A 576,716-nucleotide genomic window follows, 5' to 3' on the forward strand; every position below is an offset into this window, starting at 1 on the left:
AAGTGTGGACACATCACAAAAGTGAACAACTATGCATTCCATAATGTTTGGGGCACAGAGAAATATTGGTTCTTGGTTGTACGTGAAAGACACATAAGATGACCACTATGATTTCCCCACATTGCGAGTGATGTATAGAATTGCAAGACTATATTCTTTTGGCAGTGATAGATCAAAGTTACGACAATATAGGAGACAAACATGAAATGTTAGTGGCCGAAGTGACATCACATCTAGAGTACACTTACTCGTTACTTGGATTGCTAGGGCGAACTGTTGCGCAAAGTTCGTGCATAAGCACAATCATAATCCTCAACATGGATCTTTTCAGGCAGGCTGCCCTGAAGTCATGCAGCTCGGTAACGCAAAGCGGTGGTGCTTCTTCCGATATGTAGGCCAAGCATCCAGAGTTTTCTCTGCAGCAGCAGCAGTATTTCTCCTCGGTTGGCATGACCTCGCACCGATTGCAGGTACACCAGGTGGAAATGTCTTCCATGCGACTAGGCTCAGGCTCTTGATCCAGTGATTCGTCCTCCCAACTGTCGTCCGAAGCCCCATCGTTTCCGCATCTTTCTCTTTCAACTAATTCTGCCTCGGAATACTCCGGCTCGTACTAGTAGGGCTGTATTATTGCCATTATACGACAACATTAAAATAGATAGTAATGATAGTACTAGTATCTGTTTGCATGGGCTACGAGCAACAAAGATTGCTGAACAGAGCAGAAACGAGCCACAGGATACACACACAAAAAGACAGTGAAACGATTGAAAAAGCAACTCTGATGTTGTCTGATGAGAAGCGGTCTGTTTATACTTCTTGTGGAAAGAGGCACCCTGCCATTTCCATGGAGACATGTCATTAGCTGGCGCACAAAGAACATTGACACGAGATGTACATTCGCATTGAGAAATGGGCTGTAGGCGTCGAGTGATATCAGCTTCAGGGGCAGGGAATATGATTTAGTGCCGCAAGGGCAGTTTACCTTAGGGCGATGCAGCAACGGATAAGATTAGCACAAGATGGCCGCGCCCGATTTCACATGTGGCCGCGCCTGATTTCACATGTGTAAAAGTGAGGAAAACTAAGGTACGGTGCATAGGAAATGTTTTTACAATCAATGAACATATGCTTCAAACCACATGCCCGAATGCTCAGGACAGTAATATTTTTGAGCGCACTATTCCTTTAATACAAAAAGGTATATACATAATACAAGGGATCATACAATATGGTACATATAGAGACTCATTAGAAAGTAAATGGCAGTGGTTACAGCAACGGCGGTCATGTATGAACAGTGGAACATGGCTTAAGCTGTCCTAGGTGTGTCAGTGGTCCTTTGCTAAGAGCCAATTTAGGGTATTTCGCCTAAAGTTGACGAAGGATTGGTCCCCTCTCAGAGAACGAGGGAGGGCATTCCAGTACTGTGCCGCCATAACAGGGAAGCTGCTCCCCCTAGCTTTTTTTTGTTTAAATCTAGGAACTACCAGACAGCAAGAGTTAACTGTTCTGGTAGGACATGATGTGGATTTTTTTTATAATTCTCTCAGAGAGGTAAAGTGGGGCTCCATTGTTGAGACATTTGTGGGTTAACAAGACAATTTTAAGCAGGATTTGGTCGTTGATGGGCAGCCATTTGTTCTGTCGCATCATTTCAGAGATGTGTTCTCTTCTAGGAATGCCCTGTGCTGTTCTAAGTGCATTGTTCTGAAGGATTGGGATTTTATTGCCAATGTACTTACTCGCACCCAAGTACAAGGCATTACAATAGTCCAGCTTAGAGAGGATGAGGGCTCGGGCTAGGATGGTGCAGCTTTCTTTGGAGAGGTAGGGTTTACAGGCTCTGATCAATTTGCAATTATATGCTGTGGCAGAGGCCGTGGCCTTGACTTGTTTACCTAGTGTAAGAGCTGAATCTAAGCAGAAACCTAGAGTATGTACCTCTTTTACCACTTGAATATTATTCCCATCGATGTTGAATGAGGCATATTTGGTACTAAGTTTGTTCAGGTTGGCTACAGTTCCGAGTATCAGGAGCTCAGTTTTATCGTAATTCAAGCAGAAACCGTGGCCGGCCATCAATGCCTGGATGATTAGATGCATTTTATTCACTAGGGCCATGTCCTTGTCATAATCACCGGTAAGCGGTATGAGGATCTGGGCGACATCTGCATAATTAGTGTAAGTGACACCCAGATGGTCCCAGTCGAACAGTGGCTTCATAAATATGTTGTACATTGTTGATGAGACACAGGAACCTGTAGCACACAGCATGTTTTTGGAATAGGGTCTGCAGCCGCTACAGGCGAGAAGATTCATGGTCCTGTTCAGAAATGATTGGATCCATGCTATAGCATCCTGGGAAAAGTGGGCAGCTGAGGCAAGGTGTTTACATAGGACTTTGTGGTCCACCAGATCGAATGCAGCAGACAGATCAAGGAGAAGTAATAGGGCCGTTTTCCCTTTATTCAAGTTCATCAATCTGGGTCTTTAGATCAATCAGTGCCATTCCGGTTATGTGGCCTTAAGCCAGATTGTCTGTCTTCTAGGAGGCGATTGGTCTCTAGATACTCCTGAATCTGAAGGTAAGCTACTTTGTCTAATATCTTGAGTAGGAACTGTACTGTTGTAATCGGCCTATGATTTGTGGGAATGGTGGGGTCCAGAGATAGTTTTTTTTTTACGAGGGGTAAGACCCATGACTCCATTAGATTGATGGGTACAGTGCCAGATGAGAATGACGCATTCATTTTTATTTGAATGGCACCAAGTCTCTAGCAGCATATTTGATAATCTCGGCTGGGCAACTATCGCCCTGGCACCTTGAAGGTTTGAGGGAGGAGATATTATTTTCAAGGATTGAGACATGGGAGAATCTGAAGCGTTGAGGCTGTTTATTTTTTAAAAAAACGTTTATTATTTTAATAGAACCAACACTCAAGTACATGAACAACCCCTATAAACCCCACCACCCTCCCAACATTAGACTCCCAATTTAACCATCACAGTTAATTCCATTGTTAAATTGGTACACATGCCTCCGCCATAACCAAAGCCAAGTCCAGAAGAAAGGAACCATTGCTTGTGATATACTTCAGGGTAATAGAGTAAATTCTCCTCTTCCCCTTATCCATCAGAGGAAGATCCACATAGCCTGCATCCTGTCCATTTTGTAATGCCTGTACGGGGGCCAATAATCGAACGGCCGACTGGTGCTAGGGATTGTTGAAGCAAACAGACTCCCGTCGCTCAGAAAGGTCCATGCAGTCTGACCATCTAAAAAAGTAAGGGGGGGTGGCCTTGCCTCATGTCCTAGCCACCTAGTACCTGGCCAACACCAAAGCCATGCCCAACAATTTTTATTCAGTGCGTGTACCCCCCTCAATCAGTGCCAATAGCCAAAGTCCTGGGGTGTATGTTCACGGTGAAGGCAGCATTTCTGACATGACCTCTTCGATCTTCCCCCAGAAGGATCTAATATTGGGGCAACTCCAGCAGACAGGGAAAAAATCTGCACCACACCTTTTACATGCAGATGGCCGGTCAGAGAAGAATTTACTGAGTGCCAGCAGGGAATGGTATGCCTGGTAAATGCATTTATAATGAATCAGCCTATACCGCAAATTCAGGGAGATATATCGTGTCTGCAAGCAGACGGACTTCCATTGTTCCCCGCTTAGTGTTTTCCCCAATAAAGCCTCCCATGCATTCTTACATGTCAATTCCTGCACCGTCTTCCCAGTTCCACTAGCTTATAGATGGTAGACAACAACTTCCCCCCCAGACACAGGCCGAGCTCTATAGCATAAGGCCGGTGGAGTAGATTGGGGTCGTGGAAATTCCAACCACTTAGCCGTGATAATACCTCGCAGCCTGTAATAGCGTCACAGCATCCGTATCACCTCTAGTGCTCAGTTTGTCCCACTGTATAAAGCGCCCTTCGTGTATCAGATCCCTCAGGGTTTGGCATTCCTAATGCTTGGAACCGGTCCTTAAAAGATCTCTCATGTGTAAGCGGAATCCCCACTACATTATACACTGGTAACTCTGGAAGGAAGTGGGCCGTGGATTGCAATAACTGGTTCAGTCTTTCCCAGGCCCTGCACGTTATCTCCAGAGGTTGAATTTCACCCCTCGGGACAGGATCTCTCTTACCCCACAGCAAACCCATTAGAGCATCCATGTGGGCAAGAGCTTTAGCCAACAAGGTATGCAGGGATTCTGAACTAGGAGGGTTCCACCTAGATATGTATTGTGCCTGTGCAGCAAGATAATACAAATATACATCAGGGTATTCCAGGCCACCCATTTCATATGGCCGGGCGAGCATATCGTAGGCTATCCTGGGTTACTTACCCACCCACACCAGCCTCATTAGCAACTTCCTAACATGAGTCCAGTAACCAGCAGGGGGCCACACCGGGACATTGTTATATATATATACAGAAGTTTAGGAAGTATCACCATTTTCGCCAAGGCCATACGGGCGGCTTGTGAAAGTGGCAGCCATATCCACGTCTCCACCTTCAACTCCAGGTTTGCATTGAGGTGGTTTAGTGGTGTGAGCTGGAGTTCTAAAGTGCGTACCTGAGTTAGGTAGGTCCGCTCTTTTGTCTGCAATCTTATTCTGGAGAAGGGTAATTTTGTTCGGTAAGGCATTCTGGATGTTAGTACACCAGAGTTTATCCTTCAAGCTGTTGTCTGTCGGAGGAATGGGGCTTCCATTTCTCTCAGAATAACAAAGAGTTCCTTGGTGCTTGAACTTGCTTTGGGAATCCTGTCCTAAGCTTTTACTGTTTAGTGCATATTATTTCTTTTTTGTATAAGGCAGAGATATTGATCAGGTTTGTTTTATTTTCCTTGGTGGGTAAATGTCTCCAGAGGAATTCCGGTTTTCTTTTCTTTTTTGGGGAACTGGATTGAGGTATGCCGTGAATAGGAGGCGCTGGGACTACAACAGTACTGTAATGTTTCACTAATGTTGATAGATCAATCAACAATGGCAAGGAGTTGCTGCATGTGGGATGAACTAGTGGTAACCTCAAAACCGGTAAGTTGAGACAATACAACACAGGTAAATGTCACCCCATAATCTGTTGCGCAGCCCTGACATAAGTACAAAAAGTACACAAATCTACTAGCTTAATGCAATTATTAAAGAGCAAGAATCCAATTTAAACTGATCAAAAAAAGTCATCAGTCCAAATGCTGTTTCCAAAGATTTTTTAGTAAACAGAAAAACAGAACTGCCGCCACGTGTTTCGATCCTGAAAAACGGGTCCTTTTCAAGGCAAAACGTGTTTTGGTAATCGGACAAGTTGGCAAATGGCACAAATAGTGCTACGAGTTGGACAATGTCGCAGGATGCAATCAGTTAGATTGCCTCATTGGCAGTGATGACAGTAATGATTGAGTGCCGCAATGGCTGAGCGCAATCTGAGCGTGTGTAGATGAAAAGGAAAATGGACAAGTTGAAAGGTTGGGTCGTTCCCAGTCCCGATCACAACAAATCCGAAATCTGTAATACTGGGGATGAATCCCTGAGGCATGCAGAATAGACCGATAGCAAATGCTAAATGCTTTTTTAGTTGAGGAGTGAACCATGAGTTAAAGTGAGCTCTAGGCTTGCTTTTCCACATTTTAAGTGGGGCAATTATGTCTAAGGCTTTGGTCATAATAGCATTGTAAGTATCTACTAAGATGTCTGGATCAGTGGAATCTGACAGGGAGTTGAGGGTGGGGATTACATGTGGTATGATCTTGTCCACAATGATGTTTCTTTTGTTTCTGGTGAGCAGTGGGGTTGCTATTAAGTTGACTTTAGTGTTGGGTATGTTAACTGAGAGGGTGAAGGACAGAAGGAAGTGATCTGTCCACAATTGAGGAGTAATAGAGGTGATTGATGCCTTGCAGTTGAGGTCTGGCACCCAATCAAAGGTTCTACCTTTGTCATGGATGGGCTGTGACACTCTTTGGATGAAACCAAGTTCAGTAAGCATGTTGGATACTGCTAGAGTTGTTGGTCCTTGGTATCATTGAAACCAAGGTTGAGATCCCCAAGCAGTAGTATTTGAGAGGAAGCTTTAGTATTATCAGATATTATGGAGATATCTTCCTCGAATCAACCAATGGTTCATGGAGGTCTATAGATTAGGAGGGCTATTTAAGGTACGGGAGTCAGAGATGGGTAGTTAGACCGTAAGCAGTTTGCAGGACTTGACTGCTGGTGATGGGGCGAATCTCATAGCAAGATTGCATTTGGCAATGGTGGCAATTCCTCTGGAATCAACACTGATCTTATGATGTTGCAATTGTCAGTTACTGCCAGTAAGAATGCGGGCCAGGAGCTGTGTGTGGCCATGACTCTGTTATTGCTAGGAAGTCGAGGTTCAGCCGTGCTCAGGTCTGCCATCTCAGTAGCAGGTGCCACCAGTGAGTGATCTGGCATTGATTAATGCACCCTTGATGTTTGGGGTATTGGTCTTAGTTGGGGAGGTAATAGGTTTGCCCTGGCTTGCTTTTTTGTTGGTGGTGTTACTGGTTTTGGAGCTTTGATTAGTGACTGTGGCATTATTTTTGTTTCTGGTAATTTTGGCATTCGGTTGTTCCCCATATCACGGGGGCATGATTTGACAAGGGTACTGGACGGTGGCTCAATCTAGATAATCTGTCACCAAGTCTGCTATTTCTTGTTGCAGTAGAGCATGGTATTTTGGAATTGATAGACGTATGGTTGATATTTAGGTCGGTGAGAGGCAGGCGGTATTGGTCCATGCCGCTAGTGTGTTATGATTGGAGGAGTTTAGAATCTAAATTCAGTGTAGGTAAGAATCTAGTGGGTTTGATGGGCAAAAGCCGATGGTCAAACTTGAACGGGGGCAGGAATGATGTGGGGTCGATTCCTGCTATTGGTATAGTTTTATTTGCCATATTCGGCAACTGTAGGTCTATGTGGTTAGTACCTGCAACTTTGGCCCGTTGGCCTATCGCCAATAGGGCGCACAATAGTTTTGGCAACAGGTGGGTGGTGGTGGTGTGCATAGTGAAAATAGGATGCTGCTGTAATTGACTCAGGCACTGTAATTATGCAAGGAGGACATGCAGTGGTGTAGGGTCCCACGACACAGGAGCAGATAATGACATTAGACAGTGGTGAAGCAGTGTGCACAGTGAAAACAGTTCCACTGACAATAGTAAGGCGCTTTGAGTTAGCCTAGAACAAGTACATGAACAAGTGGCAAGTGTCAGGAGCATGGTCCGTGTCGCCTTCAAGCGGAGTTACAGCATTTATATGGTGCAACAGGCTATCATAGTAAAGAGATCTGAATGACTGACAGAGGTCAGGTACCGCACAAAACCACGTATATGGTGCAACAGGCTACTGTATATGAGTGGCTGACAGAGGTCAGGTACAGCACAAATACAATTGTATGGTACAATACATCCGCCTAGTAATGGGGTCATAAGCAATATACAGAGATCGGATGCATGGTTAGTGCCGCATTTGAGCAGAATCACGGCCTTGCAAGGCACACAGCCAATATATTTTGCAGAATGATTTCTTAGTGATAGTTACTTATACAGATTCCAGTGAGGGGTACACATACCGATTAACGGTGTGGGCACTTGTATTATTGACAAAAGTGGCAGGAGTGCACCCGCACACATAGGCAGGGTGATTTTTACAGTGTAATGAGTGGGACTAGTGTGAGGGGAACGCTTAGCCGAAGGCAATACTGGTTTGGACAATACAGTGGGCACGAAGTCCATATGTCAGCGGTGTAGACTAGCAAGCCTACTTTGGATACAGTTGGAAAGTCAGGAATCGGGCCGAGTGGCTGGCTCAGGCACCTGGCAACTATGGACAGGTGCCATAGTACGGTGCATTTGTCAGCAGGCCAGCGTCTCGTGATAGGCTTATCACAAACGTACTGCCAATTCGTGAACAGGCTACTGTAGCCAGGCAACAGGAAAGCACAGCAAGGTGCAGATCATGCTAATACAGTAGTGGCCATCTTAACTGAAGTCGGGCTGCAAATACTAACAGCTCGGATAAAGTACACACAACGTGTGCAATGCACTGAAGCCGTGTTCAGTAATACTTTGAGGATACCTGCATCAGCTTGCAAGGTAGTGCATGGATTACAGGCAGAATCCATTGGGTGGGTCATGGGGTTGTTGGGCAAATCAAACCAGATATTGAAATCTCCCATGAGTGGAAGAGATGGGCGATTTACTTGAATGGTAGCTATCGAGACAGGTTGTTGGCGAAATGTCTGTCATATCCAGGGTGTCTGTAGATGAGTAGGAAGCTGTGGATGAATGTCGATGATAGCGAGAGTTTTACCAGAAGAGACTCACAGGATGTGTTGCATGCCTGGGATTCGACGAGTGAGATGGTGAAATGGGGTTTGTAGAGTATTGCCACTCTGCCACCTCTGGAGGGTCTATTGTGGGTGATAAGTGAGTAGCCAGGGGGGCGGGGGTAAGGCCTTGTGCACGACTGGTTCAAAATCTTCAGAGAACCAGGTTTCGGTGATAATTTATGAGGAAGGCTAAATTGCTGAATAGTGCTATGGGGTAAAGACAGCTTTCTGAACGAGCTGCTGTCTGTGTAATGAGGACCTGTTTTTATTTGGTTTTAAGGTAAAGCACCGATTATGTAATTTTAGTGGAGTAATTATGAGCCAAGCGATTGTGACGATCTAACTAATGTGTTTTAACTTTTCTGTGTACTGCTTTTATGACGATCTTGTTGAAATAACGAAATAAAAGTAAAGTAAAATAAAAATGAGGTCGGGATTGTCAGAGGATAGAAGGTCAAAGATGCTGTGCCTGTTTCTAGCAACAGAGCAGGCATTGAAGATGCATGTGACTGTGATGCGAGGTGGTTCTCGTGACGCTCATCGCAGGGAGTGTTCGGTGAACATGGGTGCCAGTTGAGGAGGGGGATGTGGTGGGATCATTATGGGTGGTAGGGACTTGCTGGGGGGAGGGCGGGCGATAGAGGAGAAGCAAGATGTCAGCAGATTTTGAGTGTTGGGTGAGAGGGTGATGTCGATGGGGGCAGGAAGAGTAGGCAGGCGGAGGTAGGTATGTATGTGAGACAAGGAGGGAGGGGATCAGGGGCTGATGGGAGGGTGGTGAGTGGATAACTTGAGGTTGAGGTGGGTTGTTTCTAGTTCTGGGGAGCCTGGGTGTATCGGGTGAGAAGTCAAGAGCAAAGGGGTAGAGACTGGGAGAAGGGGGAGGGGAGGGTCTTGAGGTAGAGGTGGAAAGGCTGGGAGGTTGGACCGATGGAGAAGTGGTGAGGTATGGCAGGGCGAGGGAGAGGACCAGACACTCTTTCAGCTTTTTGTGGGTCTTGGTGCCACAGGATTATGGGAGAGGGTAGGAGTGTCAGAGGGGGGAAGGGGTTGAAGCTGCCATTCTAGAGGGCAGCGTGGCTTTCATAGAAGGGAAGGGATATGAAGGGTCAGGTCTGTGGGTGAGGGTCGAGTAGGGGCTGAGGGGGAGGGAGAGGGTGGCAAGGGAGGTAGGTTGAGAAGGTGGGGAGTTCCTCAGTGGGCACAAGGGTGGCGTGATAGAGGAGGGGGGACTCAAGATGTATGGAGCGCCAGAGAGCTCTTCTGGCTTGTGAGTTTGATATTGGGCGGGTTGTCTAGACAGGGAGAGTGGGATTGTTCTCAATAGATGCTAGAGCGAAGGTGGATGTTGATGAGTTTGGGTGGGTTGCGGAGTGGGGAATGAGCGTTTGAGGAGGCCTGCTTTTGATGCGCCAGAGGACTCCTCTGCTCTTAGAGCTGGAGAGGGGATGGTGGTGTGAGGGTGGGCAGGCGGCGTCTTGGTGTAATGATGTTTGGGTGCAGGGGTCGTGGGTTGCGACCAGATGCAGAATAAGGGGGGGCTCATTAAGTTAGGTGCTAGAGTGTGGGAAATGCACCAGGAGCGGTGAGTTAAGGGGGGAGGGTATGGTGCAGGGAGGCTGGGAATGAGGATGGGTCAAAGAGATGGTCTTTGTTGAAGTGGGACCAGATGCAGGATAAAAAGGGGGGGGTCATTAAGTTAGGTGCTAGAGCGTGGGAAATGCACCAGGAGTGGTGAGTTAAGGGGGGAGGGTATGGTGCAGGGAGGCTGGGAATGAGGACCGGTCAAAGAGGTGGTCTTTGTTGAAGTGGGACCAGATGCGGGATAAAGGGGGTGGGGGGCTCATGAAGTTAGGTGCCCGAGCGTGGGCTATGTGCCGGGGGGTGTGAGGTAAGGGAGGGAGGGGGGACAGTATGGTGCAGGGAAATTGCGAATGAGGGTGGGTCGGAGAGGTGGTCTTTGTTGAAGTGGGATCTCCATCCTGGGGGGAGGTTTAACGGGTTATGCTTAGAGATTGATTTACTTGTAACAATAGATGTAGCGACTCTAGAATGAAGAACCGGCGTCTAGATTCTGGAGACCAGGGTGGTCAGAGATGGTAAAACAGGGATCAGCAGTAGAACGCAGCAACTCTGCATGTAATAGCGGGGACTAGATTTGAGACACCTACGGCAGAGGGAGAAAGGCCTAACACCTGACAACAGCAAATACAGTAACCTAGATGTAACACCTGCGTCTAGGTTCTGGACAACGGCAGTGGGAGAGGTTTAAACGGGGGGGCAACAGTAGAATGAGGCAACTCTTACAAGTAATAGCAGCGCCTAGGATTGGGACATTTGGGAGGGAAAGAGGCCCAACACGGGACACTACCAAATGCAGTAACAGAGGATTGAAGAACCTTGGATGTAATAGCAGCGCCTAAGTGAACGGTATCAGGATTGAGAGAGAGAGCAACTATGACAAAAATAAATGCAGTCACAAGTAATATGGACTCACCCTAGTTGTAAACAGCAGCGCCTAGACTTGGGACATCTGGATAGAGGGGAACAAGGGTACAACACAGGGGGCAGTTCTACAGTGGCACTCAATAGATGTGACACAATGGGAGTAATAACAGTTTTCGATCTAACATGGCAATACCAGCTAATGCGGTAGCAAGTAATATACTCTCACCCTAGATGTAACAGCAGGGCTTAGACTCGGGAGACCAGGAGAGAGGGCCAAATACAGGGGCAGTTCTATAAAGGCACTCAATTCACAGTACTATATCAGTGTGGGACTTTCTAGGTGTGAATCACACCTGGCAGAGGATAGAGGCCTCTCAATGCAGTTTGAGTACAAGACAAAAACACCCCTAGATTTGAAAGACCTGTATAGTGAGAGAGAGGTCTAGGTTTCACAATTCGTTTTAAGTACAAGAGAAAAACACCGAGATTTAGGCCCAGGTTTCACAATGCGGTTTACAAATGGCTTAAAAACCACAGTGTTCTCTTTGTGTTGTGCTCTCTAGAAATGGCTTACGACCCAGTTAACAAGTGTCTGAGGATATGATGTTGGCTAACGTTCACAGTGTTATTCCTGTGTGGTACTTTCTAGATGTGATTCAAAATAATATGAACAAATCTCTAAGGGTGTGGCGTAGGCTGATAATCACAGTACTATCCAGAGAGGGACAGGGTAATAATCACAGTACTATTCCAATGTGATGCTTTCTAAGTGCAATTCAATTCAATATGAACAAATTTGTAAGGGTGCAGCGCAGGCTAATAATCACAGTACGATCCCAGAGAGGGACAGGGTAATCACAGTACTATCCCAGAGAGGGACGGGGTAACCACAGTACTATCCGAGAGGGGGACAGGGTAATCACAGCATTATCCCAGAGACGGACAGGGTAATCACAATATTATCCTAGAGAGGGACAGGGTAATCACAGTACTAGTCCAGAGAGGGAGAGGGTAATAAACAGTACTATCCAGATGTAGGCAAGTTCGCTATGTGGCAGGGCTTCCTGTGTAGAGTGATTGCTTTACTCCCCACCCAGTCCACTCCTACCTTAGTAATAGCTGCTGGTTGACGGCTGCCCACTGGCTTCCAATGCTGACGCGATCTGGAGCTGCCTCTGTGGGAGCCACCCTTTGCCTAGGGGCCCTTAGCCGCAGGGCTGTACAGGCAGAGGGCTGCCCTGGGAAGGTCAGTTAAGAGCAGCAGTCTGACCTATCGGGGCTGGTGCAGGCCACTAGGCCAGACACGGTAGTTGTTAATAGCCTATCAGGGGGTGGGCGGGCTGGGAGGAGGTAGCGGAAGGGAGGGGATCGGAGCAGCAAGGGTGCACGCAGGGCGTTAGCAAAGGATTTCAATACAAATTACAAGGCCCAGGAGGGTCGGGACACAAGCGCACTCACCTAGAAACACCTGGGACCAAAGAGACAATCAAGTGCAGCAGACCACTAGGCCAGGCACGGTAGATGTTAATAGCCTATCAGTGGATGGTGGGAGAGCTGGGAGGAGGTAGCCAAAGCGAAACTGAGGGGATTGGAGCAGCAAGGGTGCATGCAGGGGCAAGGGGGCCACAGCTAAGGATTTCAATACAAATAACAAGGCCCAGGAGGGTCAGGACACAAGCGCACTCACCTAAAAATGCTTGGGACCAAACAGCTAGAACATTGTGATGGTATTGTCTGTGAAGATCCTCACCACCTTGCCCTTCAGAGAAGGAAGGAATGACTTGCTGGCCCAGAACACTGCCCGTAGCTCCAGGATGTTGATATGGAGATCCTTCTCCTCCGGCAGCCACAGGCCTCTGGCATGCAGATGCTCGGTGTGGGCTCGCCAGCCTTCCAGGGAAGTGTCCGTGGTGACCGTCTCCTGGATTGGAAGGTTCTGAAACCCTGTGCCCCAGGCGATGTTACAGCAGATGCCCCACCACCGTATCGCCCAACAGAACTAGTCATCCAGCGTGATCTTGTCCGCAAAATTTCCGGACACTTGTATCCAGCGAGTATCCAGATACTCCCTAAGAGGTTGCATCTGTAACATGCAGAGCCCAATGAGGTAGATACAGGACATCATGCCGAGCAATGACTTGATGGTCAGCACTGTGGCCGTCTTAATCGACAACAGCCGCTGCACCGTCCTTCGAATGGCCGCTACCCTCTTCTCTGAAGGTGACACCAGGCAGGACACTGTATTGAGTCTGGCTCCCAGGAACAGCGTGTTCTGCAATGGTGTCAAGCAGGACTTTGGATAGTTAATAGAGCATCCTGGATCTGTCAGCAGCCTCCGTGTGTCCAACGGCCAACTCTCGTGAGCGGGCCTGGATGAGTACGTTGTTGAGGTACGGGTAAACTTGTATCCCCGTAGACTATCCCCCGTGGACGCAGGTGGGCTGCCACCGCTGCCAGGCATTTCATGAACACTCTGGGGGCCGACTTCAAGCCCCAGGGTAGGGGCCTTGAACTGGTAGTGCTGACCCTGCACTATGAAACGCAGAACCTTTCGATCTTTCTTGTCAATGAGGATTTCTCACCAGAAAGTTTCTAGAATATAGACTGGAGCCCCAGAGTCACTGGGTAACCAGCTCCATCGACCCTTTTTGCAGCATGGCCCATACCTCCTCCAAGAGCTGAGGGATGTGCTGCTCCTAATGGGTAACCAGAGGGATCCGCGGACACTTGTGCTGAAACTCCAGGGTATGTCCTTGGGTGAGAGCGTCCAGCACCCATCTATCGTTGGTGATCATTCCCCACCCGCTGACTAGCCTTGTCAGCCGGCCTCCCACCAGGATGCACGGGTGGGGGCCCCAACGTCCAGGTTGGTTCAGGCTCATTTCCGTGCCCGCCCCCTGCCTTGTGGGCAACAGTGACGCTGTCCTCCGTCACTGTAGGCCTGGGAACGACCTCTGTAGGCTTCCGGAGTCGTGTATCTGGAAGGCTGATGGTACGAAGAGGAGAAACCTTTTGAAGACATGCCTGACTTTCCTCTGGAGGAGCGAAAAGAAGCGCAGTGTTGTTGGAGGGTGCCCAGGGAATGGGTTGTCTCTGTATCCGCTTTGATGGCCTGTAGTGACTAGTCTACGACCTCCCCGAAAAGGTAATCTCTGTCAAAAGGCATGTCCAGAACACTCGCTTGGACCTCCTGGTGGAAATTCTTGTCCTTCATCCAGCCTTGGTGACAAAGACAGACACCGTTCCACATCTGCTGGTACCCTGTGTCAGCAATGTCCAGCGCCACTGATGGCGTGATACAACGCCATCCCCCCCATCCTGGTAGAGAGCGATTGCCTCCTTCCCCTTGTCATCGGACTCTGCTTATACCAGATCCCCGTCATACCAGGCTAGGATCGCCAGTGCATTGGCCACCTTGATGGTGGACGCTGCAGTGTAAATCATCTTCCTTCCCATGGCGTACATCTTCTTACCCTTGCTGTCCGTAGGGACAGAAGACGAGGACGGGTTAGCGGACTGTTTCCTCACGGCTGCCAAAAAGACTGAATCCGGCAACTGTTGCAACCTCAGGCACTTGGGCGTGGATTCCAGCATCCGGTACTTCTTCTCCAGCATATCCATTTGGCTGAGACCATGCAAAGGTTCTTCAAGTGGGCCAGGCCCTCCTCCCACATGTTGTCCAGGAGGGGCACCACCATGATCATCTTCCTCTTGGGCTCGATCGTCATAGTCATCCATCATCGCCGTGGCTGTATCCGTCACTGTACCCATATCTGGGTCTAATGGGGGAGAGCGTGCCCAACGCAGATGTGGAGGCTGAAATGGGGGCGTCAGATGACACTTCCTCTTCGCTGGCGGCTGATAGGGTGCCTGGTGGACCATTGGAACCGGCCGTTGTGGCATCCTCTTCTGGATTTCCGACACAAAGGTGTGGAGGGTAGACATGATGTCCAGAGACAAGTCACTCAGCTGGCACGATCAGAACACTAGGGCCCCACGCCGCCAACTTCTTCCATATCCTCATGGACCATTTGTAAGGACTCCAGGTTCTCATCATCCGTGGGAGATACTTCCATGGCTTGGGCTACGGCTTTGGACTGATCCAGGGCCTCTTTGCCTTCCACCTTTTTTCCACCCTGAGGGGCTGGAGCCAGGTTCTGCAATTGTGTCCTTCTCCGGCGTGCCCGCAGACCTTGACACGTTCACTGCGGTGGCTTCGTGCCTAGGAAGGAGGGAAACCTTCTGCACTGTGGGGGCTACCTTCTCCGGGTCAGTGTCCTTAGCCTTCCTGAGAGCAGACGCCACTAGCTCAATCGTCAACAAAGACTTATCCTGTGCTGCCTCAGCCTTCTCGGGCAGTTCGGCCTTCTCCTCTGCAGCTTCTCCTGTAGTTTAGCCAGGGTGGACGGTTTTCTCTTCGAGAAGCGTGATTCTCGGCAGGCAATGGAGGCGGAGGGTGATGTCGATCACACCCTGTCTGCCGTGGGACCCGCTTCCGCAGTGACCCCGGTGGACCCAGATTTGCAGTTCACGGCCTTGTCTTGGGCCCCCACAGATGAGGCGCCCTCAAAGGACTTAGAAGACCACTCGTCGGACCGGAAGATCCTGGGGGAGGCATGAACCTGCTCGGAGCACGGTTCAGAGGCCTTGGCGTTCAGCCACATCGCCAGTCTACTGTGCCTATCCTTTGTGGTCTTCATGGGAAGCCTTGGCATATCTTGCATTCTCCTCCCTTGTGTTCTGGATGTAGGCAGTAGAGGCATTGCAGGTGCTCGTCCACCACAAACACATTCCGTAGCCGCACTTGGTGCAGGACTTTAAGGAGGGACCTTCCTTCCTTCTCCGTCGTGGTCTGAGGGTGCGAAGTAGGCCAGCGTGTGTGTGTACACAGAAGGTGGGCACATAAGGGCCAAGGCACGGTGGCAACTATGCTGCCAAGCAGAAGAGGAGAAAGGAGAGCCGCATCAGGGGAATGGTGAAAGTGATAAGGGGGCAGTGGGGGAGGGCTGGTGAACCCCCCCTCCTTCAATGGAGCTGGAGGCAGGGGGTAAATGGAGGACCTCCCCCTTCTGAAGAGGCGGGTCAGGGTGGGAGCAGACAGGAAGGGAAGTGTTCCAATACATCAGTAAAGACATGGAGCCGGTTTCATTATACAAGTGTCGTTCCTGGTGATTATTGGGAATAATTGTCCCTGCCTGCTACCATTCATCCCCTCCTGGAGTCATGCCCGACTGCTCTGCTACACCTACATTGGAAAGTTTGGTCATTTTCTTGGGTGACTTAGTTCTACCATTAGGTTAGATGGTTACACAGCCAACAGAGTTGTGCAAAATGTGTTTATCCATTGTGTCCTCGAAACCTTGTCTAGTCCAGGACCCGGTTTTAGGGGTCTCAGGCAGAGGGAGCACAATAGCTTCAGGATCTTCCCTTGGACTCTTCTTTAGGAGACTGTGACAGTGGGTGCATCTATGCTGTTCTCCTGTGACTTCAGTGAATTTTTCTTTACTAGAATGAGTTGTGAGGTTGACCTATGTTTCGGCGACCGCAAAACACCAGTCGAGGGACTTTGATGCACGTCAAGTGGTGCCGGTTTTGTTTTACCTCCTTGCGCTACACAGGTGCTGAAGAGCAGCTGGCTTGTGGCATGCGTTAGGGTGAATTTTCATTTTAGTGCTACATTCCTCCAACCTTAGAGACCCCCAGCTCTTTTTCATTTTAACTCCTGGGTGAGTGGGACCTTTTTCTCCCGCTCGGTGTTCTTACCAGATGTGGATTTTGTGTTTTCACTGTTTTTGAAGTTTGACAAACTCCCTAGGCCTGTGCTTTTTGTATGGTGACACACAGCACCTTCAGTGCAGCGTCACTAAGAAATCCTTTGAATTTCTCATAAGGTTTAAATACCTTTTCTTGGATGAACTACCATTCCCAAGAACAGTAAAGTAAAATTAACTTTACTTACCTTTTCTCTTTGTAGGTCCAGCTCACACCATCTTATGTGGAGTGCTTTGAGGAGGAGGGGGGGATTACCAAGTAGCACCTTATCCTACTTTCTCATGTAACATGTTTTGTTACCCTCACTACTTTAAATGGCTGGTGGCTGTGGTTTTACTACAAATGCTTTTTTACTGCAGGCTGAACCCTCAGCTGCAGTACAGCACCCATGGGTGTCCATTTTGTCAAAATGGCCCATTCTTCTTTTTTCACTATTTTTGTTTGTGAGGTCTTTCTTGGCTTTTACTCTGTGCGTTGAGCCAGGTTTGAGCCCTTTGTTTGTCTTGCCTTTGGCGGGCTTCTGCCCTGAAGCCAGCCCCTGACTCCAGGGTGTCTGGAAGGACAGGATGGAGGGAGGGTCTTGAAACCCCCCTGTCCTTTGTCTCTAGGAATGCCTGAACAAAACCGTGAAGAGAAGCCTGCTGCATCCTCCTAGATCTTGAATTGCCCGGTGAAGCCCTGCTGCTGTGCGGACCTCCTTTTTCACCTCGACAGAAGGACAACTTCTCCCATTGGGTTAGTGGGACCAACTAACAAGAGACAAGCTCCACTTGGCGCCATCCCAGACTTGCTGTGCCTGTCTGTTGCTGCAGAAGCCCAATGCCAGGGGTCGAGTGTCCATAGTGAAGTGCAACATCTGCCGTGGAACGAAACAGGCGAAAAGCTTCAGGAGCCTCCGAAGGACCATACAGAAGCAGGAAATCCTGATCTAGAGTCCCCTCACCAGAGTGCAAGACTGAGGGAGCATGGAAAGTCCAACCGGTGTCCAGCGTTCTGCATCAGTGCCGTTTACAAAGCACTGAAACCGCAAAGTGCTGCTAAAACAAAGAGCCCATAGCTGCCAACGACCTTCATGAGTACTGCCGCAGGAGCCCTCCTGACGTCCTCCCTCTTGTCCCCACGAATGAGGCTCAGGAACCAAGGTCTGCTTAGCTGTAGCAAAACGGAATACAGCTTTACCACCTTTTCTTCTAACCAGAGGTACTGTTTGGGATTGGGGGGACTTCTTGAGCTGTCTCATTTGAGATTTGCACCCATTTACTTTCTGAGTTGATTTCAATTCCCTTTACACAGGTGTTGGGAAGGAACCAGGGTCCTCCCGGACCCCCCCCAAGCGCTTTAGAGAGCTAGGCAAGACCTCTTTGAGGCGCTGTAATGGACTAGCGGGGGAGCCGGGGCACTGGGAAGGCTCTCTCATGCAAACAATCACATTCACAGACAAGCACTGAAGAAGGTAGTCATTGTCTAAATATAAGGCACAATTAACTATTAGTTGGATCGATTTGCAATGTCCGATCCCAGGCATTTTAAAATCTTAACTAGTGCTGTAGATGGGTCAAACTCCCCCTCCTTCCCAGAAGGAAGGTGGCCTGTGGGATTCATAATAGACCAGTGTCCGACACCATGGTCAGCACTAACTGACTTATCAGGTGTACACTGTCCATCAAGGGTCCATGCGCGTTAAATATAGGACTATATGCTGCAAAATGGGATACATTATAAGTACTAAGTTTGGAGGAAACTACAGGACCCAGATAACGTTAGCAGGAGGAGTGAAATATGGATAGAATGAATGAAAATTAATTGCACATAAAATATTTTTTCCTTGAGCTAGGGCTCAGGTTTGTAAAAATCTGCAGAGCTACAGTGTGTGTTTGCATAGCTAGCAAAATGTAGAACAGCATGCTCTGACAAAAACGCTGACAATGAAGAAAGGTGGCTTTGGAGCATCCCTATTCTGGAAAAAGGACAGATTGGGATAAAGCCATGATCCAGCCCCAGTGACACCACCACAGCAAGCCAGGCCTATATAAATCCCTGCCCGATACCACTTGGCAGGAAGGAACGGGGAGAGGGACTGAAGACATCCATTCAGGCAGCAGAGATCTTTGCTACCTCATTTCTGAAGATTAAACTTGTTATCCTTACAAGATCACATTTTTCTCCCTAGTGGAGTGTATTCATTTGGTGTGAGCATAATTAGGGACACCCTTACACAGGCTTAACCGCTTCTGCCCCTACCAGTGATTTTTCTGAACTAACTTTGTGCAAGACTTTTATCCAAGAAGTGCATCAGAACTATAGGCTGTGTCCATATGACTTTAGCTGTCCTGGCTCCCTAAAAGAACTCTTCTAAATACATTGACTTTGATATTGCTTATCCCCTCATAGGATGTGGCTTGTTAATACTGATACTGCTGGGAAAGGCTTATCTAGTCTTCATTGGAGGATTCAGTAGTCCTCCCATTTTCTGAGAAACTGTTCTAACCTTTTTACTTCCTGATACTTTTCCTTTCTGCAACCCAGAATCTACAAAGTATATTCGTGTGATATAGAAATGAAAATACTATCCTTGTTATTGAAGACACCTCCGGGTGTAGGAGATATGTATTAAGCATATCCAAAGATTATTCACTGGCTTTATTGATTCTGAAGTAACAAGTTACTTACCTGCAACTGTTCTCCAGCATGGGTCTGGCATGGATTCACATGCTCATGAATATTCCTCGTCATCGAGCTGGGAATCCTCGGTAAAACAAAAAAGTTTCACTTTCATTTATAAACAGTCTTTCTCCTGTAAACCAATCACTGAGCTCTGGGTCATACTGCCCCCAGCCAATGACTGCCCTCTCCCTAAGCCCCTCCTCTGGTAGCCATCTTCAGATTTGGTAGCACGTAAAGTGGCAGTAGGACCAAGAGAAGAGACGCAGAGGGGCAGGCGGGAAGATTTCACATGTGAATCCATGCCACACCCATGCTGGAGAACAACAGTTACAGGTAAGTAACTTGTTCCTTCTCCAGCATGGGGTCTGGCATGGATTCACATGCTCATGAATGAAGAATACACAGCAGTATATCATTAGACAACCACAGGAGGTGGCATGGCTCAACAAAAGCAATACCTCTTACCTCCTCACCAGGCTCACCTTCAAGCAAACAGGTTGCACAGCACTGCTTGGCTGACTCTGGACTCCTCCCTGGAATCCCTGTCGACGCAGTAGAATTTCGTGAATGTGTGTGTCGACCTCCACATAGCAGCCCTGCAAATGTCCAGCAGGGGCACACCAGACGGGAACGCTGTAGTCGCAACAATCGCTCTGGTAGAATAGGCTCTCAGACGGCCAGGTAGTGGTCGGTTTGCCAACCGGTGACAATGAGTGATGCAGCCAGAGAGCCACCTGGAAATGAAGCCTTGGACAAGGCCTTCCCATGGTTCACAGGGCCAAAGTTCACAAAAAGCTAAGAAGTCTACCAGAACCTCTTCGTGCAGGCGACAAAACTTCAGCACTCGAGACACATCCAGCGAGTGCAAAGTCCTTTCAGCCGGCGATGAAGTCATCCGAAAAAACACAGGCAAGACCAAGGGTTTATTGAGATCAAATTCCGACGGAACCTTGGGCATGAAGGAGGGGTGCATCCCCAGCATGACCCTCGTCTCATGTAAAGCCAAATAAGGCTGCTTGCAGTACAGGGGATGGATCTCACCTACTCCTGGCAGAGGTGATGGCTACAAGGAAAGCAGTCTTCCAAGACAGACACTTGAGCGGAGCTTGATGGATAGGCTCAAATGGGGCCCACATGAGCCTAGTCAGTACCACATTGAGTTCCCACTCCCGGGCCGGAGCATTCACAGGCGGGAACCAACAGAACAGTCCCTTGATTAACTCTTACTAGACCGTGCGACCAAAGGGAAGACCGCCCTGGAGATCGGGTGTAGCAGGAGATAGCCGCCAGATGCACCTTCAGGGAGCTGTGCGCCAGCCCCGATTTAGCCAATGACAACAAGTACGGAAGGAATGGGGGGAATGATCCTCAGAGGGTTAATCTTCTGCGCTCGTCACCAAGTCTCAAAACGCTTCCATTTGTGTCCATAGCATTTCAAAGTAGACAACGCTCTGGCAAGGACCCCACTGCAGTCCACTGACAGCCAATAACCTCCAAACTGCAGGATCCAGGCCTTCAGGTTCAGCGACCCTGGGTCATGGTGCTGAATTGCACATCCCTGGCGAGAAGATCCGCGACCACTGGGTGCTTGACTGGAGGGGATGCTGACATGCTGAGTAGGTCCGGGTACCAGATCCGCCTCGGCCACCCTGGTGCAACGAGGATCATTCTGCACCGGTACCATCTGAGTTGACTGATCACTCGTAGCAGTAATGTTGAAGGATATTTGTACTGCACACTATCAGCACCTGGTGCCCTGAAAATGGAAGGGGGCTTGGAGTGATTTAGTGGGACTAAGTGGGAACAGTGCAACAGAGCAGTGATGTGTCGTTGGCAGCCTCAACCCGGTTAGCACCGTTCGCTGGGCTTGGGGTGTTTTCCAGTCGGTAGCCATCATGTGCTGTTGTGCGAGTCTGTGTTTTTTTTCTTTTGCAGTGTAGTGAAGTTTGTGCGGATTATTGTGTTATAGGTTGTGGTTCGTTAGAGTTTGAGAGGTGTATGCTGAGGGGTGAAATGGTTAGTGGATTGGTTAATTGGCATTGTTGCCTGGGAGCAAAGAGCTAAACTTCCATATTCCCTCCAGGTGGGGCACGTGAACATCTCTGCATCTCCATCAAGATCTGGCACCAGGCGACACCCACAGTCCCTTCCACATATGACGCCCACGTACATTCATAACTGTGTCCAAGTTGGGAACCCGCCCGCCTCCATCAGACCTATCTGTATGCGGGGCGAACAAGCGTTCATGAGTCCATCCAAATCAGGCCCTGATAGCATTTCCAATCCAGTGCATACGTGGCAGCGGTCAACCAATGCTACTCCATTCAGCTGTAGCAGTGGTCGGCATTCACAGTTTTATCCAGTTGCTCACACAGGCTATCGCTCACAGCCCCTTTGAAGCATGGCACATGCCAACAGTTGCAGCTGCGTCCAGGCACTGCACCTGCCATCATTCACAACTCTGTCCAGCCCGGCACATGCCAATGCCACAACTCAGTTCAAGTGTGGCAACTGCTAACATTCACAAAACTCTATCCAAGTATGATGCCTGGTAGTTTTCATGGAGTGGGTGAGGTTGTTGGATGGAGTTGGGCAGGGATGCTAATTCCGTCCTTATGGGATGTGGCTTGTGTCCTATTCAACCTAGCGTTGTCTCTCGTTAATGTAGGAGTTCCCCTTAGTCGGTTCTGGGTGTTGTCAGTGTCATCCTGATCTTTCCGGTTTGATTGTTTCAATTTGAATCTACGGTTTTGAAGAGCCAGGTTTTTAGTAGTTTCCGGAATTGCAGGTGGTCTTTGGTGTTTTATTTCTTTCAGGATGTTCTTCCAGGTTTTTGCGGCTAGCTGGGAAAAGGCACGTTTTTTCTTGAGGTATGGTTTTTGGTTACAGGTGGATTACGTTGTTTGATCTTAAGAGTCTGGTTGGCTTGTAGATTGTCTTTTCTCATGGAGGAATTCAGCTCCCTGTCCGCTGAGCTCTGTGTGTTATGCACATTGTTTTGAAGGTGATCGATGTTTGACTGGGAGCCAATATAGTATTTTTAGTGAAAACGAGGTTATGGCAGGTGAAGTCACAGGTACACAGCGCTTGTATAACAATTAAAGAGATCAAACACCAAGGCTGCAGGTGTCTGGGTGGTGTGGGTATACTGCCAGTTTAAATCCACGAGGTAAGTTATGAAGAACAAAGGAGGTCCCAGTCTCTCTGCGCCAAGGAATTGGAATTTATTAGAGGTGTGGAAAATTGCCTGACACGTGTTTCAAGCTGCGTACAGCTCTTCATCAGAGGCTACAGTTATACAAAAATGACAAGCAAATTATAAATAAATTACAATATATACAGTTGGTGCAATGTATCAAAACAACCAAAGGTACAAGGGAAGGCAAAGGAACCAGGGCAAGGTGCATCCACAATTTACACATGTGCAGTACATGTAAAAAACCAAATAATAAATGAGGGTGAATTACCGCAAGTTGTCAATTTCATTTGTAGCAGCATGTGTGCATGGGAACAATTGCAAAGGAAAATTAAAGCACAATTTTAGAAACAGAGGTTGACCATAGCAGCGCAATCAAGTACCAAACAAATCAATCAGATAAGTCTTGAAATAAAAGACTAATATGTGCCCCATAATTGTGAAGTAAACGGATTACCTTGAATTACAGCAATTAGTCGTCACAATTAAACGTAGGACAAGGCCAGGATAAATTCTGAAAAAACCCCAATATGCAATTAATATAATCAACCAAAATTGAGGCAAAAACATTTATAACCAAGATACCAGAATCATTAAAGATTGAAACATACCTCCAACTGCCCCGCAATTGCGGAAGGCTAAAATTCAACAAAAACAAAAGAAGAAAAACCGAGTCTCAATTAGTGTTGCATAAAGGCCAACAAGAACCCTTTTCAACCACTAATTGGCTCCTGATAAACAAGGAATTAAATACATCAGCCGTAATTGTGCCATAATATACAAGAAATGCGAAGATAATTGTACCAGGAAACAACCAATTAGGTCCTTGACCATCCATAATTAGGGGGAGCGTATTAGCACGTCTTACCGCGGCGATCGTAAGTTTGTGTCTGCTCAGAATTCCATCGCGCGATTCGCGAAATAGTAGGAGGACTACATATACTTGAGTCTGAAGGCAGTGAAATGTATAGTCATGCAACCATGGTGTAGCAAGTTGGGGAAACAAGCCACCATGTTGGATGAACGGAAAGAGCCTTACAGGGAGCCTCACTGCATTAAAGGAGGTCCGTAGGCCCAGTGCGAATAATGCATTACAGAGCTGAATAATTAACCAAGAGGAAGGACTGAAAAAGACTGATATATTAGTAACCAAGTCAATTAAATTAATAATGATGCATTAAAGAAAGAATTGATGAATAAAACCACAAACATGAATAGAATTGAATAATGAGAAAAAAAAGTTTGTAAGCCACATGTTAGCGGCTAAAATAACAGGACGCGAGTGCGCTGCTACAGGTCAGCATTAGGCATTATGGCAATACATAAACCAAAAAGTGCAATAAAGGGGACACAGCCCCATGGACAAGAAATAATGATACCAAATTTCACAAAAGATAGATTAGAGGCACTTGTCAATCTCAGTCAATAATGTGCATCCTGAATTATAAAAAGGTGGCAAACTCATGGTCCGAATTGAGTCCAGAAGTGACAGTACGATATTTACAAATTAATTTTGCCTCCAATTGACGTAATTTTAATGTGAGGTTGCCACCGCGTGGGGGCAATGTAACTTTACACAGCCCCACAAAGCGAATATCATCCTTGCAGTCCATTTGGTGTGATTGTTGCCAATGGTGTGCAAGGGGATATTTGGCTTCCTGGCTACCAATTGTAGCCAGATGTTCACAGATTCTGATTTTAAGTGGGCGAATAGTGATCCCTATATTAGATATATTATTAGGCCACAGGTACAGATAATGCAATACACAACAAACTTAGAATTACAATTAATAAAGGACTTAATTTCATGATCACCATGTATACCAAATGTGACTAATGATGTTTCAAATGTAAATTGGCACATATTGCAACCACCACATTTGTGAAAACCTTGGACTCTGGCGGAATGAAGCCAAGTCTTAGGTGTGGGTAACGGACTCATAAATGAAGGGCACAATTTGTTTTTAAGAGATTTGCCTTTGCTGTAAGTCACACTTGCATTAGTGTCCAACCAATTTGCGATATCTTTGTCGAGATGTAACAAGTGCCAATGCTTCTTCAAAATATTATGGATTTTGTAACTGTCAGAATTATATCTGGTAATTAGCCTGATATTTTGAGAGGATGATGATTTGACCCGAATTTTTGTCACTAGTAGATCAGCTCTCTTAAACTGTCGTACTGTAGCTGATGCCCGTTCAACACATTTTATTGTACCCTCTATTCACCCTCTATTATTGTACCCTCTATTCAGAAACTGAGATTTTATGAGGGCACTTTCTTGATCATAATCCACTGATTGGATTGTGTTGTGCCTTATGGTCGTATCTAGACCACACTACTGTGTTGTGCCCTACGGTCGCATAGTGACCACGCTACTGTGTTGTGCCTTATGGTCGCATAGTGACCACGCTATTGTGTTGTGCCTTATGGTCGCATAGTGACCACGCTACTGTGTTGTGCCTTATGGTCGCATAGTGACCACGCTATTGTGTTGTGCCTTATGGTCGCATAGTGACCACGCTATTGCGTTGTGCCTTATGGTCGTATCTAGACCACACTACTGTGTTGTGCCCTATGGTCGCATACTGTGCCCTATTTTGCTGCCCACATTGCATTCTGATTCTAGCTGTGCCATGTTGAACGATACCATCGCCATGCCTCAACAATCCACCAGCTCACCAGCTGCCCCACTGGCATTCCTCTCCAACATTCCTCCCACCTACTTCCTACCATCATTCTTCACTGAAAGCATCCCCACAGCACGTCATCCTCCACCCAGCATAACTTCCTACACTAGACCCATCCACACCAGGAACCAACTCCTAGGTCTCCGTTCTAGATACCCTAGACTCACCCACCAAGCACCTCCCACCACTCTTAACACGACTAACACGCCACCCCCTACAGTCAAAACACCCTTACCTAAACCCACCATGCCGCACCCCATCCCGGCAACACCACTCAACACCACCCCTACCTCGGCCCAACGCACACACAACCTACAGTGTGCCCTCATAAACGCCAGATCCATCCCTGCCCATGCCATTGAAATTCACGAACTCCTAACTAGCTTGGACCTCGACATCCTAGCCATCACTGAGACATGGCTGCACAGCGCTGCAGGGCCAGCCCTCAACCTTACTATCCCACAGGGGTACGCCATTATCCGGCAAGACCGCCTCTCCTCAGTAGGTGGTGGGGTAGCATTCATCCTGAAAGATCACCTCGAGGCCAGACAAATCACCTCCAATCTAGGTGACAACATAGACTCTCTAGCTATAAAAATTGCCCTCTCCCCTAACTCCACCATCACTTTCAACCTAGTCTACCGCCCGCCCGGCCCACTAACAGAGTTCCATGAGAACCTTGTACACCGCCTAACAGAAAACCTAAAACCCACCTCCAAAAGCATCTTTCTAGGTGACCTTAACCTGGGGTATAACGACAAAAAGGACAAGCCTGCTAAATCTCTTGCACTAGCCCTAAAAGAACTAGGCTTCGACCAAAAAATAACCTCACCCACACACAACAAAGGCCGTATCCTGGACTGGATAGCTGACCACAACTGTCACGTCGACATTAGCTCCATCACCCCGACTCCTTGGTCAGATCACCACCTCATTCACTTCTTTATTCCCGCTGTATCTAACACAAACAAACCTAACCCCATTCCCCCAGCACTGGCAAGATGTGTAAAAAATCTCACTAAAGATAAAATTACTCCCCACCTTCACATCCTCTCCACAGACCTCAAGTCATCTGACCCGTCAGAATTAGCAGATATCTACAAGAGCACCATAAGCACCGCCATTGACGCCATTGCCCCCTTGCAGACCAAAAAAGCCAAAGCTATCAAACACTCAAACACCTGGTTCTCCACTGAACTCAAAGAACTCCGCTCACAGAAAAGAAAAGCTCTAAACTCCTGGCAGAAATCGCCTTCCCCAGCCACCCTATCCTCCTACAAAAAAATCACTGCCCAATACAAAAAAGCCATAATCACAGCTAAATCAGTCTCTTATAATGATAGAATTGCTAATGCAAGCTCCGAATCCAAAGAACTCTTCGCCATTTTCAACGAACTCACCACACCGGCCACCAAATCACAAGACATTGTTAAAGACCAAATCTGGTGCAATTCCATACAATCTGCCTTGTTAAATAAAATTGAACTCCTACAAACAAAAATTAAGGAGCACCACAAAAACCTATCACTGCACCTCAAATCTCACACCACCACGAGCCACATGCCCACCCCTAGCTCGGGAACCACATCCACCAAAGCCCCCACTACCCCGTTCAAATTCAGGGAAGTCACAGAACACGAAGTTATTGAGATAATGAACAAGATCAAACCATCCAATTGTAAAGGAGACCCCTGCCCCGCCAGCCTGATCAAAGACTGCACTGAAACACTCGCCCCTTTCCTTAAATCATTCATCAATGCCTCTTTCAAAGCCAACACTGTCCCTGACAGTCTAAAAGAAGCCTGGGTGCGCCCGCTTCTAAAAAAAACCACCCTCGACCCTGAAGTAGCTACCAACTACAGGCCCATCACCACTGTGCCTTTCCTGCTCAAGATTCTGGATAAAATGGCCTACACACAAATCCAGGATTATCTCGAAACCAACCATATCCTAGGAAAAAGACAGTCAGGCTTCCGACCAGGTCACGGAACAGAGTCAGCCCTACTTGATCTGAAAATACAGCTTGCAGACACTATGGATAAAGGCAAACCGGCACTCCTTCTCCTACTGGATCTATCTGCCGCCTTTGACCTTGTCAACCACGATATCCTAGGCATGCACCTAAAAAATGAAGCACACTTCTCCCCGGAAGCCATTGCATGGGTTGCCTCATTCCTAAATGGCAGACTCATGAAAGTCTTCTCAGACACTGCCTCGGCAACCCCTACCACCATCCACTGCGGCGTCCCACAAGGCTCCTGCACCGCCCCCACTCTCTACAATATATTCACCCTTCCTCTCTTCAAGGACCTCGACTGTCGTAACATAGCGTACACCAACTACGCAGACGATACGCAGGTACTACTCCCTCTAACTGGGACCTACGAAGAAGATGCTACTGCATTAACCAAAATCTACACAGCCATCCAAACCTGGATGGCGGCCAACGGCCTCTGCCTAAACGGGGACAAAACCGAAATCCTCATAGTAGGGACCAATGAAATTCTCAACAAACTCCCCCCCCAATACAAATCCTTCAACATTGACAACTCCACCATCTCAGTCTCCAAGTCTGTTAAAACCTTAGGCGTTCACCTAGATGCCTCACTATCTATGTCTCGCCAAGTCAACGCCATTGCCTCTTCCTCAGCACTTACCACCAAGATGATAAATGCTGTCAAGCCGTTTCTCTCCGCCAAAAACTGCCTGTCCATCGCCAGAGCCACTATAGGTACAAAACTAGACTACTGCAATGCACTGTTCCTAGGCACCTCCGCCCACAACCTAAAAAAACTCCAAATCACGCAAAACAATGCGCTCCGGGCAGCACTGTCCATTCCAAAAAGAGAACACATCTCGCAAGCAAGGAGAGATGCCCACTGGCTACCTGTGAAGGAACGCATACTGTTCAAAGCCATGACCATCACACACAGATGCCTATCCCTGGATGCCCCACCCTATCTCGCAGAAAGAATCACACCGAAAGCCTCCATCAGACCCACCAGAGCTCACCGCACCAACATGATTGATGTCCCCACGTTTCAAAGATCCAGGGCGGGAGGAACCAGCTTCCAACACCTCGCACCAAAAAACTGGAACTCCCTACCTACCTCACTAAGGAACGAAAAATCATACCATACCTTCCGTAAAAACCTCAAAACCCTCCTATTCCGCTAAAGTCTGCCACATTCACTCTCATGCTTGCATTGTATCCACAGCATAGCATAACCTTTAAGCTCAATGTTTATTACCAATGTGAAATGTACTATGTAACTCGGTTACATCTGTAAACACATTCCTATGCTTGTGTTCATGACTAAGTCTGCTGTAACAGCGCCACGATGCCCCAGGGCAGTTCTGTGCGCTTTATAAATGCAAATAAATAAAATAAATAAATAAAGATTGGGAACAATTTCTCTTAGCACGTATAAATTCACCTTTGGGAATATTGGCTATGACATGTTTTTATGGCAGGATTCTGCATGTAGAGTAGCATTCACAGAGGTAGACTTACGAAAGGTGTTTGTGATAAGACCATCTTTGGAACCGTGTGGGCTAGGGACGAGATTTAACTTGCATTCGAAAGCTAAGATTTCTAAGCTTTCCAACAAGCCTAAAACCGACTTTCCTTATAGTTTTGCCGCAAATTGAAAAATTAGCTCCTGTCAAAATAGCTGCTTTTGCTTGAACTGCTAAAATTTGTTTTCAACCTACTAATCCCTCATTGAGTATTGTTAGTGTGGACCTGAAAAGATTTAAAGTATCTTTCACTCATCCTTTAGTGAATTAAAATCATTTTTAGCATATTTTCACTTCTTTGCAAACCACATTTAAAGTATTTTGCCTGTGTTTTAAAATGATCCCTGTGATCTAAGCTTGCTAGGGGGGAACTGAACTACATTTGTTTGCATTCCTGAGAACTGTGTGCTCTTCTTTCCATCTTTTTATATTGCATAAGGGGGGGATGAATTGCCAAAAGGGGAAAAGTGATTACATTGTCTTTTGTTGAACCCATATCAGTTTATTCCTGTGCTGCATTTTTCCATCACTGCATTCCTTGAAATCATAAAAATATTCTCAGCTACCTTGTTCTTTCCATACCAACTCCTAAGTAATAAAATAAGTGTGCTAGTATAACATTATCCATTGTTGATCGACATTATACTCATAAGTGTGATATCAAATATTAATTTATTATAAAAGTGTGATAATATATATATGTATTGTTTAATTTTTCCAATAAATCTTTTAAATTGCCAAACAAACATAATTCTTAGCTCAGTGAGGTCAGCGGGATTCAAAGAGAGGGGTGTTATACAAGGGTTCATCATCCAGATTATAACTTGTCATAAAAATGTATTAATAAGGGCTTCCCTTGAGCAATCCCAGACAAGGCACTGACTTAATAGGAATGCTTGATTGGAGTCATTAACAGAGTGGGGGCTCGTAGCCGGGGATTCTGGATTAGATCCACCACTTGTACAGCTTAATACAGTGTACCAACTGATAGGATACATAAATTCTGTTGGATCACCACGCCGTGGTATACTGTAAAAACGCCCCTCAAAGGAACGCTCTAAGGAAACGGTCTGTTTTGCAAAATAAAATACAAACTTCTGTAAGTCAGGAAGGAAATCAAATTCCAGAATGACGACCTTGGTAGATATCAAAATAGCCAGAGAACACCTCTTACATGAGCTATTTGTGAGAGGTGAGTGGGCTCATCAGGACCAGGCGGTCTGGTTGCAGGCAATCGCACCCCAGATCACTGAAACAGGGTCAGATATATGGAGAGATCAGGGTCCCTTATATTTGGCAGAGTTTGATCAAGAACGCCAGAAAGCTGGTGCCTTTCAAAGGCAGAGGGATGACCTGGCGGCACAGATGCAGGCTCTTAGTCAGGAAAGGGACACCTTAGGCCAGGAAGTCTGCCAATTAAAAGAAAAAATTGAAGAAAATCACCTGGCCCTCCAGGGGCTGGGTGATCTCCAAAAAGAGCATCAGAACTTGTTAAAGCACACCAGGAGGGTGGAAGATGCTCTGGCAAGAAAGGAACAGGCCAGTAGGGATGGGACTCAGGAGGTAACCCTCCTGCAGCAGACTGGCCCAGTATTCCAGGACCAATCAGGAGGCGCAGAGTGAAAATGAGGCTCTGTCAGCACAATGATAGGCTCCAGCAACAGGTAGCCATGCAGGAGAGACTGATAGAGTCTAGTAAGGCCTTAACTGAGGAACTGAAAGCGCAGGCTCTTGCATTGCAACAGGGAGCAGGGGCTGACAGAGATGAAGTTCGCTGGGAAAGGGAAACACCTGAGCATAACCTAGGAGCCCTAGTACCAGAGGCCTTCATCTCTCCCAGTCCTTGGACTCTGCCACCCCCATGTCCCCTGGCGCGCATGAGCACAGGGCCACAGGGAAGGCAGATTACCATCCAGCCAAAAGTATGGGGTTCATAGGCCAGTACCTCCCAGGAATGGATGGGCGTGCATCCGGGTATGGGCACCCAAGCAGAGTGCAATTTAGTGGGGAACCCCAGGAAAGTAGGCCCAATAAGGGCATCATAAAAAACCTCTGCCCAGTTAGGTGAGTGGGGGGGGGGCACCCATCAAATCCTGGCAGCAAGGAGGGATCTGAAGACTGCTCTGAGCGGCCCCGGACACAGGAGACTAGGTCCCCACATTCTGCCAGCCATTCCCAGGAGTGCAGAATCCGGGAAAACCTGGAAGATCAGACGGGCACCTCTGGGAGCAGTGCCTCTGAGTCAGAGGATGAGCGGACCAGGGTTACCCGAACCAAAAAGGCCAATAAGGCAAAAAGGGCCTTGCTTAAGGACCCCTTAAAGCAGATCAAGGCAATAAGGAGTGTCATCACCCCTTATCACAAGAACGCCAAGAATTCTGTTTGGGAACACTTGCAGCTTTATGAACAAATGATGGAGACTTTCCATTTGTAAGACAGCAGTAGCTGCATTCAGTATGTAAAATGGACATTCTCCCCAAAATACTCCAGTTTCTTTGCAGGGCTGGAGGACGAAAATCATTCAAGATGGTCCACCTACAGGGCGGCCATCTTGAAACATTTTTCTGTTCACAAAAATCCCCAAGAGGCTCGCAAGGCAGCCTACAATTTGCAATGTGGGGAGGATCAGGCCCCACAAGAATTTGTGCAGGAGTTAAAGCGTGCTTTTGCGCAGACTACAAAAGGGTACGCACGGACAGTAAAGAATTTGTTAATACGTTTTTCCATGCCTTACCCAAATACATAATGACCCAGCTCGTGAGAGATTTTCACGAGAAAAGATCTTTAGACTGGGTCATTGAGCAAGCCACCCGCATCTATGTGGTGCAGAAACCGGTGGAAAATAAGAATCAGCCCAAAAAAACCCAAAACCAACAGCACCCCTGCTGCTGCCAAGGTGGCAGAGGTAAAGGTTGCGCCCGTTTTAGATTTGGAGATGAGGGCCTAAAAACCTGCCTGCACCGAATAATTGTAAGCCCAGAAGCCCCTCGGGCCAGTCACAGACAGGGAGTCAAGGAGGTGGTCCCACAAATGGGGTCCCTCGCTCCCCTGACTATGTAAATCCCAGCTATAAGGGAAAGAGTCCAATCCTGGGTTATGTGTGGACTCCTCTGGCCCAAGGGGGGGGGGGATCCAACCAAGCGCCCAACCCAGGGAACTTCCCTCTGCACTTCCCCCAGGAGGGCAGAAATTCACCAAATCCTGGGCAGAACTTGTTCCCCAGGTATCCACCCAACTTCCAGCCCCAAAATCATCCATCCTTCTTTCCCCAATTCCCTGAGCCCAGACAACTGAATCCGGGAGAGGGGAGGCCAAGGGTGGAGGGATACCCAAATCTTCCCAACCCAGGGTACTACCAGAGAAGGGATAGCTACCCTTCCCGGTATCAGCCCCGGGGAGAAAATAGAACCCTGTATCAGCCTGAGCGGGTTTCACAGTTAGAGCGCCAGGTCCAAAATATGGCACGAGATCTGGGTCACATGCTGAGGGCTCAACAGAACCCTCAGATGAGCATGCCACCGCAGAATGCCCCAAACTCTGGGCCTGGTGCTCCAGAACAATGACAGGGGCAGCACCCCGATAACCCACCGGTTCCCAGGGAGGAGGCACAAGTGGAAGGGGGTTGTAAAGCCTTGGAGGAAGCTTCCTTCCCCACTTGTAAACAGCCCATGGAAACCCAGGAACCGGAACCAAAATCTCCTACCCCTGAAAGTCTGCCACCCAAGGAGCAGAGAGGAGGTAGGAGAAACAAAGGACCCAAACAGGCCCATTTTGTGGAGGAGGTACAGGTCTTCCAATTTGAGGGAGAGGGATCCTCAGATGATCCTGGGAAAAGGATCTTCTCCTTCAGAGATGGGGGAACTCCTCCCAAGGAAAAATGGGTCCCAAGGAATTCCAACCCAGACTGGGCAGATGTGGGGATTGAGCTGTCGCCGCCCATCGTTCTATCCCAGAACCAACAAGACCGAAAACCCCTAGTTGAAACCCATCCTGGTGACTGCCTCCAAAAAGGGGGGGGGGGGGCGGCCCAGAACCCGGAACCAGGGGAACCCAAAACCGCATCAATAGACTGGGTAGATGAGGGGATTGAGCGGTCACCGCCCATCATTCTATCCCAGAACCAACAGCATCAAAATCCCCGGGTTCAAACCCATTCTGGTGACTGCCTCCAAAAAGGGGGGCCGGCCCAGGACCAGAACCAGGGGAACTCGAATATCCTCTTTCAAGTTGCCAACTTTTTCTTGCAGATTCCCATGACTCTCCACAGAATTCTGGCCAAATCGCTTCTCTCGCAATGTCCAAAACCAGAACATTAGCCCACCAGTTGTCCAAAAATGTGCATTATCTGTGCCCCCTTGAAGAGAAGGAGGGAAGATACTATGCCCCGGTACAGGTACAGGGGCAGGGTACAATTTTGGCACTGGTGGACACTGGATCCCAAGCTACCCTTCTGTCCAAAAGGGCCTTTGATGAACTAAATGCAGGAAGGGTGGAGAATTACCCTATTCCTCTCACCTCTCTTCCTGGACAACTCCAGAACTTTGACCAGAAGGAAATTCCCGTCCAGGGGACTGCAGATTTGGATATCAAAATTGGGCGACACAAGGTGAAACACCCGGTCATAGTAGTGACTCCAGAGGGCACCCCTTGTTTACTAGGGAATGACCCCCTGAGAAGGTTGTCACCCCTAATAGATTCTGTAAACAAGGTCCTCTGGACCCAGACTAGCCGACCAATAAAATTAAAACAGAGTGTCAACCATATTAGTTTAAACGGCACCTGCCACATGGTTGAACAAAAATCTGACCAAGTAGAATTTCACTTCCAGAACAAACAAATTCCAGATGTGACAGTAATAGCAGTAGGACAACAGACTGGTGATGGGGGGTCCTCTCTATTTCTGAAAATCAACCTTCCTTCCAGTTTAAGGTGGTATTCCACACTGGAAGGAAACCCTCTGAAATTCTTTACTAATCCACAATCAGACATTCCCACTCCGATAGTCCAGAAAGATGTGAAACCAGCTCAGAGCCTGGCTGATATTCAGCAAATTGGAGAGCAGTTGTTCATCCCTATTCAGTTAAATGATGGGAAGGACTCTGTTATCGCCCAAGTGTGTGTGAACAACAGTAAGAGCTTCATCTGTGAAGCCATGTTCCGCCAACTCCCAAAAGATCCAGCCATTCCCACATTCAAACTGATAGACAAATGGGAAATGGATCTGGAAACACCCAATTCCAAACATCTGCTGCCAAGCAGGTGTATGCTCAAAATCTCCATTGGCAACAAGAGCATAGTCCATAATTGTTGGGTCGTGCAAGACGTCACTGCCGCCTTTTACCTAGGCAGTGACATTCTCAATCGCTTTGCCATTAGTTTGGACCTAATAAACTTCAAAGCTTGGTCCCGATTAGCGGATAATCCCATGGGCTTTGATGATCCAGAAAAAGCATTTAGGTCAGCTCAGTTGCTACCTTATGCAGTTGAAATTCAGGTTAAAGAGGACGTCACCATCCCAGAAAGGATCCGACAATTCTCCCTGGGAGTGAAAGTTAAAAGAGGACAAAAATTGAAAACCCCTGATGCTTATATTCACCTAAATGCTTTTCTCCAACAGCAAGGGTTAGGGGTAAACCCAACACCATTAGTCAACATAGAACATGACACCATTCCAATAGAGGTGGATAACAGTGACTTAAAGAGTATTACTCTAGCCGCAGGCGCCCTTATTGGAATGGCAGTTGATGACCGACATTTCTCCATTGATTTAGGAAATGAACTGTTAGGACCAATCCACAATGACTGTTTTGACAGTGACAGTGATGACAATACAACACCAGACAGGATCTTTACCCGGCATGGGGGGAACCTCCTGGTGTACACTTCTTGCCCTTACGGTAAGGAAGATGCGACTTGTGACTTCAGAAGGGATGAGGTGATTTTCCAGGTCCATGAGGGCTGCCTTAGCCACCTGAAGCCTCCAGTCCAAATCAGCACTCTGACCAGGGACTTCTCCACCCAGCTGGAAGAGGCCGCTGAGATAGCAAAACCAGAAGTCTTTCCAGGCTTCAGGCAGATGGTGGAAGAGAGAGTCAACCTAGCTGATGCCTGCGTGACTCTGGAACAGAAGCAAAAGTTGAAACAAGTTTTCTTGGATTTCCAAGATCTCTTTGCAGTAGACTCATATGACTGTGGTCGCACCGACATCCACACAATTCCCACGGACCCTGGCATGACTCCAGTGTTTGTGAAGCAATATCGCTTGCCTCTCTCATCAATGGAGTCCCTTACTGAAATAATTAAGAACCTTGAGTCCCGGGGAATAATCCTTCCAGTACACAGCACCTTCAATAATCCAGTGCTGGAAATATTGAAGCCAAACGGCCAGTGGAGACTCTGCGTCGACCTTAGGGAGCTCAACAAACTGGTCCATACTTCCCGATGGCCTCTTCTCTACATTGACCAATGGCTGGCCCAGATTCAGGGGTCAGAGGTATTCACTGCAATAGACCTGACCAATGGATACTGGACTGTGCCTGTCAGTAGGGAGGACCAATACAAGCTGGCTTTTCCCCTTGGGGGCCAGCAGTACGCATGGACCCGGACTCCCTTCAGATACCTCAACTTCGGAAATGAATTCAACATTTTCCTACACAAGGCCATGCCCGACCTGGGTGCGAGGGGTAACCTGGCTTATGTAGATGATGTCCTCATCAAAAGTTCAACTGTGGAGGAACACACAGCGGAAATCCATTATGTCCTGACCCAGTTGAGGGCCGCCGGATCAAAACTTTCCCTTCAGAAATCACATTGGTGTAGAACCCGTGTTAAATTCTTGGGGCATGAGATTACTCCTCAGGAGCTCTGTCCCCAGGAAAAGAAAGTGGAAGCACTTCAGAAACTGAAAGAGCCCACAACTCTGCGGGAACGAAGGAGCCTCCTTGGACTGACTAATTACAGCAGAAAGTTCTTTGAGGGCTACGCAGAGATCACCAGACCCCTGATTCATCTCTTGAAGGGTGGGGTAAAGTGGGAATGGGGTCCAGAACAATCCGAGGCAGGAAGACAACTCAAAAGAAGCCTCTCACAAGCGCCTTGCCTAGCTTACCCTGTCAGAAAAAAGGAGTTCTTCCTGGAGACAGGGTTCTCTAATACGTGCTTGACCAAAAGCATGACAAGGTCAATAAAGTAATCTCCTATGCGAGCAAAACTTTATCCTCTGTGGAGGAAAAATTCAACGATTGTGAGAAGGCACTCCTGGCAACGGTGTGGGCATTGAAGAATTACCGCCCGTTCATCCAGGGGGAACACATCATAGTGCAGACTCCACACCAGCCTCTGCAATATCTCCAAAGTGACCGAATCCGGGCCGGAAATGTGAGTAATTCCCGAATCACTTCCTGGATCCTGTCAATGCAAGGCTTTCCTGTGGAGGTCAGATATGGCCAAAACAAGAAGAGTCCCCTCGCGCAAGGTCTGGCCGACTTGCATGATTGTGCCAGAGAAAACTGTCTCGAGGACGAAAGTCTAAAAATCAAGGACAACATGGAGGCATACCTTAATTCCCCACACAAAGTCTTTGAAGAAGACAAGTGTGAGGGAATGCCCACTGTCTATGTGGATGGATGCTCTTACCATGTTGACAACAATGGGGAGAAAGAACTGGTGGCCGGCGTAGGGAATGCATGGGTGAATGAGTCCCCAGAACCCTCCGCTGGGTACAAAATTGGTCCCCGAAGTAGTCAGGTGGCAGAATTGATGGCTGTGCATCAGGCCATCCTCACTGCTGTCCAACATCAACTCCACGTACTGGTCATAATCACAGATTCAGATAATGTATGGAACGGGTTTGTGGAGCACCTGGTTAATTGGAAAACCAGAGGCATGTTATGTGCTAATAATAAACCCCTGAAACATGGGACGTTAATTCAAAACATTGATGACCTGGTCACCTCGAATGGGATGACCATCTACTGGAAGAAGATCAAGGGTCATTCCAAAGTAGAGGGACCAGACAAAACTGGAAATGACTTAGCTGATCAGCTGGCCAAAACCGGGGCCATCCAGGGGAATCTAATAGAGATTGAGTCCCTGTTGGGGGAAATCCAGGTCACTGCTATCACTAGGTCCCAGACAAATGCTCACAATGATCTTTCAACTGCACAATGGAGTAAGCAGACCCCAGACGCTGATTTGATCACGGCTCAGAAGGGGGATCCAATAATTGGTAAGTTTTACCAACACATTGAGGATCCTGAAAACTTTCCCCTGACGGATACCGACTACATTGGGAAAGAGGACCTTAGAGTGTTGATGAAATGTCCAAAAATGTTCCGAATCCAAGACGGTTTGTTGGTAAGGAAATCCCAAGCTGGCCATGATCAGTGGGTGGTCCCTACCTCATTCCGAAGCCTGATGTTAAGTCACGCCCATGATGCGGTCACCGCCGGTCATAGGGGGTTTCATAAAACACTTGAGATCTTAAGAGATGTTGCATACTGGCCACACATGGGGCAGGACCTCGACCAATACTTGAAGGGGTGTCTTGTGTGTGCACAATTTCAGCCAACATCCCTCACCCACCGGGCGCCTCTCAAAAAGAGGGGGATGACACTGCCATGGTCAGATTTGCGAATCGACTTCATAGGCCCCGTGATTCGCTCCTCTAGGGGAAACAAGTACATGTTGACGGTCACATGCTTGTTTACCAAGTGGGTGGAATGTCTCCCGGCCCCAAACTGCAAGGCAGAAACAGCAGCTGCCCTCATAATCAACCACATCTTTTTGCATTTTGGTCTACCCCAAAGGATTGAGTCAGACAGCGGTAGCCATTTTACCAGCAAAGTAATGACTATGATGTGGGAGATACTGGGGATCAAAAGGAAGCTACATATTGCTTACCGGCCAGCTTCTTCTGGGGCAGTAGAATGCTACAACCGGACCATTGTGAGCATATTAAAAGATGTTGTGGCAGATTCTGGGCCAAGTTGGGATATCCGATTACCTCTGGTCCTAATGGCCATCTGATCTACCCCTTCGTCTGCAACTAAAATGTCACCATTTGAGCTGATGACTGGACGCAAGATGGTGCTTCCCCAGCATTTGCTCTACAGGACCCAAGAGCAGACATTGATAAATGCCTCCACAACTCATAAGTATGTGGAGAATTTAAGGAAACACCTCGAATATGCTTTTGCCTATGCTCAGCGAAATCTAGAAAGATCAGCTGATAGCATGAAGACCCATTACGATTTGAAAACTTCCAGGAAAGTATATAATGTGGGAGACCGGGTCTATCTATACAATTTCCAAAGAAACCAGGCCAAACAGCGAAAATGTTTGCCTACATGGAAGGGACCTTTTGAAATTATAGACGAGATCTCCCCAGTTGCCTACAAGATCCACATCCCCAAAGGTAGTGTGGCAGAAGGGGAAGACCAGTGGGTCCATATAAATCAGTTAAAGTGTTGCCATCCCAGGCACACTCTGCAGCAACTGGAGGAGTTCTCTGCAATACCAGAGGGGGCCGCTCCAGAGTAATTCAGTTCCAACCCTAAAATATCCCACATATAGTCTCTAAAATATGATTCTTGAATGAAAATAATTCTTGATTATATCTTGTTTTTTTAAAAAATAAGAATGTAAATGTCTATTGATTTATAAAATGTATATGCTGCCCCACTATATCAATAGTGGGAGAGAAATGTCTACGAATAGGTATTGCCACTTTGCTTTGTCATCCTAGGAGAGAGAAAACCTGGAGACTGACCACGGAAGATGACCTGGGGACCGGGAGCAAAGATCCGAGGGGCCCGGGGTACCGCCCAATACTCCCATCAGGACCGGCAAGGAGAACTGATCGATCGACTCTGATGAAGGAAAAATGTTGAACTGTGCCATCTGCGGAATCGGAAGAAGATGATGCGGACATCCCAGCGCGTGGATCAAAACATCCTTTGTACCCGATTCCCCCTTGACTCGAAATCAAAGCGCAGTCAAGCGGGGGGCGCTTGTTGGGTGTCTTGACCCACGTTCAAGTTATTATGCTGCAACATTTGGGGCTGTGGGCTCAGAAAATACAAGATGGCCGAAAAAGCCCACATTACGCCAGAATCCAGGAAAACCGTGCAGTTTTTGCGCACACCAAAATGGTCACCTAACCTGCCACCCACCAGTGCGAGCGTGGTGGGCCAGAAGCGCCATGAGTGAAACGTGGTGCCAAAAGGAAAAACAGCCGTGCCCGTTAGCTCAAAAAGCGCTTTGAAATCACCTTTGTTTCTCTGAAATGCAAGCTAAAAATGCCTATTTTAAACATTGCAAGATATTCAAATATCTCAATGAACACCAGCAGACATTTGGCAGAATGTAGTCTTGTGTGCATACAAAATCTGGAAAGATGAAGAGTCCAAAACAATGTTTATAACAAAACTGGCTGAGCTGTGGATGTCAGCAGCTTAAGTTAAATTGGACTGAAAGCCACTAAAATCTAAATGTTTAAAATAAATGAGTGACCTACTGTTGAGTGTCACATAGTTTGCAACTGTTAAATGTCATAGTTTTGAACTTAGAATCAGCATTCTAGCTGCATGTGTAAACATGTTAAGTTTGATTTGGATGAAGAAAAACTGGGAACAAAAGTGACATTTAGCTGAAGCCTGGTTTAAAGAGATTGAATTCTGCCCGGCAACTACCCCTGACAGGAGTTGAAACTTGCTCAGCCACTCTTCCCAGGCCTGACTGCATTCTGCTGCCCCCACCAAAAGGAGATGACACCTCCCTGATTGAATCAGGGGAGGAGCACCTAGGACTGGAGGGAAACAGAACAATGAGCCTTCCTTGGCTCAGGCAAATGTTAAATTAGGGGGGGTCGTAAATGGCTTCCTCTTGAGAGAAATGGGGAGGGGCAGTGCCTCTGTGAGCAACTTGAGTTGGAGGAAGTGGACAAACCAGAAATTCCACCATGTGCTTTGGGAAACTACACCCCTCTGGGCCAGAGCATAATTTTAGTACGGACTTGTACTAAAAATTATATAATTAATATCATTATTCTTGTGATTTTTCTGTGCACATTTTAAGAGGTGTTAGGACTCTGTACCATGTTCTGAGGCAAAACCCCATGAATTATGGAGATCGCAGACACGGGGTTCACGCTAGAAAAATGAAAATTTACTGGAATATGTGTAGAGAGATGTTGTACATCTGTGTAATTTTTGGTAAAAATCCAATATTGGTAAACCAACTAAAAACGAAAATAAGTTTCCATTTTTTAACCCTGGTTCTTAGAAACATCAGAGTTGGAACAGAGACCTACCCGAAGTAATATATGATATGTACATGTAATGTCAACCACTTGTGTATTTGGGAAATATGTTTAGTTATGAAAATGATTTTCTAAGGTAAAAGCAAAGGGGAGTGTTCTTTCTTTGTAGCCATAAACATGACACCTGATGACATAGGATGACTCACTGCTCCCTTCTCAAATCAGGTCAAAGAGAAATCCTTGACCTATCAAATCATGAGTGGGTTGGGCATAGAAAGTTAGCATCCACACCATTTTCAAAACACATAAAAAGGACCACTGAAATCCAGGTAGGGACATTCATTTTCTAACCTTCAACTGAATTCCTGCGCAGCACGCTGATGTAGAACTCCAGATCCAGAAATCCAGAGATCCAGACTAACTCCAGAACAAAAACTCCAAAGAGCTGAACTCTTCAGCAGGCCTCAAAATCTTTTGCAAACTATTCAACCGCCGGGTGTGCGGTTTGCTGCTTGCTAAGAGTCCTGTGTATCCAGAACAGAACCAGTACCCAGAAAGCAGTGCGGTATCCAGAATCCACTTGATCCAAACCAGCAGAACCAGAGACCCAGTCCAGACCACTGTGAACAGAACCGGTGCCCGATTGACCCACTGAGCAGAGAAAACTGCAGCTAAACCTGTTGACCAGATCTGTGACGAGGCCATTCCTTTCAAATTTATAGTGCGAGTACCCAGCCAGAACTGTGCAACCCATCTCTTATCTTAAAATAATCCAATTCAAACCATTTCCACCTATCTAGAACTGCATCATAGAATTGTGTGTCCATCCTGTTGATCCAAAACCTTCCACAGCGCATCTGTCATTCTGAAACTTTAATTTAATTTCTGAAAATCTATCTCCACAAAATCTTCTGTATCTTTGGAACCGTGTGGGCTAGGGACCAGATTTAACTCGAAAGCTAGGATTCTAAGCTTTCCAACACCGTCTTTCTACTGCTTATAGTTTTTCTGTAATCGCGCTCGACGCATTCGGAAAAATTGCCGCAAATTGAAAAATTAGCTCCTGTCAAAATAGCTGCTTTTGCTTGAACTGCTAAAATTCGTTTTCAACCTACTAATCCCTCATTGAGTATTGTTAGTGTGGACCTGAACTGATATAAAGTATCTCTCACTCACCCTGAATCTCCTATAGGGAATTAAAATCATTTTCGCATATTTTCACTTTCTTGCAAACCACATTTAAAGTATTTTGCCTGTGTTTTAAAATCATCCCTGTGATCTAAGCTTGCTAGGGGGGAACTGAACTACATTTCATTGTATTCCTGAGAACTGTGTGCTCTCCTTTCCATCTTTTTATATTGCGTAAGAGGGGGGGGTGAATTGCCAAAAGGGGAAAAGTGATTACATTGTCTTTTGTTGAACCCATATCAGTTTATTCCTGTGCTGCATTTTTCCATCACTGCATTCCTTGAAATCATAAAAGTATTCTCAGCTACCTTGTTCTTTCCATACCAACTCCAACATTATACATTGTTGATCAACATTATACTCATAAGTCTGATATCAAATATTAGTTTATTATAAAAGTGTGATATATATATATATATATATATGCTTTAATTTTTCCAATAAATCGTTTAAATTGCCAAACAAACCTACTTCTTGGCTCAGTGAGGTCAGGGGGATTCAAAGAGAGGGGTGTTATACAAGGGTTAATCATCCAGATTATAACTTGTCATAAAAATATATTAATAAGGGCTTCCCTTGAGCAATCCCAGACAAGGCACTGACAGTGGGAATGCTTCATTGGAGTCATTAACAAGGTCCTCGGGGACGGCGCATCGACGTCATCGATGCAGGACGTAGACGCCGACGATTTTCCGAAGCAGCACAGCTGTGGACATTATCTGTCATAGATATGGAATACATCGGAGGACCCAATCCCCTCGAAGAAGCATTTCTTGATTATTGCATTTGTGGTTCTAAGGTTAGGCTGTTGACCATCAGGACTCCCAGATGTTTTACTACCTTAGATGGTGTTGGCGTGGTTCCCATTTCCATTGGCCAGGGAATGTAGGCGCTGTTCTCTTGGTTTTTGGATATAATCATGAGTTCTGTATTTCCTGGGTTGATTTTCAAGTTGTTGGCGTTCATCGAGTAAAAGGCTTATTTTAGACACTCAATTAGGGTTGAGTGATCGGCTTGAGTGTCTTTGATTTGAATGATTTGAGTGTCGTCTGCGTAGTTGTAGCATGTAATTTTGTATTTTTTGAATATTCTGGTTACTTGAGTCTGGTAGATGTTGAAGTACAGTGGTGATAGTGAGGATCCCTGTAGTACTCCAGTCTTTAACTCATGGAGTAGATGTTAAGGGTTATATCCATACAGTTTCTGTTTTGTCTGCTAGGAATGATTTAATCCAGGCGTAGTGCCATGCCCGTTATACCTAGGTCTTCCAATCTTTTGGTTAGGATGTCATGGCTAACTGTGTCGAAGTCTGTGGATTCATCAGATGTCGTTGATTCTGTTCTTGAAAAGGTCTGCCAAATCGTTGCAAAGTTTCTTTTTTGGGGTTGGAGTGTTGTCACAACCAGGTGGGTTTCTCATTTCTTTAATGATGTTATACATTCCTTTTTGTGTTGGTGGCATTGGTGATTTTGTCATCATAATGCCTTCTCTTCACCTTTTGTATTTCCTTCTTGTAGGCGCACATTTGTTTCTGGAACAGTATTTTCTTGTCTTGGTTGTATTCTTTCCTCCATTTCAATTCCATCATCTTGTCCTTTTTCATGGAGCTTAGTAGCAGAGTGAACCATTTTGCCATTGCCCTTTTTTTTTGTTTTTTTAGGGGGTAAATGGTTTTTCCAGGGCGATGTTTTCAGTTGTATCAGCAATCCATTTGTGGAGTAGCTCCGCGTTCCCGTCTAGGTCAGCTAGCTCTAGTTCTGTAGTTCAGGGTTTGGTCATCTCCAGTTCCATTAGGTTGCTTGCTTTGACGGTTTTCCAGTTTCTTTTTGTGATGGTTGTGAGCTTGGGGGGCTAGACGCAGACTTGAGTCAGTAGTGTGATCACGAATGGGATGATGAGATGGTCGCTCCACAGTATTTGTACTCGGTGGTGCCGTGGTGATAAGTTTTTCCTTGGCGAAGATTGCGTCAATGGTGTGTCCTCTCTTTGACCTTGTAGTTTCATGGTTGTTAGCTGCCCAATTAGTGAGTTTTGAGAGTTGGCGTGTTTTTCTTATAACCAAATGTTGACGTCCCCCAGGATTATTAGAGGTTTGTGCTTGAGGGCTATGTTGGTGATGGCTTCTATGAAGTTGTCAACCAAGGTTGCATTGTATGTCGGTGGTCTGCAAACCAGAATGAATGTGATGTTAGTTTTTGGATTCGCTGATAGGTGTAGGACCATGGTTTCGCAGTTGCTGATGTTGAGAGGTTCATCTGTTTTTATTTTCAGGTGTCCTATGAATGCTATTGCAAGGCCTCCTTTTTTATTTTTCCTGTTTACCTGAAGGCATTTTAAGTTGGCCGGGAGGCAGCTTTGGAGTGTGATTTTGTAGTAGTCATCCAACCATGTTAGTGATGAATAGGAAGTCAATGCTGTTGTCGCAGAGAAGGTCAAAGATCTCTGTTGAGTGTTTTGACATGGATCATGTGTTTAATTAGGTTGCAGTGGATTTTAAAGGTTTAGTTTGGTTTGTGTTTTATTGTCGGCCTTGTTTTCTGAGTGGCGTTGTGATTTCCTGTTAAGGAAAAATTGTAGGTGCACTCCTAGGGTTAATTGCCTGAGTATTTAGCCAAATTAGAGATGAGTATATATAATTTGTAATGTGCAGGGGAGGAAATATGGCCCTGGCACAGAGCCACCATAACAAACAAGCACAAAGAAAAGAGGATCCAAATCGGAACAACCCTGTCCCCTGCACACCTTCAGATCCCATCACTAGACGGTTAAGTAATTAATCCATAGAATTTCAAAAACATTTGCATGAGTAAACTAGTTAAAGCAAAACACACTTTGTTTCATAAAAGATGCTCAGAGATTTAAATCAGTAAAACACATTTAACAGAGAAAGTAAAGTTGAGTGCGAGTGGCTGATGCATTTCGAGATTTTCCTCTCTTCTTCATGAGCCAAAAAAGAAAATGAACTGTAGACAGATAATATAGGAGAGAAAAGAAAACATTCTGTAAGCATTGTGCATGGACAGCCGGTGTCAAATATTTACACAGAAAGAGGTGGTTTCAGGGGAATTGGAGACAATATATACATATTGTATACATACACTTCAGAACCACTACGATGCACGGATATGGTTATCTCAATAACAGGTCATTCGGATATCTTACTTATATATCCGGCTCACCCTGGGCGAGACTGAGTTACCCAATGGAGCTCTAAAGAGCTGGTAGTACATTAAATGCATCTCTCAAATGCTAAACGCTGTACTATGATGAAGTAAAATACTAATCGTGTGGGGTAACAAATAGGGAGAGTGTATGCGTACCATCAGGTCTAGACTTTGGCACGTGTATCAGAGTGAGTCCTTAGGGAGTGGAGGGATTACGTTCAGGCTGGAGTGTTGCAATTTATTTTCAGGTCGGTCTCTTGTTGAGGTGTTGGTAAAGGTGTGTCTGTGTCGTCGAAAAGTTCTTCTAGGTTCAGTCTTGGGTTTTTGTTTTCATCAGGTTCCTCTTCAAAATGTTGTGGCTGTTGAGTGAAAGTTCCTCTTGTTTCGGTGATGTAGGGTGTTAGCGCATGAATTATGTTCTTGTTATTTCTAGCGTTGTCCGGTCTTCTGTGTGGTTGTGTTTGGTTCTCTGCTGTTGATTTGTACATTGGGTTGGCTCGTTCTGGTGACTGGTTATTTGCGAGGTATGGCGTTAGGTAGAGGGATCTCTCTCTCTCTGTTGTCGTTCCTGTCTGTGAGAGTGCGTTCTGCAGTAGTGAGTCTTTGGTGATGTTCGGTTGCGTTTGTTCTTTCTGCACTTGGTCTTTCCTTTGGTCTAGTTCATTTGAGCTTTTTTTCTTTTGGTCTTTATTTCTTTTTGTTGATGCAGAGTTGGTTTTTGCTTTGGTCCGGCTGTCTTGTGGTGTTGTACTGAGTGTAGAGGATTGTCTGGTACAAGTTTGGGCTCAGTCTGTTGGTGGTCTTGTCAGCTGATATTGATGGCTTGGTCAGTCGATGTCTTGAGTAAGGTAGGGGAGGTTTGCTAGGGTTATATTGTTGGGTTAATTCCAGTGGCTGTCCTTAATGTGGGTCTCCCTGGAAGAGGTTTACTGCAGTAAACAAACTATGTGATGTGAAGAAGGTTATATCCATCTAGTGACTAATGGGCATAACTGACAATCACTTTGTTATCTCTTAAGGCACGACCCAATAATCGCAGTATCACTCCATAGTGATGCTCTCTAGGTGTGAATCGGTCAGTGTGTGCCAATCTTCAAGGTTAGTGCTCAGTCTAACGATCAGTTACAGTATTATCCTGGGGGACAAGGCAATAATCTCTACTATCTATCCGGGGGGGGGGGGGGGGGGAGTAAGCTAGTCGTCACACTACCATTGTAGAGGGAACCAGCTAGTAAATACAGTGCTATTCTGTAATGGAGGTTTCTAGATGTGAATTAGGTCAAAGTGTGCTAATCTCTAAAGGTAGTATAAAAGTATGGCCACAGCTAGATTTGAGAGTCCTGCACAGTAGGAGAGAGGCACACAGCCAACAATGCAGCTTGAATACCATACAATGCAATTTGAAATAGGCTACAGCTAGATTCTAAGAGTCCTGCAAGCAGAATGAGGGGCCCATAGCCAACAATGCAATTTGAATAGCAGGCAATGCAGTTTGAAATAGGGCTTAGCTAGACTTGAGACCTGTGTATGGGGAGAGAAGTCGACGCCTAGAAGAGCAAATGGGTGCAGTACCAAACAGTTAAATTTAGACACTTGAGCAATTGATTGCAACAATAAGCACAGCTATGTTTGAGAGTCCTGTATAGTGGGAGAAAGGCCTACACTTAACAGAACAATTGAGTGAAGTACTAAACACAGCTAGATTTGAGGGTCCTGTATAATGAGAAGCCGGGGAGGGGGAATGAGGGAGGTTGCTACTTAAGTGCATGGGCCTAGGAGCACTCTGAAACAGGCCGTATTAAATAAATGTAGGCCCAGAGGGGTCTGGGGCAATACCACTCACCGGGTCAAAAGCTGCAGGATGGACACCACGTGGGCAGTGGGGGGTCTGTAGGCCCAGCAGCAACTGCAGAAAGCACAAATAAGGAGCGGGGGAGGGATGGGAGGTGAGAGGTCGGGCAAATGCAAAAATGGGAAGCGAGATGAAGGAGGCTGCTACCTGTGCGCACAGGCCTGGGGGCACTCCGAAACAGGCGGTATTAACAAATACAAAAAAGAAATTGTATTGGCAACGTGGGGTGGGGCTGGGGCGAACATGTATAGAAGAACAAGTTACTTACCAACTGTAACATTCTTTCGACTGGATGTTTCTCCCACGTATTCCTCATCTTAGATAATCTGCTAGCTTGCTGCTTCTTTCTTCGGAAAGATTTTTCACCAGAGGGCCCTGTGCTCGAGGCTGCATAGTTTTAGTCCCTCGCGGGCCGCCGTCGAGTGTCGACGTCATCCGTTGTATAACGGGCTCAAGCCGCACCCATTGGTCTCAGTTCTGTTTTTCGGTGTTAATGGTTGCATTAGTTGTATCAGGCATCGAAGGATGTCAGGCTCTTAAGCACAAGTGCAAAAAGCATAAAAACTGTACAGAGTGGTAGGTTGGGAGGGTCGATGAGGAATACGTGGGAGGAACATCCAGTCGAAAGAACGTTACAGTTGGTAAGTATCTTCGAATGGATTGTGTCCTCCCACGTATTCCTCATCTTAGAGAGACTCCCACAGCAGTAGTAATTTGGAGGAGGGAGTACCAGAGCTTTTCATTATGTACTGAATGAAGGACGGCTTTTGCAAAAAGGTCTCCTCGATAAGAAGTGGAGTCTAAACAATGTTTTACAAAGGTGTACATGGATGACCAGGTGGCCGCTGCACAAACGTCCTGCACAGGCACACCCCTCTGAAGAGCCAGGGAAGTTGCTATGCCCCTGTTTGAATGAGCCCTTAATCCATCTCGAGTCTCTTTCCCAGCCAACCTGTAACATTCAGATATTGCTAGGATTATCCATCTGGATAAGGTTTGTTTGGACACACCAAGGCCCAATTTGTGTCCAGTGTAACCGACAAACAACTGATCAGTTTGTCTAAATCTTTCAAGTATAGAGATATAGAAGCAGAGAGCCCTTTTTGGGTCTAGCCTGTGGAACCTTTCCTCCTCTTTACTAGCGTACAGAAGAGGGTAAAAGGAAGGCAAAGTATTTTTTTGTGACCGATGGAAATCTGAAACTATTTTAGGTAAGAAAAAAGGCTTGACCTTCAAAATAACTTTATCCTTGTGGCAGATAGTGTGAGGAGGCTTAAAAGAGAGTGCCTGCAACTCACTCCCCCTGCGGGCTGAAGTTAAAGACACTAATAAAACAGTTTTAAAAGTTAGGAGCCTTAAAGGGCAAAAATGTAAAGGCTCAAGGGGCACACATAAGAAACTTTAAAACTAAATTTAAGCCCCAAATGGGAACTTGAAAAGGTGTAGGAGGGAACACATTTGTTAACCCTTTAAGAAATTGGACAACTAAAGGCATCTTAAAATATTAAACTTTTTCTGAGGAGCACTTGAAGATAGATAGCGCTGCTAAATATCCTTTAATAGTACCAACTTGGAGCCCCGAGTTGGCCAAATGTAAAAGAAAGGAAAGCACCATGGGAGTGCTACATTGAAAAGGATCCACATTCTTATCCCTGCAGCAGTTACTGAATTTCTTCCAACGACGCCGGTACAAGGATTTTGTTGCTGGCCTTCTAGCCAAAAGCAAAATTTCCATAACGTCATCCGGAAGGTCCCAATCCCTATATCTCAGCCTCTCAGAAGCCAAGCGTGAAGGTCGAGAGCTTTGACCTCTGGATGGAGAACTTGACCTTCCCTTTGCGAGAGGAGATCCTCTCTTTGTGGAACATTTATTGGAGGGCAGATGGACATGTCCAGATGGTCCGGGTACCACGTTCTCTTGCCCCAATACGGGGCAATTAGGATCATGGTTTTCCTGAACTTTCTCAACCTCCTGAGTACTTGAGGAATCAGGGAACACATATAGGAGTGGAAATATCCAGTCCACCACGAACGTGTCCCCTAGATCTCCTCTTGGGGGGTAATTCCCTTGAGCAGTACAGTTCGCACTTTCGGTTGGTACCGGTCGCAAACAGATCCACTTGAGGGGTTCCCCAAAGGGCAAAGATCTCTTGAAAGACTTCCTGAGCTAGTTCCCATTAGGGGGGAGACTGCTCTGCCTGCTCATTGCATATGCTGCCGTGTATTTCTCTCCGGGTAGATGAATTGCTGATAGAGAGATTCCTTCTTGCATTGCCCAGAACCAGAGCTGCATTGCTTCTCTGCACAGTGGGAGTGATCCTACGCCTCTTGTTAAGGTAATACATGGCAACTGTGTTGTCCGTCATTATTGGGACATTCTTTCCCTGTACAGAGGGCAGTAAGGCCTTCAGTGCTAGTCTGATTGTCCTCAGCTCAAAAAGGTTGATATGTAGTTTGGACTCCGATGGAGACCAATGACCGCTGATTGTCAGATTGTTGGTGTGGGTTTCCCCACCCCGTGAGTGAGGCGTCCGTCACTACCGTTAACTCCGGCCATGGTTGCCAAAACTGATCCCCCTTGAAGATATTTTCCTTGCAAGCCCACCATAGAAGATCTTGAGCTACTTTGGCCGGGACTTGCAGAAGATCTGACATCTCACCCGAAAACTGGGACCATCAATTCCTGAGGGCCCATTGAAGGGATCTCCTCCTCAGTCAAGCCTCTGGCACCAGAAAAATGCAGGATGCCATGAGGCCTAGCAACCTTAGAAAGTCGAAAGCCGGTAGATGTGGGGCATTTTGAAACTTACCATCTGCAGAATGTGGTGAGCTCTCTCCTCGGGAGGCGAGGCTTTCCCTGAGGTAGTATCCAGGACAGCTCTGATGAATTGGAGTCTTTGGCTTGGAATCATTTGTGACTTCTTGTAATTGAGGGAGAAGCCCAGTTTGTGTAAGAAGTGGCAGGTCATGGTCAAGTGTTTCTGGGCTCTTTCTGGTGAACTCGCCCTGATTAGCCAATCGTCCAGGTAAGGGTAGACATGAATCCCTCTCCTGAGACTCGCTGCCACTACAGCCATCAGCTTGGTGAAAACCCTCGGGTGGAGGTCAGCCCAAATGGCAGAACTTGAAACTGATAGTGAGATCCGCCAATTACAAACCTCAGGTACTTTCTGTGCTCGAGATGGATTGGCACATGAAAGTAAGCATCCTGAAGGTCCAATGAAACCAGCCAGTCCTGAAGCTGAAGAGCCTGAAGGATTTGAGAAAGGGTCACCATCTTGAATGTGTCCTTCCTGAGGTACTTGTTCAAGTTTATTAAGTCCAAGATGGGTCTCAACCCTCCGTCTTTTTTTTTTGGGATGAGAAAATAAGTGGAGTACCAACCCTTGTTCCTCTCCGCTACAGGGACATGTTCCATTGCACCTTTCTCTAGCAGGGTTAAAATCTCCTGCACAAGGAGCGGGTCTGGAATTTTTACATAATTGACTCCCGGTGGATGATCTTGAGGTCTTTGATGAAAAGGAAGGCAGTAACCATGGGTCACTATCTCGAGTGCCCAGGCATCTGACATAATGCCCCGCCATTCATCCAGATACAGAGTGATTCTGCCTCCCACCAGGGTTTTGTGGGTTAAGACCTCAAAGTGGCTTTGAAGCAGCTGCAGCAGTGGCTGAAGAGGTAGTAGCAGCTGTTATGGCTGACCTAGCACCTCTCACTCTTCTACCACAAAAGGGTTTTCTCCGTTGGCCCCCTCCCTTTTCCAAAAGAGGAATAGAAGCGAAAAGGGCACCTCTTCCAGGAGGATGAGCCTGTTTAAGAGTTTTGTTGAGGCTGTTTTACAGCGGCGCTGAGTGATTTTGCTGCCGCTTTTGAGGTCTGCAGCTTCTCCAAGCCCTCATCCGCCTTGCTGCCAAACAGCCTCAAGCCGTCAAAAGGGCATATTGAGTAACCTGGAGGTGCAAGTAAATCTAGCTAATGTACAAGTCACTATCGTAGATTTAAGGGCCATACTGCCCAAAGTGAACACTTTCCTCGCCCAAGCATCAATCTTTTTATCATCCCTGTCAGGGGGCATGGAGGGATAAGCTGATTGCTTATTTGCAGTCGCAGCTTGAATCACCAAGCTCTCAGGATGCTTAGACACAGATTTTTTTATTGACCACTGGAAAAGATTCTGGGATTTCCCAATTTGCCATAACTCTTTTGTAGAGCTTTGTAGAAAGGAAGGATCAGATCCTTCTGAGGTCCTTCATCAATAATATATGTCCTGTCATCCTGGTCGTAACTCGGGGACACTGTCTTCCTCCCCATGAAGTCGATGACTCTTCCCCATGAGGTTCCTATATCCAGATTCTGCGTGGTCAGTAGGGTCTGGTCTTTCAAATTCTACCTCAGCTGAGGTATCTAGGCCACTGGCTGATTGTAGGCAGTCATAAAGGTCAGCCATTTTGGTACTTGGGTCTATTAATTCTTCAGCAACTACTCTTGTCCCAAATCTAACACCAGCTGATGTAATTTCTTCAGAGGATTGTTCTTCAAAAATAGAAGACATAGATTTTAAAAATTCCTGCCTAGGCTGAGGATGGAAGATTTTATCTGGTAAAGGTGGCGGCATTGACCTAGGTTTAGCCATAAATGTCGTTTTAGGTATCGTATTAAAGATTTCCCCAACAAAGGAGTCAATGCAATAGACGCTGGCTTCAATATGCTCGAAGGAATCCTCAATGTCATTGAGAAAGGCTTAGATGTCGTCGAGAGAGGCTTCGACACTGGTCGAAGGTATCGACGCCATCTTTGGCTTCGACGTAGTCATCGAAGGACGTGTTGAGTCAATGCTTGACATCGAGGACGCCATTTTGTCCTCTGTTAACCTCAATTTGTGCACCAAAGGTTTTTCTCTTGTTTCATGAGGCACTGGAGAATCATCCTCCAAGGACGCCCTCGACTGTCAGATTTTGCGTGTACAGCTTTAGATTTCGCTCCATCACTCTTGGAGTGGACAGGGGTATGCTCTTCACGCGACTTTTTGAGGGGGTCTGGCCGCCTTCTCAAAAATCTTTAGCATTGAAGCCCTAAAGGCCTCCCATTTTTTGGGGGAATCATGCTTAGAAGGACATGAAATGAACCTTCTGTCTGGCAAGGAGGAAGCAGAGGAAGATTTGTGACATCGCTTCTTTGGTTTTTTTAGATGAAGAGGAAGATTTCCTCAAGTGACTCTTCGACCTCGACCACCCGTGACGAGATTTTCTACTCGACTCTCCAGAGTCTTTTTGTAGACTTAAAAGACTCCTCTCCCACCGCTAGCTTACCTTGGCGTTCCTTAGGAGCCTTATTCGACATTGCCTGACACGAATCACATTCGTCGACCCGATGGTCTTGGCTGAGGCACCAAAGGCAATTGCAGTGATTATCCGTAATGGACAACTTCCTTCCGCAATTTAGACACTTTTTAAAACCCGTCTTGGCTGTGGTAGGAGTTGAAGATGAAGACAATTTCAATGAAAGAACTGACGCGCCGTTTCGAAACACGAAGCAGAAGCTCGGAAAAATGGAACGGAGACAAACGGGCGCGGCACAAGCCCTTTACACGACGGATGATGTCAACACTTGACGGCGGCCCTCTAGGGACTAAAATTACGTGGCCGCGAGCACAGCGCCCTCTGGCGAAAAAAGTTTCTGAAGAAAGAAGCACCAAGTTGGCAGATTATCTAAGATGAGGAATACATGGGAGGACACAATCCATTTGAAACAGGCCTTCCCAAGGGAATGAGAATGTGTCCTCCATACTCCCCGACTGTGGAAACCTGCTGGCGAACCTCTGGTACTTGTTGTTAGTCGCTGTCGCAAACAGATCGATTTGGGGTTTGCCCGATCTGCAGAACAGGTGGTTCACTTGGTCCTGCTGAAGCTCCCACTCATGGCAAGAGCGTAGCTCCCTGCTGAGAGAGTCAGCGACCGTGTTCTTTACTCCTTCAAGATGAAACAGAATGAGGAACATCCCCTGGGTGACAGCCCAATGCCATAGTTCCTGCGCCTCTTTGGAGAGCGCTGCAGATCTGGTGCCCCTCCTCTGCTTCCTGATGTAAAACTATCGTGGTGGTATTGTCGGAAGACCTGCACCACCTTGCCCTTGAGGGACGGAAGGAAAGACTTGAGGGCCCAAAACACTGCCCGTAGCTCCAGCATGTTGATGTGCAACGTCTTCTCCTCCAACAGCCACAGGCCTCTGGCGTGAAGACTTCTGGTGTGAGCTCCCCAAGTGTCCATTGTGATGTGGTGGGGTGTGGAAATCCGCACCTCCGGACAGAAGAGAGCGCACTCCCCACCACCTTATCGCTGGACATAAGTTCTCGTTGAGCGTGATCTTGTCCTGGAAGCTTCCCGACACTTGTATCCAGCGGTCGTCGAGGAACTCCTGTAGTGGGCGCATCCATAGCCCGCAGAGCCGGATGAGATAGATGCATGATGACATCATGCCGAGCAGAGACTTGATGGTCCTCACTGTGGCGATCTTCAGTGCCAACAACTGCTGCACCTTGGCCAAGATGGCCGATAACCTTTCTTCTGACGGTAGGCACGACACTGTGTTGAGTTGGGATCCTAGTAACAGTGCGTCCTGCGATGGAGTCAAGCAGGACTTTGCATAGTTCACCGAGAACCCCAGATTGGTCAGCAGGCAAACGGTCCTCACCGTGTGGTTGACGGCAACTTCCCTCAATCTGGCCCGGATGAGCCAGTCATCCAGGTAGGGGTAGACACGAATCCCTTGTAGTCGCAGTTGTGCCGGCGCCAGGCTATTCGTGAAGATTCTGGGTGCCGACTTCAGCCCGAAAGGAAGGGCCTTGAACTGGTAGTGTACCCCTTGAACGATGAAGCGTAGGAACTTGCGGTGACCCTTGTGAATGGTCCAGTGACGACAAAGTCTCCCTCTTCCAGTTGTCCAAGTACGTGCTGAAGAGTGAACATGCAGAACTTCTTATGAATTTGTTTAGTCGTCGCAGGTCAAGAATGGGCCCTCCAACCCCTGACCTCTTTCGAACGATGAAGTACTTTGAGTATATTCCAGAGCCACTGTGGGACTAACTATCGCCCCTTGCTTTAACATGGCCCAGCCATCGGGCAGCAGCTGAGGTATGTGGTTTTCCTGCCGGGCCATTAAATGGTATCCGCAGGCACTTCCAATGGAATTCTAGAGTGTCTATGGGTGAAAGCGTCCAACACCCATCGGTAGTGGAGATGTACTTCCACGAGCAATTCAGTTCGCCACCCGGCCTCCCACCAGGGAGCACGGGTGTGGGCCCAACATTACGGCCGGTTCATTCCTGCTTGGAGGTAGACCGGCCACCTTGCGGTCCCCGACAACGACGGCGTCCTGCTCTGAAGTTCTTGGAGCGGCCCCTTTTCTCCTGGGCTGAGGAACAGGAAGGTTGACGGTAGGCAGAGGAACCTCCATCGAAGCTCTTTGAGGTGCGGGTAGACTTGCCTCCTGAGGATCGAATGGACGCCGTCGTTGCTGTAGCGTGCGTAGGTTACGTGCTGTCTACGAGTCTGCTTTGATGGCCTGTAGGGACTCATCCACAGCTTTCCCAAAGAGGTTGTCACCAACTAAGGTCAAAGGTGATGTCCAAAACCCTGGTCTGGACCTCCTGACGAAAACGCTGTTGCCCATCTGGCGGAATCCTGCGTCCACGATGTCCGTGGCCACTGTGATGGCATGGTCCGACGCCACTTCCCCTTCCTGAAGAATCTCCAATGCCTCTTCCCTCTTGTCGGGGAGAAACATCCAGCAGAGGGGCGAGCTTGAACCACACCTCCCAGTCGTAATGCGCCATGATAGCGAGGGCGTTGGAGGCCTCGATAGTCGTTGCAGCAGAGTAGATCACTCGCCTACCCATCGCATCCAACTTCTTCCCCTCGTTGTCAGGAGGGGTGGATGCAGCCGAAGACGTAGAGGCCGAAGACTTCTTCCTGGCCGCTGCAGAGACCACTGAGTCCGGTGACGGTTGTGCCTGCAAGCACTTGGGTGCAGAGTTCGGCACCCTGTACTGTTTCTCCAGGCGGTCCCTCTTCGCTTGGGCCGTAGATAGGTTCTTCTTAATCGGCAATCCTTCATCCCAAATGTCATCCAAGAGGGGGACTGAAAGGATGGCCTTCCTCTTCACTTTATAAGAAACCCTACTTCTCCTCTGGCGCGAGTTGAAACAGCTCTGACGCCCTGGAGATCATAGCATGAGAAAGATCCAATCTCGTCTGTCATCCGTGCCCGTAGTCGCAGTGTCGGGCTCTGTCTCATCTCGGAGAGGGTGGTGAAGGATGACAAGGAGGCAAAAGGTGCCTCTTCCTATTAGCCGGCGGTCCCCCTCACCCCCACATATCCAGCAGTTCAGCCACCACCAGAACTGCAGGTGGGGCCGAAGGGGGGTTTGGGGGTAACCGACATACTCCTCTGCATCTCAGATACCAGAGTGTACAGAGATTGTCCAACGCAAGGTCTCTAGGGGTAGTTGAGGCAGGGAGCCAGGGTGTAGGAGGCCAGGGTGTAGGGAAAGGGCCAAGGCCCTCAGTCTTCCTGGGGCTCTCAGTCACCCTACTCAATGGTATCTTCGTCGCCCCCCTGGTTGGAGCCCTCGTCATAGGGCGCAACTCTGTTTCCCTAATCATGGACCGCCTGGATGGTCTGAAGGTAGACGAGCTGCAACTCTGAGGAGATATCTGTAGCCTGGAGAACCTCTGCATCTCCTTCCCCTTTCTTCGCGTCCAGAGGGTACGGTCTCAGGGAGATGACCAGCATCATCTTCTACAGGGTATTCTCGATGGGCTGGAACGCAGCCTCCCTCCTGGGAGAAAGGGATACTCTAGCCTTCGGCAGTGCGCCCTGTGGGTCGGCCTTCGAAAGGGACGCCAACATCAACTCGATGGAAGGAGGAGCCCTCATTGTGTGTAACTGGGCCTTGACTGTCAGGACTGGTTCCTTGTCCTGCTTGGCCTTCGTAGCCGATCCGGATGAATTTTCATGTTTGGCATTCTCCTTAGAGGGCTGGTCAGAGCCTCGGTCCCCTTTTGCCTTCTCCTTGGCAGTCTCCGGAGCCACCTTGAGTTTGCCCAGATGGTCAGACTTCCTCTTGGACGAAGATGCTGAGCGTTGACTGAAATCGCTGGAAATTTCAGACGCACCCTAGCCGCCGAGGAGCCCGCAACGGCACTCCCGATGGCAGTGGACTAGCGTTGCTTAGCCTTTTGTTGGACCCCAGCGGGAGGGGCACCCTCAAAGGTCTTAAAAGCCTGCTCAGCTTTCTTGGACCTAGGAGTGGCGTGCTCCTGGGACCCACCCAGAGCAGGGGCCTTGGCCTGTAGCCACTGTTTCCGCCTCCTATGCCGATCCTTCAGCGTGCAAGCCGTCATCTGGCAAAAAGCACAATCTTCCTCCTTGTGCGTCGGCTACAGGAGGTAAGGCACTGGGACTGCTGGTCGTCCGAGAAGACATTTCGTAAGTCGCAGTCAGAGCAAAGCTTGAAAAGGGGGGGGGGCTGAATCCTTCTCTGACATGGTCCATGCGGCGTAGGCCTAAAGAATCTTATGGAAGCCTCCACGAAGAAACTAGATGAAATCTGCCCTTGAGGTGCGCTGAAGAATCTGAAAAATGGGTCCCCATTAGTCGGAAGGATGATCGATGGAGCAAAAGGCCTGATTGACCAAAAAAATAGAGTAAAACTCTTCCAAAAAACAAAATAAATGCAGTAAAAGCTTGAGCTAAGCACGGACTCCCAACACTTGAACGTGTGGAAAATATCTGAAGATGTCTGCCAGAGGAGGTGCTTAGGTTGAGGGCAGTCATTGGCTAGGGGCAGTATATGACCCAGAGCTCAGTGATTGGTTGTTAGGAAACAGTTCAGAAACAAAACACACTGATTTTTTCTGTTACCAAGGATTCCCAGCCTGACTGAAAATATTCATGAGCATGTGAATCCATACCAGACCCCAAGGTTGAGCAGGTGACTAACCTCTTGTTTTGTAGCCTTGCTAGTTCTCAGTTGAGACGTTTCTTGGTTGCTTTTGCAGAGTTGCTTGCAGCTTTGTCCCTCACAAGCCTCCCAGCGTGTGGCCCTACAGTGGTTTCCTTTTCTACAAAGACTAAGACATTGTGCAAGACTTGCTTACCTGCAAGAAGTGCTTCAGCTCACCTGGACTAACATTGGCTGTCCTGGCTCCCTGAAAGACTCTTACCTCGGACATTGTGCTTCAACTATCCCTCAACAAAAGTCACTCATTCTATAACTTGTGGGGCTGGGAAAGGGTTAATTTACTTTGCACTGGGGGTTCAAAAGTACTTATCTTCTCTAGAATATTTGTTAAACATTGTTTTATTCCCTAAATCTTTTCCTTTGACACCAAACTCAGTATTGCTCTAAATGTGCCAGTGATATATCAATGTCCACAGTGTCCTAGTTATTTAAGTCACCCCAGGGTGTAGGAAGTGTATGTGCCATCCCGAACGGGCACCTTCTTATGTACAGAAACAGTGTATTTTGAAGTATATTTTAGTTACATATATTTGCTCCCTTCTAAAGGCAGCTTATTCAACGGACTTTAATAATAATTGTTTAATCAAGAAACCTTGTGTGTAAAGTTTTATTTGGATACCTGTTCACTCTACCAACTTGTGTAGTACATGCTTGTACCAAGGGTTGTGTTAACTGTTGCCAAGAGGACAAGGCTGGTGAAGTCTCCCACATGGTACTGCATACAATCTTGCCTAATAATGATGTCGCTCTTGAGGGGCGATGAAAGATGCCGAAAAATGGATCCCCGTTAATCGGATGAATAGACCATGGGGCACACAGCCTTGATTGAACAAAAATAGGGGTTTCCTAGCAAATAAAAGTGCAAAATCCACACAGCTCGAAGAGCAAAACACGAGGACTCCCAAAACTTGAACGTGCTGTAAAAATCTGAAGATGGCTGCAGGAGGGGCTTAGGGCAGTCATCGGCTGCGGGCACTATGACCACAAGCTCAGTGATTGGGTTACAGGAGATAGACAGTTTATAAACTAAAGTAAAACTTTTTTTACCAAGGATTCCCAGCCTGACGACACGGTTATATCCATGTCAGACCTCATGCTGGAGAAGACATGCATTACTTACCGTAATAGCATTTCTGATGATTGTATCTGCTTAGATTCACATGCTGTGCATCTAGTCCGACATCCAGTGGTAAAGGCAGAGTATTGCATCTCATCTTTCGGGGAACGAAAGGGGACATCGGCATAGGCGTGTCTAACACTATCCCTATCGTGACGTGTAGTGTACCCAAAATCCCTCACGCGCTGAGGTCCCTCTGTATTATTTCTGCCATGAGGGAGCCCAAGGCTAAAGTCAGGGAGTACATGAAGAGAGAAAGTAGTAAGACTTCTATGTTCCTTCCACCCCGAGCGGGGAGGTAGGGAGGGCGCATGTGAATCTAAGCAGATACAATCATCAGAAAAGCTATTACGTTAAGTAATGTATGTCTTCTGAGGTTTGTTAATCAGATTAGAATCACAAGCTGTGCATAGACTAGCAAGCAGTACCTGGAGTTGGAGGTGGGTTGTGAGAAGGAACAGTAAAGAAAAGATGTCTCAGTAGTGCTTGTCCCACCTGAGAATCAGACCTAGAATGAGTGTCTAGGCAATAGTGTTTTGTAAAGGTGTGTACAGAAGTCCAGGTTGTCGCTTTGCAAATGGACTCAAGGGGAACATTTGCAGTGAATGCTATGGATGACCCAGTGCAGTGCCCAGAGTAGAATGTGCTCTAAGCTTGAAGGGCAGTTCTCTCTTAGCAAGAGTGTAACAGCGTGATGCCTTTGACAATACACCTTGAGATAGCTGATAGAGACAGGATCCCCTTCTCCACCAGCTGCCACTGAAACGAAGAATTGTTTTGTTTTCCTCAGTGGTTTAGTTCTTTCCAGGTAGAACATGACTGTCCTGCGCACATCGAACGTGTGTAGGCTTCTTTCGGCCATGCTAGTAGGGTTCTGGAAGAAAGTGGGTAGTTCGATTGATTAGTTCACATGGAACTTTGAGATAAATTTAGGCGCAAATCTGGGATGTGTGCGCAGAACTACCTTATGTTTGTGGACTGTAACAAGGGTCTAGAACAGAGTGCCTGTAGTTCGCTAACCCTTCTGATAGAAGTGATAGCTACTAGGAAGGCCGTTTTAGAAGTCAGGTCTTCCAGACTTGCTTTATGCATAGGCTCAAAGGGAGCTCCCATGAGCCTGGTCAAAACCACATTTAGGTCCCATCCAGGGGCCGGGTGAGAAATGGGAGGATAAATCCTCTTAGCCCCTTCCATAAAGGCTTTAACCACCGGTATTTTCCACCACAACACTTTTTGTTGTGATGTGGTGTAGGCTGACAGAGCAGCCAGATGAACCTTTAGGGAATTGAAGACTAACCCAGTGTCCAACAGATGAGTTAGGTACAGCACATTGTGTGTGGCTGAGCCATCGATGAGATTGACACCCTTGGAATTGCACCAGATGACAAAACGTTTGCATTTGCTGGCATAGCAATAACGTGTGTTCGGTTTCCTAGCTTCCCTCAGTATGTCCATGCACCTCTGAGGGAGTTGCAAGTGTCCAAACTCTCAGGAGCCAGGCTGCTAAATTCAGAGTTTGTGGGCATGGGTGTAGGGTCTCCGCCCTGTCCTGAGACATGTTGTACGGGTAGGGTAGTTTCACTGGTGGGGAGAGGGACATTTCCATCAGGTGAGCGAACCAGGGTTGGCGGGCCCACATGGGGGCCACCAGTATCATGGTAACTGGTTCCTCGTGCATCTTGTGCACTATCTTGTTGAGAAGGGGAGTCGGGGGGGGGGGGGCATAGACACATTTCCCTGACCATGTTATCCAGAGACCGTTCCCCTTGAATCGGTTCTGGGGGTTACCTGGAGGCGTAGTCTTGGCATTGGGCCTTCTCCCAAGTAGCGAACAGGTCAATTTCTGGGAAACCCCATTCTGCGAAGACGTTGGACACAATGTCTTCGTGTAGCCGCCATTCGTATCCTTCAGGCAGAGGGAAATCCCTGCTGAGCACGTCTGCCAGAAGATCGAGTTCCCCTGAAACATGTTGGGACAACAGAAACATCGTGTGATTGAGAGCCCATATCCAAATGTTTTAGGACTGCTTGGATAGCCCTAGAGAGTGAGTGCCCCCCTGTTTTGTTCAGGTAATACATGGCTGTAGTGCTGTCCGTTAGAATCAGCTCTGTCTTCCCTTGTAGTTGCACCTGAAAAGCCTTGAACACCGCTAATAGCTCCAGTAAGTTTATATGGTTGGACGCTACTTGAGGGGACCAAACTCTGTGCACGGTCTGCTGAAGCAGGTGAGCCCCCCCCCCCCCACTCTGCGAGAGATGCATCCGTAGTGAGAGTGGCTTCCAGTGCAGGGGTGAAGAGCGAAAATGGGAGAATCCCTTCCCCCTCCCCATTCTCATTCTCATCCAAACCAAACCATGGCCTAGGACGTCACAGCCCAAGCACCCCCGCAAGAAGAATTCAACCCGCTCACCTCCACACCAGAAAGCAAGATCCACTGTAGCCACGCCCCACACGGCCAGGAAGCCTGTCCGTTACTGAAACCATGTGCGGGAACCTCAGGTGGAACGGACAGCGACTTTATGGACCAATTCGATTAGAAAAGTAACCACAAAACACCATCATCGTTAGAGATGCCATGACGACATAGCCAACAGAAAAGAACACGTGCCACCATGCACATCGGTCACTCACACACCAACCTACATGAAGAACATACTCAGTGCTATGACACGGAGGACCGCACAGACATGCATCATTGTTATTTTCCACATAGGCCACCTACAGCACCGCAGAAACGCAAGATGCCTGTGTATGAAGCCGCCACCCTACATATCTACTAATGCATATGACACTGTCGCCTCTCGCGATCCCCATATTATGGGTCATGTACCACCACCAAGAAGCTAGGCTGCAAAGCAAGAGTCCCCAAGCAGAAGCCTCTCAGACAAAACTGCAAAGCGCTGATAACGCAGAACGAGCCCCAACGAGAGCCCACAGCCAAGGCCGCGATGTTGCCATATACATGCCGCGCTCCCCGCGCCAAGGTTACACCTGCCACTGCTAAACACTCCTCAGAGCCGAAATACAAATCAAATGCTCATAATTCTGCTCCAGCCATGGTCTCACCACACATGACCAAGCCGACCTGATACGATGCCAAGCCTACGGGACAGAAAAGCGCTGGGGTCTCACGTCTGGACACAGTCTGCAATAAAGTGACAAATTGGACACCTACAGCGATGGGAAAGACATGCACACTAGCCATTAGTCAGACCTGTCCATTGTCTGTCACTGACACATAGTCACACATTGTTGCCAGCACCAGGTACACCACGAGCTGGGAACGATGGTCCCAGGCTTGGGGGCTCGCAGATAAACCAATCAGAATACGAGGGGCGCATCATGACACCAAGATAGTCCAGCCAATCACCAAGTGTCCCCTTGTAACAAATTTGTTGCAGCAATTGTTAGGGACAGCCCAAGCGTACCACCTGACCCTTCCTCACCCAATAACACTCTTCCCTATAGGTAACTATACTGATCTTACCACTCGGGGAGCCAACCCGAAGCAGCGCTAGGTTTTGGTGATAGTTTTCCCAGGTGACGCACGTAGCGCGTCATACAACGGTAAAAAGGGCCTGCGAGCCCACTAATGAGAGCCTCCCGGATGCACACGGGCTGAGAGTTCGTCCCCGCTTGTTCTGTAATAAACAGCAGTACAAACCTTGCTATTGTGTGTGCCTCATACTCCTTTTGGGACGCGGGAGGAGTTGGGGCCTCCCCAGCCCCAGAGGTGCGCAGACAGCCCGGCCAGCCCGCGGGAAATCACACCGACAAGTTGGAGGCACTGCTGAGATCTGTTTGAGACAAGACTGTTTGCGTCAAGGTGGCCCAGCAGCGTGGCCCCCTCTGCCATTGCCCCCTTTTGAGGACTACAGGACAATCGCGGAACTGCGAGACGACCAGACAGCACAATCCAGAGATTGTCCATCGGGAGCCGACTTGAGAAGTATCCCGCCAGCGGTTGGCAAATGTCCAGACGTGGTCCAGATGAGGAGAGGCAGCAAGCCGATTGGGAGGGGTGCCCGCAGTCGAGCAGCACTGGCAAGCAAGGGCTTGATGTGAGTATGGCACACACAACCGGCAATGTAATGTGCGGGAAGGGGGAGGAATTGTAAAGAAGGCGGCGGGTGGTTGTTACAGTGTGTTGAAAAAGATTTTGATTAATAAGCGGCGATAGTTGTGTGAGGTGTAGCGGGACAGGCAAGAGGGCCATCCCCTATAATGCCAGAGCGGATTGGGTGGGGCTTCGAGCAACCACATATGACTGACGGGTCACGCTGATTGGTCTAGATCGCAGACATCTGTATAAGGGAGGTGAGGCTTTCCTATGAATTGACATTGTAGATCAATGAATAGATGAGGATTCCTACCAGTTGAGTGTTTTAGCTCGGTGGGTAGATTACGTTTTCCTGTAGGAGGTAGCTAGATGGTTTCCCAAGTGCGGAAGATAATTGGCTGATTAAGCTCCCCTAGAGAGGGGGCGTATCACAGGCGAGGCGACTCAGCGTGCACAGACCGATAATTGTTTTTTGATTGTTGAATACTCCAGACATGGTGGGAAGACAGCTGTGGGGTTAACGGGGAATAAGAGTGTCAAAGATATTGCACGTTCATTAGTTGTGTAATTGTACATACAGGTTATATGTTGTAGAGGTTGGTGACATCACCCATAGGGCTTGTATAGGACACGACAATCATCTTGTTTTGATCCGGGGGTGATTGAGACCAGGAAACGCATCAAGGGAGGGACGAAGGGGGAGAGGCAGCCGTGCACGGAGAACGCCGGCCCGCGCTCGACAAGGGGAATTGCACCAAAGGGCGGTGCGACAAACGGGAGGGGATAAGGAAGTACAAAACTACACAGGCAATGAGGACAGGGGAGGAGGAGCTAAGTTGAAGGTGTGGCAAGTATAGGCGGCACAGGAAGGTGGGGCGGTTCATAAGCACGCCAAACAGGACACGCAGCCACACGGGGCTTTGTGTACCACAGCCAAAGGGGGCCATAATTGAAAATCGGGAAAGGAGGACAGTAAAAATATTGTAATAAAAAGATTGCTTTGCTTTACAGCGGACAGTCGGAAGTGCCCAATTTACGGGGCCAGGTAAAAGGGTGATATTGAAAAGAGCACAATTGTAACATGTCCACATGCTATGGGATTGGGGCGGGAGCGGGATTAGGGCTCAGAGCAAGAGCTTTAACCACACCACTTCAACACATCTGTGCGACATTAACACTGCACAGAGAGAAAATAGTAAGGTATAGCATTGAGTGGACACAAGGAACGGACAACAAGCTAAAGGTAACCCTGGCCGCCCAACAGCAGCTTTGATATGTGTACACAACACTCTCTGCTGTCATATCTACACAATACATACAAGGGGAAGAAGCTAGCAAGTCATTTAGAAATTTTCGATCTCTGGAAGATGTTCCAGGGGTGTGCACCAGGGATGTTCACAATGCAGGGGGTAAAGAAGGAGAAAAAGGTAAAGGAGGAGAATGAGGTAAAGAAGGTGAAAGGAGGGGGCGGAGGTACAGTGCCAAAAAACACACCCAGTACTGAAGAAAGTGAGGAAAAGTCAGAAGGATTGTTCGCAGTGTCAGAGATAGACGGAAGGTGCAGGGGAAACACTGATAGCTAAAGAAGTGAAGGAGGAAAGGGGTTGTATCCAGTAACAGAGCTGAGTGAAGCCGCCTGGTCACAACTAACAGCCGCTGAGGGATATTCCAACCCTGCATACAGCCCACCATCATACGCGCCAACGGATAGCTACCAAAAGTGGGTGGGGGTGAAGAGCACAGCAGAAACAAAACCAAAGCAGGCAAGCCCTGGGGGCGGACAACGGGTCATGGGAGATTTAACAAAGGTAGGGCCAGATGAATGGATAGCAGCACATGTGCTACTGAAGCTCTGGGGGGACGCCAACAGTGGAAGAGGAGGAAGCAGTCAGACAGGTAAGTAAGGAAGAGATGGACTACCTACAGACAGTAATTATCACAAAAGGGCACCTGGTTGATGCCTTACTCTGCCTAGGTGGGTAATATCTTGAGTAGAACAGAATTGATAAGGTCATGAGAGTCTGACTGCTGAGAGACGGATGAACACACTCCTTCGTATCAACCACCTTTCCGTGGTGGATGCAAACTAATATGAATAGTTCATGACAAATATATGTGATAGGACAATTCTGTAGGCTGCAATAGGATTTTAATTAAATTGCAGTGGGTGTTTCAATGCACATAATATGGTGCAAAAGATACATCAGCCAGTGTACATTTTTTAGATTTAGTACCCAGTTTGTAGGGAACAAATGCTGAATATTTGTGGTATCGATCTATTGCTTCTGCGTCCACTAAGGAGTCCTTGGGAAGGAGACTAGCGGACTTAGTGAGGTGATAGCACATTTAGCGGCGGACAATTCGTCAAAACAATGTAGGGTTGAACAACAACACATGCAATACATTAAGTCAACACGACAGTGTTTCGGCCAGGTGGTGAGCTAAGTGAGCTCTAGTGGTGTGGCCTTCATCAGGACGGGATATTCCAAGGGTAGAACTATCTTTTGAAGTCTGTTGGAGTAAACGGACAGGAGTATTTTTAGGAGTGAGTTAAAACAACAAGATCTAGCAGTAAGTACGTGACAGAGTCCACAAAAAAGAATCTGTGCTTACCGGATCTTGGGAGTGCAGTGGCTCACGGAGTCACAGTGTCCAAGGACACTGGAAGGATTTCGAGGTCCTTGGTGTGCCCTTTCCTGCAAGAGTAGGTAGGACAATAGGCATTAGTTGCCAGGGTGTGCTAATTTCAGATAGATGAAGCTTAATAGGTAGAGGCTTACCTATGGGTGGCCTGAAGCCAGGGAACACATCTTGGGTCAGCAGGCGTCTAGTTACACTGTTATAAATCCGCTGAGGTGGATGGCTGGGGATGACATACAAATGTTGCTCAGAACCTGTGCGCCAGGGCATCACGGGTGCCTAGGTGTATGTGTGAGACGGTGTAAGGTTCACGGTCAAATAAGGGGAGGTGTAATATCGCCTGTGTTGTTCCATGCAGGCCCTATAGTGATTAAAAAATACTTTAAAATTCTGATCGGTTTGTCTAGCAATTTAGAGGAATGCTAACAGCAGTGGAGGGGTGCTCGTAGGTGCCTATGCAGGTAAACATTGGGTTAGCATCCAGGTGAGTAAAATACCAACAAGGGTAGTCTGTCAGTGTGTGTGGCAAAAGGGGTCAATTTCCAGTGCGTATTATGCGATTACATGGTGGAGATATCCTGCGCACGTGTAATACACAGTGCAGGAGCTGCGCTTGGTCGTGAAAGCAGCAGTGCGATTTAAAGAGCTGGGACTGGTTGTGAAAGCGGCAGTGCGATTTAAAGAGCTGGGACTGATAATCCCGTCGAATCTGCTTACCTTGTTGGTCGGAAAAGCGGAAGCTGCAGCAGGTAATCTGTCCGCAGTCGCGATACCCACATGTGGCGTACCGTGTAAGCATGGAGGTTCCATGTTTGTTTAAATGCAAGCGGCCATTATGGGGTGTTCCCAATTGGGGTTGCCCATAAAGGTGCCTGCGTGTTTTGGGGGTTTAGTTGGATGTGGAAGCCACTGCGGGGACCCAGGGTGTTACAATGTAAGCACCTATTGTCTGCAAGTGAGCATAAACGAAGAATGTGGAGTAGCTAGCTAATGCCGGCAATTGACTTGGACGCCTGTAAGACGACTGGGAGGTCACATAATGAGTAGATGGGACAGTATAGTTTCAGTAGTGCATATACGTAGTTACATGAAAATTCACATACCGAGGTACATGTAGCTTACAGCATTAGATTAATCACATGTTCATTGCTACAATTTTGTCTGACTTTGTATCTAACACTGTGCCTCTTTTAACCCCGATATTCAACCCTGTGTATGAGCCCCCGCCGCCAGCAATGACATTGCCTGAAATCTACCTACGAGTACACATGTTTAATCTAATGCTGTAAGCTAGATGTACCTCGGTATGTGAATTTTCATGTAACTATGTATATGCACTACTGAAACTATACTGTCCCATCTACTCATTATGTGACCTCCCGGTCGTCTTACAGGTGTGCAAGTCAATTGCCGGCATTAGCTAGTTACTGCACATTCTACATTTATGCCCACTTGCAGACAATAGGTGCTTACATTGTAACACCCTTGGTCCCCGCAGTTGCTTCCACCTCCAACTAGACCCCCAAAACACACAGGCACCTCTGTGAGCAACCCCAATTGGGAACACCCCATAATGGCCGCCTGCATTTAAACAAACATGGAACCTCCATGCTTACACTGTGCGCCACCTGTGGGGATCACGACTGCCGACAGATTACATGCTGCAACTTTCACTTTTCCGACCAACGAGGTAAGCAGATTCGGCGGGTTTATCAGTCCCAGCTCTTTAAAATCACACTGCCGCTCTCACGACCAAGCGCAGCTCCTGCACCGTGTATTACATGCGCGCAGGATATCTCCACCATGTAATCACATAATACGCACTGGAAATTGACCCCCCTTTTGCCACACGCATGGACAGACTCTACCCTTGCTGGTATTTTACTCACCTGGATGCTAACCCAATGTTTACCTGCATAGGCACCTACGAGCATTCCTCCACTGTGCTGTTAGCATTCCTCTAAATTGCTAGACAAACCGATCAGAATTTTAAAGTATTTTTTAATCACTATAGGGCCTGCATGGAACACAGGCGATATTACACCCCTTATTTGACCATGAACCTTACACCGTCTCACACGTGCACCTAGGCACCCGTGATGCCCTGGCGCACAGGTTGAGCAATATTTGTATGTCATCCGCAGCCATCCACCTCAGCAGATTTATAACAGCGCAACTAGACACCTGCCTGACTCAATTTGTGTTCCCTGGCTTCAGGCCACCCATAGGTAAGCCTCTGCCTATTAAGCTACATCTATCTGAAATTAGCACGCACTGGCAACTAATGCCTAGTGTCCTACCTACTTTTGCAGGAATGGCCACACCAAGGACCTCGAAATCCTTCCAGTGTACTTAGACACTGACTCCACGAGCCACTGCGCTCCCAAGATCCAGTAAGCACCGGCTCTTTTTTGTGGACTGTCATCTTACTGCTAGATCTTGCATTTTAACTCACTCCTGTCTGTTTACTCCAATAGACTTCAAAAGATACTTCTACCCATGGAATATCCCATCCTGATGAAGGCCACACCCCTAGAGTTCACTTAGCTCACCTTCTGGCCGAAACACTGTCCTGTTGACTTAATGTATTGTATGTGTTGTTGTTCAACCCTACATTGTTTTGACGAATTATCCGCCGCTAAATGTGCTATCACCTCACTAAGTCCGCTGGTCTCCTTCCCAAGGACTCAGTGGACGCAGAAGCAATAGATCAATACCACAAATATTCAGCATTTGTTCCCTACAAACTGGGTACTAAACCTAAAAAATGTACACTGGCTGATGTATCTTTTGCACCATATTATGTGTATTGAAACACCCACTGCAATTTAATTAAAATCCTATTGCAACCTACAGAATTGTCATATTTGTCACAAACTATTCATATTAGTTTACATCCACCACGGAAAGGTGGTTGATACTAAGGAGTGTGTTCATCCGGCTCTCAGCAGTCAGACTCTCATGACCTTACTCAATTCTGCTCTACTCACGATATTACCCACCTGGACAGTAAGGCATCAACCAGGTGCCCTTTTGTGATAATTACTTCAGAGTACAGCCAGTGGCTGTGGGCTTTTGCAATCGTTCCTCCCCCTTCGAGGAATCTTTGTTCTAAAGAAACTAGTTAATACTACATTGTCTCCACCTCTACCAGCATTACGGAGAACGTCAACATTGTATCCTATACAGACGACTACTTTAAGAAATTGTTGGGGACGACTTCCACTCTTAGCAAATCAGATGGCATCCTCACGCTAGGCCTAGCAAAAGATGAACTAGAAAACATTAACCAAAAGAAGAAGAAACTAATCCGGACAGAAATGCACGGCAAGTTTATGCTGGAATATCTTAAAGCAGGCATAATACCAGAGGGGCTACAAGTAAAAAATATCCCCCGAGTCTTCACCGACAATCCCAAATTCACTAAAAACTTCAGCGGTGTAGGCAATAAATGTAGCCGTGACTGGCTCATCCTAGTCATCGACACAGCCGACGAAGAATGCAAGAAGCAAGGAGCTGAACTTATGTAAATGGAGAAAAAGTGTCAAGAAGATGCCACTATTCAAGATGCCAAATCGAAACTTGAGAAACTGGAGGCAGAAAGTTCAAAGCAATCACCGTCAAAAGAAAGGCACAAAAATTCAAAAAAGGACTTGCAAAATTACGCCGAAGATAAAACTTATCCTCATCTCCGGGAGAACTACTATATCGAAAACCAACAACAAGGCAACTACAACAGAAGAAATCGAGGTGTCAACTTCTCAGGGACCTCATCAAGCAGCAGTGGGAGTGCTAGTGGAGGCCAAGGAAACCAACAGCACCAACAACAACCTTTTTTCCCTGGGGCACGCCGTGAGGGCGTCCGAATAGACCAACGCAACAGGGGCAACAAATGCGCACCCGCCAATGGCACTACAACCAAAGACAACAGAGAGGATACCAATCTTCAACCTATCCGACCACTTGATGACTTCTGCAGAACAAAATCTCTTGGAAAAGGGACTGTCTTTTGTTCCCGCAGCCAAGGCACAAGCATTCAACACTGAAGTTGAATTAAAATGCTTCTTCCGCAATATCCACCTCAAATATTTCTTTGAGATTTATTTACCTGAACACTCTTCAACCAACACTCCCAACAAGGAAAATGACAACACCACAGGACTCAGAGTGAAATCCACATTTATGCCACCTCCACACACCATTCCCTGTGAATTTGAAACCTACGAAAAAATGGTTACTAGTGCCATCCAGAAGGGGCTTACCAAAAGGAATTTTTATCCAGACAATCTCTCCACAGAAGAAAGGAAGTCTCTGTCCTCACTCAAAACCAACCACAACATTACATCAAACCAGCCGACAAAGGGGGCGGGATTGTGATCTCCAACACCGCAGACTACGATCGGGAATGCCTACGCCTGCTCAGTGACCCTGAGGCCTATTTACCTCTATGGAGAGATCCCACGACAGAACTGCAGGAGGAAATTCTCAGCTTAACCAACCACGCTCAACAAGAAATCTTGGATCTGTGACGATGAACATCGTTTTTTTGGACAAAAGCCATGCACGCATCCCAGCATTCTATATACTTCCAAAAAATACAGAAGAATGCCACTAATCCGCCTGGCAGACCCATTGTCTCCGCATGTGACTCAATTTTCGAACCCCTGTCAGTATACACCGAATTTTTCCTCAAACCATTCGTCAACAAAATGGCCTCCTACTTAAAAGACAGCACCTACACCATCTTCATGCCATCACCATGAAACAGGAGTACATCCTAGCCACCCTAGATGTTGATACGTTTTACATATCCATACCCCAACAAGGAGGCCCGGAAGTACTGAAACTTTTCCTGGACACCAGAAACGACACCACAACCGTCCGCACGGACTTCATATTAGAATGTGTTAGGTTGGACATGACCGAAAACTTCTCTCTCTTCAGGGACCAGTTGTACAAACAAATTAAGGGTGTCAGCATGGGCCCAACATTCGCACAGGACATAGCGAACCCATATATGGCCCACTACGAAACAAAACACATCACGTCAGCCATCCATCCCTACAAAGAAAACATTTTATGGAAAAGATACATCAACGATGTCCTTCTCAAATGGCACAGAAATCCAGAATATCTCATGGCCTTCCATCTATGTCTAAACCAGCATAATCAACACATTAAATTCACCATACATTGGGATTTCCACAGGATCGACTTTTTAGATCTCCACGTCTACAGATCCGGAGACCACCTACAAACGGAACTGTTCCACAAACCCACTGACAGCAACACCCTGCTACATTTTGAAAGTTACCACCCCGAGTGTCTGAAATACAATTTACCTTACGGATAGTTCCTCCGGATCAGAAGAAATTGCACAGATCGCATCAATTTCGAGAAACATGCCACTGATCTCCAAACACGGCTGTCAGAGGATACCCAAAGAAAGCCATCAAAAACACGAAAAAAGCGGGCCCCTAACACAGACTGCAGTATGTGTCTTACAAAAACTACCAAAAAACAACTGGACAGACTAGTGCGTCACCACCTACAGCCCACTGAGCAACCTCATCAAGAAAACCATCAAACATTGGCCCCTCATCAAAAACATGGGATCACTCCAGAAAGTCCCACTGCTTGCCTTCAAAAAGAATCGGAACATCAGAGAAACTCTGGTACACACCTTCATTGAACCAGCCAAACTAACCAACACCTTGTGGAATTTACCACCGACACAAGGCCATTACCGATGCAGCATATGTACTGTATGCCAATTCACTGAAAGTATTCCACCACAACGACATCAAATGGATCCTGCAAGATCACACGAACTGTAACAGGAAACAGGTAATCTACATCATAACCTGCCCGTGTGGACTACGTGGGTAAAACCACGAGACCAGTCAAGACTAGAATTTGTGAGCACCGCTCGTGTACAAAAAACAAAGTACCAGACAAACCGCTCATTGACCACTACATCCAAAAAAACCACACCAACATGGACTTCAAGTGGGTAGTGATACAGAAGGTTACCTCCACCAAAAGAGGTAGAGACATCGACAAAACCCTGACCCGCCTTGAACACAAATGGGTACATAAACTGAATACAGTCAAGAAAGGTTTGAATATCACGGTCTAGTGGAAGCATTTCCTGTAACTATTCCACCCTGCACCTGTCCGGGGTATGGGCCTCCCGCAGTGATATCCCATAACTCTGATACCACGACCTGTCACGTGGAACTGTGATGAATCACATGCTCATTGCTACAATTTTGTCTGACTTTGTATCTAACACTGTGCCTCTTTTAACCCTGATATCCAACCCTGTGTATGAGCCCCCGCCGCCAGCAATGACATTGCCTGAAATCTACCTACGAGTACACATGTTCAATCTAATGCTGTAAGCTAGATGTACCTCAGTATGTGAATTTTCATGTAACTACGTATATGCACTACTGAAACTATACTGTCCCATCTACTCATTAGTGACTTCCCGGTCGTCTTACAGGCGTCCAAGTGAATTGCCGGCATTAGCTAGTTACTCCACATTCTACATTTATGCTCACTTGCAGACAATAGGTGCTTACATTGTAACACCCTTGGTCCCCGCAGTGGCTTCCACCTCCAACTAGACCCCCAAAACACACAGGCACCTCTGTGAGCAACCCAATTGGGAACACCCCATAATGGCCACCTGCATTTAAACAAACATGGAACCTCCATGCTTACACTGTGCGCCACCTGTGGGGATCACAACTGCCGACAGATTACATGCTGCAACTTTCACTTTTCCGACCAACGAGGTAAGCAGATTCGGCGGGTTTATCAGTCCCAGCTCTTTAAAATCGCACTGCCGCTCTCACGATCAAGCGCAGCTCCTGCACCGTGTATTACATGCGCGCAGGATATCTCCACCATGTAATCACATAATACGCACTGGAAATTGACCCCTTTTGCCACACGCATGGACAGACTCTACCCTTGTTGGTATTTTACTCACCTGGATGCTAACCCAATGTTTACCTGCATAGGCACCTACAAGCACTCCTCCACTGTGCTGTTAGCATTCCTCTAAATTGCTAGACAAACCGATCAGAATTTTAAAGTATTTTTTAATCACTATAGGGCCTGCATGGGACACAGGCGATATTACACCCCTTATTTGACCATGAACCTTACACCGTCTCACACGTGCACCTAGGCACCCGTGATGCCCTGGCGCACAGGTTCTGAGCAACATTTGTATGTCATCCGCAGCCATCCACCTTGGCGGATTTATAACAGCGTAACTAGACGCCTGCCTGACCCAAGATTTTTTCCCTGATTTCAGGCCACCCATAGGTAAGCCTCTGCCTATTAAGCTACATCTATCTGAAATTAGCATGCACTGGCAACTAATTCCTATTGTCCTACCTACTCTTGCAGGAATGGGCACACCAGGGACGTCGAAATCCTTCCAGTGTACTTGGACACTGACTCCGTGAGCCACTGCACTCCCAAGATCCGAAAAAGCACAGGTTCTTTTTTGTGGACTGTCACATACTTACTGCTAGATCTTGTCGTTTTAACTCACTCCTAAAAATACCCCTGTCTGTTTACTCCAACAGACTTCAAAAGATACTTCTACCCATGGAATACCCCGTCCTGATGAAGGCCACACCACTAGAGCTCACTTAGCTCACCTTCTGACTGAAACACTGTCCTGTTGACATAATGTACTGTGTGTGGTGTTGTTCAACCCTACATTGTTTTGACGAATTGTCCGCCGCTAAATTGTGCTATCACCTCACTAAGTCTGTTAGTCTCCTTCCCAAGGACTACTTAGTGGACACAGAAGCAATAGATCGATACCACAAATATTCAGCATTTGTTCCCTACAAACTGGGTACTAAACCTAAAAAATGTACACTGGCTGATGTATCTTTTGCACCATATTATGTGTATTGAAACACCCACTGCAATTTAATTAAAATCCTATTGCAACCTACAGAATTGTCCTGTCACATATGTGTCACAAACTATTCATATTAGTTTACATCCACCACAGAAAGGTGGTTGATACTAAGGAGTGTGTTCATCCAGCTCTCAGCTGTCAGACTCTAATGGCCTTACTCAATTCGGTTCTACTCACTACCTACAGAGAGGGCACGGGGTAAGTAAAAAGGTGGAAGGACAACTGTCACAGGACGAAGAAGAGATGTTGAAGGAAAGATTGGCAGAATTAAGGGAAGTACAGAGCGCACTGATCAGACAGTTTGAGCAGGAAGAATGGATGAATTTTGCAGAGCACGAGTGGAAATAGATGGTGAGGTAGTAAGGAAAAAGAATGAAGGAAGACGAGAGAGGAGGGAGGAACATGGGGCAAAAAAGTATATGCGTCAGGATAAGGAAGTTGCAACATCAACACAAGGAGCCGCGGAGAAGGGAGGTGGATACATGGACATAGACTTCATAGATCTAATGACAGTTACAATGAGGGGAAACGCACAGACTGGGGATTGACATTTCCAGATGGATTCTGCAGCGAGGAGGAAGGATCGTGCGGAGGGCGAAGTGATGGAAATAGGGAAGGGCTAGGCAAATTATACATAACGCGCACTGACTGCCGGGTCATCTTGGGAATGTGGGAAACTGGGAGAGCAAAACACAGAATGAAAAATAAGCAAATGAACAGAAAAACACCACGGCCACTGACACCACCTGCACTACACACGCCATATGTTAACAGATTTAGGGACATCCCAGGGCGCAGACTGGAAGAGCGAGTTCACACACCCAGGGTGGGGCAGGAAGGTAACAGAAGGGGGGGTACAAGAATATAGGAAGTGATAGAGTAACATTGTAATATTGACAGTATTGAAGAGTTATATAATATGGAAGAAGATGACGAATACACTGAAATAACCCCCCACAGACAGACGCCGGGGGAGGTGAGGGAGTACAATTTAATGCCACTACTAGAGAGAGGGGGATCCAGACCACAATAGGTGCTATGGAAACATGCAGACAAAAAATATTAAATGCAGACTCCCATCTCCGAGTAGAGAAGCTGGGAAGTGGATATATGAAATGGAAAAAACACGCTGCGGGACAAAGGTTAGCAGTGGGTGACATGAAGGGGTTGCTAATTTCAATACTGGGGATGCTGCAGACGACATTTGGAAGAGGGCGGGATTCCCAGGGGTAACAATAAGTGACATCACATGATGGAGCGCCATTTGCTAACTGTAGGCACGTGCTATGGCAGGCATGGGGGGGTCCAATAACCAGACACCTCAGACATAGGAGCAATAACGTCACGCAAGATGCGCGAGAATGAAGATTGTTGATTACATCCAGGAGAAGTGGCGCCTGGAAACGCGGGAACCGTGGGACAAAACACTAGCAATTTTTTTTATCACATATTGGTGCAAGGGCTCCCTGAACAAGTGCAGAGACAGTTAAAGAAACTAGTGGGAATGGAGGCTAAGGCATGGGCAGAGATATAGCTGATAATAGTACACCACTGCAGGATGTGGCAAGAAAAGATGAAACAAAAAGAGGAAGGTAGAAAGGCAGGAGGAGGCAAAGTTGGTTCAAAAGAAACTATCAAATATGCCATGGAGGACACACTAATAACAGCCCCCACCCAGGTCACAGTAACACAAGACAACACCAGACATCACCACTACAGCAAACAAATAACAGCAGATGCCACCACCACCTTCATACACAGCACAGATGGGAGGGTTTATATGCAAATGGGAAATGGGTACTCCAACTACAGGGGAGGGTCCGACAAATGAGCGGGAGAGGATTTGGCCCAGCTGCGCAACAAGGGGGAGGGTTCCAGGGTTACAATCAGTATGGACAGCAGGGATACTCAGACAACACAGGGGGGATAACCATGGCAAGCATGAGAGCCACCAACATGCTGGATATGTGGACTGGTAGGACACGTCACGCACTTGTAGAATGAGACCGGCACAAACAGCTTGGGGAGAACAAGGACAGCAGGGGCATAACGTGGAACAACAATTCTACCAACAACAGCAGCCACAACAGGGGGAGGGAACACTACCACAACAAGCAGCACCACTACAGCTCCAACAACAAGCACCACTGCAGCTCCAACAACAAGCAGCACTGCAGCTCCAACAACAAGCAGCACTGCAGCTCCAACAACAAGCACCACTGTAACAACAGATACAACTTCAAACATACACATCACAACAGGCGGTTATGACACAACAGGTCCAACCAGTGCAGCAGCTTATACAAATACAGGACAACGCAATATAACCCACTGACACACCCATACACCAGACAGCTGGGGAGGGTGACAATATTGGGTCACAACCCTTACACAGGGAACGGACAGTCACTATACCCACGATAAGACAGCCCACAGATGTCTTTGACGTGTCCCATCCCATCAGTAACACCTAACCCTGCGGAGGAACCACACATACAGGTTTGCGATAGGTGACAACATTTTCCTTCCTAGTTGACACAGAGGCCACTACTTTGGCGAGACATGGACCCCCCCAGAAAAACAAAGATAAGCGGGGCAAGACAGCCGTTGATGAAGGATGGGTACACATCCCTGAAACACAAATAATGGAGCTACAGGCAGAAGCACCTATGGCAGAAAAGGAACCATCGGTCAAAAGAGGATGCACAATGTCCCCCCACAAACACATTATGGCAACAGAATACAGGCAAAGTAGTGATGCCCCTGGCCCTATTGAAAACAGATTTGGCCCAACTACACCACCCCACACACACAGGAAAAGAAGTGATTGCAGCACGAATAAAGGAAGTGTGGTTCTGTACTGAGCTAAATTCACACGTAGCAAACTTCATCAGCAATTGTCTCACATGCCAGCAATTCACAGCCGGTCACACGCTGCAAGTGATCAAAGGTACTATACCCCGGCCCAAAGGACCCTTCCTGCACCTACACAACTACGTTGACATGAGCAATGTATGTCAAGGGTACAGATATGTGATTGTAGTAGTATGTCCATATTCTAGGTGGATCGAGGCCGGTCCATGCTCCCATGCAGATGCCTTCAGAGCAGCAAAGTTTCTGGTAAGGGAGGTATTCCCAAGGTGGGGAGTATGCAAAGTGTTGAGGTCTGACAATGGCCCACACTTTGCCAACGAAATGTTCCAACACATAACTGCCCTCTTGGGAATAAAGCATAAGGTTGCATGCGCGTATCACCCACAAGCAAATGGAGTTTGCGAACGCCTCAACGGCATCCTAAAAGAAGATATAGCAACAATTCAAACAACCAAAAAGAGTTGGCTTTACTGCCTCCCCTTGGCCTCGTTTGAATTGAGAAATAGGCCAGGGTCGGACCACCACCTCACACCCCACGAGGTGGTGACTGGACGCCAAATGCTCCTTCCACTCACATAGCCAACAAGAGCAACAGATTGCCATGCTACACACAATGTCTTTGGTGAAGAAATGTATGAATATGTCTCTTCCTTGGCTACTAGTGTCGCTTTTATCTCTCAACAGGTTGAACGGACATGGGGGCGGTCGAAGAACAACCAACAAGGAGAAACAAACTAAGAACAGGAACAAACTGCACAGTGGACTGTAAAAGAGGGGGAACCAGGTCCTTCTAAGGAACTTTAACAGGAGGTAGAGAACAGCCCACGTTTCACAGGGCCCCACCAATTGGAAAGAATAGCTCCTAGAGCTCTCAAAATAAAGGGAAAAACATATGGACTCACCTCTATGACATCAAGCCCTACAAAGCACAGAACCCCCTCACATCAATGAAAGGGCCAACGCATCAGCAACGACAACTGACGACAGTCCAGACACCAAACCCCCCAAAGGACATAAACGACCAGCCACCCATAGCCCACCCTTTGGTCACAAGATCCCAGAATAAAATAAACCCCACCCCAGCCACCACCGATCTACAACATACACCACACTGTAGACATGTGCATGCTCTCTTCCTTTTGTCTGGCACATGCAGGGACCGCGCAGTATTGTTGTATATGTAATGTGAAGAAAAGGGAACATACGCCATCGCCCAGGGGGTAAATGCTGCCCACGGACAACAACAACACAGAAGCATTGTCACACCAATTTGTTTACGTTATAAAAAGACCAAAACACTTAAAGAAAAGAATACGTGTATTATAACATGTTCCTTTTGATTCTAGTTCAATCTTTTCCACACCTCCACACAGCCTTACCCGCCCTAAGAGATAGGACGGTAAGGAGAGTGTGGGAACAGCTTTTTGCCTGGGCATTGACCGATTACTTGATTGGGAGGGCTTGAATAGAAGATACTAACAAAATAACGCATACTTTGAGAGATTTTAGGCGGGCATCTATATCATCTAAAAGTGAAGTGGCTGCAGGACCACAGCAGAGGTAAGAGGTATGCCAGTGGTATTAGCAATTGTATTAAAGATGTTAGGAATATTTTTTACCACTGGTCGGATTACTGACACTGTCTGGCAAGCATAATATGCTTCCTATGTTATGGCATCACCCTCTACTACCACCTCCCCTAGCATGGCTGCAACGAGTATGGCGTCAGGTGGTATAAGTAGTACTAAGTACAGCATAAAGAGATAAACGTAGTGTTCCTATTGAGACACATGGGGTAGATGCATACCTTACAGAATCTTCACACATCTCAAACATGTGGTACCAGCACATGTCCAAAATTGGTAAAGGCACAACTAAGGACAACTGCTGCGTGTGCTCATTGATCCCATACGCCATGAGCGCATCAAGAACATTTGTGGCAACTGAGGTACCTGCAACATCAGTGGAGTGCCTGACATAACTGGCCCTGTTCCAAACACAAGGACGATTTCAAGGAAGAAAAGCAACACTAAGATGGAAATCAAGGTCCATGTACCCCTACGAAGACAATTTTATCAAAACACTACCAATGTATGACAATTACTGGTAGCTGATGCAAGGACTCCAGTACATGACGGATAGACCCGACAAGGGAGACACAAAAGAAGTTACACTGAACTACCTACCATGCGAATGGCATGCAAAAGAAGTTGCTGGTGAACCAGGATGCTGGGAAAGACTGCTAATATTAATATATGGTAAAGTATACACTAAAGAAGGGTGGGTGGAAGTAGTTATAGGAAGTACTTTGGCGAAGTCATCGGCGATGACTGTTCAAGAAGAGAACGACAAATGTTACACTGAACGGACGAGGAGTGCAGCACTGGTCACATAATTGGATAAGGACGAGGCACCAATAACAATACTTCCACTCACAGCGCCAACCCTGTGTTATCAGTATGACTGAGAAGTTGATGTTGGGAGAAATGATGGTTGCAAAAGAATAAAGATTCCTGAGGGGGGTGCTGGAACAGCTGTTCTGATGGATCAATATTGGGCCTGCGGAGCAAAAGCGTACCACAGCTTGCCACCACTGTGGAATGGAGTATGCACCATGGTACACATAAATGTACCGTCCTTGGTAGTACCACAGAAACACGTCAACATGAGGAAATTCCCTAAGATGGACGAAGGGAATAAATGGAAGAAAAGGTCAGTGAAGATAGGAGAAAGCAAGCAACGGGGTGACACGACCAGCCTGTCCAGAGTGAAAAGACAAGGAGAACCACTGACTGGGAACTACCTGTGGGGAAGGTCAGAAATAGCTCTGAGTGACATTCCACCAGAACACAGACTGTTTAGCAGAGCTGCAATGTTCTTTTCCTCCATAATAGATCTAGGGATGCAGGCATATGCAAATGCGAAGTGGCTCCAGATTACAAGATGGGAGCTAATGATGACGATCAACTCCACCGTTAATGGATTCAACGCAATAAAAGAAGAACTGAGGGCAATACGGATGGTAGCACTCCAGAACAGATATGTGCTGGACCTCCTGACAGCAATGGAAGGAGGTGTTTGAGCTAAAATTGGGAGCTCATGTTGCACATTTCCCCCTGCCAACAACGATAACGGGACGTTTTGAGGCGGCATCACAGCAGGCCAAGATGCACGACAAAATGGAAGAAGCGAAGAAGGACGGTAGCTGGTTTTCATACATTTGGTCATAGATGCCATCTTGGCTCTCAGATGGCATTAAGATTGTGACAGGGTGCATAACATTAGGAATGGCCGCCCTGATGGGGATTAAGGTATGGAAGACAAGTTCAAAGCGTACTACTGAAGAAATGATCGGCATGCACGCCCTAATGCCAGCTGAAGACAAAAACAGATTAAAGGAACGCGAACGATTACGCCAGCAGATAATAGAAGCAGATTTGTATCCATCATCTGTAAAGGTAGAGAACCCAAGGAACCCGAAGAGTTATGTTGGAAAATGGGTTCATTGCAAACCCAGTGGAGGATGCGTCTATATGCACTGGTCATTTGAAGATCACGTGAATCAGTACGGACACTTGGCAGGAATAACGAAGGTATGGCGAGTACGCGTAGACAAGAGAGTGGATCATTTTGTGGTCGACAAGTCGACCAGAGGGGGGGGGGGGGGCTGAAGAGGGAAAATGGGAGAATCCCCCCCCCCCATTCTCATCCAAACCATGGCCTAGGACGTCACGGCCCAAGCACCCCCCGCGAGAATAATTCGACACGCTCACCTCTGCACCAGACGGCAAGATCCACTGTGGCCATGCCCCACACGGCCAGGGAGCCTGCGCCTGCCGTTACTGAAACCACGTGCGGGAATCTCAGGTGGAGCTGACAGCGACTTTACGGACCAACTCGATTAGAACAGTAACCACAAAACACCATCATCATTAGAGATGCCATGACAACATAGCCAACAGAAAACACGTGCCACCATGCACATCGGTCACACACACCAACCTACACAAAGAACATACTCAGTGCTATGACAGAGGACCGTATACCCCCACAGATATGCATCGTTATTTTCCACATAGGCCACTTACAGCACCGCAAAAACGCAAGATGCCTGAAGAGCTCGTGTATATGCTTGCAGATGCTTTCTCACCACTAACACCATGAAGACGCCACCCTACATATCTACTAATGCATATGACACTGTCGCCCCTCGCGACCCCCATACTATGGGTCATGTATCGCCACCCAGAAGCTAGGCCCAGGTAGGCCGCGAAGCAAGAGTCCCCAGGCAGAAGCCTCAGACAAAACTGCAAAGCGCTGATCATGCAGAACGAGCCCCGAGAGCCCACAGCCAAGGCCGCGATGTTGTCATCTACAGGCCGCGCTCCCCGTGCCAAGGTTACACCTGCAACTGTTAAACACTCCTCAGAACTGAAATGCATATCAAATGCTCATAATTCAGTTCCAGCCACGGTCTCACCACACGTGACCAAGCCGACCTGATACAATGCCAAGTCTACGGGACAGAAAAGCGCTGGGGTCTCACGTCTGGGACACAGTCTGCAACAATAAAGTGACAAATTGGACATCTACAACGATGGGAGAGACATGCACACTAGCCACTAGTCAGACCTGTCCATTGTCCGTCACTGACAGTCACACATTGTTGCCAGCACCAGGTAAACCGTGAGCTGGGAACGATGGCCCCAGGCGTGGGGGCTCACAGATAAACCAATCAGAATATGAGGGGCGCATCATGACACCAAGATAGTCCAGCCAATCACCAAGTGTCCCCTTTTAACACATTTGTTGTAGCAATTGTTAGGGACGGCCCAAGCGTACCACCAAACCCTTCCTCACCCAATAACACTCTTCCCTATAGGAAACTATACTGATAGTACCACTCGGGGTGCCAACCCAAAGTGACGTGAGGTTTTGGGGATAGTTTTCCCAGGTGACGCACGTAGCGCGTCATACAACGGTAAAAAGGGCCTGCAAGCTCACTAATGAGCCTCCCGGATGCATGTTTGTCCCTGCTTGTTCTGTAATAAATAGTACAAACCTTGCTCTTGTGTGTGCCTCATACTCCTTTTGGGACGCAGGAGGAGTTGGGGCACCGACAAAGGTGCTCCCCTTCAAGAGGTTTTCTCTTGACCACCATTGCAGAGAGAACAAGGGCTGGTGAGACAACTACCAGATCTTCCCATTGTCTGCTGGCCTGACACCACTGGCTGTTGAGCCACTCTTGCATGGGAGGCATGCGCAGCCGTGCGTGGGGAACCAAGTACATGTATGACACCATCATTCCTAGCAAGTGCATGGCCTTGTGCACCGTCACCTCCCGACTGGCTACATATTGAGGGATCTGAAAAAGCATGTTCTGAACCCTCTCGTTGGAGGGGAAGACGAGACTCATTCGTCCGAATTGGAGCTCCCAGAAATTGTTTTGTTTGACTGGGGACTAGACTATTTCTTTTCGTTGATTGAGAAATCCAGACTGAAGGAGATCTACTGTTTTTTGGGTGCTCGAAAAACATGCGCCGAATGAGTCCCCCGTGATGAGCCAGCTGTCGAGCTAGGGGTAAACTGGAACCAACAGTCTGTGCAAGTACGCTGCAGCCACTGCCAGGACTTTGGTAAACACCCTTGGCGCTGAGGCTATGCCTTAGGGGAGTACCTTGAATTGGTAATGTAGTCCTCGACCATGAACCTTAGATATTTACTGTGCACTGGCAACATTGAAATATGAAAGTATGCATCTTGCATGCCCAATGTTGCCATGTAGTCCCCTTGTTTCAGCAATGGGATCACCTCTTGTAGTGTTACCATGCGAAACTTCTGGGGTTTTATAAACTTGTTTGTTAGGCGCAGGTCTAGACCAGGGCGCATGGTGAGATCCTTTTTGGGTACAAGGAAGTACACTGAAGAAATACCCTTGTTTACCTGAAGAATAGGGACGGCCTCTATGGCGTCCTTTCCCAGCAGTGCTTCCACCTCTTGATTCAGGATCTCCAGATGGTCTGGTGAAAGGCGCTGTGAGTGCGGCGGTCTGAATTATGGAGGTCGGGCAAATTCCACGCAGTACCCGTGGGCAACTGTTTTTAGGACCCACTGGTCAGAAGATATCGCCTCCATGCCATGAGGAAAGATGTTAATCGCCCCCCTCCCCCGACCGGTGTGACATGGAAGGGGATCTGGTGGTCATTTCTGACCAGAGGCTGTGGCTCCTCTGGGATTGGGGCCTCTACCTCTGCTGCGTTTCTGACCACTTGAAGGGTAGTATGCGGGGCTTTCAGAAGTTTGTCCTCTGTTGAAGTTCCCTGTGCCGTAGTTTTGACCAGCACGGGCTTGCCCTCGAAAGGACCGCCGAAGGTAATTACCCCTCTGGGGGGAAGGTTTCTGTGTGATCTGTTGCAGAGACTTCAGAGTCTCATGCTCCTTCTTGGCTGTTTCCAAAGCCTCATCCACCGCTTACCGGAAGAGGTTCGATTCCTCAATGGGTTTATCGAGGAGGGAGGCTTGTGTTTCCAGTTTGAAACCTGAGGTACGCAGCTAAGTATGTCTTTTAAGTAGGGTTCCTTGGGCCAGAGACCTACCTGCTGTTTCCGCAGTGTCCAGGGTGTTTTTGATCACATGCTGGTTAACTTGTCTTCCCTCCATTACAATGGAGAGAAGCTTGGATTTGGCAGGTTCAGATACCTCTTGGAGGCCTTCCTGGAGCAAGTTCCACTGAGCGTCAGCTTAGCTTGCCAATAGTGTGCTATTATTAGCAATCCGCGTAGTATATGCGGCAGCCGAAGTGTCTCGTTTGCCTAGAGCATACAGTCTTTTGGATTCCTTGTCCGGCTGCGATTCCCCTGTGGCAAGGGGTACCCCTGCCCTTTTCAGAGTGGTAGTCACTACCAATGAATCTGGGACGGCATGCCCTCTAATGTATAGAGGGTCGGAAGGGGAAGGGTGAAATAATGTTTCCACTCTTGGGTTCACTGCCCGAGTTTGAGCTGGTGATACCAATGAGGGGGCCAACCTTCTCTTAATGTAATTAAGGAGGGGGATGGCATGGCTAAATGGAGGCTTCTCCTTAAGGATATCCTCTACAAAATCTTGCTCAGGCACAGCCTCTTGAGTGGAGATTGGAAAGTGTTCTGCTGCTTTTTCCAACATGGAGTTGAATGCCATTTGGTCATCTACAGGTGAGGCCTGGCGAGCCAGAGTGGACGGAGGAGAATCCAGGCACAAAACAGTGTCCTGATCTTGCTGTGTCCATGGGTCTTGTCCTTCCTGCTGGGTTTCTTCCCAGTTGTCTGTAGTATCCTGCTGTTCCTCCTCATAACTTTGTAGAAATGCAGCTTCTTCCTCTTCATTATAAATGACCCTATATATGTCCATGTGGACAATGTCTTCCTGCTGGACGGGGACAGAAGACTGATCTTCTTGAAAAGGAGATGGAAATTGGAGGTTAGGGTCTACCCGAGACCTTTTTGGGGGAAGGATGATCAGAAAAACTGACTCTTCTCCAGCCGATCCATACACCCTTCGAACTTCTCTTTAGTCAATTTAGTGGACCCAGGCGGGCCTATGGGTGGAAAAACGACGTTCTCCACCCTACGGCGTCGAAAAGAGTCTCTTAGAGTGTCAGAAAGAGGCTCTTGACTATCTTCGTACATATCGTAAGACTCGGGATCCCAAACCGCATCTGAAGCTTTTTCCGCAGCTTGGCTTGTCCCTTTAGGGGAGAACTGTAGGCAGAACCGGGGTAAGACCCACCGCCGCCGTAATTCTTTCGATGCTGCCTTCCATAATCGTAGAATCAGCGTGAGACAGCTGCTCCAATGGTCTATCGGTAGGTGTATTACCTTCCGTGGCGCTAGAGGGCGTAGCGGTTGGTGTTTCAGGGAGAGGCCTAGCTGTAGTTTTCGGGCCTACCGCGGCCTTCGGGACCGTGCAGCGTCGGACTTCCGCGCTTCGACGTGTGAAGTTTTTGGAGTAGTGCCCTTAATTTTTGTTGCCCAGTCGCAAGGCGCTGCTGCGGATGCAGGGAAGGTTTTGGATCTGAGTGATCAGAGGAAACCGTCGAAATTTTCGGCAGCCCGGTTGGCGCCTTCACCTTTTTCAACGAAGACTTCGAAAAAGGTGGATGGGTTGTCTTCTTAGTGTGATGCGTTTGTATGCCCCTGTCGCCGGGTGTTGTCCCTGTAGTGAGAACAGAGTCAGGTCTTAAAGAGTCAGGGACAGCGTGGCGGACCTAGAAGTGTCCGCCTCGAAGTCTATAACATCTGCAACGGATGTTTGGTCATCTGAGGTACCCCCATCACTCTCAGCGGATATGGCGGTGGGGGAAGGGGTTTCCACCCGCATCATACCGTACGCGGCCCACCGCTTTACACGGCGCTCCTTAAGGGTCTTCGGCCGAAGGAGTTTGCAGGCCACACACTGCTTTTCGTCGTGCTCTAGGGGGAGACAGGCGCTGCACGTCCTGTGTTAGTCTTTCCAAGGATATCTGACCCTACACTTAGGGCAGAATCTAAAAGGAGTCCTTTCCATAGCTAAAGGGAAAAATGACTTGAGAATTCTCATCTATGGCTAATTTCCCTCACCTAGTGAGTCCCCCAGCAGCTTTGCTGGACTTGTGGAGTTTAATTTTTTTCAACTTGGTAAGAGTGAGCTTTTCCCCCACTCTTACCTGTGTTTTGCTAGGTGTTTCTGTGAATGTGGACTCTGAAGCACACCACTTCAGCAGCCCCCTCCTTTGTGTGTGTCACACTGCACCTTCAGTGCCATGGCACAGGGTTGTCTTTAAGACTTCCCTCGACTCCATTTCTGAGGTGACTACTGGCCCCCAGAAAAGGGTAAAGTTACCATTAACTTTAGTCAATCTACCACAGATCCAGTGCAACCCATCTTCCATTGAGTACTGGAAAGGGTTAACTCGTATCCTTTATCTCTACCTCCTAGAGCATTGTTTCGCTCTTAACATTTAGACTTGGCTGGTAGCAGTGGTATCTACCCTAACTTTTCTATCGCAATTATATTCGATAAACGTGGTACTGTTCTTGGCTATTACATTAGCCTCGAACATAAACCCGCTTGCCCAAATCGTCTTTCTTCTGGCTCCGGTTGGGTTTATTTGCCATTTCTTTTTGTTAAAGTCCTTCTTGTGTCTTACTTTGCGCGGCAAACTAGGTTTGCCTTCTTTGTTCACTGTCTTTTGGCGGGCTTTCTGTTCAGAAGCCCTCCACCAGGCGACTGGGTGTCTAGGTGGGCTCTGAATGTGAGGTATGGGTGTAGTCACCCCCTGCACAGGGGGTCCTAGGAAACCAAGTAGCACTTTCTCATGATTGGCCAGGGTAGTTGTCCGGGCTGGACAACCCCCTGCTAGGTGATTGACAGCCAGGCTGTGTGAATGGGGGTTTTTCACATAAAAGGCAGGTCTCTTGAGCTAGTAGTCAGAGTCGCCACTGGAACTACAAGGAACCGAAGAGAACGACGGCTGCTGCAACTACCCCGTCCCGTTGAAGCCCTGCGGCAGTCCTGAGATATCCAACGATTTAGAGAAGATCCAGTCCGGAATCTTCTTCCCTTGAGCTTGGTGGGGATAGCCAGCTCATCTTCTACAGCCTGAGGATCCTCTTCCTTGGTCAAAATCGCTGCACACTGTTGTAATGGTCCGGATAGCCACCTGAAGAGCCTCTCCCGTTTAAGGAGCACACCTTTTATTCCTTGTCGCTGCTGCCGGCTTTATCCCTGTGTGGTGCAGACCCCCTTCAGACGTCCTCCTTCACAACGAAGCTCCAGGAATCGTGGCTCTGCGGGAAACCAACAGGAACATCTGCCAGAGCACCAGCTGCACCACTGGAACAAGGTACTGTGTTCTGTTGAGGAAACTGGGTGAAATCCTTTTTTTCTTCATTTCCAAGGCTTGCCCTGTCTTCGCGTGTTTCTTGATTCTGCCTGCCTAACCAAAATATTGCCTGTGATTTTTGCCTCCAACTTCCTCTGGGTATCTCATGTACCAAGTGTGTTTTTGCCCCGGTAGCATTTCATGTCACGGATATGCGTTTGTTTAGTAGACCGAACTGTCAAAAAGTGATTGCAAGTGTATTCACGGTAACATGTTTTGTTCATAACACTGGTTCATTCAAACACAGGGTACTTAACTTGAGATTTATTGTACAAAGTGAATTTGTTAGTTGTATATTTAACGTGTGGTTTTTATTGCAGTTTTATAGAAGTGTTGTGTTTATAACGAATGGTTTAAAAAATAAATGTACTTCTATTTTTATACCTGAAACTTTGAGTCAGTGTTTGCTTGAGTCACAGTAATTGTGGTCCCTTTGGTATAATCTCTGCTACTGCTTATATACTCTTAAGCCTGGCTACTCCGCCACTGCTACCACTCTGACATAGTAGTACAGGCTTTTACCAAAGGCAACATTTGTATTGCCACTTGTAGTCTTAATTGTGTGTAGTGGTCCCTATGGGCACTGCACAGGATTCTGCTTAACACATGCACATGAATATTCCCAGTCAGCTGGGAATCCTCGGTAAAGACAAAAAACAGTTTCATTTCACAACTATCTTTCTCCTAACAACTAATCACTGAGCTCTGGGCCATACTGCCCCCAGCCAATGACTGCTCTCTACCTAAGCCCCTCCTCTGGCAGCCATCTTCAGATTTGGTAGCACAAAGTGGCAGTAGGACCAACAAGAGAAGAGCCGCAGATGGGGAGGGTTTACATGTGAATCCATGCCAGACCATTGCTGGAGAACAGTTATAGGTAAGTAACTTATTCCTTCTCCCGCATGGGGTTTGGCATGGATTAACATGCTCATGAATAAAGAATACATGGCAGGACACACATGCACAACCAAGGTAGGTGGCAAGGCTCAATATAAGCATCTTTTACCTGCTCACCAGGGTCACCTTCAAGCGAACAGGTTGCGCAGCGCTGCCTGCGCGACTCTGGGCTCCTACCTGGAATACCTGTTGACACAGTAGTCTCGTGAAGGTGTGCGTCGACCTCCACATAGGAGCGCTGCAGATGTCCAGCAGGTTCACACCAGACAGGAACGCCGTAGTTGCAGCGATCGCTCTGGTGGAATGGGCTCTGACGGCCAGGCAACGGTCGGTTAGCCAACCAGTGACAATGGGTGATGCAGCCGGAGTGCCACCTGGAAATGGAAGCCTTGCAGAGGGCCTTCCCAATTTTCACAGGGCCAAACGTCACAAAAAGTTGCGACGTCTTCCGGATACTCTACATGCGGTCCACTAACTTCAGAGCTCTAGCCACATCCAGCGAGTGCAAAGCCTGTCAGCCGACGAAGGTGTTGGAAAAAACGCAGGTAACACCAAGGGCTTGTTTAGATGAAAGTCCTACGGCACCTTAGGCATGAAGGAGGGGTGCGTCTTCAGCACCATCCTTGTGTCGTGAAAAGTCAAGTAAGGTGGTTTACAGGACAGGGCTTGAATCTCACCTACCCGTCGTGCAGAGGTGATGGCCCCAAGGTACACTGTCTTCCACGACAAGAATTTCAGCTGCACTGTATGACTAGGTTCGAATGGAGGGCCCATGAGCCTAGTCATCACCACAGAGTTCCCACGCCGGGGCTGGAACCTTCACCAGCGGGAACGAACGGAACAGTCCTTTGACAAATTCCTTAACCAGATGGTGACACCATAACGACCATCCCACAGAGGGTGGATCTGTACACGGCACCAAACGGCGAAACTCTTCCATTTATGTCCATAGCATTTTAGAGTAGACGATGCTCTGGCCTTGGCAAGCACCTCCTTGCAGTCCGCTGGGAGATCGTAGCCCCCGAACTCAAACGCTGCAGGAGCCAGGCCTTCAGGTTCAGCGATCCTTGTTCATGTTGCAGAATTGTGCCTCCTTCCCATGCGAGATCAGCGACCACAGGAAGCTTGACTGGAGGGGGGTGCCGACATGCTGAGATGGTCTTGGTACCATATCTGCCTCGGCCACACCGGTGCGACGAGGATCATCCTGCACCAGGACCGTTTGAGTTGATTGATGAGTCGAAGAAGCAACGGCAGCGGAGGGAATGCATACAGAAGCAGGCTGTCCCAGGGGAATGAGAATGCATCCCCCATGCTCCCTGGCTGGGGAAACCTGTTGGCAAACCTCCAGCACTTGTTAGTCGACATCGCAAATAGATTGATCTGGGGATTGCTCCATCTGTGGAACAGGTGATCCACTTGGTCCTGCCGAAGTTCACACTCGTGGCAAGAGCGCAGCTCCCTGCCGAGAGAGTCAGCGACAGTGTTCTTCAATCCTGCCAGATGAAACGGGATGAGTAACATCTCGTGGGCTAAGGCACAGTGCCATAGGTCCTGGGCCTCTGGAGTGCGCTGGGGATCTGGTGCCCCCTGCTTCCTGATGTAAAACATTGTGGTGGTATTCTCCGTGAAGACCCTCACCACCTTGCCCTTTAGGGACGGAAGGAAGGACCTGAGGGCCCAAAACACTGCTCACAGCTCCAGAACACTGATGTGCAACATCTTCTCTACCATCAGCCACAGGCCTCGTGCGTGAAGACTTCCGGTGTGATCTCCCCAACCTTCCAGAGGTGTCCGTGGTGACTTTTCTGGTGCGGTCAGGTCTGGAGATCGGCGCCTCCGGATAGATGTGCGCCAACTCTCCACCACCGTATTGCTGGACGGAAGCTCTTGTCGAGCGTGATCTTGTTCTGGAAGCTTCCTAACACTTGTATCCAACGGTCGTCAAACTCCTGTAGTGGATGCATTCATAGCCTGCAGTCGGATGAGGTAGATGCATGATGACATCATGCTGAGCAGAGACTTTACGGCCTCACCGTGGCGACCTTCAGTGCCAACAGCTGTTGCACCTCACCCAAGATGTTTGCTATCCTTTCCTCCGACTGAGACGTCAGGCACGACACTGATGAGTCGTGGATCCCAGAAACAGCACAACCTGCGATTGAGTCAAGCAGGACTTTGCATAGTTCACCGAGAACCCCAGCTCCTTCAGAAGTCAGACGGTCCTCGCTGTGTGGTCAACAGCGATGTCCTTTTAGCTGGCCCGAATGTGTCAGTCATCCAAGTAAGGGTAGACGTGGATTCCCTTGTAATCGCAGCTGTGCTGCCACCGGCACCAGGCACTTGCTGAAAACCCTTGGCACCGAATCTTCCAAGTCCAGCAAGTGTAGCTGTCCGAGCACGTGCTGAAGAGTCACCATCCAGAACTTTTGGGACTTGATGCATTTGTTTAGACCGAAATCTAGGATGGGCCTCCATCCGCCAGTCTTTCACGAGGAAGTAACGAGAATACTACACTCAAGAGCCTCTTTGGGACGAGCTCTATAATGCCCTTCTTCAGCATGGCCCGCACCTCCGGCAGCAGCTGAGGGATGTGGTTTTCCTACCGGGCCACCAGTGGTATAGGGGGGACAATTCTGTTGAAATTCGTGACCGTAGGCGAGAGCACCCAGAACCCATCAGTGGAGAGGTCTTCCACATGCTGACGAAGCTCAGAGGAACAGGTGGGGACCTGACGCCACAGCCGGCTCAATCCTGCTTCGATGTCGAAGGGCCACCTTGGGGACACTGGCGAGGACGTCTTCCTCCAGACTTGGCACAGCCCCTGTTTTCCTGGGCCGGAGAGTGGGAGGACCCTTAGTATTTGCTCCCCGAGGTCCGAAAGGATGGCCGTCACTGTTGAAGCGTGCCCAAGGCACAAGCCGGGTCCATCTTTATTTCTTGAAGAGACTCCTCGATGGCATTCCCGAACAAAATGTCCCCGTCAACAGCCTTGACTGAGTGTCTTGATGAAAATTGGTGGCCCCAAGCCAGCCCCACGAAGGCAAACACTGTTGCCCATTTGGTGGAACCCTGTGTCGGCGATGTCTCTGGCCACTGATTGCATGGTCCGACGCCACATCGCCTTCCTGCAGAATATCCAAAGCTTCCAACCTTGTCGTGAAGGAAGTCCAGAATGGGAGCGATCTTGAACCACAGCTGACGGTCTTAATGCGCCATAATGGCAAGAGCGTTGGCGGCCTTGATGGGAGTCACCCAGAGGAGATAACCCGTCGCCCCATGGCAACTAACTTCTTCCCCTCACTGTCGGGGGGGTGGAGGTCGCCAAAGAGTCCAGTGACGGTTGAGTCAGCAAGCACTTGGGCGCACAGTCCGGCACCAAGTACTTCTCATAGCAGTCCCTCTTCGCTGCAGCCGTGCAAGGGTTCAATGTCATCCAGGAGTGGGACCGAAAGGACTGTCTTCCTCTTCGCGCCGATATAGGAAACCCTCTTCTCAGGAACGAGCTGGAAGAGCTATAAAGCCCTGGAGATCATGGTTTGAAACAAGTCTATCTTGTTGGGCGGTTCAGATCTGGGCAGTGGCGACGGGAGGTTACCCAACCCACCGTTGTCCGTGCCCATCATCGCTGTGTCAGGATCGGTCTCATCGCTCAGGGGGATAGGGGTTGGGTCGAAGTGGGTGAGAAGGGAGGGAGGGAGGCGAATAGTATGCAAAGCTGAGAGAATGTCCACTGAGATATCTCCAGGTGGCCGCTGAGGCGGCTGTAGCAACTGAGGTGAAACCGTTCTCTGTGGCATAGGCTGGTCGCCCAGGCCCTCAACGCCCTGCTGTGCCCTAGTCGGTCTCGTTGCAATCAACGGAATCCTCGCTGTGTTTCTCTCCTCCTGGATGGTCTGGAGGCAGGTAAGCTTCTCCTCAGAGGAAATAGCGGTGCCCTGGAGGGCTACTGGGCCTCCTCCCCTTTCTCTGAGACCAGAGGGGACGGTTTCGGGAAATGACCGGCATCTTCTCTGGTGTATTCTCTATGGGTGGAAAAAGAAGACTCTCCTGGCCGGCAGGGATATCCTCGCCTTCAGGGTTGCGTCCTGCAGATCCGCCATGGCGGCCTTCGCGAAGGATGCCACTACCCCTATGAAGGAAGGCTGGGCCTTCGTTGGAAGTATCTCAGCCTTTACGGACAGGACAGGTCCCTGGTCCTGCTTAGCCTTGGTCGACCCTACAGCCTTCTCCTTAGTGAGAGGGTCAGCACCCTGATCCTCCTTGGCCTTCTCCGGCAAGCCGGTCTTGGGCTTCTCCTCGAGTTTACCTGGATTGTCCGACTTCCTCTTTGACAAAGATCCCGAGCGTTGGTTGGTGATCGCAGCCGCTGGAGATGCTTTACTCACCCTGGCCACCGAGGAACCCGTTGTAACGGGGCTCCTGGAGACAGACTTGCAGTGCTTAGCCTTTTGTTGGGCCCCCGTGGGAGGAGCGCCCTCAAAAGGTCTTAGAAGATCGCCCAGCTTTCTTGGAAGCAGGGGCGGCGAGCTGCTGGAACCCACCCAGAGCAGGGGCCTTGGCCTGTAGCCATTCCTTGATCCGCATATGCTGATCCTTCAGCGTGCAGGGAACAATCTGCTGACAAAACGCACAGTCTTCCTCCCTGTGTGTTGGGTTCGGTTACAGGCAGTAGACGCACTGGGAATGCTTGTCATCAGAGAAGACATTCTGCAAGCCACATTCAGAACAAATCTTGAAAAGGAGGGCCGAATCCTCGTCCTCCTACATGTCCACGTGGCGTAGAACTTCAAGCAACGTCTGGAATCCTCCACGAAGGAAACGCGACAAAATTCGCCCTTGAGGGGAGCTAAAGAATCAGAAAAACTGGTCCCCGTTAATCAAAAGGTAGATCGTTGGAGCACAAGGCTCAAATGACCGAATAGAGTAAAACTCTTCCAAAAACCGAAAAACTCAGTAAAAGCTCAAGAGCAAAGGACGAGGAATCCCAACACTTGAACGTTCAGTAAAAATTTGAAGATGGCTGCCAGAGGAGGGGCTTAGGTAGAGGGCAGTCATTGGCTGGGGCAGCATGACCCAGAGCTCAGTGAATGGTTGTTAGGAGAAAGTTCAGAAATGAAACTGAAACAGATTCTCTTTACAGAGGATTCCCAGCCAGATGACAGGGAATATTCACGAGCATGTGAATCCCTGCAAGACCCCATGCTGGAGAACGGGTGCGTTTGTGTGTTCTTGTCGCAAGGAGTCTTCTCAATAGCAGTATGCTACTGCCGTTCGGGGCGGGGTACTGACACGCAGGAGCCGGTAGGTTCCCCTGAAATGTCTTCGACCTCCGAAATTGAGCCGTCACTGCCTTGGCCTTCCAAGTCTGATTAAAAAGCACAGTTAGGGGTTTCAGATTTGGCCATCATAGCATAGGTCGCTGACAGTTGTGTGTCATTCAAGTGTTTTGGGCCTAAACAACTTGCATGACGTACAAAGCCCCTCTGGGCGGTCTCAGGGAAGGCAGTGGTTGTACACGCGATGAGTGTCTTTACACAGGTAATTTGTGTTGCAAGATAGACAATTTAAAACGAGTTTCTCACCATTGTTAAATTGGCAGCTAGCCAAAGTCAGCGAATGAAGGAAGTGCAAGGATGCATTCTTTAAGATAATTAGTCCTCCCCACCCCCCACTGGAAGGACAAAGACTGGTGTAGGCCAAAGCCAGTCGTTCAATTGGAGGAATCGTCATATTCTGCAGGCCTTCAAGATGCTTTTTGAAACATGTGAACAGTGACCTTCAAAAGAAGTTATTTTTTAACTCTGACCACAAACGTGGAAAAAAACAATCTGAGGGACCGCAACGTGTGAGGGATCATGGGTACAGTAGACGTCACAGTAGGGATAATGGAACAAACCTGCCCAGTCGACGTCCCTTTTTAAACTTCAAAATCATGTGCAAACTCTGCACCTACCATAGAGGTCAGCCTATACAAAGCATGTGATTCTAAGCAGAACCACAAGCCTCAGAAACATGTTTATTTTGGTTGTAGAAAGTCTGGTGAGCATGCCCCTTGCACCTTTGCCCTTTAACAAGAATTTTACTGGAACGCACTTATCAATGCCTGATAAGAGCAGACACTCCCTTTCTACAATTCGCCACTCTAACCATAGTGCCACAACATCAGAGAGTAAATATGAAACAGTGAAACAGTAATGATTAAAGTAGTTTAGATAGAAATAAAACTACGCAAGATATGGAAAGATGGAATAAGGGATGGTAAAGTAAAGGACAACTGTCCCGATTGCCGGCCTACCATTTGACGATAAAATCAAGTGACTGAGAATAAAATTGGTGGATTGGTAAGGCAGTAATGAGAGGTTGAACAGGGCCACCCACAGACTATGTGGCCTCCAGCAGAGCATATGCGCTTGCCCAGATGCAAAGGACAGGCCTTGTAGGCTCCCATAGCTGCATCAAAACCCCAGAAAGCCCACAAGGTCTAGCACACTAAATGTTATGTTGATTTATACCACACACTGCTACCACCCAGGGGAAGTCTCTATTCACTCATGCAGACTCCCAGCGCAGCCCTGCCCTTTCCCTATGAAAGCCCAAATCCACTTACCTTTTTAGAGTCATGTGCAGTGAAGCCACCATTATTGGCAAAAGGGAACTATACAAGACTACTTCACCTTACAGGAATGTTAAGTACTCGACATAGTAAAAATTGCACAAACAGCTAAAACAGTTACAACACTGCAGATGTAAAGTAACAAAGTAAACTAAAAGGAAACTTTCACATTTATTCAAATTATGCACTTTTAAACAAAATTATTTGTATTTGTTTCCTCATAAAACAGAACATGATGGTTCATGATGAGAATGTTTAAGTCTCTTCCACGTCTAGTAGAATCCAGTTGACTCGGCAGCCCAGTGTGGTGCCTAAAAAGGGGACAGACAAATCAAAATATTATACATTGGGCAATCGGCAGCCATCAAAATTGAAGATCTAGTGTACTTTCCTGAAAAAGGGTTTCAGCATTTGAGAGATTGCTGTGAGAAAGATTCTATCAATTTTTCTTATAAAAACTTCACAAACCGTATAATAAAATATTTTTTTCATAGTGGTTTTGGTTATGCTATGTAGTAGAAATCGAATTTATTTAATAACATGCAACACAACAAACTCAATTCGATCCAAACACGACACGAACATAGACAATGGATGGAAATCTGAAAAGCAAGCATGGCAAGATTAGCGGAATACAAGTCTTGGCAATAAAATAATGTGGCGTTAAGCCCCCGTTCCAAGGCCTGGAACGGGGGTAACGGCCCGGCAGCCCAAATTAACAGCCCGAGTGAAGCATGGGCCGTTAACAAGGGCTCTGGGCTGTTACCACCCCCATTCCAGTCCTTGTAACGGGGGCTTAATGCCATTACCACCCCTGGTTACCAAAGCGGTAACCCGTGGGGTGCTAAAAAAGAAAAAAAAAGTATTGGTCATACAGAGCCCCCCCTCTTCCCTTTATATAGCGCCCAGAGAAGCTGGGAAGCTCTGGCAGTCTCTGCCCCCGCAACAAAGCGGTATGTGGGTTGGAAATGGTAAAAGAAAAAAAAGGGACAACGGGTGGGGGATGAGATGGCAGTCAGGGGAACTAGCCGGCAGGCAGCTTGGAACGCAGGCTGAGATTGTAGGTATCAACCCGCATTTCTAGCCTCCTGATGGTGCCAATGCTACATTTTCTAAGACCCCGGATTTCAAAGGAAAGTGCAGTCCATGAATAGGGGCCTTACGTCCAGTCTTTGGTTTGCTCATATCTCGCATGGAGTAAATCGGTAACAGGCAATGGCTTGTAGATTACAGGTTTCTGTTGGTTCCATTGTTTGAGTAGATTTCCTTTTTGAGTGTAATTCTCTCCAGTTGCGATGCCCCCAGCACTTTTTCTTTTTATCTGACTGCTAAGTGGGACCCTTTCCCACACTTTTTTTACTCTACCTTTGGGAAGCTGTTGCAACCACTTTTATTGTATATTTTTGAAGTTCTGCTTTCCCCCCAACTTTGACATCTGCAATTTATTATTGCAGCACACAGCATTCTGTGCACTGTTGCTGGGAAACTCCATGACCTTCCTTTTTTACTTCTCTGTAATAGCCTCTTGTTATCAGGGCAGGGGGATACTTTCCATCCAACCTGACCTCTGCTGTGGAATCAACACACCCCAACTTATGTGGAGAGCTGAGGTGACACTATGCATGCTTTTTCCACTTAGCCTGTAACTTTCTAGTTAGAGTAGCAAGTTCATGTGAGTGGCTGGTGGCAGTGGATATTTTCTACCAACATTTTGTGAAGTTATGTTGCAGACTGAAGAAGTTGAGGGCACTAGAAATGGTAGATCACTGATTGATCTTTGACCATGATAAAATACCCATTTGCTGGTGATGGGGTTCCAATGAGGAAGTGCCATTCTTTCTCCAAATGGTATGTCAGGATTGAGCCCTGTTCACCTGAGCACTGGGTTTTTGAATTCTCCAATATGCAGATATTGATGAAGTCAAGGGATTCAAAAAAATTAGTTGGTGCTATATTAGAGAGTCTGCTGCGAAGGGGGACACCATTTCTACAAATTGGTGGCTCTACTTTTTTCTCGCCAACTCTCGATGACTTTATTTGTAACACTTTTAGTTTCTAGCAAATACTATAACGTCAAATAACCACAATAGTCACATAAACCATGGGCATTTACACAGCATCAGCGTCTGAGCCAGTCAGGATTGTCCCTTTCCCGCTGCAAGGGGGTTTTGGGGGGAGTAGTGGGGAGAGGAAGAGCCAGTCTTTACAAGGGGAGGGTACTGAGAGTTCTCCTGGTGTCCTTCGGGAGCTTGGATGCTTCCAGTCTTGAGACATCAATCGTCGACCCATTTCCCCCAGAGTTTCTGGAATTTCTTAGGGCACCCTCTGACCTCGCATATACACCGTTCTAGGGACGCACACCTGTCCATTTCATTGGACCATCTGTTCATACTAAGCTCTTCATCCGAGCCCAAAGTTGCTGCAGTGTGTTGCTTACCTGCACCCATAGCCACAGTCAGAAAAGCCTTCTATCTGTTCAAGTCCACTTAGCCCTGAAAATACCCAACAGCATAATTTTTGCATCTCGTGGGTCCGGTGTCAGAGAACATCCGGGATTCTCCCAATACATCCTGCCTTGAAGTTCTGCAGCACAGTAATCCCCAAATCATACGGAAATAAAGTGACCTCTGACTGTTTACATTGAGACAGACCCTATTGTCAGCCACCCCAACCTAGCCATCACAGTGCGAGAGTAGTATGATCGATGTGGGATCCAGAGCTGAATCAGTCTTAGCCTGGCCTAAAGGCCTATTTCCCTGGGGAACCTGAACACCTCCAGCTATTCCTCTGGTTCCAAAAGGCCCAGATATCTCCCAGTTTTCAGTTTAGTCAGGTCTCGGGCGCTGAAGGAGTTGAAGACCTGATGGAGCGATGTGGCCTTGGATGAATTGCATTCCGGGAGGATGTTTGCTTCTGATGGGGAGCAATTGGGGACCTCCTTCAAATTGGGGAATTGTGTGTTAATGGCATATGACATTTGTATGTGCCTGTAGTATTCATTAGGCTGCAGCCCAAAATCCCCGTTGTTGAATGTTGGTATGAAGTGCAGATTTATCAGATGTGTGATAGTGCAAATATATCAAAAGTGTGATAAGTTACTCACTGTAGTGACTAACTTACTTAGTCCATAGTCCCCTTTCCTCCATACTTTATGGGCTACCCTTCCAAGGGATGGGAGACGGAACCTTTTTCCCCAGAAAAAAACATTCCCCTATAAATTTAGAGGTGCGCTGGGATACGGCCCAGGGAGCATGCGCTACCCTGACTGTGCACTCTGGCGCCACACTTCAGTCCCCCATACACACAGCAACAAATGATTTAACATTGCCTAATGACACCGGTATTAGGGGGGCTGGGGGGTCGGTTGGTTGGACGTATAGAGGAAAAGGGACTATGGACTAAGTGCATTAGTCACTACGGTGAGTAACTTTATGATTACTCTTACATCCCGTCCCCTTTCCTCCATACTGTATGGGTGATTACAACTGATTGTAGCCCCCAGGGTGGACAGCAGACCCTCCTTAAGCAAATAGGTTCCCGAGAACCGCCTGTCCGAAGACCGCATCAGATCTAGAGCCAGCATCCAAACAGTAATGCTTGCAGAAAGCCGAGAGAGAGGCCCATGTGGCGCCCTGCTTACAACTTGCCAAGGGACATGGCGCTGGCATGCGATGGCCGTTGCCTTAGCCCCGACTCCATGGGCATGCATGTTGGCCGGGAGCGGCTTGTGCTGGCCCTCATATGCTTCTTTGATGGCCGAGACCATCCAGTGGGATATGGAAGCCTTAGAGGCCTGATGCCTGGTCTTGAGCCCCCGAAAGTGACAAACAGGGCGTCCAATTTACAGAAGCCCTTGGTCCTGTCCAAGTAGAATTTCAGGGCACGCCCGACATCCAGGCAGTGCAGTACTTACTCTGTGCTTCGTCCCTGGGATCGGGAAAAAATGTAGGAAGGACTATTTCCTCGTTCAAGTGGAAAGCAGACGGAAACTTGGGCAGAAATGCTGGGTGTATCCACAGGACTACCATGTCCTTGTGAAAGGTAGTATATAGTTCCGAGGTGACCAGCGCCTGGATTTTGCTCACTTTACGAGGTGAGGCCGTCTTGATGGTGACCAGCCGGAGTTGGCGGAGTCTGCTGTGGAGCCGGAGGAGGCGGCTGCGCCGGGGCCTGGGCCTGGGGTGCTGACTGAGGTGTCCGGTGCAGGTAGCATGGCAGGAATGACTTCCCTGATGGAATCTTTGAGGATAACGCCCATCCGAGGTGACTTCATGAGGCCGAGGAACCTCTTGAAGAAATCCTCCCTGACCAAAGCAGTGGCAGGGGGTGCGGGCACGGTAGCGGGAGGCTGATGAGGCAGCTGCATACCCTGTCCATACAGACGCAAAGGAAAGCTGCCCTACGCGTAAGAGGGGTAAGGCTGTAGGCCACGTACCTGGTTGAAACCAGTCCCACCTAGACACTAGTTCTTCGCCAAATTCCTGGATTGGCGTTGGATGGGTGCCTCTTTCTGGCGTGGCGGCCATCTTGTCGGGCTGCCTGCCATGTGTTGCTTGGCCCGATGGGCTCGGCCTCCTCCAGGACTCTGGTGTGTGGATCACGAGGCCTACCCTGCTCCTCGGGCCTAATGCCGGTAGGTTTGACACCCTCAACCAGGGGGTCGGCGAGCTGCGTTTAGGCACCCCTCTGACGTATTGCTGGTATTGGGGCGTAGCACCTCGTCCATGGGCCCGTAAACGGGCATAGCCCCTTACAGGTAAGTAACTTGTTCCTTCTCCAGCATGGGGTCTGGCATGGATTCACATGCTCATGAATGACAATGCATTACTTACCGTAAAAGCATTTCTGATGGTTGTATCTGCTTAGATTCACATGCTGTGCATAGGTCCGACATCCAGTGGTCACTGCGGAGTATTGCATTTTGTTTTTCGTAGTCGAAAAGGGACGTCGACAAGGCGTGTCTGAAACACTATCCCTATAGTGACGTGCGTTGTACCCACAATCCCTCACGCGTCGAGGTCCCTCTGTATTTTTCTGCCCTGAGGGAGCCTTCTAGATGTGAGTGAGTACAGAAAAGAGAGATGTAGAAAGATGTCTATGTTCCTTCCATCCGAGAGGGGAGGAAGGGTGGGCGCTTGTGAATCTAAGCAGATACAACCATCAGAAATGCTTTTACGGTAAGTAATGCATTGTCTTCTGTTGTTTGTTAATCTGCTTAGAATCACATGCTGTGCATAGACTAGCGAGCAGTACCCGGAGTTGGCGGTGGGTTATGAGAAGGAACAGTAGAGAAAAGATGTCTTAATACTGCCTGTCCCACCTGGGAGTCAGATCTAGAGTGTGCATCTAGACAGTAGTGTTTTGTAAAGGTGTGCACAGAACTCCAGGTAGCCGCTTTGCAGATGGACTCAAGGGGAACATTTGCAATGAATGCTATGGACGCCCCGTGCCTCGAGTAGAATGTGCTCTTGGTCTAAAGGGCAGTTCTCTCTTAGCAAGAGTATAGCAGAGAGTGATGCATTGAACAATCCATCTAGAAATAGTGGACTTTGAAACTGCATCCCCTTCTCTTCCTGCTGCCACCGAGACGAAGAACTGATTAGTCTTCCTCAGTGGTCTAGTTCTTTCCATGTAGAACATGACCGCTCTGCGCACATCTAGTGAGTCCTTTCTCCCAAGTTGGAAGGATTTTGAAAGAACGCTGGTAGTTCTATAGACTGGTTTACGTGGAATTTTGAGATGAATTTCGGAGCAAACCTTGGGTGAGTGCGTAGAACCACCTTATCTCCGTGAACTGTAACAAAGGGGTCTAGAACAGAAAGAGCCTGAAGTTCACTTACTCTCCTGATGGAGGTGATAGCTATTAAAAAAGCAGTCTTAATAGTGAGGTGTTTAAGAGATGCTTTGTGCATGGGTTCGGATGGTGAGCCCACGAGTCTGGTAAGTACCACATTAAGGTCCCATCCGGGAGCTGGGTCAGCTATCGGGGGTGTATTCTCTTTACTCCCTCCATGAAGGCCTTTATAACAGGGATCTTCCACCACGACACTGAGTTGGGAAGTGGTGTATGTAGAAAGTGCCGCTAGGTGGACTTTAATGGAATTGAACACTAGACCTGAATCCAATAGGTGGGTCAGGTATAGAACAATATGTGTGGGAGAGCAGTCAATCGGGTTGATGCTCTTACCCGTGCACCAGATGACAAACCTCTTCCATTTGCTAGAATAGCAGTGGCGAGTGTTAGGTTTTCTGGCTTCCCTGAGGATGTCCATGCATCTCTGCGGGAGCTGTAGATGTCCGAATTCTATGATCTCAGGAGCCAAGCTGCTAAGTTCATGTTCTGGGGGCATGGATGTAGGGTCCTGCCCTTGTCTTGTGACAGCATGTTGTACGGGCAGGGGAGTTTCACTGGGGGAGATAGAGACATCTCCATCAAGTGAGCGAACCATGGCTGTCGGGCCACATTGGGGCCACCAGTATCATGGTTACTTGTTCCTGGTGCATCTTGTGCACCACCTTGTTGAGAAGGGGAGTCGGGGGGGAAAAGCGTGAACAAATTTCCCTGACCATTGTATCGACAGACCGTTCCCCTTGGATTGGTTCTGGGGGTACCTGGAGGCGTAACTTAGGCATTGTGAGTTCTCCAGGGTTGCGAACAGGTCTATTTCTGGGAATCCCCATTGTGTGAAGACATCGAAGACGATGTTTTCGTGCAGTCGCCATTCATACTCTTCGGGCAGGGGGAAATCTCTGCTGAGTTTGTCTGCCAGCAGATTGAGTTCCCCTGGTACATGTTGTGACAGTAGGAACATGTCTTGTTTGAGAGCCCACTTCCATATATTTTGGGCCAGTTTGGACAGTCCTGGAGAGTCGCCAAGCTCTCAGCGACTCGTTTGTCAGCGGAGGGCTGTGTTTCGACGTTATGGGTGTCGATCGCTCTACGGCGGCATGCGCTTTCTGCTGATGCGCGCCGGCCGATGATTTGGGGGCGGCGCCCTTATTTGCCGAAAGCCCAGTCGCTGGTCGCGGTTGCGAGAGGGGCTTCGAACCCGAATGGTCCGAGGAGGCCGCCGGTGGAACCTGCGTCTCCTTGGGCACTGATGCTCTATTCGCCTTCGACGAAGAAGAGCCATGGGTTGTGTGCTTATGTGTGGTCTTGTGTGCGTTAATGTCGCCGGGGTGTTCATCCCCATAAGCAGGGCGTGAGCCGAGCCCGTCGGGGCCGGGGACAGACGACAAAGCGCGTGTGCGCTCTTTAGGGGGGTTTTCGACTTCCGTAGCGGAGGTCGTGTTATCACGTTCCTCGTCACTGTCGGTGGTAGCAACGGTGGGTGAAGCGTCGGCCTTCGACATAGCGTAGGCCGCCCACCTCTTGACCCTAGAGTCTTTGGCTTAAGAAGCCGACAAGCCGTGCAACCTTCCTCTTTGTGATCGAGGGGCAAGCAGCGGTTACACCGTGAATGCTTGTCCTTCCAAGTAAACTTGCCCTTGCAAAGCGGGCAAAACCTAAAGGGTGTCCTCTCCATAGCCGAGGCAATAAATCGTGATAACCACCCCAAGGGGAAGGAAGGGGAAAAGGAAAGGCATTCTCAGAAAAGAACCAGAGATGTCCCACGACCCCCACTCTCCCTACTGTATATGGCCTGCGAGGCAAGGCCACGTGTTCGGCAACGCCGAAGGATCTCCTCCGCTCGTCCCCTCCGTCGAAGATCTTGCTCGGCGGAGACAGCTTCACAACAGCGTCGAGGGAGGGATCGATATGTTCTATATTAATATAGGAAAACAACCAAAGGTCGAGGAGATGAAATCTGCAATGTCTCTCGAGGAGCTCCGCGTAAAGGCGACCAGTAGCAAGGCGGAAAAAAAACAATCTGAGGGACCTCGACGCGTGAGGGATTGTGGGTACAACGCACGTCACTATAGGGATAGTGTTTCAGACACGCCTTGTCGACGTCCCTTTTCGACTACAAAAAACAAAATGCAATACTCCGCAGTGACCACTGGATGTCGGACCTATGCACAGCATGTGATTCTAAGCAGATTAACAAACATCAGAAATAAGAATACATAGCAGTATACACATGCACAACCACGGGAGGTGGCAAAAGGCTCAATATCAAGCAATGCAACTTAACATTAAGCAACTCTTACCTCCTCATCAGGCTCACCTTAGGCGAACAGGTTGCGCAGCACTGCCTGGCCGACTCTGGACTCCTCCCTGGAATCCCGGTCGACGCAGTAGAATCTCGTGAAGGTGTGCGTCGACCTCCATGTAGCAGCCCTGCAGATGTCGAGCAGGGGCACACCAGACAGGAACGTCGTAGTAGCAGCGACCGCTCTGGTGGAATGGGCCCTCGGACGGCCTGGCAACGGTCGGTTTGCCAAACGGTGACCGTGCATGATGCAGCCGGAGAGCCATCTGGAAATGGAAGACTTCGAGAGAGCCTTCCCTTGATTCACAGGTCCAAAGTTCACAAACAGCTGTGATGTCTTCTGAAACCTCTTTGTGCGGTCCACGTAGAACTTCAGCGCTCTAGCTACATCCAGCGAGTGCAAAGTCCTCTCAGCCGGCGACGGGAAGAAAACTGGCAACACCAAGGGCTCGTTGAGGTGGAAGTCCGACGGCACCTTGGGCATGAAGGAAGGGTGCGTCCTCAGCACCACCCTCGTGTCGTGAAAAGTCAAGTATGGAGGCTTGCAAGACAGGGCCTGGATCTCTCCCACTCGTCGTGCAGAGGTGATGGCCACGAGGAATGCTGTCTTCCACAACAGAAACTTCAACGGCACTGAATGCATAGGCTCTAATGGGGTCCCCCATGAGCCTAGTCAGCACTACGTTGTGCTTGCACACGGGTGCAGGGGCCTTAACCGGCGGGAACGATCGGAACAGTCCTTTCATAAATTCCTTCACCAGTCGATGAGACCACAAGGACGCCCGTCCTGTAGTTCTGGTGTAACGCGAGACGGCAGCCAGATGTACCTTGATGGAAGCGTGAGACAGGCCAGCCTTGGCCAAGGACAATAGGTACGGCAATACTTGAGGGGCTGTAATGCGCAGAGGGTTAATCTTCTGTGCATGGCACCAGACGGAGAACCTCTTCCATTTGTGTCCGTAGCACTTGAGAGTTGAGGATGCCCTGGCCTTCGCGAGAACCTCTCTGCAGTCGGCCAGGATGTCGTATCCTCCAAACTCTAGTGCTGCAGGAGTCAGGCCTGCAAGTTCAGTGACTGGTTCGTGATGAAGAATGGCGCCTCCTTCTCTGGAGAGAAGATCTGCGTCCGTCGGCAGCTTGACTGGTGTGGACGCTGACAAGTCCAGAAGGTCCGGGAAGCAGATCTGCGTTGGCCACGCCGGTGCAACGAGGATCATCCTGCACCGGGACCTCTTGAGCTGGTTGACAAGACGGAGTAGCTATGGCAACGGCGGGAATGCATAAAGGAACAGGCCGTCCCAGGGGAACGAGAAAGCATCGCCCATGCTCCTCGGTTGGGGAAACCTGCTGGCGAACCTCCGGCACTTGGAGTTCGCCGCCGTCGCGAAGAGATCAATCTGGGGTTTGCCCCATCGTCGGAAGTGTCAGTCCACTTGATCCTGGCGCAGTTCCCACTCGTGGCACGAGCGCAGCTCTCTGCTGAGTGAGTCGGTGATGGTGTTTTTTATCCCTGCCAGATGAAAGGGTACCAGAAACATCACTTGGGCGACGGCCCAATGCCACAGATCCTGGGCTTCCTTGGATAGGGCAGGGGGATCTGGTTCCGCCCTGCTTCCGAATGTAAAACATTGTGGTGGTGTTGTCGGTGAAGATCCTCACCACATTGCCCTTGAGGGACCGAAGGAAGGACCCGAGGGCCCAGAACACTGCACGGAGCTCCAAGATGTTGATGTGGAGAGTCTTCTCCTCCGGGAGCCTAAGGCCTCTCGCGTGGAGACCCCCGGTGTGCGCTCCCCAACCTTCCAGGGAGGCATCTGTCGTCACCGTCACCTGGTGGGCCGGGGCTAGGAAACCTGTTCCCGCCGTCAGATGAGAGCGGACACCCCACCATCATATCGCCTGACGGAACGCTTCGAGCGGGATCCTGTCCGTCTGGATCTAGTGGGCGTCGAGGAATTCTTGCAAGGGCCGCATCCGAAGTCTGCAGTGGCGCACCAGATAAATGCAGGAGGACATCATTCCGAGGAGGGACTTGATAGACCTCACTCTGGCCACGTCCGTGGCCAGCAGACGTTGCACCTTTCCTAGGATGGTCCTTATCCTTTCCTCCGACGGTGAGGCCCGCCGTGCCCCTATCGAGCTGTGCTCCCAGAAACAGGGCGACTTGCGACGGGACCAGGTGGGATTTTGGAAAGTTGATGGAGAACCCCAGGTCCGTGAGCAGCTGGACGGTCTTCGCAGTGTGTTCCACGGCGAGCTCCTTTGTCCTTGCCCGTATGAGCCAGTCGTCCAGGTAGGGGTAGACGTGGATCCCCTGCAGGCGCAGCCGTGCCGCCACCGGTGCTAGGCACTTGGTGAACACCCTGGGCGCCTATTTTAATCCGAAAGGGAGGGCCTTGAACTGGTAGTGCCGCCCTTTGACCACGAACCTGAGGAACTTTTGGTGTCTCTTTAGAATAGGGATGTGGAAGTATGCATCCTCCAAGTCCAACGACGACAGGAAATCACCCTCCTCCAGCTGTCCCAGCACGTGCTGGAGGGTGACCATCCGGAAACTTCTGTGCCTTGATGCATCTGTTTAGTCGTCGCAGATCCAGGATGGGACGCCATCCTCCTGTCTTCTTTACGAGGAAGTATCTTGAGTAAACTCCGGAGCTCCGAAGCCTCTTCGGGACGAGCTCTATGGCACCTTTCCTGAGCATCGCCCTTACTTCCAACAGCAGTTGAGGGACGTGATTTTCCTTCCTGGCCACAGGAGGAATGCGGGGGCACCTCTTCTGGAACTCGAGGGTGTGCCCCAGGGCCAGGGCATCCAGCACCCAACGGTCGGTGGAGATGGACCCGACGGTCGGTTCAATCTTGCTTGGAGGCCGCTTTGCCTCCTTGACCACCTTGGCGACGATGGCGGGATTCACCTGACTTGCCGCGTCCCCTGTAGGCCTCCTGCGACGAAGATCTTGCCGCTTGACGGTACGTAGAGGAGCTGCTGCCGGCTCCCTTGGAGGCACCCTGTCTGCCTCCGGAGCTCCGAAAGGACGGCCGTCGCCGTTGGAGCCCACCCAGTGCACGGGTCGTCTCCGTGTCCGTCTTGATCGCCTGAAGGGACTCATCAACCGCCTTGCCATAAAGGTGGTTCCCATCGAAAGGCATGTCCAAAACCTTGGTCGGTACGTCCTGGAAGTCCAACAGAGGGGCGATCTTGAACCACAACTCCGTCATAGCGGGCTACGATGGCCAGGGCGTTGGCCGCCTTGATGGTCGTCGCTGCAGATGAGATGACCCGTCGTCCCATCGCATCCAGCTTCCTACCCTCGCCGTCCGGCGGGGAGGTTGAAGTCGAGGCCGATGCCCCCCCCCCCCGTTTTCATCTTGGCCACTGCCGAAACAACCAAATCCGGGGTAGGTTGCGCCCTAAGGCACAAGGGGGCAGTGTCGGGGACCCGGTACTTCTTCTCGTACCGGTTCCTCTTCGCAGGAGCCGTGGCAGGGTTCTTGAGGAGGGCGAGCCCCTCATCCCAGATGTCATCAAGAAGCGGTACGGCGAGGACTGTCTTCCTTTTAGCCTTGCGCCGTTGGTAAAGGAACCCTTCCTTCTTTTCTTCGGGGCAGAGCTGGAAGAGCTCGGATGCCCTGGAAATCATAGCATGGAAGGATCCAATCTCGTCGGGCGGGGACGCCCGGGCAGGGGGCGACAGGGGACACGTCCTGTCGTCGCCTCCGTCGTCATCCGTACCCGTCGTAGTCGTGTCCATGCCTGTATCATCCCTGTGAGTAGTGGACCAGGGGGGAAGGCAGAGAAGGCCGCAGAGGTGGGAGAGGAGGCTAGGATGCGTCGTCCTCCTCTTAAGTGGTGGGCTCTCCGAAGGTCATGGCTCTGGTTCCCCCGTCGGGGGAAGGGGCAACCTAGTCCTCATCTCCGAGCAGAAGGACTGGATGGATGGCTGACAAAATGGCCGCCGAGGTGTCCTGCGGTGCCGGAAACGACGAGAGCGAGGGCTCTTGATGAGCCTCGTCTGCAACACCGTCGCCCTCGTCGTCACCCTCGTCGGGATCCCTCCCGATGGGCTGGGCCTCCTGCACGACTTGGATGAGCTCCTCTTCAGAGGTCGTGTCCATATCCACGAGGGCCACCAGCCCCTCCACCATCCTTTCCAACGAGGACTTCGTAGGGGTCTTCTCGATGGGCCTAAAAGACGAGTCCCTGCGCGGTGGCAGGGAGACTCTGGTACCTGAGGGCGCCTCCACTGGTGTAGCCTCCACAGGCGGAGCCAGGGCCATGGCGACATCCTCAATCGAGGTCCTAGCAGGGTGATTTAAGGCCAACGTCACCTTCTGTACGCCTGGGGCCTTCACCTTGGAGGGAGGGTCCGAGCCTCGCTCCCCCTCTGCCGGAATCTTCAAGATCGACCGGGGCCTCTCCAGAAGCTTCGCCGGGTTCTTGGACTTCCTCTTACCCGAGCCAGAGCGTTGGCTCGTGGTTGATGGCGCCGGGGAGGATGCGCCCTGCCTGGCAGCCATGGAGCCCGACCATTCGGCGCTCCTGGTGCCCGCGGACTCGCGGTGCTTAGCCTTGTTGGGCCCCCCATCGCCGGGGCACCCTCACAGGACTTAGAAGACCGCTCGGACTTCTTTTTCTTCTTCTCGCCTGGCGGGCTCTTACCTTCCAGCCAGTTGGCGAGAAGGAGGTGGCGATCCTTCATGGTCCGCTCCGACATGTTCCCACAAAACGCGCAGTCCTTTTCCTTGTGCGTCTTGTCCTCATGGAGACAGAGGCCTAACGAATGCTCGTCCTCCTTGAAAACATTCTGAAGCTGGCATCCAGGGGAGGTCCTGAACAGCTTCCCGGGCGTCGAGCTCCCTTTCTCCTGGGCCATGTCTGGGTAGGCCTTGGAACTTCTGGAATCCTCCAAAAGCGTAACTCGACGAAATCTTCACCCTTGAGGGGCGTAGAAACTCCGAAACGGATCCCCGTTGATCGGATGTAGAAACGGTGGAGCTTGAGGCTCCATTTAACCGAAAAAATGAGAAAATCTCCTGAAAAAAGCGCAAAAACGCAGCAAAAGCTCGAGAGCTACAGCACGAGGACTCCCAACACTTGAACGTGCGGTAAAAATCTGAGGATGGCTGCCAGGGGCGGGGCTTAGGGAGAGGGCAGTCATTGGCTCGGGGCAGTATAACCCAGAGACCAGTGATTGGTTACTACTGAGAAAGACAGATCAGAAACAAAACGGATACTGATTTTTTCTATACCGAGGATTCCCGGCCTGACGGGGACTATTCATGAGCATGTGCATCCATGCCAGACCCCATGCTGGAGAAGTACTTGTTATGTATGCATGGAATGCTGATGTGAGGTAGTGGAATGTTTGGTGATGAATGTAGCGTGAAGGTTACAGCTAATGTCAGTTGAGCCTGGGTGATGGGACCCAGTGATTCCCTACGTAAGAGTGTGATGTATTCTTGAAATAAAACTGTTAAGAAGCTACAAATGTGAACAGAAATACCATTATTACAGAAACCAAACCAATTTCTATCTGTTCTGAGCCTAACTGCCAGTGGCTCGATAGCCAGTAGGAACAGCACGGGGGAGAAGGAACCAACCTGTCTGGTACCATGTCCCAAGGGGAACGTTCTGGAGGACCTGCCGTTTCACCCTCACCACTGCCTCGGGGGAACCCTAATAACTAAGCCCAGGAAAGGAAATTCGAGCCAAATCCCATAATCTCCAACAAGGCTTCCACCCACTGAATCTAATGCTTTCTCGGAATTCACAGCCAACAATGCCAGTGGGTCTGAGACTGCCGGGGCATGTTCGATGGAGAGCTGCAAAATGTGCAGATTCATGCTGGTGGCTCTGCCAGGCATAAAGCCACATTGATGCGGGTGGATAAGGGATTCTATTACTCCTAGCAATCTATTAGCCAGGATTAGGGCCAGTACCTACGCCTCCCAGTTAACAAAATAGGCCTGTAGGAGGCACAGAGGTCAAGGGGTTTCATGGGTTTTGGGATCACTACTATGCATGTCCGTTGTAGGTCTGCGGGGAGACTTCCCCATTCTTTGCTTTCTAGGAACATTCAGGTCATATGCCCTGCCGCCTCCCCTCCCATTCTTTTCCAGATTTCAACAGGAAGCCATTGGGGCCAGGGGCTTTCCCTGATTGGAGTTGTGATATTGCTATTTGGACTTCTGAGATTTCCGACTCAAGGTCCCGCCCTTGTCTTTCAGAAAGACAGGGGAGGGTTATGGTATCCAAGAACCCTGTGCCTCCCATCTCGGATGTTCTCTAGAGAAGGGGGGGGGGGGATAGATTTGCTTGTAAAATGTCATGAAGGCCAGAAGGCCTACGTAAATTCTGGATCAGAGTTCAGCAGTTTGGCCCGGACCTGGCCCTTGTGCTCCAGTCTTTCTAGCCAGGCCAATGTCGTCCCCGCCCTGTCCCTGGACTCATGTGGCTGCGGACTGACCAGTGGGCCGTCCAAGCCTCATCTAAGGCTATGTTCCTCAAAGCCACCTGTGTCGTCTCCAACGCCTCCTGGGAGGTTTGGGTCCCTATCTCTAGGTACTGTTCCTCCCTTTTAGACACGTGTTGTTCTGCTGCGGCCATTTCCTTTACATGTTTGTGGGCATACACCAAGGCGGTGGCTTCACCCCCGGGAGTACCATTGTGGGGTACATTTACCAACCGAGTAGAATTCCCCTCCATTACCAAACAAATTCAGCAGTACCAGCAGAATGGCGGCGCTGGCCCAGTTGAGCACCATTGACTTGCATCAAAACTGCATTTTGGAGCTCCAAAAATGATGGCTACGCTGTCTTTGCCAAACACATATGGGGCAAGATGAAACATGGAACACCTTGAGAATTGTTGCCCAGTGTTTTCTTCATTTGCACCAAAGTAAAGTATTAAAAGGCAACGCTGCTATGCTGGCAGTTTAAAATATCCCATTGAAAAAAAAATATTCTGCCATTTAAATTTGACGGCACCCTGATGCTCTTTTTGATCTTTTCAGTATTAGTTTGTGTGGTTCAGTAAGACATCCATGTACACACACATTCAGGGTGTATACTCGCAAATAAGGGCATTCCTCACTGAATGGCATGTGGTGGCAGGCAAAATCTGACAGAACTTCAATCCAAGCCCTACGCAAAAACGCTTTCCTTTTTGCAACAAATGCACAGATAATCCCCTCATAAGAAGCTCTCTCTGTGCTCATGTCCATTTCATTAGACCCTTGCTTTGAACAGATTCCTGTGTAGTAGAAATTGACTACGGCCATGGAAATGCTCCGAATAAAGATACCAGGAAAAGCCACATTTGAAAGAGACATCCCAGCGGAATTAACCACGTGTAAAAGGGTGCTTTTGACAAACAAGAAAAGGCCTTTTAAAAAAAAAAAGGGGCATGGTAAACTAAGGCGCAGTGCTTGCATGGACATGTGATGGGGCTTGCTTTAAAATACATATCTGATATTTTTTCCTAAAAGACTTGCTTTTTGGTTAAGGGAAAGAAAAATAAATACAATTACTGTAAAGCAAGAAACCGGTTTGACAGGTCCTGGCTTCAGAGGGCCCCTGCCTTTCCTGGGAACAGAATCATCTTTCCCCAAGGGGACCATCCCCCCTGGAAACTTTGAATGGACCAAAGTAACACCCTCGTCAGACAGAGTGGCACTGCTCCAGTACAAAACAAAGGATTTCCAGGACACAGCTGTGAAGTCCTAGTAACACCTTTCCTCTGCTGCAACTGGATCAAAGAAATCATCATGACATCCTCTGTGCCAGTGGGCCAGAGACATTTGGCTTGGAGAGTTAGAGGGTTGGAAGACTGACCCTCTTTGGGGGTAAAGCCGGCCCACTTGGTTCTAAAGACATTTCTTATTAAAACTTGTATTTCTGTAAACTGAAAACTTAGTAATGTAAAATGTTGACAGTATGAATGTAAATTTTACGCTTTTAAAACAAGACGATGTAGAGCTTTGACGGGTTGTGGACTCAAATGCCGGGAAAAAAATGACATTTCTGGGAAAAGTACAAAGGACCCAGTTAAGAAAGTTGGATGTAAATAGGACCCACATTAATATGCTTCAGTGCACCCAATTGTAGAATTTTAGGTGAAACGGTTCCCACCAAAAGTTGTCAAAGATTAGGTCTAAACCACCTCGTTCAAATTTGAGAGTGTGAGTGCCATGATCAGTGTAAAATATGGAATTTGCCTATGTGATTTGCAAAAGAGCCCCAACTGTAAAAATGTGCAATTTATGTCTGTTAAGCAAAGTTGGTATGCAGTACCATTTGGGACCACTACACACAACTAGCACTACAGGTGTAAGCAAAACCAACCTTTGGTACAAGTCTGTACTACACAATTTTGGTAGCGGAGTTGAGCAGCCAGGCTGATCTCAAGAGGTAATGTGAGCTGTAATGATGTTACAGAGGTCTACAATCACAAGTGTTCAAATGAACTTACACTCAAGGTTTCTTTGATAAATATTTATCTGTCAGTAATAAAATATTGATAAGAAGGAGGCAATTATATATCACACACAAATACACTTCAACAATATTTCAGAAATAATGTTTGCCTTTTACTCCTCTTGAAAAGTATTAGAACATGAACGGTTACAGTTATTCTTAGGCAATGCAAATATTTAGAGTTCACCAGAAGAATCAATTCAATAGGCTAGGCCAAAGTCAATGGGCTAAAGTCTAGGATAGGATAAAGCAGTTCTGGTAGATAAACAGAAAAGTCTCTGCAAATGTTCTTAGGAATAGTTTGTAGCAATAATCACCATATGTTGGGCCACAAGCTGATTAGGCCTGTAAATTGGGAAAGTTTCAAGCACTTTCACAGCGAGAGGCAAGTACTCCCAGTCTGGTTTTACAGTACCTTTACAAATGAAGAAAAAAAAGATGAAACTGATGACCTCTGTTCCTGGCAGTTCCAGCAGATTTCTCTGTTCCTGGGTCTCAGTCGTGGGGACAAGAGGGAGGACGTCAGGGGGACTAATGCACTGCACTGGGACAGGTCAAAAAGCTGGCAACTGGCAATTCTTCAATACCGGTAGCTGTAGTCAAGCACACAAGCTGGTGTCCCTCTCCCTGGCTATTTGTTTTCCTGCAGCGCTCTGAGGAAAATGCAACCCGCTCTGAGATTGGTAACCAGGTGGCTTAGTGTCCCACCAACTCAAAGGGAGAAGTCATCCTTGCAGGGCTTCTCTGTCGAGATGACCTTAGCGATTCAGACCTGCAGCAGGGCTTCACCCGGCAAACCAACGGTCCAGGAGTTGCAGCAGCCGTCCTCTTCAAGCTCGTCTTCGGTTCTTTCGTTCCAGTGATCGACTGCCTTCCAAGCCAAGAGACTCGCCTTTTATTCAGTTCTCTTCCAATTAATTCCAGCCTAGCTGTCACTCACCCAGCAGGGTGGCTGTCCTTGCCAGACAGTCAGCCAACCAATAACCACAGAGTGCATTTGAGTCTCCTAGGAGACAAGCACAGGAATCGGCACCTCTCTTCCTGCCCACCCCAGACACTCAGGCGCCAGAGAGGGTTCTTCACCCCTGAAGCCTGCCAAAGGTGAATGAATAAAGGAACCAAACTAGGTTTAGCGCGCAGACAGAGCAAAAATCTAGAAGGACCTTTCAACAAAGAAATGGCAAAAAAAGAAGACGGGGACCTGTTTTTACAGAGGGGACTCAGACGCCATCTTGAAAAACATGGCTTGGGAAATATCATGGTAGTTTGTTGTAAAACCACTGCCACCAGCCATTCTGAGAGGAAAGGCTAGCATTTGACTGCTACATGAGTATCTAGACACAGCTGATACTAAGTAACCCCTTGAACATTCTATTGTAAGATGGGGTGTGATGGGTCTAGGAATTTAAAAGACTAGTAAAGTCAATTTCACTTTACTTACTCTGGGAAAGACATGCATTATTTGCCGTAAAAGCATTTTCTGACGATTGTATCTGGTTAGATCCACATGCTGTGCATATGGTTCGACATCCAGTGGTAACCGCAGAGTATTGCATCTAGTCTTTCGGGGACCGAAAGGGGACGTCGGCATAGGCGTGTCTGAAACACTATCCCTATCGTGACGTGTGTAGTACCCAAAATCTCTCACGTGCCGAGGTCCCTCCGATTTTATTTTTTCGGCCATGAGGGAGCCCAAGGCTATAGTGAGTGAGTACATGAAGAGAGAAAGTAGTAAGAAGTCTATGTTCCTTCCACCCCGAGCGGGGAGGCAGGGAGGGTGTCATGATCTCTGCTTCCAAAAGATCAGGACTTGCCCGACTCCCTTGGAAGCAGACCCATAACCCCGGTTCCGAGTGCCAGCCAGTCCCAATTGGGACCTTTTGGACCCTGTCCTGGCGCCAGTGGCACCAGGCTCATAAAGATGCCCAGTCCCAGCGCTGGAAGCGCCGGGCTCATAATGCTTGGGTGGACTTACCTGCAGCAGACCATGCTGCTTACTTACCTGCCAGTTGAACCCCTGATCCTCTTCTGTTTGGGACTACTTTTCCTGTTGGGTGGGGCAGGAGCCACTCCCTAGGTTCAGAACACTGGAACTCTTCTGGAAAGCAGGAACTCTTTTCTTACCTAGGCGTGGCTGTGGAAGGAGACACCTAAGCACTACAGGAGGCTATTTAAACCACACCCGATGGATGAATCTTGCTTTGCGTTATTCTGCATTCTCTGCAGCAGAACGCTCATCGTGTCTTCTGCTTCTGATCCTGGGCCTAAGGGAACAAAGGCTTCCCATCCTGGAATCCAGTCTTCAGCAGCACCTGTAAAGACAAAGAAAGAACAGGTTAGCACTACGGTCTTCAGTGGCAGCACATCTCTTACCTGGTCCATCGGTTGTCACCAACGCCTCGCGCTGCATTCCGGCATCTGAAAGACAAAGGCTTACCTACTCTTCGCATGCTCCGGAGGTCTTCGCACTGCATTCCGGCATCTGAAAGACAAAAGATTACCAGCTCTTCGCACGCTCCGGAGGCCTTCGGCGCTGCATCCCGCATCTGAAAGACAAAAGAAGGTGCGTTTAAAGACATTGGGCAACTTTATTACTCACGTGCCATTACTCCTTCCCACGCCGAATCCAGTGGGTATTCCAGCACCCTTCAGCTTCTCTAAAGCACCGAACTTGTACCTGCAAGATAAAAGGGACAGTTAGTGCGCATCGTGAAGCAGGCTACAAGCGCTTACTTACGTGCTTCCAGGCGCTTCTATTCCTCACGCGGGTTCGATCCTCAACTCTCATCAGCCCGCCATCCGCCATCGCCGGAAATCTGCAAAACAAGAGATATCATTACAAAAGACTTAAGACATTTGAAGTGCCCAGAACTTACCGTTCGTGCAGTTAACGACGGACAGCAGTCCTCTGAGGTCAAGAGGCCTGCACCCTTATCCAGTGAAGAAACTGGTTACGGCACCCTGCCCCGAGGCAGATGGAGAGGTGAGGGTGTTAACCTTTGGGGTTCTACAGGAGAAGAGAAAGGGAAGGAGAGAGGCACCCAATAACCCCAGTTCATTAATCCCATATTTTCTATCTGCAGACATCTTACTCTTCGAGTCAGACATACAGTGCACAGAGGTCCAGCCCAAAGAGCCAACCGTGTGTTACACATCTCCTTTAAAGATACGGCATTCACCCAGTCAAGACCGGCACCTCTGCGGGAATCAGGTGAGCGTTACAGAGGGCGCATGTTAATCTAAGCATATACAATCATCAGAAATGCTTTTACGGTAAGTAACGCATGTCTTCTGATGCTTGTTAATCTGCTTAGAATCACATGCTGTGCATAGACTAGCGAGCAGTATCCGGAGTTGGGTTGTGAGAAGGAACAGTAGAAAAAAAGAGGTCTTTGTACTGCTTGTCCCACATGAGAATCAGCCCTAGAATGAGTGTCTAGGCAATAGTGTTTTGTAAAGGTGTGTACAGAACTCCAGGTTGCCGCTTTGCAAATGGACTCTAGGGGAACATTTGCAATGAATGCCATGGATGCCCCAGTGCCTCTAGTAGAATGTACTCTATGCTTGAAGGGCAGTTCTCCCTTTGCAAGAGAGAAACAGTGCGATGCATTTGACAAACCACCTTGATATTGCTGATTTAGAGACAGGATCCCCTTCTCTACCAGCTGCCACTGGAACAAAGAATTGTTTAGTCTTCCTCAGTGGTTTAGTTCTATCCATGTAGAACATGACTGCCCTGCGCACATCTAGTGTGTGAAGGCTTCTTTCGGCCATGTTAGTAGGTCTCTGGAAGAACGTGGGTAGTTCGATTGACTGGTTCACATGGAACTTCGAAATAAATGTTGGCGCAAATCTGGGATGTGTGCGCAGAACTACCTTATCTTTGTGGACTGTAACAAAGTGGTACAAAACCGAGAGGGCCTGTAGTTCACTAACTCTTCAGATAGAAGTGATAGCTACTAGAAAGGCTGTCTTGTAAGTCAGGTCTTTCAGACTAGCTTTATGCATAGGCTCAAAAGGGGATCCCATGAGCCTAGTTAAAACCACATTTAGATCCCACCCAGGGGCTGGATGAGTGATGGGGGATACATTCTTTTAACCCCTTCCATAAAGGCTTTAATCACAGGTATTTTCCACCACAACACCTTCTGCTGTGACGTGGTGTAGGCTGGCAACGCCGCTAGGTGAACCTGTAAGGAATTGAAGACTAACCCAGAGTCCAACAGATGGGTAAGATATAAAACAATGTGTGAAGGCGAGCAATCAGTGGGATTGACGCCTTTGGAACTGCACCAGATGACAAAACGTTTCCATTTGCTGGCATAGCAATAACGTGTGTTAGGCTTTCTTGCCTCCCTCAGTATGTCCATGCATCTTTGAGGGAGTTGCAGATGTCCAAACTCTAAGACCGCAGGAGCCAGGCTGCTACGTTCAGAGTTTGTGGGGATGGGGGCACCCCTGACACCACTGGCTGTTGAGCTACTCTTGCATGGGACGCAGCTGCGCGTGGGGAACCAAGTATATGCATGACGCCATCATCCCTAGCAAACGCACAGCTTTGCGTACCGTCACCTCTCAACTGGCTACATACTGAGGAACCTGAGAGAGCATGTTATGACCGTCTTCCGTACGAATTAGAGCCCCCAAGAACTGTTTTACTTGGCTGGGGACCAAGCTGGATTTCTTTTCGTTGATAGAAAATCCCAGGCTGAACAGTAGGTCTACTGTCTTTTGGGTGTTCGAGTCCCCCGTGATGAGCCAATCGTCGAGGTAAGGGTAAACGAACAGAAAGTCTGGGCAGGTGTGCCGCTGCCACTGCCAGGACCTTGGTAAACACCCTTGGCGCCGAGGCTATGCCGAATGGGAGAACCTTGAACTGTAGTCTTGAATCACGAACCTTAGGAATTTTCTGTGTGCTGGCAGCATTAAAATATGAAAGTATGCATCTTTCATATCCAATGTTGTCATTAAGTCCCCCTGTTTTAGCAATGGGATCACCTCTTGCAGTGTTACCATGCGAAACCTCTTGGGCTTTATGAACTTGTTCGCTGGGCGCAGGTCTATAACAGGACGCATGGTGAGATCCTTTTTGGGTACAAGGAAGTACACTGAATAGATACCCTCGTTTACCTGAAGAATCGGGACGGCTTCTATGGCATCCTTTTCCAGCAGCGCTTCCACCTCTTGGATCAGGATCTGCAGATGTTCTGGTGAAAGGCGTCTATGTTTTGGCGGTCTGAACTGTGGAGGTCGGGCGAATTCCACGCAGTAACCGTGGGCGACCGTCTTTAAGACCCACTGGTCTGAAGTTATCCCCTCCCATGCCTTGAGGAAAGATGTTAATGGCCCCCCGACCGGGGAGACACGGAAGGGGGACCTTGGCTTGGTGGTCATTTCTGACCCGAAGTTGATGCTCCTCTGGAATTGGAGCCTCTGCCTCTAATCTTTCTGCGCTTCTGACCCCTCTTGGGGTAGTAAGTGGGGCTTGCAGCAGGTTGACTTGAAGTTGCCCGTGCCGAAATTTTGAGCGGTGCGGGCTTATCCTCGAAAGGACCGCCGAGAATTACTGCCCCTCTGTGAAGAGGGTTTTTGGAAAATCTGGTGCAGCGACTTAATAGTCTAGTGCTCCTTCTTGGCTGTCTCCAACGCATCGTCTACCGCCTTCCCGAAGAGGTTGGCCTCTTCTATGGGTTTGTTGATAATGGATGCCTGGGTCTCAGGCCTGAAGCCCGACGTGCGCAGCCACGTGTGTCTCTTTATGAGAGTACCCTGTGCGAGAGACCTGCCTGCTGTCTCTGCGGTGTCCAGGGTATTCTTTACAACATTCTGATTGGCAAGTTTGCCTTCCGAGACAATGGCGAGAAGCTTGGATCTGGTTGGTTCCGGATCCTCCTGAAGGCCTTCCTGGAGTAGGTTCCATTGTGCATCGACGTAGCCTGCCAGTAAGGTTGTGTTATTGGCAATCCGGACAGTATAGGCCACAGCCGACGTAACCAGTTTGCCTAAGGCATTCAACCTTTTGGACTCCTTGTCCGGGGATGACTCTCCCCGGGGATGGCAAGGGGAACCCCTGCTCTCTTGCGAGTGTTGGTCACCACCAGCGAGTCTGGGATTGCGTGTCCTTTGATATAAAGCGGGTCGGTGGGGGAGGGCCGGAAAAGTTTCGACCCTTGGGTTCACAGCCCTAGTCTGAGCGGGTGTGAGTAAGGAAGGGGCCAGCCGTCTCTTTACAGAGCTCAAGAGAGGGATAGACTGGCTTGCCGGAGGCTTTTCATTAATAATGTCCTCTGCGAAATCTTGTTCGGGCAAGGCTTCAAGAGTGGCAATTTTAAAGAATTCTGCAGCTTTTTTCAACATGTTGAAAGCCATTTGATCATCTACCAGGGAAGCTTGTCGAATCGGGGTGGATGGGGGAGAGTCGAGGCAAACGATATCAGAATTGTGATCATCCTGCTGGGTGTCCTCCCAGTTGTCTGTTGCCCCTTGATCTTCCCCATAGTTGTCCAGAAAAGAAGCCTCTTCTGTCCTCCCAGTTGTCTGTTGCCCCTTGATCTTCCCCATTGTTGTCCAGAAAAGAAGCCTCTTCTGTATAGATGTCTCTATACGTGTCCATCTGGACATCTTCTTGATGGTCAACTTGGTGTTGGGCATCTTGTGTTTGAGGGTTAGGGTCTACCTGAGCTCTTTTCGGCGGAGGTTGATCAGAAGCCCTGAAAAACTGCTCCAGCCGATCCATACACCCTCGAATTGCTCCGTGGTCCACTTGGATGACCCAAATGGACCTAGCTGAGTAGGAACCGGGTTCTCCGCCCTAAGGCGTCGAGAGGATCTCCTCATGGTGCTTGAAAGGGGTACCTGGCTTTCTTCGTAAGAGTCTTCGGGATTGTCTTCCAAATCCGTGGAAAACTTTTTGGCGGATTGTCCCAGAACTGTGGCCGGAACCGGTACTAGGCTCGCCGCCGTAGCAATCCTATTGATGCTCTTACGGATAGTCACAGAATCTTCGGGAGACAAAGCCTCCGATGATGTGTCAGCAGTGAAAATGTCTTCCGCGGCTCGAGAAGGGCCAGCTGATGGCTTCTCGGGTAGAGGCCTACTCGCAGTTTTCGGGCCTGTACAGGCCTTGGAACCCGTCAAAGTTTCTAGTTCAGAAACTTTGCGGGTGTAGTTTGGGGAGTAGCGCCCTTGTTAGATTTGTTATGCCCAGTCATGCGCTGCTGCGGATGCGGGGAAGGCTTTGGATCAGAACGATCCGATGGCTTATGCCTTCTTTGACAAAGTCATCGAGGAGGGCGCTTCGGTTGTGTGCTTTGTGCAGTGCGATTGTATGCCCGTCACCGGGTGTGGTCCCTGTAGCAAGGCTGAGTCGAGCCTGGAAGGGTCGGGGACGGGCGTGGCGGCTCTAGAATAGTCCCCCTCAAGGTCTATAACGTCCGCGTTGGACGTTTGGTCATCCGATGTACCCCGTCACTTTCGGCTGGTGTCACGGCAGGGGAGGGCGGTTCCACGCATGACATTCCGTACGCGGCCCACCGCTTCAACCGGCACTCCTTAAGGGTTTAAGGAGTTTACACGCCAAACACTGCTTCTCGTCGTGCTCTAGGGGGAGACAAGCGTTACACGACGTGTGCTCGTCTTTCCACGGATATCTGACCCTACACATAAGGCAGAATCTAAATGGAGTCCTTTCCATAGCAGAAGGGAAGGGAAGGGTGACCGGACCAAAAAGGAAAGCAGTGGAAAAGAGGAAAGACATAGCAGTATGGCAAACCCCGAGCCCACTCTCCCTACTGTGTAGGCCGGCCAGAAGGCCCGACCACGTGGAAGTCCGAACGCCGGATCTTAGGCGCCGGAACCCACAGCCGTAGACGATTCCCCCGTAGTCTTCGTCGAAGATGTTCTTGATGGGCGAAGTGACTTGACTGGGATTAAACCGACAATTCGGTAAGATAAACAATGTCTCATGAAGAGCTCCGCTATAGGGCGACCAGTTATCTGGGCGGAAAAAAACAATCTGAGGGACCTCGGCACGTGAGGGATTTTGGGTACTACACACATCACGATACGGATAGTGTTTCAGACACGCCTATGCCGACGTCCCCTTTCGGTCCCCGAAAGGCAAGATGCAATACTCCGCAGTTACCACTGGATGTCGGACCATATGCACAGCATGCGATTCTAAGCAGATTAACAAGCATCAGAGCAGTAGTTTATCCAAGAGAAGGTATTTAAAAGTTGGGAAAGCCTGAAAAGGTTTCCCTGTGCCACTGCACCGCAGGTGTTGTGTGACAAATGAAAAGATGATGCCTATGGGGTTGGTTAGACTCCATAACCAAAGAAAACACTAGAGTAAAAAAACATTTCACAAACAAGAGTGGGGAAAAAGGAAGGGTCTCACTCTCTCCAGGTAAAAGAATCAAGTCCTAAAAATCCAGCAAAGTTGATTGGGGTCTCTAAGGTGAAGGGAATTAGCACATTTATGAGAATTCTCCCAACACTCGCCCCCCCCCCCCCCCCCAGACTAAGGGACAGGAGGATTTAATCCACTCCTGGATGAATCTCCTTATTCCAGTCGGTCATACATTCTGGAGAGACCATCAGCATTTTGGTGATTACACCCTGACCTGTGTTCATTAGTAAAAGCAAACCCTTGTAGGCCGATTGACCATCTTAACAATTTAGGATTTTCCCCCTTCATCTGCATTAACCATCTCAAGGGTTGGTGGTCTGTCTGAATCACAAAAGTAGATCCATACAAGTAGGGTCTAAACTTCTTCAGAGACCAAAAATGTCAAAACACTCACGTTCTATGGTTGCCCACCTTGTCTCAAGTTCCTTCAGCTTCCTGCTGATGAAGCAGATTGGGTGTTCCCTACCTTTCTCATCCAGCCAACTCAGAACTGCACCTATACCTGTATTGGAAGCATCTGTCTGCACAATGAAGGTTTGTCTGTAGTCAGGAGCTCTTAAGACTGGAGCTTGACACAGGGCTTTCTTAAGACCTTCAAATGCCTTAGAAAACTCCTCATTCCACCTGACCTTTTTGGGGAATTTGGGTGATGAGACCACATTCAAGGGAGAAGCTATGGCGCCATAGTTCTCTATGAAGTTCCTATAATAACCAGTGAGACCTAAAAAGGCTCTCACTTGGGTTTGAGTAGTAGGGGTGGCCCCATTCTTGTACAGCTTGTACTTTTCTAGGCAATGGCCTTATTTCACCACCTCCTACGTCATGTCCAAGGTAGACCACTTTGCTCTGATCAATTTGACATTTACTTCCCTTTATGGTCAGATGGTCCTCTCAAGAGCCTGTAAAACATTTCCTAAGTTATCAACATGTTCTTTCCAAGTAGGGCTGAACACTGCAATGTCATCCAAGTACGCCATGCAGAAGACCATCCCATTCAGAACGTGATTCACCATCCTTTGGAATGTAGCAGATGCACTCTTTAATCCAAAAGGCATTACCGTAAACTGTAAGAGGCCTGCTGGAGTTGAAAATCCAGTTTGTTTTCTCCTTGCATGGTCTGTCAGAGCGATTTGACAATAGCCGGAGGTTAGGTCAAATGTACTGGAGGTACTTGGCTGAACCACGCTTGTCCACCAGTTCATCTGTCCTAGGTAAAGGATGGGCATCAGTCTTTGTGACTGCATCAAGGGCTCTATAGTCCACACAGATTCTCAACTCCTTGGATCCTGCCTTTGATGCTAGCACAACTGGACCAGACCAAGGACTTGTAGATGGCTCTATTACCGCGAGATCAAGCATTTTGTTGGCCTCTTCCTTTATGTGGGTTCTTACATGGTCTGACATCCTGGTCCTCTGCTTTTAACAGGTAAACAGTCACCAGTGAGAATATCATGCTGGCCCCAAAGGGTCAAACCTGGTGATAGTGAAAACAGGGAGGCAAACTGATTTAACAGATTTGCACTCCTCCTGTTCCAATGTCAGATTAATGAGAGATTGACTTATCTTCCCATCTAAAGGTTGGCCCCTGAGGAGGTCAAGTAAAATCTCACTCTCCTCCTCCTACTGAGCAGAGGCTAGAAGCAAAGCTCCCACTTCTGATCTAGAGACATGGGCTTTTAGACGGTTGGTGTGAAAGACCCTGGGGGCCTCCTTAGGATTGCCTAAGTCTACCAAATAATTAACCTCCAAGTTTTCCCACAACCTTGAAGGGTCCAATCCATTTGTCCTGCAAGGCCACCTGCCTTGTAGGTACCATAACTAGAACCTGTTGGTCTTGAGTAAACTCAACCATGTTGGCCTTCTGGTCATGACAATGCTTCACCAGAGCCTGACCTGCTTTCAAGTTATTATAAGCTTCTGTCATCATGTGCGTCATTCTCCTTCGGAGACCAAACACATAGTCAATGACTCTCACTGGCTTGGGGGAAGGAACACTCTCCAACCCCTCCTTAATTAGGGCCAATGGACCTCTAACTGGATGACCATAGAGGAGCTAAAAGAGGCTGAAGCAAACCCCTTCTTGAGGGACTTTTCGATAAGCAAATAGAAGGTAAGGCAGTGGAAGGTCCCACTTTCTTCTAAGGGGTTCCTCTAAAGCACCTATCATGCTCTTCATAGTACGGTTAAACCTCTCTACCAACCCATTCGTCTGGGGATGGTAGGCAGTTGAGAACTTGCAAGTCACTCCACAGTTTTCCACATGGCGTAGTGGGACTTACAATTTGATCCCCTGTCGGAGATAACCTCCTTAGGAAAACCTACTCTTGTAAAAATACCAAGTAGGGCATTAGATTCAGGATACCTGGTAGCATGGTCTACCACAACCAATATAACTGTTGCCTGAAGATGTAGGAGGGTCTAAGGGAGCAACAATGTCTATGACTATCCTCTCAAAAGGAACTCCCACCACTGGGAGGGGCACCAAAAAGGTGCCACATTCGTGGCTCCACTCTTGCCAGAAGTCTGACAAGTGTGACAGCTCCTACAGAATTTATCTACATCAGACCCTAATTTAGGCCAGTAGAAATAGAGATGCATCTTTTCCTTGGTCTTCTTTTAACTTAAGTGACCAGCTAAAGGAATCTCATGGGCTATTCGTGTGAACTGAGATCTCACCTCGTGGGGCACTACAAGTCTCCTGTATCTGCTGGGGTAGACTCAGTAGGTTCACTGTAGAGAAGGCCATCCTGCCAGTATAACCTGTGCTTCCCTAGCTCTTGCCCTTCCACCTGGGAAGCTGACTGTTGGCATAGTCCTTCAAGAGTAAGACACTTTGACCTCTGCTGAAGTCTGCCCTACAGGGGCCACCTTCTGCCAGTAAAGACTGCAGCTCAGAATGGTCTTTAGGATCCAGATCTCCAACAGTGGGAAGGTCTTCCAGCTGTGAATCTTCAGCAGCTGACTCGACCTCTCCTGGGCGGTTCTCACACTCAGCCTCAGCTGGTGGAGTAGTCACAGATGTGACTTTGGACTGTCCTCTCGGGGATGTCCTGGTTAGATGCACAGGAGTGCCATCTTTATTGTTTCTTGAGACCTTGGGTTTCCCCTTTGTCTCCTTCTTGGAAATAGAAATTGGCTTCTCCTGTGGACTGGGTGTTATAGGTTCTTCTGTAACAACCCACTGAGAATCATTTAAAGTGAGCTCTCTGGCCTTCCTTGTCTGCTCCCGCTTCCTTTTACTGGGAGGCCTGGGGTTGCTTGATACAACTCCAAGAGTTTTTAAGTCATTCCCCAACAGGACACTCCCAGGCACCTCACTTTGTACACTAACTGTTATTCTGACAGTCATGTTGTTGCACTGGATGAGAGCCAGTAGTATTGGAACCATCTGGATAGGGCTTCCAGCAAGCTTAGTGGGACCGTTGGGTGCCTTAGTAACATCAGGTTTGAAGAAGTGTTCATCCACCACTGTGATGCTGGCCCCAGTGTCTAATGGCAGGGGTCTGACCATTTACAAGTACAATGCCCTTGTAGTACTCTTTGGTGTTATCTGGTATAGAATTATACACCTATATTTTGCTGTTCCCACAGACCCAGGGACACTAAAGAAGCACTGGCAGAGACTCCAAAGGGGTATTCAGCCAATAGTTGAATGTTTCACTTGCCATATGTACTTCTCCCTCAGGGATGAAGGCAAAGGAGGCAGTGTAGACACCTGGAGGTTTACCCTTGCACCTGGGATCCCCTTTCACATGGTCAGTTGACCCACAAGCATAACAATTCCCAAATGTTTTGACAAATGGGGGCTTCTGCTGACCTTCCTCCGGTTTGGCACCAGAGGTTTCACTAGACTGACCTGGTTTCCCATGTGGCTTACCCTTCTGTTTGTGGCCCTCTTTTGGATTGGCGTTTTTAGAATTCTCCGTCATCTTTCTTGTGCTGATTCCCCTCACCCTTTTTATGAGTGGCCCCAGAATCCTTGTGAGTAGCCCTATTGGCAATCCACAAGTCAGCAGCTTTTGCTAGCCTCTTGGGATCAATCTCTTTAGAGTCAGCCAAATGCTGTCTCAGCTCAGGAGAGCAGGCACCAAAAATAGATTCCAACAAAAACAGATCTCATTCCTTCAAAAGAGTTCACTCTAACTCTTACCTCAACCATCTAAGTTTTTCAAACATTCACACACCTAGGTAGCCCAAGGGGTACCGTCAGTCTTTTTGAGGGTCCTAAACCTCAAAAGGTACTGGGAAGGGGTTTTCCCAAATCAAGCTATCAAAGCTAGCTTTACACTTTCATACTCCTTTCTTAAGTAGCCCCACCTCCATTACAGCATCGGTTGCAACCTGGGGGAGCCTAGACAAAAGCTAAGGAATCAACTGATTACCTGTGAAACCCAGAATCCCATAGTTCTATTCATAAGCACCCACCCTATCCAAAATATCAAGTTTCACCTCATACATACTCACAGCTTCCTTAGGCATACAAGGTCTCTTGGGACTGGAAGACCTAGAACACTCTGGGATAGAAACATTTTCAATAGACAATGTCTTAATTTCAAGAGCACATTGTAATTCAATTTCCCTTAGTTTGAGATGATGTTTGGCTTCAGCATGGATTTGTAATCTTTTAAACTCGAGTCACTTTTTTCAAGAGACTCAAATGCTGGACTCAGTACTGGTCCTGGTAGGGTCCCTGTGGCTAAAGGTTGAGGCCCAAAAGCTGGTTGAGGTAAAGAGGGGTTCTCTTCCTGAGCCTCCTCTAACTCTTCTGACTCTTCAACAATATTAGAGTTAGACTCTGAATCATTATCCTCATTTTCCACATTTTCTGGTATAGTAGGTGTGACAGACCTACTAGCCATCTTGCAATTAGTCAATTCTTCTTTCCTTTAACAGGGAGAGACCTGACTTTACACATTTCTTTCAGTTGATCTGTTAAAATGATCAGGGCTTACGGTCTGAAGTTATCCATATCTAGCATGTTACAATTGCGCATGTTACAGTTGCTTTTCTAGTGGAGTTTAGCATTGTGAAGGTTTTTAGTTCAACAAAAGTAAAGCAAACTCAATGTAAGAACTCTACAATATATCCTCACCGCCTGCCACCAGGTTTAAGCAAAGTTTGAATGCAGTACTCAAGCAACTATGACTAAAGGTATAGGCAACCCAACCTTTGGTATAAGCTTGTACTACACAGTTTTGGTAGAGTGTTGAGCAGCCAGGCTTATCTCAAGAGGGGAAATGTGAGCAGTAGTTGAGTTGCAAAGATTCACAGTTACAGGTATTCAAATAAACTCTTACACTCAAGGTTTCTTGCAGAAACAATTATTAATTTGTCAATTATAAAGCCTTCCTTAGAAGGGAGCAATAGAATAGGAACACAAATCTACTTATATACTGTACACTGAGTTTCTGAATCAGACAAGACCCTTTCGGGATTGTAAGTGATTTCAATCCGGCACTTCAACTAAGTCGACACCTAGTGTGTAATGCACAACTGAAACCCTTATCTATTTGTGTCTAAAAGTTTTTATTCTGAACGATGTACCACTTATATCATGCCCCTCTCTTGGAACACACCCCCCTTCACGCTGAACCAGGAATCAGGCTGGTTTGCAAAGTTAAAATATTTATGTATTCACAATATAATCACACTATGTTTAATGGGTGTACAATAATCACCAATGGGGTGATATAGCACTAAGCAATCTCTTTAACCACGATGAGTAATAATGAGCAAAAACAATTCAGAACAGAAAGAACACTTGTGTGTGTTCAAATCAAATAGCAGTGTGGTTACTATTTCCCCCTGCACACCCCTCAGCCCCACCAATAGGCAATGTCAAGAAATAGGAGGAGAGCCGGTATTCAGGAATGCAGAATTCCAACAAAATGTCAATCACAATTTCCCCCCAGAAAACAAGAGAGAAACAGAATTGATTGTCAAACTGTCAAAATGGTTTTAAAGTTATCTTGAGAATGGATTGGGTAAAACACTTAATATGGTTTAAATTGCTGAAATTGTTTACATTTTATGGGAGCCCAAGAATGGGAAAACAGGGCTACGCTTTTAAGAGACAAATGGGATTTGTTATACTAGATTATGACTATAGAAAAAGAATGGCACATGAATCTGCATCAATCCTGGCCAGGGACCCTGCATGTGGTGGATAATCCATTTTTTTTCTGGGATTCAATTTATTTATTCACAATACTAATGATTTATGATTTTAGAAAACAATTGAGAGAAACTAAGCGCAAGAAAACACTGACAATTCAAAAATACTCCTAACACTACCGGTTCTGAATACAAGAGAGGATGGGTTTAAAACAGGGATTACTATGGACAGTACATATGCTAGTGACAGTTCCATCTATAGATACTCACTATATGGGTTTCAAACAGAACCGTCAGATTCTGGTTCTGGGACAGAATGCTGGGCACACCGGATTGGACTGGTGCTGCAATGGTTCTGGTCACAGCACTGGATCAGGTCTGCAATGGTTCTCTGGTCACAGCAGAGCACAACTGGATTGGATCTTTTGGTTCTGGGTATAATTCTATTAGCTGGAAAGCAGTGACAGCACAGCCCGGCTATTTCTTTTGTTCCCCTTTAGTTTTGGGGAATTCTTTCTGGTTCTGGAAATTCAAGGCCTAGTTGAAAATGGTTCAACTAATGCAATGGGCCTTTCTGCTTGCCAAGTTTCTGGAGTCTGGAGCAAGGAATATGGATGGTTCTCTCGCAGGGTGCTCCGCCAGCAATCGGTTAGTGGGTGAATCTGTGTGTGTTTCTAAGTCCCCAGCTGTCTCTTTTTATGCTTATGATAAAGGGGTTGTGTGTTGGTTTATCCTAAGCTCGCCCCCTTAGGCAGGCAATTGGCTAGAATCTCTCCTCTCCCTGATTGGAGAAGAAAACAGGGTGTCACCATGATGTGGGTTTATGAGTCAGAGAATCCTCCTTGTCCCTTTGAACATAAAATCTACTTTTGGTACAATACATATTTACATGTGTGCAATCTCTATAACAATCATATGGAGCATCTACTCCTCCAATCCTCGTCATTGTAGGATCTTGGGTCTGCTTTTGACAGAATTCTGCCCTTTTTGTCTGGAACACGTCCAGTTTATCCGAAAATTTGTACAAATATGCATGTTGAACATGGGCATAAGGGTATAACGTTTCATACTTCTGCCACAAATCCATTTGGTGTAAAACCACCTTTTCCGCTGTTTCCTTCTAGAACATGTCACAAGATTTGCTGCCTCTTAAAATGTACAGTCAGAATTTAGATACACAAATGCAATTTTTTGTAATTTAAACAATTTTATGTTTGTTTCCGTCTCCTTCTGGCTCTCTGCAGTTAGAAGTAGTCTCCTCTCATTTCCTCCAGAGGCCCAGGCCATTTCACAACTTCACACTTATCCTTCCTTTGACTGGAGGAAGTCCATTGTCTTCTTCCCCTGGCAGACCAAATTCTCCTCCCCTAATCTAATCACCACATAGGTGTGATTTTCTGGTGGAGTGAGCAAAAAGGAGATGTCTGGCCTCCATGGGGAGAAGCTAGCATACTGGTTTGGTGGATTTGAGGCGGTCTTAAATTCAATGTCATTCTGTTAAATTTGATTGGTTTAAAACAAACTTGCAATTTCAAAACAAGCAACTAGAACACTTATTCCAGCTTCTAAACCATGGGATTAAACAGTTACAACCTAGGCTACTCTCAATAAGAGGTCACTTAGTTTTCAGACATTAGATTTCAGTTGTACAAGTTTAAATCCTTATGATGCAATCTACTGACAGCTGTCATACAGGCGGCCACGAGTACTGCGCCCAGATTTTGACAGATTTCACAGGCAGGCACATTTTTGCTGTGAATGTTTTGATGACAAATTCAGCTTTGCAGAACATTGTCTGTTCATAATGATTTCTTGAATTAAATGAATGGTAGTACCCAGCAAGAATATTGGATGTTTGATGGTGTTTTGTACCGGCATTCTGCAGTTTCAGCAACCAAGAAAAAGATTTACAAACAAGATCCTGGATTTCTTTCAGCAAAGTACTGCTTTTCATGCAGTCTCCATGTTTACTTGTGGGGCAGCCCAGTGACATGTTTCAGCAGTGAGGTCTCCGTTCCACTACTGACGACATGCACGGCAGATTTGGCAGCCATCTTTTCGTGTTACAAATGAGATTTCCATGGGTTTTGGCGCGCCCAGGGGTTTTGCAGCCATTTTGATAATTCTGGCGCCACCAGTACACAGGGATGCTGCAGGGCACAGCATAAGTGGGTTAATACATCCCACAGGATGCCCCACAGACACAACCTACTCCCACAGGTGACTTCAGTAACAAGGGTGCTGGGGACATTATCTTACTGTTGGCATTCAGAACGCTCTTAAAAAGTTGGTAAAAGGCAAGGGTTATTAGAACACAAGAAATTATTCATAAGCGGGGCAAATACCTTTAGAGTGCAGTAGCAGAGTCATTCAATTCAATAGGCTAAGCCAAAGTCAATGGGCAAAAGTCTTGGATAGGATAAAGCAGTAATGGAAAAGTCTTTGCACACGTTCTTAGAGGAGTCTTTGAAAAGAAGAATCAAATGTAGGGATACAAGCTGATTAGACTTGTGGAAGTTACAAAGCACTTCTACAGTAAGAGGTAAGTTCTCTTAGACTTGTTTTACAATACCTTGGTAAAGAAGAAAATATGCAGCTGATGACTTCTGCTCCTGTGCTGCTGTGCAGATCTTACTGTTCCTGGGCCTCAGTCATGGGGACAAGAGGGAGGATGTCGAGGGACTCCTGCACTACAGCAGTACTGTCAAAACTGGCAACAGGCAAGCTTTACTTTCAGCATCTGTTTCGCGTTTCAGCTCCTTGCGGTACAGCAAATAGCAATATTAGTGCATTCCTGGCTGTCAAGGTGGACTTTCCTCACATCTGCAGTCCCGCACTCGACTCTGGTGTCCGGCTTCGTCAGTCCTGCTTCATGGGAGTTCAGAGGATATTCAAAAAGCTTTAGGCCAGCTTACAAGCAACGCACACAATCTGGTGTCCCTCTCCCTGGCTCTACGGTTTCCTGCAGCAACTCTGAGGAAATGAAACCAGCTCCAAGATGGGTGTCTAGGTGGCTTACTTGGGAATTGGATGGTCCCACCAACTCAAAGGGAGAAGTCGTCCTTGCAGGGGCTTCTCAGTCGATGCGAACTTGGTAAGTATTGACTGCAGCAGGGCTTCACCGGGCAAACAAACGGTCCAAAAGTTGCTGCAGCCGTCCTCTTAAAGCTCTTCGGTTACTTCTTCTAGTGGTCGCCTCTGCCTTTCAAGCCAAAAGACTTACTTTTATTCATTCCAGCCTAGCTGTCACTCACCCAGCAAGGTGGCTGTCCTTGCCGGACAGTCAGCCAGCCAATCACCATGGAGTGCATTTGGGTCTCCTAGGAGACTAGGCACAGGGGGTTTCGGGCACCTCCCTCACTTCCTGCCTACTCCAGACACTCGGGCGCCAGAGGTGGGTTTCTCTCAGAGCACCTGCCAAAGGCGAAATGTACAAAGACCAAACCTGGTTTGGCACGCAGAGAAACTCTAAAAGGACCTTTCCCGAAAGACCTGGCGAAAAAAGAAGACCAGGCACCATTTTAGCAAAGATGGATGGGCGCAATTTCGAAAAAGATGGCTCCCACGGTTAACGTTACTGGGTCCACGAATGGTTGCAGTAAACGCAAACCTAGGTAGCTCAAAACGAAACCACTGCCACCAGCCAGTCAATTGAGGAACGGGTAACTTGCCATGAGCATCTAGACACAGGGGATACTAAGTAACCCCTCCAGCACTCTATTGTAAGAAAGCATTGTACTTGCTATACCCAGCACACCACAAGTAAAGCCAGTTTCACTTTACTGCTCTGGGAAACAGTTGATCCCAGAGAAGGTATTTAAACCTTGGGAAATCTGGAAGACTTCCCTGTGGCACTGCAATGATTGGGCTTTGTGACAATTGTAAAAGATGATGCCTATGGAGTTGTTTAAACTCCATAACCAAAAAGAAAGTGTATAAAATCACATTAAATTACAGTAGCGATGGTGGAATGGAGGTGTGGATGCCTCCTCTTTGCCGGAGGTTCCTCCGGTGTCAACGGGGTGACTGGTGGCAGTGCCGCAGGCGGTGCCACTGGTGGCTCCGTCGGCATCCTCCTCTGTATCTCTGAATGTCCAGCAAAAGAAATGTCTGTTCCCTGTAGTTCACCGCCCACACTGTTTTTGAGTGGGGTGTAGGCAATACAGGCACTGGGAATGCTTGTCCTTCGTGAACACATTCTGCAAACCCTAGTCGGAGAAAAGCTTGAAGAGGGAAAAACTGTCCTCAGACATGATTTGCGTGGTGTAGGCCTGAAGAACTTCTGGAAGCTTCCAAATAGAATACTAGACAAATTCAGCCCTTGAGGGGCAAGAAAAAAAAAAGCCGGAATATGGGTTCCCGTTAATTGGAAGGTATAATCGATGGAGCACACAGGCTCGTTTGACCGAAAATAGTTCTATCAAAAAGGTGAAAAAACGCATAAAAAGCTCAAAGAGCAAAACGTGAGTGAGGACTCCCAACACTTGTCAGTGCAGTAAAAATCCAAAGATGGCTGCCAGAGGAGGGGCTTAGATAGAGGGCAGTCATTGACTGGGGCAGTATGACCCAGAGCCCAGTGATTGGTTTATAGGAGGTGCCCGAAACTCCCTGTGCTTAGTCTCCTAGGAGACCCAAATGCACTCTGCCGTGATTGGCTGGCCGACTGGCCAGCAAGGACAGCCACCCTGCTGGGTGAGTGACAGCTAGGCTTGAATGAAAGGGAGAGAACTGTTTAAAAGGCGAGTCTCTTGGACTGGAAAGCAGAGTCGACCTCTGGAAAAAAACAACCTTAGACTAGCTGGAAGAGGACGGCTGCTGCAACTCCTGGACTGTTGGTTTGCCCGGTGAAGCCCTGCTGCAGGTCCAAAATTGCCAAGTTAATCTCGACAGAGAAGCCCCTTCAAGGACGACTTCTCCCTTTGAGTTGGTGGGAGCAATTAACTCTTAAGCCACCTGGATACCATTCTCAAGGCTAGTTAGGATTAAGCATGGAGAGGAATACAAGCTTGTGTGCTTGAATCTACAGCTAGTGGAACTGAAGTGACCATCTTGTTTTCTTTATCGACGGTACCGTGCAGGAGTCCCCCGATGTCCTCCCTCTGGTCACCACAACTGAGGCTCAGGAACAGTGAGATCTGCCAGGAACCAACAACATTAGCTGCATTTGTTTCTTCATACTAAGGTACTGTGTCAACCTGATTGAGAACACCACTCTTGCGGTGAAAGTTTGTGAACCGTTCCTAATTTACAGGCCTAATCAGCTTGTGACCCCCACAAATTATCCTTTCAGCTTAACTACTTCTGAGAACTTTTGCAAAGACTTTACCGTTTGGTACCAGATCTGCTCTTTCCTATCCAGAACACTAGCCCATTGACTTTGGCCTGGCCTATTGACTTGAATTGAACTCTTCTGGTGAACTAAAATTATTTGCACTGTCTAACAAGTAGATGTGATCTATTCTACTTACCTTGACCCTTTTGCTCACTTCTAAGTAACTCAACTGCCATTTGGCTCCTATATCAGGGGAGCTCAAACTGTCTCAAAATCAGTTTGTATTGAAGTGTATTGATCTATCATATTAAGTTGCCTCCTTGTGAAATGTTTTCTAAATGATTGTGTAATAAATTAATAAAGTTTTACCAAGAAACCTTGAGTATGAAGGTCTACTTGAACCACTGTGATTGAAAGTCCTCTCTCTAATCACTTGTACTGCTCACACTCACTCTTGAGATAAGTGGCTGCTCAGCTCGCTACCAAAAACTGGTACAGACTTGTACCAAAGGTTGGTTTGGCTAACACCTGTAGTCCTAATTGTGTGTAGTGGCCCCAGAGAGTACTGCATGCAATTCTGCGTAAAAAAGACCCCCACTCTCCCCAAACTTACCTTATTGCAGCTGCAATCGCCACCACTTTCGCGCTTTACCCTCTCCTCAGAATGACCGCCTTCTCTTTCCATGACGGCCATGTTGGTAAATGATTTTCCTTTCAACGGGATGTTGCACGCTTCATTGGAATGAAAAACCCTTTCAGCACCCCGGATTGCCACTTTGGTTACCCGGGGTGCTAATGGCCTTAACACCCGACCGGCGAGCCGGATTGGGTGTGAACGCCACATTCTGACCCTCACACTATAAACTAAACTCCAAGGTGAATGGGAAAACGTCTAACCTTGGAAGGTTTAGAAAAGTGCTGATAAAGGAATAATTAATGGTTCAAACAAAAGTTCAAGGAAGAAAGTCTTGGCTCCAGATGCTAGTTCCCTCCTCCAGGATTCTTCTTTACGCATTGAGGTTTTTATTCGCAATAGTTCTTTGGGTGTCTCCTGGTCAACTACCACACTTGCACACAAAAACAGTCTGGTTTTACAATTTTGTTTTCTTTCTGGACATCTGGTATTTTGTTCTCAAGTGGTGTGGTTTCTTCATTCTTGTGTAACACAATCCTTTTCAATTGTCTGGTATACTCTCTTGCCAGGGCTTCTGTTTTTCACACACTTGTGACTGCCTGGTATACGCTTCTGCCAGTACCTCTCTTCATTCAGGGAATTTGCCTTATCCAAAAGCTGCTTGTATATGTTGGATTATGTAACCCTCTGATCTATTATGCTCTCTCTGCTTCTCAAGTATTTTGAACGGTGTACATTCACATATTATAATCTTGCCCGTTAGTAATTTAAGATCCCTTTTTCCAACGTGTCCATTCTTCATATCTTTCTCAAGTAAGAGGTTCCCAAACATTTGCACTCTGCGTGCCTACAGATACTCCGTGTCCCTGCTGTTTCTGGCTGGACTCACTGGTTTTCTTTGGTGAATATTCTCAGGGTCCGCCTTCTTGCGGTTGCTTTTCCTTAGTTCGACGATACTCGAGGGCTTCCACTGGACACACCTGCTTTCCTCTGGTAAGTAAAATGCAGCTTTCCTTAGTCTGCGAATGGCCAGGCGTCCCTCACATACTCCTGGCTTCCTGCAACGTCTCTTGGTTCAGCAGTTTCTTCTCAGTTGGTGAGCTGCCTGGCTCCACCATGCCCATCCCAGTTCTTCGGTTCTCTGCTTCTTGCAGATGTGCAGCTCCTTCGCCAGTCGCCACAGGAGCAGTCATTGATTATCGGTTTGGGCTGCTTATATCTCCCAGGCACAGGTGTGTGCCAGGAAACTAGAGCGCTCGCTGAGCTTACAGTCCTTTGCTCCACATTGCACGTTCTGCCTTCATCCTAGTATTTCAAGGATTCTGGGAACCGAAGGCCATTATAGACAATTGACTCATGGAATTTGATTAAGTATTTTTAAAAGGTTTTGAGGGCAAGTCAGTTCCGATTGATTAGTGGCGTAGAAAAAGGTGATTTCATCAGATTGGAATGGTCGACCAAAGTTGCTAGGTTGGTTTACCGATTTGTTGAAAGGGGTTTCCCTGCTCTTCATAGGCAAAGGAGTAGATGCATGACAATGGGAAAAGTGAGTTTCAGACATGGGGTGGTTATTTTCATTGGGATAATTGGGGATGCAATGTCTCACCCGAAGGAGCCATGACATCTCCCCGGAGGCTGTCTCCCTCTCATGTCATCCTCCCTCATATAGTCGCCCTCAGGAGCAGGAACAGGAACAAGCTGCCGTCCCCTAGCCACATGGGAAGAGGTTACATTCAGGAGATCAGTGATGACTCCACCGGATTAATCACACTATGCCTAAACCAAGTGCTACCAAAATATGGTCAAGAGACTATGAAGAGAATTATATTAACTAGTGTGTGCTATGGGGTACAAACTAACGGAAAATGTTCATTGAAAATAGTTTTTCATGGAGACAAATCCCTTCAACCTACCCTTAAGTGCCTTGATTCCTGCTCATCTGCTAAGCACAGGGAAACACCAGGGTAACTCAAAACCAGTATGGAATACTGCAGGGAGTGAAGCCGTGGTCCGAGTCCTGAAAGGGGGTGGGGGAGGACTTTATAAGAGGCACTGTCATGTGAAAGGAACGTGAAAGGTTCACCAACATCAATTGTGTTATAGCACACCTCGTTATCCACACAAATGTCAGCCGATTGGCAAGATGGAAGTTAAAGTCAAAGGTCAATTAACTTGGAAGATGATATTGACAAAACATAAGGAAAGGTGGATTGACTATGTCTGCCTCTTACCAACACAGGTTTACATTTTAGTAAATGTAGATCATACAACTATTGTAGCAGTGGAGTAGATCTACCACTCCTATTTGGCCACTATATCTGGTGCTGCAGATTCTTTTAAGAGCAATTTTGCATATGGATGGGGCGAGACATGACTGAAACCTAGCAGAGTATGTAATACAATATACGTTTCAATAAACTTGCATTCAAAGAGGAAGCAACACTCACATCAGCTTTAATGTTTTGGATTGTTTTCTTCTCAATGTTCATAGCCAGCATCTGACTGCGGAAAGACAGGTTTTTGGTCTTCTCAATTACTTGCTGGTACGGAGAGATTGCATTATTTCCCATCACTACGTGGCCCTGAAATGAGAAATATAATTTTAAAAGAATTTACAAATATCGAGAAAGTTTAAGAAAACAGTTTAACCAAAGCAATGAAAATAGAAGCCAACATTTAGAGGACTTATTTTTTAGAACATTGACAATGTGTGATGTGCACAACTATGCCTTATGAAATTCATACAGAACATAAAAATGTACTTTCTAATTCAGTCAATTCTATGAACGGAGAGCAGAAATCAATAAACCCAATTTGCCCGGGGAGGTTCAAGCACTGGGGATACCAATTAGGAAATCGCATGATGGAATAAAGAGTTTCTGCATAATTTCCTTCATAAACACACTCCTGTGATGATTTTGCCCCAACAAACCATTTGCCCATGCAGCAGCAGACCTGTTAAAGGTCTGCTCAACTGTAAAAGCAGTCTACCTTTGCATGGAAGAGGGCAATGCACTTTGACAGCTTGTTAGGTAAAAAGTTGTGCAGTCCAACTGTTGTGTGACTACACAAAAGACTTCTCTTGTGTTAGGGAGAATTCTCAGAAATGTGCTAATTCCCTCCACCTTTGAGACCCCCAGCAACTTTGCTGGATTTTGAGGACTTGATTTTTTTTAACCTGGAGAGAGTGACCCTTTTTTCCCCACTCATGTATTCTTATGTGATTCTTGAACAGTTTCTTTTGGTTATGGAGTCTGACAAACTCCCTAGGCATCATCTTTTACATTGTGTCACAGCACCTTCATTGCAGTGACACAGGTAAGTCTTTCAGATTTCCGACGACGTATTCCACATCTATGACAGTAATCACCAAACGTAAGCTGCAATCGCATAAGAAATTCTGTAGAGGGGCAGGCTGGGAGGGTTCAATGTGGAATACGTCATCGGAAGATTCCCATCGAAAGAACGTTACCAGGTAAGAAACTTGTTCTTCGAGGGGATTGGTTCCTCCAACATATTCCACCTCTATGACAGACTCCCAAAGCAGTACCAACGTATGGAGGTGGGAAAATAATTTAGAATTTTAGAATGCCCAATCAAATTGCAGAATAGAGGACCGCCTTACCAAAGGCTAAATCTTGCCCATGGATAGAATTCAGGGAGTAGTGTTTTAAAAAATTATGGACAGAGGCCCATGTTGCTGCTTCACAAATGTTACGAATGGGAACACCCCTCTGCAGAGCAGTAGGGGCAGACACACACATAGCAGAATGGGCCCGTAAGCTTACCGGAGTGTCCTTACCTGCCAAACAGTAACATTCAGAGATTGTCAAAATAATCCATCTGGACAAGGTCTGCTTAGTAACAGCTTGTCCCAAACGCCTTCCAGCGTATCCTACAAAGAACTGATTGTCCACTCTGACCCGGGACATGCACGAGATGTAGAAACTTAAAGCTCTCCTAGGATCCAACCTATGGAGCCTCTCCTCTTCCTTGCCAGGATGCGGCGGAGGATAGGAAGCCGGAAGAATGACCTTCTGGCTCAAATGAAATTCCGACAACCTTTGGAAGAAAATAAGGACAAACCCCAAGGACAACCCTGTCCTTATGGAACACAGTGAAAGGTGGCTTGAAGGATAGTGCCTGCAACTCACTCACTCTTCGAGCGGAAGTAACCGCAACTAAAAATACAGTCTTGAAAGACAACAGTCTCAATGGACAAGGGCCCCAACGTAGCTCCCATCAGGAACTTTAAAACGAAGTTCAAATCCCAACCGGGCACCTGGAAAGGTGACGGTGGAAACACATTAGTTAGCCCTTTCAGAAACTGAGAAATCAAAGGAATCTTAAAATAACACCCCTCAGACGAGCGCTTAAATATGGACAGCGCAGCCAGGTAACCCTTAAATGGTACCCACTTGCAGGCTCTTGTTGGACAACTAAAGCAAAAGACAGAACCACAGGAATGGCACATGAAAAAGGATCCACATTCTGTACCCTGCACCAGTCGCAGAACTTTCTCCAACGGTACAGTGACTTTGTTGCGGGAATTCTGGCCGAAAGCAACACCTCCATCACGTCTTCACGGAGATCCCAATCCTTATACCTCAACTTTTCAATACCAAGAATGAAGGCTGAGAGACTGGACCTCTGGATGGAGAACCCGACCCCCCTTCCGTGAGAGCAGATCATCTCGTTAGGGAAGACGACGTGGAAGGCAGATGGACATGTCTAGAAGGTCCGGGTATCATGCTCTCCTGGCCCATGCCGGAGCAATGAGGATCATTCGGGAGCCGAACCTCCATAGCACTTGTGGAATGACTGGAGGAAACGCGTACAGCAGTGGGAAGGACCACTCCACTACAAACGCATCCCCCAAGGCTTCTTTTTGAGGAAATTCCCGCAAGCAGAATCTTTCGTACTTCCGGTTGACACTTGTGGCGAAGAGATCCACTTGTGGGGTCCCCCAAAGGGCGAAGATCTCCAAAAGAACTTCCTGAGCCAGCTCCCACTTGTGAGAGACCGTGCTCTGCCTGCTCAGAGCATCCACCGCCTCGTTTTCGTCTCCGGCCAGATGAACTGCCGAGATCGAAATTTCCTGCTGGATGGCCCAGAACCAGAGCTGCATCGCCTCTTCACAGTCGGAGAGACCCTCCTCCCCCGCCCCCCGCCTTTTTGTTGAGGTAGTGCATGTTTTGTCAGTCAGAATCAGGACAGTTTTTCGCCACACAGACGGCAGAAAAGCCTTCAGGGCTAACCTGATGGCCCTCAGCTCCAACAGATTGATAGAGTCTGGACTCCGACGGAGACCAACGACCGCTGACTCAACTCGTTGGCATGAGCTCCCCATCCCGTGATGCGCCCGTCACGATAGTTACCTCCGGCCAGGGTAGCCAAAATGGAGCCCCCCTTCATCAGATTGCCTTCAATCCTGGGCGACCGAGGGCAGCACTTGAACGGGATCAGACATCCTGCCGGACGACTGCTACCACTGCATCTTGAGAGCCCATTGCATAGCTCTCCTTCGCAACCTGGCTTCTGGCACCAGTAGAATGCAGGATGCCATGAGGCCGAGCAACCTCAAGAACTCTAACGCCGGGAGACTCTGGGCATGTTGAAGCTTGTGCACCATCTGCAGAATGTGATGAGAAATCACCTGGGGAGGCAAACACAGCCCCAGGGAAGTGTTGAGCACTGCTCCAATGTATTGGAGCCGCTGGGTAGGTGTCAGGTGGGACTTCTTTAAGTTGAGGCAGAAGCCCAGCCTGTGAAGGGAGTGGCAGGTGACTGACAGATGATCCAGAACTTGCTCGGGAGAGTGCCCTGATCAACCAATCGTCCAGGTAGGGGTAGACGTGAATCCCCCCTTTCCTGAGATACGCTGCCACCACCACCATGACCTTGGTGAAGACCCTCGTGGCGTAGCTCAATCCGAACGGCAGGACCCGAAACTGAAAATGCAAGTCGCGAACCTCATGTACTTCTTGTGCTTCGGGTGAATCGGCACATGAAAGTAAGCATCCTCAAGGTCGAGAGACACCAACAAGTCCTGAAGTTGAAGGGCCTGGAGGACTTGAGAGAGTAACCATCTTGAACTTGTCCTTCCTGAGGAGCTTGTTCAAACCACGCAAGTCCATGATGGGTCTCAATCCACCGTCTTTTTTCAGGATAAAAAAATATGGGGAATACCATCCCTTGTTCCCCTCCGCTACAGGCACCAGTTCTATGGTGACTTTCTCCAGCAGGGATTTGATCTCCTGCGCAAGGAGGGGATCCGGACTCTTCAAAGAGCTTCCCCAGTGGATTGTCGTGAGGCCTCTGCCGAAAAGGAAGACAGTAGCCGTGGGCTATGATCTCCACAACCCACACATCTGAAGTAATGGCACGCCACTCTACAAGATGCTGTGCCAGCCTTCCCCCAACCGGCGAACCATGGGACATGGCCTAATAACTGAGCTGAAGCGGCAGTGCCTGAGGGCAAAGAGGCAAATGCTCGAGCGGCTTTGGCACCTCGAGTACCTGGTTTTCCACCTCTGGTACTCCTGCGTTGGCCCCTGACTGGCAGCCCTCCTTGATCTACCAAAGGACAAGTAGTATCAAAAGGAACCTCCCCTCCATTGCTGTCCTCTAGGGCGAAAAGGCTGAGGTTGACCAACTGCAGCACCCAACGACTTTGCTGCAGCTTTGGAGGTCTGCAACCTCTCAAGGCTCTCGTCAGCCTTGCTGCCAAAAAGATGTTCACCATCAAAGGGCATGTTGAGAAGCCGGGCTTGTACATCAGGAGCAAACCCAGACTTCTGCAACCACACAAACCTGCGCATCATGGTGCCCACCGCCATGGACCGGCTGACGCAATCTGCCATGCCCAGACTGAACGGATTCACACATGGCATCCTTGCCATCCTGAACGAGGGCAAGAAAACCATCCCATTCCTCCCCTTCGGGACTATGTTTAGCTGCCAAAGAAACAATTCCACAAAGTGCGAGTGAATCTTGCCAAGTCACAAACGGAGTTGGCTGCCTTTAAAGCCATACCCCCAGATGAAAATAGTCGAAGCGCTGGTCGTCCCCATCAGGAGAGATGGTAGGGTACAACGCCTGCTTCGCTGGGGCCGTAGCCGCCTGCACCACCAAACTCTCCGGAGTAGGGTGCGATGACAAGTAGCAGGGGTCGCCACTGTCTGGACGGTATTTTTTCGGCAACGACTTACCCACTGCCGGGAGACTCTCCGGAGCAGTCCAAGCCGCCCTACCCGCCGCCCTTCTTTGTTACGCCATATGAAATGGCAGCACCGGGTCAGTTGGTGGACCTTGGTCCAAGATCTCCGTCAGGTCATCCTGCAGAAAGTCCACTGGTGGAGCAGACCACCCCCAAGTACTCGTCACCCTCGACATGACACCGGTATGAAGATTCGGCGTGTGTGCGCCAGGCTCAACCTCCGGAGAGGTGTCCAGACCACTGGCGTCGTGCAAAGACTGACCCAGGTCTTCCATCTGGCTATGACCAGGCAACAGTCAGGAACCTCATGAGGAACAAACCCCACACCATCAGACCCTTCATCCACCTCTGATTATATAGTCCAAAGGCTGGAACAAATCCCTGGATGAGGGCACAGAAAAAGGTTCAAATACAGGCCTCACTGACTTCCTCGGGGCCTTCCTCGGAGTTTCCACCGTTACACGGGTACCTCCGGTAAAGCCTCCACAAAAGGCGTTGACGTCGAGCGAGGCACCGACAGCTTCGACACTGGCTTTGTGGCCGGAGACCCGAGCATGTCCCTCAATGGCCTCGGCACTGATTACTTCCTTTGAGGGGAGCCTCGAGAGTCCCGACGGGCATGGCACTGATGGCGTTGCCGTCTTAGAAGACCTCACAGGCTCCGACAGTCTCGAGGGCGTCGAGGACCGGCAGCGGGCATGGCTAGAGCGATCTACCATGTCCAATCGGGACCTCGACGGCTCCCGATCGTGCCGAACGCCCGAGCTCGAAGGCATGCGAGCGGTGGCCCTAGCGCGTTCCCTGCCGGCTTCTCTCGAAGGTGTGGAAGGAACGGAGCCCTGCGATTCAAAAATCACCATCATCTCCTTACGAAATGCGTCCCATTCCGCAGGAGAGGAATGCTTGTTGGGACAAGCTACCCGCCATCTGGCGGAGTCCTCGGACGAGGAAGGTGACCGGTGACGGCGGTTCCACGAGTACCTAGAAGAGGCAGAGGAATGGCGGGAACCACTCCGGGACAGAGTTACGCCGACGGGGAGAGTCGCCCCTTGAATAGTCGGTCGAAACCCCAGCGGATTTCGACTTTCGGGGTTTGGAAACCCTACCTACAGATCGCTTCTTCCGCAAGGCCTTCGACGGCAAAGACTGGCATTCATTGCAGTCATCGGTGGCGTGGTCCTCGCCGAGGCGCCAGAGGCAGACGTCTTGCGGGTCCCTAAAACACATCTTGGAACCGCATTCCTGACACTTCTTGAAGCCCGACCGCGGGGTAGATGACCTCATACTTCACAAACAACCAAGTTCGAAAAAAACGATAGAAATCAGAAGAACCGAGGCGCGCTGAGATTCCAAAGCGAACACGTTCGCAGAAAAAATGGAACTGAGGCTACGGGCGTCGTGCGTCCTACTTCTAACATCCGGTGACGTCGGCTAGAAGGAGGCCCTTGAGGGACAGAGTATCGACGTCAGTGACGCAGAAAATTTTTCCGAAGGAGCACAGCTGTGGTGATTACCGTCATAGATGTGGAATACGTCGGAGGAACCAATCCCCTCGAACTTGTTTTACTTGCAAACCATCTCCTGGTCTCATTCCCTAGTGGGGTGTGTCCATTATTTTGTCTCAGGTATATGTGCGCTGCAGTGAGTAAACCTTCACTACACACAAAAAGAGAAAAGTACCTCTAGTTACACAGGGTATTACACAAATTGGTCGTTTCAATTTGACTATGGTACAACTGGCCGAATTCGGCTAGTACCATATGGTCGTTTTGAAATGACCAATTTGGGTAATCACTACCAAACACGGGGAGCTGGGGATTGCAGGGGTGTCCCCCACTACCCATAATTGGTAGGGATTGCATTTGAGGGTAGCAAGGGTGTCCCCCGCTTCCGGTGGTATGGAGGCAGGGGACAAAAAAATTAAAATAAAGAAAAGCGGGCTGTGCTGCGTCTGGTCCTACCCCACATACGAGGGCCTGATCCGGGACTGCAGGGGAAAAACATGCACGGACAGCAAAAAGATAAGTAGGGGGTGGGTGGAGGATGTGTGGGGGTGGGCGATTTTTTCTAAAATTAAGGCCGTTTTGGTCGCAGCTAAATTGGCTTTGCTGCCGAATTGGCTATGGTCAATTTGGCCGCAAACAATTGTGCCACGGTCAAAACTTATACATCCGTTACACATTACCTAGAGTCTGAAGAAAGGTTCCAGCCGACTTCTGTTCCTGTTGTAGTTCCTTAGTTCCTGCAGATCCTGTTCCTGCGCCTCAGTTGTGGGGACAAGAGGGAGGCTGTCTGGGGACTCATGCACTGTTTGAAGCTCGGCAGCAGCAATGGGCACACTTTGGATCAGCAGCACTTCGCGGTTTCAGCTACTCGCAAATAGCACCACTGCAGTTCTTGGACACATTGTGGACTTTCTTTGCTTCTGGGTTCCAGCATTCTTGAGGTGGCTCAGGCTTGGTTAGTCCTGCTTCGAGGGAGTCCAGAGGATCTTCCTGGAGCTCGGGTCCGGTATTAAAAGGCGATGCACTCTATTCTGGTGTTCCTGTCCCCTGGCACTCGGTTCCTGCTGCAGCGAAGTAGTACAGCCAGCAGATAGGAGTTCCAGTCGAGTTTGTCTTGGGGCTGATTGGTCCCACCAACCCAAGGGGGGGAGAAGTCCTTTCCGGTATTCTATAGTCTATTAGAAATACAGAGCTTCAGCAATGCAGCAGGGCTTCACCGGGCAAACCAACGGTCCAGGAGGGTGCAGCAATCTGCTATTCCAGTGGTGTACTGACTTCCTTGCAAAAGACCTCGCCTTTTATCCTAGTTTCTCCCATTCATTCGCAGCCTAGCTGTCACTCACACAGCAATGTGGCTGTTCTCCAAAGACAGTCAGCCGGTCAATCACCTTTGGGTGCACACCTGTAACCAAGGAGACTAAGCACAGGGTGTTCAGAAACCTCCCTCGCTTCCTGCTCTGCCAGACACGCTCGGGTCAGAGGCAGGCTTCAGCAGTGAACACCACCAAAGACAAAACGAATGAATGGGACCAAACCTGGTTTGGAGCGCAGAGTAGATCTCCAGAAGGACCTTTCCAAAAAAGAAATGGCAAAAAAAAGACGACACTGGCCATTTTGACAATATGGGCACCCATGGGTGCAACACTGCAGCTGAGGATTCACCCTGCGGTAAAAAAGCACAATGGTAAGAAAAAATAACCACTGCCACCAGCCATTAATTGTAGAAAGGGTAACAAAAATGTTACATGAGAAAGTAGACAAAGTGGATAACATGTAACCCCTCCAGCACTCCACATAAGATGGTGTGTACTGGGTCTACAAAGGTAAGAAGTCAATTTCACTTAACTGCTCTTGGAAACAGTAGTTTATCCAAGAGAAGGTATTTAGACCTTTGGGAAATCCAAAAGACTCCTCTGTGAAACTGCACTGAGGGTGCTGTGAGTCAATACAAAAGATGATGCCTATGAAGTTTGTCAGACAGCAAAACCAAAAGAAACCAGGTTCAAATCAAAGAAAACTAAATTAGAGTGGGAAAAAGGTCTCACTCTCTCCAGGATAAAAATTAAAAGTCCTAAAGTCCAGCAAAAGAGCTTGGGGTGTCGAAGGTAGAAGGGTATTAACACAGAATTGAGAATTCTCGCGAAACACCTGCCTCCCTTTAGGAGGTTGTAATTGTTTTACAAACTGTTGAAAGTAAGTTCTAAATCTTATTCTAACCTTTCCTTTCTCAAACAACTGAATTGGTAATTGAAATGAGTGCAATACTGACATTTACTGACGTCACTCTGGGTGCTGGAACATGTGCTGGCATAAGAAAAGTCTTTAGCAACTTGTATTGTCTTAAAAAAACCGAATCCTAACTTTCATGAATGTTACTAGTAGAGACAGCTTTTTAAAGAAAGCCATTTAAACCATGTGTATATTATGAATAAAAGGAACACGTTACTTACCTGTAAGTGTTCTTTAGCATGGGTCTGACATGGATTGACATGCTCATGAATATTCCCTGTCAGGCTGGGAATCCTCAGTAAAGAAAAAAGAAAATAAATCAGTTTGTTTCATTTCTGAACTGTCTTTCTCCTAACAACCAATCACTGGCCTCTGGGTCATACTGCCCCCAGACATTGATTGCCCTCTACCTAAGCCTCTCTAGCAGACATCTTCAGATTTGGTAGCACGCAAAGTGGCAGTAAAACCAGGAGAAGAGCTGCAGAGGGGTAGGCGGGGGGAATCGCAAGTGAATCCATGCCAGACCCATGCAGGAGAACAACAGTTACAGGTAAGTAACTTGTTCCTTCTCCAGCATGGGGTCTGGCATGTTTTCACATGCTCATGAATAAATATGACATGCATTACTTACCGTAAAAGCATTTCTGATGATTGTATCTGCTTAGATTCACATGCTGTGCATATGGTCCGACATCCAGTGGTAACCGCGGAGTATTGCATCTCGTCTTTCGGGGGACGGAAAGGGGACGTCGGCATAGGCGTGTCTGAAACACTATCCCTATCGTGACGTGTGTAGTACCAAAAATCCCTCACGCGCCGAGGTCCCTCCGATTGTATTTTTTCTGCCATGAGGGAGCCCAAGGCTATAGTGAGTGAGTACATGAAGAGAGAAAGTAGTAAGTAGTCTGTTCCTTCCACCCAATCAGCGGGGAGGCAGGGAGGGCGCATGTGAATCTAAGCAGATACAATCATCAGAAATGCTTTTACGGTAAGTAATGCATGTCTTTTGATGTTTGTTAATCTGCTTAGAATCACATGCTGTGCATAGACTAGCGAGCAGTACCCAGAGTTGGAGGTGGGTAGTGAGAAGGAACAGTAGAAAAAAAGAGGTCTTAGTACTGCTTGTCCCACCTGAGAATCAGACCTAGAATGAGTGTCTAGGCAATAGTGTTTTGTAAAGGTGTGTACAGAACTCCAGGTTGCCGCTTTGCAAATGGACTCTAGGGGAACATTTGCAATGAATGCTATGGATGCCCCAGTGCCTCGAGTAGAATGTGCTCTAGGCTTGAAGGGCAGTTCTCTCTTTGCCAGAGAGAAACATAGTGTGATGCATTTGACAATCCACCTTGATATTGCTGATTTAGAGACAAGGTCCCCTTCTCTACCAGCTGCCACTGAAACAAAGAATTGTTTAGTTTTCCTCAGTGGCTTAGTTCTATCCATGTAGAACATGACTGCCCTGCGCACATCTAGTGTGTGAAGGCTTCTTTCGGCCACGTTAGGTCTCTGGAAGAACGTGGGTAGTTCGATTGACTGGTTCACATGGATCTTCGAAATACATTTCGGCGCAAATCTGGGATGAGTGCGCAGAACTACTTTGTCTTTGTGGACTGTAACAAAGGGGTTGTAAGGATATTTGGCGTGTTACAGCACAGAGTACAGCACTACTGCACAGGTAGCAACCAGCACAGAGTACAGCACTACTGCACAGGTAGCAATTTTTTTTGATGCAGCACCAAATGCCTATGGTGCATTGCTATATGTGTTACCAGATTAACAAGGAAAGACAGGCTATTCAGTCAAAAACGATTTTAACATATAAGATGCAAATCTATTTTTACAGTTAAAAGCACACGTGCACATTCAAAAATGCACACTATATTTTCATCTGAAATGCCTATGGTGCGAGAGACACATTTGAAAAATAATAACTAACATTACTTATAACTAACCTGACTAATGAAACTGAAGTTAACATAATCCACTAATAAAAATGTGTCTCCACTGCAGAATTAGGCCTATTCTGAAAGTGAACTTTTAAACGCACATCCATTTTTTTTTTTGTTTTCTCTGCTTCCCTGTCCACATAACTACAGGAAGCAAAAGAGCTCGAAAGAACAGGAAATCAGTTGGTTACAAAGTATTACTATAAAAATGAGCCATTGTGTAGAGAAGGAGGAGATGGCATGATTGATTCTGATTGGAGCAGCGTCATAGCAAGTATCATGCTAGAGGGAGTGATCAGAGTTTTGCTGGGGGGAGTTTGAGGAGGAAGGAGGAGAGTGGAGATTTGGAGAGCTGGGAGAAGGACCTATTTTTTCCTGGTTGGAGCATTTCTGCTGAAAAAGCTGAGAGTTCCAGGCAATGACCCCGGTTTGAGAAGGAAAGGCGCTCCTTTTCACTGGGGTTAATCTTCAAGGGAGCCACATTCAGAAAGAGAACAGCTGAAGAAAACTCGGCTGAACATATAAGGTAATTACATAAGTGTGGGAGCTGAGTGCGTACGAGAATATTCAGTCAGAGTAGGAAAGGAGATTCCGGTGCCTTAATCACATGTTAATGTTGCAAATTGTGTTCTGTTCTCCGCCACTTTTTTTTTCAGTGTATCACAGACAATGCTGTTACTGTGCTATTTTATTTATTTCTGTAAAGAGTGAGATCGTGTTTAAATGCAACTTTTATAATACAGAAAAATATTTGAAAGCAGACGGGTGGTGTATTTTATATTTACCAATACAGTGCTGATGATGAGGGGAGATTTTTAAACAATGCAATTGTCATTGTGAGTGATTGTTTGTAGCATAGCTCGTTGGAGGTACATGAGCCAACGGGAAGAGGGACTCTCTGAACATAGTTCCCTACCGTATATAAGGTAGTGGAAATTACCACAAAATTACCACATATAGCTCTCTGTCGTAAATAAGTCAGTGAGATCGCCCATGGTGGCACACTAACACTGAAAATGTGGTATTCCTGAAATGTAGGTCCGAGGTCTCTCTAGTGATTACACGAAAAATCTAAGCAAAGATAAGGGATTCTGGACATTGGGGCCACAAATAAAACAAGGGAATTATGCTCACCAAAATACCACCAACCACGCATACCAACCACGCATACCAACCACGCATACCAAATATGCATGTCTGGGTGCTGAAATAATGCATGTCCACTGTATTATTGTTGCACATGGCCCAATCTGAATACAAGGAGTGATTATTGCTAAGTTATTTTTCGGCGGTAATAAAATACCGTCAGGCCCCAAATCTCCACAAAATACCCTACAGGTCCGAGACCGAGAGGGCCTGTAGTTCGCTAACTCTTCTGATAGAATTGATAGCTACTAGAAAGGTTGTCTTGTAAGTCAGGTCTTTCAGACTAGCTTTATGCATAGGCTCAAAAGGAGGTTCCCATGAGCATAGTTAAAACCACATTTAGATCCCACCCAGGGGCTGGGTGAGTGATGGGGGATACATTATTTTAACCCCTTCCATAAAGGCTTTAATCACAGGTATTTTCCACCACAACACCTTCTGCTGTGACGTGGTGCAGGCTGACAACGCCGCTAGGTGAACCTTTAAGGAATTGCTGACTAACCCAGAGTCCAACAGATGGGTTAGATATAACAATGTGTGAAGGCGAACAATCGGTGGGATTGACGCCTTTGGAACTGCACCAAATGACAAAGCATTTCCATTTGCTGGCATAGCAATAACGTGCGTTAGGCTTTCTTGCCTCCCTCAGTATGTCCATGCATCTTTGAGGGAGTTGCAGATGTCCAAACTCTATGACTTCAGGAGCCAGGCTGCTAAGTTCAGAGTTTGTGGGCATGGGTGCAGAGTCTCCCCCCTGTCCTGAGACAACATGTTGTACGGGCAGGGCAGCTTGACTGGTGGTGAGAGGGACATTTCCATCAGGTGCGCGAACCAGGGTTGGCGGGCCCACATGGGAGCCACCAGAATCATGGTGACTGGTACCTGGTGCATCTTGTGCACTATCTTGTTCAGAAGGGGAGTCGGGGGGGGGGGGGGGAGGGGGAAGCGTAAACAAATTTCCCCGAACAAGTTATCCAGAGACCGTTCCCCTTGGATCGGTTCTGGGGGTACCTGGAGGCGTAATCTGGGCATTGGGCGTTCTGAGTAGCGAACAAGTCGATCACTGGAAACCCCCATTCTGCGAAGACGTTGGATACAATGTCTTCGTGTAGACGCCATTCGCATTCTTCTGGCAGAGGAAAATCTCTGCTGAGTACGTCTGCCAGAAGATGGAGTTCCCCTGGAACATGTTGGGATAACAGGAACATCTTGTGTTTGAGAGCCCATATCCAGATGTTTTGGGACAGCTTGGATAGCCCTGGAGAGAGTGCCCCCTCTGCTTGTTCAGATAATACATTGCTGTTGTGCTGTCGGTTAGGACCAGCACTGTCTTCCCTTGCAGTTGCTCCTGAAAGGCCTTCAATGCTTTGAACACTGCCAGTAGCTCCAGTAGGTTTATATGGTTGGACGCTACCTGAGAGGACCACACTCTGTGCGCTGTTTGCTGAAGCAGGTGAGCGCCCCACCCTGTGAGGGATGCGTCTGTCATGAGAATGGCTTCCACTGCAGGGGTGGTGAAGGTTTTCCCCTTCAAGAGGTTCTCCCTCGACCACCACTGCAGAGAGAGAACGAGGGCTGGTGAGACAACTAACAGATCTTCCCATTGTCCGCTGGCCTGACACCACTGGCTGTTGAGCCACTCCTGCATGGGACGCATGCGCAGCCGCGCGTGGGGGACCAAGTATATGCATGACGCCATCATCGCTAGCAAACGCATAGCTTTGCGTACCGTCACCTTCCGACTGACTACATACTGAGGAACTTGAGCGAGCATGTTCTGAACCCTCTCGCTGGAAGGGAAGACTAGACCATCCTCCGTGCGAATTAGAGCCCCCAGGAACTGTTTTACTTGGCTGGGGACCAAGCTGGATTTCTTTTCGTTGATAGAAAATCCTAGGCTGAACAGTAGGTCTACTGTCTTTTGGGTTTTCGAAAAACAAACGTCTAACGAGTCCCCCATGATGAGCCAATCGTCGAGGTAAGGGTAAACTGGAACTGAGTCTGCGCATGTGTGCTGCTGCCACTGCCAGGACCTTGGTAAACACCCGTGGCGCCGAGGCTACGCCGAAGGGGAGTACCTTGAACTGGTAGTGTTTGTCCTGAATCACAAACCTTAGGAATTTTCTGTGCGCTGGCAGCTTTGAAATATGAAAGTATGCATCTTTCATATCCAATGTTGTCATGAAGTCCCCTTGTTTTAACAATGGGATCACCTCTTGAAGTGTTACCATGCGAAACTTCTGGGAGCTTTACTAACTTGTTCGCTGGGCGCAGGTCTAGAACAGGACGCATGGTGAGATCCTTTTTGGATACAAGGAAGTATATTGATTAAATACCCTTGTTTACCTGAAGAATCGGGACGGCTTCTATGGCGTCCTTTCCCAGCAGCGCCTCCACCTCTTGGACCAGGATCTGCAGATGTTCTGGTGAAAGGCGTCGATGTTTCAGCGGTCTGAACTATGGTGGTCGGGCAAATTCCACGCAATAACCGTGGGCAACCGTCTTTAATACCCACTGGTCTGAAGTTATCCCCTCCCATGCCTTGAGGAAAGATGTTAATCGCCCCCCGACCGGGGAGACATAGGAGGGGACCTGAACTTGGGGGTCATTTCTGACCCGAGGTTGACGCACCTCTGGAATTGGAGCCTCTGCCTCTATTCTTTCCGCGCTTCTGACCCCTCTGGGGGTAGTAAGTGGGGCTTGCAGCCGGTTGACTTGCGTTGCCCGTGCCGAAATTATTTTGAGCGGCGCGGGCTTGTCCTCGAAAGGACCGCCGAGAATTGCTGCCCCTCTGAAGAGAGTTTTTGGGAAATTTGGTGCAGCGACTTAATAGTCCCATGCTCCTTCTTGGCTGTCTCCAACGCATCGTCTACCGCCTTCCCGAAGAGGTTGGCCTCTTCTATGGGTTTATTGATGATGGATGCCTGGGTCTCAGGCCTGAAACCCGACGTGCGCAGCCACGCGTGTCTCTTTAGGAGAGTACCCTGTGCGAGAGACCCGCCTGCTGTCTCTGCGGAGTCCAGGGTATTCTTTACAACATTTTGATTGGCAAGTTTACCCTCCGAGACAATGGCGAAAAGCTTGGCTCTGGTTGGTTCCAGAACCTCCTGGAGGCCTTCCTGGAGTAGGTTCAATTGGGCGTCGACGTAGCTTGCCAGTAACATAGTGTTATTGGCAATCCGGACGGTATAAGCAGCCGACGTGACCCGTTTGCCTAAGGCATATAACCTTTTGGACTCCTTGTCCGGGGGTGACTCTCCCGTGGCAAGGGGAACCCCTGCTCTCTTGCGAGTGTTGGTCACCACCAGCGAGTCTGGGATTGCGTGCCCTTTGATGTAAAGCGGGTCGGTGGGGGAGGGCCGGAAGAGTTTTGACCCTTGGGTTCACAGCCCTCGTCTGAGCGGGTGTGAGTAAAGAAGGGGCCAGCCGTCTCTTTACAGAGCTCAAGAGGGGGATAGACTGGCTAGCCGGAGGCTTGTCAATGTTTTCAGCGAAATCCTGTTCAGGCAATGCCTCAAGCGTGGCAATTTTAAAAAATTCTGCTGCTTTTTTCAACGTGTTGTTGAAAGCCATTTGATCATCCACCGGGGGAGCCTGCCTAACCAGTGTGGATGGGGGAGAGCCGAGGCAAACCATATCAGAATTGTGATCGTCCTGCTGGGTGTCCTCCCAGTTGTCCGTTGCGCCTTGATCTTCCCCATAATTGTCCAGAAAATAAGTCTCTTCTTCTGTATAGATGTCTCTATACGTGTCCTTCTGGACATCTTCTTGATAATCAACAGTGTTGAACATCTAGAGAGGTTGATCAGAAACACCAAAAACCTGCTGCAGCCGATCCATATACCCCTCAAATTGCTCTGTGGTCCACTTGGATGACCCAAATGGACCCAGCTGAGCAGGAACCGGGTCCTCCGCCCTAAGGCGTTCAGAGGATCTCCTCAGGGTGCTTGAGAGGGGTACCTGGCTCTCTTCTTAAGAGTCCTCAGGATCGTCTTCCAAAACCGTGGAAAACCTTTCGGCGGATTGGCCCATAACTGTGGGCGAAACCAGTGCTAGGCCCACCGCCGTGGCAATCCTGTTGATGCTCTTGCTGATAGTTACCGAATCTTCGGGGGACAAAACCTCCGATGATGGCTTCCCGGCTAGAGGCCTAGTTAGAGGCCTACTCTTAGTTTTCGGGCCTGCACGAGCCTTAGAAACCTTGAAAGTCGTTGAAGTTTCTTGTTCAGAAACTTCGGCGTGTGTAGTTTGGGAAGTAGCGCCTTAAGTTTATTAAGCCCAGTCATGCGCTGCTGCGGATGCGGGGAAGGCTTTGGATCAGATCGATCCGATGGCGCCTGAGCCTTCTTTGACGTCGTCGAGGAAGGCGCTTGGGTTGTGTGGGCGATTGTACGCCCCGGTCACCGGGTGTGGTCCCTGTAGCAAGACCGGAGTCGAGTCTAGAAGGGTCGGGGACGGGCGTGGCGGCTCTAGAATCGTCCGCCTCAAGGTCTACAATGTCCGCGTTGGACGTTTGGTCATCCGATGTACCCCCCCCCCGTCACTCTCGGCTGGTGTCGCGGGGAGGGAGGCTCCACGCGTGACATACCGTCTGCGGCCCACCGCTTCAACCGGCGCTCCTTAAGGGATTAGGAGTTTATACGCCGAACACCGCTTTAGTGCTCTAGGGGGAGACAAGCGTACACGAAGTGTGCTAGTCTTTCCACGGATATCTGACCCTTCACAGAGGGCAGAATCTAAATGGAGTCCTTTCCATAGCAGAAGGGAAGGGCGACCAGACCAAAAAGGAAAGAAGTGGAAAAGAGGAAAGACAGCTTATGGCAAACCCTGAGCCCACTCTCCCTACTGTGTAGGCCGGCCAGAAGGCCCGACCACGTGGAGGTCCGAACGCCGGATCTTAGGTGCCGGAATCCACAGCCGTAGGCGGTTCCCCCGTAGTCTTCGTCGAAGATGTTCTTGATAAACGAAGTGACTTAACGGGGATTAAACCGACAATTCGGTAAGATAAACAATGTCTCATGAAGAGCTCTGCTATAGGGCAACCAGTTATCTGGGCGGAAAAAAACAATCTGAGGGACCTTGGCGCGTGAGGGATTTTTGGGTACTACACACGTCACGATAGGGATACTGTTTCAGACACGCCTATGCCGACGTCCGCTTTCGGTCCCCCGAAAGACAAGATGCAATACTCCGCGGTTACCACTGGATGTCGGACCATATGCACAGCATGTGATTCTAAGCAGATTAACAAGCATCAGAAATAGCAGTACACACAACCACGGGAGGTGGCAAGGCTCAATATAAGCATCTCTTAACTTCTCACAGGGTTGCTCAGCACTGCTTGGCTGAATCTGGACTCCTTGCTTGAATCCCTGTCGATGCAGCAGAATCTTGTGACGGTGTGCGTCAACCTCCACGTAGCAGCCCTGCAGATGTCCAGCAGGGGCACACCAAACAGGAACGCCGTAGTTGCAGTGATCGCTCTGGTTGAATGGGCTCTTGGACGGCCAGGCAATGGTCAATTTGCCAACCAGTGACAATGGGTGATGCAGCCGGAGAGCTACCTGGAAATGGAAGACTTGGAGAGAGACCTTCCCATGGTTCACAGGACCAAAGTTCACAAAAAGTAGCAATGTCTTCCGTAAACCCTTTGTGTGGTCCATGTAGAACTTAAGCGCTCTAGCCATATCCAGCGAGTGCAAAAAACAGGCGACACACCAAGGGCTTGTTTAGATGAAAGTCCGACGGCACCTTGGGCATGAAGGAGGGGTGCGTCCGCAGCACCACATGTGTCGTGAAAAGTTAAGTACGGTGGTTTACAGGACATCTCACCCACCCGTCGTGCAGAGGTGATGGCCTTGAGGGAGGGCCCATGAGCCTAGTCAGTACCACATTTATGTTACCCTTTCTACAATTAATGGCTGGTGGCAGTGATTTACTTTTCCCTATTCTTGTGTGTTCATACCGCGGGCTGCAATTGCAGCTGCAGTAAAGCACCTATGGGTGCCCATTTTGTCAAAATGGCCCCAGTCTTTTTTTGCCATTTCTTGTTGTAATGGTCCATCTTGAGATTTACTCTGCGTGCCAAACCAGGTTTGGTCCCTTTGCTCGTTTCGTCTTTGCTGGGGTTCAGTGTGTCTGGCCGGGCAGGAAGCAAGGGAGGTTCCCGAAACTCCGCGCTTAGTCTCCTTGGTTACAGGAATGCACCCGAAGGTGATTGGCCGGCTGGCTGTGCTTGCAGAACAGTGTTCGGGAAAATTCTCAAAAATGTACTAATTCCCTCCACCTTAGAGACCCAAAGCAACTTTGCTGGATTTTGAGGAGAGAGTGGGTCCCTTTCTTCTCGGAAGTAGTTCACGGAAGAAAGGTTCACATGTTGGGTCACAGGCTGACTAGGCCTGGAAATTGCCAAAGTTCCACACACTTTCGCGGTGAGAAGTAAGCTCTCTTGGTCGGGTTTTCATAGTACCTTATATTGAAGAAAAAGATGCAGCCGAAGACTTCTGTTCCTAGCAGTTCCTGCAGATCTCGCTGTTCCCAAGCCTCAATCGTGGGGATAAGAGAATACGTCAGGGGGACTTGTCACAAAGATGGCAAACTGGCAATTCTTCGATTCTGGTAGCTGTTCAAGCACAGAAGCTGGTGTCCTTCTCCCTGGATAATCCTACCCAGTTGCGAGAATGGTGTCCAGGTGGCTTACGAGGTGATTGGTCCTACCAACTCAAAGGCATAAGTCGTCCTTGAAGGGCTTCCGTCAAGGTGAACGTGGCGATTCAGACCTGTAGCAGGGCTCCACCGGGCAAACCAATGGTCCAGTAGTTGCAGCAGCCGTACTCTTCCAGCTCGTCTTCGGGTTCTTTCTTCCAGTGGTCGACTCTGCCTTCCAAGCCAAGAGACTAACCTTTTATTCAGTTCTCTCCCATTAATTCCAGCCTAGCTGCCACTCGCAGCAGGGTGGCTGTCCTTGCCGGACAGTCAGCCAATGACGCCAGAGTGCATTTGAGTCTCCTAGGAGACTAAGCACAGGGAGTTTCAGGCACCTCCCTCACTTCCTGCAAAACCCAGACACTCGGGTGCCAGAGGCAGTCTTCAGTCCTGAGGCCCTCCAAAGGCATAGAAACAAAGGGACCAAACATGGTTTGGCACACAGAGAAAAGAACTCTAGCAGGAACCTTTCCACAAAGAAATGGCGGCTGACTGCCAAGGACAGCCACCCTGCTCTGGGTGAGTGACAGCTAGGCTGGAATGAATGGGAGAGAACTTGGCTTGGAAGGCAGTGTCGACCACAGGAACGAAGGAACCGAAGAATAGCTTGAAGAGGATGGCTGCTGCAACTCCTGGACCTTTGGTTTGCCCGGCAAAGCCCTGCTGCGGTGCTGAAACTCCAATTTCGTTTCGATTAGAGAAGGCCTGCAAGCACGACTTCTCCCCTAGGGTTGGTGGGACCAATCAACTCCAAAGTGAGCCACCTGGACATCCTCTCGGAGCTGGTTGAAATTACACTGCAGTTACTGCTGGCCCCCGAAACGCCAGGGAGAGAACTTACCTCTCACTGTGAAAGTGCTTGAAACATTTACAACTCACAGGCCTAATCAGCTTGTGACCCAACATACGATTCTTCTTTTTACAAACTACTCCTAAGAACTTGTGCAGACACTTTTCCGTGTAATTACCAGAACTGCTTTATCCTATCCAAGACTTCAGCCCATTGACTTTGGCCTAGGCTATTGAATTGACTCTTCTGGTGGTCTCAAAATATCTACACTGTCTAAGAATAATTGTAACCTTTTATGTTCTAATAACCTTTGCCTTTTACTCCTCTTGAAAATTATTCAGAAACAGTATTGCAGTATATTCTTGTATTATAGAATTGCCTCCTAATAAAGGTCTTATAACTGACGGATAAACAAATTAAGTATTTATCAAAGAAACCTTAAGTATAAGAGTTTATTTGAACACCTGTGATTGTAGACCTCTAACATTACTGCTCACATTTCCCCTCGAGAGAAGCCTGGCTGCTCAACACGCTACCAAAACTGTGGTACAGATTCATACCAAAAGGTTGGTTTGCTTACACCTGTAGTCATAGCTGTGTGTAGTGTTCCCAGAGGGTACTGCATACAAACTTTGCCTAACACCGCGTTAGGGAGAATTCTAAAGAATGTGTGAATTCCTCTCTACCTGGAGACCCCCAGCTCTTTAGCTGGACTCTAGGACTTTAATTGTTTACCTGGAAAGAGTGAGAATTTTTTTTCCTACTCATGTATTTTTAATGCGATTTGAACTTTCTTCTGGTTATGGAATCTGACAAACTCCATAGGCATCATCTTTTACATTGCGTCACGCAGCACCTTAAGTGCAGTGACACAGGGAAGTCTTGTTAGATTTCACAAGATTTAAATACCTTCTCTTGGATAAAATGTTTTCAAGAGCAGTGAAGTGAAATTGACTTTACTTTCATTTGGAACTTTCTAGACCCAGCACACACCATCTTACAATAGGGGGATGGAGGGGTTACTCGAATGGCTGGTTGCAGTGGTTTGCTATCAATTACTGTGGTGTGCCATTACTGCGGGCTGCATTCGCAGCTGCAGTAAAGCACCCAAGGGTGCCATTTTTGTCAAAATGGCCGTGGTCTTTTTTCACCATTTCATTGTGGAAAGGTCCTTCCTGAGATGTACTCTGCGTCACACCAAGTTTGGTCCCTTTGTTCGTTTTGTCTTTGGCAGGATTCACAAGTGAAGACCGCCTCTGGCTCCAGGGTGTCTGGTGGCGGCAGGAAGCAAGGGTGGTGGCCGAAACGCCCTGTGCTTAGTCTCCTAGGCGACAGGAATGCACTCTTAAGTGATTGGCCGGCTGGCTGTCTGGCAAGGACAGCCACCCTGCTGGGTGATTGACAGGCTGGAATGAATGTGAGAAACCTACATAAAAGGCAAGGCTTTTGGTCTTGGAAGGCTGAGTTGACCAGGAATCCGAAGAAGAGGACGCCTGGGACCAATCAACTCCAAAGTAAGCCACCTGGACATCCTCTCAGAGCTGGTTGAAATTACACTGCAGTTGCTGCTGGCCCCCAAAACGCCAGAGAGAGGAACACCAGATTGTGTGCGTTGCTTTTAAGTTGGCCAAGCGCTCCAGGAAGATCCTCCGGACTCCCAGGAAGCAGGACTGACAGAGCCTGAGCCACAACAGAGTGCTGGACCCCAGATGCAAGGAAAGCCCATCTCGACAGCCAAGACTCTGCGGTGGTGCCTTTGCTTAGAGGCGAGGAGCTGAAACCGCAAAGTGCCACTGAATAGAAGTTGGTCCTTTTCTGTCGCTGATCGTCCCATTGCAGTGCAGGAGTCCTCCAGACGTCCTCCCTCTTGTCACCACAACTGAGGCCCAGGAACACAGGATCTGCAGAGCTGCACAGGAACAGAAGTCAGCCAAAGCCCTTGTTCTTCTAACCAAAGGTAGTGTACAGTCTAAGAGAACTTACCTTTTGTGGTTTAACTGCACTTGTTCTCTGTTGGCGAGACTTGCTGTGGTTGCTCTGTAGAGTTGCTGACAGCTTCTTTACTTCACAAAACTAAACCGCTTGTGGCCCTGCTTGGATGTCTTCTTTTCTACAAAGACTTCTAAAACATTGTGCAAGACTTTTCAGCTCGCCTAGACTTTTGCCCAATTGACTTTGGCCTAGCCTGGCTCCCTGAATGACTCTTCTGCCCTCTGACATTGCGTTTGGTCTTCCTTCTAGGAAGGGGTTAACCAACTTTGCATTGGGGGTTACCAAAGTACTTACCTGCTTCAGAATATTTGAGAGATCTCGTTCTGTTCTAATAACCTTTTTCTTTGCCAAACTCGGAAGTCTGGTTCTAAATGCAACCATTGGTATATTAATGTCCACAGTGTCCTAGTTACTAAAGTCACCTAAGGGTGTAGCAAGTGTGTGTGCCATCCCAAAAGGGTCCTTACTGATTTAGAAATATTAAGCGTATTTTGGAGTGAATTTGTGTTACTATATTGCCCCCTTCTGAAGAAGGCTTACTCTAACTGGCTTATAATAATTGTTTTATCAAGAAACATTGTGTTTAAGAGTTTATTTGAATACTCTTAACTGAATCTCTGCAACTCCCCTACAGCTCACATTGAACCCCCCCCCTCTTGAGATCAGCCTGGCTGCTCAACACACTACCAACCTGTGTAGTACAGACTTATACCAAAGGTTGTGTTCCTATTGCCAGGAGGTCAGGGTGGTTGTAGTGCACCCAAAGAGTACTGCATACAATCTTGCATAAAAGGCCGCAATCAGCTTGATCGTCGAGGATGACTTAAGCCTGGACCACAGGGGCAGGTCGGAAACCTTTCCCTGTGCCTGGGTTAGCAGATTTCCTCTTTGAGGAAGACCTGAAGCGATGACGGAGATGAAGGCAGATGGCAAAGATGAACGTGACCCGCTTGCGCAGGGTCCGCGACAGAAACGGTCTTGCGGTGCTTGGCCTATTCGTGTCCCCACTGATGGAGCGCCCACGCCCGCTCCTCGGACCGCCTGTCCTGGGTGAGGCATGCCCCTGCTCGCCCCACGGGGTAGAGGCCTTGGACGTGAGCAACGCAATCAATGTACTGTGATTATCCTGGACGGTGCGCTTGGAGAAGCCAAGGCAGTTTTCACAATCCACTTCCCTGTGGTCCGAAGGGAGACAGGCACTGGGAGTGTGTCCTCCACAAACAAGTTCCTCAATCCACGCTGGAGCAGAGCTTGAAGAGGGAGCCTCCCTCCTCCTCAGACATGGTCTGGCGTGCTGTGTAGGCCCAATGGCCTTCCGGAACCTTCGATGAAACTCTCTACAAAAGACACCGACAAACTGATCCCTGCTTGCGAAAACGTAGAAAAGCGGAGCAAAACACGAGGACTCCCAACACTTGCAGTAAAAATCTGAATATGGCTGCCAGGAGGGGATTAGGGAGAGGGCTGTCATTGGCTGGGGGCAGTATGACCCCAGAGCTCAGTGATTGGTTTATAGGAGAAAGATTGTTTGTAAGTGAAAGTGAAAGTGAAACTTCTTCTTTTTTTTTTTTACAGAGGATTCCCAGCCTGAATATTCATGAGCATGTGAATCCATGCCAGACCCCATGCTGGAGAAGCTCATTTGCTTAGTCCTGCAACAACATTTGGGAGGATTTGTCAGAAATCCAAATTTGCCACGTTTGTAAAAGCTCAATGACAAGCGAGCAAAACACACATTTTTTAGTTTCTTGCTTTTTGTCACGGTTACCAGTGCACTAGGCATGTGAGCAAATTATTTATGACCAGACAGCCTTCTAAAGTGTCATGGTGAGCCTAGGCATTAAGAAAACCATGCCCAAGAAAACGCAGCGTGCAAAGCGCCTCCACTCACTCCACTAAGACATGAATGGCTGGGTTCTATACATGGTGAAAGCTGGAAGTAAATATGGGCACATTTAATCGAGGATGGAAATCCGGCCACGGCTTCCTTGAGAGCAGAAGCCCAATACAGCCTTCTTGGAGGTTCCAGTCCTGCTAGGGCCTTTAAGGTAATGGTTAGTGGGGTTGGGGGTGGGGGTGTGTGTTCTCCAAATCCTCTTAGGAGGAGGCTGGGCTCTTCTGGGAGTTAATTTACATAATCCAGCCGTTGACTAGTGTTCTTACCATGGGCTGCAGTTACTGTTAATAGAGGGCATCATGCCAATGTTAGGTCAAAACAGGGGTGTATACGGTCTAGTTAATAGATTAGATTTCCAGTTCCAACTTCTGTTTTTGTGTGTGTGTTTAGGGGGTTGCTACCTGGTGTATTACGGATGTTCCAAAATCGTACGATTAATGCATTAACCTATCCAGAATACCGGCTACACTGGTGTTGGTACTTTCCAGAAGAGCGCTCCTGGAGCTTTTCCACTGGTTTCCAGTCAATAAAACAATTATGTGCAAGCCTGGCTATAGGCAAAAAAGCCTTACATGGAACGGGCTTATTTTGTATTGCCAAAGATGTACCAAATTTACATACAGCCTTAGTCTGCCAACATGTTCAGGATTGTATGCAGTACCCTGTGGGAGACTGCACCAGCCCTGTCCTCTTGCCAATTGGTAACCAACCTTTGGTACAAGTCTGTACTACACAGGTTGGTAGTGTGGCTGATCAGACAGCCTCATCTCAAGAGGGATCAATGTGAGCTGTAAGGTAACAGTTTCACAGTGACAGTTATCCAAATACACTCTCAAGGTGTCTGTTAAATTAATAAATAATTGTTTAATCGTCAGTTATATAAGCCTTCCTTAGAAGGGAGCAACACATGTAACACTTCACTATACTTCAAAACACACTTAATTTCTCTAAATCAGATGATACCCTTTGGGAGTGGCACACAGACATTTCCTACACCCTAAGGCATGGGTGCACAACATACGGCCCGCGGGCCAGTTGCGGCCCGCCATGCTGTTTTGTCCGGCCCGCGAGGCACAAACACTTTCCTAATGGAGGGCGGGCCACAAGCAGCATCGGCCGCCCTCCATTAGGAAAGTCTTTGTTGTCTTCGAGGCTGTCAAAACACTGGCCGTCATTGGCTCAGCACACACACACCACGTCGCTCATAGGAGCCACGTAGTGCGTGTGTGCTGCACCAATGAAGGGCCAGCACTACGGCTGGCGTGGCCAGTAAGGCTTGATGCCGGAAGGCATTTCAGCCTTGCTGGCCACACCAGCCGTAATACCATTCCACTTACCTCGCCAGCATTCCAGCTTACCTGCCTTCCAGCACGTCCGGTAAGTGGTCTGTTTGTTTGTGTTTGTGTGTCGAGTCTGTTCTGCTGTATGTTTGTGTTGTGCATGTTGAGATGGGGGGGGTGGGAGGGCGTCGGATGTGCATGAATGTTTGTTTTTGAGTGTGTTGTGCATGTTGAGATAGGGGTGTTGGGGGGGGTGTCGGATGTGTATGAATGTTTGTTTTTGAGTGTTTATGTTGTGTATGTTGAGTTGGGGGGTGGGGGGGTGTCAGATGTGTATGAATGTTTGTTTTTGAGTGTTTGTGTTGTGTATGTTGAGATGGGGGTGGGAGGTTTGGGTCTCTAATGGTGCATGCTTGAGAATGTGAGTGCTGAGTTGGGGGGTGGGGGTGTTCGGGTCTGTATGGGTGCATGCTTGAGAGTGTGTGTGCTGAGTTGGGGGGTGGGGAGTTTGGGTCTGTATGGGTGCTTGCTTGAGAGTGTGTGTGCTGAGTTGGGGGGTGGGGGTTCGGGTCTGTATGGGTGCATGCTTGAGAGTGTGTTTGGGGCATAGTGTTTTGTTGGGGGTGAGGGACAGGGGGCATAGTGTTTGGTTGGGGGTGGGGGCCATGGGGCATAGTGTTTGGTTGGGGGTGAGGGGGCCATGGGGCATAATGTTTGGTTGGGGGTGAGGGGGCCATGGGGCATAGTGTTTGGTTGGGGGTGAGGGGGCCTTGGGGCATAGTGTTTGGTTGGGGGTGGGAGCCATGGGGCATAGTGTTTGGTTGGGGGTGGGGGACATGGACATGGGGCATAGTGTTTGGTTGGGGGTGGGGGACATGGGGCATAGTGTTTGGTTGGGGGTGAGGGGGCCATGGGGCATAGTGTTTGGTTGGGGGTGAGGGGGTCATGGGGCATAGTGTTTGGTTTGGGATGGGAGCCATGGGGCATAGTGTTTGGTTGGGGGTGAGAGCCATGGGGCATAGTGTTTGAGTGGGGGTGAGGGGCCCATGGGGCATAGTGTTTTGTTGGGGATGGGAGCCATGGGGCATAGTGTTTGGTTGGGGTGGGGGACATGGGCATTGGGCATAGTGTTTGGTTGGGGGTGGTAGTCATGCGGCATAGTGTTTGGTTGAGGGTGGGGGACATGGGCATGGGGCATAGTGTTTGGTTTGGGGTGGGAGCCATGGGGCATAGTTTTTGGTTGGGGGACATGGGCATGGGGCATAGTGTTTGGTTGGGGGTGAGGGGGAATGGGGCATAGTGTTTGGTTGGGGGTGGGAGCCATGCGGCATAGTGTTTGGTTGGGGGTGGGGGACATGGGCATGGGGCATAGTGTTTGGTTGGGGGTGGGAGCCATGGGGCATAGTGTTTGGTTGGGGGTGGGGGACATGGGCATAGGGCATAGTGTTTGGTTGGGGGTGAGTGGGGCATGGGGCAGTGTTTGGTTGGGGGTGGGAACCATGGGGCATAGTGTTTGGTTGGGGGTGGGGGACATGAGGATGGGCATAGTGTTTGGTTGGGGGTGGGAGCCATGGGGCATAGTGTTTGGTTGGGGGTGGGGGACATGGGCATGGGGCATAGTGTTTAGTTGGGGGCGTAGGGGGCATGGGCAAAGTGTTTGGTTGGGGGTGGAAGCCATGCAGCATAGTGTTTGGTTGGGGGTGGGGGACATGGGCATGGGGCATAGTGTTTGGTTGGGGGTGGGAGCCATGGGGCATAGTGTTTGGTTGGGGGACATGGGCATGGGGCATAGTGTTTGGTTGGGGGTGAGGGGGGCATGGGGCATAGTGTTTGGCTGGGGGTGGGAGCCATGGGGCATAGTGTTTGGTTGGGGGTGGGGGACATGGGCATGGGGCATAGTGTTTGGTTGGGGGTGGGCCCATGCGGCACAGTGTTTGGTTGGGGGTGGGGGACATGGGCATGGGGCATAGTGTTTGGTTGGGGGTGGGGGACATGGGCATGGGGCATAGTGTTTGGTTGGGGGTGAGGGGGGCATGGGGCATAGTCTTTGGTTGGGGGTGGGAGCCATGCGGCATAGTGTTTGGTTGGGGGTGGGGGACATGGCCATGGGGCATAGTGTTTGGTTGGGGGTGATGGGGCCATGGGGCATAGTGTTTGAGTGGGGGTGAGGGGCCCATGGGGCATAGTGTTTTGTTGGGGATGGGAGCCATGGGGCATAGTATTTGGTTGGGGTGGGGGACATGGGCATTGGGCATAGTGTTTGGTTGGGGGTGGTAGTCATGCGGCATAGTGTTTGGTTGAGGGTGGGGGACATGGGCATGGGGCATAGTGTTTGGTTGGGGGTGAGAGCCATGGGGCATAGTGTTTGAGTGGGGGTGAGGGGCCCATGGGGCATTGTGTTTTGTTGGGGATGGGAGCCATGGGGCATAGTGTTTGGTTGGGGTGGGGGACATGGGCATTGGGCATAGTGTTTGGTTGGGGGTGGTAGTCATGCGGCATAGTGTTTGGTTGAGGGTGGGGGACATGGGCATGGGGCATAGTGTTTGGTTTGGGGTGGGAGCCATGGGGCATAGTGTTTGGTTGGGGGACATGGGCATGGGGCATAGTGTTTGGTTGGGGGTGAGGGGGAATGGGGCATAGTGTTTGGTTGGGGGTGGGAGCCATGCGGCATAGTGTTTGGTTGGGGGTGGGGGACATGGGCATGGGGCATAGTGTTTGGTTGGGGGTGGGAGCCATGGGGCATAGTGTTTGGTTGGGGGTGGGGGACATGGGCATAGGGCATAGTGTTTGGTTGGGGGTGAGTGGGGCATGGGGCATAGTGTTTGGTTGGGGGTGGGAACCATGGGGCATAGTGTTTGGTTGGGGGTGGGGGACATGAGGATGGGCATAGTGTTTGGTTGGGGGTGGGAGCCATGGGGCATAGTGTTTGGTTGGGGGTGGGGGACATGGGCATGGGGCATAGTGTTTAGTTGGGGGCGTAGGGGGCATGGGCAAAGTGTTTGGTTGGGGGTGGAAGCCATGCAGCATAGTGTTTGGTTGGGGGTGGGGGACATGGGCATGGGGCATAGTGTTTGGTTGGGGGTGGGAGCCATGGGGCATAGTGTTTGGTTGGGGGACATGGGCATGGGGCATAGTGTTTGGTTGGGGGTGAGGGGGGCATGGGGCATAGTGTTTGGCTGGGGGTGGGAGCCATGGGGCATAGTGTTTGGTTGGGGGTGGGGGACATGGGCATGGGGCATAGTGTTTGGTTGGGGGTGGGCCCATGCGGCACAGTGTTTGGTTGGGGGTGGGGGACATGGGCATGGGGCATAGTGTTTGGTTGGGGGTGGGGGGCATGGGGCATAGTGTTTGGTTGGGGGTGAGGGGGGCATGGGGCATAGTCTTTGGTTGGGGGTGGGAGCCATGCGGCATAGTGTTTGGTTGGGGGTGGGGGACATGGCCATGGGGCATAGTGTTTGGTTGGGGGTGATGGGGCCATGGGGCATAGTGTTTGAGTGGGGGTGAGGGGCCCATGGGGCATAGTGTTTTGTTGGGGATGGGAGCCATGGGGCATAGTATTTGGTTGGGGTGGGGGACATGGGCATTGGGCATAGTGTTTGGTTGGGGGTGGTAGTCATGCGGCATAGTGTTTGGTTGAGGGTGGGGGACATGGGCATGGGGCATAGTGTTTGGTTGGGGGTGAGAGCCATGGGGCATAGTGTTTGAGTGGGGGTGAGGGGCCCATGGGGCATTGTGTTTTGTTGGGGATGGGAGCCATGGGGCATAGTGTTTGGTTGGGGTGGGGGACATGGGCATTGGGCATAGTGTTTGGTTGGGGGTGGTAGTCATGCGGCATAGTGTTTGGTTGAGGGTGGGGGACATGGGCATGGGGCATAGTGTTTGGTTTGGGGTGGGAGCCATGGGGCATAGTGTTTGGTTGGGGGACATGGGCATGGGGCATAGTGTTTGGTTGGGGGTGAGGGGGAATGGGGCATAGTGTTTGGTTGGGGGTGGGAGCCATGCGGCATAGTGTTTGGTTGGGGGTGGGGGACATGGGCATGGGGCATAGTGTTTGGTTGGGGGTGGGAGCCATGGGGCATAGTGTTTGGTTGGGGGTGGGGGACATGGGCATAGGGCATAGTGTTTGGTTGGGGTGAGTGGGGCATGGGGCATAGTGTTTGGTTGGGGGTGGGAACCATGGGGCATAGTGTTTGGTTGGGGGTGGGGGACATGAGGATGGGCATAGTGTTTGGTTGGGGGTGGAAGCCATGCGGCATAGTGTTTGGTTGGGGGTGGGGGACATGGGCATGGGGCATAGTGTTTGGTTGGGGGTGGGAGCCATGGGGCATAGTGTTTGGTTGGGGGACATGGGCATGGGGCATAGTGTTTGGTTGGGGGTGAGGGGGGCATGGGGCATAGTGTTTGGCTGGGGGTGGGAGCCATGCGGCATAGTGTTTGGTTGGGGGTGGGGGACATGGGCATGGGGCATAGTGTTTGGTTGGGGGTGGGACCCATGCGGCACAGTGTTTGGTTGGGGGTGGGGGACATGGGCATGGGGCATAGTGTTTGGTTGGGGGTGGGGGACATGGGCATGGGGCATAGTGTTTGGTTGGGGGTGAGGGGGGCATGGGGCATAGTCTTTGGTTGGGGGTGGGAGCCATGCGGCATAGTGTTTGGTTGGGGGTGGGGGACATGGGCTCGGGGCATAGTGTTTGGTTGGGGGTGATGGGGCCATGGGGCATAGTGTTTGGTTGGGGGTGAGGGGCCATGGGGCATAGTGTTTGGTTGGAGGTGAGGGGGCCATGGGGCATAGTGTTTGGTTGGGGGTGGGAGCCATGGGGCATAGTGTTGCACTCCAAGAGTGAAACCAATAATAAAGCTAAAACAGGAACAGTTAGGAGATGTACATCCTTTGCTTTTTTGAGGAAACCTGACTCAGCGAAGGCCATACTCCTCTTGGGCAACCCAAACAGCAAAGTATAGCAGTCCAAAATAACGGAATGTCCAATCATAGGTCAATAAAATATATATAATTTAATTAAACAGACGATATACAATAACTAAATCGAAATATATTATAACAATGGAAAATGTGTAGTACAAATGTAAGTTTGAAATGCAATAAAAATCGTTACCCCTCAAAAACATATTCTTTTTCCAGGTGTTTAATACAAATTGGGGGTTGAAAAAGCCTCCTGCCACACCCGCTACCGCCCGCCCACATTTACCTTTCGGCCCACTATAGCCCTCATGTAAGGTACTTTCGGCCCTCTGTCAAAATTAGTTGTGCACCCCTGCCCTAAGGCGACTTAAACAGCTAGGACACTGGACATTGATTTATCACTGGCACTATTACAGCAATACTGAGTTTGGTGCAAAAGGTTTAGATATGGGAAGAAAACAAAGGTTAACAAATACTTCATTAACTGGTAAGTACTCTAACACCCTCCAATGAAAAGTAAATTAACCCTTTATACGTCAGCGGAGTCTTTAAGGGAGCCAGGACAGCCAATGTTAGTTGAGGAAAGTCTTAGAGAGCTGAAGATATTCTGGTAGGTAAGTAAAAGTCTTGCACAACGTTTTTAAAAGAGTTTGTTGATTCACTTCAAGGGCCGCAAGCTGGGAGGCTTGTGAGGGGAAAAGTTGTAAGGAACTGCAAGGTAACCAGGACAGGTCTCAACTGAGAGCAATTCCGGCTCCACAACAAGAGGCAAGTCCTCTTAGGTTTACACTACCTTTGGTTAGAAAACATGATCCAGCTGCATTCCTGTTCCTGTGAGGGTCTGCAGATCCTGTGTTCCTGGGCCTCAGTCGTGGAGACAAGAGGGAGGACGTCTGGGGACTCATGCAAGACGAATGGAAGGTCGGTGGCAGCAACGGGAAACTTCAATTCAGCGGCACTTCACCATTTCAGCTCCTCGCGTCTCAGCAAATAGCACCACTGCGGACTCTTGGATGTTGAAGTGGCCTTTCCTTGCATCTGGGGTCCAGCACTCTGTTGAGGTGGCTCAGGCTCGGTCATTCCTACTTCCTGGGAGTCCGGAGGATCTTCCTGGAGCTCAGGTCCGACTTAAAGTGACGCACTCCAATCTAGTGTTCCTTTCCCTGGCACGTCAGTTCCTGCAGCAGCAATGGAAGTACAGCCAGCTTTGAGAGGATGTCCAGATAATTTCATCTGCGGGTTGATTGGTCCCACCAACAAAAAGGGAGAAGTCATCCTTGCAGGGCTTCTCTAGTCTAGGTGAATTCGGAGCTACAGCACAGTAGCAGGGCTTCACCGGGCAAACCAGTGGTCCAGGAGTTGCAGAAGGCGTCTTACAAGTTCTTCAGATTCCTTTGTTCCAGTAGTCGACTCTGCCTTACAAGCCAAAAGCCGCGCCTTTTATGCAGGTGTCTCCCATTCATTTGCAACCTAGTGGTCAACCACACAGCAGGGTAGCTGTCCTCCAAGAACAGCCAGCTGGCCAATCACCTTTGTGTGCATTCCTGTAACCAAGGGGATTACGCACAGGGAGTTTCGGCCACCTCACTTTCTGCCCTACCACACACGCTGGAGCCAGAGGCAGGTTTCACCAGTGAATCCCGCCAAAGACAAAAACAAACAAAGGGACCACACCTGGTTTGGCACGCAGAGTAAATCTCAAGAAGGATCTTGCCAACAAGAAATGGAAAAAAAGACGACTGGGGCCATTTTGACAAAATGGGCACTGATGGGTGCCTTACTCGGGCTGCAATTGCAGCCCGGGGTAACACGCATTGGTAGTAAAAAGTAAACCACTGCCACCAGCCATTAATTGTACAAAGGGTAACAAAAACGTTACATGAGAAACTAGAAAAAGGGGCTACTAAGTAACCCCTCCAGCACCCTATGGTAAGATAGTGTGTGCTTGGTCTAGAAAGTTACAAAATATAAGTAAAGTCAATTTCACTTCACTGCTCTTGGAAACAGTAGATTTACCAATAGAAGGCATTTAAACCTTTGGGAAATTTAAGAGACTTCCTTGTGGCACTGCACTTAAGGTGCTGTGTATCACAGTGTAATGATGATGCCTATTGAGTTTGCCAGACTCCAAAGTCATAGAAAACAGTGTTCATATTAAAGAATACATGCGAGTGGGAAAAAGTTCTCTCTCTCTCCGGGTAAGAAATTAAAAGTCCCAAAGTCCAGCAAAAAGTGCTGGGGGTCTCTAAGGTAGCAGGGAATTAGCACATTGCTGAGGGTTCTCCCCAACACTTTCGCTCTTGGGACTCAGTGGTAGAATATTCCTGTGTAGGACTATCTACTGAACTCCCTCCCAGTTCATTTTTACTCAATGATCAATGTTACTAAGAATTCTCATTTCTGTATCAATTCCCTTCAACCTTAAGAGACCCCCAGCTCTTTTGGATTTTTGACCTATGCTGGAATGAGAGACCTTTTTCTCACTCATATTTCTGATTTGGACACTTCCTATGATTGTGGAGCCTGCAACTCCATAGGCACCACCTTTTATATTGTGACACACAGCACCCTCAGTGCAGTGTCACAGGAAAGCCCTTTGGATTTCTCTTAAGGTCTAAATACCTTCTCTTGGATAAACTGTTTCCAAGAGTAGTAAGGAACAAGTTACTTACCTGTAACTGTTGTTCTCCAGCATGGGTCTGGCATGGATTCACATGCTCATGAATATTCCCCGTCGTCAGGCCGGGAATCCTCGGTAAAGAAACAATCAGTATCAGTTTTGTTTCTGATCTGTCTTTCTTAGTAGTAACCAGTAACTGATCTCTGGGTCATACTGCCCCCAGACAATGACTGCCCTCCACCTAAGCCCCTCCCCTGGCAGCCATCCTCATTTGGTAGAACGTGAAGTGGAAGTATGACCAAGTGAAGAGCCGCAGAGGGGAAGGAGGGAGGATTCGCATGTGAATGCATGCCAGACCCATGCTGGAGAACAACAGTTACAGGTAAGTAACTTGTTCCTTCTCCAGCATGGGGTCTGGCATGGATTCACATGCTCATGAATATAAGAATACATAGCAGTATACACATGCACAACCACGGGAGGTGGCAACAGGCTCAACATTAAGCAATACAACAACTCAACATTAAGCATCTCTTACCTCCTCACCAGGCTCACCTTAAGCAAATAGGTTGTGCAGCACTCCTTGGCCGACCCTGGAGTCCCGATCGACGCAGTAGAATCTTGTGAAGGTGTGCGTCGACCTCCACGTAGCAGCCCTGCAGATGTCCAGCAGGGGCACACCAGACAGGAACGCCGTGGTAGCAGCGATCGCTCTAGTCGAATGGGCTCTCGGACGGCCGGGCAGCGGTCGGTTTGCCAACCGGTGACAGTGCATGATGCAGCCAGAGAGCCATCTGGAAATGGAAGCCTTCGAGAGAGCCTTCCCCTGATTCACAGGTCCAAAGTTCACAAACAGCTGTGATGTCTTCTGAAAACTCTTTGTGCGGTCCACGTAGAACTTCAGCGCTCTAGCCACATCCAGCAAGTGCAAAGTCCTCCCGGCCGGCGACGAAGGCGACGGGAAGAAAACTGGCAACACCAAGGGCTCGTTGAGGTGGAAGTCCGACAGCACCTTGGGCATAAAGGAGGGGTGCGTCCTCAGCACCACCTTCGTGTCGTGAAAAGTCAAGTATGGAGGCTTGCAGGATAGGGCCTGGATCTCTCCCACTCGTCGTGTGGAGGTGATGGCCACAAGAAACGCTGTCTTCCAAGACAGGAACTTAAACGGCGCTGAATGCATAGGCTCGAATGGGGCACCCATGAGCCTGGTCAGCACCACGTTGAGCTCCCACGCCGGGGCAGGGGCCCTCACCGGCGGGAACGATCGGAATAGTCCCTTCATGAATTCCTTCACCAGTCGATGAGACCACAAGGACGCCCGTCCTGTAGTTCTGGTGTATCGGGAAAAGGCAGCTAGATGCATCTTGAGGGAGGCGTGAGCCAGTCCAGCTTTGGCCAGCAACAGTCGGTACGGCAATACTTGAGGTGCCGTAATCCGCAGAGGGTTAATCTTCTGTGCACGGCACCAGACAGAGAACCTCTTCCACTTATGTCCATAGCATTTGAGAGTTGAGGACACCCTGGCTTTTGCAAGAACCTCTGTAGTCAGCCGGGATATCGTACCCTCCAAACTCTAGTGCTGCAGGAGCCAAGCCCGCAAGTTCAGCGACTCCGGGTCGTGATGAAGAATGGTGCCTCCTTCTCTGGAGAGAAGATCCGCGTCTGTCGCCAGCTTGATAGGTGGGGACGTCGACAAGTCCAGAAGGTCCGGGAACCAGATCGGTCTCCGCCACGCCGGTGCGACGAGGATCATCCTGCACCTGGACCTCTTAAGCTGGCTGATGAGACGGAGCAGCAACGGCAAGAACGCGTACAGGAACAGGCCTTCCCAAGGGAACGAGAAAGCATCGCCCATGCTCCTCGGTTGTGCGAACCTCTGGCACTTGGAGTTCGTCGCTGTCGCGAACAGGTCGATCTGGGGTTTGCCCCACCGTCGAAAGATCCGATCCACCTGGTCCTGGCATAGTTCCCACTCATGGCACGAGCGCAGCTCCCTGCTGAGTGAGTCGGCAATGGTGTTTTTTTATTCCTGCCAGGTGGAAGGGAACCAGAAACATCCCCTGGGCGACGGCCCAGTGCCACAGATCCTGGGCCTCCTGGGATAGGGCTGGGGATCTGGTGCCTCCCTGCTTCCGGATGTAGAACATTGTGGTGGTGTTGTCGGTGAAGATCCTCACCACTTTGTCTTTGAGGGACGGAAGGAACGATTTGAGCGCCCAGAACACGGCTCGTAGCTTCAGGATGTTGATGTGAAGAGACCTCTTGCGTGGAGATCTCTGGTGTGGGCCCCCCATCCCTCCAGAGAGGCGTCTGTCGTAACCGTCTCCTGATACGCCGGGGTCTGAAAGTCCATGCCTGCCGCGAGGTGCGCACAGGCACCCCACCATAGAATCACCCGACGGAACTCCTCGTCGAGCGGGATCCTGTCTTCGAAGCTGCCCGTCGCTTGAATCCAGCGGGTGTCGAGGAACTCTTGTAGCGGACGCATCCGAAGTCTGCAAAGGGGCACAAGGTAGATGCACGAGGACATCATCCCGAGGAGGGACTTGTTGGACCTCACTCTGGCCACATCCATGGCCAACAGGCGCTGCACCTTGCCCAAAATGGCCTTCGTCCTTTCTTCCGACGTAGATGCCAATCGCTTCACTGTATCGAGCTTCGCTCCCAGAAACAGTGCCACCTGCTATGGGACCAGATGGGATTTGGGGTAGTTGATGGTGAATCCCAGCTCCGTGAGCAGGCGGACGGTCCTCGCTGTGTGTTCAACGGCGAGTTCTCTTGACCTTGCACGGATTAGCCAGTCATCCAGGTAGGGGTAGACGTGGATCCCTTGTAGGCGCAGCCGCACCGCTACAGGTGCGAGGCACTTGGTGAACACTCTGGGTGCCGACTTTAATCCGAATATGTTTGGGATATTTCTTCTCTGTGAAAGATAGTGAGCTAAAGACTCTGGGTAAGTCTCTCGTAACCAGGAGTAATGTCTAGCAGAGAGACACCCATGACCCCGCTTGTCAATTTGACTTTAATCCGAACGGCAGGGCTCTGAATGGGTAGCGACGCCCCTTGACTACGAATCTGAAGAACTGTCGTTTTAGAATGGGGATGTGGAAGTAAGCATCATCCAGGTCCAGTGACGATAGGAAGGCGCCCTCCTCCAGCTGTCCCAGCACGTGCTGGAGGGTGACCATCCTGAATTTCTGTGCCTTGATGTACTTGTTCAACAGACGCAGGTCCAGGATGGGGCGCCAACCGCCTGTCTTCTTTCTGACGAGGAAGTATCTTGAGTATACTCCCGAGCCCCAAAGCCTCTTGGGGACGAGCTCGATGGCACCCTTCTTGAGCATCGCCCTTACCTCCAACAGCAGTTGAGGGACGCGATTCTCCTTCCTGGCCATGGGAGGAATGCGAGGACACTTCTTTTGAAATTCCAGCGAGTGTCCGCGGGCCAGGGTGTCCAGCACCCAACGGTCGGTGGAGATGGACTCCCACGCGCTGACGAACTTAGTCAGCCGGCCTCCCACCAGGGTGCTTCGGTGGGGGCCCCGACGCTACGGCCGGTTCAGTCCTGCTTGGAAGAGGCCTTGCTGCCGGCGGCGAGACCCTCCTTGCTTGCCGCGGCCTCTGTAGGCCTCCTGGGACGAGGAGCGGGCCGCCTGGCGGTAAGTAGAAGAGCCGCCGCTGGATCCCTTGGAGGCTCCCCGTCTGCCTCCAGAGCTCCGAAAGGGCCGCCGTTGCTGAAGGACTCGGGCTGTTTCCGTGTGTCTTGATGGCCTGGAGGGACTCATCCACCGTCTTTCCAAACAGGTTGTTGCCGTCGAACGTCATGTCCAACACTCTGGCCTGGACGTCCTGGCGAAAGTCCGTTCCCTTGAGCCACCCTCGTCGTCGGAGGTAAACCCTGTTGCCCAGTTGGCAAAAATCCGGTATCGGCAATGTCTGTTGCCACCGTTATGGCGTGATCCGACACCATCTCTCGTTCCTGCAGAATCTGTAGGGCCTCCGCCCTCTTGTCCAGCAGGAAGTCTAGCAGAGGAGCTATCTTGAACCAAAGTTCCGTCGCAACGGGCCACAATCGCTAAGGCATTGGCCGCCTTAATCATCGTCGCCGCCGACGAGATGACTCATCGTCCCATGGAGTCCAAGTTTCTGCCCTCGCTGTCTGGCGGGGAAGTGGAAGTTGAAGTCGCTGCACCCGCTGCTTTCTTCTTGGCCGCTGCCGAGACGACAGAGTCCGGCGTGGGCTGGGCTTTGAGGCACAAGGGGGCAGCATCGGGGACCCGGTACTTCTTCTCGTACCTTTCCCACTTGGCGGGTGTCGTGGAAGGGTTCTTGAGGATAGCCAGCCCTTCATCCCAGATGTCGTTGAGCAACGGCACCGCGAGGAACGTCTTTCTTTTGGCCTCTCGTCGTTGGTAAAGAAAACCTTCCTTTTTCTGTTCCTCAGGGCAGAGCTGGAAGAGCTTGGATGCCCTGGCTATCATGGCGTGAAAAGAGCCAATATCTTCCGGCGGAAAGACCGGATGGGGGTCGGGGGGATGTGATGACGGGATGTCCATTGTGTGATCGCCGCCGTCGTCCGTCGCCGTATCCTCCCGGGGGTTCGGTGAGGGGGATGATGGGTCCACAGGCCTTGCGGGCACGAAGGGCAGAGCGGGGTGGACTCTCCGGAGGGCTTCCCGACGAGCCTGGTTCTGGATCCTCTGTCAGGGTCCGTGGTAACCTCGTCCTTATCTCAGTACATAAGGATTGGATTGCCAACAAAATGGCCGCCGAGCTATCCTGGGGCTCGGGTAATTGCTGCGACGGACGGGATGGCTGCCCCACTGGGCCCTCATCGTCGCAATCGTCGCTTTCTTCGATCACAACAGCTGGAACCTCCCCCTGGGATCGAACCTTCTCAAACCTTTCGTTTAGGCCTATGAACCTCTCGTTGAGGCCTTTCATGGTTTCCACCGGATCCTCCTCGGAGGCTGCATCAAAGTCTGTAATGGCCACCGCCCCCCCCTCTTTATCCGCCGGGGTCTTCACCGGGGTCTTAATGATGGTCTGGAAAGAGGATTCCCTCTGCGGCGGCAGGGAAACTCTGGTCCCCGAGGCCGCCTCCACTGACGTAGCCTCTGCCGGCTTCGCCAGGGCCACTGCAACAACCTCGATAGAGGCCTTTGCCGGTTGGATCAAGGCCCTCACAACCTTAGGTGCGTCCTGGGCCTTCGCTTTGGGGGGCGGTTCATCGCCTCGCTCCCCCTCGGCTCCCTTCGGGATCGATCAGGGCCTCTCCAGAAGCTTACCCGGGTTCTTGGACTTCCTCTCCCCAGAACCAGAGCGCTGGCTCGTGGTTGATCTTGCCGGGGAAGTCGCGCCCTGCCTGGCAGCCGAGGAGCCCGACCTTTCGGTGCTCCAGGTGCCCGCAGACTTGCGGTGCTTGGCATTCTGTTGGGCCCACAGGGCGCCCTCACTGGACTTAGAAGACCGCTCAGACTTTTTCTTTGCCTTCTCACCTGCTGTGCCCTTCTCCAACCAGGCAGCGAGGCGGGAACGACGATCTTGCTTGGTCCGTTCCGACAGGTTCTTGCAGAACGCAGTCCTTTTCCACGTGAGTCTTGTCCTCATGAAGGCAGTAGAGACATCTCAAATGCTCGTCCTCCTTGAAAACATTTTGCAATCCGCATCCTGGGCAGCTCCTGAACAGCCTGTATCCGGCCGTCGAGCTACCCTTGTCCTAGGCCATGTCCGTTGAGGTAGGCCACAGATCTTCTGGAATCTTCTAAGAAGCGTAACTCGACAAAAACTTCACCCTTGAGGGGCGTACAAGAATTCCGAAACGGGTCCAGTTATCGGAAGTAGAAACGGTGGAGCTTGAGGCTCGATTAACTGAAAAAATTAGAAAATTCTCCTGAAAAAGTGTGAAAACACAGTAAAAGCTCGAGAGCTAAAACACGAGGACTCCCAACACTTGAACGCGCGGTAAAAATCTGAGGATGGCTGCCAGGGAAGGGGCTTAGGTGGAGGGCAGTCATTGGCTGGGGGTAGTATGACCCAGAGATCAGTTACTGGTTACTACTAAGAAAGACAGATCAGAAACGAAACTGATACTGATACTGATTTTTTCTTTACCGAGGATACCCGGCCTGACGACGGGGAATATTCATGAGCATGTGAATCCATGCAAGACCCCATGCTGGAGAAAGTGAAATTGACTTTACTTACCTTTTTCTCTTTGTAGACTCATCACAAACCAATTTAAGTGTAGTGATGGGGGGTTACTTAGTGGCCTCTGTCTACTTACTCATGTAACATTTTTATGTTACCCTCACTACAATTAATGGCTGGTGGCAGGGGTTGAATGTTCCTACCATTATGTGTTTTTACCGCAGACTGAATCTTCAGCTGCGGCATTGCATCCATGGGGCCCATTTTGTAAAAATGGCCCTGGTGGTCTTTTTTTGCAATTTCTTGCGTGTAAGGTCTTTCTTGGGTTTTACTCTGCGCGCCAAACCAGGTTTAACCCTTTTGTTTGTTTTGTCTTTGGTGGGATTCAGTGCTGAAACCCGCCTCTGGCTCCAGCATGTCCACGGCAGGAAACAAGGGAGGTCCCCGCAACCCCTTGTGTTTAGTCTCCTTGGTTACATGAATGAACCCAAAGGTGAATGGCTGGCTGTCCTTGCAGGACAGCAGCCCTACTGTGCGAGTGACAGCTAGGCTGCCAATGAATGGGCGGAACCTGCATAAAAGGTGAGGTCTCATGGACAGAAGGCAGAGTTGACCACTGGAATACAGAGAGAAAGAAACTGGAAGAGAAGCTTGATGCACCCACCTGGACCGTTAGTTTGTCCGGTGAAGCCCTGCTGCAGTGCTGAAGCTCAAAATTTCATATCAACTAGAGAAGCCCGGAACAGACGACGTATTCACTTGGGTTGGTAGGACCAACCGACCCCAAGAGGAACTTGATTGGAACCCCTCTCCCTGCTAGCTGTACTTCCTTGCTGCTGCTGGAACCGAGTGCCAGGGGTCAGAAACACCAGAAACTAGTGCATCGTCTTAAGCCGGAGCCGAGCTCCAGGAAGATCAGGACCCTTTTGAAGCAGGACGACCCAAGCCTGAGACACCTCAACAGAGGGCTAGACCCCAGAAGCAAGGGGAACCCATAAGGTGTCCAAGAACCGCTGTGGTGCTATGGACAGGTAGCTGAAAACGCAAATTGCTGCTGATTTGGAAAGAGCCCATTGCTGCAGCCGACCTTCAAACCACAATGCAGGAGTCCCCATATGTCCTCCCTCTTGTCCTCACGACAAGAAGCCCAGTAACGCAGGATCTGCAGGACTGCAACAGGAACAGAAGCCAACTGGAACCTTTTCTTCCAATCTAAGGTACTGTCAACTAAAGGGGTACTTACCCTTTTGGTTTGTAGCTGGTCTGTCTCACTGGAGACTTCCAGTTGCTGCTTTTTCTTCTGCAGAGTGGCTTGCAGCGTTGCTTTCACAAGCCTTGCAGCTTGTGGCCCAACAGTGATTCTTTTCTACAAACTCTATATAACATTGTGCAAGACTTTTGTGCCATCTACAAGGAGTGCCTCAGCTCCCCTAGACTTTGCTCAATTGACATTGGCTGTCCTGGCTCCATGGACACTCTTCTGCCCCTTTCACTGTGTTTAACTGTCCCTCATTGAGTGGTACATAAGTTACTTGTATTGTTCGGAAAGGGTTAACCTTTACTTCATTGGGTGATTGTAAAGTGCTTACCTGTTTAGAGAACTTGTTAACATTTGTTTTCTTCCCTTACCTTTTCTTATTCAACAAACTCAGTATTTAAGTGTCAAAAGTGATATATCGATGTCCAGTGTTCTAGCAATTGAAGTCACCTAAGGGTGTAGGAAGTGTCTGTGTGCCATCCCAAAAGGGTATCTCAGTCAGTCAAACAAGTTTTTTCGGATTTCAGAGATGCAGCAAACAAAAAATGAAAAACACCACATAAATGCAATTACAGTTCATGGTCTAGAAGGGAGAAAAGAAATGTTCTGTGCTGTTCCATCCTGGATTCTCCCTTTACGGAGGCCTGTCCATCATGACGCTTGACCGAACTCGACCCAAAGGAATGAGGGTTGCGCCAGACGGGGGGGGGGGCAACCTAAAGGCTGCCCTTGTGGGGCACCCAGAGTCTATATGGAAATGTGGGCCGATTAGAATCCCAGTCCTCAGCAACCTTCCAGCTCCCTCAGTATTTCCCATGAGCTCATTTGCTACTCTCCAGTCCCAGAAATCCAATTCCACAATGTCACCAAACTGTTTGCCCACGCTTTGGACTCTGCGGCAACCCACCATGGATCCTCTATACACAGAAGCACAGCCTCTTCTGGATTGTAGCCAATGTAGGTTTTTGTTTAAAAGTGCATCCCTTGATTCCAATGAATCCCTAGCCAATTTGGGTACCCCATGAAGGTACACAGTAACTGGTCTTGGCCTGGATTGAGGGGGAAGCTTAGGTGAACCCCCTCTACACCATGGGGCATATGTGCTCCCCTCCCCCACCCCGGGGTTCTAACATTTTGGACCCTCCCTTCGTTGAACCCAGTCACGCAGGGGCATGTGCCTTGCCGTCGATTTAGGCCCCCCCGTATGGCTCACTGCTCTTACCATCCCTTGCACTGGAGTTAGTTACAATTGCCGGTTCCGGGAACCCTGACGCCCGGCTATGACACAGAATTTTAGTTACAGGGATTGCTGGACTCAGGGTTGCCTTTTTCCATGGGTGATCCTTAGGAATATCAGGATGTCCCTTGAACACAGTTGGATATTTAAATTGCTCCTCCTCCCCCTCCCTGCGTTCCCACCCCCGAGATTCTATAAGGGATGCAAGCATCTTTCATATTGCAGCCAATTCCACCAGCACTTGGTTACACTGACAGTTGCACCCCCTAGGTGTAGGAGCACCCCCTGCTAGATGGTCAGTAGCCGTTTCTGCGACAGTGCCAATTTCACAACTTTGAGGCTTGGTAGCCCTGAATGGAAATAGGCAGAGATGGGAACTAACTGGGGAGCTCAATGGATCCCCTGGCTCACTCCATGAGTTTCGAGAGCTGGAGGGGGGAGGATGCATCCAGAGATAGACCGTCCACAGGGTCTCAGTCTAACGTGGAAATGGGCAGGGGCACAACCATTCCAGAGCCAGCTTCGGATCCAGGTGCCAGACTGCGATCCAGGGCTGGCGGTTATGAGTGAGGGGCTGGATTGTGGGAAACTGTTGGAAAAAGCTTTGGGCCAAACCAGATCACCCTCCATCCCCTCCGCCCTGGGGCTGGATTGGCCAGGTATGGACAGCATGGACGAAGGGCTTGGTATCGGAATCGGGGACCGGTGCTCTGCTGCCACTCTAGTGGGGAGTGGGCACACCAGTGGATCACCCCCACCGGCTGTGCCCTCCCCTCCCCCTGTGAATCATGTAGCCCAGCCGACCCTGCGCACCCGTATTTGGTCTTCTGCAAACCGCACCAACTGCCCCATCATAAGGGCCATCAACGTCAGATTTACTGATCCTTCTGTGTTGAACTTCTGCTCTCAGCACAAAAGGGGCTGGGAGGGATAACTTTCCCAGGTGCGATGCCAGCATGCGCTGAGGCCGGGGTGAGGGCCCTTGCCTTAACTTCCACTCCCAGTTGTCCCCGCCTCTTGACAGTCAGTTTTCGCGCAGGAACATGCTTGGTGGCTCGGGAGGCGGGCTCGGGGCAGGGGAGAGGTGGAATGAAAGACTGGCAGATGATCCCCCTTGGTGCCTTTGGTGCCGTGTGGCTCTTAAATGACCTTAAAGATTTAAGCAAGGACATGACGGACTGCCCAGGACCGAGGAGCAAAATGGCCAACGTATCCCATTCTCCTTAGCCAATTGTCACAAGATGAACAACCCCGAGCACTTACTTGCTCCACATCGGACAAGCCTCCAATAGTCCTCCCTCTGCAGCGCCAACACTCGGGGGTCGCGCTAGGCCTCATGTGACTCACCCCCCAGTCCTCCAGCCCAGTCCAGATGATAAGCAGACTTAGTTTTACAAGCACCCGCTTGGCTGCTAAGACCCTCCGCGGGACTCCAACACCTGTGCCCTTGTCCCCGCAGGCTATCTACTTCACTTAAAACTGAGGAAGTGTATTTGAAGAGTAGGAACAAGTTACTTACCTGTAACTGTTGTTCTCCAGTATGGGTCTGGCATGGATTCACATGCTCATGAATATTCCCCGTCGTCAGGCTGGGAATCCTCGGTAAAGAAAAAACTCAGTATCAGTTTTGTTTCTGATCTGACTTTCGTAGTAGTAACCAATCGCCGATTTCTGCGTCATACTGACCACAGCCAATGACTGTCCTCTCCCTAAGCCCCGCCTCTGGCAGCCATCCTCAGATTTGGTAGCACGTGAAGTGGCAGTATGACCAAGTGAAGAGCCGCAGAGGGGTAGGAGGGAGGGTTCGCATGTGAATCCATGCCAGAGAACAACAGTTACAGGTAACTTGTTCCTTCTCCAGCATGGGGTCTGGCATGGATTCACACGCTCATGAATAAGAGAATACATAGCAGTACACACATGCACAACCGCGGGAGGTGGTAACAGGCTCAACATTAAGCAATACAACAACTCAACATTAAGCGTCTCTTACCTCACCAGGCTCACCTTAGGCGAACAGGTTGCGCAGCACTGCTTGGCCGACCTTGGACTCCTCCCTGGAATCCCGGTCAACGCAGTAGAATTTCGTGAAGGTGCGCGTCGACCTCCACGTAGCAGCCCTGCAGATGTCCAGCAGGGGCACACCAGATAGGAACGCAGTGGTAGCTGCGTTCGCTCTGGTGGAATGGGCTCTCGGACGGCCGGGCAACGGTCGGTTTGCCAACCGATGACAGTACATGATACAGCCGGAGAGCCATCTGGAAATGGAAGCCTTTGAGAGAGCCTTCCCCCGATTGACAGGTCCAAAGTTCACAAAAAGTTGTGACGTCTTCCGAAAGCTCTTCGTGCGGTCCACGTAGAACTTCAGCGCTCTAGCCACATCCAGCAAGTGCAAAGTCCTTTCAGCCGGCGACGAAGGTGACGGGAAGAAAACAGGCAACACCAAGGGTTCGTTGAGGTGGAAGTCCGACGGCACCTTGGGCATGAAGGAGGGGTGTGTCCTGAGCACTACCCTCGTGTCGTGAAAAGTCAAGTACGGGGGCTTACAGGAAAGGGCCTGGATTTCTCCCACTCGTCGTGCGGAGGTGATGGCCACAAGGAACGCTGTTTTCCACGACAAGAACTTCAAAGAAGCTGAGTGCAGAGGCTCGAACGGAGGTCCCATGAGCTTGGTCAGCACCACGTTGAGCTCCCAACGCCGGGGCCGGCGCCTTCACCGGCGGGAACGATCTGAACAGTCCCTTCATGAACTCCTTCACCAGACGATGAGACCACAAAGACGTCCGTCCCGTGGTTCTGGTGTATCGGGAAATCGCAGCAAGATGAATCTTGATGAAAGCGTGCGCTAGTCAAGCCTTGGCCAGCGTCAGTAGGTACGGCAATACTTGCGGAGCCGTAATCCGTAGAGGGTTAATCATCTGTGCGTGGAACCAGACAGAGAACCTCTTCCATTTGTGTCCGTAGCATTTAAGAGTTGAGGACACCCAGGCCTTTGCAAGAACCTCTCTGCAGTCGGCCGGTATTCGTAACCTCCGAACTCTAGCACTGCAGGAGCCAGGCCTGCAAGTTCAGCGACTTCGGGTCGTGATGGAGGATGGCGCCTCCTTCCCTGGAGAGAAGATCCACGTCCCCTGGCAGCTTGATTGACGGGGACGCTGACAAGCCCAGAAGGTCCGGGAACCATATCTGCCTCGGCCACGCCGGTGCGACGAGTATCATCCTGCAACGTGACCTCTTGAGCTGGTTGATGAGCCGGATCAGCAACGGTAAAGGAGGGAACGCGTACAGGAATAGGCCCTCCCAGGGAACGAGCATGCATCGCCCATGCTCCTCGGCTGGGGAAACCTGCTGGCGAACCTCCGGCACTTGGAGTTCGTCGCCGTCGTGAACAGATCGATCTGGGGTATGTCGGAAGAGGCGGTCCACTAGGTCCTGTCGTAGTTCCCACTCGTGGCACGAGCGCAGCTCTCTGCTGAGCGAGTCGGCAATGGTGTTTTTTATTCCTGCCAGATGAAACGGCACCAGGAACATCCCTTGGGCGACAGCCCAATGCCACAGATCCTGCGCCTCCTTGGACAGGGCTGGGGATCTGGTACCGCCCTGCTTCCTGATGTAGAACATGGTGGTGGTGTTGTCGGTGAAGATCCTCACCACCTTGCCCTTGAGGGACGGAAGGAAGGACCTGAGGGCCCAAAACACTGCACGGAGTTCCATGACGTTGATATGGAGGGATTTCTCCTTCGGAAGCCAAAGGCCTCTCGCGTGCAGATTTTCGGTGTGTGCTCCCCACCCTTCCAGGGAGGCATCCGTGGTCACTGTCTTCTGGTGGCCGGGGTCTGGAAGTCCATGCCCGCCGTCAGATGCGCGCGGGTGCCCCACCACCGGATCGCTCATCGGAAACTCTTGTCGAGTGTGATCCTGTCCTTGAAGCTGCCCGTCGTCTGGACCCAGCGAGCATCCAGGAACTCCTGCAATGGGCGCATCCGAAGCCTGCACAGGCGGATGAGAAATGCAAGACGACATTCCGAGGAGGGATTTGATGGACCTCACCTTGGCCGCGCCGCAACCAGCATCCGCTGCACCTTGCCCAAGATGGCCCTCGTTCTTTCCTCCGACGGAGAGGCCAGAAGCGCCACTGTGTCGAGTTTTGCTCCCAGAAACAGTGCGTCTTGCGCGGGCACCAGGTGAGACTTGGCGTAGTTTATGGAGAATCCCAGGTCCGTGAGTAGTTGGACGGTCCTCGCTGTGTGTTCCGCGGCGAGCTCCCTTGTCTTTGCTCGGATGAGCCAGACGTCCAGGTAGGGGTAGAGGTGGATCCCCTCCAGGCGCAGCCGCGCCGCCACCGGTGCTAGTCACTTGGTGAACACACTGGGTGCCGACCTCAATCCGAAGGGAAGGGCTCTGAACTGGTAGTGCCGCCCTTGGACCACGAATCTGAGAAACTTTGGGTGTCCCTTTAGGATGGGGATATGGAAGTAGGCATCCTCCAAGTCCAACGACGACAGCAATCGCCCTCCTCCAGCTGACCCAGGACGTGCTGGAGGGTGACCATCCGGAACTTCTGTGCCTTGATGAATTTGTTCAGTCGTCGTAGGTCCAGGATGGGACGCCATCCTCCTGTCTTCTTCACAAGGAAGAATCTTGAGTAAACTCCAGAGCCCCGAAGCCTCTTTGGGACGAGCTCGATGGTGCCTTTCTTGAGCATCGCCTTTACCTCCAAGAGAAGTTGAGGGACGCGATGTTCCTTCCTGGCCACGGGGGGGACGCGCGGGCTCTTCTTTAGAAACTCGAGCGCGTGACCCTGGGCCAGGGCGTCCAGCACCCAACGGTCGGTGGAGATGGACTCCCACACGCCGACGAAGTTTGCCAGCCAGCCTCCCACCGGGGTGCTTCGGTGGGGGCCCGACCCCCCGGCCGGTTCAGTCCTGCTTCGACGGGGCTTTGCTGCCTTGTCCTCCCTAGCGACGACGGCAGGGTCCGCCCGACTTGCCTCGTCCCCTGTAGGCTTCTTGTGACGACGAACGGGCCGCTTGACGGTAGGTGGAATATCCGCCGCCGGAACCTTTGGAGACACCCTGCTTGCCTCCGGTGCTCCGAAAGGGCGGCTGTCGTTGCTGGAGAACATCAAGAGCCCGGGCCGTCTCCGTGTACGCCTTGATGGCTTGCAGGGAATCGTCCACTGTTTTCCCAAACAGGTTGTTCCCGTCGAACGGCATGTCCAAAACTCTGGTCTGCACGTCCTGCCGGAAGTCCGTTGCCTTGAGCCATCCACGCCGTCTAAGGCACACGCCGTTGCCCAACTGGTGAAAACCAGTATCGGTGATGTCCGTCGCTACCGTAATGGCGTCGTCCGACTCCACTTCCCCTTCCTGCAAGATCTCCAGGGCCTCAGCCCTCTTGTCGTCCAGTAAGGGGCAATCTTGTACCACAACTCCCTGTCGTAGCGCGCTACGATAGCCAAGGCGTTGGCAGCCTTAATAGTCGTCGCTGCCGATGAGATGACTCTGCGTCCCATCGTGCCCAATTTCTTTCCCTCACCGTCCGGGGGGGAAGTTGACGTGGAGGCCGATGCCCCCCCGCTTTCTTCCTGGCCGCCGCGGAGACGACCGAGTCCGGGGTCGGCTGTGCCCGAAGGCACAAGAGGGCCGCGGCCGGGACCCGGTACTTCTCGTACCGATCCTTTCTCGCAGGCATTGTGGATGGGTTCTTGAGGAGGGAGAGACCCTCATCCCAGATATCATCCAGTAGGGGTACAGCGAGGACCGTCTTCCTCTTGGTCTCGCGCTGTTGATAAAGGAAGCCTTCCTTCTTCTCTTCCGGGCAGAGCTGGAAAAGCTCGGATGCCCTGGCGATCATGGCATGAAATGATCCAATCTCGTCGGGCGGGGAAGCCCGGGGAGGAGGTGACGGAGGATCCTTGTCGTCTGTACCCGTCGCGGCCGTGTCCGTCCCTGTGTCATCCCCCCGGGTCGTGGACGGGGAGGAGGGCTGAGACGGGCTCGATGGTTGAAAAGGAGGTGGAGGATGAATCCTTTTTTTAGGAGGAGGGCTCCCAGAAGGGCCCGGCTCCGGGTCCCCCATCGGGAGCGGTTCCTCCGTCGGTGGTAACGGCAATCTCGTCCTTATCTCCGAGCATAAGGACTGTATAGCCAACAAAATGGCCGCCCAGTTGTCTTGCGGCACTGGTTGAGGGGGTTCCGACGGGCGGACAGGAACCTCGTCGGTACCCTCGACGTTCCCGTCGTCCCCCTCGTCGGGGTCCCTCCCGACGGGCTGGTCTTCCTCCACGGCAATGTTGTGGCTTAAGACTTCGATCAGCTCCTCTTCAGAGGTTGAGGCCGAATCCATGATGGCCTCCTGCCCCCCCCCCCTTCTCCTCCGCCGGAGGTTTCACGGGGGTCCTGTCGATGGGGTTGAAAGAGGACTCCCTCCGTGGTGGCAGGGAGACTCTGGGCCAGAGGTCGCCTCCACATGTGTAGCCTCCTCAGGCTGAGCCAGGGCCGCTGCGACTGTCTCGATAGAGGCCTTGGCCGTGTGGATCAAGACTTTCGTCACCTTAGGTGCACTCTTAGTGGGGTGGGGGGGGGGGGGGTCACCGCCTCGCTCCCCCTCCGAATTGGCCTTCAAGCTCGACCAGGGCCTCTCCAGAAGCTTCGCCGGGTGCTCGGACTTCCTCTTACCCGAGCCAGAGCATTGGCTTGTGGTTGATGGCACCGGGGAGGCTGCGCCCTGCCTGGCAACCGTAGAGCCCGACCGTTCGGCGCTCCTGGTGCCAGCGGACTTGCAGTGCTTGGCCTTCTGTTGGGCCCCCGTCGCCGGGGCTCTTTCCTTCCAGCCAGTTGGCGAGACGCAGATGGTGGTCCTTTATGGTCCGCTCCGACATGTTCCCGCAAAACGCACAGTCCTTCTCCACATGCGCCTTGTCCTCATGCAGGCAGTAGAGGCAAAGAGTGTTCGTCCTCCTTGAAGACATTCTGAAGCTGGCATGCAGGGCAGACCCTGAACAGCTTCCCGGGCGTCGGGCTTCCCTTCTCCTGGGCCATGTCCGAGATGGGCATGTCCGAGATGGGCCTGAGAAAGTTCTGGAGTCCTCCAAGCCTGGCTCAACGAAATCTTCACCCTTGAGGGGCGTAGAAGAATCCGACACGGATCCCCGTTGATCGGATATAGAAACGGAGCTTGAGGCTCTTTGACCGAAAAAAGAGAACATTTTCCAATGAAAAAAGCGCGAAAACGCACCAAAGCTAGAGAGCAATAGCACGAGGATCCCAAAACTTCAACGTGCAGTAAAAATCTGAGGTTGGCTGCCAGAGGCGGGGCTTAGGGAGAGGGCAGTCATTGGCTGTGGTCAGTATGACGCAGAAATCAGGGATTGGTTACTACTACGAAAGTCAGATCAGAAAGGAAACTGATACTAGTTTTTTCTTTACCGAGGATTCCCAGCCTGACGGGGAATATTCATGAGCATGTGAATCCATGCCAGACCCCATGCTGGAGAACTTTATTGTTGCAGCTTGCCCTTTCTAAAGAAAGCTCATTAAAACCGACTGTTCAATAAATACTTTTACTAGCTAACCTTGAGTATACGTGTTATTTTTCACTCTACCAGCTTGTGTAATACAGACCTATACCAATTGTTGGATATCTATTGCCAAGAGGACAAGGCTGGTGTAGTCTCCCACAGGGTTACTACATACAATCTTGCATAACAATCAACTTTACAAATGAACACAGCTTCATAAAACTTGTTCCCCCCCAAAATAGATCATATAGTGCTTCATGCCGCTCTTGTTGTCCTGGTCAGTGAGCACCAGGACATCTTTTTGAAGTGGGAGAGCAATCTATAAGGTCTATATATGCACGTAAATAAATGGGCCTCAAATTCCCAGGCCATGGTATGTATTAGTGAAGATGAGAAGGGAAGCATTTAAGAGGTTAGCAGGCTATTAAAAGCTAAATAAGGGGGAAGGGTACAGTGATGTGATGAAGTGTGGGTTTTGGACTACTTGAGTCAATAACAAACACCTTGAAAATACTATTAAAGATGTGTTCAAGCACTTATTTTATTTATTTTTTACTTTTTTTTATTTATGTTTTATTTATTTTTTGGATTTATAAAGCGCACTGCAGCCCTCTAGGCAACGAGGCGCTATAAGTATACTAAAGGAGGCTTGCTTGTGGGTTACAATAAGCAGCCCAATGTGTGAAGCTTAACAGTTATTTATACAGTTGAGTTACTGAGTACAATGTTCTACAATACAGAGTATGTCGAGTTCAAGTTATGGCAGGAGTGGAGACATTATACAAGAAGAATAGCCTCTTTAGACAAAGCCTCATTTTTGGGGCCTTGCGGAAGGCGACATGGGACTCAATAGATCTAATCTGGGAGTTTGTTCCAGAGAGTGGCGGCCATAGTTGGGAAGCTAGATCCTCCAGCACGCACTCTGCGTGAGTGAGGTACTGTGATGCGGTTAGCATATGCAGTTCTTGCAGGTCTGGAGGCGGTTTGTCTGGAGATCCTATGCGTAAGTATCTGGGGGCGAGGCCGTGAATACATTTGTGGGTTAGGGCTAGTGTTTTGAAGACGACCCTTTCCTTAACAGGTAGCCAATGTGCCTGTCTTCTGATTGTGGAGATGTGTTCCCTGCGTGAGAGGCCAGTGGCTGCCCTTTAGGCACTTGGATGGGCTTTATGCGCTGGGTGTGGTGTAGATAATTCAAACAAGCAAGTTGTTACATGAATTACCTTGAGGGAAATCCAGAGGAAAACACACTAGTCAAAACTTTAATACTCAAACAGTACACCTACTTTAACCAGAAGAGTAGAGCAGATCTTTCAAAACATGGGTAAGAAAACATCCAAATCAGTCTCATAACTAATCCTTACCAGTTTTGAATCTATTTTTGCATCCAGCCTTGCATTTCGGATGAGATTGACAATCCATCTTTCAGCATCGTCTGGTGTCATGTTCAATTTATCAGCCAGCATACTTTTAGAAAAGGATACAAAATAAAGTAATCATGTTCCTTCTCTGGTAGAAGACACATTTACTGAAGCACAATTTACTCAACTTTTGACAACTTTCTTTCTGATGGTGATAGTTCCTTCCACACAGTTCACATTTCAGAAATGGACCTGGTACAACTCATAAGAGCAACTCATCACTGCTGTTTTCATGCGTTTTTGTGGCTCAAAAAAAAGAAAAAAAAAAGGCAAGCCCTTTTGCTTCCCCAAACCCCTAAATATCCAAACATACCCCAACCTCGCACGTCCCTAAAAATGTCAGAAAATACAGCAAAATGCTGCAATTAGTATGCCTCTGAGTTGGGAGGGTACCTTTGAAATATGTAAGTCACACAACCAACATGCAAACATCTGCATATAAATATAGATATTTGACTGTTATGGGAGATTGCCTAAAAAGTCTACCTTCAGGTGAGACTCTAAACTATCCCTTGGTATACAGGCTCAAACTCTTAGTAAAAGTCAGTACTAGCCAAAGGTTTGGTAAAATTGCAGAGCAGCCAGGTTGATCTTATGAGGAGTGTGGGATATATTGACCCACATCACTGAGCTGCATTTGCGCAAGAAACAGCAATCAGGACCTCAAAACTGCATTTTGGCAGCAACAGAAAAATGGCTGCACCGTCTTGCCTCCCACATTTCAGGCAAGATGGAACAAGGGGCCACACTGAAAAAGTATGACAGAATATATATATTCAAGTGAACCGGCAGCACCGCTTTGCTGCAAAAGCCAAAAATTGCCCTTCAAAATGAGACCTTTTTCACCCTTTCCAAATGCTGTGTTATGCTAGTTTTCCATCTGTGTATTCTGAAACCACTGATGAAACGGCCCTGTCAGGCCCAGGATAATTCATTGTGCCTCAGAAAAACCGGGCATAATTCCTGAATGAAAGGCCCAGTCAAAGTAGCTTGGAAAGAAATCAACAAGGATCTTTATTTTTACTAACACGGCAACCCACGTTCATTTTCTTTACAATGTAGCAAATATCCGCTGTCTTCAAAAGAACTTCTGAGCCTGGTCAGTTTCATATACCAGTGTTCAGATAAAACTCATGCATTCAAAGAAAAATAACTTTAGCTGCAAGAACATTGTGGAACTCTGAGTGAGCTCAAAACCGAATTAAAGAAAGAAATGTCAGCTTGCAACACGTGTAAAAATAGGCTGCTTACAAAATAAGGAAAAATGAATGCCTGCGTTTTAAACAGTACGCTGGTAAATACAAGTATTGTCTTTAGAAATATAAAGGGGTTTGTTACTGGAGAGAATACATCACGTGTTATTTGATGTAACAGGCTTATTTAATTCTGGATTTAAGATCAAAAGTGAAAGGTGTTAAACCCAGGGTGGCTTGAGTTACAAGTTGAAAAACAGGTTCTCCCAAAAGGGCCATCTCTTCCAGCAGACCCTGCCAACCCACTGATGATAGAGTGGAACAGACTTTTGTCTCTGTTGGAACCCAGGACAATGCAGTTCTCAGGGAAGGAAGCTGGAGGTGTGAAAGACCCTAAAACTTCAATCAGGCTGAAGGAACCCCCCCATCCTGCTTGAAAGGAAATGCCAGTTGATGTCAGCTGGAAAGAAAAAAAAATACAGTGACTCCCATTTGTTCGAAAGACTATTCCATAAGGAAACTTAACTCTGCAACCACAATGCAAAAGTAAATTTGTGGCCTTTAGTTTAAAACTTGGTAGAATGTAGTGGCACCAAGGGGATAGAAATGGCATCCATGTTGCAAATGTAAAATGTTGTACATACCTTCCTTATGACAATCCCCACTCGTGTAAAGTTGTAGAATTTGGAGAAAGTAAATCACAGTGAAAAGTGCGGAAAAACTGGCAGAGGAGCGAAACCAGGCCTCACGGACTGGGGGTTTGGCTTGAAATGTGAGGGAAAAATATGTAACCTGTATCCGATTTACTAAAAGGTTGCAATTGTGTAAATATGTGTTTGTGGCAAAATTAGATTAGTTCCAGTAACTCTGGGTGGTTTCTGGACACTAAATATCACCCCATAAACATAACCTCATTTTTCTGAGATCCAACCAGCGGATAGCTAGGCAGAGACTTCTACCCTTGCCCAATCCTATTGTTAGAGGGGTGTGTAGTAAAGCCTGCCCCTGTCATATACTGCGATGATGTTACCAGGCATTATAAATAAGAGCCCCCGACCACCCACAGGGACACGGATTCCTGATTTCCTACGCTGGCGTCCTGTTGCGTCTGTTCCTGTATTCATCTTGCATTTATCCAACTAAACGCCAGATCCCAACCACTAGGCCAAGTATTGCTGATCCTGCTTCAGCTAGGCCTCAATTCTAAAATAATCCCAATTACCAAGGGAAACGCTGTGGTGTTTTGGGAAGCATCCTAATTAACCTGCCTTGCCACTCACTGCATGCTGCTGCCATCCTGTTACCCTGATGAGCTATAGTATCCAGTAACTAGAATTGCCAGTCCAGAAGAACTATTCTTTGGTATCCAGTCTTTGCCCCGCTGATCCGGTCCTGCTGATTTTGTCCAGATGTCCTTTGTCAGACCAGATCTGTGTGGTGACAAGAACCGCTGATTGTTCAAAATCCAAAAACTAGAAGTGGACTGTGCATCAATAGGAAACATAGAAGGGAGTAGTTAGTTTCTTACCTGTAACTCCATTTCTCCAGCATTGGTATCTTTCATGGATTCACATGCTTAGAATATTCCCCGTCGTCAGACTGGGAACCCTCGGTACACATATATATAGTCATTTCCAATAGGAAAAACTTCTGCCCTATCCCCGTCTGCGTCCTCTACGGGGCCGCCCACGTACGCCCCGTTGGACGTGATGGTATATAAGCCCCGCCCCCGCGGGTCCCTTCAGATTTCGACCCCTCCAAGATAACGGGGGGAAAACTTGCTTACATACCAATCTTCCACATTGCAGTCCGGGGAGGCCGGAGGGCGCATGTGAATCCATGAAAGATACCAATGCTGGAGAAATGGAGTTACAGGTAAGAAACTACTCCCTTCTCCAGCATTGGATCTTTCATGGATTCACATGCTTAGAATAGATTGTAAAGCAGTAACATCAAGAAGGAGGTGAGAGTGCAATGTAACTTACATTCGTAGAGACACCCCCAAACACTACCGTTTACACCATGTATGTAAGCAACAACTTATTATACTGATACGAAACGGATTTTCGCCATACAATGCTATGTCATATGACTCAGTATGCACCCCTTGCGCACATATCTACCCAACCACTTATGTTTAGGTCAATAAACTATGCACATTCATGTATACACTCTGAAAAACCAGCTGAGGCCAAATAATAATAGGCAGCATTCTTCTTGAAACTTTGGCTTACCTCATTGAAAAAGGTGGCGAAGCACTGCCCTTCCCATTTGTACCTCATCCGCGTGCTGCTTTTCCAGGCAGTAGTGGCGCGTAAACGTGTGCGGAACAGACCATGCCGCCGCCTGGCAGATGTCCGTCAGCGGAATTCCTGCCCATAGAGCCACGGAGGAAGATGTCGATCTCGTGGAATGGGCTCTGGGACGATGTAGTAGAGGTCTCCCGGCCTTGGAATGACACAGGGTAATCGCCGAGGAGACCCAGCGAGCCAGACCTTGTTTGGAGATAGCCTTACCCCTAGCCGAGGGGCCGTAGGCGACGAATAGCTGTCTGGTGGCTCTGATATCTTGCGTTTTTTGCAGGTAAAATTTTAGCACCCTTTTGACGTCCAGAGTGTGAAGAGCCTTCTCCGCCGTCGACGAAGGAGATGCAAAGAAAGTAGGGAGTACCAGGGTCGAGTGCTTATGATAGACCGACGGTACTTTTGGGATGAATGAAGGGTTAGTTGATAAAATAACTTTGTCCTTAAAGAACCTCAGATATGGAGGGTCTATGACCAGTGCCTGTAGTTCCGACATTCTTCTAGCCGAAGTGATGGCAACTAGGAACGCGAGTTTCCAAGATAGAAATTGTAGAGATGAAGAGGACATTGGCTCAAAGGGAGGCTTCATTAAGGCAGCTAGAACCGTGTTCAGACTCCACGACGGTGGGAACCGTTTTTCCGGAGGGAAGGTTCTAAACAGACCCTTCATGAAATGCTTCACTAGCCTGTCACTGAATAGTGGAGGGGACTGTCTTCTTCTGGTAAATCTCGAAACAGCCGCCAGGTGTACTTTGATTGACGATGATGACAGTCCGCTCTCCGCAAGATGAAGAAGATACGGGAGGATTTGCTCCGGAGTTACTTCCAAAGGTTGTATATTTTGTTGTGTTTGACACCATATACAGAACCTTTTCCATTTGCTTACATATGATTTGTTAGTGGACGGGGCTCTGGCCGCCTGCAGAATCCTTCGGCAATCAGTCGAGACTTTTAGGTTCCCGAACTCCGAGAAGTCAGGAGCCATGCAGTTAAGTTCAGGCTGTCCGGATTGTGGTGCCACACGGTCCCCTCGTCCCTGGACAGGAGGTTCGGTACTTTCCTGAATGGTATCGGCTGATCCAGCGACAGATGAAGGAGGTCTGAGAACCATGGTTGCCTCGGCCAGCGCGGGGCCACTAGGATGACCCGGCAATTGTACCTGTGGATCCCCTGGATCGTCCTCCGTATGAGGGGAAATGGAGGGAAGGCGTAGAGGAACTTGCCTGTCCACGGAAACGAGAACGCTTCCCCCAGGGAGCCTGTTTGGGGCCATCTGCTCGCGAACTGAGCACATTTTCGGTTTCTTTCCGTGGCGAAGAGATCGATCGACGGGGTCCCCCATCTTTCGAAGATTTCCCCGAGTTGAGTGGAGTCCAGCTCCCACTCGTGTATTTGTGACATAGTCCTGCTCAGGGAATCCGCCTGTAAGTTCTTCGCTCCAGGTAGGTGGTATGCCACTAGGGAGATGTGGTGTTTTAAAGCCCAATGCCAGATCTTTTGAGCTTCCTTCGAGAGGGTCCTGGATCTGGTGCCACCCTGTTTTATCAGGTAGAACATAGCTGTCGTATTGTCCGTGAGCACTCTTACTTTTGACCCCTTGATGTGTGGGAGGAAAGATTTCAGGGCCCATCTCACCGCCCTTAGCTCCAGGACGTTGATATGTAGGCGAGATTCGGTCGACGACCACCTGCCTTGGGTTTGGTGACGTGACATGTGTGCTCCCCAGCCCGACAGAGAGGCGTCTGTAATGATGGTGTTCTGAAATTCCGGCTCCTGCAGGGGGACCCCTCTGTCCAGGTTGCGCGCCACTTTCCACCATCGGATGGCTTTGATAACTCGTTCGTCGTCGACTATTATCTTGTCCGACCAGCGGCCTGTGGCCTGCTTCCATCTGTCTGATAGGAACTCCTGTAGAGGTCTCATGAACAACCGGCAGTTCGCGACTAGGTGGATGCACGATGCCATGGAGCCGAGGAGAGCCGCATATTTTCTTACTGACAACCTTCTCTGTAAACGAAGTTGGCTTGTCAGGTGTTTGATCTTCAACAACCTTTCCAGGGATGGTTTCACTAGTCCCGTGTGGGTGTCGAATTGAGCACCTAGGAACTTCAAGCTCTTCGAGGGCTTTAGTGAAGACTTTTCGTAGTTCACTGCAAATCCCAGACGCTGTAGCAGTCGCAAGGTGGTCAATAGGCTGTCGTTGGTCGACGCTGGGGAGGATCCCCTCACGAGCCAGTCGTCGAGGTACGGGTAAACGTGATGCCCTTCCTTCCGCAGCCAGGCTGCTACGGGTGCTAGGCACTTTGTAAAGGTTCTTGGGGAGGACTTCAGGCCGAAAGGGAGCACAGTAAATTGGTAGTGTGTTTGGCCGACTAGGAACCTCAGGAACCTCCTGTGGTGAGTGCGCACCGGAATGTGAAAATACGCATCTTGGAGGTCCAGAGACGCCAGGAAATCGTTCTTTTGGACCGATCTGATTACCTCCTGTAGAGTAAGCATCTTGAACTTTTGACTCAGCAGGGTGTTGAGGTCCCGTAGGTCGAGGATGGGGCGCCACTTCCCGTTTGGTTTCTTTACTACGAAGCAGCGTGAGTAAACCCCTAAGCCTCTCTGTGAAGCAGGGACTAACTCGATGGCGCCTTTTTTTAGCATGAGCGCAACCTCTCGACGCAAGACGCTTAGGTGTGGTTGAGACAGGCGTATCGGTGGACGTCTTGGAGGTCTGGATTTGAATCTTAGGGAATGTCCCAGTCTCACCGTGTCCAGAACCCACCGATCTGTCGTAATTGACTCCCATTCCTCGACGCAACTTGACACTCTCCCTCCTAGAACGTCATTGTTGATCTTTTTGTTTTCCCGTCGACGACGAGTAAGTGGGACGTCTCTTAGAGGCCTGGAAATTTCTGCGTCGGGTCGAGGACTGTGAGGCGCGTCTATAGCCTTGGGACGGATATGAAGACCTCCCGAATGCTCTATCCCTGGATCCCGCAAATCGTGCGTTTCCCGTAGCTCCTCTAAAGGGGCGAAAGGAACGAAAGGGCTTACCGCTTTGGAGAGAGCCCAGCGAGCGCGCCGTCTCAGAGTCCTCCTTCATTCCTTTCAAGGCCTCATCCACCTTTTCGCCAAACAGGTGGTCACCTTCGAAAGGCATGTCGACGACCTTATATTGCACCTCGGGTCTAAAGTTGGTGCACTTGAGCCAGGCCTGGCGTCGTAGAACCACTCCGTTGTTAATTTGTTTGAACCCCGAGTCTGCCAGGTCCACCGCTATATTGATAGCATGGTTCGAGGCTTCTTCTCCTTCACGAACCAGGGACATAGCTGATTTTCTGTGTTCTTCTGGGAGGTGGTCCAAAATGGGTGCCAGTCTGTGCCACATCTCCCTGTCATACCTGGCCATGATTGCCAGGGAGTTCGCTGCTTTCACTGTTGACGCTCCCACTGACAGGATCTTCTTACCGAAAGCGTCTTGGCGTCTAGCTTCGGAGTCCGGCGGGGTAGAGCATTTATGCTGGGCCTTTGCCTTTCTCGTCGCCGCCGCCGATACCACCGAGTCAGGCGTGGGTTGCGCAGAGAGGCATTTTGGCGTCGAATCTGGAACTTTAAATTTTTTCTCTACGTGGCCTTTGACCGCAGGTTCCGAGAATGGATGCCGCATGGTTTGGACGCCCTCTTTCCATACGTGGTCCAGTATCGGTATCGAAAAAACGGAACGCCTATTCTTGCCCATGTGGTCAAAGAGGAAGCAGTCCTTTTCTTCTTGTTGGGTCAAACCGAACTCCTTGCAGGCCTTTTCCATCATGGAATGGAAGGCCCCTATGTCATCCGGTGGAGATGGGTGAATAGGACTTTTCGGAGGATCCACCTCCACATCCGAAACCCATGACGGGTCTCTCGACGGCGAGAGGGAGATATCAGAAGCTGACCCCTGTTCAGAGAGGGAGTCCGAGAGCTCACCTTCTTCCTGGACTGTTGGAGCAGTTGGGCCCACGACCGATCTAGTCGGGCGGTGTGAAGGTCCGGGCTCGTCGACGAGGGGAGTCGTCGGAACAGGTGGGAGCCTTTCGTCCAGGGACTTCAAGAGCGAGTGTAAGGAGGAAAGTACCTCCATGGAGAGAGTAGCCTGGGCGTTTGGAGGCTGGGTGAAAACTTGAGAGCAGGTTGCACCAGAAGGAAATCTGGGCCGTAGCCCCAGGTCTTCCGGGCTCACTATTCTGAAGCCGTCGTCTTCTTTGGAGGTGATCGAAACTGCCTGTTCTTGTAGCAGTGTGTCGGGTAGCCCCATGTCGAACGCTTCTGGCCTCCAGGCCTGGAACTCCGTCGACGAGGGAATCGTCGTCGACGATGAGCCCGTTTGAAAGGCGGGGGACTGTGACGGAGTGGGCACTTGGATCGTCGCCGTCGTCGTCGTCGACGGAGGGCCTGCAGGTGGCTTAGGCGGTCCCGCCTTCGCGGAGCTCTCCCTGCGTTTATCCGCCTCTCTACTCGTAGCTGATCTTTTCTGATCGCTCGAGGAGGATTTTGGCCTGTCCTTATCTTTCTTCGACGAAGAAGAAGAGGAAGATGATTTCTTCGTCGATTCTTTCGATGAGGCCTTAGAGGAATGACTTCGAGGCACGTCCTTCTCCGTAGGTCGTGATTTTTTGGCCGGAGGTTCCGACGGATGTGAGCGTCGGGAGGCTTCTGATGTTTTCGCTGAGGCGATACTGCGCACCGATCCTACCTCCGACTGAGGGTACGCTCCAGCGCCGTCGTTCAGCCACGAGACCAGTCGCCGATTCCGGTCCTTCAGGGTTTTTTGGGAAAACCCCTTGCAGATATCACATTGGTCCGCCGAGTGGTGGGGGTGAAGGCAGTAGATGCAGTCAAGATGGCCATCCCCTTCATAAACCTTCTTTAGACCGCACGTGGCGGAAAAGAGGCTTACCCGACATTATTGCCAGACCAACTAACAAAACTCGTAGGAGTTAGAAGCGGACCAAACAGACAAACTCGCAGGAGTTAGAAACAATCGATAAGTATTTGAAGAAAATACACGAGGAGATCCCACTATCTTTGGAGACGGTTGAAATCTGAAGGGACCCGCGGGGGCGGGGCTTATATACCATCACGTCCAACGGGGCGTACGTGGGCGGCCCCGTAGAGGACGCAGACGGGGATAGGGCAGAAGTTTTTCCTATTGGAAATGACTATATATATGTGTACCGAGGGTTCCCAGTCTGACGACGGGGAATATTCTAAGCATGTGAATCCATGAAAGATCCAATGCTGGAGAAAACATAGTATACCTTGCCTTGCTTTGTTCCATCCCAATCTCTAAGTCATCCTATACTTATCCGGATAACTTGTAATATTGTCAAAATCATTGCCACCCTGTCTTGGATTCCTTGTGCAAGCGCCAACATCTTTAATAATCTTGTCTTGTAAAATCCTAAACTATTAATCCTGTTTGGCGTGATCGGACTCGGTCTGCCATTGCGGGCGCAGAGGTGCGAGGGTTGAACTCGCGAGTCTACCCCAGAGCTTACTGTGCATCAATCTGGTAGCCTAGCCTGAATGCCCTAGCATAGAGAAACTATCTGGTCAAAACTGATTTGCCTTTTTCGCTCCTTCATTTTCTCAAAAATGCACATCACTAGATCTTGCATAACTCACTCAATTTACCAGCTAGAGACCTAATTTCACTTCCATTATGTACCTATGATCCATAGCTACAGCCCACCACTGCATTGTGATTTACAATATTTCAGCCGTTTTTATTAAAAACCGTTTTGGTAAATCAGGCAGGAATTGCAAAAAGTTTCTAAATTTACAACGTGTCATTTGAGTATCAGATTTCTGTAATCAAATAGCAGGAATAATTGACAACATTATCGTTGAAGATCCACAAACGCACATAATAATTTGTGGTGACAGTGCGTAATGACATTTATAAGGCATTCACACGTAATTGAGGTTCATTAGCTGTAATGTCTTTTTGATGAATGACTAGCGCTGTTATAATGATACCTGAAACTAAGTTTACCTGATTGCAGATTGAGTTTTGGGGATTTAACCCAGTTATCACTCCATTGACATACAGTCTTATGGATTGGTTCTTCGAAATTCAGGTAAGCGCATTTATGGCGTTATCCATACACTTATCATTTTTGACAAACCCCATTCTGCAAAGACGTTGGATACGATGTCTTTGTGCAGACGCCATTCGTATTCTACAGACAGAGGGAAATCTCTGCTGAGCACGTTTGCCAGAAGATTGATTTCCACTGGAACATGTTGGAACAACAGAAACATCTTGTTTTTGAGAGCCCATATCCAAATGTTTTGGGACAGCTTGGATAGCCCTGGAGAGTGAGTGCCCCACTGTTTGTTCAGGTAATACCTGGCTGTAGTGCTCGTTTTACTTGTCTGGGAACTAGACTGATTTTTCTCGATGGCGAATCCCAGACTGAACAGAAGGTCTACGGTCCTTTGGGTGTTCAAAAAACATGTGTCGTACGAGTCCCCTGTTATGAGCCAGTCATCGATGTAAGGGTAAACCGGGAAGGAGAGCCTGCGCAGGTGTGCTTCTGCCACTACCTTGGTAAACACCCTTGGCGCAGAGGTGATGCCGAAGGGGAGCACTTTGAATTGGTAATGCCTGTCCTCAGTCATGAACCTTCGATTTTTCCTGTGCGCTGGCAACATTGAAATATGAAAGTATGCATCTTTCATGTCCAATGTTGCCATGTAGTCCCCCTGTTTCAACAGTGGGATCCCCTCCTGTAGCGTTACCATGTGAAACTTCTGAGGTTTTATGAACTTGTTCGCTGGCCGCATGTCTAGAACAGGGCGCATGGTGAGGTCCGTTTTGGGTACAAGGAAGTACAGTGAATAAATACCCTTTACCTGAATAGGGACGGCTTCTATGGCGTCCTTTCCCAGCAGCGCTTCCACCTCTTGATTCAGGATCTCCAAATGGTCCGGTGAGAGGCAGTGTGAGCGCGGTGGTCTGATTTGTGGAGGTCGGGCGAATTCCACGCAGTACCTGTGGTCGACCGTCTTTATGACCCACTGGTCTGAGGTTTTCCTCTCCCATGCCGTGAGGAGAGATGTTAAGCGCCCCCCGACCGGGGTGACATGGGAGGGGACCTGGATCTGATGGGTCATTTCTGACCAGAGGCTGCGGCTCCTCTAGGATTGGGGCCTCTACCTCTGGCTTTGCTGCATCGCTAACCCCTTGGTGGGTAGTATGCAGGGCTTCCTGAAGTTTGTCCAGCATTAAAGTTTCCTGTGCCACAGCTCCGACTTGCACGGGACTGCCATCAAAAGGACTGACAAGCATTGCCTCCTCTCGGGGAGGTGAGGGGGGGGTTGTCTGAGTAATTTGTTGCAGGGACTTGAGTCTCATGCTCTTTTTTGGCTGTTTCTAGGGCCTCATCGACCGCCTTTCCGAAGAGGTTAATATCTTCAATGGGTTTATTGATTAGTGGCCTGTGTTTCAGGCTTAAACCCTGAGGTACGAAGCCAAGTGTGCCTTTTAAGTAGGGTTCCCTGTGCCAGAGACCTGCCTGCTGTTTCAGCCGTGTCCAGAATGTTCATCACATTCTGGTTCACTTGCCTACCTTCGGCCACAATAGGGAGAAGTTTGGACCTGATGGGCTCTGGGAGCTCCTGGAAACCTTCCTGTAGTAGGTTATGGTATGATATGGCATTTATAACGCGCCTATACAAAAGTGTTTCAAGGTGCAATGAGGCAGGGGTGGGGGGAACAAAGGGAGGACAGACAACGATCCAACTAGGCCAGGTGTCACTCAGATCGCACAAGTGCATGGGAAAGGGGGGGGTGGAAAAGTGTGCGGGGGAAGGGAAGAGGGGAAAGTGCAGTACATGGGAAAGTGGAATAAATAAGATAAATAAAACACATTAAACAGCCAGCTGGTGGCAAGTGCAAGGCAGTGCAGACATAAGTGCTGGAAGGGTGATTGAAGGGATACAGAAAAAACGGTGCCCAAGTGCAGGGGTTACCAGGGAGGCAATACAGGTGGGCAGTTGACGGGGCCTGGGCCAGAGATCAGAAAAGGGTGGCCAGGTAACTAGTGTAATTTCAGTCAGGAATTTAGCAAGGGAGGGGAGGAGAGAAAGCAGAAGCAAAGAGGAAGGTTTTGAGGTGTTTCCGGAACCGGAGACGGTTCTCCTCGAGTTTCAGGGAGGCAGGAAGGCTGTTCCAGAGAGAGGCCCCTGCCGAAGAGAGTGAACTGCCACCAACTGGTTGCTTGGAGAAGTGACTGACCATGAGGGAGTTGGAGGCAGATTAGCGAAGAGCTCGAGAAGGAAGATCTTTAGAGTCAGTATACCTCGCCAGCAGCGTAGTGTTATTCGCTATGCGTGTGGTATATGCGGCAGCCGAGGTAACCTGCTTACCCAAGGCATATAACCTCCTGGATTCTCTGTCTGGAGGTGCCTCCCCCGTAGCAAGGGGTACTCCTGCCCATTTCCAGGTGGCAGTCACTACCAGGGAATCGGGGGTGGCATGCCCTTTAATGTATTGAGGGGTCCGAAGGAGCTGGCCGAAATAACTTCTACTCTTGGGTTCACTGCCCAGGTTTGAGCTGGCGACACCAGGGAGGGGCCAATCTTCTCTTATTAGAATTAAGGAGGGGAATGGCCTGGCTAGAGGGCGGTATCCCTTAAGAATATCTGCTACAAAGTCCTGCTCAGGCACCACCTCTTTATAGTAGTGATTTGAAAGTGATCTGCTGCCTTCCTTAACATGGTATTGAAGGCCATTTGGTCGTCTACAGGTGAGGCCTGGCGAGCCGGGGTGGCCGGAGGAGGATCCTGTTGGGGGGAGCGTCCATGGGCCCATCCCCACTTCGTGTGTTTCTTCCCAATTGTTCATGGCATCCGCCTGGTCCTCATTGTAGCCCTGCAGGAAGGAAGGTTCTTCATCTTCACTGTAAATGTCCTGATTAGTATCCATTTGAATGTCTTCATGATGGACGGGGACTGAGGGCTGATCCTCTTGTAACTGAAGGATTAGGCTCTCCATGAGATCTTTTCGGGGGAAGGATGTTCAGAAAAAAAATAATAATTCTCAAGCCTATCCATGCACCCTTCAAATTTCTCCCTTGTCCACTTAGAGCACCTATAAGAGCCTACAGGTGGAAAAACATGGTCTTCCACCTCTTGACACTGAAATTTGTCACTCAGGGTGTTAGAACGAGGCTCCCCACTGTCCCAATAGAGAATCGGGGCACCATGGCGTATCTATAGATTTGTCCACGGCCTAACCCATGTTTCTCGACGGAATAGGTTTAAGCCCAACTGCCGAAGTAATTCTAGCGATACTGTGTTTGATTTCCGCCGACTCGGTGTGAGATAGTGGTTCCGAAGGTCTATCGATAGGTTTACGGCCTACAGTGGTGTTAGAGGGCTAGGTTTTTCGCCTTGAGGCCTAGTTCTAGTTTTTGGACCTACCAGGCCTTTCGGGACCGTCCGAGCATCGAAATTCTGCGCTTCGACGTATAAACTTGATTTAGGGATAGCACCCTTGTTTGTTTTAGAATGCCCAGGCGCAAGACGCTGCTGTGGATGCAAGGAAGGCTTTGGATCTGAACGATCCGAGGGATGCGCCGAAATTTGACGGTCCTGCTGGCGCCTTCACCTTGAGACGTACCTGTCGAAATAGGTAGAGGGGTTGTGTGTTTAGTGTAATGTCTTTGTACACCCCTGTCGCCGGGTGTTGTCCCTGAAGCAAGACCAGAGTCAGGTCTTGAAGGGTCGGGGACGGGCGTGGCAGACCTACCTAGAATTGTCTGCCTCGAGGTCTATCACATCCGCAACAGATGTTTGGTTATCAGAGGTGCCCCGTCACTTTCGGCGGGTGTAGGGGTGGGGGAGGTTCCGCCCATGACATACGGTACACGGCCCACCGCTTTACACAGCGCTACTTAAGGGTTTTAGGCCAAAGGAGTTTACAAGCCACACACCGCTTCTCGTCGTGATTCAAGGGGAGACAGGAGTTGCACGTCCTCTGCTCATCCTTCCACAGGTATCTGACCCTACACTTAGGGCAGAACCTAAAAGGAGTTCTTTCCATAGCAAAAGGGAAAGATGACCAGACCTAAAGGGTAAAGAGGGGGAAAGAGAAAAGAACGGAAATATGGCTACCCCGACCCCACTCTCCCAACTGTAAAGGCCGGCCAGAGGGCCCGGCCACGTAGATGCTTCAAGCGCCGGACCTTAGGCGCCGAAATCCGCTGCCGTATACAAGTCCCCTGTAGTGTTCGTCCAAGTTGTTCTTGCCATCGAAAGGACTTAAGGGGAAATAACCGACAAGACGGTTTTGGATAAACAATGTTTCTTATGTAAGAGCAGTGCTATAGGGCGACCAGTTATCTGGGTGGAAAAAAACAATCTTAGGGACCTCGGCACGTGAGGGATTTTGGGTACATTACACATCACAATAGGGATATGGTTACAGATACGCCTGTGCCGACATCCCCCTTTGGTCCCCGAAAGACAAGATGCAATACTCAGCGGTTACCACTGGATGTCGGACCATATGCACAGCATGTGATTCGAAGCAGATTAAGCATCAGAACATAAATTACTCACCTTAGTGACTAACGTACTTTTAGTCCATGGTCCCCTTTCCTCCCTACTGCATGGGCGTCCCTCGCGAGGGACAGGAGATGGAACTTTTCACCAGAAAAATCATCTTCCCCTCTAAATTTAGAGACGCAGCCCTGGGAGCATGCGCTGCACTGACTCCGCCCTCCGGCGCCACACCTCAGTCCCCAAACACACGTCGACAATAGATTCTAGATTCACCATTGCCTAATGACACCAGATTAGAGGGGGTGGGGGGGGATGGTGGTACGTATGGAGGAAAGGGTAACAAGTACGTGAGTCACTACGGTGAGTAACTTATAATTGCTCTTTCCTCCATACTGCATGGGGGATTACAACTGAATGTAGCCCCAGGGTGGAGAGGAGACCCTCCTTAAGCAAACAGGTTCCGGAGAACCACCTGTCCGAAAGCCGCATTTGACCTGGAGCCGACATCCAAACAGTAATGCTTGCAGAAAGCCGATGAGTGGCCCATGTGGCTGCCCTGCTTATGACCTGCCAGTGGACATGGCGTTGAAAGGCGATGGCCGCTGCCTTGGCCCTGACCGCGTGGGCATGCATGTTCACCAGAAGGGGTCTATGCTGGCCCTCGTATGCTTCCTTGATGGCCCAGACCATCCAGCGGGAAATGGAGGCTTTGGAAGCCTGATAGCCTGGCCTGGCGCCTCCAAAAGTGATGAATAGGCATCTGACTTGCGGAAGCCCTTGGCCTTGTCCAGGTAGAACTTCAGGGCATTCCTGACATCTAGGCAATGCAGAACTTGGAGGTGCGTCCTTCGGGTCAGCAAAGAATGTAGGAAAGACAATCTCTTCGTTTAAGTGAAAGGCTGATGGCACTTTAGGTAGTGCACGGCTTGTGGAAGGTAGTGTACGGCTCTGAGGCGACTAGGGTCTGGATCTCGCTGACCCTGCACGCCGAAGTGAGGCCGACTAGCAGGGCCGTCTTGATGGTGACCAGCCTGATTTCAGCAGACGCCATAAGCTCAAACAGATTGTGCGCGAGCGCGCCCAAGACTAGGTTCAAATCCCACACAGGGTGAGGCATCCTGATGGGCCGGTAGAGTATAGCAAGGCTGGCCAAATGTCTCCTGACAATCAGGTTGGAGGCGGAGAAGACCCCTTCCTCCTAATTCCTATAGGCTCCAATGGTTGAGAGGTATGTGCAGCAGGTGTCCACCTGCCGCCAGAGTTGGCAAGGTGCGCTGAGAATGACAGCACATCGTCCAATGAACAAGCAAGCGGGTCGATATCCTTGGAGTGTGCCCAGGGCAGAACCTGGTCCATTTACTTTTATACTGGGCTCTGGTAGCCTTGCTCCTAGCCCCATGTACGATTTCCAGATTGGCTCGATATAGGTTAAGGTGGCTGAGCGTCACTTGCTCAGGAACCACACTGAGGGCCAGCTTCCGAGGGGCAGGGTGGACAATCTTGACCCCCTGCTGTTAGAAGATGTGCTAGGCCCGTCGGGAGGTCGATTGGAGGGACCTGAGAGGATTGAGAGGGAGGTGGATTGGAGAGGCTGAGCAGCTCCGAGAACCATGGCCTGGCTGGCCACCACAGAGTTATCAGAATGACGTTGAGCTGGTGAGACTCCTTGAACTTGCAAAGCACTCTGTGAATCAGTGGCGTGGACGGGAAGTTGTATGCAGGCATGCCGTTCCACTGGATCCATAAGGCATCGCCCCGGGAGCCTAGGCAATGCCTCTTCCAGGAGGCGAACTGGGAGCACTTCTTGTGCCTGGTGGCAAAGAGATCCACCTGGGGGAGGCCACATCTGTGGAAGATCTGTGCAACGAGGTCGTTCAACTGCCACTCGTAGTTGTCGGCTCCCAACCTGCTGAGCCTGTGCGCTTCCAGGTTGGATTCCCCCGGGAGGTGGACTGCCGTGAGGACAATCTCGTTCTCAAAGGCCCATTCCCACATGTTGATTGCCAGTCTGCACAGGGAAGGGGACCTGGTCCCCCCCCGCCACGCCCCCTTGCTTGTTGATGTTGTACATACTGGTCGAGTTGTCTGTCTGGATAAGGACAACCCTTCCCTTGAGTACCCTCTGGGAACACCACATACAATTAGGACTACAGGTGTAAGCAAAACCAACCTTTGGTGTAAGTCTGTACTACACAGTTTTGTGGTAGCGAGCTGAGCAGCCAGGCTCATCTCAAGAGGGAATGTGAGCAGTACGACAATGCATTACTTACCGTAAAAGCATTTCTGATGGTTGTATCTGCTTAGATTCACATGCTGTGCATAGGTCCGACATCCAGTGGTCACTGCGGAGTATTGTTTTTCGTAGTCGAAAAGGCGACGTCGACAAGGCGTGTCTGTAACACTATCCCTATAGTGACGTGCGTTGTACCCACAATCCCTCACGCGTCGTGGTCCCTCTGTTTGTATTTTTTCTGCCCTGAGGGAGCCTTCTATACGTGAGTGAGTGAGTACAGTAAAGAGAGATGTAGAAAGATGTCTATGTTCCTTCCATCCGAGAGGGGAGGAAGGGTGGGCGCTTGTGAATCTAAGCAGATACAACCATCAGAAATGCTTTTACGGTAAGTAATGCATTGTCTTCTGATGTTTGTTAATCTGCTTAGAATCACATGCTGTGCATAGACTAGAGAGCAGTACCCGGAGTTGGCGGTGGGTTATGAGAAGGAACAGTAGAGAAAAGATGTCTTAATACTGCCTGTCCCACCTGGGAGTCAGATCTAGAGTGTGCGTCTAAACAGTAGTGTTTTGTAAAGGTGTGCACCAAACTCCAGGTTGCCGCCTTGCAGATGGACTCAAGGGGAACATTTGCAATGAAAGCTATGGATGCATCCGTGCCTCTAGTAGAATGTGCTCTTGGCTTGAAGGGTAGTTCTCTCTTAGCATGAGAGAAACAGTGATGCATTGAACAATCCATCTAGATATAGTGGACTTTGAAACTATATCTCCTTCCCTTCCTGCTGCCACCGAGATAAAGAACGGATTAGTCTTTCTCAGTGGTCTGGTTCTTTCCATGTAAAACATGACAGCTCTGCGCACATCGAGTGTATGCAGACTTTTTTCTCCCAGATTGGAATGGTTTTGAAAGAACGTTGGTAGTTCTATTGACTGGTTCACATGGAATTTCGAGATGAATTTCGGTGCAAACCTTGGGTGTGTGCGTAGAACCACCTTGTCTTTGAACTGTTACGAAGGGGTCTAGAACTGAAAGAGCCTGTAGTTCAATTACTCTCCTAATGGAGGTGATAGCTATTAGGAAAGCAGTCTTAAGAGTGAGGTGCTTAAGAGTTCCCTTGTGCATGGGATCAAAGGGCGAGCCCATGAGTCTGGGAAGTACCACATTTAGGTCCCATCCGGGAGCTGGGTTAGCTATCGGAGGGTGTATTCTCTTTACCCCCTCCATGAAGGCTTTGATGACTGGGATTTTCCACCACAAAACTTTAAGTTGTGAAGTGGTGTATGCAGAAAGTGCCGCTAGGTGGACTTTAATAGAAATGAACACCAGACCTGAGTCCAATAGGTGGGTCAGGTACAGAACAATTTGTGTGGGTGAGCAGTCAACCGGGTTGATGCTCTTTCCTCTACACCAGATGACAAATCTTTTCCACTTACTAGAATAGCAGTGACGAGTGTTAGGCTTTCTAGCTTCCCTGAGGATGTCCATGCATCTCTGCGGGAGTTCTAGATGTCCAAACTCTATGATCTCAGGAGCCAGGCTGCTAAGTTCCTGTTCTGAGGACATGGATGCAATGTCCTGCCCTTGTTCTGTGACAGCATGTTGTACGGGCAGGGAAGTTTCACTGGGGGAGATGGGGACATCTCCATCAAGTGAGCGAACCATGGCTGCCGGGCCCACATAGGGGCCACTAGTATCATGGTGACTTGTTCCTGGTGCATCTTGTGCACAATCTTGTTGAGAAGGGGAGTCGGAGGAAAAGCGTAAACAAATCTCCCTGACCATGGAATCGACAGACCGTTCCCCTTGGACTGGTTCTGGGGGTATCTGGAGGCGTAACTTTGGCATTATGAGTTCTCCAGAGTTGCGAACAGGTCTATTTCTGGGAATCCCCATTGTGTGAAGACGTCGGAAAGGATGTCTTCTTGCAACCGCCATTCGTACTCTGAGGGCAGAGGGAAGTCTCTGCTGAGTTCGTCTGCTAGCAGATTGAGTTCCCCTGGTACATGTCGTGACAGTAGGAACATGTGTCAGAGCCCACTTCCATATATTCTGGGACAGCTTGGACAGTCCTGGAGAGTGGGTGCCCCCCTGCTTGTTGATGTAGTACATGGCTGTGGTGCTGTCCGTAAGGACCATCACTGTCTTCCCATGTATGTGTTCTTGGAAGGCTTTTAGTGCTTTGAACACGGCCAGTAGCTCCAGTAGATTTATGTGCTTGGATGCTACGGTCGGAGTCCACACTCCGTGAGCAGTCTGATGGGATAGGTGAGCCCCCATCCTGTGAGGGATGCATCTGTGGTTAGAGTGGCTTCCACTGCGGGTGTGGCAAAAGGTTTCCCCATTACCAGGTTTTCCTTTGTCCACCACCGTAGCGAGAGAACCAAGACCTGCAAGACCACCACTAGATCGTCCCATTGTCCGCTGGCCTGACACCACTGGCTGTTGAGCCACTCTTGCATTGGGCGCAGGCGCGCGTGAGGTACCAAATACACGACGCCATCATTCCTAGCAAGCGCATCGCTTTGCGCACCGTCACCTCTCGACCTGCCACATATTGGGGGATCTGAAACAGCATGTTTTGGACCCTCTCGTTGGAGGGGAAGACGAGGACGTCCTTTGTTCCAATTAGAGCCCCTAGGAATTGTTTGACTTGGCTGGGGTCTAAGCTGGACTTCTTCTCGTTGATGGAGAAGTCCAGTTGGAACAAAAGGTCTACAGTCTTTTGGGTGTCGTAAGAATCCCCTGTTATGAGCCAGTCATCGAGGTAAGGGTATATTGGGATGGATAACCTGCGCAGGTGGGCCGCTGCCACTGCCAGTACTTCGTGAATACCCTTGGTGCAGATGCTATGCCGAAGGGTTGAGAATGCTGCAGAGGTGGTGATTCTCTTGGCCAGGGCATAAAGCTTCTTCCCCTCTTTATCTGGGGGTGCCTCGCTGGTAGACAGTGGGACCCCAGCCCTCTTCCTAGTGCTGGTCACCACTATGGAGTCCGGGATTGAATGACCCCTAATATATAGTGGGTCTGACTGAGAGGGTGAGAACAATTTCTCAATTCTCGGATTGACCCCTCTCACCAGTGCCGGAGTGGACAGTGAGGGGGGTAATACGTCTTAACTGAGGCGAGGATGGGAATTGTTTGGCTAGTGGGAGGTTTTTCCTTGATAATCCTTTCCACGAAGTCAGTATCTGGGGTAACCTCCCCAGTTTCGAGCTCGAAATGTGCTGCTGCCTTCTTCAGTAGCGCATTGAAGGTGGGCTGATCATCAACAGGCGAAGGGATCCTGACTGGTGTAGTTTCAGTAGACCCGATGACTATACTGTCTGTGTCTGTAGACCTAGGTGTTGACTGCCAGGGATTTGGGTCACCCTCGCCTGTGTCCTCCCCGTACCCTGCCTCACCTATGTTAGTGTCCTCATGAAACCCTTCTTCTTGTTGGTCTTCATCATTAATGAACTCATCTTCCTGCTGCAAGTGGGTGTCCTCCTCAGTGAGGTCGTAAGAGTCCATGTCTTCCTGTATGGGGTTATAGAACCTTGGGTATTTAACCCTTGGACTCTCCTGGGGTGCCTCCCTTGGTCTCTTGGGTGCCCTATTTTCTGTGATGGCCATGAACCTGTCTATTTTATCCATACAGGACTGGAACTTCTCTAAGGTCCACTGAGGTAGGCCAGAGCGGTCTGGGAATGAAAAAGGACTTTCTTCTCCCTGTAGTTGCCTGGTTCTGTCCCATAACATCGAATTAAGCGACCCATCGACTTCTGAGAAGCCTTCTCGCAGGCTTGGGCTTTCCTTCGACGGCGGGAGCGGTCCTGACCTGTTCTCCTGCGCCTTCGGAGTTTCTTTGGCCTTGTGCGCGGTTTTTGGCGTATCGCTCGCCATCTGTCTTTAGTGGATATACGCGCGAGGCTTTCGACGATCCTTCTCTCTGCCGAGGGATCAGTCGCCGTCGCGCTAGGTAACGTCGAGTCTTTACTGGCAACGTGAGCACTCTTACGAGGCACGTCGCCGGAGGATTTGGTGTTCGCGCCCTTATCTTTAGAATGCCCGGACGCCTGTCGCGGAAGCGGGGAGGGCGGACGACCCTTACGGTCGGCGGAAGACGCCGGTGGACCCGACGCCCCGTTGGCGCTATGGCTGCCTTCGTCTTTGACGAATGCGTGCCGGGGGGTATGTGTTTTTGTGCTTTTTTGTGTGCGTCCTTGTCGCCGGGGTGTTCATCCCCATAAGCTGGGTGTGAGCAGGGCTTGTCGGGGCTGGGGACGGACGAGGAGCGTGAACGCTCCTTTGAGAGGTCTACAACCTCCGTTACGGGGGCTGTGTAATCCCTGTCCTCATCACATTCGGCGGCGGCAGCGGGCGAGGAGTCAGACCTAGACCTGGCGTAGGCCACCCACCTTTTGACCCTGCGGTCCTTTAACGTTTTGGGCTTCAGTAACTTACAGGCCGCACAGCTGTCCTTGTGATCGAGGGGCAAGCAACGGTTGCACCGTTTGTGCTGGTCTTTCCAGGTATATTTACCCTTGCAAAGCGGGCAAAACCTAAAGGGCGTCCTCTCCATAGCTGAGGGCCAGAAGTGTGATTACGACCTCGGAAGAGAGGGAGGGGAAAGAGAAAGGCATTCTCAAAGAGAAAAGAAAGACCACACAACCCCACTCTCCCTACTGTGTAAGGCCGGCAAGGCCCGGCCACGTGTTCGGCAGCGCCGAAGGATCTCCTCCGCTCGTCCTTCCGTCGAAGACCTTGTTCGGCAGAGAAACAGCTCTGCGTCGAGGGAGGGATCTATGTTATTAATATTAATAATAAACGACCAAAGGTCGAAGGAATGATTTGGCAATGTCTCTCAGGAGCTCCCCATAAAGGCTACCAGTAACTGGGTGGAAAAAAACAATCTAAGGGACCTCGACGCGTGAGGGATTGTGGGTACAACACACGTCACTATAGGGATAGTGTTACTGACACGCCTGGTCGACGTCCTCTTTTCGACTACGAAAAACAAAATGCAATACTCTGCAGTGACCACTGGATGTCGGACCTATGCATAGCATGTGATTCTAAGCAGATTAACAAACATCAGAAACCATGTTTCCAAGCAGATACCGTTCAAAAGAGGCACAACCACCATGTCCGATTTCTTCATTCTACCAGGTAGGCCATGAACATCCATACGCCCAATACAATCTTTATCGAATTACCCTGCTCCACCTCAGTATAGCCTTAAGGTTTACATCAATTTGTGCAGAGATTAGGTCAGAGATGACAAAATATTGCTCAAACCAGCATAAAAACGTGGCCATTATTACCTGATGCTAATGCACTGATGAATGCGACAAAATGTTTCAAAAATAAAGAGACGAGCATTTTCAATGAAGTCTTCAAGGCAGGCCACCAAGAAAAAGTCATTCACCAACACCTGAAACAGAAAAGCTAATCAACATTTGTGCACAAAAGACAAAGTAATTAATTGAAGCTATCTTTGTGAAGTTTTTTCAGAGAAAACTCTGCAATTGGAATTTTCACACAAAAGCTAATTTGAAAAAAGGTTACAGGCAATCCACATTCTCATTTCTAGCCTCATCATTATCCTATTCAGACATTTTCCAGAGCTCATGGCACTTTTTAGTGCTCCATTTCAGATGCCTCATTGCTCCTCTTTCCAAAGCACATTTGTGGGAAGCTTATAGAACAGTTTAAACCTTCCATAAATGTGAAGAAATGTAACCCTTACAACAAAAGCCAAAATCATGTTAGAGTCATGGGATCTTCATTAATACCTCCCTTTAAGATTAGTCTCTCATCCCAGTTCAAAGTTTATGTCAAAGATGGGTAACAGGTATACCACAGATTGCAACATCTCTGCACCCTTTCTCTCCTCTAACATAAATAAGTTACTCACCGTAATGACCAACATACTTCCTAGTCCATTGTCTCCTTTCCTCCATACTGTATGGGCGTCCCTCGCTAGGGACGGGAGACGGAACCTTTCACCAGAAACCCCCCCCCCCCCCTTTCAATTTAGATGTGCGCGGCCCTAGGAGCATGAACTCCCCTGAGTACGCCCCACAAGCGCCATCCAGTCCCCTTTGATGCGTCGACAATATTAACATTACCTAATGACACCAGTTCTATTAGGGGGGGGGGGCAGGACAATGGGACATATGGAGGAAAGGGGACTATGGACTAGGAGTAAGTTAGTCACTAGTTGACCAACTTATTACTCCTACATCCCGTCCCCTTTCCTCCACACTATGGGAGATTACAACTGAATGTAGCCCCAGGGTGGAGATTTGCCCCTCTTAAGAGAACAAGTTCCTTAACACTGCCTGACCAAATGCTGCATCCAATCTGGCGCTGGCATCCAAGCAGTAGTGCTTGCAGAAAGCTGAGGAAGTAGTCCACGTAGCTGCCTTGCTGATAACCTGCCACGGAACGTGTCAGGAAAGCTACCACTGGGTCCTTCGCTCCGATTGCGTGGGCATGCATATTTGCTGTTAACGGCTTGTGCTGCCCATCATACGCTTCCTTGATGCCAATAACCATCCACCTTGCTATGGAAGCCTTGGAGGCCCGACAGCCTGGTTTTGATACCCCAAAGGTGACAAAGAGGGTGTCTGATTTGCAGAAGCTCTTGGTTCTATCCAGGTAGAATTTCAGAACACATCTGACATCTAGACAGTGAAGTACCCTCTGAAAGTCATCCTTAGTGTTACCAACTTTCTTCGAAGACCTTATCCCCTCATTTAAGGGAGGAGACGATCTTAGGTAAGAATGCGGGGTGTGTTCTGAGCACCACCTTGTCCTTATGAAATGTATATGGCACTGAAGCCACTAACGCCTGGATCTCACATTGAAGTCCCACACCGGGTGCGGTTTCTTGATAGGTGGGTCTAGTCAGGCCCGCTAAGTGCCTCTTAACCACCGGATTCGAGGATAAGAATACCTCTCCTGAGAGTTCGTGTAAGCTCCAATGGCCACCAGATAAGTGTGGCATGTATCTACTTGCACGCCCGAGTGTGAGGTGTGCCGAGAAGGAGAGCACGTCGTCAAAAGTGCAAGTCAAAGGATCAATTTCCTTTGATTCGGCCCGGTGACAGAACCTGGTCCACTTGCTTTTGGTACTGGCTCCAGGTGGCGTCACTCCTAGCCCCCTGTATAATGGCAAGGTTAGCCAGGGACAGGTGCAGATGCTTCAGGGAGACCTGTTAAGGAACCATGCTGCGGGGGCTAACTTCTGTGGGGAGGGGTGGATGATGGTGCCCCCCAGCTGAGAGAATAGGTGTGCTGGGCCCAGCGGGGAGGTGTATGGGGGCCTGGTCCGCAAGGCTGCGCAGCCCCGAGAACCAGGGACATGCTGACCATCATGGAGCTATCGGGATGATCCGAAGGCCTCTCGACTCCCGGATCCTGCAGATGACCCTGTGCACCTGGGGATTGGGGCGCAGGGGGAAGCGTAAGCGGTCATGTTCCACTGGATCTGCATTGCATCGCCCAGCAAACCCCTGCCTTGCCCGGATGCAAACTAGGTGCACCTCCTGTTGGCACTGGAGCCAAAACCAGACTTCTGCAACCATGCAAATCTGCGTATTACGGTGCTCGTAGCCATGGACCTGCTGACATGGTCTGCAACATCCAACCCAGACTGAAGGGATTCACACATGGCTTCCTTGCCGTCCTTAAGAGCCATGAAGCCCTCTCTTTCTTCCCCTTCAGGAATATGATCAGCCAATATAGATAAGCAAACCCACAGGGTGTATTAAAATCTTGCCAAGGCACAAGAGGAGTTGGCCGCCATCAACGCTATACTCCCAGCTGAAAATACCTTGCACGCCTATCGATCACGTGCTCGTACCTATCCGGAGGGATGGTAGGGTATGCAGCCTTACCCTTACGTCCCATCCCCTTTACTCCATACTGCAGGGGCGTTCCTTCCAAGGGACGGAAGACAACCTTTTTCACCAGAAAAAACATCCTTCCCCTTTAAATTTAGAGGGGTACAGCCATGGGAGCATGTGCTGCCCTGACTCCGACCTCCGGGGCCACACCTCAGTCCCCTTTTCCGCGTCGATGGGAATGTGCCAAATTCACCAGCGCTCCTGGGTTTGGCTTTTTTAGGCATAATTGCATGCAGTACCCTCTGGGACCACTACACACAATAAGGACTACAGGCGTTAGCCAAACAAACCTTTGGTACAAGTCTGTACCACACAGTTTTTGGTAGCGAGCTGAGCAGCCAGGCTCATCTCAGGAGTGAATGTGAGCAGTACAAGGAATTACACAGAGGACTTTCAATCACAGTGGTTCAAGTAGACACTTCTACTCAAGGTTTCTTGGTAAAACACTCATTAATGACAATTATTTAGAAAACATTTCACTAGAAGGAGGCAACTTAAAAATTATATACAAATACACTTCAATACAAAACTATTTTGAGACAGTTTGAGCTCCCTGAAATAGGAGCCAAATGGCAGTTCAGTTCTTTAGAAGTGAGCAAAAGGGACAAGCTAAGTAGAATATATCACATATACTTGTTACAGTGCAAATATTTTTAGTTCACCAGAAGAGTTCAATTCAAGTCAATAGGCCAGGCCAAAGTCAATGGGCTAGTGTTCTGTATAGGAAAGAGCAGTTCTGGTATCAAATGGTAAAGTCTTTGCAAAGGTCTCAGTAGTAGTTCAGGAGAAAAAAGAAGCATGTCGGGTCACAAGCTGATTAGGCCTACAAGTTGGGAAAGTTTCACAAACTTTCACAGCGAGAGTGGCCTTCTCTCAATCGGGTTGGCACAGTACCTTACTATGAAGAAACAAATGCAGATGACGTTGTTGGTTCCTGGCAGTCCCTGCAGATCTCACTGTTCCTGAGCCTCCGTTGTGGGGACAAGAGGGAGGACCTCGGGGGACTCCTGCACTGCACAGGATCATCGAAAAAGCAAACCAGATGGAGTAATTTCAGTTCCAGTAGTTGTAGATCCAAGCCCACAAGCTGGTATCCCTCTCCCTGGTTAATCCTAACCAGCCTTGATAATGGTATCTAGGTGGCTTACGAGTTGATTTGTCCCACCAACTCAACGAAGAAGTTGTCCTTGAAGGGGCTTCTCTGTCGAGATGAACTTGGCAATTCGTACCTGCAGCAAGGCTTCAACAGGCAAACCAACGGTCCAAGAGATGCAGCAGCCGTCTCTTCCAGCTCTTCTTCAGTCCTTTCGTTGCAGTGGTCGACTGCTTGCCAGTCCAAGAGACTCTCCTTTTAAACAGTTCTCTCCCTTTCATTCCAGCGTAGCTCTCACTCACCCAGCAGGGTGGCTGTCCTTGCCGGACAGTCAGCCAGCCAATCACGCCCGAGTGCATTTGGATCTCTTGGATACTAAACGCAGATATCCGACATGGCTCCCCTGTCAGACTCCGAATCTGGCAGCTCACCTTCCTCTTGTGCCAGTGCTGAGATTGGCGTGCGTAGGTGCGTCGGTTGACGGGACGGGCCCAGCTCGTCGACGGGTGACTGTGGCAGGTTTGCCTGAGGTAGTCTCTGGTCCAACGACTGTAACGACGACTGAAGCATGGACAGAATTTCCAACGACAAAACAGATTGAGGATTGAGAAGAGGGGCAGATACCGGTATAACGGATCCCCTCGTCGACAACTTGTCAGCCACTCGTAGCCCTAGGTCTGCTGGGCCAGCTATTCTTTCATTCTCGTCCTCCGAGGACAGCAACACAGCCTGTTCTTGTAGTAAAGTATCCGTGGGGTCGGATCAAAAACTTCAGGCCTCCAGGCCTCCTTTAGAACCCCCGTCGACGAGGCCATCGTCGACGGTGGGACGGTGGATGCCACCTGCGTAAGTGGCAGGGTGGAGGCCGATGACTGGGCCGCCGTCGACGACGGTGACTTAGCAGGTGGTTTTGGCGGTCCCGCCTTTTCCACACTTGACTTGCTTTTACTCGACTCGTGGTTGATCTATGATGATCACCCGAGGAGGATTTCCTTTCCTTTTCATGCTTTTTTGATGAAGATGATTTCTTTGACGAGGAGTCTCTTCCAGACGACTCTTTTTCCGTCGGTCGAGATTTCTTCACCGGTGGTTCCGACGAGGTAGCGAGGCGTGATGTTTTCGCCGATTGTGTTGAGCCTACCTCCGAAGGGGGGTATGCCCCCGCTCCATCATTCAGCCATGCCACCAGTCGTCGACTGCGGTCTTTGAGGGTTTTTTGAGAAAACCCTTTGCATATGTCGCAGTTATCCGCTGAATGATGAGGGTGGAGGCAATATATACAATCCATATGTCCGTCCCCCTCGTAAACTTTTTTCAAGCCGCACGTCGCGCATGGGCGGAACAGCGCTTTTCATGACACGGAGGACCTTTTCTGTACTCAAATTCCAGTAATGCAACCTTGTACAAAATAGTAAGACAACGCGAGGAGATCCCACTACTTTGGAGACGGTTGAAATCTGAAAGGGAACAGCGGGGGCGGGCCTCTTATACGGCGACGGCCTACGGAGCATGCGCAGGCGGGTCCTAAAAGGACGTAGATAGGACACAAAAGTGTCGGAAGTTTTCCTATTGGAAAAGGCTATATATGTGTACCGAGGGGTCCCAGTCTGACGACGGGGAATATTCTAAGCATGTGAATCCATGAAAGATCCAATGCTGGAGAATAAAGGATACACGATGAATCCTGGTATCTCTTCTAAACCTTCAGAGTAGAATCCTCAAGGAAGAATCCTTTCCAATAATTCCACATTCTGCCCGAAGAAATATACAGAGTGAAGAATCACCCGAAAGGATGAATAATTATGCACAGCCTCCAATCCGTTACAAGAAAAACAAATGGTAAATAACTAATCTTCCACTGGGTTTACCTTAATTTCCACTAAGTTCTGCACTAACCTTAAAGGATTAGATGACTTGATGCATGTGAAGAACCGTCAAATCCACCATCAAATGAAAGCAACGACACGGAAGGGAAGGTTAGTAGGAAACTAATCACGAACGGAACGAGGGCCGAACTAGAGTTGGGCTGGTGCACTCTGGATAGCATTTGTTTCAATGCACAAAACAATCCTAATTCTCCCACATGATGTGCTGTTTAAGGTGAATGTTATTCACCCGAGAGTCTTAAGTCCAAACTGAAATTCTCCAAGAAAGGAATGTACTAAAAATATACTGGATTGTAGTGTTGACTCATACCTTGGTAATGGAGAGCAAACTGAAACTGATGGCACTTCGAGAAGTAATGTGGAGGATTCAAATAAAACATTTGCTATCAAAGTTTTGTACCTTAATACAACAGGACCCGTCCGTAGCAGCAATGCAGAGGAGAAATTCTGTGGAAGGCACCGTATCTGGCACTGGAAAGCCACCGCTTAGAATGACCTGAATTCAGAAGGTCAATGCGGAAGCCCGTAGGAGCTGGAGCCGTACGGTTGACGGTGAAATGCAGCCGACGAGGAGAGGCTGTTAAAGGAACCTCTAGGTAACGTGGCCGGCAGGTGATCTGCGGCGTAGAATGAAAGCACGCTTGAAATGCACACGACCAGCGGGATAGCTTTTGCGTGGAACGACATACTCGAAGAGTTGAAGCTGGGAGTTACCGGAGAGAAACGCCTTGTGGACCTTCAGCAATAATAGAGGCGTCTGAAATTGGCTGTAGCAGAATGCTTTAGAAAGCAAAAGGAAGTCTGTTCGGAAGAACAAACTGCCCGCGAGTAACTTCAATCAGAAGCACGGAGCGTTCCGAGTAAAGCACCTAAATACGTGCTATAGACATGCGAGTGATCATGTGACCAAAGGCAGGGATTCAATATCGTTGGCAGGAAGTTTGGAGAACAGTCACCATTTGTTATAAAAATGGTTTGGCTGCCGTTCTAAGAGCGTAAGGATTTCTGATTCCATGCACCATAGGTGAGTGCATGACAGCGCCAGAGGCAATCTTCAGTCCTGAAGCCCGCCAAAGGCACACAAAGGGACCAAACCTGGTTTCGTGCGCAGAGAAACACTAGAAGGACCTTTCCACAAAGAAACGGCGAAAAAAGAAGACCAGGACTCGTTTAAACAAAGGGGCTTAAGGTGCTATCTTGAAAAACATGGCTCCCATGATTTTTATCGACCGGTGATCGTGGTCGGGAAATATCATGTAGCTTGTTGTAAAACCACTGCCACCTGCCTTTTCAATAGGAAAGGGTAGCATTTGACTGCTACATGAGTATTTACATGAAGGGGATACTATGTAACCCCTCCTGCAGTCCATTGTAAGATGGTGTACACTCGGTCTAGGAATTTGGAAAGACTAGTAAAATCAATTTGCCTTTACATTCTCTGGGAAACAGTAGCTTGTGCCAGAGAAGGTATCTGTGGGAAGTCTAAAAAGACATCCCTGTGTCACTGCACTGAGGGTGCTGTGTAACACATGAAAAGATGCCTATGGAGTCCTCTTAAAACCCCATAAGGAACAAGTTACTTACCTGTAACTGTTCGCCAGCATGGAATCTGGCATGGATTCACATGCTCATGAATATTCCCAGTCATCAGGCTGGGAATCCTCGGTAAAGAAAAAATCAGTATCAGTTTTGTTTCTGATCTGTCTTTCTTAGTAGTAACCAATCGCTGGTCTCTGGGTCATACTGCCCCCAGCCAATGATTGCCCTCTCCCTAAGCACCTCCCCTGGCAGCCATCCTCAGATTTGGTAGCACGTAAAGTGGCAGTAGGACCAAGTGAAGAGCCGCAGAGGGGAATGAGGGAGGGTTCGCATGTGAATCCATGCCAGACCCATGCTGGAGAACAACAGTTACAGGTAAGTAACTTGTTCCTTCTCCAGCATGGGGTCTGGCATGGATTCACATGCTCAAGAATACATAGCAGTGCACACATGCACAACCACAGGAGGTGGCAAGGCTCAACATTACACATTACAACAACTCAACATTAAGCAACTCGTACCACCTCACCAGGCCCACCTTCAGGCGAACAGGTTGCCCAGCACTGCTTGGCCGACTCTGAACTCCTCCCTGGAATCCCGGCCGACGCAGTAGAATCTCATGAAGGTGTGCGTCGACCTCCACTTAGCAGCCCTGCAGATGTCCAGCAGGGGCACACCAGATAGGAACGCCGTGGTAGCAGCGATCGCTCTGGTCGAATGGGCTCTCGAACGGCAACGATCAGTTTGCCAACCGGTGACAGTGCATGATGCATCCCGAGAGCCATCTGGAAATAGAAGCCTTCGAGAGGGCCTTCCCTTGGTTCACAGGTCCAAAGTTCACAAACTGATGTCTTCTGGAAACCTCTTTGTGCGGTCCACGTAGAACTTCAGCGCTCTAGCACCACCCTCGTGTCATGAAAAGTCAAGTATGGAGGCTTGCAAGATGGGTCCTGAATCTCTCCCACACGTCGTGCAGAGGTGATAGCCACGAGGAACGCTGTCTTCCATGATAGGAACTTCAAAAGGCGCCAAATGCATATGCTCGAATGCCCCCCCCCCCATGAGCCTGGTCAGCACCACATTAAGCTCCCACGCCGGGGCAGGAGCCTTCACCGGCGGGAATGACCGGAATAGTCCCTCCTTCACCAGGCGATGAGACCACAAGGACGCCCGTCCCGTCCTGGTATATCGGGAGATGGCAGCCAGATGTATTTTTAGGGAGGCATGAGCCAAACCAGCCTTGGCCAGCGACAACAGGTACGGCAGCACTTGAGGGGCCGCAATTTGCAGAGGGTTAATCTTCTGTGCACGGCACCAGACAGAGAGCCTCTTCCATTTATGACCGTAACACGAGAGTTGAGGACGCCCAGGCCTTTGCACGAACCTCTCTGCAATTAGCCGGGATATCGTACCCTCCAAACTTTAGTGCTGCAGGAGCCAGGCCTGCAAGTTCAGTGACTGTGGGTCGTGGTGGAGAATGGCGCCTCCTTCTCTGGAGAGAAGATCCGCATCCGCCGGCAGCCTGACTGGCGGGGACGTTGACAAGTCCAGAAGTTCCGGGAACCAGATCTGCTTCGGCCACGCCGGTGCGACGAGGATCATCCTGCACCTGGACTTCTTGAGCTGGTTGATGAGGCGGAGCAGCAACGGCAACGGAGGGAACACGTAAAGAAACAGGCCGTCCCAAGGGAACGAGAAAGCATAGGCCATGCTCCTCGGCTGTGGGAGCCTGCTGGCGAACCTCTGGCACTTGGAGGTCATCGCCGTTGCGAACAGGTCGATCTGGGGTTTACCCCATCGTTGGAAGAGTCGATCCACTTGATCCTGGCGCAGTTCCCACTCGTGGCACGAGCACAGCTCCCTGCAGAGTGAGTCAGCGATGGTGTTTTTTATTCCTGCCAGGTGGAAGGGAACCAGAAACATCCCCTGGGCGACGGCCCAGTGCCACAGATCCTGGGACTCCTTGGATAGGGCTGGGGATCTGGTGCCCCCGTTTCTGTATGTAGAACATCGTGGTGGTGTTGTCGGTGAAGATCCTCACCACTTTGTCCTTGAGGGACGGGAGGAACGATTTGAGCGCCCAGAACACTGCTCGGAGCTCCAAGATGTTGATGTGAAGAGGCCTCTCCTCCGGTAGTCAACGTCTCCTGAAACGCCAGGGTTTGAAAGTCCGTGCCTGTAGTGGGGTGAGGTGAGCCCGGGTGCCCCACCGTAGGATCGCCCGACGGAACTCCTCGTCGAAAGGGATCCTGCCCTCGAAGCAGCCCTTCGCCTGAAACCAGTGGGCGTTGAGGAACTCCTGTAGCGGACGCATCCGAAGTCTGCAAAGGGGCACAAGATAGATGCATGAGGATATCCCGAGAAGGGACTTGATGGACCTCACCCTGGGCACGTCCGTGGCTAACAGGCGCCGCACCTTGCCCAGGATGGTCTTGGTCCTCTCCTCTGAAGGGGAGGCCAATTGCTCCACCGCATCGAGCTTCGCCCCCCAAAACAGAGCTACTTGCGATGGAACCAGGTGGGATTTGGGGTAGTTGATGGCGAACCCCAGCTCTATGAGCAACCGGACGGTCCTCGCCGTATGATCGACGGCGAGTTCCCTTGGCCTTGCCCGGATTAGCCAGTCGTCCAGGTAGGGGTAGACGTGGATCCCCTGCAGGCGCAGCCGCGCCGCCACTGGTGCCAGGCACTTGGTGAAAACCCTGGGTGCTGACTTTAATCCCAACGGGAGGGCTCTGAATTGGTAGTGGCGTCCCTGAACCACGAACCTGAGGAACTTCCTGTGCCTTTTTAGGATGGGGAAGTAAGCATCCTCCAGGTCCAACGATGATGGGAAGTCGCCTTCCTCCAGCTGTCCCAGCACGTGCTGGAGGGTGACCATCCTGAATTTCTGCGCCTTGATGTATTTAATAAACCTCAGTAAGGCTCTTGTTTATTATTATCTCAGTAAGGCTCTTGTTTCTTGTTTATTATTATCTACGCTGTGATGCAGAAGGGTGGGAAAAACTACACACTTTATGTGCCCTGTCATTTCACTCCCTATACTAGGGGTACAAACGGGGCTCTAATCAGGTTTGGCTCCCTACTGGAGTCAAATGATTTTTCAGGGAGTAAAAAAGTAATTAGCTTTGCCAATAGGGATACTTTCTGCTTATTAAAAGTTCTTTCCCCATAAAATTCCTTTCGAGATAGGGCATTCATATTATTCAAGTTCATTCCTTCCTATGCCACTGCTATACTGGACACCAATTCAAAAAAATATCAGTGGAGCTGTGTGGGTAGAAGCACATTTTCGTTTTTTAGGAAGTAAAAATGCACGGTTCATATGTCTTAGCTCTAAGGTTGGTGTTGTCACTACCCACCGGAGAACACAATGTGGATAGTAATCAGAGGTACAGGCATTTTAGGTCATCATAGTCTAAGGTGCAGTTATTCTGATGCAATTATCATCCTTACACAAATTATTAGAAGCATGTTCCCCTGGCCCCTGAATTAAAGTGGCACTTGAGCTCCTTTCAGCATGTTTTTGACACATTCTTTTAATTGTCATTAATCCATCGGCAAATGTATTCTGTCTGAGTTTGACAGCCACATCAGTGATAAGAGATATTTGAGGGCCACAAACAGCAGGGATGGCGTTCACAGCAGTAACAGGCTGACAAGCCAGTCTATTGAAGGAGTGGAAGCCACCTACCCCAACACACCACCAAGAGCCAACCTACCTAACGGTCAATGAACAATAATGCACCAGCCTTGATAAAGACCCCTTGGGTCTAAACACTTGTCGCCTGACCATGAGATTATAGAATCAAGAATAAAATTCCCTTTTTTTAAAAAATACAAAGAAACATTTAAGAATAAATATTGTTTGCACAAGATATATGGGAACACAACTAAGAGATATTTGTGTTTTGTGATACAAATGAGTGATTTTCCAGTGGCATAAAACAAAGGTCCTCATTAAGATTTGGGGCGGCATCCCGGCGTAACTGCCAGAATACCGCCCAAACAAATTACTGTTATCACCACTTGGTCCCTAGGAATTTCCGCCGGATTACAACTGGTGGTGGCGGTGTAATTCCCCATTCATATTGAGTCCATAGGCCTCAATGTGGATTTTTGGCAGACTTACAACAGCAGAAATTACGATTTCTGCGTTGAGTTGGAGGATTTACCTCCAAGATTTTCCTCGAGGCAAATCTTGCACTCCAGGCCCGAAATCGTAATTTGGCATAGTGGTAAAGTTGGCGGTAATGGATTGACTGACCAACTTTACAACTTACCACCAAACTCGTAATGAGGCCGACATTTTTCTCTGCGCAGAAGTAAGTTTGCAAGGTTCTGTGGCAGAAATCGAAGTCTTGGACTGGTTGGTGAATTTTCTGTATAATCACATGACATTTTATTTTAGCCTATGTGTTTTGAAAAAGTATTATAAGGTTTTTAAAGAATTGCAGTGGCTGGGAAGAGGAAATCGCTTTTCAAACTCTTCTGCAATGGTAGCTTACAACGTGGCTTACCTCATTAGTCAGTTGCGTACATGGAAAATAATGTGCGCACAACAGCCAACTGGTTCCGCACAGAGAAAAATTAGAGGGAACATTGGTCCTTACCCGCCAAACGATAACTCGGAGTAACTGCAACTAAAAATACAGTCTTAAATGACAACAGTCTCAGCTGGCAAGAATGTAAGGGCTCAAACAGAGCTCCCATTAGGAACTTTAAGACCAAATTCAAATCCCATCCCCGGCACCTGGAAAGACGACAGCAGAAACACATTAGTTAGCCCTTTTAGAAACTGAGAAATCAAAGGGATCTTAAAATAAGAACATGCCTCAGACGAGCGCTTAAATATGGACAGTGCCGCAAGGTAACCTTTAATGGTACCCACTTACAGGCCCTTGTGGGCTAAAGAAAGCAAAAAAGACAAAACCAAAGGAATGGAACATTGAAAAGGATCTACATTCTGTACCCTGCACCAGTCACAGAACTTTCTCCAATGGCAATGGTACAGGGATTTCGTTGCAGGCCTTCTGGCCGGAAGCAACACCTCCATCACGTCTTCAGGGAGGTCCCAATACTTATACGTCAACCTTTCAGATATCAAGCATGAAGGCTGAGAGACTTGACCTCTGAATGGAGAACCCGACCCCCCCTCTCCCGTGAGAGCATATCATCTCGGTAGGGAAGACGGCGTGGAGGGCAGATGGTGATGTCTGGAAGGTCCAGGTACCATGCTCTCCTGGCCCATGCTGGAGCAATGAGGATCATTAGGGAACCAAACCTCAGTAACCTCCTCAACACTTGAGGAATGACGGGGACTGGAGGAAACGCGTACAGAAGTGGGAAGGACCACTCAAATACTAAGGGCTGTGCTTGGTGGAAATTCCAGCAAGCAGAATCTTTCGCACTTCCGGTTGACACTGGTGGCGAAGAGATCCACTTATGGGGTTCCCCAAAGGGCGAAGATCTCCAAAAGAACTTCCTGAGCTAGCTCCCACTCGTGAGAGACCGTGCTCTGCCTGCTCAGAGCGTCCACCTCCGCGTTTGTCTCCGGCCAGATGAACTGCCGAGATCGAAATCTCCTGCTGGATGGCCCAGAACCAGAGCTGCATCACCTCCCTGCACAACGGGAGTGACCCTGGCCCCCACCACCCCATTTTTGTTGAGGTAGTGCATGGTCACTGTATTGTCCATCATAATCGGGACATTCTTCCCCTGCACAGACGGCAGAAAAGCCTTCAGGGCTAGCCTGACAGCCCGCAGCTCTAACAGATTGATGTGGAGTCTGGACTCCGAAGACCAACGGCCTCTGCCTGTCAGCTCGTTGGTAGAACTCCCCACACCGTGAGGGATGTGTCCGTCACAATCGTCACCTCTGGCCATGGTTGCCAAAACGGAGCACCCTTCATCAGATTTCCTTCGACGGCCCACCACAGAAGATCCTGGGCAACCAAGGGCAGAATCTGAACATGATCCAACATCCTGCCGGATAACTGACCACAGCATCTGGAGAGTCCACTGCAGAGATCTCATCTGCAGCCTGGCCCCTGGCACCAGAAAAATGCAGGATGCCATGAGGCCGAGCAACCTCAAGAACTCAAACGCCGGGAGACACTGGACACGTTGAAACTTGTCCACCATCTGCAGAATGCGATGAGCCCTCACCTGGGGAGACTAACACTGCCACCAGGGAAGTGTCGAGCACTGCTCCAATGTACTCGAGCCGCTGAGTAGGTGTCAAATGAGACTTCTTTAAAAATTGAGGGGGAAGCCTAGCTTGTGAAGGGAGTGGCTGGTGATCCAGGACTTGCTCGAGAGAGCGCACCATGATCAACCAATCCTCCAGGTAAAGGGCATGTTGAGAAGCCGGGATTGCACATCAGGAGCAAACCCCGACTTCCGCAACCACGCAAACCTGCGCATCACAGTGCTTGCCCCCATGGACCGGCTGAAACACTCTGCCATGTCCAGACCCTACTGAACGGATTCACACATGGCATCCTTGCCATCTTGGATGAGGGCTAGAAAACCATCCCTTCCTCCCCTTCAGGAATATGTTCAGCCGCCAAAGATGCACAATTCCACAGAGTGTGAGTGAATCTTGCCTAGGCACAAATGTAGTTGTCTGCCTTTAAAGCCACACCCCCCAGAAGAAAATACCTTCTTTGCCCAACCATCAAAACGCTTGTCGTCCCCATCAGGAGGGATGGTAGGGTACGCAGCCTGCTTCGCTGGGGCTGTAGCCGCCTGCACCACCAAACTCTCCGGAGTGGGGTGCATTGACAAGTAGTAAGGGTCTCCACTGGCTGTACGGTAGTTTTTCAGAAGCGACTTATTCACTGCCGGGAGAGACTCTGTAGCAGTCCAAACCGCCGCCGCCACCCTTCTTTGCAAAGCCAAATGAAATGGCAACACCGGGTCAGTGGGTGGACCTTGGTCCAGGATTCCGTCAGGTCATCCTGCAGAAAATCAACAGGTGGAGCAGACCACCCCAAGTACTCAGTCACCCTTGACATGAGACGCCGATACGAGGATTCGGCATGTGTACCGGGCTCAGGCCTACCAAACTCAACCTCCGGAGAGGTGTCAAGACCACTGGTATCATGTAAGGAATGATGTAGGTCTTCCATTTGACTGACAACAGGTCATCAGGAACCTCAGGAGACACAACCCCCTCCTTATCCGACCCTTCTTTCACCTCTGAAATGTAGTCCAAAGGCTGGAATAAATCAAGCCTGGGGGGTGGGGGGGTGGGTCACCAGAGAAGGGCTCAGACTTACTGAGAGCCTTTCTCAGTTTCCACAGCCCTCCGGGGCACCTCTGGTAAATTCTCCTCAAAGGGCATAGAGGGCGCTGATGGAATGGATGTCGACCGAAGTGCCGATGACTGACAACGGCTTTGAGGCCGAAGCCCCGAGAGTGTCCGACGGCCTCGGCACCGATGCCTTCTTAGAAGGCCTCACAGGTTCTGACGGTCTCAAGGGCGTCGAGGACCTGGACCTGGCACGGCTATGGCGATCAACCTTGTCCGATCAGGACCTCGACGGCTCCCGATGATTGTGCCGACCGCCCAAGCCCGAAGGTGTGCGAGTGGCGGCTCTAGCCTGTTCCTTGCCGGCTTCTCTCGAAGGCGACGACGGAACGGTGCCCTGCGATTCGAAAATCGCCATCTGCTGGCGGAATGTGTTCCATTAGGCCGGCAATGTCTGGCGACAAGGAAGATGACCGGTGATGGTGCTTCCGAGAATGCCTCGAAGAGGCAGAGGAATGGCGGGACCCACTCCGAGACAGAGACTCCCTGGACTTGCGCCAATGCGGAGAGTCGCCCCTCAAGTAGTCAGTCGAAAGCCCAGTAGATTTCGATTTATGGGTTTTAGATACCCTACCTAGCGATAATTTCTTCTTCTGCTCCCGCAAGGCCTTCGATGTCTAGGACTACAAGTCATCGCAGTTGTCGGTGGCGTGGCTTTCGCCGAGGCACCAGAGGCAGATGTTGTGCGGGTCCGTGATGGACCTTTTGGAACCGCAGTCCCGATACTTTTTGAAGCCCGACTTTGGGGTAGAAGACGAAGACATTTTTCTCAATGCAAAGTATAAGAATCGAGTGCGCCGAGATTCCGAAGCAAACACGTTCGCGGAAAAAAACTGAACTGTGGCTACGGGCGCCGTGCGTATAATATATATATATATATATATATATATATATATATATATATATATATATATATATATATATATATATATATATATATATATATATATATATATATATATAAATAAAACATCCAGTGACGTCGACGGAGGCCCTCAAGGGACAGCGTATCGATGTCATCGATGCAGGATGCCTACGCTGAAACATTTGAGGCACCACAGCTGTGATCATTACTGTCATAGATGTAGAATACGTTGGGAATACAAAAGAAAGTAATTTGTAAATAAAGATGCAAAATCAGCAATTTCCATGTGAAATAAACATAGCAAGCATGAAAAAGGGGTTTTCATTTTCTAGAAGAAAAAACCCAACAAAGGCTACACTTCATCTCTTATAGTACAAGCTACAAGAACAAACGCACATCAGAAAACTTAGGTTGTCATATCAAAAACAATTTAAAATGATAACCGTGCCGACATGTAACACTTACCGATTCACATTCTCGTAGCTTTTTCTGGGCACCATCAAAGTCAAAATTAACATACAAGCATTCCACAAACTCTGTAATAGGGTCTTTGTAGGTATAAGATTCCTAGAAAAAGAAAATGAAATGAACTTTTCAAATTTTGAAAGCTTCCAGCAAATGCTGTATTTAAATTGGTTGTTTACTTCCTGCACACATTATTTGAATAGATTGCTTATAACTGTAGTACGCTCAAACCCATTTAATCCCAAATCAGCAAACCAAAAAAAACATCAAAAATGTCACCCTGTTAGGCAAGATTGTATGTAGTAATCCTGGGGCAGACTACACCAACCTTGTCCTTGGCAATAGGGAACCCAGCCTTTGGTATAGGCCTGTACTAAACATGTTGGTAGTAGGGGTGTAATGGTATAACGGTATACCATTATAGATACTGTAAACAGCTTAATTGAACTAGAACCACCATCACGTTGTTAATAACGGTATACTGTTGTTTTAGGGCCTGCAGCTATTAGGTGAGCTTTTCAATCTGATTTGGAAAGGTTGCAGTAAGCAAGTGCTGCGCATTCTGGATCTTGCACTGTGGAATGTGGCGTTTGGCAGAAAAGAGCATAGGGAAAGTGAGGCCACATTAGTAAATTCAGATTTGATGCTGTGACCACTCTTTCTCTGTGATCAGTAGTCAGGTTAAAGATCAGTCGATTTGTAGTTTTCCCACCATTTTGAAAGATGGGGAACTACACATCCCAGAATTGAAAGGGGGAATGAACTGGGTGCCCTTCTGATGCATGTCCACAAAATACATTAGCTCTGTAGACTGTATGAACACTGGGCTTATCAGTGCTTTGTGCTAGTAGATAAACTGCCTCCCCCCCATCCCTGCTGTCCTCCGTGTAGATTTACACATTGGCACTAGAATGGTTGCTTCGCTTGATCCTTAACCTGCCTTCTGCATACGGCACTGGACTCAAGCATGCAGGACAGGTTGCACATTCAATATGAAGTATCCAGAGCAATGGAGGCGAGATATTTCTCAGGTCTAGCCTCGATTTGTGACACCACCCATGAAAGCATTCCTCCATCTCAGCTCACATGACAAGGCTCCTAATGAACCTCGGACCTGGGGGAAAATGGTAATGATGGGGCTGTGGTGGTCTAGGCCATATTTGTGGCGATATGTATTTTAACTGACATTTTCAAAAAGTTTTTGTGCCACTATCTTTAAGAAGATAAATGACCATGTATTGCAAGAATCAAGAAAGAAATTCAACAGCGCCCACTGAACGCTGTCCTAAGGATTACATGGTAAGTGGCGACTCCATCAGACCTTTATAATACACCAGGCAGATGGTAAACAAGCCATAGCGATTTGATCAATATGCAACCTTTCGGCGAGTGTGTGTTGGCTATGAAATTTTGACAAAGGAAACAATGACATGGGCTTTCAGACCTCACATGAGTGACTTTTATTCCTTTAATGGGATAAAGCGTTATCAAAACAAACTGACTGATCGCAGCAACGGGGTCATGATGCCCATGCCACGTGGTTCCAAAATAATGCAGATCAAGGCAGATTTTCAAAGCAATGACCTGTGACTGAGCAGCAAGCTCATTGCTCTAAATGTGCATTTTAACACTTTCACTAATCACCCTTTCATTCAAGGCGATCGAGTGAGTGCCAAGAAAAATCAAATCTGCAGCCTCCTTAGATTCCTAGAGGATCAGCTAATTTTCCCAGAAGAGTTTCAAAATGCTGACAATTTATGACCTTTAAGAAAATATTTGTTAAGATTAGTTAACTCCACCTGCTATACCGCGATAACCTTCTTGCTATGACGGTATATCATGGTTATCATACCGCCATAAAACCAATACCGTGACACCCCTAGTTGTTAGAGTGACTGAGCAGCCAGGCTAAACTCAAGAGGGGCCAGCATCAGCTGTAGAGATGCAACATAGCACTGTGAATAGCTAAGTAATCAAATAACATTTCTACTCAAGGATTCGTATACAAATGATTAATTTAATAGCTTTTAAGTAAGCTTTCTTTAGAAAGGGAAAGCTGCAACAATTAAATACACTTCAAAAATACACTCCTTCAGTTTCAGTCAAGTAGATAGCCTTTTGGGATGACAGACACTTCCTACACCCTCAGGTGACTTCAATAGCTAGGACACTGCCGAGATGGATATATCACTTAAACACATGTAATACTGGAGTTGTAGCAAAAAGGAAAAAGGGGTTAGGGAAGGAAAGGTGAACAAGTTCTCCTTAACAGGTAAGCACTTTTCACAATTCCCCAATGAAATACAGGTTACCCCTTTCCCAAACAATACAAGTAACTTATGTATGACCTTTTTAGGGACAGATGAACACAAAGTCAAAGGGTCAGGAGAGTCTGCAGGGAGCCAGAACAGCCAATTTCAATTAAACAAAGTCTAGGGGAGCTAAGACATTTCTGGAAGGCGGCACAAAATTCTACACAATTTTTAAACGTGAGGTTGTAAAAACGGGCCACCTGCTGTAAGATTTGTGAAAAGCAAAGCTGCAAGCAACTCTGCAAAGGCAGCAATGCAAACTTCCAGTGAGAACAAGCATGCTACACACCAGAGGTAAGTACCCCTAGTACTTTGAGTCTTAAGAAAAAGGTCCGGCTGGATTCTGTTCCTGTTGTAGTCCTGCAGACCCTGTTGTTCCTGGGCCTCAGTCATGGGGACAAGAGGGAGGACGCCTGGGGACTCATGCACTACTGTTTGAAGGTCAGCAGCATCAATGGGCACACTCCATATCAGCAGCACTTTGCAGTTTCAGCTACTCGCAAATAGCAGCACTGCAGTTCTTGACACCTTATACTCCCCTTGCTTCTGGGGTCGAGCACTCTGTTGAGGTGGCTCAGGCTTGGGAAGTCCTGCTTCGAGGGTGTCCGGAGGGTCTTCCTGGAGCTCGGGTCCGGCTTAAAGGAAATGCACTCGTCCTGGTGTGCCTGTCCCGTGGCACTCGGTTCCTGCAGCAGCAAGGGGTTTCGGGCAAGTTCGTCTGGGTGTTGATTGGTCCCACCAACCAAGGGGAGAAGTCATCCTATCTGTGCTTTTCTAGTCGATTAGAAATTCAGAGATTCAGCACTGCAGCAGGGCTTCACCGGGCAAACCAACGGTCCAGGATGTTGCAGCAAGCTTCTTTGTTTCTTCCTCGGTTCCTAAGTCCAGTGGTCGACTGCCTTCCTTGCAAAACACCTTACCTTTTATACAAGTTTCTCCCATTCATTCCAAGGACAGCAAGATAATGACCTTTAGGTGCATTCCTGTAACTAAGGAGACGAAGCACACAGTTTCGGGAACCTCCTGCCCTGCCAGACACGCTGGAGCCAGAGGCGGGCTTCACCAGTGAACCCAGCCAAAGGCAAAACAAAGGGATCAAACCTGGTTTGGCACGCAGAAGAGTAAAACTTAAGTAGGATCTCACCAGCAAGAAAAGACTGGGCCATTTAGACAAAATGGGCACCCATGGGTGCAATATGCAGCTGAGGAATCAGCCTACGGTAAAAACGCACAATGGTAGGAAAAATAAACCATTGCCACCAGCCATTAATTGTAGTGAGGGTAACAAAAATGTTACAAGAGGGTGTAGACAAAGGTGATACTAAGTAACCCCTCCAGTACTCCACATAAAATGGTGTGTGCTGGGCAGACAAAGATGCAATACTCTGTGGTTACCACTGGATGTCGGACCATATGCACAGCATCTGATTCTAAGCAGATTAACAAGCATCAAAGTCAATTTCACTTCACTGCTCTTTGAACAGTAGTTCATCCAGGAGAAGGTATTTAAACCTTTAGAGAAATGCAAAGTACTTCTCTGTAACACTGCACTGAATCTGAACTGGCCTGGATCTCAACCTTCCTGGCAGAGGCGATGGCCACAAGAAAAGCAGTCTTCCACAAATGGAACTTAAGGGGCCTGATGCATAGGCTCGAAGGGAGCCCCCATGAGCCTCATCAGCACCTTGTTTTTTCGTTTCGGCGCCGAGTGAGGATGAGCTGTCAAACAGCTGGAGAGTACCAGCATGCATCAAGTGCACCCCTGGCCCTAGATGCATGGCCCCCACGGCGGTAAAACCATTCCTAGATCTGGGTTTTACGTTTTTATTTTATGCCATCGGACTGCCTTAATTTACATCTTGGAAATGGCATTTAGTTCATCTGCTGGGATATGCTGCATCCACGTGTTTTCGGCAGCATATTGGCTACACATTAGGCGCTCTGCCCTTCTAACATGGCTGCTCTGTTTTTGCCACAGTCCCCTTGCAGAGGTGCTTGGCTGGCTCCTGCTCCCATTGACTAACCTTACCAACATTGGCCAATCCAATGCACCGGGAGGTGGGAGCCGGCCCGATCTAAGGCCGTATCGAAGGCCCCGTCTGCCCCCTGTCCGCCACCAGAACGCTGCACCCACCCCCTCCCATGTCCCCTGTGATGTTGCTACCCCCTCGTCCCCCTTGATGTTCATTGTTGCTCCCTGCCCCCTTTTCATACTCCTTGTCCCCCCCACCCCCCATCCCTTCTTCCACCCCCACCCCACACCTTTTTCACTGCAGGAGTTGTCTTGATACACTATGGTTTCACCTTCACCGAACCAGACTTTGGTGCTTCACCTTCTCAATACACCTGCTGGACCTTCCCGGGATCTCGTATTCATGGTGACCCTGCATCATGCTGTGCCCTTCGTCGTCTTTTTCCTCGACTACTTTCATGGTTTCCTGCAACACTATTTTTTCTGACCCCCGCAACTGTTTTCACTCTCCCCTCTGCTCTTTCACCGTTTGTTCTCTCCTTTCCCTTCTCCCCCTCTCCTCCCGCCTTCCTTTACTTTTCTATGCGCTTACTGTATCAGAATTGGCTCGGACTTCGTATGATATATCAAATGTTTGTCTCCTCACCCTTCCATTACTTGCCCCCCCCCCACCCCCAAGAGCACTATCTGAAATGTCCCCAGGACTAGTTTGATAGCAGCTTGTTTTGTTGTTCTCCTTCATTTACTCCAACCCCCCCCCCCCCCCTCTCTCTCCTCCCCACTGTTAAATTCCGGCACTACCTCAATTGTCACAATTGTCAGGCATAGTAATGTAGCCGCTTGTCAGTCTCATTCTCCTCCCCACCCCCACCCCTCCTTGTCAATAGCTCGTACTCTTATCACTTACCAACATTTTACTTTTAGGAAGAAGCACAACCTAATCACAGGAGAGTAAAATACCTTCACATCTACTTTCTATTAGGCTGGCAAAACAGCGGACAAGGAAGAAAAGATGGTAACCTGAGTGTCTGGGTGGGCAGGAAGTGAGGGAGGTGGGCAGGAAGTGAGGGAGGTGGCCGAAACTCCCTGTGCTTGGTCTCCTAGGAGACCCAAATGCACTCTGGCGTGACTGGCTGGCTCACTGTCCGGCAAGGACAGTCAACCTACTGGGTGAATGACAGCTAGGCTGGAATGAAAGAAAACTGTTTAAAAGGGGAGTCTCCAGGACTGGAAGGCAGAGTTGACCACTGGAACGAAAGAAACAAAGACCAGCTGGAAGAGGACGGCTGCGGCAACTCCTGGACCGTTGGTTTGCCCGGTGAAGCCCTGCTGCAGGTCCAAATCGCCAAGTTCACCTCGACAGAGAAGCCCCTGCAAGGACGACTTTTCCCTTCGAGTTGGTGGGACCAATCAACTCAACATTAAGCCACCTGGATACCAATCTCGGAGCTGGTTGAATTTCCTCAGAGTGCTGCAGGAAACCTTAGAAGCAGGGAGAGGGACACCAGTTTGTGTGCTTTACTCACAGCCACCGGAAGGAACAAGTTACTTACCTGTAACTGTTGTTCTCCAGCATGGGTCTGGCATGGATTCACATGCTCATGAATAAAGAATACATAGCAGTACACACATGCACAACCACGGGAGGTGGCAAAGGCTCAATATTAAGCATCACATCAAACTCAACATTAAGCATCTTACCTCCTCACCAGGCTCACCTCAGGCGAACAGGTTGCGCAGCACTGCTTGACCGACCCTGGACTCCTCCCTGGAATCCCGGTCGACGCAGTAGAATTTCGTGAAGGTGTGCGTCGACCTCCACGTAGCAGCCCTGCATATGTCCAGCAGGGGCACACCAGATAGGAACGCCGTGGTAGCTGCGATCGCTCTGGTGGAATGGGCTCTCGGACGGCCAGGCAGCGGTCGGTTTGCCAACCGGTGACAGTACATGATACAGCCGGAGAGCCATCTGGAAATGGAAGCCTTCGAGAGAGCCTTCCCCTGATTGACAGGTCCAAAGTTCACAAAGAGTTGTGACGTCTTCCGAAAACACTTTGTGCGGTCCACGTAGAACTTCAGCGCTCTAGCCACATCCAGCGAGTGCAAAGTCCCCTCAGCCGGCGACGAAGGCGACGGGAAGAACACAGGCAACACCAAGGGTTCGTTGAGATGGAAGTCCGACGGTACCTTGGGCATGAAGGAGGGGTGCGTCCTGAGCACTACCCTCGTGTCGTGAAAAGTCAAGTACGGGGCCTTGCAGGAAAGGGCCTGGATCTCTCCCACTCGTCGTGCGGAGGTGATGGCCACAAGAAACGCTGTTTTCCATGACAGAAATTTCAACAGAGCTGAGTGCAGAGGCTCGAACGGAGGTCCCATGAGCTTGGTCAGCACCACGTTGAGCTCCCACGCCGGGGCCGGAGCCTTCACCGGCGGGAACGATCTGAACAGTCCCTTCATGAACTCTTTCACCAGACGATGAGACCACAAGGACGTCCGCCCCGTGGTTCTGGTGTATCGGGAGATCGCAGCAAGATGAATCTTGATGGACGCGTGTGCCAGTCCAGCTTTGGCCAGCGTCAGCAGGTACGGCAGTACTTGGGGGGCCGTAATCCGTAGAGGGTTAATCTTCTGTGCGTGGCACCAGACAGAGAACCTCTTCCATTTGTGTCCGTAGCATTTAAGAGTCGAGGACGCCCTGGCCTTTGCAAGAACCTCTCTGCAGTCGGCCGGTATGTCGTATCCTCCAAACTCTAGCGCTGCAGGAGCCAGGCCTGCAGGTTCAGCGATTTCGGGTCGTGGTGGAGGATGGCGCCTCCTTCTCTGGAGAGTAGATCCGCGTCCACCGGCAGCTTGATTGGCGGGGACGCCGACAAGTCCAGAAGGTCCGGGAACCATATCTGCCTCGGCCATGCAGGTGCGACGAGGATCATCCTGCACCGTGACCTCTTGAGCTGGTTGACGAGCCGGATTAGCAGTGGCAAAGGAGGGAACGCGTAGAGGAACAGGCCCTCCCAGGGGAACGAGAAAGCATTGCCCATGCTCCTCGCCTGGGGAAACCTGCTGGCGAACCTCCGGCACTTGGAGTTCGTCGCGAACAGGTCGATCTGGGGTGTGCCCCACCGTCGGAAGAGGCGATCCACTAGATCCTGCCGTAGCTCCCACTCGTGGTACGAGCGCAGCTCCCTGCTGAGTGAGTCGGCGATGGTGTTTTTTATCCCTGCCAGATGAAACGGCACCAGAAATATCCTTTGGGCGATGGCCCAATGCCACAGGTCCTGCGCCTCCTTGGACAGTGCTGGGGACCTGGTTCCGCCCTGTTTCCTGATGTAAAACATGGTGGTGGTGTTGTCGGTGAAGATCCTCACCACCTTGCCCTTGAGGGACGGAAGGAAGGACCTGAGGGCCCAAAACACTGCACAGAGCTCCAGGACGTTGATATGTAGGGATTTCTCCGTCGGGAGCCAAAGGCCTCTTGCGTGCAGATTTTCGGTGTGCGCTCCCCACCCTTCCAGGGAGGCATCCGTGGTCACTGTCTCCTGGTGGGCTGGGGTCTGGAAGTCCAAGCCCGTCGTCAGATGCGCGCGGGTGCCCCACCACCGGATCGCTCGTCGGAAACTCTCGTCGAGTGTGATCCTTTCCTCGAAGCTGCCCGTCGTTTGGATCCAGCGCGCGTCCAGGAACTCCTGCAACAGGCGCATCCGGAGCCTGCACATGGGAATGAGGTAGATGCAGGAAGACATAATTCCGAGGAGGGACTTGATGGACCTCACCTTGGCCGCGTCGGCCACCAACATCCGCTGCACCTTGCCCAGGATGGTCCTGGTCCTCTCCTCCGACGGAGAGGCCAGAAGGGACACTGTGTTGAGCCTCGCTCCCAGAAACAGAGCGTCCTGCGCGGGTACCAGGTGGGATTTGGCGTAGTTCACAGAGAATCCCAGGTCCGTGAGAAGTTGGACGGTCCTTGCCGTGTGAACCACGGCGAGCTCCCTCGTCTTGGCTCGGATGAGCCAGTCGTCCAGGTAGGGGTGGACGTGGACCCCCTCGCGGCGCAGCTGCGCCGCCACCGGTGCAGCTGCGCCGCCACCGGTGCGAGGCACTTGGTGAATACCCTGGGTGCCGACCGTAGTCCGAAGGGGAGGGCTTTGAACTGGTAATGACGCCCTTGGACCACAAACCTGAGGAATTTTCGGTGCCCCTTTAGGATGGGAATATGGAAGTAGGCATCCTCCAAATCCAACGACGACAGGAAGTCTCCTTCCTCCAGCTGACCCAGGACGTGCTGGAGGGTGACCATCCGGAACTTCTGCGCCTTGATGAACTTGTTCAGACGTCGCAGGTCCAGGATGGGGCGCCATCCCCCCGTCTTCTTCTTCACGAGGAAGTATCTCGAGTAGACTCCGGAGCCCCGAAGCCTCTTTGGGACGAGTTCGATGGCGCCCTTCCTGAGCATCGCTTTTACCTCCAGGAGAAGTTGAGGGACGTGAAGTTCTTTCCTGGCCACGGGGGGGGCGCGCGGGCACCTTCTCTGGAACTCGAGCGCGTGGCCCCGGGCAAAGGCGTCCAGCACCCAACGGTCGGTGGAGATGGACTCCCACACGCTGACGAAGCTCGCCAGCCGGCCTCCCACCGGGGTGCTTCGGTGGGGGCCCAACCCCACGGCCGGTTCAATCCTGCTTCGACGAGGCTTTGCCGCCTTGACCTCCTTGGCGACGACGGCGGGGTCCGCCAGACTTGCCTCGTCCTCTGTAGGCCTCCTGAGACGACGAGCGGGCCGCTTGACGGTAGGTGGAGGAACCGCCGCCGGAACCTTTGGAGGCGCCCTTGCCTCCGCTGCTCCGAAAGGGCGTCCGTCGTTGTTGCAGAACTCCCAGGGCCCGGGCCGTCTCAGTGTCCGCTTTAATGGCCTGAAGGGAATCGTCCACTGTTTTCCCAAACAGGTTGTTCCCATCGAAGGGCATGTCCAGGACTCTGGTCTGAACGTCTTGACGGAAGTCCGTAGCCTTGAGCCATCCACGCCGCCTAAGGCAAACGCCGTTGCCCAACTGGCGGAACCCAGTGTCGGCGATGTCCGTCGCAACGGTAATGGCGTGGTCCGAAGCCACCTCACCTTCCTGCAGGATCTCCAGGGCCAGAGGTCCCTGTCGTAGCGGGCCACGATAGCCAAGGCGTTGGCCGCTTTAATTGTCGTTGCTGCCGACAGATGACTCTGCGTCCCATAGCGTCCAATTTCTTACCCTCACCGTCCGGTGGGGAAGTCGATGTGGAGGCCGCACCCCCCCCCCCCGCTTTCTTCCTGGCTGCCGCAGAGACGACGGAGTCCGGGGTAGGCTGCGCCCGGAGGCACAGGGGGGCCGTGTCCGGGACCCGGTACTTCTTCTCGTACCGGTCTCTTCTAGCTGGCGTCGTGGAAGGGTTCTTGAGGAGGGTGAGGCCCTCATCCCAAATGTCGTCCAATAGAGGCACTGAGAGGACCGTCTTCCTCTTGGCCTCGCGCCGCTGATAAAGGAAACCTTCCTTCTTCTCCTCAGGGCAGAGTTGAAAAAGCTCGGATGCCCTGGTGATCATGGAGTGGAACGATCCAATCTCGTCGGGCGGAGAAGCCCTGGTGGGAGGCGACGACGGTACATCCTCGTCGTATACCTCGTCGTCCGTACCCGTCGCTGCCGTGTCAGTCCCCGTATCATCCCCTCAGGTGGACGGGGAGGAGGGCTGGGCGCGACGGCTGAAAAGGAGGTGGAGGGTGGATCCTTCTTTTCTTAGTAGGGGGAACACCAGAAGGTCCCGGTTCTGGGTCCCCCGACGGGAGAGGTTCCTCCGTCGGCAACGGTAGTCTCGTCCTTATCTCTGAGCATAAGGACTGTATAGCCCACAAAATGGCCGCCGAGTTGTCTTGCGGTGCTGGCAGAGGGGAATCCGACGGGCGATCAGGGGCCCCGTCGGTACCCTCGCCGTCACCTGCGTCGGGATCCCTCCCGACGGGCCGGTCTTCTTCCACGCCGAGGCCGTGGCTTAAGACCTCGACCAGTTCCTCCTCCGAGGTTGAAGCTGAATCTACGACGACGCCCTGCCCCCCCTTTCTCTTCCCCTCGGGGGATTTCACGGGGGTCCTATCGATGGGCACAAAAGAGGACTCCCTCCGAGGTGGCAGGGAGACTGAGCCCCGAGGTCGCCACCACTGGTGTAGCCTGCACAGGCTGAGCCAGGGCCGCCGCGACAGTTTTGATAGAGGGCTTGGCCGGATGGATTAAGGCCTTCACCACCTTAGGTGCGCTCACCGCCTTATCCTTGAGGGGGGGGGACACCGCCTCGCTCCCCCTCCGCCTTCGAGCTCGACCGGGGCCTCTCCAGGAGCTTCGCCGGGTGCTCGGCCTTCCTCTTACCCGACCCAGAGCGTTGGCTCGTGGTTGATGGTGCCGGGGAGGGTGCGCCCTGCCTGGCGCCCGTAGAGCCCGACCGTTCGGCGCTCCCGGTGCCAGCGGACTCGCGGTGCTTGGCCTTATGTTGGACCCCCATCGCCGGGGCGTCCTCAAAGGTCTTAGAAGACCGCTCAGATTTCTTCTTCTCGCCGGACGGGCTCTTCCCTTCTAGCCAGTTGGCGAGACGTTGATGGCGGTCCTTCATGGTCCGCTCCGACATGTTGCCGCAAAACGCACAGTCCTTCTCCACGTGCGTCTTGTCCTCATGTAGGCAGTAGAGACAAAAAGAGTGTTCGTCCTCCTTGAAGACGTTCTGCAGCTGGCATCCAGGGCAGACCCTGAACAGCTTTCCGGGAGTCGAGCTTCCCTTCTCCTGGGCCATGACCGGGCCCGAGAAACTTCTGGAGTCCTCCAAAAGCGTAGCTCGACAAAATCTTCACCCTTGAGGGGCGCAGACGAATCCGACACGGGTCCCTGTTGATCGGATAGAGAGTCGGTGGAGCTTGAGGCTCTTTTGACCGAAAAAACAAAGTTTTTGAGAAAAACGTGAAAAAATAGCACTAACGCTCGAGAGCAATAGCACAAGGATCCCAACACATGAACGTGCGGTAAAAATCTGAAGATGGCTGCCAGAGGTGGGGCTTAGGTAGAGGGCAGTCATTGGCTGTGGTCAGTATGACGCAGAGACCAGTGATTGGTTATTACTACGAAAGTCAGATCAGAAACGAAACTGATACTGGTTTTTTCTTTACCGAGGATTCCCAGCCTGACGACGGGGAATATTCATGAGCATGTGAATCCATGCCAGACCCCATGCTGGAGAATTGAAGTTTGCCAGTTGCAAACCTTTGACTGTTCAAGTGCATTGCAGAATACCTGTCAGTGTACGTGAGGTGCCTGGGAGTCCTGCTGGGGAATGACAAAGACTCTTGGAGTTTTATCAAGCACGCCCAGGCCGCCCAGTAAAAGGAAATCGGAACAGACAAAGAAAGCCCGAGAGCTAACCCTAGAGGACTCTCAAGAGGTTGTTACAGGAGAACCTATAACACCCAGCCCACAGGAAATTCTAGCTTCCATTTCCAGGAAAATGGCGATATAGGGGAAACAAGAAAGCACTCCTGTGCATCAAACCAGGACATCCCTGCAAGGACTGTCCAAAGTCACACCTGTGATTACTCCACAAGCTGAAACCGAGTATGAAAAACAACCATGAGAGGTTGAATCAGCTGCTGACGATTGAGCTGGAAGAAGACCTTCCCCCTGTTGGAGATCTGGATCCTAAAAGACCATCCTGAGCAGCAGTCTTTACTGGCAGAAGGTGGCCCCTGTAGGGCAGACTTCAGCAGAGGTTAAAGATTGTCCTACTCTTGAAGGACTTCGCCAGCAGGCAGCTTTCCAGCTGAATGGGCAAGAACCAGGGAAGCACAGGTTGTACGGGGAGGATGGCCTCTTCTACAGTGAACATACCGAGTCTATACCAGAGGACTACAGAAGACTTGTAGTGCCTCAGGAGATAAGAAACCAGTTTCTACAGTTAAACCACGAGATTCCTTTGGCTGGTCACTTAAGCTTTAAGACAACCAACAAAAGGATTTCTCTGTATTTCTACTGGCCCAAGTTGGGGCCTGATGTAGATACATTCTGTAGAAGCTGTCACACAGACATCTGGCAAGAGTGGAGCCAAGAATGTGGCACCCTTGGTGCCCCTCCCAGTGGTGGGAGTTCCTTTTGAGAGGGTAGGAATCAACATTGTTGGTCCCTTAGATCCTCCAACCTCTTCAGGCAAGCAAATTATATTGGTTGTAGTAGACCATGTTACTAGGTATCCTGAAGCTATACCTATGAGGAATGTTCCTGCTCCGGCAGTTGCTAAGGCCCTACTTGGTATTTTTACCAGGGTAACTTTATGTCCCACTACATGCAGGCCATGTGGAAAATCTGTGGAGTGACTTGCAAGTTCTCAACTGCCTGCCATCCCCAGACAAATTGGTTGGTAGAGAGGTTTAACCGTACTATGAAGAGCCTGATAGGTTCTTTATAGGAACCCCGTAGAAGAAAGTGGGACCTTCTACTGCCATGCCTTCTCTTTGCTTATAGAGAAGTCCCCCAGGAGGGAGTTGGATTTAGTCCCTTTGAGCTCCTCTAGGGTCATCCAGCTAGAGGTCCATTAGCCCTAATTAAGGAGGGGTTGGAGAGTGCTCCTTCCTTCAAGTCAGTGTAGCATGACTAGGTGTTAGGTCTCCAAGGAGAATGACACATGGTGACAGAAGCTTCTGATAACTTGAAAGCAGGTCAGGCTCTGGTGAAGCATTGGCATGACCAGAGGGCCAACATGGTTGAGTTTACTAAAGACCAGCTAGTTCTAGTTAGGTTACCTATAAGGCAGAGGGCCTTACAGGACAAATGGATTGGACCCTTCAAGGGTGTGGGAAAACTTGGAGTTCAATTATTGACTTAGGCAATCCCAAGTAGGCCCCCAGTGTCTTTCACACCAACTGTTTAAAAGCCTATGTCTCAAGACCAGAAAAGGGAGCTTTGCTTCTAGCCTCTGCTCAGGAGGAGAGTGAACCTCTGACTGACCTCCTCGGAGGACAACCTATAGCTGGGAAGATGGGAGATAACCTCTCTTCTAATCTGACACTGGAATAACACGAGGAGAGTTATAATCTATGCTTATGAGCATAGGCTCATAACTAGGCTTGTGGAATGAGGGTATCATCATGTGGAATGTGGAGGTTCAGCAGCTCTACTATTGACGGTTGTGCTTGTCAGTGAGCAAAGGTGTTGATGGGGTGTGGGGCTGTCCCAGTGTTTTCTCCCTTATACTTGTATGTTGTGTTTCCCCTACAATCCTCATGTTTGATGGAAGAGCTGGCCCTGGACATTAAAGACTCATAACTTAACTTGAGTACCTGGGAACCTTCTTTCCTACAGAGTGCAAATCTGTTAAATCAGTTTGCCTCCGCTTTTTCAGTTGACCCCTTGGGGCCAGCATGATATTCTCACTGGTGACCGTTTACCCGTTACAAGCAGGGGTTACAGAAAGTCAGACCATGTAACAACCCACATAAGGAAGAGGCCAACAAGATGCATGATCTCGGGGTAATAGAGCCATCTACAAGTCCTTGGTCTAGTCCAGTTGTGCTAGTACCAAAGGCAGGATCCAAGCAGTTGATTCTGTGTGGACTATAGAGCCCTTAATGCAGTCAAAAAGACTGACGCCAATCCTTTACCTAGGACAGATGAGCTGGTGGACAAACTTGTTTCAGCCAAGTACCTCAGTACATTTAACCTATCAGGCTATTGGCAAATAGCTCCGACATACCATGCCAAGGAGAAAACTGCATTTTCGACCCCAGCATGCCTCTACCAGTTTAAGGTTATGCCTTTTAGATTAAAAAATGCACCTGCTACATTCCACAGGATGGTGAATAAAGTTCTGAATGGGATGAGGACTTCTGCATGGCATACTTGGAAGACATTGCAGTGTTCAGCCCGACTTGGAAAGAACATGTTGACCACTGAAGGTATGTATTGGTCAGAGCAAAGTGGTCTACCTTGGACATGAGGCAGGAGGAGGTGAAATAAGGCTATTGCCTAGCAAAGTACAAGCTGTACAAGAATGGGGCCACCCCTACTGTCAATCTGGAAAAATGAATACCCTTCATTTGAATGATAGATGTAACTTGATGGCCGTGGGCCAACCGTCTTATGCACCGAATTGGAGAAATATGAACTGCTATGCTTGACCGACGAGCGGCCATTTTAAATGTAGTAAGAATCGCCATTTTGCTTGTTAACCATTGCTCATTGCTTTTTGTCTAAAAACTGCTTGCGGATTCTGCTTACTCTGCTCAACTGTTAACATTGTTGTCTGAATATGAAAGGACAAGGTCGCGGGACTGAAGAGTTTGCTGAAACTCCTCATGAGTAGCCCAGAGAGGAATGCCCACGCTCCCTCTCTGTAGCCTTGGGAGGAAGCTGCAGGGCATTTAATCACTTCACAGCTGCCAGCCAGTCTCGTACGATGGTAGAATATGTTAGAATAATACAGTTAAAGGCTTGAATTATGCTTCTCTTACGGCCCCCCTTCGCAAAACCCTTTAGAACGTGGCGGCTCCCAGGACACGAATAGTACCTCATAGATGGCAAAGCTTGGAATGTGGCTCTTCCCCCGTGTACAGATTGCTTCCAAGAACAGAACCACCGTGTTCTAAAGATGCCTCCACATTTTCTAAATTGCACATTGTTACTAGAATAGACATCGAAAGCATTATAATCGTCATACTCGTCGGATATGTCCATCGTCATCCCGAGTTCAAAGGCACTTAATACAGAGGGGTGTTGAACATGACTTTGCTGATTGTATGATATGCATTTTGTATATATGTAACTGATGTACGTAATTCGCTCTCTTGCGTCCCTCGAGGTCTAGGAAACTCACTTCGCGGGGCGTGAGATTAGAATTGGCCAATTGATACCATCTTTTGCTTGCAATAAACACTAGCATTGGGAATTTGAAACCTTGTGCCTGGCGCATCTTTTCGTGTATGGTCATTGCCTTGTTTTCATAGCACGAGTGACCCCCCTAGGGGGCCCCTTTCACTACTACTCAAACCCAAGTGAGAACCTTTTTAGGTCTCACTGGTTATGGGTCCATTGCTTCTCCCTTGAATGTGGTCTCCTCACCCAAATTCCCCAAGACGGTGAGGTGGAATGAGGAGTGCACCAAGGCATTTGAAGGACTTAAAACCCTTTGTCAAGATCCAGTCTTAAGAGCTCCTGACTATAGCCAAACCTTCAGTGTGCAGACAGATGCTTCCAATACAGGTATAGGTGCTGTTCTGAGGCAGCTGGATGAGAAAGGTAGGGAACACCCAATCTGCTTAATCAGCAGGAAGCTGAAGGAACCTGAGACAAGGTGCTCAATCACAGAACGCAAGTGTTTTGCCATTGTTTGGTCTCTGACGAAGTTTAGACCATACTTGTATGGATCTCCTTTTGTGATTCAGACAGACCACCAACCCTTGAGATGGTTAATGCAGATGAAGGGGGGGCAATCCAAAATTGTTAAGATGGTCAGCCTACAAGGGTTTCATTTTACTAATGAACACAGGGTCAGGGTGTAATCACCAAAATGCTGATTGTCTCGCCAGAATGTATTACCGACTGGAGTAAGGAGATTCATCTAGGGGTGGATTAAATCCTCCTGTCCCTTAGTCTGGGGGGGGAAGAGTGTTGGGGAGAATTCTCAAAAGTTTGCTAATTCCCTTCAACTTTGAGACCCCCAGCAACTTTGCTGGATTTTGAGGACTGGAGAGAGTGACCCTTTTTCCCCACTCGCTCATGTGTTTTGAAATGTGTTTTACTCTCGTCTTTTCTTTGGTTATGGAGTCTAACCAACTCCATAGGCATCTTTTCATGCGTGTCACACAGCAACCTCAGTGCAGTGACACAAGGAAGCCTTTCAGGCTTTCCACAAGGTTTAAATACCTTCTCTGGGATAAACTACTGTTTCCCAGAATAAGTAAAGTGAAATTGACTTTACTTGTCCTTGTAAATTCCTAGATCCAGCACACCCTAGATTACAATAGAGTCCTGGAGGGGTTACTTCGTATCCCCTTTGTCTAGATACTTATGTAGCAGTCAAATGCGACCCTTTCTTCTCAGAATGGCTGGTGGCAGTGGTTTTAGAACTAACTACCATGATTTTTACGGTGCTACTATTCCAATTATCCGCTGTTCCTTTATGACCGTTCCCTCCATTCCAGTCTGTTATTTGAACTTGGGAATTTATACCTTTTCTGATGATAATTTTAACTTTGGTACATGACGTGGCATCTTGTCTATATGTGCTTTGTTTGAATTCAATTGTGTCTGCCTTTTCCTTATGGAACTATTTTGCTTTCATATTTTATGATGTTTTTGACTTATATGTTGGACACATGTATATCATTGTTAATATTCACAATGTTAATCTAAATGTATATCACAGCCTTGAGGATAACCAAATGGTATAAACATGTGTCGGCTGTAATAATAAAACCTTCATACACTTACTTGGAGGACTATTATAGTGGTCTCTATTACGCATTCAGGATTCAAACATTTGATATTTGGACATTATAGTACAGATTTCTCTGCACTGCAACACACCCTTTAGAATTATTTATCAAAGAAACCTTGAGTGCAACTGTGATTGTAGACCTCTGTCACATTACAGCTCACATTCCCTCTTGAGATGAGCCTGGCTGCTAAACACGCTACCAAAACCCAAAGGTTGGTTTTGCCTACACTTGTAGTCAGTCTGTGATGGTCCCAGAGGGTACTGAATTCAAACTTTGCCTAACAGCTGGACACACAAAGGAAAGGTAAGTAAGACAGGGGTCATCTTACTATTCTTGGGAACAGTAGTTCACCCAAGAAAGTGTAAACATTAAGAGAAGTACAAAGGACTTCTCAGTAGCACTGCACAAAAGGTGCAAGGTGCTGTGTGTCACAATGCCAAAAAGCAGAGGGGACAAAAATCTTGAGAAAACAATGAGAGTGAGAAAAAAAGTCGCACCCAGGAGCTTAAATTAAAAAGCCCCCCCCCCCATCCCCCCCCCCCCCCCCGAGTCCAGAAAAAGAGCTGGGGGTCTCTACGGTTAAAGAGAATAGGCACAGAAATGAAAATTCTCTGTTAAAAAAAAAAACCCAAATGAAATGAGCCTCACTTGCCTAAAAAATAAAGTCAAGTTCCAGACAAACTGATCTGCTGTGGGACTTCTTTCAAGTTAAAACAGGAAAGTAGGAAAATGAGAAACATGACGTCCATGCAAGAGTTTGTAGCAAATCGGTCAAAAAACAAATGACTGGTTCCCACGAACATGAGGAACCCTTGTCAAAGATCTAGAAACAAGTCAAGAAATACTGCATAAGAAACGCAAACAGCTAGCAAACTGATAGAAACCATGAAAATAAATCTAAACTGCTTAAGTAATTTCTTACCTGCTGAATAACCTTGACCAAATCTTTAAGGACTTGCCTTCGTTTTCTGCCATCTTTGTTTGTAATAACTGCAGTCGTCAAATATCGAAGGATATGTGGGCACATAGTCTGAATTGCATTAAGGTAACTAAAAATAAAAAGGAAAAAGCATATGCTCACATAAAACAAAGCTTTAACAGGAGATATTGAGTAAATGCATTAACCTAGTCTTCCAATGATACATATACAGGAGATTACAATTCGCGAAATGTCATGGTTTGTTAAACAATTAAACTCACAATCAAAAACGCAGCACTTACCTATATATGTATGCCCAACGCCAAGTAGTGCTTGTGTTAGCTTCTCTTCAATTCAGTCAGGCATTGAGATTAAGACGTCACATGTTGCCTTTGTTTAAAAATTACAGAGCACATTCACAACCCCTAGATGAACAACTGTTGGGGAGAAATGTAATTTCTGTGCTAATTCCCTTCAACCTTAGAGACCCCCCCCCCCCAGCTCTTTTGCTGGACTTCGGGGTTGTGATTTCTGACTATTGAGTGAGTGGGACCTTTTTCTCACTCCATGTATTTTTCCTGACTAGGACTTTTTGGTTTTAAAGAGTTTGACAAACTCCATAGGCATTGGCTTTTTGTATAGTGACACAGCACCTTCGGTGCAGTGCCACCAAGAAGTGTCCTGGACTTCTCTTAATTACATTTTCTTGGGTAAACTACCATTCACAATAGTAAGGTGATCCGTGTCTTACTTGCCTTTCTGTGTGACCAGCACACCACCCTATGTGAAGTGATGGGTGGTTACTTAGTGATTCCCTATCCCACTTCTCATGTAACATTTTTTGTTACACTAACCTACTTTAAATGTGTGGTGGCAGTGGTTTAATGTTTACTACTAGTGTGCATTTGTACCGCAGGCTGAATCCTCAGCTGCAGTACAGCACCCCTGGGTGACCATTGTCCCAAAATGGCCCCAGTCTTCCTTTTTCCCCCCATTTTCTGTTTGTTAGTTCCGTCTGGGCTTTCACTGTTAGTTTAAACAGGTTTGAGCCCAAAGCCCGCCCAGGCTCCAGTGCGTCTACAAAGGCAGGAAGTGAGTTACGGTCCAAAACTTGCCTGTCCTTGGTCTCTAGGTGTGCCTGAGTGATGCCAGTTCCAATTGGCCAGCTGGCTGTCCTGCTGTCTCAGCAGCGTCTAAGGTGTTTGTGAGGATGTTATGGGTCACTTGCCTACCCTCCGTTACGACCGCCAGCAGGCGCGATCGTGTGGGTTTTGGGACCTCTTGGTGCAGATCCCATTTCATGTCGCTATAACAAGCGAGAAGGGCAGTATTGTTTGCAATTCTGGTGGAATAGGCTGCGGACATGGAAATGTGCTTGCCAAGGGCATAGAGTTTCTTGCAGTCCTTGTCAGGGGGGATAGGGGAGCCTCTGCAGTAGACTGTGGTACCCCTAGCTCTTTTCCTGGTGGTTGTTACAACAAGAGTCTGTTGTAGCATGGCCTCCAATGTACATAGGGTCAGACAGAGTACCCCAGGGATCTTGTGTCTCACCCATCCTGTACAACATTCACCAAGCCCCATTCGATGATCTGGACCATCTTGGTATCGCCTACACCAACAATGCAGATGATACCCAGATTCTCCTTACACCTACTGGGGATTACGGTAAGGATTTGGCTTTGGTGAATATAGTCTACCTAATCATCCAGTCATGAATGGCTACTCACGGACTATACCTGAATGACAAAACTGAGCTCATTGTGCTGGGGGACCCCTACCAATCTAAAAAAAAAAACTGAGCTCTCATGCCAGGGCTGGAGCCTTCACCGGCGAGAACGAACCTTGACCAGGCGGTGTGACCATAACGACGACTGCCCCGGAGTAGCGGGATATAGCCGCCAGATCATCCTTGATTGCCACATGAGCCAACCCCACCTTGGCCAGCGACAATAAGTACGGCAGCACCTGCGGAGCCGTGAACCATAGAAGGTCGAGTTTCTGTGTGCGGCACCAGACGGTGAACCTCTTCCACTTATGTCCGTAGCATTTCAGTGTAGACGAAGTCCTGGCCTTGGAAATCACTTTCTTGCAGTCCATCGGGAGCTCGTATCCAACAAACTCTAGCGCTGCAGGAGCCAGGCCTGCAATCTCAACGACTCTGGGTCATGGTGCAGAATCGCACCTCCTTCACTGGCGTGCATATCTGTCATGGTGCAGAATCGCACCTCCTTCACTGGCGTGCATATCCGAGTCTGCCGGAAGCTTGATTGGAGGCAATGACGACATGTCCTGAAGGTCCGGGTACCAGATCTGCCTCAGCCACGCCGGTGCAACGAGGATCATCCTGCATCGGGACCGTCTGCGTAGTTAGTCGCCATCGCAACAGATCGATCTGGGGATTGCCCCATCTTCAGAATAGAAGATCCACTTGGTCCTGCCTAAGCTCCCACTCATGGCATGAGCGCAGCTCCCCGCTGACAGTCAGCAACAGTGTTCTTCACGCCTGCCAGATTAAATGAGACGAGGAACATCTCCTGGGTGACGGCCCATCGCCATAGGTCGTGCGCTTCTTTGGAGAGCGCCGGGAATCTGGTGCCCCCCTGTTTCCAGATGTAAAACATTGTGGTAGTGTTGTCTGAAGATCTGCACCACCTTGCCCTTGATGGACGGAAGGAAAGACTTGAGGGCCCAAAACACGGCCCGTAGCTCCAGAACGTTGACCTGCAATGACTTCTACTCTGGTAGCCACAGGCCTGTGGCATTGAGACGACCGGTGTGCACACCCCATCCCTCCAAGGATGCACCTGTCTTGACTGTCTCCTGGTGGGGGAGGTCGGGGGAGAGGGCTCTGGCAATCCGCGCCCACCGACAGATGTGCACGGACCCCCCCACCACCGAATCACTCGACGGACACCCTAGTCGAGGGCAATCTTGTCCTCGAAGCTTCCCGAAACCTGGATCCAACTAGCATCGAGGAACTCCTGCAGCGGTCGCATCTGCAGCCTGCACAGGCGCACGGGGTATATGCATGCAGACATCATGCCGAGGAGGGACTTGATGGACCTCACCCTTGCGATCTTCAGGGTCAACAGCCATTGTACCTTGCCAAGGATGGCCGCTATTCTCTCCTCCAACAGGGACGCCAGGCACGACACTGTTGAACCAGGACCCCAGAAACAGCGCATCCTGCGATGGCACCAAGCAGGACTTCAAAGTTTATCGAGAACCCCAGTTGCGCGAGTAGCCGGACAGTCCCCGCCGTGTGCTCGACGGCGGTCTCTCGACTTTACTCGGATGAGCCACTCTTCTAGGTAAGGGTAGACGTGAATCCCCTGCAGGCGCAACCGTGCCACCACAGGTGCAGACTTCAACCCGAAGGGGAGGCTGTTGAATTGGTAATGCCGTCCTTGGACCACGTTAGGGAGAATTGTGCTAATTGCCTTCACCTTAGAAACACCCAGAAACTTTGGTTGATTTTGAGGACTTGATTTTTTTACCTGGAAAGAGTGAGATTTTTTTCCCCCCACTCTTGTTTTGATGTGTGTTTTACACTTGTGTTCTTTGATTATGGAGTTTTAGATAACTCCATAGGCATCTTTTCATGTGCGTTACACAGAACCCTCAGTGCAGTGACATAGGGATGTCAGACTTCCCAAAGGTTTAAATACCTTCGCTGGGATCAACTACTGTTTGAGAGAATGTAAAGTGAAATTGACTTCACTAGTCTTTCCAAATGTCTAGACCCAACGCACACCATCTTACAATGGAGCGCTGGAGGGGTTACATAGTATCCCCTGTGTGTAAACACTCATGTAGCAGTCAAATGCTACCCTTTCCTATTTTACAACGAACTACCATGTTGTTTCCCCACCGCGAACACCGGTAGCTAAAAATCACAGGGGCCATGTTTTTCAAGATTGCGCCTTAAACCACTTTGTTTCAACTGGTCCCGGTCTTCTTTTTTCACCATTTCTTTTTGGAAAGGTCCTTCTAGCGTTTGTCTCTGCGCGTCAAACCAGGTTTGGTCCCTTTGTTTGTGTGCCATTGGTTGGGCTTCAGGACTGAAGTCCGCTCTTGGCGCCCGAGTGTCTGGGGTGGGCAGGAAGTGATGGAGGTGCCCGAAACACCCGGTGCTTAGTCTCCTAGGAGACCCGAATGCACTCTGGCGCAATTGGCTGACTGTCCGGCAAGGACAGCCACCCCGCTGGGTGAGTGACAGCTAGGCTGGAATGAAAGGAAGAGAACTGTTTAAAAGGCAAGTCTCGTGGACTGGAAAGCAGAGTCGACCCCTGGAACGAAAGAACCGAAGACTAGCTGGAAGAGGACGGCTGCTGCAATTACTGGACCGTTGGCTTGCCCGGTGAAGCCCTGCTGCAGGTCCGAATTGGCAAACGCCATTCGACAGAGAAGCTTCTTTGAGTTGGTGGGACTAATCAACTCCTAAAACACCTGGATACCATTCTCAAAGATTAACCAGGGAGAGGGACACCCGTTTGTGTTCTTGAATCTACAGCTACTGGAACTGAAGTGACTCCATTTGGTTTGCTTTCTTCAATGATCCCATGCAGTGCAGGAGTCCAGACGTCCTCCCTTTTGTCCCCACAACTGAGGCTCATTAACAGCGAGATCTGCAGGAACTCCCAGGAACCACGACTTCAGCAACATTTGTTTCTTCATACAAAGGTACTGTGCCAACCCGATTGAGAGAAGGCCACTCTCGCGGTGAAAGTTTGTGAAACTTGAGCAACTCGCAGGCCTAATCAGATTGTGACCCCACAAATTATTCTTTTTCGCCTATACTTCTGAGAACATTTGCAAAGTCTTTACAGTATGATACCAGATCTGCTCTTTCCGACCCAGAACACTAGCCCATTGCCTTTGGCCTGGCCTATTGACTTCAATTGAACTCTTCTGGGGAACAAACTATTTGCACTGCCTAGAAAGTATATGTAATGTATTCTACTTTTGTCCTTTTTGCTCACTGCTAACTAACTGAACTGCCATTTGGCTCCTATTTCATGGGAGCTCAAACTGTCAAAAGCTTAAGAGTTTTGTATTGTAGTGTATTGGTATATGATATTAAGTTGCCTCCTTTTAGTGAAATGTGTTCTAAATGATTGTGTAATACATTAATGAGTGTATAAGTGTTTACTTGAACCACTGTGATCCAAAGTCCTCTGTGTAACTACTTGTATGGATCACATTCACTCTTGAGATAAGCCTGGCTGCTCAGCTCGCTACCAACAAACTGTGTGGTATAGAGTTATACCAAGGTTTGGTCTTGCTTACACCTATAGTCCTAACTGTGTGTAGTGGTCCCAGAGGGTACTGCATGCAATTCTGTCGAACAGACCACGAAGCGCAAAAACTTGCAGTGTCCCTTGTGAATTGGGATGTGGAAATAGGCATCCTCCAGGTACAGCGACGATAGGAAGTCTCCTTCCAGTTGTCCCAGCACATGCTGAAGGGTGACCATCCGAAACTTCTGGGACCTGATGTACTTGAGGCGGCGGAGGTTTAGTATGGGTCTCCAACTGCCAGTCATCTTTCTGACGAGAAAATACCAGGAGTACACTGGAGTCACAGCTTCTTTGGGACTAGTTCCATCGCACCCTTGTTCAGCATGGCCCAGACCACAAACAGAAGATGAGACAGTTTTCCTTCCTGGCCACCGGTGGAATGCGCCGACACTTCCGTTGAAATTCTAGGGTGCGCCTGTGGGCCAGGGCGTCCAGCACCCAACGGTCGGTGGAGATGGACTTCCACACGATGACTAAGTTCACCAGCCAGCCTCGCACTGGGGTGCGTGGGTGGGTGCCCCAACGTCAAGGCCGGTTCAGTCCTGCTTCGCCATGGGGGCGCCACCTTGGGGACCTTGGCGACGATGGCAACCTCCTCCGGACTTGCTGCGGCCCCTGTAGGCTTCCTGAGGCGAAGAGCAGGACAGTTGACAGGATGATGAGCGACCACTGAAACCTTTGGCGTACCCCTGGGACTTTCCTCCAGAGGTCCAAAAGGACAGCCATCATTGCTGGAGCGTGCCCAACACCCGGGCCATCTCAGTATCTGTGGACGAGTCTTCAGGCCATCAAGGCAGTCTTGCCGGATAAGTTGCCTCTGTCAAAGGGCATGTCCAGCACCCTTGACTGTACATCCTGCCGGAAGCTAGTGGCCCTGAACCAAACCCACCGATGAAGGCAAACTCTGTTGCCCATCTGACGGAATACTGTGTCAATGTCGTCTGTGGCCATCATGATGGCATGGTCCGATGCCACCTCGCCTTCTTGCAGGATCTCCAGCGCTTCCGCTCTCTTGTCGGGCAGAAGTCCAGGAGGGGAAGCGATCTTGAACCACAGCTCCATGTCATAACGGGCCACGGTGGCCAAGGCATTGGCCGCCTTGATCGTCGTGACGGCCGACGAGATGACCCATCGCCGCATGGCGTCCAGCTTATTCGAGTCCGGGGACGGTTTGGATCTGAGACACCTGGGTGCAGAGTTCGGCACTCTCTACTTCTTCTCGTACCTGTCCCTCTTCGCTGAGGACAGGTTCTTCATAAGGGACAACCCCCTCGTCCCAAATGTCGTCGAATAGAGGGATCGACAGCACAGTCTTCCTTTTGGCCTCCCGGCCATGGTACAGGAAGCCTTCCTTCTCCACGGGGGCCAGTTGAAACATTTCCGAAGCACTAGAGATCATGGCATGGAAAGAGCCAGTCGAGCGGCGAGGCCCTGGGCACTGGCGACTGGAGGTCCACCCTGTTAGGCAGAACCCTGTGCAGTGCCCTTAGGGACCACTATACACAATTAAGACTACAGGTGGCAATACAAGTTTTACCTTTGGTACAAGCCCGAACGACTAAGTTATAGTGGTAGCAGTAGCAGAGCAGCCAGGCTCATCTCAGGAGTATATGAGCAGTAGCAGAGATTACACAAAGGGACCACAATTACTGTGACTCAAGCAAACACTCAAAGTTTCAGGTAAAAAATATAAGTACATTTATTCTTAAACCATCAGTTATAAACACAACACCTCTATTAAACTTTAAACAAAACCACACTTTAAATAAACTACAAGGAACAAGTTACTTACCTGTAACTGTTGTTCTCCAGCATGGGTCTGGCATGGATTCACATGCTCATGAATATTCCCCGTCGTCGGGCTGGGAATCCTCGGTAAAGAAAAAATCAATATCAGTTTCGTTTCTGATCTGTCTTTCGTAGTAGTAACCAATCACTGATCTCTGCGTCATACTGACCACAGCCAATGACTGCATCTCCCTAAGCCCCGCCTCTGGCAGCCATCTTCAGATTTGGTAGCATGTGAAGTGGGAGTATGATCAAGTGAAGAGCCGCAGAGGGGTAGGCGGGAGGGTTCGCATGTGAATCCATGCCAGGCCCATGGTGGAGAACAACAGTTACAGGTAAGTAACTTGTTCCTTCTCCAGCATGGGGTCTGGCATGGATTCACATGCTCATTAATAAGAATACATAGCAGTACACACATGCACAACCACGGGAGGTGGCAAAGGCTCAACATTAAGCAATACAACAAATCAACATTAAGCATCTCATACCTCCTCACCAGGCTCACCTTAAGCGAACAGGTTGCGCAGCACTGCTTGGCCGACCCTGGACTCCTCCCTAGAATCCATCGACGCAGTAGAATCTCGTGAAGGTGTGCGTCGACCTCCACGTAGCAGCCCTGCAGATGTCCAGCAGGGGCACACCAGATAGGAACGCCGTAGTAGCAGCGATCGCTCTGGTCTAATGGGCTCTCGGACGGCCTGGCAGCGGTCGGTTAGCCAACCGGTGGCAGTGCATGATGCAGCCGGAGAGCCATCTGGAAATAGAAGACTTCGAGAGAGCCTTCCCTTGATTCACAGGTCCAAAGTTCACAAACAGCTGTGATGTCCTCTGAAAACTCTTTGTGCGGTCCACGTAGAACTTCAGCGCTCTAGCCACATCCAGCGAGTGCAAAGTCCTCTCAGCCGGTGACGAAGGAGACGGGAAGAAAACAGGTAACACCAGGGGCTCGTTAAGATGGAAGTCCGACGGCACCTTGGGCATAAAGGAGGGGTGCGTCCTAAGCACCACCCTCGAGGCATGGAAAGTCAAGTACGGTGCTTTGCAGGATAGGGCCTGGATCTCTCCCACTGGTCGTGCAGAGGTAATGGCCACCAGGAATGCAGTCTTCACGACACTAACTTCATCGGTGCGGAGTGCATCGGCTCGAATGGGGGCCCCCATGAGCCTAGTCAGCACCACGTTAAGTTCCCACGCCGGGGCCGGGCCGGGGCCTTCACCGGCAGGAACGACCGGAACAGTCCTTTCATGAACTCTTTCACCAGTCGATGGGACCACAGGGACGTCCGTCCTGTGGTTCTGGTATATCTGGAGATCGCCGCCAGATGAATCTTAATGGAGGCATGGGCTAGCCCAGCCTTTGCCAGCGATAGCAGGTACGGTAGCACCTGAGGGGCCGTAATCCGTAGGGGGTTGATCTTCTGTGCTCGGCACCAGATAGAGAACCTCTTCCACTTGTGACCGTAGGATTTGAGAGTCGAGGACACCCAGGCCTTTCCAAGAACCTCTCTGCAGTCGGCCGGTATATCGTACCCTACAAACTCTAGCGTTGCAGGAGCCAAGCCTGCAGGTTCAGCGACGCCGGGTCGTGGTGGAAGATGGCGCCTCCTTCTCTGGAGAGAAGATCCGCATCCGACAGCTTGATGGATGGGGACGTCGACAAGTCCAGAAGGTCCGGGAACCAGATCTGCCTCAGCCACGCCGGTGCAGGATGATCCTCGTTGCACCGGGACCTCTTGAGCTGGTTGATGAGTCGAAGCAGCAACGGAGGGAACGCATACAGGTATAGGCCGTCCCAGGAGAACGAGAACGCATCGCCCATGCTTCTCGGCTGGGGAAACCTGCTGGCGAACCTCTGGCACTTCGAGTTCGTCGCTGTTGCGAACAGGTCGATTTGGGGTTTGCCCCATCGTCGGAAGATTAGATCCACCTGATCCTGGCGCAGCTCCCACTCGTGACACGCGCGCAGCTCCCTGCTGAGCGAGTCGGCGATGGTGTTTCTTTCTCCTGCCAGGTGGAAGGGAACCAGGAACATCCCCTGGGCGACCGCCCAGTGCCACAGATCCTGTGCCTCCTTGGATAGGGCTGGGGATCTGGTACCTCCCTGCTTCCGTATGTAAAACATTGTCGTGGTGTTGTCCGTGAAGATCCGCACCACCTTGCCCTTGAGCGACGGGAGGAACGATTTGAGAGCCCAGAACACGGCTCGGAGTTCCAGGATGTTGATGTGCAGGAGCTTCTCCTCCGGGAGCCAGAGGCCTCTTGCGTGGAGATCTCCGGTGTGGGCGCCCCAACCTTCCAGGGAAGCGTCCGTCGTCACCGTCTCCTGGTACGTCGGCGTCTGAAAGTCCTTGCCCGCCGTGAGGTGCGCTCGAACGCCCCACCACTGAATCGCCCGCCGGAACACCTCGTTGCGGGGGACCCTGTCTTCGAAGGTGCCCGTCGCCTGCGTCCAACGGGCGTCGAGAAATTCTTGAAGAGGACGCATCCGTAGTCTGCATAGGCACACCAGGTAGATGCAAGAGGACATCATCCCCAGGAGGGACTTGATGGACCTCACCCTGGCCACGTCCGTGGCTAGCAGCCGCTGCACTTTGGCCAGAATGGTCTTCGTCCGTTCTTCCGACTGTGCCGCCAGGCGCCTCACTGTATCGAGCTTCGCTCCCAGAAACAGGGCCACCTGCGACGGCACCAGGTGGGACTTTGGGTAATTTATGGCGAATCCCAGGTCTGTGAGTAGCTGGACGGTCCTCGCAGTGTGTTCGACGGCGAGTTCTCTCGTCCTTGAGCGGATGAGCCAGTCATCCAGGTAGGGGTAGACATGGATCCCCTGCAGGCGCAGCCGCGCCGCCACAAGTGCTAGGCACTTGGTAAAGACCCTGGGGGCTGACTTCAATCCGAACGGCAGTGCTCTGAATTGGTAGTGGCGTCCCTGGACGACGAACCTGAGGAACTTTCGGTGACTTCTGAGGATGGGAACGTGGAAGTATGCATCCTCCAGGTCCAGCGACGATAGAAAGTCGCCTTCCTCCAGCTGTCCCAGGCCGTGCTGGAGAGTGACCATCCTGAACTTTTGTGACCTGATGTATTTGTTCAAACGACAAAGGTCCAGGATGGGGCGCCAGCTGCCAGTCTTCTTCCTGACGAGGAAGTACCTTGAGTACACCCCGGAGCCCCAGAGCCTCTTCGGGACGGGCTCGATGGCGCCTTTCCTGAGCATCGCCCGTACTTCCAACAGCAGTTGCGGGACACGATTTTCCTTCCTGGCCACAGGTGGAATGTGAGGGCACTTCTTCAGGAATTCGATAGAGTGTCCTCTTGCCAGGGTATCCAGCACCCGATGATCGGTGGAGATGGACTTCCACACGCCGACGAACTTAGTCAGCCGGCCTCCCACCGGGGTGCTTCGGTGGGGGCCCGAGGCCACGGCCGGTTCAGTCCTGCTTGGAGGTGGTGGCCTTGCTGCCCTGGCCACCTTGCCGACGGCGGAGAGGCGCTCCCTGCTTGCCGCGACCCCTGTAGGCCTCCTGAGACGAAGAGCGTGCCGCCTGGCGGTAAGACGACGAGCCACCGCTGGATCCCTTGGAGGCCCCCTGTCTGCCTCCGGAGCTCCGAAAGGGCCGTCGTTGCTGAAGGGCTCCTAGGGCGCGGGCCGTCTCCGTGTCCGTCTTTATGGCTTGGAGGGATTCGTCCACCGCCTTCCCGAACAAGTTGCTGCTGTCGAACGGCATGTCCAACACCCTGGTCTGGACGTCCTGACGGAAGTCGGTCGCCCGGAGCCAACCCCGTCGTCGTAGGCAAACTCCGTTGCCCAGCTGGCGGAACCCGGTTGCCACCGTTATGGCGTGGTCCGACGCCACCTGGCCTTCTTGAAGTATTTCCAGGGCCTCGGACCTCTTGTCGTCCGGTAGGAAGTCCAATATGGGGGCCAGCTTAAACCAGAGCTCCCTGTCGTAACGGGCCACGATCGCCAGGGCGTTGGCCGCTTTGATCGTCGTCGCCGCCGACGAAATGACCCGTCGCCCCATGACGTCCAACTTCTTTCCTTCGCCGTCCGGAGGGGAATTCGACGTTGAGGCTCCTGAACCCGCCGCTGTCTTCTTCGCCGCCACCGAGACGACCGAGTCTGGCGTTGGCTGGGCCCTGAGGCACAGGGGAGCGGTCTTGGGGACCCGGTACTTCTTCTCGTTTCGGTCCCGTTTGGCTGGTGCCGTGGAGGGGTTCTTGAGTACCGACAGGCCCTCCTCCCAGATGTCATCGATTAGAGGCACCGCGATGACAGTCTTCCTCTTGGCCTCCCGGCGCTGATAGAGGAAACCTTCCTTTTTCTGCTCCTCCGGGCAGAGCTGGAACAATTCGGACGCCCTGGCGATCATGGCGTGGAATGAGCCAATCTCGTCGGGCGGAGATGCCCGTGCGACGGGAGACCCGTTCCGTCGTCGTCGCCCTCAGAACCCGTCGTCGAGCCCACCGCACCCTCATCTCCTGACTCGTGGGAGGATGAGGAAGGAACTGCAGGCCTTACGGGGGCGAGCGGAGGAGAGGGTTGGGTCCTCCGTCGTTTGTTCTGAGGACTTCCTGACGGGCCAGGTTGCAGATCCTCCGGCCTGGGCCGTGGTAATCTCGTCCTTATCTCAGAGCATAAGGACTGTATCGCAAACAAAATGGCCGCCGAGCTATCCTGAGGCTTAGGTTCCGGCTGCGCCAGAAGGGAAGGCTGCTCTTCCTCACCATCGTCGTCTTCCTCGGTTATCTCCCGAGGATCTTCCTTGCGGGACCGAACCTTCTCAAAATGTACTTCGAGATTCCTCGCAACCTCGGTCAGTTCCCCCTCCGAGGCTGACTCCGGGCTCGAGGAGGCTACCGTGCCCCTCCCCCCCCCCCCCCCTTGTTCCATCATGGGGGCCATGACGATGGGCTGAAAAGAGGATTCCCTCCTTGGCGGCAGGGAAACTCTAGTCCCGGAGGCAGTCTCCGCTGGCGGGGTCTCTGCCGGCTTGGCCTGCTGGGTAGGGGCCTTCACCACCTTAGGTGCGTCCTGGGCCTTCTCCTTAGGGGGAGGGGCGACGCCTCGCTCCCCCTCTCCCGAGATCGGACGGGGCTTCTCCCGAAGCTTACCCGGGGTCTCGGACTTCCTCTTCCCCCGAACCGGAGCGCTGGCTCGTGGTGGACGGTACCGGGGTAGGTGCGCCCTGCCTGCCGACCGAAGAGCCTGACCTTTCGGCGCTCCCGGAGCCAGCGGACTTGCGGCGCTTGGCCTGGTGTTGGGCCCCCGTGGCCGGGGCGCCCGCACAGGACTTAGAAGCCCGCTCGGACCCTTTCTTCGTCTCACCCGTCGAGCCCTTCTCCAACCAGCTGGCGAGATCGACGGTCCCTCATGGTCCGCTCCGACAAGTTCTTGCAGAACTGGCAGTCCTTCTCTACATGAGTCTTGTCCCCATGAAGACAGTAGAGGCATTGCGAATGTTCGTCCTCCTTAAACACATTCTGCAGCCCGCATCCAGGGCAGCTGCGAAACAGCTTGGGTCCAGGTGACGAACTCGCGTCCTGGGCCATCTCGAAGTAGGCCGCAAATCTTCTGGAATCCTCCAAGAGGTTGATTCGACACCCTTGAGGGGCGCAGGAAAATCCCGCAACGGGTACCCGTTAACGGGAGTAGAAACGGTGGAGATTGAGGCTCGATTAACTGAAAAAATGTGAAAATTCACCTGAAAAAGCGCGAAACACGCAGTAAAAGCTCGAGAGCTAAGCACGAGGACTCCCAACACTTGAACGTGCGGTAAAAATCTGAAGATAGCTGCCAGAGGCGGGGCTTAGGGAGATGGCAGTCATTGGCTGTGGTCAGTATGACGCAGAGATCAGTGATTGGTTACTACTACGAAAGACAGATCAGAAACGAAACTGATACTGATTTTTTCTTTACCGAGGATTCCCAGCCTGACGACGGGGAATATTCATGAGCATGTGAATCCATGCCAGACCCCATGCTGGAGAACTAACCAATTCACTTTGTACAGCAAGTCTCAAGGTAAGTACCCTGTGTTTGAATGAACCGGTGTTATGAACAAAACACGATACCGCGGATACAGTTTCGATCACTTTTTGACAGTTCGGTCTACTAAATAAACGCGTATCCGTGACATGAAATGCTACCGGGGCAAAAACACACTTAGCATCCGAGATACCCAGAGGGAGTTGGAGGCAAAAAATCACAGACAATATTTAGGTTAGGCAGACAGTATCGAGAAACACTCAGACAGGAGTTCAAAAGTCAAAGGGTCAGAGTCAGGTTTAGATGACACGGGAGGCCTGTGCCGAAGATCACACCGTTTAGACAGTTCACGATTCCGTATAGCCCAAGAGTACTTGAATATTGTCAATGTTCGGAAGCAAAAGTTATAAGAAGGACGACGACAGGGACGATCCTTGGAGAAGAAAAGGGGTTCACCCAGTTTCCACGAGTAGAACACAGTACCTTATTTCCACGATGCATCCAAGTTTTTCCACGAAGCAGCTGGAGCCCTGGCAGTTCCTGTTGGGCTTCCCGCAGACCGATTCCTGGAGCTTCGTTGTGGAGGACTTCTGAAGGGGGTCTGCACCACACCGGGATGAAGCCGGCAGCAGCGACGACGAGGTGTGCTCCTTAAAAACAGGAGAGACTCAGCAGGTGGCTATCTGGACCACTAAAGCAGTGTGCAGCGATTTTGACCAAGGCAGAGATCTCTGGCTGAAGAAGATGAGCTGGTTATCCCCACCAGGCTCAAGGGAAGACGACTCCGGACTGGATCTTCTCTTAGTCGAACGGTAGATAGCTCAGGGCTGCAACAGGGCTTCACCGGGATTGGGTAGTTGCAGCAGCTGTCGTTCTCTCCGCTTTTCGTCGGTTCCTTGTATTTCCAGAGGCGACTGACTTCTAGCCCAAGAGACCTGCCTTTTATGCGCAAAAACCCCCATTCACACAGCCTGGCTGTCAATCACGCAGTAGGGGGTTTGTCCAGCCGGGACAACCACCTCAGCCAATCATGGCAAAGAGCGACTTGGGTTTCCTAGGATACCCTGTGCAGGGGGTGACTATACCCTCTCCCTCACATTCAGCCCACCTAGACACCCAGGCGCCTTGAGGACGATGAACAAAGAAGGCAAACCTAGTTTGCCGCGCAAAGTAAAACACAAGGTGGACTTTAACAAAAAGAAATGGCGAATAAACCCAACTGGAGCCAAAAGAAAGACTATTTGGTCAAGCAGGTTTATGTTTGAGGCTAATGTAATAGCCAAGAACAGTACCACGTTTATCTAATATATCGCGGTAGAAAAATTAGGGTAGATACCACTGCCACCAGCCAAGTCTAAATGTTAAGAGCAAAACAATGCTCAGGGAGGTACAGACAGAAAAGGGGTACCGTTTAGCCCTTTCCAGTACTCCATGTAAGATGGGGTGTACTGGGTCTGTGATAAAAATGACTATGTAAAGTAAATGGCAACTTTACCTTTCTCTGGGGGACAGTAGTCAGCCCCAGCGAAATGGAGTCAGAGGGAAGTCCAAAAGACAACCCTGGGTTACTACACTGAGGGTGCGGTGTAACCCATACAAGAACAGGGGCACCTGGAGTGCTGTGCTCCAGTGCCCAAGATCACACAATGAGTAAAACACATAGGCCAAAACACATGTAAGAGTGGAAAAAGATGTACACTTACCAGGTGGAAAAAATAAAACTCCAGAAATCCAGCAGAGCTGCTGGGGGACTTACTAGGTGAGGGAAATTAGCCCTAGAAGGAGAATTCCCCCCAACACACCCCATCGTCCGTACCCATGCCAGTTGTCTCCGTACCTGGTTATGTATTCTCTCTCAGGGGAGGGGATGGCAGACAAGTATTGGCAAGAAGGTGGAGGATGGACTCCTTGACAAGGGGTTCCCCTGATGGTCCAGGTGCCGCGGGATCTCCTGCCAGTGACGGGGGCATACTTGTCCGAATCTGAGCACAAGGTGTGCAGCGCCTGTAGGATGTCCGCTCACGTCTGCTGGTGGCAGTTGCTGAAACCGGAGTGGTGGCAGTGGCGTGATGTCCTCTGGCGCCTCACTGCCCTGCCGCTCCTCAACGGTTTACTCGCTGCTCTCCACATCCGCCTCGGCGGTGTCCTCCCCATAGGACCTGGCTGTTAAGCTCACCTGATCTCTCTGGGGAAGTTGAGGCACAGTTGCAGCCCTCCTTGGAACTGGCTTGTGTTGTGGACTGCGCTGGTTGTTGGCACGGCCCCTGCGACTGCGAGAATAGGAGAGGCCGTGAGAATGATGTGATATGACTATGGTCCCCCTCGAACGCTTCTTCCCAGAATGTGGTGATCATGCGCCGACATAGTCTCACCCGTTTAATTATGATGGCGAGCTCTCCGTCCAGCTTCTCACTGTAGGGGCGCTTTAGATGGTCCATGTGTGTGGCAGCCCACACCAGCTGCGGCTGAACTACTCCAAAGGCAAGTATAATGATTGTCTGAATCTTTTGTAATGTCTTTCCTCCCCCCCCCCCGAATAGGGGATATAAGGCCCAGTGGTAGTTGTAGTGCAAGAAGCGAGCCCCAATGGAAGAAAAGGGAGTTTGCGATGTCCAAATAGGTGGTAAGTTTGGTTTTAAGGTGAAGCGCGAGGATTGGTCCAAGCGCGACCTTAGCGTAATGTCTATCGCTTTTCTAACCTGGTTTTGTCTTTCTCTGGCAGGGATTGCCTGCCGTGTCGGACTGGAATGCTGTTATCCAAACATCTACCGGCGAGTGAAGGATGCCTGGATCCATGATGATGCTGGCCGAAAGTGGACTCCTGAGTAAGTGTTGTGGCTGGGAGCCGTAATCCGGTAAGGATGCGCTCCGACTGCAGTTGCTGCTGGAATCCGGTATGGATGCACTTCAGGTGGCGGTGAGCGATACGCTGCTATAAACAGACTAACGCAAAACACTTGCATGCGTGCGTGGCAGGCTTAAATAGCCTGGACCCTGCCACGTCCATTTGTTCTGACCCGTGGCCCCACACTGCCACTCCTAGAGAATGCTGCACATGCACCAAAATAAAAGTGGGCGGAGCACACTTTCTCATGAGCCTGGCACCAGGACTGGGTCCAAGTGGACCTTTTATGTAGTGGAGCTTAGGTTCTTGCCCAGTGGCCATGACACTGGCCTAGACGACCTTATGTACGGCCTTCAGACCAGAAAGCTCTGCCTCTGAGGAGATGTCCGAGCCCTGCAGGACTAACGCCCCCCCCCACCGCCTCTGCTCGACCAGCGAGGGCCGTCTAGTGGAGATGATCGGCATCGTCTTCACTGGTGTCTTGGGTAGAAAAGACGATTCCCTCCAAGCAGGCAGGGAAACTTGTCTTAGGGGCCGCCTCTTGCGAATCCGCATCTGCGACCTTCGCTAGGGATGCCACCACTCCTTCAAGGCAAGATTTCGCCTGGTGAACCTGGGCCTTCACAACCTTGGGTGCACTTGAGGCCATCACTGTGGGGGGAGGGTCAGCGCCCCGCTGACTTCTCCTGAAGTTTACCCGGATGGTCAGACTTCTTCGCTGACCCAGAGTGCTGGCTCGTGGTCGAGGGTGCCAGAGATGCCGTTCCCGACCTGGCCGCCGAGGAGCCCGTCCCAAAAGCACTCCTAGTGCCTGCGGTGCTTTGCCTTATGCTGGGCCCCCGTCGCCGGAGTGCCCTCAAAGGTCTTAGAAGACCGCTCAGATTTCTTCTTGCTGGGTGAGGCTTGCTGTCACAAGATCTTCGTCTGGAACCACTCAGCCGTTTGCGAAGGTCCTTCATGGTGCGAAGCACCATATCATTGCAGAATGCACAGGTCTCCTGCACGTGCGCTTGGTCAGAATGTAGGCAGTAAAGGCACTGGGAGTGTCCATCGTCCAGGAAAAGGCTCTGTAGTCCACATCCAGGGCAGATACTGAACAGACGTATCGAGTCTCCTTTATCTTCAGCCATGTCCACGTGAAGTAGGCCTCCAAGAATCTTCCGGACACCTACGAAAAGGGAACTCTACGATAAATCGCTCTTGAGGGGCATAGAAAGCTCAGAAAAACAGGTCCCTGTTAGTTGGATGATGGATCGATGGAACTTGAGGTTCGATTGACCGAAAAAATAGAGTAAACTAAGAAGCACAAAACGCAGTAAAATCACGCGGACTCCCACCACTCTAACGTCCCCCCAGGCCCCATTTGGACACTTGCGTTTAAGGGCAGCTAGATCAGAGTCGTACCAAGAGTTGCACTTTTTGGAAGGCTTCAGTCGGTCCCTCAGGGCAGGGGCAAGTCTTTCAAGAGTGTTGCAGGCAGAGGCAGAAATAATACTCTGAGCACCACTGGGTCCCCTGGACCGGGTCAGCCCCTTTCGCCTTTGAGAGGGCAGCCACCACCAGCTCGATCGTTGAGGATGAATTTGCCTGGGCCTTCCAAGGCAGGTCGGACACCTATCCCTGCGCCTTGGTCTTCGCCGGTTTCTCCCGCAGCGTCCCTGGGTTAGCAGACTTCCTCTTCGAGGAGGAGCTAGATCGATGACTTAGATGGAGGCAGACTGGCGATGGAAGCAGACTGTCAAGATGAGCATGCCTTGCCCATTGCGGGACCCCACAATGGGCAGGGCATGCGGAAAATGACTGGCTGTGCTTGGCCTTTTCTTGGGCACCCACCGATGGAGCACCCCCAAAGCCTGCTCCTCGGACCGGGCAGTCCTGGGTGAGGCATGCCCCTCCTTGCTGCACGGGGTAGACCCATGGAGTTGTGCCACGCCGCCAACCTACTGTGACGATCCTTGACAGTTTGCTTGAAAAACCAAGGCAGATTTCACAATCCGCTTCCCTGTGGTCCGGATGGAGAGAGGCAATGGAGGCGTTTTCTACAAACACGTTTCTCAATCCGCAGCTAGAGCAGAGCTTTAAGAGGGATCCTCCCTCCTTTTCCTCCGGCATGGTCCGATGTAAGCCCAAAGGCCTTCTGTAATCCTTGATGAAACTACAACGATTCTTGCCCTTGAGGGGCGTTGAAGACGCCGATAAACGGATCTCCGCTTGCCTGTCAAAGGAGCCAAAGAGCACACTGGCTCAATTGACCAAAAATAGAACTTTTTATTGAACGAAGTGCCAAAATGCAGAAAAGCTCACGGAGCAAAGAGCAAAACACGAGGATTCCCAACACTTGAACGTGCCGTAAAAATCTGAAGATGGCTGTCAGATGAGGGGCTTAGGGAAAGGGCAGTCACTGGCTGGGGGGCAGTATGACCCCGAGCTCAGTGATTGGTTTAAAGGAGAAAGTTTATAAACTAAAGTGAAACTTTTCTTATACCAAGGATTCCCAGCCTGACGGTGAATATTCATGAGCATGTGAATCCATGCTGAAGAAAAGCAGTTTTTGCACGATAGTACCTCGCAGCTCAGGGAGAGGGCTCCTAGCCAGGTCCTCTCTTGGATCAGTCCATGACAGCTCTTTGATTACATCAAAGGAAATTCAGTAGCAATCTTCTACTCCAGCTCCGCTTCAAGGATCAGCTTCAGGTTTCGACTTCAGATTCTGAAGAAATTGGTAAGTGAGAGGTCCCCAGATACACATCTGTCCCTCATTCACTCTGGCGGAGCGAGGCTCAGTCAGCCAATCACATAAGGGCATTCATGCAGGCAGGCAATCAGGCTCATAGGCATTCATGCCATTGACTTCCACCGAGACACCCATAACAAGGAATGTGGATTGGGGCAAGCACCGAGTCTTTAACGTATGGAGGGAAGGGGACTAAAAGTATGTTAGTCACTACGGTGAGGAAATTATAATTACTCTTACGTCCCGTCCCCTTTCCTCCATAGTGCATGGGCGATTACAACTGAATGAAGCCTCAGGGTGGGGAGGAGATCCTCCTTACGCAAATAGGTTGCTGAGAACCGCCTGTCCGAAAGCCGCATCATCTCTAGAGCCGGCATCCAAACAGTAATGCTTGCAGAAAGCTGAGGGAGTTGCCCAAGTGGCTGCCCTGCTTATGACTTGCCAAGGGACATGGTGCTGGAATGCGATGGCTGTTGCTTTGGCCCGACTGCATGGGCATGCATGTTGGCCAGGAGCGGCTTGTGCTGGCCCTTGTACGCCTCCTTGATGGCCGAGACCATCTAGCAGGATATGGAGTTCTGATAGCCTAGTCTTGCACCTCCGAAAGTGACAAACAGGGTGTTCGATTTGCAGAAGCCCTTGGTCCTGCTCAAGTAGAATTTCAGGGTACGCCCGACATCCAGGCAGTGCAGCACTCTCTGTGCTTCGACCTTAGTATTGGCAAAGAACGTAGGAAGGACTGTTTCCTTGTTCAAGTGGAAAGCAGACGGCGCCTTCGACAGAAATGCTGGGTGTGTCCGCAGGACTACTTTGTCCCTGTGAAAGGTAGTATATGGTTCCGAGGCAACCAGAGCCTGATTTCGCTGACTCTACGAGCAGAGGTCGAATAGTAAAGCAGTCTTGTTGTGACCAGCCTGATGTCCGCGGGCGCCATTGGCTCAAACGGTTTGTGCGCCACGGCGCCCAAGACAATGTTGAGGTCCCACGCGGGGTGCGGCCTCTTGACAAGCGGGTAGAGCCTTGCAAGCCCCATCAAATGTTTGACGATAGGATTGGAGGAGAAGGTCCCCTCCTCAGAGTTCCTGTAAGCTCCAATGGCTGTGTGGTATGTACGGCAGGGGTCCAACTGCACACCAGAGTGGGCGAGGTGCACCTAGAAGGAGAGCAAGTCGTCCAAGGTACATGCTGGGGGGCGTGCGGGGGAGCAAGGGGGGGGGGTCGATTTTCTTGGAGTCTGCCCAGTGGCAGAATCTGGTCCATTTACATTTATACTGGGCCCTGGTAGCCTTTCTCCTTGCGCCCTGTATGATTTCCAGATTAGCCTGGGAGAGGTGAGGAGGTGCAGCGTTACCTGCTCAGGTACCATGCTGTGAGGGCTAGTTTCTGTGGTGCGGGGTGGATGACCCTGCCCTCCTGCTGCACCAGAAGATGTGCTGGGCCGTCGGGAAGTGAATCTGAGGCATCTGCGAGAGAATGAGCAGCTCCGAAAACCATGGCCTGGTCGGCCACCATGGAGCTATTCGAATGATGTTGAATTGGCGAGACTCCTTCAAATTGCAAATCACTCTGAATTAGCAGTGTGGGCGGAAAGGCGTAAGCCCTCATGCCGTTCCACTGAAGTCGAAATGCGTCACTCAGGGCCCTGTCCCTGCCAGGAGGCGAACTGAGGGCACTTCTTGTTGTGCCAGGTAGCAAAGAGATCCACCTGGGGATGATCCTCACCTGTTGAAGATCTCCTGAATAACGAGGTAATTTAGCTGACAATCTTAATTGTCTGCTCCCAACCTGCTGAGGCTGTCCGCCACCAGGTTTGATTCCCCCAGGAGGTGGACTGGCATGAGGTAGATGTCATTTTTCAGGGCCCACTCCATCATGCCGATTGTCAGTCTGCACAGAGGAGGGGGATCTGGTGCCTCCCTGCTGGTTGACGTAGTACATGCTGGCCAAGTGGTCTGCCTGGATGGGGACAAACTTGTCTTACTTGTTCTCAGTTGAGACTGGTCTTGGTTGCTTCTGTAGAGTTGGTTGCATCTTCTACCCCTCACAAGCCTCCCAGCTTGGCCCTACATTGATTCTACTTTTTCTACAAAGACATACCTGCAAGAAGTGCTACATCTCACCTAGACTTTTGCCCAAATTGCATTGGCTGGCCTGGCTCCCTGAATGACTTCTTGCCTCCGACATTGTACTTTACCTTTCCTTCCAGGAAGGGGTTAACTGACTTTGCATTGGGGGTTCAAAAGTACTTACCTGCTTCAGAATAATTGTGTGATCTCTTGTCTTATTCTAATAACCCTTTTCTTTGACACCAATCTCAGTACTAATCTGAATGTACCAGTGATATATTATTGTCCAGTGTACTAACTATTGAAGTCACCCGATGAAGTGTGTGTGCCATTCCAAATGGGTACTTGCTGATTTAGAGAAAGAGTTGTGTATTTTGGAGTGCAGTTGTGTGTTACTGTTCTTCTGGAGAAGGCTTATTCAAACTGACTGATGAAACAATTATTAATTTAAATTAACTTTTGAGTACAAGTGTTTATTTGGATACTCTTCACTAAATCTCCAACTACCCTACTGCTCACATTGACCCCTCTTGAGATAAGCCTGGCTGCTCAGCCACACTACCAACCTGCATAGTACAAACCTATACCAAAAGGTATACCAAAGGTGGGGCTCCATTGCCAGGAGGACAAGGTTGTTGTAGTGCACCCAAAGGGTACTGCACCAAATCTTGCCTAAGACCGAAGACAAAAACTCAAGCCAGGACCTCCCCCTCCCAGGATGATAGAAGGACCACGAAATAACCACACAAGAAATGTCCAAAAAAAAGGAAAGGAGCCAACATGTTGGAACAAAGGTGACCCTACTATGCATAGCTGGTGGAAAATAGCACAAGACTCGGTAGAATACGTCCAATCCCACCAACCATAACTATAGGGTTACTGTAGGAGAGGGGATTAAGCTGAACACTGAAACACCTCCCTAACAGCCTGCAAACTGATAGTCACTGAAACTCTCCTTCCACCATCCCAGGATTTGACCTAAAAAGGTCGAAATCTGCATTTCTTCGACTGGGTTTGCAACTTGCAGAAACATGCGACCAGAAGATGCCTCAAAACTGCAACCCCTGGGTACCTCTCGCCCGAACAGGCTGTACCTATCCACCAGCCTCCTGTCCTTCCGCAAGTGAAGCCAAGAAAGTTCTGCTAATAGTATGGAATATATTTGGTTGTTACCCATAAGATAGATTTTCACTCACTAGCTAACATTAATGAAACGGTCTTCACTTGTCCTAGGTGCACTAGCATTTCAATTTGGGATGGATAGCCTCAAGATTTAGTACTATAGTACAGAAAATAAATAGGTTAGCAAAGGAAGCATAAACCGGCACACAGTTCTGCAACAGACATTTTTCATTACAATAAAATACTCAATAAGCAACAAAAACAAAAATGCTTGTTTTGCATGCCACCATTTAGAAGTACTTACTGAGGCTGGTATAAGAAAAGATCAATGATGTTGTCTCTGCCTTTCGGGTGGTTAAAAAACACAAATAATGACCAGTGAATGAGCCATGTTCTTTGCTGAAGAGACTGCAGTGGAGAACTAACAGACTGAAGAGAAAAAAAAGAAGAAAAAAAAACTTAGCTACGCATATACAAGAATTTTTCTAGCTACATGTACCAATACAATTACTGATCAATTGGTAAGAGACATTAGGACCAATGCAAAAGGTCAATCTGATCCTGCATCATCTGTTTTATTGTTAAAGCATTTTATGTACAGTATTCAAAACAAAAAACAGGTTGTGCTTTTCCCTGCCAATATCTCTAATTGACACTTGTTAAATTGGCGTGGAGTAGGATTTATTTATTTATTTATTTATTTTTTAGACAACCTAAACCAAAATACCCTAAAAACTCTCCAGTAAGGTATGCTGTCTGTCACAGACTAACATCTTCCCAGGTGTTAGTCAATACTTAATTTTTGTTAGGTTCTCAGCAGGATAATCTAGATTTAGTTTTGCTGAATGTTAATTACAGATGCGTACAATACATAAGATAGATTTAACGAGTACATAGGTCTCAGTCTATACCACAGGCACATGAGTCAGCAACTAAACAAAATATTAGGAAAAAATATTTTTCACCATTGACACTATACACAGAGCTCACCCCCCCCCACCCCCCCGGTACACCCTACCCGACTTGCATCCTCAACCCTCATTTGTGAACCCACTTCACATCCCAAATAACCTTTGAGCCATCCATTCGAATCCCACACACAACTACCCATCAGCACCACCTCTCACCGCTGACCAGAGGAGCTCCCTGGCCCACCTTGAGTCATCCACTGCATGGCTCTCCAAACTCCAAACCCCCTTTACCTGCCCTCCCTCAATGAGAACCCTCAGCCTCCCACATTCTATCAGCGCCAACCCTCCAACTCTCATACCAGAGGGGCACTCTGGCACGCCCAGAAACAACTGATCCCTGCACCGTTCTCTTCAACTCCAGACCATTGCCTCCCAGTCCCCCCTCCTGCCCTCTCCACTCCAACAGGCAGAAGGCCTTTTCCCTCCAAAAGCATCCCACTGCCCAGCGTCAAACTCTCAGACCGGAGAAGCTCTCTGGCACTCCAAAAACTTGGCCCATCTGCCAGCTGTAGCCTTGCGCCTACTTTCGGAAACACACCATGCACCTCTCTCGCTGCCCGCCACCCTCCCCCTGGTCCCTCGCTCCCTCAGCTGCAAACCCAGACACCGCAACACAGCTGATTCAGCCCATCTCACACGAAGGAAGGCACCCCACAACCCAACTGCACCTCCTGTCCCCAGCACCATCCAAACAGACACCAGCCCTCACACTCCAGACCTGCCCCACACCCACCACAACCAACCCAGAAGAAACCCAGGGGCGCTGTGAAAGTTTACACCCAACCCCTCACCCAGTCAGGTGATGCCTCCACCTCCCAGGCCCCAAACACGCCTCCCTTGGCAAGCATTGCCTACCTACCACCATCTCCATCACACCGACCACCCCTAAATGGCATACCCCGGCAACACCCTTCGATGAGAGTGGTGAGTCTTGCCCTTTACCAAACGATCGCCTCAGCTCCCTTCTCTGCTGACCCTCGCACACTCCCTCCACACCCAAAAGCACAAAACTCAGACAATCATTGCCCCTCAACTCTGCATGCCTCACCTGCCCTACACCAATCGATCCACCTACCCTCTCCTGCCCCAACCCCTACCCCTATCCTTGAAGACAGCATCCCCCCTTCTCTCCTTTAACCTGTATCCCCCCCTTTCTGAGCCCTGTGCACCATCCCGCAACACCTAGCCAGACCTCTGTACTTCCCACCATCTCTCACCACCACGCCTCAAGAGCCTTTTGCTACCACCTGACCATCCCACACTAGTGTTGAGTCAAAGACCTGGGCCAGCACGCACTCTTCCCAGTCCCTAGCCACCCACGGGCCACCCTACACACTACCGTATCCCCCCAACCCCCACTACCTCAGACCGTCCTATTACACAGCCCTTCCCAATCAACTTTCTCCCCATCCCCAACAACCCTCTGGCAACCCCAAACATCCAAGCCCAGCCAACCCCGGACACCAGGGTAAACTCCTCCCCCACAACCTCTCAAAGTCACCTACCTCCTCTTCAATGCCCGCTCTGTAGCCAAGAACAAACAGCATCTATGATCTCCTAACCTCCGAGAACACTGATCTTATCTTCATCACCGAAACCTGGTTCTCAGACCACCCCAAGCCCATCTCTCATGAAGCATTCCCACCCGACTACTCAATCACCACCCACCACAGACCTTCCAGAGGAGGCGGATTAGCCATCCGGCACAAACATCATATCTCTATCGGCTCCACTGAAACACACCAGCATAGCTAACTGCGAGTCCCTCCTAGTCAAACTCTCGTGCCTACTCCCTCACACAGCTCTCTACTCGGCTACAGGCCCCCGGGCTACAACAGACTTCCCCAAAAGCTTATGTGACTCACTAGCAGCCATTCTAGTTAACCACCCAGCACTCACCCAACTAGGAGACTAACATCTGGTTTGACCTCCCCAACAACTCCATGACTCTACCACTGGTCGACAGCCTAGAGGCACTCCACTTCACCCAGCATATTAGAGGACCAACACATACTGCTGGTCACACCCTCAATGCCATTTTCAGATCTTCCGACCTCATCTCCACCCACCACTCATCTGGACAGACCTTTCTCCAGCACCACCACCAAAACCATCCTCTAACCCTACATCTCAGTACAAATGCTGCAACAAGGTCAAGGTACTACCAGACCTGGCTGAGACGTTGACAAGCGCACGCCCGTTGCACCCGACCACAGCTAGGCCCTTGCCCATGAAGCTCTTCAGCTCCTGGCTAGACAAATCCCTCATTCCGCTAAACCCCTCCAAGCCAGCTCCCTCCTGCAAAGGGCCTACCCCCAAATGGTCCACCACCCCTAAGACTCAAAACCCATAACCAATCCCTTGAGCGCAAACGGCAAGCTTCCAGAACCACACAAATCAAATCAGTACTTGACCACCACTACAGAAACTACAAAGCAGACATCCGAAAAGGCAGAAAAAGCATTATAATAGGATCCTGAACTGCTGTAGCTGCAGCAAAGGGCTACACAGGGTCATCACATAATTCCTAAGCCCATCCTGCACCGCAGCGCCGACTGCCTCCTCACAAACGCTCTGTAACAACCTGTATGAACACTTCCACAAATAGACAGGACGGCCACCCTCAACGCTAAACTCTCCTGCTTGTCCACCAGCACTACACTGTCTACTAGAGCCAACCTCCCTCCCTGCCGAGAAACCTCCTTTCTGCTCTTTCAACCCAATCTCGAGCGAGGAGTTTGCGAAACTACTATTCGTCAGCTGCCCCTTTCCGGCTCACCCCTTGACCCTCGTCCCACCTCTCTCCACAAAGAAATCTTCACCTCCATCTGTGCAGGAGAATTGGCGAGGTCCATTCTCAACGGCTTACTCCCTTCTGGCAACTTCCCAGACTCCTTCAAAACTGTGCATGTCAAAGATCTGCTTAAAAAAAGCATCCCTGGACCCTCGACTACTAATCAACTACAGGCCGATCTCCAACACCAGATTCCTGGCAAAACTCGACCACGCCGCTTACTCACAGCTCAATGTTTTCATGGAATATAACAATCTCCTAGACCCCCCGCAATCAGGTTTCCGTCCGCGCCATGGGACACAAACCACACTAATCTTAATCTGAGATGACCAAAAAAAGAAACGGACTGAAGGATGCACAGGTCTTATTCTTCTTGATCCCTTGGCAGTGTTTGACACCATCAACCAAATGATCCTACTTCACAGACTGCACTCTTAGGAATACATGTTCCAGCTCTCTCCTGATCACCTCCTTCCTCTCCAACAGACAACAAATCGCCCATTTTCCCCCCCCTTTTCTCTCTGCTGCACTCACAGAGTACCCCAAGCCACCTGCCTCTCACCTGCTCTTCAACCTTCACTTGACACCCCTCCCCCTGACGCAGGATCATCCGCTCACACAACCTCATTTGCTATAACTATGCAGATGACACAAATCATCCTGAGAATTCCTAAATCGACCGCCTACCCCAGCCCTGACCAAGCAGCATGTCTCAGAAATCGACCACTGGATGGCAGCAAACCATCTCCTCCTGAAAACAGGTAAAACGGAAATCATGGTATGCAGACAATCTGCTCTATTCCCCCCAGCAAGCTACCTGGCAACTCACTGGCTGCCTCGACCCTGCGACAATCACCACAGCCAAAAACATTTGCTGCACAATGGACTCCGACCTTACCGTCTCACCACCAACAATTCATCTCAAGCCTGTCATTTCCACTTTAGGCTCCTGAAGCGCATCTTCCCTTACTGTTCCGTACCTACCCTAACAGACTGGCTGCAATTATGTCCATTGTGATGTCCAGACTTGTTGCCTATGCAAACTCCCTCTACCTGGGTGCACCGGCCTAGCTGCCAGACTAAACTCAGCTGCCAAACTAAACTCAGCTGCCAAACTAAACTCAGCTGCCAAACGGCTACTCACATTGGGACAAAGGGATCACATCTCACCGGCTCTCCGTACCCTACACTGGCTCCCAATTGGACGCAGGGTAACATTAAATTTCCAATGCATTACCCACAGAGAGGTATACAAAGCAGGCCCCAAATTCTTATAAGAACTACCCTCCTCCTAGTGCTCCCCACCTCCAATTCAGCCAGGATCAGAGGATCAGCCTACTCAGCCCTAACCCCAACTTTGTGGAACTCACTACCTCCCTGCATTAGACACCGCAAAAGCTACATGGCTTTCTAGAAAGGCACTCAAAACCGGTCTCTTTGCCTAAAAGCACATAAGGGAATGCAGTGAACCACTCAACCTACCACCACGAGCGACACCTGGCGCAGTACATCGCAAATTACAGACACTGTAATAGACAGTCAGGCCGGACGATATCCAACTTCACTAACTAGAGCCTTTGCCCAGACATGAAACCCGATCGTAGCTGCACCCAGGTACCTTACAAAGTATTTGTCGCCTCATGCGCAGGAATTCAGTATGCTCTGAGGCCTAAAGCTATCCATCGCCATTAATCAGGGACGATTGTGCTACTAGACTCGCAACCCAAGAACTAATAACACTCATGAGCTTGATCAAGGCAATGCAATCATGCACTACGCAATCAGTACAAGGCACAGGCCTTCTAATTCTACGCACCTGGAAATCCAAGAGCAGAACTAGATACCGTCAGCCGTCTAGCAGTTATTCTGCTAAGCACACGTACCAGTGAATGTATATAGCAAAACTACCCATCAGTAATCCATCTAGCAGAACTAGCAACCCTAGCACTAATAGCATTTATGAACTTTATGATTGCCCTGCAAAAATGCACTACGCTACAAGTCCAGGAAATGCACTTGCTTGCTAATCCTACACATCTGGAAATTCCTGTGGAGGATTATATAACAAGGAACGCACTTCTTTTCTAATCCCAACTATCTGGGAATGTCCTAGTAGAACTACTAGCAGAACGGCCGACCGAGGACGTTGCAAGCACATATACAGTAACATGAGTTTTGTGACAGATCTGCCCGTCAGTCTTCGCCAAACAATCTGACCCATCAAGAAACCGCAAGATACCATGCTCTCGACAGGCACTAGAAGCTCAACAGGAACAAGATCCCCCCTGGAAAACACAAGACACTAGAACATACCACTACGCTAACTCTTGCCTCTGCACCAACAATAGAATGCAGTTACACCACTCGATTAATTCAGCCTAACTTAACACATACTTGCACACCTCCACGTTCACCTTAACAGTCTTTAGAAGGCAGCTATATCCCTCAGAAATGGGCCTAGTTGCACGCAACGTCATTCACAAATACAGTGCTGCCAAAATGCAGATTCCCATAGTCCATTGGACTTGCAGCACCCATGTTCTATTGATCTTAAACAATGACTGCATCACACCTAACACTATTATGCAGCTACACACCCCCTATTGCACACTGGCTGCACACATACAGAGTGCACCCAAGCATGTTTTACTACACTACTCTCTACTGATCTCAACTGCGGTCTCCGAGGGTGTTCAACCCACAATGCTTTGGAATCATAACAAGGGTAAAAGGCGCTATACAAATGCCCAATAACATAACAAGTCCGTTTTTTTTGCCTCGCTCAACTCCTACTGATTGGGGTGCACTATGTAGATCTTCAGGTTCCCAGTGCAGGGAGTGCTGCTCCTATTTTCTTTCCACCTTTGTTTTTACATGGCAGCAAAAACCACGTTAAGTGGAATGCTGCAGGGCACTCTCTCTCTGGGTTACCTTTTGTTATTATAATGTGCACTGAAAAGGGTACTTGCAGTGAAGAGATGTTTAATCTTTTGCAGTGCAGTTCTATTTACCATTTTACCACAATAAATCCTGGAGTAACATACTCAATATGGCTGCTCCTTGGGGCATCTTTGTTGCCAGTCTTCCTGACTTCTTGGGTCAGACAACATATTGTGCGGCCATGCACTTTAGCAGGCTTCCTGCAAGTAAGCGGTTAGGGCGGAATTACATTAGTTGAGTTTTGCCATCCCATTTATTTATTTTTATTAACTTATTTGCATTTATAAAGCACGCGCACACAACCCCGGGTCATTAAGGCGCTATTATAAGACGACGTCTCAGTTGTAGAACGTAGGTAGGCGTCTAAGTTACACTGGGACTCCTAAACCTTTTAAGACAAGACCCTGGCCCTGTCCCTGCACTGTGGAAACTCCCATTCATCTGTCAGAAAGGGGATAGAACACTGGATTATTTAGAATTAGCATTTTCATAAACAAACAGGTGTGTCATTGTAGTTAAAGGTGGTCCAACAACTTTTTCCTGTGACCCCAATATAAGCCTCACTTAAGCAGGATTCCTGGAGGGACCTCTGGGTTCAACCACACTAAATCCTGCTTCAGAAGATAGATAACCTTTCCCCAGTCCCTGCTAAAAGACAGTTGGAAGCCTAGAAGGGTGCAAAAGGATCGATGGCCAGGGTCAACCAGGTGGGAATTTGAAATGGACGAAGCTGTACATGCACCCAGGCTTTGCATTTTGGTAAATGCTTTTTGCTGCAAATAAGTGCCAGACAGTCCCCACACATAATATCCCAGGTGCAAGGCGAAATGAGAACTGTGGGCTAGAAGAGCAGTAGTTGCTGCAGTAAGTTGCTATATCAAGTTACTTTCTGGCAGCATTCGTTTCCAGCTGGCAATGCATGGCCACATATAAAATATGCGGATACACACACACTGGGAATCTTCCAAACAAACATCCATTAACCCTCTAACGTCACAGTCCAAAAAATATTTAAAAGTTCAATACACAATTTAATCAACCCATAAATCATCATGTATACTTTAAATAACCTGGAAATATAGCTTACATTATTATCTATAGTTTCTCTTAATCTCGTGAGATCCTCCATAGCCGAATCCCAGTTCTGCATCAAGATTTCTGAAGCCAGCTTCCCCCAAAGTGAACTCAAAGCATTCCGATCTGTTGCTGGAACCTAAGTAAAAGGAATTCAGAACAAAATCAATGCTATGGGTTTAGCAGTAATCGCAGTATATTTATTCATAAACTGCCCCAGAAAGCATTCAAAATTGTGTAAATGAATGATGCAGCTCTCAAATCAAGCACCAAATTTAGGTAGAACAAAATAACACTACCAAAAACAAACACATATCCAATAACTTAATCAGAATTTGGTACAAATCAAACATTAGATAGCCCAGAAGCCATAAATCAGGGAAAGGGTAGGCGGGTCAGGTGGGGTGATGTACCACCACCCTGCATTCTCAGAAAACTTAAATGCCCAAAGTTCACCTTCCCTGCACCGAGCACCTTTGGGGATTCAGAAGACAGCCTGATTGGGACACCTTAAAGAGCCATGGTTTGACCCTGTCCGGACTTGGATGGGCCTCCAACTCCTGGCCGAGGATCTCATCGTCGTCATGCCCCAGTGTTAGGGAGAATTTTTATTCTTGTGTGAATTCCCTTCAACCTTTGAGACCCCAGCTCTTTAAGGACTTTTAATTTTTCTCACTTGTGTTTTTACTGGATTTGGATTTTGTTATTTCACTGTGTTTGGAGTCTGACAAACTCCATAAGCATCTGCTTTTTGTATGGTGACACACAGCACCTTCGTTGCAGTGTCACAAAGAAATCATTTTACATTTCTCACAAGGTTTAAATACCTTTTCTTGTGTGAACTACAATTCCAAGAATAGTAAAGTGGAATGGACTTCACTTACCTTCTCTCTCAGTAGGTCCAACACACCACATATGATGTAGCGTGCTTGTGGGTTACCTAGTAGTCCCTTATCCTATCTCGTAACATTCTTATGTTACCCTCACTACTTTAAATGGCTGGTGGCAGTGGTTTACCTTTTCCTACCATTGTGCTTTTCTACCGCAGCTGAATCCTCAGCTGCAGTATGTTAGGCACAATTGCATGCAGTACCCTCTGGGACCACTACACACAATTAGGACTACAGGTGTTAGCCAAACCAACCTAAGTCGGTACCACAGAGCTTTTGGTAGCGAGCTGAGCAGCCAGGTGTGATCAGTACAAGCAATTACACAGAGGACATTCGATCACAGTGGTTCAAGTAGACACTTATACCCAGGGTTTCTTGGTAAAACACTTATTATAATTTAGAAAACATTCACTAGAAGAGGCAACTTAATATTATATACCAATACACTTCAATACAAAGCTCTAAGATTGTTAGACAGTTGGAGCTCCACTGAAATAGGAGCTAAATGGCAGTTCAGTTACTTAGAAGTGAGCAAAAGGGACAAGGTAAGTAGAATAGATCACATATACTTGTTAGTGCAAATAGTTTCAGTTCACCAGAATCGTTCAATTCAAGTCAACAGGCCCGGACAAAGTCAATGGGCTAGTGTTCTGGATAGGAAAGAGCAGTTCTGGTATCAAACAGTAAAGTCTTTGCAAAAGTTCTCAGAAGTAGTTTAGGCGAAAAAGATTCATGTTGAGTCACAAGCTGATCAGGCCTGCAAGTTGGGCAAGTTTCACAAACTTTCACTGCGAGAGTGACATCCTCTCAATCGGGTTGGCACAGTACCTTAATATGAATAAACCAATGCAGCTGAAGTCGTTGGTTGCTGGCAGTTCCTGCAGATCTCTGTTCCTGAGCCTCAGTCGTGGGGACAAGAGGGAGGACGTCGGGTGACTCCTGCACTGCATGGGATCGTTGAAAAAGCAAACACGATGGGAGTCACTTCAGTTACGGCATCCGTAGATTCAAGCACACAAGCTGGTTTCCCCTCTCCCAGGTTAATCCTAACCAGCCTTGAGAATGGTATCCGGGTGGCTTACGAGTTGATTGGTCCCACCAACTCAAAGGAAGAAGTTGTCCTTGAAGGGGCTTCTCTATCGAGATGAACCTGGAAATTCGGACCTGCAGCAGGGCTTCACCAGGCAAACGAACGGTCCAGGAGTTGCAGCAGCCGTGTTCTTCCAGCTCTTATTCGGTTCTTTTGTTCCATACTGGCCTTTTAAACAGTTCTCTCCCTTTCATTCCAGCCTTACAGTCACTCACCCAGCAGGACAGTCAGCCAATCATGCCAGAGTGCATTTGGGTCTCTCCTAGGAGCACAGGGAGTTTCGGGCACCTCCCTCAATTCCAGCTCATCCTAGACACTCTGGCACCAGAGGCAGTCTTCGGTCCTGAAGCCCGCCAAAGGCACACGAACAAAGGGACCAAACCTGGTTTGGCACGCACAGACACTCTAGAAGGACCTTTCCAAAAAGAAACAAAAAAAGACCGGGACCTGTTTAAACAAAGGGGCTTAAGGCGCCATCTTAAAAAACATGGCTCCCATGATTTTTAGCTACCAGTGTTCGCTGTCATGGTAGTTCATTGTAAAACCACTGCCACCAGCCTTTTCAATAGGAAAGGCTAGCATTTGACTGCTACAGGAGTATTTAGACACAGGGGATACTATATAACCCCTCCAGCACTCCATTGTAAATTGGTGTGTGCTGGGTCTAGGAATTTGGAAAGACTAGTAAAGTCAATTTCACTTTACATTCTCTGGGAAACAGTTTATCGCACAGAAGGTATTTAAACCTTTGTGAAGTCTAAAAGACATCTCTGTCAGTGCACTGAGGGTGCTGTGTAACACATGAAAAGATGATGCCAATGGAGTTATCTAAAACTCCATGATCAAAGAACACACGTGTAAACCACACATCAAAATACATGAAAGAATGGGGGGAAAAAAGCTCACACTTTTTACAGGTAAAAAAAAATTCCAGTAAAGTTGCTGGGGTTCTCTAAGGTGAAGGGAATTCGCATATTTATGAGAATTCTCCCTAACAGTACAGCACCCATGGGTGACCATTTCATCAACATTCCCCCTTTTTTTCTCAACATTTTCTCACCATTTTCTGTTTGTAAGGTTTTTCTTGGGTTTTGCTCTGTGCGTTGAGCCAGGTTTGAGTCCTTTGTCTTGCCTTTGGCGGGCTTCAGCCCTGAAGCCCGCCCCTGGCTCCAGTGTGTCTGGAAGGACAGGATGTGAGGTAGGGTCCCGAAACTCCCTGTTAAGCAAGATTGTATGCAGTACCCATAGGGTGCACTACAACCTTGACGTCCTGGCAGTAGTAACCCAACCTTTGGTAAGTCTGTACTATACAGGTTGTTAGTGTGGGCGAGTAGCCAGGCATATCTCAAGAGGGGGTCAATGTGAGCTGTAGGGGAGTTACGAGGTTCACAGTGACATGTATCCAAGCAAACACTTACACACAGGGTTTCTTGATATAACAATTCATTTATTCACCAGTCAGTTAATGTAAGCCTTCTTCTGAAGGGAGCACTGTTAAACACTGCACAATATACTTCAAAATTACACAATCTTAGTTCAGAATCAGCAAAAGCCCATTTGGGATGGCATACAGCAGAGACCTACATCCTCAGGTGACTTCAATTGCTAGGGTGCGGTTGACAATGTATTACTGTTGACATTCAGAATTAGTTAATAGCAAGTAAAAAGGCAAAGATTAGAGCAAACAAGATACCACAAATATTTCTTAAGCAGGCAAATACTTTCAGATCCCCCAATAAGAGTCATTCAGTTAAAACAGGCTAAGCCAAAGTCAATAGGCAAGAGTCTAGATAGGCTGAAGCAATTATTTGAAGTTAAGTAGGAATGTCTTTGCACAATGTTTTAGAAGTCCTTGAAGAAAAAGATGAATCAATGTAGGGCCACAAGCTGTTGGAAGAAGATGTAAGCAACTACAGCAAGTGGTAAATTCTTAGACTTTGTACAGTACCTTTAAAGTGAAGAAAAGATGCAGATGACTTGTTCCTGTGCAGCTCTGCAGATCTCACTTTTCCTGGGCCCCAGTCGTGCAATCCTCAGCTGTTCAGTGTTTCAGCTCCTCGCGTCTACCGCAAATACCATCACCGCGGTTCCTGGCTGTCGAGATGGACTTTCCTTGCTTCTGGAATCCTGCACTCCGTTGAGGGGGGCTCAGGCTCGGTCAGTCCTGCTTCCTGGGAGTCCCGAGGATCTTCCTGGAGCTCTTGGCCAACTTAAAAGTAACACACACAAACTGGTGTTCCTCTCCCTGGCTCTACGGTTTCTAGCAGCAACTCTGGAAATTCAACCAACTCCGAGATGGATGTGCAGGTGGCTTACTTTGGAGTTGATTGGTCCCACCAAATCAAGGGAGAAGTCGTCCTTGCAGGGGCTTCTGTCGATACAGATTTGGAGTTTCAGCACAGCAGCAGGGCTTCACCGACGAACCAACAGTCCAGGAGTTGCAGCAGGCGTCTTCAAATTTTTCGGTTCCTTCGTCCAGTGGTCGACTCTGCCTTCCAAGCCAAAAGCCTTGCCTTTGCCGGCCAATCACTACAGAGTGCATTTGGTCTCCTAGGATACCAAGCACAGGGAGTTCCACCCTTACTTCCTGCCCACGCCATACACCCTGGAGCCAGAGGCAGGCTTCCCTTGTGAATCCTGCCAAAGGCAAAGCGAACAATTGGATCAAACCTGGTTTGGTGTGCAGAGTAAATCTCAAGGAGGACCTTTCCACAAAGAAACAGCGAAAAAAGAAGACCGGGGCCATTTGACAAAAATGGCACCCTTGGGTGCTTTAATGCAGCTGCGAACGCATCCCGTGGTAAATGCACACCACGGTAGTTAAAACGAAACCACTGCCACCAGCCATTCAATGAGAAAAGGTTAACAAAAATGTTACATGAGAGGCTAGACAAAGGGGATACTAGGTAACCCCTCCAGCACCCTTTTGTAAGATAGTGTGTGCTGGGTCTAGAAAGTTACAAATTTAAGTAAAGTCAATTTCACTTTACTGCGCTTGGAAAAAGTTTATCCAAGAGAAGGTATTTAAACCTTTGGGAAATCTGAAGGACTTCCATGTGCCACTGCACTGAAGGTGCTGTAGGACACAATGTAAAAGATGCCTATGGAGTTTGTCAGACTCCACAAGCAAATGAAAAGTTCAAAATCACATTAGAATATATGGGAGAGTGGGAAACAAAATGTCTTACTCTCTCCAGGGTAAAATAAATCAAGTTCTCAAAATCCAGCAAAGTTGCTGGGGTTCTCTAAGGTGGAGGGAATTGGCAAATTTCTGAGAATTCTCCCTAACAGCTGCTTGGAGATTTTCTGCACAACAGCAGAAATAAACCTTTAATTAAACGATAGTAGCTCAAAAATGCGATCGAGCAAATTAGAATGGCAGAATCTGCGGCCTTTAACATTGCAGACCTCTTGCTCAACACAACAAACTACACTTACAAAACATGTTATACAAAATCAATTAATCTAAACTACATAACCTTATCTAATGTGTGGTGAAAAGAATGCAAAGAAATGCTTTTCTGGGTGTATTTTTCTAAGTAGCACACAGACCAAATGCTCCCTCAAGTACAGCAAAACTACATCTACTCTAAATACAAAGTCACACCAGGGAAAGCATGTGACACCAAAGTCAAAACCAGTTGTCGGATGCTTTGCTAAAAGAGAGTTTACTCATCTTCTATTTTTGTACACCTTTAGGCTATTGGATTTCCATATTTACACTATGTGGCTAGTATCGATCAATTATACAAGCCACATCAAATCGATATCATCCATTAGTCAGCACATTGAGCCCAGATCAGCTGGGGAAGGATTACAAGCAAGAGACTGAACGGCTGGGATTTTCCTTGTGATCCTTTCTAAGGTCTGGTAACGCCTCTCTCCAGCAGGAGCTGTCCTAGGAAACGCAATAAAAGGGCACAACCTTCCCAAAAGGACTAGACTCACACCAGGGTGCTGAATACCAATAGGGCCTTTCATGCTATTGGCAAGAGAAGGGGGTTGGGTTAACGCAGGCAGGGGGGGAGCTCTGAACAGTTACCACCATCTTGGTTCTCAATAGATTTGCTTTCTTCCCGTCTCCTCCACTTCCTGTAACACAAGGAACTTGATCTCAGAAAGACAACTTATGTTTGAAAGGAGTTCACTTCATTAGCTTAAGGGTAACAGGAAAATGGTAATTTGTCAAATCTTCCCTGAAAAGGACTACCAACTAATGTTGGTTATGAAAATGAGACACTTTAATCATTTCCCCCCAAACAACCTTCCTCCCACGCCCCAAGACCAGAAACTTTTAAAATGTGCCTTCATTCCAGAAAAGCTCAATATCAAGTGTTTGCGGCAGAGGTTCGAGGTTTTATCAGAATGGAAAACACACGTGCCTCAAACATTAAAATCTATCCATGTGAGCCTTCACAGCATGCTCACCGACTAACCACTATGGATAGGTGCATGCTACCTCTGACAAACAACCCATTGTCAAGTGCTCAGATCCCCACTTTTAGTTCTGTTCATGTTCCCTGGCAGTACCTGCACTTCACTGGGGAAAAGCATGACTGCTGCAGAAAAGAGATGCATTGAAAATAGCTAGTATCAGACTATGTGGGGGAGCTTTTTAGGGGGAACTTAAAAGAATCAAACTGAAACCACCCTTGCCTGCAAAATTTCACTTTTAAGCATCTGTCTTATGGTTGACGTATACTATGAAAATATACAAGTTTAAATTACTTAAGCAAACCCAAAAGGTGATGGCTGAAGTAGATCTGGGCAGACCAGGCTGAACCGCTGTCACATCCCTTCTGCACAAGACCAGAGGCCTTCCTAGACATGTTTCAGCCTCATTGGGCACAGTCAATCAGGAGTAGCTTGGTCTGTAGGCCCAACAGGCTCAGGACCCACGTCTGGACAAGCCGTCCCCCTGGGGTGGTCTCATGCTGAAGGGATGAGATGTTATTTTGCATTTATATAGTGCCTTATTTAACACTGGTATGGTCTGAAGGCGCTGGTAGGTTGAACGCCCTTGGGAACCGAAGTTCAGATCAGTAGAGCATCTCAAAGGTGCGCGTGAGCACCGGATAGGTGTGCAGCTGGTGCAGTATTCGTGTAATAGCTGCTTCTTAGCGGTAGGTGTGGTGGTTGAGAGATCAGGAGTATGTGTTCGTTCTGGCAGGATTTATCCAGACCGAGTGTGGCTGCGTTAGGCCTGAGGAGAACGCCTGGCTGGGGGGGGGGGGGTATTGGATGGTGGGGTTCGCGGTGTAACCAGCAGTCTTTACTTAGAATGATGTGGAGTATGCGGCGGATGTTGGTATGAGAACAGTTATACCGAATGGTGTCATAGTATCTCTGTTCTAGTTGAGTGGTGGTGTGGAGGGGAGAGTAAGCGTGGTTGGTTTGATATGATGGGTTATATGCTTTTTCAAAACGTTCTCTGCATTCCAAACCATACTAAATACGTCACGCAATTCTATGCGCTCCAGTCCGTTTCATGCACTCCTATCCACTCCATGCATCCCAATCTGCTCCACACATTCCGGTTAGCTCGACGCACGCATGCACTCCTGTCTGCCCCACGCATGCACTCTTGTCCGCCACACGCACTCAAATGCGCTCTATTTACTCCATGTCGTGTATACCAAGTTGTTATATGCACTCCGTCCACACATTTCGCCCGTAAACATCTTCATACTTCATCCTTCCCATCCACCTATTTCACACGTTACATCAACTTGCGTCATCCGTTTCATCCAAATACAGCACCCGATCCAACCACCTACGGCGCCCGATCCATCCATATACGGCACCCATTCTATCACATGTTAACCGTTCCATCTATGTACATCACTCGTTCCATCCACGGCCGGCACTCGTTTGATCCATATATGTGATCAATTCCATTCACATATATCATTTGTTCTATCCATATAGACTCCATCTACATACTTCACTCGTTCCATCCGCACTATGCATTCAGCAGCTCTACATACTCATCCATTCTACGCACTCATCAGTACTGCTTGCAATCTGTGCTCTTTCGTTCTATGTACTGATCCGCTCTACGCAACTCGTCCACTCTACCCGACACGTCCGTTCCACTCTAGGCACTCGTTCTCTCCAGGCACTCGTCCTCTTTATACCCTCACACACACTATGCATTTGCCTGTTTTGCGCACTCTGCCCCCCTCTACGCACCGCACCCCTTTTCCATATGCACTCTTTCGCTCATATGCACTCGTCTGCTCTATATACTTGTCGGCCGTACACACTAGTCTGTTCTATGCAGTCCTCCACTCTACGTTCTTCCGCTCGGCTCATTCATCCCGCTCATCCATCAGCTCTACATGCATTCCGCACTCATCCGTTCTACATGCTTATCCGTTCTGCGCACTCACCCGGTCTATGTAACTCCTCCACTCTAGGCATTTGTCTGCTTTATCCCCTCGTATGCTCCACTCACGCACTCAGGCACTCAACCTGATCATTCTATACACTCATCAATCTACATACTCATTCGATTTACACACTCATTCGAACTATATAGTCATCTGTTCTTCCACTCGTGCATTCTTCCACTCTGCGCATTCATCTGGTCCACACGCTTCATCCATTCTAACTATTTCATCCATGTGATTCACTTCGTTCACTCCTCATGAATTATGTCCATTTCAGGAGTTTAAGTCTCTTTACTGTTTCCGTATGATTTATTGTTATTAACCACTTCATTGCTTTGATCCATTTTAATCTGTGCATTCCGATTGTCCTAGTTTATATTAGGGGTTACAAGCTGTCAATTCCTCGCATCAGGTAGTTTGTTGGATTGGTGTCATGGAGATGCTGTTACCCTGTTTGGGTTAGTTTGGAATGGGTTGGTTTTAGGGGAAGATCCAGGTTTTCAGCTGGAAAGAGGTTAAATCCTCAGTTAGGCGGATGTGGGGTGGGAGTGAGTTCCATAGCGTGGGGGCCAAGGCTGAGAATGATGAACGGCCTAGCCTGGCTGAGTTTGTTTTAGGTATGACTAGGAGGCCGGCTAAGCTTGATCTTAGGGTGCGTGGGGGGTGACAGGGTTTTAGCTTGTCTTGAAGATATTGGAGGTCTGGTTTTATGTAATGCTCGATGGGAGATGCAGGTTTTGAAAGTCACCCATCGGGCTACAGGAAGCCAGTTCAGCGTTTTAAGGGCTGGGGAGACGTGGTCTCTTGGGCCGAGCCAAGCGCAAGTAGCATTTTGGTTGCCGCATTTTGTGCCCTTTGGAGTTTATTCAATTGGTAGGCGTGGATTCCAAGGTATAGGGGTTTTGCGTAGTCAAGTCTTGATATAACGATTGATTGGACCGCGGAGAGTTGAGAAAGGAAAGCTATGGAAAGATGTGCCTAAGGGTTTTAAGGTGGTAGTGGCAGGACTTTGAGACGTTGACTTGGCGCGAGAGTGTTAGGTCAGAGTCAAGGGTGCATCAAGATTTTTCACGGAGTTGGGGGGGGGGGGTCGGTGAGTTGCCCATGGCGGGTGGCCAGGGTAGTGGGTGCGGAAGAAGTTTGGAGTTGCCACAAACCATGATTTCTGTTTTGGAGGGGTTTAACAAGGTGACTTTGGGTCATCCAGAGTTCTAGGTCAAGGAGGCAGGAGGTCAGGTCGGGTGTTGGGTTTTGAGTTCAGGAGTTTTAGAATTAGTCGAGTGTTGTTGGCGTAGTTGTAACACAGGATGTTGTGCGAACGAATTATTGGTGGGAGGGTGATCAAGTAGAGATTGAACAGGAGGGCGGATAGGCATGCTCCTTGTGGGACTCCCGATGCTATTTTTTACACTTCTAAATTCAAGCTGTAAATGTACTTCTAAATTCAACTTTCAATGAGCGGCTATTGGGCAGACTTCGAATTCAACTTTTACAGAGAGGCTATTGGGCACACTTCTAGATCCAACTTTCAAACGGAGGCCGTTAGGCACGTTTCTAAATAGAACTTCTAAATGTACTTCTAAATTCAACTTTTCACAACGTGGCCATTGGGCACACTTCTAAATTCACCGAGAGGCTATTGGACACACTTCTAGATACAATTTTCCATGAGCGGCTATTGGGCGCACTTCTAAATTCACAGAGGCTATTGGGGGCGCTTCTAAATTCACAGAGAGGCTATTGGGCACACTTCTAGATTCACAGAGAGGCTATTGGGCACACTTCTAGATTCACAGAGAGGCTATTGGGCACACTTCTAGATTCACAGAGAGGCTATTGGGCACACTTCTAGATACAATTTTCCATGAGCGACGATTGGGTACGTTTCTAAATTCAACTTTCACAGAGTGGCTATTGGAACACTTCTGAACTTAGAAACAGAGGGATGTGACCAAGTTTGGGGTGGGACCAATCCTGATATGCATATGGTCTTGGTCTGGAGGGTTGCACAGAGCTGTGCCTGTGGTTATGATGGATTCAAAACCTTCCAGCCACCACCTTTTGATTTAATGTACTTTCCACTGAACCTGTGTAGAAAACGGTTTACTCGTTTGGTTTGAATGTTAGAGTTCTGCTAAATAGCATTGTGCACAGCTTGTTTAAACACAATCAAAAACTAGAATAACTGCAAAACACATTGTGTAGAATAGTTATAATATATGTGACAATAGGTCATAAAATGTTTATGTCATTGGAAAATATTGCCGTTCTACATTTCAACAAAACGTATAAAAACAAGGGAAACAAGAAGAGTAGCTTACCAGTACTCTAAAAAAGTAAAGGTATTCTGCAGCTCCTGAATAGTTTCCACATTCATATTGGAATTTGGCATATCTGTATAGTGTGTCCAAATATTCTTGCCTGAACTGTACGGGGAGAAGAAAATACATATTTTACCACCGACAGCGTTTTATTATACAAACATTCCAGTATACAGGATTTTATGTATGCAACATCATACACATACAGTATGGTTTGTGGGCAGGTCCAAGTCTTTCAGAAACTAAATTTATTCTAATGTGATCCAATCACTTTATATTGATCAAATGCAATATGTTTTCTTATAAATGTCAAACTGCAGTTCATTTTAGAGACTGTACAACGGCAGTTCAGGAGCATCCACAATGTGAAACATTTTTCAGAGGATGTACTTTTGGTGAAAGTGTGCTACTTTCATCATAATTACACAACTATTTAAGACTTCCATAGTGACTAAATCTATACATGTTTACACGTGGTTACTCCAGTTAGAAATAAAGGTTACAGGACTTACACCGTGTTTTTCAGCTAGGTAATCAAACAGCATTCGACCATCCCTGCAAAGAGAAAAAAGTTCTAAAAATAGAATATCACAATGCAACTGAAAAAGTATGGCAATCCCAAAGGTGACAAATTCAATTTCTACAGAAGCAGAGCAGCTATTCAGATAGTTACACATTTTAATATAGATGAACACTACATGGTGCGAGGTTGAACTTAAACAATGCCTTCATAATCAGCCAATACTCTTTCAATATGTACATGAAATGCAGCAACTGAAGTGCAACTGTACATAAAGCTTGAGCCTCCTTACAATCTAAAACGGTAGAGTTGCCTGTGTAAGCAACATACTGACATGCTCTTACTAATGTTTTACTAGTATTACCACCACTCCGGTGCCGGGGTCTTTGGCAAACAAAATCTACTGGTGAGAATATGAGACCAGCATGCGTCAGTCGCACATGGTTTAAAGCCCAATTTGGGTGGTGGCATCTGAGTAGCTACTGTTCCTAAACAAATGCAAGATCAGAAGGGAGGGGGCCTGGAAGCAAGAACTTGGGGGCAGAAAGCAAGACCAGGGCGAGGGGTGGAGGGAAGTCAGACCAGGGGGAGAGGGGACCAAAGTGGGTCCTGAAAAAGGGGGTGGGGGACAAAAGTGAGATTAGAGGAAGGCTCTGGGTGTGGACAAATGAGACTGAAGATGGGGAGGTGGAAACAAATAGGAAACCAAACAAAGAGGTCCAGGGGGGTGGGAGGGGAAACAATGGGAGAAAAGAGATAAGAGGGTGCAGGGCACAAAGGAGTTCAGAGGTAGTAGGGGCAAGGAGGCCAGGCAAAGAGGGGAGGGTGACCCATGCAGCTCCCATTTCATGGTTGTATTACATTGATCCTCTACCTTGCAATCAGTCCAAGCTACGACAATTCAGTCATCATGGGAGCCGTAGTCCCAAACATCTGGAGGTTCAGATTGCAGACCCATACATCTTTTAGAATCAAAAATGCCTACTTGTGAAAGACACCACAATTTGGTTTCAAATTAAAAGATTACGAAGTGAATTGCCATTACCTGGTTGACTGCATTTGCCTGGTTGTTTCTGGATCTTCAAACATCTTCACAATAGGCTCCGTTTCAGACTGAAGCTGCTTCAGTTGTGCAACAACAGTTGTCCTCTTCTCTCGTAAAGCTGTAGCAAGATAAATAAAGTGATTCAAAGAGCAACAGAACATTCCAACATCGCATAACTTCAATTATTAGTATACTGTGCTCAGTCACTATTGAATATTTTACTATCATCAGGTTGAAGACCAACACATGCCAATGTATTTGCACAGATCAGGTCCTAGTATGAAATCAGATTAAAAACAGAATGGAGATTTAGAAAACACCAACAGTTCAACACAACTTTGCAAAACTGGAGAAGAATCATATACTAGAGGATTTTAGAGGCCCTAGTGGTGGCGAGGTATTTTAGGAGTCTCTTTAAGGTAAGCTTTGGAAAGTGATTCAAAGAGGTGGGTCAGAGGTAGGCCTGATGATAGTTGGCTGGGTAAATGGAATGAGCAGTCTGCATTTTAATGTCCAATTGAGAACATCAACATAGAAGCAGAAACGTCAGCTGGAATCGTCTAGTGGATCAGTGATGGGGGGTGGGGGCATATCATTTGCGACACAAAGGTGCCAGATAGAGCATGAGGGAAACATATTTCTGGAGGGGTGTGGTAACATGGGAAAGGCTTGCTTTGGAGGTGCTACAAAGTGACTGACTACAGATGGCACCTAATACAACAAACAGCAAGAAAGATACAGTAAAGGTACACATGGTGAAACACTAGGCAATAGTTATTTGCCAAACATCTACTAAAATGCATTAGAGAGAAGAATATAAATAACTAAATGAGTTAACTTGCGAAGGAAAACTGAAAGCCATTGCAGTTGTGTGAATTTGGGAGTAAAAACGTTCAAACTCCATAGTGAATGTATACTGCTTGATGATTAATGCAATGGAAAATAGGTCAGTGCCACACTAGCAGATATTACGAAAGGGTAATGTATGGTGGCAGAACGTAGTCAGGAAGTTTGTGCTTTTTACTGCAGTGAAAAGGTAGGCAGAAGTGTAGGAAGATACCTCTGCTCTTTCTCCCAATGACTACAATTGGGCCCAGGCAAACGCAATATAAAGGAGGAGGACTGGCTGATTTTTGGACTTGGGCGTTGTTGCCTCACTCAACTAATTTTGTTTGGGGTGCGTAAGATACTCACTTCAGGTTCACAGTACAGGAAATAGATTTTTCTGCATTACAACCGTTAGGAAAGATGTCTTTACTGCACCTTTCCTTTCATTTTTATGCACCCCCAAACTTTGATCATGTACTTTGTATAGTAAGCTTCACTACACTATCTTTTGCTCATTTGTTATGGGGAAACGGACATGTCCTTCAGGCTGTCAGTACTGGGAAACTGTTTTCCCCTAGTCTTGCAACTTTGTTACTACATTTAGTAACTTATCAGTAGTGGTAATTTTTGTCATTGTACAATGCAGTACAGTGGGGTACACTTAGTTTTGCCCTAGACTAACAAAGGATTTTTCGTTACTCTAGGTGTGTTAAATGGACAAGCTGGTGTTAGGCAAAGTTTGAATGCACTACCCTCTGGGAACACTACAAACAACTATGACTACAGGTATAGGCAACCCAACCTTTGGTATAAGCTTGTACTACACAGTTTTGTTAGCGCGTTGAGCAGCCAGGCTCATCTCAAGAGGGGAAATGTGAGCAGTAGTGGAGTTACAAAGATTCACAGTTACAGGTATTCAAATAAACGTACACGCAAGGTTTCTTGCATAAATTATTAATTTATCAGTCAGTTATCAAGCCTTCTTCAGAAGGGAGCAATAGAATAGTAACACAAATATACTTCAATACTGTACACTGTTTCTGAATCAGTTGGTAAAAGGCAAAGGTTATTGGAGCACAAGAGACCACAAATATTCTTAAGCAGTGCAGATACGTTTAGAGTTCACTAGAAGAGTCATTCAATTCAATAGGCTAAGCCAAAGTCAATGGGCTAAAGTCTTGGATAGGATAAAGCAAGTAAGTAAATGGAAAAGTCTTTGCACAAGTTCTTAAAAGAAAAGAAAATTCAAATGTAGTGTCACAAGCCGATTAGACTTGTGGAAGTTACAAGCACTTCTACAGTAAGAGGAAAGTTCTTAGACTTGTTTTACAGAACCTTTGTAAAGAAAAGATGCAGCTGGTGACTTCTGTTCCTGTGCAGCTCTGTAGATCTCACTGTTCCTGGACCTCAGTCGTGGGGACAAGAGGGAGGATGTCAGGGACTACTGCAATGCACTGGGAAGGTCAAAACCCACAACCGGCAAACTTCACTTTCAGTGGCAGTTTCGCGTTTCAGCTACCGCAAATACCAACAACGCGGTTCCTGCCTGTCAACGTGGACTGTCCTTGCTTCTGGGGTCCCGCACTCTGCTGAGGGGGCTCAGGCTTGGTCAGTCCTGCTTCGTAGGAGTCCGGAGGATCTTCCAAAAGCTTTAGGCCAGCTTAAATGTAACGCACACAATCTGGTGTCCCTCTCCCTGGCTATCTGTTTTCCTGCAGGAACTCTGAGGAAATTCAACCAGCTCAGAGATGGGTGTCCAGGTGGCTTACTTTGGAGTCGATTGGTCCCACCAACTCAAAGGGAGAAGTCGTCCTTGCAGGGGCTTCTGTGTCGATACGAACTTGGCAAGTTGGCACTGCAGCAGGGCTTCACCGGGCAAACCAACATTTCATGAGTTGCAGCAGCTGTCCTTTCGTTCCAGTGGTCGACTGCCTTCCAAGCCAAGAGACTCGCCTTTTAAACAGTTTTCTCCCATTGATTCCAGCCTAGCTGCCACTCACCCAGCAGGGTGGCTGTCGTTGCCCAACCCAGACACTTGGGCGCCAGAGGCGGTCTTCAGTCCAGAAGCCTGCCAAAGGCATAGGAACAAAGTGACCAAACCTGGTTTGGCATGCAGAGACAATCGCTAGAAGGACCTTTTCAAAAAGTAACGGCAAACAAAGACGGGACCTGTTTTTACAGAGGGGGCTCAGACGCCATCTTGAAAAACATGGCTCCCGTGATTTTTAGCTACCGTTCGGTCGGGAAAAATCATGTTAGTTGTAAAACCACTGCCACCAACCATTTCGATAGGAAAGGGTAGCATTTCACTTCAACATGAGTTTCTAGACACAGGGGATAGTAGGTAATCCCTCCAGCACTCTATTGTAGGATTGTGTGTGCTGTTCTAGGAATTTAAAGACTAGTAAAGTCAATTTAACCTTACTTCTCTGGGAAACAGTAGTTTATCCCAGAGAAGGTATTTAAACCATGGGACAGCCTAAAAGGCTTCCCTGTGTCATTGCACGGAGGGTGCTGTGTGACACATGAAAAGATGATGCCTACAGAGTTATCTAAAACTCCATAATCAAAGAACACAAGAGTAAAAAAACACATCATAATAGTGGGGAAAAAAGGGTCACACTCTCCAGGTCTCCTCCACGTGCGTTTGGTCAGAATGTAGGCAGTAAAGGCACAGGGAGTGCCCATCGTCCAGGAAAATGTTCCGTAGTCCCTATCCAGGGCAGATCCTGAACAGAGGCATTGAATCTCCATCTTTAGACATGTCCACGTGGAGTAGGCCTCAAAAGAATCTTGTGGAATCCTCCAAGAAGGGAACTCTACGATAAATCGCCCTTGAGGGGCATAGAAAGTTCTGAAAAACGGGTCCCCGTTGGTCGGATGATGGAACGATGGAGCTTGAGGCTCGATTGACCGAAAAAAATAGAGTAAATTCTAAGACAAAATGCAGTAAAAAGCCAGAGAGCTAATCATGAGGACTCCCACCACTCTAACGTGTGGTAAAAATCTGGAGATGGCTGCCAGAGGAGGGGTTTAGGTAGAGGGCAGTCATTGGCTGGGGCAGTATGACCCAGAGACCAGTGATTGGTTAGGAGAAAGACAGTTCAGAGGTGAAAGTGATCTTTTCTTTACCAAGGATTCACAGCCTGACTGGGAATATTTGTGAGCATTGAATCCATGCTGGAGAAACATAGTAATATCAACTGGACAATATACTTTAGTGATCTAGTGAAAAATTCTAGGAACAGTATAAACCTATAACTGAGGATAGGTTATTCTAGGGGAGTTGGACCGAGGTGTAATATTCAATTACAGTTGCTTTTCAGTTCACAGACCAAGTGAATCAATAAGTAACTTATTTTAGGATAACAGTTATCCTCAAGGTAAGTAAACCATATACACTTTTACAGGAACTATCAGCAACTTAAGGTTGGAATAAACCTAAGACTGTTTTTAGGTCTGTCGAAAACAGACCAGGGAAAGCAAAACCCAGTGTTACACTTTAATGACTCAAGGTTATTCTAATGCAGACTTATTCAGGACAGGCTAACAGGAAGTCAGGGGAAGCAAGACCCAGTTGGGGACACTCGTACATTTATACTAACAGGGATAGTGAAGTGAAACCAACAGCATTACTTTTGGGAAGAGGCACAACCAAATCACAGGTGAGTAATATGAAACTGTTCCCAAGGAAAGAAAGACATTGCATATATTTTTCAGAATGGCAAAAACATTAACTTGTGTATCTGTTCACTCGGAGTTACAGCTACCAACCAACTTCTTTTCGAAGGCAGTCATTTTTAAACACTTATTCTCTTTTCTAGGGAAAAAGTCCAATCCTCAGAAGTCTTTCCCTTATTCTTGGACCAGGAGTGTTCTCGTGGCAGAATGGGGGGTGGGGGGGGCTTTACTAGGTTCTAGTGTTCAACAGGCAAGTCAGGATAGGTTAAGTAGCAAATGTCAGAGTTCCTAAGGTAGACTTATTAGAACACACAAGTAATTTACTTTAGAGTTAGTTGAGGGTCCATGCGCTTCACAAAAGACACGCTAGGAGGATTCCAGCAGTGGGCCAGGGTGAACTGGACCAGAGGCCTCCCAATCACAGAAAACACTCCAAAACTACACAGGAATCACAAAGGTTAAGGTAGGTAAAATAACCAAGCCAGCACAGTACCTCAACACAGAAGAACTAGTTACTCTTACCTTGTAACGTTCTTTCGATGGGATGTTCCTCCGACGTATTCCTTATCTTAGATAGAAATCCTTCAGCTTTGCTGGCCTCGGAAAATTTTTTCGCCAGAGGGCGCTGCGCGTCGATGATCGCCGAGTCGATGACCCTCGACGGCCTCCGTGCCGACGTCGACGTCATCCTGCCTATAAAGGCCGCGCGCAGCGTCCGTTGCTCAGTTCCGTTTTGTAGTCCCCAGTAATGTTTTTGGATTAGACTAATCACCTTGAAGGAGCATAGGCTGCAAACCCACAGGAAGTCATACTGCGGGGATGGATGGGAGGGTCGATAAGGAATACGTCGGAGGAACATCCCATCGAAAGAACGTTACAAGGTAAGAGTAACTAGTTCTTCGAAGGGATTGTGTCCTCCGACGTATTCCTTATCTTAGATAGACTCCCATAGCAGTGGTATTGTGACTGGAGGCGGGAGTAATAAAAGTTATGTTACCCTTCCAGAATGGACAGAGTGTAACACAGCCTTGCCGAATCTAGTTTCTTGACTAGAGGAGGAATCCAGGCTATAGAATTTGGTAAATGTATGTGCGGACGACCATGTGGCAGCCGCACATATATCTCGAATTGGCACCCCTCTTTGAAGGGCTGAGGATGTTGCGATACCCCTGGTAGAATGAGCCCTTAGATTTTGAGGAGGCTCCTTTCCTGCCAATTTGTAGCACTCCAGAATGGCTAAAATAATCCATCTGGAGATGGTTTGTTTTGTTATTGGAAGGCCCAACTTATGTCCTGCATAACCTACAAAGAGTTGGTCTGCTTGTCTGATCTTAGCCAATCTGCTGATATAGAAGCTCAAGGCTCGCTTAGGGTCCAGCCTGTGCAGTCTCTCTTCCTCCTTCCCCGGATGAGGAGGAGGGTAGAAAGAAGGTAATATAATCTTCTGAGTGATGTGAAACTCCGAGACTACCTTCGGGAGGAAGTTAGGCTTCACCTGAAGAACAACTTTGTCCTTGTAAAAGATTGTATGTGGAGGTTTACACGATAAGGCTTGCAACTCGCTAACCCTTCTAGCAGATGTCAATGCTATTAGCAAAACAGTTTTGAGGGTGAGAAGCTTCAATGAACAAGAGTGTAGTGGTTCAAAAGGGGCACCCTTTAGGAAGTTTAAAATTAGGTTTAAATCCCATAAGGGAACTTGAAAAGGTTTCGGGGGATAAACATTAGTTAATCCTTTTAGGTATTGTATTACCAATGGAATTTTGAAGTATGAAGGCTCCTCTGCAGTGCGCTTAAAGATTGATAGCGCTGCGAGATAGCCCTTAATTGTGCCAACCTGTAGGCCTGAATTAGCCAGGTAAAGTAAGAATGACAACACCATAGGTGTACCACAAGAAAAGGGTTCAATATTCTTTTCTCTGCACCAGCTGCAAAATTTGTTCCAACGGCAGCGGTATAGAGTTTTAGTTGCCGGCCTTCTGGCCGAAAGCAACACCTCCATAACATCATCCGGAAGGTCCCAATCCTTGTACCTCAACCTTTCAGACACCAAGCGTGAAGGTTGAGGGTCTTGATGGCTGGATGGAGAACCTGACCTTCCTTCTGCGAGAGAAGATCCTCTCTGTATGGCAGTCGAATTGGAGGGCAGATGGACATGTCTAGAAGGTCCGGGTACCACGTTCTCCTGGCCCAATCCGGGGCAATTAGGATCATGGTCTTCCGAAACCTTCTCAACCTCCTGATCATTTGAGGAATGACAGGGACCGGAGGGAACGCGTACAGAAGTGGGAACTCCCAGTCCACTACGAACGCATCTCCTAGAGCTCCTCTCGGGGGAAATTCCCTTGAGCAAAATCTGTCGCACTTCCTGTTGATACTGGTGGCGAACAGATCCACTTGAGGGGTTCCCCAAAGGGCGAAGATCTCTTGAAGGACTTCCTGAGCTATCTCCCACTCGTGAGAGACTGTGCTCTGCCTGCTCAGAGCGTCCGCTGTCAAGTTCTTCTCTCCGGCTAGGTGAATTGCCGATAGAGAGATTCCTTCCTGAATTGCCCAAAACCAGAGCTGCATCGCCTCTCTGCACAGTGGTAGTGAGCCTACGCCTCCTCTTTTGTTGAGGTAGTGCATGGCCACTGTATTGTCCGTCATTATTAGGACGTTTCTTCCCCGTACAGACGGCAGAAAAGCCTTCAGCGCTAGTCTGATGGCTCTCAGCTCCAACAGGTTGATATGTAGTCTGGACTCCGATGGAGACCAACGACCGCTGATGGTCAAGTCGTTGGCGTGAGCTCCCCACCCCGTGAGTGAGGCATCCGTGACTACTGTTATCTCCGGCCATGGTTGCCAAAACATTTCTCCTTTCAGGATGTTCTCCCGACAGGCCCACCACTGAAGGTCTCGGGCTACTTTGACCGGGATCCGAAGGAGATCTGTCATCCTTCCTGAGAACTGTGACCACTGAGTTCTCAGTGCCCACTGGAGGGATCTCATTCTCAGGCGAGCCTCCGGCACGAGGAATATGCAGGATGCCATGAGGCCTAGCAACCTCAGAAAGTCGTAGGCTGGGAGATATTGGGCATTCTGAAATCTGATGACCATCTGCAGAATATCTCGAGCCCTCACCTCTGGTGGCAAGGCTTTTCCCAGGGAAGTGTCCAGGACTGCTCCAATGAATTGGAGTCTCTGTGATGGTATCATCTGTGACTTCTTTAAATTGAGGGAGAAGCCCAGCTTGTGAAGGAAGTGGCAAACATAATCTAGTTGTCTCTGAGCCTGTTCCGAAGATACAGCTCTGATCAACCAATCGTCTAGGTAAGGGTAGACATGAATCCCTTCCCTCCTTAGACTTGCAGCCACAACCGACATTAGCTTGGTAAAGACCCTCGGGGCGGAGGTTAGCCCAAATGGCAGAACTCGAAATTGATAATGAGAGCTGCCAATTGCGAACCTCAGGTATCTCCTGTGCCTGGGATGGATCGGCACATGGAAATAAGCGTCCTGGAGGTCTAGAGATACCAACCAGTCCTGAAGCTGGAGGGCCTGAAGGATCTGAGAGAGAGTCACCATCTTGAACTTGTCCTTTCGGAGGAATTTGTTCAATTCCCGTAAGTCTAAGATGGGTCTCAGTCCTCCGTCCTTCTTCGGTATTATGAAGTAGGGGGAGTACCAACCCTTGTTCCTTTCCGCTACAGGTACCAGTTCTATGGCACCTTTCTCTAGCAGGTCTAAAACCTCCTGCAAGAGGAGCGGATCTGGAAGCTTCAAAGGGTTGTTCCCCGGTGGATGACTCTGAGGGATATGTAGGAAGGGCAGGCAGTAACCTTGGGCCACTGTCTCCAGAGCCCAAGCATCTGACGTAATAGCCTGCCATTCCGTCAGATGGTGAGTTAACCTGCCCCCTACTGGTGTTCTGTGAGGGGAGACCTCAGAGTGGTTTTGAAGCGGCTGATGCAGTTGCCGAAGGTAAAGTGGCTCCTGCTCCTGCGGGTGCGGCTTTCTTTCCCCTACCCCGTCCACCACGGGTAAATCTTCCTTGGCCTCTTTGAGCCGGTCGTCCCCTGCCCCTTCCATATGAGGAATAGTAACGAAAGGACCGTCCTCTCCACGATGATCCCGAAGGACGAAAGGTATTCTGACGGATAGCAGCTCCCAATGACTTGGCTGCTGCCTTGGACGTTTGCAGTTTCTCCAAACTGTCATCCGCCTTCTTTCCAAAGAGGGTAGAACCGTCAAAGGGCATATTCAAAAGCCTGGTCTGCACGTCAGAGGCAAAACCAGACTTCCTCAACCACGCATGCCTGCGGATTGTGGTACTTGCCGCCATGGCCCTGCTGATACTGTCAGCAGAATCTAGGCCAGTTTGTAGGGTCTCGCACATCGCATCTTTACCATCCCTGATGATGTTTAAAAATGCGTCCCTTTCCTCTCCTTCTTGGAGGCAGTCAGCCGCTGATGAAGCGCACTCCCAAAGGGTGTGGCTGAACCTAGCGAGCGTACAGGTCGCGTTAATAGACTTTAACGCCATGCTACAGGCAGAAAAAACCTTCTTAGCCATGGCATCATACTTTTTGTCATCCCTATCCTGCGGAGCAGTGGGGTATGCAGATGTGCTGCCTGATGAGGTTGCAGCCTGTACAACCAAGCTCTCAGGAGTAGGGTGTTTTGACAAATATTCAGGGTCAGAACTAGCCACCCTGTATTTTGTTGACAGTTTTTTATTTACTGCCGGGATAATTTCTGGCGTTTCCCAGTTTGTCAAAATCCTTCTCTGTAGAGCAGAGTGAAATGGAACCACAGGATCCTCCTGTGGGCCCTTGTATAGTAGTTATTATATACGTTATCTTGACGAGAACTGAGCAACGGTGTTCCGAGGCACAACGAAGCGCGGAAAAACGGAACTGAGCAACGGACGCTGCGCGCGGCCTTTATAGGCAGGATGACGTCGACGTCGGCACGGAGGCCGTCGAGGGTCATCGACTCGGCGATCATCGACGCGCAGCGCCCTCTGGCGAAAAAATTTTCCGAGGCCAGCAAAGCTGAAGGATTTCTATCTAAGATAAGGAATACGTCGGAGGACACAATCCCTTCGAATAATATTTTGCAGCAGGACGACTTTAGGATTTGCAGTTAATAACCTGGTCATTGAATTAATTCAGTAAGAATTAAGATTACAGGACACTGGAAGGACTTTTGCTGCAAGGATCACGGGGCAGGCTCAAGGCAAGGTTTTCCACACGGTTGGATGCGGTTCTGTGGATTTGGCACCTTTTCAGAAGCACAGAATACAGAATATCGCCAGTCGGTGGCAAGGGGACTTTTCAGACTGGAATGGTGTCTCTGGAGAACCAGCTGGATGCCCACGAAGTTTCAGCGAGATTCGCAAGACTGTGCACCGCACAATGGCGTGAGGTCCCAGGGCATTGCAGCCCCGCAAGTTCGCAGCACGCCATGGCTCAAAATGCAGGTCTTCTTGAGTCTAGTGGGTCTCACCATGATCTGGGTGATCGTTTTCGGAATCCGAAGGTTAATTGGAAGGAAGGGCTACAGTTACATGGCCTGTTCTCTGGTCTCTGGAAATCGTTCAGCCGTGAATTCTTGATCTTCCTCTTTGGCTTTGGTTCCAATGGCCAACTATTAAACATCCTTGCCACTTTCAAACTTGGGGGGGTTGGCAATCCTTCAGGAGAACCAGCATTCCAGTTTGAACTGGAATCGCACTCAGGATGGAAGACAAAAGGGCCGCAGAGATTTGGACTACTCCCTCGCTTCCTGCCTTCAGAGACTCTAGCCTGCGCGGAGTGTCCACAGGACTCCCGCCGAAGATAAAAATATCAAAGGAATTTCCCGCCTTGGATGTCAGGGGAAGGAACAAGAAAGAACAAGGCACATTAAAATGGGGAAGAAAACAGGACTAGGAACATTTTGGTAAAATGAGCACCCATGGGTGCCTTTACTGGGGCTGTGCAAACAGCCCGCGGTAAAGTTGCACCAAATAACAAGGTTCACTGCCACCAGCCAGTAAAGGCAAGTTTGTCCTTGTGACATAAATGTTACATTTAAAATGTGAAAGGGGATGCTCGTATCTCATAAGGTGGGGTGTGCTGGTCTCACCTAATACAATGTAAAGGGGATTCAAAGATCATTTCTACCCTTGGGAAAGTGTCAAAGAGGATAACTTTTAAAAGACTATGGAGAGTCTTAAAGAGGACACCCATAAAAAGAGTAAAAAGATTCAGGGAGTGTGGGAAAAGGTTTAAGGAAAAAATAATGCACCAGTAAAGTTCTGGGGTTGACAAGTCAGGAAGATTTATCATTACTATGAAATTCTTACCCAACACTTTGGTCATCTTGTTCTATAGTCTTGTTCCTGGCCGGTGAGGCCAGGAAAATCCTTATAAGGACTTCCAGTGCCCTGGAAAGCAGTAGCTTTTGGTGGGCTACTGGAGGGCAATGTGTGTTTTCTGGCAGGATGAGGACTGGACTGTCTGGTCCCAATCCTAAAACGTGTGTCATGAGTGTTCCCGCCAGTGATCCTGATTGGACCACTGCTTAGGTGTGTGTGTGTGTGTGGGCTAGTCCTGCTATTGGGAGTTTCAGCTTTTACCTGGCTTTTTGGATGAGAGGACCCCTGCTTCAGAGATACTGGAGTAACCTGAAGGAGCCAAGACTGTTGCGAGACCCATGAAGAGCCCGGAGACGAGACTGCAGGAGGCCTGGCGACCAACTTCTGCTGCTGTCCTGTTGGAGCCCTGTCTTGCTCGTGATCTTCACCAGTCCTGCAAGGGGGCTGAGACCCTTGGAGTGGAAGGAACATCCATTCCTGACATCTGCGCGGTACCCTGTGAATAGACTTCGGAAGTGGCCCGGGACCGTCCTGTGGCTGACCAGCTAGGTGTTTGTTTGGGCTCCTCTGCTGCCGACGTTCCGAGTTTTGACCTGGAACCTGGGGGATCCTCAGAAGACTCACTTCAGCGAAATGTCAGCGTCCTAGCTTCAAGGGGACCCGAGATAGGAGGGCAAGTCTGACTGACAAGTGAGGCCCTTTGTATCGCCGTGCTGCAGTGACCACTGTCCGAAATCGCTTACCTGACCAGAGTCCATTCTTGAGAGGAGTCCTGCAAAAGGTTTTGGTGCATTCTTCCTGCGAGAGTCCTTGAACCAGCAAAGACACCAACCAGAGATCTGTTTAGAAGCTGCAACCCCTGCGAATCGAGGGCTGTGACCAACTGTGGGAAAAGCAACCTCAGACCCTCTTCCGTTGACCTGCCAAGTCTGGGGAAGAATCAGAGTACGAGTAGGTAAGTTACAGTGGTTCTTACCTGCCAATATACTCCCTTTTGCTGAAAGTTGTGGATCAGTTAGAACACATTGTCCTCTAACCCTTGGAAATGTTCACTGGACACCAGAGACCCTACCTTCATTTCCAACTTTCATGAACATTTAGTCATAAGGCCCCAGATACCTAGGGATGAACAATTGAAGTTAGGGTTAACTCTGGACTACTGATGCATAATGTGAGCTGTACTTTCTTTTACAGGGGTTTGATTTGTATTATGCCCTCAACCAGTGACTGTATATATGTGAACTATAATTACTATTGTGTGATATTTTTACTCGTTAGTAGTCATTTTTTCATGTTTGGCCAAAAATAACCATTTTTATACACGCCGTTTAAGTGTAATCTGTGATTCCCATTGTGTGTACTCACTGTGGACCCTTTACAAGCTCACCACCTCTTGAGACTTAGCCTAGACCCTTGTCACTGCTACCATGAACTGATTTCGCTACAGCTCCCTAGAGTTGTCACAGTATAGGTTGGCCTTCTATACATCTGTTCACCGGGCCAGAGTATAGAAACTCAGTCCCAACAACACCACCACTACCACAAGCCACCGCAGGTTGAGTGTAGAGAACAGGCTGGTGGCAGTGAACCCGTGTCTAAGCTTTTTCTGGTGTTCTACCGTGCACCTTTATTTAACACGATAATGCTATTTTGGAGTACCAAATACTTGAAATGACTTTGCATGCTTTTACTTTTTGGTCTTCTTTATAGTCAGTTCAGAAGTGCCATATTTAGCATCCACTTTCACCAGAGACATGCAAAGCAATCCCAGTCAGTGCTGTGTGTGCCTGACCTGGTTGAAATAATCTTGTCCCATCCACATCCTTTCTAGAGCATACTTGTTTGCTATGCAAATGGAAGTGCAGCCAGTTGCCCATGGTTTAACAACTGCTTCCTGTTTGAATGTTGCACATCGTAGCATTGGAGGGCTATGGTCACCAAAAGCCTTTGGTAACAAAAGGAGGGGGTCAGGAGCAATTTCAGATAGTCCACCACAAGATTTATATTTTTTATTTATTTGCATTTGTATAGCACACTTGCATCCCGGGGGCAGAGGCGTTTATGGCAACCACACCACTTTTTTTTATGACTGCTGCTGCAACCTCTATTGGCAAAGCCAACCAACACGCAAAGCCTCTGCATTCATCTTCATTGGGAAGACGTAGATGGCATGTTATGTGACGATTCACCAGGTTGAGTCACTTCTCAGACGAGAGACCTTTGCTATGAGGCTAGGGAGGTGAGGCCTCTACCCCAATAGTCCCCCTAGGGTGGTAATATGCAGGAGGTACTCCTGAGCAAAAGCCTGTCTACAACCCTCTCACAGAACCCCCTACACTCATGGTCACCCTTTTCTCAGACCATGGATAGTGGGACCATGTGTGAAAAGCCAGGACTAAATAAGAACATGGAAGCCATATGCAAAACCAGCCAAGTACTGCAACGAGGTGGCTCACTGGAGGCATGATGAAAGCCAATGAGACTTTTCAAGATGGTGCTGACGTTACGTGAGGGCGAAGTCACCAATATAAACTAGAAACCAAGAAGGGACTAGAGAGCATGGCTCGCAAAAGCAAACGGCATGCACGCTCGGCCCATGAGATTCAAACCGGGAGGACGAGAGACAACAAGAAGCTGTTCCTCAAGGCAGAGGCCACAGACCATGACACTGCTATAACGTCCCAGGAGCCAGCTGGGAGCAGACTCGCCAGAACGAGGGAGCAATCGAAGTGGCACGACTGCAGAAAGGTGGACAGTGAGGTCTGGAACCTGTGCCTAGACCACCAGCTGGAGCCTTCTGCAGAGCCACGTAGGTGTTGGAAATCAGAGAGGAAGGTACCCGTGACCCCAGGAAGATCCAGTCTCATGTCTCAACGGAGAACCAGGTAACGAGAACGTCAGGAAGACCGGAGGGGCCCGGAAGCCAAACCAAGAAGCAAGAGTGGGATCCCTCGTCACAGTGGACAACCAGACATTAATGCCCAAGCAGACTTTGTAACCAATACTGCTTCCCAAGTAGAGCGGGAAGGGAGCACAATCTCCTTCGCCAGAAGGGTAAATGTAAGCCAAATAAGGCTAGGAGTTTAACTACTTCCAGGAAGGGTTTAAGAGACTAATCCAAGTTTTCTGCAGGAGTGCCAAATGAGCACTGTGGAGAACCTTGCTAGAAGGACCAGAAGAGAGTCATTCCCTGGTGAAGGAAACACAAACTTCACTTTAGTTAAAGATATAGTGTTCGAGGTAAACTAGTTGGTTTCTGACCGAGTAAAGAGAACATTTAATTTTGACGGCCATTCTAACACTCACGTTTTCCTAGTTTGAGGCAGGGCAAGCCCCATAGAAGTAGGGAGAGATTGTTTTTTTCTTCTAATTTAATGAACACCTAACCCACACAATGACCCCCTCCTTGTTGGTCTGCTACACCCTCACAGTTCCTACCTTGGACTCGTGAGACCAACTAGTCATAAGTACTGGTCTACAGGCATTGCATCCCAGAAGTCTGAAGAGTCGCTGGTTCTGAATTTGCCCTGCACAACCTCCCCCTCAGAGACTGGACTGAACTACTGCATAAGCACCTTCTGGATTTGTGCATCCATGGCTCATTACTGTAACTGCACCAACATATGACATGACCATCCCACACCATGAGCAAGGGCACACAGTCCATCCACGCTGCTCTAGAGAGCCTGCAAACCAGTACCAGGTCCCCACTGCTCCAGTCTTCTGCTCCCGAGCCTTCAATCTTTGCTGGGGTCTCCACAATAGCCCGGCCTACCAGTCTAATGTCAGAACCTGTAACCAGAGAGCACTACAGCCTAACCACTAGCAAGCCTAGTTCTTCCCAGCAATTGCCCATCACCAGGGGCCCTTCACCTGGATGCTGACTGGGATTGTATTCGTCTCTTGAACCTCCCACCCACCCCAATTGAATGAGTTGGCATTAAAACCTCACCTTCCTTAGTAGCTAGCTTACGGGGTCAAAGACTGAAGCCTGGGTCATGTGTGCTTTCTATTGTCCCCAAGGACACATGGACAGGAAGCCTAACTTTTCCTTCCCTGGAAAACGCTTTCAACACATGCCACTTCAACTCCGCTCTAGGGTACCTGACTTTCAAACTAAGATATTTTTTCAAAACATTGTTGCCTATAGCCGACCCATAGCAGTGGGTGTACTACAATTGCCCCATCAACCTTTTTGACTAGGGTTACTCACCTTAAGAAAATCTAGACAGTGAGAAGAGTAGGGCTGTGCTTCACAAGTATTACTATGGGCATAGTTACTTTTAAATTGTAAGGCCTGTGATCCAAAATGTTGCCTTTCTTTTCCCTGCTCTATAGGATCTATATAGTAAGCATGCCCGATAAGTGTGCAAAAGTTTAAATTGATGTGTAATCCTTCCGGGGTTAGCCAACTATTAATGCGTTTGTTTATTTAACTTTACTTCCTTTAGTAGTGCGTTTAAATTGATGCAAACTATTATTCAATACATTTGTTCTACTTCCCTTTTTTACCATTCTTTGCTACCTCCTGCCAAGTTGGAGCCTACCATTAAGAGTTTGAAGAGTTTGGTTAGACTTAGAGTAAAACTTGTTTACCAGTAAGTTAGCTTGTCAGTACCCCTCACCCAAATGGGAACTGAAAAATCCACTTGACAAGGGTGGACATTGAGAGGATGTAGCAGCAAACCTGGTAGGAAAAATATTGTTTCTACATCTCTACAAAGTTTGAAGATCCAGGAATTCCTCCTGTGAAACTTTGGGCTGACCCAGGGATCAGTACAGTGTACATGGGGGGACGTAGGGGTGGGGGACTAGGGGTGTGTTCTAATGGATAGGATGGGAGGTGAAGGCCCATGGTATGATGTATGGTAAGTGTGTGGGAGCGAGGGGCCAGTGGGCCCCTCTCTACCATCACTTCTCAGTACAAAACTTGGACCAAGTGCCTCTAGTGGTGGGTATGCCCCTAGCCCTTATGCGATGCTAACCGATGATTATATTCGTAGATGGGACCACCGGGCAGGACACGGGGGATCCATTTTTTGTATCCCCTTTCGACTCCTTCTTGGTAGCCAGGCCTCACTGCGATAGTACAAAACGCACCTCTCCCTTTTGCCCGCCACTGTAGCTCAGAGCACATGGCCCCCCACCCTCGTCCCCACTCCAACTGGAAAAAACTCTGCAGCTCCATTCTCACGCTGAGGCCGGAGCTGCTTGCAACAAATAATAAATTCAACACATACCTTTTCCTCCGAGATCACTGTCCCGCATGTGAACCAACATGAGCCAAGCACATAGCTCGTTCATCTCCACAAAAGTGTCCTTGCCCTTTTACCCTCGCCAGTTGAAACTTATTGCCATTCTAACCCTGTGTCCTTGCGAGGCATCCCTTTCATGTGCCAGACTGCCAACCATACTATGAAACCCACCCAGCAGACCCCCAACTAACATTAGACCCCAGTGCAGTATATCGTGCCCAATACTAACAAGTGCCACATATCGGAGATTCTTGTGAGACTAACCCTATAGTTCAATGACAGGATTATAGTGGTCAAGGCCCTTAAACCTGTGACCTGTATAACCCAAATGTGTAGATGGTATAAACCCTTGAGTGATTTGTATAACGACATGATACACTACTAAGAGTCCTTTGATCAGCTATTATTTAGTGCATGCATTACTCAGAATGTATTTTCTTAGCTTAGATAGTGACCACCGTGTTTCACAGCGACCTGACCTTCACCCATCCGGAGCACAAATGTCCGACGTCAATCCTCCCGCCAACCAAGCAACCAACCCGGAGGAAGAGATGATGCCTACACCTAAGTCGCCACCACGGCTGAGCAATCCTGGTCCAACCTAGCATCATATGTTAAAAATGTAGATGTACTATATAAATGTCTTGTAACCTTGATGTGGTCAGAGGGCTTTCAGGGATCTAGATAAACTTTTCCTTGAACTCTCGCAGCCTGCGCTTTTGTGCCTTATTCCCTGCCCAGGGAGTGTCTGTTTTATTCATTTTACACGTGTGAGTCAGGGTGGGCACAAACATTTGGTGACCCCTTGCGACGTGATCGGAGAGGTGCCTCGAGGCCGGTGCCGAGCGGCGAGATCCGGGACGCCCCCAGCGAAACCATCGCCTTTGCGGCCGACCAGCCTGTGCGCACTACGAAGAAGGGTCAAGGGTTCCCGTTGACGAATACCCGACTGAAAAGCTGCTTAGCGAGGTGGGCCATGGCTTGGTTGGGGTGCGAGCCCGACTGGGGTCGGACTGCGAGCGGCGACCCTCGGGTCACCTGACTGAACACGTGAGTGCCGGTTGTGAAGGTTACGAAGGAAAGGTAAGGGGGAAATAAGTGGGACAGGTGTTAACGGGTAGTAGGGAAGAGTAGGGCCTGTGTGAGTGATGAGGCTTTTCTGATCTATCCTTTATATGGCCATTAGGTTTTGGTAGGAAGTGAAGAGAAAAAGAGAAGTGGTATCCTAGCCCGAACGGGGTAGAAGGCGGCGCCGCGTAGCATTGTCTCGTCCAGTGCAGAATAAATAAGTGAAGTTACAGAGAAAATAGTAGGAGTCTCATATTGAGTAGACTCGGAGTAGTTATTTAGAACATTCTTTTTCTGGGTACGAAAGGATTCTTGGAAAAGAAAAGAGTAAGAGGGTGTAAGAGGTGGAGAGTGAATGAGAAGAGTAGGCAAAACGGGAAAGGAGTGGAAAAAAGAGCAACGGGGAGAAAACGCACGCAGGTAGTGCATGTGCATGATAAGTGTTATATGTGCTTTTGTGTTCTGTCCATTTATTTTTTTCCAATGATATCCAAGTACTGTGATTAATTTGTGGTTAAAGTGGCAAAATATGCAACAATGAACTGTTGAATTTGAACACGCAATAACTAAAAGGTTAACGTGAATTTAGCATATATCACTGGAGAATTAGACCGCCAGCTAGCGCATGCACAGATGGAGATAATGCGGCTACGAGCGTTGTGCGACAGGAGCCAAATGCTGCCAGGGGGAGGAGAGGTGCCACCATTATCCATAGCGGATCTAACACCAACATTGAGCACAGCAGGGGAAGTGGCGCAAGCAATCTCAGAGCCAGCACGGTCAGTATCACCACAAGGAACACGCATACCACAAGGGCAAGAGAAAGAGTGGCGGTCAGGGGAATTCCTGTTCCATCTAAATGACAAACCCGTGAGGATTATATGCTCACCCACCGCAGACAGTGAGAGGGGAGAAGGATGTGAAGGGAACAATGAGCAAGAATCCGAACTAGAAGAGGTGTGGAGTAACTTACACGAATATGAAGAGGCAGCTGCCGAGACCGGGTCCCCATTGCCAAACCGCCGGTACCTAGACACACCATCGCCACCACTATGGCAGGGTAGGTGGAGACAGCGAGGGGGAAATATGATAAGTAAAATAAAGAAAGGTGCGGTAAGTAAGGTAGGGAAGAAACACAAGTTACAAATGCCATTGATACATAAAGGAGCAGGTAGGCCACATTACATTCCGTGGGCTCAAATGGATAAAAACTACTTGCTAAAAGGTCCTCCCCCCACTGTCGGGAGGGGCTGGGAAATGGATACACGCCTTTGAGAAAAACACAGCAGGAGTGCCGCTAGCGATAGGGGATTTGAAGAGCTTATTAGTGTCAGCAATTGGTGATCAAGCAGACGCAGTGTGGGAAAAGGCCGGAGTAACGATGAGTTGTGACTGCCACGATGGATCGGCATTCAATAATGTTCGAGCACAAGTATGGGATGCATTGAGGCGCACGTTTCCAGATATTCCAGATTTACATTTGGTGATGCAGTGCACAACAGAGAACAAGGATCCTACGCAATTCATACTACGGGTGCAGGATTTATGGAGAAGCGAAACTGGCACGGCGTGGAACCAGTCCACCGTCTTGTTTTAGCTTATCAAGAAGGGGCTCCCGAAGGAGGTGCAGAAGGCCTTGGACAAAATAGCTGGGATAGAAGCCAAGGGCTGGCCTGAAATACAGAGTATAATTGTGCACCACTGCAGGAGGATCAAAGAGAAAGAAAAGGAGAACACAAAAAAGGCTGGCAGACGAGGCGAAGCTGGTACAGAACAATTAGTGAAGGTCACGGCCATCAACGCCAGCGCAAACACAGACCGAGAAAACGAGGGGGCAAAGGAGCGGGAAACAGACCAGCAACAATAGCAGCACTGCAGGCCGCAGTAGGACAAGGACAGTGGAACGGAGAAGAGCAATACGGTGGGCAACAGTGGCAAGAAAGACCAGCAAGAGGAAGAGGTGGGTACCGTGGCCAGAGAGGGGGGTTTGGAGGTATGGGAAATAGGGGATTTGGCGGCCAAGGAATATGAGGCGGACCACAAGGGTCATGTTGGAACTGTGGGAGATGGGGGCATTACTCTAGAGGTTGTAGAATGCGGCCTTCAGGGTATTTCCACGGGCAACAGCCCATGGAGAACGAACAAGGTTGGGTTGTCCCCACCCAGGTAGCCCCTAAGGACTACCGATGGGAAGTGGGAGACAGCAAGACTACTGCTATAACGAACCCCAGGTACAGCAAGGACAGCAACCACCACCACAACCAATGGCAAGACAAAATGCAGTGGGAAGCACAACCAATAAATGTTATGCAACATATGCAAAGTGTGCGCCCGCACCGTACCACGGTGTGACCGTGATAGGGACAATGTCTTCTCAGTGCCAGGGCAAGAAAGACATTCAGATTAGGACAGCCCACAGGGAATACTTGCGTGTCCAGTCCTATCCACCACCCTATGTGCAGAAGAGGAACCACTAGTGGGGGCAGAGATAGGAAATAAGCAGTTTATCTTTATGGTAGACTCTGGATCAGAGAAATCATGTCTTATGGAAGGGCGGTTTCAGGCAGGAATTTAGAAAGCAGGGGTTCTCTGGGGCCATTTTAAAAGTTCCTTACACTAAAGATCTTGATATAACGGTGGGGGGAAAACCGTGTGCGCACCCTTACTGTACCACGAAGACGCGCCAATAACCCTGCTGGGTAGAGATTTGTTGAGCAAATTGAATAGAACGTTTACAGAACGAGGAATAGTGTGCTCAACACCAGGAGTATGCCCAGTACGAGCAATGTTCATGATCAGCACAGTGATGAAGTTGTGGTGCGAGGGGTATCCATTGATAGAAACATGTTCATATATGGTATCAAGGTGTTAGCACGAGAGGTGCCAGACATAACGAGAAAAGAATGGAGAACACCATCAGATTTCATATTCCGCCCAATTACACACACACAGACATTGTACCAGGCACGATAATGTCCATAGATATTAAGGCAGTTCAAGTATCCAGCAAACGTATTGTGGTCATAGGACGGGACGCGCAGGGGGGCGAGTGGAGGCCTGTGTTATGCATAGACCCAAATAGAATGTTACGAGATATAACAGATGAGGAATTATTCACTGATGGTAAGGATGGAGAAATAAATGGAGATAAGCATACCATGCGACATCATGGTCCAGTACAGAGAGGTACCCAACCCATTGATGGCTAGTATTAGGTCCCCACTGACTATATTTGAGGAAGACATGACAAAAGTAGCACCTGAAATTTGGACCACCGGGCCCCACGATGTAGGGCTGCTGCATGAGGTGACATCAATAAAAATAAAACTCAAACCAGGTGCAATGCTGCCGAGAGTAAAACAATATCCCATATCAAAAGAAGCAGATGAGGGAATTAGAGAGACCATAACTGCACTCCTGAAACAAGGCATCATAGTGCCATCAACCTCCCCATGTAATAAAGCGATTTTCCCGATCAAAAAAGCAAAAGGGAGAGGCGTGGAGGATGAGCCAAGATCTCTGCCCACTCAATGACGTCATTCAAAGAGAGTTCCCATTAGTGCCTAACCCGGCATCAATATTGTGCAGTGTGCCAAAAGAATCAACATGTTTCACTGTAATTGACTTGAACGCTTTCTTCTCCATACCACTCGACCCAGGATCCCAGTACCTGACAGCGTTCACATTAGGGAACAACAGGTATGAACACCGCCGACTCCCGCAAGGGTATTGTGAAAGCCCCAGCATTTTTAACAGGGTTTTACGGGAAGACATTGGAAAAATAGATGTAGAGAGCACCATCATTCAATACGTAGACTATTTGCTCGTCTGTAGCCATACAGAAGAAAAGTGTCGAGAAGACTCGATAGCACTACTGAATGTGCTAGCTGCCAAAAGATACAAGGTAGATAAGGGGAAGTTGCAATACTGTCTCGCCGAAGTTGTATACCTCGGACAGTTAATATCAAAAGATGTGAAGTGAATACTCCCAAACAGAGCAGTGCTATACGCAACATAATACCAAAAACTGCGAAAAACATGCAAAAATGTCTTGCCATTTGTAATTATTGCCGAGCATGGATCCTTGATTACGCGGCATATACACGCCCCCTACTACAAGCATTAAAAGAGGCATCATCACTGACGCCCCAGTCCTCGCGAACCCAGATTATGAGAGGGAATTTCTTGTTTTCACACTGCAACGGGACACGGATGACAGAGGTACCGATACAGAAGACATCACTAGGTCACAAACCATTGGCTTACAATAGTGGGACACTAGATCCAGTAATGCAAGGTCATTTTGCGTGCGAACAGGCCCTCGGAGCTGCAGCCTTTGCGATTGAAAAAAGCGCCACCATTGTCATGGGATGTTCGGTAACACTATATGCAGAGCATTCCCCGTTCGCCATCCTTGAGCGATCAAAATCAATACTAATGACACAAAGAGCAACAGCATATGAAGTAATGATTTCAAGCCCCAACGTACACGTTGTGAGGTGTAAGACAGTGAACCCAGCAACATTTATTACAGAGCCATGCCCGACAGAGGACATACAAGAACACGATTGTGCCACATGAGGGGGAAGGTGATGACATCCCGAAAGCAAGCGAGAATGCCCTACAGGAGGGAGAAATATATTTCATAGATGGGTCGGCATCAATAAACCCATAGACAGGGGAAAAACACGCTGGAATGGCAGTAGTGCGCATGGAAGACGAATATGAGACAATTGTGCAAAAGCGCCTCCTATCCCACTATTCAGCACAGGCAGCAGAATTAACTGCCCCGATTGAAGCCCTGCGCACAGCCAAAGGCTGTGCGGTGACAATATACTCAGACTCAGCCTATGCAACTACCACAGTGGCATAGAAGAGGGTTCAGGAGGGCAGACGGTTCTCCAATAAAGCATGCAACATTGGTGAATGAGCTGATAGATGCATTAGCAGTACCATCAGTAGTGGCAGTGGTGAAATGCCAAGCCCATACCAACAACACAGATGCAATCTCATTCGGAAACGCGGCAGGCGACGTAGCCGCGAAGGAGGCCTCGTATTTGAATGTGACACCAACACTCGAGCGCATCACAAAAGCAACCACCACAGATCCACGAGAGGAGGCATACAATAACACCCCAATAGCGCAAATAGAGCTGCAAAGAAGAGCGCCCCAAGAGGAGCAAGAACTGTGGAGCAAACAGGGATGTAAAAAAAAAAAATCAGCCACAGATCTCATTTGGAGGCAAGAGACAACAGGAAAGGTTGTAATGCCCATAGAATTACTAGAAATAGCATTCCAACAGCTGCATTTCCCCAGCCATGTAGCAAAACGCCACATTGCCGCAGACATCAAGGAACAATGGTTTGTCCCCAATTTGCAAGAGCACCTGTCAATTGTAGAATGTATAACATGCCAAACATATAATTCAGGAATGACATGAACACTGCGTGGTACCTTGCCCCGACCACCAGGACCATTTAGAGAGCTCCAGACTATGCTGATATGAGAGAGCAGTGTAACGGAGCAAGATATTTGATTGTGGTGGTGTGCACCTTTTCAAGGTGGGTGGAAGCAGGCCCATGCCCCCACACAGACACGAAATGTGCGGCCAAGTTCTTCGTGCGGGAGGTGTTTTCACAATGGGTGATATGCGATGTAATTCGATCAGACAACGGTACGCACTTTGTAAATGGAGTGACCTCACTCTTGGGGGTAAAACATAAATTATGCTCAATTTATCACCCAATGGCGAATGGGATGGTAGAAAAGATCAACAGATTATTAAAGAGTATGTTGTCCAAGTTGTGTAACAAAGAATTGGGTGTATTGCTTGCCCCCAGCACTGTTCCAAGTCAGGACACAACTGTGTAAAGACCACCATTTAAGCCCTCACAAAATCGCAACTGGGAGGAGAATACACACGCCAGTATCCCCGATTAGAAGAGCATCGGATGCACACAGGGCTGCCACAGTGCTGGGGGAAGAGTTCAAGGGATACCTAAGTTAACAGGCACAGTACGCAGCATAGCGAGACAAATAGCACCGCCTTTTACTGAAAATGTGATGACTGATACTACTACACCGGCCACAAATAGTTCAAGTGGGCCACTGATGCCGGGGGCACAAGTGTATGTCCGCAGCTTTGTGAGAAGGTGGAATTCACCCAGGTTTCATGGCCCCTATGAGGTCATTTATAGTACACCCACCGCGGTGAAGGGATTCAAGTATTGGGTGCACTTATCCAATGTGAGGATCGCACACAGTAGTACAATCCCCCAGGAGGAGCAAGACAGCGCTACTGGGACAGCAAATGAGGTTGAAAGCAAATAACTAAAGAGTCAGTAAAAGAATATGCAGAAATAAAAATGATATGTATTTTGTTCTGCACAGCTTACTTCCTCTTTTCTGTCTCTTCCCCCTCTCCTCCTCAATTGGCCAGCATATTGTCTATATACCTCACCTCTCTCTCCATCTCCCACATTCATTTCTTGATTGTCTCTACAGCAAAAGTACATGAGCAATAGAGTAACAGAACAAGCCGGAGTGAAAATAATGACATGAAGTTGAACAAAAATGGTATATATTGTGATGACTTAAATTTATATCGCCCCTCCAAGTGAACAATGGCCCAACGACCCACGATCGGAGAGAGCGAATTAATGTTAGATAGTGGGTCGCCGTTAGGGCTAAAACATTCAGTGATGTTGAATGCGTTTTGAAATGTGCTGCAATTTTGCGGTCAGTTATGTTGTTTTTTGCAGCTTAGTACTAAACCCTTTCATCTCTTGTTAATGACATGCAAAGGGGGGGGAAGCGGGGCTAACATGATACGAGAAGGATCGCAAATGATATGGACTGGGGTGAAGAATGTATGGCAGGAGTCACATGAAATGAATGTCAACAAAACAGATGGAATGCAACCCTCAGAATACATCACTGTGGGAACAAGTGTGTCTGTTACATTTTGATGCAAATATGAGTAATGCTTATGGATATAACGAATATGATGGAGATTATTGGACAAATGATTTAATTAACACTAGTATTGATGCACAGACAACCATACACCCTACCTCACAATATTGCTGTTACTGATGACGATACATATGCCATAATGAATAGTAATGATACAACATGGGCTGGGATGTTTCCAATACATTACAAAAGGGTGAAAAAAAATGGAAAGGAGGAGAAAAAGGGTGGCGGAAGGGAAAAGATACAACATCTATCACGACCTGGGGTTAGATGAAATAGAAGATCCCCGCCACGCTGATCAATCAAATAAATGGTATTCTGACATGAGTGCCACGGTGAAGCAAGCAACAAATGAGAGCTGCTACGTCTGTTCACTCATCCCGCATACATCAGGAACACCGAAAATGTTAGTACCACAGGAAGTGCTCTTGTCGGAGGCCCAATGTTTAATTCATCTGGTTTTATGCAGAATAAAGCGCACATTCCAGGCGCACAAAGTCACATTGAAAAAGCTAGAGAACGAGAAAACATGCACAAGCAGACGCCAAGGAGTAATTTGCCTCGAAGAACCATTTCTTGTTATCAAGGGGACATGATATGCAGAAAATAAATGGCACAAAGAAACAATGCAAAGCCGAAGCACTTCGAGGCCTACCAAATGGCACTTTCCAATGGATAAAAGAGGTATGTGACCCCATTTGGTCCCAACATGTCGCAAAGCTAACGTGGGTCACAGCATTAAAAAAACCTATCAAAATACAAAAAGAAGTGCCACATGAACTGTGTTTCCATAGGGAAGGGAAAGTGGACATGGGGGAGACAAGGAGATGTAACAAAACGGTAATAATACCAGACATGAAAAAGGCACAGCTGCACTAATGGACATGTATTAGGTTTGAGGCAAACAAGCTTACCTGCACCTCCCCGCATCGTGGAAAGGAACTCGTGCTTTAGCCACCCTCCACACAGCCCTGATGGGAATACCAGAGAGCCACATCCAAGAGGCAGCATAGCAATCGGCTGGCATATCGGCAACAGGGCAATCGGCTGAACCATCGAAAGCGCCCCAACTAATAAGAACAGAAGCTCCAGCATATGAACTATTGTCAGAATATGAACTAAAGAAAAGATTGACACGAAGCAAAATATGAGATCCCGCAGAAATACAAGCTCTTTTCATCAGCAGAGACATTCTTTGCCTCACTTCTTGCCCCTGGACTGCAAGCACGAGCAAACGCCAAATGGTTGCAGATCGTGCGCTTGGAGCTCATTCAACTGGCCATCAACACTGAAGAAGGGTTCAACGTGATTAAAATAGAGCTCCGTGCGCTGCGCCTAATGACAATGCAGAACAGATATGTCCTAGATCTCCTCACAGCGATGGACGGCGGTGTTTACCGGAAAATTGGGGGGCGTGTTGCACATTCGTGCCAACTGAAGACGCTGATAACGGAACATTCTCCCATGTGATAAACGCAGTGCACAACTTCGGGGAGAGAATGAGAACGGAAGGAGGATCAGAAGTACATGATTCGACAATTTGTTCAGCTGGATACCATCATGGGTAAATGTGGCAATGAAAATACTGATCCCCATCATCGTTTTTGTGCTCCTGTTCTTTTGTGTCCCAACTGGGACTACGGTGTTGAGAAAAGCATGCCAACCTCAGCTATGATGATGGTGACAATGGGCCGACCGACAACAGTAGCTACCATGATAGATGCACAAATGCAAACAGGAGAGTACACCACACCACAATACAGAATGACAGCAATTTACAGGCAGCATGGGGATTTAGTGGATAATTTGCATTACACAACGATAAAGGAACCAAGAGAGTTGCAATGGTACCAAGAAGTATGGGTAGATCTAGATGGGCACGGAGGTATTTACTTAGTGTACCCCAGATGAATGTTCCAGAAGAGGAAACAGCCTTAGAAGCGTTTGCAGAGCTTGGACGCCCATAAAAGGTACCCCCGCGTGGGACGAGGCGGTGGCAGAGGTCGAGTACTACCGAAGGGAGAATGAAAAGAATAAAAAGTAGAAGTATTCGTTACTTTAGATGTAACAAAAGGGGGGAATGTGTGGGAGCGAGGGGCCAATGGGCCCCTCTCTACCATCACTTCTCAGTACAAAACTTGGACCAAGTGCCTCTAGTGGTGGATATGCCCCTCGCCCTTACGCGATGCTAACCGACGGTAGATGGGACCACCGAGCAGGACACAGGGCATCCATTTTTTGTACCCCCTTTCGACTCCATCTTGGTAGCCAGGCCTCACTGCGATAGTACAAAACGCATCTCTCCCTTTTGCCTGCCACTGTAGCTTGGAGCACATGGCCCCCATCCTCGTCCCCACTCCAACTGGAAAACTCTGCAGCTCCATTCTCACGCTGAGGCCAGAGCTGCTTGCAACAAATAAATGTAACATCCCTTTTCCTCTGAGATCACTGTCCCGCATGTGAACCAACATGAGCCAAGCACATAGCTCGTTCATCTCCACAAAAGTGTCCTTGCCCTTTTACCCTCGCCAGTTGAAACGTATTGCCATTCTAAACCTGTGTCCTTGCGAGGCATCCCTTTCAGGTGCCAGACTGCCAACCATACTATGAAACCGACCCAGCAGACCCCCAACTAACATTAGACCCCTGTGCAGTATATCGTGCCCAATACTAACAAGTGCCACGTACCTGAGATTCTTGAGACTAACCCTATAGTTTAATGACAGTATTATAGTGGCCAAGGCCCTTAAACCTGTGACCTGTATAACCCAAATGTGTAGATGGTATAAACACTTGAGTGATTTGTATAACGACATGATACACTACTAAGAGTCCTTTGATCAGCTATTATTTAGTGCATGCATTACTCAGAATATATTTTCTTAGCTTAGATAGTGACCACCGTGTTTCACAGCGACCTGACCTTCACCCATCCGGAGCACAAATGTCTGACTTCAATCCTCCCGCAACCAAGCAACCAACCCGGAGGAAGAGATGATGCCCACACCTAGGTTGCCACCACGGCTGACCAATCCTGGTCCAACGTAGCATCATATGTTAAAAATGTAGATGTACTATATAAACGTGTTGTAACCTTGATGTGTTCAGAGCGCTCTCAGAGATCTAGATAAACATTTCCTTGAACTCTCGCAGCCTGCGCTTTTGTGCCTTATTCCCTGCCCAGGGAGAGTGTGTTTTATTCATTTTACACATGTGAGTCAGGGTGGGCACAAACATTAGCATACCTAGTGGTACAGTTCAGCAATTATATGAACTGGGCAAGAGGGTCAATTGCAAGGGATTAGTAAATTCGAGTACTAGGTGGCAGTGGAGTAACAGTGTCATGGAAGAAGGAACCCAAAGGGAAGAGTGACCAAACAGTGTAGTTTAAGGGAAAGTGTAGGAAAAGGTCCTTTTCATGGAAGACATTTTCTTCCCAAAAAGTTTTCAAATCCAAGATCCACCTCCCTATGTTGGTGTTCAGGTTCAAGAAGAAAACAAAGGGTGTTGCAGTCGAGTTTTAGAAAGGATAAGATTTAGGATAGTAAGTGAATAAAGGCAATTCGTCAAACCGTTTGGTTGTGGTGGGGGGCACCTATGTGATGGCTACCATGTAGCCAAGATCCTGGGTTTGGCTGGGACATCATAAGGTAGTACAGATCAGTAGTACAAACAGAACCATACAATACAAAACCTTACTGAATGGCTGTATTGGCAATAATGCTTCAATACATTACATGTAATGTCCAATTAATTGAATAAAAGCATTAATTACTTGAGTTGTTCGATATTAACCCACCATGATTAATTCAGTAGTTTCTACTCAACACAAAAATGACATTTTTAGTTTAGGCAAGAAAGTACCTTGAATTAAAATTAACATATCAAAGTCACTGGTAAATGTGTTAAGTTGCAATCTACCAGTCAAGCACAAAAAGTCAATTGCTCTCAGTTCTAAACACGCAGAGGGCACACCAAATATTTACTCACAAACACTCATCAATAGGCCATGGCGAGTGCAAATCTTGGGGTCGGTTCTTGTGCATATGACCCAAGTTGCTGTTGATACAATCATGGATTAAACTATCTAAATATGACAAATATGACAAAGCTATCAATGTAACCACCTTTTGAAAAAGATTGCAGTAGTTGACCGAGGAGCATTCATCTTTTTTAGAGACATGCCATCTGACAAAGAACATTTAGACACCATCTGTATCCATGTAAAAGCTAGTCAAGCGATGCATTCAAGAACCACTATAGAAATCTCCCTGGAAACTAGTCAATTTTTGCCCTTCTAATGGTGTAGGAGGACTTCAAAAAACAAATCTTGATGGGCATACTCCTTGCACAATGTTTTGGCCATCCAGTACAATCAGTGCTCCAGATAAGACTTGGAAGTGCAAGTATTTTAACTCCCTTTTTTTTTTTTTAAATGTTGGCAGTGAAATTATTTTTTAGTGAAAAAATGTAAGTCGAAGTCCCAATGAGAATAAAAATACGTTTCAACTAGAAAATGGAAATGTTTAATTAATCATTATTTCTTTGCACCTAGTTATTCAGGCACTTTAAAATCTGCAGTACTGGTCCAAACATATCCATGGAGCTGTGTAGGTGAAAGCAGGGGCACAGGGTTCTGTGTGTCCATTTACGATTTTTGTGTGGGGAACATTTTTACTCGCTATTTTCTTTAGGGAGTATTTACCTATTTTTAGGGAGTAAAAGTGGTTGATGCACCGCTTATCAGTAGGGCACAGAGTACAATGATTTTTTTTAAAAAAAGCTGAAATGAAAGGACATCACCAAATTCGGAATTCATCCTTGTTCATAAACGCTACATTTTTTAAAGGGGTGACAATAGCAAGAGGAAGAATGCCTTGCTTCTAAGGATTAAAAATGTACTTCCAGTTTTTAACCAGAGTTTATGGCGTGTACACATTCCATAAGCACATTATAGAATTAATAAAATGTGCACGTGCTAGTAGTCTGGAAGGCAGCTCCACGTTTGAATACATCACCGATTTAGATTTTTCAATCTACCATACCCAAACCCACATTGCCAAAGCAAAAACACCTATTCAAGCTGAGATTAAATGTTACCCACCAACGTAAGGTTGTGTAGTCAAACACATGCCAAATAGATCTACCAAGAAAGCCTGGTTACTACTAGTCAAGCAAATGCCAGGCATCAAATGAAAGTTTGCTTGGGGGGGCGGAGCATTAAGGAAACTTCTTGCATAACAGCTGCACATTAGAACCTGTAGATCACTCAGTGACCCTGGCAAATCAAATTCAATATGGATTAGTGATGGATTCAGTCATTTTTCTGTTTACATCCTTTTCCTACGAGTTGTATACTTTTTAATCAGCATGATCAAGGAAGCTGATAAAACATGTTTGACACAGCATTTCATGTTGGTTCCAAGCACTATATTAGGTGAGATTTCCCAGTGTACTCAATGTATAGTTCGCTGAAGGAGGAAATTCACACTCTGCCCTACCAAGACTCAAACCTAGGTCTGCTGGTCTCACACAGATCTCCCATGTGAAAACTTAATTTGCTGAGATATCCTGCTGGCATCAAAGGGCAGGTAGGAAGTGCAAAGAATATACTAGAGCTTTACAGGCAGCATTTACTCCTCAAAAGTAAAATTGATCCATCTTACTTACTATGAGGGATTTCTGTATCTGGGTAAAGGTGCTTGTACACATCCATTGCAAAGTCAACCATGTTGGTATCACTAAGGAGTTCCAACTTCCCCTGCAGTAATTCCATTTCATCGTAGATCTGAAATAAAAAATAAAACAATTTAAAGACCAACTGTTGTAAAACCTAGTCTTGTGCAAAAAGCTAGTCACTGAACCCATGTTGTCTTGTTAGGGAAATTAAGATTGTAGGGGACTCAACCATTTACAAAATAATGCAAAGTTTAGAGCGCTATATGTTTTAAAATTAAACTTAACACGATTAAAGTACAGTTGAAGTTGAACAAATTTCAAACTATTTCCATTAGAATCTTTTACGTCTAACAAAATATTGCACACACTTAAACTGTAAGATTGTTAAAATGTAAAAAAGAATTTCATTTAAGATTACACATGTACACAACTCCGAATACACTTAATGAGCAGTTTGTTCAATATGTGCAATACTTCTATATTTCCGAATTCCATATGCATCATTCCACATGAATCCATTACACCCAATTTAAAGTACTGGGGATGCTGTTGCACGAAGTATTGGGTAGCAGCTTCACAGAGTTGCTCTGTCCCGAGTGCCAAGGTAGCATGGCCAAATGGACACTAATCTCTCATTACAAAACGGCCATGGAACAGCAAACCACATCAAGCAGCTGCAGTGACCGTTGCGGGGCGATGGGGCAAGAGGCAAGGCTAGACATCAGGAGGCGTGCAACCAAGATGGCCCCAGCCTAGGTCCCCAATCGAGCGAGAGGGGTAAGCCGGTGCATCCCAGCGGACCGGACGGCAGGGAAAAAGCAGGCATGGTACGAGGATGGGAGAGCCAGGCAACCCCCCCAAGAGCAGACCCTGGAGCGATACCGGGAAGTGAGTCCCGGCGGCCAGCTGGAGGAGCTCGCTCACAGAAGAGCGCAAGAGAACGAGCAGAAGGAAGGGCGAACTGCACACAATGGGGCAGTAAGCGCCTGGAAAGGACAGCAGGAACTAGGTGTGAAGGAACCGCTCCTTCGCTGCTACTTTTAAACAGCCACTCAAACAATGATTCTTTTAGCGTACTTTTGCAAAGTCAACGTTCCTAGACCAACGAGAATCCAAAGCACGTTTTACAGCACATCCACTGCCTTACCTGTTTCCCCTTACTGTGCAGATCCTTGCAAGATAGGTCACCAGCTTTCCACGGGAGAATTTTAGACCCCAATCTAACACCTTCTGGGACAGACGACAGAAGCCAGACAGCAGGCTTTGGAACCTCCCCCACACCCCTAGCTCCATCCATTCGTCTTTTTTGATCCAGGGCCAGTTTAACCTCCTGGTCACTAATAGTGCAAGGTTGTTACAGGGAAAACTAGGTGCAGATTAATTTCTTTTCAGGGTAAAACCAAACTGATTTGGCTCGTCTTCAAGATTGTCTACGTTTTTATATGTATTAACATCCCGGTTCCACACACCTCCTTCCCCTGCTCCATCCATTCAGAAGCAGCAAAAGGGCAAAAAAGCTTCTCTTTGGAGGGACAGTTTTCCATTTGGCCCAGGAGGTTCTGGACTGGATATGAAAGGGTTGATAACGCTGCCCCAGTAAGCTTACTCAGCAGCTTTCTAGTACAAAGAAAATACAAGTTTTAGTCCAGTAATAAATTAGGGGCTTTAAATGGTTTTGTAGTATATAGAGATATGAAAATTGCCTTGAGATATATTTTGAGGCCAGGAGATCAGGTGGTATACCTGGAAGTGAAGGACCCATACCTTACCATCTAGATTTTGCACCACTTCTTCCAGGTTCAATTCTGCAATTCTGTGATTCAGTTAAACTGGGGTTTCATGAATCTTAGCTGTCCAGTGCCAGCCTTCCTGCAGGAAAGAAGATGGGAGCAGATTCTACAGGAAGGAAGCTCTGAGCCATCAACAAATGCTGGTACGCCTTCAAGACCACACATTTGTTAAAAACTAATAAAATATTGATTTTAAAATAAGGTGTTGCCTTGCTCCCCATCTCAAATGATGGAATGTCTAAGGACTGCAAAGCAACCCAGAGATTCTTCTGCGTTTTCCAAAGAGAGTTAAAATATATCAAATAAGTAAAGGAGTGCTCCAACACCCTGAACATCATGGCCAGACTAGAGTCTTCTTCAATTAGGGAAATGTTCATATTGCCCTTCAAATACAGGGTCCTTCAAATGTTGCAATACAAAATCTCCATAGGGTGCTCCGTTACGCCGGATGGATTTCTCCATGTCAGTAATTAAGAGGGTGGGGCTGTGGTCATCTGTGCTAGATTTTATATATGGAGGCTGTATTACAAGCATCATCCTTTCTGCCCAGTTCTACTATTAAAATCAAGTTACAAGCCTTCGGGATGGGGCTGTAGCCTATGCTCCACTGGAGGCCACAGCATGATTCTTTAGCTCATAGCTACTTTTTAAAAATGCTTGTGGGTGAATGAATTTGGAGTTTTGTGGTTCACCTGCGTGGACATCAGAGGTCAAATAAGTCAATGATTTTGTTAAGGGTCTTGTGTATAGCACACATCTGCTAGTGAATAGCATCCTGTGGATTAAGTGTCTTAGGTCAAATTACTAGGTAAGCCCTTATTTGATAAACAGCTAAGTCTTTAGGACCTTAAAATTAGAGCACCCGTCAACAGTGGAAAGAAAACGTCTGCGACAGACTTCCTATTCCAAGATTTGTATTAACATTGGTAGCATTTGTTAGGACAGTTTCTCTAGTCCACCTAAGTAAGACTTTAATAAACTACCTTGAGCAATGCAGAAACTATTAGTACAGTCCTGCATCATCTAGCATTAGGATAGCAATGACGGAACAGCCAGGCTCATCTTTGCAGGGAGAGAGGGCTGTAGGAAGGTACAAAGAGCTAGCATCACGCATATGGTCCAAAGGAACACGTATACACTGATGTACTGTAATAGTTTTAGTTTATTTTATACTTACACAGGCAAAAGCAAATTCTTTAGAAAAGCAATAAACTAATAACCCAAAGTATAAACCACATTTAGAATAGCAGTAGGCAATTCAAAGTTAATACAACCACATTATTAGACTTTTAGAATGGCAGCATGCAAGTCAAGGTAAGCAGACCTTATTGGTAAACAGTTACCCCGATTCTGTTTCAAGCGATACTACTGTTATACTAGCATTACATTCTAGAATAGTGCAGGGCTTGCTAAAACTACTAGTCCACTGGCATTGGCGAGTAGATTTTATAAGCGCTAGTACCGTTTATATGGTACTCTGCCTTGCTGTTAAGAATGGGGATGTAAATTTACTGCAAGCCAACTTTGTTAGTAGCTGGCAAATAAAATCACTGTATATGCTGGCTTTTGGGGTGGCAGCATTGCACCAAATCTGAAGTGTGCTTATGGTGACATGCTCCATTTTATAGAAAACACTGGTAACTATTTTTTCACCCGTCACCATGGGGCAAGTGCATTTCTCTCAGGTCAAGTATGTAAAACTAAGGAACTCGACATGGAGGCCTAGCAGAGTTTTCACAAATGTGCAAGGCCTGTAGTGGAACACAATTCAAAAGCAAATAGCATCAAGCAATTCACAAGTAAGTGCTCCATGGATCGCGTAGCCCCTCAGCCCGAAAGAGAGGAGTCAGTCATCACCATCAGACTAGGCGCTGGTTGGGTGAAGGGGGCTCCCACTGAAGCATTGCAATCAGCCACCAGCAAAGGTCAGGCAGAAGGAACGGCGGTATAGGGATCCTATCCGTGCGACTGCCTACTGATCCCAATCGTCTGCCCGGAGGAGCTGAAGGCGACCTCATCAGACTGTGCTGGAACCACCATGCCGGACACTTTGGCCAGAAAGTGCCTTGCAGAGCGACAGAAGCTTCTTGGGGATAGGAAACGGGTAGTGTTCCAACACACCACTAGGAAGACCAGTTCCTGCGATGTGCACACTTTGACTTTGTCCGCTTGAGGGAAAACCCCAGCTGAAGGATATCTGCCAGTCTCTGGCAGGAGTGCACCACCCCTTTCGGTGACACTGCCCTCAGCAGCCAGTCCAAGTAAGGATATAGATGATGGCCCATCAAGCGGGGAAAACCTGCCACTGAGGACACGAGGGGCCAAGTTCAGGCCAAAGGGCAGCACTTTGTACTGAAAGTGGTACGCCAATTGTGAACCACAGAAACCTCTGATGTGGTTGATAAATTGGTACAATCAGGTAAGCATCCTGGAGGTCCAGGGGACACATCCAGTCCCCTGCACACAGACTCTTGCTATGTGCGCGGGAGTAAAAAGACGAGAGCTAGGGAACCAATCTGACGAAGGAGAGGATGGTAGAGGAAGCTGATGCCAGTGGATACCACATAAAGGAGCCATGTGTTGCTGAAAGGACACATCCAGGTGTCCTGGAACAGAGCCAAATGGCCCCCACAGGCAAGATGTGTTCCTCGACCCCGTCGATCACTGCTTTTTGGCATCAAGAGGCGGACGAGCGAAAAAACCTGCACAAAATCCTCTGCTGCTTCCTTCTGCTGGGTGACCAGTCAGGCCTCCACGTACTGCCATCCCTGAACCCCTTGAAGCCAGAAAACATTTTGCACTCGGTCCTACCATGTTTCTGACCCAGTTTTGTGAGGATGGCCAAGGACTTGGCGGTCTGGGTGGGAGTTTTCCGCTTAGTCATTGGTGGATAAATCAAAAAGGTCCACGCCCTCGAAGGACAGATCAAGGATCCGCTCCTGCACATCGGATGAAATCTTTGCGGCATGCATCCACATCGTCCTGATCGACACCAAGGCACAGCCCGTTGCTGTCTTTGTCGACGTGGAAGACCAAAGACACCATGAGGTCATGTGCAATCGGATGGGCATCTGCCAGACTTGCCTTGGACGCTTGTTTATCCGAGGGGAGCTCGGCAGAAATTCCCCAAGTTCCGACCAAAGCTTCCGATTAGACACAGCTAGGATGGCGTCCGCGTTGGCCTGCTGCTTGGAGTAACAGCGTGTTTCCAAGGACTCAAGGACCTTCTCTTGGAGAGGCAACAGGAGGTGGCTCCCATGGAGAAAGATGGCAAAGACGATGGTTTAGAATAAAGCAAGGCCACAGCCATCACGGAGGCAAGGAGGATTGACTCCCCGTCCGTCAGTGAACCTGCTGTCCAACATCTTGTTCATCCTGGCGTTGGCCCTGGTCTTCTCCCAGACCTTCGGCGCCACCTGCAGCACATCTCTCTGAAGGCCCCTGCGAGCACCACCAGATTCCTGAGGGGCTTCTTCAGGAAGAGGGACCTCCGGGTACTCCAAGTGCTGAAGGCAGTCATGAAAGGCCTTGCCTCGGGAGTATAGCTCAGTGGCAATCCGCTCGCCTTTGAAGAAAGACTATGCAGAGCAACACAGGTTCGATCCACCAGGGGGACCGAAAGAGGAAGCATTAAATGCAGGCCCGGAGATGGATCCAAGATGGCTGCTTGCCTGGAAGGCTCCGCCACGTGTCACTCTGACATTATGAAACCTTGCACCACGCCCTGGAAGGGCGCCAAGGCTCGAGCCAGATGCCGCCTCAGGCACAGGATACAGCTTGGGTCCTGCACCCGGAGCAGAGGCATCGACCTCAGCTTTCTGGTTGGTTCTGATCCTCAGCCGGACAACCGGTAGTCGTAACGCCCTAGTGGACTGCCTCACAGCAGAATCGGGTAGGCTGGGAGCCCTCAGCACCTGTGCTGGTAGCCGTGCTGGATCTAGCTGAAGAACGACTCTTGCAGGTGGCACTGGAGGATCCCTTACAACCTGGGATAGAAGATGACAAGCCCGATTGTCTTACTGTAGACAGCCTGGTAAGGGGGCCCCGCCCCCACACGCACCTCGGCTGGGTGGCTGGCCTACCTGGTCACAAAGTCCTTAAGGTGGAGTCAAGGAGAAGTGTGGAAGATCTCTCTCCACTGCGACAAACTATTCTTCAATGCCCTGTGAACAAGAGTGCTGCAGGCCGCACATTAGTCCCAGCGGTAGTTGGGCCCCAAACAGTAAAACAAAGTGCATGTGGGGTCAGAGGCCGGGAACGAGCCATCGCAAGAAGCACATCTCATGAATCGTCCTGTGGCCAACATGCACCGAAGGGAAGTGAAATAAGAATTAAACGAAAAGGGGAGCACGCAGTAAGATTAATAAGTCTCCACGCTGGCTGTCAGGTCCGACACCGTCCGTGTCGAAAAAGGGACTGAGGTGAGGCGGGGCGTCCCAGAGGCTGTGCTATACTATAGGGTAAGCTCCGTCTTTCGCTGCCAAAGGTTCCAGTACCTTCCCCATGTTGGGGGACGACCACAAGGATGGAGGAAAGGTGAAGTATGTCAAAGTGTTTGGAGTCACCTCATGGGTTGAGCACCGGCTGAACAGATGTATGCAACCAGCAGGTGGGAGAACGAGTGCCCCCCATGCCCCCATCAATAGCATTTGGCCGTGTGATCATGTACATTTTCAAAAGGTGTTTGCTCATTAATATGAAGCACTTTCCCCTCCACAATGAAATGTAGTTGCAACTCACATTAAGATACACTAGCCTAAACTATTCTGAAAATCATGGACAATGCAGGGTTTTACAGTAACAATAATGTAAATATGCATTATGTAACAAATTACATTTTTAGGACTGGAATTGCATTGCACTTACTGGCCAGAAAGAATATAGTTAACTTAATGAAAGTTTCATCCAGAGTACTTAGAGTGGAGTAGACTATCACTGTTGCACTCAGGCAGAATTGCATGCAGTACCCTCGGGGGCCACCACACAATTAGGACTACAGGTGTTATCCAAACCAACCTTTGGTACAAGTCTAACACATTTTTTGGTAGCGAGCTCAGCAGCCAGGCTTATCTCAAGAGTGAATGTGAGCAGTACGAATAGTTACACAGAGGACTTTCATCACAGTGGTTCAAGTAGACACTTATACTCAAGGTTTCTTGGTAAAAACACTCATTTAGAAAACATTTCACTAGAAGAGAACCTATTTACCAAAACACTTCAATACAAAACCTTTGAGACATTTTGAGCTCTCCTGAAATAGGAGCCAAATGGCAGTTCAGTTACTTAGCAGTGAGCAAAAAGGACAAAAGTAAGTGGAATAGATCACATATACTTGTTAGACAGTGCAAATAGTTTCAGTTCACAGAAGAGTTCAAGTCAATAGGCCATGCCAAAGTCAATGGGTTAGTGTTCTGGATAGGAAAGAGCAGTTCTGATATCAAACGGTAAAGTCTTTGCAAAAGTCCTCGGAAGTAGTTTAGGCGAAAAAGAATTTGGGGTGTCAGAAGATGATTAGGCCTGCAATTTGGGAATGTTTCACAAACTTTCACTGCAAGAGTGGCGTTCTCTCAATCGGGTTGCCACAGTACCTTTTATGAAGAAACCAATGTTGCTGAAATTGTGGTTCCTGGCAGTTCCTGCAGATCTTGCTGTTCCTGAGCCTCAGTCGTGGGGACAAGAAGGACATCGGGGGACTCCTGCACTGCACAGGATCGTTGAAGATTGAAGAAAGCAAACAAAATTGAGTCACTTCAGTTCCAGTAGCTGTAGATTCAAGAACACAAACTGGTGTTCCTCTCCCTGGTTAATCCTAACCAGCCTTGAGAATGGTGTCCAGGTGTCTTGTGAGTGGATTGGTTCCACCAACTCAAAATGAAGACGCCGTCCTTGAAGGAGCTTCTCTGTCGAATGGAGTTTGGCAATTCGAACCAGCAGCAGGGCTTCACTGGGCAAACCAACAGTCCAGGAGTTGCAGCATCCGTCCTCTTCCAGCTAGTTTGCGTTCTTTCGTTCCAGTGGTCGGCTGCTTTCCAGTCCAAGAGACTCGCCTTTTAAATAGTTCTCTCCCTTTCATTCCAGCCTAGCGGTCACTCACCCAGCAGGGTGGCTGTCCTTGCTGGACAGTCAGCCAGCCAATCACGCCAGAGTGCATTTGGGTCTCCTAGGAGACTAAGCACAGGGAGTTTCGGGCACCTCCCTCACTTCCAGCCCACCGCAGACACTCACACCAGAGGCAGTCTTCAGTCCTGAAGCCTGCCAAAAGGCACAAGAACAAAGGGACAAAACCTGGTTTGGCGCGCAGAGACAAACACTAGAAGGAACTTTCCAAAAAGAAATGGTGAAAAAAGAACTGGGACCCTTAAGGCGCCATCTTGAAAAACATGTCTCCCGTGATTTTTAGCTACCGGTGTTCGCAGTCGGGAACAATCATGGTTTGTTGTAAAACCTCTGCCACAAGCCTTTTCAATAGGAAAGGGTAGCATTGAACTGCTACATGAGTATTTAGACACAAGGGATACTATTTAACCCCTCCAGCACTCCACTGTAAGATGGTGTGGGCTGGGTCTAGGAATTTGGAAAGACTAGTAAAGTCAATTTCACTTTACATTCTCTGGGAAACAGTAGTTTATCCCAGAGAAGGTATTTAAACTTTTGGGAAGTCTAAAAGACATCCCTGTGTCACTGCACTGAAGGTGCTGTGTAACACATAAAAAGATGATGCCTATGGAATGATCTAAAACTCCATAACCAACAGAAATAAACAGAAAACAAACAGGATTAAAAAGTTCAAAGTCCAGCAAAAGAGCTGAGGGTCTCCAAGGTAGAGAGGAATTATCACATTTTGAGAATTCTCCCTAACACACTGTGTAGATGATCAATGTTGCACCATCTCCATTAGCCCCAAGAGAGAAAAGGGTCGAAAGAGCCCTGATGGCAAGAGGAATGCATATGAGCAATGTTTTCATTGAGCAGGGTAATTTATGTAGCCCCAAGAATCGATTCAATAAAACCTATACTATTAAATAGCAAATTGCTAGGAGACCCTGCTTTCTTTTATGCCTTGCAGCGTCACGTTTTCCTCTAGGTTCCACTTGCACTTAATTCACTGCATTCCTATCCCACCCCGACAGACTTCAAATCTACACACCCCCTTCAAGTCCTCTTGGTCTTTCAGTCCACCTCCACATCACACACTGGCTCTTTATACCAGTGCCTTCCAGTCTTCATTCTTTCCTTTGTCCTCCACAAACTTCATTTATTGCAGGTTTCCACCCCAATCTGAGGCGATCTTATAATATGGGGGTGTTGGCGGCTGGGGAACAATGTCATCCAAATGTGTTCAGCCAGTCAAAAATCATCATCAATACTATTCTGGGGCACACTAAGGGAGAGTTCAGAAATGTGCTTGTTCCCTTCTACCTTTGAGACCCCCAGCACTTTTTGATGGACTTTAGGACTTCATTTCTTACCTGGGGAGAGAGCAACCTTTTTCCCACTCTCTCAAGTATTTTTCTGTGATTTGGACTCTCTTTCTTTTGACTTTGGAGTCAAACAAACTCCATAGGCATCATCTTTACATTATGACACATAGCACCTTCAGTGCCGTGCCACAGGGAAGTCTTCGATTTCCCAAAGGTTTAAATCCATTTGCTTGGTAAAACTACTGTTTCCAAGAGCAGTGAAGTAAAATTGACCACTTACATTTTGTAACTTTCTAGACCCAGTGCACACTATCTTACCACATAGGGTGCTGGAGGGGTTAGTTAGTATCCTCTTTGTCTAGTTTCTCGTAACATTTTTATGTTACCCCTTCTACAATTAATGGCTGGTGGCAGTGGTTTACCTTTTACTACCAATGCAAGTTCACACAGCGGGCTGCAATTGCAGCCCTAGTAACGCATCCATGGGTGCCCATTTTGTCAAAAGCCTCCCCCACCCGCTCCCAGTCTTTTTTTCCCCCTCGCCATTTCTTGTTGTATAGGTCCTTCTTGAGATTTGGTCCCTGAGATTCACTGGTGAAGCCCGCCTCTGGCTCCAGCATGTCTGGCAGGGGCTGGAAGTGAGGTGAGGGAGGTGTCCGAAACTCCTTGTGCTTAATCCCCCCGGTTACAGGAATGCACCCAAAGGTGATTGGCCGGCTGTCCTTGGAGGACAGCCGCCCTGCTGTGCGACTGACAGCTAGGATGGAATGAAGATACCTGCATAAAAGGCAAGGCTTTTAGCTTGGAAGGCAGAGTCGACCACTGGAACAAAGGAATTAGAAGAACTTGGAAGAGACGCCTGCTGCAACGTCTGGAACGTCTGGAACGTCTGGAACGTCCCGGTGAAGCCCCGCTGCTGTGCTGCTCCAAGTTCGCCTCACCTAGAGAAGCCCTGCAAGGACGACTGCTCCCTTTGGTCCCACCAACCCAATCAACCCCAAAGTGAACTCATCTGGAAATCCTCTCGAAGCTGGCTGTACTTCCATTGCTGCTGCAGGAACCGAAGTGCCAGGAAGAGGAACACCAGATTGAAGTGCATCACTTTTATATCAGACCTGAGCTCCAGGAAGATCCTTCAGACTCCCAGGAAGTACGACTGACTGAGCCTGAGCCACCTCAACAGAGTGCTGGATCCCAGAAGCAAAGAAAGTTCTCGACAGCCGAGAACCACAGTGGTGCCATTTGCTGAGACGCGAGAAGCTGAAACCGCAAAGTGCATGTAGTTTGCCCATTGCTGCCACCGACCTTCCATTCATCTTGCAGGAGTCCCCAGACCACCTCCCTCTTGTCCCCACGACTGAGGCCCAGGACAAAGGATCTGCTCACCCTCACAGGAACAGAAGTGCAGCTGCAACCAGTTTTCTTCTAACCAAAGGTACTGTAAACCTAAGAGGACTTATCTCTTGTTGTGTAGCCTTGCTAGCTCAGTTGAGACTTGTCGTGGTTGCCGTTGCTTGCAGCTTTGCCCATCACAATCCTCCCATCTTGTGGCCCTTGAAGTGAATATGGTTTCTACAAACATTTGTAAAAACTGTGTGCAGGGCTTTCTTACCTACCAGAAGATCTTCAGCTCCCCTAGACTTTGCTCAACTAACATTGGCTGTCCTGGCTCCTGACCTCTGACTCTGTGCCTTACCTTTCCCCATGAAAGGGTTAATTTACTTTGCATTGGAGGTTTAAAATTATTTACCAGTTAATGAAGTATTTGTTAACCTGTGTTTTATTCCCATTTCTAAACCTTTTGCACCAAACTCTATTGCTCTAAATGTACCATTGATAAATCAATATCCACAGTGTGCTAGCTATTTAAGTCACCTGAGTGTAGGAAGTGGGTGCCATCCCCAATGGGTATCATCTGATTTAGAGAAACTAAGAGTGGTTTTGAAGTATATTTATGTGTTAGATGTGCGTTGGTCCCTTCAGAAGAAGGCTTATATAACTGACTGGTAAATTAATAATTGTTTAATCAAGAAACCTTGAGTGTTTTTATTTGGATAACTGTCAGTGAAACTCTGTTACAACCTTACAGCTCACATTGACCCCTCCTGAGAAATGCCTGGCTGCTCAGCCACACTACCAACCTGTGTAGTACAGACTTATACCAAAAGTTGGGTTACCCATTGCCAGGACGACAAGGCTGGTGCAGTCTCCCACAGAGTACTGCAGACAATCTTACCTAACATACACTTTCATTTCTGATGTCATCTTTGATGTGCCAAGTGTTACTTTGAGCAGTGAAATGTGGGGGTGAGTTATGGTTTGTTATTAAGAGTTATTTGTAGGCGTTATTTATACAAGTTTTTTGTTAATGTCAAGATTCTCTCTGAATTGCAAGAGCAACCACCAAAACGTCCCTTTTAAAAAGGTTGACTGAATTTAAACTTTGTACGCAAGTTAGTAATAACATACTTTTTACATATATGAAAGAACTACATCTTGTTTAGCAAACATGTTTGCAGCATAAACAGACATGTGTCAACTTCAGCTGCACATGTTCAGATGCAAGTCATGGGTGACTTGCCTATCGCATGAGGTTCAACTATGACCCCACCTGCACCAAGGCCCCCACAATAGCCACTGGACCTAGCGCGCATTTCCCACTATACCATGTTGAGACCCTGTGCCAGAATATGGCTTGTGGCCATGGCCAGTGGACAAACCTTGGGGCACAGGTTTAAGAGATGTTGCCCGGCCTGGCCTGCAGTCCGTTCCAGTGGCTACTACAGCCCAATTGTGGGACTGGTACCTCAGTCCATGGCTTGCGGCCATTACCACACTCCCTGGGGCCATGACATTGTGCCAGGTTGCAGGCCCTTCTAGCCATCCTAGAGTAGACATTGGGCAGTGCTGGAGGCCAGGCCCAGTGCCCACTTGAAATCCATAGCCGATCCCCTTGAGACCATCGCCAGTGGCCAGATTGTCGGGTCATGGCTTTCGGCCACTGGCCATGGCCACATGCAACAAAGTTATATTACTACTTTGCACGTACATTTTGGCACGTTTGAAGTAAACTACAGGACAGATTAATTAGCAAAAACATGCTTTCAGGACCAGACTTAAGCTTGTGCAATTTTGGTGCAAACCAATTCAGCAGTTTGAACTACAGCCACAAGCCACGTTTTCTCCTGTTCAAGTCTATACTGAATATGAAAATGTTTGCACAACCCCCTACAACTTTTACACCCACCCCAACAAAACCGCAGCTAACTTTGGAAAAATATTTAGTCTGGTCCATTTTATTGTGCAAAGCTTCATACGGATTTGAACAGCGCCCCAGTTATAAGCTGTCAAAAAACTGGTTCTAAATTTTTATGTGCAGGAGCTAAAACAAGCTGCTAGGTATCCGACATTACCGAGTTGGCAGGAGCTACCTCTGTGGAGCTAGCACACTGCAATCCAACTACAAGATGAGACACTAACTTTTTGTCCATTATGGACCATCCATAATCATGTCGGAAAATGTCTTATAGACATTTCCAAACAAAGTTAATATCTCATAGCTATAATGGTATAGCACCAGTTAGTCTAAGGAGTCAAAAGTAACCCCTGGTAGCTGTGCACGCCATGCCAACCAGGCTCTCCCAGGCTTAAAGCAGGAGCGAAATAGTGCCCAGCAATGTATAAACCTGTGGAGATGTATGCATCTGCATGAATGTCCTTCATTTGTCAAGTTTACGAACATCACAGCAGTATCCCCAAACATCTGAGATGTTCAGACATCAGAGAAGAAAAAGTTTCTGGACATATTCCACCCCATTGTCAACACTAGAACCTCGCCAGAGGTGGTCTCATTTGTAAGACAAGCGTAATGTGTTTTGAAGATTTCCCCAACGCGATGCTTAGTTCGTAAATCCAACATGGCATCCCTTTGAAGAGTTTGGACCCACCTCATGTTTCTCAATTGTGTAATCAGCGCCTTTACAAAGCTTTGATTGGTCCAGAAGCAGCGTCTGGCACAGAATTCGTAGTCCGAACAGAGATGTCACTCTTTTATACCTACTTTTTGGGCATAAAAAAAAAAAACCTGTACAGTTTAACAGCAAATATGCAAAAGCACGTTTTCGATAGACTGTCGCACCTAGCTCAAGTTTGGTGCAAAAACGTCCAGCGGTTTGGGCTGTATATCGCAGAGTTCGAAACTGAAGAGAGCTGAGAGCCGTTAAGCTCCTGCTTGTAGCCTGGTCAGCTTGACAGTAGGAGCTACTTGTGGTACACCGATCCCAAACAAGCATATATGTTAATTGAGACATTCAAAAAACAAACATTAGAACACACCTAAACACCATTTAAAACAAAAGGGATCCTACATAATGGGCAAAATGCTCGCATTCCCCAAATGTAACTTCCAAATAAGATGCAAACCTATGTACTAGCTCCTCTTCCCCAGTGTTGTGTCCTGGTCACTTAAAATATATTTATTTACTTTGTAGTAATGCGCCTGTAGCCGCAGGCCTCCGGGCCCACATTAACAAAACAGACCATGGGTGCACAACATACGGGCCGCGGGCCAGTTGCGGCCCGCCATGCCGTTTTGTAAGGCCCGTCAGCGACAAAGACTTTCCTAATGGAGGGCGGCCCACAAGCAGCATCGGCCGCCCTCCATTAGGAAAGTCTTTGTTGTCTTCCGGGCCGGACAAAACACTGGCCCTCATTGGTTCAGTGCACATGAACCACGCAGCTCCTACGAGCCACGTAGTGCGTGTGTGCTGCACCAATGGAGTGCCAGCACAACGGCTGGCGTGGCCAGTAAGGCTTGATGCCGGAAGGCATTTCAGCCTTGCTTGCCACACCAGCCGTAGTGCCAGAAGCCTCGCCAGCGTTCCAGCACGTCTGGTAAGTAGTAACCGAAAGTGTGGAGTCACAAACAAAGTACTTGTGCGCTATTTATCACTACTCAATCCGTGAAGAATAGTATCAATCTAAAGGGTGTTAGCAGCAGTCCAATACCCACCAACCCATCCACATAGGCTGGCGTTAAATTAACAGTAGTATATTGAGACGGGTAGGATTGCGCTTCACACCATTAAACTACAAAAAATCAACAATCTAGGTACAGTATTTTAATGAAGATATTTTTGAAGAACAGCCGACACGTGTTTCGACACTTGGGTCGTCTTCAAGGCACACAAAACTACAAATCATCAGTTCAATGACGAAATCCGATTGTCTATGCTGAGTGGTTCCCGTCAATCAGGACATATTACGAGTAAAAGTGAACAAAACAAAATACAGGATGCCACATTGGCCAGCAAAATTATATAGCTCGACAAATCGAGTGAGAATCAGAGACAAATATTTGTCCTGGTATATATGATTCTCACTCGATTTGTCGAGCTATATAATTTTGCATCTTGTATTTTGTTTTGTTCACTTTTACTCGTAATATGTCCTGATTGACGGGAACCACTCAGCATAGACAATCGGATTTCGTCATTGAACTGATGATTTGTAATTTTGTGTGCCTTGAAGACGACCAAAGTGTCGAAACACGTGTCGGCTGTTCAAAAATATCTTCATTAAAATACTGTAACTAGATTGTTGATTTTTTGTAGTTTAATGGTGTGAAGCGCAATCCTACCCGTCTCAATATACTACCGTCGGGGGGGGGGGGTCTGTATGGGTGCATGGTGTATGCTTGTGGGTTTGTGTGCTGATCTGGGGGTGGGGGGGTTCGGGTCTGTATGGGTGCATGGTGTATGCATGTGAGTTTGTATGGTGAGTTGGGGTGGGGTCTGCATGGGTGCATGGTGTATGCTTGTGGGTTTGTGTGCTGAGTTGGGGTGGGGGTTCGGGTCTGTATGGGTGCATGGTGTATGCTTGTGGGTTTGTGTGCTGAGCTGGGGGTGGGAGGGGTTCGGGTCTGTATGGGTGCATGGTGTATGCTTGTGGGTTTGTGTGCTGAGCTGGGGTGGGGGGGTTCGGGTCTGTATGGGTGCATGGTGGATGCTTGTTAGTTTGTATGCAGGGGTGGGGGGTTGGGGTCTGTGTGAGTATGTATGCATGGTGGCACGGGGCATAGTGTTTGCTTGTGGGGGTGGGTGTCTTGGGGCATAGTGTTTGCATGAGGGGTGGGTGTCATGGGGCATAGTGTTTGGTTGGGGAGTGGGGGCCATGGGACAGTGTTTGCATGAGGGGTGGGGGCTATGGGGCATAGTGTAAACTAAAAAGTAGGGATTGAAAAAGCCTCCTGCCACGCCCCACCGCGCCTACCACCCCACCCACATTTACTTTCCGGCCCACCATAGCCATCATGTAGGGTACTTTCGGCCCTCTGTCAAAATCAGTTGTGCACCCCTGACATAGACAAACAGAAACTGGACAGTCAATGATCAAGTGAAGGGAGCAAGATGGGGAGGAAAATCTAATGCTGGATAACCAGGAGCTGCTTTTAGCTCCTGCTTAACCAATCTGAATTTTGAGCCATGAGATGCGAATCAGGTCTATACATAGCAAAGTATATAGTTTTCTGTTGTGTGTTCAAGAAACAACGATTAATTTGTAATAAAATCATGAACTCTAGTAAACGTCCTCAAAAATGAACCTACAAAAGGTTAAATAGGTGTTCCTACAATGATTTAATTATACCTTTTATTGTCAGTGCACCACCTTATGAATAATTAATAAATAAATCCTGCAGCCTCTTTCAGTACAATTAAGTATTTGAAGAGCTTATGAAAGCATTCCTGGAAAACTAAGCCATCATGAACAGTATATTTAGAAGGATATTCTAAAATAAAAATATTCTTAGATCACAAAAAAAATACTAAACTAAAATTGGCACTTCAACAAGAATGGGTGCATCCCAATTCAAAAGTAAAACATTTGTCAATAACAGAATGCCCAACAAGGAAGACCATTTAATACTCAATGACAATGGTTGCTAAAAAGACCAATACACAACATTTTCTGGAACAATAGATTGTAAGGGATCAAATACAGTTGAAAATGCCGAAAGACGGAAGCTTTCAAACAGTATAAAGTTGAGAGCTAAATATTCCACACTAACATTTTTACTACACAGTGAAAGGGGCATGGAAAGAAAATGATTTACATTTTTACCACCTACTAGGATGGAGCCAACAGGGCAGTTACAACCAAGATCAATCACTCTGATAACAGAGTAGATTATCAATCTAGGATGAGTCAAAGCATCACACTGCCCTCCTAAGTGATATTGTGGAGCAGTCCGAAATAAAGAAAACTCGAGGAAGCGACACCCTTTGAGGGCTCCAACATTGGATCCGTTCAGAGAGGAAGACATTTCGCACACTAGAGGATCACCTAGAAGTATTGACTATTACCAACCCTTAGGTTCTAGAAATGGAGGATGACATGACTTTCATCTCTGCCTCCATGGGTGAACAACCTACCCGGGTAAGGTAGGTCTTGATGGCTTCACATTTACGAATGTGGATCCCTTGGCGCCCCAAGCACTCGGCAGCCGCTCAGGCCTGCCTCTCCCTCCCCCCCAATGTCTGCCTCATGGTTTCGGATTGGTCCCCGCTCCTGCACATGACTAGAACTGCACATCTTCAGAGGGTCTCACAGGGCAGTCTTGCCCAGGCAGCAAGCCAAGAGCAGCACCCATTCCCATTTTTCGCTCTTCGGGCGTGGTGCCCCAGCCAAGCACCAAAACTTTCTGCAGCAATCTTCAGGTAAGATACATTTGTTTCTTTTATGTAATGTTAATTACACAGCTGAAGTTGGGCGCTTTGAAGCTCAGCGACTGCTACAAGTATACCCACCGTATTGAAGTTTGGTGTATATTTAGAGGATAGACACTGCTCTGAATTTAGGTGCCCTTTTAGTCCATAGCTAGAGATCGAATTTAATGCATCTTAAAACAGCGACTATTCTTTCTATGCTCCATAGATAGCCATTAATGTTTTACACTTTGAAGTTTTGGGGGACGGCAATATATTGCAGTTAGAACTTGGACAATGTACTGCACTTAGTAGAATTGTGACGGTATCCATCGTGTCGCACTTGGAGGAGTTAGGAGGCTAGCGAATGTGCTACAATTTGTGAAGGTAACCAATGTAGTAGTGCACATTGAAGAATCTGAGGGTAGCAAATGTTTTGCACCTAGACGAATTTGGAAGGTAAGCAATGTAGTGCTCTTAAAAGAATTGTGGGTAGACTATTAATGCATTTAGAAGAGCCTAGGAGGTTAGCCAATGTATTGCACCTAGATTAAGTGTGATGGTAGTCAATATGTGAACTTAGAAGTAGCCAATACACACTGCTTGTTTGTGAAGGTAACCTATATGTTACAATTGGATGAGTCGGGAGGGTAGCCAATGAATTGCACCTAGGAGGCTAGCCAAGGTGTTACACTTAAGACCTTTGAGGGTTGCCAATGTATAATCATTTGGGGATATGTATTGCATCTAGAAGAAATGGAGGGTGAGGGTAGCCAATGTACTAACCATCCCTGATTCCACCCCCGCATACCTCACAAGTACCCCACACACACTCCCCCCCCTTAAAACAACAAACATTCACATACAACAATCACAGACACTGGGCCTTACCCCTTCGGATACAACAAGCCAGTGCACACAATTAAACCCACTTAGAAAGCAGACACAGATGCCAGTTTATGGTTCTGCAAGCATTAAGAGCACAGCCTCCATCCTATCCCTCTTCACCCTAAAACTCACCTACCTTCTTTCTTACAGAGCCACTTGAGCGCCCAAGACCATGCTGTGGTAAAGGCGTTCAGTATTAATCAACTTAACATGCCACTCCCGACTATTGAAGTGGGTCGAGGATACTAAAAGTGACTAGACCGAAAACAAACAAAAGAAACGTGGTGCAACAGACGGCATCATCTAAAGCATCACATGAATTCCTGAGAAGCCCGATACCAAGATAAATTAGTCTTAAAACAGCCTCCCACGGCCACCCCTCCAAGTAAGAAGAGAAAGCATAGTAAGCAAACCGATTGTAATGAAGACAAATTCGATTTTGCCCTACTAAACTCAAGACGGAAAGAAGTTGCTACCTTACTGAGAGGTCCGGTTAGAAATACCCAAAAGGATGGGTTGCATAGTGACGACAATGACAGTTTAATTCGCCAACATCAGTTGTGAAGCAGTGGATGATCCAAGGTCCCCTATGTTAGGCAAGATTGTATGCAGTACACTTTGGGTGCACTACAACAAGCCTGACCTCCTGGCAGTAGAAGCCCAACCTTTGGCATAAGCTTGTACTACACAGGTTGGTAGCGTGTTGAGCAGCCAGGCTCATCTCAAGAGGGGTCAATGTAAGCTGTAGGGAGTTAGAGATTCACAGTGACACGTATTCAAATAAACACTTACACACAGGGTTTCTTGAATAAACCATTATCAATGCATTTATCAGTTAGAATAAGCCTTCAGAAGGGAGCAATATAAAAGCCACACAAATACACTTCAAAACTACACTCCTAGTTTCTAAATCAGTAAAGACCCTTTTGTGATGGCCCACAGTCACAACCTACACCCTCAGGTGAATAGCTAGGGTGCTGGGGACATGATTATCTTACTGTTGCATTTAGAATACTGTTAGAACTTGGTCAAAGAAAAAGGTTATTATAACAAACAAGAGACCACAAATACTCTTAAGCAGGCAAATACTTTTGGATCCCCTAAGCAGAGTCATTCAGTATAAAAGGTTAAGCCAAAGTCAATGGTCATGAGTCTTATATGGGCTGAAGCACTTCTGGTAAAGTATTTGCACAATGTTTTAGAAGTCTTTGAAGAAAAGAAGAATCAAATGTAGGGCCACAAAGTGATTAGACTTGAGTAGTAGAAGATGCAAACAACTCTACAATGATAGGCAAGTTCTCTAAGACTTTACAGTACTTTATTGAAGAAAGTGCATCAGATTACTTCTGTGCCTGTGCAGCTCTGTAGATCTCACTGTTCCCGAGCCTCTGTCATGGGGACAAGAGGGAGGACTTCTGGGGACTTCAGCTCTGCAATGGGACGGTCACCGTTCGCAACCGGCAATCTTTTTAACAAGTGGCACTTCAGTGTTTCAGCTCCTCGGGACTGCCGCAAATAGAAACACAGCGCTTTCTGGCTATCGAGATGGACTTTCCTTGCTTCTGTGGTCATGCACTCTGTTGAGGGGGGCAAAGGCTCGGTCAGTCCTGCTTCCTGGGACTCCGGAGGATCTTCCTGGAGCTAATGGCCAACTTAAAAGCAACGCACACAATCTTGTGTCCCTCTCCCTGGAGTTTCGGTTTCCAGCAGCAACTCTGGAAATGCAACCAGCTCTGAGAGAATATCCAGGTGGCTTACTTTGGAGGGGATTTGTGCCACCAACTCGAGGGGAGAAGTGGTCCTTGCAGGGGTTTCTCTGTCGATACGAATGTGGAGTTTCAGCACAGCAGCAGGGCTTCACCGGGCAAACCAACAGTTCAGGCGTCCTCTTCAAGTTCCTTCAACCAGTGGTCGACTGTGCCTTCCAAGCCAAAAGCTTTGCCTTTTATTCAGTTCTCTCCCATTAATTCCAACCTAGCTGTCAGTCACCAAGCAGGGTGGCTTTCCTTGCCGGACAGTGAGCCGGCCAATCACAGAGTGCATTTGGGTCTCCTGTGAGACTTCGCACATGGAGTTTTGGGCACCTCCCTCACTTTCTGCCCCCTCAGACCCTGGAGTCAGAGGAGGGCTTCACTCATTAATCCAGCCAAAAGTAAAGTGAACAAAGGGACCAAACTGGGTTTGGCACGCAGAGTAAATCTCAAGAAGAACCTTTCCACAAACAAATGGCGAAATAAAGTCGACTGGGGCCACTGACAAAAATGGCACCCTTCGGGTGCTTTACTGCAGCTGCGAACGCAGCCCTCGGTAAAAGGAAACCACTGCCACCAGCCATTCAGTGAGGAAAGGGTAACAAAAATGTTACATGAGAAGCTAGACAAAGGAGATGCTAGGTAACCCCTCCAGCACCCTATTGTAAAATAGGGTGTGCTGGGTCTAGAAAGTTAAGTCAAATTCACTTTACCGCTCTTGGAAACAGTCTAGCAAAGAGAAGGTATTTAAACCTTTGGGAAATCTGAAGTAATTCCCTGTGCCACTGCGCTGAAGGTGCTGTGTGACAATGTAAAAGATGCCTATGGAGCTGGTCAGACTACACAAGCTAAATAAACCATGTTAAACAATCACATTAAAATACATGAGTGGGAAAAAGGGTCTCACTCTAAAAAAAATCAAGTCTTCAAAATGGTTCCATGTGTTAATATCACCGCAAAAATATCACCATACAAAAATATCACCATATTTCTGTGGCGATATTAAGGCATGGAACCTGCAGGGGACACCCCCGCATTATTTTAAAAGGAGCAGGGGACACCCCTGCTCCCAAAAAACCCTAATAGTATCCGCACTAAAAATATCGCCTATAGCCATTCCTGACGACCATATATCCAGCGATATTTTTGGTCGGGATAATATTACCAGATACCCTCAAAATCCAGCAAAGTTGCTGGGGGTCTCTAAGGTGGAGGGAATTAGCACATTTGAGAATTCTCCCCAACACCTTACAACAAAGGTGGTAGTGGTGTATTCCAACAATCCTGTTGCAGAAACAAAGGAGAAATATCAGCCTGCAATAGTAGTCCATTATGATAGGCTTTTTAATTGCACTGATAATATAGTCAAAATAGCCTTTTTTGATCGGATTTGAATATTTTGAGATCAAGGTTAAGTGGTATTGAATAGGTCACCTCTATTCTAACTTTTTAACATGCTACTGTTTATATGCTCAGTCTCAAGAGACATTAATTTCGTTGAATTTGTCAAAAATTGTATTCAACTTAATCATTTGGGAAACTGATGCATTTCTGTCATTTGGAATAGATATGTTGCACTACCAAAACCATGTGCATGAGGCAAGGAAAAAGGAACGGTCAGTTCTCAGTGAAAGGAATTTGATGTAAAGTTATAACCCCCTGATAAAGAGGGAGAGGTTAGAATCGATTGCATGTACACTAAAGCACAAAAGCAGTAGATTAGTACAACTAGTTGGTAACCAACAGAAGAGACCGGATAAGAGATGATTGGTCCTGGCTCCCAGCAATTCTTGCTGATAAACACTTGCGAAAAGGTGACAACTACATGGATAGAAATTAAGAATGGACAAGTAGGAGCTAAAAGCAGCATTAGCCAGTGACCAGTTTGAACCACTGGGGAGCTAGTACATAGCATTCAGCAAATCTTACATCCATATAAAGAGAGTTAAACATTTTGTCCAGAATATGATTTAAGTGGCTTATCAATGTGTCCTAATGCTCATTTAAATATTACCCGAAATCTGCAGAGAAAATTAACATAGGTGTTTGATTCAGCATTAGGTGGCCTCGGGAGCCAAAACTCCCGGTAACGGTTGGTTTCAAGCCAACCAGTTTCTCATAAGATACAAGCACAGGCTCCCCTCAATTTTAAACCCTGCAACTATCTTGAACAATGAGGGGTTTACTATAGTGTGCAATTTGAGGGGATTCAGTTTCCTCTGCAATAACACAGATTAGAAAATATCCTACAATACTCCTTCAGGAAGCGTGGTGAAGGGATATGCCCTCCGTAGAGGAGCAATTATTTTCTTTAAAAATTAAAAGAGCACCTAAAAGGTACTATGCTGGGGGATGGGGGGGGCTATTGATAAGCATTGGCAATACATTAGAGTACGATTGCAAAGAATGGGTTGTGAATTTAGAGGCAGTTAGGAGGAGTTGGGATAATGCCACCTATAAACACGGAGGGCCTCTAAAGGCATTGGTAACCTTTCCGAATGGTAAGGAACCAAAGGGTCGGACTTTGTTTTAGAGGGAGATGTGAATCGCCTATGTCCAGAGTTTGAGTATTGAAAGAATAGTCTCGACAAGGAATTGCTTTTAGCTCAAGAGGCATCTCTTGGGCATGAGTCACATATGTTGGATCTAGTAAAGTTCACAGAAATGTATTGGTGACATTCCAAGTCACCTCAGGTGGCTTGGTGGTTGAGGGGCAACAGTGATTCTACGATTGGGAGACAAAAGTAATCAAATCTGTTTTTAAAATGTCTAAATCTCTTCACATTGCAGACTGCTAACGCGATCATGACTTGCATGAAAGCCATGTCCATCTGATGTAACTTAACTGAAGAGACGGGGAACTAGAATACAACCGAAATCTATCCTGAGAGAAATGATTTTAAGTTGGCTGTATGACGCTTTATTTCAAGGCCTATAGAAAGATTGCCAAATAATACCTTATTATAGTAGTCTAGTTGAATCTTTTCAATTAACTGGTGGTTGTATCTCACAAAATAGTAAGGGAAAGAAAGACTTTCCTTCGAAATCACTGCTATGATATAAATTGATAAGAAGGAACTGAGAAGGGCACTTCGTAGGATTAAAAAACTCAACAGCTGAGTTTGCCAATTAAAACTTGCTTGATTAGCAAACAAACCTATTTGATTAGCAATGATGTACCAATGCTAATGTCACCAGAGGTTATTCGTACCCAAGAGAAAATGAACAATTCAGCATGTTCGCGTTCCGCAGAAGATGCAAGTGAGATGAGGGGCTGTAAAAATAATGTTTAGCTGCATGAATAGACAGATAGGATAAAAAGGCTCTGATAAAAGCTTTCATTGCAAGGCTCTGTGCAGCTGGGTGCGGTGTGCGTTTTACATGGCAGTATCCCATGTACTGCATGCTTGCCCCATCATTTGCTGTGTAAGAAGAGGTTCGAATGTTTCATGAATCAAAAACAAAAATATCAAAGGAAAGTCACAGCCTGAGACGAACGGTGTTGCGGTAGGCAGGGTAAATGTCAATTTTAGGTAGACAAGATGATTTTTGCCTCTTTTATATTTAATATTTTCAATACAGCGTTCAATACCACTTTGGGGGTGAGCAGGGCCACCAACAGCCTTCAAGCCCGAGCCAGGTAGGCCCAAGTGCAGCATTCCAGCCCTCCGTACCCATGACTCACAATCACGTACCCATGCATCACTATCAGTACTTGGAACACCCATCTGGAATGCAGATACTATTTTTTTGTTTTTAAGGGAACCAGGCTTTGTGCAATTCATTTTTTCCTTTAAAAGAAATTACACATTTCTGCAATTGGAAATAACTTTGCTGAAGGTTAACGAGGAGATGTACAGGTAAATGGTTTGGGGGCCCGACGGTGACCGGGTCGAGGTGTGGCAGTCCAGTGGAAATTCAGACTGGGACACCACCTCCAAGAATAGCGTGAAGGCTGGACAGGGGTGCAGCGGGCTGGCATGAAATGCAGGCCGCTGCTTGCAGTTTCTGCTTGCGTTCCCGGATTGGCCAGCTCTCCCACAAACGCTACTATATAATACAATCATAATCTTAGAGCAAAGTGAACTAACTCCATTGTATGGTATTGCAGTAGGTCTGCAGATATACAGACTGGATGGAGCTAGCGATCCCTACTTAAATGGAAACATCATTAGCTTATGTATTCATTATGCAAGAGGAAATAAAGTAAGACTAAGCACAAGGATGTGGTAGCGGGTAGCGAACTGGGCAAACTCAGTGGACTATTGTAGTTTGCAGACATCACACTTTCAGGATAGCTGGTGTACAGCAACAGGATGATGAAATAGACTGTCGAGCTCATGGGTTGAGCACCAGTTGCACAGATGTATTGAACCAGCAGTCATGGAAGTAGGTTTGCCATCAAAAGTATTTGGCCATGTGATGTACATTTCCAAAAGTGTTAATCAATATGAGACATCTGCGCCAACAAAATAAAGTATAGATGGCAGATTTAGATACACTAACCTAAACTTTTCTGAAAATCAAGTAGACATGTTTTACAGTAACAATATTGCAATTATGCTTTCTATAACAATTTTTAGGCATGGAATTGCAGGACTGTCCTATTAAAGAAAATTACACAATGATATTTGCCAAACAGGATTTAGTTAGCTTAATAAAAGTATCACCCCATTTACTACTGCTTTGCAATTATTAGAAAATGACTTTTCTCGCCTCACACTCCCACACAGGCCTTTTGCATTTGTAAGAGTGGAGGAGATGATTACTGCTGCACACTCTCCATTAGCTTCTTTGAACTTGCAGTAAACAGAAAATAGGGCGGCGTGAGCTCTGAGGGCAAGAGTGGAATGCATGGTGAGCTGTGATTTCTTCCAGCAGGGTAATTTAAATAGCTAGCTGTGCTACACAGGTGTGAATTTAATTAGCAAACCCTACAAAATGTCATAGTAAATGCAACACTACTTATTTTATGCCTTTTAGTCTAAAACGTTTCTAATGTTTGAAGATTAGTTATGAGTAAACTTTGTACCAAGCAAAAACAAAAAAAAGGTTTCACAAATCCCAAATGATTACAAGATGGAGATTTCTGGGAAAGGCTTAGCCTAGGTCACGGAGAGAGACATTTACCTATTCTCCACTCAAAGAGGACAATTTGAGAAAATAATGTAATATTATAACTATATAGATCGAGGGAGGTGTCATCCCGTGGAAACGACCCACCGCCAAGTTATGGTTCATAAGCTACGGAATGGTCATTAACCCAAGCAAATTGCTTAGTGAATCTGTTCGATCCATGAACTAGCTAAAAATGAATGCTTTATTAAATGGAAAGATTAATTCCATCTTGTATTCAATATTTAATGCACCCTTTTAGTAGGCCCCAAAAGTTAGCTAGCGATATTGGATTCCTGGTGAGCAAGAAATTGTATGCTGCGTGTGGAGTTGAAGTGGTGGGTATATTTCGGGCCTTGCTAGCAGCTTATTTTATCTGCAATCAAATTCTCTAATGCAGAAAAGTTTGGTACTGGGTGAAAACGTTTAATTTTCAAAATACTTCGACATGAACGCTGAGACTGGTCTTACTAAAATCGGTGTTACCCCACTGCGGCACACAAATGAGCACAGGGGCCGACAGGAGCAGCTCTGCAATGGGAAGTCGCAGTAGTGCAGTGTTTTTGGTTTGGTTGGTGGGTGGAGGGAGGGAGGAAGCAAGGGGGCTGCTGAATGTCTGTATTCTGTGAGTGTAGGAGGTTGAGAGGTAACGTGTCGGATGGTGAAACCTACAGATATCACAGAAATCCCACCAGCGCGATATAGGGTGGGATCTCCTTGAGGGTTAACATCCCCCCCACCCTCAGAATATGATAATTCGGCATTGTCAAGGGCACACAAATTTGCCGAAATAAAATCTATTTTTTGTGTTTGGCCTTCAAAATGCAGACATAGCACACAGAACAGAATACAATGTAATTCAACAAACACTAGATTCATTAAATCCTACTACAGAACAAAGCTGCTGAATTGATGTTTAGAAAACTGGAGAGAGGAATTGGGGAATGGTACAGAGAAACATACAACATGGTTAAACACTGGCTAGACACCAAGACGACATATCCGGGACACCCGTCCATTTAGCAAGAAAGTGCATTTAGACCGTCAGGAAAGGTCCACACGAGCAAGGCAAGTTTATGTTGCGTGCGCCATGTTGACGACTGGGTGCTGCAAACTGAGCACAATGTTGCAACTTCATATGTATCCAAGGCAGTTAATTATGGATATCCAAGGCAGTTAATTATGGATGGGATGTGTTACTGTAGTGTTTTTTGTTTAGGGTACATATTAGCTTGTATGTGCACAGAAAAAAAATACACCAAATGTAACAACTCACATGGGGTGCTCTGAAGTACGTGGAAACAGACCGGGAAGGGTTTTAATATGCAAACAAGGAAGAGATCTGGTTAGAGAACCCAATGTGAAGAAAATATGACGGTTGTTAAACGTGCATGCACACCAATACAAATACACAGGGAATTCATGAAACTAAATGTAGTGGGCTTTTTACAAATGGATTAAAAAACACCGTCAGGGTGGTTTGCAAAGTGAACTTTAAACTGATTCTGCTGAGTCTCAGAGGCCAGAGGAGAGGTAAATAAGTAACTTCGACCTTCGGGCTGGTGAGTTCAGCAAAAGGGAGCCAGACATGAGTTTTATGGTCTGAAGTATTGTAGAAGGCAGATGTAATCTCTTGAACGCAAGGTAGTTTGACAGATGGTTTTCACCATTTGTTCTGACAAGCAATACACCATGGGGTGAATCAATTCTCAAGTCTAAAGTGACTGAAACGCATGAATTTCAATTGTATTTTCAGATGTGCTGTGTGCAATGAAATGGCAGTTTAGATTAGAATGTTCCAATGGAACCTTAGACCTGTGGAATGGGATATTGACACTAATTCAAAGAGCCCGCTTGGGTTGAGTTAATAGGGAGACTGCCCCTACAAACGGCAAACTGGAAAAATTGATACCACCCTACATACAAACAAAAAAAAAGAAAATGCATGGCTACATTTTGGTAGCCATCACCCTAAAAGATTGGAAAGTACTTCTGGTAAGACAGTCTACGATAGGATATGGAGTCCTAACCCCATAGCGGAACAATCAGAAGGAATGGTGCATGACATACTGTACAGAAAGAAAAAATATGTCATCTGAACAAAAAAAATAATTTACACACAGTTAAAATCCTAGAGTGTGAATTAGTAAATCTGTGCCATTTGCTTTTAGAAAAGAAAAAAACCAGAACACTAAAATAGTTGTTAAAAACCACCACGAACAATCTACAGACTAATCATTTTGACAGAAGGTCCACTGGGGTACTAGGGCCATAATACACGTAGCGTCCGTCATGTGCAAACGCAAAAACCTAATTCATATCAGGAACATTTAAATGTGAATACTTGTTTCATAGATCTTTGCGATTTTAAACATGTTCAAGGCACAAGCAGGAGGGTGCTAACTGTCAAATTGAGAGAACAGGTATAATTTCTACTCTTGCATCCCATGACCACATTTGTACAACGTGTTGCCAAACATATGCTCAAATACACTATCTGGAAAGGGGTTTAAGGGGAAAACTCCAATGCCATTCGTTTGTGTTCTGAACCAAAAAGGACAAACCCAAGAAACCGTCAACAAGGACAAAAACATAGGCTCCATTATTACTTAAGCACGCCCTCAAAATAATAAACTGCGATTGTAATTCTTAAGAATAGGGCCTTTTTCACAAACATGTCCAACTATTTTTTCCAACAACTGATGTGGTAGTGTTGGTCAATGGAATTATAATTGAACAGTACAGCAGGCTTCTGTGTCAGGTCCATTGTGCTTGGTAATATCACACCAGGTCATTAGAGGAAAAGAGCTTATAAAAGCCAGGGTGAGCAAAAGTGCTAAAAGCAGCGCCGGGCTATGGTTTAAAAAACAAAACTTGAAAGTATGCGGTCCTACTGGAGAACAAGGATCTAGCATCATGTGCAGCAAATCGAACATACATTTAGGCAATGTTACCTCTCCCCCACCCGCATTAAACATAGCAAGCTATCGAAACAGTTGTTGGGAGTAAATGCTAAATGAATTCAAGTGTAGAAATTGAAATAAAACATTTGAATCCAACAGTAAAAAAAAAAAAACGAATTGCGCCAATGGGCATCTGTTCAGTATTATGCCTATGACCACCATAAATCTGCTATAGTAAATCCCAAAAAGTACACAAGACGACTTGCTAATCGTGATGCATAGCTATACACAGACTAACAGATATCAGAAATATGTATGGAAGCCTCTACTTCCCAGCAGGTGCAAAGTCACATTAGTAAAGTTGCATGACATCAGTTATCTTTGTAGTCGAAAGTAACTTTACCTAGCAGTCTGTTAGTCTAATCGGCCTGTAAGATTCCATCAGCAACCACATAGCTCCCAATCTACTACTTTAATCCTTGAAAACAAGAGAAGGACTTAGTGACGTGCACACTACTGCCAACTTCAAACAGGCAATTCCTGGCTAGTTTAAAGAAGTAGGACAAAAACATAGTGGGCTGCTTTTTCACAATTTTCTAAAATATATCCATCTTTGAATGACCCTCTTCGGTGCAATATATATGTATTCAACATTGGGGGGTGCGTTGGGGGTCCTAGGAGAAAAAAGAATAACGGTCCCACTAGGCCTTGTGACATTCGGATCGTGCAAGTGCAGTATCAAGAAGTGCATTGGGAGGGGGGGAAGGTCAAGGAAAAGGAAAACAGATGGGATAGGGAGAGGTAGCAGGGGAGAAGTGCTGGAAGGAGGGCTCCCAGGGGGCTGGGAAAGTGCTAGGGGGATGCCCAGGTGGGCCAAGGCCAGGGAAAGCATAATAGTGTGAGGGGGGCAGCCTTGTAAGGCCATCAGGGAAGTGAGCCCTGAGGGAAATTGCTGGTAGGAAGCAGTGAGACGGGGAGACTGGATGAAGGATGGCCTGGCCCCAGGGAGACCCATAGGGGACACAAGCATCCAATCGTAGCAGCATGTGACTAGCAGAGGAGGGGACGAGAGCAGGAGGAAGAGAGAAGGAAGGTCTTGATGAGCTTCTGGAACAAAAAGATCCAGCTCAAGACAGGGGGGGGAGGGAGGCAGTTCCAGGGGGAGGGTCCTGCCGAAGAGAGAGATCTACCTCCACACTCTGCTTGGAGAAACGTCTGATCTGCAGAGAGTTGGAGTTAGAAGACAGAATGACTAGCAGGGAGGTATTTAGGGATAGAGAGTTGAATGTAGCAAGGTCCTGGCCCCCAGAAAGCCCTGTGGATGATGCAGAGGGTCTTGAATTTGATCCTTGCAACCACTGGGAGCCATCAGAGATTTTGGGGCTGGAGAGAGATGCAGTCCAAGGCTTGATGCCAAGGACCATGATCAGTGCAATTGTCCTTAATCAGATAAAATTAACGGATTCCACTGAATAATATTTCAAGATAACCACAGAAGAAAATAAAATGCAACTTATTCAGCAATAGGCCTTCCACTCCTCAGCTGACTCCTCTCTGCAAAAAAATAAATACTTTAGCAGTAGCAGACAGGCTACCAAGAAGAAAAACGTACAGACGATCCTAAAAAGCACAAGCATTAAACAAGAGTGTCAAAATACAACGCTGGTCTCCAGCTGCATCTGAATCAATATCATTACTGTATTACAACATTGCGGCCAATAAATGAAGCGAATAAAGGTCAACTCTTCCTAAGAAAGACAATGAGCTGGGCAGGTTTGCTTGCTAAGAAACTGACTCTGCGTTTTTTTATTTAGATCATATCAATTTCCAAAACCATATAATTACTTCTGTATTTGTAATTAAATCTGGAAGCTTATGTGGCTCGTCTGTTCACACAAGATCAGCAAACTCATGATCTGTTCAGGCTATCCAATTTAAATTATTTACAATGAGCTTTTTTCTTCCAAATGTAGTTTTATACACTCGTATCTACAGTCCTTTATGGACCAAACTGACCGAACACATATGGAAACGCAGGACCACATAGAGGACAATGCCAAGGGGAGAATGAAGGAATTTTAAATAGAGACAAATATGATTCTCAGATTGCTCCCTCTATATGGGTCATGAAACATTCCCTTGTCCGTAAAGCCATTCATAAGTGGGATGCCCCACAAGCCATTGCAAATATGAACCATGCCCAAGTGAGTGCCCAGTCCTTTTCCAACAGCTGCCTATTCCAATTTTTTTCAAAAAAGACCACGCTTAATAGCACGGCAAACGACATTCATGCAAATGTTTCCCCCTCTGCTTCCCCTTTGCCCAGAGCCTGCCTGCCTCCCTGCCAATGGGATTGGTGCTTCAAACTTGTGGAAACACAGGCCTAATGACCTGTGGAGCAGATGTCTGTGCCATTGCCGCCGTCCAGCACCGTCCATCACCAACAAAAAGTAAGTGTGGCATGGGTTGGGAGTAGAGCAATTACTCTACTCCAGAAAGCCCAGCCACTCTACATTATCCTACCTCTAAAAACTGTGAATGCTTGTGTATGCCACACTTAGAATTGTAATGTTAGCATGTACCACACAGATGTAATCAATTGCATACCTCCCTCTTAGTCTAACAATTTGAAAGAGTGCACTGCAAGCTTACTAAAATTGTACCCCACCCCATAAAACTGTCAAATAGTGCGATCAAAGATTACTACAAAGTTTCTTAGATGGAGTCACAAACATTATCTTGGGTCGCCTCTAGTTAGAAATGCGTTTGTTAGCATGACCCACACCTAGGTGGAATGTGTGAATGTCAACAGGTCACACACTTAGATGGAATCATGACCATTAGCCTGCGTCACATCTATAGCCTGCGTCACATCTAAATAGAATTGTGCATGTTAGCATATGCCACACTTAGAGATGAAATCATGAATATTAGCCTAAGTCGCATCTAGTTAGAATGGAATTTTCAGCATGTTCCACACGTAGATGGAACTGTGAATGGTAGCATGTGCCACACTTAGATGAAATCATGAGCATTAGCCAGAGTCGCATCCTTATATAAATGTGAATGTTGGCATGTCCCAAACCTAGATGGAATTGTGCAATGATAGCATATTCCATACTTAAATGGAATTGTGAACAGTAGCATGTCCCACAACTAGATGGAACAATGAATGTTAGCATATCCCACACCTAGACGTAATTGTGAACATTGGCCAGCATCACACCTGGATGGGATAGTGAAGGTCAGCATGTGCCACACGTGGATAGAACTGCAATTATTAGCACATGCCACACTTACATGCAATGGTGACTGATAGCATGTGCCAAATCCTGACAATCATTAGCCGGCATCGCCTCTAGACGGAATCATGAACATTAGCCGGCGTCACCTCCAGACAAAAATCATGAACATTAGCCGGCGTCGCATCTAGAAGTGATTGTGAAGGTCAGCATGTGCCAGACTCAGATGGAATTGTGATTATTAGCATATGCCACACTTAGATGGAACTGTGAATGTTAGCATGTGCCACACCTAGACGCAATCGTCAACACTAGCCGGCGTCGCATCTAGATAGGTTAAAATGACACCATGTGCCACACCTAGATAGAATTGTGATTTTTTAGCATTTGCCCAATTAACCAATACACTAACAATTCACCCCTCTGCATATACCTCTCACTCTAACCAAACAACCACAGACCTATAACACAACAACCCGCACACACTTTACTACACTGCAACAACAAAACAATCCACACAGACTCGCATAACAGCACACGACTACCGACCGCAAAACACCCCAAGCCCAGCCAACGGAAATCCGGCCGCCAACAGCAAATCACTGCTCTCTTGCACTTTTCCAGCTTATTCCCACTAACTCATCCCCCCACCCCTCAGATTTTTCAGAGCCGCCAACGCACCAGGTCACTACACCAGTGGTGATCGTGTGCGGTACAAATCTCCTTTAACATTAATAACCACCACCATGTTCAGTACATTACAAAGCAGGTCTTGAAATCAAGATTGGATAAGCAGGAGCTAAAAGCAGCTCCTGGGTATCTAGCATTAACGAGTAACCAGAAGCTACCATTGGAGAACGAGGAGCTAGTGCATAACGTTCTGCAATTTTAACTTCCACATAATATGGAAACATATCATGTTGTCCATTATGTATAACTCCTTATGCTTTAAATGTCGTATAGATGTATCCTAGTGTTATTTTTAAGATTGTTCAAAATGCACAGAGTTAATTTCACATGTGTGTCTGGCATTAGTTGGCGTTGGGGAGCCAAAAGTAGCTCCTGGTAGCGGTTTGTGTCAAGCTAACCAAGCTCTTCTGGGCTACAAGCAGGAGCTAAATAGTGCAGGATGATGGGTTGGAGAGGTCACTGGGTGAAGGCGTAGGAAATAAATGCAGGGCCATCATAATAGGATTTGGAAGGTCAGTAGGGGAACCTTTTCCCTGATATGGTATAGATTGGAGCACTGTTCATCCCAAAAATTATCTTGCTGCTAGAGGTACTAATCTCAGGTCGAGGGTAAAAAGCAGAGAAAATTAAGAGTTGGCGCTAATGAGGGAAGAAGCCATTTTCCAGATGGCATGGAAATATACTGTTATGTCAGGTAGGTTAAGCACAGAGAAAATATTCTACCCCATCAGCCCCAGTGGTAGGGAAGGACAATGACCACCTGACCCAGATTAGCAAATCACAGGGCCCTAGATGGCATAGTGTGAAACCTCCCCATCTCTCTAAGCTAGTGGTGGCAGACTAAACAGCCCCAAGAAAAAAGCAGGTCTTGGAACATACTCTTTCCTGCACGAGCAACCAATGAAGCCACTGCAGGGCTGAGGCGATGGGGTCCCTGTAGCTCAATTGGAGTAGAATATTGGCAAAAGCACTGTGACAAATCTAAATTTGTCTTTATAAATGTTGTGGGGTGACCCAGAAAAAAATCCAATCTGGACAATGTGTTCACTAATTGACTAGGGAACATACCACTATGAGAAATGCTATGCCTGTAATAATGATTAGCCAAAGTAGTGATGGCATTGATTTGTACCTGTTTTTCTAACAGGTTATAAACAAGGACAATCAAATTCCAAGTACGCACACTCCACTGGGGGAATTGAGTGGCCGCAGCGAATAGCGCAGCAACATTCAACATCACGTGCTACATTTCTAAGCACTGTAAGTTTCCCCTCTGGTGGACAGATCGCTACATATGGAACTTGTTTTATAGGTTTATCCCGAACAAGCCCACTTGGTATTGTACATTTGTTTTTGTTTGCGATAAACCCGGACCACAATTCCTGGTCCTGATGAAGGCTGTTTATCGATGGGCATCTGAACCACTATAGGCCGAAACAGTCATGTCAACTTTTTATGTCCGCCACATTAACAATGCACCAAATATTTGATGTTTAATTCAACACCAATTTAAAACCCCTCTCAACATACAAGGGGCTGTATGTGATCACCAGACGGTTAAAAAAATGTACTAAATGTTTGATATTGCTATATATGTTTCTTTGTTGGGAATGTGCTGGGTTCACTTCAGAGAAGTTCAGAGAATTGGAAAATCCAATTGCCCTTACAAGGCCCTCAAGGACATATCCTGGTGCACTAGCATCCAAAATGCCCTAGCAAATAAAATTACAACCATTCAATCTAAAATTGCCAAGAAAAAAGCCTCCTTGAGCCCTAGAGGAACTCATACCACCCCACGGAAAGAAATACCGAGCATACCCACCCAAAGCAACTGTAAACCCTTCAGGTTAACTAATCTCTATATTGCAAACCGAAAAGGTCATTCTATCCCTTAAACCATCGAACTGCCAAGGCGACAGCTGCCCTGCGCAAATCATCAAGGATGCAGCCAGAGATTTAGCACCCTTCATTTCGAAACTTATCAACTCCTCCTTCAATACGAGTACTGTACCTACAAACAGTAAAGAATCTTGGGTACTGCCCCTACTCAAAAAACAGACACTTGACGCAGCAATCCCCACTAACTACAGGCCCATTACTACGGTCCCATTTCTCCTTAAAATCATCGATAGAGTAGCCTACCTCCACATCCAAAACTACTTGGAGACACACCAACTATTAGGTTCACGGCAATCTGGCTTAAGACCACTTCACAGTACTGAAACAGCCCTTATTGACCTCAAGACACAAATCGACAAGTTGAAGGATACAGGTACTACAGCTATGCTCCTCCTCCTTGACCCATCAGCGGCCTTTGACCTGGTGGATTATGCAACCACTTAGTGTCTGCCGCCCATTTCTCAAGTGAAGCTATAGCATGGGTACAATCCTTCCTAGCTAACCGTACGATGAGTGTGTTCTCCCCGGTAGCGGCAGCGGACCCAATCCATATCACTTGTGGTGTCCCACAAGGCTCATGTGTCTCCTCGACAATGTATAATATATTTACTAATCCACTCTTCGACAAACTTGACAGATTAGGGATAACCTACACCAATTATGCGGACGATACGCAGATTCTCATACCACTATCTGTCGACTTTGTCGAAGACACAGCTCTAGTAAACAAAATGTACCTCCTCATTCAGGCATGGATGGCCTCCCACGGCCTCTGTCTAAATGACGACAAGACAAATACTGATCTTGGGTTCCGACTCCAACCTAAAAAAACGTCCCAACTATAGTAACTTCAACATAGATGGTAACATAATCAAGGTGGCAACTGTGGTAAAAACTCGAGGCTTTTACCTAGATTCCACTCTATCCCTCAAAAAACAAGTTAACTCCTTGGCATCTTCCACAGCGTATACTTGTAAATTAATCAGGACCTGTAGACCATACCTTTCCAAAACTGACTGCATCACATTAGCTAACGCATTAGTAATGTCCAAGCTGGACTATTGCAATGCCCTCTATGCAGGGGCCAACAAAACTATCATAAATACATTGCAAATCCTTCAAAATAACGCTCCAAGAGCAGCCCTTGACATACCCCGTAGAGAACACATCTCCAACATCAGGAAAGACCACCACTGGCTTAAAATTAGCGACAGAGTCCTTCTCAAGACACTATCGCTCACCCACAAAGGGCTTGACACCACAGCACCTCCCTACATCTCGGCCAGACTGACCAGAAAATCGTCCAGACACCACACTAGGGCTACCAACCACCTCCTGCTTGAAACCCCTAGATTTAGACGATCCAAAGCGGGCGGAGCTAGCTTCTCCGTCCGAGCTGCCCAGACATGGAACGCATTTCCTACTGCACTAAGGGCTAACCTACCATACACCAACTTCAGATGTAAGGTAAAAAACTGGCTCTGGTCCAACGACAACTAATTTGCGCGGTACCTATGGCCATGATACTCCCGAAACCTAGTCTATGACTATTCTGCTTTTACCCTTTTACCTTTTTGTACACACCTCTAATACTGTAACATGTTAGTTTTTCATTTCCAACTGCTTGTATGGACATGTATGCACTGTATTGTTATGCTTCTTATCCTCTGTATGCAACCTAAGCTTAAGTAACCTTGTACCTACTGCGCCCGGCTACCCTTGGGTTTTGTGCGCATTATCAAATAATAAACTAAACTCATCTGTGGTAATTATTTCACCTGTATGTAATACACAGTATGATATTCATGAAAAATATTTTTCAAGTGGTTGTGTGCGCTTTTGTACAACCGGGGTCGACCTGATCAATTGCCTCTATACAGTTTAACTTACCTGGAGAGATCAGAGACTAGCCAGGTGCCAAACTTTCTACGCTCAAAGCGATCAACCCATAAACATTCACTCGACAGGATTCAATTGAATCCTTGATAAGTTTCCAAACTATTTACAACCTGCCAAAAACCCAACCAGTTTCGATTATTCAGTAGTTTTAACATTGCCTCACCATCATTCTGCAACATACACTGATGGCTAGTCAACCAACCCGTATAATCCCGTTTGGCAGCCAGCCTTTATCTCAGTTACTATTGAGAACCGGCTTGCCCCACGGTTCTCGATAAAGCAAACGGCGTGTAAGACATGCATTACTTACCGTAATAGCATTTCTGATGATTATATCTGCTTAGATTCACATGCTGTGCATATGGTCCGAAATCCAGTGGTAACCGCAGAGTATTGCATCTTGTCTTTTGGGGACCGATAGGGGACGGCATAGGCGTGTCTAACACTACCCCTATCGTGACGTGTAGTGTACCCAAAATCCCTCACGCGCCGAGGTCCCTCCAATTGTATTTTTCTGCCATGAGGGAGCCCAAGGCTATTGTGAGTGAGTACAAGAGGAGAAGTATTAAGAAGTATGTTCCTTCCACCCCGAGCAGGGAGGTAGGGAGGGTGCATGTGAATCTAAGCAGATATAATCATCAGAAATGCTATTACAGTAGGTAATGCATGTCTTCTGATGCTTGTTAATCTGCTTAGAATCATATGCTGTGCATAGACTAGTGAGCAGTACCCGGAGTTGGAGGTTGGTTGTGAGAAGGAACAGTAGAGAAAAGATGTCTTAGTACTGCTCGTCTTACCCGAGAATCAGACCTAGAATGAGTGTCTAGGCAATATAGTGTTTTGTAAAGATGTGTACAGAACTCCAGGTTGCTGCTTTGCAAATGGACGCAAGGGCAACATTTGTAATGAATGCTATGGATGCCCCAGTGCAGAGTACAATGTGCTCTAGGCTGGAAGGGCACTTCTCTCTTAGCTTTCTCAAGGTGGATTGTCAAATGCATCACACTGTCTCTCTTGCTGTTTTAGAGACAGGATCCCCTTCTCTACCAGCTGCCACCGAAAAGAAAAATTGGTTTGTTTTCCTCAGTGGTTTAGTTCTTTCCAGGTAGAACATGACTGCCCTGCACACATCTAGTGTGTGCAGACTTATTTCGGCCACGCTAGTGGGATTCTGGAAAAAGGTAGGTAGTTCAATCGATTGGTTCACATGGAACTTCGAGATTAATTTTGGTGCAAATCTGGGGTGAGTGTACAGAACTACCTTATCCCTGTGGACTGTAACAAAGGGGTCTAGAACAGAATGTGCCTGTAGTTCGCTCGCTAACCTTTGTAATAGAAGTGATAGCCACTAGGAAGGGCGTTTTATAAGTCAGGTCTTCTAGACTTGCTTTATGCACTGGCTTAAAGGGAGATTCCATAAGCCTGGTCAAATCCACATTTAGGTCCCATCCAGGAGCTGGGTGAGAAATGGGAGGATAAACCCTCTTAAGCCCTTCATAAGGGCCTTAATCACCGGTATCTTCTAACACTAAACCTTTTGTTGTGATGTGGTGTAGGCTGAAAGAGCAGCCAGATGTACCTTTAGGGAATCGAAGACCAACCCAGTGTCTAACAGATGGGTTAGGTACAGCACAATGTGTGTGGGTGAGCAATCAATGGGATTGACGCCCTTGGAATTACACCAGATGACAAAATGTTTCCATTTGCTGGCAATGCAATAACATGTGTTGGGTTTTCTAGCTTCCCCGAGTATGTCCATGCACCTCTGAGGGAGCTGTAGGTGTCCGAATTCTATGACCTCAGGAGCCAAGCTACCAAGTTCAGAGTTTGTGGGCATGGGTGTAGGGTCTCCCCCTGTCCTGAGACAACATGTTGTACGGGCAGGGTAGTTTCACTGGCAGGGAGAGGGACATGTCCATGAAATTAGCGAACCATGGTTGGCGGGCCCACATGGGCGCCACCAGTATCATGGTAACTGGTTGTTGAGAAGGGGAGTCAGGGGGTTAAAGCGTTGGCAAATTACCCTGACCATGTTGTCCAGAGACTGTACCCCTTGGAGCGGTTCTGGGGTTACCTGGAGGCGTAGTCTTGGCATTGGGCGTTCTCCTGAGTCGCCAATAGGTCGATCTCTGGAAAGCCCCATTCTGCGAAGACGTTGGACACAATGTCTTTGTGCAGATGCCATTCATATTTCTGGCAGAGGAAAAGCTCTGCTGAGCACATCTGCCAGAAGATGGAGTTCCCCTGGAACATGTTGGGACAACAAACATCTTGTGTCTGAGAGCTCATATCCAAATGTTTAGGGACAGCTTAGATAGCCCGGGACAGTGAGTGCCCCCCTGTTTGTTCCGGTAATACATGGCTGTAGTGCTGTCTGCTAGAATCATGTTACGTGGGGATGTGTTTTGTGATTATTTAGTTAGATACTCTTCTGTTTTTTTTCCCCTTCTTTTCTGGTCTCTTAAATTTTCTTTCTTCTACTTTTTCTTCTTATTTATGTTGTGTTATGAATTACGAGTTGATTTTTTTTCTTCTCTTTTGGACTCAGTCTTGTGACCAGGTTTGTAATAGTATGAAGCTTGTTTATTTGATTGTATTGCAAACTTTATTGGTGAAAATAAAAAAATAATAATCTCAAAGCCCTGTCTTCCCTTATAGTTGCATCTGAAAGGCCTTTAATGCCTTGAACACCGCTAATAGCGCCAGCAAATTTATATGGTTGGACGCTACTTGAGGGGACCACACCATGTGCTGCCTGCTGAAGCAGGTGAGCCCCCTCCACCCCGTGAGAGATGAGTGTCATGAAAGTGGCTTCCACTGCAGGGGTGGTGAAGGTCTTCGCCCTTCAAGAGGTTTTTTCTTGACCACCACTGCAGAGAGAGAACGAGGGCTTGCGAGACAACTACTGGATCTTCCCATTGTCCGCTGGCCTGACACCACTGGCTGTTGAGCCACTCCTGCATGGGACCAAACGCATAGCTTTGCGAATCGTCACCTCCCGACTGGCTACATATTGAGGGATCTGAAAAAGCATGTTCTGAACCCTCTCATTTGGAGGGGAAGACGAGGCAGTCTTGCGACCAGATTAGAGCACCCAGAAATTGTTTTATTTGACTGGGGACTAGACTGGATTTCTTCTCGTTGATAGAGACCCCCAGACTGAACAGAAGGTCTAGGGTCTTTTGGGTGTTCAAAAAACATGTGTCGTGTGAGTCCCCTGTTATGAGCCAGTCGTCAAGGTAAGGGTAAACCGGGACGGATAACCCACGCAGGTGTGCTGCAGCTACTGCCAGGACCTGCCTAAACACCCTTGGCGCTGAGGCAATGCCAAAGAGGAGTACCTTGAATTGGTAATGCCTGTCCTCTATCATGAACCTTAGATACTTCCTGTGCGCTGTAACATTGAAATATGAAAGTATGCATCTTTCACGTCCAATGTTGCCATGTAGTCTCCCGTTTCAACAGTGGGATCACCTGCTGTAGCGTTACCATGCGAAACTCCTAAGGTTTTATGAACTTGTTCACTGGGCGCAGGTCTAGAACAGGGCGCATGGTGAGGTCCTTTTTGGGTACAAGTACGTACACTAGGGATGTAACGGTATACCCTTAAAGATACCGTGAACCACTTAATTGAATAATAACCGTCACATTGTTTATACCGTTAATAACGTTAAGTGTGCTTTTCAATCTGATTTGGAAAGGCTGCAGTAAGCAATTGCTGCACTGTCTTGGTTTTGCACTGTTGGATGTGCCGTCTGCCAAGTAGTTTCAGATGGAGCAGTTTTTAATGCCATTCCATAAACCACACACGCCTTACACAAAATCAATATGTTAGCAATAGGAAGAATAGATACACTGCCAAGAAGGAAAAGGGTTTACTTTGGGGTGGCGGCTTTGGGGTTTATATATTTATAATGGATAATGTTCTCTAAACATAAGGCAATGGGTGATTTCCCTGGTTCTATCATTGAATTTACATATAATAAGTCACACTGCGAAATTCACTCATCTCTGTGGGTATTCCCTGCTGCCATACCAAAGGGTAACATGTCAGTGATTACTGAACACCTGTTGGCCCGCAAGTAAACTAAAGGCTGTAACGTAAAGTGTGTGTGTGTGTGTGTGTGTGTGTGTGTACGTGTACGTGTGTGTGTGTACGTGTGTGTGTGTACGTGTGTGTGTACGTGTGTGTGTACACAAGTGTATACTGCCATCAGCCTCCATTGATCTGTGGCATGCAGGTTATCAAGATGGCAACATGTTCATCTTCACCAGTAGCCAGTGGGGAAGCAAAAAGCCTAAATGACCACTTATGAAAAGCTTTTCAGTTTGCTTTGCCAGTTGCAGCTGGCCTCTACCCCACCCCCTCCTCTCCACACGTGTGTTTGTGTTTGGTGGAAACAAGGCATTTCAGTGGAAAGTATGTTGAAAAGCCCAATTCTGGCCCTGGGTGCCTGGTTTTGTTTGTGATGATAAATCTGTCAATTTATGACCTTTTAGAAAATATTTGTTAAGATCAGTTAACTCCACCTGCTATACCGCGATAACCATGATATACCATCATTTGGCAAGAAGGTTATCGTACCGTCATAAAACGAATACCGTGACACCCCTAACGTACACTGAATAAATACCCTTGTTTACCTGAAGAAAAGGGCCTGTTTCTATGGCGTCTTTTCCCAGCAGCGCTTCCACCTCTTGATTCAGGATCTCCAGATGGTCCGGTGAAAGGCACCGTGAGCGCGATGGTCTGAATTGTGGAGGATGGGCGAATTCCACGCAATACCCGTAGGCGACCGTCTTTATGACCCACTGATCTGAAGTTAACCTCTTTCCTCACGGCATGGGAGAGGTTAAGCGCCCCCCCGACCGGGGGGGCATGGAAGGGGACCTGAATCTGATGGTCATTTCTGACCGGAGGCTGCGGCTCCTCTAGGATTGGGGCCTCTACCTCTGGCTTTGCCACGTCGCTGAACCCTTGGTGGTTAGTATGCGGGGCTTCCAGATGTTTGTCCAGCATTAAAGTTTCCTGTACCATAGTTTTGACTTGCACGGGATTGCCCTCGAAAGGACCGCTGAGAAGTACTTCCTCTCTGGGGGTGGGGGGGGGGGGGTGGGGATTGGTGTCTTTCAGTGATTTGTTGCAGGGACTTTATTCTCATGCTCTTTTTTGGCAGGGCCTCATCGACCGCCTTTCCGAAGAGGTTAACTTCTTCAATTGGTTTATTGATGAGAGAGGCCTGTGTTTCGGGCTTAAACCCTGAGGTACAAAGCCAAGCGTGCCTTTTAAGTAAGGTTCCTTGGGCCAGAGACCTGCCTGCTGTTTCAGCCGTGTCAAGAGTGCTCTTCATTACATTCTGGTTCACTTGCCTGCCTTTCGGCCACAATAGTGAGAAGCTTGGATCCGATTGGCTCTGAGACCTCTTGGAGACCACCTTGTACTAGGCTCCATTGAGCGTCAGCATAACTCGCCAGTAGCGTAGGGTTATTCGCTATGCGCGTGGTATATGCGGAATATGACGTAACCCATTTACTTAGGGCATATAACCTCTTGGATTCTCATCTGGAGGTGCCTCCCCGTAGCAAGGGGTATTCCTGCCCGTTTCCGGGTGGTAGTCACTACCAGAGAATCGGGGTGGCGTGCCCTTTAATGTACTGAGGGTCGAAGGAGCTGGCCAAAATAACTTTTCAACTCTCGGGTTCACTGCCCGGGTTTGAGCTGGTGACACTAGGGAGGGAGCACATCTTCTCTTAATAGAATTAAGGAGGGGAATGGCCTGGCTAAAGGGAGGTTTCTCCTTAAGAATATCTTCTACAAAGTCCTGCTCAGGCACTGCCTCTTGCGTAAAGATTTGAAAATTCTGCGCTGCCTTCTTTAACATGGTATTGAAGGCCATTTGGTCGTCTGCAGGCGAGGACTGGCGAGCCGGGGTGGACGAGGGGAATCCAGGCACAATACATCAGTGTCCTGATCTTGATGTGGAAGCGTCCATGGGTGTGTCTCCACTTGCTGGGTTTCTGCCCAATTGTCCGTGGCATCCACCTGGTCCTAATCGTAATTCTGTAGGAAGGAAGGTTATTCATCCTCACTGTAAATGTCCCTTATAAGTATCCCATCTGGACGAGGTCTTCATGATGGACGGGGACAGAAAGCTGATCTTCTTGGAAATGTGAAGCAGATTGAAGAGTAGGCTCTCCACGAGATCTTTTCAGGGAAGGATCATCAGGAAGGATCGTCAGAAAAATTGATATTTCTCTCAAGACGGTCCATACACCCTTCAAATTTCTCTCTTGTTGATTTAGAGGACCCAGAAGGGCCTACGGGTGGAAAAGCGTAGTCTTCTGCCCTTTGGCGCCGAAACTTGTATCTCAGGGTGTTGGAAAGAGGCTCTTGACTGTCCTTATAGGTATTGTGAGAATCGGGGCACCATGGCGTATCTAAAGATTTGTCTGCGGCCTGCCCCATGTTTCTCGGCGAACAGGAATAAGCCCAACCGTTGAAGTAATTCTTGCGATTTTGTGTTCGATTACTGCCGAATAGGCGTATGTTAGTGGGTCCAAAGGTCTATCGGTAGACTTACTGCCTTCTGCAGCGTTAGAGGGCCTAGCGGTCGGTTTTTCGCCTTGAGGCCTAGTTGTGATTTTTGGGCCTACTGCGGCCTTCGGGACCATCTTAGCGTCGGATTTCCACGCTTCCATGTGAAAACCTGACTTAGGGGTAGCGTCCTTGTTTGTTTTGGAATGCCAGTCGCAAGACACTGCTGCGGATGTGGGGAAAGCATTGGATCTGAACGGTCTGAGGAATCCGCTGAAATTTTCAATAGCCCTGCTGGCGCTTTCACCTTTTTTGACGTACCCGTCCAAATAGGTGTAGGGGTTGTGTGCTTAATGTAATGCGTTTGTACACCCGACGCCGGGTGTTGTCCCTGAAGCGAGACCAGAGTCGGGCCTTAAAGTGTCGGGGATGGGCATGGCAGACCTAGAAGTGTCCTCCTCAAGGTCTATCACATCCGCAACAGATGTTTGGTCATCTGAGGTGCTCCAGTCACTGTGGCTGTGGGGTAATGGGGTTCCACCCGCGACATACTGTACGCAGCCCGCCGCTTTACACTGCGCTCCTTAAAGGTCTTGGGCCGAAGGAGTTTGCAAGCCGCACACCGCTTTTCGTCGTGATCTAAGGGGAAGACACAAGCTCCTTGTAACGTTTTAATGTTTTTTTTTTGTATATTGGAGGGAAGGGGGGGTTCCCTCCCCAGCGCCCCAACCACCACGCCCACCCCCCCTTAACCCCAACCCCTCTCCCAACCCCAAATCTATACATAAAAATAGCATAATTTAATCCAAGAAAAGGCATTTCGATGGAAATTTGATTAATAAAATTTGATGGAAGTTACTTAGATGCAATTGAATTTGATGAAAACTCCAGATACCAAGGATACATATAAGCGGACAGCGTAACTTTTTCTTAGAGGGCGGACGCAAACGCTTGGGTTTATTTTGATGTTGGCAAGCTTGATCAAGTATATGGATACCAGGATTTAACTCAAGTTTTCATGTTCCCAGTGCAGACGTTTACCAACAAGACCACAAGCACTTGTTCCGTATTGGGAATTTTCTTTTCCATGGAATATTGTACTACAGATTGCTGGGTTTAAAAGGTGAACACCTTATATACTTTGCCAGCATATTTACTGGACGATTTCCTCTCCGATTATTTTTCTGGTGTTCATTACGTCCAATGCTATTTTCGCTTGCGCACTTTCTTCTAAGGAGAAGGTGAATTGAACTATTTTAAAATATATGGTCACTTACTGTGCGCATGTATATTCATGGATGCCAGCTTTTGATTTTCGGTATGGGGGCAAAAGTACCTGGGCATATGTTATTCTTGCAGCTGGTCATTTTTTTTACCCTTTTCCATGCTGCTTAAATACAGTTAGTTGGGGGTCATGCGATGCATCACAAGACGCCAAGAGAGCGGCCACAAAACCAGGGGCTTCTACCACACTGCTTAACCAAAGTGTGTGATTACACGACGGAATTCAGTTTGCCTGGCTTTAGGGGTATATACTGACATGCAACCACTGTGCTTTTGGAAACTATACTTGGGAGTCAAATCACTCAACCATGCAGAGGGGCGTTACTTTTTGACTGGCCCAAACCGTGAAAACGATCTCTAATAGCCATGAGACTTCAGTCTCAGCAGCCAGGCCTTTACCTATGACCAACCTTGCCTTGACGAAGACAGTTTTGTCGAAACACATGTAGGCTGAAAGGCTTTAAAAAAAAAAAAAAAAGAAAAGTTTGCGAAGAGAATACTACATTCCAGGCTAGTGCAATTAAACAGAGCCACACTGTTTATGCTTACAGTAAAGGCTCTGGGGGTTCAGCCAGCCACACCACATTTCAGGACATCTACCACACTAATAGTCGGATCTACCCATACTATTTAGCTGGTTAGTGTTGTATAATACACAGTGGACACTGCCGAAGGCCAATGCTTTTTGCATTTTATTATTTTAAATTATACAGTGGACTTGGCCAAAAGATGTACAAACTGCTCAAGGTCAAATACCCTGACTAGGGGCCCATTTACATGTTATAATATATAGTGGGCACAGCCAAAGGTTGTGGCCACTGGACAGTATTGTAAAGTCCACGGCTAGTGCCTGATAAGTGCATAGAATATACAGTGGACACAGTTGAAAGCTGTAGCCACTGGTAAATGCCAAATTCTATGGTTGGTAGCATAGTGACGTTTTAAAACATTCAGTGCACATGGGTGAAGGTTGTGAACACTGCCCATAACTGAAGGCCATGACTGGTACCCATTCATGTGTTCAAATATATTTGGCCATGCACACTGATCATAGATGAAGGCCATGCTTATTACCAGTTACTGTTGTAATGTCATCATTGTGGTCATGGGCTGCGCGAAGTTAAGGTAGTTTTAGCTGAATTTCTGGGGTTTGGTTGCGCCAAGTTCTCACCTTGATGTCCCTGCAACCAACGTTTATTCCTTGAAAATAAAAATCAGGGCCTGCGGTAGCGGCCCTGTAGTTATGGTTAAGTTGCTCAACTCATAGAAGGAGCACTTTTTGGGCAGCTTATAGCTTTAGCGCTTTTTGCCAAATCTTCACCAAACATTGCAAAAAATGTATATGGCCACCTCTCAATTATTTTGCAAATTTGGTGCCGTTTCGTCCGAGGGGGTTGGGGAAGGGGGGTTTGGTGACATTTTAGGGGAGGTCTGAAAAGGTTTTGTTTTGCTCGCACCTGCAGCCCAAACCACTGGACGGATTTGCATCAAACTTGCCTGAGGAGCAGCGGCTTGGTCCCGAAAGCGTGCTTTTGCCAATTGGGTGTAAATCTGTGCAGTAGTTTTTTTTATTTTTAAATAGCCAAAAAGTAGGTTAAAATAAAAATTATATCTGGGTGCGGTTCCTGATTAGGAGACGCCTCTGGCCCAATCTGAGAGCAGCGTGACATTCTGACATTTTACGTGCCCGCTGACTGGTCAATTAAAAACATCTCAGATGTTTTTAGACAATTCCTGTGATGTTCATGAACATCTCAGATGTTTGGTGAGATCCATGGATATTTCTGCATTACAGGGTAGGTGAAAAGCAGTTTTTGGATGGCTTATAGCTTTGGCGCCACTCAATGAAACTACATGAAATTTCGCAATATCGTTTTAGACCAGACCCTCAAATGGTTCTGCAAGGTTTTGGTGCTGTTTTGCCAAGAGATGTCAAAATTAAAGGGAGGGTCCCAGAAAATTTGAAAGGCTTATAAATATTGGTGCAGTTTCACAAATCGGCACAAAAGTTGGAAAAAAGATTTTAGACCCAGATTTGAATGTTTTTGCAAAGAGTGGTAGGATTCTGTCAAGAGGGCAAAATTAGAGGGGGGGGGTCTTAATATTTTTAGATTACATAACTTTGTTGCTGTTTTAAGAACATGCACAAACGTTTTAAGAAAGTATAGACAAAACCTTGAATGTTGGTGCAAAGTCTGAATGTATTTTGTCAATTGGGGGCTAAGTTATATGACTATTTGTTGCATGTATATTTTGACACTTTCCAAAAAAATAAACCGGGATGGTTTTGCAGGAAACTCTTGCAAGGAGCATTGGCAAGGACCCGAAAGAATGGTTTTGCAAATGTGTCCTTGCTTATTTTTTGAAAGTGTCATAATGTAGGTACAACAAATAGTGACATACCTTTTGAGACTGAAGTATAGCCTGTGGCCAGATTGCCTGTTCTGGCTACTGACCATGACAACGAGGGACCGGCAATGCGGTTAAAGTGGGCATGGCGCCAGGGACCAGCTATGTGGTAAGGCTTTTTTGAAACCGGGATAGGTTTGAAGGGGAAAAAAAGATTGTGTTTGTGGCTGCAGTCCTAAGTGCTGGACAGGATTGCAGAAAACATTAACGAGAAGCATCAGCAAGGACCTCAAAGCATGCTTTTGCAAATCAGTCTTTCGTTTTATTTTTCCAAAGTGTCAAAAAGTAAATATAAAAAAGCTGTGCTATAACCTTTCTGCCTGGGCAGTGGGCCTGGTCCTCGGCAAGGACAAATGTCGACTCAGATTTGCCTATTGGGGAATGCATCATGGCCGAAGCCCATGCTCCATGGATTGTGGAGGCTGGCCATGGCTGCAAGCCATGAGCACTGGTCATTGGTCACATTATGAGGGTGTAGTGGACACAGCTAGGATGCAGGGTAGGTGCAGTGGATAACAGGGTGGTTTGGTGGGGCTGGGGTCATGGTCAAGCCTCATGCACTAGGCAATTCAACCATGACCTGCATCCCCATCAGGTAACGGCACATCAGTATGTGTTGCAAAAAAATGTTAGAGGTTTACAGTTCTTTCATATTATGTTAGAGGGATTAATAACTGGTGTAACATAAAACATTGCCACTCAAAAACCTATAAAATTCACAGAAAGAAAACGTTGTTAAAGGGACGTTATTGTTACAAGTAAATCCCATTAAAGAAAACTGAAATTCGCCAGTTATGGTAAGCCAAGCAACCATAACTTGCACCACCATCGTGCACTGCTAAAATCAACACCCAAGACAAAGAGGAATCACAAATGTCATGTTTTCACCAATGACATCACATGAAATTAATTTTTATGAACCGTCCCTACAAGTGGTTGCGTTTATAATGCTGGTAGCAAGATGTCAGGGTCATCAGGAGACCTATGTATTAAAGAATGTAAAAGGCATAAAATAAGCAGTGTCGTGGAGCAACGTGCTAAGCAATTCTGTAGGTGTGCTAATTAAATTTGGCACTTGTGTAGCAAACCTAGCTATTTTATCTACCCTGTTCAATGAAAGCACAGATCGCCCTGCATGAGTCTCTCGCCTTCAGGGCTCCCGCCACCCCTTTCTCTGTTCACTGCAAGTTCAAAGGGGCTAATGGAGACAGAGTGCAACAGCCTCCTCCACCCTTACGTGCCAAAGGCATCTTGTGAGTATGCAAGCAATAATTTATTTCTATTTTTCAAATAATTTCTAAACAGAAGTAATCTGGATAATGCATTTATCAAGCTAATCGATCCGGTCTGCCAAAGACAAGCATGTGATTACTTTTTTTTTTTTTAAATGCCGTCATTCAATTCCATTTCTAAAAATGTAATGTTACATAATACATTATTACAGCACTGCTACGGTAAAGTACTGCATTGTCTCCTTGCTTTACATTAAAGTATAGGTTAGTGTACCTAAATATGCCAACTACATTTCATTTTATTTGGGAAGATGCATCATATTGACGTGGACACTCATGAAAATGTACATGATCACACGGCCAATGCGTTTGATGGCATACCTAGTTCTGTAACCCGTTGAGCACCTGAGCTGATTCTGTTGGTTTATACCGGCTACCCTGAAAGTGAGATGGCGGCTAGCTACAATATTCCACCTAGATTGCCCAGTTCTCTGCCTGCCACAGCATCCACTCTGCTTAGTCTTTTACTTTATTTCCTCTTACATAATGAATAGACAAAGCTAACTACATACGCATAGCAGTGATAACAGTTCCATCCAGTCTGTACATCTATAGATCTACTGCATTACCATCACTGTAGCTAGCCTCCAGAGCTCGCTTTGCTCTAGGATTAGGATTACATCATGTATTAGCAGCTGCAGTAAAGAGCTGGCCAAACTGTTTTCAGAGCCTTTATATCTTATCTATTTGTGTACATTCATGAAGCCAATCTTTACAGTCATTCATCCAGGACTTGCAAAGTATTTTCGCCCCCACTCACATAGTCGAGTGGATTTTATGAAAGGCCAGTACCATTTGCAAGGGATGTTTTAAATGATTTAAACTTTACTTTGTTTGCAGTAGATCAAATAAATGTTTCACTGTACAGGGCTGGCCTCTGCATAGGAGCACTGTGCCAAACTAAAGTGGGTCTGTGATTATATGCACCATTTTACAGAAAACGCATTTAAATGTGTTGTCATCCATTGCCAGGTGTCTAATGCATTGCTCTTCGGTCGAGTGGGTAAACCAAGTTACGACCTGCAGATCAAGTGGAATTTTTAAAGAACTTACAAGGTCTGACATATTTGACGAATGTCTGTCTTCAGTGGTACACTAAACTGCGGCATTCTTGTTCATTTGCATGGTAAATGTAACTTCTGGTGGCGTTATAAATATGAATACAACATTGCTAATCAAATGGTTTTGTTTGCTAATCAAGAAAAAATAGCAAACTCGGCTAATCAATTTTGGAAAACTAATGTATGCCTTGATGTACTCATCTTAAAACATATTGGCGTGTTGATACAGGAGCCTTATCATACACACAGACAATGGCTGCAACATGCACCATAGAAAAACAATATTTTTTATTTGTTAATTTTGGATAGTCAAATAATGAATGCTACCTTATCAGAGTTTTGAGTAATGTGAAACATGGAATAAATATCTAATAATTCAAGACTTAGTTACTACACACTTGTGTTAGTACAAACATGAAGACCCACAATGCATATAAATCAGAAGCCCATATAAAGTAAGGAAGAGGCCTGCTTACTGCCCTGTGTATGTAGGTCTACACCACACACCCTACACTTGATACCTTCCTGGCCTACCGAACGCTATGTGGCAAAGCCGACGCAGGCCATGGCTGCGGTGTTGTGCACTGCATGTGAGGTGCCGTGATATGGCGCACCAATATCCCATCAGGTATGCACAACCACGCCACTTGCACCTAGACACCGCATCTCGTATCCCGAGCTGCGCCCCGACTCCTGCCCAGACATGTCTCCCGCTGCACTAGGCAAGCGCACTCGCAGCACTTGCATCTAGGCACGCAACTTGTACCCCGAGGTATGACACGCCGAAGCCCGTTACCTGCCGGAAAACACCCCTCTAAATCTGCAGACGCCATGGCCTTACTACTTCCCTCAATATCTATCGGGAATCGACGCCGTCAGCTCCACACCAGAAGACCTTGCACCCACAATCAGCCCACGCCGCCCCCTCAGCTCCACCCTCCATCCACGCCAGAAACAAGAGCCTGCGCACCTGGCCTTCCACCCCACCACCCACCCCCAAACATTGCGCCCGTTCACCACTACAGGCACCCTGGCAGTGACCTCTACCAACAAGCCCCTCAAATGCACCCCGATCAATGCCCCTGAAACAAGGACCGCCTCGCACCCCTCACTAGTACATCCGACACTAACCCAGAGTCCTTGGTCCAACTATACAACAACATCATTACTCTAGGTGTCAACACCCTAGCCCACGCTTAAAAAGCGCAAAGCGAGCTTTAAAACTTTCTTTAAAAGAAAGCGTGGTTCACCCCTGAGCTCATTGCCTCCCGTGCCAAGAAACCGACTGCCGAAAAAGGGCGTGGAGAAAAGACCTGTCCACAGTCTCCAAAGCCCAATATACTCCGAAGCCAAAGACTACAAAAGAGCAATGCACACCGCCAAAGCCAGCAACTACAATGCTAGAATAAACAATGCACAAAACACCTGCAAACTTCACAATCTTACGCTAGCGCGAATCGTCAGTATCCCCTCCCTCAGACCTCATCATAGATGACGCCTTGCGCGCCAAGATACAAGAAGCCCTCACAGGGAAAATCACCTCCCTCCAGATGAACATCTGCGCCAGGGGACTGGCCATTCTCACCAAAACACCGAGTTACCCCTGCGCCCCTCAATCCCCCCTACAAGCCGTCCCATCTGTCAAGTTGACTTCCGCCCGGTATCAGAATTCAAAGTCACAAATATAATCAAAGGCCTCAAGCCCTCCCGTTGAAAGAAGCCTGGATCCTCACGCTTCCAAATTGATTTTTTTAATAAAAAATAAAATAAAACCTTGACCCCCACCAACTACAAGGCATAAAATAAGCAGTGTTGCATAGCTATTTAAGTTATCCCATACGTGAAAACAGCTCACTCTGCATTCATCCCTTCCCCTCAATCCTCTCTCACCACCCCCTTTTCTCTGTGCAAGTTCAAAAGGGATAAAGGAGGGAAAGAGTGCAACAGTAATCATCTCCACCAGGCTTAACTGCCAAAGGCCTGTGTTGGAGTGCTAGGCAAGATGGTCTTTTCGTTCTCAAATAATTGCTAAGTAAATTGGGAGGATACCTTTATTGAGCCAACTATATCCTGTCTGGCAAAGACCAGTAGGTGGTCAGAGGATATAGGAACTAAAAGACAGTCATGCAATCCCATTACAAAACATTTAAGGTTTACATAATGCATAACTACTGTATTGCTACTGTAAAACATTGCGCTGTCTCCATGTTTTACAGTCAAGTTTTGGTTAGTGCGTCTAAATCTCAGTGTCAACCATTACATTTTGTTGGGGAAGATCCATCCTATTGACCAGTGAGCACTTTTGAGAATGTACTGATCACACAGCCAAATGCTTTTGATGACAAACCTGGTTCTGTGACCTGCTGGTTGCATGCATCGGTGCAACTGGCGCTCAACCCATGAGCGGATCCTCTACTTCTTGACATCCTCTCTTATAACCCTGTTGCTTTATATCAGCTACCCTGAAAGTGAGAGGGCCACAAACTACAATATTCCACCTGGTTTGGCCATTTCTCTGCCTGCTTTGCAGTCCAATCTGCTTAGTCTCTTACTTTCCTTCCTCTTACATAATGAATACACAACGCTAATTAGATGTTTATATGAAGTAGTGATTAAAGGCATGGTCTAGTAAAAATATTTATTTAAAAAATAGATAGACAACATAAAAAAAAAATACTAGCATTCTCTTTTTTAAAACTTCCTATGTAAAATTTTGAGCTATTCAAGCTCAAAATTCGCAAAAGCAAGCACGTGGGCGCATCCATTTTCTGAAATGGATGCCCTCCTGTGCAGGCTTTTGCGGCACTAATGAAGGAAAAGCCAGCCAGCTGTAGTAAACAAAAGCTACCGCTGGGTGGCTTTCCCTTCATTAGTGCTGTACGCGGAGGACTGGGACCGGAGACCAGAGCAGGAAAGCTGCAGCTGAACCTTGGTAAGTGCTATTTATTTTATTTTTTTAAATAAGCACTAGCTGTGGTTTTTTTTTCTAAGTTTTCCGGGCTGGAGGAGCCCGGAAAACTTAGAAATCCACAGCTTTAAAAACGTTGTATTTATATTTGCGGTAGCGACCGCAAACAAGCTTTTGAAGCGACCGCTCCCCACGGGGAGCCCGAGAGCCCCAAATGGGAAATCAGCTGTAGGCAGAAACACTACGCGGCATGTAAACACAACCGCGTTGTGTTGGAAAACACTGCGGTTTTTCTTTCCGAGTTTCTCAGGCTCCTCCGAGCCGGAAAACCTAGAAAAAAAACCACAGCTAGTGCTTATATATTTTTTTTTTTAAATAAATAGCACTTACCGAGATTCAGCTGCAGCTTTCCTGCTCTGGTCTCCGGTCCCCATCCTCCGCGTATAGCACTAATGAAGGGAAAGCCACCCAGCGGTAGCTTTTGTTTACTACAGCTGGCTGGCTTTTCCTTCATTAGTTCCGCAAATGCAAAAGCCAGCACAGGAGGGCATCCATTTCACAAAATGGATGTGCCCATGTGCTTGCTTTTGCGAATTTTGAGCTTGAATACTCAACATTTTACATAGGAAGTTTTAAAAAAAGAAAAAGAGAATGCTAGTATTTATTTTTTTATGTTGCCTATCTATTTTTTAAATAACATTTTTTACTAGACTATGCCTTTAATAGTTCCATCCAGTCTGTACATCTACAGATCTACTGCAATACCATCCACTGTAGCAAGCCTCCAAAGGTTGATTTGCACTGCGATTATGATTGCATTATATATTAACACCTGTGGGAGAGAGTTGGCCAAACTGTTTTCAGAGCCTTTTTTACAATATCTATTTGTTTCCATTCATACATCTAACCGTTTACACTTTACAGACATTCATTCAGGGCTTGCAAAATCTACTCGCCCACTTGCATAGTCTAGTAGAATTTTGGAAAAGGTACCATTTGCAGGGGATGTCAAACTTTTATTTTACATTTACTTTGTTTGCAGTAAATGTCAAATACAAGTTTGTGAATGGCTGGCCTTTTGGTGGCCGCAGTGTGCCAAAGAAAGTGGGTTTGTGGTGACATGCACCATTTTACAAAAAGAGCATTTACATTTGTCATCCGGTGTTATGGGTCGAGTGCATTTCTCTTAGGTTGAGTAAGTAAACTAAGTGACTCGACTGCAGGTCTAGCAGAATATTAAAGAATTTGCAAGACCCGACTCATCTCACGAATGTCTTACTTCAGCGGTACACAAAAATGCTGCATTGTTGCTCATTTTAGGTCTTGGGCACACAACTGCTGGTGACATTAAAAATATTAAATACAACAATGCTAATCAAATGGGTTTGTTTGCTAATCAAGAATATTTTAATTAGCAATCTCTGCTTTTGAAAACTAATATATGCCTTGCACTACCACCCCATCACCACCAAACCCAACAGCACAGCATATATCCAAGTCCAACAATAACTCGAGGACAACCACATCCTGGGCACCCGCCAATCAGGCTTCTGACAAAGGCACAAAACTAAAACTCCCCAACTGGATCTAAACAGTTAGACGACATCAAAAGTTCAGGCAAACTCACCCTGCTCCTCATGCTGGACCTATCAGAAGCATTCGACCTAGTCGACCACCAGACACTCTGTAACCACCTCACCCCAACAACAAGTGTTTTCCTTGCAGCAACAGACTGATCAGATCCTTTTTGGTAGACAGATCCTCCTGTGTCTTCATGGACGGCCATGCTGCCCCACCGACACCAGTAACCTGTGGAGTCCCACAAGGATCCTGCATGTCCTCAACCCTGTATAACATTTACACTAAACCCCTTTTTGATCATCTGGACGACATCGGCATATCGTACACCAATTATGCAGACAACACTCAAATCCTCCCACCACCTTGACTCTTCAAACATCAACTCAGTTCATGACATGGTCCAAAACTGGATGGCAACCCACCAGTTAGGCCGCAAACGGACATCCTCATTGTAGGCTCTCACTCCACACTCTGCAGCTTAGACCAGGCTTACAAAGCATTTGACATTGACGGCAACTGGATCAAAACATCTTCTGCAGCCAAAACCCTGGCCATCTACATAGACGCCACCCTTGACCTCTCCTGCCAGGTCAACGTAATTGCCTCCTCCGCTGCCTGCACCGGAAAACTACTGACGCCAGCAAGCCATTCCTCTCCACAACCAACCGCCTCACTATAGCCAGAGCCACCACCGGTGCCAAACTGGATTACTATAACGCTCTTTGCAGGAACCTCTGAATGTAACTTATGCAAGCTGCAACCCCTCCAAAACAATGCAGCTAAAGGTTTGTCCAAGCACTACCACATCACAAAAGCCAGGAAATACGCCTATTGGCTCCTGATACGGGAACTGATTAAATTGAAGACCCTCTCCATCGCACACAAGTGCATCACGAGCACTGCCCTGGCCTACCTCTCACACCAGGTGGAGAAATACACCCCCTCCCCTGCGCGCCGCCCTCTAAGATTCACAAACAGCCATCTCCTCAGAGTTCCCACCTTCTCCAGAAAGACTGCAGGAGAATAGTACTTTCCAGTCATGGCCGCCAAGCTCTGGAACAATCTCCCCATCACCCTGAGAAAGGAACCTTCCTAGTGGACATTCAGAAAAAAGTTTTTAAAACCTGGCTTTTCACCTGAAAGCTCCACAAGATAACAGACTAAGACATTCGGAAACCTGTCTCAACATCCTCCTCCACCCCCTCCCCCCCCAAGACTCGGACAACACCTTTCCTACCCCTTTGTGCTCGTGTTTGCTTCCTCTATTCTGTTTTTTTTGTCTCCCTGCTCTGTATTTCTACTTCTCACAATCAAACTAGCGCCTAGATACCCATGAGCTCAGTACACTAAAACAAATGCAAAAATAAATATGTGCACCATGAGCTGAGACCAACCCCTAAGGAAAGTACTTTAACATACAACAAGTTTAACGACTAGACATAGCACCTTCTGAATCTTCATATTCTAACTGAGTGAACAAAAACACCGGGCATAAATTGTCAGTGAAAAAAAACAAGTGGCCTAAATATGTGATGTGATCAGTGATGTCATCAATGTCATATTTCATGTCCTGGGTGTTAGCCTTAACAGTGCACTGTGGTGGCGCAGGTTATGGTTTCTTAGCTTACCATAACTGGCAAATTTCAGGGGGTTTTCAGTTTTACTTGCAACCAGAACGCCCCTTCATATAGTGCCACAGGGCACGATTGCCCCTTGTTTCTAACTTGACATTTTACTGAAACTTTGGCAAGTCTTCTAAGCAATAAGAGGAATAAATAGAGATCAGTGGGATATCTGCTCCAAAGCAACTGGAGTGTAAGGAATGGCATTTGGTATGTATGTTGAGAACTGATGGGGTGGGTAGGTTAGTGCCAGTTAGTGCTAGTGGCTTGCAACTTGACAATTTAAGACACGATCGCAGACCACAATGGCACCAGCATTTTTGTTTTTTAAATGAGACCTACAAGCAGGCTACTATCAGAAAGCACTATGTAAAGTATCAAGAAACAACAATTGGGCTCCTGGTTTGGAACCTATTCTACCCAGTAGGGCTGTGTAGGGAACAAACATTACAATGAAATAGGTCCAAAATCAACTTTGCTCAAAATATACTCCTAATCCTCATCAACCTCTGCATGTATAGAGAAAAGGAAACACTCTCTCAGGCTCTTTTTTTTCAAAACCAATCTTGTTTTTTATATGTTCAAAATAGTATAAATCAACATAAAATATATTTAAGAGATAGGACATCACACGGTGCTAAACCAAAAATACAGACAAAATATTTACAACACACGAAGCCAAAACATTTTTTGGCACACCTACCAATTTGTGTGTGTAAAACAAGCTCGATATCAATCGTGGTCTGTCAAGCGAAATCACATTGTAGCTGAACAATTCAACATTATATCACCACATGGGGATATTGAAGACAAAAAAATTCTATTTGTATCAGACAGTGTTACTGCACTGTAATTAGGGGTAATGCGTCTACACCGGGGTGTTTCAGCCGTTTTAGGTAGGCTTGATGTGCCTCATCTTGTACACGGCCTTCATCAGGACGAGGAGCTGTATAGTATGTCTGTGCTATGGCTTAAACTAAATCCAGAGGTACTGTTATGGAGATCCAATTGCCTCGAGGTCTGGTCTCTACGTGATCCTCTCAATTTGAAGTCAGTATCTAATAATGTCAGCCAGTTTCAGAGTTAGTTTCTATTTTTCTTTTTTCACTCTCTTTTATTAACGGTCCGCTCAGGAAAACCTGCACGGCTGCAGAGCTTGCACGTCGTCTGCTGTCCAAATCAACGGCGAGTTGCCGAGTCACTGCGGTGCCGGGGGCCTGGCTGCACAGCGTTAGTTTTTTAAATGAGACCTACAAGCAGGCTACTATCAGAAAGCAGTATGTAAAGTATCAAGACATAACAATTAACACTCATGTAAGCTTCAGATGCCAACAACAAAGAAAAAATGATTCAGCCAAAGTTTTTCAAAATACAATCCTGGAAGAATATGACCACTGGGAAGGATTGAACACGCTACTGTCCAATAGTCTATTTCATGGAAATTCTGCGATACCGAAGCCCCTTTCCAATCTATGAGCCAGCACTGAATCTAGAACATTAAGTCGTACACCAATTCACTTAGGATGTTAAAGAAAGAGTACTGGAAAAAGAATAAAATCCGTCTTAAATCTAAAAAACCAATACGCTTCATTGTCAGGCTTTGAGAGCAGCACCGATTTCATATAAAAAGACATTGTCAGCCAAATCTCTTTTTACAGAATCAGATTGATATTGCAGATTAACAGACCCAAGAAGTTTTTGGAAATCATAAATAATGTAGTCAACCCTTAATGTACTCGCCCAACTCCCTTAAATTGACAAAATACTCAAGTTCTTCATGGACAAAGTCAACATCATTCGATCCAACATCGACCTTCAATTTTACACTTCCCAATCCTCTTGTGTCAGATACTGGCCACTTATTTACTACACTGACACTACCTAAGTTCAATTTCATCTGTCATACCGGAGAAAATAAGCATGTTAATTCTAAAGTTAGAACCTTCGAATCACAACTATGGCCCCCATTCCTGCTCGTCTCGCAAAACATGCTACTCACCAGAGACTATTTATTTTATCAACTTCTCTCTTGCTCAAGTCATAGTACCAATGGAACTTCCTTTTTGACCCCCTCGCTTTAAAAAAATCCTCATTGGATCATAACATGCTCTCTAATTATCATCCTAGTGCAGGATAGTTATGGCCCACCAAGATTTTTGAAAGGATAGCCATGTCTGAACTCCAAAGCTTCCTCGAAGAACAAACTGCTGGATATGCTTCCATCTGGTCTCAGGCCCCATCACAGTACGGAAACTGCACTCCTGGCTGTCTGGGACAATATTCTAAGATCCGCTGATGACAGTGACCCCGGCTTGCTGGTTTTGCTCGATCTGCGAACTTTTAGACAGTCGATTTCGATATACTTGGATCTAGATTGTCTGAGGTAGCTCTAGTGCCTGAAGAATCCTTAAAGTGGTTTGCATCCTTCCTAACAAACTCGACCCAACAGAAAGTTGTGAGCCCATTACTCTAGCTCTCCCTCTATTCCCTGTGGTGTGCCACAGGGTGCTTACCTTTGTCCTTTATTATTAACAGTTCCATCTGGCCACTATTGGATATCTTCTCCAAATTCGAAATAAGGTATCATTCCTAGGCTGATGACAGATTTACCTCCGGCAGACAAATCCTTCGGACACAAATACTCATGTGCCCAAGCTAGTAAAAGCTGGATATTGGAAAATAAGCTGCAGTTAAATTCCACTGAAACAGAGGTCATCTTGCTTGGCCACAAACATCTTTTGGCAGACTCACACCATCATGTTCCCTGCCCTGCCTTTTTTTGTGTGCTCACCGTTTTTTCCTCCAAACCAAATCTAATGAAATCAAAATGAAGCAGGCCTGAAAATGAATGAGGACACATTGTCAAATCTACACGCCCCAACCTTAATTCTCTCTACATCTTTGCAGCAAATAGTTTATCCAGCCATACTATAAGTAGTATTGCATCGCAATTTGTGAAGTAATTGTGGGTTTGAATTATTTTCATACTCAGAAAGGACAGCCTGTGATTCAAGATTACTGTCTCAATGAAAACCTGCATTCTTCTCTTGCCCGCAGGGCTCTCCCCACAAGCCTTTGTTCAAAGCAAGTCCAAAGGAGCTAATGGAGAGTGCAGCAATAATCTTCTCCTCCACTCTTTAAAAAGTACTGTGGACCCATGTGGGAGTGTTCGTCAAACAAAAGTGGTTTTTCAAATAAAATCAAATCAGCAGTAATCCGAACTATTTAGCCAACTATATTACCTCCACGTCCACTCTTCCTCGTCCCAGTACTTACTTCATGAGGACCTTCTTCTATTTCTTTGAATCCCTATGACTCCTCCCCCACATCCACGTCAGTTTAATTTTTCCTGCCTCCGGCAGGTTGGACTTTGTCTTCCCGGTGCCGGGCACTGGGGAGCACAGATTGCTGGCCCTCTGGCGGGGGGGCTGTGTGGCGGGGCCCTCTGCTCCCTCAGGTGCAGCGCTGCTCCTGGGTCCCCTGTGGGGTTTGGGGGTCACAGTTGAGCTGGATTGCCTCATTCAGTTCTTTGCTGGGCTCCGGACCACAGCGTGAGCATTGTGTCCCGGGTCCTGCACGGCCCGTGGGAAGGTAAGGAGAGGGGAGGACTGGGCTTGATGTTTTTCCCCTCTCTTGCTGGTATAGCCATCTTGACTCCTTCGACAGGCCGTTTCCTTGTGCTCTGTGTACACATCTTTATTGGAAATGATGGCAAGCACTTGGCAGTATGGGATAGTCTTCCCTTTTTGTTGTGAGGCCTCTCTGCTCCTTGTCGTGGGGTGACTGACAGAGCATTTGAAAGTGCGGGGGCGCTGTACTGTCACAGGCATGTCACATACAACCCGCTCCTCAGACACATGCAGCCCAGGATGCACCAGATGTTGGCTGCATTCCTTGCGTGCTGCCTGTGAATACGACGCAGATTTGGACACGTACGTCTGCAAGCGACCGAAGGGTACCGGACTGGCATAGTCTACACTTCGGGTTCGAGTCTCAGCGGTGCTGACTCGGTCCTTCATCCTTCCTAGACTGACGCATTGGAACCATTTAGATCATGGGGCTACGAGCTACTGGATACGGGGCTCAAGCCACCCCTCAGTCATGTAGCGTGTTAGTGGTGCGTTTTGGTCTGTGCTAGCTATTGACGAAGACTCTGTCCTTTTCCTCTAAACTGCGTGAGGGAAAGTCAAAGGAGTTGATTTGCTTTTCCCTTGTCCAGCATGGGATTAAGGAAAATGCATCATGGAATCATGGAAGTAACGGCCATGCAGGGGGTTCCCAGTAGGGATGTAACGGTATTACGGTATACCGTTAAAGATACCGTGAACCACTTAATTGAACAATAATAACCGTCACATTGTTTATACCGTTATACCGTTCATACCGTTAAGTGTGCTTTTCAATCTGCAGTAAGCAATTGCTGCACAGTCTTGGTTTTGCACTGTTGGATGTGCCGTCTGCCAAGTAGTTTCAGTTGGAGCAGTTTTTAATGCCATTCCATAAACCACACGTGCCTTACACAAAATCAATGTTAGCAATAGGAAGAATAGATACAGTGCCAAGAAGGAAAAGGGTTTACTTTGGGGTGGCGGCTTTGGGGTTTATATATTTATAATGGATAATGTTCTCTAAACATATGGCAATGGGGGATTTCCCTGGTTCTATCATTGAATTTACATATAATAAGTCACACTGCGAAATTCACTCATCTCTGTGGGTATTCCCTGCTGCCATACCAAAGGGTAACATGTCAGTGATTACTGAACACCTTTTGGCCCGCAAGTAAACTAAAGGCTGTAACGTAAAAAGAAAGTGCGTGTGTGTATGTGCACAAGCGTATACTACCATCAGCCTCCATTGATCTGTGGCATGCAGGTTATCAAGATGGCAACATGTTCATCTTCACCAGTAGCCAGTGGGGAAGCAAAAAGCCTAAATGACCACTTAGGAAAAGCTTTTCAGTTTGCTTTGCCAGTTGCAGCAGGCCTCCACCCCACCCCCTCCTCTCCACACGTGTGTTTGTGTTTGGTGGAAGCAAGGCATTTCAGTGGAAAGTATGTTGAAAAGCCCAATTCTGGCCCTGGGTGCCTGGTTTTGTTTGTGATGATAAATCTGTCAATTTATGACCTTTTAGAACATATTTAAGATCAGTTAACTCCACCTGCTATAACCATGATAACCATGATATACCGTCATTTGGCAAGAAGGTTATCGTACCGTCATAAAACGAATACCGTGACACCCCTAGTTCCCAGTGTCTTCTTTTAGGGCCTAGGTCCTCCGGTACCGACGTGTTGCTTTCACGCCTCCTCTCAGACTTGTGGGAAGTGATAGGGCACATGGTGGCACATGTCTGTGCTTAGAGGGGGTCTCAGAGCCCCTGGTGCCGGTGGAGGGGGACGTCACATCAGTGGGTTTTCAAGTATAGGCATACCCCAGGTAGGGGGTTGCCTTTGATGTCTGCTACCCAGGATGGATTGCTTTGCCACGCTTTGTGACAGTACTCTGCTCTTTTGACGCCAGCCTGGTGGCTCCTCTGTCGGCCCAGGGGGCCATAGTCTGCTGGACCTCTGGGCTGTCCTGCATCTTCCTTTTGATAGGTCGATATTTTTGTGGGCTGACAAGCATGTTGTTATATTGTGGCGCAGGCCTGTTTCAACGTCCTGTGATTTCCCTCTGGTACAAGTGCAGTGACTAGCGGTTTTCCCTGGCTCCTCGTCTATCTTCTCGGAGGTGTATGGGACTGGTGGGATTCGGCTGACTGGGCAATCGGCTCCTTCCGGAGGGGGGTATCAGTTGCCGTTCCAGTCTCCCCCTGTCCAGGTTTGCATGGTTAGGACTGGTACCCAGCTCACGGTCCAAGTAGTTGGCCATGGTATCCGTTCTCTCCGAACGGTTGTTGTGGGTTACCGTCTTGCCCGTTCCTCTCCCTGTTCAGGGTCAAGTTTTCTACTTGCGGGTGTTCCTGGCCCCTATGCCTTCTAGGATGTGTCACCTGCTTATGGGTCTCAAGACCCTGCACTGCTTGTCCGGACGTCTGGGGAGAGCGTACTCTGGATGTTGTGCAGGGGGGCGCTTGCTGGCTTTTCTGGGCTGGGTTCTCAGAAGGCAGTATGTCTCGGCTCGCCTGTTGCTGAAGTTACAGGCACGTGGCATCTTGCGTGTTTTCCGGTTCCTTGAGCCAGTCTTCGGTTACGTCCCCTGGTGTCTTATACTTTCTCCCACTGGCTCCCGACATCTCGGCTTTCGTAATTTTGTTTTCAGTGTCCCCAGCGCTGCGAGTCTCCCTGCTATGGTGGCGGGGGGGTTTCAGGTCTACAGGCTGAGGTGTGCATGGTCCTTCCTCCTGTGGCCTCTCTTACTACCAACACCAGCAGAAAGGGTCTCCATTGGGGGTGGGGGTGGTCCTCTCAGCTCAAGGGTTGCGAGATCTGGGGAGAGCCGGCGATCATCCAATTGGCAAGATTTGTGCCATTGTCCAAGCTCTGGTGTACTTCGAGGAGTTGCTGGACGGTCGTCGGTTTTTGGTCCGATTGGACAATACGATGGCCTTGGCATATGTCAACTGCAAAAGGGGTTTCGGCCACTCCTTGAATGCTCTAGCAGCGCTGATAGGCACCTAGGAGGAATCTCACCTGGTGTCTCTGGTAGCCTCACGTATTAAAAGGGTGGACAATGTTCAAGCAGATCTTCTCAGATGCCGGTTTTCACTCCTCTGCGGAACTGGTCATGTTGGCCCAGGTCTTTGCGTTGACCGGTGTCAGATTAGGGTCCCTGGTTCTAGACCTGTTGGCATCCCCGCCTCAGCAGAAGTTCCCCTCTTCTGCTCTCGGTTTCAGGCCGAGGGGATTGGGGGGATGGACGCCCTCTCTGTGCATTGGCCTTGGGGTTTTCCTTTATGCCTTTCCGCCTATTCCCTTTCTGCCCTGGGTGGTTTGGCGCATCAGAGTGTCCAGGGTGACTTTTAGCTCTGTTCTGGTCCCACCGGAGTTGGCTCCCCTCTCTGGTGGAGCTTTGGTTCTAGGAACCTTGGCTGGTTCTGAGGTGGCCGTGTCCCCTTCAAGGGGATCTGCGGTTGGAAGTCCACCGGATGCAATGGGCAGTGTGGCTATTGCTCAGTCTAGGTTGATATCTCAGGGGTTCTCAGATCCTGTGGTTGAGTCCATAATGGATGCTCTTAGACCCTCCGCTCTGAAGGTGTTCGGCAGACATTGGGGCCATTTACAAGACTGGTATGGGCGGTCTGGGATCCCTCCCCTGCGTTCTGGCCTCTCTGCTATCCTTCGGTTCCTCAAGGAGGGGTTTTGACAGGGGCTTGGCAGTTTTTCCAGGCTTCGCTCTCAATGGGCCTTCATGAAATTACTTTTGGGGGACTCTGATGGTCACTTGGATGGGCAGGTGTTGGTGGGGAAGTTGATCCAGGGTGGTTGTTCTTCCAGTCCTTGTGCTGATAAAGGGCTTCCCCTTGGGATCTCCCTCTTGTATTACGGTTCCTTCATGGGCCTCCTTTTGAGCCCATTTCCGAGATTGATATCAAACATCTTACAATGAAATCTGCTTTTCTTATTTCCCTCGCTTCTGCCCGTAGGCTTGGGGAGATTGGGGCTCTCTTATGTCACGCTCCTTTCCTGAGGGTGCTGCCAAACTCGGTGGTGCTTGGGTGTGGTCCGAAGTTTCTCACTTAAGTTGTCTCTCGGTTTTCACACCTCTCAGGGTCTGGTTCTCCCTGACTTCTTTCATGATCCAAGAACGCCTGAGGAGGTGGCTCGGCTTAACATTGATATCCAGAGGGACGTGTTGGAGTATGTGGCTTGGTTTGCTTTTCCACCAATCTGATAGTCTTCTGATTGCTTGTGGTCCGGCTGGGCATAACGCATCTGTGGTTCCGGGTTGTGATCTCCAGGGCCTATGTGGCTTCTGGCCTGCCTGTGCACGATCAGGGGCGGTCCGCCAGGGGTTTGGCGGCTTCCTGGGCCGATGCAAGGAGGGTTTTTCTCTTCAAGAGATTTGTATGGCTGCCGCCTTGGCTGGTCTAGGCATTTTCATCAACCACTATGGGTTGAGTTTCTCCCACTCGGGGGTTGGTTCCTTTGTGGTTGGAGTTTTGTCTGTGGGGATGTGATTTGAGTTATTGTGGGTGTGTTTTGCTGCACTGTTTTTGGCTCAGTGTCTCATTGGGACCTTTTCCCCCGTTGCTGCTTTGGTATACCTCATGAAGTAAGTACTGGGTCGAGGAAGAGTGGACGTGGAGGTAATGCTCTGATAACTTACTGGTAATCTTCATTCTCCTAGTCCTCTTCCTCGTCACAGTACTGACGACCCTCCCTGCGGGGAAGGTCCCATGCTCCGGCTTGGTAATAACTTTTTTTTTTTTAAAGACATTCGAGCAAAACCATACCTAAACATGAATGGCATCAAATAATGTTCAATTACCTCATAGCTACTATAAAAAAAAACTGATTTGTTGCCATGTTTTTCTGAAAGTTCAAGTTCGGTTAGTTTATCTAAAAATCACACACTGGGCTATATTTTCATTGCGAAAGGAATAGTGCACCACACTGACTGGCGCTAAATTCATGAGCCGATCCAAAATGCATTGTCATTCTCTCTCATTTACCAGTTGCTTTATTCCAAAAACACTGTAGGTCCGTAAACTATAATTCTATCTTTCTATGCCTGCTAGAACACCATCCACTCGTTGTAGTACTAACTTTGCCTTTTCTCTCAACATAATACATATGCAAAAGTAGTACACAAAGTAGCGATCAACAGTTCCACCCAGTCTGTACATCTACAGCCATTCCTAAACTTCTCTATGCAGACCATATGATGGGAAAGGCGGCATACATTATACAAGGACACCAGCCTGGAAAACACCGAGCTGCAAAGAACCTTGCACTGAAACACATTTTCTAAGCCTTTTTCTCTCATTTAGTCGTTATGTTGTCCTTTCATGCAGCTCAGCTTTACATTTTCAAAACCTTCAGAAATGCACAAAAATGCCATTGTATGTCTTGGGTACGAAAAACTTCTTGCACAAAACTGCTAAATATAGGTTTTCTAAACAAGAACATTTCAAAACGCAATTTCTGATAATCCGTTTTTGAAAACTAATTTTATGCCTTGCATATCCCATCCCCAGATCTATTAATAAAAGTGACGTACACAACACCACCACCATCGCATAAGGTTACCTACTTTGCAAGATTATGAAGAACAGTAACTGAAAAATTGTGGAAATTGACAAAGAAAAAAGGTTGACAAAATTCATGCATGGCACTTTCCACAAGGGCAAGCAAGCATCAACTGCCAATTTAACCATGGCATACTTTGAAACGAGCAAGATGACGGCAAGACTGGCCACTAGGGGTGTCACGGTATTCGTTTTATGACGGTACGATAACCTTCTTGTCAAATGACGGTATATCATGGTTATCGCGGTATAGCAGGTGGAGTTAACTGATCTTAAATATTTTCTAAAAGGTCATAAATTGACAGATGTATCATCACAAACAAAACCAGGCACCCAGGGCCAGAATTGGGCTTTTCAACATACTTTCCACTGAAACGCCTTGCTTCCACCAAACACAAACACACGTGTGGAGGGGGTGGGGTGGAGGCCTGCTGCAACTGGCAAAGCAAACTGAATAGCTTTTCTTAAGTGGTCATTTAGGCTTTTTGCTTCCCCACTGGCTACTGGTGAAGATGAACATGTTGCCATCTTGATAACCTGCATGCCACAGATCAATGGAGGCTGATGGTAGTATACGCTTGTGTGCACGCACGCACGCACACACACACACTTACTTTCTCTTTACGTTACAGCCTTTAGTTTACTTGCGGGCCAAAAGGTGTTCAGTAATCACTGACATGTTACCCTTTGGTATGGCAGCAGGCAATACCCACAGAGATGAGTGAATTTCGCAGTGTGACTTATTATATGTAAATTCAATGATAGAACCAGGGAAATCCCCCATTGCCATATGTTTAGAGAACATTATCCATTATAAATATATAAACCCCAAAGTCGCCAACCCAAAGTAAACCCTTTTCCTTCTTGGCACTGTATCTATTCTTCCTATTGCTAACATATTGATTTTGTGTAAGGCACGTGTGGTTTATGGAAAGGCATTAAAAACTGCTCCAACTGAAACTACTTGGCAGACGGCACATCCAACAGTGCAAAACCAAGACTGCGTAGCAATTGCTTACTGCAGCCTTTCCAAATCAGATTGAAAAGCACACTTAACGGTATGAACGGTATAACGGTATAAACAATGTGACGGTTATTATTGTTCAATTAAGTGGTTCACGGTATCTTTAACGGTATACCGTTATACTGTTACATCCCTACTGGGCACCACTGAAAATGGGCAAAGGTGGCACCAGACCGACCGTGATCTGTGCAAAATCAGTCAACGAGACACTAAACTATACATGGAAACAGAAAGAGGCACAAGTTATAGTCTGAGGATGTTTGAATTTAACAGGACATCCATTATTTACTGCGAGTGACCACAAGCCTTCGACATACCTCTAACAAGGCATAGGGCACAGTCTGCTTCAACCACATTGCTATGACGTTATATACCACCCAGAGTTGCAAAACCCAGCAGATTATTCCTAGCACCCCAGATTACAGAAGCAACTGAGTTTGCTTCATGCAAACTTTGTCCTAAACATGCTTTGCTCAAAGCAATAATAGGACGAATGCAAAAACCTGCACAATTCAATTCATGACCATGCACAGTGCTGCAGATAATATTTGTAAGTAACCTCTCTCCCAGGCTGTTCAACCAATACCTGGCACTCCTTGCCCACCGCATCGCCGCTCTCTACCCCAATTTTCAGTGCTATGCGGATGATACCCAGCTCATCTTCAGGCTACCCTCGGCCTCCTCCTCATCGCTGACTGTCTGCTATCCAGGAGTGGTGCGCTGCCAATGACCTCTGCCTTAATGCCAGTAAGACAGATTCTACTCATAGGCACACTCTCTCCCTCCTTTCCTGCAGCTCTCTGGCCGGCCTCTCTTGGCCCTCTTCCTGTTCCCACCTGCAAGGCTAAAAACCTTGGGGTCATCTTCGACTCCACACTCTCCTCACATCTCTGACGTTTCTAAGAAGTCAAATTACTAGCTGCACCTCCTCAGAGGTATTCTTACTCTCCTCTCCTTCCCCCAGAAGCTGACCGTCTCCAGAGCCCTGGTTCTCTCTAAGCTGAACTATTGCAACAGCCTCTATCTAAACCTGCCTGCCTCTCTACTCTTCGCCCTTTGCAATTTATCCAAAACAGGACTGCGAGACTTGTCCTTGGCCTCAAGCCCAGGGATCGTATCTTTCCAGGACTGAAATCTCTGCACTGGCTCCCAGTGGATGCAAGGAATAAGTTCAAAACCCTCTGCATTATCCACAAGCCCTTCTGGGGCATGGGGCCACTTTACCTTCAACTCTCTCTTCCTAAATACCTTCCTTCTCAGACTCTCCGCTCATCTGCCTCCAACTCCCTCAGGGTCAGCCGCTTCTCCAAGCAACGAGTTGGTGGTCGATCCCTCTCTTCAGGTGGAGCCTCCCTCTGGAACGGCCTTCCTGAAACTTGATGAGAACCATCTCCGGTTCCGGAAACACCTCAAAACCTTCCTCTTTGCTTCTGCTTTCTCTGCCTCTCTCTCCTGCTGAAACCCACGGCCTAACCTGCTCTGGTTACCTGGCCACCCCTCTGACCCTGGGGCCAGGTCCCACCCCCTGCACTCCTGCCCTGCCTCCCTGGAAACCCCCTGCACTAAGGGACTGTTTCTGTATCCCCGCAGTCCCCCCCACCACCAGCACTTCTCCATCCCTTGTACTGCACTTCCCCTCTCCCACAGGCTCTTTCCCTTCTCCCTACCCCTGCACTTGCCCGATCTGAATGTCACTTGGCCTAGTAGGATCATTTGTCTGTCTTTCCATTGTTTTTTTTCCCCTCCCTGCCTCGTCGCGCCTTGAAACACTTGTATAGGCGCGTTATGCTCTTTTTTTTTTAAAGCTTGAGTAAAATGATATTTTTTTTGGGAGTAAAAATGTAAGTCCAATTCCCAATTGAAGTATTTTCAATAAGCATGTAAATATATTTTAACTGGAAAACTGAAATGTTTTTGTAATTATAATTTCTTTGCACCTGGTTCTTCTTGCACAATGATCGACGTTTGCTTCTTCGATCAGGCAGTTTACTTCCTGTGGCAGTACATGCACTACTGGTCCAAACACATCCATGGAGGTGCGTTATAGAGGCACATGGTTCTATGTGTATTTCTTAGTGGCAGCATTTTTACTCACTATTTTTAGGGCGTATCTGCCTATTTTTAGAGAGTAAAAGTGACCATTGTACCCCCTTATCTGTAGGGCTGACCATGCACCAGAACCAAGAGTTACCATGATGGCTCACAAAAGCTACCAGGGGTCACTGAAAACCAAGGTTTTGCTGAGAGAAAATGCGGGGATTCCACGTACAGAAGAGAAGACATGGTCCAAACATTAGAGCCTTTCAGATGTCACAAACATATGCAAGACATGCGCCAATATATCAACCAATCCAGAAACGCCAGAACCAAAGATTACCAGCAATGCAGGGTTTTGCAGCCTACCAGAAGGGCAGTGCCTTCTAGTTTATAGTAGGACTTCTTGAGTGACCCCATAGTCGAAAAAAAGTATACAGCATATGAATAGTACATTCCTGTACTAGGTAATGTTCTAGGAATAGCAAGGATATTGCAGACAGATAATGGTCCAGCCTTTAAATGAAGAAATGTTCGCGAAAATGCATAGTCAGGGTTCTCAACACCATCAAGGCATGCCACCTCAGGCTAACAGAAAAGTGGAAAGATTGATGAGGACATTAAATAAAACTGCGTACATCACAAGGCTACTAAGGATGTACAGAACACCACCACATTACACGAAAGGGGCTGTGGCAGTGGTAAGTAATATTCAGCTGACAGGTGCTGACAAAAAGCCCACAAGTTATGAATCAGCTTGTAAGGAAAATTGACAGAAGTAAATAAAATAAAAAAAAGGGTAATGGAAAACTAACAAGCATTGTATCAGTGAAAGGATCGGGGGCCCAAGGCTTGGGAAGGTGACCTGGTCTTCTTGTGAAACACCACGGAATGAGGGAAACTAACGTCGAATTATACCCAGAAGCGGGACAGTAGTAAGGGTATATGCGATTGTCGTTACCAATAGGACAGACATTGCATTTGCCGAAACGCATCAAACTTACAAAAGATTTTCTCAGACAGTCATTTAGAAGAGACGAGGGGGGCGAAATAGTTGAGCGAACAGGATCATACAAGCTTACATAGGAGAAGATGTGCAGAAAAAAGTTTCCTCCCATAAGGCAAACGAACAACCTGAAAGATCACAGCTCAGCTCACAGGGGGCGGGGATGAAGGACACCAAGACAGAAAGGACACCCGCCTAAACTGTAGGATCACAATCACAGTCAGACTATTCCATGTTTAATTGCTGGGAAGATGTAGGTTTTGCATTCTGAATTGTACTGCATTGGACAAGAGCAATAAGCCAGAACGTATACAGTTTAGAATTTGAGGGTTCAGTGTATAGGAACGAATGACATGCAGAGTCAGATATACCAATTTTATTGGGGAGTGAGTGGATGGGAGAGATGTAACACATACAGGCAACGGTTTAATAAAAGTCGGGTGGCCATGTCACAGGAAGTCCGTTAAGTACATCCTGACTGCGTGTGTTATCTACCGCACGCCGATGGTTTCAAGAAAAAAAAATGTCCTTATATACTGGACTCCTCTTATTGAAGTGTTTTCACGCGGAGAACATTTTTGTTAACATATACTGTGAACTAACACAAAAATGTCTAGCGGCAGCTCATGCGAACGAAATTAAAACTACGCTATCACCGTGTGTACAGTTCAGGGTTCGAAACTGAGGGGTGCTGGGAGTTATTTATCCCCTGCCTGTAGTATATGAACAAAAAGAAGGCATACTAGCTATTGAGCCTCCTGGACTGGGGGAGGGGGGGCAACTTTCATAAAAGCCACCCATCCGAAACCAGCCCTACTGTGACAAGGCCACACAGACCAAGAAGAATACGAACCCACAACTACATACTCAACCCGAGAAGATGGCGTAATGAAGCTCAAGCCTGGGTATCCAAAAATCACCGCTAATCGATAAAAAATATATCAGTTAGAAGAAGCGCTCCCCAAACCGAGACTGACTCCACTTGAGCAGGAGCTTTGCTCGGGTATGCTTCTAGACAAACAGCCAAATCTGGTGCCTTGCAATGTTCTGTACTGACATTTCATTTGCACACCTAAATATTACAACAAGGAGGGCGGAGAATAACTGCGTGCGCTTAGGGAGAGGACTGTCCTGTCCCCTTTGATATAAGCTAGTAAATCATCAAGGGAAGCTTTACTTCGCTGCACTCACAAAGGCAGGCTGGCTATATTGTGGTGAAAGTTGAAGGTGCTTTATATGAGGGTAAACTATAGTCAAACTCGAGAAGGAAGCGTGTACGTCAACAAATTGAGAGAGATACCAAGATAAAACGCCTTTAATGATAAAACCGGTTATTGAAGTGAATTTGTTGGGAGACTGGCACATTTAGCTTTAACAACACTCATCCGATCACGTCGCCCAACGATAAGGGTTGCCAGCAAGGGAATCACCCCTTCCCATTTGCCATGACTGCACGCGTGGAGCATTGCACAAGTAGCGTCATGTGTTCTGGGGTTGGCTTCTGAATCAGCAACAAACAATTGCAGCAGATCTGAAGCCAGGTGGGGTAGCCAAGGCACTTTATATGTCAGCAAGGAGTTATGACCACGTGTGTCGCTCTGCCGCAGCACCTTTGGGCTCAGAGGCACGGTCATCCCTTCTGCCACCATCCCCAGACCCCCTCTGACCTCTTTTACTGAAAGAAACTCCAGCAGCGGGAAAACCAGGTGCCGGTCCAAGAAATGCGCGATCTTGGTGGTGAGATCGTACTGCGCCATCTTGACGGAAAAAGGGCGATCAAATCCAGAAAACTTTATTAACAGGAAACAGCGGAGCCAGACATGTGGCTACGGCGGCCGTGAGGAGACAAGATGGTGATGTACGCGTTCATCAGAGCGGTTGGAGTGTCAGGCGTAGTGACTGATCCGAACTATAGAAATAGAGAAAGGATGGAAGGTGTCGGGAGTGCGATCCACTGGTATAGACACTGAAAGATAAGCTTGCTAAGAGAAGAGAGCGCGGTCTGCTGGCTATCCTATCATAAAAAGCCACTCCCTCCCCCAAATTACTGTACCGAAATTTGGCAAAACGTAAACATAAATATACGATTCCGAATTTCATTAACATATATAAATATTATAATTATCTGAGAATGGATTCAACTGAGGTCATTTGGATATCGACACTTATTATTAACGCCTCTTCCAAAAAGAACTGACCCAAATGTACGGACTTCGAGATGCTAATTTTCTTAAACAATTCAAGCATTGACAATGCCAATAGTTTTGGAGTTTACTGTTGTTCTTTGCATTATGCATTTATAGGCACCAGGGTGCAAAGAGAAGAGTGCAAAGTTCTGTTAAGGGGGGCAGGTGTGCAATAGCACGAGAAGGGTAATCTCGAATATAGGACCTTTTTTTTATAAACCAGTGTCCATATGACCAGTGTCACACTAGATAACAAGAGGATAACATAGAGGATATATAGTACCAACCCAGTCACCCTAAGAAATGGTTCAGACACACCCACCACCCCATAAAATACTCCCATTGACACAGCTGGATATGCGCAGCACCACCACAGCGAGACAGCCCATAAGGAACCAGCAACAACCACAGCCACAGGGATTCAGCTCAAACGGAACCAGAAGTACCTGAACCAGGATACAGACCACACTAACGCAACCTTCAATTTTCTGCATACTTAACCCATACATGCCAACCCTCCCGATTTAGGCGGGAGACCCCCGATTTTACAGTGAAAAATATTGCTATTTTTCACGTTCTCCCGCCTAAAATAATTATTTTCCCAATGCATTCCTATGGGAAAATTGTTATCTCCCGATTTCTTTTATGAAATCCCCCTCCCAGGTGCGTCGGAATGTTGGCATGTATGTTAACCCACACAAAACTCACACAACCATCTCTCTCCCAGCAATCCACACGCACTTTACCATGCGCATCAACCATACATTCCAACATTCCGAAGCAGCTGAGAGGGAGATTTCTACAGCGAAATCGGGAGACAACAATTTCGCCATAGATATGCACTGGGGAAATAATTATTTTAGGCGGGGGAACGTGAAAAATAGCAGTATTTTTCACTAGAAAATCGGGAGTCTCCTGCCTAAATCGGGAGGGTTGGCATGTATGATCAACACATAACTAGCACCTACAGCACACAAGGCCTTACCTGATCCGAAACTTGCACCAAAGCCCAGCACTAGGTGCATACTGAGCTGAAGCTTCCAACAGCACACCACCTCTCCCACTCTCCTTCTCCCCTCCTCCCGACTAACCGTACCCACCCCTTCTTGTTTACAGATCCGCCAGAGCGCCTGGGGACCAATTCTGTTGGTGACGGTGCGCTATATAAGTACCTTTAACATAACAATACATAAATCCCCAAATGAGATACAGCCTGTGTAGGAACCTGATCACCCCTTCTCCCCCATCAAGTTTCAGGCAGAGTGAGCAGTGTCTTTGAGCAACCAAGGGTCTTAAACCCGGACTGTACTCACTCCTTAGTCCTCGCTTTTTGCCGATGACACAATGAACCGCATGCTCTGTTATTAAAATCATGTTTATGTAACTTGCCTTTATAAACCGGACCTTGCGGGCGTGCTTGCAGTCATATTCCGCATTACTGTTGCCTCCAATATTGAAGTACGCTAGTTGCGTGGGGTGTACCAAATTCGTAACTGCTCTTTTTGCTTGAATATTAGGTTTTGCTAACCAACAGCATACATGCCAACATTCCCAAGCACATGGGAGGGAGATTTCGTCTAAGAAATCGGGAAACATACTTTTTCCCATAGGAATGCATTGGGGCTAGACTTATTTTAGACAGGAGAACATTCAAAATAACAATATATTTCACTTAAAAATTGGGAATCTCCGGTTGGCAAGTATGCAATAGTACTCATCGCCTGTGAAGGTTACAAGGTAGAAGTAGATTCGGGCTTGTGACTGAAAGATACATAAACGTAGATGTCTGGAACTGTGGCTAAACAGACTGAGGTATCAACCTGACTTGCACAGGAAAAGCCTTGTGTAAACACCTAAACATGCAGCAGCACCAGCACCATTTGTGAAGGAGCCAAAGTCATGGGGTCTGGCCGCTCGGACAGCTTTAACCCACAGTGAAAGATTGGCTCACTAACACAAATGGGCTAATTGTCAGATACTGCTTACTAACACAGCTGGGGTAAGTAAGTGAAATATATGGCTCCCTAATAAGCAGTGCTTTAAATGGGCTGGTCCTACCCAGCCGTCACTACCCGCACTTCTTTTTTTTTGAGCATTTGAATACCTGCAGTTCTCAGCGTCTGAAAATAGGGTACCGGTACACAACTATGTTGCAAGGTGAAAATTAAAGCTTTTCATTTAACTTTATTGCAATTTAAAGGGACCAAGCTGTTAGGGAGAATTCTCAAACTGTGTTAATTCCCTGGGCTACCTGGGTGTGTGAATGTTTGAAGAACTTAGATGGTTGGGTTAAGGGTTACAGAGTGAACACCTTTGAAAGAAAGAGAAATCTGTTTTTATCACAATCTACTTTTAATGCCTGCTCCCCTGAGCTAAGACAGCACTTGGCTGACTCAAATGAGATTGATCCCAAAAAGTTAGCAAAGGCTGCTGACATGTGGGTTGCCAACAGGCAGTGGTTTTGCTTGGGGAGGTCTGGGGGGGCCAGCCCCCCCTGTTAAACCCTGTGCCCTCCCATGTGCCCCCTATCTAAAACAAGCAGTGACCATGTGTTAACTTTCAATTATTGGCTGAAGGCCCCATTGGAGTCTCATCCAGTGTTTTTTAGTATCCCTGGGTCTGTGAGAACAGCAGAATGTGGATGTGTACAACTCCATTCAGATAACACAAAAGTATATTACAAGGACAGTGTACTTGTAAATGGACAGGAGACCCCTGCTATTAGAGACACTGGGGCAAGCATTACAGTGGTTGATGAAAGTTGTTTTTTAAACCTGAGGATGTTGGTAAGGCACCCAAAGGTCCCACTAAACTTGCTGGAGGCAATACTGCCAGCTCTCATCCAGTGTAATAAGATAACGGTAAGAATACCTGTCACTGTACAAAATGAGGTGCATGGGAGAGTCCTGTTGGGGAATGACTTAAAGACTCTTGGTGTTGTATCAAGCAACCCCAGGCATCCCAGTAAAAGGAAGCAGGAGCAGACTAGATTGGCCAGAGAGGCAACATTAGATGACTCTCAATGGGAGGTCACAGAAGTACCTATAACCCCCAGTCCACAGGATGGACACCCTTCTAATTCCAGACCGAAGAAAGAGACAAAGGGGAAACCCAAGGTCTCAGGAAAGAAGAATGGTATCACACCTGTTCAAAGGACAAGGACATCCCAGAGAGGACAGTCCAAGGTCACACATGTGACCCCTCCACCAGCTGAGGCTGAATGGGAGGACCAACCAGAAAGTGGTGAATCAGCTACTGGTGAAACAGAGCTGGAAGAATCCCTTCCCTATGTTGGAGATCTGGATCCTAAAGACCATCCTGAGCTGCAGAGTTTGCTTTCAGAAGGTGGAACCTTTAGGGCAGACTTCAGCAGAGTTCAAAGAGAGTGTCCTACTTTTGAAGGACTTTGCCAATAGGCAGCTTCCCAGCCGAAAGGGCAAGAGCCAGGGAAGCACTGGCTGTACTGGGAGGATGGCCTCCTTTACAGTGAGCCTATTGAGTCTTCCCCAGGAGACTACAGAAGACTTGTAGTGCCCTAGGTGGTAAGACTCCAGTTTCTACGGTTTGCCCATGAGATTCCTCTAGCTCAGCGGTATTCAAGCTGTGCGGCGCGACCCCCAGGGGGCCGTGGGTGAATACCTGAGGGGCCCTGAGAGCTCAGCATGAAATATAAAAAAAAAAAAGATATATATATATATTTTTTTAGATTGGAAGAAATGGGCAGTGGTGGCTCACATGGTCGGGCTAAAGCATGAAACTGTCTCAGGCAACAATGAAAAAGTGGCCCGCAGTTGTAAATCTATATTCATTCCTTTAATCACAGACTGGACCTCATTACAACTATGGCGGTACGGTAACAACAGTGCCCGTAAGCTACCGGCACCGCTGCTACCTTACCGCCATAGTAAGAGTTGTGCTCACGGGTGCCTGACAGCCCTCCAGGTCTGACCTGGCAGGCCATGCAGCACCTGCGAGCACAGCTCGTCGGATGCGCCGGCACTGTTATTAACGGTGCCGGCGCATCCGAGCTCCCCATTCCCATTGAGCCCAATAGGGCTCAATGGGAATGGTGGTCTACTGGTACCGAAAGGGCAATTATCATGTCCGCCTAACTCGGCATGACCCAGTAATTGCCCATTCACGGGTGCCGGACCCGGATGCAACTCCGGCGGCAGCCGTGCCGGTTTTACCGGCACAGCTACCACCAGAGTTGTAATGAGGCCCACTGTTTCAATAGTACCCAAGGGGGTGCTTTGTGTTATAATGTAAGTAAATTGTGGTATATTCAGCAACAATGGTCAAAATTACTAACTGCAGTAAGTAACTCATCAAACTGGTCCACATTGGCCAATTTTTGACCAATTTGACTGGCCCACACTAGCATTTTAGATTTTTGGTACAGGCATTGCCCTATAGGCCAGTCCGAGCCTGGCGGCTCATCCATAATGGCGAGGGGGTGCCCACCCAGTGGCCCCTCACCCATTATGGAGGAGCTAAGGAGCCAGCCCAGTGAAACAGTGAGCACTCCCTCAGCTGCTTTTTCCAGCTGATGGAGTGCTCCTGGGCTGACTGAACTGTCAAAGGGAAACACTATTTCTCTTTGACAGTTCAGTTTAGTTCCCCAGCCGCACATGGTCACTGAGCCATGCAAGTGCTGGGGCATTTTGCTTCGCCAGCATTGCACAGCTCATTGGAAATGCTGGCTGGGGCACTGCATGTCTGTATGTCCGAGGGGGAGCTCCTGCACATACGGACAGAGCAGCCTGGAGCAGGGCGTTTCAGCACCCACACGCAGGCCAATGCAGAAGGTATGTTTATGTTCATTGTTTTTATTTAAAAATGTGTATGGATGCGTGTATGCTTATGTTATGAGTGAGTGTATGGTGATGGATGCTCGTGTGAATGATAGAGTGATTGCTGTATGAATGTGCACCGCCTTGCATACACACATGATCATGTTGATTGTGTTAGGCCCAGACTGGCCCAGGGGACAGGGATGGTATCTTTTTACTGGACATCTATCATAGATGTCAAGTAAAAGATGTCATGCCTGCTCCCTGGGCCCCCCAGCACCAATTGCAAACTGTTTGGCTATTTACCCTTTTTTTGTTAAAAGTATGCTCTACAATGCAACATTTTAACCCACTATTTAAAAAAATTCACAGGGGAACCCCCCCCCCCCCGAACTCCCCTTTATTGGTTCGGGCTCCCTCACTAGGCTTGGTCGCTATGGCAATTTTTGGGGGAAATAGTTATGCCCCTCCACTTAAAAAAATCACCAGCCGCCACTGGCCCTCAGACTGTGTTGGGAACGGGATGGGGGGAACCCAGGGACTATGTGTCAGCTAAACTCCTCCTTTCTCCCGACTTCACCCCTGTTCCCCGTCTTTCTTTAATTCCTTCCTGCTCACCTGGGGGTATCTCTTCCTTTTCGGCTCCAAATCTCCTTCTCCAGACCGCTTGCTCTCTTGTCTGATGATAAGACCTACCCCGAGAGGAAGCCACCCTGCCCCTCTAACTCGGGGCAAAGGGGGCCCCCGAACCGGGGTAGACCGGTGTATGGGAAAAAGCCAAGCGGGCACAAAAAACCCCTTGTTGCAGGTCTTGTAGCAGGGCTTGGCAGGACCGCTTCCGAAAGTAATGCGGCTAAGCAAAGTGGAGAGCCAGCAGGGAACCGGGCACAGAGAGAGTGCACGGGGAAAAAACACACACTATTCCAGACGGAGAGAAAGAACTAGAAGGACGTGGGAGGCAAAAAGGAACGGAAGGAGATGGCAGAGAAGGGAAGAGAGGTAACGGGGGGGAACGGTGGCAGCAGCCACGGGACGGAAAACTGCAGCGTACCAACCCGAAGCCTGACGCGAAGGTTGCAACGCGCGGGCTTCCGGGTTGGATGACGTTAAATGGGCTCCGCAGAGGAGGGGCGGAAGACTAGACCGCTGCAAGCGGACGCCGGCAGCGTGACGGCCGAATCAATGGCCGCCCCATCGCCAGCGTCTCCACAGCCGCCAACGGCGGCCGAGCGTGACAGTATGCCCCCCTCCAGAGCCGATCCCCCCGGGCTTACCCGGATGAGCCCGGTGAAAACTCCTGACTAGTCTGGGTGCATGAACATAGGATTTGGGCTCCCAGGAGTCCTCGGAACTGGGGTAATTCTTCCAGGAAACCAGGTATTCCAACCTGCCCCTACGATATCTGGAATCACGGATGGCCGATACTTCGTATTCTTCGGGCAGGGATTTGGCATAACTGGACAGCCCTGTAGCCTTCTTAACTGAAAGGTGGGGATAACCAGACGGAGGAGAGAGGAGTGAAAGACCGGGTGTACCCGGTGCATGGACTTGGGAAGTAGTAATTTATAAGCAACTGGATTGATCTTCTTGATGATCTTATAAGGCCCTACAAATCGGGGGGTCAATTTGGTCGAATGTACCCATCTAGGCAAGAATCTGGTTGATAACCAAACCCGATCACCCTCCTTCCAATCAGGGCAGGGCAAGCAAGCCCTATCAGAAAAAAACCTTATACTTGTGCCTAGCGGCCGCCAAACTCCGTTGAGCGGTAGAGTGTGCAGTCGTTACCTGATCCAAGGTAGATTCAATAGTGGGTATATTAGAGGGTGAGGAAAAAACAGGAAGTACACTACGAGGGTGAAACCCATAAGAACAAAAAAGGGGCTAAGACCCGTCGCCGAATGTACTGCGTTATTGTAGGCGAATTCTGCCGTGGGCAGAAGGTTAACCCAATTGTCCTGATTCTTGTTGATGTAACACCTAAGGTATTGCTCAAGGGAGGCGTTAAGTCGCTCCGTCTGACCATTGGTCTGGGGGTGGAAGCCAGATGATAAAGCTCTTTCTATCCCTAGTCGGTGGCATAGGGCTCCCCAAAATCGAGATGTGTATTGGCTACCTCTGTCAGAGATGATTTTATCGGGAAGACCATGGAGTCTGAATATGTCCCTAAGAAAAACCTCCACCATCTGGGCGGCAGACGGTATTCCTTGTAGTGCAGAAAAATGCGCTAGTTTAGTAAATGCGTCAATAGTAACCATGAGACAGGTCGAACCCTGGGATAAGGGCAGGTCTACAATGAAGTCAGTAGAGATTTGAGACCACGGTCTGTTGGGTAATTCTGGTTGCGTCAATAACCCATATGGTTTGCGGGTTGTATTCTTATTCTGTGCGCACACCATACATGTTCTACAGTGACGTCTCACATCCTGGGAGAGCGATGGCCAAAAGAATGAGCGAGAGATCAACTCTGTAGTTCCTTTAACTCCTCTATGTCCAGCGGTCACATGGTTATGGCCCCAGACCAGGACCTTCTTCTGTAAGGTTTTGGAGGGAACATACAAACGCTGTCCCACAAGCAAAAGTCCTTCCGACCAACGGATCTGTGGACGTAGATTCCCAGGTATTAAGGTGACTAAGTCCGGTCTGGTTACCATCTTGGTTTCTTGCAGGAAGGAAGAAACTAATCCCACAATCCTGCTTTGGGGAAGCAGAGGGTTACAGACTGGAGGTGTGAGGTACTCGGAAGACTGACTTCTGGATAAAGCATCGGCCAGACTATTCTGAGTGCCTGGTATGTACGTTATAGTAAAATCATATTGGCTAAAGAAATGTGCCCAACGGGCCTGCCTTGAGTTGACACAATCCATACTTCTGAGTACCTTCAGGTTCTTATGGTCAGTACGCAGTACGAAAGGATGGGTCCCGCCTTGTAGTAGGTGTCTCCATTCTTCACAAGCGACCTTGAGAGCCAAAAGTTCTTTTTCTATTACGGAGTAATTCCGTTGGCTTGTTGAAAGAGTTTTAGAAAGATAGGCTAACGGATGTTCCTTGCCATCACTGAGTTGAAGGAGAACAGCTCCCAAGGCGTTGGCCGAGGCGTCGGCCTCAACAATGAAGGGCTGATCCTGATCCGGTTGAGACAGAATCGGCGCTGAGCAGAATCTTTTCTTCAAGTCCATAAAGGCTTGGTTGGCCGATTCCGACCAAAGAAAGTGCTTGGCATCCTTCTTCAGTAGAGCGGTTATGGGAAGCACGATCTGTGAGAAGTGATTGATAAATTTTCTATAGAAATTGGCCAACCCCAGAAACCGTTGGACGTCCTTTAGGGATGCAGGAACTGGCCAGTCCAAGATGGCAGAAACTTTCCTCGGATCCATCGAGATTCCATTTTGAGAGAGGATGTATCCTAAGTATGGAATAGAAGGCTGGTAGAAGAGGCATTTCTCAAGCTTGACCAATAGCTGTTGCGACCGTAAACGCTGGAAGACTGTCAGCAGATGACACACGTGTTCAGAGTCGGTCTTCGAGAACACCAAGATGTCATCCAAATAAACTATGACACTGCAATACAACAGATCGGAAAACAGGCGATCCATAAAGCGTTGGAATATGGCCGGTGCGTTTACTAGGCCAAACGGCATCACCCGATACTCAAAAAGGCCAAACGGGGTCCGAAAGGCAGTCTTCCATTCATCCCCATGTCTAATTCGTAGGAGATGATAAGCACTACGGAGGTCCAATTTAGAAAATATTGTGGAACCTTGGACGGCTTCTAGAATGTCTGCTATCAAGGGAATGGGGTAACGGTCTCGCACCGTGACCTTGTTCAGGCCACGATAATCAATACAGGGCCTTAGCTCCGAGGAATCCTTCTTAGGTATAAAGAAGAGAGAAGCACCGGCCGGGGATTTGGAAGGTCGAATAAGGCCATTCACTAAATGGGAATCCAAATATTTGCGAAGGGCCCTCTTTTCCATAAGAGACAAGGAGAACATGCGACTGAATGGCACCAGGGCATCGGGCAGCAACTCGATGGCACAGTCTTCCGGCCGATGTGGGGGTAGTTCCAAAACCGAGTTGCCTTTGAAGAGGTCCGAGAATTTGGTCAATTCCGGAGGGACCTTACTAATCTCGTTTACTCCTTCTTGTAGAGGAGTAAGGACCTGTACCGGTTCTCCTGAAGGAGGGAGTCCACAATTGTGTTTACAAAATGAGGAAGTGAAGGCCAAAGTGTTCTGTGTCCAATCTATAAGCGGATTATGCTTCCTCAACCAGGGGATTCCAAGAATTACTGGGAAATGCGCTGCTCGGATTAAGTCGAACTGTAGCTGTTCCGAATGGTGGAAGATGCGAACCGTCATGGTTTCTGTGGAGTGGGTGATAGGACCCGACGAAAGCGGGGAACCATCGACTCCTTCAACCTTCTGGACTTCCTCCCTTTGTACCAGAGGGAGCCCTTGTTTATGTGCCCACGTCGTATCCATAAACACTCCTGCAGCACCACAATCCAACAGGGCCATGGTGGTAAGGACCCCCGTCGAGGTAGTCAATTGGATGGGGACTGCCATGAGACGTGAGTCCAGCGTGGTTGGGTGAGGAGTCACCGTCACTTTAAGATAGGGACTAATAGTCCGGCCTCGGTCACTCGTCCCCTTTAGTTCCGAGGTCGTTCGTTTCCCGACCGTCTCGGCGGTACTTCGGGACAATTTCGAAGCAGATGGGAATCCGAGCCACAGTACATACAAAGCCCCAATTCTCTACGGCGTCTTCTTTCTTCGGATGACAATGGAGTTCTGGCTGAACCGACTTGCATGGGTTCTTCCTTGTTGCTGGGGTGAGCTAGAGAAGGTAAGGAATGAGTACCTTGAGGAAGGGAGACAGGGGACTTATGCTTCTTTCTTTCTGCCTTGCGTTCGTTCAAACGATACTCAATCTGGGTAACTATGGAGAACAAATCCGACAGGGTTGTGGGACGAGCTATTCTTGCCAGTTCGTCTTTTATCTCCTCCTTCAGTCCACGACGGAATACAGTATACTGGGCCTGTTCTGGCCATCCTGCGGTGGAAGCCAAGCGCTTAAAGGTGGATATATACGTCAACAGGTCACTAGAACCCTGTTGAACGTCCAATAGCTCTTCTGCTGCCACATGAGTAATCTCAGCTTGTTCAAAAGTCTGGCGCAATAAGGTCACAAAACCACCATAATTATTAATCACAGGATCGTTGTTTGACACCCAGGGAGTGACCCATGCTAATGCGTTCCCTGTCATGTTGGATACCATAAACCCCACCTTGGTGTGATCAGTTGAAAACAAACCTGGTCTGAACGTGAAATACATAGAACATGCTTCCAGAAATTCTTTGAGGCGCTTCGGTGTCCCGTCAAACTTGCCAGTGGACAAAGCCATGGGAGGCAAATCGTGATCCCTGGGTTCTCGAGCAGTGATCAGCTGTCTCAATGCGAGATTGTCAGCCTTAACGTTCTGTAATTCGACGTTCAAGGCCTGGACTGCGGCCACTAACTCTTGTACTTGTTCGGGGGTGGCCATAGTTGCTTCCTGGCGTTGCAATCTGTCAGCTAAACTCCTCCTTTCTCCCGACTTCACCCCTGTTCCCCGTCTTTCTTTAATTCCTTCCTGCTCACCTGGGGGTATCTCTTCCTTTTCGGCTCCAAATCTCCTTCTCCAGACCGCTTGCTCTCTTGTCTGATGATAAGACCTACCCCGAGAGGAAGCCACCCTGCCCCTCTAACTCGGGGCAAAGGGGGCCCCCGAACCGGGGTAGACCGGTGTAGGGGAAAAAGCCGAGCGGGCACAAAAAACCCCTTGTTGCAGGTCTTGTAGCAGGGCTTGGCAGGACCGCTTCCGAAAGTAATGCGGCTAAGCAAAGTGGAGAGCCAGCAGGGAACCGGGCACAGAGAGAGTGCACGGGGAAAAAACACACACTATTCCAGACGAGGGAGAGAAAGAACTAGAAGGACGTGGGAGGCAAAGAGGAACGGAAGGAGATGGCAGAGAAGGGAAGAAAGGTAAGGGAGAGAACGGTGGCAGCAGCCACGGGACGGAAAACTGCAGCGTACCAACCCGAAGCCTGACGCGAAGGTTGCAACGCGCGGGCTTCCGGGTTGGATGACGTTAAATGGGCTCCGCAGAGGAGGGGCGGAAGACTAGACCGCTGCAAGCGGACGCCGGCACCGTGACGGCCGAATCAATGGCCGCCCCATCGCCAGCGTCTCCACAGCCGCCAACGGCGGCCGAGCGTGACACTATGGTGGGAGCACAATGGGCAGGAACCATGGGATAGTGGTGTGAGCAGAGTGAGGAGAGCCCACGGTGTGTGATGGGGCGGGGAGAGACGCGGGACTGGGTAGGAGTGGGATGAGGGAGCCCAGCGACTGTGATGGGAGCAGGTGATGGCGCGTAATATATACTGTCCATTTGGCATTTCTGAGGGGTCCCGACCTGCCCAAATTTTGCTCAGGGGGCCCCGGATAAAAAAGTTTGAAGACCACTGCTCTAGCTGGTCACTTAATTTTTAAAAAGACCAAAAAGAGGCTATCTCTATATTTCTACTCGCCTAAGATGGGGTCTGATGAAGATACATTCTGTAGAAGCTGTCACTCTTGCCAGTAGTCTGACAAGTGTGACAGCTTCTACAGAATTTGATGAAGATAAATTCTGTAGAAGCTGTCACACTTGTCAGACTACTGGCAAGGGGGTTACATTTTATGTCCGACTAATGCAGACCATGTGGAAAAACTGTGGAGTGACCTACAAGTTCTCAACAGCCTACCATCCCCAAACCCATGAGTTGGTGCAGACGTTTAATAGAACTACGAAGAGCATGATAGGTGCTTTAGAGGCACTCCTTAGAAGAAAGTGGGACCTTCTGCTATGATATGATATGATATGGCATTTGTAACGCGCCTATACACAAGTGTTTCAAGTGTTCCATGCCTTCTCTTTGCTTATAGTGAAGTGCCTCAGGAAGAGGTTGGTTTCAGCCCCTTTGAGCTGCTCTATGGTCATCCGGTTAGAGGTCCATTAGCCCTAATCAAGGAAGGGTTGGCGAGTACTCCTTCCCGCAAGCCAGTGAGAGTCACTGACAATGTGCTAGGACTCCTAAGGAGAATGGTACAAATGATGGCAGAAGCTTCAGATAACTTGAAAGCAGGTCAGGTTCTGGTCAAACATTGGCATGACCAGAAGGCCAACATGCTGGAGTTTACTCCAGACCAGCTGGTTCTAGTTATGGTACCTACAAGGCAGAGGGCCTTACATGACAAATGGATTGGACCCTTCAAGGTTGTGGGAAAACTTAGAGAGGTCAATTATTTAGTGGACTTGGGCAATCCCAAGGAAGCCTTTAGGATCTATCACACCAGCGGACTAAGGCCTATGTTTCCAGACCAGGGCTAGGAGCTTTGCTTTTAGCATCTGATCAAGAGGAGGAGGAGAGTAAACCTTTGCCTGACCGTCTCAGGGGACAACCTTTAGATGGAAAAATAGAAGGATTTAATCTCTCTTCTGATCTGACTCTGCAACAGCAGGAAGAGTACAAAGCTCCGTTGAATCAGTTTGCCTCCCTGTTTTCACTAACACTGGGCTTGACCCCTTGGGCAAAGCATGATATACTCACTGGTGACTGTCTCCCTGTCAAAAGCAGGGGTTACAGAATGTCAGACCATGTAAGAGCCCACATAAAGGAAGAAGTCAAGAAGATGCTTCATCTTGGGGTAATAGAGCCATCTACAAGTCCATGGGCTAGTCCAGTTGTACTAGTGCCAAAGGCAGGATCCAAGGAATTGAGATTCTTTGTGGATTATAGAGCTCTTAATACAGTCCCCACAACTGATGCCCATACTTTACCTAGGACAGATGAGCTGGTGAACAAACTTGGTTCAGCCAAGTTCCTCATTACATCTGACCTAACATCAGGCTATTGGCAAATAGCTCTGACAGACCATGCCAAGGAGTAAACTACATTTTGTACCCCAGGAGACATCTACCAGTTTAAGGTTATGCCTCTTGGACTCAAAAATGTACCTGCTACATTCCAAAGGAAGGTGAATCATGTTCTGAATGGGATGGAGGACTTCTGCATAGCATACTTGGATGACATGGCAGTGTTCACCCCCTCTTCGGACGAGCAACTTGACCACCCTGAATATGTTTTGCAGGCTCTTGAACAGGCCCATCGGACCATAAAGGCTAGTAAATGTCAAATTGGTCAGAGCAAAGTGGGCTACTTTGGGCATGAGGTAGGAGGAGGTGAAATAAGGCTGTTGCCTAGTAAGGTACAAGCTGTACAAGACTGGGCCACCCCTACTACTCAAACCCAAGTGAGAGCCTTTCTGGGTCTCACTGGGTACTATATGAACTTCGCTGAGAACTATGAGACCATAGCTCCTCCCTTGAATGTGATCTGCTCACCCACATTCCCCCAGAAGATCAGGTGAATGAGGAGTGCACTCAAGCCTTTGAAGGACTTAAGAAAGCCCTTTGTCAAGCTCCAGTATTGAGAGCTCCTGACTACAACCAATCCTTTATTGTACAAACTGATGCTTCAAATACAGGAATAGGAACAGTTTTCAGTCAGCTGGATGAGAAAGGCAGGAAACACCCTATCTGCTTCATCAGTAGGAAACTGAAGGACCGTGAGACAAGGTGGGCAACTATTGAACGTGAGTATTTTGCCATTGTGTGGTCTTTGAAGAAGTTTAGATCATACTTGTATGGATCTGCTTTTGTTATTCAAACAGACCACCAACCCTTGAGATGGTTATTGCAGATGAAGAGGGAAAAGCCAAACTTGCAATTTGTTCTGGCACCTGCGAATGTGCACGTATCCGGTCAATACACCCCAGCCTGACCCGGTAATTGCCCATTGTTCGTTTTGTCTTTGACGGGGTTCACTGCTGAAGCCCGCCTCTGGCTCCAGCGCGTCTGGTAGCGCAGAAAGCAAGAGGGGCTCCCGAAATCCCCTGTGCAAAGTCTCCTTGGTTACAGAAATGCACCCAAAGGTGATTGGCTGGCTGGACAGGACAGCCTCCCTGCTGTGTGAGTGACAGCTAGGCTTTGAATGAATGGGAGAAACTTGCATAAAAGGTGAAGCATTTGCAAGGAAGGCAGAGTCGACCACTGGACGAAGGAACCGAAGAAGAAACTGGAAGAGAAGCTTGCTGCACCCTCCTGGACCATTGGTTCGCCCGGTGAAGCCCTGCTGCAGTGATGAAGCTCCTAATTCCGCATTGACTAGAGAAGCCCGGAAAGGATGACTTCTCCCCTTGGGTTGGTGGGACCAATCAGCCCCAAGACAAACTCGACTGGAACCCCTCTCGCTGCTGGCTGTACTTCTTTGCTGCGGCAGGAACCGAGTGCCAGGGGACAGGACCACCAGAATCGAGTGCATCCCTTTTAAGCTGGACTCGAGCTCCAGGATGATCCTCCAGACCCCCTCGAAGCAGGACTAACCAAGCCTGAGCCACCCCAACAGAGTGCCGGACCCCAGAAGCAAGGAAAGTCCACAAGGTGTCCAAGAACCGCGTGGTGCTATTTGCGAGTAGCTGAAACCGCAAAGTGCCGCTGATCTGAAGTGTGCCCATTGCTGCCGCTGACCTTCCAACCATAGTTCAAGAGTCCCCAGACTTCCTCCCTCTCATCCCCATGACTGAGGCCCAGGAACAACAGGATCTGCAGCAACTACAACAGAACAGAAGCCAGCTGGAACCTCTTCTTCAGACTGAAGGTACTGTGTAACTCGGGGTACTTACCTCTTGTTGTGTGTAGCTTGCTTTTTCTCAGTTGAGACTTGCATTTGCTGCCTTTTGCAGAGTTGCTTGCAGCTTTGCACTTCACAAGCCTCCCGGCTTGTGGCCCAACAGTGATTCCTTTTTACAGCAAAACTCTCTTTAACATTGTGCAAGACCTTTGTGCTAATCTTCAAGAAGTGCCACAGCTCCCCTAGACTTTGCTTAATTGACTTTGGCTTTCCTGGCTCCCTGAAGACTCTTCTTACCCTCTGACTTTGTGTTGATCTGCCTCCAAAAAGTCATACATACCTTACTTGTATAGCTGTGAAAGGGTTACCCATATTGCATTGGGGAATGAAAAGTGCTTACCTGTTTGAGAAACTTATTAAACTTTATTTCCTCCCCTAATCTTTTCTTTTTTCCACAAACCTCAGTATTGCTTTAAATGCATAAGTGATATATTAATAACCACAGTGTCCTAACAATAGAAGTCACCTCAGGGTGTAGGAAGTGTCTGTGTGCCATCCCAAAAGGGTATCTATTTATTTACTGAAACTGAGAAAGTGTATTTTTGAAGTATTTTTAAGTGTTGCATATTGCTCCCTTCTAAAGAAGGCTTATTTTAAAACAAACCTCAGTATTGCTTTAAATGCACAAGTGATATATTAATATCCACAGTGTCCTAACAATTGAAGTCACCTCAGGGTGTAGGAAGTGTCTGTGTGCCATCCCAAAAGGGTATCTATTTATTTACTGAAACTGAGAAAGTGTATTTTTGAAGTATATTTAAGTGTTGCATATTGCTCCCTTCTAAAGAAGGCTTATTTTAAAACAGACTATTAAATTAATAAATAATTATTTTAATCAGTAAACCTTGAGTATAAGTGTTATTTGAATACTTGTTACTGTGATACTCTATTTTACAACCCCACAGCTCAAATTGACCCCTTTTGAGATAAGCCTGACTGCTCAGCCACTCTACCAACTTATGTAGTACAGGCCTATACCAAAGGTTGGGTTGCCTATTGCCAAGAGGACAAGGCTGGTGTAGTCTCCCACAGGGTTACTACATACAATTTTGCCTAACACAAGCTTCTTCAGCCTTTGCTGGGTAAAGCAGCGCCCTCTACCTCCTCCTTTCTTCGTCACCCGTGGTGCCCATAATGTCTCCTTCAGAGACCACCCTACAGAAGAAAAGGGGAGACACGCATGCATTTACTCTGCTCTAGGCACACTAGGCGTGGAACACTGTTTCGCTAAGTGGGCTTCACTTGTTATCACTGGTGTATTTGATGCAGTAGGGATTGAGTTGGAAAGCCTGGGAATTCAGATTTTCCATAGATACGTTACAGAAAGTCATAATTCTATTAAAGACACAGAGACGAAGGATTAAGCTTTCTCCCAACTTTACTGTTAGAGCAGCATCATTAAAACACAATAACAATAATTCAGAAAGTGAAAAAAATACAAGTCCCATCAGTTTATAGTCTTTTGTAGTTCATCTGTTATTGGACTTTAAAACATGTTACATTAACTACCAATCTCCATAGTCCATCCCTATAAATCCAGTCCACCATCTATATTCCTCCTCTTTCTTTGTCTGGTCTCTTGTAAACTCTAGCATCCCAACCGGTCAACACTGTAAACTGGTTCCTTAGCATGACATCATGATCCTGTTGATTTATTATCCGCCATAGAACCTGAAACACAAATCATATTTCAGACCTCTGTCCCAAGGGTGGGTAATCGACATACAAAATCATTCCATATTCATTTTGACAACATATCATTTAAACATTATTATCATCACAGAACACATCTCATTAACAATTTATGACATTGATTACTGGGTGGGATAATCCTTTGCCTCTGTGTCTTTAATAGAATTATGACTTTCTGTAATGTATTCATGGAAAGTCTGAATTCTATGTCAAGACGCGGAGACTCGTATTATGCTTGTTCAAAGCTTACTTACCACCAACTTTGCCACTTTTTCCACTGGCTTGAAATAAAATGTGTTAAACATCAATTCTTTCGGCCAGTCTGCTGCCTTCCTGAAATGCCTTAGAGTCCATTGCTCCTCTCATGGAGTGTGCTCCATAGAAATCAGTATCTACTTCCGCTTGTGCCTTAACCCAGCTAATCCATCTAGCTAGCGTGGCTGACGCTACTGCCCCGAAAGGTTTCCTTATGGCTATAAATAACTGATTCAACCCTGTGGGTCTCATTTCCCTAGTCATGGACTCATAGGTTGCACTGCATCTCACTGGACATAATTTGGGTTGATCTGGGAAAGCTTGATAAGATATTAATCACACGTCGTGGAAGTGCTTGTTTAAGTACCGCTTCGCTGCAAGGAACGCTGCTGCGCCTGCCTTTGTTGCTCCCTGCCTGTGGATTGCCACATTGAATCAGCAACTACAAGGCCCACCTTTTGGCCCACCCCTTGCTCATGCCGTCTGAGGACTTCACATATTACAGGCTTGCACACGCACAGCGCGCATGCATAACCTGAAAGTACCGGTTAAGTACTGCTTCGCCGCGAGGAACGCTGCTGCTCCTGCCTTTGTTGCTCCCTGCCTGTGGATTGCCACGTTGAATCAGCACCCACCTACAAAGGTGCCTTTGGCCATTGGGCCCCGCAGTTTGGTGTTCCCCAGGGATTCAGTGACTGAGTGACTCATTGCTACTTTTCGTAGTGAAGAACTTTGTTGATTGTTTGTTTTACTTCATTGCAGCCTGCCTTTTGGCTCGCTCACGTGGCCTGAGGACTTCCCATATTACAGGCTTGAACGCGCACAGCACGCGCACACGTGGAAGTACCGGTTAAGTACCACTTCGCTGCTTAGCCGAGAAGCAGCGAGGCAGCGTCCAGCAGCTGCTTGTTCGTTTTCTGTTGCGTTTTTATTTTATTACCTGAGTGTTCCATCACTATTGTTGGGCAAGAAGTTGGGCAAGAACTCTTTCGAGCAACCATCGTGGACATGGCATATGCTGCATATACGTTGAAAACTGACATGCCTGGTCAACCGCTCAATAAATTGTCGCCACTCTCCAATGCTGTGCCTACTGTAGGTTCTCAGATCTTTCATTCTGCCCTAACAATTACACACATATGTGCCCGAAATACTGCTAAAATATCCTGCACTCCTCGAAATTTGCCAACAATTCCAATGAAAGCGGCTCTTCAGTCAATCTGGCACTAGCCCCAGCTTTACCATTAAATACCTTATTACCCCTGCACAAGCCTATAGTAAACACTTCATGCATGCCTCCAGTGGCTCCTTGCGATCGAGTCAATCCTCAGCCACTATCTGACAACATGATTCTAGACTCTGTAAAAGGAAGCAGCGTCGTGCCCGCTCTAGTTTTTTCTCTATCTCCAATCTCATTCCCAGCTCTTAGCCACGATTCGTCTGGCATTTCCATTTACACAAGCAAGTGCGAATCGTCAATTTCCATTGTTGACGAAGAGCGCGCACACGGATCCCAGGTCGTAACGCTAAACTCAACCATGGTGCATGTACAGTCTTTACTAGACTCCTTTATTCATCCGACTCCAAGACCCCCTAGACCGCCTATGAGTGAGTCTATTCCACACCAATCTGTCATGCTGCAACCAGCCTTAGTGGCAATTAACACCTCAATTACGAGCCTCTTGAAATGATATGAAACCTTGGATACAAAACTGTCCAGACAATCAAGCCAATTTGAGGATCTAGTCAAATGGCTAAATATAAATCAGATGCCCCCATCGCTCATATGACACATGCACCTTTAATGCTTAAAATCTCAGTCGACGCCTCTGATCATTTTGCAGAATGCAATAACCAGGGGTTCTTGCCCAACTCAGGGACTCTATCGGGTCCTTCTGCTGACTCCACCTGCCACATACCAGCCATTGCCGGCATAATCCGCCCTATTGAGCACAATCCTGACACAAATGGTCCAGAGCTTGTGGACGAGTCATGGTCGTCCTCTGCGTCACTGACTCCGGGCTCAACCAGTATCGTGCCTGCGGAGGCGTATTTATCACGAAGCTAGAGTTCAAGCGTGGCACGTGGAGCAAACCAAAAACCGAAGAGCTCCAAGCTCCCACTGAAAGGACCGCAGACCCTCATGAAAACGTCTAATGGCTGCATCTAAACCTTTAAAAAGCACTTTGAATGCCTTCTTTCAAGCAATGGATAATTCATCCAAACTTACACACAAGAAGTGTTCTAGTCAACACCCACAGCCACACTCACCCTTGAAAGTGTCTAATACTACTAACAACCAAGATTATGATATTCCCATTTCCAATCTACCAGATAAAAATGTGCATCCCATTTCCTACTCTCCTCTTAATTATCCTATCCACTCTATTCAGCAGGAGAAGGACCATGAAAATCTCACTCCCCAAACTAAACTGGTCAAGAAAGCAATTAACTTTGATATACCTGAACAAGTGTCATCCTTGGTAGGCCACGATCAAAAGCAGGAGTCAATTGCAGCCTTAAAACGGATGGTAGATCAGTATCTGGCTGAACGTCTAAGGCAAATACGCATCAATCCAGCGCACAACGAAGGCCCTAGGGCCCACAACTCCACATTTACACACAGGTAGCAGTCCCCTGTGTGATCAAGAAACAACTTTTCCCATACACCAACTAACAAAGCCAAAAGACTGCCCTATGAGTTATAGTGACACGTTGAGTTCAAGGGATTATCACCCTAAATGTTTACCAAATAAGTCTCTTTTTCAGAATCCCTCGAGACATGCACACCCCTTAAACTCACCCTGCCATACTCTCATTTTTTTTTAATTTATTTTTTATTGTATATGGTTTACAAGAAACCTTTACAAAAAGTTAAGAAGAAAGAAAACATTCATTACATCTAAATTTCAAATATACAAGCATACATTAAAAAACATAGATCCAATCTCCAAATAGTAAGGGACAAATTTAAAGGATTCAGTGCAAAATACAGTTCGACAATAAAATTCCAACATTAAAATTTGAAATTTTAAACAGACAATAAGCCTTCAGGAATTAAAAATTTTATATAGTCGAATTTAATCATATCAGAGGGGCATATAGATCTAGAGCTTTGATAAAACCCGCCACAGCAAGTCCATCCTTAATATTAGTAATAGCGAGACACTGTGACCAGATCTGATTATCAGCCCCCATTTGACCTATTACACTGAATCTAACTAAATATTTGTCCCTTAAAGATGTCAGAGCAGTACAATCTAAAATGAGATGCCGAGAGGTTTCAATCACCCCCAGAGTTTTACAAAAGCGACAGATAGGGTCTAAATCAGAAAACTCTTTCCTTTTATGTAGGACTTCCCGGGTGGGAAGGAGATTCCATCTGAGTTTAATGAGAAGAGAATGATAATATCTATTGGGAAATTGAAACAGAATAAAAGACAACAGACCTCTTTTCTTATGGTCGAATTGTAAGTCTCTCAGAGAGGGATAAGAATGTAATTTTTCAATGGTGTTACTCCAATCATGACTAAAAAGACACTCCTTAACCTTATTGGGATTCGTTAGTAGAGTGACCCTATCAGTGGAAATATCAGACAGGGTCTTGTCACAGAGATCACTGAATGTGTTGAGATATAAATTACGGACCAGAGGTCCCTGAGAAGAAATCGTGTGACCCAGAACAGCATAGAGGGTCTCAGGTTTAGGAAAGAGCAGTGCTGAAAAAAGAGAAAGGACCCTCCAGAGAATCCTGGCTCACAGTGAGACTAGCCCTAGTTTGTACCTAATGGCCACTATTGGAATAGAATTCAGCAATTTCAGAATTTTCCTCCAATAGATACCATTAAGAGAGTCCCAAAAAGTCAAAAGTGCCGAATAGTGAAGGTCCATTCCATAAAGTAGCTTTGGAGTAACCTTACCCTTAAAGAAGTCTACTACAGGCTTGAGGGAGAACATGCAGTATTTGTTGTCTAATCTAATGGATTGGGAGATGAGTGGGAGCAGTTTGTGTCTAAGAAATCGTCTAAGCTCAATCGCCGAAGGTTGGGCCAGAATCAAAAAGCCGAGATAGATGATTTTGTATGGTCTGATGATGTTTTCACCCCCTATTTTCCATACTTTGTTATTCCCCGTTCTCCCCTTTGAGAAGACGATAGTACGGGTTTTACTCGGGTTAATCTTCAGCCCATTAAGAATGGCGTATTCTTCAAATTTGCAAATGAGCCTCTGCAGGCCAACTTTAGTGTGATCAAAAAGAAGAAAATCATCGCCATAGGCCTCAAGTCCCCCAGTTTAGCACTCACCATGCCTGTATTTCCCAGAAAATCATCCACATCAGCCATATAGGGGATAAAAAGACAGGGAGCTAACAAGCACCCCTGTCTCACCCCAAAATGGGTCCTTATCCTTCTGGAGAGAGTTCCTGCCAAATCAAGCCTGATATGGACCCCCGAGTTTTCATACATAGCCATAATAAGAGTTAACAGACCGGCCGGAATGCCCCATTTGGTTAATTTTTCCCATAGTCTAGACTTGATAACCAAATCAAAGGCGTTTGACAGGTTGATAGATGCAACGTAGAGGGAACCATCATATTTACCCCAGGAAGAACTTTGCAGGGCACTAATAATGAGACCATTAAGATTAGTTGAGTGGCCTGCCCTAAAACCTGTTTGTTGTTTGGGGAGAATATGATTTTCCTTAATCCAAACGTTAAGGTTTGAAAGAAGCATAGAGGCAAAAAGCTTGCAGTCCGCATCAATAAGCGAAATATGTCTATAATTTTTGACCAAAGTACGCAGACCTCTTTTGAAAATTGCAACAATATGAGCGGTTTGCCAACTAGTGGGTACTTTCCCAGAATTAACAACGTCTTGAAAAAGCAGGGAGAGGAGGTTGGCCCAGTGATCTGGCTCGGCTTTAAATGTATTATTAGTAGGGCCATTAGGCCCCGGAGCCCTAGATTTCTTGGCTTTAGAGATAAGTCCTAGTACTATCTCAGAATCAATTGCAGTCTTTCAAGAGTCCTTAGAAAGGTTGTTCCCCAAAAGACAAAAATCTAATCCCTCACCCCTGTAGCAAATAAATCAGTATAATGCTTTACCCATTGAACCTCTGGGATGGCATTCAACTGGTCAGCCTCCGCCACATTGTCTAGGCTAGACAAGGTAACCCAGAATGCCCTTGGATCTCATTTTATTAGCACTGTAAGCATATGCTCCACGTCGTTTTGTAGCATAGTAGCTTTTCTTGACTTACAGTAATGTTTATATTTTTGGCGGATGTTCTTAAATTTTGTTTTTTTATCAACCCATTCAATATCTAGGGCTTGTACACCTCTAATAAGTTTCCGAGTGAGGCCCTTTGCATTAGCCAATTCTTGGTCAAATCTATGAGGGTGAGATATTTTGAAAAAACCCTTCCTAAACTGGCTATGAATACTGCAGTGAAGAGCATTAAGAAAACTATCGAAATGAGCTGTATGGAAAACTGCTAATTTCCAAAAGAAATAGGTATGATTAAAGGAAGAAATCAGTTTACGGTTGAGTACCCTGATATTGAGAGGTGACCAACGTACCCCTGTCCCTTGTCCCACAGTTTGAAGATGGCTATGACCCCCCGCGGGCAAAAACTTAATGGGAAAAGGACAGAGAAAAGAAACCCGGAGGATACTATGATCACTCCATGGATTAAAAGAGACCTCAACATTGGACGAAAACGGAGAATAATCTACAAAGACATAGTCTAAGGTAGATGCTGATGAAGATCTGCACCATGTGGGACAAGGTAAGTTAATGGCATCATAGTAGCCATTAAGACAAGTGAGACCAACTGAATCCAAAGCGGAATTCCAACGACGACCCCGTGCGTATTTCAGGCCTAGGCGAGAGTCATCCTCCATAGCCAGTCCCAGGTCATCATATTTGGATTCGGAAGAAATAGAGCAATCAGAGTTAAGATCACCTGCCAAAATCAATTTACCCCTAGGGTACAGCGATCTCCAGGAAAGAAGCATATCCGTTAACCTTTGCAGAAACGGCTCAAGAGCAGAGATTCCCTTGTGCCAATATACATTGATCGAGAGTAAAGTGACTGTTAGATCAAGAGAGGACACCTCCAGGGCCAAGATGTCAAAAGGCGTATCCAAAAGAACCTTAGTCCTAAAACCAAAACAGGTTCGAATTCCTATAAGAAGACCTCCAGAAGGCCTCCCTCCCAAACTGGGTTTAGCATTTTGAGAAAAGATATCAAACCCATCTAAAACGGGAGTTGAGAGCATCTAGGTTTCTTGCAGAAAAAAACAGTGTGAAGCCCTAATCAGAGTTACAGTATCAGGATTCGTGATGAGATGAGAATTACCTCTGGAATTCCAAGATAGAAACACAAAACTATTCACGGGAAGAGCCTTTGGAGAGAGTTCCGAATGGGTCAAAAGAGACTCATTTCCACAGACCTGCGGTAACCTGTGCCCAGTTTCGAAAGTTTTCATTTGATCTGGGCGTGAATTGACTCCGTTGGGGCTGTGGAGTTCTTTCCGGATGATATACCATAGTGAGATTGCCCCTACAGTCTGCACCCCCTCCGTTATTACTGGAGAACTGAGTGGATTCTAGTTGCTTTAACCCTTCCCTATGCCCCATGATCAATTCCAGGACTACTCTTGATTTAAGAATGATATTACTCACATCTACCCGACCCTGAATAGGGAATAAAATACTATCCATGTCATAACTAGAGATGAGTGAGAGCGAGGGAAGTTGATGAAAAATCTTTAAGATGTTACCACGATTAAGACAAATTGGAATGTCTTGGCCCCAGAGAATGGTAAGCTGTAGAATATCACGAGGAACCTTCGCTTCTGATAAATGAGGTAGAGAATCAGTGATCCTTTTAGTGAACTGAGTTAAAGAGTCAGCCTCCAAGTCAGTGCCCCTTGCACCTCTTAATATATTCCTATTCTGGATTGCGTTTGGACCCACAGGAAATATTTCACATGATTTGAAAGAATTACTGTAATGAACAAAATCTGGCCCAGAAGGGACACCTTCACGGCCCATAGTAGGGCCAATACTTGGCATACTTGAATGAGCTGAATTAAGAGAGATAGGAGCAAAAGGACCCCCCACTGATTGAGCTCCCATACCACAGTCCCTGGTTGTAGGCTCGGTGTTGGCAGGATGACCCTCAGTGACAGAAGAGAAAGGGGGGTCCAGAGATAGAGAAGGAATAAAAGGGGCCCCATCCTGAGACGGGCTAAAAATTGACTTAGGCGCTGCCCCGCTGGCAGTTTTAGGAACCAGTATTGCCTGGAATAGATGTTTAACCATATCAATATTGACCAGGTTTGCTGTGATCGATGATAAAGTGGTCTCTGAATGACTCGGATCTTTCCCAGATATGGAGTTAGATGGAATAGTTAGGAGATCTACAACTGAGAAGGAATCCTTCGCCTTGACAATAGTATTTGTGGTTAACTCAACTGAAGCATTGGTGGAAGTCGGCTCTGGTAAAGTTGGAACTATTGTCAAAGAGCTAGAAACCGCAGTGTCCACAACCCCCCCAGTGTTAGGCCCCACTACTAGGGGGGCAATATTGATAATCGGAGGGCCATCCACCATAGCGTCCGGTAGGCAAGATAGAACTGTTGTAATGGGAAGTAGGTCGGCTGTAGCCAGAGTGGCCGCCGTATTAGGAATAGGGATCACAGAAACCGCTGGTTCAGCAGAATTCCCAGTCCCCTTGGGAACAGGAGCAGGGGATGAGGAAGCTGAGGTATTTGCCAAGAAAAGATTTTTAAAGAATTGGTTGGTATATGAAGTAATATTTTTCAAGTTCTGATTTTTAGTTTTCTTCATTTGCTGATTAGTTTTTCTTTTCCTTCCTATGCAAGGCAGAACTTTTTGATGTATAATTTCTTTAGTGGGTTCAGTAGGATCAGATGGATTCTCTGAAGTCGGGGTGGATATTAGGTGCACAGAAGAGGCAATATGAACACCCTGAAGTGGATCGACCAGTTCTAAATTCCTTCCCACAGGGGGAAGAACTGGAACAGTGAGAATGAAAGGAGGGCCTACCGACTCCTCTTGGACTTTCTCCTTCATTAATTCCGTAGTAAGTTTGGTTTGAGGGGTAAGGTGTTTTACCTTCGACCCAATAACCTCTTGCACACCCTCAGAGATAATTGAAGGAATCATAGAAGGCTGATTACAGAAATCCTGGTGCAAGCATTGGGGGACCGTGATACCCGAACCCTTATCTAAAACTACCCCTTATATAGTTGGCGTAGTCCCAGTGGGCCCTTGATGTACCATTTGGGCTTCAGCCATAAACTGGTTAGAAGAGATTGGATCAGAACCACGTGTGGGCAAGAGTGGGTGTTCTTCCTTAATAATTTTAACTAACTCTTCGAATCTATCAAGGCCCTCTAACCTAGAATAGATTTCAGAAAGGAGAAGAGAATGTGATATAACCTCAGACCATATGTTATCATACAGACTCACAAAGGAACTCAGGACCATATTCAGAGCCGAGAGAGTAGGTTGGGAGAGTTTAATTCTGTCATCCGCCTCTTTAAGGGGATGATGTAAAATGGATTTGCTGCCCTGATCCTTTTTTGAATCTGGAAGTAAACCTCTTTCTCTCAGCCAGTTTTGTTTCTCTGTATACTCATCAATAAAGTTGATGAGATCAGAGGGAGAGCCCACACAGGAATCATCACAGATTTGCTGGATGACTTTGTTAGCATTATTAGAGTTGAGACCCAGATGGCTGTCAGCCATTGCCTTTCTGCACATTCTATGATGCTAATATCGTCAATATCCTGAGCAAGAGGGTCTTCAATCTCCAATTTCTTAGCTACATCAACTAGATTAGTATGATCCAATGTGGCCACTGTTGGAAGTGAGTGTAGAGGTTTAACAAGGGTGCTGGTTGCAGTCCTCTTTCCGAAAAAGTTTGAGATATTCTTCCCTTGAATCGGTTTCCCTTGGATAACCAGATTGGGTTTTGTTTTAGGGATGGGTTTATGGGATTTATTGAGTGGAGTTTTGAACAAAATGGATTTCACTATGGGAGTATAGGGAGTTCTGGCCAAATTGGCAGAATGTTTGACATGGATAGAGGAAGTATGATTTATACACCTAGCTGAGGAATTAACCTTTGGCGAGAATTTAGTGGGAGGAGTAGCAACATTCCCATTAACCACAAGGGGGGAAAGGCGATCAACAGCCTCTTTTATCATCGTTGATTAATCTGAAGCATTAGCTACAGAGTCATCCGCCATGACAGATAGTTTAGGCGTCCTAGGATGTAATTGGGCAGGGGTTGAAAGCACAATATTGACCAAATTGTTGTTAGAATGATCCAAATGACCCTTAGCCTTTGATAAGTTAACGCCTTCCTCAAGATTGGAGGCTATCATGGCTGCTAAATGCTCTTCCTGTATGTCCATTGAGATATCCTGTTTCCCATTAAATATACAACTATTTTAGGCTGTGATACGTGGAATGATACCCATAGCATTGAATACCTCAGACCTATCGTTAACATGAATTTGGGCCTGGGTCAGGGTTTTGAGGAGAAAGGGGTTATGGGGAACATCTGCTGGAACGTGATGTGGAAGCCTCCATAGCTGTCTGACTTTGAAGTCCCTTACGTGTCATTCAGACAGAACCAGAACCCAGAAAGAAATAGGGAGACTTAAGGAATGACAGCGAGGAGTTAAGACTTAAAGAACTGAGTTACAGTAAGTAGTATTTGCATCGAAATACACAAAATGACATACAAAACAGTCAATAGGATTGTAGACACTGATATCTAAAATATTGCACTTGAAACGGGGGGCAACCTCAACCAAATATGAGACTTGTCCAAAAGCACTCTTAAATTTAAAAATACAGATAAAATGGATCTATGCGAGTCAAAAGAAATAGTGGATACAAATATATTATGTACTAGAGTTAACAATGTTCTTTGTCACAACGAAATGAAATGAGTTGATTTTCTAAAAATAACTACATTCATCCAAGGAGCCAGTTGAAGCGCTCAGTCTCAGGGTAGGGAACGCCCGACAGTTTATGGAGCTGCCAGAGTCCGACTCTGCACCCCTAACCCTGAGGACTGGAGACGAAAATATAAATGAGTTTACAGCTCGTGTCCCCTGGACCAATTTACTCACAGGTCACAGCCAAACAGCACAACAGCGGCTCCAGCCCTTACTGCCTCCAGGGCTTAACGCTGCAAGGGTGGTTGTGCCGGCAATAGGAGGAGGAAGATAGTCATGTGATCCGTCACGTGTTGGGATTAGGCTCCGCCCCCTCCAGGAAGTGGCCAGGCAGCAAGAGCAGCACTCGCAGTGCTGCGTTCAGGAGGAAATAGCAGTCAAAGGAGCAGACGTGCAAAGTACCAAACACTCCTTCCAAGTATCAAAGAACACGCCGCAAGGGCGGTTGTGCCGGCAATATGAGGAGGAAGATAGTCACGTGATCCGTCACGTGTTGGGATTAGGCTCCGCCCCCTCCAGGAAGTGGCCAGGCAGCAAGAGCAGCGCTCGCAGTGCTGCGTTCAGGAGGAAATAGCAGTCAAAGGAGCAGACGTGCAAAGTACCAAACACTCCTTCCAAGTAGCAAAGAATACTCTCATTATGAAGTGTAGGGATGGCCAATTCCCAACTTTTGACCTCAATAGGCGTAGTGTCTTGAACATCTTTAGTGACGTAGTGGAACTTAAAGATGTAACTATAACCGATATTGAGCAAATTGAGTTTATCTCCGATACTATGTGCTCAGTGGTCAGGCTATGGATCCCCTCTGGAGTGGTCATGAATACCATCTGGCAATCCAAAATGCGATTATTCGCAATGGGATTTTTAATTGCCCAGGATCCGGATCGCATAGCCGATAGGCCACAACGGGAAAATCTAAAACCCAATATCTATCCAGGTTCCCAGCCAACATCTGACCGATGGGCCCCAACTGTTGACTATTCACACAATTAACCATCAATTCAGGAGGGTATTTCAGTTCTAAAAATTGCGAGTTGGAATAACCAAGGCCACTTACATTTACAATCCTCTGTTAAAAATCTACCTTGTATTTACCACTTCATAGCATTACAACACACATGGCTGTCCTCTTCCCCTATATGGGACAGCTATAACTCAATTCTGCTCCCAGCGATTCTTGGCAAGGGTAGACCTTCATCTGGTCTGTTAGTGGCAGTAAATTCATCACTAGGCTTTGCGATCTTACGTTGGGCCTCGGAGAATGCCTACATTCAGCTTGTTAACATAACTTATCAAACCTAATCAATAGCCTTAGTGAATCTGTACCGTAATCCAGCAGCTATGGTTGACGAAGCTTTCTATACTGGCCTAACCAGAATTCTTGAAATGAAACACATGCATGCACACATTACCCAAACTATCATCATGGGGATTTAAACCTTGCTTGCTGGCATAAAAAAACGTGCAACCAAAGAGGTGTCTACCTGGACCCCTTTATGGAAGATCGTAATTTCTATATGGTTAATGAGGCAGTGAGGCAAGAGCACTAGTATCATGACTATATTTATGTGGAGGCACGATTGTTACAGTACATTAAAAAAATTGTTATTTCTGATACTGCTCACAGTGACCCCAGGCTTCTATCTTTAGAAATTCTTTGGAACTCTTTGGAACTCATTTGCGTCAAAGTCCCATGTTTTCACTCAGGAGCTGGTCATCAATGCCTCAAGAACAAGGCTACGGTGGAATCCGAGCAAACTTGCTGCATTTCAGAAATTAATCAAAAAACATATTTCAACTCGTCAATCATTGCAATATCCTGCTCTAGTGAAGCCATTTAACAACATCATCACCATCCCATATAAAAACCGTATCCGACATAACCATAACTACGATCCTGAGATCCGTTTCAAACGTGCTGAATATAGGCAACTAAAAAAAATACTCTTACAGAGCAATTCATATTCCTGTTGGCAAGACATCAAATCTGCCAAATGTCGTTTTCAAAATTGGCTTTGGAGCAGAATGTCTCTCGTGTTCCAGAAAGATAGTGAAGTCATAGCTGGCACCATGCTGAATAAAAACTCGGCCAACATGTGACAGTTACTAAAAAATCATTCTTGTTACACGCAAGCTGATGCCCAGATCAAAGGTGTTAAGGAACAACATTGGATCAAACATTATTCTGATCTAAACGCCAGTGAGTGATACTCCAAAAAGCCACTGGTTCAACACTCAGTGGTGCCCTGGCGCGTAGACTTCTCCCCTGAAGTCATCCAAGACTTGATATTGAAGGCCAGATCATCTAGGGCGGCTGGGCCAGATGGTTCAAATAATGCAATGCTTAAATCAAATCCAGCTGAATGGGCCCAGATTCTTGATAGAATATTTCGAGAAATCTTAAGATCGCGAATGGTATCTTTATCATGGAAGACTTCCATAATAATTCCAATTTTCAAGAAGGTGGACCGTAGTCTACCCCGCAATTACCGCCCAATCACATTAATAGATGCACCAGGACGAATGTTCACAAAACTCATCCTGAGAGATTTTAATGGCTGGACTCTGAAACACCATCTGCGAGATCCCCAACAGACAGGCTTTGTTGCTGGCACGGGCACTAACATCAATCTGCTCTGCTTGAATGCCATCAAATCCCAATGCCAGTCAACAAAACAAGCTCTCTTTATTGCATTTGTAGATCTCCATGCGGCATTTGATTCAGTCTCCCCTCCCATTCTGCTGTCAAAGCTGAGCAGAGATCAGTGTCCCCCACACTGTATGATGTTATTCAAGCATTGCATTCCAATACCTCTGTCCGCATTAGATTGTGCTTGGATGGTTTACTGTCGAATGAGATCCAGACAGCCCGATGTTTGAAGCAAGGGTGCCTATTAGCTTCCGCAGTATTTAATTATTTCATCTATGATGCCAGACATGCCTTCGAAAAGGTGATTCCAGATTCGCCAAAACATAATGACCAGCCAATAAAAACCTTAAATCTTTTATCAGCCTTCCAGCTGTACATACAACACAAGGAACTCAGAATAAATACAGAAAAAATCCAGATCGTGACATATTTGCCAAAAAGATCTGGGCATTCATCCTTTCTGTGGTCCATCAATAAGATCCCATTGACTGTAGTGCCACAGTATATGTCATGATGCCTACCTCCAAGGAGCCAGGTCCGACCCAGCAACCCCAGAGGCAGGCATCATTTCCCCCAGGGAAGTGCCAGCGGGCCCAAGCTGGGGCCCTTTGGACACAGTCCTGGTGCCTTAGGCGCCAGGCTCATGTTGGACCCCTGTACTGGCGCCTTAAGCGCCAGGCTCATAAAGCTAGACATGTGTTCAAGTGTTTTAATGTGCACTTACCTGATGCAGACCATGCTGCTACATCCAGGCCCTCTTGAGGCCTGAATGGAACTACTTTACCTGTGGGACTACTTTCCACCTGGGTGTGGCCGGGGAAGGGTACATACCTGATCGGTGGAAGGATACATGCCTGGAACTTCTTCCAAAGCTATTTAAACCACGCCCGATCAGCAACTCACGCTTCGCGTTGTTCTGCTCCTCGGAGCTGGATGCTCACCGTGTCACCTCCTGAATCTGGACTTCAGCCACCCCTGTCAGCATCCTGGGTCGCCTGCAAAGGGAGATAAGAGAGAATTGGAGAGAAAGAAGACCTTACCTGCTAAAGCTGCATCACGGGGACATCACACCGACGATCCTGAAAGGGAAGACATCATTTTAAAAGCATTTCGCTTCGATCGCTGCAGCGCTGCATTTCACTCACCTTTCCTGGTCGCCTCCATCTTCAGCAGCGATCATCCGGATCCGCACCCACTTCCCAGAGCCTAGAGAGAAAAGACAAGAAAACAAGGTGAGAGAAGGAAGGGAAATAGGAAAAGCTCAGTTTCCTTCTAAGACTTACCTGTTGGGTCATTCCCATTTCATTTCGGGTCCTGCCGCTTCCTGGCATTCCGGACCCCGGCCACAATGGGGAAAAAAGACAAAGACATTGAATGAGCGAATGCAAAGACATTACCTGAACGCTCATCCAGAACTTACACCTCGGGTCGGCGCCATATCTCCGGCATTCCGAACCCCGGCCCCTAAGGGGAAAAAGACATAAGCATTAGCGCTTGCTGCAATAAGACAATGAGCATTATTATTAAGCTTGAACATTTGAACTTGCAACAGAACTCTTACAGCGCCTCACCAGAATAGTCAAGCTTATTTTGAACTCCCATCAAACCTCAATCCAGTGAAGTAACTGGGTTTCAATGCGCCCCTGCATCAGAAGCAGGATGGAGAACTCATCCTTCCAGACCCTAAGGTGAGACTTCACGGGGAATCGAGGAAGGGTATCGAGGAGGGTTGGAAGGGGGTGGGAGGCTTGAGCATTATTCCGTCAGTAGGTAATACTCCCTTTTCACGCACGGGGGAATATTCCTGCGAGCCAGAAAAGCCAGAGTAGAGGGGCCCTTCCTGTCCATCATCAGAGTCCTGCGCTTCACCATTGAAGAAGCATCAGCACTCGAAGCCAGACCTGCGCCTCCGTGGGAATCAGGTGAGCGTGACAGTATATTGATCTTGGCATGTCCTTTGAAGGCAGCAGTGACACTAGAAGTCAGATGTAGCGAGTGGAATCGAAATTAGCCACATCCATTTCACAGGCAAAAATGATCATGCATAAATATGGCAAATTTTCCATCAAACCAGCATGGTTCTTTTAGACCATGAAGACAGTGCCATGCCTTTTGTATGGGCTCGAAACTTGATCAATTAAGACATGCTTCCAATTTGATAAATGGGAGGCCAAATATTGCAAACAAATTTTACATCTGCCTCAATGCATCCCAGGTACCTGGGTTAGATACGAGCTGAGGCTGGTTTCCCTCTAACAGCTTTATCATTCGCGTTTATGTGCACTCTTTAGAAAGTGTCTCATGTCTACAGAGCAAAACGTCATTTTATAAACCTTGTCTAACTATGTTTGTTCTGCGAAATATGCCTTTGTGACTACATGGCCGGGCAAAATCTATGAAGTCCTGGCCGATGCAAATGTGCCTATCGACCTGTGACTCACTAATCCTGATCAAGCTAAAGCCAAGGTCTATGAGATGGATTGGATCAAGACAAGAGAACTATGCTTGCAATATCGAGATGGTGATGCTTGCAGATTCCCCCCCAAAAAAGTGCGCACTCTTCCGCCGTATTTGGTGAGATCACCTTCAGTGAAATATCACACTGGAATACTGCGTTTACGTTTTAATCTACGGCTCACAAAGGATTTTCAAGCTAGGCGAAAGTTGCTTTTGTTACATCATAGCTATTGTTGCTTTTGCATGAAAGCTGAGACACAGGAAACTCTGCTACATTTGGTTAGAGAATGTGTACCACTGAGAAGTCTTAGAGAGACACATTTGTCTTGCCACTGTGAATACCTGGGAGACCTGGAAGGTGATCAATGTTGGCCCTTGATTCTTTCTTCCTCACACATGCCAATTCAAATTTCCAATATACATTTTTTGATACGTTTGACATTGGAAGCCTTGATGAATTGACAGACAATTTGTTGCTATTGTGAGATGTATAATTCAGGGCTCACTCAATTAGTTTAAATATGGATTTAATAGCATATGGTGTATATAATGAATGATCATTTTTATTATTTTGTTTCACATTGTATGATTAATTTGTTTTATTTTGTTTTACTTTGTTTTATATTGTAATATTCTGTGTAAGTATTTTATCTATACATTTTGAAATGTTGATTTTTTTCAGCTAATTCAAATAAATAAATAAATAAATAAACAAATAAATAAATATTGATCTCAAACAAATTTTGGTCCTTTTCGCAATATCAAACGTTATTCCCTGAGGGGATAAGGTTTTCCTATTGATCTCTAGTGCTCTGGCGCCTGATACCCTCTTGCACGACAATAAACATAAAAGAATAGCTAACTTGGCTGATAACGCATTCCTTGTCAATTTGTCATTATCTGCCCATGATATAAACATTCTCAGGACTTTATCTATGTCCCATATTTGATCATAATTGTGTCTTGGGGGTCTAATTATTCTAACTTCTTTCAAAAATCTGCAAATTAGAGGATGTTCTCCCACTGTTATCCCTCCTATTCTCGGATGTACCGCCGAAATAGCTGAGCGGGCTGTGTTGATCGTCCTGTATGCTTTGCACCGAGCTGCCAGCTGTGCCAGAAAATCGGCAGCGTGAACTACATCTGTTCCAGTGGGATGTACGTTCCTTTCCACACATCAATTGTGCCACCAGGCTGTTCTGTATGCCTTCCTGTTCCCAGGCGCCGAGGCTTCATTAATAATCTCTTCAGCCTCTTCTGATAATCCTGGCATAGCCCAGGATCCTCTGAAATTGCCCATGCAATGTAATTGAGGCTGCCTGTCCTCACCAGACAATGACCCCCCCCTGTGGGGTCCCTGTTACGCTCACCTGGTTCCCACAGGGGCGTCGATCGGACCCGGACAGCTGTGGTCTCGACCAACGTGATGCGTAGTGAAGAGATGACAGTCTGGACTGGCCCCGCCTAATCTTGTCTGCTGGACTCATAGAAGTATTCTCCTGCAAGTGGAGAAAGGGATTTAGCCACCCATGGACTTTAGTGATGGCCCCCCAACAGTTCTCGTTCTCCCCACTAATCACCTCCGATATTCCCTTTTGGTAACCTCACCTTATGTTTTTAAATGATGAGCTCTCCATCCTGCATGGCATGCAGGGGTGCGTAGATACAGTTACTTCACTGGGTTGAAGGTTCTGGAGGAGTTCCGGAGGAATATTGTCTCCAGTGTCTATAAAGTTCAAAGAGTTCAATATGTCCGATGTTCACTCTTGTTCCATTCCCTCAATAGGTTGCAGCTGGGTCCAAAAGAATATTGCCTGGAGGCAGCTAATGGCGTTCAGGTAAGAATCTGTATTACCAAACACTGTCCGGTAAAAGTTGCATGAGTTTAACTTGCTGTTTTCTCTCCCTTTATAGGTGCGGCATAGGAAGATGCGGCTAATTAAAGAATAATACCTCCGGTGGTAAAGCAGGTAAGCCTATGGTGGCAAAGAGATTGTCCTTGTTGGTTTTCTCGGCTCACCTTGTTATTCCTTTTGTTTTCCCCCCACGTGCTGGGTTTCGACAAAGAAAATGATGGAGGCAGCGCCGAGTCGAAAGATGCGGTGGACTGGTGAGTATAATGCGGCGCTGCTGCTGGCGAAGCGACGCGTGCTGAAAAAATGTCCTTTCCAGGCTCGGAAATGTGTTGGGTCCGGAATTAGGTAAGGAATCACATAATGTCTGTGAGCAAACCTCTTCTCCTTTCTTTGCCTTTTGTCTAGGAGCTCTGGATTCGAGGCAGGCGTGGCAGAAGACTGGATGCTGACTTGCAGACACGGTGAGCGTCACGCTGCTGGATGCAGAATAACGCAAAGCATGGGCTGCTGTTCGGGAGTGGTTTAAATAGCCTGCAAAGTAGTCCCAGGTAAGAAGTTCCCCAGAACCACACCCGAGTGAAAAATAGTCCCTGTAATAAAATAGTCCCATCCAGGCCTCACGTTGGCTTGGACTCATTTGCAGCATGGTCTGCCTAATAAAGTCTATAAGCATACGCCAGGATTGATTTCTATGATGAGCCTGGCGCCTAAGGCTCATCGTAGTCCTGGCACCTAAGGCGCCAGGACTGAATCCAAACAGCCCTCAGCCGGGGCTGTTGGGGTTTTAATGAGTATCTGGATGCTTGCTCCCGGGGCTGATGGACTCGATCCGGGGGTACGCATCATGACAGCCCCACACTATTCGGTCTAACCCTGGCAATGCTATTGAGCTGTCGTATGTCATCTCTAGCAGGTCCAGGAACCATGCTTGACCCCTCCAATCTGGCATAATCAGTATCAAGGATACCCGCTGTCTCCTCACCTGTGCCAGAGTCCTCGCAATCATCGTGAATGGAGGGAAGGCATATTCCTTTCTCAGGTCCCACTGTTGCAGAAATGCGTCTATCGCTTCCGCCTCCTGGTCTGGTGTCCAACTGAAGAAACAAGCAATTTGCCTGTTCAATCTCGATGCAAAGAGTTCTGTCTTGCACAGACCCCATCTCTCCATCAGTGTCTGGAAGTCCCTTTCGTCCAGCTTCCAATCGCTGGCGTCCCTGAGGAATCTGGAGTTCCAGTCTGCTAGCTTGTTCTGACGGCCTGGTAAATATTCTGCCGCCACTGATATGCCTCTCTGCAGGCAAAGGTGCCAAAACTCTTTCACCAGCACCGCTAACATTCTTGACTTCATGCCGCCTAGAAAGGTTTATATAACAGACTGCCGACACGTTGTCCATCTTGAGGAGCACACATCATCGTGCTCTCTCTTGTGTCCAACATTTCACTGCAAAGGATCCTGCTAGGAGTTCGAGGCAGTTTATGTGAAGATTCGATTAGCCTTCTGACCATCTGCCCCCTGTCGACAACTCTCCACATCTGGCTCCCCATACCCACCTGCTGGCATCGGATTCTATCACTACGTCTGGGGATAAGCCAAATATTGCCCTTACATTCCAGGCATCCATGTGGTCTAACCACCATTCCAGTTCCTCGTTCGATTCTATAGAGAGGGGTATCCTTTGTTTGTAAAATGCTCCCCTCCTGAGGTGCTGGATTTTTAATCTCTGAAGGGCCCTGTAGTGTAGTGGACCTGGGAAGATTGCCTGTATTGATGATGCAAGGCGTCCCACTAGCCTCGCTAACTCTCTCAGCGATATCATCTCTGCTGCTAATCTGCTCCTTATCTCTTTCTTGATATCGTTCACTTTGTTCAGAGGGAGACTTAACGTTCCCCCTACTGTGTCTAACCTGAATCCCAGAAATTCCATGTTCTGTTTGGCCTGTAGCCTTGATTTCTCACAATTTATCGAAAACCCTGGTTGTTGAAGGAGGTCTAAAGTGACTTTGACTTGTTCCTTGATCTGCAATTTGTCCTGGCTGTTAGGCAGAATCCAGTGCAGTTCCCTTAGAGGAGCACTACACCAGATTAGGACTACAGGTGAGAGCAATAAATCCCCTTTGGTGTCAGCATGTACCACAAAGATGTAGTTGGTAGCTGTGGCTGAGCAGTCAGACTTATCTCAAGAGGGAGATGATCAGTATTCAGGGTTTACACATTAGGTATAGTAGACTATGGAACAAGGAAACACTGACCAAAGCTTTGTAGTTAAAAAGTAGATATATATTTATTTTATACACTTCTAATAAAACACATGTATCACAAGTATCAAGCAAGTTAAATTACGTCAAGGAAAAATATACACACTCCCTATATGAATTGTAGACCAAGTGAACCAGAGTGAAAACTGAGCAAAATGGCACAGTGAAAACTACACAGAAGGGATCCTCTAACAATTCCTCACAAGGGAGGAAAAGCACAAGTTATTCAGAAATAGGTTCTTATACACCCTAGCAACACTTCCCATCAGTTGTGAACCAGTTCAGCAAAACAGTGCATCAGTGTAAGCAATACTTAAAATGAAAACTGAGCAAAATGGCATTTCACAATGATTATGCAGTGGGAAGAAAGAGTAGTTATAAGAAAGGGGTGCACCACACAGTTCAAATGGATAATCAATCTCGAGAAGGCTGGTCTAACAAATGTGACCAGAGTCAGTAGGTCTGTGCCAGAGTTAGTGGTACAGGACAAGGGACCAGGAGCAAAATGTTCTTGTGCTGCAGCCAAGTCTTTGGTTAACAATATTTGAAAAGGTGGTTGCAGAAGGTTGAAAAGACAATGTTAAGAGAGAGGGGCTGCCAACCCAACAGGTAGGTAAAGGATTTGAAACACCTTTAGCGCTACCGCGAAGAAAGGGCGGCCTGGTGGAGGAGCAATGTACCTTAAAATGAAGAAGTGGCTCCTGCGGTGGCGGTTGTTCCTGGTAGTTGCTGCAGTTCGGGTGATCCAGCAGAGGAAGAGATGCTCTTGTCGTGGAGGAAGGTTCGAGTTACTGCACTTCCCAGGGATGAAACCAGCCACAGAGTGGCCTGACGAATAAAAGGTATGCTCCTTTAAATCGCGGTCCGGGTGGACTGGTGCCTGACTATCCGGCCTCTGAGTACAGGGTATGGGAGATTCGACCAAGGCAGGTCCGGGAAGGCGATTGGCAAACTGGTTGGCCCCACCAGCTCAAGGGAAGAAGGCTCTTACAGGTGAAGATCTTCTCTCATCGTGTGGAGAAAAGTGGTGAGACGCTGCAGCAGGGCTTCACCGGAGGTTCAGTCGATGCAGATGTCTTTGGCTTCTCTCCTCTTCGGCTTCTTAGTTCCAGTGGTGACGTATTGATCTTCCAGTCCTCAGGACCCTGCTTTTAGGCAAAAAGATTCCCATTCATACAGCCTAGCTGTCACTCACACAGTGGACTGGTCATCTTGGCGGGAGACCCTCCAGCCTATCAGGATAGAGTGAGACATGGGTTGCTGAGGCAACCCTGTTCAAGGGTTTCTACTCCCCCTCCCACACAATGGACCCACCCCAGACTCAGTGGCGCTGGAAGGAGGGCTTCTGGGCAGAAGCACGCCAAACGGACGAATAAAGGATCCCCGACCTGGGTTAGGATTGTAGAGAAAGACACGAGAAAGAAGTTATATTAAAGTTCTGGAAAATAAAACCCACCGGAGCAAAGTTAATATTAAAATGCACCAGCGGTATATTAGAGGCTGTCAGAAAAAGTGGTAGCCTCGAACAATGGGAAAATCCCATAGAGAAATATTCACGGTCGAATATTTCTGGTAGTAACCACTGCCACCAGCCAGAAACCTTTGAGAGAGGTAATGTAGGGTACACTCTCGAAAATGAACATAGGGGAAAAACTATTAAACCCTTCCAGTACCTCCATAGTAAAATGAGTTGTACTGGTTTAGTTCATAAAAGTTGACTAGTAAAGTCAATGGGGACTTTACATGCCCTGGGAGACAGTAGTCGGTCCCAGGGTATGGAGTCAATGTTTGGGGGTCGCTACGACACCTCTGTGTCACTGCACTGAGGGTACTGTGTAACACATGTGAATAAAGATGGTTCCTATGGGGTGAGAAGATCCCATAAGCATTAAACACAAAAATAGCCTAGAACATACATAGCAAAAATGCCTAAGAGTGGGAAAAAGAGTCTAACTCTTAGCAGGTAAAAAGAAACAACCCTTCAAATCCAGCAAAGCTGCTGGGGGACTCTTTAGGTAAGGGAAATTAGCCATAAAATGAGAATTCTCCCTAACACCTGCCCCCCCCACCCCAGACTAAGGGACAGGAGGATCTAATCCACTCCCGGATGAGTCTCTTACCTCTAGTCGGTTATAAACATCCTAGAGAGACCATCAGCATTTTGGTGGTGACATCCTGACCTATGCTCAATGGCAAAATCAAACCCTTGGAGGCAGATTGACCATCTTAACAGTTTGGGGTTTTCCCCTTTCCATTGCATCAACCATCTCAAGGGTTGGTGGTCTGTTTGAATGATGAAAGTAGATCCATACAAGTATGGTCTAAACTTCTTCAAAGCCCACACAATGGCAAAACATTCTCTCTCAATAGTTGCCCACCTTGTTTCAGGTTCCTTCAGTTTTCTACTGATGAAGCAAATGGGGTGCTCCCTACCTTTCTCATCCAGTTGACTGAGTACTGCACCTGTACCTATATTGGAAGCATCTATTTGTACAATGAAGGATTGTGGCAGTCAGGAGCCCTGAGAACTGGAGCTTGACAAAGGGCTTTCTTCAGGCTTTCAAAGGCCTGATTGCACTCCTCATTCCATTTGATCCTTTTAGGGAACTTAGGAGAAGAGATTACATTCAGTGGAGACGCTATGGATCCATAGTTCTCAATGAAATTCCTGTAATACCCAGTGAGGCCTAGGAAGGCTCTCACCTGGGTCTGAATAGTAGGGGTTGTCCAATTTTGCACAGCTTCAATCTTGCTAAGCAAAGGCCTTATTTCATCACCTCCTACCTCATGCCCAAGGTAGACCACTTTACTCTGACCAATTTGACATTTGCTTGCCTTTATGGCCAGATGGGCCTGTTCCAGAGCCTGCAAAACATATCCTAGGTGGTCAACAGGTTCTTTCCAAGTAGGGCTGAACACTGCAATATCATCCAAGTCTGCCATGCAGAAGTCCTCCATCCCATTCAGAACCTGATTAACCATCCTTTGGAATGTAGCAGGTGCATTCTTTAATCCAAAAGGCATAACCTTAAATTGGTATAAGCCAACTGGGGTGGAGAATGCAGTTTCTCCTTGGCATGGGGGAAGGAGCACTCTACAACCCCTCCTTGATCAGGGCCAATGGACCTCTGACCGGATGGCCATAGAGAAGTTCAAAGGGACTATAACCCACTCCCTCCTGAGGGACTTCTCTATATGCAAAAAGAAGGCATGGCAGTAAAAGATCCCACTTTTTCTTAAGAGGGTTTTCTAAAGCTCCTATCATGCTCTTCATGGTTCTGTTAAACCTTTCTACCAACCCATTTGTCTGAGGGTGGTATGCTGTTGAGAACTTGTAGGTAACTCTGCAGTTTTTCCACATGGCCTTCATGTAGTGGGACATAAAATGTGACCCCCTGTCGGATATTACCTCCTTAGGAAACCCAACCCTGGTAAAAAGAAATACCAAGGAGGGCCTTAGCTACAGCCGGAGCTGTAACAGTCCTCAAAGTAATTGCTTCAGGGAACCTAGTAGCATGGTCTATTACAACAAGTATGTTGCCTGAAGAAGTTGGACGATCAAGGGGACCAACAATGTCAATTCCTACCCTCTCAAATGGTACTCCCACCACAGGGAGAGGCACTAGAGGTGCCACATTCTTGGAGCCACATTTACCAGAGGTTTGGCAAGTGTAGCAACTCTTGTAATACTTATCTACCTCAGCCCCCATTTTAGGCCAATGAAAGTAGAGAGAGAGCCTTTCCTTGGTCTTCTTGAAGCTCAAGTGACCAGCCAAAGGTATCTCCTGGGCTAGTTGCAAGAATTGTAGTCGGTTTGCTTGGGGTACTACACGTCTTTTGTATTCCCCAGGTAGTGACTCTGATGGTTCACTACAGAAGAGGCCATCTTTCCAGTGTAACCTGTACTTCCCAGGATCTTGCCCTTCCAGCTGAGAAGCTGCCCGGTGGTGAAGACCTTCCAGAGTTGGACATTCTCTTTGTCCCTTACTGAAGTCTGCCTTTTGGGGTCCACCTTCTGCCAGTAAAGACTGCAGCTCAGGATGGTCCACAGGGTAAAGATATCCAATGAGTTCCTGGCCTCCTACTAGATCCGAATCTTCAGGCTCTAGTTCAACCACACAGGGTTGTACCTCACTCTCAGCCTCAGCTGGAGGAGGAATCACAGGTGTGATTTTTTGACAACCTAGGAGATTTCCTGGTTGGCAGCACTGGAGTGCTTTCTGCTGGTTTCTTCTTTGAAGTCTTGGGTTTCCCCTTTGCTCCTGGTTGCTTTGAAATAGCAGGTAGTAACTCCAGTGGAGTGGGAGTGATTTCTTTTTCTATCATCTCCTCAGGAGAGCCCCTCGAGGCCCTCTTCCATGCAGGTCTGGTAAGCTCTTATAATCTCTTACTAGGAGGTCTGTGAGTACTTGAAACTACTCCCTGGTCTTTCAGATCATTGCCCAACAGCACCCTTCCTGGTACTTCAGATTGTACACTCACAGGTATCCTGACAGTCATTTTGTTGCACTGGATGAGAGCTGGTAATTGGGGAAGCATCTGCACAGGTCCTCCAGCTAACTTGGTGAGGCATTTGGGTGCCTTAGCAACATCCTCCACCTTGAAAGAAGATTCGTCCACCACAGTTATGCTGGCCCCAGTGTCTCTAATGGCAGGGGCTTCCTGACCATTGACTAGGACACTGTCTTTATAATACTCTTTGGTATTAGGAGGGATAGAATTATACACATCTAAATTCTGTTGTTCCCACAACCCTAGAGATACTAAAGATATGCTAGCTGAGACTCCAATGGGATCATCAGCTAGTAGTTGAAGGTTTCCACTGACCATATGAACTTCCTCCTCTGGAGCGAAGGCTAAGGAGACAGTGTGGACCCCTGAAGGTTTACCCTTACATCTGGGATCCCCTTTCACATGATCAGTAGAGCCACAAACATAACATTTCCCAAATGTCTTTATGAGTGGTGGCTTGTTGTGACCTCCTTCTGGTCTGGGACCAGAAGGTACACTAGCCTTATTAGGTTTCCCTTGTGGCTTACCCTCAGAATTTTGCTTGGGGCCCTATTTGGAATTGGAATTATTTGAATTCTCTTTGTTGTCTTTCTTTGGCTGCTTTCCCTCATCCTTTTTCTGAGTTAACCCTGAATCCTTGTGAGTAGCCCTGTTGGCAACCCACAAGTCAGCAGCCTTAGCTAGCTTCTTTGAATCAAGTTCCTTTGAATCAGCCAAATGCTGTCTGAGCTCAGGAGAGCAGGCATCATAGATAGACTCCATCATGACAAGATTTCCCATTCCTTCATAAGTGTTAACTTTATAACCCTTAATCCATCCCTCTAAGTTCTTCAAGCACTCATTGACCCAAGCAGCCCAAGGGGTACTATCATGCTTTTGAGGGTCCTAAACCTCTTACGGTACTGGGAAGGAGTCCTCCCAAATCTAGCTATCAAAGCTAGCTTTACACATTCATAATCCATCTTATCCACCTCCCCCAAATCCACTACCACATCAGATGCAACGGGGGGATCCTAGAGAATAATCAGGGGATGAACTGATTCCCTGTGATATCTTGGAGCCCATGATTATATTCAAACATAGCAAGCCAATCTAATAACATCCAATTTAGGTTCATACATACCCACAATCTCTTTAGGCATCCGGGGTCTTTTTGGACTGGAAGATCTAGAGGATTCGGGGAGAGAAGCATTTTCCAAAGACAATTTCTTCATCTCAAGCTCATGGTTGAGCTCCATTTCTTTGAACCTTAGTTCTTTTTATTTATAAACATATTTTATTGGTGATTTAAACACATTCATACAACATATCAACAGTTTCCCCCCCTTGCACCCCCCTATCCCGGGTTGATTTCTTGGTCTGTTCATGTTTGTCACTCCATGCATCACCTCCAGTAGTATGTCGCCTGTAATGTTCAAGATAGGACCCCAGTGCTCCCGCCATCGCCCACCAATAGTTCTCAGATTTCACGTTCTTCCCACTTTCCCCAGATCTTCGTAGCTTTTGCAGGGCACCCCCGTGCCGTGTATATTCTGTGTATTTTTGTCGCGCAGATGTCCATTTCGTTGACCCATTGGTCGACTGTTGGGTATTCCGGTGCACCCCATTTCTGTGCCATGTCCCGCTTTATCAGGCCCATTGCTGTGGAGAGAAAAATACCCTCCCATTTGTTTGAGGCGCTTTCATCCGGTGCACCCAGTAGCATTATTGCGGGTTCTAGTGTTATTGTGCGGCCCAGCGTTCTTGTAAGTACTTGTGAGCATTGTGTCCAGAAGTCTCTGATCTTGGGGCAGTCCCAGAGGAGATGAAAAAAAGTGCCCTCCTCCCCCCGGCATCTCAGGCAATTGGGGTCTGCTGCCCTTCCCCAACCGAAAAGGGCCACGTGGGGGTAGTATACCCTGTGAAGTATTTTGATCTGTACCAGTCTTATTCTGGCGTCTATTGCGATTTCGCGAGGGTGCATGAGGACCTGAATCCAGTCCTCAGGGTCAATATCCCCAATATCCCGCTCCCATCTAGTTTTGAGGCTGGCCAGTTCCGGAGTAGCGAATGCATTGATGGCCTTATACAGTATAGTCGTTACCTTGGTGGGGATATGCTGTGGCAGTAGGTTACGTTCCAGGGGTGTATAATCGGGTGCGTCGGCAAGTTCTTGCCTGTAACCCCTGAGAGCGTGTGTTAGTTGTGTATAGGGATATTGTTCTGCTGCCGGGATTCCAAATTTCTGTTGGAGTGTTTCAAATGGAAGGATGGCGCCATCCGCGATAACATCTCCCACTGTTATTATCCCGGCCCTCACCCATCGGGTCCATGTAATCAGTTTTTTAACCTCCGTCAGCATATGATTGCCCCATAGTGGTTGTGCTGTGGTGATCCTGTTCTCCCAGCCTATGTGTCTATGGGCCTGCCTCCAGACAGTCGTGATATGGGATGAAGTGGTTTGTGCGGGGGTCTGGGTAGGCTTTGGTATAGTGTTCGGATTGGCGGGGTATCCTGGGTAATAGGTAATTCCGCTCTGATGTGTGGGAGTTCTGGGTCCCCATGGAGGAGGTCATTAACTATATTTAATTGACTGGCCTAGTAGTAGGATCTGAGATGTAGGACTCCTATGCCCCCCTCCCAAACAGAGCGCTGCAGCGTGGCTAGTGCTATTCGGGGCTGCCCCCCCTTCCATATTAGTTTCCTTAAGAGGCCCTCTACCCGGGTGAACTCCGAATTTGGTATGGCTAGTGGGGCGTTCTGAAGGACATAGAGGAAACGTGGAAATGCCATCATCTTGAATAGGGCCGCTCTCCCCATGAGTGTTAGTGGCAGGAGCCTCCAGTGCTGTATGTCACCATCGAAGTGGTCGATCAGCGGGTGTAGATTATGCAACACATAGTTTGATAGTGTCCCAGTGACCCATGTGCCCAGGTAACGAAAACCTTCCCTCTCCACTCGAAATGGGGTGTCCCGGGGAATTGCCAGATCATCACCTTTAACCGGAAAGAGGACTGATTTCCCCCAGTTTACCCTGAGGCCACTGAAATTCCCATAGGTCATCAGCATTCGGGCTATGATGGGGCATGCATGGTCCGGGTTGCTCAAATACAACAGTAGGTCGTCTGCATAAAGGGAGAGTTTATCCTCCCGTCCGTTTGGCCACTGGAATCCGGACCATGTAGTTACTTGTCGGAGCTATCGGGCTAGTGGCTCGATTGCCAGGGCGAAGAGAAGGGGGGACAGTGGGCAGCCCTGTCGAGTGCCTCGGCCCAGTGGGAAGGTTCTAGAGGTCCAACCGTTTACTCTAACTGCGGCCAAGGGGGCCTTGTATAGAAGTTGAACCCAACTGAGAAAGGTTGACCAGAGACTTGCCCATACCACCGAATCGAACGCTTTCTCAAAATCAATTGCAAGCAACGCGAGTGGTGTATTAAGGGTTGGGGCCCTTTCCAGGAGCAGGTGTAAACGTCGTAGGTTCATTCTGGTCGATCTTTGCGGCATGAAGTTGCATTGATCTTGATGGACCAGTGCCATTATGACCGTTTGGAGCCTATTTGCCAATACTTTGGCCAGGATTTTAGTTTCGCTATTAATGAGCGATATCGGTCTATACGACTTACATTGGTCGGGAGGTTTCCCTTGTTTGGGAATGACCACGATATTGGTGATTCGTAGGTCTGGGGGAAGGGTGCCCTGCGTCTTGGCGGCTAGGAACAGATCACGAAGGGGGGCCGCCATCTTATTGGTGCTTAACTTCTTCCAGGTCTCGGCCGGGAAGCCATTTGGGCCTGGTGTTTTCCACGATTGTAGTTGGGTCATGGCCTCCGCGATCTCGGCTTCGTCTATTTCCCTATCTAGGTGTGCTCTTTGGGGTTCCAACAACTGCGGGAGCGTGATCTCCTCCAGAAGGGATGAGTCCGTGGGGGCCGTTGGAGCGGCATAGAGTGAGGCATAAAAATTGGCAAATGCCTCCGCTATTTCTGGGTCTGTTTGCGCAGGTCTATCTGGGCTATCTGTAATTAATCTAACATATCTGAGCCCTTCCTCCCATCGCTCCAGCCATGCCAATAGTTTACCCGCTTTATCTCCCTGTTCATAAATTCTGGTTTTGGACTCCCTGTGTGCCTGTCTGGCGTTATCCAGCGCTGTATTATGCAGTGTAGCTCTGGCCTTTAACAGCGAGCGGTGTGTTTCTGGGGTAGCGTCGGCAATGTAATTGGTTTCCCACTTTTCTACCTCAGCCTCCGCCTCAGTTACTTTCCTATGATGTTCTCTCCTTTTGTTGCATATCCAGGCCGTCATCTCCCCTCTAAGTACCGCCTTGTGTGCTTCCCAAAGTGTCACTGGGTCCTCTATCGAGCCCGTGTTAATTTCGAACAATCTGTCTGACTTTACAGTAATGTGCTCCACGAATTTAGGGAGGTCCAGGTAGTAGTTATTTAATCTCCATGTTTTGGGCAGTAGGGGACGCTCCGTGTGGAGCGTCACCTCCAAGGGAGAGTGATCTGATATGCCGCGGGGGAGGAGCTCTGCCGCCTTTACCCTATATGCTTCGGTGGTTGGGAGGAAAAAATAATCTAACCTGGATAGGGATGCTTGTGCTCCCGAGTGGAAGGAGAATCCCCGGTCTGTTGGGTGATTTTCTCCCCACACGTCGCTCAGACCGAGCGCCGATGCAAAGGTCGCTAGACCCGTGGGCCGGCGCGGGTTTCGGTTGCGGATATGTGTCTGGTCGAGTGTGTTACACATAACATCATTAAAATCCCCTCCCAGGATCCACAGCTCCGTCTGTTGTTGCGCCATCAGGGCTGTCACTTTCCCCAGGAGAGCCTCCCCCAATCCCTGTAATGATATTTCCCATAGTAGGCAGTCTCTTCTTCTCTGAGGCTTTGAATTGTGGATCTGTAGTCATTGACACTAGGCCTATTGCCTGTGCATTCCATGTTTGCATGCGTGTGGTTGTCAGCAATCTTGTCACATTCATGCTTTGTCGACCCTGTCTCCGGAGATTCAGTCGATGCAGATGTCTTTGGCTTCTCTCCTCTTCGGCTTCTTAGTTCCAGTGGCGACGTCTTGATCTTCCAGTCCTCAGGACCCTGCTTTTAGGCAAAAAGATTCCCATTCATACAGCCTAGCTGTCACTCACACAGTGGACTGGTCATCTTGGCGGGAGACCCTCCAGCCTATCAGGATAGAGTGAGACATGGGTTGCTGAGGCAACCCTGTTCAAGGGTTTCTACTCCCCCTCCCACACAATGGACCCACCCCAGACTCAGTGGCGCTGGAAGGAGGGCTTCTGGGCAGAAGCACGCCAAACGGACGAATAAAGGATCCCCGACCTGGGTTAGGATTGTAGAGAAAGACACGAGAAAGAAGTTATATTAAAGTTCTGGAAAATAAAACCCACCGGAGCAAAGTTAATATTAAAATGCACCAGCGGTATATTAGAGGCTGTCAGAAAAAGTGGTAGCCTCGAACAATGGGAAAATCCCATAGAGAAATATTCACGGTCGAATATTTCTGGTAGTAACCACTGCCACCAGCCAGAAACCTTTGAGAGAGGTAATGTAGGGTACACTCTCGAAAATGAACATAGGGGAAAAACTATTAAACCCTTCCAGTACCTCCATAGTAAAATGAGTTGTACTGGTTTAGTTCATAAAAGTTGACTAGTAAAGTCAATGGGGACTTTACATGCCCTGGGAGACAGTAGTCGGTCCCAGGGTATGGAGTCAATGTTTGGGGGTCGCTACGACACCTCTGTGTCACTGCACTGAGGGTACTGTGTAACACATGTGAATAAAGATGGTTCCTATGGGGTGAGAAGATCCCATAAGCATTAAACACAAAAATAGCCTAGAACATACATAGCAAAAATGCCTAAGAGTGGGAAAAAGAGTCTAACTCTTAGCAGGTAAAAAGAAACAACCCTTCAAATCCAGCAAAGCTGCTGGGGGACTCTTTAGGTAAGGGAAATTAGCCATAAAATGAGAATTCTCCCTAACACCTGCCCCCCCCACCCCAGACTAAGGGACAGGAGGATCTAATCCACTCCCGGATGAGTCTCTTACCTCTAGTCGGTTATAAACATCCTAGAGAGACCATCAGCATTTTGGTGGTGACATCCTGACCTATGCTCAATGGCAAAATCAAACCCTTGGAGGCAGATTGACCATCTTAACAGTTTGGGGTTTTCCCCTTTCCATTGCATCAACCATCTCAAGGGTTGGTGGTCTGTTTGAATGATGAAAGTAGATCCATACAAGTATGGTCTAAACTTCTTCAAAGCCCACACAATGGCAAAACATTCTCTCTCAATAGTTGCCCACCTTGTTTCAGGTTCCTTCAGTTTTCTACTGATGAAGCAAATGGGGTGCTCCCTACCTTTCTCATCCAGTTGACTGAGTACTGCACCTGTACCTATATTGGAAGCATCTATTTGTACAATGAAGGATTGTGGCAGTCAGGAGCCCTGAGAACTGGAGCTTGACAAAGGGCTTTCTTCAGGCTTTCAAAGGCCTGATTGCACTCCTCATTCCATTTGATCCTTTTAGGGAACTTAGGAGAAGAGATTACATTCAGTGGAGACGCTATGGATCCATAGTTCTCAATGAAATTCCTGTAATACCCAATGAGGCCTAGGAAGGCTCTCACCTGGGTCTGAATAGTAGGGGTTGTCCAATTTTGCACAGCTTCAATCTTGCTAAGCAAAGGCCTTATTTCATCACCTCCTACCTCATGCCCAAGGTAGACCACTTTACTCTGACCAATTTGACATTTGCTTGCCTTTATGGCCAGATGGGCCTGTTCCAGAGCCTGCAAAACATATCCTAGGTGGTCAACAGGTTCTTTCCAAGTAGGGCTGAACACTGCAATATCATCCAAGTCTGCCATGCAGAAGTCCTCCATCCCATTCAGAACCTGATTAACCATCCTTTGGAATGTAGCAGGTGCATTCTTTAATCCAAAAGGCATAACCTTAAATTGGTATAAGCCAACTGGGGTGGAGAATGCAGTTTCTCCTTGGCATGGGGGAAGGAGCACTCTACAACCCCTCCTTGATCAGGGCCAATGGACCTCTGACCGGATGGCCATAGAGAAGTTCAAAGGGACTATAACCCACTCCCTCCTGAGGGACTTCTCTATATGCAAAAAGAAGGCATGGCAGTAAAAGATCCCACTTTTTCTTAAGAGGGTTTTCTAAAGCTCCTATCATGCTCTTCATGGTTCTGTTAAACCTTTCTACCAACCCATTTGTCTGAGGGTGGTATGCTGTTGAGAACTTGTAGGTAACTCTGCAGTTTTTCCACATGGCCTTCATGTAGTGGGACATAAAATGTGACCCCCTGTCGGATATTACCTCCTTAGGAAACCCAACCCTGGTAAAAAAAAATACCAAGGAGGGCCTTAGCTACAGCCGGAGCTGTAACAGTCCTCAAAGTAATTGCTTCAGGGAACCTAGTAGCATGGTCTATTACAACAAGTATGTTGCCTGAAGAAGTTGGACGATCAAGGGGACCAACAATGTCAATTCCTACCCTCTCAAATGGTACTCCCACCACAGGGAGAGGCACTAGAGGTGCCACATTCTTGGAGCCACATTTACCAGAGGTTTGGCAAGTGTAGCAACTCTTGTAATACTTATCTACCTCAGCCCCCATTTTAGGCCAATGAAAGTAGAGAGAGAGCCTTTCCTTGGTCTTCTTGAAGCTCAAGTGACCAGCCAAAGGTATCTCCTGGGCTAGTTGCAAGAATTGTAGTCGGTTTGCTTGGGGTACTACACGTCTTTTGTATTCCCCAGGTAGTGACTCTGATGGTTCACTACAGAAGAGGCCATCTTTCCAGTGTAACCTGTACTTCCCAGGATCTTGCCCTTCCAGCTGAGAAGCTGCCCGGTGGTGAAGACCTTCCAGAGTTGGACATTCTCTTTGTCCCTTACTGAAGTCTGCCTTTTGGGGTCCACCTTCTGCCAGTAAAGACTGCAGCTCAGGATGGTCCACAGGGTAAAGATATCCAATGAGTTCCTGGCCTCCTACTAGATCCGAATCTTCAGGCTCTAGTTCAACCACACAGGGTTGTACCTCACTCTCAGCCTCAGCTGGAGGAGGAATCACAGGTGTGATTTTTTGACAACCTAGGAGATTTCCTGGTTGGCAGCACTGGAGTGCTTTCTGCTGGTTTCTTCTTTGAAGTCTTGGGTTTCCCCTTTGCTCCTGGTTGCTTTGAAATAGCAGGTAGTAACTCCAGTGGAGTGGGAGTGATTTCTTTTTCTATCATCTCCTCAGGAGAGCCCCTCGAGGCCCTCTTCCATGCAGGTCTGGTAAGCTCTTATAATCTCTTACTAGGAGGTCTGTGAGTACTTGAAACTACTCCCTGGTCTTTCAGATCATTGCCCAACAGCACCCTTCCTGGTACTTCAGATTGTACACTCACAGGTATCCTGACAGTCATTTTGTTGCACTGGATGAGAGCTGGTAATTGGGGAAGCATCTGCACAGGTCCTCCAGCTAACTTGGTGAGGCATTTGGGTGCCTTAGCAACATCCTCCACCTTGAAAGAAGATTCGTCCACCACAGTTATGCTGGCCCCAGTGTCTCTAATGGCAGGGGCTTCCTGACCATTGACTAGGACACTGTCTTTATAATACTCTTTGGTATTAGGAGGGATAGAATTATACACATCTAAATTCTGTTGTTCCCACAACCCTAGAGATACTAAAGATATGCTAGCTGAGACTCCAATGGGATCATCAGCTAGTAGTTGAAGGTTTCCACTGACCATATGAACTTCCTCCTCTGGAGCGAAGGCTAAGGAGACAGTGTGGACCCCTGAAGGTTTACCCTTACATCTGGGATCCCCTTTCACATGATCAGTAGAGCCACAAACATAACATTTCCCAAATGTCTTTATGAGTGGTGGCTTGTTGTGACCTCCTTCTGGTCTGGGACCAGAAGGTACACTAGCCTTATTAGGTTTCCCTTGTGGCTTACCCTCAGAATTTTGCTTGGGGCCCTATTTGGAATTGGAATTATTTGAATTCTCTTTGTTGTCTTTCTTTGGCTGCTTTCCCTCATCCTTTTTCTGAGTTAACCCTGAATCCTTGTGAGTAGCCCTGTTGGCAACCCACAAGTCAGCAGCCTTAGCTAGCTTCTTTGAATCAAGTTCCTTTGAATCAGCCAAATGCTGTCTGAGCTCAGGAGAGCAGGCATCATAGATAGACTCCATCATGACAAGATTTCCCATTCCTTCATAAGTGTTAACTTTATAACCCTTAATCCATCCCTCTAAGTTCTTCAAGCACTCATTGACCCAAGCAGCCCAAGGGGTACTATCATGCTTTTGAGGGTCCTAAACCTCTTACGGTACTGGGAAGGAGTCCTCCCAAATCTAGCTATCAAAGCTAGCTTTACACATTCATAATCCATCTTATCCACCTCCCCCAAATCCACTACCACATCAGATGCAACGGGGGGATCCTAGAGAATAATCAGGGGATGAACTGATTCCCTGTGATATCTTGGAGCCCATGATTATATTCAAACATAGCAAGCCAATCTAATAACATCCAATTTAGGTTCATACATACCCACAATCTCTTTAGGCATCCGGGGTCTTTTTGGACTGGAAGATCTAGAGGATTCGGGGAGAGAAGCATTTTCCAAAGACAATTTCTTCATCTCAAGCTCATGGTTGAGCTCCATTTCTTTGAACCTTAGTTCTTTTTATTTATAAACATATTTTATTGGTGATTTAAACACATTCATACAACATATCAACAGTTTCCCCCCCTTGCACCCCCCTATCCCGGGTTGATTTCTTGGTCTGTTCATGTTTGTCACTCCATGCATCACCTCCAGTAGTATGTCGCCTGTAATGTTCAAGATAGGACCCCAGTGCTCCCGCCATCGCCCACCAATAGTTCTCAGATTTCACGTTCTTCCCACTTTCCCCAGATCTTCGTAGCTTTTGCAGGGCACCCCCGTGCCGTGTATATTCTGTGTATTTTTGTCGCGCAGATGTCCATTTCGTTGACCCATTGGTCGACTGTTGGGTATTCCGGTGCACCCCATTTCTGTGCCATGTCCCGCTTTATCAGGCCCATTGCTGTGGAGAGAAAAATACCCTCCCATTTGTTTGAGGCGCTTTCATCCGGTGCACCCAGTAGCATTATTGCGGGTTCTAGTGTTATTGTGCGGCCCAGCGTTCTTGTAAGTACTTGTGAGCATTGTGTCCAGAAGTCTCTGATCTTGGGGCAGTCCCAGAGGAGATGAAAAAAAGTGCCCTCCTCCCCCCGGCATCTCAGGCAATTGGGGTCTGCTGCCCTTCCCCAACCGAAAAGGGCCACGTGGGGGTAGTATACCCTGTGAAGTATTTTGATCTGTACCAGTCTTATTCTGGCGTCTATTGCGATTTCGCGAGGGTGCATGAGGACCTGAATCCAGTCCTCAGGGTCAATATCCCCAATATCCCGCTCCCATCTAGTTTTGAGGCTGGCCAGTTCCGGAGTAGCGAATGCATTGATGGCCTTATACAGTATAGTCGTTACCTTGGTGGGGATATGCTGTGGCAGTAGGTTACGTTCCAGGGGTGTATAATCGGGTGCGTCGGCAAGTTCTTGCCTGTAACCCCTGAGAGCGTGTGTTAGTTGTGTATAGGGATATTGTTCTGCTGCCGGGATTCCAAATTTCTGTTGGAGTGTTTCAAATGGAAGGATGGCGCCATCCGCGATAACATCTCCCACTGTTATTATCCCGGCCCTCACCCATCGGGTCCATGTAATCAGTTTTTTAACCTCCGTCAGCATATGATTGCCCCATAGTGGTTGTGCTGTGGTGATCCTGTTCTCCCAGCCTATGTGTCTATGGGCCTGCCTCCAGACAGTCGTGATATGGGATGAAGTGGTTTGTGCGGGGGTCTGGGTAGGCTTTGGTATAGTGTTCGGATTGGCGGGGTATCCTGGGTAATAGGTAATTCCGCTCTGATGTGTGGGAGTTCTGGGTCCCCATGGAGGAGGTCATTAACTATATTTAATTGACTGGCCTAGTAGTAGGATCTGAGATGTAGGACTCCTATGCCCCCCTCCCAAACAGAGCGCTGCAGCGTGGCTAGTGCTATTCGGGGCTGCCCCCCCTTCCATATTAGTTTCCTTAAGAGGCCCTCTACCCGGGTGAACTCCGAATTTGGTATGGCTAGTGGGGCGTTCTGAAGGACATAGAGGAAACGTGGAAATGCCATCATCTTGAATAGGGCCACTCTCCCCATGAGTGTTAGTGGCAGGAGCCTCCAGTGCTGTATGTCACCATCGAAGTGGTCGATCAGCGGGTGTAGATTATGCAACACATAGTTTGATAGTGTCCCAGTGACCCATGTGCCCAGGTAACGAAAACCTTCCCTCTCCACTCGAAATGGGGTGTCCCGGGGAATTGCCAGATCATCACCTTTAACCGGAAAGAGGACTGATTTCCCCCAGTTTACCCTGAGGCCACTGAAATTCCCATAGGTCATCAGCATTCGGGCTATGATGGGGCATGCATGGTCCGGGTTGCTCAAATACAACAGTAGGTCGTCTGCATAAAGGGAGAGTTTATCCTCCCGTCCGTTTGGCCACTGGAATCCGGACCATGTAGTTACTTGTCGGAGCTATCGGGCTAGTGGCTCGATTGCCAGGGCGAAGAGAAGGGGGGACAGTGGGCAGCCCTGTCGAGTGCCTCGGCCCAGTGGGAAGGTTCTAGAGGTCCAACCGTTTACTCTAACTGCGGCCAAGGGGGCCTTGTATAGAAGTTGAACCCAACTGAGAAAGGTTGACCAGAGACTTGCCCATACCACCGAATCGAACGCTTTCTCAAAATCAATTGCAAGCAACGCGAGTGGTGTATTAAGGGTTGGGGCCCTTTCCAGGAGCAGGTGTAAACGTCGTAGGTTCATTCTGGTCGATCTTTGCGGCATGAAGTTGCATTGATCTTGATGGACCAGTGCCATTATGACCGTTTGGAGCCTATTTGCCAATACTTTGGCCAGGATTTTAGTTTCGCTATTAATGAGCGATATCGGTCTATACGACTTACATTGGTCGGGAGGTTTCCCTTGTTTGGGAATGACCACGATATTGGTGATTCGTAGGTCTGGGGGAAGGGTGCCCTGCGTCTTGGCGGCTAGGAACAGATCACGAAGGGGGGCCGCCATCTTATTGGTGCTTAACTTCTTCCAGGTCTCGGCCGGGAAGCCATTTGGGCCTGGTGTTTTCCACGATTGTAGTTGGGTCATGGCCTCCGCGATCTCGGCTTCGTCTATTTCCCTATCTAGGTGTGCTCTTTGGGGTTCCAACAACTGCGGGAGCGTGATCTCCTCCAGAAGGGATGAGTCCGTGGGGGCCGTTGGAGCGGCATAGAGTGAGGCATAAAAATTGGCAAATGCCTGTAGTGATAAGCTGCTAGGCGCTTGCAGTAACCTGCATTTGCACTAACCCACTGAGCTATCTTGTGTGTATTAGAGCCTATTCGAAGCGTGGAGGAAAATGCTGACATCAACCAGGACTCTCAAACTGGGTGAGCCTGCATGCTTGCAAGGGGTTAATTGCAAAGGCCTTTTTTGAAGACATAAAACATCGTGCTTTAGCAAGAGGCTCCATGCAGTTCGTGGGAGCCAGGCATTGCTTTGCCCGTCTTCGCTCTGCAAGTCAGGTGCACTGATAAGACAAGAATGCAAAGAAACAGTGCCCGAAGCCTGGGAGCCAAGACTGGCTGTTTCCAGTCTTGTAACTTTCCAAGCAAAAAACATGTTTACTGCCAGGAGGGAAGAGCCTAGAAGCTTCTCGAAGAGCTGACACGTCATGATGATTGACGTGCAGCTCCTAATAAGAGAACTATACTTGGACCAGGGAGGGGGGACTCATCCTGGACTGTTGGAAAGACGTGCGTATCAAGGACAGTGCCTGGACGACCAGCTGTGCGCTATCAGGGCCGAGGCTCCTAACATCACATCCCTGCTCTGGTGTAGGACTGTGGGGGCTTGGCCAGTCCTCCCCTCCTCTGCTGAGGAGTGCCGGGCACCAGATAGCGGCGAGGGTCCTGGATGTGATCAGATCGTATCTTCATCTACATTTCATTAGGAGCGTAAGACCAAATAATTGCATATTCATCTGTGATTGATAATTGGCATTATATAGCTTGCACTCTCTATTTCCACATTATTATAAATTGCTGCTTAGTTTTCATTAGTCATTGTAGATAATAAATGCAAGCATCATATTCTGTGTGATTGGCTTTTTTCCAGACTGAGTTCATCGTGCTTCTTAAACCTTATTTGTGTGGGAAGGTAATTAGGAGTGATTTACTTTGCACAAAGGGCTGGATCCCAGGGAGGTGCGGGTACTGTTTATCACTACATTTGGCGCTGTGAGTTTGGGTTTTCGAGCACGATGCCCTTCTGGAAAAGAAATACAAAAGATGAATGCAATGGGGAAGATAGTGCACTCTGTCACATTCCAGGATGGCCGGCATCAAATGCTTGGTCGGGTGTGGCAGATATTTTGCATCGGTACTCGGCACCGATGGCATGGGACATGCTTGAAAATGATGTTTCCCCGGCGGTAATTAGTAAGTGCTTGGAGAGTTTACCGCTTGAGAAATGCAGAAAGGAGCTCAAGGCAGCAGGAAATATAGGCTGGTTATTCCTGCAGGCGCTCAGAAAGGTGCATGAGAATGAATTGCTTAAAGATGCTAAAATTAGTAAATTAACAGACGAGATATCCCTGCTCCAAGAGCAACAAATTATTATGAGAGAGACCCTTGAATCGTCCGTTAAACGGGCTGATCAGATGGAGGACAGGTGTGCCTCTTTAGCTGTGCGTGTAGCCACGCACAAGCGCAGACAGCAGCGGGGCAATCCATCAAAGATAAGGATTCGCGCGCTAATTAGGAAAGATAACTGGGACCCAAATTTATGGTCGGGTGAAGTCAGTGATAGTGAAACTGAGCAAGCACATGACTGGAATGAGTCTGTTGAGATTAGACTTGCTGAATTAAATTGGTCTGATGGAGAAGAGCTGGAATGTGTTCCAGAGAAATGTGTTTATCCAGCACGGCCATTAATCACTAACAAATCAAAGGGCCAAGCTGGCGGTGCAAATATTCAAAATACAAGGATTGTCCGTGATTATACACAGACAGAGCTTTTAGAGATTGCTAAGTTATTTAGACAGAAGCTAGGTGAAGCACTTTTGACTTGGTTCCTTCGCATCTGGGACACGGGTGCCGATAGTATCTTCTTAACCCCAGAGGAACTGTTAAAGATGGGTTCACTCACTACTAATGTGATGTTGGGACAGATAGTGCGCGGTGCGCTCGGACAGCAAGGTTCTCATTCCTTGTTTAATTGGCTTCAGACTGCCCTAATGAATCTGTATGGGAGTCCAATGGATATGGAAGAGAGTTGGGGCTGTTGGCAGTCACTAACTGAAGCAACAAACCAGCTTAGAGAGATGGGTTTGCAGTGTGCACTGTACAGTGCAAATTTTGCAGGGCCTGACATGGAGTTGTTTACAGCTGGCATGCGCGCACGTTTGTTAAGAAATGCACCGAGTCACATGAAGGGCGCATTGCTTTCATTGCTGGGTCCAGCGCAGGGCAAAGCCATTGGTGAAGTGGCACTTCTGTTAGGGCAACTAGAAGGGCTGGATGTACGCAAAGCAGCACGTCTAGTGGCTGCAAACAATGATTCAGAAAAAAAGCGTGGTAAAAATGTAAAGTATAAAGAGAAAGCTGATACTGTTGAGATCACACGCAAACAAATGTGGGTGGACCTGCTAAAGGCAGGAATTCCAAGAGATGAGATAGATGGTAAACCCACATCTGAGCTGCTTGAGAAATGGAAAAAAATTAAAAGACAGGGACGGGAAAAAACTAAGCCCTCTGCACCCTCTGAAGAGGAGGTGTTAAAGCCCAAAGTGCGAGCAAAGGGTTACCCTGATTTGGCAAAGAACAAGTGGGAGGTCCCAGACCCCATTTTTGATTGAAGGGCTGGCTCTGTCTTTGAGGTACGGTTAATAAAGAGAACTAGCCCCAGAGACAGACGCCCTTTTGTGCCACTTACCTTGTACTTGGATGAGAAAGTAAAACATGTTTTGGCTCTATTAGACACAGGAGCTGAGGTAACCATTCTGAATGGCAATCCCAGTAAATTGTCTGGTCCCAGAGTTTTGGTCAATGGTTATGGGGGAGCAGAAACTGTTGCAAAAGCCTTTAATGTAAAAATGTCAATTGGTGAGGGATTGCCTTTCACAGCAAATGTTTTGATTGCAGATATACCAGAGTACATCCTTGGCATGGATGTGTTGTTGGGCAAAAGTGTGACTACAGATTTAGGCGAATTTGTTTTTGGCAATCGAAAAATCCATGTGAGAGTTGTTAACCCTGTTGTGGTTGGGCATGCCAAATGGTCCCCCTTGCATTTACCTCCTCCTGCTGACCCAGTGTGTGTGAAACAGTACCGGTTGCCAGGAGGACATAAAGAGATTGGTGAAACTATTGAGTCATTGGTGAAAGCTGGCATAATGAGGCCGGCAGTCAGTCCATTCAACTCGCCGATCTGGCCTGTCCGCCGCCCGGATGGGGCATGGCGTCTGACAATTGATTACCGCATTTTGAACAAGAAGGTGCCGCCCTTAGCTACGGCGGTGCCAGACATCATTACCCTGATTGAAAACCTTACGAGAGAAGTGGGTGAATGGCATGTGGTCCTTGACCTGGCCAATGCATTTTTCTCCATTGATATTGACACTGAATCACAAGACCAATTTGCTATCACTTGGGGAGACAGACAATTTACCTTTACTAAATTGCCCCAGGGGTATGTGCATAGTCCCACTCTGTGTCATGGATTGATTGCCAGAGACTTAAAGATGGTGCAATTGGATAATGTATTTATTGCTCATTACATTGATGACATCATGCTGACTAGTGTTGAGAAAGAACATGTAGAAAATGCTGCTGAAAAGTTGATCACACACATGCAAAATCGGGGGTGGGCCATAAATCCCAAAAAGGTACAGGGGCCTGCTCAAGAGGTGAAATTTCTAGGTGCAATCTGGTCTGGGTCAGTTAAGAAAATTCCCGACCCGGTAATTGATATGGTTCAGCAGATGGCTCCACCAGCAGATAAAAAAGAGGCACAAAGATTCATTGGGTTAATGGGGTTTTGGAGAAATCACATACCTCATTTAAGCCTGATACTGAAACCCATTTACAAAGTCACCAGAAAGAAACATGACTTTACATGGGGCCTAGAGCAACAGACTTCCTTCCAACAGGCTAAAGATGCATTGCAAAATTACATCACGCTGGGGCCCCTGACAAAAACTGATCCTTTTGAATTGGAAATTCTTGTCTACAATGACGTGGCTGTGTGGAGCTTGTGGCAAAAGCAAGGACATAAAAGAGTGCCACAGGGGTTCTGGTCAAGGAAACTCACAGATCCTATGACAAGATACACTCCTCTTGAGAAACAAGTTGCTGCAGTGTACTGGGCTCTAGTTGAAACTGAAAGAATCACAGGCGAGCAACCAGTGACAATTTGCACAGAAATTCCAATCATGGGCTGGGTGCGTGACACTGCTGCAAATGGGAAAAGTGGCAGAGCACAAGACGCCACTCATGTCAAATGGAAATGGTATTTACAGCAACGTGCGAAAGCTGGCCGCACAGGGGTTTCCAGACTGCAAGAACAAATGCTGGAGGCAGTAGATCTGGATGCGATGCCTGAACCAAACACCCATGTGGCATTGCCAGAATCTCCCTTCAAAGTCGCACCAGCCTATGATACATTGACAGAAGAAGAACAAAAGTCTGCATGGTTCACGGACGGCACGGCAAAGTATGATAAAGGGCAAAGACACTGGCAAGCTGTCGCATTCCAGCCCCATCGAGAAACACTGCTAATGAGAGAAGGTGTGGGAGGATCAAGTCAGTATGCTGAACTGCAAGCAGTGGCCTCCGTGATTGAACAGGTGAAGGAAACAGAGACTGCATACATATACACAGACAGTTGGGCCACATATCAAGGCCTGACACATTGGGCACCGGCATGGAGAAGAGATGGTTGGCAAATCAAGAACACGCCGATCTGGGGAGGGCCAGACATCTGGGAAGAGATGTGGTGCAAAGGTGAGAGGTGCAAAATCTGCATTGGGCATGTCGATGCACACATGCCCCCTGACACCTCACTGGCTGCCCTGTTCAACAATGAAGTGGATCAAATGGCAAAGATTCGCCCAGTGACAACACCGCAAGAAGCTGAGGTGCTGCAAGGGATGGCGGATTGGGCACACCAAACCTCAGGGCATCTAGGGCAAACAGGAACTTATCAATGGGCAAAAAAGAGACAATTGCCCATTACCATGGATCAAGCCAGACAAGCTGCCTCCCAATGTTCCGTGTGCAGTGAAGTGAAGCACTACCCTCTGGAGAGGAAGCCACAAGGCCCTTTGAGAAGAGGTGAAAGAGCTGCTAGCGTATGGCAAGTTGACTACATTGGCCCTTTACCGCCCGAGAATGGAAAGCATTATGTGTTGACCATGGTAGACACATACTCTGGACTGTTATTAGCTTATCCAGCCGCCCATGCAGATCAAAGGGCTACCTTGCAAGGCATGGAATACCTCATCAGACACTATGGCATCCCGGATGAAATCCAATCAGACCAAGGCAGCCATTTTGCTGGACACAATGTGCAAGACTGGGCACTAGAGCAAGGCATAAAGTGGACACTGCACATCAGCCGATACCCAGAATCCTCTGCTCTGGTGGAACGTAGCAATGGGCTGCTCAAGCAACAAATAAAGAAGCTGACTAAGACTCACACTCTCAAGGGGTGGTCCAAACATCTGGCACATGCACTGTTTGAACTGAACAATCGTCCACTGGGAAATCGCCAGACACCCTTTGTGAGACTGACAAGTGAGAAAGTGGAATCTACAAAGACTCTTGTTGTGTGGAAAACTGACAAAGAAGCTAAGCTGCCTGTACAAGCCACTGCAGGCCGCATTGGACTTGATCTATCTACCTGTGAAGATGGTGTTATACCGGCGGGGCAAACCAAATCCATCTCGCTGGGTATTGGCATCAAATTGCCGGCTGGCACTTATGGACGCATTGCTGCACGATCCAGCCTGGCAAAACAAGGCATTGACATATTAGGAGGTGTGATTGATCCTGATTATAGAGGGACTGTTTCGGTACTTTTACATAATGCTGGTGCATCTGCAGTACCATTAACCAAATATGACCGAATTGCACAATTGATTTGTGAACAAGCAGTTGTCCCCCTAGTAGTAGAAAGCAAGCAATCTCCAGACACTACATTGAGGGGGGAAGGAGGCTTCGGTAGCACAGGAAAAAAGGTGTGGGTGCACCATCCTAACAAAAAGCCTGAGGCTGGGGAAGTGTTAAGTCAAGGTGTTGGAAGTACTTATGTTGTACTTTTGCATAATTCTGATGTGCCTGTTTATATTCCCGCTACTAGGCTCACACCACGAACGTAGAGCAGTATGAAGGGGATGGGACTTGCCTTGCTGTGGGTGCTCCTGGCCTGCCAAACCAACGCTTTCTCTGTAAAGAGTGGGTTATTGCAAGACACTACATGGACTCTGAGAATCGCATGCACTACACCTGATGCTCCAGTCCTGCGTGATAACTACAACCGCACCGTAACCTGTGAGAAAAGTGTTACAAATGAGTATCCACATGGAACTGCAAGAGTTCTAGATTGGCACATTGTTGGACACCTTTTATCACTAACTCATATGACTGGCGCCTACGAGATTTTAGGTCCAAAAGTTTCAGTGAATGGATCAAATAATTTGTTTGATGTTTCATGTTTCTTTTGTCCCAAGAACTGCAACGAGTGTACTCGCCAAGATTTTCTGGACTATAACTTAGCCACATGTTCTTCATATAATTGTACGTTGAAACAGCCTATACCAGATGGTAGTATGGTGTTTGTATCAAAAACCAATATTGTACTTGGTAGGCATCCCACTTGGAGGATGGTGTTTTTCAAATCTCACAAAGAGGAGTTGGTAAAACTGCTAGATTTTCCAATAGTAAGACAACATTTAAATTGCAGACATGTGATGCACGCTTCCATTATTTCAGAGGTACACTTAGACATAGACTTGTCACGGGGCAATGTCTCCTTAGTACTACCAAGCTGCTATAAATGGAGTCAATTTCTATGGCCCATCACCAAATTGCGCGTAGCTAGGGGTTTAGATTCCTTGATTGCGGGTGCAGCGGGAGTGGGAACGGGGGCTTTAAATGCTTTTGACATAGAAACTGTGCGCAACAAGTTAGCCACTATGGGTTCTGATGCCAGCGGCGCTATAAAACTTCTGGCTCAGTGGGGCCCATTGATAAGTCCTACCCTGCGCAACACTGCTACAAGTATTGGCAACCATTGGAAGTGGCAGAATTTCAGCTATGAAGACATTTTCTCTGCCATAGGACAGGTCAACAAAACTGCTAAAGACACACGGTGTATTTTATGGCAAACTTTGCTAAATCAGCAGGTGTTAGCTTTCCGCTCCGAATGGGGGCGACTATCTTCAACCCACTGGCACACAGAGCTACAGTTACCAGCAGACATATGGATTAAGCCGCTTGCTTTTGATTGCATGAATAACACCTGCCATGCGTTAATGCAAGTGAGTAGGACCGCTTATGCTCTAGAAATATGGTGCCCTTTTATAGTACTGCCTATGAAAATCAATGGTTCCTGGTGGGTTCCGCAAATACGAGGGGAATGGTTAGACAGCCAAAACTACACCATCCACAGTCACACCTGCATGCCCTGGGATCAGGGGTGGGTGTGTCCCCTAACTGGGAGGGTTCCGGACCCATGTATACATCCCGTAGCAGGGGAGTGCACCTGGATGCAATACCACATAAATGGGACTGACATCTTTCAGATAGATCAGCATACAGCTTGCGTAGTTACTAATCATTCCTTGCTTATTAACAATTATAGGTTATTAGGGAATCCTCAAGTATTTTGTGTAGATCAAGTTGTGACTATCCTAGACATTGTTACTCATACCCTATATTCTCTAACCCAGTGGTCTCACACTACTCTGCATGCTGAGCTCACGCATTTGCTTAACTGGACTCTATCCTATGGAGTGATTACTGCCCGGCTTCAAGCTATTAGACAATTTGCTCAAACTGCTTGGAAAGATTTCCAGACGCTAGCTACCTCAGTTATTTCTGCAGAGTACAAGCTAATAATAGACAGAAACCAATTAATCAAAACTGCTGACCATCTGCAATCTGTTGCTACTCACCACTGGTGGGATATATTCACTGGATGGTCTCCCTCCTCCACTAAACTGCTTAATATAATACTGCACCCATTGCTGTGGTTGCTGATTTCCCTAATATTCATACTTATCGTCTTCATTGGACTCTTGCGCAGAATGTCTTTCCTTTATACTAGAATGTCTGCGCTAGAGAAACGCTTAATTGGCCTACAGCACACTGTGCATGCTTCCAGATCATGGAACTGAGTCAGCATTTTCAGGCCTCACTTCGAAAGGGGTGGAATGTAGTGATAAGCTGCTAGGCGCTTGCAGTAACCTGCATTTGCACTAACCCACTGAGCTATCTTGTGTGTATTAGAGCCTATTCGAAGCGTGGAGGAAAATGCTGACATCAACCAGGACTCTCAAACTGGGTGAGCCTGCATGCTTGCAAGGGGTTAATTGCAAAGGCCTTTTTTGAAGACATAAAACATCGTGCTTTAGCAAGAGGCTCCATGCAGTTCGTGGGAGCCAGGCATTGCTTTGCCCGTCTTCGCTCTGCAAGTCAGGTGCACTGATAAGACAAGAATGCAAAGAAACAGTGCCCGAAGCCTGGGAGCCAAGACTGGCTGTTTCCAGTCTTGTAACTTTCCAAGCAAAAAACATGTTTACTGCCAGGAGGGAAGAGCCTAGAAGCTTCTCGAAGAGCTGACACGTCATGATGATTGACGTGCAGCTCCTAATAAGAGAACTATACTTGGACCAGGGAGGGGGGACTCATCCTGGACTGTTGGAAAGACGTGCGTATCAAGGACAGTGCCTGGACGACCAGCTGTGCGCTATCAGGGCCGAGGCTCCTAACATCACATCCCTGCTCTGGTGTAGGACTGTGGGGGCTTGGCCAGTCCTCCCCTCCTCTGCTGAGGAGTGCCGGGCACCAGATAGCGGCGAGGGTCCTGGATGTGATCAGATCGTATCTTCATCTACATTTCATTAGGAGCGTAAGACCAAATAATTGCATATTCATCTGTGATTGATAATTGGCATTATATAGCTTGCACTCTCTATTTCCACATTATTATAAATTGCTGCTTAGTTTTCATTAGTCATTGTAGATAATAAATGCAAGCATCATATTCTGTGTGATTGGCTTTTTTCCAGACTGAGTTCATCGTGCTTCTTAAACCTTATTTGTGTGGGAAGGTAATTAGGAGTGATTTACTTTGCACAAAGGGCTGGATCCCAGGGAGGTGCGGGTACTGTTTATCACTACAATGCCTCCGCTATTTCTGGGTCTGTTTGCGCAGGTCTATCTGGGCTATCTGTAATTAATCTAACATATCTGAGCCCTTCCTCCCATCGCTCCAGCCATGCCAATAGTTTACCCGCTTTATCTCCCTGTTCATAAATTCTGGTTTTGGACTCCCTGTGTGCCTGTCTGGCGTTATCCAGCGCTGTATTATGCAGTGTAGCTCTGGCCTTTAACAGCGAGCGGTGTGTTTCTGGGGTAGCGTCGGCAATGTAATTGGTTTCCCACTTTTCTACCTCAGCCTCCGCCTCAGTTACTTTCCTATGATGTTCTCTCCTTTTGTTGCATATCCAGGCCGTCATCTCCCCTCTAAGTACCGCCTTGTGTGCTTCCCAAAGTGTCACTGGGTCCTCTATCGAGCCCGTGTTAATTTCGAACAATCTGTCTGACTTTACAGTAATGTGCTCCACGAATTTAGGGAGGTCCAGGTAGTAGTTATTTAATCTCCATGTTTTGGGCAGTAGGGGACGCTCCGTGTGGAGCGTCACCTCCAAGGGAGAGTGATCTGATATGCCGCGGGGGAGGAGCTCTGCCGCCTTTACCCTATATGCTTCGGTGGTTGGGAGGAAAAAATAATCTAACCTGGATAGGGATGCTTGTGCTCCCGAGTGGAAGGAGAATCCCCGGTCTGTTGGGTGATTTTCTCCCCACACGTCGCTCAGACCGAGCGCCGATGCAAAGGTCGCTAGACCCGTGGGCCGGCGCGGGTTTCGGTTGCGGATATGTGTCTGGTCGAGTGTGTTACACATAACATCATTAAAATCCCCTCCCAGGATCCACAGCTCCGTCTGTTGTTGCGCCATCAGGGCTGTCACTTTCCCCAGGAGAGCCTCCCCCAATCCCTGTAATGATATTTCCCATAGTAGGCAGTCTCTTCTTCTCTGAGGCTTTGAATTGTGGTTCTGTAGTCATTGACACTAGGCCTATTGCCTGTGCATTCCATGTTTGCATGCGTGTGGTTGTCAGCAATCTTGTCACATTCATGCTTTGTCGACCCTGTCTCTGGCTTTTCAATTCGTCTGTCACCACAAGTGTGTGTGTTTCATTGCTAATCACATCCATCTCAAGTTCATTCATTCCACCATCAGATCTTCTAGGGACTGGAATGACTATGTAAGGTCTGGGTCTCTTCGTAGGTTTCATGCGTACATCATCAGGTGGGTGCACTGGAATTGAAACACTTTGTGCACCAATGTAAAATGCAGTTCCGATCGTTAATGACAGTAAAACAATGATGAATATAATACACAAACACATTATGCCCCTGTATGTCAGGCGCCAGCATTTACTTCCAGAGAAATGTGGATGTCTTTCCCCCTGTGGGAGAACAAGGTTGCTGCTCTGGATCCCCATCTCGAAAATTAGCCAAAATGTTCATTTTTACGATACTCCTTTAACCAATATTGTCTTTCGGATTCTTTGTTGTGAGTTTCAGGTGTTACACAATTGTCCCCCCTCTTGTGAATTATGAATTATCTATTAACTCAGGATACATTTCTTTTACTACAATATGGGAAGTGTCAAAATTAAGTGATAATTCAGCAAATCTCTTTACTGTGCATGGTCAAAGTATGTCTGGTCCCAGTCCATGCCTCTGATCTGCTTCAGTCCCGAAGACATGTTGCCTTTGTTAATGGAAAGTAAGAAAGGAAATCTTTGGCAATGCTCTCTTGATCTGTTCCTCGGCGGAAAGCTTATTAGAATCTCCTCAGATAGTTCTGTTGATGGTTAGAGAGTTCCACTTGTAGTATTATTCCATGCAAGAGCATGCCCATTTGTGTAACATTAGCTGGGTCTCTGATGAATGTGAGGACACATCCACATCGATCGGTCTTCCCACTAGCTCTGAAAAATCAGTGACTAAACGAAAGAGAACGTTGTGGGCCAACCTGCTGTCTGCTGGTGACAGGGACATTTGTCCCGTGTTGCTGATGTTCAGGACTGTATGCTTTCACTTCAATGTAAACAATGTCTGCACTGTCCATTTGCGTGGAGTGCAACTAAGATCACAATTTTATTTAGGAGTTGGCTTAGATGTTCTGTGTTTGCTGGGTCTCGAAGAAACGTGAGTACATCAGTTGTTCTTCCGATAATATTTGGGCAGTCTTCAATTATTCGAAAGAACAATGTATTGACAAGCTCATTTACTTCCTTCTCTGCTTGGGACATTTGGCTTATCCTCGCTGTATTCAGGAAGTAGGAGAAATTGTTTGGCAATGACACTAAGCAATCTTCTTATTGTCTTTTCGTTTTCAGGATCTTGAAGAAATTCAGTGCCACTAGTGAGACTTCCCACCAATGAAGGGTATGATTTTAGCACTAGAATAAAGTATGTTACCAAATCTTTGGTGATTTCACTACTGTGGGACACCATAAGTGATTTCGAATAGGGTCTTGGTGTGCAATGAGTCTGGATACTGTATTATCTTCCAATGTATGTGTCCTCGATCAAAATGTGGCATGTTATTTCCTTGTCACAGTTTTAATGTGTCTCAATCCAAGGTTCAAGTTCAACAGACTATGTTGTGGCTTATGCGAGCAATTTTCTTCTTCACCTTGCAACTAGGATGCACAGAGTGTCCTTTGTTTACGTCCTGATCTCCTTTTTTGCTCAGAGGAAGTGTCTAATTTTGGGCCACAATTTGTAAAAAGTTCCTTGTCTTTGTATGGCTGGTCATGCGTCCTTTTTCTTCGTCATGGATCTCGTCTGCATGTGCTATGGTTCTTCCCCATCACTCGTAGTCTCCTCGTGCTGGGGTGCAGGCAGGGGGGCTTCTCCGATGTAGGGTTTGACATCGCCCAGGAAAATCTAAGCTCTCCTGCCTTGTAGTTTCACTGCGGAGGGAGTGCAGTCCTCTACTGTAAAGGGACCGTTAAATCTTGGCTCGTCCCACCTTTTCCTTGTATGGTTTCTTACAAGGACGTTAACTCCAGGGAAAATGGAAGGTACACAAAGTCCTTGAGCTTTGTCTGTAGTAGTATCTCCTTCTGTCTTCCGTGCTGCCCTGCACCCCTTTCATTGTTGCTGCAGCTGGTCTAACTAAGATTTCTCCTGTTGACTGGGAATCACATCTAGCTCTCGAGGCATCAGGGGAGTGTGCATTCTTCTTCCTGTGGTTATCTCGTGTGGCGTAAGATGATGGTCGGAGCCGGGTTGGTTCCTGAGTGAATACAGTGCCAAGAGAAGGCAGTGCAACCATCCCTTTCTCAGAGTAAGCTTCAACTTGGCTATCCTTTCCTTTAATAAGCCGTTGAGCTTCTCACAGATTCTGTTACCTTGTGGATGATATGCTGAAGAGAACTTGTGCTTTATACCAAGCAGCAAGCTAATCAGTTCGAAAATCTCATTTACAAAGTGAGCTCCATTGTCTGATCTCATGACTTCACACACCCCCACCTGGGAAATACCTCCTTCACAAAAAATGTGGCTGCACAGGTAGAGACTGGTCTGTACATGGACCTGCCTCTATCCATCTGTACCCGTTACATACTTGAATCATGTCAACGTAATCGACATTTCAAGTGCTGAAAAGGCCCATTTGCCCTGAGAATGACTCCTTTCATTACTTTTAGTGTGTGCCCAGCTGTGAATTGTTGGCAGATTATACAGTTCACTATAAAAAATGCAACATGCTCGGTTAAATTCGGTATGAACCAGTCTTCTGCGAGCGATGCCGCTAGATTCTCCTTTGTCATGTGTGCTGGACAATGTAGCTGCTCCAGCGCTAGTTTAAACTGGGCTATAGGCATTACTGGTTTACCAGTGCTGTCTTGTCACCACAAACTCTTGGAGGGGTTTAAAGAACACCCTTGCCACTTCCATAGATTTTTCTCTTCCTGTGGTGCCTCCTCTTGGAGTTGCCCTAAATTATTATAACTTTCAGGTGTAGTTTGTGCAACCATAATTCTCTCATTGGTATGGGTGACTTCCACTTCCATGATCATCTCACTCTTGGATGCCATACGTTTGGCTTCCGTGTCTGCTGCTTGTTTTCCGTGTGACATAAAATCTGTCCCTTTCATGTGGGCGGTGCATTTCACGACCATTATGCCCACTTGGAGCTGTAGTGCCTTGATCAGCCTGTCCAATAAGGCTGCCTGCTGCACTTGCGTGCCGTCTGCTTGGAGGTAGCCCCTCCTTTTCCAGCGTGCTAAGCCTGCGCGCACTCTTGACGTCACATAGGCGGAGTCGCTGTACACCTTTACTTCCTAGTCTGCGTGATTCTCAATGGCGAGTATCAACGCCAATAATTCTGCAGCCTGCGCTGAATAGTGAGATGGAATTCCTGCACTAAGGAGTACTCAGAATTCTCCATTTGCGGTGTGTTACAGCAAAGTGACGCCTGTATATCTCTGTCCGTCACTTTGATCGATCCTCGAAGAACCGTCAAAAAAGACACTTTTTCCTTCTGCCAAAGCATTTTCTTTCACTCTGGGAATTTCATTATAGAATTCTTCATAGTTCGCACAGTCATGTATTGCCTCTCCTTCAGTGACTGGCTCTGCTATAAACATAGCTGGGTTCACTATCTTACATCGGACTACCTTAATCGATGGATTCGATATGATCACTTCATAAGCAGAAGCTCTCTGAGATGTCAACATGCCCTTTGGTTTCTCTAGAATAGCAAATAGCGAGTGCTCGACGTATAACGTCATTGAGCAACCCATCACAGTGGTTGTAGCCTTCTCAATGGCGAATGCTGCAGCAGCTAAACTTTGTTTGCAATGGAAATGGCCTCTCATTACTGGGTCCAAATTCCATCTGTGAAATGCCTGGGGCTTTTACCCCAATGTGGTTCTCTGTGTGATCACTGCCATCATCACTCTGCCATTTGTGTATGAGAACAGGTAAACTTTCTTGGCATAATTGGGAATCCCTAAAACTGGTGCTGTGCAGATAGCTTTTTTGAGTTCAGCAACTCTTTCCTCCATGGTCTCAGACCATTACATTTTTTATTTCATCACTTGGGCCTTTTTTAGGGCCTGAAGTAAAGGTTTGGTATAAGAGCTATAGTCGAACACCCATACCCTGACATAGTTACACAGGCCTAAAAAGCTCTGCATCTGTTTTATTGTGTGTGGCTTAGCCATATTAAATATGGCTTCAGCCCTTTCTGGGGTCACTCTTTTTCCCTCATGTCAGATCAGCTGGCCTATGTATATCACTTCTTGTTGACAATATTGTAGCCTTTCCTTGTCAAGCTTATATCCTTTCTCAGCCAGTATAGTGAATAGCTGAACAGAATCGTGCCTGCATTGCTCCTCTGCCATGCTGAAGATTAAGATGTTGTCCACGTATTGCAGGACAACGCTTTCCGATGCAATATTGCTTAGGTCCATTTGCAGGACTCTGTTAAAAATAGAATAGACTCACAGTACCCCTGGGGTAGCCCCGTGCTTTTCAGACACATCTGTCTGAACGTGAATGATGTCAGAACTTGTGAGTCAACAGGATTGAGAAAAATGCATTTTTCAAATCAAACACCGTGGAATATTTTGCCTCAACAGGTATATTACATAGAATTGTAGCCGGGTTCGGGACTAGAGGGAACTCGGCCTCAACAATATCATTTATCGGCGTTAGATGTTGTACTAGCCTCCAAGACCTCCCCCTTTACTTTTTTCACAGGGTAAACTGACGTATTGCATGACGACTCTGACGTCACTAAGATGCCCTGTTCCATCATAGCTGAAATTGACTTGAAAATCCCTTCATCTGCCTCCCTGGATATGGGATATTGTTGTGCTTTGGGTAAATTGCTCCTGGTTTCAATTTAATTCTCACTTCTCCTACTCCTTTCAATAGGCCTACGTCATAGGGTCCTCTGGTCCACACTGAGACAGGCACCTGGGCTATGTCGTCATCAAAATACTCAGGACGGTTTCGGGCCAACATCATTCTCTGAGGCACTTCTGTTTGATCATTCTCACCCAAAAGGTGAGGCTCACGTCGACTATGCTCTCTTCCATATCAGCTTGCTCTGCAAGCAGATCATTGTCAGTGACATCAGTCAATCGGTATCCTTCTTCAATGGTGAATACTGCGCACAATTCTCGGCCTTTGTCGTCATAACCATCTATCAAGGCCATTTTCCCTCGTATTGCAGCTGTGTGTATCATCAAGGGAAATACTTGTCCCTTCTCCTCGTGCATAGGTATTCTTGGTCTAAATAGGAACTCATCTGGGGTTCTCATGATTCTGTCTGCAAGGCCTGACAGCCCTGCCATTAGCACACGCATTCCATATGCGAATATTTCTGGCTCTAATGGTATAGCCCTCATGGCTGTGTGTCCTGCGTATGCTCTCATCACTTCGCATACGTTTGAATAGTGCATTCCTGGAGTTGAACATACTATGCCCTCCTCTGCGAATGAGATCATATTCAACTTTGTCATCAGATCTCGACCCAAAATATTTACTGGAGTCTGTCGTGAATATAATAGAGGCACATTCATCTCACATTCTCCTATAGAGACTGGAAGTGCGTTTGTAAATGGAACACGACTTGTAGCTCCTGTGAAACTCTGAGTATTTAGGCCACGCCGGACAAGGAAAACTTGCCTTCGTGTATACACGAGTGTGTTGCACCCGTGTCAACTAAGAAGGAATATTCTTTATCCCTTGTAACGACATCCACCCTAGTTTCCCGGTGATTGTCTGGTGTCACTGATAGGATAGAACACATCAGGGTTCCCAGTGAGCTGTCCTAATCCATATATAGCTTGGGCCCACTGTGTGCTGATGAATTTCCCCCATTGGCAGTGTTATTTCTCATTCCAGGGTTCATGGTCTGCCCTGAGCTCGTTGTTAGTGACAATTGCAGAGGTGACTGTTGGGACTGCCCTTGTGGAAAACTCACTACATTTTGGGGCTGCAGGTTTTGCTGAGCTCCTAGTGTTTGGTGTTGAACCGTGTGATTCTGTGCAACTCCCTGCTGTAAAACTGCCGGTGGATTCACCATGCCTGCTCCCAAACCTTGGCCATTATGCATCATGCCTTGGTTTCTGCATGTGCGCGCTAAATGCCCTGTCATTCCACACAACCAACATACTAGCGGTGGTCGGATCATTTGCCCATTTGGCATATCTTGATTGCCATTTTCCATGTTTTGGAAACCTCCTTGATTATTCTGAAAACCTCCCTGATTACTCTGCCATCCCCTTCCTATAAATCCTCTTCCCCTGGGGTAAAATCCAGTACTGCCCTGATTAGTCTGCTTCAGATTATTGACCTGTTGCATGCTCGATTCAGCTGTGCTAGTTGTCATGGCTCCCTCAAGAGCATATTTTGACAATTTCTTCTGCACCAATTTAGCTTTCTCACCCTTTCGTGTAGCTTCCTTTTTGCAATTCTTCTCTTGCAGTAGCCTGCAATAGTGTGCGATGGTCAGCTGTATTTCTGCCCAAGGTTTAGCCTCGATTCCTACCAATTTCTTGAGCTGTTTCTGTACCGGCTCTGGCAGCCCTTGGAACAATATATGGTAGAAAACAGGTATAGCTTTCGTCCAAGATTCATGAGACCCACGCGTCTTGAAAATTCTGTATGTAAATCAACGGATCCTCAGACTCCTTCATTTTGTGCATCATTATAGCTCTCATATCAGAAGTGTCTGGGTAAAGCACTCGTAGTGCCTTCCATATCGCGGCTCTGCAATTGTTAAATGGAGCTCCGTCATGCGCGGTATTAATTGTGGTCACACCAGGGTAACATGCCCGTGTCCACACGTCGTCTGCTCGCTCACCATGTATGGTGATTAGGATACCTTTGATATCCCCTATAGCTAACGTGTTCCCTCCTGTCATTTTTTCTAACGCGTGTATCCATTTTCCAGCTCCGATGTCAGCATTGGAAGCTTTCTTTTCAGATTTTCTCAATCCATGTGTGGCCATTGGATATATTGGCGGAGTTTATCATCCTCGATATTCGCCCTAGACGTGACTGGTATTGAATCGCATGCAGGGAAGAATTCTTCTATATCTTCCCAATCTACTACTGGCTCAGGTTTTCTAACCTCTCCAGATATTCAAGATCACGTGCTCTCTGTCTTCCCTTACATTCTACATCATCATCGAATTCTCTGCGCTTCCTCGCCTCTTCTCTGACCATATCTTCTTCCTTTTTCCTTTCATTTCTACATTCGTCTGCCCTTCGGATTTCCTCATCCCTTTGTCTCTTTATTGTCTTCTCTCGTATTCTTTGCTCTTCCTCTGACCTTTGCTGCTGCTGTCTGTCTTGATCATTGGCTGCTCCCTGTTTGCGATCGAGCTGTCTTTCTTGGTCTTCGCGATATAGCTGTTGTCGTCACTGTCTATCTTTCTTCCTTATTCTTTCGTCTCTCAATTCCTTCTCTTTCTCCTTTCTCTGTACATTGTCTAGTCTCTCCTTATGTTTCGCGTCATCAATGCCTTTGCCATTGAGTTTCAATAAAATTTGCCCTCCCATCCATTCGTCTTTTGCAAATGTTATCTCATCAGTTCTATCTTCGCTTCCTTTCCATCTTTTGCCTTCTCTCTCCTTATCGAGAGATGCACTTGTCTGTGCCTGGTCCCTTCTCTCATCATCGCGTCTCTCCTTGTCCCTTGGGACTGTGGAGGTGATATCCTTATCTCTACCTTGATTCTCATCACTACTTTGCGTTGGATACTCATATGCCGGGTTGCTATACCCTGTAGCTGCTTTAAGTTCTCTCAGCGGGTATAACCCCTCATCTTTATTTTCTTCAATCTTCGTTTCGGATGGGGCGGGTGGTGCGATAGGCATCTCACCCCCCTCTGTGCATACATTAAGTATCCAATCTATTGGCGGCTCTTCTTCCTTTCCCTGTTCATCATTTTCCAAAGCTCTAGAACAGCTAGGCATTTGTCTAACTTTTTGCCCGTGTATGTGGCGTGCAAATATGTCGTCATGTGTTGCAAAACAGCTTTAGATAAGGACCTGCCCTGTGGCCAAGGCATAAACATCTTGTGGGTGGTTCCTTTACTGTACTGTATTTCTTCAGTTTAAGTGCATGTTTCGGCAACTGTTTGCACAGATGTGCTAATGGAGTTATATCCTCCATGTTTAAATCTGTTCCTTTTCTCCTTATATAACACTTGTCAATGCTTCACGTGACTTAAACAACTTCCACAATATGAGCGAGCACCAATCACTGCAAGCTCCAATCCAGATGTTCTCACAAAATGTATATCTTCTATTTTACTAAAAAATCAATTCATATACTATAATGTCTTAGTAATTCAATCGCGTAAAATTTAAGTCAGTTTTTCTAAAGAAAATGTTCAATTTATGACATCATAACAAACATGTATCTCTGCCTCTAAAGTTACCCCGACATGGAGTTTAAATGTATCCCTTTCACGGCGCCTTTAATCGCTGTGGTAGTCTATTGATTCCCCTTTTATTTGGGACTCTGGATACATGTTTCTTCTAGCCGCTATATTAGCATAGGAATAAGGCGAATCCTCTCTCTTCTCGGGTGTCCTCCCCGGTAACCTCTCTCTTCTCGGGTGTCCTCCCTGGTATCTTTCCTCTAGTTACTTTTCAGTTACTCTTGATTCATTATTCCCTTCCCCTTATATATATGCATTCTTCTCTACTCCTAGCTATATTTTGTTTTCCCTCCTCCCTCTGTTACCTTTTCCATTTACTTGTTCTAAAGCATGCACTTTTGCCAAAACACTTTGGGCCTCATCACACGGATGGCGGTAAGGATTTACCGGTACCGGTAAAATACCGGAACCGGTAAATCCTTACCGCCTTACTACGAGGTCCCTTTGCGGGTTGGGGGATTTAACGCCTGCTTTTTGCAGGCGTTAAAATCCAACCCGCTAAGGGACCTCGGAGCTAATTACGGCACCGCAAAATTGCAGTGCCGTAATTAGCGCCTTCCCCATTCCCATAGAGCCCTATGGGGCAGAAATGGGAATGGGGAAGGGCAATGGTGGAAGGGGAATTTACCGCCCCTCCAACCTTGGAATGGGGCGGTAAATCCCCTTTCCACCAAGGCGGTGCCGGTATTTTACCGGCATGAGCCATGGTGCTAATAGAGCCATGGCTCACCGCCTACCGTGTAATGAGGCCCTTTGTCTTTTTCACTCACCATTCGCATGGTTCCTCTCTGGATTCTCGGAATCACAGCCTTCGTTACTGCCTTCTTCAGCTTTTCTCCTGTTCTGCTGCCCGTAGGAATGGGAAGGGGTTAGGTGGGTAACAAGGGTTCCTTCAGACCCTGGTCTGCAGATTTTCTCTTACACTACCACTGTCTATGGGGAATTTCACAGTCTACTCAGCCGAATGGCAAAGGACTTGTGATATTGCTGAGGACGTAGAGTTACTTTATGTCGACGGTCAATGGGTGTCTTATTCTAATCGATAATCGGGTACATGGTCAATCTCTGCTACCAAGTGTACCCTTAGACCCCCGGCTGGCCCATAGAGCCGAGGTTTGCTCAGAAGTACTTTAAGACGAGATAGCTGCACCCTTGAGGTGGATGGAGGTGCAGATTCATTACTCCAAAACCAATCAATAAGGACAACTCAATGGTTTGGCAAAGGGAGTCCGTTTAATGACAAGTACAGAAAACGGGGAGTCATGGATATCAGCAGTGATGTTATCATACTTCTCGCTTCAAACTCCAAAGAACTTCATACAAGTTGTAACATTTATACTCAAAACTCGTCATCATTGACGTGCAACACTCAAATGTTAATATGCAATTCTATTAGTTAGGAAAAGATAACTTTACTATAGGTACTATATCTGTATATGGTAACGGAGTGAGGGGATTGGGTAAACACTCTAAGGTGGGCATCTAAGCCCTTCCTTCAAGATGACTACTGCAGACGTCACCAAAAGTATGCCGTCCCATTGGTTCTACTAACTATAGGACCCTAGATTATTTGGTCCACTGTGATTGGGTTGGCACCAACCCGATGCATACTTTTCTACTTTGCTTAGCAGCACGCAGAATGGTCGGCCAGGAGCGAAGTGCCCCTTAGTTACCCGGCCATCCCCCGATTATGGTTACAATGGGCCTCATTACGAGGTGGGCGGAATGGGTTTAACGGCAATGGTAATGGTGCCGGTGCCGGTAAACCCATTCCGCCCTATTACCAGGTTCCCTTGCGGGATCCGCTCAGAACGTCTGGTCAGATCAGAGGTCCTTTGCGGGTCCTACAAGGGGACCAGGGAGCTAATAACAGGCCCATTATTAACATGCCCATTATTAGCTCCATCCCCATTCCCATTGAGCCCTATGGGGGCTCGAATGGGAATGGGGATGGGTTTTTTGAATGAGGAATTACCGGGTCCTCTAAGGTTGGAATGACCCGGTAATTCCTCATTCAAGGAACCCGGACCCGGACATGATTTTGGAGTCAGCCATGCCACTAATAGCACCAGGGCTACCTCCAAACTCGTAATGAGGCCCAATCAATCATAACTTTAGTAGCCATGTGTCAATTAGTTCTCTGTGATTGGCCTCGAAACTGCATCTTCTGTCTCGAAAGGTTCTGATATCTTCATCTGGCCTGGTGCCATGCGTAGGTGTGAACTCTAGTGTCTTCTCTCTCGGCTGGTCACGTGATGAAGACACCGTGAATTTGCTTCTTTTCCATCAACTTGTGTATTTGATTTTCGTTTCACCTGCCACCTGCCTTTTCCTTCTTATCTCGACCTTTCAAAGGCAGGATATTCTGTTCTTAGTTTCAATTAAAAGTGGCTACTGTTCATAGCTTCTATTGGTATGATCTTGGCGCTCCTGGCACGAGCTGCCTCTGCCAAGTTTAAATTCAGCCGTCTCTTCTCGTTTTGCTAAATATGAATCTTTCTCATTTGGCCTTTAGTAGCCTGGGTTGATTCGGCTTTTGTGCAAAGTAGAAATAAGCTTATAATAAAGTGCTTTGTTTGAGGTAGATTATGTACAATGGCGCTTGCCGCACTATTCTTCTACTAAGCATAGCAAGCCGCACTGTTTTCTTAGCTTTCTTGCGGTTACAAGCATATTTACAGGTGTTAACTTGTTGAATATCATCATCTTGTTTACAGCTTTAAACTTATTTGCCTTTCGACATCGACCTTTCACTTTAGGTTCACGATAGACGATATTTTTATTCATGCCGTTTCGTCTCTTTGCATCATTTTCTGGTTGTCATTTCTTCTTTCTGCAAGTCAGTCCGGGCCCTTTTGATGTCACCATTCGTCTTCTATTAAGGCTTTTTTGGTTTCTTCAGGGACTGTACTCAGACGATCTTCATTTCGCTTCATTTGCTGGTAAGGTTTTCTCAATGCATACCTTACTTTCCATGGCTTTCTGGATATTTGTACTTCAATAGGTGCTGTTTTTCTAATAGGCACCCGGGCAGAGACCTACTGCGGCTCTCTGCTGGTTCATTTGCTCATCTTACGTCACATATCTCGGTTTGAACATTCCTGGAATTTCAAAATGGATGATTGGAGTGCAGGCTTTATTTGGGACCTCCTCTACACATGATCAATAGCACATCTCATGAATATTATGTTACGTTCAGTATTAACACAGAAGTGGATTTAATTTGTGGTCTGTATTGAGACCAATGGTGGTTGCTCTAAAATGAAAAATAAGTCTACCCTGTTCTTGTCTTAGTACAATTATAAGGTCACCACCTCTCTCATTTTGCACTAGCCATTTTAAGCCTTAAAATATATCTTCCAACTTATTATGTGTGTGTTCCACATTCCAATGTACACCCAGAGGATATTTGTCATCATGTAGTTTGATTACCGTAAATGTTCATACATTCTGATTTTAAACTATCATTTCGTACTGGCAATATATATTTTTGTACATATGCATTTTATGGAATAAATCACAAACATACTTTTGCAGTTAATTAACTATTTTTTGACAATGGTATTATGTGTAAACATGTTGCAGTTTTCTGTGAACTTACAATAGTTACAATTTCCACACTTGAAAAATCCTTTAGGTTTAGCTGTTAACCATTGTGTCCCTGAAGATTAATTGGTTACTTTATGTAAATAAAATGAGGGGCGATCTTATTGCCAACAATGGGGACCTTTCTGTAGACCATTTTTGGAATTGGATCTAAAAATGTACACATGTCATGATCAAACATTAAAATGTGCCATTGTGTTTTCACCAAGTTATAAATCAAATGACTTTGAGGTGAATAAATAGTAATGAACCTACATATTTCTCCACTGTTCATTTCTGTACTTTCGGAACATACCGTTCCTGTCTACGTCTGTTTTGCTTTATTCAAGGCTTCGGAAATCACTGTTTCAGAATACCCTCTTTCTCTAAAACATTTAATGAGAATGTCACTTTGTCTCTGAAAAGAATTATTTGAGCTGCAATTTCTTTTTGCCCTAATGAATTCTCGATAAGGAAGATTATGTGCAATACTTTTAAGATGACAGCTATCCACCTGTAACATAGTTTTAGCTTCTATGGGTTTGCAATAGGTCTGTGTCACAATCATATTGTTACAAATGGAGAGTTCCAAGTCTAGAAATGATATAAGAACTTGATTATAGATAGCAGTAAATTTGATTCCTTTGCTGTTATTGTGCACAAATGTAATGTGGTTTAATAACTCTTGCTCTGTACCTGCCCATATCATCAGGATGTAATATATGTACCACCACCATCTTGTGTTGTGTGTATTGTGTTTAGAAAAGAGATACTCTTCTTCCAAAAATCCCATGCATAGAATGGCTATTGAAGGAGAACATTTAGATCCCATGGCCACTCCAGATAATTGCTGGTAAATTGTTCCAGCAAACGGAAAAATGTTTTCTTTGAGTACTAAGTTAGTCAAATCTGGGAGCATGTTTTTTCCCCCAAAATATGTTGCAGATTTCTGATTGTAGAAATATTGCAACGTCATGCTCAATCGATATATATATAGGGCTTCTACATCAAGGGTTACCAGCCAAAAAGAAGATTGCCAATTATTTCTGATAGTCTCTGTCAAATGTCTACGCTGTCTCGATTTCAGTTTTGTCACAATCAGATTTTAAAAAGTATCACTCATTTCCAGGCTCCAGGTTCTAGAGAGGATCCTATGCCATTTACTATATGCCTTCCCATTGGTATATTTTCATAATATTTCTGAATTTTGCGTAAGAAATATATAAATGTTTTTTTGAACATTTTCAAAGCATGTGAGTATAATCTTTTTTATTGATCAAACCTACAACATGCTATATTTGAATCTTGGTGAAAACCTAATTTTTCAAACTGTCCAATGGGTGTCATACTACTGCATGAAATTTCCCAAACTCTTGTAGATAATGCAACCCCATTTATATGTAGTCTTGTCTGTTCAATATCACGATATTACATCCCTTGTCAGCTGATTTAATAGTTATTGACTCATCCTGCTGTAACCTCTTGATTGTGTCCCTTTCTAAAGTTGTTAAATTCTGAAGACCACATTTTTCGATGATAGGGCATCCAATTTACAAATATCCGCAGACAAAAAATATGGCTATCCCATTGTCCTGAAGTAAAGACAGAAAACATTTGGATTTCACTCGTAAACAACTTTCACGACTTGTAACTTGATCTATGTCCAAGTCGTTCAAGATGTTACTTATATTGAATTGATTTGGACCTTCTAATGATAACAACAATTGCATATGTTCTAAAACATGTAATGAGTGCTTGGATACATCAGATGCCACAATACTGTCTGCTACCATATTCATTTTTAATTTTTCAAAAACCATTTTCAATTTCAATTTTTTTCAAAACATATGGGTCCAAATAATCATCCATGGGTCTCAAATATGTACTTGGTGCAAATGTCAATCCTTTTTGTAATACATGCTTCTCCAATGGAGTCAAACTTTTATCTGACAGATTCGCAATCATATTAGCATTGTTTATGTCATCATACTGCGTGTGTTCTGGTTTCGGGTCAATATGCTTCTTGGATTTCTTCTTGAGATGTCTTTTTCTCTTTCCTCTTGTACCTCTCCACCTGACCCTCTAACTGTCTGACCTCCAATATTTGTTTGGGGTTCTAAAAAAAGACACCTTCTTTGTCTTATCTGTTGCCATTCCTTGTGGCCAGTTACCTTTCCTGAATCTCTTTATTTCAGCCATGTAATTTCTGGTAGGGTTGATTATAAGGGTACTGGCCTCATTCGGCCCTTCATTACTCTCAGTACTTTCAGCATCTGAACTTACAGGTGTACTGATTGGGGTGTTCACTGTGGATTCACTTCTTGAATCTTATTTAGGTTGAAATTTGTACATTCTATTTGCCTGAAAACCTCTCAATTCTCTGAAAAAATTTGGATTTTTTAAATTTGATTTAATCCTGAAATTCTTGTAAAATTTAATCTAAAGTGTTGAAATCATTTTTAATAGTATCTGCCCGATCAATTTTATGTAATGCCTTCCCTAGTTCAATTATTGTTTGTTCTGCTTTGGCATGACATTTTATTTTTCTGCGTGTTGAATGAGTAATTTATTAATGGTAAATGATGATAGATTTTCATCCCGTAGTTTGGCCAATTCTATATCATCTTGCTCATCACAATTAGGAAAAATCAAAGTTAAAAGCCCTCTGGGAATAATTTGATGTTCCAAGTATTCACCTAAGGTAACAATTTCCCAATATTTAGTGATTTTTCTTTTATGTACTTTTTCAAATTTAAGGAATTTATCTCTCAAACGCTCCTCTTAAGGTGATTTGTGAACAAAAGGATGAAGAGTACTTCCTTTGGGAGCAAATAGCGCTTTTCTATCTGAATCCCTGCCTACCCCGTGTGTTGTCATCTTGAGTTGCATGGAGAGTTACGGAAGGATAAATAATGATTAGCAAACAAAATACAGGTTTTTTAGGAGTAGATCTGACTGTGCTAATTCGATTGTTTCAGCTCTTATTATTAGTCTGTGTTAGTCACTCAATGCTTTCTAATAGTGAAGTAAAAGGCAGCATGAGTCTATTACCGTCCTGATCTGTTCAGACTATTTCTCAACACACACCTAAAGCAATGACAATCCTGTTGCGCCTCAAACATCAATGTCACAAACCAATGTATGCAAAATATAACAATCATGAAGATAATGACTTCAATCATGATGCACATATCAAGGTCAAATAAAGACACAATGCAATAAAAAATATCAAGAGATGTGTCAATACTTCTTTTCAGACTTTTATTCCAAGCACTTGATCACAAATAAATATTCCAACAGCCAACACGTGTTTTGCTTAGCACCCGACTTAAATTCAGTGGAGGCAAGGGAGCTTCTTCATGGCTTTGACCTGATGCATATATCTTCACTTATCTGAATCAAAATATTGTACAGACTCAAGTTAATCACCCAAATATAGATTATGATAAATCTAAACTCAGGAGTCGCATAATATTATTAGCACCCTGCTGTCTAAAAAAAAAAGAAAACCCAAACATAGAACTGCAATGATTGTTCACACCTTCCAATGTTGCTCATGCATTTAATGCATCTTCTTGACACCTCAAAATGTACATTCCTACAACATGTAGCTATTACCAGTATCATGTTCCGTTATTGGGCCTCGTACCCATACTAGAACTATCAATAAAGTTGTCAAATTCAGCTGGCTGACCCCTAATTATTTTCCCTGGTATGCAGGTGGCAAAATAGAAAAGCTACAAACATTAATGCAGAACACAATGTGGAAGGAGAATCCTCATCGGAAGAAGGGAGACCCACAGTGCTAATGGTAAACAGCTCATGAGCCAGGAGGGAAGAGCCTTACTGTGCAATCAGAGTGAATGGCATGGAGACGAGCGGCATGGCTGATTCAGGCTCTGATCTGACCATACTACCTCTACGCATCTACAAAGAAATTATGGGTACCAAAACGGTGGAAGTTCTCAGCACATGCCACAAACCAACAGTATTTGGAGGTGCATCAGTAGACCTACTATGGTATATCAAAGGAACAGTGGAGTTCAAGGGAAGAGAGACCACCACGAGAGTATACTTCACACAAGAAGGCCAAGCACTCCTAAAATGGGACGATCAAGCCAAACTCGAGACCAAATTAGATACCAGTACTGAAGATCAAGTATTAATGGTCAATAAAGGAGGAGTGCCGATAGTGAAAGAAGGCTTTCCCAAACTGTTCTCGGAAGGGCCAGGGAAAATCAAGAACTTTGTACAAAAGATAATTCTCAAGGTTAATGCAGTCCCTGTTAATCGTAAAGTACGGTCAATGCCAGCGACCGCCAGGGGCATACTTAAAATCAAGCTCAACAAAATGGTGAAGGAAGGCACCATTGAGGAGGTGGAAGCCTCAGAGTGGCTGAGCCCCATCGTCCATATCAAGAAGCAAAACTCACAAGACTTGAGGGTTTGCATAGACCTGCGGAACCTCAACTTGGAGGTCATTTCTGATAGCTACCCCCTCCCCAGCATAAATGAACTCATCCTCATGATGAAGGAGGCAGGAATATTTTCTAAGCTGGATATGAGGGATGCATATCATCAAATCCACCTTCACAAAGAATCCAAGCCACTCCAAGCATTTATCACCCCATTTGGCACGTACCAGTTTACTAAGATGCCCTTCGGTTTGTCGTCCGCAGCCTCTGCATTTCAGCGCATGATGGGCTTACTACTGCACGACATAGGAAACGTGTCCTACTTCCAAGACGATATACTGGTCTATGCCGCGGATGAACCCACACATGATGTCACTCTCAAAAGAGTCCTCACCAAATTACAAGATGCTGGAGTCAAGTTGAGATACGAACAGTGTGTTCTGAGGGCACAAGAGGTTAAATATCTGGGGTACAAGATTTCTTCCCAGTGCATAAGTCCCAAACAAAACCTAGTGCAAGCCATTGTAAAGACTCTGGAGCCAGCCAACAAGGAGAAAGTGAGGTAGTTTCTGGGACTTGCAGAATATTACGCCAAGTTTATCCCCAATTGTTCAGAAATCAGACCTACTAAAAAAAGGCGCAGAGTTCACTTGTTTGGAGGCCCAGAAGGAGGCTGTAGAGAACATAAAGGAGCGGATAGTGGAAGCACCATGCCTACAGCATTCAATCCAGCATGGGATACAGTCATCACCACGGATGCCATTGTGTGTGGCTCAGGTGCCGTACTCACCCAGCAGAAAGGGGATACTGAACACATAGTGGCATTTGCCTCTAAAGCCCATTCCACGGCTGAGAAGAATTACTCCACAGTGGAGAATGAAATGTTATCCTATGCATGGGCTGTTGAGCATTTCATGACTTTCTGTATTTTACCAGTATTTAGACCACAAACAGTAACAAACAGATAACATGTAACATCAGGTATCAACAAGACTCAAAACCTCTTTAGTTATGTGCAGGAAATTTTGGGTCAATTTATTTCACAGATTAGTTTCCTTATTGCAAAATCTAATATCTAAGAGCATAATTCCATACATAATTTTCATAGATACAAAACATTCTTCATGGGTTAGTATACAAAACAGAGACTGGCATTTTTGTTACGCCAACTGAACATAAATTCTAAAGCAACTTTTGAAAGATTTTTAGAAGTAAGCCTTAGTTATTAGATGCCTTTTTTAAGAGAAGTTGGAAAACTTAGAGACAGTCAAGCACCTGCGCAATGTGATTTCTTATTTAAACAAGACCTTTGACATCAAAAGTCACTTCCCATTTGTCACATTGTTTGTCTATTCTTACACAGAGCACAATGTCTATTTGCTTATCTTGTACCCCAGTTTGTGTATTCATACACAGAGCACAATGTCTATGTGCTTATCTTGTACCCCTATCTCTTCATTGATTGTCTATGTCTCTTTAAAGTACTATATGTCCGTTACTTCCACAGATATTTTTGTTTGAATTGGCTGTTTTCAAGATAATATGTCGACACACTGCGTTTCAGCCTATTGAGACAGGATAAACCCCATCCTTAAGTAGGTTTTTAAGGAGGCTTTTGTCAGGACAGATGATGATTACTTTGATAGATCTTTAATCTTCTAACTCTTCACTTGGAATGCTCTACAAACATTAAAACAAACAGGACATTGAGTCAGTTAAACTGATTAAAGTGATTAAAAGAAACTGTTGATCACTGATTGGTCTGGTCTACTAACCTTATTTAGTAGACAGGGATAGGGACAGGATTCTTATTTCGGGCTCAGTTGGTAAAGCCATTGTTTTAAACTATTGAAAAAACATAGAGGATATCTATTTAATTATATGATAGGTGCAACACCTATCTGAATTGAGTGATCGTAGATTTTAATTTACCATAGCATGTACTTTGTTCATTAAGAGCGTTTTGTCATACCTTGTGATTTAAATGAGGTGCCACAGATCACCGGGCGCATCAAAATGGTTTCCTCTCGTCGATCATTGTCCTGTTAGTAAAAGGAGGAGGCATTTACTCGCGTGGCTGGCACTATACACCTGTTATGACAGCATTACCTTGTAGTCTCTTATGTGTGTCCATAGGCCAATAAGGACCTTCTATGTATAAACACGAGTGCATTTACTCTCCTCGTTGGTACTTTACAGGGGTTATATACCTTGCCTGATCGTTATTTATATATTTTTTCTCTGGGCCAATAATAGCCTTCTTTGCATGTTACAATGTCTACCATAGACTATTGTACTCCATTGGTGCGACTCCTATTACAGATTACTATGTCATCCCTCTGCTGTTTGTAAACATGCTGGGTGTGGAACTACGTGCTCTTCAAGTGAGAGTTACACACATGCACTTACCGCCCCACGATGCTAAGGAAAAGGGAGGGGAAACAGTTTCAATTCAGGGCCCGATTCTCATCTTGGCGCAGTGAGCGTGCTAAATAGCACAACTCAATGCGCCATTTCTTGATGCCCAGGCACCACTGGTATTCTCATGTGGGCCTGGGCATCTTCGCAAGGCATGACAGTGCTTTCGCTGTAATCCGCCTGTTTCTAATGGAAACAGGCAGATTGCAGAATCTCGGCAGCATTTTCGTTAAATAACGAGGGAATCGTTATTTAACGAAAATGCTGCTGATACACCAAAGTGAGCAGCTTCAACATTGCAGGATGTTGAAGCTGCTTACTGTGGTGTATAAGAAAGTGTTCAAATACACCCGTGTGGTGTATATGAACACTTTCATTTACACCAAAGCCAGCAGCTTCAACGTTGCAGAATGTAACGTTGAAGCTGCTCGCATTGGTTTAAATAAAAATGTTCCTATACACCCGTGTGGTGTATATTAACACTTCCATTTAAAGCGAGAAGCTTCAACGTTGCATCCTGCAACGTTGAAGCTGCTCGCATTGGTGTCAATGAAAGTGTTCATATACACCCGTGCGGTGTATATGAACACTTTCATTTACACCAAAGCAATCAGCTTCAACGTTGCAGGATGCAACGTTGAAGCTGCTCGCATTGGTTTAAATAAAAGTGTTCCTATACACCCGTGTGGTGTATATTAACACTTTCATTTAAAGCGAGAAGCTTCAACGTTGCATACTGCAACGTTGAAGCTGCTCGCATTGGTGTCAATGAAAGTGTTCATATACACCCGTGCGTGCGGTGTATATGAACACTTTCATTTACACCAAAGCAATCAGCTTCAACGTTGCAGGATGCAACGTTGAAGCTGCTCGGTTTGGTGTAAATGAAAGTTCAAATACACCCGTGTGTTGTATATGAACACTTTCATGTACACCAAAGCAATCAGCTTCAACGTTGCAGCAACATTGAAGCTGCTTGTTTTGGTGTACATGAAAGTGTCCATATACAACACAGGTATATATGGACACTTCCATTCACACCAAATGAGGCTTCTTGTGGCACGCCTCCGTACGGCACCAATAGTGTACCGTAGTTCAGCACCAATTTCAAGCGCTTGCGAAATTGGAGGAGTGCCACAAGAATAACCATGTAAATGCATAGTTAACGAGAGTGCCAGTTGCTAGGTCGGTTTCCAGCCCTTCCTAGCATCCGGCACCCATATTCCTAAAGTGGCGCAATCATTCCGACTTCGGAATATTGCGCCACCTTTAGAATAGGGTGTAATTACGGAAAATGGCGTTAGCCCTTTTAACAACATTTTCGGCAATTACCGCCCAGTTGAGAATCAGGCCCTCAGTACAGATATATTAAGCAGATGTGGGAGAGGCTCTTTACTGGTACTTCGGAACATGTGTTTCATTACCTTGCAAACTGTGAGTTCCTCTTCTAGTGCTTACCATTCTGAAATCAATGTTCTTTCATCGATATTGACGAATCCTTTCAGCTAATACCATTCAGCTCGCTTAGACCGCCAAACGCCGAGTGCAAACAAGTCATTTGCGTCTTTCTTCATAGCCAACTATTTAAACGGGCCGCACGGTTAATGCTCAGTGTTAATTAATAGAGCTTAAAAGGGGACTGAACCTGATGCTTCATACCGCTCTCCAACGGAAGTTCGAAAGTAGAGGATAACAGATACAGAATGTATCATATCTTGCACTTCCGATTATATTATTCTGTCTTCAAATTTTCTTACGCTACAGTTTTTATTAGCAGTTTTTATGTTGATTTGAATGGCCTCTTATTTATATGAAACAAAAAATATTCTTTTTTATGCCTAGTTATGCAAGGCGGTGACCCTCGCATCATTGCAGTATATCCAACTTATATGTTTGAGCACTAAAAGCTGGTTGACACCACATTTGTTAAAAGTTGTTCGCACATGGAGTGCTGATTAAACTGCATTCTCCACACGCTGTCTAGCGATGTTTACATATGGGCCTACATATATATATCTTACAGTTCATATATCGGCACGTCAGAACGCTTTTTGCTGACTTTGTGTTACATTACATGAAACAACCACATTATTTTAGCATGTAACTTGATAATGACTTATGCTTTGGTTTCGTTTTTACAAAGCATACATAGATTCATTTTATGCAGTTATGACAAAAAACACATCGAGGTGTCCCTATGTACAATAAAAATGTTTTCATTTGTACTAGGGAACTTCATTGGTTGACATATTTGTTGTAATTACTTCTGCTGCACAACATAATTCGATGTACTTTTACTTAATTTTCTTTACTCAGTTTACCTAATGATAAACATGGTAGACATCCTTATAGGTGCAAGATCTAATATTGGCAACTCCTACCTATTCCCTGTCCTTTGGAAGTTCTTATTTGGTGCAAGATTGTTACAATTGCATTATACCCGAGCGGTGCAGGACATTTCGGCGCGGCCGGTTCGGCACGGGATGATTTGGCGCGGCCAGTTCGGCGCAGGAGCCGGTTCGGCGCGGCAGCCTGTGCCGAATTGGCCGCACATAAATGTCCTGCTCTGGCACTGTCACTACAAGTTCTTCATGCAGGCACCACAACCACGCAGACTACACAGCCGGGCCCGCGAAGGTGGGGACTTGCTGCTCGGAGCAGTCTGCTCCGAACAGACCAGCCCCCACCCTCGTGGGCCCAGCAGATCTAATCTGCCCTGTGCAAGGACAGTGCACACAGAGTAGATTACTCTTTGTGCTCAGTGCTCGTACAGGGCATTTGCTTTTAATGCAAAATTCTGTGTTCCTATGCCTTTATTTTAAAATGAAACCTCTCTAGAACAGTTTCATTTTAAAATAGTGTGGGATGAAGTTGGAACTCGCACTTTCAGTGCGCTGCACTGCAAGTTTCCTTAAACAGCAGGCGATGTGCACTGGTGTGCGGCACGCCAAAACATCCCAGCGCCGAAACATCCTGTCGCCGAACTGGCTGCACCGAACTGGCTGCGGCGAATCGGCCCGTGCCAAACCGGCAGCGCCGAAACCGGTTGTACTGATACCCGAGGTTGTAGACCTAAAAAAACAGACTCCATTCTATGGCTGAATTCAAGCCGTTTTTTACAGTATCCAATTTCTGGATCAATTTCTGTTCCAACCTCTTGAGCCCAAGGTCCCTATCGCCCCGTCAGGTTTATGCTTTCACAGTCTCTATCACAAACGATTTAATATCTGTGTATATCTGCTTCTTGTTTGCATAATGGTCTACCAAGGGTTTGACCAGTGCCTTGTTTTTCAAACAAGACCGTTGTTCACATATGCGTTGACGCACGGGTCTTCTTGTTTTGCCTACATACCAAAGGTTACATGAACATCTGATACCATATACCGCCCATGTGGTCTTGCAGTTTGTGAATTCTTTCAGGTTCCATTTGATGTGGTACAATCAATACTTTTCATATTAGTCGACAGATTGCATATTGAGCCCACATTTATGGTGACCTATTACTGGAGGAAGGGCCCATAAAGTGGCTTGATTATTCCTCACATTCTGTTAATCTTTGTAGGTGTGCACAAATAATTGTTTAAGATTGCTATTTTTTTTTTAAAGCAAATCTTGGGTTTAAAGGATTGAAGTGGTTAACCTCGTTGTTCCAGGGGTTATGTCAAGTCAGTGGCATGAACTTGTTGGATACTAGAGCAGTTTCTTCTAATTCGTAAGAACTGTCCGTACGGTAGGTTCAATTTCAAGTGGTTTCGGTGGTAACTACCATAGTGGAGTAAAGAGTTTTTGTCGGTGGGTTTACGAAATAACGTAGTTTCCAGTCTGCCTTGGCTCTCTTTCTTGATCATTAGATCCAGTAAAGTTAGGGCACGTTCAACTGCCACAATGGTGAATTTCAACAAGGGCTCTTGGGAGTCTAGCCAGGTTTTGAAATGTTCCAATTCCTGTATTGTACACATCCATATTGAGAAAACGCCGTCAATGTAACGGTTCCAGTTTTTCATATGATGTCTAAATGGATTTGTATCATTAAAGATAAAGGTGGTTTCAAAGGTGTCCATATATAGATTGGCAATATCAGATGCAAAGGTCACCCCCATACTATCAGGAAACACATCTCCAGGGGTATGAGTAGTGGTAGTAGCCTGGCATTCCGATCACGCAAGCTCGTAGCCAGGACAACAATGCGTAATACTGCAGCTCTGTTTCTCCAATGATGGCGGTTGCCATGGCAGCGAGTGAAGCCGTTCCTGGCTGCCAGTCATGGACGACCGATGGGTATGCCGGGTCACCTGACCCTACGCACTCTGTGATGAGCCTAGCAGGAAGTAAAACCCACTCTCACAAACGCTGCAGCACTTCTGATTGAGTCTTTTGGTTTGCTTCGTTACTCTTGTTATCCTGTTACTTAGTGATGATTTTGGACCCGGCTTTGTCTTTTGGATTGTGTCTTTGCCTGACCCTCCTGGTTTGCCTTCTGCCTGCCTGCTACGACCCTGGTTTGCTTCCTGGACTATGGTGCGCTTCGTTCTAGTTCTTAACTGCTTTCCTGTTGCTGACTCGGACTGCCTACAGCCTTCTCTGTCCGGCGCCTTATCCTTGAACTTTGTCCGCTCGTTGCTGAACTACCTTTGTTTTACGGACTGCTCTTTGTCACGCTATGTTTGGAAGACTCCGCAAAGACACCATATTCCTGGTACCTTGGGACGTGCTTGTGCGGGTGCAGCATGCGAACTAGAGACGCTCTCCTGCATGCTGCTGTCTCCTTAGGCATCCTCGTGCCGGCGGGATAGGTGGCCTTACCTGGACATACCTGGAAACTTTCAGCCTTGTGTTGGACCTTTGTGACTCCTTTTCTCTTTCTGTCCATTGGATATTTCATGGTAAGGCTCATAATTGGATTTGGGTTATTTTGTTATATGGTCAATTTCTGTTTTTCAAATGATTACTGGGGTTGTCTCATTCTGCTTCCGGTATCTACTTGGTGTACCTCAGGACACATTAATATCAACCTCACCATAGTAACCTCCAAACACTTGCCTACCGCAGAAGGGGGGGGTCTGCACACACGCCTTTCAGTACAGGTGGGTCTGATTCTGGTGCTTGTTTGATACTTACCGAAATGTATTCAGATCATAACCTTGCTCCTCTCTCCCACAGCTGGCGTGTCATGAGCGAGTGTCCTGTCTGCCAACTACTAGATCCCCCTGCTTGACTCAATTGCACACAGAGGGTTACAGTTGTAGGAAGAGTTTGTCGTCAACTGGGTTCCAGAGCCATAGCAGTCTGAGTACACTACGGGTATTAGTGTTGATTCATGACAGAATCAGAAGCCTGACATGAGTGCAGCACTATCAGAACTTCCGAGCTAAATTCATTTCATGGTTGAAAACGTAGGCCCCCCATCACAGCCATCTGTGTCCTCAACGTATGTCTAGTGTACCCAATGATGCCCACTTGTACATATGTATATAATCCTGACGTTATTTCATGTTATATTTTGTTCTTTGTTGTAACCAAGTTTCGCAATCTCTTGTAAATGCTGCGCACTGTTACCCCAGGGTTTGACCGCGCATTACAAATAATAAAACAAACAAACAAACAAACATGATGCCACGCACCACTGTATTGATGCCTTACAAGACTCTCAACCTAGTGGGGGCCAGCCCACACCTTCAGTAGCCTCGGGTTCTGGTTACCCACTACGTAGACAAGAGCCAGTGCCGGTACTGATGTCAACACAGTTTCCGTAAGCCAATTTCTTCACTATAGAAGAAACATTTAGGAAAATGAAGAATACAGGCAACAATCTAACACCCTGAAGTGGAAATTTTAAAAATGGGGATACAACCCAGCTCTCATTTGAGATATTGCATGAAAAGTTGATACCATCGAGAGAGAGACTCTCCTCACTCCCAAACCACCTAAACCAGGAGAAGCACTGGTGTATGTTACATCTCACTCCACACAGAGCCATAGGATCCGATGGATCATCAAAAAGAACTGGCCCATGCTACAGATGGACCCAACACTACAAACTCTATTTAAGGAACCACCAACATTTGCTTATCACAATAACAAATATCTACGGAACAGCGTGGTCAAAGCAGAAGTACACACAACCGGTCCCGATAGGAGGCCTTTTAAAGGAACACAACCATGCTTCAACTGCCAGCATTGTGGTAACATAATCACGGGTAACACAATCATGCATCCACATTCAGGGAAACCCATCACATTAAGGCATTCATCTACATGTGACTCTAAAAACGTGATCTATGCACTAAAATGTCTGTGTGGTTACTATTATGTCGGCATAACCACAAGAAAGGCAAAGACTCGATGGACAGAGCACAAGTCCAATATAAGAACTAAAAATCAGAGATCACCTGTGGCAATGCATTTTCTTGAGGCAGAACCAGGAGGCACAGTACCCCACCACTGCTGGAGCAGTGCTGCCCACAGCCTGGGAGAGGCTAGGGTTGAAATACCCTGCAGCACAAAGAACCGCTCCCCACTTTCCTTCGTTATCATCTCGAGCAGATTCAAAATCAGCCTCACACCCCACATTTCGTGGGATGCTGCACTGTGCATCTCCACAGCAAAATCCTGCAAATTCTGCTAAGAAAAGCAGGATTCTCGCCGTCATCAGCCTCGCGGAGGCTTTTTCCATTTCCAAGATGGCCGATCGCCATCACTCGCCGAGCCACACCAGCCTGCTGATGCTCTAGGGCCGCTCCGATTGGCCCACTGACCCCTCATCAGCCAATACAACTCGCCGGCAGGCGAACGCCAGCCCCACCCTAAGGCCACACACCAAGGCTTCCTGTCTGGAGCCTGTCCGGAGCCAAAGGAGCCTGGGGCCAGGAACTCTGTCTGTTGCCGAACCATGGTACAGGCCACCTGCGCCTCGAGACGTGTCGGGGTAAGTGCCCATATCATGACCAGCTGATCCTGTAATCCAGTCAACACTTGCATATAACTTTAAACTTTACCGAACTTGCGCGAGCATCTTACATGTGACATGCTACGCCGCCACACCTATTGCATCTATTGTGTATTCATCTCCTCTATTCACATTGTAATTTACATGCGCCACATCCTGTTTTGCCCTCCCTCCCTTACATAGCACAAGCTAATGCTCTATTCTTAACTCGCCCCCCCTACCACCTTGTCTACTGTTCTCCTGATCACTGTTACTGCCTATCACCCCTACAACTGATTGGCCCATACTACTCCAATCATGCTATGTACTCTGCTCAAATGTGCTCCACTATGCCTTGCAATTTCAAGTCTGTATGTGCCTTCAACCTAGTCAGCTTGTCACTGTTAGTCACTAAAATGCCCCAATGTGTACTCTGACCAACTGTACTGTTGAATCTAGTAGCATTTTTAACCTAGTGTGCAATTTCGATTCTAGCTGTGCTTTTAACCTAGTGTGCAATTTCTAATCTAGCTGTGCTTTTAACCTAGTGTGCAATTTCGAATCAAGTTGTGTTTTTAACCTAGTTACTATAGCGTACAAGGTTCACTTTGACCAACTGTGCTGTTGAATCTGGTGGTTTATTTTAACCTATATGCAATTTCGAATCTAGTTGTGTCTTTAACCTACATGCAATTTCGAATCTAGTTGTGTCTCCAACCTAGGTACTATAGCGCCCCAGGGTGTACTCTGCCCAATTCTACCTAGCCCAAACTAGCCACTAACTATCATAGCCTGGCCTGCTCCACACTAGTGCCACTAGCCTCCAGTAGAACGCACCGTTACCACCAGACCATGATCTTCTGGCTTGCCCTAATCATGTTCCATTTCTGCATAACGCTGGACAACGTACCCTGTAGCAGCAATAGCTACATAGCCCACCAGGACGGCCTGGCTAAACTAGGGTGCCCCAGACACCACCCCATCCCCTGCCCCACTCCATTCCTACCCTCCGCATCCCCCTTCCCTCCCACTCACCACCACCTTCTCACCTCCATTGTCAACCAAGGCCCACCTACCAACACTACACGCTGCCACCCCAGTCCCATCGCTAAGTCCAACCAAACTAAACTGACTACCATACCTCCCGCCCGCTCTAGGCCTCCCGGCCTAACCCCCCCCTCCATTACCCCCAACCTCACAGCCCGCAACGACAGATTAGGCTCCAGGTTCCCCACCACAACTACTAGACCCAACTCCAAACCTAACTGTTAGGAATACGTCAATCTGGCTACAGACCTCAACATGGAACAGAAACCACCCTTGTTGATCTCAAAAGCCAGATTGATGAAATTAAAGATAAAGGCAATGCCGCAATCCTACTCCTACTGGACCTCTCAGCAGCTTTTGACCTGGACAGCCATGAAATCCTTTGCAATCACCTTGCCACCGCAGCCCACTTCTCCTCCTCTGCCATCACATGGATACAATCCTTCCTGGCAAACAGAACTATGCGGGTCTTCTCCACAACAGCTGCAGCAGACCCCATCCCAATCACATGCGGGGTCCCACAAGGATCCTGTGTATCCCCCACTTTGTCCACTATATTTACAAAGCCTCTATTTGACCAACTGGACCGTCTGAGTGTTACCTACACAAACTACTCAGATGACACCCACATACTCCTCACCATCACAGGTAATTACCAAGCAGACTCTGCCCGGATCAGCAAAATATTCTCCATCATTCAGGCATGGATGGCCTCGCACGGTCTCTGCCTGAATGATGAGAAGACAGAGCTCCTCATCGTCGGCTCCCCCAACACCCTAACTAATCTTAATCCTAGCTATAATAACATCACCATCGATGGCCACACCATCCCTATAGCCAAAAGCGTGAAAACCCTTGGCTTCTATCTAGATGCCAACACCAACCTCACCAAACACACCAACATGACCGCCTCAGCAGCCGCCTACACTGGCAAGCTCATTAGGGCCAGCAGACCATTCCTATCACACAACAGCTGCCTCACCCTTGCCAGGGCCTTCATACAATCCAAACTAGATTACTGCAACAGCCTGTACCTAGGTGCTAACAAATCCGTACTCAACAAACTGCAGGTAATACAAAATAACGCCCTGCGCGCAGCCCTCAACATTCCTAGACGAGAGCATATCTCCGCTACTAGGAAAGCCTGCAAATGTCTATCCATAGGCCAAAAAATTGATTTAAAAACCATCTGCCTCACGTACAAGTCCCTCAATCATCTAGCACCACCATATCTAGCCAATAAACTCACCCTGAAACCTGCTACCAGATCCACCAGATCCTCCAACACTCTATGCTTGACAGTGCCCAGGTTCCACCTAAAAAGAGCTGGAGGGGCAAGCTTCACAGTACTTGCCCCCCAACTCTGGAACACCCTACCTCTCAACATCAAAAGTATCGAATCCTTCCAGATCTTCAGGAAGCAGGTCATCAGCTGGCTCCTAAACAAAGAATAGCCCCACTAACACCAGACCTTACACCCCCGTGCGGTAACTGGTTAGGTACTGTATTCACATTAATAATTGTATATTGTGTGTATTGTATGTGCACTGTATATTGATAACTGTATATATATGTATATATTATAAGTATGTATGAATTATGTAACACAAAGATACTTCTCAACGCTGTAACCATTTTCTTAAGCGCCCTTCTACCCCTGGGTTTGGAGTGCTATACAAATAAAATAAACAAACAAACAAACAAACAATTGCACAACTTAAATGTGTTATTCTAGAACAGGTGACATTGGGGAGTAGGGGTGGAGATTTGAATAGGAAACTTCTACAGAGAGAAGTACTGTGGATTGACCTACTTGATTGTATATATCTGAGAGGGATGAATTGTGAATCCGACCTCATGTGTTTTGTTTGAGTTACTTCTGTTTTTTCCAAATATGAACTTGGTTTACAAGTATACATCTTATGTACATAATAACAGTATTTTGGTACTGTATGCTCTTTTACAAATATCTTTTATAATACTGATCCCTACAACACTGATGGTGGTCCTCTGGACACGTTTGGATTGTGGATTGTGGTTTAGCAATCTGGTGACAGGCTTAAGTCTCTACCACCTAACATGTTTTGGGAAAATAGGCTATAATGGATCTTTGTCCTAATATGATTTTCTTTGCTTTCAAAATGTCTGGTCTGTAATCTACAATGCTGTATTGATTCCAGATACGTTCATGTCTCTCTTTGCTTTTATAATGTCTGGTCTGCAATCTATAATGTACTGTATTGAATCCAAATATGTTCATGAGTCTTTGCAGGACATGGTTTATCCTGCATGAATAACAATTACTGCATTATGGTCCCTTTTTGTAACAGCCAGTCTGGTACATGTCATAACGGTACATAGGACATGCACTAAGGTGCCCCCAGTGCCAGACGCAATACGGGCGACATATAACACCTCAACATCTTAAAATGATACAGGGTTTGGGGCGCCCGACCGACTTTTTGTTCGGAAGCGAGCCCCACCCCCTGTCATCGACTATGTATCCACAGTCATTTTATCACATTAGATACGTGTTAGGACGGTATCAGGTCCGCTCTTATGACATACACCTAGGTCTCCCTGCTGCCCGAGGTTATCCTGGCAACGGGCAATACCTTTTGTACTTTATGATCTGACAGGGTTTGAGACTCCCGACCTACTCGATTCGGGAGCGGGCCCCATCAAATCTCTAATAACTTGAATATACATAGACTTGATCTACCTGACTTTTGGGGGGTGTAGTTCCTAAATTGGGCAAGCCGTATCTAAGTGAGACATTGCTAACACAACATACTCCCACACCAAGATGGCTTCCTGGTGACATACCGCGCATGCGCGGGCGTCACCCGGCAACCATACAGTACACAAATAGCTTAGCGTTCGCGGGACGGCTTCATTGCTGCAGGCGAGCGGTGCTGGCAACAGACAGGTGAGCGCTGAAACTTTTTCTATGTTTAAATTCATTGAATAGGAAAGTGGTATATATCTAATAATTCCCACTACAGCGGCCCCTCCAGAAGGACACGGTGCACACTCCTAATCAACATTTAGATTAAAAAAAATTATGATGTAGGAGCTCGTGACCATCCCATTGTGGAACACGAGCTTGTCTATATCAAGCAGCCTAATCAGTACTTTAAATTTCTATTACGGTGCACGCACTTGTGATCACTTCACTATGGAGCATTGCTACTAGCATGTAGCCGTTCGCTTGCAGGGGGAGCCGCGATTGCGGGCGCACCTCTGAGAAGTGATCTAGAATCACATTACACGGTTTAATACATCCTATTTTACTTACAGGCATTAGGCGGTCTTACCACGTTCTCTCCATTCTTCACCCTGCAGCTACAAGCTTTGTAGAGTTGCTTTACTCCATATGTGAAACCAACCCTCCATCCTAATCCAGACCAGTGACTTGGGACTTGGACTACTTGGATTTAGACATATACCAGACTTTAAGGTTAGTAATGTTTTGAGACACAGGTCTAGAGGTACATTAAAACCTATGTTTACCAATAGAATATTAAACATTGAAAACAGAATCAAATCTGACAAGGAACAATAGGCACCAGGCCCTGAAGACGGATTTTATCCGAAACGCGTCGGCATACACAAAAAGGAACCTATTAGAGTTAGACTATAGACTCTTAATGTTTACAGAGACACGTCTATACCACTGTGTGATAATAACACAATTATGTACCTTACCACTGCACTTTAAGTGGATTATGTACTAATTCTCAAATGTTTTGATTGTGAAATCGTAATGCCAATGGTGTATTAGAATTGACTTTCTTCTTTATTTACCATTCATTATTGTGTTATATATACTAAAAAATGAAAACTGAAACTAGTGAAGTGTCTGTTCTTTGGTAATAGATGCCCTCACATATCTACAATTATTTGTAAGTTTGTGTTGGAAATGAAATGATTATTCAACTAACATATTGAATTTGTGTGATGTTAATACATGTGGAGTTCTTGTGTTAGAACTCCATTGCAAGAATTATTACGGGTTTCATATCCCCATAAGAGTGCGCCAGTGGGTCTCCTGTTAGCGACTAACAGGTTTTGCTTCATTTTTTTCCCTATTACAGTCAAGGGTGGCCCGTAGACTGTTTGACCCATACGCACCTGAAATAATTTTATATATGTACCTACAGTGAAGGATTGAATCGGTGCATCTCGCACTACTAGTAATAATCCGAGTATAATTTGTTGCGCCCCCCCTAACCTCCCGGTCCACTCTAACACAGTTTCCGTTAGCAGCCCCGGAGAGGTTAAATGGTGACCCTAAACATACTCACAGTACCAAAGAAACATCTCGAGGTTGTCAATGCGGTAGATGGTACTACATTGGTTTCTGGAATGATCACAGAAAAAAACGTGGAATTAACCATGGTATCTGAAGGTAGTCACATCGAAACCATCAATTTCAATATGATCGCTGCTCCTCAGTATAAAATCATTCTGGGCCTGCCTTGGCTGTCGCTGCATAATCCTTGCATTGATTGGCAAAAACAAGATGTCTGATTTCTTTCTTATTTTTGTGAATCACATTGCTTGGCCAAGAACATCCTCAGTCAAGAGGCCCATGTCAACAATCTAGAGGCCAGTCTGGACAATCCGTCCATCCTGGGTTCGGTCTACACAACGCAACTGCCTGTGGAATACGTTGAGTTCCAAGACGTGTTTGACGAAGCTAGAGCAGAACAACTGCCACCTCATAGGCCATACGATTGTCCCATTGACTTAATACCTGGGGCCTCAATTCCTAACAGACAAATATATTCCCTTACACCTAAAGAGGACACAGTCCTGAAGGAATATATTGAACATGCATTACGTGCTGGGATTATCCGCCCAATACGGTCCCCAGAAGCATCCCTGTTGTTTTTTGTGCCCAAAAGGGAATGGGTCTTGAGACCTTGTATTGATTACAAGGACTTAAATGCTGTTATCGTCTGGAACCAGTACCCGCTCCTGGTAATATCAGTGCTACTGGACCAGCTGGGTCATTCAGCCTTGTTCACTAAGTTAGATCTGTTTGGAGCATACAACCTAGTGCGTATATGCAAAGTTGATGAGTGGAAAACAGCATTCAAAACTAAGTTTGGGGTATGTGAATATTGCGTTATGCCATTTGGCCTTTGCAATGCTCCAGCCATCTTTCAAAATTTCATTAATGACGTGTTTCATGACATGCTGGACCGTTATGTGGTAGTATATCTTGATAATATATTGATATATTCCACTTCCCGTCAACAACACCTCAAACATGTTGCTTCAGTTTTGCAGCGACTTCGTGAAAATCATCTCTATGCTAAATTGGAGAAATGTATTTTTCACACCACTGAGGTGGAATTCCTTGGTTATGATTTGACTAACAAGGGAGTCCGGATGAATGAGTCCAAAGCTTGTGCCGTTCTTAATTGGCCGAGTCTTAAGACATTGAAAGAACTCCAATCCTTCTTACGGTTTGCCAATTTTTATAGGTGCTTTATCCAGTCTTTTTTGGAGATTGTTTCACCGTTGACCGCTCTGGCAAGCACCAAACAGCCCTTTCGTTGGACGAATGAGGCGCAACAGGCTTTTGAAACCCTCGAGATTGCCTTTACGTCCGCTCCCATACTGCAAAATTCTGATCCGGCTTCTTCATTCCAAGTGGAAGCAGATGCATCTGGGATCGCCATAGGTGCTATCTTGTCGCAACAGTGTAAGGATACTGGTGTCTTACACCCAGTCGACTACTATTCCCTGAATCTCTTGTCCTTTGAAAGGAACTACACTGTCACTGACAGGGAATTGCTGGCTATACGTGATGCCTTCAAAGAATGGAGGCACCATTTGCTGTGGGCAGCTCATCCCATCCAGGTATTCACTGACCACCGTAACTTGATTGCCATGAAGTCAGTCAAATGCTCCACATCCAGACATGCCCGTTGGCATGAATTCTTCTTAATGTTTGAATTCACGATCACGTATTGACCAGGTAATCAGCATTCTAAAGCTGATGCTCTTTCCCGTCTTCATGGGACGCAGGCCGCTATAGACCATGGTGATACTCTTCTGTTGCCACATCAAGTGGTTTGTGGTTGTACACCGCAACCGTCTCTTAAGGCTGCCCTTCAGAAATGGGTATCAGGTAAGCCTACGGAAATCGTTGAATACAAGTTGGACTTCATCAACTCGCTGCCCTATATTCAAGGCAGACTGTACATTCCAGATGCTAGGTATCGTCGCACGGCTCTGCAGTGGTGTCATGACTCAGTGTTCTCTGCACACCCGTGTAGGAGGAAGACTCTTGATCTATTACGCCGCTGGTGTTGGTGGACTTCCATGAGTCGGGATATTGCTGAATACATTGCGGCTTGCGCAATATGTGTCCTATGCAAGTCCATTCCGGCTAAACCTGTGTAACGCTCATCTTGTATCCACAGGGACGCCGTTCGACAGGTCTGGGCGCTTCTGGAAACACTGCACCTTCTCTGGGATTCGTGCTGCCAAGGGCTGGTTCTAGAAGACAGGAGGTGGGTTTTAGCTACTACACTTTCCCTCGAGGCCCACCTCCCTGTACTCCCCCTGCAGTTCCCCTTGGGACTTTTCTCACCTTAGTTTTCGTTAAGGTGCGCTCTCCGTCCTGCCGTGCTGGGCAGGGGCGTGTCGTCGCTGGGCTCCGTACCGCCGAGTTACTTCACTGGTGTGTGCCTGGTGTCCAGACCGGCTGCGACTCCACTTTTGAGGTAAGTCTTTCGTATTAGGAATGAATGTCTGTATTTGTAGATCTTCCGAATAACCTTCACCTTCTTTCTTGCAGGTGCCGAAGGGATGATGGAGAAGTTGGGCAGATGCAGGAGGCTGAGCCCGAGAAGGCAAGGAGCGCAAGGCGCGGCGCTAAGAGCGTCCTTGAAAGTTGGCTAACCTGTGCTGTTGTTCCTTGCAGGTTACGGGAGGAATCCTGGAAGATGGTGATAAAAGAAACCTGACTCCGGATGGACGATGTGGCGGTGGACTTCCAGGAGAATTTGGTAAATAAGCTTACTTAATGTCTTCTTCTCGTCCTTCTTCCCAGGGATGTTGCTGGAGATAGATAGCGAAGGTCCAGGAAGATTCCGGATGGATGGCGGAGCTTGAGACTGGGCAGTTAAGGATGTTCTTGCTGAGCAGGACCCGGTGAACATCACGCTGCAAGAGCAGAATCACGCAAAGCGCGTGCCTCGGGTCGGGCGTGCTTTAAATACCCAGCAGGTATCCCAGGTGCCTTCGGGGTGGGCCCCGCCTGGATGCTAGACTGCTTGTTGCAGTTCCCCATTGTGTCAGGTGAGGACAAAGGCAGTGAATATGGCAAGGGAAATGTGAGCAAAATAACACAGAAATAGCTTTGAATCAAACAACGTGCACACAGGAACCAAGAATCATGTATACTAAAACCCAGGAGTGCAAATAGAGTGTGACAACAATACAAATATATGAAAAGGGAAGTGGGGTAAGCACTTAGAAACTCCTTAGTTCGGAGGCTCTTGAGTGAATGGCAGACATGTCAGTGGTTCATTGATTGAAGACAAGTGTGCCAAAGATGACTGCAGAGCTGTGGACTGGATAGTAGAAGAGTCAATGGTTGTAGGAGGACAGACTGAAGTCTCAGAAGTTGACAGACACATTTGTGGCTCAGGAATGGAAGGCACCTTTAGGGCAGTAGACTCATTGGCACCAGTAAACAAAGACTGAGCTGTAATTTTGCAGTCCCTTTCCTTAGTGGATGACACAGAGTCTCTTCCTTTGTAGAAGCCAAAATCAACCAGAGGAATCACCATAGTAAAGTCTCTGTTAATCAGGATTTCGTCAATTGTCCATTCCTCTGTCTTAGCTTCTGAAAGTGGCAGATTAACAATGAACAGTTCAGGAATCGCCTGCCGGGTTTTTGGTTCTGTATACTGTGGAATGAGTCCATCAGAACATGAAATCTGTCCTGTCTCTGACTGTTCGTTGTGACCAAAATTGGCAGAAGGAAGAGTGAACAGAGAGGTAGCATCCTTTTCCACATCAGCTTGAACATCTACTTCAGTCTCAGCAGGTGGATCAAGAGCAGAGCCTAAGCCTACTTTAGTGACTGATTCTGTGTATGCCACCATTGTGGATTGTGTTTGGAAATCAGAAGCTTGTATGTGTGCAAGCTCAGTGTTATGACAAGCTGCTACACTGGAAATCTTAGGTAAAGGAGTGGCTTGTAAATCTTCAGCTAACTGCAATCGCTGACAAACGGCAGGACAATTGTCAGAACCAGTGCCCAGATTAAGTGCTGTGCTAGAAAAAAGATTTTCACTCCCAATGGATCTTACATATTGCCAAGTATCATTGTTTACTAAAGTCTCTGCACTCAGGGACTGAACAGTATTCACTTCATCAACATCAACGGATAAAGTTTGAGGTGTATTCAGTAAATACTGTAAGGTTTTATTCTCCTCGTGTAAAGAAATGAATTCTTGTCTTAACTCCTCAAGCTTAGCTTTCAGCATGCCCTGCATTAACTGTACATCACTATCAGTAGGCACAGTGGGAGGCATGGTGGCAACAGGGCTGGATCCTGCACTAGTAATCTGGATGTGCACCGATTGTACATTGTCATCTACTGCTTGCAGGTTCCGTGATTTATACTTTCTCTTACGAACTTGGTCTGTGTTTCCATTAAGCAAACTATTGACATCAGACCTCTTAACTTTATGGACTACAGTATGTACTTGGGCAGAGGAGTATGCTATAGACTGAGGGTAGAAAACAGAAGTTATGCAAGGAACCCCTCCATTCTTTATGTTTGTATCATGAAACTGTTCAATCTGAGGTGAAGTACAACTGGAATCATGGGGTTCAACAACAGAGGTACTCTTGTGTAACAAGTCTAACAGTGTATTGCTTTCTGCTGCCAAGGCTTGTGCTGACATAGAATCTGGATCAGAATAAAATACAGAACTAGGATCAGGCAATGTAAAATGGGCCATCCTGTGGGAAAAATACTCTGCACGTAAATGCCCATTCGTGACAAGGAGTTCATTTATGTCAGGACTAGTGATTTGATTGTCACAGGTAAATGTAGGGGAATCTTTCTGTACAAACTTGTTAGAGGCCTTGCTGCCTCTCTTTCTTAAACTTGCCCTATTCAATGGGAATAGTGGGCTGGCCATTCTGTCAGGGGAGGACAAAGGCAGTGAATATGGCAAGGGAAATGTGCACAAAATCACACAGTGAATAGCTTTGAATCAAACAACGTGCACACAGGAACCAAAACCCATGTATACTCAAAGTGCAAATAGAGTGTGACAACAATACAAGTATATGAAAAGAGAGGTGGGGTAAGCCCTTAGAAACTCCTTATGACTGCAAGGAAAGTCGGCAAGCTCCTGACCCACAATTGCTGTTACAGGTATTGACAGCGCTAAGCCCACGTAGAGGGCAAGCAACGACAGGATCTGGGAGCTAACACTCTTGATGGTATTGAATAATAGAACTTACAAACAGTACTCACGAGGACGAGAAATACCACTTGAATGTCAGCAAGCCCACAAACCCTGTTGATCAAACAGGGACCCAGAAGGGCTATAACAGCAATGGGAGGATAACTAAATACATAAGACTCAAGACAAGGGGCAAGTAGGAATAGTGATTATAGAATAGTGAGGAAAACATAGGCATTCCCACAGGAGCTAGCTGCAACAGCACACCACACCTAATAATCAATGGGAAATAAATGCAGAAGTGCAAGGGAAAACATGGAATGGATTCCAAGAGAAAGTAAAGGAGCAGGAGCAAGGAAAACGAAATTACAAAGGCAAACTTCCCCCACCCATCCAAGGAAAAAGGCAGGAAGCTAAATCTACAAAGAGGAAAGACTAAAGCATCAAGGTTTATAGCAGCAAAGGATAAAGTCAAAGAAAAATAGAACACAGGCAAACTGGGCTGCACCAAAAGGGAAAGCACTGAGAAAAGCTGTGTGTAAACAGAGGAATACAGAAAGGGAATCTAGGAAGCAGAAATCAATTAAGCACACCATTTCTAAATCCAGGGTTAAGGAACAAGGAATAGAAACTTGGAACTAGGCACAAAGCTAAGAACCAGGAATAAGGGACCGGTCACAAACAGGAACACTGCATCAATGACCAGCACTGGACTGAAGCAAACTGAGGCTTTTAAAGATGCTTAACAAGCACACGCCTCAGGTGTGCTGCTTGCTGCACCTGCAGCCACAGGTGTTGCCTATCCTACACCCAACCTTGTCCTGCAAGGGTGGAGATGAAGCAGTGGGCCAGGCATTCTGGGAAGCCTAGTCTTTTGATTAAAGAAGCATGCTGGCTGCCAAAAACCTGGAATGGATCCAGAAGCATAATGTTCGGTGGAAAAGTCCAGTAGGGAATAAACCCCAAATCATGCCCCCAAGTGGTGGGAACGGGAGCGAAGGGAGCGAGTCGTGACACATTGATCCTGGTGGGGGCAGCCATGTTAGTCCATTGCCCATTGGAATCCACACCTGCCATGTGAGTCTGATGCCAATGGTGCCAGGATTGACTCCAGGGCACCCGATAGGGGCAGAATTGGGCCCTTTAGGCATTGTTAAAATACTGTGGCGTGGGCCATGGAGCCCGAGTTCCCTGGCCTGGGGCTAAGGTCGTGACACCTGTTGGTCTTCTTTGTCCACTCCCGGTTCCTCATCGTCCTTGGGCAATGTTGTTCATGGGCTGCATTGTGAAAATGCCATCCATACAAGAGTATAACACCATCTGGGTCATGATCGACTACTTCCCAAAAATGGCGATTTTTGTTCCTTGCCATGGGCTCCCTAAGGCACCGGTCTTGGCAGAATTATTTTTGAGGCAGGACTTTCATTTCTTTGGCCTGCCACCTGTTGTGGTGTCGGATAGAGGTACTCAATTTACCTCACATTTCTGGAGGGCTCTCACAGCTTCATTCAGTGTTGATGAATGCTATTCAAGCTCCTACCATCCTCAAACAGATGGACAAACTGAGAGGTGAACGCCACGCTTGAACAGTATCTCTGTTGCTTGATCCTGCAACATCAAGAATCATGGTTATCTGTCTTGTTAGCTGCTGAGTTTGCTTATAATAATGCCGTTCACACATCAACTGGCACCTCGCCTTTCTATGCCCTCTGCGGTCAGCATCCACGGGTGCTGACCTTGAACCCGTCTGTTTCACTGGACAATCTGGCCACTGTTACCTGTGTTCGGGAACTGACGGACGTTCACAGAAATGTGGCAAGCCAGCTCCATCAGGCTCAGGAAACTGCCAAAGCATTTGCGGACCGTCATCGTTTGCAGGCTCCTGCTTACCATCCTGGTAGGAAGGTTTGGCTCTCATCCAGGAATCTATGGCTCCCGGGTCATAAGTCTGTGTTGCCGTGTTTTGTGGGTCCTTATGAGTTAAGTCTGAACCTTCCCTCCACCTGGAAAATACACCCTGTATTTCATGTCTCTCTTCTTAAGCCTTTTCAGCCAGGGACTTGCATAGATCCTTGTTCCTCTCCTACACCTGCTCCTGGTTCTGATGTTTATGAGGTCTGGGCTATTCTTGATTCCAGAATCCATGGGGTACAGCAGTTTCTGATTGATTGGATGGGTTACAGTCCGGAGGATCGGACTTGGAGCCTGTGGGTATCATTAACGCCCCGCGCCTGCTTGCCCGTTTTTTGAAGTCCCGGGGGTTTCATGCACCTTTGGGGGATGGAACTGTCAGGAAACACACCTTCAGGGAGGGGTATGAGTAGAGGTAGTAGCCTGGCATTCCGATTACACAAGCTCGTAGCCAGGAGGACAACAACGCGTAATACTGCAGCTCCGTTTATCCAATGATGGTGGTTGCCATGGCAGCAAGTGAAGCCATTCCTGGCTGCCAGTAATGGACGACCGACGTGTACGCTGGATCACATGACCCTACGGTGCTCGGTGACGCGCCCAGCAGGAAGTAAAACCCGCTCTCACAAACGCTGTGGCTCTTCTGATTGAGTCTTTTGGTTTGCTTCATTACTCTTGTTATCCTGTTACTTAGTGATTGTGGACCCGGCTTTGTCTTTTGGATTGTGTCTTTGCCTGTCCCTCCTGTTTTGTCTACTGCCTGCCTGCTACGACCCTGATTTGCTTCCTGGACTGTGTTGCGCTTCGTTCTAGTTCTTAACTGCCCTCCTGTTGCTGACTCGGACTGCCTACGGCCTTCTCTGTCCCGCGCCTTATCCTTGAACTTTGCCCGCCTGTTGCTGAACTACCTTTGCTTTACGGACTGCTTCATTGTCATGCTACATTTGTAATCTTCGCCTGACTCAGCAAGGACACCATCTTCCCGGAACCTTGTGACATGCTTGTTCGGGTGCAGCATACGAACTAGAGACGCTCTCCTGCATGCTGCTGTCTCCTTAGGCGTCTTTGTGCCGGCGGGATAGGTGGACTTACCGGGACATACCTGGAAACTTTCAGCCTTGTATTGGACCTATGTGACTCCTTTTCTCTTCTGCCCATTGGATATTTCTTGGTAAGGCTCATACTTGGATCTGGGTTATTTTGTAATATGGTCAATTTCTGTTTTTCTAATGATTACTGGGGTTGTCTCATTCTGCTTCAGGTATCTACTTGGGGTATCTCAGGACACATTAATATCGACCTCACCATAGTAAACCCCAAACACTCGCCTACCCGCAGAAGGGGGGGTCTGCACACGCCTTTTAGTACAGGTGGGTCTGTTTCTGGGGAGTGTTTGATAATTACCGAATTGTATTCTGATTATAACCTTGCACCTCTCTCCCATAGCTGGCGTGTCGTGAGGGAGTGTCCTGTCTTCCAACTACTAGATCCCTTTGCTTGTCTCAATTGCACAACAGAGGGTTACAGTTGTAGATAGAATTTGTTGTCAACTTGGTGCCAGAGCCATAGCAGTCTGAGTACGCTACGGGGTATTGGTTTTGATTCATGACACATACTCGTTCCATGTATCTGCTGGTAGAGCTTATTCTCAAACAAAAAGAAGTTTTCCGTCAACGCCACTCTTAGGCATTCAAGAATAAATGCAGTCGGAACTCTGCCTTCTGGATCGGGTCTCTAGTCTAGATATTCTTTCAGTACATTTATACTAGCTATTTGCGGTATGCTTGTGTATAAGGCTTCGACATCGAAACTTACTAGTATGTCATCTTCTTGTACCACCGTATTCTTGAGTATATTAATCATCTCGTGGTGTCCCGTATAAAGGACCTCATCTTGTTGAAGAACGGATGCAGAAAGAAGTCAGCATACTGAGATGAGGATTCTGATATCGATCGGCCTCGCTGGTGGATGCTTGTTGTCTTTATGCATTCTTGGCAAGATATAGAGCGGCCAACGTTGGATGAGGTTTATTAAGGAATCTTCTTTTGTCCTTGTTGATCCATCGTTCTCTTGCTGTGTGAGCTATTAGACTACTTATTTCATCTTTTAGTCTTTGAATTTGATTGGTATCGAGTAGTTTGTAATTGTGATGATTATTGAATAATTTCATGGTCTCGTTTCGGTAATCGTCTTTTTACCAAAGCACTATTCCCCCACCTTTATCGGCCGGCTTAATCAGGAAGTCGGGCTCTGAGTCTAGATATCTAATTGCATCCCGCTCGTCTTTTAATTTGGAGATTGCCCAGGCGGACTGCATGTCGAGGTTACGTGGAAACAAAGAGAAAGCCACCACAGTTCTGCAAGATAAATGCATTGTAGCGTCTATCCAAGACCTCAGGGGTCCAGAATTTCTGGAGCTGAGTGAAGGACACTGGAACGGGGAGGACAGTAAAGACCCCACCATGGTAAGACTTAGAAAGTGGATCAGGAGTAGATGGCCAGAAGAAAGGTCCATACCGGAAGGTATGAGGCCATATTGGAAAGTGGCAGAAGACATTTCAGAGGTGGAAGGATTGCTCATTAAGGGGACCAAGTAATATCACCAGTGGGAATGCAAAGAGTCATCCTTTGCAGGGCCCCCTCAGGGCATTTAGGAAACACCATGACACGGCAATGGGTGAGAGAGGTGTACTGGTGGCCTGCCACGGACCAGGAAATAGGATCTCTGATTGAGAGATGCCACAAGTGTCTCAACAGTGACAACTTCTTCAAACCAGACAAGTCCTGATGATTCCCACAGAAATCTCAGAAGCAGTGTGGCACAAAGTGGGGTTGGATTTCATAGGGCGATTGGAGTCAGTGGCTCCTGAGCATTGGTATGGCATTGTGATGGTGGACTACTTGTCAAAGTGAGTAGAAGCAGAATGTGTCCCCAACATTACTACAGCCACCATCATAGAAGTACTCACATCTATTTTTCAGAGGGAAGGTCTCCCCAAAGATTTAGTCACAGACAACAGAGTACAGCTAGTGTCATGGGAAATGGAGTCATTCCTGCACAAACATAACATAAGGCAGAAGAAGGCTGCGCTATACCATCTCCAGGCAAATGGACTAGTTGAGAGGGCTAATATGTTCATCAAAGGTGGCAACGGCTTCCGGTATGGATCCCCTCAAAACAGTCAAGTAGGCTGTTGCAGCCCACAGATTAACCCCCAACAGCAACACCCAAGTGTCGCCATTTCGAATGTTGAGGGGGGGGGAGCAGCATCCAGACTAGTACCACCATGGTTGACCAGAGTGAAAGAAGATGATGAAATAGACATGGCAGAAGAAGTGTGTAGGTTGGAAAACAGCAAAGCACATATGAAGAGATAGAGTGATCAGAGAAGAACGATGCAAGGTTGCAAAGTCAAAGAAGGCAACCGGATCAAAGTATGCCTACCATGTAAAGATCAAATGACAGGTTCAAAGTTCAGTCAACCCATAAAAGTCATCTATAGAGGGACAAATCACATTTGCACAGAGGATGGTCGCACGTGGAACATGGAGCGTGTGACAATGTTTGAGAAACATCGCACAACAGAAAGAACCCAAGAGAATTTCCCTGCATGTAAAAGCCCCGACAGAGATGCCACAAGAGAGGGAGAACTAAAAACCTCCATGAGAGAAATCACGGAGAATGAGACAGAAAGAGAGGTGCAGAAAACATCCCAAGAAGCGAATCAACCATAGGACGCTGGTGGTAGAAAGAAAGATTGTCCGAGAAGAGAGCACAGAAGATCGGTGAAGTATAATGACTTTGTAATGGAATAAAACTTTTTTTTATCAAAGGGAGGTGTGGAGAGGCCTTTCGAGACGTGCTGCTGTGTTGTCTCGCGATACTTACCACGCGACACAGCGAAAAGCAGAGATGCAACATTATGAGGGCGCCAACGTTCCGGAGCAGGTAGCGCTCTTCCTAAACAGGGACTAGAGACTGCCATTGCACCTCAGAGCAGCACAGGAATTCCTTGTCCTATTGTACTTACCTCCATTGCCTATGAACATTTAAGGAGCCAAGTTCAGTGTTATCTGCATGTTGTTATCACAACTAATAAAGTTGTCAAATCCAGCTGGCTGACCCCTCATTATTATACAACAGTTGCGCTCTCTTATATTGCTTCCGAGCCAAATACGTTGCCACCTGAGCTATCCTCTTAGCCCAGTGCTTATGTGCTTTGCGTTCCTCTTCATGCAGTTTTGAAGGTACATGAGGCAGAATAGACAAGGAACGAGTAAAAGCGAGCTGAACTCGCTTTTACTCTTCAATTTTCAACTTTGGCTCGTGGAAATGTAAACACCAGCTGCAATTACATTTTGGAGGAGACATTTACTAATGGATTCCTATGGCATCTGCATGGTTTACACCAGGTGCAAAACAGAGCCATATTTGATAGGAAACCATTTGTTTTATACATGCATTAAAATATCATACAGGTGTAAAATGAAGTGTTCACACAAGATGGAGGAGGTGATCAAGGCAGAGATCTTATTTCTGCTACCTACCGTTCCCCCACCTTGTGTTGTTAGGAAAATGAGGCATTTCCTCTTCTGCAAATTTATGTCTAAGAAAACAATTCTACTGCTTGAAGAAAATTACTAATTGCAATCAATAAACACCAATGACCATTTCCAAGATACAACCTTAATCAATTGGAATGTTCACAATTAAATTTCAGTATAGGTCCAAGAACACAAATTTCAGCAACTGGATCCAGTGAAAATCAATTATAATAATAATAATAATAATAATAATAATAATAATTCTTTAATGTGGTATAGATTGAAAATAAATTCAAACTTTACACATATTGCAATTTACAGTTTACAAAACATTATACTCAAATCATAAATATACAGAAATATACAAAAACATGAGTCAATACCAAATATAAAAACAACTACAAAAGGAACAGTTAAACAGCTTTCCTTACACTATTTACACAGGATCATACATGAGTATATTACACATGCCAATTTGTGTCTAAATTGGAATTGAAATGAGTATTTTTAAAACCTAGCCAATTTCTGTCTCAAATAAAGTGCTCTATGAGTTCCTTGATCTCCTCACTATTAAAGTAGTTCCAGTCCACGGGCCAGGCCAAGTTCGACCTGTTGCCAGATATTATAAAGTGCAATGAATAAGTGAATATTGCAGGTGTTAGTGCAATAGAGCCAGAATGACAATTCACATATGGTGGCAGGATCATGCACGAATTCACCCAAATAACGTACAATTGTGTCCTTCAGTATCTGGCATTCAGTGAGAAGATGACTGGCTGTCTCTAGGCATTCTGAGGATTTACAAAGACGGCATATACGCTTGTCAGCCGGGATGTTCTCGAATGCTCTTCTACTATGCAAAGTAGGCAATTGCTCCAATCGAAACAGGATGATGAAGCGTCTAAGTCTTCTAGAGGGGCAGAGGTATAGGTAGGCTTGAGGTTTCATGAAATTATACATTCTATATTTCACAAAATGATAGGTTTTAAGGCTACTTATATGTGAAAAATGTTCAAGCCAATCCCAGAGGTCCACTTTTTTTCCTAATGAGTTTAAGATTTCCTTGGTGACAGTTGCCCCTCTATGTTTCCATCCAATATCTATGAGAAATTTAGTCATATCTTTATGTAGGGGCGAAGTGGTATATTTTTTGGTCACCTCCTGATGAATCACAGTTAATAAGGGGTTATTAGAGCCACCTATCATCTTGAGGTAGAACCCTGCTCTTTTCCTCAATACCATTGCTTTCAGAGAGGGGAGGCCCAATTCAAGTCTAATCAGGGCCATCGGTACCCCCGGGGTAACCCCAATATCCGTCGCCAGAACTTGCCCTCCAGCACTTGCAGCCACGCAAGGTCTAATGTGTACAGTGACTCAAGGCCACAGATGATCATGGGGGCAAACACTTGAATGTAAAAGTGGCGCGTCCCCCAGAGGGTAAAACCACCCTGCTTATTTGTGAAAGAGGAAATTAATGAGGTGACTTGCATAGCCCTAGTAATTCGACCCTGTCTACAGAGTGAATAATCGTCAAGGGGCTCAATTTCGACTCTTAAATAACGATATGATGGAGCATAAGATTTTTATGTACTGTCAAATTCACTCGTGATACTCTTCTTCTAGTGAATCTAAGCACCTTTGTCTTGTCCAAATTAATGGTCAAGCCATTTATCCTGGCATAGTCCCATAGGGTAGAAGCGGAACGCCTCAGACCGCCTATGGTATTGTCAAAGACAACCAGATCGTCCGCGTATGCTAATACAGTGCACGATACTTCACCTATTTTAGGAGGGCAATTATCAACCTCGGCTAACACTGCAGGAATGTCGTACACATAGAGATTATATATGAGGGTGCTGTGACGCAGCCCTGCTTTACCCCCCTATCTTGGATCACATTTCGGGTCATGTTTCCTTCCTGATTTAATGTAAGGCGCGCCGTAGTGTTTTTATGGAGTAATCTAAGATAGTATAATAGACCTGATGGACATCCCAATTTCTCTAGCTTGGTCCATAGCCCCGCTCGAGGGATGAAGTCAAATGCGGCCTTAAAATCGATGTAAAGGGCGTACAACGGGGGCTGCCCCCTACTAAGCGCCCGTGTACGGAATGTGTCCATGACCAAAAGGTTTTGTAAAGTGGAAAAGTCCAGCCTGAAACCGCATTGAAATCTGCTGAGTATTTTGGAATTTTCTACCCATTTCTGCATCTCACTAAGCAATAGTGAGGCAAAAAGTTTACCTGAAATATCAAGCATGGATAGAAGCCTATAATTATTAGGGTCAGTACGGCTTCCTTTTTTAAATACAGCAATGAGAATGGCTGTTTGCCAGGACCGTGGAATTATCCCCTGCGCTAGAACCCTATTGAAGAGTAGGGAGAACAGATCAGCCCAAAATAGAGGATGGCTCTTGATAACTACGTTAGCTAGGCGTTAGGGCCAGGAGCTCTGGAGGATTTGAGGGCAGCTATTTTATTCAGTATTGCCTATGCTGAGACATCGAAAGGCAGATGGGTAGGGGCCTTCTCAGAAAATCTGCTCATGGTTTCCACTCCTCCTGAGTTTCGGCTGAGTAGACATTTTTCCCATGTCTCCTCACTTATTGGATTAATTAAGGGGCCTTTAACCTTCTCTCTGTTCTCATTTAGGAGTGACCAAATGCCGTGGGAATTTCTAGAGCAAAAAGTTTGTAGCAGCCGCTGATATCTGATGTTTTTCTCTGTGATCTTAATGTTCTTAATATCAGCTCTATATCAGATTTCTCGCTGTACAGGGCTCCAGGTAAATTCATAGATTTCAGACCTCGGTTCTCCATTCTTAACCCTCTCTTGGCATCCCTAATTTCCCTGTTAAATGGAACTATAACACCCCCAGTTTTTAGCATATGTCCCTTGTTGGCCATGGCATGCTGACCTGAGAATCCGGATATCCAATCTTCAATTTCATTTACCGTCATAAGTTTGAAGTCACAGAAGCCTTGAACTAAAATAGGTTCAAGAGCTTCAGTAGCCAATCTTATGTTCTTCTCAGACCACACTATTCTAGATCTTGTGCAGTTGGCTTGGATGCTACCCATGTTCAGAGGTGGGGAAGTTGAAATAGGAATGCAGAGTGTGCACTGCAGCAACACATGGTCGCTCCATTCGTAGGCTTAACGGACATGTCAACTACTCTAGTCTGCATCTCGGGGCACATAAATATGTAATCTAATGTGCTAGATGATGATCCATTAGACCAAGTGTGTTTCCCCGGCTGGTCTCCAAAGGTACGGCCATTAATCATAGCCATATCCCAAGCTCCAAAGAATTGCAGCCAGCCTAATCCTTCAACCTCCCTCTTTCCATGGGTCATCAAACACCTTGCACTGAGAGCAGGATTGGAGGATATGAGTATCTCGTCTATCATGTGGCAATTAAAATCCCCCATGACCACCACAACGACATTGCCCGTTCTTAGCAGCCAAGAGGACAGTAAGTCCTGTATTGCCTCTTGTAATGAGTCACGAACCAGCTCTCCTGGGGGGTTATAAAGATTGATTAGAAGAAACCTTCCCGAGCCATTTTCATCATGGTATTCAGCTTCTACTGCCAAAAGCTGCTCCTCAGCTTTACACTGAATCTTTTGGGACATAATCGTATTCACTACCCCAGTAAGTAAGCCACCATATGGAAGACCCTTACTGCCCCGTTTAGCAACCGATTTATGTATAACAAAACCATCTAGTAATAATGGGTCGAGAGACCATGTCTCTTGGAGGCAGATGCAGCTATGTTGAGACAGTAAATCTACAGAGCCCTCCGACCTCAAGAGATGGGAAAAGCCTCTGCAGTTCCAAGAAAGTAAAGACAAACATCAATGGTTCTGTAGCAGTTGCGGAATGGATTCTAGGAGAGACTTCAGAACTTGCTGTATTTCGACCAGAGCAGGATTTCCCCTTCCCCCAGATTTAAGCACAATAGCCGCAGAAGCTGTTGTCATAGTGTCCTCTGGCTCGGCCGAAGGGACCTTCTCCAGCGGGTCCACATCAATATCAATGTCCACTGCTATCAGATCTTCTTTGTATTTTCTGATCAGTTGCGCCGTAGTGGGAAAAATGCAATGTATGGCAGAGACATTGGGGTTAGGGCCCGCAAGGGGTTTAATGAATAGAAAATCCTCAGATTTTAAAACCCGAAGTTGAGGTAAATGATATAGTCTTGCTAGTAACTCCGAGCGTGCTAACCAGGGATTTTTGTCACTGGGGTACAAGTTCTTGATGAAGCAGATACGGTTCGTATTTATCTCCTTCACTGTCCTCCTCTGGTCCGATGATAAGGACTCGGCAGGTTCATCTAACGCCTGTATCTCAGGGAGGTGCTCCGGCTGTGTATGCATAGTGGATTCCAGATCAGGCTCAGAAAACATCACAGAGACTTCATTTAAGCCCACTCCAGTGGGCTTCTCTTCGGGTATCAGCCAGTCTGTTAAAGGGCCTTTTGCCATTGCCGCCCGTTGGGCTGCTCTCATCAGTCTTTTCCTGGCCTTTTTTGAACGGGTCTCTGGTGCCGGTTTAGGTCCTGCTATAGGCGGTTGGGCACATATTGCAGTTGACTTATTTTTCAGTGCCTTCTTTGACAATCTGCGTTGTTTCCGTGTGGGAGGGGACCAAGGGCTATGCTCCCGCTCTTGATCATCTGCCTCCACGGGGGTTACCTCAATTATGCTATTGCTGTTAGGTACATGTTGCACCTCGCCCTCCTCTATCACTGCTTTCTGCTCGTCAATCTCATCAGCTATATGTAAAGCATCAGATAAATTTGTTTCTGCCTCTTCTCGAGGGAGATCCTTAGGACCTAATGCCACAGTGTTGGAATTAGTGTTGGCCAGGATACGTCCCGACATCTGTAGAAGTATCCTAAGGGAAAATTGCAGAGCAGCCACCGATGATTGCAGCTCAATTATCTGTAATGAGCTTGGGTGTGGTTCGATATTATCTTCCATCTCATTGTCCGGTTCATCCTCCATAGATACCATTACCAGATTTGGAGAAGCAGATAAGCGTCCGCTGCTTCCCACAGCATTATGCTCCCCCGAGACACTATTCATGGTGTTTTCTTTTAAAGGTGTTATACCACTAGATGTCCTCTGGGGAGTTTGAGCCCGCATCCCTCTCTGTATAGTCAGACAGAGGTCTAAGAGGGAATTATTGTCTATGTCGTCGAAATTGGAGGTATTTAAGGAGATGCCGCCGCTATGTATCGGTGCTGCCGTTTCCTCGATTACAGTGGAATTAGTGGCCGGGGGAGGATTCACAGGAAAAAAGTAAGTTATGGCCCCTTGTGCCACCGGCAGAGCATATTTGGCATTCTTTTTAGGTTTACCCCCTTTCTTATGGGACTCCTTAAGTTCCTTTATGGGTTGAGACTTATTTTTATGTAGATTATATATCGAGTGGGGAGCTCTTCTTCCCAGCTGCATATCTGCGTTATGTCTCACTTCAATTAAAAAAACATGTTGTCCAGAAGGTGCAGGTCAGTCCAGGATGGTGTGGTAATAAAGGCTGGTGTTGATATGCAGAAATAATTTACCCCTTGTTCTGCACTGGTGAGATAAATAGATTTCCCACCTTTTTCTGGGACCCCCCCTTACCAGTATAGTGAACCAGGGAGCTTGAAAGCCCGGATCAAAGGCCGCAGCCCGCAGTCTCCGGGAGATACTCACAGGTTCCCCTTCTTCTCAGGGTCCACTCCAACTTTCTTCTTAGGCAATAAATCGTGCTAGCTTAGCAAAACCCCCGCCAGCTCAAATGGCCAGGCCAGCGAAGGATGTACTTATTCCCAGGGCCACGGCCATACTTCTGAGGGACTCACCTCCCTTTCTACTCCCTGCCCCCCTCCTCCTATTAAGGGGAGAAGCCCACCGGGATAGAAGGACCCAGTGAGTACTCACTCTCGGGCTTGCTCTTAAGACGGGTACTGCTGAAACCTATCCAGACCGTGCCCACCTCTTTCAGGGGGGCTCCTTTCAACCAAGGCGCCAGTCACCCGGTACCACAGCAACTAGCCACGTACTGAGACCGGGAAGGCAGCAGGGAGCCGCAGGCAGCCACAGGGAGCCGCCGCACCGTGCCGCGCAATGTTTAAGCAGCAAAGAAAAATTCCGCGGCTCAACGCGGCGCGGCTAAGCTTCCTCGTTCTTCCGTGCCTCCTTGGCTCTCACCTGAGCACTCCAATGTTAACCTTCGCCTTGGTCTTCGCCTTCGCCCGCGAGAATTCCCTCACTCGCTTGCTAGGATCGTAAGTCAGATTCTGAATCTACGAATCTGAGGAAAGGACCCACGGGCGTGGATTAGCATGTCAAGCCGCACCTCTCACTCCAACAGATTTGCCACAGAGGCCGCCTCCGACACTTCAGACAATAGTAATCTGGACCAAAGACAAAGGAGCAAAGGGTAGTGGACATAGACTCCCTACTATTTTTATAGAGGGGGTGCCTTTTTACCTTTGCCTAAACCAAGAGAAGGGAAACAGTGCCCACATTAATGTGAGCCTGTACATCCAAGCATCCCAACCGTGGTGGGGCCATGGATGGGACAAATGATCCCCAGTGAAGCAAACTTTGTGAAATTTCCCTCCTGCTCTGCTTCACTGAAGGAGCAGATTTTATACCAATTTAGCAGCTTTTGGCAAAATACGGTGGAGAGCAGAGGAAGGCAAAGGAAGGAGAGAACATCAGAGTGAGGAAGAGAAGAAGGGTGTGAAAAGAACAGGCTAAGTGAGACCTGGGTGATAAAAAGGGCACCATATCTGAAGAACGTTTGAGTTTTTGCCAGACCGTAGAAGCCACATAGAGAAGACCACTGCCTTTAAGCCGTCAAGGGTAGCCAGCTAAATCGTAGATAGTAGGGGTGAGTCATCTCTATTTACTACCTTGCGACTGAGGGTTGCCTGGCCTCGGGAGGGAAAAGCCCACTGGAGCCGAGAGAAGCTATTTCGTGCTTTGGCGCCTTTATGCTTAAATTGTATTTCACCCAATTAGAGGTCTAAAACGTTTCTGAGATTCTCATTGCGGCAAAATGTCTATTAAATGTGTACCATTCATCATCCTTTATATTATTTTTTAAGTCCAGCAATGTTCCAGGTGAGAATGGTACACTCTGGGTCATGTTTCTCTCTATATCTGCATCTGGGTGGTTGGGGCTGTTAGTTGAATGGTTGGGGTAGGGTAAGAGGGTCATTTCTCTGATATAGACATCCAGGGCATTCCATCATCCTCAGCTGTGCATATTTCCACCTCTCTATGATCGATCGTGCAAGTAATCTGACTTGGTGGAATCATTTCCCTTCTAGATCTTTGACGTTGAGGTATTCTTTGGGCTATATTACCATTGGTTGTGTCAATCTGTGTGATTGTATTGACAACGGCTACTTGTGGTAATGATGCCTTGATTTCTATACTGGTGTTTGATGGCAGTAATGTCCTATACTGTATGGATATTAATCCATCTGCTATTTGTCTTTTATGACAATTGTAATGTAATCAAATTTGACAGACATATTATCCTTCTGTCACTCCAAATAAGCGAGTAAGAGCCTTTTGTTGCTTGCAACCAATGTATGGTTTTAGTTAATAGTGAGTCTCCATGATCCTAAGACATGAAGTTCAGTGTTGGAACTTTTGTTAAATAAACCGTATTCTTTGCTATATCTTTTTCCCTTGGGTGCTCCAATTTGTTGCTCTTGATGTACATTTATGCACAGTGTGTTATTATCTTTACCTGGCTTGCGCAAATATGGCAGACTTTTTTCTGCATATGGATCAATTACTGATTTAATTGTAGTATTGATGTTGATAGTGCAACATTTTGGTCCGCAGGGTTCCTGTACTTGAAACTTGCGAGTCCCTATTTTGGGCTCTATGTGCTTAATCACTTAAGATCGTCAGCAACTGTAGTTGCCACCTTCCATTTCCTCAGTGCAAGGTGGCAACTACACGGGGGTATTCCACTTATCTGCTCATCATCCTTTTGACTGTCCCTTTTCTTCTCCCTCTTTTCGTTCTAATTTGCTGGGTAATTCCTTTTCTTTGTACATTGGTCACGCTTCTTATGTGGGTTCACAACCACGTCTTTGCCACCCAAATTATCACACCGAGGGATTACGACATTGAAACTATATGACATTTTGGGCATGGGGATATCTACAATATCATTATCCCTTAGAGGTACTGGGGTAAGGCCAATCAGGTTTACTTCTTATGTTGGGCTTCTACAGTCATTGATGTTTTTATGAATATCTGCAAGCACCACATACATTTTACCACCCAATGGGGAATCTTTATTTTTGTATCTCAAAGCAAACTAAGATTTTTGTCCAATTCTTCTGATTCTATGGCTGCCTGTTAACATTTTCATTGCCCTGTGATGTCATTAAAGCAATCGCCGGCCATGTTTTAACTACAATGAAGTCCAATTGGATTGCTTCAATGTACCTGATTTTAATTTGCTCTTAACAATTAATTTCTAGGTCAGCATTGGCTATGGCAGATTGATAAGCCCCTATTGCTGCATTGTTATCAATGCCCTCAGGGAATGCCCAAACAGCTTTGTAGGCTTTTTCTAGTCTGCCTCCCACCCTCTTGGGTCCACTAAGTTTTGTGGTGCAGTTAGGTCTCTAAGGCCCCTAGCAGAACACTATGGGAACGTCCGATCAGCTTAGCAGGCTTTCTTGAGTCCGTCTTCCGCTCCCTTCTGCGTCACTGCGTTGTGCCTGGACCGACCAAGAACGAGGACAACACTTGCACCAAATAGTTGAATAGTGCTTTTGAGAATATGCTAAAATGTTAGTATGGGGTATAGAGCTAAACATCCAGAGAAAATGTGCCCAGAGTTCATAAGAATACGTAATTGTGTTTTTTGTGCGGCTTAAAAATGCAGCTTGTAAATTATTGCTCTCAAATGCTCCGGACTCCAATTATGTTTTTGATGAGATTGACAGGTCAATTAAACACAAAGCAATTTCCTGGCATTTTTCCTAAGTGATAGGTTCAGTGCGCAGTCAAATAATATGGTAAAATTAACATTCCTTACCCTATAGGCTGCAAAACAGATGCATTGTATACTCCGCACAATACTCAAGTCAATCCAGGGAGAATCAAGTTCAAGGCAATACTTTTTCCAATACAGGCCCAATGCTGGCCTAATGACTGCCTGGATACTGAACTTTGCTCTTTCCCTTTGCTCTGGCACTGTGCATCTCTTTTTGGCTTATATTCTTTACTGAAGCAGCTCCCCTCACGCAGGGTCTCCGCCTGAGTCCTCAATATACAGGCTGGCTCTTTGGCTGCCTGGAGACTGCCCTTCGCTCTCGCCCTTCGCGGCGGCGCTATGTGCAACTTATGGGCTCATATTCTTTACTGAAGCAGTTCTCCTCATGCAGGGGCTCTGCCTCTGTCCTCATGGTATGGGCTGGATCTGTAACTGCCTGGAAACAGCCATTTGCTCTCACCTTTCGCGTCTGCACTACACGCCTCTTACGGGCATGTATTCATTACTAAAGTGACTCTCCTCATGCATGGCCTCTGACTGGGTCCTCATGGTGCAGTCTGGCTCTTTCGCTGTCTGGAGATTGCTCTTGGCAAATATCATATTACTGTGGTATTTTGGAAACTGGGAAATATGATCATCACAGTAATGTATTGATTAGGGATTGTCAATACAAGCGGAAGGGCATTATGAAGATAGACCATTACATTCTTGATGTAATATCCCATATTCCTTTGGCAATTATGTCAGTTCTCTCCCACTTCTAAGGACTAGAGTGTAAGGTGTTATTGTTAGCCACCTCAATGGTACTCAATTTAAGGAAGAGCTGACCATATCATGATTTTAACCTATTACGTCTGGGGACACACAAGTTCCTGGAGGGAGCAAATCTTGATCAGTGATATCTCTTCCTGGGGCCATCTTTGTTCGGTGACATCACTTCCTGCGGCCGTCTTGAGTCTGCCCAACCTTCAGCTAAAGGAACACCAATCACGAAGATATCACCTCATCCTAGTAACCACAGACAAAATCAGAGAGAACAACCACTGATTGAGTAGGTGATCAGGTGGCAAGACATGTGATCTCACATTTGAACTGTCTTGGGACGTCCAGCCCGGGGCATCCCATTTCAGGGTGCAACAGTAAAGGTTGCAGCCATTGACCAGCCTCCTTGCCTCTTCACCTATGAGCTTCAATCTTGCATTCCTACCTGCTGCACCTGTGATTACCCCCACCTTGCAAATTACTGTGCTGTCTCTCCACACTGCACTCCTCACATATGATGCATTTGCTCCTGTTGCTCCTCCTACTCACATCCCCCTACACTTTCTCCATTCACGCCAGCACTTCCTCCGTTCTCATCCCTGTCACAAGACTCACATCTCAAAATTCCCTCTACTCCATTTCTCTTTCATCTACTTCCAACAAATAAACCAGATGAGAAAACCAAACCTCCCCAAACACCTATCCACTTCGTCTCTCTTCCTCTGACACTCTTCCTTACTGCATCAATTTAACATTGCACTCTGGAATGCTCAGTCTCTCTGCAACAAATCTTCCTTTATCAATGACTACTTTCACTCCAGCTCTCATTCCCCTCGATCTCCTTGCTATCACTGAAACCTAGATTTTTCCACCTGATACTGCCACCCTGGTGGCCCTACATGACTCTATTCTCCTCGTCTGAATGGCAGAGGTGGAGGCTTCGGACACCTACTCTTTTCCCACCTCAATGCCTCACAAATCTCCAAAGCTGCGTCTCTCCTACCTGTTTTGAATTCACCATCTCTACTATTGCTCCGCCTCACTCAGTTCACAGGATCTCCATATATTGCCGTCCCACTAGAAGATTCTTTGATGAACTTGGACAACTCCTTGATCCTGCCTCCCTGAAACTCGAGGAGAACCTTCTCCAATTCCGGAAACACCTCAAAACCTTTCTCTTTGCTTCTGCTCTCTCCCCACCCCTCCCCTGCTGTATTCCTGACTGAAACTGCACTGGTTATATGGCCACCCTTCCTGATCTCTGGCCCAGGCCCCGTCAATTGCCCACCTGCACTGCCTTCTTGGCAACTCCTGCACTTGGAGACCCATTTTCTTTATCCCTTCAGTCCCCCTACCAGCACTTATGTCTGCACTTCCTGCACTTGCCACTAGCTGGCTGTTTTATTTGTCTTATTTATCTTATTTATTCCGCTTTCCCATGTACTGCACTTCCCCCTCTCCCTTCCCCCGCGCACTTCTCCTTTCCCCCCTTCCCATGCACTTGCGCGATCTGAATGACACCTGGCCTAGTAGGATCGTTGTCTGTCCTCCCTGTGTTCCCCCCCTTGCCTCGTCGTACCTTGAAACACTTGTGTATAGGCGCATTATAAATGCCATATCATATCATATCATTCTCTTTCCACTTAACATCGCCTCATTCTCTTAAGTGATTTTAATCTTCCCTCTCAACCACTTCTCAAAAATCTCAACTTGGTCTTTTATTAATGACCACACTCTGCACTCTATCCATAACCTACCAATCCACACACAGGGGTAGCTCTTTGGATCATTTCCACCTCTGTCTCAATCATTAATACTACTGTCACACCATCCCTATCTAATCACTCCATTGTTTCCGCCACCATCTCCTTACCACCCTCTGACTTCTTCTCACCACTTATCTCACCTATTACTAAAAGGAAATGTATGTATGTTGTGAATCTCGCAGGGGAGGCTTCTTGGGCACAGCCTTTCCATATTGAAGATATATATGACCTGTTTGTTAAAAGTAAAGATTATTGCGCTCTTGTTTCCAATGGCCTACATAATGTAACATTAAAAGACAATCCTTCCCTATGGACCTCCATTTTGTCTGCACTTTTTAAACACATATTGATTGCTTGTATAATTCCCATGGTTTGGAAAACCTCTCATTTTGTACCTATCTATAAAAAGGGGGACAGAGCCAACCCACAGAACTATTGCCCAATCACATTACTTGATGTCACAAGAAAGGTTTTCACCTCCCTGCTATTAAAAGAACTGATTAAGTGGGCAATTGAGACAGGGAAATCTGATAGTAGCCAATCGGGTTTTATGAAAGCTTTAGGTACTTCGTTGAATGGATTTACTTTACATATTTTAAAAGACAGAGCTGTTGTTGTTGCCTTTGTAGCCTTTGCTATGACATTCAACTGAGTCAATCACTCATTATTATTGACTAACTTGTTAAAGTGGGACTGTCCTTATTTCATAGATATTTTAAAGTTTCTACACTCGGACACATCCATTCAAGTTAGTTATCCCCTCAACTTGCCACAGAACAAGGTCTTAAACAAGACTGAGTGTTGGCACCAACTCTTTTTAATTTATTCATTTCAGCTATTAGAGATGCCCTAAGTAATACTAGATCTTTCCCTCCTAAATTGTGTTGCCCCCGGCAAGCTGGTTGGCCTATGAGGATGACCTTGGGATTCTAGAGTACATGCCAATTTTACTCCAGCGGCAACTCAATGCTCTTGAATTATATATTAAAGATAACAAATGCACTCTTAACGCTAGTAAAACTAAAGTCTTAGGGCCTCATTACATGTTGTGTGGTAAGGGATTAACGTTACCGGTAAGGGAATACCGGTATCGTTAAATCCCCATGCCAATTACAACCCGGATTACCGCTATTAGCGGCACCGCTAAGTACGGTGCCACGAATAGCGGCTAGTTCGCGGGCGCGCGACCCTTCATCCCATAAATAGCGCCATGCCGCTAATAGCACACCATCACAAGCCATGCGGACATGCAAATAGCGGCATGGTAAAGCCCCAAAAACCCCTTACCGGCATGGCGCTAATACCGGCATCGCGAACCACCCGTTAATAGAACTGAGCAGTGTTCCCACCTGCCACAGGTGGACACAATCAGCACAGGTGGATGCAATGGAGACTGTGGCAGCACAAAAGGAGCACACCACATCCCTTCACACACCCCTTCCCACACCAAGATGGTTCCAATACTAGCAGCATTACATGGGCTGGAGGACATGATTGCAGTGCAGCAGCAACAACAACAGGCAGCACATAGGAGACGCAGGAGGAGGAGGAGAAGGAGGGAAAGACAGGTGCAGCAAGCACCACCAGGGTACCTAGTCATGCCACAGAGGCAGCCAGCAATCCCCAGGATCAGAGCCAGTCCATTTAGCCTAACCCCTGAGCAGATGCACACCCTGTACCGTCTGGACCGGGATACCATCACCAGCATCGTGGACATGATACATGATAACATTGTGAGCCTCATAGACATCAGAACTGCCATCCCCCCTCTACTGAAGGTGGTGACCGTGCCCACTTCCTGGCCACAGGCACCTACCAGCATACAGTGGGGCAGATGCATGGCATCTCACAACCAGTATTCTCACGCACGCTGAACCAGGTACTCGATGCCCTCCTGAAGCATGCACCTGAACACATATTCATGCCACAGACTGCCCAGGAGATCGCAAACACCAAAGTTGGCTTCTATTCACTGGCAGGCATCCCAAGTTGCATTGGGGCCATCGACTGTACCCATGTGGAATTGGTGGTCCCACATCACAATGAAGTAGTCTACCGAAACAGGAAGCAATTCCACTCCATCAATGTCTGAATGGTATGTGACGCTAACAAGATAATCACACATTGTTGTGCCCGATTTCCCGGATCAACCCATGATTCCATGGTCCTGCGGAACTCAACCATACCACGCTACATGGAGCGACAAGCCGGACAACGTTCCTGGCTACTTGGTGAGTAGCAGATCAAGCACATGGCAGTGTGATTGGGGGGGGAGAGATACATACTCCAACTGGGTGTGATAGGGGGGGAGAGATACATACTCCAACTGGGTGTGATGGGGGGAGAGATACATACTCCAACTGAGTGTGATGAGGGGGGAGATACATACTCCAACTGGGTGTAGACTGTCGTCCGTAGGACAAATGGACATACAGATGTACGCCAATGTCCATCAGGGAAGGCCGCAATGTACTTGAGAAGAACCCACATGCAATTATAAGCTACACAACATAGAGAACAATCCAGGTCTACGAATATCACGCATCCATCCACATCCACATTGCACATCATGCCACACCACATAATACACAAATCAGCAACATGGCGTCAAGATGGTAATACAGTATTAGCGCAGCACAACATCAATATAGAAATGTGCCCTTGAATGCATTCAAAGGGATCACCCCTAGCCATAGCATTGAACCACACACCTATAGCACCAGTGAAGTGATGCTACACAGCATGGCAACATCAATGTCGGAATGGCAGTACACTAGCAGTGTGGTACCATATATGCCTGGACTCAGGGACACCTAAGACATGGCCTCACCCAGGACATGTCAATTGCTGTCGGAGGCATGAATCGGGCATGTCCACTTGCAGGGTCAAGCACACCTTTGCACATTGCAGTCACACAGATCGTCTGCATGCATTCTGGCAGTCGTGGATTTCAATCAGAATGCAAAGGTGATTTGTGTGACATGTACATGCCGCTCCAGAGGTGAACAGTAACAGGTCCCCATTCTTCCCCCCATAAAGGCGATGCCGGCTATCCCCTGAAGAGGTGGCTCCTTACCCCTTTACGGAACCCACAGAACCGCCATGAAGAGGACTACAATCGTGCACATACCCGTACCCGTGTCGTGATTGAGCAGACATTTGGCCTTTTGAAGACACGGTTTAGGTGCATAAGCAGGTCGGGTGGCGCTCTCCTGTACGGCCATGAGAAGGTGGCCAAGATCACCATGGCATGTGTCATGCTGCACAATATGTGTATCAGACAGAATGTGCCACTGCCCCTGATGTTCAAATTCAACCACCTGATGAGGATGATGATGGTGATGAGGATGGAGGTGACGGGATGCAGGTCATGCAAGAGGCGATGGCCAGGGGGGATGTGATGTGAGACAGCATCTGATCAACCAAATTTTCTGAGTACGGGTTTCACTCTGTACGATGGATATGGGTAGTAATGCACTGGTGTCTGTGTTGAAGCGCACAATGGACCCGGTCACCAATAAAGTACACATACACAATGAAGAAATCCAAGCCTGTGTTTTGATTAATCACCTGTGTATTAAGGAATGTTAAGATGTATACGTGCATGTCCCCAACCATCCCACCACCCTTCCCCCCTCCCCAACAACAGTCCCGAAACACCCTTCCCCCCTCCCCCACAACAGTCCCGAAACACCCTTGCCCCCTCCCCCCACAACAGTCCCAAAACACCCTTCTCCCCTCCCCCCACAACAGTCCCGAAACACCCTTCCCCCCCCACAACAGTCCATTATGTGTCTGGCACAATGTTGTTGTCCAGCTGCACATGTGTAAGGTTGACTCTGCAGTCCCTATTCCCCATTGCCACCACCAGCATTAGGAGGCTGGGTTGACGTGCGCCTGGTATTGTGCGTGGAGCGGCGGAGGGGGCTTGTCTGCCTCGAACTAGCGGATGATGATGTGGCTGTCTGTCCCGGTGGTGGTGGTGGGAACTGGCGGTCCATCGTGTCCACTATAAGCGTGAGGACCTGCCTGAGTTGGCAAATCTCCCCACACAGCCTGTTGGTGCAGGCTTCAATCGCCTCCCTTGAGTGCCTGGCAGTCTCTGCTATCTCCCCCCTGAGACGGGCAGCCTCTTCCACATGCTGCCCAACCAGCACAGTTATGTCCTCTTGGTGCTGCCTGATGCTGGCCAGGTCAAGGGCACTGTGGCGTTCCCGTGGTGTGGCTGCTGCAGCTTCCTCTGCAACCAGGACATCTGGTGAAGCCACCGGTGGGCTACTGGACCCTCCCATGTTGTCCTCGCCAGACTGGCCATGGACACTGGACCCAGGTGTTTGCTGTGGAGTTGCCTCAGGGGTTCCGGGGGGGGTTGGGGTGGCATTTCCATGGGGAAATCAATCGGGTCCTCCACATCTGAGAGCAGCGCTGTGGCTGCCGCCTCACCTGTGGAACTTGTGGCAGCAGAGGGTGGGCCCTCCGTGGCTGGAATCTGTGGTGGGGGGTTCACTTCTGAAGGTGGGGCAGTTGTTGCTGGAGTGGACAGCGGTATGGTAGCAGTGGCGCTCCACCGATGTTTGGCACTCTGCAGGGGGTGCCAGAGTTGCAGGTTCTACACTGTCTGTATGTGAGCCTGTCGGGGACAAAGAGGGGGATGGCATTGGTGACAGTTCAATGTACTTCATGCAGAATATATTATTCATGCAGTTGTGAGCATTGGGACTTCATTGGTAGGGATGCAGGTGATGTGTTTGTTGAGTGGGTCATCCATGCATGGTTCTGTGTGGCACTTGTCTCTGGTGATGCGTGCATGTGTGTGTGTTTGGGTTTGGCACTGACATGGCCAGGGTTGTATGCATGTATGGATGTTTGCGCATCCATGAGGTGAATCTGGGCTCACATTTCGGGGGGACCTCAACATTCACAGTGCATACTTTCATGTGTACACTCACCTCCGTCTGATGTAGTTGCCACACCCTGCTCCATGCTCCCAACTCCCTCAATCGATTCAACACTGATCATGTTGGCGCAGGTCTCCTCCCACTCCTTTAATTTTATAGGCAAATCGGCTCCAACTCCTGTTGCCATGTTGCGGTTCGCAGACAGGATGCTGCGGACTCGGAGGCGGAGGTCATCCACCGCTTTCTGCACTCCCGGACAGTGTGGGTGGTGGTGCCCACTGCACTCACTTTCAGGGCAACCTCTGCCCAGATAGCCTTCTTGCGGATCAGGGTCTCCTGCCGCATGTCGTTCGCAAATACCACATCGGCATTCGCTGCAAGGGTCTCAGTGAGCATTGTTAGCTCCTCGTTGGTGAACTTCTCCTTGCGCTGGCGGTCGGTTGTTTTTTTAATAGCCTTAGGCATGGCGAGGGTATCCTTGTGGCTTTCTAATAGCAAAGTTCTCAAAACAGGTCCAGGGGGCAGAGGATGGCAATGGATTGTGTTTTTAAAGATGGCCACCGTGCTCCTTCCCGTTCCTGTGCGATGACGCTATTTCCGGTTCCGCTATTTAATGGTGACCGTTAATTGCCGTGACCGCTAATTGCGATGGCCGCTATTAGCGGTGACCGCTGTTTGCATGTTGCGGGAGGTCGGAAGTGCTATCATCGCTTTCATCGGTGCCGCTAAGGGTCTTTTTGGGGTCTTTAGCGACATGGTGGTAGGGTCATTACCGGCCTGGCGCTATTCTTGTGTCCGCGTACTAGTAATGGTACGCTATTAGCGCCCTCTTGCCAAGGTGAACAGGTTAATAGCGCCATGCCGGTAAATTACGATTTTTAGCGCACAACGTGTAATGAGGCCCAGAATCATAAGATCATCTAAAGAAAACAAAAAGATAACTTTTGAGTGGAGATTGAATCAGTCTAGCTTGGAGGTTGTCCCCTCATTTGTCTATTTGGCTTTTCACATTAATGAGCCTGTTAATAAGATATGCTAGAATACGATCTTGTGATAACAAACAGTCATGTTGGTGTCTCAAGCAAAAAGGATTAATTTTAGATTTGGGAGTTTTTTCATTTTTACATGTTCTGAAGTTTTATAAATCTAAGGTTGTTACGATTTTAACCTACGGCGCAGAGGTTTTATTACCTTCCAACATTATTTGTTAGCCTAGTCTTGAAAGGCTGTTTTGGAAGAATGTACTGCCGTTACCTAAGGGAGTGCCCATATCAATTATTCGCTGTGAGCTTGATTTAGTGTCACTGCAGGCATATGTAAACTGAAAAATATTGTCTCTACTTAGGATATTTCTGGCTGCACCTTGATACTCCCCATGTGTTTTAAACATGATGCATGATACATTGGGGGTTACTGTTTTTAAGACTTAGATTATGCACTGCCACTTTCTTTTAGGTTCTATTGAGGCCACGCCTGATATTTTTTTATCTACACCCTTGGAGGTTAAAAGCAAACTTATTTTCATATGTCATCATGACGGAGAAATCACTTAATACTGTGCCATTTTATTTGAGGAAATTCCCTAATTCTCTTTGGAGGGGGTGGTTCCTTAGAGCTCGACCCACTCTGTTTCCCACAAATGAAATTCTGGGTCCGTGAGCAAAGACTGAGAGATGTATTAGGGTCTGCGGGTTTTGTGACGCTACCGCCCAACCTGAATAATTGGAACATCTGGTGGTAGAATGCAGAACTTAGTAGAAATTTGTACCTCACAATTTCCTTTACAGGATTTGAGCTCAGTTACCCCAGCAGAATTCTGGCATAACATACTTGCACATTCGCAGATTGCCCTATTGCAAATATTCCCCACCCGTTCTCAAGTTATGGATCACTTGGAACTGTATCATTGATTGTTAAATGTCAGGTTGAAATATTTTTATGAATTCATATAAGATTAAATTGTTTATATGTTCTCAGTTTTATGATATTTTTACCCTATTGTCATACTGTATTCTATGTAATTTATTAAATATTGTGAAAGATTTGAATTTCAAGCCAAAGCACAATTAAATAAAAGAAAATGACATGTAAACATTCTGCCCTACAGTTCTCACTCTCCTATTTCACACCTGCTGCCTCTTCCACTAACACTGCCTTCTCCAGCTTCCAATCCCTACTATATGCTCATTCTTCTCTCACTTCCACTCCTAATTTTCAACCTTAAGTCTTAGGCCCTCATTACAACCCAGGCGTTAAGGGGTTAACAACGCCGTAAAAGGTGGCGGCGCCGTTAAACCCTTAACGCCTGATTACGAGGACCCTTTGCGGGTGGCACTTTAACGCCTGCTTTTAGCAGGCGTTAAAAAACCAACCCGCAAAGGGACCTTGGTGCTAAGTACAGTGCCACAATTTGCGGCACCGTACTTAGCGCCTTCCCCATTCCCATTGAGCCCTATGGGGCAAAAATGGGAATGGGGAAGGGCCATGGCGGCATGGGGAAATACCGCCCCGCCAACCTCGGCATGGGGCGGTAATTGCCCATTCCGCCATGGCGGAGTCGATAAGTTACCGGCATGGACCATGGTGCTATTAGCACCATGGTCCAACGCCTGGGTCGTAATCAGGGCCTTAGTGTCCTCAACCATGGGTCACCCCATTCATGCACTCTCTCTGCACAGACATACATCGGCTGCTGCCAGGGGTTAATTGGCTGATAGGGAACTCTGGAGATTTCCCAATAGGCCTCTACAGCGTGGGTCTCTTTTGTGCAGTTATATATTTTACTCCCAAATGTTCTCATTGGAAAATGGTTGGGGTTGCTGAAAAAGTGTACTATGGGGCCTCTTTGAAAATTAATTCCAGGGCCTCTTTTGGTTCCCACTCCACCCTTGGCTGCTGCTCCAATTGAGGTGTACGCACGTGAATGAGGACCTGCAACTCTACCTCTCTGTCCTGAACTCTCTCAAGTCCTCTCTGGATAGAGCAAAAAGGGAATTTTACCTCACCCTCATTGACTCTCACACCAAACATCCTCATCGGCTACAGGGCACCCTAATCTCACTCACACTCCTCTAAAATCTATGGCTATGCACTCCACTCTCACACCTAATAACCTAGCTCAATTTCTTGCTGCAATCATTTCCAAAATTAGAGACTCCTGACCTTCCTCACACTCTCTCCTTCTACATTCTACACTCTGCCTACTCTACCATCATCCTCTGCCTCTATCTCCCACTTTAGTCACACTGATACTGACGAAATCCTACCTCTACTGATCAAGCTAACCCCTTTTGGGCCCCATCAGATCCTCTTGCTCCCCAGCTAGTCAAGTCTATTGTCCCTTTAGTGACTCTTCCACCTGTCTTTCAACTTTGCTTGCTTTCCCTCTATTTTCAAAACAGCAATGCCCATCCTTCTTCTAAACATCAAGGCACTTACCTGAACATATCAGCTAATGTTATGTCTCCCCTTTTATACTACTCTAAGGTGCTCAAAAGGGTTGTGTTTAACTGTCTTGCAAATTTCTTAGACATCCACAACCTCTGAGATCCCCTACCCGCAGCTTTCCGTTACTGTCACTCCACGGAAACTGCTCTCCTGCATGTCTCCAATTTCATCACCTCTGCTAAGCATTCCAAACAAACCTCTGTCCTAATTCGTCTTGACCTGTCCACTACCTTGGACACTGTAGATCAGTCTGATCTCTTTAATACGCTTTCTCTTTTTGGGATTCACGGTCAAGCCCTGGCCCGGATTGAATCCTACCTGTTACCTCGCCAATTCTCTGTCTTCTGAAACAACAACATCTCTCAACTCACTCCTATAACTGGCTCTGTCTTGAACCCTCTCCTCTTTACAATCTATTCTTAGGCCACTTATATCCTCCTTTGGGTTCTCATACCAACTGTTTGTGGATGACACCCACATCTTCTTCTCTTTTCCTGAACTCTCGTTTGATCTCTCTATCAAAAATTCCAACTGTCTCTCTGACATTAAATATTGGATGGCTTCACACTCGTTGATGTTAAAGCCTCCAAAAACAGCGGTGCTCTTCTTCCCTGCCAAATACTGTCTCTCATCTCTTCCCTGCCTATCCAGTTCCCACCTGACACTCTCCCATACTCCTCTTCAGCTAGAAGAAGCCTGGGCGTCATCTATGGCTTCTCTCACACCTGCTCTACTTTCATCTCAAAAACTGCAATGGTGGCTTGCCTCAACCTGCTAAATATCATGAACCTCCTTCCTTTCAACACAGCCAACCATCTCTTAACCACTCTTTTCTTCTGTACACTGGACTAGTGTTCCAACATCCTCTTTGGACTCCCCAACTAGATTTACCGTCTTCTCGACAAGATCATTAACTTCACAACTAGGGCTCTCTTTGAACTGCTTCACTTCACACCTACTTCCTCTTACAGTCACCAGTCAGCATTGCTGACGATGCAAAACGGGACCAGATTTAAATTTCATTTCCTGGTTCACAAATCTATCCATGGTAAGGCATCACTGTATCTATCCTCCTCTATTTATCTCTACAATCTTTACGCTCCTCTCCCTCTCTCTTCCAGCTCTTTCACTCTTCTTGCTCCACTTGCATGCACTTTTCTTTCCCCGGACATCCAAGAAACAGTCCACACAAATTGGTGAAAACCATAATTAAAGACTAACTCCACATCTCCAAGTTACCCTCTTAACCTACCTCTCATCTGCCTTCAAGATAACATTTTTCCCGAGCCACTAACCTGCCCCTCACTTTCTTTGCCTCCACTCTAGCACTTCATCCATCATGGTCACATCCCTAATACAGCTGGCCGTGCCGTCTGCCTGCGTTTAAAAAGGTATAGGGGGTCATTACAACCTGGGCGGTAAGGGGTTAACAGCGCCGGTAATGGTGCTGGTGCTGTTAACCCCTTACCGCCCTATTACGAGTCTGTTCGCAGGACCCGCAAAGGGCGCCTGGTAAAACCAGGTGCCCTTAGTGGGTCCCACTAGCAGACCAGGGAGCTAACAAAGGGCACTGTTATTAACGGGCCCGTTGTTAGCTCCCTCCCCATTCCCATTGAGCCCTATGGGGGCTCGGATGGGAATGGGGATGTACCGGGTCCGGGTTCCTCGAATTAGGAATGACTGGGTCCTCCAGGTTGGAATGGCCCGGTAGGAAGTCCTCATTTGAGGAACCCGGACCCGGTACCCAGTAAGGAGGTAACCATGCCTCAAATTGCGGCATGGTTACCTCCAACCTCGTAATGACCCCCATAGTGTTTATTTTGTTTAACCTATGTATGTCCATCAATGTAGAGTACCTGGTGACTGTTTCATTTACTCCCCTCCACAATGTGGTCAAAATGTCAAAATGTCACTCAAACTCACCCCATTGTCAGAAGCTCACTGCTTTCCATTAAATCTGATATCTTATCTGTTACACATTCTTTTGTGATTAAAAGAGCACTGTTATTCCCAGCAGTGTAGAAATAAAAATAACATAAATAAATTCATACATTTCCGTGCTGGTTTGGGAATATTATGATTTTAAACTAAGGTTTGTATATGTTAGGTTTTATAGCTGGGAAAACTACATACAAAAAACATCGGAGAAAATATATTCTGACATTTGAACCTGTTATATGGTGCTAGTGAAATGGGTCAATTAATGTGCTAAGAGAAACATTATCGGCTTATTCTCCTACATAGTGCACCATGTGTCAATTCCTTATGAAAACGCAGATTTGGTGGATGGACATGAGACAGCTGTCAACATACTGAACCCACTAGTGATTAGATCCTAAACAGGGAACCGGGGAACGTCCACATCCATTGCTGTCACTTTTCTCTGCCTTCTTATGTTTGAAGCTCCACTTGCTCTGGCAAAATGCCGCCCTGAAGAAAGTTTGATACAATATCAGCCAACAAAGAAGACGATTTGCCTAATTATGAGTTTGGTGGTAATTCAGCAGTAAATCCGATAAAACTCTGTTACCGCCACTCTGTCCCATGGGTTTACCACAGATTAGGAGTGGTGGAAGGGTTGTGTAAATCCCCATTTTTGGAGTCCAGAGGACTCCATGGGGATTTTGGCAGAATTACAAAGAGCGATTCTGCAGCTATAATTCTGTCGATTTTTGGCATTAAAGTTCAGTATTTACCTCCAGCATGATGCTGGAGTTCATCTTCCACTTCAACGTCAAACTCTGAATTTGATGGTGTGGTAAAAAGGGTGGTAATTCCATTAACACCAAACAAAAATGCACCACCCAACTTGTAATAGGGCAGAATATGTAGGCACAAGTATTTTCCCAGAGACAAACCTTTTTACAGACGCACAAGAGTGAACAAAGATCACACATGCTGAGAATAGACACTTAGGTTTGTGAATAGCGAGCAGTGGGACAGCATACAGCAACAGTATGTTATAATCATGTTTTATTAAGGCTAGCAAAGTACAGCCTTAGGTTGAATAAATGCCTATAGGCACTAAGTAAATATAAAGAAATACTTATTGAACTAATTTCAAAGATGGGACAACTTCACGTGTGATTTTTCGAGCTGGTCCTTGCAGCCTAGGGTAATGAAATCCTTTAACATAATAGTCTTAACTAGTCTTAAACCTACTCTTATTAGTCTCTGTCCCACCAAAGATGCCCTATTCTAACAACCAAAGTCCGAAGCAGATGGCCAACAGAAACTTCAAAGCATATTCTGTATACATCCTTTAGCGTTGAGGCAAACTCTAAGCTACAACATGAGTCTTCCAAATAATTTTTTGAAGTTCATCCCAATTCTAGAAGTCAAAAACTCATTGAATGCCTTCCTTTGCAGTCCCCTCCTAATCATGTTTCTGTCATATCCACAGTCCCTGGTACACACATTCTATAGACCTCTCCACAGCCACTTCTGTTCTTTTAGCACATCAATATTCATAGGTCTCTCCATTACCTTTGACTCTGAAAGGCTTCTCTTATGTCTCCCTTCAACCTGTTGTTGTGTCAGTCTTCACGGTCTCTATGACATGAAGGCTTCTCTGGCTTCTCATAGGTCTCTCCATGACCCATGAGTCTCTCAGACTACTTTCAGGTCTGTATTTGACCTTTGGTTATCTCAGCAAAACCCAACAAAAAATAATGAGTACTTCCCCCATCATCACATTCGAGGACCTTTTCAGGCAGACACTATTCTGACCCTCCTCTTGGATTCTTCAAGGAAGCACCCCGACCTCAGGCTCTCTTTCCTAGTATCTGTTTTGAAGCATAGTAATTGTCCCTATGTCCTCTCTTACATGTATCACCAGCTCTTGAAGGAGGACCTTTGGCATAGCTTTACCAGGGCAGCTGCTGCATAGCTCACAGCAAGTGAGCTACCTCCTTCAAGATTGTAGGTTTCCATGTATCCGGGAATCAGAAGAAAGCATGTCTGCTTCCTCTTAGTCTTCGCCCCTCACTGATGTCTGCCATGCCTTTTTTATAGTTTTGGACTGGTATGTGATTCTCCAAAATGGCCCAGTATTGGTCCTCCCCTTGAGCGACTTTGTTAATGTGTCCACTCAGGTCTTTCCACCCTTACCATTTCTTTTGAAATATGGTCTCATTATTCTTACTCTTTTGTCATTGCCCAGGTCTTAATTGGGATACCAATTATTTACCAATTGGCTCAGAGTCTTTAAATGTAGGCTGGGCCAGCAGCACAATTTGTGCAATTCCGTGCTGACATGGCCCTGAGATGTTCTACAGTCTTCAGTGCTCCCGTAGCAAGCAATATTTACTGTTCCACCCAGCCAAGAACTGTTTACTCCACACTCTAAATGTACAATGCCTTCCTGGGGCCCGATTCATGGAATTATTTGCGCGTAAAATTGAGGGCTTGACCGCAATATCATGCGCAAGCGCCCGTTTCTCGATTTATGGAACACAATGGGCAGGGCTTACCAGGGACTTGCGAGGAATCCACGCCGGTCCAACACTTTACTGCGACACCACGAACGCCTTGTGCGAGACTCCAAGCGAAGGCCCGCCCGTGTCTGCGCAGACACCTAAAAAGGGGGCAGAACACATGGAATGGGGAACAACAAGCAAAAATATGAGCGTAACGAGGGAAATACCACAGTAAAATCATTGCAATGCCCATACGGCCACTAAAAAACCCTATTCATGGAATTGAATAGGGCTTGCCGGCACACAGAAAAATACGTGCAAATCGTGAAAACCATCCGCCATGGGATAGCTGGCATAAACGTCAATGAGCACAAAAACAAATGCATAAAAAGCCTGCGCTATCAAACAACGCACATATACAGCTACGATGAATGCACCATTTGTCGCAGCAGTGATCGTGGGACAATAGAGGAGGAGGAGGATGGCCACTGCCCAGATTTTTCTACCTAGGACCAGCCTTTTTGGGATGCCTGGTGACCAGGTCTATGGCAGGTATAGGTTTCCACCTCATATCATATTAGACCTGGTCACGGAGTGGGAAGATGACCTTACATCATCCATCATGTGCTCCCAAGCACTGAGCCCCTTGGAAAAGGTGCTCAATCTACTGCATTTTTTGGTCACTGGGTAATTTCAGCAGACAACTTCCATAGTTGGGGGCATTTAACAGCCCACGGAGTCACGCTGTCTACACCAGGTGTTTGCAAAAATTACTGCATGCCCCTCAGTCCGCAGGCACATCTACATGCCCAGAACACCTGCAGAAAGGCAGGCTGTTGTCCAGGAATTTTATGGGGGTCGCACTTCCCGAAAGTGCTTGGTGCCATCGATTGCACCCATGTGGCTCTACGTCCACCTAGGCCTACAGAGCACATATATCGCCATCGCCAGCACTGGCATTCCATCAACGTGCAGGTTGTATGTGATGCCAAGGACATCATTACTTCTGTATATGCAAACTATACAGGGTCCACCCATGATAGTTTTATATTCAGAATGTCACCCCTACACCGGGCCCTGTGTTAGGGAGAATTCTTAATATGTGCTAATTTCCCTAACCTTTTGAGATCCCCAGCAACGTTACTGAATTTCTAGGATTTGATTTTTCTACCTGGGAAAAGTGTGAGCCCTTTTTCCCCACTCTTCGATGCATTTTGTGTGTGTTTTACTTTTGTGTTCTTTGGTTATGGTGTTTTAAACAAACTCCATGGCATCACCTTTTTCTGTGTGTCACACAGCAGTGCAGTGGCACAGGGGTGTCTTTCAGACTCCCAGAGGTTTAAATACCTTCTGTGGGACTGACTACTGTCTCCCAGAGCATGTAAAGTTAAATTGACTTAACTAGTCTCTTTAGATTTACTGACCCAGCACACACTATCTTCCCATAGAGTGCTGGAGGGGTTGCCTAGCTTCCCCTGAGTCAAAACACTAATGTAACAGTAGAATGTTACCCTTTCCTACTTTAAATGGCTGGTGGCAGTGTTTCAAATCAAAGTACCATGATTTTTTCTGACCGCTAACAACGGTAGCTAAAAATCGGGTCAACCATGTTTTTCAATATGGCGCCCAAGTCCTATCTGTAAAGACTCCGGTCATCTTATTTCGCCATTTCTTTTAGGAAAGGTCCTTCTTGTTTTTGTCTCTGCGCGCCAAACCAGGTTTGGTCCCTTTTTTCATTGGCCTTTGGCGGGCTTCAGTGCTGAAGCCCTCCTCTGGCACATTAGTGTCTGGGGTGGACAGGATGTGCGGGAGGTGCCCGAAACTCCCTGTGCTTAGTCTCCTAGGAGACCCAAATGCACTCTGGCATGATTGGCCAGCTGGCTGTCCGGCAAGGACAGCCACCCTGCTGTGTGAGTGACAGCTAGGCTGGAATGAATGGGGGAAAACTGTTTAAAAGCAGGTCTCTGGGACTTGGAAAGAAGAGTCGACCACTGGAACGAAAGAATCGAAGAGGAGAGGAAGGAAGAGGACTGCTGCAACTCCTGGACGACCGGTGAAGCCAGGCTGCAGGTCCGAATTACCTGAAACTCTGATGACAGAGAAGCCCTTCAAGGTTAACTTCTTCCCTTGAGTTTGGTGGGAACAACCAACTCGCAAGCCACCTGGACACCGTCCTATTCTGGTCGAACTTTCATCAGAGTGCTGTTGAAAACCGGATAGTCAGAGGGAAGTCCTTAAACGGACGTCTTGCTACAGCTTTTGGCCTCTTCCCTGGGCAGTGCAGGAACCTCCCAACTTCCTCCTTCTTGTCCCCACGACTAAAGCTCAGGAACAGCGAGATCTGCTCGAACTGCCAGGAACAACTGCCTCAGCTACAGCTTTCTTCATTGACAAGGTACTGTGCAAACACGGTCCGGAAATCTTTTCGGCCATTGAGAAAGTGCGTGAAACTTTCCTCAACTACATAGACTTGTCCGTCCCTGAACATTCGTCAAAATGTGTGCCTCGCCAAATCCTTTAAAAAACCCTGGCAAAGACTTAACCGTTATATACCAGAACTGTGCTATCATATACAAAAGACTCTGAACCATTGACTTTGGCCCAGGCCTATTGAGAAGAATTGCTGGTTGTATTTAACTGAAACCCTTTTCCCTGCCTATGAATGTATTTGGGCTGTCTATTCTTATAACCTTGTCTTTTCCCGCCTTTAATAAGTATCTGAAGTGCCATTTTGCTCCCACTTCTTTTTGGAGCTAAACTTGTTGATTTACTTACCGGTTGGATTTGTGAGGTTTATTGATGTGTGATATTGAGCTGCTTGTGCTAGTGTAATGTTTTCTAACTGACTGAGTAAATACATGTATATTCTTTTACCAAGAAACCTTAAATCTGTGTTTGTTTGAATCACTGTATTAGTTGGTCCTTTGTGTAACTTGTTCTACTGTCTCACTAAACTCTTGAGATAAGTCTGACCGCTCAGCCACTGCTACCACATAACTGTGTAGTACAGGCTTGTACCAAAGGTGAAATTGTACTGATACTTGTAGTCTTAATTGCATGTACTGTTCCCCAAGGGTACTGCGTGTGATTCTGCCTAACACCCTGGAAGCTGGGAGGCATGGCAACACATGGCTCATTGGTGAGTATAAATGCCCCTGCACATGCATGCATGTCACTAAGAGACAAATACACACCAATGCCAAACATTTCCACCTGTACGGGGGACAGTGCCTACCCTTTGAGCACCTACATGATGACGCCAATACGGAACCCTGCCACACCGTGCCAGGTAAGGTACAACACAGCCCATATTGCAACTCGGGGCATAGTGGAGCGCACATTCGGTGTGCTCAAGCCACGTTTCCGCTCCCTTCACCACTCTGGTGGTGAGTTGCTATATGCACCACCACTAGTGTGCAGGATCATTGTGGCAGCATGTGTCCTGTACAATGTTGCAACACAGCATGGCGTACCTGTGGACATGGTGGTGCGCCCACATCCCCAACCAAATGCACGCCGCTTGCGCATGCCGGGTCAAAGTGCAAGTGGCGAGGCTGCCCATACCTAGCTTGTGGCTACCTTTTTCACCTAAAATCCAACCCCTATGGCGTGCACACAGCCTGGCACATTCCAGGTGCCATTCAATGATGACAAAGGGCCAATCATCTGTGCCCACCACACCACCCTGAGAATGTGTCCCTGGAAGTGCAACATTGTGTGCATCCCTTAGAGCTAAAACTAATTTAATTTTGGGTTTCCAAAAGAAACACATTGAAGAGGGAGTAGGCCACTACAACCATGCCAAACTAGACATCAAATTGCCTGTGTATCACAGAAAACGTCTCATAGGCCTTGTAAAATAATCACCAGAGTGTGCTATGGTATGTAATGTCAAAGGAGATAGATACATTGACAATACATAATACAAGTGTCTTAAAGCGCTCAGCCATGTATGGAACAAGTACATAAATAACACCCGCTCATAGAGATCCATAATATTCTGGACAGGAACAGTATACTATCAACAGTGGATGTAACAATGAATCAGTCGGACAGTGAACCATCATATTTTCACAAGTGCATCAATGTGCCATCATGCAGGGACCGAGGACAGGGTGGAGCAGACAGACACCGTACCCTCATGGTGCAATCAGAAGGAGCAAGTGCACAGATGTTCAGAGGGGTTTGGTATTCAGAGGTGGTAACAAGTTCAGGGGTGGTTCAAGTGCAACCAGTCAGTGGATGCTGGGGTAAGTGCAGAGAGATGCAACTCTCTCGGGTCATTCCCCAAGTGCAGTGATGATGACAATAGTCCACGTCACAGAGGCAACTGCCACACCAATTGCTGGGTTTGACAGGGCGTGTGAGACCTTGAGCCACATCAAGCAGACAGTCATCAAGCAGCAAGGACAAAAGAAATGGAGAGAGTGAGAGAGCAGAGGGATTGCTTAGCAGGGAAGAGGGAGAGAGAAGGAAGAGTAGAAGATGAAACACATGGGTAGTTCATGGAAAGTAGGGAAATTGCTCCCCAAACAAAGGGTGGGTGGGTATCCCAGAGGTTGGCCCCTGCTGACGATAAAGATATCCTGGAAAAAATCTCCATCAATAAATGGCTCACCTGAAGAAGGTCAGAGTAACACGATGAAATGGCTCTGGAGGGACAGCATTGAGGAATGAACATTAGCAGATAGGGAATAAGCATGCCTCACAAATAACAGTGCAGAATGCATACTTCCTAGGACTCGACGCTGTCTGCCATGGCTAGCCAGTGGAGGACAATCAGTGGCAGACAAATGTGGTCCCTGGCCTTTATGTCAAGCATAATGCTTGCGCCCTTGTCCCGAATGAATTACACAGGGTGTCGATTACAAGCATGGAGTTGGTGCAATAGGCAGTAAGACTAGTGGCGAGTAACACAGCATGGGTAACACTGCACCTCTGCATGATGTTCTGGAAGTGTACATTAACTGTGTGCATCAAGACCTGCAAGTCGGACTCATTCACAATCACATAAATATGTGGCAGTAATGGAAGGGGGTAGTTGAACATCAAGGCAACATTCCTGCCTTGGAATGAGTGTGCAGGGAGTGCAAACATGTAGGAAGGACTGAGTCACTGGCACAAGTATGCTACAGTGGAGTCAATAGGGAAATGCAACTTTGTAAATGGCGCTCAAGCTTAGGTCATTTTGAGGGCACCAGCCCAGGATGGCTGTGTGTCAGACATGGTGAATAAGGGTGCCAGTGTATCACTACGAACAGTGCTGAAGAGTACTCTGTCCTCAACATAGCACATTAATCATAATGAAAATTTTCCAAATAAGCAAAGCAGCAGGCAAATGTATATGTCAAAGATGCATGGTAAAGGAATGGATACCTGCATGAAACCACAGGTGGCGGCTGTAGTAGGGCAGAAGAAAGGACACAGTATGGGGTTTTCATTGAATATATTTTCAGGAATAACATAAGCAAGTCCACTGTCAGTTCATGGATCATCAAAATGAGAATGGAATGCATCACTGTGTGAAAAGCAAATGAGACATCAAGGACGATGAAGACAGCAGGGCATTATGAATGGATGGATGCCACCAATCATCATGTGACCCTAGTTACTGTTGCTGTGGACTGTTATAATGCGCACTGGTGTTCACGTACATCCACAAGAATGGCCTAATGGGCGTACATTTGTGTGTGGACCAACTTCTCTATCAGTTTCTCCCGGAAGGCTATCAAGCTATTCACCAGTATATTGGTGGTCCGTAAGGGTGTGCATATGTCATATTAGAAATGTTGTGCAGAAGTGAGTGCCTGATGGAGTCTCGGGATGAAAACTCAGGGGCAACATGCTCGCCTTGAAAGCAAGACGACACGGAGCAACGCCGGTTCGATCCCTGGGTCCGCACTTAGAAACGTCTGAGTATTAAGAGCGTTATAAATAACCAATCATATCATATCAATCATATGGAGGATTGAAACTAAACACCAGTGAAGGAGAGTATGCATAGATCAGCAAGAGCATAACACCTAGAGGCTGATGTTCTGAGGAGCAGCTGTACACCAATAAGCATGACACCTCCATGTACTTGTCAACTTGGTTGAGCAATAACGATAGAGCTAAAGGTGATTCACATGAGTGAATGAGGAGAATGAGTGGTGATGGCGAGTGTCAGGGTGTGTCGAGGTGCGGACAGGTTGTGTATGAAGTGTCTCTCAGTAGTTGGTTTATTCAGTCACGTGTATTATCAAGACATATGTGCTGCAAGTGCACAATAAAGGTACTGTGAAGGTGGCCTGGACGAATATGCAGTGGATGTCTTCACAATAAATAAGCCACTCACCTCTTGATCCTCCACCATAACCCTGCTTAATGGCACAACGTACTCCTGCACACCGACAATGCGTCAAGGAAAAATATAAGCCAACAACACCAAGCAAACATATAAAATCCTAAACATTCAAATAATGGTAAAAGTACACTGTAAACCACCAGAACATGGTCAATGTAGACTTCATTGTCATCGCATACCTATGGTGTAATGCTGCATCTATTCCAATGCCTCACCACCATGCACCCAGGTGCGTTGTACTAGAAGCTGCATACACCATGTTGCCACATGCCGGAAGAAAACCCACTAACAATACAAAACCTGATGGGCTGTAAGACCAAATAGCCCACATACCAGCAGACATAGCAACATGTTTGTGGATTCACAATGATGTAGCACACACTAATAGTTGAACCATAAATTCGACCAGCCAAATCTGAGAAACATCCCTAATCCTACAAACCCTAATAGGGATCAGATGTGCCACTCATTAGACCTGATAAAAGTTGAATGAGACACACCTCAGCTCAAACTTCTGCCCAAGCCACAGTCCACAAACTGTTGACCATGCTACACACACACATAAAACCATGAAAGCCGGACACACATTTAGAAAGCACAGTTATCATAATCAGTAAACAGTGTCCCCAACAATCAGATTAACAAGACCATAACCATAATTGGAATCACCCCTGGGTGTGTAATACAACCCTCCAGCAATAACGATAGAGCTAAAGGTTATTAAAGCCAGAGTGAACACACACAGTGCCACGCTCCCATGCAAACACCACGGAAGTGTCAGCAGATGCCATGCACTCACCTGTCGGAGGAACTCCCCTGCCTTGCATATGATACAAACCATCAGGAGACGCTTTACCTAAATGGAATGCAATGCAGAGTAACAGCACAAAGTACATGCACATACATGCACATACATGATCACGGATGACAACAGAAAGAAAATATGCATACAACACAGAGTGCAGGAGCAACACAAGGTGACACAGGGTGAATGACCATTGACTTTGATTTGTACAGGAGTACAGTGTACCACACCAGAGAGAGGGAGAGAGAGAGTGGCACAGAGAGTGAATAACAAGGATATGACAGATCAAGGAGTCCATGGCCTGGTTTACCGATGTACAATGACATGCTGCACAGCACAGTCGGTGCACCCATTGAGGTATCCACATAGGTAGCTTACATAGTGACATGAGCTGTAATCAAATTACCACAATGCCATGTGAGCATACAAAGGACATATAAGACAATCAACACATGCAGCAAAGATGCCCAACAATGAAGCATGCCTAACATGCAAGAGAGTGCAAACGCTTACCAAATAACTGGGTCTGAATGTTGTAAATCCCACATGACCTTCACCAGTAAGTGTGTTTCCTAATTCGTCTAAGGAAGGACAGGGTTTGGTGGAGGGCATGAGGAGTGTGGACTTCGGATGGTGCAGGATGTCTCACCCGGGAGAGCAGTCAGTGCCACATCACGGATTACTGGAACAACATGGGAGAACAAATTAAAACACCCATTGTGCCGTATAATTGACACAGCACACATGTGCCATGGGACAACAAACCTATAATTACCTGCACATGCCATCCTGTGCACCCCCATGCAAACATACCAGATGACTTCACTTGGCATGCCTGCACGTACACCACTGCACAGTTATGAGGAGTTAATGGCACACTCAAGGACAATCAATACAAAAAATAACAAAGACCACAACCAGGAAAGGGCAAAACAAAATATGACATGCCAACATCTGGCCAGGTGGGTGGGAAAAAGAAATAAAATGTCCATCTTGGACCGGGGGGCCACCCAGAAGGGGGAGGGGCAGGGTGCACATCAACACCCACATGTGTTGAAGTTGAAAAAACAATTCCCTCCATGGGTTCATGGACCGCGCGGCTATCTTGGATTTTGAGGGCCGTTGCTGCTGTTGCCACTTTCCTGTGTAGAAGCCGAAGGTGGTAGTGGTAAGGGAGGTTGACCACATAGAGCCCTGGCCTGGTCTTCCATGGCAGCAGACTTGCGGGACTCAGATGAATGCATCTGCAACATGAAGCCTCGCAGGTCCGCATGCAACACCTCATGGGATGCACGGAGTTCCTCCAAGATGGTATGACTCAACAGTTGCATCTGCTATAGGTTCTGTGTACTGCAGGCTGCCTCTAGCACTTCCATTGAAGTTCTGAGGGCCAGAAGCTCTTGCCTCAGGGCTTCCCTGTGGGCCCGTCCCTCTGCAAGCAGGGATGCTTGCAGAGACCTCAATTCGGCCCATCGGCTCCTGTTGCTGGCCACCACGTGCAGCCTGTATGCAATGCCTGCAGCTGGTGCTCTACCTGTGTTGCTGGGGGGATCATGGAATTGGCCATCCTATCCATGCCCTGAGCCAACATCTCATAGGAAGCACCCTTTTGTTGTGCAATACTATACATGGACTGCTCCCACACTGTCTTCCCGGCCGCCACACGTCCACCACATGTGCGGCCCCATTCCTGCCTGACCCAAGGTAGCATGGCCCTTAATGTGATACCACTGTCTGTGGCTGTAGGACTGCATCCCTACCTTGGTCATCTGTACCAGGACCAGCAACCAATACTGTGGACCGTGACCCTGCAGCCGTAACCACCACAGACGGACGTGACAACACTGACTGGCCCTGTGAGGGAATGTGACCCCCTGCAGACGCACGGGCTACAACAGCTCCAACACTTGACACACTCACCTCTGGTGGAAGCATAGAGGAATTGACATCCATTTCACCACCAGAGCTACTGGTTTCCTTGGAGTCAAACTCATACTGAGTCATACCCCAGATGGCCTGTAGCACCAGTGGATTCTCACAGGCTGCCACAACAGGTCCTCACTGGTGCTCTGTTGGGGATCAGGCTCCCGTTCCTCCTCAACCTCCTCCCCTGCATCTGGTCGCTCATTACCTGCACATGGACATCTAAAGACATGAAGAATCATGTAAATTACATCACCTACATACATAGGTATCACAAAGCTGTTCTGCAACACATTGCCATGCATGTTACCATGCCATTATTGGCATACACACACTATGTACAAAAAGCTCACAGATCATGGAGTATGCAGACTTGGCACTACTTTCCATGTCCCAGACCATGTACGCACTGCACACACTGCCAACACACATGTATCTGTGTACGCAAATCCTGCCCCATGGAAAAGCAATCAGTAGACTGCAATGAGCTAATTCACACTCAAAAAGTGGAGGTGCAACATGCCACTAGGGTACATGAGAACATGTCTACACATAATCACAGCCAAGTCCACTGCAATTATATCTAACACCAGTGTACTACTGGCACAGGGAGTGCACACAATGTGGAAATGCCCGAATGTGGTGTCTCGGGTGTGTGATGTGGAGAGAGTGATGACATGTGCTGGGAAATAGGAAGAGGGGACAGTGACACACAAGAGGGACAGGACCATGCACCCATGGGGGTGTGTTGAGTGGGGCAGGTGAACATGGATGACTCCAGACAAATATTTTACAAGGGGGTCAGTGCCATAGCTGCGGCTGGGACTTGCACAGTGTAGTAATATGCTATGTCACTTATGGCACAATGTCCCTCCCACTGCCAGTGTTAATGGAAGGTATGGGTCGCATGAAACCACCTATGGACATGTGTGGATGAACTTTCTACTACATGCAGTGTATGGTGTGTAGCACATGCTTCAGACACAAGAACTTGACTGGCATAGCTGACTCACTAACATCAATGATGTAAATACCCAGATGCCACGTTGTGTTGGCATGCTGGAAATGTCTTTTAGTATCTGATGATTGTTGATGACTACTGTCCCAAAGCCGTGTTCAACCGATGAACAGCATGTGGGTTGTATGCGCTCTGCAGTACACTAAGCACGGGTCAGTACACCATGACATGGTTCACCCATGGCAGTCATACAAATGCAGGCAGAAGTGCTGCACAATCATACACATTTATTTAATCTACATACACATATTTAGGATGCACACGCTTCATTACTCACCAGACGTTTCCTTGTAATCTGGCAGGCCTCCCACGCCTTGCAGCTGATCCACATGAATGAACTCACTCATGGCCTCTTGATGTGGCGTGAGCAACTGCTCCTGTGGTGACCCACATCCAGTCACCAGAGCAGAAGCGAGGTTGGCACCCATCTTCGATTTGGTTCGATGGTGGAGGTCATTCCACCGCTTCATGACTTCATGAGCAGTGCACCTCTCATTCCCCAAGCCGTTGATGCCATCCGTGACTCGCTGCGAGTGGACCATATGCTGAGCAGGCGTATGTGTGCTCCCTAGCTGCATGCACATGTCACGGTGGTGTTCGTGCATGTAGTCCACAGGGATCTGGAATTCTTCATCATTGAAGCTCCTCTCCTCGACGTGGTGGTGTCCTTTGCCATGCTCTGGGATTGAGCCTTTCCCTGTTTTGCATGCTTTTGCTTCTTGGCAGGTGGTGCAGACCCAGTGTAGCTGGGACCACTCAGGGCAGTAAAGGCTGGACCACTAGTGGCCTAGGCCATGCCATCACCCACTGCTGTTGGGTCAGTATCTGGCCCTGCAGGTCCCTCAACATGGGAGCTAGGTCCTTAGCCTTTAACTTTACGTCCCTTCGCCTTGGACGCATGGACAGCAGCTGCCCCCGCGTGTCAGTGTACCTGGGGGGGAGGACAACAGTTGCATCTGCAGGTGCCAGAACCTGGCTGCTGTGTCCAGGGCCTTTGACTGTATGTCCCTTACCATTGGACACACGGACATCAGCTGCCCTTGCGTGTCCGTGTACCTGGGGGGGGACAACAGCTACTGCTGTAGCTCCCTGACCCTGGGTGTTGGGGACAGCAGCTGAATCTGCAGGTGCCTGACCCTGGGTGGTGGGGAGAGCAGATGACCCTGCAGCTTCCTGCCCCTGGTTGTTGGGGACAGCAGCTGCATCTGCAGGTGCCTGTCCCTGGTTGGTGGGGAGAGTAGATGACCCTTCGGCGCCCTGACCCTGTTGGGTGTGGGGCACAGCTCACTCTGCACATCCCAGACCCCGGCCAACTCTGCCACCTTTCCCTCTTGTGGCCTTCCCAATCATGGTACAGATGGATTTGTACAATGGAAGGCACACCAAGCAATTGTCCTGGGCAATCAAGGTGAGGGGGCAGAGTATGTGATGTAAAACGTACTAGTGTGGTCCAGCAAGGCACGCACAGGTACCCCAAATATGAAAAAAATGCATGTACATGACCCCTCAGTGGCTCCTGTGAAAAGAAAAAGCATTATGTGGTACACTGTGGCACTCAGCAACACAAACAATGCATATGTGAAGGCCAGGAAAGCTACTGTGATGTTAAGAATGGGGTTATGCAATACACAGGGGCACCCAGAGTATGAATAATGAGCATGCGAATCTTCGATCACCTCAGAAAAAAGAAAAGTACACACACATATGCGTGGAGGCAAATCCCCTACCAAAATAAGAAGCTTGCACTGTCACAGTAGTGAACACATTGCGTGGCACCCCAAAAATCTCTGAAGCCCACACATCTCGCCGCTCAAATGAATGTTCTCCTATGCACTCCTTTATCCCGAAACTGAATGCCAGCACCCAGCGCGTGTCACGTAACTTACACAATGAGGGCCTTTCCTCTGATTTCATGTGTACGCGCTAATTTTTAACACGCAAAGTAACCGTCACTCTGTTTCAGGCTGCCCACGCAAGGGACACGTTCCTGCCTACGAGCCTTTTTACCTGCCTCCTACTGCCCTAAGCTGCTTCCTATAAGCCATCTGCTGCTGCCTGCTGACTGTGTGTGCCTGCTGCCCACCTGCCCTGCAATGTGAGTGCCTGCTTTACAGCCATTGCCAGAACTCCTGTCCTTGGCCCTGTGACCACCTCAGCTGATTCAGAAGACTTCCAAAATGCGAGAACATCACGACCGCTCCACAGCCCAGCCCCAGGAACACCTTGCCCACCCACACCTGCCTCAGGGATTGCCATCTCTCAAGCAACATCTTTTGAGGTGAGTGGCAAACCCATGGCAGCGAGGCAGAGGTCTGTCAACTTCACAGCCAGGGCAGTTGACATCCTGGTGTAGCATGTCCTGGGGCATTATGATGCCCTCTTCAACGCCCCAACGCAAGTCGGCAAGTAAGGACGGAAGCTGACCTGGGGCCGGATCGTGGATGCCATCAAAGTGGAGGGGGTGGCATCCTGTGACTACCACCATGTGCACAAGCACTGGGAGGACCTCAAATCCAGGTCCCACCGCAAGGCCATGTGCTTCCTCCAGGCTGGTGCCAAATAGGGTGGGGCGCAGGGGCCGATTAAGACCACCAACATGTGGGTTCTGGAGAAATTCTATCCGGCGCTACACACCCAGATTAGCGATTTACAGCAACGTCTGGAGTCGTCAGGTGAGTGTCTATGTGTTGCTGGGCTACTCAGTGCTTGTGCATGTTCATGTAAGGTGTGAGTGTGCACCTTGGGCTTACAGCAAGTATGCCTCTTGTACGGATGTCTGTGTGTATGTCCCAGACAGTGCTCTACATGTGTACAGTGAACCATGTTTGATTTCAATGGTCTGACATTTGCATTGTGTGTTGTGCTGCAGCATTTCTCTACCTGCACGTGGTTTGTTACATGTGTCTGAGATGTGCCCATGTGAGAAGCGTGACAGGTGAGTTGGTGTTGTCAACCTCATGTGCATGATGGTGTTCATGTGTATGTGTATGAAATGTGACTGTGAGACTGGACAGCACCCCTGGATGGATGGAACAGGTGCATTTCAATGTGTGACCTAGACATGTTGCGTGATAGCTATTGAGGGGAGTCTAATGTGACTGCTCAGTGCACTGCTTGAGGACTGTCCAGTGATGGAAAACAAAGGGGGGGGGGTCTGGGAGTCGCTCTACCAGCACAAACACGGCCCATTGACCTGTTTTGGGTGAATGGCCCCTGGGAGAGTCTCAACCAAGTCTTTAGCCCACTGTCCCTTTCACAGAGGAGAAATATCCCTGCATATCAGTCTTTGTCCTACCCACGGGAAGTCCAGCACTGAAATGCTAAGCAATTCTTCTCTGAACAAGAGTGCCAACAGCAACCCCATGCACATGTTTCAGCCTTGTAGGGCATCCTCAGTGCAGTGGAGCTGTGCCTCTCTGAGAACAATGAGCAAGGGGCCCACGTCTGGATTACCCTGGTAACTTAGAGTGAGACACAAAGTTACTTAATATGCAAAACAAAGGGGGGTCTGGAGTCTCTTTACCAGCACAAACAGAGCCCATTGACCTGTTCTTGGGTGGATGGCCCCTGGGAGAGTCTCAACCAAGTCTTTAGCTCACTGTCCCTTTCACAGAGGAGAAATATCCCTGCATATCAGTCTTTGACCTGCCCAGGGGAAGTCCAGCACTGAAATGCTAGGCAATTCTTCTCTGAACAAGAGTGCCAACAGCATCCCCATACATGTGTTTCAGCCTTGTTGGGCATCATCAGTGAGGTGGAGCTGCACCTCTCTAAGAACAGTGACCAAGGGGTTCACCACTTGATTCCCCTGGTAACTTAGGGTGAGACCCAAAGTTACTTAATATGGAAAACAAAGGGGGGTCTGGGAGTCTCTCTACCAGCGCAAACACGGCCCATTGACCGGTTCTTGGGTGGATGGCCCCTGGGAGAGTCTCAACCAAGTCTTTAGCTCACTATCCCTTTCACAGAGGAGAAATATCCCTGCATATCAGTCTTTGTCCTGCCCAGGGGCAGTCCAGCACCGAAATGCTAGGCAATTCTTCTCTGAACAAGAGTACCAACAGCAACCCCATACGCATGTTTCAGCCTTGTTGGGCATAACCAGTTAGGTGGAACTGTGCCTCTCTGAGAACAGTGAGCAAGGGGTCCACGTCTGGATTCCCCTGGTAACTTAGGGTGAGACCCAAAGTTACTTAATATGAAAAACAAAGGGCGGCCTGGGGGTCTCTCTACCAGCATAAACACGGCCCATTGACATGTTCTTGGGTAAATGGCCCCTGGGAGAGGCTCAACCAAGTCTTTAGCTCACTGTCCCTTTCACAGAGGAGAAGTATCCCTGCACATCAGTCTTTTTCCTGCCCATGGGCAGTCCAGCACCGAAATGCTGGGCAATTCTTCTCTCAACAAGAGTACCGACAGCACCCCCATACACGTGTTCCAGCCTTGTTGGACATCATGAGTGAGGTGGAGCTGTGCCTCTCTGAGAACAGTGAGCAATTGGTGCACGTCTGGATTCCCCTGGTAATTTAGGGTGAGAACCAAAGTTACTTAATATGCAAAACAAAGGGGGGTCTGGGAGTCTCTCTACCAGCACAAACACAGCCCATTGACCTGTTCTTTGGTGAATGGCCCCTGGGAGAGTCTCAAGCAAGTCTTCAGCTCACTGTCCCTTTCACAGAGTAGAAATATCCCTGCATATCCGGTGATGTATGTGCATGTCATGTGTATGCGCACATGATGCATGTGTGTATAGCATGCGCAATTTATCCGTTGTGACAGTGCCATGTCCCAGGATGTGATTGTCTGTTGTGAAGGACAGACATGTATGTTTATGTATGTAAATTGCATGTAGCTGTGTGCTGTGGAGGTTGATGATGGTTGTACCCTTTAGCTGTGTACTTCATGCAAATTATTTTGGTACCAAACACACATTGGTGCAGTACCCTGATGTTTGTATTCTATGTCTCCTTATCCACAGTTGGTTGGAAGAAGAGGGCAGAGAAAGTGCTGTCGAGCAAGGCAGCAGGGATGACTCCACCGGGCAGAGACGCAAGGCCTAGTCACGCCCCCTGGACACAACATCATCGGGGAATGATGAGGCTGGTCCTGCATTTCGACATTGGCTACAGATGTTGAGGGGAGGTCCAAGAGGGCGAAGGTGGACGTGGACTCCTTGGCAGCGGGGGGGACAGGTGAGCAGATACAGGGGCCATCCACTGCGTAAGACTCTCGAGAGGCATCCAGGTTGGTGGGGGAGGAGTAGGAGGAGGAGGCCGTATTAGCCTAGTCCATGAGGCCCGGCGGGGGTGATGAGGTGGGTGTGACTGCTGCAGTCCTGACCGAGGCACATGACACTGTGCAGGTAACCGTGGAGGTACCTGTGCAAAATCCTGTCCCTGGTTCAGCACCTGCAGCAGTATGCACCTGCTGGCATGCCCCACGCTTGACCCATCCACAGGTGTCGGTTGTTTCCACCCAGACTGACATCCCAATGCCTGTGGATGTTGCCATTCGGGACAGAGTGGTAGCCCTACTAGTCGGTATCGGGAAGCGTACTGGCGTCATTCGTGATGATGTGCAGGCTTGCACTTGTGTGCTTGCACATCATCACAATGACGTCTGATATCTCCTGAACTGGCTAGTAGCATTCCTGGTTTCGAGTGTGCAGCCTATGCTGGCCACTATTGTAACCCCCTCCTCGTCTTGCTCCTCTGTGCGCCAATCATACTCCCGGGCGCCTTCCGGCCCAGATACCACCATGGGCCCCTGTGCCCCAGTCCCACCCATGTTGGCCTATCTTGTGGAGCAAACATCCCTGCATGAGTTGAGAGTCGACAGTGGATCAGCTAAGGTGGTCACTATGCTGACCCAGGCTACGACATGGCAAGGGAGCATGCACCCCAGAGCAGGGCACATGCCAGACACCCCCGGCTAGTGTCATCAAGCCGGAGGGTGTCCATACAAAGCAGGCACCGGGAGCTGGCAGCAGCAGGCTCTGAGTAGGAGGCTTATGTACTCAAAGCATACCATCCCAAGGGGGCAGGTATCCTGAATCAGGCAGGACAGCAAATCGGGGCAGAGAGGCAGCGGGCTCGGGAGGTGAGATTCGCCAGGCTGGAGATTGCACTGCATCGTGCAAGGAGGCGGGCTGCCATCCTCGAGGATACATGCAGGGAATGGGAGGGGATGGAGAGGTCCATGCTGGCGTCCCTGAAAGCCCTTAAGGAGAGAACGAAGGCCCACCTGGGGGAAGTGGACGCAGTGTTCGATGATGCCCTGGTCCAGACATTGAGTGACATTGGTGATGGGGAGGACTAACCCACTGCCTGTGTACATAGTTTTGTAGATATAAGTTGGTGGTGTGTGACGTGGGATTTTGTGTGTGCACAGGCAAATTCCTTTCACATGTGCAGCATCACTCTGTATTTGCCCTCACTGTGTTTGTGAGTGGGTGGGGTGACTGTGGGAGTGTTACATGTTCAGGACATTTGCACATGATTTGCTTGATGCTGTGTAACACACTGGTGGTGGTTTCCCCTTCACCAGCATGTGTTTGTGCAGTTATCATCATCTGTGATGTTGGTCAACCTCTTGCATTGGGATACACTATTGGCATTTCTTTTTATTTACACATTGACTGCCCAATGCAGCTGTCTTGGTGCATGGTGCACTGTTTGATTGCCATGTCCTTCACACATGGGCGAACCTGTGATGTGTTTATTAGGGATTTTCTTCTAGGAATAGCAGCTCAAAGAGGCTCAGGCTGTGGGACACCTGGCTAGTGTTTGTTCATGTGGCACACATTGAGGGTGGTTTTGTTTCTGTCATTGGTGAACAATTTGTCCCTGGGGATTAAGGCAATGACATTGTCACATGGCCAGCAGGGCCTCACTTTTACATTAACTTGTTACATGTGTATGTTGGGAGATGGTTGTGGACAGCATTTATGTTTGGCCAGCTGCCACACTCATGGATGTGGCCTGGGTGAATGCATTCATTTTTGTTTGCAGGGTACATGTTCCAGTGGATATTCTGGCTGGTGTCACAACACGGCAGTCAAGGTGCACCACACACAATTGAGTGATGAGTGTCAATATGTCAGGGTACATCATGCAGGTGATGTCCCATGCGGAGTGGGCTCCATGCAGGGCGGGGTCACAGGTGATGGGGTCGGGGTATCCCATATGGAGAGGGCTGCCTGCAGGGTGGGGTTATGGGTGATGCGGACTGAGGTATCCCATGTGGAAGGGTCTGCCTGCAGGGTGGGGTCAATTGTGATGGGGGCTGGGGTATCCCATGTGGAGGGGGCTGCCTGCAGGGTGGGGTGACAGGGGGTGAGATGGGGGTATCCCATGTGGAGGGGGCTGCCTGCGGGGTGGGATCACGGGTGATGGGGGTTGGAGTATCCCATGTGGAGGGGGCTGCCTGCAGGGTGGGGTCATTGGTGATGGGGGCTGAGATATCCCCTGTGGAGGGGCTGCCTGCAGTGTGGGGTCGCTTGTGATGGGGACTGGGGTATCCCATGTGGAGGGGGCTGGTTACCAGACATTTGGTCGAAAAAAATTGGTCGACCAGACAAATGGTCGAACCAATTTGGTCGAAAACCAAATGGTCGAATTTTTTTTATTTTCACCTTTTTTTTTGGGGGGGGGGGGGGTTCCCTCCCCACCCCCTTTTTTTCTAAAAACCCATTTTTGTAAAAAACGAAAACCCGAAAAATAAATATATAATAAAAAAAAAAAATTCGACCATTTGGTTTTGTCATTCGACCAGTTTTAGGTCGACCAAATGTCTGGACACCGAGGGGGCAGCCTGCAGGGTGGGGTCACGGGGGTTGGGGTGGGGGTATCCCATGTGGAGGGGGCTGCATGCATGGTTGAGTCACGGGGGTTGGGATGGGCGTATCCCATGAGGAGGGGTCTGCTTGCAGGTTGGGATCACGGGTGATGTGGTCTGGGGTATCCCATGTCTAAAGGGATGCCTGCAGGGTTCGGTCACTTGTGATGGGGGCTCCCATGTAGAGGGGGAACCCTGCAGGGTGGGGGCATGGGTGCATGGGTGTTAGGGTGGGGGTATCCCATGTGGAGGGGGCTGCCTGCAGGGTGGGGTCACGGGTGATGGGGGTTGGGGTATCCCATGTGGAGGGGGCTACCTGCAGGGTGGGGTCACAGGGTTGGGGTGGGGTTATCCCATGTGGAGTGGGCTACCTGCAGCATGGGGCCAAAGGTCATGGGGCTGGGGACTGGGTATACCATGTGGAGGGGGCTGCCTGCAGGGTCGGCTCACAGGTGATTGGGGTTGGGTATCCCATGTGGAGGGGGCTCCCTGCAGGGTGAGGTCATGGGGGTTGGGCTTGGGGTATCCCATGTGGAGGGGGTTGCCTGCAGGGTGGGGTCACAGCGGTTTGGGTGGGAGTATCCCATGTGGAGGGGGCTTTCTGCAGGGTGGCGTCACAGGGGTTGGGTTGGGGTTATCCCATGTGGAGGGGACTGTCTGCAGGGTGGGGTCACAGATGATGGGGGTTGGGGTATCCCATGTGGAGGGGTCTCCTTGCAGGGTGGAGTCACAGGGTTTGGGGTGGGGGTATCCATATGGAGGTTACTGCAGTGCAGGGTGGGGTCACGGGTGATGGGGTTTGGGGTATCTCATGTGGAAGGGGCTGCCTTCAGGGTGGGGTCACAGGGGTTAGGGTGGGGGTATCCCATTTAGATGGTGCTGCCTGCAGGGTGGGGTCACTGGTGATGGGGGTATCCCATGTGGAGGGGCTGCATGCTGCGGATTGCGAGGTATTGGGGCACCATTTGGCTGGTGGTGGGCCATGCCTTGCTTGGGAGGGCACGCGTTTTCTATAGAGAGCACACAGGTTCGCAGGGTGTTTTTTTTGCACGATTATGCTGGGGTGCGGACAGGGATTGCGAGGTATTTTCCCGCGATTACGCTGGGGTGTGGACAGGGATTGCAGGGTGTTTTTGCACTATGACTCTGGGGTGCGTCCAGGGATTGCGAGCTGTTTTCGTGCCATTATGCTGGGGTGCGGGCGGGGATCGCGGGGTGTTTTTCGTGTAATTAATCTGGGGTGCAAACAGGGATTGCACGCTGGGATCTGGCGGGGATTGCGAGCTGTTTACATGTGATTAGGCTGGGGTGCAGACAGGGATTGCACGGTGTTTTTGCATGATTACGCTGGGGTGCAGACGGAGATTGCGGTGGTGTTTTTGCGTGATTACGCTGTGGTGCGACCGGGATTGCGAGCTGTTTTCATGCGATTACGCTGGGGTGCGGATGGGGATCGCAAGGTGTTTTCACGCGATTACACGGGGGTGCGGACGGGGATTGCGAGCTGTTTTCATGCAATTACGCGGGGATGCGGCCGGGGATTGCAAGCTGTTTTTTTGCAATTATGTTGCGGTGTGGACAAGGATTGCAGGGTGTTTTCATGCGATTACACTGCGGTGCAGATGGAGATTGCAGGGGTGTTTTTGTGCGATTACGGTGGGGTGCGGCCGGGGATTGTGAGCTGTTTCTGCGTGATTACGCTGAGGTGCGGACGGGATCGCAGGATCTTTTTGTGTGATTATGCGGGAGTGCGGACGTGGATCACAGGGTATTTTAACGTGATTACGCTGGGGTGCGGAAGGGGGGCGCTGGGTGTTTTTGGGCGATTACGCTGGGGTGCGGCCGGGGATTGCAAGGTGTTGACGTGCGATTTGGCTGGGGGGGCTGTATGCTGGCCTGATGATGGTTCAAGAAATCAAAAACGAAATGCAATCCAGCAAACTGTACTGGACCAAATTAATTTTAGAAGTTAATTGAAAAAGGATGGCGGGTGACGCAATTACTGTTTAAAACATTAGGTTTGACTTTTCAAATTTAGAGGGTGTCATTTGACTTCAGACCTTTCCCAACACGCATTCCATGGAGCACCCCATAACAGCCACAACAAACACAAGAACAGAGGTAGTCTTTCAATGGGCATGTGTCTATCAGGGACAAGGGGATATCAGTTCACTATAACCCTAGGCACTGAACTGTAATGCACACACATGGTGAAAGATTGAGTGGATCAGAAATCAATGAAAGTAAATTAATCTATGCTCTATTTGTGATATAAATCTCTGTCTATTAACCGTCTAAAAGTGATAGCCTTCGTGCTTCTGAAGAATCAGCAAGATGCTTTACTTGGAAGATTCTCCAGACATAGGGCAGATGTAAATAAAAACTAGGCTTACCAGGATAAAGAAATCCCCCTACCTCACTCCATCAATGCCATTCTCTGACCAAGTGGTGGTAAAAGCGAACAAATGCTCACCAGGGATCCCTCGATTGTGAATGGTTGAACTACAAACTAGATCCATCCTGTAAAGGGGTGTGAGGCAGTAACAGAAGTATAGGAGAGGGGGTGCTTATGGGCTAGTAGCCGGAACGGGGAACCAGGAGGAAAGTTGATATGAGGTAGATAGAAATTAGAAGAAGAGAGGAAGTAAGCTGGAATGAAGGAGGGAAGATCAAAGGTATGGGGAAAGTAGGAAGTGAGAAAAAGGCATGGGAAGAAGGCTGAGACAAAACACCAGGAATTCAAGGAACTCCATTGTTAGGAAGGCCTTGTTTGTCTCCTCAGAGTTAATTGTGTGATTCTAAGTTGGCCTGGATATACTATCCTGAATTCCTGCAAGTGTTTATATGGTCCAACAAATCCAGTTGCCATCTTTTAATGCTGATGAAGGCCATGCCATAGATATCACCTAATAGTCCCCAGTCATGATACTGCTGGCTCTGCGCTTATTTTGTTCAGTCTCTGTTTTCTCAGAGCTCCCAAGGTTCTGCAAAGCTTCCAAGTTGGAGTTTTACAAAATAAATCTTACCTTCTGTACATACAAAGCCAGACACATTGTGTTTGCTAATGCTTAATTTGTATGTGTACCATGCATCGTCTATCATCTTATACCCATTTTTCAGGGGGATTTTCAATGCAACACATTAGATAAAATCTATAAGACCTCATATTGCATGAACTGCCCATTTTTTGTTTCCAGTTTAATGAACCCTCATGTGAAACATTACTTGGGGTCAAGTATTAGAACAACCTTTCATCCTTTTGAGGTTGATAAAAGAAGTACCGTTAATTGGGCTAATGATACCAGCCACTACCACCTAGAAGCGGGAGGCATCCGGCTTGAAGCAGTATTTATACCAAACTATGAATCGGATGAAATAGGACATATCTTTAACTGAAACCTGGTCCCTTTTACCCATCTATTGGTATTAATAAATGAATGACCTGTCTTTGCAATTCATAAAACAAGACTTTGTTACTTTGGTCCACAGAGAATTGTAAAATGGAGAACTCAGTATATTGGTTTACTCCATTATCGAGAGCTGAATCACTTGGAATGTACAATGATTGCTAGTCAATCAATTTATCAAGTCAAATAGAATGAAAATCCTTGAAATGACACTCCAAATTGTTTTTTCTCTGTTAGAATACATTTGAAACTAGTTTCTTGTATTCATCAGCAGGATGCAAACATGAAATGACAAAATACAGGATGGATTAGAGAATATGTATTGCAAAATATAGGAGTTTATTCGATTGTTTTTTCATTTTAGATTAATTTTATTTGAAATCTTTATGCATATGGTCTCAGACATGGACTGTGGGTGTGGAGTATACGAAGTGCAGCTATGCCTGAGTGTTGTTATGCTGGGTGTAAACAGTTGAACAGGAGAGGCAGCTCTGTTTTTAAATAAAAGCAACGAGAATAAAAATATAAAGGTAAAAGAGTATCACGTGGTTCACTGACACTGGGATTAAAAAGGTGGGAGTTGTGCAACTGCAATATAGTTATGTGATTTGTGTGCTCAGAATAAAAACCTTAACATATATATTTCCTTTAACGGATCATTTACCACTCCTGCTCGGGCATCCTGCTCTTCGGTGCACTCAGACAGCATCTTGTGGTCCTTGCATGGCTCTTGCTTTTGTTCTGTACCTCCTCCTAACCAGGGTGGGGAACACTCCCTATCACATCCCCTTCTGGCCCAAGAGCTTAGCCTCTTGATGAAGATCCTCATAGTGAATTAGTTGCCAGAGATAATGTTGCAAGGAAAGTTCTGCAATTGCAAAACTGGTCAGGAAAAGACGGTTGCCGGAGATAGTGTTTTAAGGCTTGGTCTACCATTCCAAAATGGTGCATGGGAAAAGTATTGCTCCATTTCAATATCATGGTTTACGAGCCTAGTTATTATATTATTTTACCGAACACTGTAATGAACAAAAGAAATGAAAAAAAAAATATCATAGAAAGAAATCCTGCTAAGAAAAACATCTTTCTACAAATCTCTCTGCTGTTTATATAGGTTCATTCGCTACTACAAAGTGGAATCTACTGTAACAGAGATTTAACCAAGCCGCTTTCACTATGCATCCTGGATTAGCTGACTGGCAACAGTAACCCTTTAAATGCATCTTTAGTACCACTGACAGAGAGCTCGAGCTTTTCCAGACCTCAAAAGGGGAAAGTAGTTGGAAAACAACCAACGCGATCATACACACAGAGATGTAAGCATGGCTAACACTGTTAGAATTCAAATGTAAGAAGCTTATGACAAGCAAGAAAACTCTCTTCTTGTTGGGGTGACTCCAGAAACCCAGAGCCGGCGATTTCCATCTAACTAAATGATGTTCGCCAAAATATGCACCAATCAGTCAACCATTAAATTCAATATCACCATAACAATGGGCCCCCCCACGCCCTCTTCCGGCAGCCATCACACCACCCACCCTTATGCGCGACTCTAGGAAACTAACCCAGGAAAATCTAACACCAATCTTAAACAAATTAATGAACACTACTCAACCAATAGACCATGAACCAGAAGCCATTGCCATGCATTACCATGAATGCCTAAAAACAGCTATTGATGAAATAGCCCCGCTCAAACCCAAACAACCTAAGCCTAAAAGAAGCAAAACACAGTTTATTGATGACCTTAGAGAACTTAGTAGAAGCAAAAGAACACAAGAACATATCTATAGAAAAAACCCTACCAGCGATAACAAAAAGGAAATGCAGCGACTTTCTAAATTATATAAACAAGAAGTGTTCACCCAGAAAGCCAATACCCTCAACTCGCGCATTACTAATGCCTCCTCAAGTAGCAAATAATTACTTGCTATCATAAAAGAATTAGAAACCCCAGTCCACCCCCCCCAAGTATAGTCACAGTGACTAAAGCATGGTGCACTACCATTCAGGATGCTCTAGCCTCTAAAATGACTACCCTGCTGTTAGGCAGAATCCTATGCAGTGCCCTTAGGGACCACTACACGCAATTAAGACTACAAGTGGTAATACAAGTTCACCTTTGGTACAAGCCTGTACTACACTGGAAAAGTGGTAGCAGTAGCGGAGCAGCCAGACTTATCTCAAGAGGAAATGAGCAGTAGTAGAGATTACACAAAGGACTACAATTACTGTGACTCAAGCAAACACTGACTCAAGGTTTTTGGTTAAAACGTAAAAGTACATTTATTTTAAACCAGCTGTTCACAAAACACTTCACTTCTATTAAATTAAAACCACTCCTCAAATACACTACACACAACCAATTCCCCTTGTGCAGGACAACTCGAGGTAAGTACCTTAGGGTTTGACAGACCGGTGTTATTTATTTTTAAATTTATTTATTGGCATTTATCATTTTTACATTTGCATGACATAAAATATGTCCATAGTTAGAGGATAATAAGCATTTTGAAATAAAACATTAACATTTAACAATTCAACTTTAACTGTCTCCAAGTGCTCCTTCCATCATGGCAGGGCAGTCTGTCGGTTCAGAGGGGGTTGGACAAGCCGGGGGGAGGGGGGAGAGGGGACTTGAGCTTGTAAGGACCCAGTGAAGTTGTGGCTAGTTGCTCTCGGGGTCCTGTGATGTTGGTTGTGAATCCATTTTCCATAGGTTTGTACTTGTTCATGGGGGCTTGTCATCCGAGGGGTGAAACAAGGATCCTGTGAGTTCTTTCCAGGCCGTTAGGGTCATGCTCGAGGCGTCCGTGGACCTGGCAACACTGTATTCCCATGCCTTTGTTTCAGCTTGTACCCAACATTCCAATTCTCTGTGCCAGACCTTTTGTTGGGGTCCTGCAGGTTTTTTCCAGGACATTGCAATTGTCCTTTTTGCCAGTATGCACATGATGTCCATTAATTTGGCCAGGTATTTAAGTTTGGCCGTCCTGGGGTACATTCCCAGAAGGCATTCGTCCGGGGTCCACTTGTACCTGACAGACCGGTGTTATGAAACAAAGACGTTACTGGGAATACATTGTAAGTGACTTCAATTCAGCACTCCAACTAAGTCAATGCCTAGTCTGGGATGCCCAATGGAAGCCCTTGTTTATATATTTTTATGACAAGTTCATAAATCTGGATGATGAACCCTTATATAACGCCCATCTCCTAGAATCCCCCTGACCCACGGAGCCAAGAAGTAGGTTTGTTTTGCGAATTAAAAGATTTATTTGAAAAATTAAACAATATATATATATATCACAATTTTATGAATAAATTAATATTTGATATCACACTTATGATTATAACAGTGATCAACAATGGAAAATATTACACTAGCACACTTCTTTAATTACTTAGGAGTTGGTATAGAAAGGATAAGGTAGCAGAGAATACTTTGTATGGTTTCAATGAAAAGCAATGATGGAAAGAATGCAGCACAGAAATAAACTGATATGGTTTCAACAATAGATAAGATGATCACTTTTTTCTTTATGACAACTCACTACCCCCATGCAATATGAAGAGATGGAAATGAGGGCACACAGGTTTTCAGGAATACAATCAAAAGCAGTTCAGTTCCACCCTAGCAAGCTTAGAGCAACCGGTATGCTTTCAAACAGTCAAAAATACTTTTACATGTGATATGCAATGAAGTGAAAAATATGTTACAAATTATTTTAATTCCCTATAGGAGATTCAGGGTAGGTGACAGCTACTTTGAATTAGTTCAGGTCAACACTAGCAATGATTCAGGAATGATTATCAGAATGAAAACGAATTTCAGCAGTGGAAAGCAAGAAACATCTATATTTACAAGTGGGGAAATTGAGCCAGTTTGCAATTCACGGCACTTTTTCCGAGTGCTTCATTCGTGATTACGGAAAAACTATATTTCGATTAGGTTCGATGGAAAGCTAGGTTCTCAGCTTTAAAATGAAAGTTAAATCTCGCTTCTAGGACATACGGTTCAAAAGATACGGATGTTTTTGTGGAGGTAGATTTTCAGAATGAAGTCAAGATTTCAGAATGACAATTTCACTTTGACAGGTTGGAAATCACTGAATGGACACACGATTTCTATGCAGTTCGGGACAGGTTGAAATGGATGGGATAAGATTATTTTAAGCTAAGAGATTGGTTCTGTACAGATCTGGCTGGATACTCACTCCTAGTTTTTTGGACCGGAAGGGGGCTTGGACTGCACTCTCACCACGGGACAGTCTCTGCCACTGGTTCTGCTCACAGCGTCTGGGCCGGGTCTGCTATCGGCACTGCACAGCGGTCTGGTCTGGGTCTGCTACCGGCACTGCACAGCGGTCTGGTCGGCCTCTTGAACTGGACCTAACTGTTCTGGATACAGCTCTGCTTTTTCAGGATCTCCGTTCTGGCACGGGGTCTGGGCCAGAAGCGAACAGCACAGCCCGGCTGTTGAATAGTTTAGTTAGGTTGCTGGATTCTGAGGACTGCTGAGAAGGATTCAGCTTTTGGTTCAGGCCTCTCTGCTTCAAGTTCTGGAGTCTATCTGGAGTCTATGGTCCTTCTGGATATTGTCTGGTCCGGCAAAGTGCTGTGCAATGCTTTCAGTGGTTCTTTTTATGTCTTTTGAAAGTGGGTGGGAAGGCTGACTTTCTATGCCCAACTCACTAAGGGTTCTGATAGGTTAAAGGATTTACTGTCCTCTGACTGAAGAACGGAATAGTGAGTCATCCTGTGTCATCCGGTAGCATTTTTATGGCTTTAAGGAAAGAACACTCCCCTTTGGTTTCTTATAGAAAATCAATTTTACCCAAAACACGTATTTCCCAGATACACAAGTTGTTGAAATTACATGTACACATCACAGATTGCTTAAGGTACAGTTCGGTTCAAGGCACATGTTTCTACGAGCTTGGGTTCAGAAACAACAACATTTTGCACTTTTAGTGGGTTTCGCCATATTGGTTTTTCATCAAATCTTCCACAGAGGTACACCCCCTCTCTGCGCATATTTACTGTAAGTTTGCATTGTCCTAGCATAAACACAGTGTCTACAATATTAATAAATCCAGGGTTTTGCCTCAAAACATTCCACAACATCCAACTTCGTCTTCAACTGTGAGTGAATTTTTCATATTAAGAATCCCCAAATTGTACATTTCTGTCAGCTTGACACAATATTTTATAAGCAATTTAATAAAACATACATTTGCTCTCAATTCAGTACACCCATTTGTTTGCCCCCGCCCTCGGGAACTTGGCTTGACTCAGAGATCATGTGTCTTGCCTTCCCCAGAGCAATGTTGACAGTTCACACCCAAAATCAGCATATTCTATTCAGCTGAAAGCATCCATTGTCTCTTTCCTCCAGGCTGCAGGAAAACTGTCCTCCCCTTTTAATCAACAAGACCTTGTGATATCCTGTGCTGTTGGTGTAGGGCCTGGGAAGAGTAGGTGTTAAGAATTCTCATTGACCAGCAAGCCTTTTGAAGTCTCAACTAACTTAGGATGCTGTTTAGCTTCTGAACTACAGGTCTCCTGTCAGAATTTAGATCGCTAGCGCCGGTTAGTGTCAAGCATCGGTATTGCAGCCATTTTTGACAACTGCCTTACCAATAAGCAGTCCTCAAATGATGCTTTGTTCAAATATAGATGCCCTTCTGTGGACCTCAGATTCATGTAGATTCTTGCGGGAGAATGATGTTGACCCCCCAACAAGGAGGTGGGACCTTTTAGTGGTTCTGTGAGCCATGATTTTAGCAATTTTTGACATCAATTAAAACGGATTTTGACCATCACTATATTCCTTTGCACTGATTTTGCTCTGTGGGCAGACAAAGGATGGGCTGGCAATGGTCTCCTGTATTAACACTGACAGAGGCAAAAGTGGATGGTGGCCTATCTGTTAGGTTTTCACTGCGCATTATTTGTGATTTCTGGCCAGCCGCATGCTTTCCGGCGGCCATTATGATGTTTCCCATGTCAGTAATGCACAATGATGTTGTAGGGCTTGGATGTGTGGATTGAAACATCCCACAAGCCCCCTCTTGCGATGGCCATTCTTTTCCATCAACGGAACTCGCAAGACTGGGATGTTCGCCTCATCTTCTTCTGATTCCACAGATGGCAAAGTTCAGAATCTTTTCCTCCATCAGGGTGGATCAATCGGTTCTCCTCGCCGGTCCTGAAGGGAGTATTGGGCGGTACCCCGGGCCCCTCTGATCTTTGCTCCCTTTTCCCGGGTCGTCCTCCTTGGTCTGTCTCCATGGTTTATCTCACCTAGGATGACGAAGCAAAAGCGGCAGAAACATATTCGTGGACATTTACCCACCACTATTAATGTAGTGGGGTGAACATATACATTTTATAAATCAGGAGGAATTTGCATTCTTATCATATATTTTATAGACTATAGGTGGGATATTTTAGGGTTGGAAATTAATTGATCTGGAGTGGCCCCCTCTGGGATTGCAGAGGACTCCTCCAGTTGTTGCAGAGTGTGCTTGGGATGGTAACACTTTAGCTGATTAATATGGACCCACTTGTCCGCCACTTCCGCCAAACTGCCTTTGGGGATGCAGATCTTGTAGGCGACTGGTGAGATCTTGTCTACAATTTCAAAAGGTCCCTTCCATGTAGGCAGAAATTTCCGCTGTTTGGCCTGGTTACTTTGGAAATTTTACAGATAGACCCGGTCTCTCACATTGTATTCTTTCCTAGTAGTCTTCAAATCATAGTCAGTCTTCATGCTATCGGCTGATCTTTCTAGGTTTCGCTGAGCATAGGCAAAAGCATGTTGAAGGTGTTTCCTTAAATTTTCAACATACTCATGAGTTGTGGAGGCATTAATCAATGTCTGCTCCTGGGTCCTGTAAAGCAAATGCTGGGGAAGCACCATCCTGCGTCCAGTCATCAACTCAAACTGTGACATTTTAGTTGCAGATGAAGGGGTAGATCTGATGGCCATTAGGATAAGAGGTAATCGGATATCCCAACTTGGCCCAGAATCTGCCACATACTTTTTTAAGATGCTCACAATGGTTTTGTTGTAACGTTCTAATGCACCAGAAGAGGCTGGCTGGTAAGCAATATGTAGCTTTCTTTTAAACCCCAGTATCTCCCACATCTTTGTCATTACTTCGCTGGTGAAATGGCTACCTCTGTCTGACTCAATCCTTTGGGGTAGACCCAAACGCGAGAAGATGTGGTTGATCATATGGGCAGCTGCTGTTTCTGCCTTGCAGTTTGGGGCCGGGAGACATTCCACCCATTTAGTAAATAAGCATGTCACTGTCAACATGTACTTATTTCCCCTCGAGGAGCGAATCACGGGCCCTATGTAGACGACTTGCAAATCTGACCATGGCAGTGTCATCCCCTTCTTTTGGAGAGGCGCACAGTGTGTGAGGGATGTTGGCTGAAATTGTGCACACACGAGACACCCCTTCAAGTATTGGTCGAGGTCCTGCCCCATGTGTGGCCAGTATGCAACCTCTCTTAAGATCTCAAGTGTTGTCTGAAACCCCTATGACCGGCAGTAGCCGCATCATGGCTGTGACTTAACATCAGGCTTCGGAATGAGGTAGGAACTACCCACTGATCATGGCTAGCTTGGGATCTCCTTACCAACAAACCGTCTTGGATTCGGAACATTTTTGGACATTTCATCAACACTCTAAGGTCCATTTCCCAATGTAATCAGTATCTGTCAGGGGAAACTTCTCAGGTTCCTCAATGTGTTGGTAAAACTTACCAATTATTGGATCCCCCTTCTGATCCGTAATCAAATCAGCATCTGGGGTCTCCTTACTCTATTGTGCAGTTGAAAGATCATTGTGAGCATTTGTCTAGGACCTAGTGATCGCAGTGACCTGGATCTCTATTAGATTCCCTTGGATGGCCCTGGTTTTGGCCAGCTGATCAGCTAAGTCATTTCCAGTTTTGTCTGGTCCCTCTACTTTGGAATGACCCTTGATGTTTTTCCAGTAGATGGTCATCTCATTCGAGGTGACCAGATCATCAATATTTTGGATTAACTTCCCATGTTTCAAGGGTTTGTTATTAGCACATAACATACCTCTGGTTTTCCAATTAACCAGGTGCTCCACGAACCCGTTCCGTACATAATCCGAATCTGTGATTATGACCAGTTTGTGGAGTTGATGTTGGACAGCAGTGAGGATGGCTTGATGCACAGCCATCAACTCTGCCACCTTACTACTTCAGGGACCAATCTTGTACCCAGCGGAGGGTTCTGGGGACTCATTCACCCATGCATTCCCTACGCCGGCCACAAGTTCTTTCTCCCCGTTGTTGTCAACATGGTAACAGCATCCATCCACATAGACAGTGGGCATTCCCTCACACTTGTCGTCTTCAAATACTTTGTGTGGGGAATTAAGGTATGCCTCCATGTTGTCCTTGATTTTTAGACTTTCGTCCTCGAGACAGTTTTCTCTAGCACAATCATGCAAGTCAGCCAGACCTTGCGCGAGGGGACTCTTCTTGTTTTGGCCATATCTGTCCTCCACAGGAAAGCCTTGCATTGACAGAATCCAGGAAGTAATTTGGGAATTACTCACATTTCCGGCCCAGATTCTGTCACTTTGGAGATATTGCAGAGGCTGGTGTGGAGTCTCCACTATGATGTGTTCCCCCTGGATAAACGGGCGGTAATTCTTCAATGCCCACACCGTTGCCAGGAGTGCCTTCTCACAATCGTTGAATTTTTCCTCCACACAGGATAAAGTTTTGCTTGCATAGGAGATTACTTTATTGACCTTGTCATGCTTTTGATATAATACTGCAGTCAAGCATGTGTTAGAGAACCCTGTCTCCAAGAAAAACACCTTGTTTCTGACAGGGTAAGCTAGGCAAGGCGCTTGTGAGAGCCTTCTTTTGAGCTGTCTTACTGCCTCAGTTTGTTCTGGACCCCATCCCACTTGACCCCTCCTTCAAGAGATGAATCAGGAGTCTGGTGATCTCTGCAAAGCCCTCAATGAACTTTCTGCTGTAATTAGTCAGTCCAAGGAGGCTCCTTAGTTCCCGCAGAGTTGTGGGGTCTTTCAGTTTCTGGAGCGCTTCCACTTTCTTTTCGTGGGGACAGAGACCCTAAGGAGTAACCTCATGCCCCAAAAAATTAACATGGGTTCTACACCACTGTGCTTTCTGAAAGGAAAGTTTTGCTCCGGCAGCCCTCAACTGGGTCAGAACATAACGGATCTCCGCTATGTGTGTTCATCCACAGATTAACTTTTGATGAGGACATCATCTACATAAGCCAGGTTACCCCTTGCACCCAGGTCGGGCATGGCCTTATGTAGGAAAATGTTGAATTCATTGCCGGAGTTGAAGTATCCGAAGGGAGTCCGGGTCCATGGGTACTGCTGGACCCCAAAGGTAAAAGCCAGTTTGTATTGGTCCTCCCTACTGACAGGCACCGTCCAGTATCCATTGGTCAGGTCTATTGCAGTGAATACCTGTGACCCCTGGATCTGGGCCAGCCCTTGGTCAATGCAGGGAAGAGGCCATCTGGAAGTATGGACCTGCTTGTTGAACTCCCTAAGTTTGGCGCAGAGTCTCCAATGGCCATTTGGCTTCAATATACCCAGCACCGGATTATTGAAGGTGCTGTGTACTAGACGGATTATCCCCCGGGACTCAGGGTTCCTAATTATTTCAGTAAGGGACTCCATGGATGCGAGATGCAAGCGATATTGCTTCACAAACGCTGGAGTCATGCCAGGGTTCGTGGGAATTGTTGTTGTGTGGATGTCGTTGCGACCACAGTCAGATGAATCCACCGCAAAGAGATCTTGGAAATCCAAGAAAACTTGTTTCAACTTTTGCTTCTGCTCCAGAGTCACACAGGCATCAGCTAGGTTGACTCTCTCTTCAACCATCTGCCTGAAGCCTGGAAAGACTTCTGGTTTTGCTATCTCAGCGGCCTCCTCCAGCTGGGTGGAGAAGTCCCTGGTCAGAGTGCTGATTTGGACTGGTGGCTGCAGGTGGGAGAGGCAGCCCTCCCGGACCTGGAAAATCACCTCATCCCTCCTGAAGTCACAAGTCACATCTTCCTTACCATGAGGGCAGGAAGTGTACACCTGGAAGTTCCCCCCATGCCGGGTAAAGATCCTGTCTGGTGTTGTATTGTTATCACTGTCACTGTCAAAACAGTCCTTGGGGATTGGTCCTAACAGTTAATTTCCTAAATCAATGGAGAAATGTCGGTCATCAACCGGCATTCCAATAATGGTGCCTGCGGCTAGAGTGATACTCTTTAAGTCGCTGTTATCCACCTCTATTGGAATGGTGTCAGGTTCTTTGTTGACTAATGGTGTTGGGTTTACCGCCAATCCTTGCTCTTGGAGAGAAGCATTTAGATGAATATAAGCATCAGGGTTTTTCAATTTTTGTCCTCTTTTAACTTTCACTTCCAGGGAGAATTGTCAGGTCCTTTCTGGGATGGTAACATCCTCTTTAATCTGAATTTCAACTGCATAAGGTAGCAATTGAGCTGACCTAAATGCTTTTTCTGGATCATCAAAGCCCATGGGATTATCCGCTAACCGGGACCAAGCTTTGAAGTTTATTAGGTCCAAACTAATGGCAAAGCGATTGAGAATGTCACTGCCTAAGTAAAAGGCGACAGTGACGTCTCGCACGACCCAACAATTATGGACTATGCTCTTGTTGCCAATGGAGATTTTGAGCATACACCTGCGTGGCAGCAGATGTTTGGAATTGGGTGTTTCCAGATCCATTTCCAATTTGTCTATCAGTTTGAATGTGGGAATGGCTGGATCTTTTGGGAGTTGGCGGAACATGGCTTCGCTGATGAAGCTCTTACCGTTGTTCACACACACTCGGGTGAGAACAGAGTCCTTCCCATCATTTAACTGATCAGGGATGAACAACTGCTCTCCAATTTGCTGAATATCAGCCAGGCTCTGAGCTGATTTCACCTCTTTCTGGACGATTGGACTGGGAATGTCTGATTGTGGATTAGTAAAGAATTTCAGAGTGTTTCCTACCAGTGTGGAATACCACCTTAAACTGGAAGGAAGGTTGATTTTCAGAAATAGAGAGGACCCCCCATCACCAGTCTGTTGTCCTACTGCTATTACTGTCATGTCTGGAATTTGGTTGTTCTGGAAGTGAAATTCTACTTGGTCAGATTTTTGTTCAACCATGTGGCAGGTGCCCTTTAAGCTAACATAGTTGACACTCTGCTTTAATTTTATTGGTCGGCTAGTCTGGGTCCAGACAACCTTGTTTACGTAATCTATTAGGGGTGACAGCCTTCTCAGGAGGTCATTCCCCAGTAAACAAGGGGTGCCTTCTGGAGTCAGTACTATGACCGGGTGTTTCACCTTGTGTCGCCCAATTTTAATGTCCAAATCCGCAGTCCCCTCAATGGGAATTTCCTTCCCATCAAAGTTCTGAAGTTGTCCAGGAAGAGAGGTGAGAGGAATTTGGTAATTCTCCCCCCTGCATTTAGTTCGTCAAAGGCTCTTTTGGACAGAAGGGTAGCTTGGGATCCAGTGTCCACCAGTGCCAAAATTGTACCCTGCCCCTGTAATTGTACCGGGGCATAGTATCTTCCCTCCTTCTCCTCAAGGGGGCACAGATAATGCACATTTTTGGACAACTGGTGGGCCAATTTTCTGGTTTTGGACATGCAAAGAGAAGAGATTTGGGCAGAATTCTGTGGAGAGTCTTGGGAATCTGAAAGAAAAAGTTGGCACCCAGCAATGGGAGAAATGTTGGGTTCCCCTGGTTCCGGTTCTGGGCCGCCCCCCCCTTTTTGGAGGCAGTCACCAGAATGGGTTTGAACCAGGGGATTTTGATGCTGTTGGTTCTGGGATGAGATGATGGGCGGTGCTAGCTCAGCCCCCACATCTACCCAGTCTGTCTGTGAATCCCTTGGGACCCATTTTTCCTTGGGAGGAGTTCCCCCATCTCTGAAGGAGAAGGTCCTTTTCCCAGGATCCTCTGAGGATCCCTCTCCCTCAAATTGGAAGATCTGTACCACCTCCTCAAAGTGAGTCCGTTTGGGTTCTTTGTTTCTCCTACCTCCTCTCTGCTCCTTGGGTGGCAGACTTTCAGGGGTAGGAGATTTTGTTTCCGGTTCCTGGGTGTCCAGGGGCTGTTCACAAGTAGGGAAGGAAGCTTCCTCCGAGGCTTTCCACCCCCCTTCCCCTTGTGCCTCCTCCCTGGGAACCGTTGGGTTATCGGGGTGCTGCCCCGTCATTGTTCTGGAGCACCAGGCCCAGAGTTTGGGGCATTCTGCGCCGGCATGCTCATCTGGGGGTTCTGCTGAGCCCTCAGCATGTGACCCAGATCCTGTGCCATATTTTGGACCTGGCGCTCTAACTGTGAAACCCGCTCAGGCTGATACGGGGTTCTGTTTTCTCCCCTGGGCTGATCCCGGGAAGAGTAGCTATCCCTTCTCTGGTAGTACCCTGGGTTGGGAAGATTTGGGTACCCCTCCACCCTTGGCCTCCCCTCTCCCGGATTAGGTTGTCTGGGCTCAGGGAATTGGGGAAAGAAGGATGGATGGTTTTGGGGCTGGAAGTTGGGTCGATAGCTGGGGAAAAAGTTCTGCCCAGGATTTGGGGGATTTCTGCCCTCCTGTGGGAAGTTAGGAGGGAAGTTCCCTGGGTTAGGTGCTTGGCTGGATCCCCCCTTGGGCTGGAGGGGTCCACACATAACCCAGAATGGGTCGGTTTCCCTTGTAGCGGGGATTTACATAATCAGGGGAGTGAGGGATCCCATTTGTGGGACTACCTCCTTGACTCCCTGTCTGTGACTGGCCAGAGGGCCTTCTTGGCTTGGAATTATTCTGTGCAGGCACGTTTTTAGGCCCCCCCATCTCCAAATCTAAAATGGGGGCACCATTTACCTCTACCACCTTGGCAGCAGCAGGGGTGCTGGTCGATTTGGGGCTTTTCTGCGCATTACTTTTATTTTCTATGGGCTTCTGCACCTCATAGATTCGGGTGGCCTGTTCAATGACCCAGTCTAGCAACCTTTTCTCATGAAAATCTCTCACTAGCTGGGTCATGATGTATTTGGGCAAGGCCTGGAAAAAAGTGTTAAAAAATTATTTGCTGTCCGTGTGCACCCTTTTGGTAGTCTGCGCAAAGGCACGCTTCAACTCCTACACAAATTCTTGTGGGGCCTGATCCTCCCCACATTGCAAATTGTAGGCTGCCTTGCGAGCCTCTTGGGGGTTCCGGTGAACAGAATTTTTTTTCAAGATGGCCGACCTATATGTGGACCATCTTGAATGGTTTTGCTCCTCCAGCCCCGCAAAGAAACTGGAGTATTCTGGGGAGAATGTCCATTTGATGTACTGCATGCAGCTACTGCTGTCTTTCAAATGGAAAGTCTCCATCATTTGCTCAAAGAGCTCCAAGTGTTCCCACACAGAATACTTGGCGTTCTTGTGATAAGGTATGATGACACTCCTTATTGCCTTAATTTGTTTTAAGGGGTCCTTAAGCAAGGCCCTTTTTTGACTTATTGGCCTTCTTGGTTCGGGTAACCCTGGTCCATTCATCCTCTGACTCAGAAGCACTGCTCCCAGAGGTGCCCGTCTGATCTTCCAGGTTTTCCCGAGTTCTGCGAGCCTGGGAATGTCCGGCAGAATGTGGGGACCTAGTCTCTTGTCTCCAGGGACGTGCAGAGGAGTCTTCAGATTCCTCCTTGCCGCCCGGATTTGATGGATACCTCTCCCACTGACCGGCAGAGGTTTTCAGAATGCCCTTAGAGGGCCTACTCTCCCAGGGTTCCCCACTAAATTGCGCTGTACTTGGGTGTCCATACCCGGATGCCCGCCCATCAATTCCTGGGAGGTACTGGCCTATGAGCCCCATACTTTTGGCTGGATAGTAATCTGCCATCCCTGTGGCCCTGGGCTCATGTGCGCCATGGAACATGGGGGTGGCAGAGTCCAAGGACTGGGAGAGATGAAGGCCTCTGGTACTAGGGCTCCTGAGGTTATGCTAAGGTGTTTCCCTTTCCCAGCGAACCTCATATCTGTCAGCCCCTGCTCCCTGTTGCCATGCCAGAACCTGTGCTTTCAGTTCCTCGATCAAGGCCTTACTAGACTCTATCAGTCTTTCCTCCATGGCTACCTGTTGCTGGAGCCTATCATTGTGCTGGCAGAGAGCCTCATTCTCTCTCTCTGTGCTTCTTGGTAGTCTTGCAGTACTGGGCCAGTCTTTGCTGCAGGAGGGTTACCCCCTGAGTACCGTCCCTACTGGCCTGCTCCTTTCTTGCCAGAGCATCTTCCACCCTCCTGGTGTGCTCTAACAAGTTCTGATGCTCTTTTTGGAGGTCACCCAGTCCCTGGCGGGCCAGGTGATTTTCTTCCATTTTCTTTTTTAAGTGGCAGACTTCCTGGCCTAAGGTATCCCTTTCCTGAGTAAGAGCCTGCATCTTTGCCACCAGGTTGTCCCTCTGCCTTTGAAGGGCACCAGCTTTCTGGTGCTCTTCATCAAACTCTGCCTGGGTATCCAGGTCTTTCAAAATCAATGTATTGCTCTCCTCTTTTTCTCTATCCGATTGGCTTTGCAGGGTGGCTTTGTGCATGCCCTGTTGAAATCTATCTGTTGCTCCAGCTTTTTCTGGCTCTGCAGTAGGGAGGCTAAACCTTCTTGATGCTCCTTCTGCAAGTCCATAATTCTGGTATCCTGGTCTGCCTTTTCCTGTTGCAGGATATCCATATCCTCTTTTAATTTAATGATATACTGTCTACTATTATTTTGTGACTCCTGGCTCCTGTGCAGCCTCTGCTCAGAAGAGTCCAGGTCAGATTGGGCCTTCTCTAATGCCATCAGTTGCCTATTTGCCAGATCTTGGCCTTCAGCACATTTGTCCTGTATGGCTCTCATATATAAATATAAATATGCCGCTATCCTGGCAATCTTGTCGCGCTCATCTTTGGCTTTAGGGGCCATATATAGTTCACTCAGGGCCACATATAAGGGACCCTGATCTCTCCATATATCTGACCCTGTTGCAGTGATCTGGGGTGTGATTGCCTGCAACCACACCGTCTGATCCTGTTCCGTCCATTCGCCTCTCACAAATAGCTTATGTAAGAGGTGCTCTCTGGCTATTTTGATGTCTACCAGTGTTGTCATTCTGGAAATTGATTTCCTTCCTGACTTACAGAAGTTAGTATTTTATTTTGCAAAACAGACCATTTCCTTAGAGCGTTCCTTTGAGGAGTGCTTTTACAGCGTAACACAGCGTGGTGATCCAACAGGGTTTATGTATCCTGTCAGTTAGCACACTGTATTAAGCTACACAAGTGGTAGTTCTAATCCAGACGTCCCATTACGAGCCCCCACTTTGTAAGTGACTTCAATTCAGCACTCCAACTAAGTCAATGCCTAGTCTTGGATGCCCAATGGAAGCCCTTATTTACATATTTTTATGACAAGTTCATAAATCTGGATGATGAACCCTTATATAACACCCCTCTCCTAGAATCCCCCTGACCTCACGGAGCCAAGAAGTAGGTTTGTTTTGCAAATTAAAAGATTTATTTGAAAAATTAAACAATATATATATATATATATCACACTTTTATGAATAAATTAATATTTGATAGCACACTTATGAATATAACAGTGATCAACAATGGATAATATTACACTAGCACACTTCTTTAATTACTTAGGAGTTGGTATAGAAAGGATAAGGTAGCAGAGAATACTTTGTATGGTTTCAATGAAAAACAATGATAGAAAGAATGTAGCACAGAAATAAACTGATATGGTTTCAACAATAGATAAGATGATCACTTTTTTCTTTATGACAACTCACTCCCCCCCCCTATGAAATATGAAGAGATGGAAATGAGGGCACACAGGTTTTCAGGAATACAATCAAAAGCAGTTAAGTTCCCCCCTAGCGAGCTTAGAGCAACCAGTATGCTTTCAAACAGTCAAAAATACTTTTACATGTGATTTGCAATGAAGTGAAAAATATGCTACAAATGATTTTAAATCCCTATAGGAGATTCAGGATAGGTGACAGCTACTTTGAATTAGTTAAGGTCAACACTAGCAATGATTCAGGAATAATTATCAGAGTGAAAACAAATTTCAGCAGTGGAAAGCAAGAAGCAGCTATTTTTACAAGTGGGGGAATTGAGCCAGCTTGCAATTCGCCGCACTTTTTCTGAGTGCGTCGATCGCGATTACGGATCAGAGTTGGTATGTTGTATTAGGTCTAAGGTTCTTAGCTTTAGAATGAAAGTTAAATCTCGCTTCTAGGACATATGGTTCAAACGATACAGACGTTTTTGTGGAGGTAGATTTTCAGAATGAAGTCAAGATTTCAGAATGACAATTTCGCTTTGACAGGTTGGAAATCACCAAATGGACACACGATTTCTATGCAGTTCGGGACAGGTTGAAATGGATGGGATAAGATTATTTTAAACTAAGAGATTGGTTCTGTACAGATCTGGCTGGATACTCACTCCTAGTTTTATGGACCGAAGGGGCCTTGGAATGCTCTCTCACCACGGGACAGTCTCTGCCACTGGTTCTGCTCACAGCGTCTGGTCTGGGTCTGCTATCGGCACTGCACAGCGGTCTGGTCTGGGTCTGCTACCGGCACTGCAAAGCGGACTGGTCTGGTCGGCCTCTTGAACTGGACCTAACGGTTCTGGATACAGCTCTGCTTTCTCTGGATCTCGGTTCTGGCACGGGTTCTGGGCCAGAAGCGAACAGCACAGCAGAGCTGTTGAATAGTTTAGTTAGGTTGCTGGATTCTGAGGCCTGCTGAGAAGGATTCAACTTTTGGTTCAGGCCTCTCTGCTTCAAGTTCTGGAGTCTATCTGGAGTCTATGGTCCTTCTGGATATTGTCTGGTCGGCAAAGTGCTGTGCAAGAAAGTGGAAAGAGCAGTCCCTATCTGGCTTTCAGTGGTGGTTTTTATGTCTTTTGAAAGTGGGTGGGAAGGCTGACTTTCTATGCCCAACCCACTAAGGGTTCTGATAGGTTAAAGGATTTACTGTCCTCTGACTGGAGAACGGAATAGTGAGTCATCCTGTGTCATCAGGTATCATTTTTATGGCTTTAAGGAAAGAACACTCCCCTTTGGTTTCTTATAGAAAATCAATTTTACCCAAAACACGTATTTCCCAGATACACAAGTTGTTGAAATGACATGTACACATCGCAGATTGCTTAAGGTACAGTTCGGTTCAAGGCACATGTTTCTACGAGCTTGGGTTCAGAAACGACAACATTTAGCGCTTTTAGTGGGTTTCGCCATATTGGTTTTTCATCAAATCTTCCTCGAAGGTGTACCCCCTCTCTGTGCATATTTACTGTAAGTTGGCATTTTCCTAGCATAAACACAGTGTCTACAATATTAATAAATCCAGGGTTTTGCCTCAGAACATCCCACAACGTTCAACTTTGTCTTCAACTGTGAGTGAATTTTTCATATTAAGAATCCCCAAATTGCACATTTCTGTCAGCTTGATACAGTATTTTATAAGCAATTTAATCAAACATACATTTGCTCTCAATTCAGTACACCCATTTGTTTTCCCCCACCCCCGGGATCTTGGCTTGACTCAGAGAAAATGTGTCTTGCCTTCCCCAGAGCAATGTTGACAGTTCACACCCAAAATGAGCATATTCTTTTCAGTTATAAGCATCCATTGTCTCTTTCCTCCAGGCTGCAGGAAAACTCTCCTCCCCTTTTAATCAACAGGACCCTGTGATATCCTGTGCTGTTGGTGTAGGGCCTGGGAAGAGTAGGTGTTAAGAATTCTCATTGACCAGCAAGCTTTTTGAAGTCTCAGCTAACTTAGGATGCTGTTTAGCTTCTGAAATACAGGTCTCCTGTCAGAATTTAGATTGCTAGCGCCGGTTAGTGTCAAGCATCGGTATTGCAGCCCTTTTTGACCACTGCCTTGCCAGTAAGCAATCCTCAAATTATACTTTGCTCAAATATAGATGCACTTCTGTGGACCTCAGATTCATGTAGATTCTTGCGGGAGAATGATGTTGACCCCCCAACAAGGAGGTGGGACATTTTTAGTTGTTCTGTGAGACATGATTTTAGCAATTTTTGACATCAATTAAAATGGATTTTGACCATCACTATATTCCTTTGAACTGATTTTGCTCTGTGGGCAGCCAAAGGATGGGGCTGGCAATGGTCTCCTGTATTAACACTGACAGAGGCAAAGGTGGATGGTGGCCTATCTGTCAGGTTTTCACTGCGCATTATTGGTGATTTCTGGCTAGCCGCATGCTTTCTGGCGGCCATTATGATGTTTCCCATGTCAGTAATGCACAATGATGTTGTAGGGCTTGGATGCGTGGATTGAAATATCCCACAACATATGCAATCACTTTTTGACAGTAATGACAGTTCAGTCTTGCTAAAGATAGCCGTACCCGCGGGAAGAAATGTTACCGGAGTTAAAACATACTTAGCACCTGAGTTAACACAAGAGAGCTGGGGACACAAAAATCATAGGCAATACTTTTGTCAAGGCAGACAGAATCAGATAACACTTTCGAACAAGAAGATAAAAGTCAATAGGCCTGCGCCAGTGTCAAGTGGAACAGGGTTCCTGTTGTCAAGGATCACACAGTCAGACAGTTCACGATCAAAGTTGCCGGGAGAACTTAGATATTGTCAGAAGAGGAGGCAAAAGTTATAAGAGGGAAGGAAGAAAAGGACAAGCCTTTAGTGAGAAAGAAAGTGGTTCACCCTAGTTCCTCGAAGTCAGACACAGTACCTTATTCTTTGGAGAAGCTGGTGCCACAGCAATTGTTCCTGTTTGTTTCCTGTAGACTCACAGTTCCTGGAGCTTCAGTCATGGGGACAAGAAGGAGAACGTCTGGAGTGATCTGCACTACCCAGGGATGAGGCCGGCAGCAGCGATGGTGAATAAAAGGTGCACGCCTTTAAAACAGGAGAGGCTCTTCAGATGGCTATCCGGACCACTAAAGCAGTGTGCAGCGATTTCGACCACGAAGAGGATCCTCTGGCTGTGGAAGATGAGCTTGTTGACCTCACCAGGCTCAAAGGAAGAAGACTTCGGACTGGATCTTCTCTGGTCGTTGAAGGGTTGATAGCTAAGGACTGCAGCAGGGCTAACACAAGAGAGCTGGGGACACAAAAATCATAGGCAATACTTTTGTCAAGGCAGACAGAATCAGATAACACTTTCGAACAAGAAGATAAAAGTCAATAGGCCTGCGCCAGTGTCAAGTGGAACAGGGTTCCTGTTGTCAAGGATCACACAGTCAGACAGTTCACGATCAAAGTTGCCGGGAGAACTTAGATATTGTCAGAAGAGGAGGCAAAAGTTATAAGAGGGAAGGAAGAAAAGGACAAACCTTTAGTGAGAAAGAAAATGGTTCACCCTAGTTCCTCGAAGTCGGACACAGTACCTTATTCTTTGGAGAAGCTGGTGCCACAGCAATTGTTCCTGTTAGTTTCCTGTAGACTCACAGTTCCTGGAGCTTCAGTCATGGGGACAAGAAGGAGAACGCCTGGAGTGATCTGCACTACCCAGGGATGAGGCCGGCAGCAGCGATGGTGAATAAAAGGTGCACGCCTTTAAAACAGGAGAGGCTCTTCAGATGGCTATCCGGACCACTAAAGCAGTGTGCAGCTATTTCGACCACGAAGAGGATCCTCTGGCTGTGGAAGATGAGCTTGTTGACCTCACCAGGCTCAAAGGAAGAAGACTCCGGACTGGATCTTCTCTGGTCGTTGAAGGGTTGATAGCTAAGGACTGCAGCAGGGCTTCACCGGGACTCGGGGTTGCAGCAGCCGTCTTCATCTCCACTTCTCTTTGGTTCCTTGCAGTTCCAGTGGCGACTCTGACTTCCAGCCCAAGAGTCCTGCCTTTTATGCGAAAATCCCCCATTCACACAGCCTGGCTGTCAATCACTGAGCAGGGGGGTTCTCCGGCCCGGACAACTACCTCAGCCAATCAACATAAAGTGCGACTTGGGTCTCCATGGAGACCCTGTGCAGGGGGTGACTACACCTCTCCCTCACATTCAGCCCACCTAGACACCCAGGCACCAAGAGGAGGGCTTCTCTGTAGAAGCCCGCCAAAAGACGGTGAACAAGGAAGGCAAACCTGGTTTGCCACGCAAAGTAAGACACAAGAAGGACTTTAAATAAAAAGTATTTGGGCAAGCGGGTTTAAGTTCGAGGCTACCACAATAGCCTGGAACAGTACCACCTTTATATAGTATAATCGCGGTAGAAAAGTTAGGGTAGATACCACTGCCACTAGCATAGTCTAAATGTTAAAAGAGTAAAACAAAGCTCAGAGAGGCACAGACAAAAGGGGTAGGAATTAACCCTTTTCCAATACTCCATGTAAGATGGGGTGTACTAGGTCTGTAGTTTAAAAGTGACTACATAAAGTTAATGGCAACTTTACAGGTTTCTGGGGGACAGTAGTCAGCCCCAGAAAAATGGAGTCAGTGGGAAGTCTAAAAGACAACCCTGTGTCACTGCACTGAAGGTGCTGTGTAACACACACAAAAAGTGGGGCTCATGGAGTGGTGTGCTCTAGAGCCCAAGATCACACAAACAGTAGAAATACACATGGCAAAACACAAGTAAGAGTGGGAAAAAGGCTCACACTCTTACCAGGTGGAAAAAAAGAAACCCCAGAAATCCAGCAAAGCTGCTGAGGGACTCACTGGGTGAGGGAAATTAGCCATACATGAGAATTCTCTGTAACACCTGCAAAACAAAATTAAATTACAAAAAGAAATATTAGCTACCCCATCAAACTCTGTGGTCTTACCAAGAGTAGAGCATGTCATGGAAGTACTAAAAAGCATAGCGTCACTAAAACCATCAAATTGTAAAGGAGATTCTTTCCCTGCAAAATTAGTCAAGGACTGCGCTCCCATACTAGCAACAACCATTACCAATTTTGTCAATGCCTCCTTCAGCACTAATACTATCCCGCCAAATATCAAAAAAGATTGGGTTACCCCACTCCTCAAAAAACCCACTTTAGACCCCACCATTCCGACTAATTACCACCCTATCACCACCGTCCCCTTCCTTCTCAAAGTTATAGATAAAATCGCTTATACCCAAGTCCAATCCTACCTAGAATATAACCACCTGCAAGGAGAAAGACAGTCCAGATTCCATCCAGGCCATAGCACAGAGACAGCTCTTCTAGACCTAAACAACCAGATGGACGCGATCAGAGAATCAGGTCAATTATGCCTACTACTGTTACTCAACCAGTCTGCGACATTTGATCTAGTAGATCATCAAAAACTCTGTCAAACACTGTCTAACAACTTCAGAGTCTCCAAGGATGCCACTTCCAGGATAAATTCATTCCTCTCAGACTGCACCTGCAGAGTAGCCATAGGAGATGTAGCAGCAGACCCCAAACCAGTCCCCCTTGGAATTCCCCAAGGCTTGTGTCTCTCCCCAACGCTATATAATGCTTATACTAAATTACTCTTTGTAGCACTAGATGCAATGGGAGTCATTTACACTAACTTTGCCGACAACACCCAAATACTTATCCCCATATCGGGGAATTTAGAACAAGACACCATCCAGATAAACAAAATCTACTCCATCATCCAGAATTGGATGGCAGTAAATAGTCTTTGTCTAAATGGAGAAAAAAAGGAGATCCCTATTGTAGGCTCTCCCTCTCAGTTAGCTAAACTTCCCCCACAATACACAACAATAAACATTTACGGCACCCCCATTACCATTTCCAAACAAGTAAAAACCTTAGGAGTCTACCTAGACTCCAGCCTCACCGTGAATAAACACGTTAATGCCCTTGCATCATCCACTTCATACACAGCTAAACTTATCTCATTAAGCAGACCTTTCCTTACACAACACAACTGTATTACTCTTGCCAGAGGCCTCATGTTAGCCAAGATAGATTACAGTAACATACTGCTATTAGGCACCTCCAAACAAAACATAAACAAAATGCAGCTCATCCAAAACAAAGCACTAAGAGCAGCCTTATCTCACCACAGAAGAGAAGCCCACTGGCTCCCTATCGAAGCATGAATATTACATAAAACGCTCAACTTGGCCCACAAATGTATTGCTGGTAAGGCACCCAGTTACTTCAACCACTGCTTAAGTCAGAAAACAACTAATCGCACACTCAGATCTGATGCCCATCTCCACCTGTTCATGCCCCGCTTTAAGAGCAATAGAACCGGTAAATCCAACTTCCCAGCAGCAGCCCCTAGAATTAATAATGAGCCCACACTCAATAAATTTAAGAAATTATTGAAAACATGGCCCTTTAACAAATTCTAACCGCACAACATACCCTTATCACTGCCTCCACCATCCGATCCTACATGACACCAATCTGCCATTGTCCTCTCATTGAGAACTATACCACCCACTAGTCACATGTCTGCATCTAGCTTTTCCACTGTTCAACTTGCCCAAGACCAACATGTGTGAATCTAACTGCTGATGATGTGCTAAGAATTGTATAGCTGCATGTATATAGTTAACTCCTCATGTACCTGTAAAGCAGTGCTCTACCAATTATGTAAACCTTAAGACTAAGTACTCTGTAAACTACGCCGTGGTACGCCATGATCCAGTCGTCCAGACCTCGACCGAGGAGCAGGAGATCTATTGAGGAGGATCAGTCCCTGCCGGAGCAGAGGACTTGCTGCAGGGTGCCCATGCACCACCTAGGATCCCAGAGGCTTACTGGTGAGCACCTTGTCCCTGAAAGCGCACTCACGCACATGGTGCTTTTTTGCATTTAGCGGCCCGCGCACCCACCAAGTGCCCAAGCCATTTGCTAAATATATCAGCCACGCTGATCCAAGCCCTAACGAGCATTTTAGCTCTGCACCCCCATCATGGTACACGAGACCCTGACATTCAAAGATGGCCGCCCATTGCCTGGCTTGACTCCACACTGCCTAGCCAGCAGTCTCTATCCACACCGGATTGGCTCAGCAACACTTTTGAAGGCCATTGGCTGCCGGCAGGCAGAGCCGGCCCACCTCCAGCAAGGCCAACGACAACAAGGCCGTTGCCTGTTCCCTGCCTGCATCCAGTCATCCAGACCTCGCCCGAGGAGCAGGAGCTCTATTGAGGAGGATCAGTCCCTGCCGGAGCAGAGGACTTGCTGCAGGGTGCTGTCGCGCCTCCTTCAAGCCACACCATTGCCAGACAACCTTCCAGATTCACATCCACCACCCCTAACCATGCACGCTTCATCCGGCGTGTTCCCCATAACATTCATCGCACTCAGCAACTGAATTACCAAGGACGGCTACGACCTTTCCAACATTGGAATCTGCCATGGCGCTTCTCTCCGGGACGGCACCCGTCCACAGGCGCCCGGAGACTACGATCCAGCGCACGAAGTGCTTCCGATCAGGTGACTTAACGCCGGCAACAGGCAGCCAATCGCCGGCAGACTCCCCGTGCAGCGTCGAGGGTCACGTGACGTGGATCCGCGTTTCCCTCATGACTGTATCACGTGATTAATTCAACACAGTCAAAAGGACAGGGGAAACGCGGAACAAACGCTTCACACCTGCTTTTTGGAGTGCTGCACGGCGTTTTTGGATCTCGCTTAGAATTCGGATTTCTTTGACCACAGAACGTTTCACGGATTGCTTTTGGTCTCTTCCTCAGGCTCAGGCAAACTTTAATCTTCAGGCTTCACGACCTTTGGCTTTGCACAAACTTTTGAACTTTGGATATTGGACCTTGGCTATTGTCTTCTTGGCTTTCGACCCTGGACTGTTGACGGATTGTTTACGGATCATCCACTGGCTACCTGACCTACAGGTGTACTCCATCAAGAGTGCCCACAAGGACCCTTCTGTTTCCCCTAACCCTTTGAGGCATCCTGACCAGCACATTTGGGTAAGCCCTTTAGCTTCTTCCACCATATTGCATTGTGATCATTGTGACTGTCTGCCTTAATCATTTATTGCCTTACAGTGGTCAGGGGGTCCTTCCGGTGTTCCTGGTTCCAGCTTGATGGCACTCCACACCTGTGGCCTCAAGAATTGCATTGGTAGTGATATTATTCTTACCAGTGTGGTACTTGGGGACGGAGGTATCTTCATCTACACGACCATCAACAGACTGTGAAGCCTTTTGGTCGTCCAGATGGATACTTCTGCCAGGGACCAAGTGGCCGCTTTAATGCAAGCAGTCACAGCCCTTAGGACTGATATGGCCACAGCTACCACCGCTATTCACCATAGATTATATGCCTTAAACAGCGTCCAACATCCTTTACCCGTTGATGCCGAATTTGGGGACGCTGCCCCCAGAACCCTGTTCCTCCCACAGCTCCTCCGGCTCCCTCTCTGCCCTCTCCTGTGGTACTCCCTAGCCCCATTCCCCTGGCAGCCCCCGAAAGGTTCCATGGAGACCCTAGGAAATATCGCACTTTCTTAAATCAGTGCAAGCTCCATTTCTTGTGCCGGCCCTTGGCATTTCCTGATTCCGTCACTAAGGCAGCTTTTCTACTCTCGCATTTGTCAGGAGTGGCAGCCACTTGGGCAGACCCTTTTTTAGAAAGTGACCATCCTGCCCTATACAACTTCGACCTCTTGGTTAATGAAATGGCAAAAGTCTTCGACACCAGATATAGGGCACAATCCCAGGACTTGGAGCTTTTGGACCTCACTCAGGGCAGACAGACGCTTATAGAGTACATAACCCACTTTAAGCAGCTGTCTGCAGAGACGTCTTGGCCTGAAAACAAAAAGGCGGTTGTATTCTATAGGGGTCTGAGTAGCGCCTTGAAGGATGCCCTCTCAGTCGTCCCATCCCTTCCGGCTATCTATTCAGACCTGGTTGCTCTGGCTTTACAGATGGATGCCCGAAGGACTGAGCGAAGGGCAGAAGCAGGTTTTTCCAGTCATCACACTTCCCCCTCAACTGATCAAACTCCAGAACCCATGCAAGTAGGCGGGATCCGTAGCCCCATTGCTCATACTGAACGGGAACGTAGACGTACTGACAATGCTTGTTTCTACTGCGGCCACTATGTAAAAGTATGTCCTCGCCGACCAAAAAACAAAAATCTGGGTTTTCAGAAGGCTCGCCCCTGAGATGGGGGGTACGGGCAAGCATTCCACTAACCCCCTCTGATATCGCTTTTGGTCCCATTAAACCAGTGGTGGTCCAGGCTCGGGAACGCATGCATTCGGTTCACATTGTTATCAATTCAGGTGCCACTGGCGGTTTTATTGACATCACACTGGCTCAACAACTCAACCTAGTATTGATCACCAAAGAACGTTCTGAACCAGTACAGGCCGTAGACGGTACTTCCCTCGCTTCCGGCCCCATCAAGCAACAGACTGCTCCTTTGGAAGTAGTAATCCAAGGTACCCACAGAGAAACATTAACCTTTGATCTGATCACTACCCCTCAGTTCGGGATTATCCTCGGGATACCGTGGCTGAAACAACACAACCCTCTGATCAACTAGAGTACCGGACACGTGTTTTTCGAATCCGAGGTCTGTCAGCATTTTTGCCTGGTAGAGTCGGAATCTTTGTCCAGTCCCGCAAGAGTACTAGGAACCTTGGCTTCCCTAACCTTGGAAGACGGTACCCCCACAACCACTGCCACTTTATCTCATACTGTTGGGGCTGTCACAGCCGGGATACCCTCAGTATACCAGGACTTCCACATGGTGTTTGATAAAGCCTCAGCAGAGGGCCTACCGCCTCACAGGCTGTATGACTGCCCCATCGACTTAGTACCGGGAGCTCCGGTACCGAGGGGCCGCATATACTCACTGTCCCAATCAGAAGAACAGGCCCTGAAGGATTACATCCAACAGGCCTTACGGTTAGGTCACATCCGCCCCTCTTCTTCCCCAGCAGCAAGTCCCATTGTCTTTGTTCCGAAGAAAGAAGGTGATCTGCGCCCTTGCATCGATTATCGGCGGCTAAATTCCATCACCATTAAGAACAGATACCCCATCCCGCTCATTTCCACGTTGTTGGACAGACCGTCTCACGCATCTATATACACAAAACTAGACTTACGTGGGGCTTACAATCTGATCCGTATGCGAGAAGGGGACGAGTGGAAGACGGCGTTCTGCTCCCGACAAGGACTGTATGAGTATACGGTGATGCCCTTTGGGCTTTGCAACGCCCCAGCCACCTTCCAACATTTCATAACGATTTGTTCAGTGATATTCTATATGTATATGTAGTGGTCTATCTAGACGATATCCTGATCTTCTCCCCCACTCTGGAAGAGCATGTCATTCATGTCAGAGAAGTCCTGTCCCGCCTCAAAAAGAACACACTCTTTGCTAAACCTGAAAAATGTCTGTTTCACGCCACCGAAGTTGAGTTCTTAGGATTCCATATAACACCCGGGGGTCTCTCCATGAACCAATCTAAGGTCCGCGCTATCACGGACTGGCCCGGCCCTGTTATACTCAAACAGCTGCAGTCTTTTCTTGGTTTCGCGAACTTCTATCAGTGTTTTATCGCTGGTTTCTCCTCCATTGTTGCGCTTTTGACTGCACTAACCAGCCCTCTGGTCCACTATCACTGGATACCGGAACATCAAACGGCGTTTGATACCTTGAAGGAGAGGTTCACCACTGCCCCTGTTCTTCAGCACCCCGATCCTGAACGCCCTTTTGTTTTGGAAGCAGACGCTTCATCGTTTGCATTAGGTGCAGTTCTCTCTCAAACCTGCCCTACCACCGGTCGACTGCACCCGATGGCTTTCCATTCACGGAAGTTCACTTCATCCGAAGTGCACTATACCGTGACGGAGAAGGAACTATTGGCCATTAAAGATGCTATGCAGACATGGTGGCATCATCTTCTAGGGGATAAGCACCAAACCACCATTTATTCCGACCACAAGAACCTACAGGATCTGGCTTCCCTGAAATGCATGAATAGCCGTCAAGTACGCTGGCATCTGTTTTTTTCTGCCTACGATTTTGTAATAAAGCACCGACTCGGGGTGGTTCATGGTAAAGCAGATGCTCTGTCCCGCTCCCCAGGGGGGAATCCCTTCCTTTGTTCCCAGACACCTTGCTAGGAGAAGGCCATGTTATCTGTGCCTGCACACCCTCACCGTCCATGTTAACCACCATACGCCACTGGGTTGTTCACAATAGTCATGCAGTCAGTGAATGGGATCTTATAGTTTAGGACGGCTTGTCGTTTATACATGGGAAACTATTCTTGCCCACAAGTGACACGCACACCCAGGCTCTGAACTGGTCGCATGATGCTGCGATCAATGGCCATCCGGGACAACACCGTACTCTGGATCTATTGAAACAGTGGTGTTGGTGGCCATCGATGAGACGGGATGTAGAGAGTTATGTGAATACCTGCTCAGTATGTGCCCAATGTAAATCCCGAAGGGGTCGTCCTCTAGGTCTACTTCAACAAATACCCATAACCCCGAAACCATGGCACACGGTTTCGATGGACCTGATTACGGACTTACCCCGCGTACAGGGGTACAACACCATTTGGGTGGTGGTGGACTCTTATACCAAGATGGCCCATTTTGTGCCCTGCACAGGGATTCCCACGGCACCAGCACTGGCCCGATTGTTTTTCAAATCCATCTTCTGTCTCTTTGGCCTGCCACAGGTTATAGTGTCTGTCCGGGGTACCCAGTTCACTTCTCGTTTTTGGCGGGCTTTGACCAAGTTGCTGGGCATTGATGTGCATTTCTCTTTCACTTACCACCCTGAGAATGATGGTCAGACGGAAAGGGTGAACCAATCCCTAGAACAGTAGTTGCGATGCCTTACCCTCCAATATCAGGACACATGGCTAAATCTCCTGCACCTGGCGGAATTCGCCTATAACAACGCTCTACACTCTTCAACAGGCTTCTCCCCTTTCTATTCCGTTTATGGCCAACATCCTCGTACCCTTCCTTTCCCAGATTTCACGCCTACGGCCACCCCTGCTGCCAATGCCTGTGCTCGCGATCTAGTCACTGTTCACGCCCAAACCCTTGTCCGTTTGCGGGAATCTCAAGTCTCCATGAAGAAAGCGGCTGACAAGAAACGGTTGGTTGCTCTGGAGTATCGGGTGGGGGATCGGGTGTGGTTATCTTCCCGGCATTTACACATTCCTGGTCCCCGTAAACTGCTCCCTCGCTTTGTCGGTCCTTACCGGATCTCCAAAGTCATTAACTCAGTGGCTTTTCGCCTCTCCGTTCCTGCCTCATGGTGGATCCACCCAGTGTTTCATTCTTCCCTGCTCAAGCCCTGCCCTGCTCCCACCCGTATCATTACACCGCCTGCTCCTGTTTCAGTGTCATCCCCTGACGTGTTTGAGGTCAGTGCCATCTTGGGTTCCCGTCTCTGTAGGGGTCAGTTGCAGTACCTGGTGGACTGGCTGGGGTATGGACCTGAGGATCGCTCTTGGGTTCCTTCTCGGGATGTACGGCCCCACTTTTGGTTGCTCGTTTTCATCGGGACCATCCTTCTAGCCCACGTGGTCGTGGGCCATTGGGGGGGGACTCTGTCACGCCTCCTCCCTGCCACACCATTGCCAGACAACCTTCCAGATTCACATCCACCACCCCTAACCATACACGCTTCATCGGGCGTGTTCCCCATAACATTCATCGCACTCAGCAACTGAATTACCAAGGACGGCTCCAACCTTTCCAACATTGGAATCTGCCATGGCGCTTCTCTCCGGGATGGCACCCGTTCATGGGCGCCCGGAGACTACGATCCAGCGCACGAAGTGCTTCCGATCAGGTGACCAAACGCCGGCAACAGGCAGCCAATCGCCGGCAGACACCCCGTGCAGCGTCGAGGGTCACATGACGCGGATCCACGTTTCCCTCGTGACTGTATCACGTGATTAATTCAACACAGTCAAAAGGACAGGGGAAACACGGAACAAACGCTTCACACCTGCTTTTCGGAGTGCTGCACAGCGTTTTTGGATCTCGCTTAGAATTCGGATTTCTTTGACCACGGAACGTTTCACGGATTGCTTTTGGTCTCTTCCTCAGGCTCAGGCAAACTTTAATCTTCAGGCTTCACGACCTTTGGCTTTGCACAAACTTTTGAACTTTGGATATTGGACCTTGGCTATTGTCTTCTTGGCTTTCGACCCTGGACTGTTGACGGATTGTTTACGGATCATCCACTGGCTACCTGACCTACAGGTGTACTCCATCAAGAGTGCCCACAAGGACCCTTTTGTTTCCCCAAACCCTTTGAGGCATCCTGACCAGCACATTTGGGTAAGCCCTTTAGCTTCTTCCACCATATTGCATTGTGATCATTGTGACTGTCTGCCTTAATCATTTATTGCCTTACAGTGGTGAGGAGGTCCTTCCGGTGTTCCTGGTTCCAGCTTGATGGCACTCCACACCTGTGGCTTCAAGAATTGCATTGGTAGTGATATTATTCTTACCAGTGTGGTACTTGGGGACGGAGGTATCTTCATCTACACGACCATCAAGATCACAACAGGTGCCCATTGCGTTTAGCGGCCCGCTCACCCACCAAGTGCCCAAGCCATTTGCTAAATATATCAGCCACGCTGATCCAAGCCCTAACGAGCATTTTAGCTCTGCACCCCCATCACGGTACACGAGACCCTGACACTCAAAGATGGCTGCCCATTGCCTGGCTTGACTCCACACTGCCTAGCCAGCAGTCCCTATCCACACCGGATTGGCTCAGCAACACTTTTGAAGCCCATTGGCTGCCGGCAGGCGGAGCCGGCCCACCTCCATCAAGGCCAACGACAACAAGGCCGTTGCCTGTTTCCTGCCTGCATCCAGTCGTCCAGACCTCGCCCGAGGAGCAGGAGCTCTATTGAGGAGGATCAGTGCCTGCCGGAGCAGAGGACTTGCTGCAGGGTGCCCATGCACCACCTAGGATCCCAGAGGCTTACTGGTGACCACCTTGTCCCTGAAAGCGCACTCACGCACATGGTGCTTTTTTGCATTTAGCGGGCCGCGCACCCACCAAGTGCCCAAGCCATTTGCTAAATATATCAACCACGCTGATCCAAGCCCTAATGAGCATTTTAGCTCTGCACCCCCATCACGGTACACAAGACCCCGACATTCAAAGATGGCCGCCCATTGCCTGGCTTGACTCCACACTGCCTTACCAGCACTCTCTATCCACACCGGATTGGCTCAGCAACACTTTTGAAGCCCATTGGCTGCCGGCAGGCGGAGCCGGCCCACCTCCAGCAAGGCCAACGACAACAAGGCCATTGCCTGTTCCCTGCCTGTTCATGCCGAACATGCCACTTACCAGACCCCCTGGTCCACACACCTGCCTGTAAAGGTAACTTTCACAGCCCCCACTGTTATTGTACACCCCCGAACCCTCAGTGACCGCCATGTGCCGGAAATGCTACTCAGCTTGCCTCTACCTGCTCTCAAGGTAAACTTACCCGCATTTGACTTTTAAAGACTTGCATGACTGCCAAATACATTAGCCCACACGAGATACGTTCTACCTTGCACACTGGCAAAATGGGAATGTTCTAACCCATGCCAGCATTATTTCTGCTTATTTGATCCGTCTATTCATCCCTTTGCCTAAATGACATTGCCCTACTAAACTGCGCATACAGAGTCATGGCGTAAACCTAATGAACCTTGCATATTCTTGATTGTACACAAACCCGCCTATGATCCTGTAATTCTACCGCTTATCTGCGCATTCATCTTGCTCAGTAAATACCTGTACCAACACTGTATTACCTATGCACACTGCGACATTACTGTTGATACAATGTCTCACCCAGCTGTACACTAGCCCTCTGCATTCCTAATCGCACTGAAACTAGGTTTACCGAGTTTGCACCTGTATTTTAGCCATATTTTTGAATTTCAAAACTAGGTATACCTGCTTGCACTCGCTCTTAGGGTCTTAACAACCACTCTGATTGTGTTGTGCCTTATGGTCGCTAACGGACCACTCTGATTGTGTTGTGCCTTTTGGTCGCTAACGGACCACTCTGATTGTGTTGTGCCCTATGGTTACCAACAGACTATGCATTTTAGGTCACACTGTGATTCTTGAATATCTTGCCCTATAATACTTGGTAAACCCCTGGCCGACAACTTGCCACCTGCTATCTACATTGCGTTACTCTAGCCAGACATCCTAGCGAAGTAAGGGAAGTTAATGGTACCAGTTAACCGCACTAACTGCCATGTATAGAAACCTGACCTCCCTGACCCTCATAACTATCATCATGGCCTTTGCTACCTACAGCACCAGCCCCCCCACAGACAGAAACTTAAGACTTAGGGCAAGACTACCTTGCATATACGAACCCAAAAGAAACAGTACTAACCATACTGTTAGATCCCCAACTATACAGACGCACTTGGACAAGCAAACTCATGCTACGACACCCTTAACTCCGACCCCAAACTCCACTCGTTATTACAAAAAGAAATACCCGAGTCAAAACAAGCACACAGATAAATCTGCAAGCTATCCCACCCCTAAGAACACCCTATCGTTTACTGGATCCCTGATCAATGCCAGATCCATGGTAGCCCATGCAACCGAAATTGCGGACATACTAAACAACAGTAGCATTGAGCTCCTTGCGGTAACAGAAACATGGCTTCATGAAGCAGCAGGACCCTCCCTGATGTTAGTCGTACCTGACAATTACCAGATCCATAGAGTAGACAGACCCAATGCTAAAGGTGGTGGCCTAGCCATCATCGCTAAAACTACCTTGCCTATCAGACTCACCACCTCACCCCCATGTGCTTCCTGCGAACTACTATCAGCAAAAGTGTAACTCTCCAATAACCGCACGTTAACTATTCACCTGATCTATAGGCCCCCAGGCCCCTTGGGAACCTTTGAAGACGACCTTACCACCCTCATAGCGAAACAATACCCAAAATAATTTGCAAACGTTGTTGCTGGGCGACTTCAACATCGGCTTTAATGAGCTAGACAACAAAAATGCCCTCGCTATAACAGCTATTATAAATGACCACGGCCTTATTCAAAAAGTCCTCTCCCCTACACATGTTAAAGGCAGAACCCTTGACTGGGTATCTGAACTTAACTGCAACATAGTCATTACTGACATCACCCCTCAACCATCGACCGACCACTATCGAATAAACTTCACTGCCACACTTGACCTCCTCAGCCCTAAAATTATTAAAATGATACCACCACTTCCCACAGAAGCAAAAAAGACATTACTCATCCCCCTTCTCCTGCCCACTATCAATGGCCTGAAGGACAATACTGACCCAGACACCTTAGTAGACACCTTTCATAAAGCTATGTCTCATGCTCTAGATACGATTGCACCTCCAAAACTACGCAAAGCTAAACAAGAAGCCCACCTTAATGCTTGGTTCACCCCCCAGCTTAAAGACCTGAGAAAGCAGAAACGAAAACTCCAAACCATCTGGCGTAACTCGCCTACTGACGACAACAAAGTTAACTTAACCCAATTTACTAAACATTACAAGTCAGAAATTATCAATACAAAAGAAAATGTATTCAATAACAGAATTACCAATGCCAAATCCAACACCAAGGAACTCTTTGCCATCCTCCGGGAAATGGAATCTCCCATCCAACCTACTGACACGGTCCCCAAGGACAAGATATGCTGCACTAATATCCAGAATGGCCTATCAAATAAAATCTCCACCCTCCAACTGAAAATAACTAATAAAAAGAACACCCTCTCTCCTACTGATCAACAAGCACCTCCAGTGACTGAACCTAATACTATCCCCCCTTTTAGTTTCAAACCCATCTCCATCATCGAGACTGAAAAGGTTATCCTCTCACTGAAGCCTTCCAACTGCAATGGCGACAGTTTCCCAGCTCAAATAATAAAGGACACAGCTAGAGATTTAGCCCCATTTATCTCGAAGCTTATTAACTCCTCCTTCAAATCCAATACAGTGCCAGCCAACTTAAAAGAATCCTGGGTCCTCCCCCTTCTTAAAAAACAAACCCTCGATCCATCCATCCCGACTAACTATAGGCCTATCACCACTGTACCCTTTCTACTAAAAATTATTGATAGAGTAGCCTATCTCCAAATTCAAGATTATTTAGAAATTAACCATCTACTTGGCTCGCGCCAATCAGGCTTCCGCCCCCTCCATGGCACTGAAACAGCCTTGATAGTTCTTAAAACTAAAATGGAGGAATTTAAGGATAGTGGTAAAACAGCACTGCTGCTCCTACTTGACTTGTCAGCAGCTTTTGATCTGGTGGATCATGAAGTCTTATGCAACCACCTTAAGCTCGCTGCCAATTTCACAGGAGAAGCTATAGCATGGGTCCAATCCTTTCTAGCCAACCGGACCATGAGAGTGTTTTCCACATCCACTTGTGCCGATCCCAGCCAAATTACATGCAGAGTCCCACAGGGCTCTTGTGTCTCACCCACTATGTACAACATTTTCACCAAGCCATTGTTCGACAAGTTGGACAGACTGGGCGTCACCTACACAAATTATGCAGATGACACCCAGATCCTCATACCCCTTTCGGGCAACTATGGAGCGGACCTGGCGTTGGTGAATAAAATTTACATCCTCATTCAGGCATGGATGGCCACCCATGGCCTCTGCCTGAACGACGATAAAACTGAAATTCTGCTCCTCGGATCAGACCATAACCCATCTAAACTCACCCCGGACTATGCCTCATTCAACATCGACAATAATACTATTAAGGTTATGCGCAAGGTTAAAACCCTAGGTTTCTACATCGACTCAGCTCTCACCCTCAAAAAGCAAGTGAACTCCCTCGCCTCCACAACCACTTACACGTGCAAACTTATCCGTGCCGCCAAACCCTTCCTGTCCAGCGCCAGCTGCCTCACCTTGGCCAATGCCCTTGTCATGTCCAGACTGGACTATTGCAACGCCCTATATTCAGGTGCAAATAAGGCGGTCACAGACAAACTCCAAAGATTACAAAATAATGCTCTTAGAGCAGCTCTGAACATCCCACATAGTGAGCATATCTCCAAACACCGGACCGAGGCCCACTGGCTCAAGATAAAACCATCTCTCTCACAGCCAAATGCCTCAACAATCAAGCACCCCCTACCTAGCTGAAAGAATCAACTGGAGACCTTCTAACCGATTGACAAGATCTGCCAACACCTTCTTACTTGAAGTCCCTAGATTTAAACTCACCACGGCGGGCGGTTCTAGCTTCCCAGTTAGAGCTGCACAATCATGGAACACACTCCCACTTGACCTCAGACGCCCTCTACCGTACACTAGATTTAGATCTAATGCTATGAAATGGCTGCACAACAACGATTTGTAACACTTGTTAAACAATATTCTTCTGCGTTCACCCATTTTTGATCCTCTATGTACTGCTTCACCTGTATCATTTGTTGTAAGTTACCACTGTTTTGTAATAGCCTGTGTCAGGCTTTGTAACTAAGTTTCGAGTCTACTTGTTTTGTTGCGCCCAGCTGCCCACGGGCTTGGAGCGCATTACCAAATAAATAAACAAACAAACAAACCTCCAGGTTGGGCGTAAAACAAATGCAATAAATAAATAAATAAAACCGACACCACTAGATCTCTTCCCACTTCTCAGTATAACCATTAAAGTATCTACAACATAGTCACCATAGGGACCACCCTGGACATTGCCAAAGGTGATCTGTAAACATATATGCTGGTCTTTTTTAGGGAAATCCATCACCTAAACTTTATTGCAGATATCCTCCCTCAGATCCACTTGTACGGGATACAGGAGGATCTAATGTTGACAGTGTGCATTTCAGTTACATTTTATGGGGCCACGTTGCGACTTTCCAAGACCTTGCCGAGTGGACTTTGACCAAACAATGAAGCTTGAAAGATTATTGTCACCTACAACCGAGCAACCAGAGTGGTAACTAGGAAAACTGTGACAGGGAGTGAGTCAGCGAGTGTGATGATTTATATAACACACACTGTGAAATGACCACCTCTTGACATGGTGGACCTTCTGGAGTCAGAAAGGGAAACAATCGAGACATATATCTCACTTCTCTAAGGATTTTCCAAATTTCAAATTTAAAGTGCAAAGAAATTGGAGAGGTCTACAACGATTATGATATGATATGATATGGCATTTATAACGCGCCTATACACAACGGTTGATTGAGGTAATTAAGATGCCCATGCCATCCCTTTTTAATGAGAGCAGCATTTAATGACATGTTGAGTGTCCTAAACATGTAAAGACACCAAATAGCAGTGTAACAGGCCCTTATTATGGGGACAAAATTGGAAAGATGACTACAGTTGGAATTTGCCTCAGCTTGGGCCTGACCAAGACAATCGTTTATTCCTTCCTAGAAAAATGAGGTCTCGTGGTAATCTCTTGCAGGTCACCAAATTCATGCTTGATTACTTGGATCAACCGATCTAAAGGCTCAGAACTAAAATGAGTCTAGGCTTTGCCACCACAGTCTCACATAATGAGGAGTTCAAATCAGGAATATAAACACTGCCTTTAACAAAATCTCAGTCAATTAAATGAATGAAGACAAACTCTTACATTTGAACAATGTAAAACCAAATTCACGCTGACTTTCGTTTGGAAAGATTACGCTTGCTTGAATATGATCTGTATGACAAAATAGAAACGGAAAAGTTATGTTATGTTATTAGGATGTGTACCACGCACTACTGGCGTTTGCATGGTCTTCAGGTGGTCTGGTGGGTCTGGAAGAGAGTGGGTGCATTTGGTTAGCTGGGAGGGGGCAAAGGCAAGCTTGCAATGCTTTTGTGCTGAAGTTGCTTATCTGGAGTACTATGCGTTCTGCTTACTTGTATGCTTGCTAGTTGTGAAGTGAAGGAGGCCTTGAAGGCTTTGTGTCCAGAGAGGCGGCCTTTTGACGGTAGTGTGGGCAAGTGTTATCCAGGTGCTTGGTGTATCAGTTATAGTTAGCGTGTAAGTTTGTGATGTATAGAGAGTATTTTTTGAAAGCCGCGTGAAAGTGGCTGCTTTGCATATGTGTGTGATGAGCAAAGCGGCGAGAAATTGAGAGTATGCGAAAAGGTGTTTTTTGTTTTAGGTTTACGTAGGGCTTTCACCTTGGCGGTGGAGCTTTCAGGTGGTGGAAGAAATGAAAGGCAATGTGGTATGACCAAAATGTTTTCTTACTTCTCGGGGGCCGATACTCAACGAGGTGTTAATTACCGAAAAAGTCAAATAAAGGGTTTGCGACATTTTCGGTAATTAACACCTATTCTGAAGAATGCGCATTTTCCTGAGGTTGCACAGAAAGCGCCATTTTTGTAAACTGTGCGCAGGATGCTAGGATTGGTTGGAAACCCACCTAGCAACCAGCCTTTTCATAAAAAATGTTTCTTTGCATGGCTATTCTGGTGGTCCTCGTCCACAATAGCGACAGGCTGAAACTGCCGCAGATATACAGTCTGTATCACTGTTGTGAATGAGTGACACCAGAATAGAGGAAGGGAACAGAATGACAGCGGTAACACACAAACAAGTGTCTCATCAGCCATGCAGCGCACAATAGTGAGCTTTGCCTAGTAGTGGGGATTCCGTACTGACAGGAAAGATAATCGATGAGGCGATATTCTAATCCGCAGATAGGCCCTTCATGACCTTGCTGGGGAATGATAAAAAAATGAACTATCTCAGCCCTTACAGCACGCGGGAGGTCAGCGCGTTTTACAACCCTGTCAAGTCCAATTAATGACGACCACGTACATTAGAAGGCAACTGGACGTGTTCTCAGCAGCACTTTCATTAAATTGTTATTATTATGCAATTTAACGAAAATGCTGCCGAGACTGCAATCCGCCTGTTATCACAGGAAACAGGCGGACTGTAGACAGTGCACTATCGTGCACTGCACTGACGCCCATGCCCACTTCAGAATAGGCGTGGTGCCTGGGCACCAGGAAAAGGCGCAGTGAAACCTGCTGTTTAGCATGCTCACTGCGCCAAAATAAGAATCGGGCGGTGCTTTTCTGCCATCTCTGTCTTCTCATGATAATGGACAGTTCTTGAACTAATGAAAAGAAAATGAAAAGAAAACTTCAAAAAAGCCACGTGCCACACATTAACCTAAAAATAAGGCCTTCAGTTACTAACACAGCAATGTGTTGCCAAACAAGAAATTGGACAAGTGTATTTTTGGCATCCATGTCTAATTTCTGTCCCCGTGTGACCCTGGCTTGATCATTTCTATTGGTGAAGTAGGCGTCGGAACAGACCCCTTCTGTCGAGCTCTTTCCCATGCGGCCAGTCAGGCCAGGGATAAGGGAAGGTTCTGCAGGTGGGGCACACTCTTTAGTGAACCCCTGTATGAATCAGGGGTGTTCGCACAAATGCACTCAGCACAATCCATGGCACACATTTATGCAGTGCTGGAAATGGGAACAATTTACTGGGGGATCCCACAGGTGGCAGCGATGGGGGGGGGGGGGGGGGCTAGAGATCAGAGGAGGGCAGGGGTGGACTGGGAACCAAAAGTGGCTCTGGAAATTATTTTCAAAGTGGCAGCCATTTCCCACTGAGCAAGAATAGCAAGTTAACCCAACTCACGCTACCAGCACAACATGAGCACAACATGAATATAATGGTTCAAAAGAGTGAACTTTAAAGCAAATGTTTTCATGGCAGGTATCCTGCCTTCCTGTCCCAACATATATCAGATACCTGCTGTGCCAATTTTTACAGATATGGCACAGTGAGATCAAATAATTTGCCCAGGATCACACAAAATAATAGAATGCCTGGACCACCTCTCTCAGTCCTTGAAGGCCACCATATCCATATCCCTTACCCTCTGCAGTCCAGAATTGGAGCTCATACATGTGGCCAGAATTGGTGGCTGGCATCTCTTTGAGTCTTTGAGGTACTCACTGTCCTTCCTCTCATCCTCTCAGCCTAGTTGCTCCTGGGGCAACCAGAGGCAGAATGTTGTTTAGAAGTGCCTCACGGGTCTCAGCTAGAGGCAGAGGCAAATTTTGGTGTTGGTGGGCGAGATGGTTCCTGGAGGTGGAATGGCATATTAAATGATTCATAGTTAGTGGTGGCTGGTTAATAATTTAATTGGAGGGGCATTATCATTTCCCCCAAGTTAACATGAGCATTTTACTGCACACTTTTTCAAAATAAATTGGGGTTATAACTTATATGTGAATAACACATGAAAAATGTTGAATAGATGCCTGGTAACCAAGAGCACACAGAAGCATTTTGGAGCATTTGATAGTGAGGATGAAAGTGTGAATTGATAATCTCCATACCCACCAAAGTGGTCCATGGTAATGAAACATTGAAAGGAAATGCATGTTTATGGAAATTCAGTAGCAAAGTAGCTTTAAGTAGCTTGTTATAACCAGGTGGTGGCAGGAAATCAGAGCGCTGCACTTTTCCTACAGGACAGGTGCACTGCTGTGTACTGTCATCACCTTGGTTCCTTTGCAGCACTTACCTCAGAGTGTAGAACATTTAAATGTGTACACCTGTGGTTTATCTGGCATAGCAGAGGGTTGAACCCTTGAATTCTGCCTTAAAAACAATGCCAGCCTTTAGATGAGAGCCTCTCATTTCGTGACATACCAAGTGTTCATCTATGTCTATGGGGAATTGGGAAATGTTGCTTGGCTCTTGATTTTTGGAGGGTGTGGTGACTTGAATGGCATTAGTAAAAAGCAGCAGTGCGGCGTAAAGCAGCTAGTAGTGTTTTACCACAACCCAAGTTTGCAGATATTGCCCCAGATTCAAGGATAAAACTATGACCACAAATGTTGTAGTAAACTCACTGGCTATTTACAGCCTTCACACCAGCTTTGGTGATCAGTAGGCTTACACTATGTGGTAAAGAAGCTGCTCCCACTCAGCACTGTATATTGCTGGCTGTAAAATGTAGCTTGTTCCCAGAGAATATCCGTTTTCTTCAACTTAGGAACAGTGACATTGCTAGGGGGGCAGAAAGTGCCCCGCCGGCCATCCAATTGCCTGCAAAGCAGTGGCTTTTGTAAATGCAATCTATGATACATCCTCCCTTTTCCAACTGGAAACCTGTAGTAAATCCACTGAAAAGAGCAATAGGAGAGATAGGAAGTAACAGGAATTACTAGGGGGAAAGCACCATGCAAGCAAAACAAACTTGAATCAGGGATTGTGAGAAGACTTTTTTTATTGCTTCAAGCTTTCCTCTTAGAGTACAGTCTGGATTCAGGAATTCTGCGCCATTGGTTGCAGTAGGGAGACAGAGCTTTCTGCAAAGCTGCTGACCCTTATTAAGTTTACTCACAGTGGCAGAACCAGGCTTTGGTGCTGGGGGGCAGAGGGCTCCTTAGATGGCACTGGTCAGTACAATTGCACTACTTCACAAAACTGAACCCATAAAGGGAAACCATACAACATGCACCTGCATCACTGTCTCCCCACACATCTGTCTAGGGCTTTTCCCCTTATCTCTGATCTCCACTTATTTCACCTGCTGAATGCTCTGCAGTAAGAGAGGTCAATAAGTTATGCATTCACTTTGGGCATTTGTGTTCACCCTACAAGCAGCAGGTTTGATTCCAGGCAGGGCTCTCTCAGGTCATGTGTGATAAAGCCACATGCTTATAGTCATTGTTTGTCAGTCTTGCAGATTGTTATATAAAATTTGAAGAACAACGTGAAATTTTAGAAAACAAGCAAACTGATTTTTGTGCTCAATAACTTGATCTGAAAGGCCTCTGACATTTGGTCAGCTCTCATGTGTGGCATGCCTTTCACTCAAATGGCCTGCATAATAAGAAATAGTAGGTAACATGCTGAACAGTGCCATAAGAATGTGAAAAGGCAAACCTTTCACAGAAACCAACAGAGTACGTAGTGAGATAAAATGGTTTGTCGAAGATCACAGTATTGTCAGGTAGCAAAGCCACAAAACAGGTTCTGCACAATTCCACATCTCCCAGTACCAACTAACGCTTTGTTCACTTCATTGGGGTGGCTAGCTGTAAAGACCGGAGGGGGGTGTCTGTATTTCTGCTCTCTATATGGTAGAGGAGAGGCACAGAGGACCCCAGCCAAGATTCTCTATTATTGGTACGTGGTCGAGCAATCAAGGCCTAGCTTCTCAGGAGGTGATGCAGGTTGGTTATAAGTACAGTGTAGTCCCCAAGCCCCCACAAAGGAACGTCCACACACTGTATTAGTTAAAACACAGTCTTTATATAATTAATGTACAAGGTTATGTACAATATCACGATAACTCACTTTGTACTCGGTTATCTATAATGGCAAATATACAGTTCTACGTAGTACCACAATTACTATTAGATCTCTTTAAAGTGCATGAACTGTATGGTTAAATGTCACACAAATCAGTTCATAAAGGAAACCAACGATAGATGTAAGAGGAAAGCAGTTGGTTAGAACAATTGGCAGAATACTGGCCCGATACCGAGACACTCCACACTGCATCTCTCTGTGTGGAGATCCCCCCACCTGGGCAATCTGTAGAATAAAGATATATCACAAGCCCAGTCCATATATTGTTCACAAGAGACTTTCCAATATTTCTGAAACCCCAAAGTACATGGTGTTGTAGCGTTCCTCGTCGGTGAATCGTCAGCCCTTCTTGAATGCCCTCCCTTTAAGGCAGGAGTCACGAGTCGTCGAATGACCGATGGAGAACAGGGTGAGCTACGACAGTGAAGTGGCAGCTTCTTTCCTAGCGGTGCTCGTCAACGGGGAAGCGTAAACGTCCTGCAAGGAAGAGGCGTGTGGGACACCGTAAAGTGTTTGAATAACTGTGGCCCAGCAAGGGCGTCGAGTCATCGGCGTCTCTGTGGACTTTGGGTGGCGGGAAACCCACCGGTGGATGCTCCTCAGCGTGTCGACAGCCTGGCCTTCACCGGCGGGATAAGGCGGGCGGCGGTGCGAACAAGCGCATCCGTGAATCGAATGTTCTTAGGCAACGGGAGCACTGCGGCTCCGGTAGGCAACGGCGGTCGTCAACAGTGGTGGATAACATTCCGGGCGCTTCTCTTTGGGATTCTGCGGCAGTCCCCATCTCCGGTTGGCAGCCTGTCGTAGGTCTGTCTACCAGGGAGCTTTGGCAAAGATCAGCTGGTGCACGATGGTCCCTCGTAGCTCAGGAAGAGGGCACCTTACCAGGTCCTCTCTGGGTCAGTCCTTGGAGACAAAGCAGCTTTCAGATTGATGAAGAAGGGCAACAGCAATTCTTCTATTCCAGCATGGCCTCAAGGTTAAGCTTCAGTTTCAACTCCAGTTTCTCTTCAGCTTCTGAACACGAACTCTAGCTGTGAGAGGCCCCCAGATATACTAGTTGATCTCCCATTCATTCTGCTCGGTCACACTCAGGCAACCAATCAGTCAGGAGGGCATTCATGCAGGCAGGCAGCCAATCAGGTGCATAGTGCATTCAGGCCATTCACTTCTCTCCAGACACTCACAACAAGTTATGTGTATTGGGACAAGTATCCAGCCATTCAACACTCCACACTGCATTCATACCAGTTTCGAGCAGGGCTGTCTCAGTCATTGTGTCAAACACTAGATACTAGACATCCACAACAGAGAATGAGTATTCGTCACACACTCCACACTCAAGTCCCACCCACAGGGCGTACCCACAACATACAGTCGTTGGAAAGGCTCCAGCCAGTCTGGTCGGTACTTCCCCACACTACCATATATGGAACTTCCACCCAACAGCTAGTCAGGGGGAAGGGACAGAGTCAAGGCCTCCCGGGACTTCGGGAAGATCAAGGTAACAGGTGATGGAAGGCAAGAGGACACGGGGTCATCTTGTCTCCATCAGGAACCTACCTTTTCCAATGACAGGGCCTGGGCATCCCAAAATGGAGGACGCTCAGGGCACCAATCAATTCAGCACAGAGCTGCCACCAGCCGGTACCCTGCTCTGTGGGCCACACACAGGTGCCCAAAAACATACACTAGGGGCACAGGGTTGTACCCCCACCTAGGGGTGCCATAAGGGTATCCCATGGGTCTGTTCACCCAATCCAAAAGAGAGAGCTGCACCACCAGGAGTCCCACATGAACTCCTGCGCGGAAAACACAACAGAACACATGATAAAAGGCAGTAAAGGATACGGGGGCCCTGTCCCTCCGATGCATTTCCAGCATCACAGTGGCCCCCCCCCCCGACTGAGTTTAGGGTGCCTAATCTCCCACGAGATAGACACCCTCATCCAGACGGTCAACATACCTTCTGGAAAGGCCATCTGCATTATCGTGACTCTTCCCTGGTCTATGCTCTATGGTGAAGTCTAGCCCTTGCAGGCTAATGGACCACCTGAGCAGTTTCGGGTTCTCACCCTTCATCCTGCATAGGCCACTTCTGGGGCTTATGATCTATTTGGACCTTGAAGGTAGACCCAGTAAGGTAGGTTCTAAAATGCATAAGGCTACAAACTATACTAAAACATTCCTTTTCAATTGTAGCCCACCTAAGTTATCTACCCTTAAGCTGTCTACTGATGAATATGATCAGATGTTCTCTTCCTTTGTCATCTAACTGGGACAAGACAGCTCCAATTCGGGTGTCATAGGCGTCAGTTTGAACGATAAAGGGCTTGCTGTAATCAGGTCCACACAACACGGGTGCCTTACACAGACTTTCTTTCAAGCCATCAAAGGCCCTCTGACAGTCTTCAGTCCTTCCTAAGTTGTTTGGGGGAAGTCAGAGCTGTCAGTGGTGCAGCTATGGTTCCATAGTCCGCCATCAAATTGCGATAGTACCCAGTGAGGCCCAAAAAGGCTCTCACATGGGTTTGAGTAGTGGGAGTCTCCCAGTCATGTACATCCCGTACTTTACTTGGGAGAGGTTGGATTTGACCCCCTCCTGCCTCATGACCAAGATACGTGACTTTCCCCTGAGCTATCTGGCACTTGGTGGCCTTGACAGTGAGGTTAGCCCTTTTCAAGGCCTGCAACACCTTATCCAGATGTGTAAAATGCTCTTCCCAGGTGGTACTGTAGACGGCAATGTCTAAGTAGACCACACAAAAGGCTTTCAGCCCACTGAGCGCATGATTTTCCAATCTCTGGAAGGTGGCAGGGGCATTCTTCAACCCAAAAGGCATGACCCTAAATTGGTAGAGTCCCTCAGGTGTTTAGAATGCCATCTTTTCCTTGGCATGGTCCGTCAGAGCTATTTGCCAATTGCCTGAGGTTAGGTCAAAGGTGCTCACAAATTTGGCAGCACCAATGGTGTCCACGAGCTCATCAGCCCAGGGCAATGGGTGTGCATCAGTTTTGGTGGCGGCATTGACTCCTCTGTAGTCCGCACAGAACCTCCAATCCTTGGTACCTACCTGGGAACTTGTCTTGGGGACAAGGACCACTGCACTGGACCAGGGACTGGTTGAGGGTTCAATAACACCCAGATCCAACATCTTGGCGCCCTCAGCCTTGATGTGGTTCTTAACTGTATCTGACATACGGTAGCACCTGCTTTGACAGGCACACTGTCACCAGTGTCAATTTCGTGCCTACACCACAGTGTCAGGCCTGGAGTTAGTGAAAACAGAGAGGCATTCTGCCAGAGCAAAGCCCTGCAGGCCCTCTGCTGCTCTGTCGTCAGATCGGGAGAGAGATGTACTCCCTCCACTGGGCTATCCTGAGGGTTGCTATGCAGCAAATCAGGAAGGGGCTCACTCTCATCCTCTTCTTGCTCTGAAGCTAGCAAGAGACATGAGACTTCTGCTCGCCTGTGGAAACGCTTGAGCCTATTAACATGGAATACCTGAGGGGCTACCCCAGGGGCTCCCATGTCAAACAGTTAATTGACTTTGCCCATCTTGGAGATGATCCTGAAGGGTCCAGTCCACCTGTCTGCCAAAGCTCTAGGCTTGGTAGGCTCCATCACAAGGATTTCCTGTCCCGCAGTCCAATCCACTTGCGAAGCTTTAAGGTCATGCCAGTACTTATTCAATTCCTGGCTAGCCTTGAGATTCGCTGTCGCCTGACCCATCATCTGTGTCATCCTCCGTCTGAGGCCTAACACATAGTCCCCCACTTGCTTGGCAGGACCTGGAGGGGTGGCCTCCCAACCTTCTCTGATCAAGGCAAGGGGCCCCCTCACGGGATGTCCAAAGAGTAACCCAAAGGGGCTGAAACCAACACCCTCTTGAGGCACCTCTCTGTAAGCAAACAGCAGGCATGGCAGGAGGACATACCATTTCCTCCTTTTGGGCTCTTCCAAAGCGCCTAGCAGGCCCTTGAGAGTTTTATTAAATCTCTCAGCCAGACCATTGGTCTGGGGATCGTAACAGGTGGAGAACTAGTAGGTTACCCTGCACTCTTTGCACATGGTTTTCATGTAACTATCCTCTGTCAGAGACAACCTGCTTAGGGAATCCAACACGGGTGAAAATGCCCAGGCGAGCCCTGGCAACCACCTTGGCAGTAATAGTCTGAAGGGGTATAGCCTCAGGGTATCTGGTGGCATGATCAACCAAGACCAGGATGAACCGATGTCCACCTGAAGTGGGAGGGTCAAGGGGACCGACAATGTCGATGCCCACCCTCTCAAACGGTGTGCCAACCACTGGCAATGGCTGCAGTGGGGCAATGAGACTGCCTCCAGTCTTGCCAGACAACTGACAAGTTGGGCAGGTCCTGCAGTGTGACTCCACTTCCACTCCCATCTGGGGCCAGATGCTGTGACAGATTCTCTCGATTCTTAAAATCCCTGAACCTTTTAAGGTAATGGGTCGGTGTCTTGCCAAACTTGGCAATCAAAGCAGACCTCATGCACTCATACTGACCCCTTTCTTCCACACTTGGTTTCAGAATACAGTCATATCCAGTCTGAGGCACTCTGCTTAACAAACACTTAGCCCAATCTCGCTTATCAACATCATGAATTGCATAAGCCATCTCAAATGCTTCAATCCATTGGAGGATATCAGAACCCTCCACAAACACACCAACCAAATCTTTCATAAACTTGGTGGCTGGGGACCTGCCACTCTCAACTGGTTTAGCTGAAGTCTCCACTCTAGCTTTCTCTAGTTGGATTCTTCAGTGCTCAGTGTCCCTATCTTTGAGTATCACTTGCTGTGCCAACTCCTCTTTCTTCAACTCAGCTTCTGTTGCCAACTTTTTGTATTGAAAGGCTAACTGTTCCCGTTGTAGCTCCAATTTTAAAAGTTCAATCTTCAGGGCTTCCCCCTGAAGAGCAGTGCTGGGGTTTGTAACAGAGGCAGCAGGAATGGTGGCATTCCCAGAATCAGATTCAGCAAAAACCCCAGGGGCAGAGTCCTCATTGGTTGCATCCCCCCCTTCAAGAGTTTCAACATCAGTCTGGTAGTCCACCAGGGCAGCTATAAGCTCAGCCCTAGACTTATCCACAAAGTCTAACTCCCTGGCTTCACAAGCACTCTGGAGAGCCTCTAAGCTCATCCTAGTCAATTTACCATTCACAATAGATTCCATTGCTTGTAATGCAGTTATCTTTTACACAACTAAACCTCAATTTAACAAAGTGCAAATATTTTGTAAGTGGCAAGGTTATACACTGATTCTTAAAACCATAAGCATCCCACCGCTGCCACGAGTGTAAAGACCGGACCGGGGTGTCTGTACTTCTGCTCTCTATATGGAAGAGGAGAGACACACAGGACCCCAGCCAAGATTCTCTATTATTGGTACGTGGTTGAACAATCAAGGCCTAGCTTCTCAGGAGGTGATGCAGGCTCGTTCTTAAGTACAGTGTAGTCCGCAAGCCCCCACAAAGGAATGTTGACACACTTTATTAGTTAAAACACAGTCTTTATACGATTAATGTTCAAGGTTATGTACAATATCACGATAACTCACTTTGTACTAGGCTATCTATAATGGGAAATATACAGTTCTACGTAGTACCACAATTACTATTAGATCTCTTTACAGTGCATGAACTGTATGGTTAAATGTCACACAAATCAGTTTGTAAAAGAAACCAACAATAGATATAAGAGGAAAGCAGTTGGTTAGAACAATTGGCAGAATACTGGCCCGATACCTAGACACAGTTCTGTGTGGAGATCCCCCCACCTGGGCAACCTGTAGAATAAAGATCACAAGCCCAGTCCATATATTGTTCACAAGGGACTTTTCAATAGTTCTGCAACCCCAAAGTACCTGGTGTTGTAGCGTTCCTCGTCGGGGAATCGACGGCCCTTCTTGAGGGCCCTCCCTTTAAGCAGGAGTCACAGGTCGTCGAATGTCTGACAGAGAACAGAGTAAGCTACAACAGTGAAGTGACAGCTTCTTTCCTAGCGGTGCTCGTCGACGGGGAAGCATAAACGTTCTGCAAGGAAGAGGCGTGTGGGGCACCTCGGTGTCGATAGTTCAGGACCTCAAAGAGTTTGAAGAACTGTGGCCCAGCAAGAGCTTTGAGTCGTCAGCGTCTCTTCGGTCTTTGGGTGGCGGGAAACCCACCAGTGGATGCTCCTCAGCGTGTCGACGGCCTGGCCTTCTCCGGCGGGATAAGGCGGCCGGTGGTGCGGACGAGCGCATCTGTGAATCGAAAGTTCTTAGGCAATGGGAGCACTGCGGCTCCTGTCGGCGACAGCGGTCATCAACAGTGGCAGACAACAGTCCGGGCGCTTCCCTTTGGGATTCCGCGGCAGTCCCCGTCTCCGGTCGGCAGCCTGTCTTAGGTCTGTCTACCAGGGAGCTTTGGCAAATATCAGCTGGTGCACGATGGTCCCTCATAGCTCGGGAAGAGGGCGCCTTACCAGGTCCTCTCTGGGTCAGACCTTGGAGACACACAAGCTTTCAGATTGATGAAGAAGGGACCCAGCAATTCTTCTCTTCCAGCAGGGCCTCAGGGTTAAGCTTCAGTTTGAACTCCAGTTTCTCTTCAGCTTCTGAACACGAATTCTAACAGTGAGAGGCTCCCAGATATACTAGTTGATCTCCCATTCAGAAGGGCATTCATGCAGGCAGGCTAGCCAATCTGGTGCATAGTGCATTCAGGCCATTCACCTCTCTCCAGACACTCACAAAAAGTTATGTGTATCGGGACAAGTACCCAGCCATTCAACACTCCACACTGCATTCATACCAGGTTCGGGCAGGGCTGTCTCAGCAATTGTGTCAAACACCAGATACTAGACATCCACAACACAGAATGCGTATGCGTCACACACTCCATTCACCCAGGTCCCACCCACAGGGCGTACCCACAACATACAGTCGTTGGGAAGGCTTCAGCCAGTCTGGTCGGCACTTCCCCACACTCCCATACATGGAACTTCCACCCAACAGCCAGTCAGGGGGAAGGGACAGACTCAGGGTTTCCCGGGACTTTGGGAAGATCAAGGTAACAGGCGATGGAAGGCAAGAGGCCACAGGGCCATCTTGTCTCCATCAGGAATCTACCGATTCCAATGACAGGGCCTGGGCATCCCAAAATAGAGGACGCTTAGGGCACCAGTCAATTCAGCACGGAGCTGCCACCAGCCCGTATCCTGCTCTGTGGGCCACACACAGGTTCCCAAAAACATACACTAGGGGCACAGGGATGTACCCCCACCCATGGGTGCCATAAGGGTATTCCATGTATCTGTTCACCAAAACCAAAAGAGAGAGCTGCACTGCCAGGAGTCCCACATGAACTCCTCTGCGGAAAACACAACAGAACACACAATAAAAGGCAGTAAAGGACAAGGATACGGAGGCCCTGTCCCTCCAATGCATTTCCAGCATCACACTAGCCAGTTTTATCAATGCGTGTTTAGAGGAACCAAGCTCTAGACCTGCGCCTTTCTGATGCTATGTTAGTTTTTCCATAAACGCTTTCTGGTGCAGGTAAGTGGTTTTGTGGCACAGTAGATATTACGAGCACAGACGTTTACTTACACAAGCTATCACCCTGAGAAAGAGAGGAAAGGTTGAGTTCCCTTGTGGCTTTTGGTACTTTAATCTGACATGTGAACTCAGATCTCTGCAACAAGTGAGTAAGACCAAAAATGCGCGCTTGCAACTAATCATTGTCTAGTAGTAAATGAAGCATGGAAAGTAAGAAATTATGTGTTGGTGTATGTGGACAATTGAGGGGGCAAGTGACTTTTTATCCCTGGCTAGTAGCTTCCAATTTATAATGTTTACCCTTGCTCTCAACTACCTTGTAATCCATTGTGTCACTCAAATTTACCAACATGCATTTTAAATTTGGTTATTGCACGTCATCAATGCAATCCCCCAAGAAAGGAGAAAACGCTACCCAAGTTGTGATATAGCAAATTAACAA

General features: G+C 47.5%; 1 protein-coding gene across 1 annotated transcript; it reads right to left on the minus strand.

Annotated features, from left to right (window-relative positions):
• Nucleotides 1–92,356: 92,356 nt before the first annotated feature.
• On the minus strand, nt 92,357–377,004 carry EIF3E (eukaryotic translation initiation factor 3 subunit E). The gene is made up of 13 exons (XM_069621505.1): nt 376,742–377,004; nt 307,816–307,933; nt 277,995–278,112; nt 276,942–276,984; nt 276,430–276,534; nt 265,750–265,875; nt 258,262–258,386; nt 236,117–236,243; nt 218,427–218,528; nt 202,675–202,784; nt 181,044–181,146; nt 131,710–131,844; nt 92,357–92,515 (listed from the first exon to the last, which is right to left on the minus strand). Exons 1-13 carry the CDS (start codon nt 376,829–376,831, stop codon nt 92,477–92,479), a joined length of 1,341 nt encoding a protein of 446 aa, XP_069477606.1. The 5' UTR covers nt 376,832–377,004; the 3' UTR covers nt 92,357–92,476.
• Between the last annotated feature and the right edge of the window lie 199,712 nt (nt 377,005–576,716).

This window comes from Ambystoma mexicanum, chromosome 5q (assembly GCF_040938575.1).
Source record: "Ambystoma mexicanum isolate Mex_15411 chromosome 5q, UKY_AmexF1_1, whole genome shotgun sequence".
NCBI lineage: Eukaryota > Metazoa > Chordata > Amphibia > Caudata > Ambystomatidae > Ambystoma > Ambystoma mexicanum.

What these genes read in the sequence shown, in the direction of transcription:
- EIF3E (XM_069621505.1), bottom strand. Translation starts at nt 376,831, where the DNA reads ATGGCGCAGTACGATCTCACCACCAAGATCGCGCATTTCTTGGACCGG. An exon ending in AGATACAGAAATCCCTCATA is followed by an intron (nt 278,113 to 307,815) that starts GTAAGTAAGATG and finishes ATCTTGCTACAG; the next exon opens with CTTTACGAGAGAAGAGGACA. An exon ending in TTTACTTTTTTAGAGTACTG is followed by an intron (nt 265,876 to 276,429) that starts GTAAGCTACTCT and finishes CCTTTTACTTAG; the next exon opens with GTTCCAGCAACAGATCGGAA.